Here is a 576,319-nt window from a genome sequence, read left to right as displayed (position 1 = left end):
TCGAGACGATAAATACACTTACTACGTCTCCGATTCGTGATACCTAAGTATAGGCTTCTATCTTTCCAAATGAGGCAATAGACTCAGACACAAACGAAGAGTTTTGCCCTCTGTTATCAGTGATTACTGAATGGCAAACTGCTAGGTCGGTGGAACGTTCGAGGAACATTTCGTAGATTTATATGATGTGTCTGACGTGACTATATCCGTATAGTTCAGTGAGATCCTCCGAAGGTTAGAGGATAGCGACCTTGAAATCTGATGCAAAAGTCTATCTTTAGTCCTGCCGAACTTCTTTTTTTTTTTTTTTATGTCATCCGAACGGCCGACGTCCACCTAGCTTCGTGAGACCAAATAAGCTGCTCGATAAAACAAGCGACAACAGTCACACAAGATTAGAGTGACCATACGTCCCGATTGATCGAGATTGGCCCCATTTTTTGAGGCTCAAAAATTTGCCCCGACTTTTTTAAAAAAAACAAGCAGTTTGTCACGATTTTCAAGGATTATTTTCAGACATTTACAAAGTGGTTAAAATATTTTCTGAGTGACGATTTTATAAACTATCAATTGAAACTGACATTCCGTACGTTGGTACCCCCTGATAATGTACAGCTTAAGCACTGTAATTGTCGCGTACAATTCTTTGCTTTTGCTTGCCATTGCTATCAGCACTCAGTATCAGTTTCGTGAAGTGCTAGCACGTCGTGGCGATGCCGAAACGAAAATCAAAGTTTTCGGAAGAGCTTCAGAGGAAATTTCCTTGCTTCACTGCTACAGACGATGACTGTTCAGCAAAATGTAACGTATGTAACAGTGCTGTATCCGTGTCTCATGGTGGTGCTGCAGATCTCAAGTATCATATGGAATCAGAGAAACACAGGAAGAATCGTCGATCGGCAGGTTCCTCGCAGAAAATGACGAGATTTTGTAACTTCAAATACACAGGAACAGAAAAACGTAGCTGCAGCAGAAGGAACCATGTCATTCCATGTTGTTAACCACCAAAGCTATCGTTCTAATGACTGCAGTGTTCAACTAAACAAAAAAATAAAATCCTGATTCTAAGATAGCAGAAAATGTTTCGTGTGGAAGAACAAAGTGTGAAGTAATTATCAACAATGTTATAGTTCCGCATTCCCAGAAACAGCTAATAGCTGCTGTAAACAGTGCAAAATACTTTTCAATATCTACTGATGCTAGCAATCATGGGCATCAGAAAATTTTTCCTGTGATAGTTCAGTATTTTTCTGTAAGTGAGGGTGGACTGCAGACGAAATTGCTTGATCTTGATGAATTGCAGAACGAAAAGTCCGAAACAATTTCCAATTATCTTTCTCATGTTATACAGTCATTCAGTATCATCTCAAAGTGTGTTGCATTTGGTGCAGACAATACTAACTGTAATTTTGGGGGGTTAATGAAGAAAAAGGGTAATAATGTTTTCACACCTGAAAGAAAAATTAAACTCTAACATTGTTGGCATAGGTTGTCCAGCTCTTTGTTGTTCATAACACACTTCAAAGTGAAACTTCCTGGCAGATTAAAACTGTGTGCCGGACCGAGACTCGAACTCGGGACCTTTGCCTTTCACGGGAAAGTGCTCTACCAACTGAGCTACCCAAGCACGACTCACGCCCCGTCCTCACAGCTCTACTTCTGCCAGCATCTCGTCTCCTACATTCCAATCTGCCTCGGTCCGGCACACAGTTTTAATCTGCCAGGAAGTTTCATATCAGCGCACACTCCGCTGCAGAGTGAAAATCTCATTCTGGACACTTCAAAGTGCTTGTGATGTTTTACCTGTTGACATTGACTGCATTGTCATGAAGTTGTACAACTATTTTCATATTTTTCCTATTCGTGTAGCAGAACTCACTGAATTTTGTGAATTTGTTGGTGTCACTTACAAAAATTTACTTTTCCCTTTCCAAAACAAGGTGGTGGCTTCCATTGTTGCCAGCCATAGAAAGCATCTTGAAAATGTATGAACCTTTGAAATCTTACTTTTTGTCACAGTCTAACTCAAAGTGCCCTGCAATCTTAGTTTTTTCAGTGATCCTATAAATGAATATTATTTATTTTTTGTACATTCACAAATGAGTGTTTTCCAACAATCCATTCTGAGCATTGAGAAACAGAGTAATTCCATATGTGAAGTATTAGCAGTCTTAAATAAAGCTTTGACAAGTCTAAATTCAAGGAAACATGAACATTTTGTACCACTAAGTGTAAAAAAACTGCTGAATGATTGTGATGACCAATTGTTAAGAAATTTGACATAGCAGTATCAACGTTTTATGATGCTTCAGTAGACTATTTATCCTCATGGTTACAGGGAATAGCTGAGTTTTCTGTATTCTCATGGATGATGCTCACAGAACCACCAGAATGGTCAGTAGTTGGAAATACTTTAATGTGGCTAAATGAATTCTAGTAAATGACAGCCTCTTATTTGATGAAACAGTTCATATACAGTCATTTGTAAAACAAGTGGAAACAGGCAGTGAACAATGGAATCAGTTGATGGCACATGAAAAATGGTGGTTTTTCAGATCTTGCCAGTGTAATGAACAGTTCAGAGAATAGCTTAATATAGCGCAATGCTTCTTTTCACTCCCTGCCCACAATGCAAATGTTGAAAGAGTTTTCAGCTTATTATCGTCACAGTGGACAGATGAGAGGAATAGATTTACGGTGAGGAGCGTTAAGTGTATTTTACTGACCTGTTTAAACTTCAGTAAATACAGTTGCACTGACTTCTATTCGTACCTATTAGGCAAACCTGAGTTGCTGAATGAAATTTCATCTTCGAAGAAATATGATTCCCGTGTGGAATCCACAAAACCATAAATTCCTTGTGTTCACTAAGAACTTTTTTTGTAGTGATTGTTACTGTATGTCTTTCTACATTCTGTGTTATAAATGTTACATTTCTTAAGTAAATTTCTGAAAACTTGAAATGTACTTATGTACTTCTTTCCAGTCTTTCCATTCTTTGTTTGGTTTTACACACACACACACACACACACACACACACACACACACACACACACACACACACACACACACATACATACATATTATATATATTTTATATATATCTCAGTGAAGGCTATATTTGCAGAGGAAGAAGAAATGTTAGCATTAAACGTGATATTTAACGAGAAATAAAAATTGTCCCACTTTTTGGCCAAGAAAATGTATGAAAGTCCCACTTTTGTCTGAAGAAAATATGGTCACCCTACACAAGATGATTAAGGACTTACAAATCGAATAAGTTGCGCTTGACAGTCAGATCCGCGACGTACACTGTCGGATAAAAATATAGTGCACCGTTTTAGGAGTTTCCAGTTCAAGACTTATTGTTGCAACAGAGCATACTGAATACACGAAATGATTACATTTCAAATCAATGCAACAAGCAGTTAGCAGGTGTGGACCCATGCTGAAACACCTAAGTTATTAGTACGTGGTGTAGCCTCCGTGGGTGGCAATGCAGGCGCTGACTCGGGAATTTAGTCTATGGTAAAGACGGCGAGTACTGTCCTGCGGTACGGTATACCACGCCTGCTCGAACTGTTCACGTAGTTCTGCAAGATTTCTCGGTTTACGAGTCGCACGAGTCACTTCTTGTCTCATCATATCCCACAAGTGCTCGGTTGGAGAGAAGTCTGGAGAAGGTGCTGGACAGGGATCTTACTACACGTCTTGCAGAGAGAGTTGGGTTTCACGGGCAGTGTGTGGAGGAGCATTATACTGCTGTAACAACACATCACCTTCCTGTTGCGACAACAGGCAAAACCGGGTCGGAAACATTCGGCATTTACCGAACGCTGGACTTCTCCTCCAGTGACATCAAAGGTAACCGAGAGCTGTAGATTATCGCACGTCAGACCATAATGCCTGGTGTGGAGCCAGTGTGTCTTGGACGAATGCGCTCTACGAGACAGCTCTCACCAGGTCTAAGTTCTACTCGTCAACGACTATCACTTGCGTGCAGCTAGAATCTGCTTTCGTCGCTGAAGCCACGGCATTCGTCTTCCAAGTGATCCTCTGACGGCTTCATCAGAGCTGTGCTCGTCGATGGTGCGGCTTGAGTGGAAGACGAGCTAGCGGTGTGCGTTCCCGTAATTCCACTGCTAATAACCGGTTCGCAACAGTTCATGTTGACACGTCTAGGCTCACAAGTCTTCTTATCTGTACGATCTGCCACTGGTGCCCTTAAAATATGACGGTCCTGGTAAAGCACTGTGCTGTATTGACGTCCAGAATCTTGTCTGTGGGTGTAAAGATGTTCACGTTGTAGCGACCCTTTTTTCTATCCCGACTTCCGTATCTTGCATGAAAGTAGGAGTGTTAATTTATCTATACATTGACTGGTATTGAGGGGTTTTGTTTTATCCCGGTTAGTTCTTAAATTAACCGCAGTGAGTCACTACACGTATTGTCTTCCCAGTTCTGAAGGAAAAAACCATAAGTAAATTAATACTAGTGTTTTCAATAGATTCTCGTTCACTTTTTTCAGTTACTAGTCTGCAGTTTGGTTCAAAATGGTTCAAATGGCTCTGAGCACTACGGGACTTAACATCTGTGGTCATCAGTCCCCCAGAACTTAGAACTACTTAAACCTAACTAACCTAAGGACATCACACACATCCATGCCCGAGGCAGGATTCGAACCTGCGACCGTAGCAGTCGCGCGGTTCCGGACTGAGCGCCTGAACCGCTAGACCACCGCGGCCGGCTAGTCTGCAGTTTATTCTTAGTGAAAATCACGTAACCTAATTATTTATGAACCTAAATCGAAGTAAAGTTCAAGACGAATAATTAGTTTCAAATTAACACGTTATTTTATTTAACAATAATTATTAATAAATCAGTTCATTCACACGATCGCATCCAAAGGGGTTCTTTGAATAAGTATCTAATCTGGAATCCCGTCAATATCAGAGATACTAAACAATGTTCTGTCACTTTCGATAAAAAGATTGTTCCCGTTTAATATCCATAAACTGTCACGAACTATGATTACTAGTCGCGTGAAGTAAAGCTTTTCCACTATCACAATACAAAGTCCGAATCTGTCCAAAAATCATTAATTCCGTAAAATATTTAAATATTCGCACGAAGTGACGTTAAAGTCAGAGAGATTATTGATCACCTCCCCGTTCCTCTAATATGACAAAAGTTCTAATTCTCATCTGAAATGAATGCTTCCCAAAAAGACAATCTCGTCGCGATTTATTCTCGCGCCCTGGTTTAATAAAGCTCCTATTGTTGCTTCCTAAAGCTGTACGTCCTAATTGACTTCGAACAGACTAGAGGATAGAGACTGGAGTATCACAATTGCATTGCATGTCTATTTATATTTTAGTAAACGCTATCTTTGGTGTTCAAGACCTACGTTCTGTGACTATAATATTGATTTTCTCATATATAAAAATAACTAATAATTTAACCATTTCTATCGTTTTCCCCCCTCCCATGCTTCCAAAATTTATGATTAAAATTCTTTTCTTTTTCTATTATTTTTCTACTATAGATTTCCCTCTTTGTCTCTTATTTCTATTTCGTAAAGTACTACTTGTGGAGGGGCTTGGGACATTTTCTGAATTTATATTTCGAGGGCATGGGGGCTAATTTGGGCGCTATTTTGGTTTATTAACACCGAGAGGCGTTGTAGGTGTTACAACGTGACCACTGATACACCAGCATCGTTGCACAACTGACGCAGTATGTCCAATTTGTGTGGCAATTCCCCGAAAGAACCATTGCGCCAATCAGAAGGCCACAATTTGACCCATTTCAAACTCACTCAGTTGGCTGCAAGAGGTAGCAGCGCGTCTATGTGGTATGGTTATCCGCTTCAAGCATTTGCACCACACCGAGCCTTCTGGCTGTGAGCAGGCCCCGATCAAACGCAGACACGGATACGCCCTGGGAGCCATGCCACTACGCTATCTATTGACGGAAGGTGTTGAAACCATTAGCAGGACAACTGCTATCCACCAGCTGGCATATGCAGTCATCGAATCAAAATCGGCTTCGTCTTTCCAGGTGTGTTAATTTTTTTCCGGCACTGTGTATTTGTAGCTAATGAAGTACTTTTTTTTTACGTATTAACAGCTGCCAATAGAAAATTATGGGCCACTGAGTAACACTAGAAAGTAAACTAAAACGCTGAAGTGAACTGAAAATAATTTTCAGTTATAGAACACAAATTTCACATAGTATTGAAGACACGTGGTTTTCATTAAGAAATACGTTTATAGATTAAACTGCGGACTTTTTGTCTTTTTACAGGCTAAGTAGTTAGTTTAGAAACACAAGGTTTGAATATATCCAAACTAGGACTGACGGTCATGCTCCTTTTTTTAGAAAAAAAAGTAGTTTCGCCCATATAAACGAAAACTGAAACCAAGTATTTGCGGGCGTTACAAAAAACTGTTTATTTACAAATATAGTAACTGTTGGGGTAAATGCCTCCTTCATCTAAAATCCACACATTTGTAATAACTGAGCAATAAATTAGAAATATGTCGCTAGAAGCACGTCCTGCATACACCCAAGTCGGGACCTCCACGCTAAATGTTTGTCTGCACTCAGTCAACGTAAAATTTGTGGCAAAGGGCACAAATACATTGCGTCCTTTCTGTCAAATCAGAAAATGAAACTCCTCTATATAAGTTCGAATGTCTCTAATTTATGCTCGTTGTCAGTTTGCTAGCGGAATGTTAGAGGAAATAATACTTTCGTTAATCCACCTTGGTGAAAGGGTCCCGCATCTACGGACGTTCAATTAATAACTGATCAAGAAAGGTTTCGTAAGTGGCCTCCTTCGTGGCTGAAACACGTTCCCTCAGAACTCTGCCGATAAATCTCGGATTGGCACTTAGCTTCCGCATGGTTAGAACATCAGGCCATTGCACCTCAAAGCGTTCTAAACGACACCCATGAGTACATCATGTTCGTGATTTGATTTCAGCATAGGGAAACTAGGGAAACGATATCATTAATTTGTCTGTTTACGTGACTTCCATTACATTTACAATGATCATTTGTCTGTTCTTGGACCGCCAGCAAGTCGTCGTAGATTTCGTGACCGTTATTTAACATGACCCCTGTATACAATACCGAAATAATTACATACATCACTTTATACTTAAATCATCACACAAAATCCTTGAAACTGATTTTTTGCATTTAATTAACTTGTCAAAATTATCAAAACATAAATATAAGTGCAAACAGAGCAATGGTGGTACGACACTTCAAATTATTTGTTTAGGGGTAACAGTAAAAGCAACACACACTTTCGATAAATTTACTTTCATAAAATTACTGATTCACAAATCATTGGCTGTTAAACTTTTATGGAAACTGAATTCAAAAAACATTGCTAAAACAATCTTTCCTTGGCACAGAGAAAAAATCTCAGCACGTGGGAGGGAACAGTTCAGTACTTTATTGAGGTAATAACGGTACAGATAAAAATTTATTATGTACGGATTGGAACAGTTCCATATACTGTTAGCACTTTAGAGGAAAAAAAACTAGAAATACGTTTTACAGTTATCGCATAGTGCAATAATTTGCCTGGAAATATACGGCGCTGTAGAGAGTGAGAGTCAATCTAACCTACAGATAAAAATGTCTACGTGGTGTCGATTGTCAACAATAGTACTTTATCCTAGGAGCCAGCTTACGATTGCTCTCTTCCATACTGTGTGAGACTTGTACAAGTTAAGGAGCTCTTTATTCTTTAAACTACTGAAAATATCTCACAAAGCAGCTTCTTGGCACGAACACATAGGCACCTATAGGTAGCCTGAACACCAGTATATTCGTGTTCTACATGCATCCTTGCAGAGCACTCTAAATACGGATGTCTTCCTGTTTTGAGCGGGTGTTTGGATACGTGTATCACTTCAAACTCGTTGCACATCCGTCTCACCAAACGAGAGCGCTATCTCATGTTTGTTGTTCGGGTCAGGATTTGTAGTGGGTGTAGAGGCTGAGCAAGTGAGGTGGTGGCACCACAGGTGCAGGTGCAGTACACACAGTTCTTTCCTGTGCAGTATTCCTTCCTGTACCACTCAATCCCTCCTGCATTAAATGTATTCGCAACTGCGAATATGGACAACCACGGGACCAGTGGCGGATTTACATATAGGCCCACTAGGCACGGCACCTTAAGGGGGCGGCCTTTTTTGCTCTGTACTCAATTTAACCTTTTACGTTTTAAAATAACTGCGCTTACAAATGACAAATTTTTAATGTTCTTAAACAACTTGCTAGTTTAAATAAGCCTTAGGAACGAAATTCAACAATACAAGCTTGGAAATATACATAGTTTACTTGTTGACTGAATGGAAATTTAACATTAGGTTTCTGTCTGGTATCATCTTCATGACTGTTCCGATAATTTTGAAGCAAGCTGTCAGGACAGCAATCTACAATACAATGTTTGAAACGTTATTATTCCGATAATGTTGTCGGCTTCTATTTAAACCTACGATATTTTCCCTGTGAAAATACCGGGACCCCTGAAAAGCTGCGATAAACTAATCAGCAGTTTCTTAAATACTGTAACATGTCTGGGCCTCAGTATGTAGAGTCCGACTCTACTTAAATTTCTTGTAGAAATTACGGGAAAGTATCAAGTCAGCCCTCAGTTACTGTAGTTAATGTGAAAGCTCTGTGGTCTTCAATATCTGAGCTTGGATTTAACGACAACTGTTTAATAAAACATGTTGATACTGGGAATGTTTTACATTTTTAAACACATGTTTATACGAAAAGAACATAAGCAGAATATCTAATAATGTGTGTAACACACTTCACAACAGTTTAAAAATTTTATCTATTTATTTACTTAGTTACTTTCTTTGCACAATGATGCAAAGTTCCCACTCTGTGCAATAGAATAGTACGTGGCACTTCAAATTTTATATTATACTTCTTAACTAAGCTTTCTTTCTTCGAGGATAGGTTATTTTTATTTTATGTTGGAGCAAAAGATGCATTTGCGTGTAGACATAACATCAGCGTTCACACAAATAACAGCACACGTCAACTGCCAACAAGACTACTTAAACTTTGTAGTCTGTCTTCTCTACCCACGGAAAGCGCTAAAATGTTATAAGAATAATTGGGATAAGAGTCGATTTAGCACACCTCACTACAACAAATTGCAAAAATTATTTGCTTTTTAAATTAGAAAGACAGTGTCAAGAATATTCAGAACATATTTGCGTCCCAGTTAAAATTCCGGCGACGCGCGAAACAGAAGCCAAAAAAGGGACTGTCCCGTTTTCTTTACGAGACGAATTCCAGTTGGCAGGTGTGCTTCTACTGTTCACTGACAACAGAGAAACAGGCGACAATGAAATTAAACTGTTCTGCACTGTCGTTCTTTCATAGCACAGTTACGTCGAGCAATCGGAGTTGGCCAGTGTTCATCGCTCCGTGTTTAAAGGAAAACTCTTTGTGCTCGTGTGCCGTGTTTAAAGTAAAAAGCTATATGCTCATGTGCGGTGTAGTACGGTAGTAACTGGATAGTATTTCTTTCCTTTTACAATTATTTTTCTTTTGTTTTGACTGTTGGATGACAATTTTGTAAGTGCTTTAACATGAATAACAGCGAAAAAAGCAAATGTGCAAAATTAAGTGGGGCGGCATTTCGGAAATTATCGAAGGAAAGGCGAGAACAAGAAGCCAATGTTCTAAAACTGCTTGGCAGAGTAGATAAATTTTTCGCAAAAAATGTTGCTGGTTCGACTTCGAGTTCAAACAGTACGAATGATATTACTGGCACTGCAGCTGTTGCAAAAGAAGTGAAACAGACGAAACAAAAGTTTAAAATCAAGAAAAACAAATTGTTCCTGATTTCGAGTTTCACGAAAGACTAAGTGTCGAGTCAGACATCGCAAAAAGAAATAACCTCGTTAGTGATGATCCTGCAGACTGGTGTGTCAATGAATCAACAATCGACATTCTCTTACAACGTGGCATTAATCAAAATTGTAACAGTGATCTTTCTAATTCAAGAAGATCAGTAGGCGATAAAACCAGATATTTGAACAAAAATGTATTTTATCGTAAACTTTTAAATGGTGAATCAACTTTGCGTGCTGTTTTTTTTTTAGCACCATGTAAATTGTTCGGAGGTAAGGCCGCGATTTGCTACTAATGGTATTGCAGATCGGAAAATTATTTCTAATATTTTATCTCTTCATGAGTATTCACTTGAACACAAAATCATGAGTTATCACTATTAACAAGAAAAAAGAACAATAGATAAGCATTTCGACTCATATGTTGAGACACAAAAAATGTACTGGCGCAGTTTGTTGAAAAGGGTGTTTGCAGTAGTGAGAAAGCTAACAAGTCGTGGACTTCCCCTACGTAGAGACGATGAAAGATTCCATTCATTACATAATGGTCAATTTATGATGCCTCTTGAACTTATAGCCGAGGTTGATCCTTTTCTCGCAGAGCACACTGAACGATATGGAAATCCAGGGCACGGACATACAAGTTATCTTTCTTCAACAATCTGTGTACCAAGGCTGATTGTTGGTTTCTTCGTCCTATATTACCGATTGCTGTACAATCCCTTCCGTGTGTTGGAAAACGTTTCGAAAATATGAGAATCCAAAGGGCGTACAGGCAGTCGATCAGTTCCGCACTTCTCGATCTACACTTCGAAGAAGGTGGCTTGACTCTAGTATTTTGTAGCAGCGCACCACATGGTGGGTTCAAGGCCAAACTAGCTCCAATTCAAAGAAAATAAAAAATAATAGGAAACTAATGGAAATCTTTTTCTTGAGAAGGTATTCGTCTGATTCTACACATTATAATTTTTCATTTGAACAGAAGTCTTAACTCTGGTTAGAAACCTCTAAACATGGGGTGAAGTTAACGGTCAATTGGTATCGTTATGAACACAGAGACAACTCCTCAAAAATATCTGTAGACTACTGTTCTCAAATTAATAAGCGGAGTATCGGAGAGGGAGACTGCATGATCAACTAATACACTAAGTATTCTACAACATTCTTTAGTAAAACAGACACATCCGACGAAGCTACTACTGAAACAGGTGGTCCCGCCTCAAGCTCTCATAACCACAAAAAAAAAAAAAAAAAAAAAAAAAAAAAAAATTCAAATAAATATATGCGTACAATGACAAATCAAGGAATATCTATCCTGACGTTATGGCTGTAAGTAACATTTATTGAGTCACTTGAAACATCTTAACGCCAATACCTTCGTTCCTCTCTACCAGCATGTTGTTAAAACAAGCCACCCGTATTTGCAATTTGGACATCAATAAAAGAGTGTTCTATTGCAGGCAAGGTCAGACCACCCAGGCAGTGACCAGTGGAGAGTGAATTTTCCATTGGCCGAGGGGCAGTCGCCATGACTTTACCGCCTGAGAGTGCGGCTTTGAACTACTTCTTCGGAGGAGAGGTGGTGTGATGGCACACCGTGGACTGCCGATTTGTTTCCGGTTCAAGGAGATCAACCCATGTTTCATCGCCTTCGTCGATGTTCGGCAAAAAAATTGTCACGGTGAGTCTCATAACGCGCAAACAATTCCGCACAGATGGTACTTCGTGTTCTTTATGGTCTTCTGTTAGACGGTGAGGAACCTAGTGAGCACGTAACCTTGAGCATTCCAACTGGCGGACGAGTGTATCAATACTACCAAGAGAGACTTTCAGCTGACCAGTGAATTGTTTGACTGTGATCCGTCGACCACCTCGAGTGAAAGTGTCCGCACGTTCTAACACTGCAGGAGTCACAGCTGTGTGCGTCCAGTCAGCACGCAGGTGGTCGGACAGGTTTAAGCGACCTTGTTCCGATGAAGACAGACGCCTCGCACAACGACTCACCGTGCTTTTGTTCACTGCCATGTGTCTGTAAACATTCTGCAAACGTCTACGAATATCTATGATGCTCTGGGTTCCCGCTTTAAGAAACTCGATGACGGCTCTTTGCTTAGGCCGCACCTCGCGTTACAGATGCTGTTTAGAAGGCTACGTAAAACACCGCCACCATTCGGAACTTCATGAAACCGTAGGAGCTGAAGCGGGAATATTCCACATGTCCAGCAACAAATTGCGCATTTTTTCAATCTAAGTTGGGCGAGAAAAAAGTCTTGCATTACTTGCTGAACGCCTCTCGTACATTGAATAGTCCGTGATAGTACACCAACAAATCGAGTAGCTTAATTCATTGTGCGGTTATGGGCACATCCAAAGACGACGGCTCCTTCCTGGCATTCTACCACGTCTGCAAATAGCCCTTCTTACCGCGCTGGTTCCGTTCAACCGACTGACACATACACACCACTTCACCGCCAAGACTTACATCAGCAAAGGAGATTCATATTACCATGTGGTACCAGTTATACGAGTATACCATCTTATATGTAAATTGAAGGTGGAGAGGGGAAGAAAGGAAAGGAAATAGAGAGGATCAGTGCCGTCAGATGCATCGGGACATGACGCAGAATCAGCGGCGTCGAGTGAAAATGTGTACCAGACCGGCATTCGAGCCCGGGATCTCCTGCTTACTAGGCAGGTGCATTAACCTCTGTGCCATCCGGCATGTAGTATTACCTGAACTGCGCGGACTATCTAGGCAGCCCTCAGGCCGATCCACATTCCCATCGAGCGCCCATATCTACAGCGCTCCATAGCGACCGGTGCGCGCTTTTTAATACAGAGTTTCTATAAAAAAAGTGTCCTAGTTATGAATTTTAATAGTATCAACCGTTTTTGGTTCAAGATCATAATAAAGAGTAACTGAAACAGTTTTAGGTAAGGCCGGCTGGTGTGGCCGAGCGGTTCTAGGCGCTTCAGGCTGGAATCGCGCGACCGCTACGGTCGCAGGTTCGAATCCTGCCTCGGGCATGGATGTGTGTGATGTCCTTAGGTTAGTTAGGCTTAAGTAATTTTAAGTTCTAGGGGACTGATGACCTCAGATGTTAAGTTCCATAGTGCTCAGAGCCATTTGCGTCTTAGGTAAGTGATGCGCGAGTACTGCTCTTTTTGTTTTCCTGCTTGCAGCGCCACATTAAAAAAAAATTGTTCAAATGGCTCTGAGCACTATGACACTTCTGAGGTCATCAGTCCCCTAGAATTTAGAACTACTTAAACCTAATTAACCTAAGGAAATCACACATCCGTGCCCGAGGCAGGATTCGAACCTGCGACCGTAGTGGTCGCGCGGTTCCAGACTGTAGCGCCTAGAACCGCCCGGCCACCCTGGCCGGAGGCGCCACATATGCAGAACGGTTATTCCTGAGCGTAAAGCATTTCGTGTTGTGCAGTATTCTAAGAGTGGATTTTCAGTTTCAGTTCAACATGCGTTTCGTTTAAAGTTTAATTGTGATCCCCCATGTGGGACCAACATCTACCAATGGTATAGTCAGTTCGAAACTGCCGGATGTTTGAGTGAAGTAAGAAGTGTCTGAAGATGATGTTGACCGTGTCACAGCATCTTACCTTCGTAGTCCTAAGAAATCTGCTCAGCAAACAAGTCTTAAGCTTCGGTTGCCAGAGGCGACAGAGTAGAAGGTTTTAAGAAAACGTTTACACGTTCGCCCATACAGGCTGCGGTTGGTACATGGTTTAAAGCTGTTCAACTATCTGGTGACATTATAATTTCCATACAAATCTTGTAGATAGCTGGGCGTTCGGTGTCCCCGGCACTAGAATCTGAGGCACATGGAAAACGGAGGTGAGCCCGACCATAGATCAAAAGCTGAGAGGGACGCGCAGCAGTTACTGTACTGCACTCGTATTCGGAAAGCACAGGGTTGAAATTCCCAGCCGGGCAAATATATTTCGTTTTCCTGTGGCGATTTATATCTTCAGATGAAGACCAGGATGATTCCAAACATCACCGTTGCCGATTTCCATTGACAACCTTGTACTGAGTCATCTGGATTATTGCATTCAGCTACGTGACATGGTTCTACTTATTGAACTACGAGTTTCGGGAGAACAAGCTCCTTTAGCTTCAGTGCAAACGCAATTACATTAATTGTTTTTCCCCCCACGGGAATATACCCAACGCCTTAATTTTATCAGCTGTCCACGAAACATCAAAAGTTTCCCCTGTCACTAATTAAAATATAGCATAGTGCAATAATATTAAATTAGTAGTCTTCCCCAACCGAAAGTTATCCAGCATCATGTGTTCGTCAACTATCTAACAAACCATTAAAAGTTCTCCAGTCTACTCATTATAACACAGTCATATCATGAGGTTTCATGTAGTAACCTATATCCTTAACGTCGGTTTACTGCAGAATTCTTTAGCATATTTTAAATTCGAATATAATAAATTTTCTTGAGACAGGAAAGGTTTTGTACGTAAATCAGCGCGGATTTATCGAACGATATCCTGCGAACCATGAATGAAAGGCAAAAGGCAGGTTTCATATTTCTAGTTCTCCGGAAAGCGTTAGATACATATCCCCATTGCAGATTTTTAATTAATGTCCGACCATACGGAATAGGTCCTCATATTTGTGAGTGGCCCGTAAGAAACCCAGTACAAACGCCGACTGTTCATCAGAGACAAGGGTATCGTCAGAAGAGCCCGGAGAAGTGTGACAGGAGCGCATTAGTTGCCTATATAAATAAACAGTCTCGTGGATAGGATGAGCAATTTTTTGCTGATGACACTGTAGTGTGCGGGAAAGGGTCACCGTTGTGCAATTTTATGAGCATGCGGCATGAGTAGGAAATACCATGTTCGAATACAGTATTAATTGTGCCACCTCGATTAAATATCTAAGCGAAACGTTGCAAAGCGATATGAAATAGAACGAGCACGTAAGGTTGGCCGTAGGGAAGACGAATGATTGACTTCGGTTTATTGGGGAGAATTCGAAGAAAATGTGCTTCCTCTATAAAGGAGACCGCTTATAGAACTCTTCTTGTACGATCTAGTCGTGAGTACTTCTCGAGTGTTTAGGAATCCCACCAGGTTGGGTTACAAGAAGAAATCAAAGTAATTCAGAGGCGTGCTATTAGATTTGTCTCTAGTAGGTCCATCAACAAGCAGCTATTGCGGAAAAGTTTAGAACACTGGCAGAACACTACTACGGCCACAAACGTGCATATCGCGTATTTACCGCTCAAACAAATTAATAGAAATTATTTGTCGTACAGAAGAATATAGAAGGTCGTTTTTCATTCGGTGCATTTGCGTGTGCAGTGGAAAGTGAATGACTAACAGAGGTACAAGGTACACTCCGCTGTGCAACGTTTAGTGGCTTGCGGAATATGTATGTCCAAATGGCTCCGAGCACTATTGGACTTAACTGTTGAGGTCATCAGTCCCCTATAACTTAGAACTACTTAAACCTAACTAACCTAAGGACATCACACACGTCCATGCCCGAGGCAGGATTCGAACCTGCGACCGTAGCAGCAGCGCGGTTCCGGACTGTAGCGCCTAGGACCGCTCGGCCACTCCGGCCGGCAATATGTATGCAGATGTAATTAAAGATAATGGGTTATTTAGAGATACAGCAAGAAGGTATGTGCTTCACTGCATGGATCTCTATGCTCTTGTAAGTAAAGTAGAATGTTACGGCGTCACAGGCACTGCTGCAAAATTTTCAAGTAATACCTCTCTAACAGGAAGCAAGAGAAAAGCAAAATTTGTCTACTAAGACAAAAAAAAAAAAAAAAAAAAAAAAAACACCACGAATCAAACAAACACAATCTCACAATCTGAAGAAAATATAAACATACAGTAAATGAAGCAGTCAAAAGGTAATATAGACATCTAACAATCGAAGATGACTGAAAGTGCAAAACGGAATTAGATTAGGAAATGAGACACTAAAAGTATAGGTGAGTTTTGCTATTTGTGCAGTAAAATAACTAATGTTGGCCGAGGTAGAGAGGGTACAAAATGTAGACTGGCAATGGCGAGAAAAGCCTTCCTGAAGGAGAGAAACTTGTTAACTTCAAATATACATTCAAGTGTTAGGAAGCCTTTTTCTGAAACTATTTGTCTTGAGTGTAGCGTTGTATGTAAGTGAAACGTGGACGATAAACACTTCCGACAAGAAGAGAAATTTTTGAAATGTGATGCTACAGAAGAATGCTGAAGATTGGAATGGTAGATCATGACGTAACTAATGAGGAAGTACTGAACAGAATTTCAGTGAAAGGAAATATGTGGCATAATTTGACTAAAAGAAGGGGTCGGTTGATAGGACACATGCTAAGACAATAAGGTGGTGGTGGTGGTGGTTAGTGTTTAACGTCCCGTCGACAACGAGGTCATTAGAGACGGAGCGCAAGCTCGGGTTAGGGGAGGATGGGGAAGGAAATCGGCCGTGCCCTTTCAAAGGAACCATCCCGGCATTTGCCTGAAGCGATTTAGGGAAATCACGGAAAACCTAAATCAGGATGGCTGGAGACGGGATTGAACCGTCGTCCTCCCGAATGCGAGTCCAGTGTGCTAACCACTGCGCCACCTCGCTCGGTGACAATAAGGAATCACTAATTTAGTATTGGATGGAAGTGTAGTGGGTAAAAATTGTAGAGGAAGATCCAGAGAAGAATACAGTAAACGGGTTCATGTGGATGTAGGTTATAGTAGTTATTCGGAAATGAAGAGGCTTGCACAGGATAGAGCAGTATGGAGAGCTACATCAAATCACTCTTTGGAATGAAGACCACAACGAGAAATTGGAAATTTGTGGTAAGTTCCTATGGGACCAAACTGCTGGGGTCATCGGTCCCTAGACTTACACACTACTTAATCTAACTTAAACTAACTTAAGCTAAGGACAACACGACCACCCATGCCCGAGGGAGGACTCGAACCTCCGACGGAGGGAGCCGCGCGGACCGTAGCAAGGCGACCAAGACCACGCAGCTACCCTGCGCGGCACACAACGAGAAGCAAGTGTGCAAAAATATTTTGCTAACTTGACAAGATCACCCTCCAGCTATGTAATTACCCCATGACTCAAAGGATATTGCCTAGCAGACTCAAATACATAGCACCGACACCCATCAATAAACGAAGGACGTGAGCAAACTACCTCTAACTACAGACCTATTTAACGTCTCCCGGTGTTATAAAACGTTTTTGAGGAAGTGATCTACAGCAGCATACTGATTCTTTTTTTACAACATAACTCGTTAAGTGGCTCTCATATCAAGGGAGCAAGAGAAAGAGAGTGTGCGTGTGTGTGTGTGTGTGTGTGTGTGTGTGTGTGTGTGTGTATCAGATACACTGCCTGACAAAAACTGAAGCACTCGGAAGTCAGAAGGAATGGAGAAAACGAAACGAAGCTTCACGGGCTGAGAAGGTATGTGATATTTCAGCGTTTGCAATATCGTGTCAAATTTTACAAGGAACTTCGCAGTATGAGTCCACTTATCAGTATAAGGTTGCACGCCCTCTGGCATGGATGTGTGCATCATTCGACAGGGAAGAGTGTCATCAAACAGTTATATCCTCTCCTAAGGCACTCATGCCCACGACTATTGTAAATGGTGCTTAAGATCCCGTATGTGACACTGGAACACAGGTGATGTCCGAGCTGGTCCCATACACGAGGGTGGTTTGAAAAGTTATCGGGATCACCACGAGAGGAACGAGTTGTTCACATGATATTCATTGGACTGTTGCCTGTAAACACGTGCCAGATCAGTGCTCTTGGAAGAGAGCTGTGGCGGTGACGTGGCTCTGTTGTTGTTCCCGCGTAGTGATTTGTGAGGATGGAAAAAATCGAGATTCGAGCAGTGATTAAGTACTTCGTAAAGAAAGGTATGAAAGCAAAGGACATTCATGCCGTTTTCCAGAATACACTTGGGGACTATGCTCCTTCATATTCAACTGTTGTCAAGTGGACAAATAAATTTAAATTTGGTCCGGAGAGCTTAGATGATGATCCGTGAAATGGTCAGCCAAGATGTGTCACTACTCCAGAAATCATTGCAAAAGTGCACAAAGTGATCATGGAGGATCGCCGATTGAAAGTGCGTAAAGTTGTTTACGCTTGCCAGATGTCATCTGAAAGGGTATATCACATTTTAACTGAATACTTAGAAATGAAACAATTATCTGCAAGATGAGTGCCGCGACTCTCGACGCTGGATCAACATACATGTGCTGTCGCCATGGCAAAATTACATGAACTATGGTATGAATTGTTGCCACACTCGCCTTATTCACCAGATATGGCTCCGTCAGACTTCCATCTCTTCCGAAAACTGAAAATTTTTCCAAATGGACGAAGATTCACTCCAAACGAAGAATTGATAGCCGGAGTTGACAACTATTTTGCAAGCTTGGAGGAAGCTCATTTTCGAGATGGGATCAAGGCACTGGGACATCGTTGGACCAAGTGCATTAATCTACAAGGAGACTACATTGAAAACTAAAAAAGTTTTAGTGATGTAAGTACTTTTTTCTATTCCGGTCTGAGAACTTTTCAAACCACACTCGTATGTTCTATCAGGAACAGAGCTGAGCATCTTGCTGAAGACAGGAGCGCCTCAACGTCATGCAGACAGTTCAAAGAGATACGTGCTGTTTGTGGACGAGCATTGTCGTGTCGAAAAATGGCACTACGAAACTGTCTCATGAGAAGCAGGATGCCCATTGACGTTCTATTGTGCCGTCAGAGTACCCTCAATCAGTACATGCCATGACTTGAAGTCACATGACCAATCGTGTGGGATGATACAGAATATTGCAGAGAGTCCAAAAGGAGAATGAGGTCCCTTTCAAATTTTATCAAGTACTGATAACGCAGTCTCATAGGAGTACGTGGCATCTCCGTGCCCTTTACCGTGATCACTCAACATCTGACTCAGTTCACGCCCGTTATGTACCCTATCAGGCCCAGTAACAAAATTAAACACGAACCACATTAATGCACTCTGGTAATCATTCACACACCCACCAACAGGTGTGTACTTGTATGTAGTTCCACTGATATCAGGCCATGTCTTCAGCGTGCTTCACTTTTCTTACAGGCAGCTTATGATCTCTCAAATAGATCTCTGGCAGAGCTCGTCAATAAAACCTATGACCTTAACATTCCCATGCTAAGGCCAATCACAAAATTCTACATGGGAAACTAAAATAATATAAAATTAGTGAAAATCCTCCCATGTAGATGGAGTCTAACTTTAATTGTAGACTGCAGAGGGTCGCATCCAGTAACTGCAAAACAGGAGTAACTCTAAATTGAGAATGGTGTCACATAAAATGCGGAGTCCTAGAAGGTTATGTTTTGATTCCACTCCTATTACTAGTTTATATAAACACCCTTCCAAAATCTTCTAAATGATTCTTCAGGACTATAATGTCTGGCGATAACAGAAGTGTACTGATCAGGCAACACACTGAGTTGTACGAGACATACTCCAAATTATAGCTACAAATGCCTACAATTGGTACACATGGTACACAGTAACAGTTTAATTCATACTCCTATGAAGACTATTGTTATGCCACTTCAAACAAATAAAAATTACCTACTAGTACTAGAAACAGACACAATATGAAACTGTATGTGTTAAATTCCTTAGAATCTAACTTGGTCACTAGCAAAAAATGAAGTCAGCACACAGGTAAACTAATCAAGGAAGTCAGTTTAATGTCTTTTGTTCTTGTATTTCTCACTAAACATACTTGAAAACCAGAATGCTTGAATAGTTTATATGTTTTCACTCCTAGCTACCTACGGAATTTTCTGCTGGGATACTGCAGCAAAAAGTAGCTTACTAACACTTTGAGGTAATCAAATAATCACAACTCTGCAAAGGACCAGGGATACCTGCACTCACTTTCAGTACATGACTAATCGATGGCGTTTGTTGTCCAGTCCACAGTAGGCCTAAGACTTACCTGATTATTTTTTTACAATGTTGATTTAGCTTGTGTAAGCACAAATAGTTCATGGAAGTTTAATGACCGTTTTTATTAAAGTTATTTCTAACTGCTACTATCATTTATTAGTAACTGTAATATTTATTTATCCTTTGATCATTTTATAGAACGAGATGGACGAGTCACTTAAAAACAGATATATAGAATGTAGCGCAACGGCTCAGGCACCAAAGCCAGAATCAGTTCTGTGTCCTGCCAAACCAGAAGACGGCTCCCACCATCCCGTAGCTGTCATTGCACCCCCGACCCACTACAGTAGATGATGTAACATGGCAATAAATTTTCTCCCTAACTGTGTAGAAATGCAACGAAAATCTTATGCAGTAATTCACGTCTCATTGATTCTACAGTCTCTGACTCTCTCTCCCTCCCTCTCTCTCTCTCTCTCTCTCTCTCTCTCTCTCTCTCTCTATCCCTCCCTCTCTCCTCTCTCAAACATCCAACATCCCCTCCCCCCGACACACACACACACTCACACACACACACACACACACACACACACACACACACGCATACACACACACCAACACACAACAGTAATACCACTCTACTCAAACCACATGACTCATTTAATTTCACTTACGTAATTACTGTTGTTCTTTGCCAAGCTCACTTCAACAGCTTTCTGTGTGTCTGGCCACTTGAAACATTCAAAACAAAGGAAGAGCAGCAGAAACATTCTTTATGCATAAGACATAGTAAAGCACATCACATGTATTCTTAAACAAAGTGAGATGCCTTTGTTAATGTGAATGATTCGTGTATTTCTCCATGCTGTAAAAACTATTGGATGATAGCACCTTTTTCAACTCTTTCTCAAGTATACCAAATATTTTATATGTTTTTAATTCCACAGGAAATGCAATGAAGATTACTTTAGGTTTATACTATGTTTTCTGACGTAGAGCCTTCCCATGTACTTCTCTATTGAAAATAATCCTAGTTTCTAAGTACATAATAGTGGCTGTGCTGAAATTTCCTATGTTATTTAAGGATCACACACTTCGATTTATACACAATCCTGGAAAAGGCATAATTTTAATATCCTTTAAAATTTTCCTGTTTAATTCCTTATTGGTAACACATTTCATAGTTATTATTGCTCGTTTTTAAATTTTAAATGTTTTTTTAGTAAAAATTGTATTTCCTCAGAATGTTACTCCATACCACAACAGACTAAGTTTATTTTCATAGAAAGCACATAGCAGTATTTTAGTGTTACAACAGCCCCTAACCACTCTTGAGACACAATATTTATTCAACCTCTTTTTAGTTGTTCAACATGTTTTTCCATCTGTAAAAATTCATAAAAACATCGAGCACAGTGTTTGCTCAATGCTACAGTCCCAAAATTCTAGGCTTATATTGCTTTTAATGTTCGTTCATACATATCTATAGCTCATCCATACCTATTCTTCTCATTCACAACGATACAGTAGTCTCTATATCATCTTCCTGCTTCTTATTTTGTCAAGAGAACTTCTGCTCTAAATCAGCGTCATCGTGTTCTTTAATAAAAATGTTATCAATACACAATAATGGCTCTGCTTCTCACAAATGGTATGTAAAAACTAGAATAACACAGAGCCCAACACAGAGCCTCGAGGTCCTTTTTTTGTTTATATATGTATAGCTATGGTGTTCTTTTAATCATTGACAAAGGTCTTCTTAGGCACTTGTGGGTATTATTGTTCTGAAGAAGGTTTAGTTATCTACGCCGAAACCTTGGTTAACACTAGGTGGTTTTTTCGCAATCGAGGCAGGTTTCTAGTTTTTTAATAAATTGAAGTGGAACAATTCACGAATAAAGACTTTCGAAGGAAAGTGTATGAAGGACTGCTTTCCAAGGAAATTGTCCATTGCAGTGGCCTAAGTCAGAAAGGGAAGAGCGTAACTCTCAGTAAACATAAACCACACGTGGACAAACAAATCAGATTGGAAGGTAGTGCACATCAGCCAAAACAGGCCACCTCAAGAAGATGTGCAGTATGCAGCACACGTGCTGTTCCTGTTAGAACAGTGTGGATGTGTTCTTCATGTAATGTACCTCTTTGTCTACGAAAAGACAAAACTTGCTTTCAAACATTTCATTCTCAATAATGATGAACTTTTGAGTTGTCTGTGTAAATAATTTCCCAAGAAAACTGTTCAAAATTTTACCTCTCAGAATTTCTCAACAAATAAGTAACTAATGAATATTATGGGCGGTGGTTAACAGAGGTAACCACAATTTAATTGACTGTAATTGGAAAAGTAAGCAAAATATTATAAAATTGTATTAAAATAAATTGTTTTGTTTGATACGAAGTTTTATAATTTTGACAAATCACGTGTTTTCATTTTTAAAAAATTCCTGCCCTCAAAGAGTCAAAAAATATGTGGTTGACACTGATAACCACTGCCCCTGAAAGAGTTATGGATCCTCAACCGAGAGACCTAGTACAGCTTGCTATGACACTGGAATTGGCATACTTCCAAATTCCTTCGGTGCCCTCCAGAACTTCGTTGACTCTCTTCCAGCACATCTCGCAGTGGTCTGTGATGCAAAAGGTGGTTATTCAGACTTTTCAAAGGTGATAATGTTAATAAGACTGGACAGTGTAATTTCCTAAGCAACTCATCCTGATTAATGAGGTGATAACGTTTCTTTCATGACTGTTTCAATTATTTTGGAAAAGCAAAAACTAGTATGACAGTTCTATAGTTCGTATATCTTATGTACCATTCTTTTTGAAATTGTTTTATTATTGATGTTTTAATGTGTTGGGAAGATTCCTGTACTAAATGATATATTGATTGCATTAGTTGACGAGAGTCTATTTTGCTTGAATATTATTTAATGATCTTATCTGGGATACCATTAGTACCACAGGATTTAAGTTTACTGACAGCAGTACTTAGTTGTGTTATAGCCACTCGATGGTATTTTCATTTTTTTTGGAACTTTCACAAAATCGTTTGGATTAGAGTGGCTTGTAATTAAATTTTGTACTATATTAGTGCAATCATCATTAAATGTATTAATAATCTGTGTGGGATCTTCAACGATTTTTCCTTTACAGTTTATGATAAATCTATTGTGCCTTAGTTATTTCTACTTGCATGATTATTAATGAATTGCCAGACTGCTTTCATTTCGTTATTTCCTTGCTTGACGTAGACTGGCAATGGCAAGGAAAGAGTTTCAGAAGAAGAGAAATTTGTTAAAATTGAGTATAGATTTAAGTGTCAGGAAGTCGTTTCTGAAAGTATTTGTATGAAGTGTAGACTTGTATGGAAGTGAAAAGTGGACGATAAATAGTTTAGACAAGAAGAGAATAGAAGCTTACGAAATGTGGTGCTACAGAAGAATGCTGAAGATTGGATGGGTAAATCACATAACTAATGAGGAGGTATTGAATAGAATTGGGAAGAAGAGGAGTTTGTGGCACAACTTGACTAGAAGAAGGGATCAGTTGGTAGGGCATATTCTGAGGCATCAAGGGATCACCAATTTAGTATCGGAGGGCAGCGTGGAGGGTAAAAATCGTAAAGGGAGACCAAGAGATGAATACACTAAACAGTTTCTGAAGGATGTGGGTTGCAGTAGGTACTGGGAGATGCAGAAGCTTGAACAGGATAGAGTAGCATGGAGAGCTGCATCAAACCAGTCTCAGGACTGAAGACCACAACAACAAAACTCTTACTTTCCTATATACCAACAATAGCTTCTTACACATGAATTCAGAGACGCATTTCGTTTTGCTGTTGTATTAAGCATTCTAAGAATATCTGGTTATTTACTTATGCCATGTGGTATCCATGCATTAGACTTACCTGATCTGTTATATTCTTCACTGGTAAAGCCACATCGAAGTAATATTCAAAATTATAGAAAAAGAAACAATTATTAACGTATGTTTGACATTTATGAATGTTCGCTTTCACGATGAAATCTACAGAACACACATTGAATTAATAAATTAATGCATATAATTTGCAACAACTACTCTGGAGGTTATTTTTAATTCGAGAAACGATATTTTATAAGTAAATGTGAATAAAACCAAATGTGTACTTGAAATCACATCTTAATTTCAAAGCAGTCTCTTGGATAAATAAAAGCCAAATCAGTCCAGAGGCTATTGCCTCACAGCTACCCAGTTACCTACTTTCAGGGCTGAATTAATTCGGGACATGAAGCCAAGAAAATGTCAGGTGCCTCCATATAGGATATATTTCAGTGATTGAAGGATGGCTTGCAAATCTTTCCAATTCTTCCTACATGTAGAAGTCGTCACTTCCTTAAGTACAAATAAACCAAATTTCTTCGCATCCTATTTCCAGGGGTGAAAAAAAATTCGAGATAATACTAATGTCGACTATTGGTTGTCCCCATTTCCTCTCCTCTTCATCGCCCCCTTGATCGTGGCTTTTCTGCTGCTCCACGCTTCCACTGTTCACAAGCTGTATTACTTCGGCGCCGTGACTATCTGATAACATGTGCGTGATCAATTACTTTGTTCGGTTTCTGTTCTCCGTGATGTGAGGACAGCAAACTGGCACAGGATATAAACGCAGCACAACGTAAACTCATTAGAAGGCTATAACCGGAGATACTAATGACCGCCGCGCTGTTGAATGCACTAAACAAAAACATTCGTCTACCCAAAGAGCCTTTAAGCGCTCTCTCCTACCTGTGTTTTGACTCGGAACGCCGCCTTAAGTGTTGTTTTTCACATCAAGTCCCGTAAGTAACTTCATCTTTCAATCAAGTCCCACTTCTTCGGGGAAAAAGAGTAATTCTAACTCTTAAATGCAGTACATTGGGTTTTACGTTGATCTGAGCACATAAAGAGTTACATATTTTTGCGTCTGAAACACAACACGGTAGGTACACAGATGCCTCTCTGGCACATTTGGACGGGCTATAGGATCACTGCTGCAAAGTTTGCGGAGGGAAGTGAGGGAATGCCGAATATACGAAGCGGGGAAGCCTTTGGCCATTTCCTATTCGCTGGGAGTTGTTTACTGGTAGCACTGCACTTATTGCAAACTCAGATAAAGTGGATGGAGAATTAACCTCAATTTGTATGAAAAAGGAGACCTCAATCGAAAAACATGCTTGTTGTTAATAAAAAGGAACGATAGGCCGAAGAGGGACACCTACATCTACATCTACGTGGATACTCCGCAAATCACATTTAAGTACCTGGCAAAGGGTTCATCGAACCACCGTCACAATTCTATATTATTCCAACATCGTATAATGCGCGGACAGAATGAACACATATCTTTCCGTACGAGCTCTGATTTCAAATGGTTCAAATGGCTCTGAGCACTATGGGGCTTAACATCTGAGGTCATCAGTCTCCTAAAACTTAGAACTACTTAACCTAACTAACCTAAGGAGATCACACACATCCATGCCCGAGGCAGGATTCGAACCTGCGACCGTAGCAATCGCGCGGTTCCGGACTCAAGCGCCTAAAACCGCTCGGCCACCGCGGCCGGCGAGCTCTGATTTCCCTTATTTTATCTTGGAGATCGTTCCTCCCTATGTAGGTCGGTGTCAACAAAATATTTTCGCAATCGGAGGAGAAAGTTGGTGATTGGAATTTCGTGAGAAGATTCCGTCGCAACGAAAAGCGTCTTTCTTTTAATGATGTCCATCCCAAATCCTGTATCATTTCTGTGACACTGTCTCCCATATTTCGCGATATCTGAGTCGAAATTACGACATTGTGGGATTAAAGTGAACTACTAAGCCACTGTTGCCTATGAAACCTAGAGAGAGTATATTCAACCGCCTACTTGTAACGGATATCTTTCTACGAGCATAATGGCCTACTTTACTTAATAGTTAAGAACATTAGTGTCTGGCGTGAATCTGTTGACTAACGCTTATACTATGAGGAATTGACCACTAGATGTCACGAGCGGCAGCCCGCCAATACGAAAGGAGTGGGCAGTATTGTGTCGTCAGTAAGGGAAGCAGTGACAGCAAAATGGGTCGTGGACTAATCAGTGAACGTTGCGTGAGTAACAAATCCATCAGGGACATTTCAGTCCTCTAAAAGCCGCCAAGGTCGATTATTGATGATGTAACTGTGAACTGAAAACGAAAAAGTAAAACCCAAGTTAACCGAAGAGCAGGCAGACCTCATGTAATGACGGGCAGGGAAGTACTCGAAGTACTGCGGACGGTTGTTGCAAAAAGCTGCATGAAATCGGGGGAAGGTATCACTCGAGAGTTCCAAAGTGCTACCAGCAGCGCAATGACTGTTCATAGACACTTAAAAATAGTCTCACAATGGTCGAGCAGCTCCTCATAAACCACACGTTTCTTTAGTCAGTGATAACCAACGATTGGGGTAGTGTAGAGAGGGCGCCACTGAACGATGGATAACTGGGAAAGCGTGTTTTTCAGTGATGCATCACACTATACCCTGTGGCAATCCTGTGGAAGAATTTGTGTTTGGTGGATACCTGGAGAACTTTATTTACCATCACATACAGTGTCAACAGTGAAGTACAGAAGAGGTTGTGTTTCGGTATAGGGAAGTTTTTCGTGGTTAGTGTGGGTCCCCCATATTGCTCTTCAAATAATCACTAAGTGTGGAAGGAAATAAATACATTTTACAGCATTGTTTACTACATACATTAGAGGAACACTTGATGATTATTTGTACCAGCATGTTAACCCACACCGTAACTAAGCAGCATCAGTGAGGCAATGGTTTGTGTACAATAACATTCATGAAAAGGACTGGTTTGCCCAGAGTCCGACCCCAAGTCAATGTAAGAGTGGGATGAGACAGAACGTTGATCTCGCTCCAGACTCCAAAGTCCAACATCTCAACTTTCTTGGTTTCGGCTCTTGAGGAAGAAAAAGAGTCCCTTATAGCAGAGTACAAATGTGATGCTAAGAGAAGCAGACGGAAGCAGAGACAGAAGGAAGAGGGTGAAGGTGGTGGTAAGTTCCTATGGGACGAAACTGCTAAGCCGGTCATCGGTCCCTAGACTTACAAACTGCTTAATCTAACTTAAACTAGGACAACACACACACATGCCTGAGGGAGGACTCGAACCTCCGACGGGGGGATCCGCGCGAACCGTGGCAAAGCGCCCTAGACTGCGAGACTACACCGCTCGTCGAAGAGGGAGAAATCAATCTTGGAGGAGCCGACCTTAACCTCTTCAATGCCACTAGTAGAAAGGTATGTTTCTCACTCTAATAGTGGTATTACGAGGCGTGTTTTTTAAGTACCGTTTTGAAATTAAAAAAAGACGTGCTAAGATATCTCAATAATTTTATTTTTACATGAAAGCCTGTACCTTAATCTACGCACTGACGCCATTACAGTCTGATTCTTCCTTGTTTATGTTGTGTACTGAGTGTTTAAGATGCCTCCGATAATCGTGAGTCCCGCCGACTGTGAAGTACGGGCTAAAGGCCTAAAAGCGATCGATATTCATCGTGAGATCTGTGCAGCTTACGGAGAAAACATTATGAGTGATGGAATGGTAAGAGTGGGTGAGAGCATTTAAAGATGGCAGCACAAATGTGCATTATGAACAACGGAGTGGGCGTCCTTCGGTCGTTAATGAAAGTTTGGTGCAGGAAGTGGGCAATAAGGTGAGAGAAAATAGACGCTTTACGATTTCCTCATTGCGGGATGACTTACCTAATGTTTCTCGTAGTGTTTGGTATGACATTGTGACCGAGCACTTGAATTACCGAAAATTGTGCGCACGTTGGGTACCGAAAATGTTGACGGATGTGCACAAAACCAAATTTTTAAACAGTGCATTGACTTTCCTTGAGCGGTACCACAACGACGGTGATGATTTCCTAAGCCAAATTGTTACGGGCAATGAAACAAGGGTGGCCTACGTCACACCAGAATCAAGGCAGCATTAAATGGATGTTGAGCAAGGGCATCGTTTTGCTGCAAGACAAAGCCCGTCCGCACGTGGCGAATCAGACCAAAGATCTCATCACACCTTTTGATAGGAAAATCTCATCCTCCGTACAGCCCCGATCTGGCGCCCAGTGACTACCATCTGTTCCTGGACTTGAAGAAACGCCTGGGCGGTCAGCGTCTTCAAGACGATGACGAAGTCAAAACAGTGGTGATGCAGTGGTTAACAAGTCAGGCGGCAGACTTCTATGAGGAGGTTATTCAAAAACTGGTACAACTTTATGACAAGTGCCTCAATATTGACGGAAATTATGTAGAAAAGTAGATTAAGGTACAGACTTTCATATAAAAATAATTTTTTTTAAATTTCAAAACGGTACTTACTTAAAAAATACGCCTCGTACATGTAATCACCTGACCAACAAGGTTAAGAAAATGTAACTGTTTTCAAAGGAAACGATAGATCCTCTAGAACACACATCCAAGATATGCAATTGTAAAAAAATGAAGTTGATTAATATACTAATTTTATATTATGTAAACTTGTTATGGAAAGGAACCAGTACGAAGAAATTACTTAATTACATCATGGTACATGTAACACTAGTTTATACTTGCATAAAGACGATGTTCTGTGAACACAATACTTGTGGCTTTGAAACAGTTTATTTCTTTCACAATACCCAAGTGAACATGGCACTCTTTGCTGTAGACTCTTGCTCCTACCCTTTTGCAACCATTCTATAGCGTTCTGTCTTACTGTCACCAACAATTTCTGGCATTTGTAATGCTCCTGTCTTCCTCTTTATTTGGTTTGGTTGTAGCATTGGAAGTTTCCTTTTTGTTGGAAGGCAGGATACTTCATATAAATCTTCTTCGCCATACTTCCTTACATTGTCATGTGCTCCTTTTTCGGCAGGGGTAATCACTCTGACATCTAAGTCTTGAACTTTACTTAATCCATTGTTTCTTTGCGCATCATTTTCAGAGCAATGTTGTTCTACCTGAATCCAATCCAAGCAGCAGCACAGCCAAAATAAAATGTACAAGGGTTGCCCAGAAAGTAATGCACCACATTTTTTTCTTCAACAATTCTTTATTTAATATAATGAAAATTACATGCACAAAAGAATGGTGTTTTATCTACACAACCTATTTTTCCATATAATCTCCATCCAGTTCTATGGTCTCCCTCCAGCACGAAACAAGCGCATGTATGCCCTGTCAGTACCAATCCTTGTCCTGATGCCAGAGACAGTGCTTCATTGTGTGAATCACATCCTCATCGTCCTCAAAATGTCTTCCACGAATGACATCCTTTAATGGCGAATGACATCATCAGCTTGTTGCAACATGTCACGTCTGACAGCTGTGGATGGTCTCACTGACCACTGCAAATCGTGTAGGTCCGCCGAACCAGCTTCTGATGACCTCTCCCTCTGTGCCCAACGACTAACTGTACTTCGGTCGACAACAGATGCTCCATAGACTTTGCACAATCGTTTGTGAATATTCCTCACAGTTTCTTTCTCTGCAGTGAGAAATTCAATGACAGGACGTTGCTTGTAACTACGTCACCTGCAGACGCCATTTTGAAACTGTCCTACAGCTGCGCTAACTGTCCGAAGTGATGGAGACTTGGCGCACTCACTCAGGAGACTTCAAATAATACATACGTAACGTTCAGCATTCGTAGCTGTGTTTTCGGCTGAGATAAAAAAAATTCAATGCATTACTTTCTGGCAACACTCATATGTAACATTGAGTTGACTGTCCACTTCCTAGTTTCTGCAGTTTGCATGTATGCTGCAATGATGCGGCGTGTCGACATCTGCTATATTTTAGTAGTAGCTGTGAACGATTGGTGGGCTTTTGTTTCTGATACACTTTCTGTCTTTCTTTGAACACCGCTTACATTGTCCTACAGGCATTTTTCCTACTGCATTCGAAGCAAGGACTGCTGCTTTATTGTCATAATATATGACGACAGAAACCTGTCCATCTCCTCGTATGAACTTGTCAGTTGCACTATAGACTTTTCCATAGCATTACTCTGTGTTGGAATTCCGCTTAGTTGTATGGTTCCAGTTACTTTACAACCTCGCTCAGAATGAAGACAGTCCAATAGCACAGTGGGTGTAAAATCACTGTCCTTCTAAATAATATCACCTCCAGGTGACTTATTTATCAGATTCATCACAATTTTGTCTTTAATATTTAAAAAGATATAACCTTCCACTACTGTGTCACCTTTCTCCTCGTACATGAAGAGAGCGAAAGGAAGTCTGTCTAGTGAGGCGCAAACCAAGTTCTTCGAACCACATGCAATTGGTTTGCCACGAATATATTTTCTTGTCATAGTCTGACTCTGTAATGGAACAATCTGTTCGTCTATGGATATTTTCAGAGTCCTTGGATTCTGAGGACACCCAGCTCTTACAGTACGATTGTTTCTTCATATGTTGTGTTTAGTGACTAACCAGCTCTTATGAATGCCATCTGTCTGGTACATGTGGAGAACAAGCCCAAAATCCCTGCTGTGATGTATTTTATGAAGTAGCCGTACTGGTGCGACTGATCGTCTTTTCTTCCCAAACTGCTTCTTCAAAACTGGAGCAGGTAAAAAGGGCTTACACATATCTCTGTAATGACAAGGAGGATTACTTTGTTTTTGTGGCAGACATAATTGTCAATCTGTCACGTTTGAGCCGTTTCGGACGACAAAACTACAGGCGTTGTGTCTGTAGGTGGGAAGAAGACCTCATCTCCCTCATCAACGCTTGACGTTTCTGATTGTTTCCCATCAAATTCTAATGTTTTCTCCAGCTCATGAAATCTCATCTTGCGACACTAAGGAAAATTTTTTACTCACTTTACCTTCAATCAAAACATTAATCTTTAATCATTAAGATTTATATCATTATTAATTTTTATTATAGCTACTCCACTTATTATCATCCGATAGTAGCGAAATGTGCCACAATTGACAGGAATTTATTGCTGAATATTTACAAATGAACAAACCTTTTTACGAGATGCAAATTCACTGTGTTGTATACGACACAAACGTGATACTTATGCTGCAAAGTAGTGGAAAGTATTATCTGAGTGCTACAAGGTATTAACAGTCCATTAACCTCTGCTGACAATTAAACAGGATCAGTTCAAGTTATATAGCTCGTGTGTAAGTGAATGAAAACATTTCGGTGTTCTTCGGCTGCGAATGTTTGGGAAACAATGGTTGACGTAAATAACTGCCCCGAAGAGCGCTGGAACGTGTTGTGGCAGGTAGCAAACACATCGCGGAAAGCGAGGAAACTATTGATGAGTGTATCTTCGCCTTTACATGGATTCTGTATGCAGACGAAAGTTACCAGTTCCGTGTGTCGTATACGACATGCGGGAAGCGAAGAGGTTAACGTGCCCACACAGTGCACGAGTCACCACCAACATTCATCCAGGGCACTGGCGCAAAATCTGCTGTTCACGAGGTGTACGGCGTCAACTCTCCTTCCCTTTCATACAAAAATGTGGCGAAGAAACGTTTTTCCATTACCAGTTCCTCTTCGAACTGGCTACCTCTCACTGAAGTGAATTTCCGAACTCGGTTAAAGAGGCGGGCGTTACAGGACTGAAAATAGGAGACAGAAATGGAAGTTTGGCGCTAGAATGAAGCGAAGAAATCCTCCATCCACAGCCTGCAATCCCGCTAAATACTCACTACGAACTGTAAAGCATTTTGCGAAGCTACATGTTTTTCCTGTTTTCACGTTAATGAGGACTCCTTAGCACACATGGTTCCATAACTGTCCGCACTCGACTTTTCATCGAGAGTGTAACGATTAAGCTTGTTTATTCAGAGTGATGAGTTTCAAGGAAAGCATCGGGACTTCAAGGATCAACGGTAGTTACCATAATGATGAATCACGTCGGCATCCGCCGAAGCCAGTTGGTGACAGAGAACATAAACACAAATGTCATTGGCTGATGACCACGTCGAATGTCATATTTTCGTAAGATAAGATTAAAGTTCGAATACAAGAACTACCGTTACTGTAGTAGCAGTTCCAACCGAGCGAGGTGGCGCAGTGGTTAGCACACTGGACTCGCATTCGGGAGGACGACGGTTCAATCCCGTCTCCGGCCATCCTGATTTAGGTTTTCCGTGATTTCCCTAAATCGCTTCAGGCAAATGCCGAGATGGTTCCTTTGAAAGGGCACGGCCGATGTCCTTCCCCATCCTTCCATCACCCGAGCTTGCGCTCCGTCTCTAATGACCTCGTTGTCGACGGGACGTTAAACACTAATATCCTCCTCCTCCCTGTAGTAGCAGTTCCAGTAGTAGTAGTAGTAGTTGTTGTTGTTGTTGTTGTGGATGTGGATAAATCTTACAAGGATTGTTGACATATCATGATATTACATATAAAGAACCAAAACTATATGTGGTGTGCGTACTGTAAGACCTTCGGTACACACACCATCAGATTATTTGACTTGTCGCTCTGACGAAGTAGGCGAGTGTCAGCGATATGTCTCGTGGTCTTATCGTGGCGTGTTTATCTTCCGCCGTTAGGTCAGACGATAGAAATGCCACTTGCACGCTTAGAGTAGCAGATTGACGGTGACCAACTTTAAACAGAACTTGATTAATTTTCACACACATTTATTAAAATAATAACAAGTGTAAACATAAGTTAACTTGGTTCTGGATGCTAATTACAATTGACAATCTGAAGTTCCTTTGGTCTTGGTACGTTAATCTTATCCTCACGTATCTCCGATACTTGACAAAGTGTCTATTCATTTCTCTTCATGGCTATGTACAGGAATATGATAATCTCATTAGGCGCAGACTGAAACTTGACTATAGACTAATGCAGACTGATGCAGACTGACTAATCGGAGGTCTGTACACTCGTTATAATACCTCGAGCGTTCAGGTATCACTGCGCAAGTGTGATCCGCGTGGAGAAAAGGTTCTACGTTAGCAGCAATCTCATTGGCTGCGTTACATATTGATACGCGGATCGGCGGAAGCAGAATTTCGTCCGTCTCTAAGACAGCGCCATCTCGTAGTGCGGAGACGGACGAGCGCTGCGCCTGCGCTGTTGTGCTTAGCGGGGCGCGCTCTAGTGGGAAAGTTGTGTACGCGCTGACTACGCGGAACTATGTACACAACACTATACTTCACATACACAGACATTTACATGTTACTGATCTAATTTGACAAGGGTGGAGCAGGCAGTCAGCCATGGTATTATATGAGAAACTAGCTAAGAAACCCGGTGTTGCCCTGGTGTTTATTTATAGCTCTGTTCGAAAGCGACACGGTAAACTTTTACGAATAAGCAGTATTCAGGGCATAAAAACTCTCTTGTCTGCACCATTGTCCGTCAAAATTTTGCCTTCTATGACGTTATGTTTGAGATAACCTCAGTGCATGAAGTCTTCTGAGGCGCGAGATAGAACATGACACACTCGAACAGAGTTACATTACACCTTGCTTTCAGAAGCAGTTTCGAAGGAGTAAATCGAAGCCTGAAGTTCTCGACCCGCAACAAGCTTTGTCTCACAGTCTTCATGGATTTCTTGAGACCGTGTAGTTCTCAGTCTGTTAGCTGCTCTAGTGTATTCGAAAGACACCACCGTTTTCTAGGCGTTGTTATTTGTAAACAAAATGAAATCAAAAAATAATGAGTGAGCACACAAATCACATAGTAAACTTAATACATGCGTTTTTCCTAGGACATAATGCAAATAAAACTTGTCAAAAGAAGCTAGGATTTTAACAAAGTGGAAGCAGTAAATCCATATATCCTAGCCACGTAAACTCGCTGTTTGTTTGTATTCATAATGATAAGTTTGTGGCACTTAATTCTATCAGTGACAGATACTTCCGAAAATACATGTCACTGACAAATAAACAGGTTATCTGTTGGTTCTTTGGTGTACTTTGAAACTAACAGAGCCTTCTATGGTTCTTTGGTGCACTACGCCGTGATGAGTAAACATCCGGGCCACTAAGCTGAACAAACGATTTTAAATATAACTTTAAATTACGATGTCTTTTTTTTGTGTTGCAGTTTTGGTGAAATATAGCCTGTATGTCGTCCCTAACTACGCTCGAGTTACCTGCGAAAATTCCACGAAAATTCGTCTGGTAGTTTTGGAGATTACCGCGTTCAGACAGACATACACGATGGTTTTTACACTAGCACAGTGTAATTCACAGATAACTGTGGCTGTCTCTCTTGTACTCTTGTCTGAATAGCACGCACGGTTGGCCATTGCCTGCGTTAGTGTAAACTATTGTAATAACTTCAAGCTAATTACATGTTATCTAGTGTAAAATTGTTTTTGCTTAAGTATTCAGTCTACCCCTCCTGCCAAAACAAAATACTTTTTATAAGATTTCAGGAAGCTGGTCCGAGTTAAGCGTTGACGGATCGGCAGCTTTATTACTTGTAAAGAAGATATGATACATAAATCATCTCGACATTTGCCCAAAGTAATTTAGGGAAACCATGAAAAAGTAAATAAGGATGGTCGGATGGGTATTAGAGCTCCATTCTGGCAAATGGATGGCAAACCCGTTAAAAACAGCGCAGCACCATTCAGTTTATCCCTAGTACAAATATTGTTTTGCTTACACATTGTTGTAGATAAGTTATTGTATAACGTAGACAGCTTTTCGTTTATTTCTCAACGCCAACCACTGCACGCACTATCATTTGACATCATGACCATGTTGATGACGTTCGGTTTCCATTTTATGTACTGTAACTTCCAGTTTATTACCTGAGAAACTGAGACAGTATGCTTCTATTCTGAGTGAAATCTCGAATTAATAAAGAAACAAGATTAGGTTTGAACATCCTGTCTACGATGTGGTCGTTTGAGATGGAACAAGCTCTGGAGGAAATTGTCCATGTACTTTCAAAGTAACCTTAAGCGATGTAGGGCAATAACAGGATACGTAAGTTACATACAGACAATGGACGGGGATTTTAACTGCCGTCATCCTGAACAGGAGTCCAGCGTCTTACCACTGAGCTCAGGAAGAGGATAGGATGTTCGTATTAGCACAGTCTAACATAACAGTCACGATACTTCGCCTCGATTTTGTTGCCTACCTCACCAGCAGCGCCCCAAGCGGTCAGTAACTTAAACTGTGAGTTCGGCGCGATCGTGAAAGCGAATAGTGGTTGTTTATTTTGATTTCTGCAATTGTTTTTACAAGCTGGAGCGTTTGTAGCGCAATAAATTGCAGCAACAACAGGAAGAAGACACCACAGCTGTCTTTTTTACGTTTCCTAAGGATCCTGAGAGGTATCTACCATCGTGTAACTAAACTGTATCGTCAAGACTCACTTGCAAACTACATGTGTATTAATGATTAATGTTTCGTTTTAGGAGCAGAAAATGGTTAGTTAGTAGCAGACCAGAAGACCCTATGAAAAAAGACCCAGTTTACCTGTATAATAATATTAGGCTTTATTCGCTACATTTCGAACAAAACCAGTTCATGAACGCAGAAACTCGTGTAGAATGCAGTACCCACACTGTTTGACATCCCAAATAAGCCACCTCAACTAACGATGAAGAGGAAACTGCCACAGAGATTCGACATCCATCCAAAGCTGTAAAACAGTCCTATGACACAGAAGCAGCCAGTTCAACTCTCCATATATCAGTGCCAAATTCGTGTGAATCGTCAACACAGACATGCTTTGACGATGAAGTGGGTAGATTAAGTGGAGTTATTCGTGTCTTACAAAAGCGTTTAGTATGTATTTCATTCACTTCTGTTGTTAGTCCCTTAATTTTCCTTGCTTCCTTCGTGTGATGACATTATTTTGTTAGCACCTTGTTCACTGACAGATTGTTTGAAAATTATTCAAATATTTGGTTTTGCGTGAAATATAATGTAATCAGCTCATTATAATATTTTCAACATATTTCTCCCACTATTTGGCAGTTGCTTGTCCCACTTAGAATAACATAAAGATGAAGGTCGTACTTGTGGCAACAGGCGACTGCAATGACAAACACAGTAGGCCTACAGAACGATAAATGAGCTGTCGATCGCTTTTGCATGTAGAGGTACATGTCTGTGCTTCTTACGTGTAAATCTGTGTGTTTATATTCTTTTGATATCAACGTGGTAAACTGCAGTTCTATCCAATGTCACAAGCGTTTCTTCACAAATGTGTTGTAGCTTGCCACTAGATTCACGATTTTTGTCCATACTTGCGCTTATTTTAGAATCATTTTTAGAAACTTGTTTGCCTTCTGATTCTACATAAACCCTTAGAGGAAAGAAAATAACTCAAATGTTTCGTAAATTACGTAGGAAATGAATGCAAATATTAGCTTTCGACACGTCTGACGTTCATCTTACTCGCCGCTTGGAGCGCTAGTGTCGCTCCATCTCTCAAACGGTAACAACTTTTACAGCAGTGTGTGTCCCGACTGTTATGTTATACTGTGGTATTAGTCATAGTAAAAGTTATATGGTAACGTTTTCCAGAACGAAAATAGTATGTTTTGTTGTGAAATGACAGAGAACTGTATCAATCTTTGTCATCTCTTGCTGCAACAGACTTTGGATGCATATCATAAGATTAGTTGACATCTATAAGAATCAAAGATGCTTAATACGAAGTAACACACTCCTGAAAGGTAGAGACTTTACATTGCAAATTTTTCATTGCACAATTTTAAATTATCAGCAAATACTTTTATATGAGACTCTTTCTCATTCCTTTCTCAACTTAGGCCTACTCATCATCACAGAACGCCTTACTACATCAGCACTTAGGTCGAGTTAAAATTACATAGGTTATCAACCGTTTCTAACAACACAAGCATGTAATTCAGGCTATTATCATGCAGTGGAAGTGGAAAATCACAACACCTGTGTTGTCATTCGTTGAGTGCATGTTAACAATGAGTTCTACTACCTACAAAATGGAAAATTTGTACTACACAATATATTTCAGTCAATTGGAAGATAGCTAGGTGGGTTACAGTTATTATAGTTAAAACTAAGTAGTGGGGCTGAGACAGTTCAAGCAAGTTGTTGTCAGATTTACCATCCCCCTCATGCAATGTTGCCAGATATCCCACTCTCCCTCCGCATGCTCCTCTGACCTAATAGGCCAATTTCCCTGTATACCGCATGGCGATAAATTCAAAAAATGGTGGGAAATCCAAAACAGCCCAGTTGTGCTACAGAGATTTCCCTCAATCCTATGCTGACACTGAAGTAGGGCAGTTGTCCTAAATGTAAAATGATGAGAAAATAAAAAAAATTCAAAATGAGGTATTGTCCTGTTGGTTTAAAGTCCAAAATAGCAGACCTGGGTTACAAGCACAGGCTATATGATATGACACTCCAAGATGACTCACCCTGATACATGAGCACATGCTCTGTAATGTCACAATCCAAGATAGCAGACATGGGAATATGAATACAGTCTCTCTAATGTCACAATGCAAGAAAGTGGCCCAAGATAACAAGCCTGTAAATACAAACATCATCTATAACATAAGAATCCAAGATGATGATTTAAGATCTGGGAATATGAGCACTGGCTCTACAATGTCATAAACCAAGATGACGTGTCAATATGATTGAACAGGGAATATAAGCACAGCTCTATGACATCACAATTCAAAACTGAAATATCAGCATGGTCTGCATTGTTGTCAGAGCACTTGTGCCAAGTACAGAATCCTGTCCTAACTTTAAAATGATGGGAAATTCAAAACTCATTGGTTTTTCCCACTCCTGTGATATTTCAGATCACTTTCTAAGCTTACAACATTTAAATGATTGTACCTCTGGCATCACAGCTTAAACAATTTTCCACACCCCTCTGATGTCACAGTTCAAGCACTTGTCATTCTACGTTTGGAACCCAAGAGGTGACTTGCCCTAAGTTTAAAACAATATTGTAAGAGAAATGGAATAGGAATGCTTATGTCTTTATTTAAACAAATACCACACTGGGAGGGTCTCACCACACCCACACCACTCTCTGCACGTCAGAGAGGTTCTGAGAGCAATACGTGTGCATTGCTAGCAGCCATATAGACCTCTGGACCACAGATGTTGTGCCATGCTTGGCCAGGCTGGGCCACTGTGCTGCAGCTTGTGCCATGTATTGCCACTGCAGAGTGTCTGGTATTACATGTGAACAATGTCTGGTGTGCATATTTCAGCTCAACTGCACTTTTAATGAAATGTAAATGAGTCACTTCTTATAGAACGGACATGTACACTGCAGATATAACTGCTCATTGTAAAATTGAACACTGTTAGTGGCGTAAATGGGCCTACTCTTATAGAAAAAAAACATGCATCTAACGCTGATGTAACTGCCTGTTGCAGTACACAGGGTAGGCTGAAGTAAATCAAACTAGACTTATTTCTTCTGTCTCTTTCTTTTCTTCAAAATAGGCGAACAGGTAATTTCGTTTTTACAGAACGTATTTTCCACATATTGGAATAACTCACACAAACTGAAGTAGTTTATTCACTTTATGGACAAAAAAAACAAGATACAGAAAACAGTATCCAAAATATTTACAATTACTTTAACAGTGTACAGAAGAAAGAAATATACATAAAATTTGTCACATCAGTTCGCATTTCTATACATTGTGTCTGGAAATTCCCATTACAAACTTCTAGCACTTGTATAGGGGAGTAAGTACATAATACAGAGTCCACCAGAAAAATGCATACACACTGTAAGGAAAGAAAACAGTTATTTACGTGTTTATCTTACATTTAATAATTGATCACTCATGTTCCACAACCTTCAGTTTAGCACATGGTTACTTTAAATGCTCAAAATGTTCACCATTGGCAGCTACACACATAATTGAACGACGAGCGGTCGCCGCAACTACTTCAGTCAATGTTACAGTGGACATTGCTGCACATGTCGCTGTAATCTAGTGTCGAAGTTCCTCCAGCATGCGTGACTTACGTCGATAGACATTATCTTTCACAGTTCCCCACAAGTAAAAGTCCATATGTGTTAGATCTGGCGACGGTGGGGGAAACTCAATGGGCCCTCTTCATCTAACCCAATGCCTCAGAAAATTGTTATCCAAGAGAGCTCGTACAGCTAGTGGTAGTGTGGTGGCGCCCCATGCTGTTGGTAGAAGACATCGTTGTCAGCTCCATAAAGCAAACATATACCTGGCAAAAATTGATGTGCGTAACATATCCAGATACACTTATCCAGTGACAGTAATATCAAAGAAAAAGGGTCCTACTAAGACCCTAGGTGATAGTCCCCACCACACATTAACCCCTTGTAGACTGAACGCTTTATTCGCATGAACATGCAGATATTCCAGTGCACAGTACACACTGTTATGCCGATTCACGGCTCCATTAAGTTTTAATTGTGCCTCATTACTCCACATTACCTTCATCACAAATTGTTCATCATGAGTTACCATTTGCTGATACCATTCGCAAAACTACATTTGGCGATCTGGATCGTCTTAATTGTCGCGTGCAGTAAGCCTGGAATGTAAGCTTTCCACTTTGCAGCTTTCAGAATTCTTCTTACACTTGCACTGCTAACCCCCACTTCATGTGCATATTGTGTAGCAGGCTTCTGCGAAGAATTAACAAACGTTTCCAACATGAGAGACGATTAAGCAGAGCTTGTAGCTGTACGCTGTCTTCCTGATCTTCCTTTGTGGATATCACAAATAGTTCCATGGAATTAAAACTTGTCAATAATGTGTTTAATTGTTAGGCAGATTTTGGCGGTTCTGTTTCAAACTCCCATCTCCACTGACATTGCACTTCAATGGCATTATTAAACTTGACAAACCACTTCACAATATATTTTCGTTGCTCGAATGTCAAGCATCCAGCCATCTTGTTTTCTCAATACCAAGATGAAAACACTAACATCTGTTACGGCGCCATGTCACGGATTGCATGGCACCTCTCGCTGGAGATTCGAGTCCTCTCTCGGGCATGGATGCATGTGTTGTTCTTAACATAAGTTAGTTTAAGCAGTGCTTAAGTCTAGGGACCGATAATATCAGCAGTTTGGTCCCTTAGGAATTCACACACACACATTCAGTTGAGCCAAAGACCATACTACAACATTCCCGTAACTCAAATCGAACGACAATATCGATATCTCGATAGAGTGTGACAAAGATTGTATACATTTTTCTGGCGAACTCTGTATTTTGAATATGTCCAGCAATATTCTGTTTCTGCGGTACAGCCATTTGAAAACCTGTTTGCTAGATAAGTGTGCAATAAGGTAGTCCACCTGCTTAGCTGGGTGGTAACATGCTCACCTCCCATGCAAGCAGGCCCGGGTTTGATGCCCAGCCGAGTTGGGGATTTTCTCCACTCGAGGAGTGGGTATTGCGTTGTCCTCATCACCATTTCATTCTCATCACCAGCGCAAAAGTCACCCAATGTGGTGTCGACTGAAATAAGACTTGGCAGCCGATCTTCCTCGGATGGGGCCTCCTGGGCACCGATGCCATATGCTCATTTCATTCCCACAATAGGGTAATCATGGCGTAGGGAGGTTACATCTGATCACCAGATGTTATTTGACATCTGTCCTTCCTCTCTGACCCTGATTTTTCGTCACATTGTCCAGCTCCACTGCATACCCTTTTCACCACCATTACGCGATGTCTTCGAAAAATGGTACCTTTATTGTCACCAGGTGCTCTAAGGAGATACCACACACCCGACCTGGAAGAGGCTGTACTGCACCATTTTGAGGCGAACCCATCAACAAGTACACAATCAATTTCTTTGGCTATTAATGAGTGGAACTGCAAAACAAGTGATGTACTGGGTCACATCTGATCAGTTACTTGTAAAAGTGGTCATATCACCAAGATGTTTCCAAATGGTTGTAGCACAGGAACAGTACATTTCTGGACATGGTTTCCAAATCAAATTATTATCTGCTCACTACCCTCTACAAGTCCTAGAAGTCTGTAATGGGAACTTTCGAACACCCTGCATATGTTTCCAGACTATGCAGTTAATGCACTTACACGTTTTTCCAACGGCTTGGAATAGTGGTATCACAGTTCACAGTTTTTTTTCACGGCATCAAACACATGAGGAATTTACACGTTTTTGAAATACAGTTTACAGCTGATCCACATTAACTACAGCTGATATGGAATATTTACAGTTCCCCTGTGAGATACAACATTAAACTAAATGCAATCTTTGTTGGCATGACCAGTAGCAGTGAAATTTAATCTGTGTGTAGACAATATACACAACACACATAGTGTTCACTCTATCCAATATACACAGTAAGCACTTACACACATGGTGTGAAAACAATATATTTCACACACATAGTGTGTACTCACATGTATTTTGTACACCATATCCCACATAAAAAGTACGCAACCTCTCTCACACGCAAATATACATCATTAAACACACTCACATACATACACACACCTACATACTAAGAGAATTTGGTCATACTATTCCACATACACACATATATTTTCACCATTTATATAATGCATACATACAGGCATACATTCAACTGCTCAAGTGTAAAGTGCATGTATGGTAGAGTTCCAATCCCATCACAAATGATACACTTATCATAATGTCATACAGACTGATTATCAGTTGCGATACTGTACATACCTTAGGTCTTTCCAGCTGAATAATGATCTTGTGCACCATATGTAGTGAGAGAGGTGGATAACAGCCAACACCATCGTGGAGGTAATTCAAGCAGTCCTCCACGATGAGAGCCACTGAGATTGCATGCCATACTCTCTTTTAATCTCCCTTAGGGTGACACCTGTGTCTTATGGTATGCATACATTATTGAGCAGAGTTCTACAAACTTAACAACTGGTGACTCATTCAGCTCATCCTCCATCAACCCAGTAACCTTATTGTTTGCCAGTTTTATGGTATAAGAATCAAGTAACTCAGAACCATCAAAGTGAGTTTTTGTATAAACTCTAAACAGAACTGGTACATGTGGAGTTTAGATAGGTCAAAATACACATTCCTACACAAACAGGTTTTGTGAACTCTACTGAAACCTTCACTGTCTCCACAGCAACGAATTCTATATTGATGATTGTGACCTGATTAAAATTTGACGTGGCAGTATAATCTGCCTTGCCTTAACAACAATCCCAATAAGTGACTATAAATTTCATGGTGAGCTCTAAGATTTTCATAGTTTCGCCAAAAACTGCGTTAATCATAAATCTGTAAAAACCTGTCTTTAATGATCGTGTATTAGAACCCTTTTTTCAGTGTTTACTTCAATGCACTCCTTCAACCAGAGATCTGCTTGAAGGAAATAGCACAGATGATTCTATTCAGTTTGATCCTCAACTTAACACACCACTAATATTTCAGTAATGCATACTGTACTTTGCTTTTTCCTAAAGCATTCTCAGCAGCTTGGGTGGGGACACATCACTGAATATACCAGTAATGCATACCGTACTTTGCTTTTTCCTGAAGCATTCTCAGTAACTTGGGTGGGGACCATTTCATGAAATTTGGCACTGAAATCACTGTGTGCATCATTCAAACTATCAGGATACATTAAATCTACCTCTATCTCTTTCTCTGTTTCACAATTTGCCTGCACAAATGACAAATTATTCTATTCAACGAGTTTTTTTTTATCAGACCGCCATGAAAACCCTCCAGTACAATAGGTACAGACTGTTGCGTGGCATGGCAGTAGAAGTTGTTTACTTTCAGTTACTTGATCTAACTTAAATTGCTGTATGTTTCACTAAATTGTTCATGCATCCAGGAGTTATTTCCTTGACATGCTTGTAGACACATTGCCAAAGCCTTCTATGAATCCCTCACTTGCAAAATAAAAACGTGTCTGCATTGGTTAAGAGTACAACGTTGACATGAGTGAGTTAGAGCATAGTGTACCACGAAAGCCCTGGAATAGTGTAGTAGAATGTAGGATACAGAGCGATAGTTTCCAGGAATGCACTCCAGAATCGTTCGAAAATATCTACAAGTAAGTGTGAAACACAGGATTTCTCCACTGAATCCAGAAATTTGTAAGGGAAACCCCTTTTTTCATTATGAGCTGAAACGAAGCATCATCAGAAATTGCAGCTCGAGTGATATGTAAACCCTCTTGATGCATCATCAGCAAGTTTATGTAGCGCTGCCTGCATGAATTTAAGCGTGTCCAGGAAGCACAGCGTAATTTGCTTTGAAAAAGAAATGTTTCTCTTTGTGCTGTCTTTGTCAGAGTTGGTGTGTGCAGCAAAGGGTACTCCTCCTTGTAGAGAAAAGTCCTAAACTTTAAAGCTTATTTGCCTCAGAGCCAACTTCTACACACACCAGGTCCTGGGTAGAGCAATCCCACAGGACACAGATGCCACTTTTCATGCCTTGTTTCAACAAATGGGAGAAATGATACAGTAGTAGTGTTGTTTCTTACCCTGAGAGGTTAACAACAAATTTACATGTGTTGTACAACAACCAACAAGTTATGTAACAACACCATCATTTGACTTGCATTCCTTCATGCCGGCTACATGAGTAGATAAACTGGGATTCTTCCTCTCAAATTTACAGATAGCCTGAAGGTTCATGGGGAATTCAATACCACCGTGTTTGCAGTACCCACGAAGGTCTACCACTTGGTGCTGACTCATACATTGTGTATAATTTCTTTCACAAACTGGAAGTGACCATACTAAGCATAATTTGTAGTTATTTTGGTCATTAATAACACCCTGTTTTCTAGCTATATTCTCTGTAACAGAGTTATAGGAGGACCCTCCACATATTGGATCGAACACATACACACAAATGTTCAAATACAGGACTCTAGTAAGAGATTTCCTGTAATCTCTTTCTTGACATTTAGAGAGCTGCGCCTCTAATGGCTGCAGTGCAAATTCTTCAAACCACCCAGCGACTGAGGTGCTGTATGATATCCCGCCATTATTATCCCACTTATACGCAACATTGTTGGAGACACTCCTTATGTGAGTGAGTCAACTTGCAACATGTCATAGCACTGCACTTAATGCTGGGATACCACAGATCGTGCAAGACCTTGGGAAATTCCCTTTCCAACATGGATAGGTATGGATTTAAGAAAATGACCGGATCTTGATACCATACAATATTACAAATGTAGGCAAGCAATTTCCTATTTCTCTTCATCTCAAAACACTTATTGTGGCAGTTCTTGATGTCATCCCCAATTACCATCTGTATGAACACCATTGCAATCAGAATGAGCAGAGAGGCCAACAGATGATTATTACTAAAACTGAAAAGACCACCTCTAGACAGTACAGATGTCGATGATGGAACTGCTGCTTACATCAGTCCAGATGTCAGCAAAGGTGGTGATGCAGATGTGAATGGCACCCATGCGTGTGATGGCTGAGACATTGGCTCAGGCACTGCCACCCACAGTTGCATGTGCATGTGCCATGTCGTGGCCAGTGCCACTTGTGGTGCTGGCACTGGTGTTGTAGATTGCTGAAATCTAGGTGTATGCTACTGTATATGATGATTAGTGGCAATATGTGTGTTAGCTCCAGTTAATTGAGCATTTCTCAATCAACACAACAGTACGTAAGTACCATGAGAGAAATTTTGTATGCACATGTATTGTAGAAAAAGGGAGACAGGTACTCATGTGAAAAGTCTGCATCATCCAAATCAGTCAAGGGTGTACACCCCATCCTAGAGCTTCTCCTCCAGCATTTGCATATAATCATCAGGGAGCAGATCATCAGCATCATCAACATGGTCCTAGGAGTTGTGTGAGCTGGCCGACTGACACATAGTGACCCATAAAAATTGCATGCCCTGTGTCTAACAGGACAATGCCACTTGTTAAGTATACACGCCAACAACAGCAATTGACATGTAAGTATACTCATATGTAGAGAGATAGAGATATGTATTACTTATCATCAACATTGTTAGGTACCCTGAGATGGTGTGGCCAGCTTCTCTACACACCTACTGTCATTAGGTGTCAGCCCTCCAATGTTGGTGAAGCCAATTATGTAGTGGATGGCATGGAATCGACAATCGACATTCATCGATCGAAAAGCAACAACAATGACTTTGGGTAAGTAAAATTCGAAAAATACAGATATTAACACTGATATGTATACATATCTTTCGCTCTGAGTTGATGTGGCCACGTCTACAATGGCTAGCCTCAAATCATTATTCAATCTTCCTAAAACTACGCTAACAGTCTATAAGTATCGAAAATTTACACACACACGTTTATAGAAAGTAATTGCTTGTGACATGCAAGATCCACATCAACAATCCTCACATAAAACCCACAAAAGTGTCCTTGTCAAAGAGGAGTGATAGCATGCTATCATCACCCTTCTTCTGATCGAAATAAGAACGTTTGCTGTCACTTCTACTGCTGATCTCTTCGTCATGATGTTGAGGATACAAGCGACACCCATGAATGCTATAAACACATTGCAGTGAAATATAGCTTGACAGTCCACATGATTTAGATGCAGCTGAGGAAGTAGTGGTGGGGATATATTTTGGCGACCAGCACTGCAGCTTCCGCTGGGAGCAGCAACGTGATGCTGTAGATCCTGGTGGTGGGATGATATGGAGGTGTTGTGAGCACTCAGGGTGCGTTTGTGAAATAAGAAGACGTGAGAGATGGTTTAAAAATAAAAAAACCATTTATTTTTAATCCTATTTAATAACTGTTTTACGGTATCTAATGCAAACAAAACACAATTCTTCCCATTCTCCAGCCTAAGAAGACGTAGTGATGGACACCAATATGTTTCTAGATTTCAGACTGTAACGTTCTTGAAATATCAGATATCCACAACGATTTGTCACTACCTTTCCCATAAACAATCGACTCAGCATGATCGAAATTTCGTAGTGTTGTCACCATATATTCAAAAATCATCCCGTCTTTCATCCAATGCAATACTTGGAAATTTCCACTAAATAATTGTTCATTTTTATATGTTTTGAGAGATTTATGGTCTCTGAATGGTTTTCTATAGGCGAGGATTGTGCAGAATTATGAGGTATCTCAGCCCTCATTCATGAAGGCGATAAATTTGTTGTCTTTAAATGCCAAGTGTCCATATTCATGAGGAAGCACTGGACATCGATTAGAATGTCTGCAGTTTGAGGCCCCATAGTGAAATGTTTTAGTTCTTATGCTGAACATATTAACTTATACAACTCACTGCACAATTCCAGTAAGTGGATTTTTGTTGGTGATGTTATCATGTAGTACTAATGTGAATGCTGCTGCGCTTGTTGGGATGCCTCCAAATTCAATACAGACATCAGTTAGCTCACATTTCACATTTTCGTTCTGTTTTGAGCGATCTATAATGACAATTAGAGCTAACATTTTAAATTCATTCAGGATGAGCAGGCATTCCTTGTTCTCTTCACTCTCCTGGTAAGATGGACGAAACCTTGCACACAAATCGACTACAGGGTGGGAGTAGGTAGAGCAGGTGCTGAGGCAGGTGGCGCAGGTCGGGTAGTGAGGCAGGGCAGAGCAAGGCGGGTGCCGAGGCAAGGCGGATGGAAAGGTGAGGCGAGACATATGGTGAGGCAAGGCAGGTCGGGTGGCAAGGCGAGGCATCTGCTGAGGCGAGACAGGTGGCAAGGTGAGGCAGGTGGTGAGGCAAGGCGAGTGCTGAGGTGATGCGGCTGATGAGATGAGGCGGGTGGCGAGGCAAAGTAGGTGGTGAGGTGAGATGGATGGCAAGGTGAGGTAGATAGCGAGGCGAAGCAGGTGGCAAGGTGAAATGGGTGGCAAGGCGAGGTGGGTGGTGAGGAGAGGCGGGTGGTGAGGAGAAGTGGGCAGTGACACGAAGCAGGTGGTGACGTGAGGTAGGTGGCGAGGCTAGGCGGGTGACAAGGCGAGGTGGGAAGTGAGGCTGGTTTCGAGGTGAGACGAGTGGCAAGGCAAGGCGAGGCAGATGATGAGGTGGGTGGCAAGGAGAGATGAGGCAGGTGGCTAGGTGGGTGCCAATGCGAGGAGAGGCATGTGGAGAGTCAAAAAAAAATGGTTCAAATGGCTCTGAGCACTATGGGACTTAACATCTGTGGTCATCAGTCCCCTAGAACTTAGAACTACTTAAACCTAACTAACCTAAGGACATCACACACATCCATGCCCGAGGCAGGATTCGAACCTGTGACCGTAGCAGTCACACGGTTCCGGACTGAGCGCCTTAACCGCGAGACCACCGCGGCCGGCTGTGGAGAGTCGAGACGTGGTTGGTGGCAAGATGGGAGGTGACACAAGGTGGGTGCTGAGGCAGGCGATGAGGTGAGATGGGGCAAAGGGCAAGGCGAGGCAGGTAGCGAGTCAGGTGGCAAGCCAAAGTGAAGTGTGTTCTGAGAGGCTGGCGAGGTGAGGTGACGTGATGGCAAGGCAGGTGGCGAGGTGGATGGCAAGGCGAGGCCAGGCAGGTATTGTGGCGAGGCATGGTTTGTGGTGTGCTGGGTGGTGAGGCTAGTTGCAAGGCATGGCGAGGAGGGTGGTGAGGCGTGGTTTGTGGTGTGCTGGGTGGTGAGACTAGTTGCAAGGCATGGCGAGGAGGGTGGCGAGGCAGGTGGTGAGGCAGGGCAGGATGGGGTGGGGCAGGACAGGATGGGACACTGCAGGGCAAGCAGTCTGGGCGTGTCACACTGGCAGGCCGGGCAGGGTCGGTTGGGGCAGGCAGTTAGATAGGTTTGCGAAGTAGGTGGCGAGGTGAGGTGGGGCAGGGCAGGTCAGAGGGTGATGGGGCAGGGTGGGTGGGGTGGGCCCAGCATGGGCGGGGTGGGTGGCAAGTCCAGGCAAGGCAGTTGGCTAGGCGAGTGGTGAGGCAAGACCAGATGTGACATGCATGACAAGGTGAGGCGAGGCAGGTGGCAAGTCGAGTGGCGAGACAAGGCGAGGAGGGTGGCGAGGCAAGGTGAGGTGGTTCACAAGGCAGGTGACATCGCCAGTAGCGTGGTGAGGGAGGTGGTATGAAAGACGGGTGGCAAGCCTAGGCGAGGCGGGGAGCGAGGCGAGTATCAAGGCAAGATAGGTTGCAAGGCAGGTGGCGAGGTGAGGTGCGGTAGTTGGTGAGATGGGTGGCAAGGCATATGCGAAACGAGGGCAGGCAGGTGGCGTGGTGGGTGGTGAGATGACACAAGACATGTAATTAGGCAAGTGTCGAGGTTAGGAGAGCGGTTGGCGAGGTGGGTGGCATGGCCAGTAGCAAGGCGAGGCAGATGGCAAAGTGAGGCAGATGGTGAGGCAGGTGGTGAAGCTAGACGAGGTGGAGAGTGAGGGAGGTATTGAGGCAAGGTGGGTTATGAGGCGTGTGGCGAGGCAGGTGGGGAGCCAGGTGGTGAGGCAGTTCAGGGCAGCACAGGGTGGGGGGGGGGGTGGCGTGTGGCATTGCAGGACAGTGATGCAGAGCAGTTTGGGGGGCAGATGGCAAGTCACGTGGCAAGGTGCGGTGAGGTGGGGGACAAGGTGGGTGGCAAGGCATGGCAGGTTGTGAAGTGGGTGGTGAGGTGAGTCAAGGTAAGTGGCTAGGTGAGTGGCAAGTTAAGGCGAGGTGGGTATCGAGTCAGGTGGCGAGGTGAGGCAAGTTTCTAGGCAATTGGCGAGGTGAGGCAAGGCAGGTTGCGGGGCGAATGACGAGACAAATGTAAGGTGGATGGTGAGGCAAGTGGTGAGGAGAGGCAAGTCGGGTGGCCACGTAGTTGGCAAGGCGAGGCGAGGCAGGTGGCGAGGTAAGGCGTGGTTGGTGGCAAGGTGGCTGGCGAGGCAGATGGTGAGGCAAGTGGCAAGGTGAGATGTGGTAGGTGTCGATGGCAAGGCAAGGCAAGGCAGGGAGCAAGGGAGCAAGGTAGGTGGTGAGGTGAGGTGAGTTGCGATGTGGGTGGTGTGGTGAGGAGAGGCAGGTGGGTGGCTACGTGTGTGGCAAGGCAACATTAAGCGGGTGATGAGCTGCACAGTGAGCTGAGGTGAGGTAGCTGGCAAGAGAAGTGGCGAAGCAAGGAGAGGCAAGGTGGGTGGTGAAGTGGGGTATGAGGCAAGGTGAGGTGGGTGGCGAGGCAGGTGGCAGGGAGAGGCGAGGTGGGTGGCGAGACAAGGCGTAACAGGGCAGAGTGGGGTGGTTGCGGCATGTGCGGCAGGGCAGGGTGGCTGGAAAGGTGGGTCACAAGGTAGGCATAGCTGGTGGCAAAGCAGGTGGCAAGGTCAGTGACAAGAAGAGGCGAGATGGATGGTGAGGTGGGTGGTGAGGCGAGGAGAGGCAGGGTGCGAGGAAGGTATCAAGGGGAGGTGGATTGCGAGATGGGTGTCGAGGCAGTAGGTGAGGCAAGTGGCAAGGCAGATGGCCAGGTAGGCAGGGCAGGGCAGTGCTGGTTAGGATGGGGTGAGGTGGAGTGGGTGGGGTGGGGCTGATCGTTTTGGGACAGGCAGGGTAGGGCAGGATGGAGCGGGTGTTGGGGCAGGTGGCGAGGTGAAGTGTCACCGTGGTAGGGAGGGTCAGGATGAGACTATGGTGCAGTGCGTGATCGGGCGGGGCAGCTGGAGAGGCAGGTGGTGAGGCAGATGGTGAGATGAGGCAGGGCAGTGCGGGTCAGAGTGTGACTAGGTGGTCTGGGTGTGGCGGGCATAGCGGGTGTGGTGTGGGTTGCAAGGCAGTGTGTGGTGGGTGACGAGGTGGGTGGCAAGGCAGGTAGGAAGGCAGGTGGCAATGCAGGTGGCGAGGAGTGGTGAGGTGGGTGGTGGGGTGAGGTGGGTGGTCAGGCAAGGCAAGGCAGGTGGTGGGGAGAGTTGTGGTAGGTGGCGAGGTGGATGGCAAGGCGGGTGGCCAGGCAGGTGGTGAGGTAGGAGGGGCAATGCAGTGTGGGGCAGGACTAGGCAGATCAGGAAGGGTGGGGTGAGGTAGGGTATGTCATTGTGGAACAGGTGGGCACGGCAGTTTGGGCTGGAAGGCGAGGCATGCGGCGAGGTGGGGCAAGATGAGTCATGAGGCAGTTGGCGAGGCATGGCAGGTTGTGAAGTGGGTATTGAGCCGAGGCAAGACAGGTAGCTAGGTGAGTCGTAAGCTGAGGTGAGGTGGGTATCAAGGCGGATAGCGAGGTGAGGCAGGTTTCTAGGTGACTGGCAGGTGGGTGAAGAGGTGAGGCAAGGCGGGTAGTGAGGCAAGTGGTGAGGAGAGGCGAGTCAGGTGGCGAGGTAGTTCATGAGGTGAGGCAAAGCGGATGGCAAGGAAAGGCATAGTTGGTGGTGGGCTGGGTGGCGGGGTGGGTAAAGAGGTGAGTGGTGACACAAGGCATAGAGTGTATCAAGGCAGATGGCAAGTAAAGGCAGGGCAAGGAGCGAGGCAGGTATCAAGACGATGCAGGTTGCAAGGCGGGTGGTGAGGTGGGTATCGTGGTGGGTGGCAAAGCATGGCAGGGCAGGGTGAGCGGAGAAGAAGAGGCGGGATGCAGCAGATGGGGCGGGCGGGGTCAGGGCAGTAATGGCAGGGCAAGTCAGGGTGGGGACAGTGGCATTGCGGGTTGTGAGTCAGGTGGCATGGCAAAGCAGGGCAGTTGGTTCACAGAGGGATGTGACAGGGCAGGTGGGCTGGACACGGTGGGGCAAGCAGGTAATGTGATGGGTGGCGAGGAGAGATGGGTGGCAAGGCAGGTGACATGGTGAGGTGTGGTGTGTGGCGAAGTGGTTGGCGACGCAAGGCAGATGGCAAGGTAGATGGCAAGGTGAGGAGTTGCTGGAGGCATGTCGGGAGTTGGATAAGGCACGGTGGGTGGCTTGGGGCAGGCAGCCAAGCAGGACGGGGCGAGGCAGGTGATGAGGCGAGACAAGGTTAGTGGTGTTGGGAGGCGAGGCAGTTGACAAGGTGGGTGGCAAGTTGAGGTGTGGTACTTCGCGAGGTGGGTGTGAAGGCGAGTGGAGGCATGGAGCAAGGTGGCTATCAATGTGAGATGGGTTACGAGGTGTGTGGGGAGGCAGTAGGAGAGGCCGGTGGTGGGTCAGGTGGCTAGGCAAGGAGGGGAAGGGTAGGATGGGGCAGGAGGATTCATGGTTGGGCACGCAGGTTGGGGCACATAAGACCAGTGGGACGGGGCAGGGCGAAATGTGGCGTGTGGCGAGTCAGCTGGCAAAGTAGATGGCGAGATGAGGCACGGGCAGGCAGGATGGAGTGGGATGGTGAGGAATGGATAGGGTGGATGTGGTGGGGCAGGGCAGATCACAAGGTGAGTGACGAGTTAAGGTGAAGCGAGTGGTGAGACGGGTGGCAAAGCGAGGTGGGTGGTGAAGCACATGACGAGGCACGTTGTAAGGTAAGTGGTGAGGCAGGTGGCAAGGTGAGGCGAGGCAGGGCAGAATGTGGCAAGAAGGGGTGGTGTGAGTGTGGCAAGCATGGTGGAGGTGGCACAGGTTCCAAGGTGGATTGCTAGGCAGGTGGTGTGACGAGGTGATGCAGGTGGCTAGGTGGGTGGCAAGTGAGACATAGCAAGGCTCAAGGCAGGTATCGAGGCTAAGTAGGTTGCGAGGCAGCAGGTGGCAATGTGGGTGTCGAGGAAGTTAGTGAGGCAGGTGGTGAGGTAAGTGGGGCAGGGTGATGTGGGGCAGGGCAGGACAGGGCAGGTGGGGTGGGGTGGTACATCATTGCAGCACAGGTGGGGCAAGGTGGTTTAGGGCAGATGTCGAGGGGTGTGGCAACAAGAGGCATGGCGGGTATGAGGCAGGTGGCAAGGTGGCATGGGTTGCGAAACAGGTGGTGAGGTGACGTAAGACAGGTGCTTAGGTGTGTGGCAGAGCAAGGCGAGAGGGGTATCAAGGCAGATGGCAAGGCAAGGCAGGTTTCAAGGCGAGTGGCGAGGCGAGGTGAGGCAGGTTGTGAGGCAGGTAGTGAGGTGAGGCAAGGCAGATGGTGAGGCTAGTGGTGAGGAGAGGCGACGGGTGGCGAGGCAGTTGGCGTGGCAAAGTGATGCGGGTGCCGAGGTGTGGTGTCGTTGATGGCAGGGTGGGTGGTGAGGTGGATGGTGAGGTGAGACCAGGTGGGTATCGTGGCTAGGCGAAGTGAGGCGGATGGTGAGGTGGGTGGTGAGGCGAGATGAGATGGGGGCAAGGCAGGCGATAAGGCGAGGTGGGTTCCAAGGCAGAGGCGAGGCAGGTGGCAGGGTCAGCTAGGGTGCCATGGGGCAGGATGGAAGATGCAGCATGGTGGGGTGGGGCAGGTGGCAAGGCATGTGGCGAGGTTGGTGGTGAGGCAAAGCGAGGTGAGAGGCGAGGCAGGTGATGAGACACAATGAGGCGGGTGGCGAAGTGGGTGGCAAGGCGATGTGAGGAAGATGGTGAGGCAGGTGGCAATGCCAGTCAAGGTGGGTGGTGTGGTGGGAGGTGAGGCAAGGCAAGGTAGGTGGTGAGGCAGGTGGCAAGGCAAGTGGCCAGGCATGGCGAGGAAGGTGGTGAGGCTGGTGGCAAGGCAAAGTGAAGTGCGAGATGAGGCAGGTGGTGATGTGAGGTGAGGAAGATGGCGACCCACGTATCGATGCGAGGAGAGTTGGGTGGTGAGGTGGGTGGCATGGTGAGGCAGGTGGTGAGTTGGGTGGCGAGGCAAGGGAGGTGATGGGGCAGGTGGCAAGGCAAGGCACAGCAGGGTGGGTTGGTGTGAGATGTGATGGGTCAGGGCGGGCAGGTTGGGGAGACCAGTGTGGGGCACTGTGGCAGGATGGGGCGGGGTAGGGTGGGGCAGGAGCGAGTGAAGTGCGGTGTGTGGTGAGGTGGATTGTGAGTGGTAGGTGGTTAAGGGGGATGGGGCAATAGTGATGGCAAGGCGGGTGGCGAGGTGAGGTATGTTGAGGTTGGTGGCGAGGAGAGGTGAGGAGGGTGGCGAAGTGGGTGGCGAGGACAGGCAAGGCAGGTGGCAAGGCGAGGCTAGCTGAGGTGGGTTGCAAGGGGAGGCGAGGTCATTGGCAAGGTGGTTGGTGAGGCAAGGAGAGGCAGTTGGCGAGGCAGGTGGCAAGGCAGGGGGCTAGGCGCACCGAATCAGGCGGCGACATATGTGGCAAGGCGAAGCGAAATGGGTGGCGAGGCAGTTGGCGAGGAGAGGTGAGGTGGACGGTGAGGCGTGTATCTATGTGAGAAGAGGTGGTTAGCGAGATGGGTGGTGAGGCAAGGCGAGGGAGGTGGTGAGGTGGGTGGTGAAATGGGGTGAGTGGCGAGGCAGGCGGCAAGGCCAGGATTTGCTGGTGGCGAGGCAGGTGGCGAGGGATGTGGCGAGGTGAAGTGAAGTGTGTGGTGAGGCAAGTGGTGAGTCGAGGCGAGGTGGATGGCAAGGCATGTGGTGAGGGGAGGTGGGGCAGTTTTGGGAAGGATGGGTTGGGGTGTGGCAGGTGCAGCAGGTCGAGGTGGGGTGGGTCAGGCAGGGCGAGGTGGGATTGTTCAGGTCAGGACATGTTGGGGCGATGCATGGAGGGTGGTGAGGCAGATGGCGAGGCAAGGATGTCTATGTATATGGATGTCTGTGTATATGTATGTGTCATGGACGGTCCCCAGGGCCCAGCCCCACTGCAGGTGGATCGTTCTCCAAACATCATTCTGGTTATATACAGTGCGTGGGAGATCCACCCTCGTGCCCTAACTTGGATGTGGTATATTGTGGATGTGCCACGCACTATATATATCTGGACCAATGTTTGGAGGCATATCCAAACTCAAACGCTAACTCGGGGCCTGGGAGCTGTCCACGACACATGCATATACACAGACATACAGAATACAGAGCAAACGCTCTCTGTATGTGGAGATGACGAAACAACCGAGTGCGGTGCTATACTATCCCTCCCAATCCATGCATTTGGGCTAGATGTTGACAGCTGTACTAGATTTACAAGCAATTTTAGAACAAAGAAAGAGAGGTTATGTCATGATTGCATGGATAGAACTGACATAAAATAGACAGAATTGCGAAAAATGATGGGGGAATAGGTATAAATTGACTGAATATACACCAAAATGCCTGGGAAGTTGAGCAAGCACTTGCATATCTTCTGGTTGACGCAGAACAATTTCTACATTGGAACAAGATGTGGCAGCAAGAGGAATCCGAGAAAACGTCGACATGGAAGCAAAGGGAATCAGGGAAGCAGTCAATTTTTTGTCTGTTGAGGCTGCATTATACTGTATGTCTATTGAGGTATCTGTGATACATGCGAGTTGATTACTGTATTTGATACTTTTCAGGCAGACAGAGAACCATCCACCTCTGAATTTACGTGCATCTACAGTCGCATGACATAGCCTGTGTTCGACTCGTATAGATCCACGTGTTCTGTATATGATTTGAAGCACTGTCTACTTGCGACTGTTAACCGTAAACTAGTCGTTTAGCAGAGGACTTCCACCACATATGTGATGAAACATAACACATTCTTCTAAACGAACTATTATTTACGCGATGTACTCTGACCCCTCTGTTGCATCTTGGGTGTAAAATCGGGACTTCAGCTTCATAACTTTGTTAGGAATAGGTACTTGTGAGGCACTGCAACCCCCTTGTATACATCTGCCTGACATTTGTGCTGTTTACAGAGTAAGTGGTGGAATGACTTGTAATTTTCACATGTGGGCTCCGCTGCGATGTGTCTATCTGGCCGTGTGGTTCTGGGTGCTTCAGTCTGGAACCGCGTGACTGCTACGGTCGCAGGTTTGAATCCTGCCTCGGGCATGGATGTGTGTGATGTCCTTAGGTTAGTTAGGTTTAAGTAGTTCTAAGTTATAGGGGACTGATGACCACCGATGTTAAGTCCCATAGTGCTCAGAGCCATTTGAACCATGTGTCTATCTGTTTCCTAGTAAGAGGTATTCCCCGGTACTAATGGTCATTTTATATAGGGCAGATGCAGGCATAGTATATTTCTGAGCCATGATCGGATGTGAACAGTCGGTGCTATACACCTCTGGAAAGCTATATTGTGCTCGTATCACACAGAACCAATATTTTAAGAAATAGTTTATCGTATAGAAACCAGGAACAAGGATGTATGTCATGTGCATGAAATATATTTCTTACACTCGAATATTAACAGCACTACATTCCATACAATTGATCTGTCGGAAACTTAAGCAATCCAACATTATAGCCCATTTTCCAGGTGTAGAACGATGTAACCTTAGAAGTGCGTGTGTTTATGTTCTCTCTTACCAGTACCTTCCAGCTACTGATCCTAGACTCTGGAATCGTAGTTTAAAATTGATTGCTTGGTTAATTTACGTAAAAATGCTTCGAACTCCATCCGTCTGGAGCTCCATCGCACATAAAAATCACCCTTTCTTGTTCTTCTTAACCGTCTGCTATTATATGACAACACTTTCAAATCTGTTACTATATACCAATTATGAGTGCTAACCTTCTCGACATGGGCACATCTCGAGAAATCTTGTGCACTTGGATGGTTGAGGACTCGGCAAGCTCAATCCATTCACGAGACATGAAATGTAGTGTTCTAGTTCTGGTTGGTTGCAGATTAAATCGGTAAAGGTGCTGTAGGGCGCGTTGGTCAATGACAGTGTGAGGCGGTCTTTCACTCTCTGATTTTACCCTAAGACTGCGAGAATGCTCTGTGATTCCAATCGGCATAGAGATAGATCGTAAATTAAGCACTACACTCGAGGTGCTAGAAATATGTATAGTGCTGTCTGATATACTTTGATGATGTATGTGCACGAGAATTAACAATGAATGGACATACTGCACATCCACATTCGCAAAGTGGAGAAGGGGTGTTTTTAGCTATGATATTGAAATTGGGGTCATGCTGTCACATCATTGGTCTTTGTTGAAATTAATGTAAAATTGGTAAAATTTATCGAACTATTAACTGCGATGGTAATTATTTCAGTATATCTCCTGGTTCTTTTTCCGTCCACTGACAACACTTGTTTCTGTTCGAGAAAGAGTTTTGTGGAGGGGTGATACATTCTGTGGGTGGCTAGCATGGAAACAGTGATGGCATACATGACTGCAGTATGAGGAATCAGCCAAAACAGAACACAGAACCATCAGCTATTCCATCACTGTGACAGTTGAGTTTAAATGTGGATCTTGTGAATCACATTCGTACTGTACTTTGTAAACCCACACCAACGCAGCAAAACTCCTCCTATTTCCTTATGTTGTAACTCACTTTTACTTAAAATCATCCAGTGTGTTATGGTAACAGTAGTAACAACATGATTTACACCGTGCGACGTCTAGAGGCAGCCCAGTTGACCTATCTTCCCTCTAAAATTCAAACATCCCACTAGGTGGTCTTGGCAGGGAGGCGTGGCACTCTCCCACGATCTTGGGTAGCGGCACTTGCATCATGAGCTGACGTGACGGCAGCCATCTTGAATGACGTCAATCGCGTCACCGTGTGACGTCTAGTTTTCTGCGAGACGCCGTGTATCAGAGCGTTTTAATGTCAGTTTATAACCTGGCACAGACCTCGAAGTCGTGGTGGAAAAACTAAATGTTTGGCAATGAACAAAGCGTGTTAGAGCAGAAAAAAACAATGTTTCAAACAATGAGACAGGGTCACAGGGAGCATCTCTTGCGATCTGCAGTACAGTTCCAGGATGTGATCATCCTCCTACAGTGCAGGTGATGAAAATTTTAAACTGGTCTGTGCAGCTGATCGATAGCTGTATATTTAAGAGGATCATCACATTTGCTCAATGCCTACATGCACTCTATATTTGTTTTGCATGTATGGGAGGAGAGAGATGCAGTAAAAATCTTATCGAGTTCTCTTTCAGATGAAGTTAGTGGACCTTTTACAGTTCGTAATTTTTCTCTGTTGGATGGTACAGAATAACGAAGATAGCATTTTGGGAAGATAGATGTGAATGCATGCAGGTTTGTAGTACCTGTATATACCAGAATGAGATTTTCACTCTGATAATGAAACTTTCTGACAGATTAAAACTGTATGCCGGACCGAAACTCGAACTCGGGACCTTTGCCTTTCGCGGACAAGCAGTCTACCAACTGAGCTACCCAAGCAAGGCAAAGGTCCCGAGTTCGAGTCTCAGTCCAGCACACAGTTTTAATCTGCCAGGAAGTTTCACATCAGCGCACACTCCGCTGCAGAGTGAAAATCTCATTCTGGAAACATCCCTTAGGCTGTGGCTAAGCCGTGTCTCCGCAGTATCCCTTCTTTCAGGAGTGCTAGTGCTGAAAGGTTCGCAGGAGAGCTTCTGTAAAGTTTGGAAGCTAGGAGACGAGGTTCTGGCGGAAGTAAAGCTGTGAGGACCAGGCGAAAGTCTTGCTTGGGTAGCTCAGTTGGTAGACTGCTTGCCCACGAAAGGCAAAGGTTCCGAGTTCGAGTCTCTGTCCAGCAGACAGTTTTAATCTGCCAGGAAGTTGAGGGAGCACCACAGTGCAGTAGCAAAAATCGTTGTCCTTCTCGTAGCTCGATCGAATGGTCAAAACACAGCTCTGTCACAGTAAAGCAGCTTAGCCTGTTTCTACATGGGTTGCACAAGGTAGTAGATCTATTTTCCCCTGACTCCTACTCAGTTCCGACTTAAATTGCAACGATCACACGTGTAAGGCTTGAGAAATGACAGCAGTTGAGAGATGCATGAGGGCTACCTAAAACGAGGTTCGAATTTTATTGTAGCAGATAGGTTCGAGAAAGGTGACTCGTTTCGAGATATGAGAGTGCTAGAAATGTGATTCACTAGTGGTTGTAATGAATAAAGGACTTCTCCATAGGATCCTACACAGGCATGTTCTTGAATGGGAGGACTTGATTCCAAATCCCAGACAGCGTTTCTAGCAGATAACATAGCACTAGAGATCTGAAAATCTAGTGTAAATTTCTTACGGCCTCAATCAACAGATCGTCCACTGTTTATGACACTTCTCAATCAAGCATCGCCTATAGCCCAGTCGATATATCACCGAACCTCTGACATGGCATCAAGACAGCATGCTTCGTTGATTTTCTGTCAGTAGTATTTCAATTCGCTGGCAACCAGTTATTGGCAGTTAGTTATTGACAATTAGTAGTAGGAGATATGTAATAGGTTCGCCTTGAGCGTCATGTGTTTGTGTTCAGACATGTGAAAAGGAAATGACTATGTCCAGTCGTAAGGAAGGTATGGATTTGACGTTCAGTACTGTGATGGCGTATGTCAAGTCATAAGAATGGTAAAGATACTCCTGTTTCCAGAGCAACAGCCGTCAGCAGGGTGTATTTCCGATAATTCGATCATTGTCGAATGTCATTCACCTGAAACCGCAATCGTAACATTTAACTGTAAGAAAAGTGATCAAATATATATGCGGCCGATTTCGTAGGATAATAGGATGATTCCGTCTACGCGCGGCCTGTGGTGGGAATGACTGACGTTTCCTGCTAACGGCGGAGGGGGCCGTCCAAATGTAGTTCACATAATCGTGTAGTCCTTTAGATGGCCGAAAAAAGCGAACTAATACTTAGTATGTGTGTTGGACAGCTTTTGTGATCAAGTGGAAATTTGAGAATATTCGAATATGGACGTGTGTTTGCCCTGGGTCATTATTCTCTCCAATGTACCTTGTTCTGCTGACTGCTTCTTAGAATTTGACATCTTTATTTAGTTGAGAGAAAAGATCGGTTGTGGTGTGCACATCTAGCAGGTGGAAGACACGTTTGCTGGTTCTCTAGATACGAGAAAGATGTTATTTGACTTCATAAATTATAGGGGTGATTTGGAATCTGCTACATCACCGACATCGGTATTCGCGAGTGGAAATATCAGTTTCCAGGTAAAATGTCTTAGCAGACGTGACAAGTTTCTCAGTCAAACATAAAAAAACTATACCGATTTTGCTCATGAAACTGGTCTTCGTCTATTTTTATGGAAAGAGGGCATTTATTATGGTTGGAAATGTTTTTTTAATAGTTGCTTTATTATAGGAGTAAAGTTGATGTTAAATAAATAATAATTGAGCACAGAACGGCGGTCGAGGCCCCCTGCTGGTACAACGATAGCATTGGGCGGCTCATAGCCATTAGGGCCGGATGCGCGAGTATACTTTTAGACAAGCAAATGCATTTGGGGGAAAGCCGTCCTGTTATTGTATTGGTGAAGTGCGTGATCGATTCAGGTGGCAGCCAGTTTGCACGGTCTGCTGGGGAGTCACTCGCCGGCCAGCACAGGACTGCATGGCACTGCGAGAACGTCGATGTAGTAGCTCGATGACCTAGTTTCAGATTGTACAGGGCTGAGAACTCAGTCTTTTAGGAAGAGCATTTCCTCCAGTACTGTGATGCATTTTTTCCCATCAACTGTGATAGCGTATATTTGTTTAGGTTCAGGTGATTTTTTAGTAGACGTGTGTAGTGAACTCTGACGTCAAACATGGATAGGTACTATATGGTTGCAGGTAATATAATTTTTTTAACTCGTCTCTGTCCAACATGAGAATTTAGTTAGTTGAACGTTTTCCCCCCCTAGCTTCTAGGTGTATGGTAGAGTCTGAGTGTTTCTGTCACTGGTTTAGAGTGGTATAATTTTATTCCAAGCAGGGTAATACGAGTGGTCTGTTTTTGTGGAGTATTGACATCCTTGTGAAGCGCTATGCATATAGCTGTGTAATTAGGTCGGATATTTGTGATTAAATAGGATCGATATTTGCGAAAGTTTGGAGTGGCATTGGGAATTTTTTGTTCCCAGTAGGATAACACGAATTGTATGGTACAGCTAGTTTTTGCGATTTTAAGCCATCCTTCTGCAGCACTATGCGTATAGCTGTGTAATTAGGGCCGATCTTCGTGGTTAGGGTGGATATTTGTGTCAGTTTCGAATGGTATTGCGAATTTTTTTTTTTTTTACGAGCATGATAAGACCAGTTGTATGGCATAGTTAGTTTTTTGCCATTTTAAGCCATTCTTGTGCAGCACTATGCATTTAGTTGTGAAATTAAGACCGATCTTTGTGATTAATTAAGTAATTAGGATCGATAATTGAGTCAGTTTACTGAGCAAAACTAAATAAGTATACTAACCTATCCTTCCCCTCCCTCATGTGTACGGTTTCCATGTGTTAGGGGGTGCACTTACGCTTTCCATCCAGTACAATCAGGGTTCGATTCGCTGATAAGTTGGGTTTTTTGACGTGCACTGAGTATTTATGGACTGAATTATTTTTAGATGTTTGAATGCATTATTTTGATGATCTGGGAATAGTATGCACGTCTGTATGGTGTGTACTGGATTATTTCGGTAATTTACGAGTTGTTCGCGTCTCTACACATCAGCATTATTTACGAGCAGTTTGCAGGTCTGTAAACTGTATATTGTGACTCTAAACACGTAAGGGTGAGAGTTTTGCATCAGCGTCGTAAATAAATTAGGCGAAATCCGTGGCTAAATAAATTGTTCAAAAAACATAAATAAAGTACACTCCTTCCTCTCTCCAGAAGACCTGAACAGGCTGATTCCTTTTTTTGCACCAATTTTCCCTCTCCAGACTCCTGGCAGGGTGAGTGTTTTGTATCAGTGTAATAAATAAAAAAACTAGGTGACATCTGTATGTAGAAAATGTGGTTGGATGACCTTGAAAAGTAGTTGAAACTAGGTATTTGAAAGTGTATTGAACACCTTTTCTTGCCTATATGAATGAGCAGCCTCTAGTGGGGGCGACACCATACTAACTCGCCTCAGCTGCAGGAGTATGCTCTTAGAGCAAAATTCATGCACCTTTTCCAAGAGGATGGCAAACACACTTGATGGTGGTAGTGGCTCTAATTGTCTAAATAAAGACTTATGCCCAGAGCTGAATGAGTGCATGTAATACAGCTATTAAAACACTGAGAATCCAATATCTCAGCTTCTTGTGGCGGTAACACAACATTAATGCTGTAGGTACATAATAAATTTAAACAAATTTATACACATTTAAACAAATTTAAAGAAATTTATACGAATTTAAATAAATTTATAGACATTATATTCGAATTGGATGAGCAGCCTCTAGTGGGAGCGAAACCATACTAACCCCCCTCAGCTCCAGGAGTAAGCTCTTAAAGCGAAATTCGAGCACAGTTTCCAAGAGGATGGCAAAGACAATTGATGGTGGCAGTGGCTCTAATTGTTTAAATAAAGACTTATGTCCAGTTGGTAGGAAGAGGTGAGTTAGGTTCCTGGAGCCCAAGTGCCATTTCTTTGGTTCCATTTTCTTAGGTTAGTGGAGGTAGCAAAATTGACCTATCTTCCCACCAAAATTCCTAGAAGAGGTGGCAGTCAGGTGACTTAGGTTAGTGGAGGTAGCCCAACTGCCCTTTCTTTTCTGTCATTTTCTTAGGTTAGTAGGGATGGGCCAAGAGCCCTTTCTTTATCGCCATTTTCTTAGGTTAGTAGAGATAGCCCAGTTGACCTATCTTCCCACCAAAGCCGCCATTTTGGATAACGGTACTCGCATCATCATCATCAGCTGACTTCACGGCCGCCATTTTGGATAACAGTACTCGCATCATCAGCTGAGGTGACGGCCACTATCTTGGCTGACGGTGCCCCTACTGGGGTGGTGTCCCCCTGGGGTGGTGTCCTTGTTGCTCCACTACTGATATCGGTGGTATAGGTTAAAATTGGATACCCTGTATAGTACTGGATACAAACATTTCTTATGTCGATATTTCACCTATATCGACTGAAAAATATTGTAGTAACAATAGTGCTAGCAAAGGCGAAAAAAACGACGACTGAAAAAATTGTATTCTGTGCTGCAGTTGACGAACTCTGCTTCAAGTCTTCCATATTCATAGGAATAGAAAAGCCCAGACCGACAAACCCAAAATCAAAAAATAAAAATTGTCCCAAATAAAAAACAATTCTTCCAAAACTCACTCAGAATGAAAATCAGTACCGAATGAATTGGAACGAACAAATGATTTAATACAAGTGACAAAAATCTTACACAAAGTCTAATCCTGCCTTTTAAAAACACATTCATTTGTTTCGATTTACAATGATGACGCTACACCACATAAAATAACGGACTTATTATCTACGACTCCATAGACCGTAGATAACATAGACTGTGAGTAACGTCATTACACTGAAACCAACATCTGAGTCAGGTGGTCAGGTGACTCAGGACAGGACGCCGAGTTTTTCTTGTTATGCACTGTGTAGAGAGGAATTGACACAATTCTTCTCATTTATAGTTGGAATCAGGCATTGATTTTCATAAGAAAACAATTTGCCTTATTGCAATTACACATGTAGTACTGTAGTTAATCTGATTTCTCCAAAATTCCTAATACTAATGTGGTGATTATTCTTTATACATGTAGCGAGGTGAAACGTACTGATAGTTATGTTTACAAGCAACGAAATTACAATTCTTCGGTGAATACTTGTTTTTGTTGCACTGTGAGTCTTTTAGTGCATCGTTCCCACAAGAGTGGAACACATAATATCAGTTTGGCAGGCAACATCACTTTTCTGACGATTCCGCAAGAAATGCGTGAAATGTTAAGCTTTTATAAGAAATGAAATCCATTTATAACCATCAGGTTCGGTTTTTACGCAACATAAGCGTTCATACTATATAAGTTGTCCCACTTAGTGATGCAGGCATGTAAAGCAAGTAAAAGATTGCCAGTATACATCAAAAGAATCTTGTGAGGGAATTTAACTGATTCACTCAACAAGAACAGATTTTCTAGGTACAATCATCAGTTTACATTCATCTTTAGTTGTGTATGAAGCTGTCAGAAGGATCTGCACCATGAAGAACTTTCGTATTGGTGGGAGTGTTTTCCAATGCTGTGGTTAGTCGTGGAGGCGCAGAATATCAATCCAACAGTTTGAAGCTGCTTCCAGGAGATTTTTAGTACACATTCATACTGGTACATCTACCAGTGCTAATTGCTCTGCCATTGTACATACCTCATCCGATTTCTTACACTTTCTATTTGGCTAGGAATCTGAACAAAGAACTGGCAAATTTCACTGTGTGCTAAAATTTCTAGTACCATTATTTTGAACTGAAAAAGCAGAGGTGGTTTTTCTATTATATCCAGTGATCATGCTTATCTGTGCAAATTGGGCCAGAAAGTATTAGACAAATTCCATTTTTAATGTGAAAAATAGGTTACCTCAGCTCTCCAGGACGTAAGGGATGATGTTTTCCTTCAGTTGAATAAATAGGGTCCAAATAGTTATCCCCTTAATAGTCACATTCATCAACTGAAAAAAAGCTGTACTCATCGAGTATTGTAAAATAAGGCTACATGAAGAAGCGAGACTCCACAACAAGAAGCAACACCAGGGGATACGAAGTGTCCGATTCCCCCCGTCTGCTTTGACCCATGACGTCATCAGTATGGCGGAAATGGCTATTCTAAGCGTATACAATATGGCGCCTATGATATCACTACATACACACAGCAACAAACACGAAAATGAGTATAAATAAGACAATAACACCTCCCTCCAAAAATACAGTCAAACTAAACCTGACGATACCAAAACACCAACGCCTACAGCAAAAACGACGGAAATTGGAATCAGACATTTCCTTTGACCACAGCTGACGGTACCAAAACACCTATACTTACATATAAAAATACGAAAATTGAAAACCTGACGATACCAAAACACCAACGCCTACAGCAAGAATTATGGAAATTGGAATCAGACATTTCCTTTGACCACAGCTGATGCTACCAAAATACCTATAATTACATATAAAAATACGAAATTTGGAAACTTGACGATACCATAACACCAACGCCTACAGCAAAATCTACGGAAATTGGAATCAGATATTCCTTTTGACCACAGCTGACGGTACCAAAACACCTATTCTTACATATAAAAAATCGAAAATTGACCTATATAGGTCATCTATATGACACAAAAAAACCAACACCTACAACTACGAAAAACAAAACCAAAACCACAACACCTCAGAAATTAAAAACTCAAACTTCCCTACGTAAATTAAACTCTTTCAATACACAATAAATACATAAAACATTACAACTCGAAAAAAATATACCCAAAAGAACTATTACTTACCACAAACAAATTTCTGTGCTAAGTAGCTCGGCCATCACACACATACACACACACACACACACACACACACACACACACACAGAGGGCGCCATCAAACACAAGACGACATCTACAAACACAGCCAACTCATATAGGCTACTCCGCGCCGTAATGACGTCACACACCACAACAGTCTTACGTCATGTGTCAAAGCAGACGGGTGGAATCGGACGCTTCCGTTGACCCGCAAACCATGCTCTGATTAGAAGCGTCCACACAAAAACAGTTTAGTTTAATAATCAAATAATGGAAAATCCAGATGGAATGCAGCAATACTATGAAAAGGAAAGTTGCTGCTCACCATATAGCAGAGACGCTGAGTCGCAGCCGGCCGGTGTGGCCGTGCGGTTAAAGGCGCTTCAGTCTGGAATCGCGTGACGCTGCGGTCGCAGGTTCGAATCCTGCCCCGGGCATGGATGTGTGTGATGTCCTTAGGTTAGTTAGGTTTAATTAGTTCTAAGTTCTAGGCGACTGATGACCTCAGAAGTTAAGTCGGATAGGGCTCAGAGCCATTTGAACCATTTTTGCTGAGTCGCAGATGGGCGCAACAAAAAGACTGTCACAGGTAAAGCTTTTGGCCATTAATGCCTTCATCAACAATAGATGACTCAGCATTTCCGCTATATGGTGAGTAGCAACTTTACTTTTCATAGTTTTGTTTAATAATCAGTAATTTTTTGATTGTTTTGAAAATGGAATTACATACATATGTTGTGGCACCTACAGCTGCAGAAGTCAAGTCACCTACAGCTGAGCTGTAGGTTTTTGTTTGTTTGTGTGAAATAAATTAATGAGTTTGAGTCCCATTCTGTAGACCTGCTCTACATTTTTCTTAAGTTTTGTTGCTGAGATGTGATGAACTAATGCCTTATATTTGTTTCAGTGTGTAATTCAGAATATCAGTTTCCCATTTTGTATGCCTTAAAACTGCGTTATTATCTTAATCTTTAAGATGACTGAACAATTTTCTCTTCTGCCCTTTTATACAGAGTTTCCACAACAGCAAAAATTGGGTTAAATAAAATTCATTCTGAAAGACCTGCATTAAGTGATACAGTAATAAATATCCACAGTACAAGAATATAAGTCTTGCAGAAATTCTGTTTTTCTGTGATAAATTAAGTGCTTCTCTTAATACCATCAGTAGTTCATTTTTTGTGTTAACTGCTGATTTTAGAATTCTGTTCAACTTTTGGGCCCTAGGTCAGAAGATGAAAATTTTGTCACCAGGAAAGTACTCCCTCCAGACACTTCACAAGAAAAACTGCAGCCTTAATTCAGATAATATAGCCTATTGCAGGTCCTAAAGAAGTTACGAAAGTGAATATGATTCTGTTAAGAGAAGGCTGTCTGCCTTATTCTTCTGAGAGAGCAATTCATATATAAGAAACATACAATATTATTAAGACAAATACAGTGGTTGGAAGGTTGATTAATGTCTGTGTAAAGTGTTCCAGGTGTACATTGCTGTCCATGTAAATGATGATTCTTTTGAGGGGGTGTTGGGCATTGGTGTTGGCATATTTTCACTCTGTTGTAAATGAATCCTTTGTTTGGACATGTTTTGTAATCAGTGTCTATTCTCCAGAAGTGAGCAGCAAGATTATTGTGTAAAGCAGATAACCACACATTGTGCAGAGTGCTTTTTAAGGCTCTTGGTATGCTTACCCCCCACAGTACCTGTACTCCTTAATGGTTTTTCTTTCTGACAACAAAAACAAGTTTCAGCTCAACTGTGATATACTTAAGAAAATACAAGGTAATCACAATCATGTTCATGTGCACTTTGCATTCTTGCCAGTGTTCTCAGAGAAATAATGGATTCTGCTGTGAAGGTATGGTATTTAACAAGCTCCAGTCTGACATGAAGCAATAATCTGGGAATTTCTACTGATTCAAAAGGAAACGATACTTGAATTAGCCACTCTTTTTTACCACTGAAGATCTAGATTCAATAATTTAAAAGCTCTGTTATTTACTTTGCAGGTACAAATTTATGTTGTAAAGCTATATGTTAAATAGTAATGTGATGTAAGCAAGACACAGTGTTTGCAGATATAAGTAACAATTTTGTTTGAAAAATTCGAGTGTAAGCAAGTAAGCATTAAGCAACCTGTGGGAGGCAAACAAAGTATTTAGTGTAACAGTGGATGCAGCAGCTTTTTACCTATAACATTTTACCTGTAGCTGCACGGGATTAGCTGAGCGGTCTGAGGCGCTGCAGTCATGGACTGTGCGGCTGGTCCCGGCAGAGGTTTGAGTCCTCCCTTGGGCATGGGTGTGTGTGTTTGCCCCTAGGATAATTTAGGATAAGTAGTGTGTAAGCTTAGGGACTGATGACCTTACCAGTTACGTCCCATACGATTTCACACACATTTGAACATTTTTACCTGTAAACAATTAGTTGCTGTAAGTATGAATGTAACTAGGCCTATATGGAAGAAATTATTAAAAATTTGGACAATAACAAATGTGTGGTAGGAATCAACCTAGATCTTTCCAAGGCCTTCTATACAGTAGATCGTCAAATTCTCCTTGACAAACTGAAGGCAATAGGCATCAGAGGAATTGGGAGGAAATGGTTTGAATCCTATCTCCAAGATAGAACTCAGGTTGTGGAACTCACCTCATCTCAGAATAAGCAAAAAATAAAGTGTGTTTCTGATGCTAAGAAAGTGGCAGCAGGTGTCCCTCAGGGTAGTGTTCTTGGCCCCCTATTATTCTTAATCTATATAAATGACATTGAAAGGCCCAACAGATCATCAAAAATTATGTTATTTGCAGATGATTCAAGCATAATTATAAGTGATGGCAGTAAATCCTATTCACAACAGCTGAAAAGGTTCTGAAGAGAGTGCAACAGTGGTTTTACACTAATAAGTTAACACTGAATTTAAATAAAACAAATTACATACAGTATGGTAAAGTAAATGATAAGGATGATCACCGTTTATAATTGAGTGACCATGAAATAGAGAAAGTCTACAAAATTTTTGGGCATGTACATTGACCAGCACTTCAGCTGGAAAGACCATGTCACATACATATCCAAAAAACTCAATTCAGCATGTTTTGCACTGAGAATAATTTCTAGAGTTTGCAGTGAAGAGTGTACAAGATTGGCGTATATGGCTCATTTTGATTCTATTATATCCTATGGAATAACATTCTGTGGTGCAACTAAATGTCACCTGAGAGAGGTTTTTAAATTACAGAAAAGGGCCATTAGAATTATTACACACAGCTCCCCACAAACACACTGCAAGCCCTTGTTCATGCAGCTAAACTCACTTACAGTACCATCCTTGCACATATTAAAAAGCATACTGCATGCAGGAACACACTTGAGTAGTTTACGTGTAAATTCAGATCTTCATTACTACAATACATGTATCTGTAAGAATCTGCATGTAGAAAGAACAAGAAAAACAAATACTCAAAAACATGTGAGCCACTATGGAATAAAGCTTTATAATGCTCTGCCACTCATCGGGGGAACAGAAGATGAAGGAAAATTTAAGTCAGAATTAAAAAGGTTTATGATAAATAAATGTTTTTATAGCATAGAGGAATATTTTGAATTCTTGAATTACTAAATGATAGTTGTATTGTCAATATCATGTTGTTCTCATTGTCAGTTCTATGTCTCATTTATACTTCTTTAACTCTAAAATTATGTGTAATATGTTTTCCAAAATGTACTAAATATATATAAATCCATCACATACAGTACATGTTAAAAGAACATGTAAAAGAACAACACATTAATTCAATGTTTTGGTTTTCTGTATATTATATAATGTTAATTTTATGTGTTTTAATTCAATGTTTTAATTTTCAACATAATGTTAATTTTGTGTGTTTGATAGAAATTTGTAATATTCTGCTGTGCATATTCTGGACAGTATTATGACAGTTCCTATAAATGATGAAAAGGATGATAATAAATTAAATCAAATGAAATTGTAGAGATAGGTACATTAATGTTAATACAGATTGTCTACAATTTGCTTCTTATTACTGTAGATCTTCACTCATTCCATGTCCCTGAGGTTTCTCCATCTACAGTGCAATTTTGTTACAGATCGGATTTTGTGCTTTGTATTAGCAGCATGATTAATGACCTTATATATGTGCAGAGAAGTCTTCTTTTGACCCTACACACTTCAAAAACAGCTGAAAATCTCAATTGTTAAAGAGAACTATTTCAAAATCATTGCACGAGTTGAAAGTTAGGATGAATATTGGTCCTTGCATGTTAAACTTGATGAGTGACTAAGATTGTAAGATGACACTTTGTTAATATCTAGCTCGCTACACAAATACAATAACGTTTTGCAATATATTACACTTTCTATCTTGATATCGTTTCGGTATCTACTGGACTAAGCGAAAGTCAGGAAATGAATGCGCTTATTTTGCGCAAATACCTGAATTTATGCACATAAACGAATTTCCTTTCTTACAACAGGATACAAAACCATTCCACACATGTTCTTGTGAAATCGTTAGAAAACTAATGCTGCTTTGCGATATTGTTATTTTGTCTTCCACTCCCGTGGAAGACATGAGCTGCAAGAATTCACAGCGAAAAAAAAAGTACTCACTAAAGAGCAGTGATTCCGTTGCTTGTTAAAAAGGTCTGTCAGTACATTTCGACTTGACCACACGTAAAAACGATAACCCATTTCTATATTATCAAGAAACTACGCTAACTGCAGTGTTACATGCGTAACAGTAACATTACAATTCGTTGAATTGACAGGACCAATGCTTGATTTCAGCTATAAATGAGAAAAACTATAACTGCCAGCTCCACTTCACACAGTGCACAATGACAGGAACTCGGGTTGCTGCTCTGTGTCAGATGACTTACACTATGTGATCACAAGTATCCAGACAGCCCCAAAAGCTTACGTTTTTCATATTAGGTTCATTATTCTGCCACCTACTGCCAGGTACTCCACATCAGCGACCTCAGCAGTCATTAGACATCGTGAGAGAGCAGAATGTGGCGCTCCGCTGAATTCACGGACTTCGAACATGGTCAGGTGATTGGATGTCACTTGTGTCATACGTCGGTAAACGAGATTTCCACACTCCTAAACATCGCTAGGTCCACTGTTTCCGATGTGGTAGTGAAATGGAAACGTGAAGGGACACGTACATCACAAAAGCGTACATGCCGACCTCGTCTTTTGACTGACAAGAGACCATCGACAGTTGAAGAGGGTCATAATGTGTAATAGGCAGACATCTATCCAAACCATCATACAGGAATTCCAAACTGCATCAGGACCCATTGCAAGTACTGTGACAGTTAGGTGGGAGGTGAGAAAACTTGGATTTCATGGTCAAGCAGCTGCTCATAAGCCACACATGATGTCGGTAAATGCCAAACGACACCTTGCTTGGTGTAAGGAGCGTAAACATTGGACGATTGAACAGCGGAAAATCGTTGTGTGGAGTGTCAAATTACATTACACAATGTGGCGATGCGATGGCAGGGTGTGGGTGTGGGTAATGCCCGCTGAACGTCATCTGCCAGCACGTGCAGTGCCAACAGTCAAATTCGGAGGTGGTGGTCTAATCACAGCACAGGTCTACATTGATGTTTTAAGCACGTTCTTGCTTCCCACTGTTGAAGAGCAATTCAGGGTTGGCAATTGCATCTTTCAACACGGTCGAGTACCTGTTCGTAATGCACGGCCTGAGGCGGAGTAGTTGAACGAGAATAACATCCCTGTAATGGACTGGCCTGCACAGGGTCATGACCTGAGTCCTATAGAACACCATTAGGATGTTTTGGAACGCTGACGTAGTGCCAGGCCTCACCAACTGACATCGATACCTCTCCTCTGTGCGGAACTCAGTGAAGAATGGGCTGCCATTCCCCAAGAAACCCTCCAGCACCTGATTGCACTGGCGCCAACTCCATTCGTTTGGGGGGCGGAGCCCCCAATAATTTGAGAAAATTATTAGTTATATTATGCTTTGTAAAATCATAAAATTGTGTTGAAATTTTCTATTTTCCTTGTTTGACAATAGTTACATTTTAAAACACATTCAGTAATGAGTTAAAACAAATAATTATTATGGTAGTAAGCAGGTCAACTGAAAACGAGTGGTGTGAATCATGATACTGATACGGTGCTGCGGGCACACTCATAATTTGTCCCGGCGCGCGAACCTTTGGGTGATGTCTGGCGCCGGCGGGCCAGTGCTGCGGCCGCGGTGACATCAAAAGAGCTGGAGCATAAGCGCCTGGAACCCTCCGCCTCGCGTCGCGTTGACGCTTCGAGACATTACGACGCCGTGGCTATGTAAGGCCCACCCTGCTGTCGCAGTTATTCAGTGTGGATAGTTTCTTTCAGTATATGCTGCAGACGAGTTTGAAACGTCCCCTTAGAAAAATTATACATGACTGTGCTTAAACTGACACACAATATCTTTTAGCGCAATGCAATCTGACTTTCAATCATCCCTACAAGAGAATGGCCCTGACTAAATTAACCTATACGTTTCACAAATCACTTACCTCACAAAAATCTTCGTTACTCGAACTACTGCAATACAGCGAGCGCCAATACTGCTAGCTAAATAAAAGATTCAAATTACTAATGGAACTAACTACTGATAGGCATATTTAGCAAATGAAAGATTGTGATAGAGAACAAACAATGTATTTACCTTAATAGTGTTCAAAAGTCATAATACAGGGTGATTCAAAAAGAATACCACAACTTTAGGAATTTAAAACTCTGCAACGACAAAAGGCAGAGCTAAGCACTATCTGTCGGCGAATTAAGGGAGCTATAAAGTTTCATTTAGTTGTACATTTGTTCGCCATTTCAGCCAATAAAGTTTTTGATCCCTTTTTCTTCGAAGGTGCTACTGTAACTGGACTACAGTATCTGGAGATGTTAGAGAATTGGCTGTTCCCTCAGCTCGAACAAGAAGCACAACAATTCATACTTCAGCAGGATGGAGCGCCACCACATTGGCACTTATCTGTCCGTAACTACCTGAACGTCAACTACACGAGGCGATGGATCGGCCGCCAGGCAGCCCGTGACAGAGAACGTCATCACTGGCCTCCAAGAAGCCCTGATCTAACCCCCTGCGATTTTTTCTTATGGGGGTATGTTACGGATATGGTGTTTCGGCCACCTCTCCCAGCCACCATTGATGATTTGAAACGAGAAATAACAGCAGCTATCCAAACTGTTACGCCTGATATGCTACAGAGAGTGTGGAACGAGTTGGAGTATCGGGTTGATATTGCTCGTGTATCTGGAGGGGGCCATATTGAACATCTCTGAACTTGTTTTTGAATGAAAAAAAACCTTTTTAAATACTCTTTGTAATGATGTATAACAGAAGGTTATATTATGTTTCTTTCATTAAATACACATTTTTAAAGTTGTGGTATTCTTTTTGAATCACCCTGTATATATAGCAGTTCATGACATCCCTTCTTACAAATGTACTGTTTCTGATGGACACACGTCCAGATCACCCGCGCTCAAAAATCCGCCATCTCACTTCCCCACATCCACCACTGCTGGCGGCTCACCTCCAACTGCACAACGCTACGCGCTGTTCACATCCAGCTGCCCAACACTACAATGGGAGACAACAATGCAAACTAGCCACAGACTGCACACAGCACAGCCAGTGCTTTTCATACAGAGCGCTACGTGGCGTTACCAATAACAAAACCTAAACAGCCTACTTACATAGCCCCCATGGTCCCCACAAAAAATTTTACAAATTGTTTTGACCACTGGCCAATACATATTTGTTAAAATTTGTTCTCAATTACAATAACAGAGAAATCAAATGCACACATTTGTTGATACAATGTTGGTCAAAAGCTAAAATTTTCTCACAGTCCATAAAGACAGTCCTGATCGTTCATCACAGTAAAACAGCAGTGTTTTTCTCAAAGTCCAAGCAGTAAAAGAAAATGCACATGGAAGTACTGGATTTCCATGCAGTCTTGAAGAAGTAGTGTTGTCCTTCTAACGGAAAGACAGTGCTGACTCTTGACATGCAGGCAGGTAATGGGCCACAACATAGCAAACCCACAGTAGAGTCAGTCGAAGTTTTGAAGAATATTGGTAGGTAGATCATCACTGAGCAGACCCACTGCAGTCCTGGTAGAGATTATGGTATTGGTGGGCCACCAGAGGTGCAGACCCACTGGGGTCCTTGTAGAAATAACGGTATTGGTGGGCCATCAAAGATGCAGGCCCACTGTAGTCCTTGTAGAGACAGCCAGCAACCATCTGTTGCGACTGTGCAGGTGCACAATCACCATCGAAGAGTCTTGCGGACAATATAGCAAGTCCATAAACCACCACTTGTGCACTCACAAAATTTTTTTTTGAAATGTCCTTAGAACCAGCAATGCTGTTATCCAGTCCCTTGCTGAATTATCAACACACGTGCAAGCACTAACAGTCCCAACTTTTCACATACTGTGCATATATTATGACCAACAGAAACGTGTGCAGTGAAATGATACTTAATTTGAAGAACTGGTGTCTATACAATTATATTTTTACAATATAAGAATACAATTACGAACGTACAAAATACATCATTAAAGAACATAACAGTACAGATAACATTTGTAGTAACACAGGCTTTACAGAAGAATAGGAATAAACATATACATCAGTGTTACAGGAATTATGACATAAGTAAATACATAAAAGATCAGAATAACTTTTGAAACATCACCTTCACACATGAGCATTAAAACAAAACAGAATAAATAATGTCTAAACATCTTTACAAAGTAAATAACATATTATCAGAAAAATTCTACACTGTAACTCTCATCAGATAAACACATAAAGACAGGAAGAACACAAATACCCAAGGGTACACAAACACATAGTGCGATAACACAAGGAAAGGACAGGGTTTGTTTTACTGCAGTATTTTGCAAACAAAACTTTCTTTACTTCTCGGAAATCTCCTTTTGTTCTTCATTACTTCCAAAAAGTCCTATCTATACCTGCTTTCTGTACTTTTTTCGCATAACTTCTCAATGCATTTCTTCCAGTTCATCGCAACTCATTGTCTTATATAGTCCACCCCCTCTTAAGCTAACTTAAATCTACTGAGCTCAGATTCTAAACTAAGGGATGAGGTAATGCAGCAGCACAAAACAATTAACGCAAACAGCAATGACAAAAAATGCAAATTGACAAAGCAAGCAGCAGTAAATCTAAATTAACAGAGCAAATGCAACATTACAACTAATATGAGCCAATGTGCAGCAACAAGAAAAATAAATCAGTAGTAAAACTGGTTTAACAGAGTAATACAAAGTGAAATTCAGTAGCACTATGCCTGGCAAACAGCACCAGCAAATGCATTAACTTATATCTAAACATGACAAACCCACATGCAGAAAAAATAGTACACTAAAGACAACAATGCAGATAAGGGAAATGTATATTCACATCTTAATGTCTATGTAATTAAAGTGGTGCACCACAAAAACTTATTCTATGAAATAAATTACCAAGTACTTGAAAAGAAAATTATGTATGCAGTTCCTGTGAAGGGAAATGTCTTTTTGTGCTCCCTCATTTTTTTGGATGTATATCACAAAATTATTATTTACTGGATCTGTAGACAGAAAATATTTATATCAGTACAGCTATAAAATTTTATTTTAACCAGTGCTGCAGTGCAGCTAGAAACTAGATATTAAACAAAATAGGCAAAGCAAGGCGTGAAAAGTCATTCGCTAGCCATATGGCATTTCATAATGCAGTAAACAATCTTTCAACTAGCAAGACAATAGATGTGAAATGTTTCTCATCATTTCATTTCAGTAAATATCATAAATTAAGAACTCTACAGTGTAATCATGTTTTCAAGTTTGAGGGTGTCATATTTGCGATGCTTTCTACAAAGGAATGTCAATAGCGAGGTTAATGGCCTCTGAAAGGCACACACTAATGGCTTTATTCCAGGCGACTGTAGCACAGCTGGGTGCCTACAGTGCATTACGTCAAGGTGATCTACCTTCCTTACCGAAATATTTTTGACATTAGTTTCTGCTACAGTGACAGTTTGATACAAATAAAATTTCACAGGTCGAAATATTTGCGTTACAAATCTGTAGAAACAAAATCCTATAAATATAACAGTGTCCAAAAAATTTTTGGCGGCATTGTCATACATTCACGCATGTACACACATTTCATAACACTTAAAGTACGATTCTTGGTTTCCAACATCCTTTTTCACATATCAAAGTCCCTAACCACTATTAATTACTCCTTATCTTATTACACATGTACATATTCATATTCATCAACACGTCTTCAATATTTCATCATAATAAATACATAGCATCATCAAATTCCTCATATAGCATCAGCTTATTGATCATAAACATACCTCAACAGCATAATACACATCGTCATCGTAATCATAACATCATAAAACCCCAGTCAAATCTCAAAATCGTCGTAGCTTCCTCCAGTAATTTCAAAACCTAAAAAAAAATTCTCTGCTCATTTCAGTAATGTCACCTACCTCAAACGTACTTTAAAAATCATGATCCCATACTAAATGCGACATTCAAAGCTCTCATAGTATCACAATGGTTCCAAAAAATATGAACAGTTCACAAAGTACAGACAAAATACAATTTCATAAGTGTGAAGTTATCCAACTGTGTAATTGCGTAAACATGTGTCACTGACATAGTAAAAAAATTTTTGTCTCTCAGATTACAGCAATGGAATGAAATGTATCACGGAAAACTTTCTCTGTAATTCAAAAATCTTGAAAAATAAATGGTTTAAGTACAAAATTAATCACTCAAATGCATATCCTGTAGCGCTAAATGTGTGTCTTGTTGTAAGATAATTCTGTGGAAGTGTCGTAGTTATCGTCCTCTGTAAGCAAGGTTCTGCTGAAGTCAATGTACTTACCTCATCATAAGCGAAAGTGAAATGCTTTGCGTAGAAATATCGTAGTTATTACGTACCTTACTGTGATCAAGAAAGTACTATAATGTAACATACTGTTGTGCTACGAAAAAGGCTGTCTCATTGTAGCTATACGACAAAAGTTACTACTAAAGCATGTTTCACTTTCCAGAATAATACAGAAAAACTGTGCTGATATAAAACAGATACACCGCAAAAGCAACAATGTAAATGGTGTCACATATTAGTAGCGTTGTGGTATAATCGTGTAGCTATCAAAGAAACCAAATGCTAAGCCATCTTTAATCTCACCGAATGTACTTCAAATAAAGAGTATCTTTTCAAGTACCAAAATGTTGCATTAAAATCTCATTAGCAGTATATGTTCTAAGTATGTAAGCCTGATAGTCGTTACGTAATCGTGCAACAAACAAGCAAGAATGTACAAATAACAACAGTGTGTCGTCTGTTCACTATAACAATGCATTCGTAATTTCTGTTTAAAAAGTTCTTTTGGTTCTTGACTGGATATTTAACTTCAAACATTGTGGCATGTTAACAGTTTTTAAGTGTGACAAAAGAGTACTAGTAACGTGAAGTGAAAAATTTTATAGCAAAGACTAAGTTAAAAAAACAGATTATCTCTCAATAAACCGTTTTACATGTGAAATGTGGTGTAAACCTTTACTTCCTAGTACGCAAAGTTTCAACTTCAACTGAATTATCATGTGGTATATGGTACATCGGTAAAGAATATTCAAATTTTTCTCAAGGGTAGCGTCTATGTTATTTTCTCTGAGCCAGCCGGCGCACGTGGCTGCCTGCGGTGCGAAAGTTATTCTGCCTCCCTTGATAATAATTATTTTGGTTCCCATATTGTCTATTTCTCTGATTGTCTCTGCGATAGTCACTACCACGGAGAGGTGATCTTTCCCTGTAATTATTACTACTCTGCCAACGGTTGTCATACGGGTGGTGTCTGTTTTGGTCACGATTTGTGCTGTGAGAATAGCCTTGTCGTGTCCAGTTATTATTTATTTCATCGCGGAATTGCGACGGATGTGACCTGTAATTGTTGTGTTCCTGTTTTCGCGTTCCGCGATTGTCAGTGTCAATTTCTAATTCTTGTAAGAGTCCCTGAAAAGCTTCAATGTCGTCTTTGCAACGTCCTGCCAAAATAATATGTCGTAAATGTTCAGGTAATTTGATTAAGCAAATGCGGATGGGTTCTGAGGGGCTGTATGGGTTTGACAGGTACTGATTCTTGTGCAACATGTCTTCAAAATATTTCACAAGACTGGAGAATTCAGATTGTTCGAAATTGTTTTACTCGGTCTTGTGTAGCTTGAGACCAATATGCTGAGAGGAAGGCATGATAAAATTCTCCTTTACCGTGGCAATCGTGAATGACCGATCGCATTCTTGCAGCTGGTTCATTCTCTAAATAGCCACTCATAAATTCTAATCTGTGCTCAAATGACCAGTTGGGAGGAAAACAATGATAGAATTGATGAAGCCACGCTCGTGGATGAATGTCGTTGCCGGAATTCTTAAATGTTTTGAATTTATGTGCAGTAATAAACAGCTTATAGTCAAAATCATCATGTCGGCGAATCGCATATCGGTCATTGTTACTTCGTTTCGGCGGCTCCATCTCAAAATTCGGTGTACCTTGCCAATTTCTTTCATAATTTCCGAAGTACCCCGTGTTAGTATTTTGTGGCTGTTCCGTATTTCTGTGTCCCTCTTCCCGTATTAGAGCACGAGTGTCCTCTGAAATACATAATTCTTGTTTTACCTGTGTCAGCTGATCTTGTTCTTCCCGGATTTCTCTTTGGTGTTGTGTATTAATTTGATTCTGATTTTGTTTGAGTTTCCTAATTTGTTTGCACTCTTCTGTGTCATTAAAGACTACCGGTTTTGTGTCATTCAGATTATCATTTACCTTCGTAGATAGATTATTTAGCTGATCCAAAAGTTCAACTACTTTCTCTGATAATGAACTAATTTCCTCCAGTGTCTTTCTGAACCAATCTTCAGAGTATCTACTGTGTCCTTTAAGTTTTCCTGAGTTTTTGCAAGTTGCGTAACCGAATCAGTAGATGCAACTGAGTCAATTTTAGCTTGCAAGGTCTCATGATTTTCATGAACAATAGTTTGCAGTTCTTTTATGGCTGCTTCATGATTCTGTAATGCATTTTCATGCCGCGAAAAAAATAGGTTGAAAATGCTCACAAATTTGTGTTTTTACGTCATTACAGACTTTTTGACATTTCGATTCAATTTTAAGTAACTCAGCAGTTAAACCTTCACGTGTTTGTTCAAGCGTTTGTTCCAATGAGTCTAACTTTTGAAGCTGTTGCTGTGTTTGTCTCTGATTTTGTTCCATCGTGTCTAACTTTTGAAGATTTTGTTCCATTATGTCCAACGTTTGAAGATTTTGTTCCATTGTGTCTAACGTTTGAAGCTTTTGTCCCATTTGTTGTATTAATTGTAACAACAATGCACTGGTGTCTGAAACATGTTCCTCAGTGCTTTTCGGCAGCGAATTTGAACCGGCAACGTTCACATTTTGACAAGCAGAAAATGTGTCTTGACTTATTTGAGAAAACGGTGAGGATCCAAAACCTGAATCTACAGTATTTGCGAGATTGCGTCCTGTCATTTCGGATTCCTGAACGCGAGCTGTTGCCGACCGATCGATCGATAATGCTTCCCTGTTCACTAATTGTTTCACTGTCTATGCCATTATTTGCCGCCCGCTCCATTTCCCTATGGACAATTACCAAATCACTACTTCGAATGTCTGTTAATTCATTACACAGTGGTGCTGATAAGCTAAGCTCGTCGTCACTATTATTTCTCAGTTTACTTTGGAGCCTAGTGTTACGTTTTTCACATGCCATTATTGTCACAATATTTCACACGATAACACAGAAAAGCACAATTTGAAGAGCATAAATTAGAGAACACATTAACATAGCACTGAAAAAAATATCTAGTTAATTTCAAGCGCAGCTGCGAAATACTTGGTGCAAATCTACATGCATGCCACAACTGTTTTACTACACAACAATGAAAGACTGCAACTACAAAGGAGATTCTCTCTACAATTTGCACTAGCAATAAGCAAAAGAGCTACACTAATTACACAAACTACAAGAAAAAATCAGAAGATTCCAGTGAGGTATCCTGGCAGGGTCGCCATATGAAATGTCCCCTTCGAAAAATTATACATGACTGTGCTTAAACTGACACACAATATTTTTTAGCACAACGCAATCTGACTTTCAATAATCCCTACAAGAGAATGGCCCTGACTAAATTAACCTATACGTTTCACAAATCACTTACCTCACAAAAATCTTCGTTACTCACACTACTGCAATACAGCGAGAGCCAATACTGCTAGCTAAATAAAAGATTCAAACTACTGAAGGCACTAACTACTGATAGGCATAGTTAGCAAATGAAAGATTTTGATAGAGAACAAACAATGTATTTACCTTAATAGTGTTCAAAAGTCATAATATATATAGCAGTTCATGACATCCCTTCTTACAAATGTACTGTTTCTGATGGACACACGTCCAGATCACCCACTCTCAAAAATCCGCCATCTCACTTCGCCACATCCACCACTGCTGGCGGCTCACCTCCAACTGCGCAACGCTACACGCTGTTCACATCCAGCTGCCCAACACTACAATGGCAGACAGCAATGTAAACTAGCCACAGACTGCACACAGCACAGCCAGTGATTTTCATGCAGAGTGCTACGTGGTGTTACCAATAAGAAAACCTAAACAGCCTACTTACAAGTTTAGTGTTCTGGCTTAAGTGTCTAGTGGACTATTTTATATGACTATATTTTTTTCGTTTACTTCAGTCTCTTAGTGTATTGTGAATTAAGTTTGCAATGGATAAATTTGTTACCAAAAAGGCGCGCTTGCATGTTGATGATACTGCAAAGTCAAACTCCAAGAATTATTTTGTCATCAATTGCTTCATCGTCTTCAGGCGAGAACCCGTTCAAAGCCGAAACCTGGACAATCCAGTAATGGAAGATCATTTTAGAAGTCTTGGTTGATCAAATATACATAGCTAGAATATGAATCGTGTACCAAAAATGTTTTTTGCAAAACCAGCAAAGAGGCAGATGCTGAACATCTATTACAATTTTCTTCAAAGAAAGAAGATGCATTTACCTCCGTAGGGTTTTCTTAATGGAAAAAAGTTTTGGAAAAATTGCGTCTTCATGAAAATACGATTACGCATAAAGAAGGTGTTCTGATACTAAATGCTATCACTAACCTAAGTGTAGCCTCCCAGTTGAATGAACAGTTAGATAGTGATATGAAGAAACGCCGTTTAGCTCTTGAGACAATTTTTACTACCATGTAAATTCTATGCCGCCAAAGACTAACGATTAGAGAGCACGGAGATGTAAACTCAAATTTTTTTCAACTGTCGAAACTCCGATAGAATGACATACCTGAGTTTAAAGATTGGTTAGGACGTTCGAGGTATAAGTGGACATCCCACGATATTCAAAACGAGATAATTGATCTACTAGGAAAGTCTGTGCTGAGAAAGGTATTGGCTTCAATCGAGAAGACTGAAAATTTTTCTATTATGGTTGACGAAATAACTGAGTCTTCGCTTCACGAACAAGTGTCATTTTGTATTCGTACTGTTGATGATTCCTTAATCATCAACGAATACTTTATTGCCCTATACGAGACCTCTGAAACTGAATCACAAACTCTGTTTATTATTTTAAAAGACGTTTTTGCTCGTCTTTATTTATCAGTGAATAACTTAAGAGGACAGTGCTATGATGGTGCCTCGAATATGAGAGGTAAGTTCAAAGGATTAAAGAAGTTAGTTTTGGATATGCAACCAAAAGCATGTTATGTGCACTGCACTGCTCACAGTTTAGACTTGGCTGTTGTAGACAGTCTCCGCCATCTTAGGCCTATGAGGTATATTATGGCTTTGGCCAAGGACTTAATAAACACCATAAGGGAATCTAACAAAAGGATGGGACTTCTCAGAAGCATACGCTGTGAGAGTGCCAACAACCAACCTGGTCTACGACCCCTTTGCCCGACTTGATGGACTATGCGAGCTTCTAATATCTCGAGAATATTGAAAAACTTTGAAGAACTTCTAGAGTTTTTTGAAACATTTTCTGCAGAGGACAAAACAGAGGCAGGTTACAAAACTGCAGGCTACCTTGAGTCAATGCTACAGTTCAAGACTTTTTTTTTACATCTTTATTGCCATGCAATGAACCCAGTAGAGGATCTCAATGAAAAAATTCAATGCCCTCATCTAAATGTCCCTGATCTGGAAAAAAATATATGAGGGCTTGATTTGTATATTGAATGGAAAGCGTGATAGTTTTGAACACTTTTGGGAATTATGTTTAAAGAAAAATCTTCACAACTTGATGATCCTTTGCTTCCTCAGAATCGAAGTATACCAAAGAGGTATGAAAACAACAAAGCCAGCTCACCGCACACTTTCAAGACCCCAAAGGAATACTACAAAGGTATTTACATTTCAATTCGTGAAACGGTGCAATCTTGCTTTACTAAGGGGTTGCTTCAACTGGACTCAACAGGTCATTGCAGTTGAACAAGAGTGCTTGCTTTTAGTAAACTGAGGTGAAATAAATTTGGAAAAATCAACTGAGTTTTTCAAAAATGACCTAGACTGAGAGACTGCGCTTACACTTGAATATGGTAGCCGATATCACTAATAAAAAACAACTGGTCTTAAAAACATGCGTGATGTAAGGAAGTACATTACATAAGAGCCTGTAGTTGGAGAAATGTTACGTGAAGTAGTGGTCATTTAGCGCCCTTAGACGTCTGAAGTCATATCTCCGATCAACAATGGGACAGAAGCGATTGAACAACTTGGCTGTTCTTCATGCCCACCGAGATGTTTTGGACGAACTGGATATCCGATCAGTCATCAGTGACGTCATATTCAGTAATCCAGCCAGATGGTCGACATTTGCAGCTTTCTAAAGACACTCTAGCCCTAATAATGACATTTAGAGCAATACCAGTATTAAAAATCTTTATAAAATAGACAATTAAATACATACATAATGCTAAATTTTCAGTTTCGAAATATTAGTACTAGTTTAGTACTGTATCACTATATTACTATAGCACTGTATTAGTTATTTTCAAATACTTAGATATTTTTAGGGTGTAAGACCCTATTAAAATCCGTTGTTTACATACTTTCTGACTGAAATTATTAGGCATACTTTATTAACTTATTAACTGTATTAGAACATTAACCCATTACTGGCCAAAACTCTATTGGATCATTTATTGCAAACTTTTATACATAAATACGCTACACTGAGTGATTAATTGAATAAAAAGTTGTTTTGAATATTTTCAGTTATTAGAACAAAAACTACAGACCGTCCCATTTTTGGGACATTGGCCAAATGAGCTATCCAAATTTACAACCTTATTCTCCAGGCATAATATTATAAGAAATTACACAAACAATAAATAAAGAATGTTTAATATTATTGAATGTCTATTCAGTATGAAATGAAGCAAAATGCTTGTCGTGTACACCAACGTCGCACCTATCACAAATTTTTGTTGTTTTTTTCTTGCAGTAAGCACTTCTCTTCTGTGTTTTACTCTCTTCTGTGTTTTACTTGGCACAATGAAATGATTTCCTGGATCCAGTCGTACATCTGTGCTCACCCATCCTCCCACCAATTTGCTTCCTTGTGGTCCTCTGCGTTTTGGTACTGATCCTGTTTTCTTTGACAGGTAAAACATCACTATTCTCTGTCGGACATCCAAAAGTGAGAGCTTCTCTCTAAAGTACTGGTTACATCTTGTACAACAGACTCATTGTTCAATACATTTTCGTCAATGTCTTCTTCATCTGTTATTACATCTGCATCGAGTGGAATAATTGCCAATTCTACGTCATCATATTCATCGTCACTCTCTTGATGGTTCGCTAGTTCTGCTAGAGTTTCTTCAAGTGTAAGTCCATGCAACATGTTTTTATCCTGTTGGAACCTTAAAATTCGAATAGAACATGAAAAAAAGCAGATATAAATAACGTAAAATGCAATTCTTCTCTGTATAATACATGTATACAAGAATAGGGCACATCAACAATAAATGATAATGTAACATGCCATTGTCCCATTATTGGGACACACAAAATATATCGATATTGCACTTACTTGAAAAAATCTGAAGTGTACTTAATCTTACATGGACATCCATATGTTCATAACAAACACGCCAAGACAACTAAATCACAGCTCATTGTCGTCCAGGAACTACCAGCAGACATACAGTGCTGCCAAGTGCGAGAACAAAAAATCGGCAAGTTTATAATATTCCTGACGCGAAGCACTTAGAAAAAAGTTATTTATTTTAGATTTACAGGCATTATAGCAGTTAGTTGAAACTACAGGTGCAACAATAAGTTTGAGATATTGTTTTTTTTAATGAACCCTGAGCCTTATTCAAAGTAAGCTTAAATTAGCTATTTCACTTATTAATCAAAGTGCTATTACTGTGCGACAGCAATGTTTTACGTTTTATTCTTTTAATGATAGTTTAGGATTTATTTGAATATAATTTAAGTCTTTTCAGAGCCATATACTCATTGCTCTGTAATAGTCTATAAGCATGATTATTACTTAAATTAAATTAGCTTTTTACGAAAATACTGTGCGTGTTTATGTTTTGTTTCTTTTTTCAAAGACAAAAAATGTGTGTGGCTTGTCGAGTTTCCCAGAGTATCGAGTTATCGCGAGTCCAGTTTTCGGGGTTCTAATGTTGATCATATGACTCTAAAATGCTTAAAAAGACTTGAAAGCTCACTAGATTTCATCTAAAATTTAGAAAATTTCCCGGGGCAAGACCCCCAGTATGCCCCCCCCCCCCCCCCCCAATATTTTTTATAAGTCGGCGCCGCTGCCTGATTGAACGTATTCCTGCGAGAGTGGAAGCTGTCATAAAGGCTAAGGGTGGGCCATCACCATATTGAATTCCAGCATTACCGATGGAGAGCGCCACAAACTTTTAAGTCATTTTCAGCCAGGTGTCCGGATACTTTTGATCACATAGTGTAGATGTTGGTTTCAAGTCTTAACACGGCAGAGATAGGGACATGCGCGGTCTGTGTTATACATGGTCTCTGGTTTCAAGCCTCAACACAGCAGAGGAACTCGGTGATCTAATTTCCTCTTAGGCATTGTTTCATCTGTGCTCAGAATATGTTTGTCATTTGAGAAGAAAACAGCATATATGTAGTATGATTCTTGAAAAACTGTTTATCATTTCCTGTTGTATAGTGCCAGGTAAATGGCTACGCATTATGTAGTGAATGGTACATTTGTAAATGCGAGCGTGTGATTATGCTTGTCGTATTCGGCTTTTAAAAGCATCATCATGTGGTGAAGAGTTGTAGCACTGTCTAGGAAACATAGTTTTGTAGGACCATTGCACTGGTGAATGGCCCTACAGTTGGATGACTCAGCTGTATCAGTAGCGTACAGTTGTGAAGAGAGGGCCAGACTTCGTACTTCGCCCTTCGCATACAGGTACCGGTACTACGCAATGCTGAGTCTTTTGCTACCCTGTATTAATCCATTTTCAGATCAAGTCTTTCTAGAATGTGTAAAGAGACAAAGAAAAAAGAGTAAAAAATCTATATGTGCGTTGTCGTAATAGCTTCAGACTACCTGTACTATCGTATGTTGATATGTGAGACAAGCACCACAGAACATAAATATTTACATACAATGTAGTTTTATGATTCGTTTGCACATTTTCTACAATGCTTAGCAGCTTTCTGAGTGTTCTATTTTTTCTGCTTTATCTCTGATAACCCTCATGGGTCGGCTAATAAATTATGTCGTTCTCTCCTGTACGGCTGTGTTATACACTCTTAATGTAATCTACAAATGATCGTTTACACTTTATAGTCACATATATAAGTTTTTATTGCCCGTTCATTTAACAGTTGCTGTATAGGAAAAATTACTGCTTACTGCACGATAAGCTTCTCTGCGAGGTGATTTAGTCTGTATCAATATTAGCAGCTCGTACTGGAGCAGCTGTAGTGGGCGGAAGAATATTTATGGTGATTACCGAGAAAATCGATTCTTGAATTTTTACCAACAGATTTTGCGAGGTATTAATACCTTAGTTTTTCATTAGGTGTCGTCGACTTTTTTCTTTCATTTTCAGCACTTGGTTGACATTCTTGTGCATGTCTAAAGAGCCTGTGACTATTTAGTCTGCTTTTCTTTGGTACATGCCAATGAACCTTGTAAATACAACCCTATAGCAAGACATTAATACGATAGCTCTTCTTTTGGCGCTGCCATTATTTTTTTTCTTTTTAAGCAGTACTTGACATTCTTGTGCACGTCAAAAATGCATGTGATTGTTTACTCTCCTTTTTCTTTGTAAGTACATGTCAATAGACTACATGAATACAACCCTGCATAGACGTCACACGCTAGAGCAGTGACCCTACATGGCCATACAAGCGCTCTATATCTAACATTTTTCTTAGACAAATACCTCATTAATCTTGCATCAGACTAAGCTCTTCAGTTGCTCTGAGCGCAGCTGAACACTCCGAGGGCTACGTTTAGATGTGTGGCGGAGGGTACTTCATGTGCTATCGCTCCCCTTGTTTTATGCTGCAGCCGCGAAAGGTTTGTGGCAACGACTGTTGGTCGGACTCGGTATAAGCTTGAGTCTCTCTACTTTCATAGTAGTTTCTACAGCAGGAGGAAGCAGTATATTGGTTAACTCTTCTAGAATAGTACGATCTCGGAATTACTACTCTTCAAATGCTGCATAACCACACACTTGGTATTTAAGGGATGCGAAAGTATCCAGGGGTATCATGTATTCAAACAAGAACAGGCCTACCCACCTATTTATGCGCAATATGTACGATCGACAAAACAAAACAGCTTACACGAAAAATGCCTGACAAGTTACATCGCGCAGGGGCATTCTCAGCGTGTACAGCCACGTCACTAATTTTGGCAACACTTTCGCCCCGCTGTTACTCTTGTTGGCTTATAGAGGCAATATGCTATCATACCAGGGAGACGTACTACATAAAAGGTTCCAAATTAATACCAGTTAGACATTATGCACATTATGTATGAGATGTCGACAGCGATCGCGAAATACAGTATGTAGTGATTTGACTAGCTGCATCAGATGCGGTCTAAAGGACGTTGGTTTGATCGTCGAATTGTGGGAAGGGGACCAAACAGCGAGGTCATCGGTCCCATCGGATTAGGGAAGAATGGGGAAGGAAGTCGGCCGTGCACTTAACAAAGAAACCATCCCGGCATTTGCCTGAGGCGATTTAGGGAAATCACGGAAAACCTAAATCAGGGTGGCCGGACGCGGGTTTCAACCGTCGTCTTCCCGAATGTGAGTCCAGTGTGCTAGCCACTGCGCCACCTCGCTCGGTACGAAGGACATGTTAGCGTCGTAGTTCACAGTCAAAGTGCCTAGTCGTCAGTCGTTGAATCAAGAGTTAGGTTCTGCCATCTGGCCAACGGTTTTAATGCCCTATCTTGGTATGTGTTAACGGCCATTCTGTAGTAGTTTTTCTTGTCTTGATGAGTACAAGACTGCTGAACCTTGTTAGGAGTCTTTAAGAGAACTATTATAGGACGAGCTAATAAAAACTCACACGATTTTAAACAAAATTTATCCAAGTTATTTTAAGGAGATTAGTTTTACAGAAGTGAGAGAATATTATTATTTTGGGTGGTAACTCATTTTAGAGACGTCTAGAAAAACTTTTCTTTTACGTAGAAGCGTAACTATCCGGTTAATTTTGAATTCTGTAGTGCGGATGAAACTGATAAAGATATACTTTCTCTTCTTTTTTTTTTCAAATTATGCACTCAAACGTAAGCGCCAAGCTCAACAATACTCGTTTTGCTCTTTTATTTGCGAACACTAAAATTCCCTGTCACACTCAGTTTCGAACGCATTCAGATACACATTAAGTTGCTGAAGAGAAAGTTTTGTCTGTATGCACGAAGCTATTCACAGAAGTTGCAGACAGAACGGGAAAGCAGACGCAGCAGGGAATATCATTAAGATGAAACTGAGTGAGAGAGAATAAATGTTTAATAATGAGCTCATTAAGTTTGATCTCTAAATAATTACAAATATGTTGGAAAAATAAGTTAACTATTCGCGGAACGGGTCTGAATAAGACGTTCAAATCCTGTCAAACAGTATGTATTAAAACTAAGCTGGACGTGTATAACGATTCGAAAGAGGTTAGCGGACACGAAAGTGCATGACATTCCAGTTGACAGGATAAGCGTAGAATATGGCTGTCTAACAGAAATAATGAATAACTCATTCTGATTTTCCAGTAAAATAGAAATCAATTTCAGCAGTCTGCGGGTATGAAACTAATGACGACAAATGACGGAATGCACTACGCCTAGCCTCATTGCAATTATAATTAAATTTGAGAAAATGACTATTTCTGTTCTGATTTAATGCTGCTTTTAATTTACCCACTGAAAATTATTTTGGACTATAGGCGTCCGCAAGGATAGGAAAGGGGGTGGGGCAGGGCGGGGAGCGCAAAAGGGGGCACTTCCCTCCTCCTGGAATCTGTGGTGTAAATTTTTTATCCATTACACAATTCTCAAGCACTCCTAGAATCTATGATTGTGCTACACCGTAGATTTAGTAATGTCAAGTGCGGCGAGAAATATCGTGGGTTTAGCAATGACAATATTACTTGGCTTTTTTTGGTTGTTAAGCTGTCAAGGTACGTCTCTCCCTTTGCGTGGCATTGGTTTCTGCGCAGTCCTGCAGTTGTGGAGAATGTGAAGATTTACAGAACTTACCAAAATAGTCTCCAGCATATTCTCTAGCTTGGTCTAGCACTTCCATGTGCAGCCTTTGTCGAGCTGCAGAATGTCGCCACTCCGGCATGCTTGTGTGCTAATTTCGGTAACTGCTCCCAGTACATGACATAACTTAGTACCAACGTAAGATTCAGTAAACACGATTTTATGTGAAGTTTTGCAAGCAAACAATGGGTTACAGGTGACACAAAAGCATCTTGCATTGAAGTCCGCGCTAAATTTTGAGTTTCTGTAAAACATCGGCAGTCTCGGAGGTTTTGCGTTCGTTTAAATTTTATATTCTTGTTACGTCATTTCTACAACATTCTTCTAACCCATTTTATGTACCAAGGCAGATCAACTCCGTCGTTTGATAATTTATTTGATGTAAATCTATCAGTCGCTGTCGATGCTATTTCTTCGATTCAAGCCACATCTGTTGTACACTTCCGTTGTTAATATGGAAGAAGTGGAGAGTGTCTCTCAGGAAGGCGTCAATTGAATTTTTATCTACTTTTTGAATAGGTATAATTTTCGCTTACTTTTGGAGGATTTGGGGGTTACAATATTCAAATCGCTACGATAACCCTGTGTTCACTAATCCCTGTTTCCGTTTTGATACTCGTTATTAGCTCAGGACTATTTGTCGCTAAGAGGTCAAGTGTGTTTTCACAAACGTTTACAATTCCCGTGCGGTCATGAACTAACAGCTCGAAATAATTTTAAGAGAATGCATTTAGCACAATTTTGGATGATGTTTTATGCGTACCTCCGGATTTGAACATGTATTATCGCCAACATATCGAGGATAAATTGAAGTCACCACCAACTATAATTGTTTGAATTTGGTACGTGTTTGAAATTAAACTCAAATTATCTTTGAACCTACCAGCAATTGTATCATCTGAATTGGGAGGTCGGTAAAAGGATCCAATTATTATTTTATTCCGGTTGCCATACCTACTCACAGGAAATATCTACTTTAATTTGATGATAAGGTAAACTAATTCTGAAAGCAACAAACACGCCACCGCCACCTGTGTTTAGCCTATCCTTTCGGAACACCCTTAGGTTCTTCACAAAAATTTCGCAAAAACTTCCTGTTTTCGGCCGGCGCCCTTTGAGATGGAAGCCCTTTTTGTGTTTTCCCCGAGACCCTCTAACTTAAAAAACCGCCCAGTCCACACCACACAGCCCTTGCTACCCGTGTAACTGCCTTCTGTGTCTAATGGACTCCTGACCTATTCAGCGGAACCTGATAGCCTACCCAGTATGGTGCATGTCGAGGAATCTGCAGCCTACACAGTAGCAGAGCCACATGAGTGTCTGATTCAGACCCTCCACTCAGCCCTGTGTCAGAGGTCCACAATTGGTCCTGTCGGCTATTTTGTAAATGGTGAGCTCTGCTTTCATTTCGCAAGCAAGACTGGCAGCCTTTACCACTTCTGTTAGCTGCAATCCAAAATGACTTACATCTTTGGTACCGAAGTGTGCCACCACCTGCAGTTGGCTGCACCCTGTGCTCTTCATGGGATCCAAAAGGACTCGTTCCATGTCCGGAATGACTCCATCCGGTGTGCACATGGAGCCTCCTTGGCAGCCATGTCCCTAAGCGGCTCCATAATGCCCCTAACATCAGAGCTCCCAATTACCAATAATCCCATCCTCTGTGACTGCTGGGATCTTGCAGGCAGAGAGGTCTCCTCTGAAACAGGCAAGGCGGCTGCTTCTGGCTGAGCAACATTGTCAGCCACACACAGCACCTGGAACCTGTTTGCCAGACCAATGGGGGAAGCCTTACGTGTGGCTCCCTGGTTGCCACCTGCCAAGCCCCAAGGCGACCTCCCACTCGACCACAGGTGAGGGTTCAGCCTCAGTGCGAGCAGTAACTGGTCTAGCAACTGGTACGGACTGATCGAGGGACTCAGATGTGCTGTACGTCCATTGAACCCCACAGCTGGCCCGCAACAGCCATGCTCATCCACTGCAGCTTCAAGCTGTATAGCCAAAGGTATCACAGCCTGGAGCTGAGAGCAAAGTGTCACCATCTTAGTTCACATCTGCACACAGCACTAAAGACTATGGAAAACTACACAACACAGACAAATGGACTATCGACACAAGCTGCAGAACTCTACTGTAGATTCTGACAAAAACACAAGAACTGTGTCTAATAAATTAGATTAATAAGCAGAGATATGCCACAACATCAGTTTACTCTCCGACACAAACAAAACGGCAAGAACAGTCTCTATTATATATTAATCTAACATGCAGAAACCCGAGAAACTAAACTACCAAAGCACACAATGGAACTATACAAGTAGCTCCTGGTTGTTGTTGTTGTTGTTGTCTTCAGTCCTGAGACTGGTTTGATGCAGCTCTCCATGCTACTCTATCCTGTGCAAGCTTCTTTATCTCCCAGTACTTACTGCAACCTACATCCTTCTGAATCTGCTTGGTGTATTCATCTCTTGGTCTCCCTCTACGATTTTTACCCTCCACGCTGCCCTCCAATGCTAAATTTATGATCCCTTGATGCCTCAGAACATGTCCTACCAACCGGTCCCTTCTTCTTGTCAAGTCGTGCCACAAACTCCTCTTCTCCCCAGTCCTATTCAATTCCTCCTGGTTAGGAGCTTGTAAAAGTTACAAAATCGGTTGCTTTGCTATTGCTGCTTGTGTCCCAGCAGGTTGCTGCTCCCTGACTGGCTGACTTATCACCAACAAGGTCGTGCAAACCTATCCGATTTCCTGCAAGCCTGCTGGCCGTACACAGCAGTGTTGGAATGTGAGGACATTCTCATTTGAGGTGACTGATGGATTACAGTAAAGCACCTCGCTGCATAACTGGGCATCTCTGCTTATAGTGCTGACACAAACATCCTCCAGTTGTGGTACTCCAAGGTGTGTGTCTGCTGGGTTCCTCTCCACCTAACAGAAGACCACAAAGAGCTACAAAAGACCATCTGTGCACAGTCGATTGCGTATTACAATGCTGATAGTGACAATTGCTTGTCGAACATCGTCACAGGTGATGAAACATTAGTTTGTCACTTCAAACCAGAAACAAAACTGCAATATATCGAATGGCACCACACTACCATTCCTCCGAAGAAAAATTTCAAAGCTGCAATCTTAGCAGGTAAAATCGTGGCAACGGTATTCAAGGGCTATGAAGCAGCTATTCTGTTTGATGTCCTCCCTCATGGTCCAACAATGGATGACTGGTAGGTCATTGATGCCTGACATACAATACGTTCAGTACACTTCTTGTCAAATTGTAGCACAATTTAAAACTCACTGACTCACTGTATAAAACCTGGCAAGTTTTGAACCTTCGCCCCCCTGCCCCCCCCTCCCCCCCCCCCCCCCCCCACACACACCCTCCCAAATTGCAAAAATTTCTTCCGAGGCCCACGTTTTTAATAAAGCTGGAAGATTATTATGGGAGAGCTGGCTAATGTGGGACAGCTATGTAGTGACTAGAGTAAGTGCTCAACTCCATTGGGAAGTATCAGGAAGTAGTTCTCATGGTGCCTGAGGTGTAGAGCAGTGGCAGTAAGACCTTTACCGAGCTGGACATTGTCGAGAACACTTGATTAAACAGTGTTGAATTTAAAGTTTTTTGAGTGTGTGTGTCTCTAGAGCTGTAATATGTGAAGTAGAATAGCTGTCGGAATAATATTCGTATGATTATATTCTTCACAAAGTACTCTTTCATTTGCTATGAAGAATCATCCATCAAACCAAGCAGCATAACTATGAGGCAAAGTTTCTAATGTACAATGGCTTATTCCTAATATGCGATAGTGCGGGTATCCTAATATGTGACATATTAGGACACGCTGTCTCGAGCTTGGATAAATTCAGCCTGCCATGCTAGCAGTAACTGCATTCAGAGTTACATTTTTACTAAGTAAGCAGCACAATTTTGTGAACTTTGTGAAGCTAAGTGGTGATGCTTCTATTGTGCTAATACTTGATGAGCATCATATCACATGATAGACAAAGGAAGAGAAAACCGTGTACACATCATTTGTTTATCACCCATTGCACGCATAAAATGCAGCCTCTTGTGTAGATTTCGTGAGACTGTTTGAAACGTATTATCCTCAAGAAATAGGAACAGCCTTCGCAAATAACCCAAGTCAAGTAGTAGCTTCATTCTTTATTAAGAGATTGTTTGAAGCAGCTTGTTTGAGAGCAATAGAAATGGAAAGTACTATAAACAGCCTCTGAAAAATGAGACTCTTCCCTTATAACAGGTGTATACTGTTTAGCATTCACAAGGCGATGAGGAGGGGGTAGAGGGGGGCCTGTGTTCCCCTTGGCCCCTGGAATCTGGAGTACAGAGCTTTAGAGCTTTATTCATTACATAATTCTCATACACTTCTAGAAGTTATTTCCCATGATTCCATAAAACTTCTCATTTAGTTAATTGTAGCATTACATGGCTGATTGCAGTGAGACATATCGTATTATATCAGTTACCATCTTCTCTTTAGAAAGTGTAGCATCAGACCCTTCACTATGAAGTGTGGGCTTTGTTTGTTTGTTAATCAGCCTCTGCTTGGGCTCTGAAGAATGTTAACTTGAAAAAGAGGTTTTGTGTGACCTGAGTGCATTCCTTTCGCACAATAAATGCAAAAAAAATGTTGGAGAGACAGTAAGGAAGGGAATATTATTATTTTAGGATTTACCAGTTTTTATATTGATCAATATAAGTGTTTTCTCTGACTCTATTTTGATTATAATTGACATGTTTGTGATTTTTACAAATTTACATGTATAAAGTATTAAGTAGTATGAATTCAATAAATAAAATTTAAAGTACAATGATTTCACATAGATTTCCAATTTTCAATTTTTTTTCTGACTGGTACAATGCAGCTCCCCTCAAATTCATCTTCTGGCCAACCTCTTCCTCTCAGAGTAGCAGTTGCACCTTATGTCCTCAATTATTTGTTGCATATATTCCAGTTCCCATCTGCCTCTACAATTTTTACCATCTACAGCTATCTCTGGTACCATGGAACTTATTCCCTGATGTCTTCACACATTTCCTATCATCCTGTCCTCTTTTTCTGTCAGTGTTTGGTTTTAGTACATCAAAAAGAGATGGCAATTTCCTTCCATAGACCACGTCATATGGCGAGAGGCCAGTACTAGTATGGACTTTAGAATTGTATGAACTGACAACATCAATAAGGTATGTATCCCAGACTATGTTTGGCTCTTGATGTAGTAATTCACCATCTTCAATAATGTTTGGTGAACATGTTCTACACAGCTGTTTGCTTGCAGATGAAATAGGCTTGTCTGTACCTTGCGAACATGAAGTAAAAGGCATAGGTATTTCATCAAATCAGATTAAAAATTAGTACCCTGATCAGTTAGTAAGGTTTATGAATACCAGATTTAAGAATCTAATTATTCACTAATATGCCATAGCAGCTTGCCAGTCGGGAATTGCTGTCATACATATAAACATCGAAAAATGGCCAGTGAATGTAAACCCTTTCATGCCGGCGCCATGACTGTTGCATTGTGCACTATGGACAAGCGCCAGTCCCACCCAGCCGTGCCCCTGTACAGTGCATTTTTTACGCGCCCCACGGCATTACTCTGTCCTCCTTTCACACTCGTACTGTTATCACAATTATCACACTTTATACTATATATTTATTTGGGAAAGTATTTATATAAATCACACATGCTTTTAATATAATAGAGGGAAACATTCCATTGGGAAAAATATATCTAAAAACAAAGATGATGTGACTTACCAAACGAAAGTGCTGGCAGGTCGATAGACACACAAACAAACACAAACATACACACAAAATTCAAGCTTTCGCAACAAACGGTTGCTTCATCAGGAAAGAGGGAAGGAGAGGGAAAGACGAAAGGATGTGGGTTTTACGGGAGAGGGTAGGGAGTCATTCCAATCCTGGGAGCGGAAAGACTTACCTTAGAGGGAAAAAAGGACAGGTATACACTCGCACAAACACACATATCCATCTGCACATACACAGACACAAGCAGACATTTGTAAATGCAAAGGTTTTCTTTGATCTTTCAGATAATTTGTGTAATTTTTTCATGCATTCTATAAGATCAGTGTTTCGGATTCAGCTCTGGTGGGGTGGGTGCTTTATTACTTAAATGTATAGGACTATTGAATATTATTTTTGTTTTCACTTGTTCAGTAACATTTATTTTCAGTTGATTTACAATACATTTCAGTAGGATTAGATTACAAGAATATCATTGCACTGTGTTACATTTCAAAAAGTCTCTTGTGTATGGTAAATCACAAAGCAGGGAAAGGTGCAAAGTGTTGTATTCCATTCCTTACAACACGTTTTAGTCTGCTTCCACTTCTTCTGTGCTCTACAGACAACGCAAGTTCTGTAGCTGCTCCACTCATCAGGCCCTCCTGTCAGTCTCGAAGGATGTTCTGATCTTTTTCCTCCACTGTATCTTCTTTTTTCTACTTCATATTTATCCAGGACTCCCTGTATGACTCGCATTTGAAAGCTAGTGTAGCTAATTTTCATACAAATGTCTTATATAAGCAATAAGCATTGAAAAGGGACATGTCCACGATCTGAATAAGCAGCTTGTGATACCATTTAGTGGATTTTCTGATGCTTTCCATGGTCTTTATTACCAGTCACTTTTACTGACAGATCCCATTGATTTATTGTAGTCTAATACTACTGAAGGTTTCAATTGCTTCAAGCCTGTTGGACAATCCATCTTCGATATTTCCACCATTTCTGCAAAGTGGACTGTCAAAAGCATACATACATGTTTTTTGTCATGCCATTTTAGTGCCAACAGAAATACTGATGCAGAATGGAAAGTACCGGTAAGCTCTCCTTTCTTTGGTCTCTTATGTATGTTAGGCACATATTTCCTTGTGTGCCTGACTGTACCACAAGCATTTATTGCCCAGTTATACAACCAGCAAAACAGGGCAGGACTTGTATACCAATTGTCACACTCCAGGGTTTGTCCATTCTGTAAATATGGCTCTACCAATGTAGCTGCAACATTTTCTGAGATCAGAGTTTTCAATATCTATATGTGGGCCACTGTAAACAATAAAATCTAAAATATAATAAATAAATAAATCCCGTAATGGCTACATTTAGCAGATATGTACTGCTTGATTTTTAGCCTGCATTTGAATAATAGAAGACTTTCATCCACACATAACTTTTCGTAAGGATAGAAATGTTCCTTACATTGTTTTCTAAAGTGGTCAGTTACTGGCCATAGCTTGTACAAACAGTCATTGACATGAGGCTTTTTGTTATCGGCAAAATGTAAAAACAGCAAGATATGTTGAAATCGGTCTCTAGGTAGCACTTTAGAAAATATTGGTGTATGAATAAATGGATTCTCAGACCAATATTCAGACAGGCTCAATTTCTCTACTCTTGTCATGACAAATGGTGGCAATGAAGATGTAAATATCATTTACATTCACGTCACTCCATATTCTCTGGATCCTTTCTGGAACATGACCAGCAGCCACCATTTGAGGAAAGTATCTGTTAGTTTCCACACACAAAATGTTTATGATATCCATGCTAAAGAACAACTGAAAGAAACTGAGCATAGTGTCATTGTTTACGATAGCTTTCAGTCCATAAGTAGCTGTGTCAAACGCATGTTTCTTCGAATTCATGTTGTCATTTTTCCACTTTACGAGGGCCGTTCAGAAAGTAACCTCCAGTTGATTTAAAAAAATACACCAAGTTAAATAAAAATATTTTAATATATACATCTTACAACTACATCTTTGCACTATTTTTCTACATAGTCTCCATAGCGATTGAGGCACTTATCGTATCTCTTCACAAGCTTTGAAATTCCTTCTGCATAAAAATCACCCGCTTGTGCCTGGAGCCAGCCTGTGACCGCATCTTTGAGCTCTTCGTCGTCATCAAACCACTGTGACCCGAGCCATTTCTTCAAATGCATGAAGAGGTGATAATCACTTGGCGCCAGGTCTGGGCTGTAAGGTGGATGGTTGATAACGTCCCACTTGAAGGACTCAAGAAGGGCCGTTGTTCTGCGAGCAGAGTGAGGACGGCCGTTATCATGCAAAAAAAAACGATACCGGAAGTCAGCATACCACGGCATTTGTTCTGTATAGCCCGTCGTAAATTTTTTATTGTTTCACAGTACACGTCTTGATTAATGGTCGTACCACGTTCCATGAATTCAACCAACAACACCCCTTTGGCATCCCAAAACACCGTTGCCATCAGTTTTCTGGCAGAAAAATCTTGCGAGGCTTTTCTTGGTTTGGTAGGCGAATTTGAATGTGCCCACATCTTTGATTGTTCTTTTGTCTCAGGGTTCACGTACTTAATCCAGGTTTCGTCACCGGTCACGATTCTGTTTAACAATGGTTCTCCTTCGTCCTCATAACGTGACAGAAAGTCTAATGCAGAGGCCATTCTTTGAGTTTTGTGGTGGTCGGTAAGAATTTTGGGCACCCATCATGCACAGAACTTATGGTAACCCAATCTTGCTGTCACTATCTCGTACAAGAGAGTCTTAGAAATCTGTGGAAAACCAGTAGACAACTCCGACATTGAGAAACGTCGATTTTCACGAACTTTTGCATCAACTGTCTGAACGAGTTCGTCAGTCACCGATGATGGTCTACCACTCCTCTCTTCATCATGAACGTTTTCTCGTCCACTTTTAAATAAACGTACCCATTCACGGACAACTCCTTCACTCATAACTCTTGGTCCGTACATGGCACAAAGCTCACGATGAATAGCTGCTGCAGAATATCCTTTGGCTGTAAAAAACCTTATGACAGCACGCACTTCACATTTGGCGGGGTTTTCTATTGCAGCACACATTTCAAACTGCCACAAAAACTAAACTAGCGCAGGTACGATGTTCACTCGACCACGGCTTGATGCCGACTGACCTGTTGAGTGCGTGAACACACAGATGGCGTCGCTACTCCCCCCACAACCCGCACTGTGACCAATCGGAGGTTACTTTCTGAACCGCCCTCGTATTTTTGTCTTGCTCGGCAGTTCTGATGCCTGTAGATTCATCTTCTGTGCACAAACCCAAATCTGGGGATGTCAGTGGAACAGCTGGAGTAGCACGTGTACCTGATGTAGAAGCAGCTACAATAGGTGTTTCATGTTCATTGTCAGAGTCGGATGATGATTTGCTTTTATCTTCAAAGTCACTACCCAGTATGAGAGAAAGAGCTTCCTCCACCATGTATGACTTATCTACCATATCACTTCTAGTAGAAACTAACTGAGGTTAACAACATGTCACTTCAAATTAGAAACAAGGTGGGAAATTAGCAGGCAACTCAAACAAAAGCAATGCTTTGAAACTGAATGCCATTGGCATCTAGTGACTCTGTTGTCAGCTACGGACTTTGAGCAAAGCCACTAGATGGCGCCCAAGTCAAACTTCCACACAATTCAAGCATAGTGAAGCGGAGAAATATGACGCGAGCTGGAACTGTTACAGCAGTCCACCAGCTGGGTGGCAGGGACTGCACTTGACTGCTGCAGCAGTCCACTGGCTGAGCAGCACATCCACTCCTGACTTCTGCAGAAGTTCACCATAGCGAAAGGGTTAATATGTATTTATTATGAGTTGGAGTTCTGTTGAATGGACCCAAAATATCAAGCTGTATCATTTCAAAGGGTTTAGACAGTTCAGGCAACCTTTGAAGAGATATCTTTTTATGACTGAAATCTGCCTGCTGGACACATGGAATGCAGTTCAACATCTCATTTTCTTGTACACCACCAAAACTTTTCAGCCACTGTGCTATCAGTTGCTCTTTGGCCCACATGACTTGACAAAACATGGTCATGTGCTTGTTGTAACACTTCATTCCTCAGCAACAATGGGATCACGATGCATGGTCTGCATTTTGTTGATCTGCAAAGTAAGCTTTCATTTGTTGTGAACTGCAGCTGTGACCTAAATTCCTTAAAGTCTGCTTCAGCTGCCTGTTCTGTCTGCCAGGCACTCACACTTTTCCCAAACATTTGCAGCGCTGCAACCTTCAAGTGGAAAGTACCTGCATTTGTATGTTTTCTCCCAGATTGCTGAACAACTATTAATCAAACTCACTCAACTAAAAGACCCACATGGTTAATCTGCCAGAAGGATGTTTAAATAACATGTATGCATTGTATCTGTACGACATTCTTTTGAAATGATATGCTGAAAGTGTATACACCATGGGTCAATACTAGACTTGCATTTCAGCTCCTCCATGATTTCCCATAAACTATTCACATAAGTTTTGCAATTTCACACTTCTCAAAATGCAGTAAAAATGAAATTTGTGTATACAAATACATCTCTCAACAAGCAAATGAATTCAAGTTTACATTTACGAATATGCCATTGAGGCTATGTGCTTATATTATATTAAAATGTAAAATACAAGTGTGGTAAATTACCGTAACACACAACAAACTCTCCATCATCCTGGTCCTTGACCAGTGATCTTACAATACTTGAACAGCGAACAACTCATAACTACACTGATCAATCAAAACATTATGACCACTGACCTGTTATCCATATAAACCCATCCAGGCAATAGCAGCATCACCTGGCAAGAATGACTACTAGTCAGACACATGCACAGTCCATGTAGTATCAGTGAGTGCACTGTCCATATGTAGAATGGGGAAGGTACACAATCTCAGTTTGTCCAAGGGAAAGACTGTGGTGGCTTGGAGTCTCAGCACGAGCATTTTTGGAAACTGCATGACCTGTCATGTGTTCAAATAGTGCTGTGGGGAGTGTCTTCAACACATGGTGAAACCATACCAGACATTATGGCATTCGGTTGCGACCCCTCATTACATATGTCAGACATCATACGCTCCTCCCCGGGGGACACCACCTTGAAATAGCACTGTCTGTGCAGGTGGGGAGGCTTGTGCGTTTGCAGGAAGCTGAGGGCTATGCCGGCTGTGGGAACCTACAGTCAGTGAGGTCTTGGCTGATGGACCAGACTAAGTGTGTCCCACAACGACCTGTCATCCCACTTCCATTCCTTGTCTTTTCCCAACTCCTCAATACCCAACCCAAGGTGTGATGCAATCCATGCCAAGGGGTGCATGGCACATGGAAAGATGTGTCATGAACGGAGCCTCAGGGATACCGGACAACCTCCCTGAGTAATTGGCCTTTCACCGCATGGGGTTTCCGTGGTGTGGATCTAGATCCCCAACCCTCATGGGACCAAACTAGACATGAAAGGAAATAGTAATACTAAAGGGCAAGTTGAGACCTCAGACACCCAAACATCAGGGCTGGAACCGGTGGAGAACAGTCCCTTGGCTGAATAGGGGGACAGACCTGTTCAAGTAGTGGGAATGCTTACTAAGAAGTTGGACCAGATTAAGATCACAGACTTTTGTGGGGCTCAGAGGAGGAAACTTCTTAGAGAACAAAAGCTAAAGGAAGGAAAAGAGTGAGTTCCTAAACAAAAATGGAGTGAACTAAAAGGGCTTGAGCCCAAGACCTCCAGTAAAGACTGTCCCAGGGTGAAGGGAGTGTACAAACCCCTTCTACATTGAGGGCAGGCAGTAGCAGAACAAGTGAGGAATCTAAGCCTCCCACTTCTCAGGATAAGCATATCCAGAAAAGGCTGAAGTAAGAAATAGGGAAACGGACCTATAGTACTACAGTCTCAGTTTTCTGTGAGGAGGTAGAGGGTATGGCTGCTCAGGCCAGACTTCACAAAATCCTCAATGATTTACCAATTAATCCAGGGGGAACTTTAAGGAAAGAGGATGGGGAGTATATAAGAACAGCACATGAAACACTGGAACTACTCCTCAAGACTTATTTTCCTCAAGGTACTCTGACAGACAACAGATGAGGACAAGATCCCTGTGAGATATCAGTTTCCAGGTATTCATAGGGAGAACTGGGCATCTGCCAGAGAATGTGTTGACCATAGTAAAATCCAATGGGCAGTGGGAACATTCCAACCGTTCAAGTCACCTGGTCCAGATGGAATGTTTCCAGCGCTCCTGCAACAAGCAGGAGTGAACTTAATAAGATTCCTATGCAGGTTTCTTAGGGTTAGCCTAGCGGCCCGAATCATTCCTAATGTCTGGAGGGCAGTGAAGGTTGTCTTCATTCCAAAGCCAGGGAGAATTGATCATACCAAGGCCAAGGGTATGAGACCAATCAGTCTGCTCTCCTTTCTTCTTAAAACATTAGAAAAACTGGTCACTGTGCATATTAGGGAGAGGACATTAGCTAGGGTCCCTCTACACATAAATCAACATGCATACCAACCAGGAAAATCGTGTGAAACTGCACTCCACGAGCTTGTTAGGAAGGTAGAGAAAGCACTACACTTTTAGGAAACAGCCCTCTGAATCTTCTTGAACATTGAAGGGGCTCTTAGCAACGTGAGCTTCGAATCCATGGTTAAGGCAGCGGAATTGTGTGACTTGGAGACCACCATTTACAGGTAGATTAAAGACATGCTTAGTGGTAGAAAGGTAGAAACCACCATGATGCAAGAAAAAATTGTAATCAACACTACCAGAGGCTGTCCACAAGGAGGGGTTCTGTCCCTTCTTCCATGGAACCTTGTGGTGAATGAACTCATTGTAGAATTAAACACTAGACAGTACTTTTGCCAGGGATAAGCAGATGATCTTGTCATAGTAATACTTGACAAATTTTCAAGTACAGTCAGAGCTATGGCACAAGGAGCACTGAACATTGTGCAAAATTGGTGCAGGAAACAGGATCTAAGGGTCAGTCCTACAAATACTGTTGTAGTGCCATTTACGAGGAAGCAGATCCAACACACATGTCGGAATCTCAAGCTTCTCGATGAAACTCTTCCAGTTAAGGGGATAGTGAAATATCTAGGGGTAACCATGGATGAAAAACTATTGTTGACCCCTCACATAAGGAGCACCTGTTCGAAGATGAAAGGTAGTCTAATGAGTACCAGGAGAGCTTGTGGTAATGACTGGGGCTTAAGCTCCAAGGGTATGTACTGGATATACACCACGTTAGTAAGACCTCTGATTATTTATGGGGCTACAGTGTGATGGAAAAAAGTAGAACAACAGGTAGCTGCTAAGGAGCTTGCTAAGGTGCAGGGACTGGCTAGCTCAGCCATTACAGGTGGAATTAGCAGCACACCCACTGCTGGGATGGAAACCATGCTGGACATGCCCCCATTACACCTGTTGCTAAAGATGGAGGCAGCAGCTGGAGCACACAGGTTAAAGAGTGGCAAAAACTGGAATGTACTGGGATATCGAGGATATCACGCTAAAATACTGAGTGAGGTAGATATAGGTATAACTCCCAGCTGCTTCAGCAAGCCTTTCTGTGAGAACAAACTTCGACACCATACTGATGTTTCAAAAACAGACCAAGGCATTGAGTCCAGGGTATACGGAGTGCAGCAAAGGCTGGAGAGTGCAATATCTCTAGGGAAGACGGCCACTGTGTTTCAAGCAGAAATAACTGCTATCAGGATGTGCATGGAGGAGAATTTGCGGAGGTGCTACAGAGATTGTAGCATTTTCATTTATTCAAACAGTCGAGCAGTCCTGAAAGCACTGGCAGCCTCTGGAACAAGATCAAAGATCGTGGCAGGATGCCACAAAGTCCTTGTGGAGCTAGGGGAGAGCATTAGGGTAAACCTATTGAGGATCCCTGGTCACTCAGGGATTAGTGGTAATGAGCAAGCCAATAGGTTGCCCAGGATAGGGGCGATGACACCATTTATTGGACCAGAACCTGTTCTGACAATCACCGAGGCAACGATCAAAATAAAACTATGAGACTGGACAAGGAGACAGCATGTAGAATATAGGGCTAAGGTCCAAAAGCAAAAACATGGAAAGTATTGATCCGAAACCATGTTCTAAGAGAAGTCTCTCAATCCTGAGTTTGAACAGGAGAGAAATGAAACTCATGGTTGGACTATTGACAGGCCATGGGAACTTCAAAAAACGCCTATATACAATGGGGCTAATAGAAGAAGACCCCAAATGCAGGATGTGTGGTGTGGGTGGGGAAACCACATCACATTCGATATTCGGATCAACCAGACCTGAAGAAATTGTGTCTAGCAAAGCACTGGTAAAGGATCTCCTTGCACTGTTAAAGAGGATTAGTTGGCTTTACTAGAGACACAGGGAATGATACCACACAATAAACTCTTGTTTTGGTGCCAGCAGCAGTGTGCTTGACCAATGTTGCTTTTGTTTCCCTGATAAAATCAAATCAATTCAATGCAGTTGTAGGATGGGTACAACATAAAACAACACTGGCAGAAAACTGTGGTGGAACTAGTGACAGACTTTAACACTGGGCAAAGTACAAGTGCATCTGAACACACAGTGCACTGAACACTCCTAACAATGGGCCTCCATAATCAATGACCCATGCATGTGTCAATGTTAATGCTATGACATCAGCAACTACAACTGACTGGGCACATGAGCATTGGCACAGGACGTCGATGCAGTTGTAGTGAGTTGCATGGTCTGATGAATCCCAATACCTTTCTTCCTCATGCTGACGGAAGGGCACAAATACAACGTCTTTCAGGGGAACATCACCTTCATTCCTGTACTGCAAGATGGAGATAAGCTTGTGGTGGTTCCATTATGCTCGGGGGAACATTTAAATGGATATCCGTGGGTCCAATGGAGCATGCAAGACACCATAATGGCCAACGAGTACTGTACATTGGTTTCAGACCACGTACACCCTTCCATGATGATCATGTTTCCCGATGGCAGTGGCATTTTTCAACAAGATAATGCTCTATGTCACTGGCAAGGAGAGTGATGGAGTGGTTCAAGGAACACAGTGGTAAGTTCCAGTTGATATGCTGCCCCCCCCCCCCCCCCCCCCGATCGCCAGATCTGAACCTAATCACATCTGGGATGTGATTGAATGTGGTGTCAGAGTTCATCGCACACTCCCTGGAATTTACAGGAATTAGGTGACTTGTGTGTGCAGATGTGGTGCTAATTCTCTCCAGTGACCTACCAAGGTCTCATTGGTTCCATACCAGCACATCACCACTGTTATCTGTGTCAAAGGTGGACATGCTGGCTCTTAGGCAGGTCATCATAATGTTCTGGCTGATTGTTGTGCAAGAAGGTAAGAGCGTGTGTGTCTGACAAGAATATTGACTAAATGGCTTTCCAAACTACTGTGACTCACATCCCTAGACAATCCTTTGTGTATGTTATTCAAAATGCCTTTGCATAGATACTGCATGTGTACCATGTAACATAGATAATTCATGTTTTGTCACTAAGATATTTTCAGTAATATAACAGCAGACATTTTCACTTCTGTTAATTGTGTTATTGGTGTGTGTACCTCAAACACTGTTCATGCATACATGTTTGAGACATTTTATTGATAAGCTCTAATGTCTTCCTAAAAGTCTACCAGACACTCAGTTGCTTTACGGCAGGAACAATAGCGTAAAGTGATACTGTACATAGCCATAGTGTACCACTAACCTTCCTTGTTCCTTTACCAGTAGTGTAGGTTGAGGCCAGGATTATTTGGGAAGTGGAGAATGTGTTGTAAGGATAATTCCAATCTGCACAGCTCAGAAAACTGGTGGTGGAGGGGATGATCCAGAGGGCCTGAGTTGTGATGCAGCCCATGAAACCAAGTATTTTATTTTTAGCTATGTGTTGTGCAACAGGATAGCGCACACTGCTCTTGGTCACAGTCTGGCAGTTGCCATTCATCCTGGTGGGTTGCTGGTTGGTAGTCATACAATATAAAAAGCCATGCAATGAGTGCAGCAGAGCTGGTGTATGACATGGTTGCTTTCATAGGTGGTGAGTCTCTGGTGGGGTAGGGTAAGCGTGTGACAGGACTGGAATACGAAGTGCTGGATGGGTGGATGGACAGGTCTTGCACCTGTGTCTTCCACAGGGACATGATCCCTGTGGCAAGGGGCTGGAATTAGCTGCGGCATAAGGATGGACTAGGACATTGTAGAGGTTGGGTGGGCAACAGAACACCGCTTTAGGAGGTGTGGTAAGTATCTTAATTCTGATGTCCTCATTTCAGAGCATTATGATAGATAATCAAAGCCCTGATAAATGACGTGACTCAATTGTTCCTGTCCAGAGTCGTATTCGATGATGAAGAGAGTGCTCCAATGTAGCTGGTTGTTGGGGGTTTTGGGAAGATTGGGGGGTTTGTGTGAATATTGCTTGGAAAATCTGTTTGCAGACTTGGTCTCTGAACACCTTTGTGAGACATTTAGCATACATGGTCTTCAAAAAATTCTGGAACTTTGCCCACAGATTTTTTCTATTCTTACCTTTTACTTATTGTGTATGATTTCCTTCAAAATACTCTCCTCCACAACTGATAAGCCACTCCCAAACCCATTTTCACTTCCGGAGGCAATCTTAGTAGGCCTCTTGCTGGATCATGCAAAGCGCTGTCTGCGTATTTGAAGTTTTCTAACATGAGCATTGTTGGTAGACATCGAAGCGCATCCTGAACAAGGATCATCTTTAACTTCTGTCTGCCCATTTGTCAATCATGTGAACCATTTGTAACACCAAGTACAGCTTAAGCACTCATCAACATAGGTTCCATGCATCATTTGGCATGTCTCTGTAAAGTTTTCTTGAGTTTCATTCAAAATTTAATGCTGACGCATTGCACCTCTAACTCTGCCATCTCAGAACTCATGAACTATGTGAAATGACATTCTACTCTGCACAACACTAAACAGTACCTAACAGACATACAACCATGAAACTTCTGGCAGTTACACATAAAACATGTGTATGCAGAGATGCCTACCGCTTTTCACTCCAGCACACCATTCGTGCAAATGTTCCGGAATGTTTGAACAGACCTCGTACTGGACAAAGGAGTTCTTGTCATAGCAGGTATGCTGTCGAAATGCAGGTGCTGTTGGTGGTTAGTGTATTTAATGTGGACAGAGTTGTGGATGGAGACATTAGAGAGGAAGAGGTCAATGTCCAGGAAGATGACATGCCGGGTTGAGGAGGGCGGGTGAAGCAGATGGGAGAGAAGGTGTAAGGTGTTGAGGTGGTGAAGGAATGAGGATAGGGTGTCTTGGCCCTGAGTCCACATATCATCAATGAACGTGAACCAGACCAGGGGTTAGGTTTTGGAAGGCTAAGAATGTTTCCTGTAGGTGGCACATTTATTTATTTTTACTTATTTATTTACATTTTCTTTGCGCGGAGCCATCATAATGATGGATTTTGCAAATGTCAGACTTAATACTATGGTTATATTTACACTTATAAAATACACTATATTCTGTAGCTGTTGCTTCTTATGTCTATTTTTTACATTTATCAAATTACAACTGATATGCTAATGCCTCATGTTACAATCACTATCTTAAAATTCATTGAAAGAATATAAACATTTTTCCATTAGAAAAGATTTTAATTTTGTTTTAAAAACATTTCCCGTGTACGTTCTTAGAGAGTTTGGTAGCTTGTTATACCAAATCAAACCACTGATATATGGACTTCTATCAGTCATTTTTAACGTTGTTCTGTTACAGAAATAGTTACACTTTGTTCTAGTGTTGTGATCATGTACATCACTGCCCTTGATAGCTTCTGTTGGTTGACTTATAAAAAATACAACTATTTTGAAGATGTACAGAGAATATATTGTCAGATATTCATGCTGCACAAACACTTCACAACATGAATCTCTGTGTCCCATCCCATGTATAAGTCTTATTGCTCTTTTCTGTAGTAGTAGTATTCTTTTTAAATGTACATCAGCTGCACAGCCCCATAGTTCAATTCCATAATTGAGAAAGGGGTAAAGTGTTCCATAATATACTAATTTCAGTGCTTGGCTAGGAACTATCTTTGCGAGCTGGCTGAGGAGATATATGGCACTACTGACTTTTCCGCATACGAAATTAATGTGGTATGTCCACCACAAATTTTCATCAACATATACACCCAGGTATTTACAGTTACCATTTTCTGTTGCAGAGATATTACACACACCATTCATATTGTTGTGATGAGAACTGCCTGTTTTAAATGTCAGTAGTTGAGATTTGGTGACATTCACCTTGAGTCCCTGATCATTGAAGTATTTTGTTACATCTGTTACACCACTAGTAGCAAGAGATTCTAGCTCTTTACATTCGCTCCCATGGGATAAGATTGACGTGTCATCTGCATTGCTTACAATATGGGAGTTAATGGGTTGTGCAATGTCGTTAATATATATATAAGGAAGAGAAAGGGTCCAAGGATTGAGCCCTGTGGTACATCTTGTAATACAGGTTCACTGGTGGACTGGGAGTTCATAATTTTATTATCTAGTTTGTATAACAATTTAGTGCTTTGCTTGCAATTCAACAGGTATGTGGTTAGAAGATTCATGGCTTGATCCCCAATACTATAAGATTTTAGCTTTTTAAGAAGTACCCTATGGTTTACCGTATCAAATGCTCTTGTCAGGTCCAAAAATATACCTGCAGTCTGCATCTTCTGGTCCAACAGACAGTAAACTTCATGGATGAACTGTGTAACTGCTGTGTTGTTAACAGTGATGAGTAGGGATCCAGGGAGTAAAAAGTTGGGGATGATGAAGAGCCAGTGAAGGAAGTGGTTGGCATCTTTGATGTGGGATACTAGATTTTCAGTAGTTGATTGGAGGTGTTGGTCAATGAGGGCAGAAATTCTGTCTCTGGGGCACAATAACCAAGCTACAATGGGGCATCCAGGAATGTTGGGTTTGTGGATTTTGGAGAGCATATAGAAAGTGGGTGTGAGGGGTGTCATGAGGTTGAGGAGGGAAATGAACTCAGGGGAAAGATTGTGGGAAGAGCCTGATAAAACTTTGAGCATGGATTAGAGGCTATGTTGGACTTCTGGGATGGGATCACTCAGCCAGAATTTATAGGTGAAGGAACCTTTATTTTTTAATTTTAGAAAAATCATTTCCCAAAACATTTTACCATCTATTTTTCAAAATATATTTTTATTTCTAAATTTTGCGCAGAAAGCATGAAATGTAATGTATCTAAATATCAGTCAGTATTCCACTATTATTAAGAGTATATAGACCAAGAGAAAGCAGAGAACTTTCAGTTTATGCTTATCATGAGATATTTCAATTTTCCCTCAAATCAGTAACTAAGTTTTTCTTAGTTAACCTGATTATATTTAAGCATCGTCCCCTCCCCCCAGCAAAACAAAGAAAAAACTAGAACTCACATTCGTTAATCTGGTGTGCCATTTGTTCATTTCTCACTCTTTATTTGGCTATGAAAATTCAGAGAAAGATCTGTTGTGTGATTTATAAGGCATCTCATTTTCGGTCCACTCAATCATTTCACCAAAAAGCAGGGAAAGGGCATGGGGACTGGAGTGGAAGTGGATGAGAGACATGGGCCAGAGGCGTTGAGGCCAGAATGATTGCGTGATCAAAGTATGTGTTGTGAAGACAATACTCATCTATGTATGTTGGTATTTAGAGGAGGATTTAGATGGCACAGGATGTGAAGCAGTCACTGACATTCAGAATGTTGAACTTAGCAGTGTATTCTGCCATAGGGTGGTCAACTTTGCTCTTACAGATCAGCAATGTCCACTCATTTGGGTGGACAGTTAATTGGCAGTCATGTCCACATTGAAAGCTGTGCAAAAGTTATACCAGATATGGCTTATAACATGACTGATTCCACAAGTGTCACTGCCTCTCCTAGGATGTGGTATGACTGTAATGGAACTGGAATAGTATGTATGAGGGCAAGTCAAAAAGTGAAGGGGCTTTTGCAATTTCTTGCTGTAGGGCTCGATAACACTGCTTGACTGCTTGTATCCGGGGCTGAAGTATTGTTGTACGCAACAATGCAATGCAACATGGCACTCTTATTTCTGTGTTGGTTGCAGTGTGATAGCAGACCATGAAACATGGGAGCTCCATTGTCAATCTTCACTGAGGAGAAAATGAGAACAGTGACTCACTTTTTTGTTTGCAGACAGTATTGAACATGTGGAAATTATTCATTGGATGCCAGCACAGTACGGTGACAGCTACTAACTGCAAAGCAAGAGCTATGAATGGATAGAGTGCTTTAAACAGGGAAGAACTTCTCTATGTGATGAGGAAAGATAGGGCAAGCTGTCAACTTTGACATCTGAGGACAATTTGGAAGCTGTTAAGGGTATGGTGATGGAAAACAGACGAATCATAGCGGACAAAATTCCCAGTACTTTACATATCAATCATGGAGCAGCATATTCCATCTTACACAACAGGCTAAATTTTCAGAAAGTGTGTGCGAAGTGGGTACTGAAAGAATTGTCAACACAGCATAAGGTGCAAAGAACTGACATATCTCATAAACATTTGGTGCATTACCACCACAGGGGGCATGGGTTTTTACAGCAAATCATTACTGTAGACAAACTGTGGCTGCATCATCATGAAATCGAAAGTAAGGCTGTGAGCATGGTTTGGAGACACCCGTCATCAGCAGAAGTTAATAACTTTAAACAGCAACCATCAGCTGGTAAGATTACGCTAACACCATTCTGGGACTTAAAGGTGTGGAAGCCATTCATTTCATCCCAAGAGGCAAAAATGTGAACTATGGGAGCTATTGTGATGAACTAAACTGAAACCTTCAATCATATCCAAATGTACCAGAGAACTGTGAAAAGGTGTCATCCTGCAGCAAGATAATGCTCGGCCACATTCTGTCAAATGGACAGCCGAAACAATAAAGGAGCTGGGATTCGATGGCTGGAACACCTTCCATACAGTCGAGACCTGACTCCAAGCAATTCCCATTTGTTTGGACCACTGAAGAAAACATCCAGGGGAGGAAGATTTGCAACAGATGTAGAAGTCATTCATACTGTGCAAAATTGGTTACAGGTACAATAAAAAAAACTTTTTTCTAACAGAATCAAAGCTCTTGTGAAACACTGGACACAGTGCTTTGAAGTGCAGGGAGGTTATTAGAGAAATAATGTATGTTTCAGTTTTTTATTATTAGAATAAATATTCCTTTTCTCAAAAGTCCCCTTACTTTGTAAATTCCCCTCATACTTGGTGGGATGTATAGAACAGGTCTTGTACCTGGGTCTTCCACAGTGATAGCATCCATGTGGCAAGGACTTGTGGTAGTTGTGACATAAGTGTGGACTGGGATATTTGGTGGATTGGGTGAGGAGCAAAATACCACTTTGGGAGAGGTAGAAAGGATTGGACACCAAAATGAACCATTTCTCCCAGCAATGCAACTATAAATATTTTGCAAGCACATCAAGTAGCAATAATACATCCATCAGTATAAGAGATTTCCTTCTTCCCTAAGGTCAAAGAAAGACATTTTATTTTGATGAACAGATATTTTCGAGTGACATTTTCCAAGAAATTGAGACTTATAGGCTTTGCAGATAATTCCAATAACATTTAACTGTCAATACTGTTCACTGATAAATTGAGAAAATATAATGTCCAAATGCTGTATAAAATAATTACAATTGATTAAACTAAAATGGTTCTCATGTTTAATTGAATAAATAAACAAACAAGACATTCAAATATAAACTACAAAATCATTATTGGATGTAATTTGATTATGCATCTTTTCAGCTACTACATCATTCCGGTGCTATGTGTGTAACTCACTGGAGGACCCTTCTTGTGAGAACGATCCCAGATTAGTGGCAGTGTGTCCATACTTGGCTACAGGTTGTGTAAAAATGACGGCACATCGTAAGTAAAATTCCAAGATGTTAAAAACTGGAGCTTTCCTCATGTAAATGTTATAATCATTAATGGAAAGTTCAAGTTGGAATATCAACAATTATGAAAAGGACAGTTTTCCATTCACTGTAAGGATGACACATAGGGCTACAACAGAAAAGACTGTTACACATTAAACTTTTGGCCAAAGCTTTCATCAGAAAAGAAAAACACACATGCATTACACAAGCAATCATACTTCACGCACACATAACCTCTATCTCTGGCTACTCAGCCCAGACTAAAACTGAAATGCATCAAACGGGAGCAACAATCCATAGTGGAGTGGGGAAGGAGGAGGGATAGGAGAATATGGGTGGAGGAAGAGGAAACAGTGCTGCCTGGCAGAGCATACAGGGATTGGAGGCAGCAGACAGGGCTGCCTGATGCAGCAACAGGAGGCTTTGGGGAAGGGATAAAAAGGAGATGGAAAGGAGAGGAGCAGAGAAGGGGAAAATATCAGGAAGTGCATTAGGAGAAACCAGTGCAAAATGAGGGTAAGGGGAGATGAGTTGGGAGGAGGTGATAGGACAAAGGGGGTGGAAACTGTTGGATGGAGGGTATTGGGACAGAGGATTGCTGTAGGTTGAGGCCAGGATTATTTTGGGAGTGGAGAATGTGTTGTAATGATAATTCCCATCTGCACTGCTCAGAAAAGCTAGTGGTGTAGGGGATGATCCAGAGGGCCTGGGTTTTGATGCAGCTACTGAAATCAAGCATGCTATTTCCAGCTGCGTGTTGAGCAACAGGATAGTCCACTTTGCTCTTGGCCACAGTTCACCAGTGGCCATTCTTCCTGGTAGATTGCTGGACGGTATTCATACCAATATAAAAAGCTGGGCAATGGTTGGAGCAGAGCTGCTGTATGATGTGGCTGCTTCCACAGGGCGTTCGGCTTCTGATAGGGTAGGACAGGCCTGCTACAGGACTGTAATAGGAAGTTCTGGTTGGTGGATTGGACAGGTCTTGCATCTGGGTTCTCCCAAAGCAATATGATCATAGTGGCAAGGGGCTGGAATTGGGAGTGGCATAGGGAGGGACTAGGATGTTGTGGAGGGTGGGTAGGTAATGGAACACCACTTTGGGAGGGGTGGTAAAGATGTTGGATAGGATGTCCCTCATATCAGGACATGATGCTAGATAATTGAAGCCCACATGAAGGATGTGGTTCAGTTGATCCTGTCCTTTGTAGTTGGATATTGTAGGTAGTGGAAAGACTTGGATTGTGTGGGGATATGACATGGGACACCCGTTGCAGACAGGTCTGAGGGTATATGCCACCCCAGGGTGGCCAGGCTGTATGAGAGAGATTTTTTGGTGCGGAAGGGATGATAACTGGTATGCAGGAATTATTGATGGCTGGTGGTTTAATGTGGACAGAGGTGTGGATGGAGCCATCAGAGAGGAAGAGATCAATGTCCAAGAATGTGGCATGCTGGGTTGAGGAGGACTGGATGAAGCAGATGGGAGAGAAGGTGAAAGGTGTTGAGGTAGTGAAGGAATGAGAATAGGGTGTCTCAGCCCTGAGTCCATGTCATGAAGAGTCATCAGTGAACCAGAACCATACCAGGGGTTTCAGGTTTTGGGAGACTATTAAGGTTTCCTCTAGATGGCCCACAGACAGACTGGCATAGGAGGATGTGATGCAGATGATGTGGCTGTTCAAAATGGTTCAAATGGCTCTGAGCACTATGCGACTTAATTTCTGAGGTCATCAGTCGCCTAGAACTTAGAACTAATTAAACCTAACTAACCTAAGGACATCACACACATCCATGCCCGAGGCAGGATTCGAACCTGCGACCGTAGCGGTCGCTCGGCTCCAGACTTTAGCGCCTAGAACCGCATCGCCACTGAGGCCGACGAAGTGGCTGTGCCACAATTTTGTTCGTATACCTTCCCTTCAAATGAGAAGCAGTCGCGTGTTACGATTTAGTTAGAATGGTGTATAAGAAATGAGCTAATGGGTCTGGGATCTGAAGGATATTGGGAGAGGTGGTGTTCAATAGCGGCAGGTGTGTGAGCACATGTTCTGCCCTGGCTGTCCTATCAGCTCCGCCCAACTCATGCACCTCACCCTCATTGTGCATTGCTCTCTGCCAATGCATCCACTGATATTATACCCCTCTCTACTCCTCTCCTTTCCACTCCCCTTTCCTCCTTTCCCTCCCTACCCCACAGCCTCCCAATGCTGTACCAGGTAACATTGTCTGTCACCTCTAGTTCCTGTACACTGTTGTATCCAGCATTTTTTCCTCTTCCCCCACTCATAGCCTACTGTCCCTCCCCCTCCTCCCCCTCCACTACAGATTGTTGCTCCCATTCAATGCATTTCAATTTTAGCCTGGCCTGAGCAGCCACAAATAGCGGTCATGTGTGTGTGAGGTGTGCTTGTTTGTGTAGTGTATGTGTGTGTTTTCCTTCTGATGAAGGCTTTGGCCAAAAGCTTAATGTGTAACAGTCTTTTCATCGTGCCTGTCTCCTTCTCAACGTGTCATCTTTACAGTGAGTGGCTATCTATCCTTTCCGTATGTGTTTATAACCACTTAATTTTGTTTTCAAGTATTTTTCTTCAACATTATCACACAGAAAGAGACAAAAGGAATAGGAATATTTTGTCACCCATCTATGGTCAGTTAGAACTTACTTTGTATTCAGTGTCAGTCCTTTTCATCCTGTTCTGTCTTGATCCATCTTCCTCAACTTATGGTTCTAGTTAATGATCTTAACTAATTAATGATCAGTCCCATTTTCTCTAGTGGTTCATTTCCTTTGTGCAGTAACTGATACATAGAATGATGAAACATGTTTCACGCTATCAGTCTTTACCTACAGTGATATTAAATTGTGTCAGTAGTTATTTCAACTTGTAACATTACCCAATTTACCTGTAAAAATGTGCCATCGGTAGCTGCACCTTTTCAAATCTGGCTAAAAATGGTTGTTTAAAGTAGGCTATTTCAAATGACATTGTCCATACAAGGTTTACAGTTCAAAACACTTTAATTGCATTTTGATATTAAATAACCTTCTGTTTGTTGCTGAATCGAATCTCATTTACTATTATTTACACACAGATAATGGGTAAGCCACATAATACACTTGACTGATGTCCTAGAACGATGATGACTGTTCAAGTGCAGTAATCTAACATAAATGCTCTGATTCACAGTATTAATATGTGGCAAGGAAAGTATTAACAGTTCACCAGTGACATTGAGTAGCTAGTCGTATTGACACAAAAATGATGTGTACCGTAAGTCTAATTTGGAAATAACACAGTTCACATTTTGTATTTCTGGCTAATTGAATAGCGGAATAAGATTTATTTGACAGAGGACATATAGATAAAACAATAATTGCTATTGAATTATTCAGTCTATTTTTCCAAAATGTGGGATTCTACTTCAGTAACAATGTTTTAGATTAGAATGCTAAGTACTTTGAAACTAAATGAGTGGAAAAATGGCTAACATTTTTGCAGGATTAGCCATACGGTTGCTATAATTATTTATCTATCTTTTTCCTCTATTCTATCAAAAAATTAGTAACTTGGTATAAGTTTACATGTGAACAATCATAGCAAAGTTTGCAATTTCTGGTATTTGTAATTAGCAGTTTTTAGGTAAACTAATTACACCAACAGATTTTGGTTAACAAAATGAATGTAGTGGGTAGTACAGTAAAGTTGTCTGTGCTTTGAGTTGATATTTGAGATGTTCAGTAGTGTGCACATGCCATATATGAGGTGATAATCTTTAAGATATTTGCAAAAATATAAATATAAATGTTTGGGGTAGAAAAACATAACAGGATCAAATAATCCACCTGCTTTGTTATAGAACTCCTGTTTTCTTATAGCTGATCTTTATCTGATAATGGCAATCCAGGTTAGCAAGTCTTCGATACAGAAAGATAGCACACATATGATAACTATCAGTCACCTCTTGAAGTAGGCACATTTCTTTATATGCCTAAGCTTACCTCCTCTGATTAGGCTGTGAGTTCTCATAAAGCTGACATGCTGCTTCGTAATTACGGTTTCTGTTTAGGATGAAACTGCCTTGCTTTAATCTGTTTCTCAAAGTAGTTGCATCTTCACAAATTTCCAGTTGTTGCCACTTTAAATTAAAATTAAATTAACAAATATAGAAATAATTACATTCTGTATAGATCAGCAAATAGAAGCTTTTGCTTGTGAGCAGCATTCAAAAATGCAATAATTCTTATTGTTTCAGTTTTTCTGTTCTCATGGAGAAATTGGGAAAAAATTGAGACATTGTTATGGATAAATTTCTCAGGTTGTTGTGTGGAGAAGATTCCTGTGCTAGCAAATATAATTTCTTCTTTGTTTGTCAGACTGCTCTCAGCAACTGCAACATGTAACTTCAGAAAATTTAAAGCATAACATGAGGGTGATTAATGACAGAGCAAAAGAAGCCTTTTTAGGAAACATTAAGTTTATAATGAAAAAACTTAATCTGAAACATGCTTATTTGAAAACACTTTTCCAAAGAAAAAGTGGTAAAAATATCACCAGCTGTATCTTCAGTAATTTATACAAGGCATTTGGCTGTTATAATTGGCCAACCTCCCCTAACATTACCTTTTGTTATATAGAAATAACTGATACCATGTATACTATCGATTCTTGTATAAGTGAACATTGTATCAGCTGTCTGATACAATGTGTTGTGGTTCAGGCTAAAATGTATAAAAAGAAATTAGTTTGTTACATTTGATATGTACTAATAGTTGAAATTATTCTTCTTTTAAAAATATTTGAAATTATGAAATGTCTGGCATACTTAAAATTCATATTATTAATTGCACAATCCAACGCTGATTATTAAATTTATTTTTGGACTCATTAATAAAATAATGTTAAATCTTGGTGATGATTCTTCTTTTTTCAAGAAAGTTTGTAAACTCTTTTGCTTTGTAAGCTCTTTGGAATAGTGTGAGTACTGCAGAATATAAGGAGTGGTGGGCATGCCTCGGATGAAAGTAGACATTTTTCTAACTTTGACAACAACAATGTGAATTAGTGTTCTGGAATGAAGATTGTAAAGTTGGTGCAGTTTAGAAGAATGGGATAAAATAAAAAGATATTCATAACAACAGACAAATCTTCATCAGTTATTCAGTTCAACAAGAACCTGCATCTTTATAAAAATTACAGCCTAAAATATGTACTGTAGACACAACACTTGGAGCCAGCAACAACAAGACAATGGAGATAAGTAAAAAGTTTTTCTTTTGTATATCTTATACCTCTAGAAGCTTTTGAAAATAATGAATGGACTAAGAAGAATTTAATAGTGATGTGTGAGAGGATAAGATTACAAGAGTGGCCGTCAGCCACGATCTGTTGACTGATAATGAAGTCTTATCTGTTGCAGAAGAAGAAAGGACAGTAAGTTTGTCTTATTTCCAGTCTTTATATACATACGGAAACTCCAAACAGTTGATGAAAGAAGACCAGAGAATTCCCAACAGAGTCATATCAACGGTGACGAGAATTTCGTAAGAATCAACAATGGTGGACCGGATGAATTTGAAAAGGACTTGACAACTATGACGAAAGACATCAGAAAAGTACAAACTATTTGTGAAATTAACTTTTCTGGTGGACTCGTGGTGATGAAGTGAAAGCTATAGGATGTAGTCTGGATATGTTTGAACCAAGTGTAAGTGTAGAAAGCAAAGAAAAAACAAAACTAATATTTTGCAGTGGATTTTATTAAAATTAGAGGAAATGAAGATGGACAACAATAGTAAATTTAGTGCAGTCAATGATCAGTTAACAGAAATAAAAACAGAACAGTATGAAATCTATGATAAAATGGACAGGGTACAATACTAAATAGACCAACTTAGTAATGACATTTTGGAACTAAAGATGGTTGTCAGAGGGATTAAACAGTGTGAATGAAAAAGTCAGTGTATTAGAAAATAAATTTATTCTTTTGGAAAATGAGTTCATGGCCCAATCTGCACAACAAGTGAAGAATATTGATGATGTCAGGGTTGAACAGACAGCCATAGCAGAAAGAATGGAACAGAACTTTAGTAGTTTAGATCAAAGAATTTTAAATGTTGAAAACAGTATGCTAACTAATGAAAATATTTTAGATCAAAAAATTTCAGTAGTTCAGGAAAACTGTACTCACAAAAACCTTTATTCAAACAGTGGTATTGCATGGTTCAACATTCCTATCAAAAGTTTTCCATCAGACAATTTACATCCAATGGATTTTCTACACCACTGTAGAGATAGTTCTGTGTCAGGCATGAGTGAGGATCAAAAGATTAAATTTGGTAGTGGGTAAACCTAAATTTAAGTCAGTGGGAATCATACCAAAGATTTGAAAAATGGTACACTGAAAAGAGTTTTGTAAGAATCAATTTAAGAAATTAGCACACCTTGACAGGCCATTTGACAAAATTACATTAATTGACACACTGAAAAGGAGATTACCAGAAAGGTTGCAATGGGATTTAGTATACGGACCTGACAATTGTCTAGATCAATTTTTACTATGTGTAGACAGGCAGGATAGGACAGTAGAAGAGATATATACTGTAATAACTGAAATTATAGAAATCACAATGGGAACAACTACAGAAACAGAGATAGTGGTAATTTCAAATCAGGGTCAAAATGGTAATAGAGACAGAAATTTTGAACATCAGCAGAATAGGAACAATGGATATAACTGCACAATTTAATAGAAAAAACAAACATAGAGGTAACTATTCAGGAAACAACAGGCTGCCTCAATGAAGTTCCACAGTTTTGCAGTGAGGAAACGTAGGACCCCCAATTTACACTCACATTAATAACAGTATTAATAATGTGGCACAGGTATCTGAAGTTAAATAGAAGGAACATCAGATTTCTCATTTGTGTTTTGATCAAATTTTGTAATACTATGTTTAATTATAACGATGCAGACAGTAATCACAAACTAGAATGTGAGAGTAATGAGAATTTTTACTTATTGTGTATTAGTGATTTCTTCTCTTAGTCATAAAACAGTGTTATTGATGTATGCAGAACGGGTGATAACTGTATTGGATCTGATTTAGGGGATATTTTTTATGTAGATGCGAATGAGAGCTGTGAATTGACAGAGGTTGGTAAGTCTGAGACAGGTAGCTTATTGCAAATGAATGTAGGTGAGTTGTATATCACTTTGGTAGTGATGAGAGTTGTTGTTAACAATGTTATTGATGAAGTAATTTTGGAAGAATATGATGATGATAATGATGATGATGATGAGTATCAGGTTTTTGTGGAGTTTAAGAATAATGAAGTTTCAGAGTTATTTGTGAATACAGGTAAGGTAAGTGATGTTTGTGATGATGTAAGAGAGAGTCATGGGATACCAGTTCTGTCAAAGCAGTTTTTCGTTAATGTCATGCTGAGTAGTGATCCCAACAGTAAAGGTGAGTTATCTGTAAGCATAGAGAATAAACGTGAAACCTTTTTCAAGTTTGTTTGGGATCAAATTGATGATAATGTAGATAAATGTGCATTCTGGAGTGAGTTAGCTGTGGTTAGTCAAAATTTATATCCAAATTAGTGGAGTGAAGCGAAAGGAGATCTAAGTAGGAAGTGTAATTTTGACAGTAACGTATCTTGTATTCCTTTTGTAATAAGTAATGTTAATTGTACTATGGAATCCATTCAGTGAGTTCAGTTTTTACCTGAAAACATGAATAACCAAAGTAATGCTATGGTACCAGTAAAGTTGATAAAACCCTGTGAAAACAGTGTAGATATAGCATTTGATGAAATTGAAAGTGATTTTTTACATGAAGTGTCTAATAACAGATTTTGGATGTCCTTACATTAAGGTTAAGATTGGTCAGTGGGAAGGGAACTGTTTGATTGATACAGGTAGTCTGATTTGTGGTATATCTGAACAATTTAGAGACAAAATCCAGTGTAGTAAGAATTTTGTGAAAATGCCCATTTTATATGTAAAGATAAGAGGAGCTACAGGTAAGCAAAGCAAACTGGTAAACTCTCAAGTATTTTTAATGTTTAGTATAGAAGGCAAGACCTTTGAAGATTGATGCTTAGTGATCCCCAGTCTGGAAGAAAATATAATTCTCGGTTTGGTTTGAATAGAGAAAGTTGAGGCTTGTTTTGGATGTAATGCTAAAGATTTGTTTATTTTGGAACCGTAAACTAATACTGATGTGTAAAATAATTTTTGTATCTTAAACTGTGGGAAAAGTTGTAACTATTTGCAAAACATTGTGAACCAAGGTGAGTACCAGGTGTTCGATGATATAGATTTTGATGTGACGGAGGATCAGGATTTTGAAAGTATAGTAGACTCTAAAGTAAGGGAAGCTACAACTCTTAATGGCATACAAATGGAACAGCTCAGAAATTTGTTATTGATGTTTAGAAATGTGTTTAAGGCTATCAGTGCATGCTTTATCTTAAAGATCATCAACCTTTCTTTCTCAAGACATATATTATAACATTTTCAAAAAGGAAAGATGTAGAGAAAGAAATTCAGAAAATGGAAAGATGGGGTGTAATAGAGAGAAGTAGGAGTGCCTACAATAATCCTTTAGTTGTGGTAAGTAAGAGAAATGATGGAGTGACTATTGTTTTGGACTCTGTACATCTTAATGACTTTCTTATCAGAGAGAATGATTGTCCTGAGAACATGGACGAGATGTTACACAAATTTGATTATGTAAAATACATGAGTAGTTTGCACTTGGCCTCTGGATTTCACCAGATCCCAGTTGTAATTAATTCTAGAAAGTATACAGCATTTTTGTATGGAGATAAGTGTTTTCAGTATTGTGTGGTGCCATTTGGGCTAAACGTATATGTAGCTGGATTCATAAGAGCTCTGGATTCTGTCTTGGGAAGTGAAATGAGTTCAAAATTAAATGTGTATGTTGATGACATTCTGGTAACTGATAAGACTTGGGAACAATATTTGAATTTGTTAAGATACATGTTTTCAAAATTAGAATCAAGAGGCATGACTTTGCAAATAGGTAAGTGTAAATTTGCTGTGGAAGAAGTTACATTTTTAGGACCTGTTGTATCTGAAAAAGGAATTGCACCTGACAAAGAGAAACTTGATGCTCTTGGTAATTTTCCTACTCCTTGTAACAAAAAACAGGTTAAATCATTTTTTGGGTTTGTGATGAAGCAAGCTGGGATAATTTTACTTCCTCTCTTGTTTTGCCATCTGCATCCTTAAAATTCTTTTTGTTCTTAACTAACTACCATTAACATACATGAGTATAATCTGCATTTTCATAAAGAAGAAAGGTTGGTCCTCAGTTTTAAAGAATATATCACCAGATCTAATTTTGTGCTTAGTTTTATGTATGTAATTGATTTTCTAATTTATTTTGACTATTCCTAGTTGGTATTTTTTATTATAAGGTGAAATCAGTAATTGATTTGTAACTTAAATTCTGATGTTGACGTATAAACAAATATAAATTCTATACTAATTATAAACATTTGGAGGAACAACTAATAGTATTCTGATGGGATCTATTTTGCTCTATTCAAAAACATGTTAGCAAAGCCAGCCCTTAATTAATTCCAAAGTAATTAACAGTTTTGTCAAAAGTATTGTTTTTGTAACTATATATGTTAATTTCATGATTTAAACACACTTGACTCTTGTAGTTGAAGAAACTGTTAAAAAGACAGAATTTTTTGATGTATTCAGTTGATTTAATGAGTTAAGTTTTAATTGTAATTTCTGTAAATTTAACTTCGAACAATGTGTAGTTTCAGTACCTATTATTGTGAGGATATATAAGGGCCTGTCAGGGACAGTCAGTCTACGACCAAGTTTTAGACAAGAAACCTGTGTTGGTTAGATCAACAACAATGCATCCATTTAACTGTGAAATAACTGTTACACAATTAGGCCGTGTGTTAAAACAATGTCAGTGTCTGTTCCATAGTACCTCATTATTCTAAAAGAATTGTGGACTATGTGGTTATGTTTTTTACTGCTCGTAGATGTTCAACAGTAAACTATTGTAGCAGTAGGTGGATGTTCACTTGCAACCTGTTAATGAGGCTTATCAAAAGTTAAACAGTAGTGCACTGGCCATATGACAGTGTAATATTGGGGGTTGTGATCAGTGAAACTAAAAGACTGTGAAGCGCAACTATGCATCTGTCAGCTACATCATTTACAGTAGACAGTAGTTGCACTTCCACCCCGTATTTTTTCAGCCAATAAGTCAACACAGAGAACAACAAACGAATAAATAAAGTAAGTGAACTGTCACAGGTTAACTGGATTTTATAGAAAATTTTGCAGCAGGCAAGCTTTGAATGCTCCATGCTTGTGTGGACTTTTGAAGTAGGACACTGTTTGAGATTGGAATCAGGAGTGTCAAGATGCTTTCAATTAGATCAAACGATACATGCTTCAAAGTCAGATATTGTTCACACCAGATTTGTATTATGACAGACCTAGTGATGTTGGATTGGGTGCTCATTTATTTCAGGAAGTTGAAGTTGATGGTGTGTACATGTAAACTGATACAACATTAATTTATATTTTATTAGTACCTTCTAAGATGGAGTGTGAGCAGACACATAGTATTCATCAGTAATGTAAATTTTCTTCAACATGTCTATAATTGTCAACAGCATTATCAAAAAGGTTCAATCAAATTTGATCATAATTCACTCTAGTCGCTAACACTTCTTTTATAGTTTCTACAACAAATTGTGTTTTGTCATTGCTCCATACATTACTCATTTGGGAACAGCATGACAATACAGGTGAAATAAACATATAATTCAGGATAAATCTTTTCATAATTGTTAAATCCAGTGCAAATAGGTATCCCTAATTGCTTTTGAATTCATTTGGGACAGGGCGAGAAAAATTGTGACTGACACACAAAAAAGGGAGGAACAGAAGTACAGTTGGTCACCTCAAATATGTGCGCCATCTGAAGTACGCATGTTATCTAAGCAATATTCCAGTTCCGTGTCTGGCCTAGGATGTCCTCATTAAAGTGTGCTGTTGCTGCTCTGATGCAGTCTCACAGTTCGTGAAAGTTCTGCCCGAAGAAAAAAATGAAATAGGGTTCTGCAGGGCCTGGGAATCAGATCTGGTGTGTACCAACCATTCTACACATCGTGCCAACTGCTGGAGAGTGAGCAGTCAATAACATGGGAAAATAAGGAAAAAACCCAGCTTTAGGTGTGTGTGAACATTATGCTGTAAACCACACCTTTCTACCTATTCCTATTTCTAAAATACGTGTTATCTAACTTGTTAAGATCATTTTGGAACATACTTCATGTGTATAGCAGAGCTTCTAAGTGTGCTTCCCACTGCATTTTTAACTGTCTAAAATGAAGAAACAATGTATTGTTTGGCCCTCCTTTGATGAATTTGCGACTAAGGTTTATTACAATCTATTTCCAATCAATCAAATTTCCATAGACACGAAAAAAGTCCAGGTTTACCCTGGACAGTTGTACAATAAGCCCTCCAGCATGCCTCTAGATACTCTCAAAATTAGGACCAATCTGGGGAAATCTGGACACATTGCAGCTGTAATTGTGGATGCCAAGATCAGCTCAATGATTCCCTTAATGACATATAAAGAAGAAAGTAATCTTGCCTCATTTTAGCAACAGTTTGCATTCTGTTTCATAGGCAATGTGCAATGATGTCCACAAATGCAAAATCATTTGAATATTCAGTCGTTTATTTGTGTTGAAGGTAAATATTTAGTACTGAGAATTACATCACCAGCTACATAAGTTCCCCTGACAATTTCAATTTTAAAGGTGATATCATAGCTATTAAAAATTCACAAGAACAAATTTTAAGGACAACATGTATGAGATTAGGAATCTTTATTTGGCTATGAGAGATTATTTAATATTTTTTAGTCCATTTTAAAACTGTTTTATATTTAAAAGTTTCTCTATTTAAATAATTATCTTCTGCTTTTTAGTCTTGCGTGTGTGAAATTTTCAACTGATTTAAAACATTTTGATAAGATTACAGCAGAGACTAGTGCTAAACTTCAGGTTTATATCCATAGTCATATCTCGCAAAAAGACCATGAATGTATAAATGATAGAGAATCAAGCTCACAGGGAAGCATAGCAGCAATCATTCTTAACTGCAAAACATTTGCAACAGGAACAATAAAACAGGGAAATAGCTTTGGTACACCAAGTACGTACCCTCTGCCACACACCAGAAGAGAAGGCGAGTTAATATTGCTCAACCACTTTTGAGCAAAGTTGAAAATTTCAAGTCTATAGCTTATAGGGAAGTTAGTTTAAAATCAGTTGCAATGTTTGTACCAATCAGACAGACCAAAAAACAAAGTATCGTCCACTACACACCAGACTCAAAAATTAGTTAATATTACATTGCCATCCAGTTCTGAACTATGTTGAAAGTTTCAAGTCTCTGGACTATCACGAAGCTAGTTTAAAATAAGTTGCAGAATTCGTGCACAAGAAAGACAAGAAACTGACCTAATAAAAATGTGTTGAAAATGATTGTTCATTTATATATACACAAATCTTCCATGCAGCTTCAAATACTAAACTTTTAAAACCAACAAAAAAATTGATATTTAATGCCACAAGTACGAAATTTCATATTTCATTAAGAATACATTTTGAATATACTTTATTTCTAGAAATATACTTTTCATTCACATCTCCTTAAAATAAGATACTTTATTTGTCTGTAAAAAGTTGTCAGCCCTAATCATGGTTAACGTATGACTGATATGGCTGAAAAAGATATAAGTAAAATCACTCAAACATTGTGAGCGAGTGAAAACATTCATATAATAGTCACAACCGACAAAGATTTGTTTCAGTTGGTTGTCTCACACTGAGTAAACCAACTCAAATGCAGTGAGTGAGGAAAACATTTATATAGCTGGCATGGCTGCAGAGGCTAGTTTCATTTGGTTGGTTCATTCAACTGAAAAAACTGACTGAACAAAAAACAATTGACTGATCAATCAATAGTTAAAAACAGTTGATTGTCTCATCACTAGGGTCTTCCCCACATGCAAACCCTCCCATCAGCCCTTACCAACTGAAATCAGGACTCATCTGAACAGGCCACAGTTTATAAGTCATCTAGTGTCAAACTGATATGGTCATGAACCCAGGAGAGGCACTGCAGTTGATCTCGTCCAGTTAACAAAGTTACTCTCATGAGTCATCTGCTGCCATAGCCCATTAACATCAAATTTCACCCAACAGTCCTAACTGTTGTACACCATGTGATCAAAAGTATCTGGACACCTGGCTGAAAATGACTTAAAAGTTTGTGGCACTCTCCATCGGTCATGATGGAATTCAGTATGGTGTTGGCCCACCCTTAGCCTTGATAACAGCTTCCACTCATGCAGGCATATGTTCAGTCAGGTGCTGGGAGGTTTCTTGGGGAATGGCAGTCCATTCTTCATGGAGTGCTGCACTGAGGAGAGGTATCAATGTCGGTTGGTGAGGTCTGGCATGAAGTCGGCATTCCAAAGCATCCCAAAGGTGTTCTATAGGATTCAGGTCAGGACTCTGTGCAGGTCAGTCCATTATAGGGATGTTATTGCCATGTAACCATTCTGCCACAGGCCATGCATTATGAACAGTTGTTCAATCTTGTTGAGAGATGCAGTCACCGTCCCCAAATTGCTCTTCAACAGTGGGAAGCAAGAAGGTGCCTAAAACATCAATGTAGGCCTGTGCTGTGATAGTGGCATGCAAAACAACAAGGGGTGCAAACACCCCCCATGAAAACCACGACCACACCATAACACTACCACCTTCAAATTTTACTGTTGGCACTACACATGCTGGCAGATGACATTCACCGGTCATTTGCCATACCTGCACCCTGCCATCGGATTGCAACATTGTGTACCATGATTTGTCACTCCGCACAATGTGTCTCCACTGTTCAATCGTCCAGTGTTGTTGCTCCTTACGCCAAGCGAGGCGTCATAGTACTTGCAGTGGATCCTGATGCAGTTTGGAATTCCTGTATGATGGTCTGGATAGATGTATGCCTATTACACATTACATGACCCTCTTCAACTGTCGTTGGTCTCTCTCAGTCAAAAGATGTGGTCGGTCTGTACGCTTTTGTGCTATACGTGTCCCTTCATGTTTCCACTTCACTATCACATCAGAAGCAGTGGACCTAGGAATGTTCAGGAGGTGGAAATCTAGCATGACACCTAATCACCTGACCATGTTTGAAGTCCGTGAGTTCCGCAGAGTTCCCCATTCTGTTCTCTCACAATGTCTAATGATTACTGAGGTCACTGATATGGAGTACCTGACAGTAGGTGGCAGCACAATGCACCCAGTATGGAAAAGGTAACTTTTTTGGGAGTGTCCAGATACTTTTGATCACATAGTGTATGTCCCATATTGATTTGTGGCGATTTTATGCGGTGTTGCTTGTCTGTTAGCACTGACAATTCTATGCAAATGCCACTGCATCCAGTCATTAAGAGAAGGCCGTCGGCCACTGCATTGTCCAAGGTGAGAGATAGTGTCTGAAATTTGGTATTCTCGAGGAGGAGGATGAGGAGATTACTGTTTAACGTTCCGTCAACGACGAGGTCATTAGAGACGGAGCAGAAGCTCAGATTTGGGAAGGATGGGGAAGGAAATCGGCCATGCCCTTTCAAAGGAACCATCCCGGCATTTGCTTGAAGTGATTTAGGGAAATCACGGAAAACCTAAATCAGGATGGCCGGACGCGGGATTAAACCGTCATCCTCCCGAATGCGAGTCCAGTGTGCTAACCACTGCGCCACCTCAATCGATTTGGTATTCTCAGCACACTCTTGATGTGATGGATCTCATAATATTGAATTCCCTAATGATTTCTGGAACAGAACATCCCAAGCATCTAGCTCCAACCACCATTCTGTGTTCAAAGTTTGGTAACTCCCATTGTGTAACCGTAATCACATCAGAAACCTTTTCACATGAATCACTTGAGTACAAATGACAGTTGCAGCAATGCACTGCCCTTTTATACCTTATGTACATGATACTACTACCACCGGCATATGCGCATATTGATATTCCATGACTTTTGTCACCTCAGTGTATTTTCACTATTATTTAAGAAACGGGATATAGATTTACACTTGGCTTTTTTAGTAATTCACTCATTTTGAAGTACAGATAATTTGATATTTCCAAAAGAGGAAAGTCCTAAACAGGCTGCTATCCGTGATACATATGCTGATGAGCCAAAACATTATTGCCGTGTGCTACACAATGTGTTGTTCCACCTGTGGAATGCAATATAGCAGTGAATCTCTGTGGCATGGATTCAAAAAGATTTCCAGAGGTATTTGGCACCTATGTCCAGGTCATACAATTCCTTTAAATTGCACACCAGTGGTTTGTGGATGCAGAGCTGACACCAAATAGTATTTAACATATGTTCCATTGGGCTGATGAGGCGAATTTTGTGGCCAAGACATTAGCTGGAGTTAACTGTCATGCTCCTCAAACCACTGTAACATGATTCTGGTCTTGTGACAAAGACAGTTATGCTGCTGGAAGTCACCACATTATGGAAGACAGAAAGCATGAAGGGATGTAAGTGATTTGCTATAACTCTCACTCAGTCCACTGCCATCACAATGCCTTCTGTCACCACCACAGGTCCTGTAGAAGCCCAGATGAGTGTACTCTATAGTATAACACTGTCCCCACTGCCCTTATCCCATGGCACAGTGTGTGTTTTGAGCACCCATTCACCTCGATGATGGCATATCTATCCACTGCACTCCCTGTAAAAGAATCTTAATACTAAATAAATTTAGTGGAAGGGGTTCAAGGCTTTCCTATTTTTAGTTAGCTGGTAAAATAACGTCGAAAAAGCAGTTAAGTTTACCACTGGAAATTTTATTCTACTCACAAAACATTGTTTATAAATTGCACTATTGATAAAAGGAAATGTTTTAATACAGGATGATAAAAAACCAACTGCGTTCAACAAAAATGTGAACAAATATTCCCTGAATGCGTTTCCAAGTTTTACAATGGATCGAAGTATGACCTGTGCCATATCATATCTATAATCTAGGTTTAAATTAAGTTTCACAAAAGAGAAAACTATCAAAATGGTCTACCGATTATCTTTCATTACTTATCTAACTTGCCGTAAATTACAGTGGCTGATATGGCTTCTCAATAATTATATAACAGAAAAATCATCGCGTTTCAGATTTTAACTTACATAGCAAATGTGAATATCATGAGCTTCAATTGACAATCGACACTAGTATTACGTAAAAAGGGGATGTAACAGATGAGACTTCTGCAGTTCTGAGTGAAGCCTTATGCGCTCAAAAATGCAGCATCGCGTGCGTTCATTACCTGTCGGTGTTTGTCAGGGGGCGGCGGGCAGCACAGCTCCGCTCACCTCGCGATCTCGGAAGCAACTCTTTTCTAACTTCTCCTTACTACAATTTACCGAAGTTGGTTTAAAAAAAAAAACTGTCTGGCTGTGTTTTCATCTGACCAATCAGGGTCTCAATGTTAACCTTAAGCTCCACCTACAAAAATTCTCTCTATCCACTGAGAAACGTTATACTTTTAGTGTTGGGGCAATGTTTCTAACGTTTGCAACGTAACAGAGACGCGAAACAGTCTTACGCTAAAACTTGCAGCTGGTGTGGCCCTTTTTGTGTTATTGTAAGATCTATACTGTTATTCTGGAGGGCTCTAGCTTTTAACATGGGCTGGGGGGTGGTCCTAGCGGTTACTTTTCGTGGTGGGGCAATGTTTTTTAGGTTTGCAACGTAACAGAGATGCGAAAAAGTGTCACGCTAAAACTTGCTGCTGGTGTGGCCCTTTTAGTGTTATCGTAAGATCTATACTGTTCTTCTGGAGGGCTCTAGCTTTTACATGGGCTGGGGGGTGGTCCTGGTGGTTAGCTGGCGACGTGGGTGTCCGTCCCTTATTGTAGGGCCTTCTAGCTTAACACGGTTCTGCTCTCGGCTTCTGTTATTGTTTCTCCCCTCAGAACTGCGTCTGTCTCACGGTGGTAAGGTATGACATGCATTTAGGCATTCTTGTGTTAGTCTGTGGTATTCCATTTGCTCACTCGTTACTCGTATTACTTTGGTTAATTTAATGTCACGATTTATTCGGAGCTATGTGACATACTACTGGATTTGTTTATCATGTCAGGGTTTTCATGGAAGGTGTTGGATTTGCCTGACACCTTACATTCACCACCCTTCGAACTTAATTTTTGCACTGAAGTTAGACAATGATTGAATCGTTGTCTAAGCCAGTCAAAAATTATTCCTTTATCTAAATTTTGTTGCCTACCGTTCAGCCACGTTATTCTGGTTCTATGGTAGTTTCTATTACTAATTTATATTTTTATATTCTTCCACATTATTCTCAAAAATATGTTTATATTGACAAGAGAAGAATATTTTCATATTATTATTATTAATTTTTAATTATTTTCTTTCTTTGTTTAAGTGTGAAGTTTGTTTGTTTAAGAAGTTTGTTATCGAAAGTGAGGAGTCTTTCACATTGATTTTCTTAGAAATATTTTTTTTTTTATAAATGTAGTAATTAAGTAAAATCTACTCCTAACACATTTTCTAAACATCATGTACAAGTAAAATGTTTTTGTTTCTAGACACTCATTTCAACATTGTTACACTAACAAATAAGAATTATTTCCAAGAATTGCTTTGACAAAGAAATATACATACACAAGTATTGAGATAGTATCCTAACAAATGGTACAAATGTTAGAAAAAAGGGAAAACATCCAACAAGATAATTTTTATTCTTTGTTTTTATAAGGAGAAAATAAGTAAAATATAGTTATTCTTTTATTTTTATGAGGAGAAAATAAGTGGCATATAGTTTTAGTGTTTATTATGCCTTACTTTTGTTCTTTATATACTGTCCATTTCAGAACTAATGACTTATTTTTATCGACAGTCTATTTTTTACTTAAGTCCATAGTCGATGACTGTTATTTTGTAGTTTATTAACTGTCTGGTGTGCTGAACTTATTTAGTTTTTCACACGTTTCTTTTGCACAATTCCAACATCACATAATTTGATTTCACACATTCACACAATCCCATGAATGTTTAAGCATGAGGTTGCCAAATGTTTTTGCACGAAGATGATGGACTTGAGCGAGATGGATGTGGGCAAGTATTTGATGTATAGCTTCGTTCGTCATTCCTTGTTGGCTTTATAACAGTGTGTTGCTGTTGTAGAGGTCCCATAATGGAATGGAGCTGTGAGTGCAGAATCTCGTGGTTTACTGGCTTTGTACGCGTGAAAGTCATCGTTATGTGTCGCTGAAAGCGGTCGTTTTTCGTTGTAATACTTCGCAGACGACTAGTTTAGAATAGGATAGGGATTTGGGAAGGTATGTCGTCTATTCTTCGCCCATCTTCTTTCTTGGTCTCAATCTTGCGAATCTTCAACTTCTGTTCTTCTGCTTTTTCTTTGCTTTTTACTTGCTTCTTGGTTCTTCTCTGGGCAGGATATGGAAATATTTATTGATAACTAGTCGCTTTGAAGTTCTCCACTTAGTAACAGTTTGATAAATTGTTTGGGCGTGTCATTTTTACTTTCTGGAAGTTTTCTTCAGTTTCGTGCATCAGCGTGCTATTTAATAGCAGTAGTGTGACTTTTACACATATTATTTTGCCAGTGGTGGCTTGCCCAAGCGGTCTTCTCGTCGGGCCGTTTTTCGCTCGCTCCACTGAGTCGGGGCGTTCCGAGACCTTTCTGGCGTTCGGTGTCCTATCGTGTCTCTGCAGGGTTCCACCATTCTGTGGTTCCATGTTCTGTCCCAGCAGGGTTCTGCTTAGCGGGCAGATTTACTGCCCACTTTCGATACAAGGGCCCTCTGTTGGTCTCGCTGTCCTTTCCCTTCTCTCGACGCTTCTGCCTTGTAGGAATCGTGTCTTGCTAATTACGTCCTTTTCTTTCTTGATACTTCTCTCGTTGCAACTTGTGGGTCGTTGCATCTCGTCCTTGCTGGAGTTTTTACAATGGTTCTTACAAAAAGTTTTACTTATAATCATCTAACACACGTCTAGTACCTACATTGTTTTACGCCTTCTTAAAAAGCTTTACAAATTTCGGCGCCCTTTCCATGTTACAGTTCTAAGATATTTTGAGTCTTAACTTCTACAAGAACCCTCATATTCATTTTTTTATTTTTTGTGTAGTGTCGTGGTGTATAGCATTTTAGTATTTCACGCTGTTAGACTATCTAGGTTTTATCCCTTCACCTTAATCTATGGTACTATTGGTGTTATTTTTGTTTTTGTTTTTATTGAAACTACTTTCTTTTTCCCACCTTCCTCTCTCTTCATTCTTCTTTCTCCTGACGATCTTATCTGCAACATAATCTTGAAATATTGTGCTTATTACTTACCAGTAATAAAAGTAATCTTCAAACTTTTTGATATGGCTCACATGGTGAAGTCCTAAGGTTTTGCCTGTTTTTGGGTTCATTAGTTCCACAGCATTATCATGAGCAATTCGGCTAATTATGACAGGTCCTTTGTATGCAGCGTAAAACTTATGTATTTTGTGTTTCTGTTTGCTGGAGAGATGGTGTGTTTTTACAAATTCTTTCTGACCTACTGAGAATGTTCTTTTAATTGCTGTTCTATCTCCTCTTTCTTTTCTTTTAATGGTTGCCTTTCTGATGTTGGAGAGTGCTGTTGCTATGACTTGTTTGTGCTGTCTACGTGGTACAATAGGAAATCTAACATTTTCTCTTGTTATGTTTGGGGGTTCAATATTTTTAAGTACAGTAACTGGAGGTAGTAGTGTAGTGCTCTGTGGCATTTCATTTATTACTTCTTGAAAATCTTTAAGGTATATATCACAAGTGTTGTGTCTTTTGCCTGCATATAATCGGCATAAAGTGCCTATGTCCTTCATAGATCGTTCTGCTGGATTTACACTAGGTTTGTACTTAGATATGTAGATGGATTTTATTTTGTGTTGTTTCAACGTGTTCTGCCATTGCACTGATTTTTATTGTGGGCCATTATCCAAAATTATTCGTTCCACTCGACCTACTTGTCTGAGAAAATGTTGTCTAAATGCTTTACTTATAGTAAGACCTGTTGCCCGTTTTAATGGTGTCAAGGTAACATATTTAGAAGTAAGTTCCAAAATGACAAATATGAAAATATATCCATTTTTTGTGCATGGGAGGGGCCCCATCAAATCTGTTGCAGCTATTTGTTTTAATCTTTTAGGGATTATTGGAAACATAGGTGGTTTGGTTTGGAAAGTGATGTGTTTAGCCCTCATACATTTTTTGCATTTGACTAATACTGTTCTAATTCGTCTTTCCATATTAGGAAAATGGCTTGTTTGTGTTATTTTTAAAAAGCATTTCTTTGGTCCAAAGTGGCCATTACTTAAATGTGTATACCATATGTACTTATTAATTAGTTCATCTGGGATATAAATTAACCATTCATTCGTTGCAACATTTCGTCTAAAAAATAAAACATTGTTTTTTACGAGATAGTGCTGTCGAATGTCTGGAAAATTCTTACTGGTACTTCTCCACTTGTGTTTGATTCCTAGTATTTCGGGATCCTTGTCCTGTTCTTTGCCTATGTTTTTCAATGCTGTCGTAATGTAGTTTTCGAAAGGTGCTTGTTTCATATAGAACATTGTAAACTGGTCTTCTGCTGCTTCCAAACCTATGTTATTGGATGCACCCTGTGGACATCGTGATTAAGCATCTGCAAATACTTTCGCTGGTCCTGGTATGTGTGTAATAGTGAAGTCAAATTCTTGTAGTATTAACATCCATCTGGCTAACCTCCCATGAGCTAGTTTGGCGGATAACAGAAATTCTAATGCTTTGTGGCCAGTGTATACTTTTGTTTTTCTTCCGAATAGGAAGTATCGAAATCGTTGGAAGCCCCATACAATGGCCAATGCTTCCAGCTCCGTGACTGAATAGTTTTTCTCGCTTTTTGTGAGTACCCGACTGGCAAATGCAATTGTTCTATATGATCTTAGCCCTGCCTGTTCGTATTCTTGGAATAAAACAACTAAACCTGTTTTCGCACTATCAGTGGCCATACAAAAATTATGTGTTAGATCAGGATGCGCTAAAATCGGTGCTGTTGTTAGTGCATTTTTCACTTTTAAAAATTCTTCATTGGCTTGTTGATCCCATACCGATGGCGTGTTTTTTGCTGTCAATGCACATAGGCATGGTGTTGCAAGAGAGTCGATCCAAATAATTTTTTTTTGGAATACGGTGAGACCTAGAAATCCCCTGAGAGTTTTCTTATTATATGGAGTACAGAATTCTTTGATTGCTGTTAGTTTTTCTGGGTCGGGCATTACCCCTTTCTCTGAAATTATGTGTCCTAGAAATTTGCCCTCTCGACTTCCAAATTTGGATTTTGTTTTATTTACTGTGACCCCATGCTCTTTCATGATCTGTAAGAACTGATTTAATGTGTCGTCGTAATGTTCCCAAGAGGGTTCTGCTATAATCACATCATCAACATAACAAGTAATTTTTTGTAAAATTTCAGGACTGAGTATAGTATTAAATCCCCTAATAAACGCTGCTGATGATATGTTTAAACCAAATGGCAATCGTTTAAACTGGTAACATCTACCGAATACGATAAATTCTGTAAATTTTCTACATTCTGGGGCCAATTCTATTTGCCAGAAACTACTTCATAAATCAATTGATGAAAATATCTTAGCACCGTGGAAGTTTTGTATCAATTTCTCTAATTTTTCTGGGCAATCTGTCTCAGTGATTATGATTGTTTTGATCTGTCTGGAATCAAGCACTAACGTGATGCTCCCATCTCGTTTTTGTACAATATGGAGCGGGCTGTTGTATGTGGAGGTTGCTGGTTCAATAATATCGTCATCTAACATTTTAGATATCTCCTGGAATACTTTATTCCTATAGCTTAATGGGATTGTATAGGGTGGCACTCTAAATGGTTTGTGCTGTTTTACTTCAAACTTGTACTGAAAGTGTTTAATACTGCCAGTCTTAGGTAAAAATACCTCTGCTTTATCTCATAAAATACCCTCTAATTCTCTTTTACTGTGTTCTGAAATACCTTGAACTTCTTGCAATTTTTCGTCGATTTCTTTATGGACTTCTAACATGAGTTGAGGCGATTCCCCCTTTTGTGCATACCATTCTAATTCTTCATCCTCTTTATCTCACGTCATTCTTAATTGTTTGTTTATAACTGGTATTTCTTCTAATTTTAGCTTTTGCTCAAAGATCAGTGTGACATTCCCGAATGTTACGCTACCTTTCCCCTTATATACACTCCTGGAAATTGAAATAAGAAAACCGTGAATTCATTGTCCCAGGAAGGGGAAACTTTATTGACACATTCCTGGGGTCAGATACATCACATGATCACACTGACAGAAACACAGGCACATAGACACAGGCAACAGAGCATGCACAATGTCGGCACTAGTACAGTGTATATCCACCTTTCGCAGCAATGCAGGCTGCTATTCTCCCATGGAGACGATCGTAGAGATGCTGGATGTAGTCCTGTGGAATGGCTTGCCATGCCATTTCCACCTGGCGCCTCAGTTGGACCAGCGTTCATGCTGGACGTGCAGACCGCGTGAGACGACGCTTCATCCAGTCCCAAACATGCTCAATGGGGGACAGAGCTGGAGATCTTGCTGGCCAGGGTAGTTGACTTACACCTTCTAGAGCACGTTGGGTGGCACGGGATACATGCGGACGTGCTTGGCTTTTGGAACAGCAAGTTCCCTTGCCGGTCTAGGAATGGTAGAACGATGGGTTCGATGACGGTTTGGATGTACCGTGCACTATTCAGTGTCCCCTCGACGATCACCAGTGGTGTACGGCCAGTGTAGGAGATCGCTCCCCACACCATGATGCCGGGTGTTGGCCCTGTGTGCCTCGGTCGTATGCAGTCCTGATTGTGGCGCTCACCTGCACGGCGCCAAACACGCATACGACCATCACTGGCACCAAGGCAGAAGCGACTCTCATTGCTGAAGACGACACGTCTCCATTCGTCCCTCCATTCACGCCTGTCGCGACACCACTGGAGGCGGGCTGCACGATGTTGGGGCATGAGCGGAAGACGGCCTAACGGTGTGCGGGACCGTAGCCCAGCTTCATGGAGATGGTTGCGAATGGTCCTCGCCGATACCCCAGGAGCAACAGTGTCCCTAATTTGCTGGGAAGTGGCGGTGCGGTCCCCTACGGCACTGCGTAGGATCCTACGGTCTTGGCGTGCATCCGTGCGTTGCTGCGGTCCGGTCCCAGGTCGACGGGCACGTGCACCTTCCGCCGACCACTGGCGACAACATCGATGTACTGTGGAGACCTCACGCCCCACGTGTTGAGCAATTCGGTGGTACGTCCACCCGGCCTCCCGCATGCCCACAATATGCCCTCGCTCAAAGTCCGTCAACTGCACATACGGTTCACGTCCACGCTGTCGCGGCATGCTACCAGTGTTAAAGACTGCGATGGAGCTCCGTATGCCACGGCAAACTGGCTGACACTGACGGCGGCAATGCACAAATGCTGCGCAGCTAGCGCCATTCGACGGCCAACACCGCGGTTCCTGGTGTGTCCGCTGTGCCGTGCGTGTGATCATTGCTTGTACAGCCCTCTCGCAGTGTCCGGAGCAAGTATGGTGGGTCTGACACACCGGTGTCACTGTGTTCTTTTTTCCATTTCCAGGAGTGTATTATCGCTCGTCTCTCATTTAAAAAGTCTACACCTATAATCAAATCTACAGTTAGTTTAGGTATAATCACGAAGTTGGCTTCGATCTTTTGACCTTGACACGAAAGAGTTAACCTTGTTTGTCTTGTAACTTCCGCAGCATTGTTTCTAATAGGACATCTTACTTTAATCTTACGTGTTTTCAGAACTGGCAATTGCTGATTGGCATTACACTGCATGAATAAATTTTCTGAGATCGCAGTCAATTCACTTCCGCTATCAATTACAATATTGACTGGGATATGCTTTACCATAGCCTTCACAATTGGTTGAATTTGAAAGGGTTGGTTCTGTTCTTCTTCTTCTTCTTGCATCAACGAATCCTCCACTGAACCATACATGAGTCTTTTCAGGAATTACCCTTGTGAATTCGAACTTTCTGTAGGATAAGCTTCGACTGCTACTTCTCTCTCTTTTATTTCCTCTTCTCTATTTCTTCCTTCATTTACGCTTTCTTTAACATCCTCTACTTTTTCCTCATCCTTGTCTATCTTCTCCTTCTTCATCGCTACTTCCACATAATTGCATCTAAATGCTCTAATTATCACTTCATAACTTCCTTCATTATATACGTTGGGTTGTGTGCCCACTAGTAACTTATTTTCAACTTCTGTCGACTGCGCATTATCCTCATTGAATTCGCTTTCCCTGGTTTCCATCTCAAATAGCTCTGCAATACTCATTACGTCGTCCTTTCCTCCTACATTCGTTGTGCATACCTCTGGTAATTCATCTTCCTCATCAGTATTCTCCCAATAAATTTCGTCCCAACACGATATTGTTATTTTCCTGTCTTTGTTTTCATCTGGTCCCTGCGGATTTGTTTCTTTCTTCTTCTCTTCTCGTGATAAGATTTTTACTTCTCTGTTCAAGGTGCTGCAATTGTCCTGGGTCGGTGCGTCATTCTCTTTGGCATGGGTGCTTAGCTGTCAATTCGAACGTTTATGGGGGTTTGGTGGTCTCTTTTCTTGTTCAGCTTGTTGATAGTGGTTTCTTTGTTGATAATTTGTCGGTCTATTGGTGCTCCAATACCCGTTCCGGTTGTCGTTATTCCCTCTGTAATAGTTGTTGCCGTTCCTGGGTGAATTATAGCTATTGCCACATTCTCTTCTAAATCCATACCCGGTTCTTTGTTGAAATCTATTGTCGTTTCCTGGTGCGAAGTTATCACATGGTTCGTAATTATTGTTTCTTCGTACTGTGTCTTGTGGATTCCACTGCTTTTTGCTTTCGTTTTCACGTGCGCTTCGTCTTTTTCTTGCGTCATCTTCCGAAAATATGAACTCTAGTTCCCTTAGAATACCTTTAAATGCTTCGACGTCATTGCCTCCACACTCTACTAATGATTGCTGGTATTTCAATGGTAACTTCATCGCGCATAATTTAATCAACTCTCCGTCACTGTATGGTACATCTAAGCATTGATTTTTCTTTGCCATTAATTCGAAAAATTTCACGGGACTCTTCTCTCCTGAATTTTCAAAATATGGGTTCTGTAATAATTCGTACATCACTCTGTTCTGTGCTTCGCTGGACCAATATCGTGAAAGAAACTTCTCTCTGAAATCTTCATACGATCGGCATGTCGCTGCAACATTTTGCATGGTTTCTGCGACTGTTCCTGACATGTGTGCACATATAAAGTCTAACTTGAGTGCTAGCGTCCAGTGTTCTGGTAATCCTACTCGGAATTGATCAATAAAAGTTCGTGGATGTAATGAGTTTCCTTCTCGAAAGTGTTGAAATTTGCTGACTGTGAGGAAATGATTGTTGTCGTACTTCGCCATAGTTCCATATGAAATTCGCGATTCTTCGCCACTTTTGTTTCTGATCATTTCTCCCGTCGTTCTTTCCGGTTGTGGTAGATCCATTGGATATTGTCCACTGTAACTTTCGCCTACCCTTGCATAGTATTGTTGGAGTGGTACGCAATAATTTTCTTCCATCGGTCATGAACGTGTAGCTGAATGCATTGCACTGTACTCTTCGCGACCTGGCTTTCCATTGTCACGTATTGGTTGGGTATCTTGTCTGGCTAACCTTGCTGCTTCATTGCACGATCCAAACTGCCTTGAAACATACATTTGTGGTTTCGCATGTGTTTGTGGTGCCGTTTGTTCATCAAGAATTTCGAAACGTGTTTGTTGCTGTGCAGGCTGTCTGATTTCACATATGTTACTTTCCGCCTGTGATTGGAATCGCAAATGTGTAATATCTTCGTTAATTGCTTGTTTTTCCGGTGCTGTTACAGATACGGATGTGGTTGCAGACTCAGTGCTTGTTCGATCTTGTTCACTACGCTCTTCAATGGTTTGCAACAACTCTGTTCGCAATTTCTGAAATTGTTGCTTCGTTTGCGCTTCTATTTTGGCTATGCGGTTAACATATCTTTTCAGCGCTACTTTTGTGATACGGCTACTTTTGTGATATGTTTGTGTAACACACTGTTTTCAACAATTTCACCCGCTGTACCCGCTGCTTGTCTAGTAATTACGTTTATCTGTTTCTCCAGTTTCTTGACTTCTCCCTGGGTGTTCTTACGTAATGTTTTGATCTCGTCCTGAGTGTCATTATGCAATGTTTGTACGTCCAGTTGTATCTTGTCAATGTCTGATCTCAATTGATTGTGTCCTGTTATTAAGTTTCCTATCACTTCTCGAGATTCTTTTGCCCCGTCTTCAATATGACTTAGGTGTAACTGAATTTTTTTGTTTTGTTCTTTAATCTCACGCATTTGTCTCGTGGTTTCTGCATTCTGAATTTTAATTTGGTTCGCTATGTCTTTATTTTGCCTTGTCATGGTTTCCGTGATTTGTTATAATAATTCTGCCAGATTGGTGGGTCCTATTGCGTTTTCTTCCGACGTCCTACGCTCTGTGTTTTCGCCCAAGTGTTGGTTCACAACCGATTGCATTGAATTGTGCTGTGACACGTTTCTGCTCGCATTCCTTGTACTCTGTGGTGAGGGAGCTCTGATAACTTGTACTATGGGTTCTACGTATTCAAGACGCAAGTTAGAACCCTCATCGACTGTCTCTCTACTTTCCTGCTCCTCTGTCGTATGCTGACTTACGTTTTTTATGCCTTGACGTACATTATCCTAGTATGGTGCATTATATGTCCTATTTCTCGCGATACTGCATGGTCTGTTGTACTGTCCTCTATTCTCTGTCCATTTTCATGCTGGGTCTCTACCTCAATTCGGTCAAGATCTCGATCTGCCATTGCTAATCTTTCCAAATCCCTTATTTTCTGTTTTAAAAGCAATTCACGCGCCCTGCTTTGAGTCAACATGCTCTCATACGATCTCACGCGTTTCATAAACTTTTTGTTCACACGACTTGACACTTATTATACCCAAGACTGACAATCCATTCACTTACTTGTTGGGTCAGAACCAACTTGTCAACGATGTATCCACCGCCTGTGCGCTTGCATTGGGGAGAAAACTTAATTCTAACAATATTAAAATTCATAACTTAGTTATGCTATTGTCTCTGCCAGAATGTCTCACTTTCTATTGAATACTTTTTTACTATCTATCGCTGCAGCTACTGTTTTCAACTATGTATAACTTTAAGAAAAAATTTTTTTACGAAAATTTTTCAACAGGATATTTTTCTGACCTAGTTAGGCATGTGGTCGACCTTCAATCATGGTATTTTACCATCCTGGCAGGGTCGCCATTCTCTAACATTCTGTGTGGTGTCTGTTTGTTCTAAGTCGTGTCTCCCTACCACTTTCGCGCAACGACGCTCTGAGCGTGGTTTTTTAGGGAATTGAGTAGTTTGAACCTGGGACCTGTTGCTGGTAAGGAGATGCCAGACCACACATGACATGTAGAGTTCAGAAGAGTTCAGTGAGACTAGCAATGATATAACCAAATACTTAATGATTTCAGCGTCAGCTACATCGCGCTCCCTGTAAAAGAATCTTAATACTAACTAAATTTAGTGGAAGGGGTTCAAGGCTTTCCTATTTTTAGTTAGCTGGTAAAATAATGTCGAAAAAGCAGTTAAGTTTACCATTGGAAATGTTATTCTACTCACAAAACATTGTTTATAAATTGCACTGTTGATAAAAGGAAATGTTTTAATACAGGATGATAAAAAACCAACTGCGTTCAACAAAAATGTGAACAAATATTCCCGGAATGGGTTTCCAAGTTTTACAATGGATCGAAGGATGACCTATGCCATATCACATTTATAATCTAGGTTTAAATTAAGTTTCACAAAAGAGAAAACTATCAAAATGGCCTACCAATTATCTTTCATTACTTATCTAACTTGTCGTAAATTACAGTGGCTGATATGGCTTCTCAATAATTATATAACAGAAAAATCATCGCGTTTCAGATTTTAACTTACGTAGCAAATGTGAATACCATGAGCTTCAATTGACGATCGACACTAGTATTACGTAAAAAGGGGATGTAACAGATGAGACTTCTGCAGTTCTGAGTGAAGCCTTATGCGCTCAAAAATGCAGCATCGCGTGCGTTCATTACCTTGTCGGTGTTTGTCAGGGGGCGGCGGGCAGCACAGCTCCGCTCACCTCGCCGTCTCGGAAGCAACTCTTTTCTAACATCTCCTTACTACAATTTACCGAAGTTGGTTTAAAAAAAAAAACTGTCTGGCAGTGTTTTCATCTGACCAATCAGGGTCTCAATGTTAACCTTAAGCTCCACCTACAAAAATTCTCTCTATCCACTGAGAAATGTTATACTTTTAGTGTTGGGGCAATGTTTTTAATGTTTGCAACGTAACAGAGACGCGAAAAAGTCTTACGCTAAAACTTGCAGCTGGTGTGGCCCTTTTTGTGTTATTGTAAGATCTATACTGTTATTCTGGAGGGCTCTAGCTTTTAACATGGGCTGGGGGGTGGTCCTAGCGGTTACTTTTCGTGGTGGGGCAATGTTTTTTAGGTTTGCAACGTAACAGAGATGCGAAAAAGTGTCACGCTAAAACTTGCTGCTGGTGTGGCCCTTTTAGTGTTATCGTAAGATCTATACTGTTCTTCTGGAGGGCTCTAGCTTTTAACATGGGCTGGGGGGTGGTCCTGGTGGTTAGCTGGCGACGTGGGTGTCCGTCCCTCATTGTTGGGCCCTCTAGCTTAACACGGTTCTGCTCTCGGCTTCTGTTATTGTTTCTCCCCTCGGAACTGTGTCTGTCTCACGGTGGCAAGGTATGGAATGCATTTAGGCATGCTTGTGTTAGTCTGTGGTATTCCATTTGCTCACTCGTTACTCGTATTACTTTGGTTAATTTAATGTCACAATTTATTCGGAGCTATGTGACATACTGCTGGATTTGCTTATCATGTCAGGGTTTTCATGGAAGGTGTTGGATTTGCCTGACACCTTACAACAGTATAAGGATATTTCTCAGAATATGTAATACATTGTATCCATCTCAAATTTCCAGCATGTCCTGCGTGAATTCAACCACTGAGTAATAACGTTTCAGTGACAGTACCTCATATAGCTTTCTTTTAAGTGGACCTAATTCATCTGCATCAACTTGTTCTCTTTTAATTTATTACAAATTTTCATTTCCATGTATTGAGGTCCATGGGCATACGGTCTATGGTTTCCCTCAAATAATTCATGTCTGGTGTACAAAAATATAATAATCTCATATATGTATAGGGATGACAGAGTTAATATTTTAAGTTTTCTAAATAATGGATGGCATGGTTCTTTCTGATTTGCAGTGCAGATATTTCAAATTATTTTTTTCTGTATTTTTAGTATCCGCACTATGTTTGTCGAGTTACCCCAAAAAACAATACCATACCTAATAACGGATTCAAAGTAGCTTGTATATGCTACTTTTCATGTATCCATGTCAGTTGCAGTTGATAATATTTCCATTGCAAATACAAAGCTGCTTAGTTTGTTTGCTAGGTACCCACTGTGTGCCTGGCAGCTCAAATTTTTATTTACATTTAAACCTAAGAATTTGACTGAGTCAAGTTCTTCTATATTTTGGCCGTTGTGAAGAATCTTAATCTGCTCACATTTTGACTGTTTAATTTTGAATTGCATCATGTGAGTCTTAGATATGTTTAGATTCAAGCCATTTAGCTGAAACCAAGTTTCTAAGGTACTGAGGGTACTGATCACAGATTCGGGAATTGTTTTCAAATCCTGATCTTCAACTGAGACAGAAGTATCAACTGTGAACTGAACTGAGATGGAGCTGATATTCAGTGTTAAGTCATTAACATAGAAGCAAAATAGGACTGGGCCTAATATGGAGCATAGTGGAACATCCTGAGATATTTTTTTTCCAGTCAGAAAAATAATATGCACCATTTAGAGAGATGCCAACTCTTTGCTTTCTGTTTGATAAGTAGGATTAAGCCATTCTAGGGCACAAACTTTTCAAGTTTGTAAATAAGCAATACAGAGTTTTCAAAATCAAACACCTTTGTTAGGTCGCAGAAAATTCATGCCACTATATTTCTCTTGTCTAATGACGTACTTATTTTCTCAGTGAAACTGTCCGCTGCATGTGTGGTGTTTTTCTCCTACTGAAAACCAAATTGATTTTTTAGAATAACAGAATATTTTACAATGAAGTTTTGGATTTGGGCAACAAGAAGTTTTTCATATATTTTAGATATGACTGGGGGAATTTAGAGAGGACAATAATTTCCCATGATCTGCCATGATCTCTTCTTGAAGGGTGGTTTGACTTCAGCGTATTTGAATACCTCTGGGAAACAGCCCTATCCAAAACACTGATTTATTATTTGAGCTAATGGGTTTGTAATTTTATTGTGTAACACTTTAATAACACAGATGATGTGACTTACCGAACTAAAGTGCTGGCAGGTCAATAGACACACAAACAAACACAAACATACACACGAAATTCAAGCTTTCGCAACAAACTGTTGCCTCATCAGGAAAGAGGGAAGGAGATGGAAAGACGAAAGGATGTGGGTTTTAAGGGAGAGGGTAAGGAGTCATTCCAATCCCAGGAGTGGAAAGACTTACCTTGGGGGAAAAGAGGACAGGTATACACTCGCACACACACACATATCCATCCGCACATACACAGACACAAGCAGACATTTTATCCCTCTTTCCTGATGAGGCAACAGTTTGTTGCGAAAGCTTGAATTTCGTGTGTATGTTTGTGATGTTTGTGTTTGTTTGTGTGTCTGTCGACCTGCCAGCACTTTTGTTCGGTAAGTCGCTTCATCTGTGTTTTTAGATATATTTTTCCCACGTGGAATGTTTCCCTCTATTATATTCATAACTTTAATAACTTTGGTGGGTATTCCATCCCAACCTGCGGATTATTTGTTTTTTAATGTTAGAATAGTATTTTCTACATCCTCTACAGTAACTTTTAAGAATTTTGTAAAGTTTTCAGTGTTTTCGCTTAGGCCAAGGGGATTTACTTTGTTATATAATCTGTTACATCTGCATTAGACTTTGCTACATTTATAAAGAATTCATTAAAGTTCTCTGGTATTTGAGTTGGACTTAGAGTAGTATTTCCTTCAATGTCAATTTCTGAAATTTCTTGGTTACAGGCTGTAATGCCTAACTCAGATTTAATGACTGATCATACAGCCTTTGTCGTATTTGTATGATTTAAAGATAGCCTGTTATTTGCCAGTCTCTTACCATCTTACCTTCATAAAAATTTTCACAATAAAAGATGGTAGCACTTATGTAGATAACACGCATGACTAAAATAAGTTGTATTGGAAAAACTAAATCTGGCACTATGTATATAAATGCAGCATTACAGACAAGTACTTTCAAGATGGCTTTAATAGGAAAAAAGTCAGCATATGATTTAATTAGTGCTCTCAGAATTACCAAATCTTTCTATTTTATGTGTCCACTTACCATCTTTGTGTAGATTATCTGCATATTTTAGATGCACTACATCAGCCATGCAATGTAGCACATGAGCCAGACATGTAACATGTTTTATGTTAGGAAAAATATTTTAACTGCTTTCCTGGTCTTCAGTACATGCGGAGACGCATTGCTTAGCAACAATATTACCATTTTTTATTTAAATTTGCTGGCCACAATATTCCTAAAAATTAATAAAACATGAGATTACTGCTACACAGAATGTAGCAAGCCCAGCTCCCTTGGTTTGCAGGTAGAGGAGAAGGTACACAGGCTTCCAAAAGGCAGGTGACAATGTGGAGAGAATCAGGTTCTGTCTCTTCGTGCAGTGCTGACAACGTGTGTTTTGTGTAGAGCATCCGCTATAATAGAAATGACACACAGAACTCAGCAGCAAAAGAAAGTAACATGAAAGCACATGGTAAAGCAGCTCACAGTCAAGTGTAATATGAAATTAAATTACACCTGTATGAACATTTACAAATACTGTTAGATCAAATAACAATATAGATAGTAGCTCTGAAGTCCACCAACTTCTGCTGATGAAAACAGTGGTACCTGGGCTTACAAATACTTTTACAGACAATACAAATGTCTTTCTATTTACAATTATTCATGCTTATCTTCATCAAAGAAATATGCAGTTTTAGAGTGGTTTGATTTTCCTAAGCTTTGTAGCACAGTGGAGGTAGTTGCCCTAGTCTGCCCTCAATTTTCCGACTATTAAATTTGCAGTATGTCAACCCATACAGTCAGTAGTTTCATCAGCAGAGGCACATATGTTACAGATTTCAAAGTTCCATTTCAAGTAGTACCTATCTGACAAAATAACAATTAATGTGCCAGTTGATGTGAGTTCAAGTTCATAAAATAAATTCGTAAATTCTTGGAAGATAATTCAAATCACAGGTATTCTTCCAAGAATTTTGTAACATAAAATCACTGCAGTTCCCTGATGCAGTGTCAAAAATAAATCATTTTTATGTAGTGTTAAATGAGTGAATGTGGAAACTGTCTTTTAATATTAAGTACTTTTTCACTTATATGTGCATGTATTTGAAGGTGATTTTTGCACAAGATGGATGGAGCCAGGATATCATGTTTTGTGAACCTTTCTAAAAATGATCTTAATGCAGGACAGGCTGGTTTTCAAACAGTAAAACATCACATAAATGCACAAAAAAATTGATTTTGCATTCTCTTTGGTGGTTAGATTAGATTAGCTTTTCGTTCCATAGATCCCTGCTTAGGAGATCCTTGTGGATGTGGAACACGTCAAATGGTAACATACTGATTGCACCCTTTTCAATTCTGTGAGTTTCTATAGTTCCACATTTTTTGTGTCACCTGCAGAAGTTACATGCTGATCTACTTGAAACTTCTTTGAGCATTTGATTTGAAAATGAAATGTAGCCTTTTTTCATGAAAACATTTGCTAGGCCTAGTATAGTTTTAAACCAAGTGGCCTGATACATTGTGCAACTTCACTCAGGAATCATAAACTATAGTAGCAAAAATACAAGACATAACATGTGTAAAAAGTACGGGAGAGTAGGTAGTAATGGCGTATGTGAAACAAAGTTCCGTTCTTGGTGTGCAAAAGTTGAACCGTCACCGAAAATACATGAAAAATCATCGTCAGAATGGAAATGTGATACCAATGTTTACAGGGTCACACTAAACCCACCTATTCAACTGCAAAACAGGTACGAAGTGCTAAGCAAAATAAGTGATGCTAATGCTTCAGAGAATACTTTTGAAAATATACAGGTACACGTTTCAGCCGTTGCTGCTCCTCTGAATAGGCCTACATGCAGTCCATGTCAACATATGCCTAGGTCACAGCAAAAGATACATAATCACATGAGAAAACTGCACATTTTAGCTGATAACCACAGACACAGAATAGCCTCTCTTGTTAATGAGGCATCAGTTATGAAATCCTCAAGTTATGTCAAGCCTGGGGCTTCCCTTTCAGAGGTAATTAAGAATGTTTACACTGATGAAATTATCAAGTTGACTTCAAAAGACTTTGTGGCTTTGTTTGGTGGTTCTAACGATGTATATAAAAATGAAACCTCTACAGCCTGTTCAGAATTGAAAAAGCATCTGGCTCATTTGTCACATACAAACATTCTCTTTGTCAACATTCCACATCGCTACAATCTGCCACCCTGGTCTTGTGTGAACAAAGAGATTAGTACTGCTAATGAGAGTTTTTCCAGTATATGCAGTCAATTCGAATATGTTTGTGTTGTTGATATGAGTGGCATTGATTGGAGATCCCATGGCCTTCATTTGAATGGCCTAGGGAAGAAAATTGTAGCTCAAAAAGTATTGAATGAAATAAAAAGGTACCAGCAAACATCTGCAGCACCATCAACAACAGTAACAGTAACATCACAAAAATCAATAAAAGCAGGTTCATCACAAGCAGCAACAACAGCAGAAGCAACAGCAACATCAAAATCATCACCAGTAGCAGCATTAAAATTATCACAAATGGTCAAACCACCATCAGTAACAGCAACAAAACCATCGACAGAAACAACAGCTAAACCAACAGATACGACGACAAATCCATAATCAACAGAAATAGTGCCAATAAAAGAAACAGAGGCAGCAACCGGACGAAGAATCCTGTCAGCACCACAACCACTACCACCACCACCACCAGCTGCAGAAACAGCAGCAGCAGTAGCAACAGCAACAACAGAGCCAACAACAACAGTAACAGTAGCAACAGAACCAACATTAACAGAAGCAGCAGCAACTAAACCAATAACAACAGTAGCAGCAGCAACAAAACCATCAACAACAGTTGCAGCAACACAACAGTGCTTAAGGAGGAATCAAAGACAAGGTACATCTACATCATTAAATAAAGATTTTTTATGGCTTCAAACAAAGAAAAGGAAAAGATTGTGACAAACCAGCAAGAAAATTTGCAGATAAGTCACAACTACTATGGAAAAAGCAGCACGGTACCAGGTAATGACAAAAGAAAAAATACTTGCAAACCAGTCAGGATAATGTGTCAGGATATTCAGTGCCTCAAAAACAGAGTGCTAGATCTAGAAGTAGCTTTAAACAATCCTGATGATGTCTCTTGTATTTGTTTATCTGAACACTGGTGCAAGGCTAGTGAATTAAGTCTCATAAATATAAGCAACTTTAATGTAGCATCACATTACTGCTGAAGTGTTTTAAAAAATGGTGGGGTATGCATTTTCTCTAGAGTAGGACTGCAGTTCAAAGTGAAAACAGACTTGGACCATCTAAATACAGAAACACATTTTGAATCATGTGCCATAGAGTTAAAAACTGAGAAGAAGAGTGAAAAACTAGTTGTCAAAACAATATATAGATCTCCACTGGGTGACAAAAACATATTCTTCAAAAAAAAAAACAGAAGCAGCATTAAACACTTCTTATAGTAATGAAGCGAAATAATTGTTATGTGGGGATTTTAATATTAACCTGTTAATTGAAAGTGATGAAAAAAGACAGCTTTTGAGTAAACTAAGCAGCTTTCACATGAAACCACTCTTTACAGATTCCACCAGAATAACAGAACTGTCATCATCTCTTTTAGACAATATTTTCACAAATATGGATAATGGTATCACTGAGGCACTAAACGTAGACTTAGGTCTTTCGGATCACAATAGACTATTAGCATACATAAATTCCCCTGTACCCAAGGAATTAAAATGTAAGTGGGAATACAAAAGGCACTTCTATACGGAAAAAGTGGATACTTTCATCCAGTTGTTAACTAATGAAGCCTGGGAAGATGTCTTTCCACAAACAACAATCGAGGAATCTTTCAATGCTTTTTCTAGTACATTCATGTCCCTATTTGAGACGTGTTTTCCAAAAAAGCTCACAAAGATCAATGTCATGCCTAAGAACACAATCCAGTGGATAACACCTGCTATTAGAGTATCTAGTCAAACACTAAAACATATCAGTCAACTCAAAAAGACAACAAAGATGAACACTTCACAGATTTTTTAAGACATATAAGAAAATTTACAGGAAGGTGATCAAAAAAGCCAAGACAATGCACAATGACAGTGTAATTCCTGGGTCAGCAAACAAATCGAAAGCTATATGCAATGTAGTAAAAAAAAGAAATAGGCCCACACAAAAATATTAGAAATCTAGATGACTTTGTTTGAAAAGATGATCAAGGTGCGCTAGTCAGAAATCTTACTTCAGCAGATTACATTAATGACTGCTTCATAAATAGTCCAATCAATCTGAGTAAAAATTGTTCTAGGATTAGTAGAACATCAATCCCAGGAGAAAAAAGTGTTAATTCAATGTTGCTACCTCCCACGAACAAAATGGAAGTTAATCGAATAATAAAAACAATGAAGAACAAAATGTCCTCAGGGATTGACAAAGTACCTTGTTCAGTCATGACGAGATGTGCTAGTGTCATATCAGAACCACTCTCACACATCATAAACATATCATTGCAGCAGGAGTCTTTCCTCAACAATTAAAAATTGCAAAAATTAAACCATTGTATAAAAAGGGCAATATACATAAAGTGGGAAACTATAGACCAATAGCTTTATTATCGGTATTTTCAAAAGTAATAGAGACAGTCATGAAAAACAGAATTACAAATTACCTTGAGAAATTCAATCTATCGTGTGTAAACCAACATGGCTTTTGCAAAGGAATGCGTACTGAATCAGCCATCACCCAATTGATTGAAAATATTGTAACAGGGCTAGATAGGAACAACAGTACAATAGGAATAAACTTGGACTTATCAGAGGCATTTGATACTGTCCAACATGATATCCTGCTAGACAAATTAGAATATGTCGGTATACGAGGAGTGGCAAAAAAGTAGTTTCAGTCATATCTCCATAATAGGAAACATGTAGTAGAAATTGCAACAACAAACAGTAAAAACCAAAGTATTGTTCACAGATTGGATATTCAGACTGTGCCAATTGGGGTACCGCAGGGGAGTGTACTAGGACCTCTCCTATTTCTTCTTTACATAACTGATATCAAGATTCCAGTAAATGGTACTCACATAACCCTGTTTGCGGATGACACAAACATTGAAGTAACTGACATAAACCGGGTATTGCCAACATCTGCAACCAGAGTTATAGAATATTTGCAAAATTGGTTTGAAATGAACAAATTAACCATAAATATCTCTAAAACTAATTATATCCATTACAGGAAAACAAAGTCACACTCTGATCTGGATCTCAGAATACAAAATAAAGAAATTGTGAGAGTTGCTACCACAAAATTCTTAGGTGTACACATAGACAAAAATTTAGACTAGAAATCCCACATCCTGTATCTCTCTCATAAGTTAAGCTCTGCTTGCTTTGCATTACGTGTTATTAGCTTTTTATGTAGTAGGGAATGTAACAGAACTGTTTACTTTGCTTATATACTTTCTGCTATTACCTATGGCCTCACTTTCTGGGGTCATAGCAAGAAAAATCTCAAAACCATCTTCACTTTACAAAAACGAGCTGTTAGAATAATTACCAACAGTTCAAGACTAACTCCTTCAAAGCAGTTATTTCAACAGCTAAATACTCTACCCGTACTGTGCCTCTATATACAAAAAAGCATAATTAATGTAAAAATAAATATTGACTATTTCCAATCCAACTCTGATCTACATACATACAACACAAGAAAGTGCAATGACATTCATATTAAAAGAGTTAACAAGGCTTTGACGCAGAAACAAACATACATACAAGGAAGTAGACTGTATAACAAACTACCGATAAAGATAAAAAAATTAAAAAAAAAGTCTACATTTAAAGAAGCAGTATTCAAATTTTTAATGACCAACTGCTATTACTGTGTAAACGAATACCTGGAATAGCTTCATACAAAACAATTAGATGTATGTACTCTGTGTCAATAGTAATTTTTATCTTACTGTTGCTATGATCTAAATAAATAATATGTACAAAAGTGTTAGAATTATTATGTGTTATATCTAAATATCAACTGTGTATTCCATGTAAAAAGTCTTTCTCATACATTAATGTAATTAATCAAAGTTGTACAAGCTATTTCAATGCGGTCTGGTGTTGTGTAGTCTACTATGCACATTTGTATTGTGTAGAGTATTGCTCACCCTTTATGTAATACATATATATACTATGTATTTTTTGATGAAATCCATGCAGTGTACATTGTCTCTGGATGAATAAACTACTACTAATACTACTATTGTTGGTAAAAATATTTTTTTAGAAAACAATATGCTCCCACCTGGTAATACTAAGGGAAATACACAATTACTTACACCATTATTGTAACAGTCACAATAAATGAGGGCACTGTCAGTTCTTCGAAATTCCTTTCCCCATACCCATTTTGACACAAAGTCTCGTCTTGTACTCAAAGTAGGAACTTTATAATTTGACATAAATGTATCAGGTATCTGTGTTCATTAGATCCTGGATGGTACAGAGTTCAGTTGTTTTCCTTTGTCAGGAAAAGGATTTCATTGTTGACCAACTTTGTAATACAAATGCAAGAAAGAAATGGTTTAATGACTTGTTGTTGCCATATCTTACACACATTTCTATGAAGTGATTGCTAAAATTTTTTGCATCTAAAATAGTAATTGGAGTACAGCCAGTAAACTCCACATTCCACTAAACGCAACGGAGGTTCAAGTTAGAAGCCAATGAGTGGGGGACAGTAGGGGTGTGGAGGGAAGTGCTGGCAGGATATTTTTTTGTGCCACATGGCTCAAATACAATAATTCATAGCATTTACCACAGATAGCAAGTATCAGCAATTGTGAGAAAAGGCATGAAGTGTATCAGCTTCTACTGGCATCCAACAAGCTTAACTAGGATGCTTGAGGTCACTGTGAAATTTACTGAATGTAACGAAATTTGCAGATTTACTCATGTTCTGCAATTTTGGTGTATTTCACATAAAAAACATTGATAAGTGTGATGTAAGTTATTGTTATATATCCACTGAAGCCAGAAAAATGATATGATCTATTTTTCTAGAGCATTTGCAAATCAAACATGGGATGAAGTGTATATGAAAATCAATGTAGATTCTAAGTTCTCTGAATTCTGCACACTGTTTATATTAATTTTTGAGGAGGCATTACCAGAAGTAGTGATTAATAGAGCAGCAGCTAAGGAAAACAGATGGATAATTGTAGTTATTATAAAGTCCTCCCAGTCACTTAAATTCTCATTTCTTACAAAAGCACTACACTAATCCACAGTTCCTAGATTACTGCTGGAAGTATTAAAAATAAGCAGTATGGTACTACTTGCAGTGAAGAAATTATTCAATAACAGTATAATACATAATTCAGAAAATAAAAACGAAATAGTATGGGATGTTATAAAACAAGAAACTGGAAAAGACAGACACAAGTATAATTACTTAGAGATAGAGTCCTCAAGTATTAGCAAATTTTGTAAATTATTATTTCTCTGGTACTGTGGAGTAGCTGCAGCAAATTATGCCTAAAACACATGTAGTATCAACAATGACCTACACAGCAAGCACATGTTGTTTCCCACAACAGAGCTTGAAGTCAGGAAGACAATACAACAATTGAAAAATAAGAAGTCAGTAAACATAGATGAAAATTCCTGTCCCTGTTCTGAACGCATGTGTAGGTAGCATACAAACCCCATTAACAAACATAATAAATGAGTTCTTTAGTTCAGGTATTTTTCCAGAGTACCTAAAGTATGCATGAGTTGTGCCTATACTAAAGGAAGGTGACACAGAAAGCATTGAAAACTACATGCCAGTTTCACCACCATCCTCATTCTTGAAAATAATTGAATCAGTCCTGAAATAGAGAATGATGAGTTATGTGAATAAATACAACCATTTTAACAAAGAATAGTTTAGTTTCCAAAGTGGGAGAAGTACAATATCAGCCATTACAGAGGTCTTGATACTTGGTACTTGAAGCTCTTGTCAAGGATGTCTTGTCCAAGGCTTCTGACAATGTTGACCACAAAAAACAACTAAAAAAAGTTAGAAGTGCTAAGTATAAGAGCAATAGTGAATGATTAGTTCCAGTCTTACTCAGAAAATGGGGTGCAAAAGATTGGGGTAGTTCAAACACCAGAAAAAACAGTTGTCAGACAAGAGACATATAAACATAAATGCTCCTCAGGGTAGCGTATTTGTTCCGGTTATCATCTTTTTATATATCAGTGACTTTCCAAACAATCTAAGCTTTGGAAAAAAATTCTCTTTGTTGATGAAAGCAACATCATAGTCACTGACAAAACACCAAAACTGCTATTAGAGAAAGCAAATGAAACACTCAAAGATGTCTACAGCTGGGCAGAATGTAATGAATTAACAATCTGTATAAAGAAGAAAATGGTTCAAATGGCTCCAAGGACTATGGGACTTAACATCTGAGGTCATCAGTCCCCTAGACTTTAAACTACTTAAACCTAACTAACCTAAGGACATCACACACATCCATGCCAGAGGCAGGATTCGAACCTGCAACCATGGCAGCAGTGCGGTTCTGGTCTGAAGCACCTATAACCACTTGGCCACAGTGGACAGCAAAGAAGAAAAGAAACAGTATGCACTTCAACATAAAGAGGGAAAACAGCCTTGTCATACACACATCAAAGAAGTTTTGCATAATCCCGGTTCCCAGAATGCCTGAAGATAGACGTTGACTGTGGATATTGTATCACACACACAGTCCCTTTGACTGTTCAGAGATGTCACTAAACCCGCCATAAGATGTAAACAACCATGCATAAGCAGCGCTTGTTAGACGGAGGGGGTCTGACAGTCAAGCAGTTCCAGTCATTCCACCAGGAAGGAGGTACATGGCTCATGTTGTCTGTAGTTCAACCATGCCTAGACAGTCAATGCCATGGTTTAATTGCGTCTGCATTGTTATTTTGTGCTACGAAGGGCTCTCAACAAGGGAAGTGTCCAGGCATCTCAGAGTGAATCAAAGCGATGTTCAGACATGGAGGAGATACAGAGAGACAGGAGCTGTCAATGACATGCTTCACTCAGCCCACCCAAGGGCTACTACTGCAGTTGACAACCGCTACCAACAGATTGTGGATTGGAGAAACCCTGACAGCAATGCCACCATGCTTGATAGTGCTTTTTATGCAGTCACAGTATGCCTTGTTACGACTCAAAATGTGCACAATAGGCTGCATGATGTGCCACGTCACTCCCGACATCCACGGCAAGGTCCATTTTTGCAACCATGACACCTTGCAGCATGGTACAGATGGGCCCAACAACATGTCAAATGGACTGCTCAAGATTGACATCATGTTCTCTTCACCGATGAGTAGCACATATGCCTTCAACCATACAATCGTCGGAGATGTGTTTGGAGGCAACCCGGTTATGCTGAACGCCTTAGACACACTCTCCAGCCAATGCTGGAGGTTGCCTGCTGGTTTGGGGTGGCATTATGTTGGGCTGATGTATGCCACTGGTGGTCATGGAAGGCGATGTAACAGCTGTACGATACATGAATGCCATCCTTCAACCGATAGTGCAACCATACCGGCAGAATATTGGTGAGGCATTCATCTTCATGGACGACAATTTGCGTCCCCATCGTGCACATCTTGTGAATGACTTCATTCAGCACAACAACATGGCTCGATTAGAGTGGCCAACATGTTCTCCAGGCGTGAACCCTATCGAACATGCCTGGGATATATTGAAAAGGGCTAATTTATGGACAAAGTGACCCGCCAACCTCTCTGAGGAATCTACACCGAATCGCCATTGAGGAGTGGGACAATTTGGACCAACAGTGCCTTGATGAACTTGTGGATAGTATGCCACAATGAATACAGGTATGTATCAATGCAACAGGTTGTGCTACTGGGTATTAGAGGTTTTGGTGTGTACAGCAATCTGGACCACCACCTCTGACGGTCTTGCTGTATGGTGGTACAACATGCAATGCGTGTTTTTCATGAGCAATAACAACAGCGGAAATGATGTTTATATTGATCTCCATTCCAATTTTCTGTACAGGTTCTGGAACTCTCAGAACTGAGGTGATGCAAAACTTTTTTTGATTGTGTATTAAGCATAAATGATAAATCTGTGGATTGCATAACAAACACAAAGCTTTTAGGGATGAGCCCATCAGCTAACATGGAATGAACACACAAAGAGACTAGAAAAATGAATTTCATCAGCATGTTATGCTCTTAGGGTTTTAGCATCATTTTGTAGCAGCCAATGTCTTGTGATGACATACTATGCCTATGTACACTCAATTCATAACTATGAGATTCTTTTCTGGAGATCAAAGGTACAAAGATTGGACACAGCTTTTAAGCTGGAAAAAATGGCTGTAAGAATAATAACTGGAAGTTGTAGTTATGATCAGAACTATATAAAAAATTACGCATTCTTTTTGCATCAAATGAGTACATGTACCACTCTATTTGCACACTAAGGAAAAAGTTACTAATTATTACACTAATAATTCTATACATAATCATGGAACAAGAACCAATTTGGACTTTACATTTACCAAGGAAAAAGAAACAAAAAAACTCAAAACAGCATTTTCTATCAGAGAATAATATTTTATAATAAACTGCCAAAGGAAATGAAAAAATATTGCTAAAATATATTTGCTTAACAGTTTTACAGGGCCATGGAGGATGAATTTACCAATAACTGTATTTCTATACAATGTTTATGGTAATATTTTGTATCACTTCTGTACACTCCTGGCAGTCTGTTGGACTAGGTGTAATTTCTCTTTGTTCTGAAATAATAGATTTTATTAGCATGGGAAGTATAAATCTTACCAATTAATGCTGTTTTAAAGTTTCCCAGTAAGTATGATTATCACCAAAGTAGTTTTTCAAAAAGGCTTGGGGAAGTATACTTGCCACAAAATAAATGTATTTAGTAGACCTAAGAAAGCTTGCTTCCCACCATCTTACTGTTTTACAAAGATTTTCAGAATATGTCTTGCTATGGCATAAAGTCATGGCCGGCACACCAGCTGTGAACGAAAGAGAAGAGACGGCCATGAGAGAAGGTCAGCCAATCATTCGCTGACCGACCTACCTCCAGGATGACAATGCAACAGCAGCAGCCTCCAGGTGAAGAGGACATAAGCGCCACACCCGACTGGTGGCAGCCCACTTTTATAGCAGCTTCAACGTTACCCACTTCATTAGCTATCTCTGTGTAGCATAGACTTGTATTTGCCTATTCTGTAGAAGACTGATTATTTTGCATGTTGCCCTTTGCCTGTGACATGTCAAAGTTAAGTAACTGTAATTGGCTTTTGTAATAAAACTCATTAATACGAGTCTTTGCCTGTTTGTGTAGCAAACCGAGTATGCAGGATTCCTAGACACGACAACATTGACATCGAGGATGGACGAATAACATGGTGACGAAGATGTCTGAATAACAGGGTGCTGATGATATCAAAGCAATAACCCAGTGGCCACAGATTGTCTCTGTTTTGTTTGTTCTGAGCTTTTGTGTTTTGTTGGCACTTTAATTCTACCTTGTCTTTTCTTTGCAGGGATGTGTTTACACGTTTTAATAGTATCTCTTATAGTGGTTTTTTATTCAGTGTTTTAAGGTGGGTGTTGCAAAAATTTTCTTCACTTGTGTGCTAATTGTTATTGCTTGCATTATCTGTTTATTGCATTTGCCTATTCAAAAATGGGGAACCCACCTCTTCCACCCCCTGCTCAGGCACCCCAGTTGCAAGTGATAGATGAAATGCAGCTAACACAGATGTTTCAGGTTCAGATGCAGCAGACTGCAACCCTTCTAAACACGGTACAGCAGTTACTGGCTAACCAAGTGATAAATGCAGCGCAACATGCGACAACTGTAACTGTAACCACCTTTTCACCAGTTTAACAAAAGAGAAGAGGAATGGCTCAAGTGGTTGCATCAGTATGAAGCCCACCTCCTTGCTCACAAAGTGCAAATGTGAAACTACGTTACTTTTTGTCAATGGTAGGCAGTGCAATCTTTCACCTCATTCAGAAATTGTTTCCTAATGACACTCCGAGTGAATTTTCCTATAATCAAGTTATAGGTTCTCTAACTATTATGACCAACAAGTGAATGTGGTGGCAGTTAGGTATCAGTTCTTTCATTGCAAGAAAAGGTCAGAACAGACTTATCACTAGTGGGTAACAGGTTTGCAGGGTATGATGAGGAAATGCAAATTCAAATGTGCTTGTGGTGCTTCATATTCAGATGTTATGTTGCCTGATGTGATCGTGTACAATGTAACTGATGGCAGCCTTAGAGAACAGATTTTGAAACAGTCAGAGCCATCATTTCATCATGTAGTGCAAATTCTAGATCATTACAATTCAGGTGCCATAGCAGCCGATAAATTTGAACAGTCACCAAGTCGTCCCTTGCTCATGAATGACCCTGTAGGCAGCAACAGCACACACACGCCAAGCCTCATAAACAGTTCTCTAAACAGGTGGATACATTGGTGAATAAAATTAAGTCATGCCCTCAGTGCTATTCATGGCACAAACGCCAAGATTGCCCCTACAGCCAAGCACAGTGTTATGCTTGTGGCAAGAAAGCTCACATACAATCCATATGTTTGCAGCAGACGAAACATAAGAATTCTGCCTACTCACAAAAATCTAGTTACAAGGCCCATGTAATTGATGCACTGTATTCAACGCCTGCTGCAGGCATTAGAAAAACTAGCAGGCAAACTGTTTCTTCGGTGCCACGCCAGTCCAAAAAACTTTTTGTTCATTTATATCTTAGTGGAAAATATGTAAAATTTCAGTTGGATAAGGGTGCCTCTGTTACACTGCTGAATCGAAACACATATGAACTGTTAGGCTCTCCATGCCTGTCTAAAACTAGCATGCACCTAACTGCTTATAATGGACAAGACATTCCTATTCCCGGAAAATATACTTTGCCTGCCATGTATCGCTTGCATAAGCAAACTGTGACTTTCACTGTGCTACAATCATGCGATTGTGAGAACATATTTGGCCTTGATTTGTTTGATTTGTTTGGCTTTCAAATTCAGGACAATTTGTTGTCAGTGACTGCATTCAATGCCAAAAACAGTGTGGCTAGCTTGCTGAAAGAATCCCCTGAACTCTTTTCTGAAGGTTTAGGCAAGGCTAACAATTTTGTTACACATATTACTATGAGAGATAGTGCTCAGCTGAAATTTTGTTGGGTCAGAACTGTTCCCATTGCATTATGGGACAAAGTGGCTGCTGAACATAAAGAATTTAAAGACAGTGGAGCTATTGTGCCCATACAAGCTAGTCAATGGGAAAGTCCACTGGTTTTGCTCCCCAAACCTTCAGGTCTCATTTGCCTCTGTGTTGACTTTAAGTCTACAGTCAACCCACAAACGGTGATTGATACTGATCCTTTGCCATGCCCAGAGGATCTCATGGATAGATTAGGAACTGGTCACTACTTATCAAAAACTGATTTGCTCGATGCATATCTTCTAATACCACTAGATGAAGAATCTCAAAATGTGTGTGTTGTGAATATTCATCTGGGCTTATTTAAATATTTGGGTTTGCCTTTTGGCAGTGCTTCTGCATCTGCCATTTTCCAACGGTATTTGGAACAGCCGACTGCTCAAGTACCAAACTATTCAAAATATGTGGGCGATATTGTCATAGAAGTCGCACACCTGAAGAACAAATTGCAAATTTGCTTATTTTGTTTCATGTTTTATCTGATGCAGGACTAAAGTGTAGGCTGGACAGTGTGATTTTTTTAAACCTGAGTTGCAAAATCTTGTTCATGCCATAAACAGTCAAGGTGTACATCCTCTTCAGCCACATTTGTTAGCCATACAAGACCTGCCATTTACTTGCAGTGTCACAGAATTGCAGTCAATCTTAGGGAAAATGAACTACTATATTTGGTTCATACCTAATGCTGCACAAATCACAGCTCCATTACATTGTTTGAGTCACAAGAGTGTCCCCTTTGTTTGGACAGATGAGTGCCCAGAAGCTTTTCAAAAATTTAAAGATGCATTGTTCAGTGACCAATGCTTGGTTCGCTTTGATCTTGACAAACCAGTTGAGTTGCAAGTTGACACTTCTTCTTACAGAATTGGTGCAGTGTTTTTGCACAGTATTGGTGATAGACAAGTCTATTGCTTTCCCATAAAAAGTGTTGTCCAAAGCTCAGTCTAACTATTCATAAATAGAGAAAGAGGCTCTGGCTATTGTGTATGGTGTCACTACTATTTGTATGCCAGAAAATTCTGCTTAGTAATGGCTCACAAGCCAGCACAATCCTTGTTTCATCAGATGAAGCCAGTTCCTGTACAAACTGCCCAAAAATTGCAAAGATGACCTTTGTTGTTGTCTTAATACCAGTATGAGAGTGTGTATCATTGGACAGCCCCACACGGTAATGCGGATGCACTTTCACGTCTTCCAATTGGAACTGATACAGTCTTTGATGCTTCTGCTGCATCTTGCTGTCAAATCATTGCTCATGATTCTGAACTGCTTCAATCCTTCCCTCTGAACTATAGGATAATTGCATGGGCCATGGAAGCTGATTCAGATTTGAACATTTTGCTAAAATACATTTGCACGTCTTGGCCTCGCTCATTGCATAGCATAAAGAACTCTGTAGTGTGCCGATACTTTGCACATCAGCATAGCCTCACTATACAGCAAGGTTTGATTCTTGTTCAAAATGACAGTGGACAGTCATGTGTGGTGATCCCCAAAGTTTTGCAAAAAAAGTGTTGCAGTTACTTCACCAAGGACACTGGGGGATTGATCTTATGAAACAGTAAGCACATCGACACTTTACTTAGCAGGGTGTGGACACCCAAATAGAACAGATGACGTCACAGTGTCACGAATGTAATCACCATGGCAACGTTAACACATAGAATTTGCAGATCCTTTTTGGAACATTCATTGGTTGATTGAGGTAGACTCTTATAGCAAGTTTCCTTTTGCTATGCCAGTGAACTCAATGTCACATAGCATAGTTCAGGCATTGTCCTCTATTTTTTGCCTCGAAGGTTTGCCTGAAGTCATAGTGTTGGACAATGGTCCTCAGTTCACATCAAATGAATTCAAAACATTCTGTGAATGCAATGGCATACAGCATTTGACTAGTGCACCATTCCATCCACAGTCCAACAGTGAAGCGGAACATTTTGTCAGAACGTTCAAGCAGCAGATCATCAAATTTCGCACTGCACACACCAGCCTTGCAACTGATTCTCACCTCCTATCATTCACAACCATGAGATGGACCATCAACAGCGGAAATGCTTCACGGCCACCTTCATTGGACAATGCTCCACCTACTCCACCATTCTCAATATCCGGGGCTGAAGGAAGGCCGAATGTATTGCTTCACGCTGCATAATATTGCGTTTTTCATGGTTTTTAGTAGCAGCAGACAGTGGGCATGAGGCAAGATCCTTCATCAACTTGGCACATGCATGTATCTCATTTGAGGCCCAGATGATGCATGTATCTCATTTGAGGCCCAGACAGATTGCAGCACCAACATCACAACCAAATTCACCACTGTCATATGCATGGTGATACTTCTGTATGTCTTCCCCCAGACTCATGGATCCTGAGTACAGTGGAGCCACAGCGGCCGCCAGAGTGTGTCATCACAACACCACCGGCTGACCTCATGGAGACGGAGCCTTCGCCTCCTCTTGTCCTGCTGATGGAGCTGGACCCATCCATGTCACAGCAGCCAACGTCTTCTGCATCTTGTTATGGGCCTCAGGAGGTGGATGCGTACCCTTCTGGGCATTTTCTGGAAGATGTTTCCGCCAGAGCAAAGGCCAGACGACGGGGTACGAATGGAAGTCTGACGTCCCCTGTAGCCCCAGTTTCCGGTCAATCAGAGTGTCCACACTCCTGCCTGCCTCCCTCCCCTCCACCTCCATATATGATGATGGTCTGTCGCTTTGAGGGGGGGGATTGTTACGGTGTAAAGTCAACGCCAGCATGCCAGTTGGGAATGAAAGAGAAGAGATGACTGTGAGAAGAGGTTAGCCAACCATACACTGACTGACCAACCTCCCACCAGGCTGAGAATGCAACAGCAGTGGCCCCTAAGTGAAACGGGCATGGCGGCAGCCCACTTTGATAGCAGCTATCTCTATCTATCACAGACTTGTGTGTGTCTATTCTGAAGAAGACTGATTATTTTGCATGTCACCCTTTGCTTGCAACACATATCAAAGTTAAGTAGTTGTAATTGTCTTTTGTTATAAAACTCATATTAATGAGTTGTTTGATTGTTTGTCTAGTGAACTGAGTATGCAGGTTTCCCACACACAACATGTCTTATGACCTATGGATGTGCCTGACGTCTTGTGGTAGGACACTATACCAGGTGTACGAAAAACGCTACAACATACAGTTCTGTTTAACATGGAATCACTACAGTCGTCACTTGTGAAACCAGAAAAAAATTGCTTCATTTCTCATTTCTATAAAATAAATGTTTCAATTAATCACAGATCTAATACAACACTAGAAAAATTAATATCACTGAATTGCTACAAAAAAGTGTTCATGAAAGGGTTAAAAAGGCAGCAAAAATGTTCTGCACAACTAATACATACTACTGGTTCACAGTTAGATTATGTAGAGGACTGTGTAGGCGGGTGCAACACCCTGTCTTATTTCAGTAGATGATCATGGTTTACTGATTTCACAAGTAAAATGTTTCAATCTGTACATGATAGTAATGTCTTATGATTTTCCTGAGTTTAACATTTACCCATCATGGGCAGTTGTTGGCTCAGTTTATCTGGTGGACAGAATATTTTTGGGCATGGAAACAGTTTTCTGAGCAGTCTGGAGTTAGTGTAAGGGATACAGTAGCATCTTCACAGTCCAGCCATCATCAACAGCTGTCCTTCATGTGTGCAACAATGAAGAATGAAACTGTTTCCTATTATGAGTTACCCAAAACAAACTGTGTGTACATCAAATTATGTTGTACAATAGGGACCAACCAAAGGAGACAGTGCAGCTACTAAGACACTCACCTGATATGTGAGGGGAGGGAATGGAATTGCTCTGTCTGTCCATCCTGATTTTGGTTTTCTGTGGTTCTCCTAAGTCACTTAGACAAATACCAGGAAGGTTCCTTAACAAGGCTATGGCTAACCACAAGTGTTATCCTTGTGTGTGTGTGTGTGTGTGTGTGTGTGTGTGTGTGTGTGTGTGTGTATTTTGGGCTATTGTTTTGTGTTGTATTACTATGGTAACTCCCATTCATTATGATATTATGCTTGGACAAATAAAGATACATAAATAAATATGCATTATAAATGCATAAAATATATTTAAATATGCTTTTACTCCCCAAATGGCCAAACCATGTGAACATGCATGTAACATGCCTTTGCATGTGGGAGAAGTGCTTGTGCAGACATGTGACAGCAACCAATTTGTACACCAACATCTCAGTCTCAAGCATTTTGTGTGATGGGTGGTTGTTCTGTTCATTAACAAGGGTCAGTTTCATGCCATAAAATGTACCAATATTTCAGCTATTACTGTAAATGGACTTCATCATGGTGTGCAATACTGCTGGGACAATGCAAAATTTAACTCTTTGTATATGACTTTAACATTGCCCCACATGATAACAGCATTCTTTAAGATGTGTTCTGATAGGATGTCCAGCTCTCTGATGTAAAATACTCCACATTCGCGGCTGACCTGATAAACTCCCAGTATGTGCAACATATCAATGGCATTTTTGGTTGATGCTAGCTGGCCTCTAGTTTTGTTTTTGCTCTGATAGATTGGTTTAATGCTCCTGTGAAAAAGAAATTCCCAGACAGTTGCTGACTTCTTGCATGTTTGGCTGAAGAGCAGTGAGTTATTGTTCCGAACACTCATTTCTGCCATTTTTTTTATTTGTGGCCATTATTCTGTTGACAGTGTCTTAATTGTATCCATTTGCTCTGTGGGTGAGACAGAGTTTCTGCAGTTCTGATTTTATGTTATGTGCATTGCAGAGATGGTGAGCCCTCTTAATGCATGTAAAACTGAATTTCTGAATTCTTCTATTGTAGGTGGTTGTGAGACATAACTTGCACATACTCATTAGTGCTAATGGCCTTCTTGTAGACTCTATGTGCAAATGTACCATGTGCCTACATCATTGAATCTGTGTAAGCTTTCTTGTGACATTTGCCCCCAGCTCAGGTGGAGAAATTTACGCAAGAAACCGAAAGGGTCCTAATACAAGCTAAGCTGCTTACAACAAGTGTATTAAAGGGAGAACTGTGAGCAGTTGCAGAACTAAGAAACAACAGTACCATAGTTATCATTCAAGCAGACAATGGCAATGCCTGTATGGTAATGGATGTGCAGGAATATGAAATCAAAATGCATTACGTGTGATCCTTCACTTAAGATTACCAGGAAGACACATAGTTTGCTTAAGAGGACTATCATATCTTTTGACCCGGCCAAAGAAGCAGTTCTGCAGTTCTGAATTGCAAATTGAAGATAATGAGGGACTGATGACCTTAGCAGTTAAGTCCCATAAGATTTCACATACATTTGAACATTTGAAGATAATGAGATGCCAAAGTTACATACAAGCTTCTTCTCAAAGACCAATAGTAAACAGGATTAAAGTACATAAAAATAAAGACTTTTTTACGTGACAAAATTGCCAGATGTGCACCATTTCCTTGTTACATGTTCATTGGACACTAATGATGTTCACTGATGGGGTTCAAACTGCTGTGTGCTGCATATTGTTTTAAGAGATGTTGCTGAAATGTCATATGTTTACGTTAGTGAAAATTGGCTTTTGATGTATCAGACAGACATAGACACTCCAGGAGAGTAGGTTGAACATTTGGTTACAGTTGCAGCCATTATTTTGGAAATACATGGTTGTATTGTATTGTGTTGTATGTTAACTGGGGACCTAGAAACGTTGGAGAGGCTCCGTCCCCGCCACAGCCGCAGTGGTCTACAACCCCACGACGACTACCACAGTCCACTTCACCCCTTCGCCGCCCCACACTGAACCCAGGGTTATTCTGCGGTTTGGCCCCCCCCCCCCCCCTCCCGCAGGGAATGTCTCACCTCACACCAGACGAGTGTACCCCCGTGTTTGCATGGTAGAGTAATGGTGGTGTACGTGTACGTGGAGAATTTGTTTGCACAGCAATCGCCGACATAGTGTAACTGAGGCAGAATAAGGGGAACCAGCCTGCATTCACTGAGGCAGATGGAAAACCACCTAAAAACCATCCACAGACTGGCTGGTTCACCGGACCTCAACACAAATCCGCCAAGGGGATTCGTGCCAGGGCCCAGGGCCCAGGCCCGGAAAGCCGTGGGAAATTATTCAAGGTGACTCATCAGTCCCCCTCCTCCTTTTTTTCATCACAATTCTTGTCACTAGGTGCTAAAATTTTTGAATGGTAATTTCAGACACCTGTTTGTTCTGGATTTAAGAATAATTAACTGATTTATCCTGGATTAGATATGTATTTCACATATATTTGTATACTTTAGTGTTAAGTTTTCAGCCTCAAGGAATACAGTTGGTCTCCTCACAATTCTTCATCTTAGAACATACTGATGAAGTATAAAATATTGTACTATTTGTAGCAAATTAAAGTATGTATTTATTTCATTTAATTAAGAGCTTTTTTAAAATATCAAAATTTGTTATTTGTACCAAGTTTTTTTGTATTTTAATGTTTTATTTTAAGTTACAGTCCAGTATGTCTTTTTTACAATAAAGTATTGTTCAAAACAATGGAAAAAAGGATGATTATAAACAAGTTAAGTCAGAGTTGTTCAAATAACACAAACTGATTCGCAGTTCGAGCAAATTTTGAGAAAGCTCGTGAAGAAATGGAGGTAATGCACCTTGATATTGGGGTTGTATAATTTACAGACCTCTCTTTATATCTTGAAAAGGGTGCACGACCTACTCTTTTTACCAGTCATGGCATCCATCCTTTCAGAAATGCTCCTGATTACTGCTGCAATGTCCTCAATGAATCTTGTCCCCCTCTCTTATATGGACCTCCATAGGTCTCTTAAGTTTTCTGAATAGTGCTGATGAGACTTTCTCCCAACTGGTTCCATACAGCTCAACAGAATCCTAATAAGGTTTTCGGCAGGTTAAGCCCTAGCATGACCCTCTGCTTCATCCAAGAGCTTTTGTACAATTCCTGCAACATATGGCCCTGCATTGTCATGCATTAGTTTAAAACCATCACCAATAAACTGAGCAAAAGGTACAACATGCTAAAAAAGGATTTTTTCCACATACCAATGTAATGTAAGGCTCTGATGCTCCACAAAGATCAAATCCATCTTTGCAACCACCCTGATTCCTGACCACAACAACAAAGGACTGCCCTGAAAAGACATCCTGGATGAGAATGTGCAAGAGGAATACCTTTCCTCAGGCCTCCTGCAGATCCTCTGTCTACTGTCAGGTGATCATGGGTCCAGTTGTGATTCATTAGTGAACAACACCTGCTCCCACTGTTGTATTCTGCAGCTACGATATTCCCTTGTGAAATATGTGAAATACAGCTGAGTTATTCAATGCTCTCGGGTGAGCTCTGGGCTTGTAGCAAGTCTTCCATATTGAAGACTGACTTCTTCCAATCTCCTCTGAGTGATTGATTCTCTCACTAACTTTGTCCCTTTGATCTTGGTGAGCTGATTCATGCTTCATCGGTGGTAGTGTAATGGTTGCAGCGAACTTGAAGTTGTAGGAAGTTGTTATCTCCCTCATGTGTTTCCCTTCTCATATATGCTCCTATCATAGCCTCCACTTTCCCTGTACCTTCTCACAGTACTCTTACAGTTCTAGAAATCAAGGAAAGTGAAGTTCTCAACAATTTTGTAATGTAATCCATGCAGCAATCATCTTCTACCAAAGCATCAGCAGCTATTGGCTGAGGATGTCTCACTGACCAATGTGGCAGTGATCCATGCCCGTATTGCTTTGGATCCCTGCCCACTCAACATCAAACATAAGAATAAGCATTTTGTAATTATTTCATGAAATGAAAATATTTAAAAACTCTTTAATTACATTTTGAAAGAAATATCTACCATATGTCACTCATGAAACAAAAATAGCAATACGATAAAAATTCTGTCATCCTGCGTGCCCCCAACCCCTTCCTTACCTGTCTGCCATCTGTCCCGCTGAGCTGAATGACTAAGGGTTTAAGATTTACTACAATGCCTCTCAATAAACTACCCAATTAACACAACATCAGTCGATTACAATATTCTATGCCAGTGGAAGTGAATGTATTCCTGTCAGTACTAGAAGATACTACTCAAATGAGCTCAGTATGCATTGTAATTAAATAGACAATCTGGCTACAATACATTTCTGCTAAAATATTTTAACAGATATTTGTTAAACCAATTTTTAATGAACAAAATGCACATAATGTGCTTTTGTCTACTCTGATATACTTGTTCTTTACGTGTTACGAAATTTGTACAGACCCATATTTCAATACATTGACACAGCAACATCAGTTATTAACATTCCACAACACAATTACCACAACACAGATTGATTGCAATATTCTATGCCAGTTTAAGTGAAGTAATTTCTATCAGTATTAGTAGATACTATTAAAATTGACTTTATGTGCTTTGTAATTAAATAGACAATCTGACTATAATGTAAAACAAGGGCAGAAAGCCGCAATGTTTAAGCTTGAAAGGTAACTTTAAGAATAAGGCTCCAAGTGGCTGAAGGCCCACAATTAATTTTCCAAAATTTAAAAAAAATACCACCATAAGCCTTAAGTTTTAAGCAGCTGAAGCCAAACTAAAAGAAAAGACAACACAATGGCAATAACCTTTCAGCAAATACTCATTTGCTGGAATTCAAACTTACTTATACGCGGGTGAAGACCTTTAATTTACATAAATCACAGTAAAACCAAGAATTTTTTTATCATTGGCTATAATAGATTGTTGTTGTTGTGGTCTTCAGTCCTGAGACTGGTTTGATGCAGCTCTCCATGCTACCCTATCCTGTGCAAGCTCCTTCATCTCCCAGTACCTACTGCAACCTACATCCTTCTGAATCTGCTTAGTGTATTCATCTCTTGGTCTCCCTCTACGATTTTTACCCTCCACGCTGCCCTCCAATGCTAAATTTGTGATCCCTTGATGCCTCAGAACATGTCCTACCAACCGGTCCCTTCTTCTCGTCAAGTTGTGCCACAAACTCCTCTTCTCCCCAATTCTATTCAATACCTCCTCGTTAGTTATGTGATCTACCCATCTAATCTTCAGCATTCTTCTGTAGCACCACATTTCGAAAGCTTCTATTCTCTTTTTGTCCAAACTATTTATCGTCCATGTTTCACTTCCATACATGGCTACACTCCATACAAATGCTTTCAGAAACGACTTCCTGACACTTAAATCTATACTCGATGTTAACCAATTTCTCTTCTTCAAAAACACTTTCCTTGCCATTGCCAGTCTACATTTTATATCTTCTATACTTCGGCAATCATCAGTTATTTTGCTCCCCAATTAACAAAACTCCTTTACTACTTTAAGTGTCTCATTTCCTAATCTAATTCCCTCAGCATCACCCAACTTAATTCGACTACATTCCATTATCCTCGTTTTGCTTTTGCTGATGTTCATTTTATATCCTCCTTTCAAGACACTGTCCATTCTGTTCAACTGCTCTTCCAAGTCCTTTGCAGTCTCTGACAGAATTACAATGTCATCGGCGAACCTCAAAGTTTTTATTTTTTGTTTCCTTTACTGCTCGCTCAATATACAGATTGAATAACATTGGGGAGAGGCTACAACCCTGTCTCACTCCCTTCCCAACCACTGCTTCCCTTTCATGCCCCTCAACTCTTATAACTGCCATCTGGTTTCTGTACAAATTGTAAATAGCCTTTCACTCCCTGTATTTTACCCCTGCCACCTTTAGAATTTGAAAGAGAATATTCCAATCAACATTGTCAAAAGCTTTCTCTAAGTCTACAAATGCTAGAAATGTAGGTTTGCCTTTCCTTAATCTTTCTTCTAAGATAAGTCGTAAGGTCAGTATTACCTGATTGTAAATAGACAATTAAACACCGGTGAGAGAGGCAGTAAAGACAACAGCACTCAGAAGCCTCCAGGGGGTCGGTCTGCCCTCATTCACTTAGGTGAGACAGATGGTGAGCCCAATTACACTTGATCCGTCAGAACCCAACCAAGGGACAGCCATGGACTGACCAACAAACGACTTGCTTGCCACCAATCGGTACATGAGAATTCAAACACAAAATGTTACAGGTGTAATTATCCACAATCAAATATGTGTTTGTGTTAAGCTGTCAAAACTACACACGCTGTTGGACAGTGACAACAGGTGAGGAAAAGGACACTGCCTGAAATTACGTTAGTGACCAGGGCAGGTAACCAAGACATTAACGGCCACAAAGCAGAAATTTCCACTGGTGCATTTGAATTGTAGTCAACCAGTATAGTTAATTCCACCACATGGTGGGTAAATTTCAGCAATACAGACATTCGGTGTTGCTTACAGGAAAATCTTCCCAACAGTGAACCTCCGAAAGAACCACACAACATGAATGGACATGGCTTGGGTACTTAAAAGACCACTCAACTTTGATGTCCTGGGTCGGTGAGCCACAAAGCTCGTAGTGATCAGACAGCTCCATACATGCTCTGACACTGCACTGGGACCTCGAGCGGACCCAGCCGACTGCACCATGTGGAGATATCCTCCCTGGTCCACACCAACCGACCGACTCTCTCAGAATGCGGACAACCTCTAAAACAGTCGTCAGTGGAAATAACGCCAACTACACCCACAACCTGACAAAAACTTGCACAAAGACCTGAACGATACCCAACAGTAACTAAGCACGCACAAAGACAAATCGGGAGTTGATGCACACACACCCACAGCTGACTCATGAACAATCGGCGAGCCAAAATGTGTCGTCTGGTAGGACGACTGACGGACGATCCCCCAAGACTGTGGCCCGCCTCAAGTGATGCGTGGCGGCAATGGTCGGGCAAGCCATGTCGACGCAGACCTCACTGCACCAACCCGAGCGCACTAGTGCCACATTGCAACTCCCTGACTGGCAGGTCTGGACTGCACTCCAGACACGTTCCAACTGATTGGCAGCCCAAACTTGCAACTAGAACTGTCTTACGACAGACAACGACCAGAAAATATTAGCAGTCGAGTAAAGATACTACGAGAGGGGATATATTGATATGCACTGCTAATGCCACTCATGGTCAGGCAAAGCAGCAACTCAGTGACACCAGTAATTTAAATTAACATAGTGAGGTGGAAGTACATTAAAAACAGGGTGTAAAATACATGATGGCGGGAACATGAGCCATACACGGCTCAACCTCCCCTCCTCAAACAAGAACCCAGGGGTGATATGCTGAAATAAATTAACTACCAGCTTCTAAAAAGGCACAAGACACAGGCTGAGAAAGGCTGCAAGAAAAACACTTGGTTGGACCCACCCCTGCAGAGGAAACATACCCACTGGCTACCAGACATCCCTGCCCTGGGAAGAGACCAACCTAAGTCCAAAAAGACGACCAATTCACAGCCATTGCTAAGATACCTGCAAGGACTTCAAAAATGCAGAGGAAACATGCCGCAGGCAACCTGACATCCCCACGCAGCAGAAGGCACCGAGCTAAGCCTCACAATATGACGAAAGTTGAAGGAACTATTCGAAGCTGACAACCAAGGAGCTACCAGAACTTTAAGACCAGATGGTAATGTCTGACTTAACGGATTATCAGTGCCCGCACTCAATCCAGCTGACTGTCACCACGTTGGGTTCCCTCTAGACGACAAATAGTTTCTTCAAGGCCTTCAGTAGCCTTAAAGGAAACTGAATTGCCGCTCCCGTCTCTCCGACCACCACCAATGTGACGTGAGCCGGGTGCAGCATGGCAGCGTGTGAACATACTACCAATTCTAGAGCACTGCCCAGTTGGTTGGCACCTTAATGCCAACCCATAAACAAGATGGGCTTCTTAACAGGCCGATCCCCGGACTCTGTCTGACTGCCATTATCATAACACCTGAAACAATAACAAGCCAAACAATACGATGCCACAGACACAATAGAAACTAGAGTGAAACTGACCTCAACTAGGTTGGTAAGCTCGAGCACTACCATGCTTTGCTACCAATGAAAAGCCCACTAAACCCGCTGGGCAGAACAGGTGATTAGGATTATGGAAAGCGCCAAATAAGGTTAGGGTCAGTTTTACCTTAAAATGCAACTTATTGTAATTTACTAACACATGTACAACCAAAGTGGCACATAGCCAAAATTTTACAACTAGGAGTTTCAAACTCCAAATCTTTCATGGCTGAAGGTCTCCAAACGAGAAATCTTAAAAATCAGCAAGGTAAATTTCAAGTGACTGAAGACACGCAATTACAATTACAAATAAAATAATTAAAATATTTATATACATCACAGCTAGGCCGAAAGCCTCAAGGCAAGGGTGGATAGACAAACATAAACAAGATGCAATATAACAGCTGAAGGCCCACAGTAAAATTTTCAAGATTTTAGAATAAATTACCATAACCTTTCAAAAGCAGAATGCTGCAATGCTTTTGCTTAAAGGGTAATTTTAAGAATAAGTTTTTAAGCAGCTGAAGGCCCACAATTGATTTTCCAAATTCAAAATACCATAAAGCTTTAAGGGCAGAAGGCTGCAATGTTTAAGCTTCAAAGGTAATTTTGAGAATAAGGCTCCAAGTGGCTGAAGGCTCACAATAAATTTTTCAATTGTTTCACATTGTGAGAAATATCACCATAAGCCTTAAGTTTTAAGTGGCTGAAACTGCCCTAAAAGAAAAGACAACACAATGGCAATAACCTTTCAGCAAATATTCATTTTCCAGAATTCAAACTTACTTATATGCAGGTGAAGACCTTTAATTTACATAAAACACCGTAAAACCAAGAATTTTTTTATCATTGGCTATAATAGATTATAAACAGACAATTAAACACCGGTGAGAACGACGGTAAAGACAACGGCACTCAGAAGCCTACAGGGGGTCGGTCTGCCCTCGTTCACTTAGATGAGACAGGCGGTGAGCCCAACTACACTTGGTTCATCTCAACGGACAGCCACTGAACTCAACCAAGGGACAGCCACGGACCAACCGACAAACAACTTGCTTGCCACCAATCGGTACATGAGAATTCAAACACAAAATGTTATCAGAATGAGATTTTCACTCTGCAGTGGAGTGTGCGCTGATATGAAACTTCCTGGCAGATTAAAACTGTGTGCCGGACCGAGACTCGAACTCGGGACCTTTGCCTTTTGCGGGCAAGTGCTCTACCAACTGAGCTACCCAACCACGACTCACACCCCGTCCTCACAGCTTCACTTCTGCCAGTATCTCATCTCCTACCTTCCAAATTTTACAGAAGCTCTCCTGCGAACCTTGCAGAACCAGCACTCCTGAAAGAAAGGATATTGCGGAGACATGGCTTAGCCACAGCCTGAGAGATGCTTCCAGAATGAGATTTTCACTCTGCAGCAGAGTGTGCGCTGCTATGAAACTTCCTGGCAGATTAACAATGTGTGCAGGACCGAGACTCGAACTTGGGACCTTTGCCATTGGCGGGCAAGTGCTGTACCAACTGAGCTACCCAAGCACAACTCACGCCCCGTCCTCACAGCTTCACTTCTGCCAGTATCTCGTCTCCTACCTTCCAAATTTTACAGAATTAGTTTCTGTACAAATTGTAAATAGCCTTTCGCTCTCTGTATTATACCCCTGCCACCTTCAGAGTTTGAAAGAGAGTATTCCAGTCAACATTGTCAAAAGCTTTCTCTAAGTCTACAAATACTAGAAATGTAGGTTTGCCTTTCCTTAATCTATTTTCTAAGGTAAGTCATAGGGTCAGTATTGCCTCACATGTTCCAACATTTCTACAGAATCCAAACTGATCTTCTCCGAAGTTGGCTTATACCAGTTTTTCCATTCGTCTGTAAAGAATTCACGTTAGCATGGAATGTCAGGTCCCTTAATCGGGCAGGTAGGTTAGAAAACTTAAAAAGGGAAATGGATAGTTAAAGTTAGATATAGTGGGAATTAGTGAAGTTCAGTGGCAGGAGGAACAAGACTTTTGGTCAGGTGAATACAGGGTTATAAATACAAAATCAAATATGGGTAATGCAGGAGTTGGTTTAATAATGAATAAAAAAAAATAGGAGTGCAGGTAAGCTACTACAAACAGCATAGTGAATGCATTATTGTGGCCAAGATAGACACGAAGCCCACACCTACTACAAAGTAAAAGTTTATATGCCAACTACCTCTGCAGATGATAAAGAAATTGATGACATGTATGATGAGATAAAAGAAATTATTCAGGTAGTGAAGGGAGACGAAAATTTAATAGTCATAGGTGACTGGAATTCGAGAGTAGGAAAAGGGAGAGAAGGAAACATAGTAGGTGAATATGGATTGGGGGAAAGAAATGAAAGAGGAAGCCGTCTGGTAGAATTTTGCACAGAGAATAAGTTAATCATAGCTAACACTTGGTTCAAGAATCGTAAAAGAAGGTTGTACACCTGGAAGAATCCTGGAAATACTAGAAGGTATCAGATAGATTATATAATGGTAAGACAGAGATTTAGGAACCAGGTATTAAACTGTAAGACATTTCCAGGGGCAGATGTGGACTCTGACCAAAATCTATTGGTTATGAGCTGTAGATTAAAACTGAAGAAACTGCAAAAAGGTGGAAATTTAAGGAGATGGGCTGTGGACAAACTGATTAAACGAGAGGTTGTACAGAGTTTCAGGGAGAGCATAAGGGAACAGTTGTCACAAATGGGGGAAAGAAATACAGTAGAAGAAGAATGGGTAGCTCTGAGTGATGAAGTAGTGAAGGCAGCAGAGGATCAAGTAGGTAAAAAGATGAGTGCTAGTAGAAATCCTTGGCTAACAGAAGAAATATTGAATATAATTGATGAAAGGAGAAAATATAAAAATGCAGTAAATGAAGCAGGCAAAAAGGAATACAAACGTCTCAAAAATGAGATCGACAGGAAGTGCAAAATGGCTAAGCAGGGATGGCTAGAGGACAAATGTAAGGATGTAGAGGCTTATCTCACTAGGGATAAGATAGATACTGCCTACAGGAAAATTAAAGAGACCTTTGGAGAAAAGAGAACCACTTGTATGTATATCAAGAGCTCAGATAGAAACCCAGTTCTAAGCAAAGAAGGGAAAGCAGAAAGGTGGAAGGAGTATATAGAGGGTCTATACAAGGGCGACATACTTGAGGACAATATTCTGGAAATGGAAGAGAATGTAGATGAAGACGAAATGGGAGATATAATACTGCGTGATGAGTTTGACAGAGCACTGAAAGACCTGAGCCGAAACGAGGCCCCGGGAGTAGACAACATTCCATTAGAACTACTGACGACCTCGGGAGAGCCAGTCCTGACAAAACTGTAGCATCTGGTGAGCAAGATGTATGAGACAGGCAAAATACCGTCAGACTTCAAGAAGAATATAATAATTCCAATCCCAAAGAAAGCAGGTGTTGACAGATGTGAAAATTACCAAACTATCAGTTTAATAAGTCACAGCTGCAAAATACTAACGTGAATTCTTTATAGACGAATGAAAAAACTAGTAGAAGCCAACCTTGAGGAAGATCAGTTTGGATTTCGTAGAAATATTGGAACACGTGAGGCAATACTGACCTTACGACTTATCTTAGAAGAAAGATTAAGGAAAGGCAAACCTACGTTTCTAGCATTTGTAGACGTAGAGAAAGCTTTTGACAATGTTGACTGGAATACTCTCTTTCAAATTCTAAATGTGGCAGGGGTAAAATACAGGGAGCGAAAGGCTATTTACAATTTGTACAGAAACCAGATGGCAGTTATAAGAGTTGAGGGACATGAAAGGGAAGCAGTGGTTGGGAAGGGAGTGAGACAGGGTTGTAGCCTCTCCCCAATGTTATTCGATCTGTATATTGAGTGAGCAGTCAAGGAAACAAAAGAAAAATTCGGAGTAGGTATTAAAATCCGTGGAGAAGAAATAAAAACTTTGAGGTTCGCCGATGACATTTTAATTCTGTCAGAGACAGCACAGGACCTGTAAGAGCAGTTGAACGGGATGGACAGTGTCTTGAAAGGAGGATATAAGATGGACATCAACAAAAGCAAAACGAGGATAATGGAATGTAGTTGAATTAAGTCACGTGATGCTGAGGGAATTAGATTAGGAAATGAGACACTTAAAGTAGTAAAGGAGTTTTGCTATTTGGGGAGCAAAATAACTGATTATGGTCGAAGTAGAGAGGATATAAAATGTAGACTGGCAATGGCAAGAAAAGCGTTTATGAAGGAGAGAAATTTGTTAACATCAAGTATTTAAGTGTCAGGAAGTCATTTCTGAAAGTATTTGTATGGAGTGTAGCCATGTATGGAAGTGAGACATGGACGATAAATAGTTTGGACAAGGAGAGAATAGAAGCTTTCGAAATGTGGTGCTACAGAAGAATGCTGAACGCCAGTGTTCTTTCTCCTGATAGCGACATCATCTTGAGTAGTCCCTGCCCAGAGATCTGAAGGGGGATTATTTTACCTCTGGAATATTTTACCCAAGAGGATGCCATCATCATTTAACCATACAGTAAAGTTGCATGCCCTCGGGAAAAATTACGGCTGTAGTTTCTCCTTGCTTTCAACCATTCGCAGTACCAGCACAGCAAGGTCATTTTGGTTAGTGTTACAAGGCGAGATCAGTCAATCACGCAGACTGTTGCCCCTGCATCTACTGAAAAGGCTGCTGCCCTACTTCAGAAGCCACACGTTTGTCTGGCCTCTCAACAGATACCCCTCTGTAGTGGTTGCACCTACAGTAAGGCTATCTGTATTGCTGAGACACGCACGCCTCCCCACCAATGGCAAGGTCCATGGTTCATGGGGGGAAAATTCCACTGTGCTAACCTAAATAGTGAAATCATCACTAAGCAAACTTACATTTTTGTATAAATGCTAATCACTGGGTTTTATTATATTTACTAGTTTCAATACTCTTTACAAGTGTCCTTTACCTTACTCAAAAGATCAAATTATGCTGATCCAGGGCTTGTTTTTGTAATAATGTTTTGAAGTACAGATGTATGTGTAATTACAGAATTGCTTTGATTCTTATGCTGAATGACATATCAGTATGCATGGTTTCCAATGGAAGCCAAAAATTAAATCTTATTCAATTCAAATGTTCATATATTTTAAGAATAGTAGACCACAAATTGTATTGTATTCTTTATTAGGTGTCGTCTTCTTCTTCTATGAAGTACGATATGATGCTGGAAAGGTCATACTTTTATGTGATAATGTACATATTCTAAACATCCGGAGGTAATTAACAGAAATTACTAATAGTTACACAGGTTACAACACATCCAACTATTTCACACTCAACAAAATCCATAAAAATTTTCTAATTTCATTATATTATTACAATCAGAATGTACACACTTGAAGGTTTTGAACTTGCTCGATACTCAACTCCACCATCATAACACTTCTGGAGTAGACAGCTATGAACAGCTATTTTAAATGCTGAATTTAGTTTGATCATTTTAATATCACAAGGCTGTTGTGCAGCTTGTTTACTGGTTATAGATGTCCAGTTTGTTTTAAAATTGTATTTGAATATTGGACATTTATACCCTGGTTTTTTATTGTATTATGTGACTGAATATCCTGGTTTTTAATTACAAGCTGGTTATTACCATTGAAGATTATTGTAATGTAATTATTACTTGCAGAACAGGTAAACAAGACTGAAGAAAGGCTTAAATTTTTAAAATAAAAGCTTGTATATGCTTCTTTGAGCTGCTCTTCCCATGCTTGTGCAGTTCTCATTTGGGCTGTGAAACAACATAGGGTAGCAATTGAGTTTCCCCAGAAGATTATGCCACATCACAGTAGATGTTCTGGTTTGCCTAAGTACACATTGTTTCTTTTGACATGTAGCTTGAAAGAATTTTTATGCAGTAACAGAAGGTGTACAGTTTATTGGTTACATGCTTTGTATGTTGGATCCATCTTATACCATCCGATATCAATACTACAAAAACCTTTGTAACATTTTCCAAGTTTTTGGTAAATAACTCTACAGGTGGGCTTAATGGATTGCTTATTCTGAACTGTGTGGAGGTGCATAGTATTTATTATTATTAGACTGTTCACACCAAATCTATTTGTAATGTCTGATGTGCATATTTTGGTTTCATTGCTTAACTGTTTTTTTATAGTCCTTATTAACACATTTACTTTGTCTCCAGATTTAGTGTACTTGGGTTGTGGGTCGGTTGCTTCCAGCGCATTTATGAAGAGCAAAAAGAAAATCAGTCCCAGCATGGAACCTTGTGGTACACGGTACTTAATACATTGTTTTTCTGAGTAACAGGATTTTGTGATATATCTTTCTTTGAACACAAGTTAAAATATTCACTCTTTGTTTTGCAAGCAACATTTTAAGCTCCCACAGGCTGGTCCCCTAGTACCACACACTTGAGTTTTATAAGCATATTCACTCTTTGTTTTGCAAGTAACATTTTAAGCTCCCACAGGCTGGTCCCCTATGAGTTTTATAAGCAAGATGTGACTTACATCAAATGCCTTTAAGAGGTCTACAAACATTATCAAAATATGGCCTTTACTGTCAGTTGCATTTCATGTTTCCTTTAAAAAAACAAAGATCACAGTCTCAGTAGATCTGAGTATACAAAAACCGTGCTGTGAGTCTGAGAAATGCTCTCATATAGCAGATTTCCTCTATTATTTTGGGGAAGGCAGATAGAACTTATATGGGCCTATAATTAGATACATCTTCTTTTATTCCTTTTTTTAAAGGGGCTTTACTTTGGCTGTTTTCAATTTTTTGGGAATGCACCCACTGACAGTGAACAGTTGCAGATGTCAACTAGATTCTGGACTAGGAGGGGATCACATTTCTTCATAATAAAATCAGAGATATTGTCTGTACCAGAGGAGTGTTTGATTTAAGTTTCTTAACACATTGACAGCCACGAGGTTGCCCCTGCCCTCAGAAGAGCCTTGTGCCTGATACGGTGTGCCCATCAGCAGTCACAAACCTGATGCAAGAGCCTGTCTGTGAAACATCCATCCCTGTACATGCAGTACTCAACATGATAATTGTGTGTAGCAATTGCTTCTCACTACTGAGGTATAGGAACAGACTTACTTTGTTTGACTTACATCTGGACTGATTCATTACGGCACACTGTTAGTCTCACTATACAAAGTCTTCTGCTACCTGTATGAAGAACAAATCAGATTTATTCATAATTTTTCTGGAGTCTGATAATACAGATGAGCTTTCAGAGAGCTTAATATTTTGAAATTCTGTTTGTTTTGCCTTTGTATTCCCCCTTCCATTATTCCATATAGCTTTCATTTTATTTTCAGAGTTTTTTTGGATGTCTGTTAATTGCTACTCTTTTTGACTGTTTTACGACTCTTCATTTGACCTTCTGGACTAATTCATTATGGCACACTGTTATTTTTGCTGTACAAGGTCATCTGCTAACCTGTGTGAAAAATAAATCAAATTTATTTGCAATTTTTCTGGGGTCTGGTAATACAGATGAGCTTTCAGAGAGCTTAATATTTTGGAATTTTGTTTGTTCTGCCTCCATATCCCGCACCCCCACCCTCCCGTTTCCAATTTTCCACATAGCTTTCATTTTATTTTTTGAGTTTCTTAATGTGCATGTCATCTGCTACTCTTTTTGCCTGTTTTACTGTGCTGCTGAAAATTTTCTTGCAGGATTTGAAATAGATATCGAATTCTGGAGATGTTCAATGAGGATGTGCTGAAAAGTAATGCCTCCAATTTTTTATGTGATAACTCTTAAAGCCTTTTAAATAAAATACATTTTGTTAAACATTCTACATCTTCATTCTTTATGTCTACACATTTACGTCCCTCTGCCGCCAGAGGTCTCCAAATTGTAGCTTGTAACATGATAGTGTGTAACATAATTATGTTGGCGCATGAAAAGCAGCATGCTGTAATAGAGTTATGAATTTGAGGAGTTTGTCCACACATTAACATTCTGCATCTTTATTCTTTATGTCAACACATCTATTTTTCAACATAGTCACCTTGGTGACAAACACATGTCTCCCAACAAGAGACCAGTTTGTTGGTACTGGCACTGTAGAATGTTTGACTTCATTAACAGAGCCACAAGCTCACCTCTGCTTCTATCACTTTATCACTATCAAAGTGAAGACCTTAAAGGTGTTCCTTAAGTTTTGGAAACAGATGAAAATCATGCATGGGGCCAAGTTGGGGTTGTATGGAAAATGATTAATGACAATGAACTCAAGGCATCAGATTGTTACAGATGTCACAGTTCTTGTGTGTGGTCTGGCATCGTTATGTTGATGGAGAGGGTACCCCATGTGTGGACAAACTCTTCAAATTGGAAACTCAATTACACCACACTGTTTCTCAAGTAATGACATAGTTATGTTACATACCATCATGTTACATGCTATAAGTTGGAGTCTTCTAATGGATAGGGTTGCAACTTGTGTCAACAAAGCAAGAAAGTCAACTGAGTAATGTGCATGGTGTGTAATACCTCAACCAATATTGAAAACAAAATGAAAAATTCAGAGGCGTTACTTTTCAGTACACCCATGTATTTGGACTTTTAGTGTAGTAACCTTTTTCAGTTTGCATATATTTGTATTCCAGTGGTAATACAATTATTTTCCCTGTGTAAACTCTTCTTTTTAAGAGGGAAACACAGTTCAGAGTAATGAGCAAAGTTGCTAATGAAGTGATCAAATTTGTCATCAGTATTTGAACATTTATATATTTTTCCTCAGTTTTCTTTGTTTAAGCAATGGAGAAAGTAATTTATGCTTTTATCACTGTAGCACTTGCTGTCCTTTATTAAGTATTTAATAATTTTAGTTGATTTTCTAAGTGAGGAGTAAGCTCCCATACTATGTGGCCCCCAAAGTCTGTGTTCAGTGTTTCAGTAAGAGTTTATTTGCACATTAATAAAGATGTGGAAAATTGTAAAGACTGATGTTCTTCTCATGTGTGTCAGAGTTTCTATGGTACCTTGTAAATTGAAGATTGGCAGGAGGCTCAGTAAATATGTATTTTGTTTTGACTCTTTTGCAAAGTGTGTATTGAAATTGCTGTATAGAATTACTCTTGTGTTTCTATGCATTAGTTTGTTAAGTAGTGATTCTATGCTTTTTAGCAAGTTGTTCATATCACCAATTGATGGGTGCTCTGTACAAATAAATACAGCTCTTCTTGCTTCTAATATTTCAACCTCTGATACCTCTGCATCTTTATATTTCACTATTTCTTCAGTGAAACATATTGTTTCACAATATGTATTAGGTGTTACACAGGTAGAACAGCCACCTTGTTTGTAATTATTTTGACACAAAAGACTACCTAGTGCATAATTTACAAAAATTATCATCTAAAGTTTTCTCTCATCAACCCAGTGTTCTGTTGTACACAACAATCATGTATTTTTTAATTCATTTTCTAACAGTACTCAAATGTCATGTCCTTTACTTGGTGATAAATGCACATTCTGATTTAATGAACCCAAATTTAATTTTATTTTTGTGCTTTGATAGTTGTATTTGTTTTGGACTGAGCACTGGCTTGACATTTTATCTGTCTGTTCTTGTGATGTGTTACCACTGAAAATCCTGGTTGCATATTGCAACTCTACATTTCCTGGATGACGATCTTGTAGTCTTTTGGTTGACTGGAATTATGATCTAAGATGTAATGTGGCCTTCTGTTGCTAAAATAGATGTGTTGGCATCAGGACCTTATCTTAGACATTTTGATTTTCACTTTCTTGTTCCCACTGAAACTGCTGCTGTTGATGTTCTCAGTACTCTTTCTGTAGTTGTAGAATGCACTGTGTGGCTGTTGCATTTCCTTCTGTTGTTGCTTCCCATTATTCTTCTTCTTCTCCTTTTTCATCTTCTTCTTCTTCACATGTGATGTTCTGCTTAACACCAAGACTATAAATTCAGTGTTGGAGACCACTTTAGTTGGATCTCTGTTTAGCCCACTGAAACTCTTTCTTGTACAGTTTCTTAGTAATTTTTTCAGATCCTTAATTTCATCAGAATTATTAACTTTGCTTAGGCCTTTTAACAACAGTAGTTTAGTCTTTAGGTTCTCTAATTCTTGGGTAAACCATGGTTTTCCCTTCCTAGTTGTATGTTTTTTCTTTGGAACGGGATGAGCATTGAAGGTACTAATTAAATAATTTTGGAAGGTTTCATAAACAAGTTGGGCACTGGAACCACATCTTAGAAATAGTTTATCCCAATCTATTATGCTCAACAGGTGCACTAGTTATTTTAAATTGTATTTTGTTAGTATTAAGGTACTTTGAGACTCCTAACTTGTATTGGGACGTCTCCTGTCCACACTTAGAAAATGTTCTAACCTTACTGTTAACATACAGTGATCTAAGAAAGTAAATTATTTCACATTGGTGGAATACATATCATGAGGATAGCTGACAAAAAATGTTATCTAAGCATGCTTTAGTCTAGTAGGTTTTGAATTAATGTAATGGAAATTGTGCTGCCTTAGACTATTCAGTGACTTTTTTACAGTAGGTTTGACACAAGTGACATCAAAGCTTGAATTTATGCTCCCCCATTATTGTTTCATATTCTGTCCACTTTGTTATGTAGTAGAGTATTGTGTCTAAGTTATCTAAAAAAGTATTTTTGTCCAAGCCAGGAGCATGGTAGATACATGCTAAAATAACTTTAATTACATAACATATGATACCAGCAATTTCAAAGTGTTTCTCAATACCTGCCCATCTGAGCTCAAGTCTCTAAAGTCTGTTTCATTGGAAACGTAGATTACAATGCCACCATTTTGGCACTAAGTTCTGCAGATACTGTTTTCGTATTTATATCCTTTGGGTTTATGGTATTCCGTTTTTTTTTTTTTTTTTTTTTTTTGTTTTTTTTTTTTTCCTGTTTAGGCCAATGTTAGGATAAACAGAGAAAAGAATACTTATTTTGTGTTAATGATTCCTCCAGTATTTCAACTTTACTTTCAAGAGCCTTAATGCTTAAAAATAAGAAGTTGCTGTGAGTAAATGTAAGTTTGTAGACTGATCTGTCCACATTCTCTTTCTTTTCTTGGTTTGAAGCCATAAAATATCATCATTGTTTGAAATAGATATAGGCCTTCTAGGCCTATAGCTTCTCCTTAAGCTCAATGAAGTATACACAGTCATGTCACTCTAATTCCATCCTTTGAACATTAAACATAAATTTTCTTTTACGTTATCACATAAAATATGTGAAAACTCTTTATTTATGTTTCAAAGGAAATATCTGACTTATGTTGTTTGGGCAGCAGAGAAAGCAGAGTGCTCAAAAAGCTTGTCACACTATTTCACAGCCAGTGAGGTAAAATATACCACCCACTTTATGAGAATGTATGGTGCTTCCATGATTTCAGGAGCTGTATTAAGGTATTCTCCCACCACAAACCAGGAACTCTTCATAATATCTCCCAAATTATGGTGGACAGGGTGAGAAGGATTTATGTGTGTCCCTGTAAGGTGCCATCAGCACTATCATGACAACATACTGTGTCATGAGAGGCAGACAGTTCAGAATCCAACTCACAGATAAGGTAACCTTGGTGAAACATTCTAGCATGTCAGTGCAACATATCTGTTGCTAATCAGGAGGCAGGGACATAAAATTACAACAGTAACAAGTCACCTTCTATCTTATTTAAAATCCTCATCATGGTTTCCCATACTGAGAGGAAGTCATGGAATGGATTATTGTGAAACTCACACCATGATCCCATCTTGCTCTGATTGATAACACCATTAGTATTTGGCCCTCTTCATCTAAAAGGATATAAGGTTACAACTTTGGACTTGTTCCACCTGTGACTTAGTAAACCACATTCATAATTTGGTCTAACCATTCCTGGATGATGTTCAAATATACCTCTATAATGCCAAGTTTGCCATGCTGACCATCTGTTTCAGTAATTTCCTTTCAGTCAACATTTGATTTCCTAAATATATGCAGACTGGGAAGTAGCTATTGGAATGAAACTCAACAACCAAACACCACTGAGCAGCATCTGTGAGGTCACAAAAGCAGAACATGAGGAGAAAATGGCAGAAAATGTCCCCATAGTAGTGTTGTTGTTGTTGTGGTCTTCAGTCCTGAGACTGGTTTGATGCAGCTCTCCATAGTAGTGGTGAGACATATTTCTGCCCTTTGTTCAGAACACTAAACACTTACAATGCTTCTGATAGGTAAACAGTGCAATGGCAGAACCCAAGGGCATAGTAGTACCCCAGGGCGTGATAGAACCCCAGGGCATGTGTACACAACCAGTGATTGCTTCTAAGATAATGTTCACAGATACAGTTGAGGAATGGTTTGTTGTTAAGAAATGTGACCAAGCCACCTTTAGCTCTCTCTTCCTTCAGGTCATCTTATGTACATTTAACACAGAGATATACGTGCTTTGAAAACATGTCTGCCAAAGACAGTGCTAAGAGTCTCATGTATTCTGCATGAACCCTTTACCAGTTGTACATGAAATGTATTCACCATTATGAATATGGACAAACATCAGTTGTATAATGGAATGATGGCAAAGAAAATTTGTGCTGGAATGGGGCCCAAACCATGATTTCCTGCTTATTGCAAATTTTTGCATTATTATTTGGCTGTCTCACACCCAGACCCAAACTTCCATATGTCATCATGTATACTTGCCTGGTATTAGTGGATAAATACGATATTGCAAGATATTCTGAATTATGATGCAATATCATATTTTACCATTTGAGTTTCACTAATGTATGGGAGCTATTTAACAGTGGAGTTCCTCATTCTTCTGGTCTTTCTATTGAAGTATGGAGTCTGTGATGGATGGAAATTTTTTTTAGTATCTGGATCATTGTCTTGGGAGAACTCAGCTTCCATATGCTCAAGAATTATCATCAACATCATTGAAGAAATAAAGTTTTTCATAATCTATTGGCTTGAGACTCAATGTTCCTTATTTCTGATGCTTTAAAAACTTATACCTCTGCTGAAAGAATAGTGCTGATGTTTTCTGTAGATTCTTGCCTTCACTTGTGGTTGTTGACTCCTACTATTTCTGTCTGTGTCTGAAATACTACATCAGTCTTAATTCGCTGTTTTTTCACTGTGGATGGAGAGAATGTCATAAGTACTACACTGTGCGTGGTCCCATGCGTCTTCCTTGTTTCATTATATGATGTGCATTTTGTTACTTCTTAAGTCAACCCCCATAGAGCCCTGCCTATATGGACATGCATAATACAGCTGGAGGATGTCAGGTATCCCAGGGGTTACTTTCTATCAACTGTTCCACCTCAGCAGTTCTCCATGGCTACAACTCACCTCGAACATGACTTTTTTTTTTAAAAAGAGGCATCTTGTGCACACAATGCCATTAAATAAAATCTCCACTTTTTAAGACATACAGAATTTCATTGTCATGCTCACTTTTAGATGCTGAAACATACTCAAAGTTCATGGAACTTGACTGATTGCATTGTATTAACATAATACAATAAAGTTCATTGAGATATTGCATAAAAAGATTAGGGGAAATATATGAAGCAGTATTATGTTGTGTGTACAAGGTAGGTACAACTCACCTCGAACATGACTTTTTTTTTAAAAAGAGGCATCTTGTGCACACAATGCCATTAAATAAAATCTCCACTTTCTAAGACATACAGAATTTCATTGTCATGCTCACTTTTAGATGCTGAAACATACTCAAAGTTCATGGAACTTGACTGATTGCATTGTATTAACATAATACAATAAAGTTCATTGAGATATTGCATAAAAAGATTAGGGGAAATATATGAAGCAGTATTATGTTGTGTGTACAAGGTAGGTTACTCATAAACTTTTAATTATCATCTTGGTAAGGACATAAATAAATAATGAAAGCAAAAGAGTAAACAGTGAATGAGAAACTTGGTGATGACGTTTATTCTGCTCTACACATTCACCATATAGTGTGACACATATCTTGTTTGTAGAAATCTACATTTTTGACTCTGCAGCAAATGTCCCACATTGAAAATTATCCTCATTCTGACAATAACTGCCACATAATGGTTTCTTCATCTGAGGAAAGAGAAAAGAAGTCACAGGGTTCGTTTCAGGCATATAGTGAGAAGAGAAGATTGCAACATGTGTGGCTGTGTCCCATGCAGAATGAGCTGGGACATTGTCCTTGAACAAAAACTAATCCTTGGTCAGTTTTCCACAATGCTTTGTCTTATGGCCTCCAGTAACCTCATCAAGAGATTTCAATAGTATGCTCGTGTGACTGTTTGCCCCACACAGGCACAATATGTTAGCATTACTCAACGAAAATCTAATTTTGTCTAATGATGGTTGGGTCATTGCCTTTTGGCAGTGGTGCATAAAAATGTTTCCCGTTGCTCCTATATCTTGGGGTCATAGCAAGTGATTAGATGACTAAGGAAGTCACCTGGATCAGACTGACACAGCTGAAATATTACCGATTCTGGCTCGGTTCTGCAGATTTTATGAATGGACATGAACAGTCTCGGAACTGAGTGGGGCTAATGGGTAACTTTTTAAACCTGATGCATGACTGGTTTCCCCTTTTCCCACTATATTGAAAATTGTGACATACTAGTCTTTGAGCACCAGGATCTCCCCTTCTCTTGCAGTAATTCTTCACAAGGAGCTAGTCTGCCACTTAGTTCTTCTTTGGTCAGACTTGTTTGACCACAATGGAAGCATCTGCACCACCCAACTATCGTGTCATATGATGGCGCACTGTTGCTGTACACTTCTGCCAACTTAGCGTGGATTGCTGTGTTATTGTTCCCCTATAAATGCTGAAAAGGAATTACTGCATGATGTTTCACTTTATCAATGTGCTGTGCCAGTTTGTTTTGGCTACTCAAGCCAAGGACAATATATGCCAGGACTGTAGACAGTTACTTGAAAATAGACAAACAAAAAGTTAATTACAACAGTATTAGGAAAAGGATAGATTGCTACTCACTTTAAAGGTGACAAATTGAGTTGCAGGTAGCCACAGTGAAAAGCTGTTATGCATTTAGATTTTGGCCAAAGCCTTCTTCAGAAAAGGGAACACACACATTCACACAAGCCCCTTATGCACATGACTACATTTTCCAGAGATGGAAGTCATGTGTACATGAGGTGTGTGAACTTGTGTGTGTCCTGTTTTCTGAAGAAGGCTTTGGCTGAAAGCTAAATGTCTAACAATCTTTACATTACGCTTGTTTGCAACGCAGTGTGTCATCTTCATTATTTGTAGCAATCTATCATTTTCCTAATAGTGTTGATATTCCAACTAGGAGCATCAATTGTTTGAAAATAAATGTATTATAGTGGTAGTAATTAAAACTTTATGACTACCCATCTTGAGCAACTCCACAGACTGCTAGAGAAGAAACAATTATTTTAATGACAAACATCCTAGACCGCTGAAAATACAAAAAAAAAGGCGAAGTACAGAATTGACTCACCACAGCAAATTATATATCCATAGTCCTATATGTTAATTGTTGTACATCTATATGTAACTAATACTTACTTTCTTGTTTCATTAAATATAGAAGCAGTCCTCCAGAAAGAATATGGGAAGAAAGAGAATGGTGTCATAAATTTTGACATTTCAATTGTAACTGTCAGGAGATGCTCAAATGTTTACTCACGATATAAGTACCGGGCTGGATGCCACGACATATACATGGGACTGAAGACTGAAAATACTGAAGTATGCTATTGTGAAAGCTCATTGTGCAATAATAGTTGTTGTGAAAAATTTTCTCTTATTTTATTATTTTTTATAATGCCAACAATGCTTTAAATAAATTTTACATGGAATGAGTCAGCTGCAGTCATAAAACTGTACAACATTTATTTATTTGTTTATCCATCCATCCCTAGACAATGTAAACTGTATGGATGTTTCTAAACACACAAATACATAAAATAGAGACACAGAGATACATAAACACAAACAATTACAAACATAAATTTCTTGTCTACCAAGTTAACAATTTGGACACAGTATTTCGCTATACTGTTGAACATATTGTAAAATGCCTCTTAAATACAGTAATTAATCATTAGCATAATTGTCAACAAAATTTACACATCATTTTAGGTAGTCCTTTATATCTGAAAACACTTTTCTAAAAAATAATATTTTGGGCTATTCCTGAAGGTATGTAGTTCACTTTTGTCTTTGGTCTTGTGTGGTATTTTATTGTATATTTTAATTTCATTATACAGCATATTACTTTTGGTTTTAATTTTGTTTTTTACATTGAGATGTAAGTGGTAGCTGGATCTGGTTCAATGTTCATGTAGAGACCTGTTCGTTCAATACTTATCAATGTCTTCTTTAATGTGGGTCACTGTCTGCAAAATGTACTCGCATGGAGCAGTCAAGATTCCAATAGATTTAATCAGCTCAGTGCAGTGAGTTCTCATGCTTCTTTTTTTCATAATTCATACAGCACTTTTTTGCAGCTTGAAGATTGTTTGTCTGTTCTGCTTATTTATTCGCCAGAACATTATTCCATAACTCATCACAGAACAAAAATATGCAAAGTTTGTTGTTCATTGCATGAACTATTACACACAGAATTCATTATTCTCAGTGCAAAGCATACTGCAGCCATTCATTTCCTGAGGGCAGGAACATGCTCAGTCCATTGTAGTTATGTGACAACATGGATCCCTAGAAATTTTGATTGTGATACACATTCTATGAGCTCATGTTCCATGTTTAAAGAGTTATTTAAAAGAATAAGTAATTTGTTGTTGTCAACCCATCTGAATACGGGCACAAGTGTTTCTTCAGGTTTGTCCTTTATTACACTTGGTGATGTTTCGGACTTCAGTATTAACGTATCCATCAGAAAGATATTTTATGGTATGATTGGAGTTTGTCTGAGAGATCTCAACCCATTGCATTCTGCTTTTTATGTATGAATGAAACCACTTATTTGCTACCCCTCTTGCACCTAGAGCTTCGTGTTTACGTAACAGACTTGTGTGGTCTACTGTATGAAAGGCTTTGCTGAAGTCAAGGAAGATGCCTGTTATACAGTATGATCTTGTTTATCTACTGCTTCCAGAACAACAATTGTAAAATGCATTATAGCTGATCGTGCACTTGTACGAGGCATGAACCCAAACTGTTCTTTACACAGAAGATTGTACTTTGATACATACTCCATGAGTATAATTTTCGTTATGGTTTTTGTTACTTTTTAAAATGATAACAGAAAGAGATGAGCCTATAATTTTCTAGATTTTCAGGGTCTCCTTTTGTATGTAGGGGCAGGACCTTTGCATGCTTTAGTGCCTCCGGGAAGCAACCTGTGGTGCATGATTCATTTATGATGTTTCTAAACACACAAATACATGGTGTCCAGACAGTCCTTCAGCAAGCACACATGTACTTCATCTATACGTGCTGAGGTTTTATTTTTTAGGTTCCAAACTACATTACTTATTTTTTTATGAAGTGTTGGATCATGGCAACATTGTGTTTGGAGCATATTTCAGTGTTTGTAAAGGCTGTATTTTGTCATATTTGTGTTGCTGAAATATTGATTTGCATTTCTTTTATCTTGTATTGTGTATCATTGGGCTGTAATTGTATGTTTACTTGTTTTGTCTTTTTTTCTATTTGCCCCTGTTTGGTCACATTCTAGGCTGCTTTTATTTTGTTTTCTGCCTTTTCTATATTTTTGTCATTTTGGGACCTTTAGATGTTACTAAAACTTTTCTACATATGTTGTAGTGCTTCAAGAATTTCGGGGTAAATTCTAGAAACATTTGGCTCTCCACCGTCTCAAACACCTGATATTTTAATGATGAGGGTGAGAGAGCCTTTTTACTGCACCACACATGTCTGTGTGTGCAGGAAGGACAGCTGTCACGAGGAGCCAGGAGTTGCGTCAGACGAGCAGCCCCGAGAAGTTGTTACCAGCAGTGCCTTGGAAGTCATATCAAAAAGTCAAAGAGTGTTTTGATAATGTTCTGTGGTTTGTGATGTCATGAGGATTGTTACAGAGACATGAGAAGGACTTCAGCGATAGAGGTATATGCATATGGAAAGAGAGATAGATAGACCAGTACTCCAATGAGAAGTAAGAAAGAAAAAGTAGAGACAGTTGCTAAGATCGAAGAAGTGAAAGAAGATAGCCCCAGGCTCTCTACTTTGCCATTACTTGAGTGAGAAGCTGGAGGAGGTAAGATGTTAAACGTCTCCTGCAGTACGGACATTCTCACCTTCACCTTTGAAGTCCCCGAAGAAAGCTCTTAGCAACTCCTATGGAACGGCAAATGGTGAAGAATCAGTTACACTTGTCTGCAAGGGTCATTTGAAAGGTGTGGTATGTGTGTAGTGCTAGTAATGTTTGTACCTACACTACCCACCGTTTCCAAAAGTGATACAAACCCTCCCATTTACTTTACATCTCACAAAAGGTGTAAAATTATTCTATAAAAATAGAAAATTATATAATACGATAACATAATTGTTTAGTCATTCAGTTTACACTATTTTCCATACAAACACAAAGTGCTTCATTCAGTTTATGATGTCTATATATCATTCTGCTTACCTAGTACAATCATACAAATTTTCCACTAAATTATTATTCTGTTTGTCCCATTTTATGTTTAGAAATCACCGTTTATCCACGATTCTCTTGAATGGTCTCAATCTTGTAATCATATCCAGTTTTCTAATTACTTATATTATAGTATAGTTTAAGAATTCAAAAATAGATTATAGAATAATTGAAGAATCAAAGGGAATTTGGTGTAGGAAAACTAATGTGGAAGTAACACTGAAAACGACAGTCATCACTCAGCCCGTTAACACGGAATGTTAATGTCCCTGGGGAATATACCACTTTATATCCTTAACATTATATTTCCCTTTTTCTTCTCCTGTTGCAGGATACACTAAAAATAAGGTTTTTGGGTGGGTCACCCCCCCCCCCCCCATGACCATTGGACACCTTGCTGTTGGTGGAGAGGCTTGCATGCCTCAGCGATACAGATAGCCGTACCGTAGGTGCAACTACAACGGAGGGATATCTGTTGAGAGGCCAGACAAACGTGTGGTTCCTGAAGAGGGGCAGCAGCCTTTTCAGTAGTTGCAGGGGCAACAGTCTGGATGATTGACTGATCTGGCCTTATAACGCTGACCAAAACGGCCTTGCTGTGCTGGTACTGCAAACGGCTGAAAGCAAGAGGAAACTACAGCCGTAATTTTTCCCGAGGGCATGCAGCTCTACTGTATGATTAAATGATGATGGTATCCTCTTGGGTAAAATATTCCGGAGGTACAATAGTCCCCCATTCCGATCTCTGGGTGGGGACTACTCAGGAGGACGTCGTTATCAGGAGAAAGAAAACTGGCGTTCTGCGGATTGGAGTGTGGAATTTCAGATCCCTTAATCGGGCTGGTAGGTTAGAAAATTTAAAAAGGGAAATGGATAGGTTAAAGTTACATATAGTGGGAATTAGTGAAGTTCGGTGGCAGGAGGAACAAGACTTTCGGTCAGGTGAATACAGGGTTATAAACACAAAATCAAATAGGAGTAATGCAGGAGTAGGTTTAATAATGAATAAAAAATGGGACAGCGGGTAAGCTACTACCAACAGCATAGCGAACGCGTTATTGTGGCCAAGATAGACACGAAGCCCATGCCTACTACAGTAGTATAAGTTTATATGCCAACTATCTCTGCAGATGATAACGAAATTGATGAAATGTATGATGACATAAAAGAAATTATTCAGGTAATGAAGGGAGCTGAAAATTTAATAGTCATGGGTGACTGGAATTCGAGAGTAGGAGAAAAGAGAAAAGGAAACATAGTAGGTGAATATGGATTGGGTGTAAGAAATGAAAGAGGAAGCCATCTGGTAGAATTTTGCACAGAGCATAACTTAATCATAGTTAACACTTGGTTCAAGAATCATAAAAGAAGGCTGTATACATGGAAGAATCCTGGAGATACTATAAGGTATCAGATAGATTATATAATGGTAAGACAGAGATTTAGGAACCAGGTATTAAACTGTAAGACATTTCCAGGGGCAGATGTGGACTCTGACCAAAATCTATTGGTTATGAGCTGTAGATTAAAACTGAAGAAACTGCAAAAAGGTGGAAATTTAAGGAGATGGGCTGTGGACAAACTGATTAAACCAGAGGTTGTACAGAGTTTCAGGGAGGGCATAAGGGAACAATTGTCACAAATGGGGGAAAGAAATACAGTAGAAGAAGAATGGGTAGCTTTGAGGGATGAAGTAGTGAAGGCAGCAGAGGATCAAGTAGGTAAAAAGATGAGGGCTAGTAGAAATCCTTGGGTAACAGAGTAAATGAAACAGGCAAAAAGGAATACAAACATCTCAAAAATGAGATCGTCAGAAAGTGCAAAATGGTTAAGCAGGGATGGCTAGAGGACAAATGTAAGGATGTAGAGGCTTACCTCACTAGGGATAAGATAGATACTGCCTACAGGAAAATTAAAGAGACCTTTGGAGAAAAGAGAATCACTTGTATGAACATTAAGAGCTCAGATGGCAACCCAGTTCTAAGCAAAGAAGGGAAAGCAGAAAGGTGGAAGGAATATATAGAGGGTCTATACAAGGGCGATGTACTTGAGGACAATATTATTGAAATGGAAGAGGATGTAGATGAAGATGAAATGGGAGATATGATACTGCGTGAAGAGTTTGACAGAGCACAGAAAGACCTGAGTCGAAACAAGGCCCCGGGAGTAGACAACATTCCATTAGAACTACTGACGGCCTTGGGAGAGCCATTCCTGACAAAACTCTACCATCTGGTCACCAAGATGTATGAGACAGGTGAAATACCCTCAGACTTAAAGAAAAATATAATAATTCCAACCCCAAAGAAAGCAGGTGTTGACAGATGTGAAAATTACCGGACTATCAGTTTAATAAGTCACAGCTGCAAAATACTAACGCGAATTCTTTACAGACGAATGGGAAAACTGGTAGAAGCCGGCCTCGGGGAAAATCAGTTTGGATTGCGTAGAAATATTGGAACACGTGAGGCAATACTCACCTTATGACTTATCTTAGAAGAAAGATTAAGGAAAGGCAAACCTACGTTTCTAGCATTTGTAGACGTAGAGAAAGCTTTTGACAATGTTGACTGGAGTGTTCTCTTTCAAATTCTAAAGGTAGCAGGGGTAAAATACAGGGAGCGTAAGGCTATTTACAATTTGTACAGAAACCAGATGGCAGTTATAAGAGTCGAGGGGCATGAAAGGGAAGCAGTGGTTGGGAAGGGAGTGAGACAGGGTTGTAGTCTCTCCCCGATGTTATTCAATCTGTATATTGAGCAAGCAGTAAAGGAAACAAAAGAATAATTCAGAGTAGGTATTCTGTCAGAGACAGCAAAGGACTCGGAAGAGCAGTTGAACGGACTGGACAGTGTCTTGAAAGGAGGATATAAGATGAACATCAACAGAAGCAAAACGAGGATAATGGAATGTAGTCTAATTAAGTTGGGTGATGCTGAGGGGAATTAGATTAGGAAATGAGACACTTAAAGTAGTAAAAGAGTTTTGTTATTTGGGGAGCAAAATAACTGATGTTGGTCAAAGTAGAGAGGATATAAAATGTAGACTGGCAATGGCAAGGAAAGGGTTTTTGAAGAAGAGAAATTTGTTAACATCGAGTATAGATTTAAGTGTCAGCAAGTTGTTTCTGAAAGTATTTGTATGGAGTGTAGCCATGTATGGAAGTGAAACATGGACGTTAAATAGTTTGGACAAAAAGAGAATAGAAGCTTTCAAAATGTGGTGCTACACAAGAATGCTGAAGATTAGATGGGTAGATCACATAACTAATGAGGAGGTATTGAATAGAACTGGGTAGAAGAGGAGTTTGTGGCACAACTTGACAAGAAGAAGGGTCCGGTTGGTAGGACATGTTCTGAGGCATCAAGTGATCACAAATTTAGCATTCAAGGCCAGTGTGGAGGGTAAAAAGCATAGAGGGAGACCAAGAGATAAATACACTAAGCACAGTCAGAAGAATGTAGGTTGCAGTAAGTACTGGGAGATGAAGAAGCTTGCACAGGATAGAGTAGCATGGAGAGCTCCATCAAACCAGTCTCAGGACTGAAGACCACAACAACAACAACAACCGATTGAACGTGGTAAGGTCCCACAAACTTTTCAAAAAATTCATGTATTTCTTTCTTCAGGGAAGAGCTCTGAAAATGCTGTTTTAGTAGATCATCGACCTTATACTGAGGCTCAATAGCCTTCACTGTTGTGCCCTCTTAACTAACTTCTTAGCAACTATCGTTTGATTCAGTTTGTAATCAGTAGCAGGTTGTTCTGGCCAAGTAAAGCATTTAATAAGAGGTTCACCTACAAAGGGTTTACCTATTACTTCCAAAGGTGTTAGTCCAGTTGATAAATGTGGTAATTCATTTAAAATAAGCTCAAAGTCCCTAATTTTCATTGCCCATGATGTATGTTCTTTATGGCGGTATGTGTGGCATAACTTCCCAATTTCTTTCGTAGCCCTTTCACATGGGTTAGAAGATGGATTATAGTTGGAGATTAGTGTTTGATGAATATTTTCCCAAGCTAGAAATTCTTTAAACTCGTTACTAATGAACTGTGGTCCATTATCAGAAAGGAACTGCTTCTGTTTTTCTATCTCGAGAAAGTATTGTTGCAGACAGTGCATTACCATTAGTGTACTTGCTTTCTTAATAGGATACAACTTAATGTACTTCGACCAACATTTTTGGAATTGGTGCAAAGAAATCTGCAACTGTTAGATCATGTAATGCTTTAGGAATAATTGGATACATTTTATATTTAATGTGAGTGTTATCCTCTTTTACCCTCTGACAAATTTCACAAGTTTTAATGACCAATGCTATAATATGTCCTAGCTTTTTAAAGTAGTAGAACATATTCATATGTGCAATACATTTGTTTATGCCAAAATGCCCATACGCCTCATGAATGTACCACACTAACTCATACTACTAAATTCGGTATACATAAATGCCAATGTTGCATTGTCTTACTGTCTCTCCAGAACAAATTATGTCCTATAATCTTCCACCTTCCAACTTGATTACGCAGTAATGACTTCCTAACACCCATAGCAAATATATCTGTAAAATAGGGATTATGTTGGATGTTATCTGTTATTTTCTGAGCCATTTCTTGCACCTTGTTAAGTGGATATTCTAATGTTAAAAAATTAATCATAAAAATTACACCAGGTCCTTCTGTACACTTTAGTTCTTTCATGCTATAGCATACCCAGTGCTATATTACGAAAAGACTTAAAAAACAGTATTTATAAAGAAGAGACATTAAAAAATTGAATAATATATTTTTATCATGTAGCCGTAAAATAATAATTTCTCTGTGTAGGTTTGGATTCCAAAGAAATAATTTATGACAAAATGATCTAAAGAGATGACAAGATACGCTCTTTTGTTAATTTTTTAGTCAACTTCACTTCTTCACTTGTCTTGATGATGTACAGACGGACATCTTGCGAGTGCTGGCATATGTAAGCATATTTGTATGAGTTAAGCAGATAATATATTGATTGGATATTATTGTGCACTTTTAATTTGTAAGAGGTGATCCCGATTTCATGTCCGCCTTCCTTGAATTAACCTGCATTCAAGTAATTTACAGTTCAACAATCGCAGCGGCCGATGCAGCCAACGATGCCATTATGTGGCGATATTAACTTATGAAAATTAGCGGAAGCGAACTACTCTCCCGCTATTAACATAATATTAATTTTTCTCCACAGCCACAAGAAGTTGCTGAAATAGGTAGCTTTAAGATTCTTATTTTCAGTACCATAGCCGAGAGCCAGAGCCAGGACTCTGACTACAATACAATGGTTGACGGAGGTAAGAAAAATACTCTCGCGCATGTGTGGGCCGCAATTGTAATTAATAACTAAAGATATTTTGCTTTAAAGTGAACTGACTAGCCGAGGAAATTAATATGAAAAGTTTATTACATTGTTCAACTTATATGCTCATGTTTTAAGATACAGCAAGTTTAACATGCATTAACGTAACAAATAATTTGAAATTAATATTGTTAAAAAGGAGAACTTCAGGAAAGCTTTTAATTGTAAAATCAAAATTAAATGAAATATCATTTTTATTAAGGCCCACCCCGTAAGTCGGCAACAATCAAAAAATAATAATAACAATAATAATATATATTAAATTATGACGGCCGACGGACGGGAGATTGGCGCCGCAACTTTGGGGCCCGATCAAAGAAAATACGAAATTTACTAAATCTGACTCTATTGTAATGAATGTAATTATGTATGTGTCTAATTGTTGTAAAATATTAATGCCTATATTAATTCCTTTACATGTACAACAACAAAACCACACCCTGAGGAGATCTGGAGAAGAAAAAGTGTAGAAAAGAAAAGGGATTACGAGAAAGAAAAATAAAGGTAAGGCCTATTGTGCAAGCATCCTGTGTAGCTCCGTGCGAAATATCGAACCCATGTGCACATGAGATACCTTCGGTGTTTTGTGTATTTATGTGTTTATTTTTGGAGGGGAGAATTATTCGTTTTGTGTATTTATGTGTTTATTTTTGGAGTGGATAATTAATCGTGCGTGTATCAGTGTTAAAGATTCGTCAGTGGCTTAAAGTGAATTTATTATGGGTAAGATAGGACAAGCTAAAGCATCCGTACCAGACAAACAAAATTTTGTTAATATGGAAAGTGAGGGTCAGTTGCAAAATGTAAACGAATCCCAAGCCACCGCCTCGGATAACATAATTTCCGGAGCGGGGGCGAGGGTCTGTGGACGGTGAATGATGCTCCACAGCAGAATGGGAATAGAGTAACAACTCCACTGCCTGGGCAAGGGGGCCAATCGAGTGCTAGATTAAGCGGGGCACCAGTAAGCTCACCGATTGCAGACCCTTTTGCTGAATTTCTGCGTAGGCTCGAAGAAAGAGATAGGGAAAGAGACAAAAAACTGGCTCAGATGCTGCATGATCAGGAGAAAAAATTAATGCAAAAGCTAAATGAGCAAGAGCAGCGCAGTGAAGCAAAACTAGACCGTATACAAAGCGAACTTGCCGAGATGCGGGATGCGTGCAAAGAAATACCCGATCTTGTGCAAAGCTTAGCCGGCGAGATGCAAAAATTACAGATATCGCAGGCTAGGCTTGAAGACAATGTCCAAACTCTAACCACCCGCGTGGATAATGTGGAGATAGATGCACGGAAAAGTATTGATGCTGTGGCGGCAGCACCATCCAACGCACGAAGGGCTGAACTATGGCACTGCCGACACAAGTAGGGGCAGCTGTACCGTTACGCGGAATTTCGGCAATGGTGCGTCGCACACCGGACCGCACGGGAACAAAGCAGGCGGCAGTGCGAGCTAGTCTCCCCAGTTCTTCCGCCACGGACCACGCGCGTCGAGTCAACGTGACTCCGCCGTAAATGCGTACACGCGGTCGTAAGCTCAGTCACCGTTAAAGTGTCTTTCGCTCCTTTGCGGACGTTATGGCGCCTCCGGTCGCACCAGGAGCAAAACATTCAGTGACGCAGCCTTTTGCCTCGCTCGGTCCACGCGGTCGCGCCACGGCTCGTCACTGGAGTGTACACCCTCCGGGATCGGTGACCGAACCGTGCCGCCAGTGCAACGCGCCTGTATAGACGGACATTAGCGAAGTATTATATTTGTCATTTATTGTAACGGTAGGAAAAATAAATGTGTCCTGTCCCGAAACTGCTTTAGTCGTTCATTGCCACAAAGCCTCTCCCTTGAGCATAGTGCGTGGGTGCGGTGATAAAGCCGGTTCACTGCACATGAGTGACTGTAAGCGGAGATACAACGCGTTCCCCGCTTCACTGGTGACCCCGACGTGATCTGAGGCTAAAAAAAAAAACACGTGGTGACGAACGTTCGTCGGTACGAGAGACGTGGAACCACGAGTAGGCTTGCGCGTATACCCCCGCGCCGAACAGTGCTCCGTAGTAAAATTTTTTTTTTAACTAACTTTGTTTGTATTGTTTTTGTGCGCGTATGTTTTGATCGTGGACTGCTTAGTGTTATTTTTTTTTCGTGTGTTTCCCTTGTCGTGTTATTTTCGCTGTGTACTTTCCTCTTGTACGAGGGTTCGACTCTGAACTAAGATGGCGACACTAGAGGAGTTGCAGAAGACCGTCGAAGAACTGCTCGCACGCAACACGAGGCTAGAGAGTGAGCTACAGGCACGGACTACACGCTCGGACGCAGCCACAGACAGCTCAGGACAATGTTGGCGCGCAAGTCCCCGCCACACCGACGCCTCCTACGACCGCCAGAATGCCGACAAGCGATGGATGGGCATTGATCAGGCTGCCTCCCTTTTGGCTGCGTGACCCTGTAATGTGGTTCAGCCAGGTTGAGGCGGTATTTATGAGCAACCACGTGACTTGCGACCTGGCGAAATTTGGGCACGTAGTGAGCCAGCTGGACCAGAACTATGCGGCCGAAGTGCGGGATATAAGAATGGCGTCCAAGAAAGACTACGCAAGGAGTTGTACAGTCCAGAAATGTACAATCCTAAGATGGGAACATTACGCAAATATTTCGAAAAGTATATAAACAAAACCAGATACTGGGATGAGCCAATGCCCCATCGTGACATAATCAGATTAATAAAAATGAAGTTGCCCAGTGCAATTAAAAGATATTTCATCAATGTGCTGGAATACGATATAGAACAATTCATGGAAATAGTGGATTCTGTTGACTTATTGATCGAAGATATGAAAACCGAAAACAAGTGGAACCATGCAGGCTGTAATCAACAAAAAGCCGATTACAATAGCAGCCACAGTAACGATAGTAACTTAGTACCAAATGGTAACGGGAATAGGCAAGAGCACCGGCAACAGAATCGAGGCACAAACAATGGCAATGGTTATAACGACAACGGTTGTAATTGTCAAAATCGAAAGAGACATCATGATGGACGCATGAGTAATGGATATAATGGTAACAGCAATCTGCAATGGCGAAACAACCGAAACCAGTGGCGTGGTTGTAATGAACCGACACCACAGTGGCAACAAAACAAAGCGACACAATGGAACGCCAACCCAGGTCCGTCACAGAGCATGTCGGGAAGTTACAACCGACCACCGCAAAACCAGAGCCATACACAATATCAAAATACACCATCGGGGAGGCAGGGCGGCCAACCCAACTGTAGCAACAACAACAACCAGAACCACAATGTGAGGTTAGTGGAAGTGACAGACAACTGTCAACCCACTAATGCTCATCCGTTAAACTAAAGACAGCCACAATACGCTCTCCGTTGTTGGCTGCAGGATGGTGTAGTGAGGGCACATTCACGGATGACAGCCATAAACTTTGTATGCTGAGATACAATGAAGGAACAAAAATAGAAAAGGAACTTGTAGACATACCGTAGAAGTGTAACCGAACCGACAAAAGTGTTGTGCAGGCTATATTGCAAGCAGATATGTACGGAGCACCAATACAGATAATAGTCGATACCGGTGCGTCAACCAATGTCATGAGTGCAAATTTTTACAAGTACTTGAGTCAAAATAATAGAATACCAGTATTGCCAGTGAAGAATTGTCGTGTAACAGGTGCAATAGGTGCACAATCTCATATCATAAAGCACCAGGTGCAAGTTGAGTTTATGGTAGGAAATGAAGCAATGAAAAGCTCGTTCCTAGTAGTTAAGGGATTAGGTGTTGCTTGCATCCTGGGGATAGAATTTTTACGCCAGAGGGACGCAAAAATAGACCTCTTGTGTGGGGAAGTAAGCCTTATGAATGAGGGTACACGTGTAGTTTTGCCGTTGTTGAGGACACGGGAAGATCACGGTAAATATTGCCGAAGCTTTCAGTCGAGATTCGAAGGAATACAGGTAATGAATTTATATTCTGACTTAAGTACAAGACAAGTATATTTTAAAGATTTTATTACTGAAGACAAAGAGGAAAAAAGGAAATTGATAACCATGAAAGTCAGGGAGTCAGAACATTTGACTGAAGCACAACAAAACGAACTGACTCAACTACTCACAGATTATGAGAATGTGTTTTCGGAAAAACCCGGTGTTATCAAGGGCTACACCTATAACATCAAAGTGGTACCTCACGATACTATCTGTCACGCAAACTACACCATCCCATGGTCAAATAAGGAGGCAATTACGAAGGAAACAAGAAAAATACTTACAAAGACTTAAAGAAGTTCGCTCAGTAGAGTAATTTTTACATATGTGAATAGTAGGTTAAGTTTACAGTGTATTTTTTTTCTGTGTGTAAATGTTAAGATTTTAGTGTAATATTTAAAGACAATGAGGCATGCAAGATTAGTGCGATTCAATTTTGTAGATGTTAAGGAATAATAGTATTTTTAAGCAATTGCATTTTGAAAAAAAAAATGAACGTAGGTTTAAGAATATTTTACAAATTTCATGTTGAAAAATGCTTTAAAAAATATTTTTAAAAAAATTCAACAGCATTTAATGATGAAAGAATTTTTCATTAGTGTGTCATGAATATTTTTGAACTGTAGTAGTAATGAAACTTATGGAATTCAATATTATAGTGTATATGTTGTTCCAAGTATTTATGTGTATACCAATCTTGAAATATGCTCAATCATAATTTACTAAACAATATCAGTGCAGGGTGTACATCACCCAAGGTACCTCATGTGTTGTGGACAAGGTACAAAGCAAATCAGTAAACGCAACTACTGCTAAGCACTGTTAAAATACATTGCCATCTGCTAAGGCAGAGATTTGCACAAATTTATCGTGTAAACAAAAGTCACAAATCTAACATTAATCTAGGAACTTGCACGCTAGGCCTAGATTACAAAATGTGTACAGTAATGCGAGAGGCAAAGTTTTGTTAAGTCGAGCCTGGCTCTGGAGGGCAAGTACGCAATGAGTGGCCAGACATGACATGGGGACTTACCTTAGATGAGACGGAAATACAATTGTATAGTCAAAAAATCTGAAGGCAAGTACGACTCTATGTGGAAAATGAAAAGAGATAATTAGTGCGAGAGACGTAAAATCCAGCACGAGCCAAAATCCAGTTAAGACTGAATGAAATACATTAGTGTTTGTGAATTGATCAAAACAGTTACTTTAAGCAGTGTGAAAAACTGTGAAGGTGAAACTGTGATACGGACAGTGAAGTGCTAGTATTGAACGTTCAACAGCGTTAAGGACGCCAAACGCCAATATTACGCACGAAAAACTGTGAATTTGCTTATAAATGTAGACTGTTAACGTGAACCCACAGTCAATATTTTTGGGACAGACTGTAGTTTCAGTAAGCACAATAATGCGAGATTGGAATGCGATGCGTGGACTGTTGCAAAACAGCGACCGCAGAAACGGCGAATGTTTGTGCTAAGCTCGTACTGGGACACTCACCAGTGCCTGCGAGTGCGGCGAAAACATAAATAATTTTATCAAGGCAAAAACTGACGTGTAAAGGAAACAGTGGCGCATCAAAACTTCATTCACGGGAGAAGATCCATGTCATGTATTCTGCAGGACAGTGCTAGCTTGACACTCGGAATCTGGCGAAAACTTAATAACAACTCCCGCACTAATGAATGCTTCTTTCCCACTAGTGTAACCATCTGCAGCGGGAAACAGGTATTACGTTGGTTGTGTGTATGTTTCATGTACTACGTCGGAGATGCGTAGCAGAGCTGACTCCTGCCAACAAGTGCGGGGGGCGAATATCATCTCACTCCAGCACGCCTGGGCGAGACAGAAGCGCATCGCCAACCGTGTAGCCGATCAGTTGATTCTGACGTTCCGCGACGGCGAGAGACACGCTGGCATCGAGCGGGCGTTGACCTCTCCGCAGCCGCCGCGACCGTCGAGCACCGAACACACCAACCGACGCCGTTGCGAGCTAAACGCCGCGGCATAGATCATCAACGACACCGGAATCAATTGTTATAATGACCTCATTTCTTTGCATAGTGCAACAAAACATTATTTGTAATGTATGCACATCCTGTACTCCAATGACATCCCAGAAACATTTAAGTGAAAGTGACCCAAGCAGTTAGTCTGTCGCTCCGCCGAGGTTTTCCCCAGGTTTCCCTGTGGCTGCACCAAATGGGGAGCGAACAGTTGACACCCCTGGGACTTCAAGTTTATGGACTAACTCGTGATTGTATACCTTGAACACTGCAAAAGTTGCAAACCTAAAAAGAAACAGCCAAAATGAAATTAATTGTATTCTATGTCCTTTTGTACATGACTGCATATGTAACCAATTGTATATTATATTGTTATGTAGATAACTTCATCTGTATTACACTTTGTGTGCAACACACCTCAGTAATTACAACATACGATGTGACATATGTAAACTGTGAAAGAAAAATCTGCGTGTGGACACTGCGGACATGAAAGAGGAAATATTTATGTCAAAAAACACGAACATTTTTTATGACAAACATTTCGGGGGGCAATAAAGCGTCCCCAGTGCTATATTACGAAAAGACTTAAAAAACAGTATTTATAAAGAAAAGACATTAAAAAATTGAATAATATATTTTTATCATGTAGCCGTAAAATAATAATTTCTCTGTGTAGGTTTAGATTCCAAAGAAATAATTTATGACAAAATGATCTAAAGAGATGACAAGATACGCTCTTTTGTTAATTTTTTAGTCGACTTCACTTCTTCACTTGTCTTGATGATGTACAGACGGACATCTTGCAAGTGCTGTCAAATGTAAGCATATTTGTATGAGTTAAGCAGATAATATATTGATTGAATATTATTGTGCACTTTTAATTTGTAAGAGGTGATCCCGATTTCATGTCCGCCTTCCTTGAATTAATCTGCATTCAAGTAATTTACAGTTCAGCAATCGCAGCGGCCGATGCAGCCAACGACACCATTACGTGGCGATATTAACTTATGAAAATTAGCGGTAGCGAAATACTCTCCCGCTATTAACATAATATTAATTTTTCTCCACAGCCACACAAAGTTGCAGAAATAGGTAGCTTTAAGATTCTTATTTTCAGTACCATAGCCGAGAGCCAGAGCCAGGACTCTGACTACAATACAATGGTTGACGGAGGTAAGAAAAATACTCTCGCGCATGTGTGGGCCGCAATTGTAATTAATAACTAAAGATATTTTGCTTTAAAGTGAACTGACTAGCCGAGGAAATTAATATGAAAAGTTTATTACATTGTTCAACTTATATGCTCATGTTTTAAGATTCAGCGAGTTTAACATGCATTAACGTAACAAATAATTTGAAATTAATATTGTTAAAAAGGAGAACTTCAGGAAAGCTTTTAATCGTAAAATCAAAATTAAATGAAATATCATTTTTATTAAGGCCCACCACGTAAGTCGGCAACAATCAAAAAATAATAATAACAATAATAATATATATTAAATTATGATGGCCGACGGACGCGAGAATGCCTACTGGTAGCCGAGACAAAGTGTCGGGCACAATATTCTCTGAACCTTTTATATACTGGATTTTAATGTCATATTCCTGAAGAAACAACACCCACCGCATCAATCTACTATGTAGTAGTTGACTATTCATTAAAAATGACAGAACTTGGTGATTTGTTTAAACATATATTTCGGACCTGGCTATCAGTGTTTGGAATTTTTGTGTATCCCATATTATGGCCAATAATTTCTTTTCTGTTGCTGTATAGTTCAATTCATGTTTGTTGAGACTCTGGCTAGCAAAACCTATTGACATATGTTCTATACTTTCTAAACCCCATTCACCTTGGAAAAGTTCTGCGGCTATACCATAATCTGATGCATCAGTCGAAAACTTAAATGGTTCAGCCATCACTGGATGGCGCAATATCGGTGATTCTGATAGTGCCCACTTTACACTTTCAAATGCATTATGTGCCTCTTGGTCCCAACTTCATGGTATTCCTTTTTGTAATAAATGCAAAAGTCGAGGGTCGTTCAACAGTTGACTTTGTATGTAGTGTCTGTAATACCATGCCATTCCAAGTAATCCCTCCAATTGTCTTATGTTTCTAGGTGAATTTTAGCTCTTGCCTTGCAAAGTGTGATTTAGACAATTTTATTGTGATACCTTTTTCTTTAAATCGTTTTAGGGTTTCCCTCAAGGTCAGGCAGTGCTCATCCCAGGTGGGTGATATTATCAATATATCATCTACATATATGATTAAGTCCTTTAATAACTCTCTCCCTATTGCTTTGTCCAGCACGCATATAAATACTGATACCTAGATATTTAGTCCAAATGGTAACACATTAAAATAATAGGATTTCCCATCAAATAGAAATGCTGTATATTTCCTTGAATCTGGATGTAACCGGATCTGCCAATACCCAGCAGTTCGGTCCATCAAGCTAAAATACTGTACTTTTTCAGATTTGGACAATAGCTTGTTGATGTTGATAGGTCTATCTCTTTCAGTTTTTATATGTTTATTTAGGGTGCGTGCATCCAGTACTAGCCACACATCTCCTGCAGCCTTTTTCACTACTACCAAATGATTATTTATAACACACATACTTTGTTCTATTGTTTTACTGTCTATCATTTTATCTATCTCCTCCTTAACCGTTTCCTTTAAGCTTACCAGTATCAGGTAAGGTTTACAAAAAAAATGGAGTATCATCTTTGATCTTAAATTTACATATATAGTCACTAATACTCCAGGGACTATCAGAAAATACCATTTCATATTCTAATAGAATTCTGGTTAAATTTGATTTTTGGTCGTTGGTTAATATAGGGGATTCATTTACTTTATTGTGTATGTCAGCTTGATGTGATGTATGACTTATGTTTTCCATCTCTGGTGACAATTGCGCTGTCGCTGTTAATCGTAAATGATAAACTTAACACGATATTCATTCTCACTTAATCCAAAATAAAGACAATGATCTTCAAAATTCAATATGACATTAAATTCCAACAGCCAATCTAGGCCAAATAACGCATCCCTGTTAATATTTTCTACTACCAGAAGTGTTTGATGGAACGTAATACTGCCAGTGTTACAATTTACTTGGGTTTCATATTTGACAACCTTACTTTTAGTTCCAGTTATACCGTCTATATATACTTCTGTTACTGGTAGTATAGGTAAGTCATACCTAGTTCTTAATGTGTTAAAGAAACCCGAGAAATAAGTGACACTTCACTACCTGAATCTATAAAGATGTTAACTTCAAGAGGTTCTATTCTTCCAATTATAATTGGTCGTGGATTAATGTGGTTACCGGTGTGTTCTTCCAGTAGCAATCATTCTTTTGTTGGTACTTTATGTGTAAAGCAATCATATTTATTACGAGGTAGGCCTTCTAATGTATTTCCATGACCTGGGTGCCAGCCCTGGATCCAGATCGCACGACGTTTTTCTCATTATTGGTAATTACTGGCTGGTTACCAAATTGAGGTATTACATTTCCATTTTGAGCTCTATTATTACTAGGTACAAATTCCTGTGTGGATACTGGGCCTATATTCGAAGTTGGATGTCTTTTTTGATAATTTTCATTACCACTATTCCAGTTATACCAGTGTACTCTAGCCAAAATAGTTTCACGTCTTTTAAAATTACTATAGCTATTATTATTATTCCTTTTGTAGTTCTGATTCTCATTTTGATGCACATTCTCATTTCGGTCCTTATTGATGGCATCAAGTGCATCTACAAAGGATAACAGTTCTTCTACTGTCTTCCACCCGCTACATAATATTTCTTACGTAGCGTAAGTAGGTAATCAGCTTATCAAAATTCTTACCAATCCCTCTTCCTCCATGCGTTTATGTAAATATTTTGCCCTTGTTAAATGCCAGTCAAAATATTTTCTCATTGTACCCCATGTATTGTTATAATACTTTGGGTCCCACAAATCAGGTATTAACTTTTCTTAGGCCCTTGTTGACCAATACTTCTCCTTAAACCTTTTCTGAAAGTCTGCCCAAGACGAGAAATTCTCTATATTCACTGTGCCCCACTCAGAGGCCTCTCCTAGAAGGTAATCTACAGCAAATTATATCTTTTTTGCGTCTTCCCAATTCTTCGGCAAGGCTTGATTACATCGTTTCAAAAAATGAGTTGGGTGTACGCCTCCATCTGGTTTAAATTTGGGAATTTGTCTGGAAAGTCCAGAATTTGCTCCCCATTGTAAATCTGTCACCACCTCACTAGTCAACACTACATTCGGTGCAGCCACCCTGTTCTCTATCATATCCTGGATAAGTTTAAGCTCTTTCCACAAATCGTCAATGCCTCTCTTAGTATCATTAAGTTCTGAAGCTAAACGTGCTGGAACGTTGTCTGGGTTTACCCTCTCGCCAACTTTTCGGATGATTAATTCCTCTACCTGTTCCTCCAGTCCTCCTGGAGTTTGTGCATATATTGCTGTTGAACTGACAAGATCCTACGAGTACATAATTTATTTCAAGAATATAGAGCTGGTTAATAATATTCCCTTTAACCTGATACAGTCTTCGGAGATGAATTAAATGGTAAGAGCAACGTAGTTGATAACCCAAAGAAGAGGATCGGCCACACGCACAATGTGTAAGTAAACTGGAAGAGATGTGTGAGTCACGCAACCCAACACCGCAATGTCTCTTGTCATCCAAGAAAGCGTTAGAATGTTTCTGTATGTTTGGTGGTATTTTTGAAATGCAGGGTCATTTTGGCTGCTTTTTGTTGCTGAGATGTTTGTGTTACAGAGGTTTTCCTTGTCCCATTCATCACCCAGTTACTTCTGTTTTGTGTTTTAGTAACTAGTAGTACTTTTGGGAGCACTTCTTTGAGCCTGAATTTAAATTTCATAGAAACTTTGAAAATTTCCTATCTGTACTAGGCTCCATGTACTTTCATCATTTGCATGGTAAATTTGACCCTCTTTTGCTTGGAGGTGACACTTCTATATGTGAGTATTTTAGTTTTGTTTTCTACAGCTGCGTTTAATTTTAAGAACTGGTTGGAATGATCTGAGAGGCCCAGCCTACTTACAGCAACACCACAATTTTCTTTTTTTTTTTTTTTTTTTTTTTTTTTCTCGAAGTCAGTTAATACATGTTCAATAATTGATGTTGAATGCTTAGTTACCCTTGTGGCTGTGTTAACCAATGGTGATATTCTATAGCTGTATGTAATGTTTGAAAATGTGTGCAGAACCCATCTGAGTTCAATGTGTTGATGATTAAATCTGCACAAATGAGAATTTTGCCCTTAGGATTAGTAACAATGCCCAGTGCTTGAATTAGTTTTGCTATGAATGTAGCAGTGTCACCACTGGGAGAACGGTAAATACATAGTACAGTTAGTCTTTGAAACATATATGGCTTTCTTATCTCTATAGTTGATGTTTCTACATGTTTTCCTTCAATTAATGAAATGCTGTCATTTCTAACTTTATACATAAGCCCTTTCTTTACATTTATGTATGATCCACCACCTCTCATAGTGGTTCTACTATAATGGCATGCTAGATTATATGAGCTTAGAGCTTCATGTGTAATTTCAGATCCCCTACACCAATGTTCTGTTGTGCAGACAAGTGACCTATCAGTAGTCTGCAGTTCCACTTCTATCTGCACTCCATTTCTTATGGACTGTATATTGTGGTGGAGAACTGAGAAACACTGAGCACTTCTTGCCTTGGAGCCTTCTAGTTTTTCTTGTCTTCCTTTAAAAAATCATTTGGATGATGAGGAGCTACAGTTTTCTTGTCATATCCACTGTTGTATCTGCTGACTACTCACATTTCTTTGCTGCTACCTTTTTTTATGATGAAACTATGCATTTGATTTCGAAAATGATAACCAATTATTTCACTTCTGGTAACAACATGAGATTTTACATGTGTCTGAAATAAAATTTTCTTATAGATGCAGTGGTGTATTTAATTTTAATTTTTACGAAACAACAGTGCATATAAAAAAAAAGAGGGGAAATTTTGGCTTATTATGTGCCATACATTGAAAAGTGAATAACAGAATATAAATATGTGTGTGTATTGTCTGTTTCCTCAAACAATAACAGTTGGTTAGTACCTCTGATTTTTTTAAGGTCTAACTATGTTTAGATAGGCTACTTATTACAACAAAAGAACTGTTCCACAATGGCAAAACAGTTAAAAGGAAATACTGTTATTCCAAGCTAACACACAATTGGAATTGGTATAGCATGGTCATATGAGACAGTGCAAGAAGTCTATTGGCATTTAAACCCATCCCTTAGAAAGAGGTATAGAGAGGTCTGTGGAAGTCCTTTTGTGGCGAAAGACAGATTAGAATTTTTTCTTCCCACTGCATCCATATCTCACCTTGCAGCTCAATGCCAATAGGCATATTTGTCCACTTCTATGGGTATTAATAGAATTTTTCCAATCACAAATTAAGAGGGAAGTTCTGTATGCTAATCTAAAATGTTCCTTCACAACAAAACACCCACTCCCCTTCATACTGGTCACTTTTAGGGTTTTCCTCTTATTGTATCCCCTCCCCCTTAATCTGTGAGAAGTACATTTCTATGTTAATTCAAAGTCATCTCAGTGTTGCAGCTTTGTGATACATTCCAGTTTGAGCAGACAGTGCTCTTTGTCTGACCCAATTCAGGGTACAGTAGCAAAGCAAAAGCAGAACTACTAAATTCTGTTTTCAAATGCTCTTTTAGTACAGAAGTACAGAAGAGACAGAAGTACTGCCCCAATTTACTTCTCACACTATTGTGGAGAGTATTGATACAGGTATTAGTATCAGCAGCATTGAGAAACTGATAAAAATTGAACAAGATTCCAGAGCCCATTGACATCCCTGTCAAAGCCTGTACAGAATTTTCATCTGTGTTAACTTCTATTTTAACCATAATATGCCATAGATTCCTTGAACAAAAAATTTTCCCTTTCATTGGAAAATAACTAAAAGAAAGATAGCAGAGGGGATTAATAAAACTATTGCCCTGTTCAGAGATGTCCATCTGTTGTAGAATCTTAGAGCATGTTCTGAGCTCACACATGATGAATAGTCTCAAACAAAATGACCTCCTCCATGCCAACCATCAAGCGTTCCAAAAACATAGTCATGTGAAAATCAACTTGCACTTTACTCACCTAATTTCCTGAAAGTCACGCATCAAGGCAGTCAAGTGGATGCAGTATTTCTTGACTTTGGAAATGCGTTTGACTTTGGACCACACCAATGATTATCATCAAAAGTACAATCGCATAGGATATCAAGCAAAATTTGTAACTGGATTTAGGATTTCTTGGCATGAAGGATGCAGCATATTATCTTGGATGGAAAGTCATCGACAGAAGTAAAAGTAGCTTCAAGTATGTAAAACAATATTAATAGGCACCTCAGACTTTCAGAGATGATGCAGTTATTTATAATGAATTATTTTTTGAAACAAGTTGAAGAAATATTCAGAGAGATCTTAATAAGATTTCAAAGTGTTGCAATGATTGGCAACTTGTTTAAAATGTAAAATTATGTACTTCACAAGGTAGAAAAAAGGTAATATCCTGAGACTATCACAATCAATCAATTCATACAAATACCTGGGAGTAGCAATTTGTAAAGATATGAAATGGAGTAATCACTTTGGCTCATTTGTAGGTAAGTCAGGTGAAGACTTCAGTTCTATGGCAGGATGCTGAGAAAATGCAGTCACTCTACAAAGGAGACTCCTTACAAACTACTTGTGCATACCATCTTAGGATGTTGCTCAAGCCTTTTTCCTTGCGGTCAGCCAGCCACTACCATCTGCTATATTGTTCTAGGTCCCTCTACCACTTTCTTCCTGGGTTGTCCATGTTATACTGCTGGCGGCATGCTTTTTCCCATGCTTCGGTGTGGGTAGGCACATATTTTTCCAAGCTAGTTTCCTGTGTCTTATGTTCTGTTTTATCTTACTGTTCTGAATCTTTTCTTGACACCCATCTAAATCTGTTACTGAGCGGACGCTGAAGACCTCGCTGCCGTGCGCCCTTAAAACCCTTTCCATCTCTGTCATCCATCTCCATCAAGTGTGTGGGATATTGAATGTTGATAAAGAATAGTGGCATGAATGTCACAGCTTTGTTTGACTTAAGTGAGAAAACTAGAGAAATGTTCAGAAACCTGAAAGGTAGATCTTTGAAGACAGATTCTTGTGAAAGCCTACTTGCAGAATTTCAAAAAGCAGCATTAAGTGAAGAATCTAAAGATATTCTTTTGCCCACCATGTATTGCTCCCTTAGGGATCATGAAGACAAAAGTATGCTAATTACAGCATGCACAGAGGCATTTATGCAGTCACTCTTCTCATGGTATGCATGCAATTACAATGGGAAGAAACCTCAATGTGTGGTACTTAACAGTGGTTTGCAGAGTATATATGTACAAGTCTGCAGATGTAGATCTAGGGGTGGGAAATGAGAGTGCATGTCTTGAGAAATTCTTGATGCAGTTCTCTGAAAACATGCCTTATGAGACTCTCTGGATGTACGTGCATTTCCAATGTCATGCATTTTGAAGAATGGGCTAATAGGCTGTGTTATACATGTAGGTGTGATTATCAACAAATAGTATGCATTCAACCTTTTAGGCCTACAACACTAAACAATATACTGAGCTGTACTTGGGGCTGCATTGAGGTTTTATCTGGAATTTTATTATTGCAGATGTCGAGCCTATAATCGGAAACAACTTCATGTTTACCCAATGTAGCAAATGCAAATCTTATCAACAGTATCATTAGATATTCTAGTGCTAGATTCTGACACATTCCAGTGATTCACAGTGCCAAGCTAGTGCAGGCAGCTGAAAGCAGGTATGCTGAGTTGCTTGAACAGTTTCCTGACTCAACCCACCTAGAGAGATAATGGAGGTATGTCGCAACACCGTAAATTTTACTGATGGCTCACCAGTTTGATGCAATCCTAGACATTTAGTTCCCAATTGTCTCGCAATCAAAAAGGTGAAGGTGTTGCTCAGGGATAGTGTTATTCACACTTCTTGTAGTCCTTGGTCTTCCCCTCTGCATCTTGAACCCAGAAAGGGTGGCTGTGATGATTACTGTGTGGTCAATCTGAGAACAATATGGGACAGATATCCACTGACTCTAATAAGGGGCTAAAATTATGCTCCAGTGATGCAACTTTGTAAGCATACTGGATTGTGCAAAGGCTCTCATGTAAAAGCTGAAGAAACACACTTACATGTATGCAGATGGGTAGACAACAACAAATTAATTTTAAATGTAAAAATAAAGAACAGTTTTAGTTTCCACATAAGTAGGAAACCTAAAAATAACTCTTTAAAAGTGAAACATGAGTTCATAGAATGTGTATCTCAAACAAAATTTCTAGGGATCCATATTGTCACACAACTACAATGGACTGAGCATGTTCCTGCCCTCAGAAAATGAATAGCTTCAGTATGCTTTGCACTGAGAATAATAAAGTCTGTGTGTAGTAGTTCATGCACTGAACAGCATATTTTGCATATTTCTGTTCCTGAATGAGTTATGGGATAATGATCTGGGGAATAAATGAGCAGAACAAACAAACAATGTTTAAGCTGCAAAAAAATGGTGTACGAATTATGCAAAAGGTAGTAAGATAACTCACTGCACTCAGCTGATTAAATCTATTGGAATCTTGACATTTTGCAGACAGTGGCCCACATTAAAAAAGACATTGATAAGTATCCCACAAACAGATCTCTACACAAACATGGAACCAGATCCAGCCACCACTTGCCTCTCAACAGAAAAAACAAAATTAAAACCCAAAGTAATGTGCTTTATAATGTTGTTAAATTATGCAATAAACTACCACAAGTGATCAAAGACAAAAGTGAACTACATACCTTCAGGAATAGCCTAAAATATTATTTGTTAGAAAAGTGTTTTCAAACATAAAGGATTACTTAGCATGATGCATAAATTTTGTTGACAATTTTGCTAATGATTAATTACTGCAATTAAGAGACATTTTACAAGACATTCAATAGCACAGTGAAATACAGTGTCAGTAGACAAGAAGACACTTTGAAGACTACTGTAATCACTCCATTTGGCTTATTTGAAAGTCTTTATATGGCATTTGGTTTGTGCAACACAATTCAGTCATAGCAGATGTTCACTTACTCTCTGTTGAAAGAACTGTCATTCTACTTTGCACACTTCAATGAAATTCTATTCTTTTCAGCCAGAGGAGAACTAACACCTAGAACAACATGATGTGGCTGAACACTGCTAAACGTCTTTTGGTAAACTTCACATCACCTTTTTGGGTCATCTAATTTCACCTGCAAGGTGAACTCTGTCCCACTCACTTGCATTGCAAGAACCATTAACTACAGTACTATTGGATCCAAAATTAAGGAGCATTCACCCATCCAATGGACAGATGAGGTGAACTCCACTTTTAATGCAGTGAAATGCAAAACTTAAAATGGATCCACTCCCGGCACATCCTGCATTGGATGCACCACTCACTTTAGTAGTAGTTGCCAGTCAGACAGCTACTAGTACAGCTTTGCAACACCAATTTGTTAGCTCTTGGTAATTACTCTCCTTCTTCTCGCATAAGCTATCCACTTCTGAGGAAAAATGGAGTGCTTGTAGTTATGAGCTTCTGTCTGTGCACGAAGCAGTCAAGTACTTTTGACCACAGTAGGATGACAGAGAATTTATGATATTTACTGATCACATACCTTTAGACAGAACAACAACAAAAGAATTTATGATGTTTACGGATCACGTGCCTTCAGACAGAACAACAACAAAAGCTCATCACAACAGTACAGCAACCTGGAATTTATTGCTCAACTCAGTACTGATGTACACCACATTTCTGGTCTTATACTGATTTTTCTCAGCTTGCATAGACACAGGAATCTGACAAGCAACTCCAGAAGCTGTAGCACAATGCATCATTCAACCTTCAGTCTCAACTTTCTGACATTCCTGGTTCCAACATCAAACTATGTTGTGACATTTCCAGTGGTTGGTCTCACCCATTTCTGCCACCCACTTTTTGCAGATGTGCTTTCAACACCCTCCACAATGTATGCCATCCTGCCATTAGAACATCTAAGCACCTAATGTCATAATGTTTTATCTGACCCAAAGGAATTGTCGTTAGTGGGCTCACACATGCCTTCAGTGTCAGCGCAGTAAAATAGTCCATCCTGTACACGTGCACAATGGGGAATTTCAAGATAGAAAAATGCATTTCGTGCATGTGCACATTGATGTTGTGGATCTACTACCACTTTCTAATGGTCAATGTTACCTATTGACTGCCACTGATTGTTTTACCCACTGACCATAAGCTACACCAGTTGACAACATATCAGGGCAGACTCTAGCCTTTGCCTGCATTCATATTGGGTCTCTTGCTTCAGTTTTCTGCTGCACGTTACTACAGTCCAGGGGTGACAATTTGAGTCAGAGGTTTTTTAACCAACTATGCAAATTCTGCAGTGCTCTCTATCACTGGACATTTAGTTACCACTCAGTGAACAATGGCATGGTCTAGTGATGGCACCATTCTTTAAAGGCTGCATTAATGTGACATGCCACAAGCTGGACAGTTGCATTGACTATGGTCTTACTTAGCTTTTGCACTACTTGCAAACCGGACTTAGATTCATCTTCGGTGGATTCATCTCAGCGGAAATGCTACCTACTATTGTGACTCAGAATCACCCTTAGCCTAAAACATAAGTGCTTTCATCTAAAACTGATACATAACCCAACAGATGAACACTACAATCTAAAAGAGATGCACAACCTGACAGAAGAGTGTATTCTGCATGTCAAGTTTACTTTCCTGCAAGATATTTGGATGATGTTCCACTTCTACCTAGGGGGCTGATGCAGAAAATAAAAGCCACCTGTATTTTATAGCTGTCATTGAGTTCACACACCAGCCAGGTGCTCATGTTTTAGAACTTGTGCTTCCTTTGTTTATTGATGCTTCATGAGCTAAGTCAGTGATAACTGCTTTGCTTATAGGTACACATCGTGCCTAGCATTAATTTATTGCAATCATAAGTTTGAAGGTCTTGTTTATCATAAACATGTATCTGTTAATAAATGTTTGTTGTTGAAAGTTATAAGAGCATCAACAATTTATATGGTATCATGGCTAAGTAGTTCAGATGATTTTTTCCATAGCAACTTCCTTGCTTATCTACATCTGGTCAATACTCCAAAGTGTAACATTTTTTTTAATACTTAGATATTTCAGCTTTGTAAGTTGTTTAGAAGACAAATCACTGTATTAATAAGATTGAGAGTAAACAATAGAAATCCAGGAACAAAAATACAAGTTAGGGTAAGTTGCAACTCACCACATAGAGGTGATTAAACTTTGGTCTGATGGTGAACTTAAGAACTTTATTGAATAAAGTATATTCTGTGTTGAAAAACGAATGTCAGGTTTGTTTATGACTCTTCCACAGAAATTCTATGTTTAGTGGTTACACTATTATGGAGAATGTAGTATTTCTTTTGGAGTTCCAGTATTTTGGTCTGTATGTTTACCACCTAAACCAGCGCTAACTTTTGTCAATAAGGTAATGAACACTAATAAAGCTGCAGATATGCCCATCCTGAGCCATAATGAACAGATTGTCTTTGCACATAAGATTAACAAAATTCACCACTTACAAGGAGTGAACCAAGTAAAATAAAGGTCCGATACAATCCTTGATGAAAGCAAAGTGTTTAAACAGTTGAAACTATCTCAATGAACATGATGCTGCTGTTGTTAAGGCTAATGAAGGAAACTCCACTGTTGTCCTTTACAAAAATGATTACATTGCTAAAACATTTAATTTTTTCTCAGAAAACAACATTACTGATCTGAGCCATGATACAACTACTCCTTAATGAATATAACTTTCTCCTCTCTGCTAAACAAATAAAAAGTTGCACATTAATGAACCCCATGCCCACAAATACACAGCACAACCAAAAACCCATAAACCTAAATACCACTTAGACCCATTGAAAGCACTGAGAATACATCAGCATACAAAGTTTCACAACTTTTAAGTAATGTCCCTAGGAAATTTTACACTTGTGGACCCACAACTTCAATAAAAAAACATTCATGAGCAGACAACTTTCATTAAAGATATAAAAATCTCCAGGCAATCTAGATTAGCCTCATTGGACATCATTAATCTGTTAACAAATATACCTGTCAATGAGACAATAGAAAAATACTCTTATTAAATACAAAATTATCTTAACTAAATACAAAAACCATGCCAGAGATTTCAAAATTGGTCAGTTTACTTGAACTGGTACTGCCCCCTAAGAGTTTCTCATTTAATGACAAGATCTATCAACAGAAAGAAGTGTTAGCTATGGGTAACAACAGGTTGAGCCTTCTGGCTGGCATATTCATCATCTATTTGGAAAATAAATTTTTTGTAGGGAGCATTAAACTTACTGGAAAAATTGCTTATTACAGGAGATATGTTGATGATACTCTAGTTCTGTCTGATGCCACAAAATTTTACTTGATGAACTTCTTACATTTTTCAGCTCACTTCATAATAAAATCAAATTTACAATAGAACATGAAACAAACAAGTCCATAAATTTCTTAGACCTCACAACTGTTAATGAACAATGGGAACACAACTTTTAGATCTGAAGGCAACCAGCTTAAACTGATATCACAATACACAAATCATTACACTGTCCAAACACATACACATTTAGATCCACGTTGAACATGACACACAAATTACCTTCATATCTGAAAGCAATAACATAAGAGATGGATACCATAAAAGCATTTACAGGCAATAATAGCTACTCAGTAAAATCAACTGACAAAATGTCCATCAAAACATAGGCCAACATTGCTAACTGAAACATTAAATAAAAATAAACCTAACTGTATTCTACACAGAAAATAAAGGTAGCAAACTTGACCGGTTAGAACAACTGAAATACTGTTACACAAAGAAAACTTTTCTAAAAACAAGGTAAATGAACAATCTGCATTCAACAGTGACAGTTTTTTCAACATCTTCAACAGTTTACTTTTTCCCCAAAGAAATAAGAATTTAATAGTTGCAACCATTTCACAATGTAAAGACACATCTGATATCTGCACTAATAATTGTTTTGCAAATGACATCTGTATATAAATAATAATGTAACATCTTTGTATCACCTTAGAAATTACAACACCTTTGTATAAATGGTATGTAACATCTTTTCATCTGGAGGTTCTTAGACTGGTTTGAATTTTGTTTACAAATACACTGCGAGACAAAGTGTTTGTAGGTATGTAAATAAGCCTATTTATGCTGTGGTTAAAAAGTATCTAACCACTGCTGGAAATAATCTTTGTCTTAGTTTTGTAAAAATCAAAGAGCCAAGGGCAACCAAACCCAAGGGCAAAGGGGAGCTGGAACACCTCCCCCTCCCCCCTCCAGCTCTCAGTACAAGGAAAAAATATAGTGTAGGCAAACATTTTTCTTTTAGAAAAATGATTTAAAACTTGGTATTACACAGGTTTTTAAGAGGTCCAGAAATGACACTTTTTTATGATTTTTTAAAAATACTCCATGCCCCCAGGCCTAGGTCTCCTCCCTATAAACTTTTGTATGTTTATCCTTGGTTTCAGTGTTCCACCTTGTAAAATACCTAAGTCCCCTGTATTGTTTTGTTGTTTGTGGAAGTTTATCTACATCTTCAATTTCCTACTAAATTATTAGAAAGTACTTCTTCTTATATTATGTTATATTGATCCATCAGTTGCAATATGCAAACACTTCATAAATGTACATATTTAAGCGTGAGCTGTGACATTACATGTGCTTGTACAATGTGCTTGGAAGTACTCTTTAGAACAATCAGCCAGCTTACTCTCTTGTTCCCATCACACAATACCATTTATCATGATACTCATTGCTCTATGGGAGGGGTGTTGCACATCTTGAGCCATGACAATAGTGCAGGGAATAAACCGCCCAACCGGCAGGTACTGCAAAGTGTGATACAGCTGCTGTCATCACCTCGTCTTACAAAAAATCTGTGTCCATCCCAGAACCCATGTATATGCAACATAACATCAGGTTTCTGCACAGTATGTGACTCTAAATCACTTAACTAAAAGCAAATATACTTCCATGGGTGGCAATCATAATTTTTCAATATTGTAGGTATCATGCAACACTACACTTTACCAAAGTGATATATTACACCTCGTATCCCTCTCTGTAGACAAATGATGATGTCACAGTTATTGGACTTAAACAAACAAATTATACTGATGGTACTGAACACTCTTTGGAATCCATAGCATTAAAGAATATGTACAACCAGGCTTTACAACACATTTATCTTTCCCAGTTTCAACAACTGAAAACCATTTTGCAGAACTCAATCTCAAAATCCTTAGGAGTGGTATAGTCATAACATTGGCACCAAGAATTAGTAACCCCTAACCCTTGCAATGTACCTGACCTTGAATTTTTTTGACCACAGTTGCAAAAATATCTTTACCAAGAAGTCACTCATTCAACATGAATTGAAATTCTTGGAGTAGTCATAAAATGTCCTGCTCATAAATTATTTTTTAACTTTGACTCTAATGCTTTTTACCTGTGGACTAGCCACAAACAGGGCTGGCAATTCAGTTACACCTCTAGTTTTAATTATTAATTCATTATTTAAGGAGGATAATCATTCATTGCTTAACTACATTTATTCAACACTGTAACATAGCAAAGTGGATTCTTCCCATCTCTTATGTTTTTCTACTCCCAGAACTAACCACCTTTCCCCATATATTTAACACTTACTTGAAAATCTCAAGGTTTTATTTAAACTAAATTTCATTTGAATTTATTATTCGTATTGTTATTTTGATTGTACTGATTAGTGTGGCTATAGAGCAGGTTAATTAAAAGTCACAGGTAATTAAAGTTGACTCTATAGTACAATACATGAGAAACTTTGTGAGCTAATAAGCGTAGTTCCATATAATGGCCCACACCAACAAACTACACATTCCAATTTTCCTGTGTAGTACTTTAAATTATCAGAGTCTAATTAATTGAAGACAAAATTAAATTTAAGTTCATAAACAGCCCCATTGTCCGCTGGAGATTTCAGCACAACCACTGTTAAATTTCAAATTTAAACAAAGGGATCCACATTGCATAGGAGTAGTGTCCATGTACTTTTCTAAATTTTTAACCTGCAACATTTTCTAGAAGTCAAAATCACTCTTGCTCTTGTAGTTGATCCAAAACAGTAAAATCTGGCCTAACCAATTTTCAGAGCATAATGTGGTTTATGAAATAACAGTTTATTCTTACACCTATCTATCAGCAGTCAGATGTCACCCAAAATTCGCAGTTCACAGTTAGAGAGCTCACGAGTAAGACCCCTGTCAGGCATCTTTTCAGTGTTAACTCACACTACTATTATGCATGCTCAGTATGCGAAAATATACATACCAAAAATCACGAAACTCAAAAACTTAAATGTTCAATAACTTTTGGGTGACTTCTGTACCCCAGGTTAAAGAACATTTTAATTGAACCATCTTGTGAATAATAAGTATTATGGAAGGTTATTGTCATTGAAACTAGTTATTGTTGGACAGGATGAAACTAATTATGGACTGAATTAAATGAATGACTCAAGTATAAATCTTTCTAATAAATCACTACAGAACATTGTGAAGCACAAACAGTGACATGCAAACTAAATTGAGATATTGCATACATCTTTGAGCAAACACTGTCCCACACACATTTGGACTTTCAGCTATGTGGTGACAGAGAGTGGTGCTATCAAGGGGAGGCTGCAACAATCAGGTCAGTGCCACTGTAACATGCAGTAATTATCAATTCCTGTTACCAATTTGATGTTGTTTTTACACAGTCACGGAGTCACTGGTAAGTGCAATACATCTCTTGGAGCCCAACACAAGGATAAGGACAAGGGTTTCTGTGATGGAAACTACTGAATCTGGAAAGAAGAAGGATAGACATGGTATTCTTGATGGAGAAGAAAGAAAGGAAAAGAAGGCCTAGGAATTGCAGAACTGAAAAAGAAAAGAAGACAGACCCCAAAGGCAGTTCCCATCCCACTCCAAAGATCATTCCTTGGGAGATGCTTCACTGGTGGGCCACAGTGTGGAGATGTGTTCACCGATCCTACAGAACAGTGACCATTGGCTTCATCTCCACAGGGCCAAAATTGATTCAAACACACTACTATTGACAGCCTACAGAAGGAGTAACAAAACAAATAGTAACCTCAGTTTAGTTAACCAACTAAACTTCTAAGGAAACTATGAGCAACACCTCTCACTTGCCGTAAAGTGCATTCAAATAAGACAGTTACCCTATCCCCATGAACCATGGACCTTGCCGTTGGTGGGGAGGCTTCCGTGCCTCAGCGATACAGATGGCTGTACCATAGTTGCAACCACAACGGAGGGGTACCTGTTGGGAGGCCAGACAAAAGTGTAGTTCCTGAAGAGGGGCAGCAGCCTTTTCAGTAGTTGCAGGGGCAACAGTCTGGATGATTGACTGATCTGGCCTTGCAACACTAACCAAAACGGCCTTGCTGTGCTGGTATTGCAAACGGCTGAAAGCAAGGGGAAACTACAGCCGTAATTTTTCCCGAGGGCATGCAGCTTTACTGTATGGTTAAATGATGATGGCGTCCTCTTGGGTAAAATATTCCGGAGGTAAAATAGTCCCCCATTTGGATCTCTGGGCGGAGACTACTCAAGAGGACGTCGTTACCAGGAGAAAGAAAACTGGCGTTCTATGGATCGGAGCGTGGAATGTCAGATCCCTTAATCAGGCAGGTAGGTTAGAAAATTTAAAAAGGCAAATGGATAGGTTGAAGTTAGATATAGTGGGAATTAGTGAAGTTCAGTGGCAGGAGGAACAAGACTTTTGGTCAGGTGAATACAGGGTTATAAATACAACATCAAATAGGGGTAATGCAGGAGTAGCTTTAATAATGAATAAAAAAAATAGGAGTGTGGGTAAGTTACTACCAGCAGCATAGTGAACACATTATTGTGGCCAAGATAGACACAAAGCCCATGCCTACTACAGTAGTACAAGTTTATATGTCAACTAGCTCTGCAGATGATGAAGAAATTGATGAAATGTATGATGATGAGATAAAAGAAATTATTCAGGTAGTGAAGGGAGACGAAAATTTAATAGTCATGGGTGACTGGAATTCGAGAGTAGGAAAAGGGAGAGAAGGAAACATAGAGGGTGAATATGGATTGGGGGAGAGAAATGAAAGAGGAAGCTGTCTGGTAGAATTTTACACAGATCATAACTTAATCATAGCTAACACTTGGTTCAAGAATCATAAAAGAAGGTTGTATACATGGTAGAATCCTGGAGATACTAGAAGGTTTCAGATAGATTATATAACGGTAAGACAGAGATTTAGGATCCAGGTTTTAAATTGTAAGTCATTTCCAGGGGCAGATGTGGACTCTGACCACAATCTGTTGGTTATGAACTGTAGATTAAAACTGAAGAAACTGCAAAAAGGTGGGAACTTAAGGAGATGGGACCTGGATAAACTGACTAAACCAGAGGTTGTACAGAGTTTCAGGGAGAGCATAAGGGAACAATTGACAGGAATGGGGGGAATAAATACAGTAGAAGAAGAATGGGTAGCTCTGAGGGATGAAGTAGTGAAGGTAGCAGAGGATCAAGTAGGTAAAAAGACGAGGGCTAGTAGAAATCCCTGGGTAACAGAAGAAATATTGAATTTAATTGATGAAAGGAGAAAATATAAAAACCAGGTTTTAAATTGTAAGACATTTCCAGGGGCAGACGTGGACTCTGACCACAATCTATTGGTTATGAACTGTAGATTAAAACTGAAGAAACTGCAAAAAGGTGGGCATTTAAGGAGATGGGACCTAACAGGAATGGGGGAAATAAATACAGTAGAGGAAGAATGGGTAGCTCTGAGGGATGAAGTAGTGAAGGTAGCAGAGGATCAAGTAGGTAAAAAGACGAGGGCTAGTAGAAATCCTTGGGTAACAGAAGAAATATTGAATTTAATTGATGAAAGGAGAAAATATAAAAACGCAGTAAATGAAGCAGGCAAAAGGGGATACAAACATCTCAAAAATGAGATCGTCAGGAAGTGCATAATGGCTAAGTAGGGATGGCTAGAGGACAAATGTAAGGATGTAGAGGCTTACCTCACTAGGGGTAAGATAGATACTGCTTACAGGAAAATTAAAGAGACCTTTGGAGAAAAGAGAGCCACTTGTATGAATATCAAGAGCTCAGATGGAAACCCAGTTCTAAGCAAAGAAGGGAAAGCAGAAAGGTGGAAGGAGTATATAGAGGGTCTATACAAGGGTGATGTACTTGAGGACAATATTATGGACATGGAAGAGGATGTAGATGAAGATGAAATGGGAGATACAATACTGCGTGAAGAGTGTGATAGAGCACTGAAAGACCTGAGTCGAAACAAGGCCCCTGGAGTAGACAACATTCCATTGGAACTACTGACGGCCTTGGGAGAGCCAGTCCTGACAAAACTGTACCATCTGGTGAGCAGGCGAAATACCCTCAGACTTCCAGAAGAATATAGTAATTCCAATCCCAAAGAAAGTAGGTGTTGACAGATGTGAAAATTACCGAACCATCAGTTTAATAATTCACAGCTGCAAAATACTAATGCGAATTCCTTACATACGAATGGAAAAACTGGTAGAAGCCGACCTCGCCGAAGATCAGTTTGGATTCCGCAGAAATGTTGGAACATGTGAGGCAATACTGACCCTATGACTTATCTTAGAAAATAGATTAAGGAGAGGCAATCCTACATTTCTAGCATTTGTAGACTTAGAGAAAGCTTTTGACAATGTTGACTGAAATACTCTCTTTCAAATTCTAAAGGTGGCAGGGGTAAAATACAGGGAGCGAAAGGCTATTTACAATTTGTACAGAAACCAGATGGCAGTTACAAGAGTCAAGGGGCATTAAAGGGAAGCAGTGGTTTGGAAGGGAGTGAGACAGGGTTGTAGCCTCTCCCCGATGTTATTTAATCTGTATATTGAGCAAGCAGTAAAGGAAACAAAAGAAAAATTTGGAGTAGGTATTAAAATCCATGGAGGAAAAATAAAAACTTTGAGGTTCGCCGACACTGTAATTCTGTCAGAGACAGCAAAGGACTTGGAAGAGCAGTTGAACGGAACGGGCAGTGTCTTGAAAGGAGGATATAAGATGAACATCAACAAAAGCAAAACGAGGATAATGGAATGTAGTTAAATTAAGTCGGGTGATGCTGAGGGAATTAGATTAGGAAATGAGACACTTAAAGTAGTAAAGGAGTTTTGCTGTTTGGGGAGCAAAATAACTGATGATGGTCGAAGTAGAGAGGGATATAAAATGTAGACTGGCAATGGCAAGGAAAGCGTTTCTGAAGAAGAGAAATTTGTTAACATTGAGTATAGATTTAAGTGTCAGTTAGTCGTTTCTGAAAGTATTTGTATGGAGTGTAGCCATGTATGGAACTGAAAGATGGACGATAAATAGTTTGGACAAGAAGAGAATAGGAGCTTTTGAAATGTGGTGCTACACAAGAATGCTGAAGATTAGATGGGTAGATCACATAACTAATGAGGAGGTATTGAATAGAATAGGGGAGAAGAGGAGTTTGTGGCACAACTTGACAAGAAGAAGGGACCGGTTGGTAGGACATGTTCTGAGGCATCAAGGGATCACAAATTTAGTATTGGAGGGCAGCGTGGAGGGTAAAAATCGTAGAGAGAGACCAAGAGATGAATACACTAAGCAGATTCAGAAGGATGTAGATTCCAGTAAGTACTGGGAGATGAAGAAGCTGGCACAGGATAGAGTAGCATGGAGAGCTGCATCAAACCAGTCTCAGAACTGCAGACAACAACAACAACACAAGACAGTTACATAGGTAGATTACTATTTAACCTGAATCTCTTACAAAGTTTCATATCAACCTACCATAATGCTTAATAGCAAAAGATATAGATATTCCATGTACAAAACTCTGCAAAATATATGCAGGTATACTTGCCTACATTACGGATCATAGGATATCCACTACAGCAAGTGTAGGTATAAGATTTTTATCCTTTGGTGGCACTGCCATCAAACCAGAGGCATCATATGCTTGAAACAACCAACAACTTTTGTTGCCTTGCATACTCTGGTTATTCATTTACTGTTCCCCACATCATGAATAGCACACAAAACCATTCATTTATTATATCTGCATTAAGAATGGAAAACAGAACTCAGGTAGGTTCACCTAATTTGCAACCTCAGAGTGAGCCTAAAAATCAGTGGTATCCTGCTCCTGTAGTAACACTCAAGTAGACCTCCTCCTGCAAAAGGACATTCCCTTAAACCTCCCCCACCCCCACCCCCCACCCTGTCCTCTCCACACGCACACACACACACAAACACTCTCTCTCTCTCTCTCTCTCTCTCTCTCTCTCTCTCTCTCTCCCCCACCCCTCTCTCTCTCTCTCTCTCTCTCTCTCTCTCTCTCTCTCCCATTTTGGGGTGGGACATCTTGCCATTGGCATCCTCAACATAAAAATTACACTAACTTACATGCATTGGTACAGTATCCTATTTAACATTGCATACCACTCTGCTTTTCCCTTGCCTTGTATCATTTGAAGGACTCACTCCTCATGTATTTAGAATCTGTACCTGGTTGCTGAGCTTCCTCATCTGATTTATCTCATATATATTCCCCTGGGTTCAACTTAACATTACTGAAAGTTATTGTCTAAAGTCTATTTTTATTCATTACTAAAATCTTTTGCTGATGTGGTTTTCAATGTAGGTACCTACGTATGTTAACATGTAAGATAATTAATATGCATATAAGGATATCTTCCCTTTTTTTCCCCAGATAACTGGTGATCCAACTGCCAGCATTAGCAAAACACATATGTGCCATGCACTTGTGCCGGTAAACTTTTCAGCCCTTGTTCTTTAAAAAATGAATAGATAAAAAACCTTGGAATATTTCCTTTGGTAGATAACCTCTACCACATATTTGAAAATGTTGTGCAACAGTGTTCATTATTTATGATTATTGTTATCAATCCATTATGAAAAGTAATACCCACATTATAAAACAATGTTCAGTGATTTCAAGCAAGTGGTTAATTCTCTTTCCTTTGTTGTTGTTGACATTGTATTTGTATTTTTTACCTGTTAAAAATGCCTGAGAAATAGAGGTGGTGGTTGGTATATGGTTACCATAATGTCATTTTGCATTTTAGCATTTTAGTTATGAATATGACATTTCTCACATGCTTTTTTAGCACATCTGTAGATAGTAACTTTGGTATTTATCACCTTATGTAACTAATGCAAGACAGGCTCAGTTACTTTGTCTTTTCCAATTTCCAAATATATGGTTACTTCGCACATTTCATTTTATCAGATTGACGGACAGGCTTACAGCATTTTTGTTTTGCATGTTGGTATTCTGGTTGTTATGGATTTATTTATAGACTGTCATTTTTGATTTGTAATTCACTATTGCTATTTGAGTTGACAGGTTGTCATTTTGTCATTTGGAGATGATGAGTGGAACTACAGATGCTAGAAAATTGAGTGCCAAGTGGAGAAATCAGTACATTTCCAACCTATTCTTCTGTTTGAGATCAACAGGGTGGTGGCAGCAGCAGAGGAAACGAGAAACATTTGTACCATGTATGGGGACGATGCAACTAGACAGAGCATGGTTATAAAATGGTTTTCTCATTGTAAGGAGTATCTTTTTGTCATTAGTGGCTCTCCATGTTCAGGAAGACCTTTGGGGTTTGATGAAGATCATATAAATGTATTAATCCACAATGATCCATGTCATTGTACTCAGAACTATCAAATGTGATGAACTGTGATCATTCAAACATAATGTGACATCTGCATGCATTGAGGAAGGTTCAAAAATTGGATGTTTGGGTACCACATGCTCTAAGTCAAAATCACAAATAGTCAGCAGGTGGCCATATATGCATCTCTGCTTGCTCATCATCAATTGGTTTGTGAGCAACACTGACCATTCCTATCCTGTATTGTTTCTGGTGATGATAAATGGTGTCTTTATATTAACGTAAGGAAAAGAAAGGAATCGTTCAACCCAAACAAAGCAGCTACTCCCCATACAAAGATGTGCATGCAGCCACAAACGATAATGTTACACATCTGGTTCAACAGTGATGGTGTGGTGTACTATGTACTGCTTTCCCAAGAAGTAACTGTCACTACTGACATTTAATGTCAACAGCTGAGATGTGTTGCAGATGCAGTCCAAGAAGAATGACCAGGAAGACTGTGTGAAGTCATGCTACTTCACAATAATGCCCACCCACATACTGATGGACTGACAAAAACTCTATACATGAGTTGGCTCACTCAGAATATCTCCCATGTGGCTGATGCAATAGGATAATAAGGATAAGAGAAAGGAAAGATTTTGTTTAATTTCTATGATAATGGGTGAGATCACCGACAAGTTTAATTTTCTTACATTTCTCAACACCTTTCACCCACACTGACACAGATTCAGATTCATTTATTTTACGATGATTCCTGGTCCTGAGAATGAAAGGCATGGTCGACAGGTAATATGATTTACTGTTATCACTATTGTAGACCTCTGCAATGTGAAATGTACGATCCATGATGACATCACAGCTGTTAAAACTTTCTAGCCTAGGAACTTTATCAACTTTAGGTCCATGATCAAGGGCTATGGTTACCCAGCTGTTACCATGCTTCTGGGTATCATTTTTGCTAAGGGTAAAGTTAAGAACTCCACCACAAAATATTGTTGGACCATCCAGAACGACTTGTGCACCAACATAGTTCTCCATATTAATAACAATATTGTCTATTGCTTTATAAACTGTAAGGCGAGTATGCCTTCTTCTCCTATAATATCGTGGCTTCTTCTGTGTGAGCGGTCCAATGCTGTTGCTCACACAGCTGCACGAAGACCGACACCTTACCAAATTCATTACTTATACAGACAAAACTGTTGCCTCTTTGAGCCCCTGGTTCTTGATGTACATATAGAGGTTCTCAGCTGACGCTGTGGATCATAAATATTCTAAGTCCAACTTGACCTTGACCTTGCACCCCCACAGTTTCACCTTTCCCGCTCTCCATTGAATAACCTTCAAAGAACTTCCTTTTGAGATGAATATATGCTCGAAGTTCTTCACCTCAACAATGGTGGAATCGATAAGTTAGTCCAGCATTGGCAGACTATTGTAAATAGTGAAGCAGTATGTGATTACTAAAGTCTCTATTTTTACTTTAAAATCAGTACTAGTAAATTCTAGCTTATTGATAAATTTGGCAATTGTCTCTTCCTTTTCCTCTACCAATACCTTTTTGAAATTAATACCTTGAGCTTTTACTTGTCCACTAATTCACTTTTAGTTGCTTCTAGTTTATCTAGTTTAGTGTCTCTTTGTCCACTAAACTACTTGCCCCACCTTGTCCAAAATTCCTCATAGAATAGAATCTTTGTTTACATTTTGGCATGTTTTCCATACAACTGGCTTCACCAGTGTTGAATACATAAAAACAATAAAATATAATTACATAAATATTCATGTGCAGGACAAGTAAGATACTGATGCTAAAATAATGGTGGTAATAAAATAATAGTAATAGTAGTAGCAGCATCACTCACTGTCTTTGAGAGTTTGTTATAGAATTTCAAACATAGATCCTTATGACTCTCATGGGTTAATGTCCGTCTTGAGTACAGGATATCTAGGTTTCTATTATTTCGGGTATTAAAGGCATGGAGTTGGGCCCTTAAGTTAAAATTGCTTATGTTTCCGTTAGCATATATTAAACAGTTGTAGACATACATACTAGGCAGTTTCATTATCTTGAGTTCTTTAAAGTATTTTGCAGCTTTGTTGTGGTGTTAGACCTAATACCATTTCCGGAAAGTAGCGTAAAGTTTAACTTGTTGTTTCAGAATCTTTGCACTTTTGTTTTTGTTTACACACAGTTGCGTATAGGCCAAATTTGTGTAACCATATTTTCGTGTTTATCTGTAATTTAACTGACTTATTCTTAATCAACTATTACGTTTATCATGAGTGAAAAGTGCTTGACTTGCCGTAGAATTGTTAGGTCGGGGCTTTGGTGTGATGGGTGCTGTAGTTTTTTCCATGTGGGTGACTGTAGTGGCGTGGGAATAGGGGAAGTAAATGAGACTCATCAGTGGTTTTGTAGGATTTGTAGTAGAGATAGGAAGATACTGGAACAGGAGGGGAAAATTGCTGCCCTTCAGGCTGAATTAGACAAGGCCAGGGGAGATCTTGACAGGTTAAGGAGGGAGAAGGGTAAAGAGAGGTGGGAAGTGGCAACAGGCAACAGGAGGAACAGGCCTAGAACTTTGTCTGACAGCTTTATGGTGAATGTGGAAAATAGATTTGACCTGTTGCTTCAGTTAGAAGCTGGTGAGCCTCAAGCAGTTGCAGGTGTAGACAGGGCACAACAAACTTTCAGCAGCAGATTGAAAAGTAAGAATGTAGGGAAATCAGAAAAGAGAAAGAAAGTGTTGTTGTTAGGTAGTTCCCATGGAAGAGGTGTTGGCCAACTCTTGCAGGATGAACTAGGATCAGAATACCAGGTCACCAATTTTTTTAAACCTAGTGCTGGTCTGGAGCAGGTGACAGAGGATTTAGGATCACTTTGCAAAGATTTCACTAAGGAAGACACCGTGGTTATAGTGGGTGGGGCAGGTAACAGTATTGACAGAAATCCTGGGTACAGTATAGAGTGTGACCTGGCGAAGATTGCATCAGCATCGAAGCATACTAGTGTTGAGTTTGTATCTGTTCTTGGGCGCCATGACCGACCTCATTTGAACTCTTCTGTCAAGAGAGTTAATTTGGAGCTGGAACGGCTGCTCATGTCGGGTGTGGGGTCACACATTGGTGTGGTTCATGTTGATTCTCTCAGTAGGTGGGATTATACTAGGCATGGCCTTCACCTCAACAGGAAGGGGAAGGGTAAATTGGCTGGGGAAATAGCAGGAAAGTTAAAGGGGGGAGGCACTGTCATGAGTGGTAAAATACCAGTGGTTATAGGATTCAGAAAAGACCCTTTTTTAGGGTAGGGAGGACAGAAAGAAAGCAAATTTTAAGAGAGGTTAGAACTGAGACAAACCTTCAGTTTGAAAAAGAAATCAAAAAACATAATTCCAGCTTATTACATCAGCATAAACAGCCATTGGTTAAGAATTTTCAACTGTCAGCAGATATTTTAACTCCACCCAATTTTAACTCAGACAATGTGAAATGTCAGCTATCTTTATTGCATCAAAATATTCGAGGACTGAGAAATAAAATTAATGAATTAACTATATGCATAGATGAATTAGAGTCTTCAAACCCAGCTGACATAATCTGCCTCTCTGAACATCATGTGACCACTGGTATAGAACTTTTAAGTGTTACAGGGTTTAGGTTAGCATCTCACTTTTGTAGATCAGAAATGGAGAAAGGAGGAGTTGCCACATTCATCAGGAACTGTCATAAATTTAAGAACATAGACATTCATAAATTTTGCCTAGAACAGCATATGGAAGCATGTGCAACAGAATTAGATTTTCACAAAAAATCTTTCATAATATTAAGTGTATATCGAGCACCTGCAGGTAACTTTAATCTGTTTGTAAACCACCTTGAAGCTGTACTGGCCCATTTAATAACCAAAAACAAAGAAATAGTGGTTGCTGGTGATTTCAATGTAGATTTCCTTAAAGACTCTCCGAATAAGAATTTATTTGAGTTAGTAACACTATCATTCAACTTAATTCCCACAGTAAAGTTCCCCACTAGGATAGTCACTTGCTCACAAACAGCCATTGATAATATCTTTATAGAAAAGTCCAATGAACAAAATTATATTACAAAACCAATAGCCAATGGCCTCTCAGACCATGACATGCAGTTCCTTCTGTTAAATGTTAATACTGAACAGGATATAAAATCTGTTAAATCTGAGCTCAAGAGGGTAATCAGTAAGCCAAAAATTGATTATTTTAGGACACTCCTCAGAGACATTCACTGGACTGATGTTTACAGTGCTCATGGCATGAATGAAAAATATAACATTTTTGCTAATAAAGTGCTTACCTTATTTGAACACTGCTTTCCCCCAAAACTTACCAAGGTTAGAGGAAAATCTACAAAGAAGCCATGGATTACTCGAGGAATAAGGGTATCTTGTAAAACAAAAAGAAAACTGTATCTGTCAATCCGAAACATTTCCAATGTTGATGCTATAGCACATTATAAGAAATACTGCAAAATATTAAAGACTGTAATATGGATGTCAAAGCAAATATATTACAAGGAAAAGATAGTCATATCAGATAACAAAATAAAGACAATATGGGATATAGTGAAGGAGGAGACCGGTAGGACCAGACATGAAGAGGAACAAATAGCATTAAGAGTAAATGATACATTGGTGACAGATGTGTATAGTGTTGCAGAACTTTTTAACAAACATTTTATAACTGTTACTGAAAAGATGGGGTTGTCAGGTTCGGTAGATGCTGCTATGGATTACCTTAGACCAGACATTTCAAGTAATTTCCATAATATGAATTTGACCCTTACTACCCCAACAGAAATAATGTCCATCATAAAATCTTTAAAATCAAAAACATCTAGTGGGTATGATGAAATATCAACAAAGTTAATTAAAGAATGTGATTCTGAGCTAAGTAACATATTAAGCTATCTGTGTAACCAGTCGTTTATCAGTGGAATATTTCCTGAATGGCTGAAATATGCTGAAGTTAAGCCACTGTTTAAGAAGGGAGATAAAGAAATAGCATCAAATTTCCGTCCAATTTCACTGTTACCAGCATTCTCAAAAATTTTCGAAAAAGTAATGTACTGTCGTCTTTATAACCATCTTATCTCAAATAACATACTGTCAAAGTCACAGTTTGGATTTCTAAAAGGTTCTGATATTGAGAAGGCTATCTTCACTTACAGTGAAAATGTGCTTAATTCATTAGACAAAAAATTGCAGGCAACTGGTATATTCTGTGATCTATCAAAGGCATTTGACTGTGTAAATCACAATATCCTTTTAAGTAAACTAGAATATTATAGTGTAACAGGAAATGCTGCAAAATGGTTCAAATCTTATATCTCTGGCAGGAAACAAAGGGTGTTATTAGGAAAGAGCTTGATACATGTCTATCAGGCATCATCCAACTGGGAACTAGTTACATGTGGGGTCCCACAAGGTTCCATTTTGGGGCCCTTACTTTTTCTTGTGTATATCAATGACCTTTCATCAGTAACATTACCAGATGCCAAGTTTGTTTTGTTTGCCGATGATACAAACATTGCAATAAATAGCAAATCAAGTGTAGTCTTAGAAAGATCAGCCAATAAAATATTTGTGGACATTAATCACTGGTTCCTAGCCAATTCTTTGTCACTAAACTTTGAAAAAACACACTACATGCAGTTCAGAACTTGTAAGGGGTGTCCCAAGAGTATATGTCTAACATATGATGACAAGAAGATAGAAGAAGTGGACAGTGTTAAATTCTTGGGATTACAGCTTGATAATAAATTCAATTGGGAGGAGCACACCACAGAACTGCTGAAGCGTCTTAACAAATCTCTGTTTGCAATGCGAATTTTGTCAGACGTAGGGGATATAAAAATGAAAAAGCTGGCATACTATGCTTACTTTCATTCCATAATGTCATATGGGATTATTTTTTGGGGTAATTCATCAAGCCAAGCTAAAGTTTTCCGGGCACAAAAACGTGCAGTAAGAATTATATGTGGTGTGAACTCAAGAACATCCTGCAGAAGCCTGTTTAGGGAACTAGGGATACTAACTACAGCTTCCCAGTATATTTATTCCTTAATGAAATTTGTCATTAAAAATATATCACTTTTTCAAACCAACAGCTCAATTCATGGAATCAATACTAGAAATAAGAATAATCTTCACAAGAATTTAAAGTCACTTAGTCTTGTACAAAAAGGTGTGCATTATTCAGGAACACACATTTTCAATAACTTGCCAGCAGCCATAAAAAGCTTAACAACCAATGAAATTCAGTTTAAGAGAAGCCTAAAGGATTTATTGGTGGCCAACTCCTTCTACTCCATTGATGAATTTCTTAGTAAAACCAACTGATTTGTATATAAGTACAACATAACTTCTGCACAATTTCAGTGCAGTAATGTGTTCACTGAAAATTCGTGTGTGTGTGTGTGTGTGTGTGTGTAAGTATAATCTAACTTCTGCACCATTTCAGTGCAGTAATGTGTTCATTGTAAATAAGTATTACAGTAGTTGTATTACATGTTTATTACCTTATAAACAAATAAAAAACGTTTTTTATTTTAAATTCAGTGCATTAGTATTTGTAAAATGACTCTTAGTGTTCATTAAAAATGACGATCATTCCACTTGGGACCTGTGGAATGGTACATTAGTTTATTTGTTTTAGTTGTAAATATTTGTCATGTATTGTTGTTTTTCTGACATGTTCCACATCCAGGAGGACCTCCTCACTACGGATCAATTGGAATGAAAGTAAATCTAATCTAATCTAAACACCGGGTGGTTATAAATAAATTTTCCCCATTTAACTTGTTATAACATGGAAACTAGTTGCCACACATGTGCCAAACATGGTAGCATTAATGTCAAGCACACGTGGAAGAGAAATAATGCAGAATTGTGTTTGCATAAGGCTGATTTCCAAAACTGTCCAGTTTTTAAATTGTGGAAAAGAGGGGCTTCAAAACTTAGTAAAATCAGAATTAATTCAATTGAAACACTTTTAATATGCTACTATGATACATCATACCATTGCATACTGCATACCGGTACCATTACTGCTACAAAAGGGGCTCAATATGGGGCCCATCAGTGTCCAGAACAGTCTGACAGTGCAGGATTGTATTTTGCACAACAGAACATAGCATGTGCGTAGGTTTGCTGTCCTTCAGATCCACACCCGTGCGAATGTTCCCCTGTAAACCACATCCTTCAGGTAGCCCCACAAGCAGAAATCACAGGGAGTGAGATCAGGTGATCATGCCAGCCAAACATTTGGAAATGATTGGCTGATAATCTGATCACTTCCAAATGTGTTTAGGAGAAGCAGGTAAACTTCACAAGAGATGTGTGGCGGGTGCCCACCTTGCATGAAAACTGTTGAGTTCAATGCGTCTCTCTCCTGTAGGTGAAGCATATCACAGTAGAGCACTTGCCAGCAAAAGGGAAAGGTCCCAAGTCTGAGTCTCAGTCCAACACACAGTTTTAATCTGCCAGGGACTTTCTTATCAGCAACCTCTCTGCTGCAGAGTGAAAATTTCATTCTGGATATTGCAGTAGTGCTGGCCAGTTACACTGCACACCTTTGATCATTGAGTACCAACCTGTTCAAAAAATAACTGGTCAATAATGAACATAGCCATGAAGCCACACAATACGGTGACATGTTCACCATACAGAGAAATTTCAAGCACAGTGACTGGAGGTGAACATCCCCACACTCAGCAGTTCTGTGTGTACACCTCACCCGTCAGAGAAAAATGAGTTTCATCTGTCCATATGATGGTCCAGGGCCAGGCCTTGTCAACTTCAATCCTTGTGAGAAAGTGGAGAGTGAAGTCAACACATCAGTGTGCATCCTGTGGTGCAAGCTGTTGTATGATATGGATCTTATACGAATACCATTTGAGAGTGGTTCGAAGCACCACCCATTCAGTGGACCACGGGATGTTCAACTGCCATGATACAGCATGCACACTGCCTGACGATCAGGAATTGCATGTAGCATTGTCTTCCATAGCAACAGTGATTTCATCAACCACCTGTGGAGCAATCGGTCGTCAGCCTCTGCCCGGAGCAACGCCATCTTCTCCAGTTGATTCGAACTACTTCATCGTGGTCGGCACAGCACATGGAGAAAGAGGACCCTTCTGTAATCCTTTCAGCCAGTAATATCACTGTTGTTTTGATAATAGAGCTTCACCAATAATGCCTTGCTCCTTTTGTCCGTGCTCATGTTGACACGTCAACAAGTGCACTGTGATTGGTCAGATATGAGAGACTATGAATCATGATGACTGATCATGGCACCTGATGGCCATAGTTGGAACTAGACAGTGGTGCTGTGATGCAAGGAAATCATGCACCCCATACTCTGGACATTAATGCTGCCAAGTTTGGTATTCGTACGGTACTTAGTTTCTGTGTTATAACGTGTTCAATAGGGAAAAATTAAGTATAACCACCTGGTACATCAAACTGCTTTCTTCTGCCACTTGAAGATGGTACTTGAAGTCATTGACTTACCCCAAAGTAGTACACCTTACTGCAGATGGGAATCAAAGAAAGCAGAGTATGCAAAAATTAATAAATTTTTACTAATAATGTGCCTCAGCTTGTACTATAGGAAGAGAGTACAAACAAGTTTGCCACACAGGTAATTTGTGTGCTTATCCCATGGAGATTTTTATATTAATGCCTTACCAGTACTTTAATGCTTTTTGTACCTTGTTTTAATGTCTTTAGGGTGAAGTAAGTTTCTTCAGTTTTTATTTTATTTATAGACTAGCTTAGCATCTTGTAGTGATTTGAGAATTTCCACGTAAATTCTGGAACCACTTGACCTTCTGCCACCTCGAACATGCAATGTTTTAAAGATAAGTGTGAGAGAGCCTATTTACTGTGCAACACATGCCTGTGTGTGCAGGATTGATGTTTGTCATGGAAGGACAGGTGCTGCATCAGACGAGCGGCACTGACAAGCGTTTGCCGGTCGCACATTGGAAGCTGTATTAAAAGTACAAGGAGTGTTTGTGTAATCTTCTGTGGTTTATGGTACCATGATAATTGTTAAAGAGATAGATGAAGCATGGATTGAATAGAGATTTTTACTTACTTCGTGTATGGGTCTTGCTATAGTAAAGACATGTTAATAATTTGAGGTCGTTAGTAAACCAACCATGATATAAATGTATATTAATAGAGTCTAATGTTTGATGACTCAGTTGGCTTAACAGAGTTTAAATGTTTATACAAGAAATGGTAAAGTGATTTCCTGTTGAAGTGAAAATATATCATGATTGAACTGAAAGTTTTCTACGAGTACCCAATTATTTCAAAAGTAGTCTTTTAAATTCCTGTAACTAGTGATAGTCTTCAGAGAAGAAGCTTCTGGGAGATCAGCATAGCTGATTGTCCAGAGAAGAGGATCAGCTAGACCCATCACGCAAGTCAACTGATAAGAGAGAGGTGTGAATTGTGACTGCAATTCAGTTTTGCACAATTCCTCGTGTCATCAAAACGTTAGAATGTGGCGGCCTATGTGACGGGACTCAAAGAAAATGGGAATTTTAAGATGGAAACAGGAAGAAGATGTTTTGATTTTCCATAGCAATGAGACATAACAAGATAAGAGAACTGTTTTGAGTAATTGGATTGAGTCCAAGAAACAAAATGGAAGATAGTTGCAAATGCAACACAGTAAAAGACTTAAGAAAGTAATAACGTCAAAGGAACTGAGAGTAGACCTCAACATTTTAGACTAAGAAGAGTTATGCCAAGAATACTTCAACTAAGAAGATTCAGTGTGGAGAGTACACAGCTCACACACATTGAAACACACTGACGCGGTAACCAGCCTTGCAACCTTGCGCTTGTATGTGATGGTGACACTTAACATTTATGTCATCTCTCTTGGACGCCTATGTGCTACTTATGACAATTTTGTAAGGCCTCCATGTTATAGGCAACTATTAATATCACCATTGTTTGCCTTGATGTCGTAACCTTTATGTGTACTGAGATCCAATGATGGCGGCTTTAGTTTCGCCAAAACCGGTAATCATGGAATAAAAAGAATTCCTGTGATCTTGGCTACCAGTTTATTGTTTTATAATAAATATCAGTACTCTGGAGGGACAGGTGGAGGAAATGATAGACCGAAAAGTGGCCGGAAGAGGAACCTCCGACAACGAGTCTCCAAATTTGTCTTCTGAACTTAACAATACCAAGAGAGGTATAGATAATTTATGGAAGAAATTCAAATTTATCCAGGATAGAGTAGAAAATAGAATAACTTTACCTAATGTTGTGTTACCAAGCAAAGTGGTGATTGTTTTGTCATGGGGAGACTTTCACACAAAATTTAATGAGAAGTACTGGTTTGCACTTGCTCAAGTGAAGTTAATATCAGATCAATTTGATCAGGGCGGAGTCACATCTGTCCCCCAGGGACGTTAATGTTCTGTGTTAATGGGCGGAGTGACAACCGTCAGATCCCAAGTTGTTTTTGGTGTTCCTTCCAAAATACTTTTCCTGCACCAAATTCACTTCAAATCTGAAACTATTCTGTAATCTATTCTCAAATTCTTAAACTATCCTGTAATTTTAGTAGTGGATATGACAGTCAAGTGGAAAACAACCCAAGAGAATCACAGAATAAGAAATAAAGTGATCTCTACAGGAAATAAACAGAATAAGAATATTATGGTAGTGAAAAGCATAATATGACGGTACTATTTAAACACAGTGATCTCTAGACATGAAATGAAATAAGTAGAATATCCGCACACCAGTGTACAAGAGATGGCTCAAAGGATAACCGAAAACATCCATTATGATCCCTACTTCATGGAAATATTTGCTATGAGTATTAGGAAGTCTTTACCTCCTAATCAAGCAGGGAAATGGAAGGTTACAGGGAATAATTTGTTTTGAGAGACAGTATAACATTGCAACATTGACTCTTATGCATCCCGAAGTTAATGGAGGATGAGATTGTGTGGTATGTTCATACTGGACATGGACACTTAGGGATAAAGAAATGTATAGCTTCTATGGATAAGTTCTATTACTTTAAGAAGCTAGGACATAAGGTAGCATCTTTAATTAGGACTTGTGAAATTTGTCAGAAGGTAAAAGTGAGTAACACTCATGTTAAATACAAAATGTATCCAGTCATTGCTACGGCATTACACAGTCTTACAGGAGCGGATTTCTTTGGACCAATTCTGAAAGGAAAGGGAGGAGTATCATACGTTTTTGTCCTCATAGAGTGTTAGTTGAAGTATATTAAGTTGTATCCTTTTAAGAAAGATAACACACCAACCGTGATTCACTGTCTGCAACAATATTTTCTTGAGGTTGGAAAACCAAGACGATTGCTTACAAACAATGGGCAACAATTTGTCAGTAACGAATTTAAAGAATTTTTAGCACGGGAAGATATTCATCAAGTATTAATATCCAACTATAATGTGCCTTCGAATCCATGTGAACAAGTAATGAAGGAGATTGGGAAATTATGCAGCACCTTCTGCCATGAACAACATATGTCATGGGCCATGAAGATCAAAGACTTTGAACTTATTTTAAATGAACTACCACATTTATCAATGGGATTAACACCTTTAGAAGTAATAGGCAAACCCTTTGTAGGAGAACCTCTTATTAAGTGTTTCATTTGGCCTAACAGCCTACTGATGATTACCAACTTAAACAGGCAATAGCCTCTAAAAATCTAGTTGACAAGGCACAACAGTGAGTGAGTAAACATAATGAGAAGGTATTGAACCTCAGTATAAGGTTGCAGAAAAAGGAAAATACAATGTTAAGGACATAAAGTTATATATCTCCCAAGGACATTAACATTCTGTGTTAATGGGCGGAGTGATGACTATTGGATCCCTAGTTGTTTCCGACGTTTCTTGTGTCATAAAATTTTCCTACACCAAATTCCCCCTACTTCTTACACTATCCTATTATCCACCAATTACCGTTTAATAGAGAAACATACCAATGAGGAACTGTGATTACGTCACCCGAAACTGATCCTGGTACGTGACTTGAGTTGTCCTCGGTTGTTAGAGGATTGTGCTCGTTAAGTATTTGGATTAAGTCGTCTTCAGTGTTAGAGAGTAGAGAGTTGTGCCCGCTAGGAAATTTTATAGCTTTGTCCTTGGTTATTCCAGGGGTACCCCTGCCTGTCTTCATGACTCGTCCTGTGTTATCCCAACTTATTTTGGATTTCTAGGCAGTGAAATGAGACGGGAATTGGTGCGCAGTTTTACCCCTGAGGTAAGATAGACTAAATCTGACTAGTCAGCTAGTCTCCCCTACCATCCACGTGTAGTTAGGTCTTATTTTTGCCTAAGTTATTCTTTGAAGGTAATCCATTCTCCAGTTTGCCTTGCAAACTGGTGTGTAGAGGTCTAAATGGAAACAAAGTCATTAATGGATAATAGATATGAGATGTCATTATAAGGACTCTAACAATGAATTTCTTGAAAGCTGTCTGGTAAACCCTGATTTTGCTACATGTTTCTCGGTATATAGGGAGAACCATATCTAGCACATAACTTTCAAAATAATTTCAGAATTCATACTGAAGGTAATGTGTTCAAGTAAAAGTTAAAATTTATAGTTTTTGGAGCATATTCATTTTGATAAACTGAAAAAGAAATTGAGCTTATGCAAGATATAATTAAACTATTAATATAACACGATACATAATTTGATACTTAATACAGAATATTTTCTACCTTTTATGAGATGTAATGTAGATGGGAGGGTTTGTATCGATTTTCAAAGGGGTGGATAGTGTAGGTACAAGCACGACTAACACTAAACTCCCATCACACCATTCAAATGACCCTCGCAAACAAGTGTGACTGATTCTTCACCATTTGCTGTTCCATAGGCGTTGCTAAAATTTTTCTTCGGGGACCTCAAGGGTGAAGGTGAGAATGTCTGTTCCGTAGGAGACAATTAACACCATACCTCCACCGGCTTCTCACTCAAGCACTGGTGAGGTAGGGATCCTGGGGAAGTGGGGGTGGGAAGGGTTTCCTGTCTTTGGGACTATCTTCTTTCCTTCTTTGATCTTAGCATCCATGTCTACTTTTTCCTTTCTTACTTCTCATTTGAGTACCTATCTATCTTTCCCTCTTTCCATATTCAACTACTTCTTTCGCAGAAGTCCTTCTCAATTTCCGCGGTTTCCAATAACCTACAACTTATTTCATATAAGTAGGCCATAGAATCACACTACACAAACACTATTACACATACACTCATAGAAATACGAGTACACAGACAATGAAGTTACACATCAAAAAGTGAAGAACCGTCAAGCGTTGTAGGGGGGAAAGGAATGGATACATCAGGAAAGGATGCATACGTTGTCGTGTACTGTGATGGTTCTACATCGCACACATGGTTATATAGGAATGTGTACATCTGGAAAGGACGCACACATTGTCATTTACTGTGACAGTCCTACATCGCACACATGGTTATATAGGAATACTTTAGGGAAATATGCACACATTGTCATTTACTGTAATGGTTCTACATCGCCTTTTTACAAAATAGAGATATATATATTGGTATAAGGCAATGATGATTCTATATCACATATGTGCATAAGTGTAGAAGAATTATGATAATTGTATAAGTATATAAGACTAGAAAGATTCCACATCAAGTATGCATAAGGAGCATGCATGAGTAAGGAAAGAGGACATAAGCCAGAGAGGAAAGCATCAAAGAAGGTTAGCCCAAGTATTCTGATGACTGGTAGGATAGTGGGACTCTTATAGCTTAAGTAAAATATATTGAATAATGTATGTACGCATGGTGTATGGTGGAAGTGTAGAAGTTGATGAGTAAAGCAGGACTCTAGGGTATGAAATGAAGTACATGCCTGGAAATGGAAAAAAGAACACATTGACACCGGTGTGTCAGACCCACCATACTTGCTCCGGACACTGCGAGAGGGCTGTACAAGCAATGATCACACGCACGGCACAGCGGACACACCTGGAACCGCGGTGTTGGCCGTCAAATGGTGCTAGCTGCGCAGCATTTGTGCATCGCCGCCGTCAGTGTCAGCCAGTTTGCCGTGGCATACAGAGCTCCATCGCAGTCTTTAACACTGGTAGCATGCCGCGACAGCGTGGACGTGAACCGTATGTGCAGTTGACGGACTTTGAGCGAGGGCGTATAGTGGGCATGCGGGAGGCCGGGTGGACGTACCGCCGAATTGCTCAACACGTGGGGCGTGAGGTCTCCACAGTACATCGATGTTGTCGCCAGTGGTCGGCGGAAGGTGCACGTGCCCGTCGACCTGGGACCGGACCGCAGCGACGCACGGATGCACGCCAAGACCGTAGGATCCTACGCAGTGCCGTAGGGGACCGCACCGCCACTTCCCAGCAAATTAGGGACACTGTTGCTCCTGGGGTATCGGCGAGGACCATTCGCAACCGTCTCCATGAAGCTGGGCTACGGTCCCGCACACCGTTAGGCCGTCTTCCGCTCACGCCCCAACATCGTGCAGCCCGCCTCCAGTGGTGTCGCGACAGGCGTGAATGGAGGGACGAATGGAGACGTGTCGTCTTCAGCGATGAGAGTCGCTTCTGCCTTGGTGCCAATGATGGTCGTATGCGTGTTTGGCGCCGTGCAGGTGAGCGCCACAATCAGGACTGCATACGACCGAGGCACACAGGGCCAACACCCGGCATCATGGTGTGGGGAGCGATCTCCTACACTGGCCGTACACCACTGGTGATCGTCGAGAGGACACTGAATAGTGCACGGTACATCCAAACCGTCATCGAACCCATCGTTCTACCATTCCTAGACCGGCAAGGGAACTTGCTGTTCCAACAGGACAATGCACGTCCGCATGTATCCTGTGCCACCCAACGTGCTCTAGAAGGTGTAAGTCAACTACCCTGGCCAGCAAGATCTCCGGATCTGTCCCCCATTGAGCATGTTTGGGACCGGATGAAGCGTCGTCTCACGTGGTCTGCACGTCCAGCACGAACGCTGGTCCAACTGAGGCGCCAGGTGGAAATGGCATGGCAAGCCGTTCCACAGGACTACAGCCAGCATCTCTACGATCGTCTCCATGGGAGAACAGCAGCCTGCATTGCTGCGAAAGGTGGATATACACTGTACTAGTGCCGACATTGTGCATGCTCTGTTGCCTGTGTCTATGTGCCTGTGGTTCTGTCAGTGTGATCATGTGATGTATCTGACCCCAGGAATGTGTCAATAAAGTTTCCCCTTCCTGGGACAATGAATTCACGGTGTTCTTATTTCAATTTCCAGGAGTGTATTAAAAAGTGATTGTTAAGTGTGAAGTAGATTTTTAATTTTTCCAGAGAATATTTAATTAAAGTGTACATAAAGATGTATACTAGGGCAATAAACAATGAGGCCTAGTCAGGAAGAATAAGGGGGTGTACCCAGCGTTTGTTGGATATGAAAGGCAGATAGGCAGACCTAAGAAAGGCTGACCTATACTGCGCGGACAGGGGCACCAAGAAGGTGATTGACCTGTACCACAGGTGAATAGGATTTAAAAGGGGCATACCTACTGAAACAGAAGGAGGAAGTACACTCATAGGGTCAACTCATATGTAAGGTATAGATACTGTTCCTAAAGGGAAAAGGGCAGTATTGTGGCAGAAGTCACACATTTGGTAGGAATTATTCCATATACCACTAGCGTTATTAGGTTTTATGAATGTCAGAAAGAACATGTTCATTTTTCCCAGAGTCCCTCCAGACTACAGACAGCAATAAATAACGATACTAGTCAGTACTGAGAAAAAAAATAGTATAAAAAATTAGAATAAAGGATGAAATATTAAAGTGTCCATGGCACCTGGAATTTACAATTGGAGCTCACCATACATAAGTAAGAGTAATGCGGAATGATATCATAAGTAGAGGCTTACATCCTAAAAAGCAAAGTAGAGTAAAGAATCAATGGGAAGACAAATATCGGAAGCCTGCTCTATGGAGTACAAGGATTTATGAAAAAAAAAGTGTATATAAAGTTATGTAGTAAATGATTACTTTTAAAATGTGGGTTGTTACTAGGTACGATATTAATGTACATAATGATTATGTATAAAATATTGCATGTTCAATCTAAGGAGGGGGATATGTAGCGATTCAAGAACTTCCATCTAAATTCTGGAACCACTTGACCTTCTGCCGCCTCAAACATGCAAAGTTTTAAAGATAAGTGTGAGAGAGCCTATTTGCTGCCCAACACATGTCTGTGTGTGCAGGACTGACATTCGTCACAGGAGGACAGGAGCTGCGCCAGACTAGCATCACTGACAAGTGTTTGCCGGTCGTGGCTCGGAAGCTGTATTAAAAGGACAAGGAGTTTTTGTGTAATATTCCGTAGTTTATGGTACTGTGATAATTGTTAAAGAGACAGATGAAGCAGGGATTGAATAGAGACTTTTAGTTATTTCATGTATGGGACTCACTAAAGACAAGACATGTTAATAATTTGAGGTGGTTATTAAACCAACCATGATATAAATGTATATTAATAGAGTCTAATTTTAGATGATTCAGTTGGGTTAACAGAGTTTAAATGTTTATACAAGAAAAGGTAAAGTGGTTTCCTGTTGAGGTGAATATATACCATGACTGAACTGAAAGTTTTCTATGAGTATCCAATTATTTCAAAAGTAGAGTCTCTAAATTCCTATAACTAGTGATAGTCTTCAGAGAAGAAGCTTTTGGGAGATTGGCGTAGCTGATTATCCAGAGAAGAGGGCCGGCTAGACCTGTCATGTAAGTCAACAGATGAGAGAGAAGTGTGAATTGTGAATGCAATCCAGTTTCTCACCACTCCTCGTGTCGTCAAAAGGTTAGAACATGCTGCTTCACCCGTATAGAGTGTATGGCCCTCAGAGATTTTATTTGTTTCTGTTTAATGGAATTTTTATGTGATTCACAAATTGCAACACCTTCTAAGCTTTTCACACTAATTAAGGCCATATAAGCATGGTCCCTTCCAAACGTTCTTCTGACCAAAAAACGATACTGGTAGCTGGAGTCCAAAGTTTTTGTTACGTCTTTTGCATTCTTGTGGAGATATTTCAATAGCAACCTTCAGCTCCTAACAAATATTTCATTACATCTAATCAAGCTGTGAAATACCAATTTTCTTAAAATAATCTTTAAATCTTTTTCATGTAGCAAAATATTTTCATAACAATTTTCATCCCCTATTGCAATCCTTAGGGGCCGAATTTCCAGAAACATGGAAATGCAGATTTTTTTCTTTCTAATTGAGAAGTCAAATACCATTTGACATAAATGTAGCCTTAGAAATCCTTCAGTAGTTCTTTAGTAATTACTTATTTTCAAGAATACTTTCACCTACTATTTTACCACCTTAGTGGTTGAATTTCCAAAAATGCTGAAACACATATTTTTTTTTATTTTCTGACTGAGAAACCAAAAACCTGTTTCATAGTTCTTCCTTCAAAATTCCCTTAATAGCATCATACTTTCGAAAAGCCTTTCATCCCCTATGTTACCCCCTTAGGAATGGAATTTTTGGAAAATCCCTTCTTAAACAATGTCTACAGTGTAACATCTACACCCTTTCCAAACTTAGCAGTTTGCGCTGGGTGATGATGAGTCAGTGAATCAGTCTGACCCTATTTCACCCCCTTAGGAGCTAATGTTCAAAAAACAGTGAAACAATTGTTTTTTAACCTCCAACCGAGAACTAAATGTCAATTTTGAAAGATTTACCTTTAAAAACTCTTTCACGATGAAATATTTTCATAAAAAGTTGTTTGTTGTTGTGGTCTTCAGTCCAGAGACTGGTTTGATGCAGCTCTCCATGCTACTCTATCCTGTGCAAGCCTGTTCATCTCCCAGTTCCTACTGCAACTTACATCCTTCTGAATCTGCTTAGTGTATTCATTTCTTGGTCTACCTCTACAATTTATACCCTCCGTGCTGCCCTCCAATACTAAATTGGCGATCCCTTGATGCCTCAGAATATGTCCTACCAATCAATCCCTTCTTCTAGTCACGTTGTGCCACAAATTTCTCTTCTCCCCAATTCTATTCAGTACCTCCTCATTAGTTATGTGATCTACCCATCTAATCTTCAGCATTCTTCTGTAGCACCACATTTTGAAAGCTTCTATTCTCGTTTTGTCTAAATTATTTATCATCCATGTTTCACTTCCATACAAATACTTTCAGAAATGACTTCCTGACACTTAAATCTATATTCGATGTTAACAAATTTCTCTTCCTCAGAAACGCTTTCCTTGCCATCACTATACTGCATTTCATATCCTCTCTACTTTGACCATCATTAGTTATTTTGCTCCCCAAATACCAAACTCATATACTACTTTAAGCATCTCATTTCCTAATCTAATTCCCCCAGCATCATCCGATTTAATTCAACTACATTCCATTACCTCGTATTGCTTTTGTTTATGTTCATCTTATAGCCTCCTTTCAAGACACTGTCCATCCCATTCAGCTGCTCTTCCGGGTCCTTTGCTGTCTCTGACAGAATTGCAATGTCATTGACGAACCTCAAAGTTTTTTTTTTTTCTTCTCCATGGATTTTAATACCTACTCCGAATTTTTCTTTTGTTTCCTTTACTGCTTGCTCAATATACAGATTTAATAACATCGGGGAGAGGCTACAATCCTGTCTCACTCCCTTCCCAACTACTGCTTTCCTTTCATGTCCCTCGACTCTTATAACTGCCATCTGGTTTCTGCACAAATTGTAAATATTCTTTCGCTCCATGTACTATGCCCCTGCCACCTTCAGAATTTGAAAGCGAGTATTCCAGTCAACACTGTCAAAACCTTTCTCTAAGTCTACAAATGCTGGAAACTTAGGTTTCCCTTTCCTTAATCCATTTTCTAAGATAAGTCATAGGGTCAGTATTGCCTCATGTGTTCCAACATTTCTACAGAATCCAAACTGATCTTCCTCGAGGTTGGCTTATACCAGTTTTTCCATTCGTCTGTAAAGAGTTTGCGTTAGTAATTTTGCAGCCGTGACTTATTAAACTGATAGTTCGATCAACACCTGTCAACACCTGCTTTCTTTGGGATTGGAATTATTATATTCTTCTTGAAGTCTGAGGGTATTTTGCCTGTCTCATACATATTGCTTACCAGATGGTAGAGTTTTCTCAGGGCTGGCTCTCCCAAGGCTATTAGCAGTTCTAATGGAATGTTGTCTACTCCAGGTGCCTTGTTTTGACTTAGGTCTTTCAGTGTTCTGTCAGACTCTTCATGCAGTATCGTATCTACCATTTCATCTTCATCTACATCCTCTTCCATTTCAATAATATTGTCCTCAATAACATTGCCCTTGTATAGACCCTCTACATACTCCTTCCACCTTTCTGCTTTCCCTTCTTTGCTTAGAACTGGGTTGCCATCTGAGCTCTTGATATTCATGCAAGTGGTTCTCTTTTCTCCAAAGGTCTCTTTAATTTTCCTGTAGGCAGTATCTATCTTATCCCTAGTGATATGTGCCTCTACATCCTTACATTTGTCCTCTAGCCATTTCTGCTTAGCCATTTTGCACTTCCTGTCCATCTCATTTTTGAGACGTTTGTATTCCTTTTTGCCTGCTTCATTTACTGCATTTTTGTATTTTCTCCTTTCATCAATTAAATTCAATATTTCCTATGTTACCCAAGGATTTCTATTAGCCCTTGTCTTTTTATCTACTTGATTCTCTGCTGCCTTCACTACTTCATCCCTCAAAGCTACCTATTCTTCTTCTACTGTATTTCTTTCCCCCATTCCTGTCAATTGTTCTCTTATGCTCTCCCTGAAACACTGTACAACCTCTGGTTTAGTCAGTTTATCCAGGTCCCATCTCCTTAAATTCCCACCTTCTTGCAGTTTCTTCAGTTTTAATCTACAGTTCATAACCAATAGATTGTGGTCAGAGTCCACATCTGCCCCTGGAAATGTCTTACAATTTAAAACCTGGTTCCTAAATCTCTGTCTTACCATTACATAATCTATCTGATACCTTTTAGTATCTCCAGGCTTCTTCCATGTAAACAACCTTATTTTATGACTCTTGAACCAAGTGTTAGCTATGATTAGGTTATGCTATGTGCAAAATTCTACCAGGCGGCTTCCTCTTTCATTCCTTACCCCCATTCCATATTCACCTGCTATGTTTCCTTCTCTTCCTTTTCCTACTACTGAATTCCAGTCACCCATGACTATTAAATTTTCTTCTCCCTTCACTGTCTGAATAATTTCTTTTATCTCATCATACATTTCATTAATTTCTTCGTCATCTGCAGAGCTAGTTGGCGTATAAACTTGTACTACTGTAGTAGGAATGGGCTTCATGTCTATCATGGCCACAATAATGCATTCACTATGCTGTTTGTAGTAGCTTACCCGCAATCCAATTTTTTTATTCACTATTAAACCTACTCCTGCATTACCCCTATTTGATTTTGTATTTATAACCCTGTATTCACCTGACCAGAAGTCTTGTTCCTCCTGCCACCGAACTTCACTAATTCCCACTGTATCTAACTTTAACCTATCCATTTGCCTTTTTAAATTTTCTAACCTACCTGCCTGATTAAGGGATCTGACATTCCATGCTCCGACCCATAGAACATCAGTTTTTTTTCTCCTGATAACAACATCCTCCTGAGTAGTCCCCGCCTGGAGATCCAAATGGGGGACTATTTTACCTCCGGAATATTTTACCCAAGAGAACGCCATCATCATTTAACCATGCAGTAAAGCTGCATGCCCTCGGGAAAAATTACAACTGTAGTTTCCCCTTTGCTTTCAGCCATTCTCAGTACCAGCACAGCAAGGTCGTTTTGGTTAGTGTTACAAGGCCAGATCAGTCAATCCTCCGGACTGTTGCCCTGCAACTACTGAAAAGGCTGCTGCTCCTCTTCAGGAACCACACATCTAGCCTCTCAACAGGTACCCCTCCGTTGTGGTTGCACCTATGGTATGACTATCTGTATCTTTGAGGCACACAAGCCTCCCCACCAATGGCAAGGTCCATGGTTTCACCCTTCTTTCAACCACGTAGGGTTTGAATTTCCAAAAACAGTAATATGTGTATGTTTTATTTCTAAAAGAGAAGCCAAATATAAATTTTCATATATTTAGTTTCAAAGATGCTTGCACAATGAAATATTACCATAATAACATTCATCCCTGGTTCACCCACATAGGGAATGAATTTCCAAAAGCAGTGAAACACATTTTTTTTTCTAATAGAGAAGCCAAATTTAGATTTTCATAGCTTTAATTTTAAAAAGTGTTTTCATAATACAATATTTGCATAAAAGATCTCATCCCCTTAAATTTTTATATTTGTAACTGGAAAGTCAAATACCAATGTTCATAGATGTAGCTTTAAAAATACTTTAGCAGTTCTTTAATAATGATGTACTTTCAAAAAAAGCTTTTATCCAATAAATTTTACTCATATAGGGTTAAATTTCCAAAAATGCTCATACATATAATCTTTCTCACCAAGAAAGCAAATACCAACTTTCTTAGGTATAGCTTCAAAATTGCCCTAATAATGACATTTTCAAAAAACTCTTCATCTTCTGTTTCACTCCCTTAGTGTTTTCGATTTATAGGCAAAAAATTGGCCCTGCGCCAGTCACTGCTCATTTCAGTTACAGCTTTGTTGTATTCTGAAACATCATACTGATTTTCTCTGTGTGTACTTAGTGTCATGTCATCAGCATACAATACACTGACACATGCCATGTGATTTGGGAAGTTGTTGATATACACAATGAACAGGAAAGGCCCAAGCACTTAGCCTTATGCGATTTCTGTCTTTATTTTCAGGGGTGTTGACATTTGGCTGTTTGCCTTTACTAACTGTATCCTGTCACTTAAGCAGGACTCAAATAGTCATAATGGCTTACCTACAATGCCATACTGTTCTAGATTTTGTTATCATTATGTCTTGTGTGACTGAGTCAAAGGCTTTGCTTAAATCTAACAGTGTTGCACAAGTGAGTTTCTTGTTCTCAGATCCTTCGCATATGTTACTGAGGAGTCCTCTACTGCTTTTTTTGTAGACAGCTGAGATCGAAAGCCACACTAGCTACTACTCACTATTTTATTGCTTCCAAAATAATTGTAAATTTGCATATGTATATTGGTCTCTATGAGTTTTGATTAATGGGTACTATTGATAGGACTCTGTAATTTTTTGACATTTTTCTTTCACCTTTCTCATAAATTGGGAGTTTAACTGTCATTATCGGACATTTGGAAAACACAACTTCATTAAGAATATGATTTATCAGATATGTTAGTGGTACCATGATTGCAAAGGCTGTGTATTAAATACTACTGTTACTAATCCCATAGTAATCATCTGTTTTTGAGTTCTTAAGTTTATTTGTAGGTTGCTGGTTTTTGTTGCTTAAGTAGAGACATAACAGCTGAACAGCTAATAGAATTACATGTAGTAAATGAAGGATGGGAACTGGTACAGTTTATGAAGTATTCGTTAAGGTATTTCAATCTATGGGAACTGTGGTTTTCCCTTTGCACATATTTATCTCACTATTTATTATATTCCAAGGTGTTTGACTTTTTTTACCCTGCGGTATATTGTTTACTGAACTGTTTGATTAATGCATTCACTTTATCTATAAGAACTTCCTCATGAGAAGGTGGGGTACGGTACACAGATGATAATTTTTTGTGTATGCAATATTACAGCTGCTTCTTCAAATGCACCTTCAGTTCAGTGCTTGTTTAGGTCTGTTACTGAGTGCTGCAGATTTAGATTTTCTTTCATGTAAATCGCCATGCTACCATGTGCAATATTAGTTCTACAATAATTTGTGGCTAATATGCAACCATATGGTTCACTTAAGTCCATTTCTGAGTTTTGCAGCCACTGCTCGTTAATGCATAGTATACTGCAGTCAGTTTTATCTGAGCAGTACTGTAATTCATTAAGCTTACTACTTAGGGATTGTGCATTAACATGTAACAATACTAAATCACTTTTGGTATGGGTGTTCACTGCAAATTGGTAGTGACGAAATCCAGCATATATGAGGAAGTTTCCCTGTTCTGACTCTTTAAACTGAAGCCTATGTATTGTTTTATTTGCACAGCTTAATTTGTTTTTTGCAGCCTCAAGTATTTTTTTGCATAGAAGTAATTTTCTTTTAGATGGTGACCATGTCTTGTATGGCAAGTTCTGTTACAGTGACAAGATTTACTCCCACAATAGCTGTGTTCTTGAGAACAATGCAAGAGATAAAACAAGGTGGACAATCACATATTTATTATCTTGATGAAATGTACATAAACCAGAACCATTTAAAACCACTGTGCTGGAAGAGAAGTGATGATGTTGGTGGGCTGAAGGTCGCTTTGGGAAAATGGAGACGCCTTACGTGCTTCATGCTGTTTCTGCAACGACTCGCTTAATACCAGAAAATAAATTAATATTTAAAGCGTCAAAGTCAAAGCATTCAGATGACTACTGCTCTGAAATGACTTACTCTGCCTTCAAGTGGTGTGGTTTGTACAGCAGCTACTGCTGTACCTGGTGGATAATTCTGTTCATGGACAATGCAAGCATGAATATGTCTCCTACTTCAAATATCAGAAAGGATGAAATTATTTAATGCTTGTCAACTAACAGAATTCCTCACACTGCATCAAAAATCAGAGTAGAGTTACCATACTAATGCTTGTAAATGCATAAGAACCTAAATTCTGCACTTACAAGGTGGACAAACTTGCAAGACAGCACGGGCACTGAGTAAACAGGTTGTCACCATATCACTGCCACTGCAATCTGATTGAGCAGGCAAGGGCAGAAGTTAAAGCACATATCGCAGAAAGAAAAAGTACCTTACGGATTGCTGACATCCTAAGACTCACACAAGAAGCAGTGAACAATGTATCCATCTCTGCATGTGCAAACTTTGCCAGACATTCAGAAATTGCAGGAAGAACATTTTAAAAAGGGAATCGATAGAGACTTAGTGCTGAAGCCTTTCATAATTAATCTTCACAATTCTGATTCATCTGACTCACACAGATGGGTGAAGAGGATGTTTTGGGCTGACTGTGTCAATACTGCTTATTGCTGCATTTAAAAATATATTGAACAATTTAAGCCTACATCATGTGACCTGAGAATAGGTTTGTTTGGCTGGTAACAGAATTACAAAAATATTTTAATTCCTTATGCAGTTTTTTGTGGATTTCATTTAAAGCTTGTCTTCTATCTTCAATAACTCATCAGTTTTGTTGCGAATAAAGTTTGATTCATAGCCATAAAAATATACAAAATTCTTTTCCTCTTTGTACTCATTGAAGTGCTGTCTTCACTTTCGAAAAAGTAATTATTTGTTCATTCTACGTGATATGTCAGTTATTTCAATGACTAAAGAATCTTGAGCCTTCTTCAAAAATTTGTGTTGGAAAGATTACCACAATCTGTCCTTATTTTCCATGAGATCAGCCCCAACAAGCAGCGAGTGGAAACTTATTTTGTGTTATGTATTGTAATAATTGCATAGGCTACAATAGAAACAATATTGATGTCAATTATAAATTATTTATTATAAATGAATCGTCTAGAAACTGAAACTGCTGTTGTTGTTTTTTAAATAATGATTTGTGTTGTATGACAGACATTTTTCATATTTTCTGAAGTGAGAATGTTTCAGCTTCATGCTGGAAAGATACTGTACATGTAGCTTGCTCAGATATTTGCTTGAAGCCAGATTCACACACACAACAAAAGAGTCACCACAACTGGTGGATACTGCAGTTGCAATGCAATTGCAGGTGTGAACTCTCAGTTTTTAGTGCAGCAACTTAAGAGACACTACTTTTGTTATGCCACAAAAAGATCAAATTGGTTGTACTTTGTTGGACCACATTCCTTCCACCACTGCTCCCTGGTGGGATTATTTTGGAACACAAGCAATATGTGGCATGTATCTTGGCGTAAGTGCTGCATTAGATTTCGGTGTGTTTTCATTTTATTACTGTAGAAATGACACAATGATGAACCTGACATCCTTTAATGATTTTTGTTTTGGATGAATAAATAAACAAATATATGTAACAAAAAAGTGAGTCTTATAAATTCAGTGATTTGTGAGACGAAGCATTATATAAATTGTGAATTGTATGCACAAAATAGCTCCTGAGCATGATGTGGCAGCTGTTAAACTAAAAATTAGTTACTCAAAGTGCCTATATCAACAAGTACAATAGGACTCTAAACTCTTGGAAGAGTGGCGTGATGATATTTACATGCCAGCTGTTAGTTAGTTTGCCATTGCTGATAGCATTGTCACCTCCTAGTATTACTTCTTTTATAAATGTGTTCGTGGCCACTGATTTAATCCTGTGCAAAATCTATTTTCGGATCCAAAATTTGCTTTTTGTTTTTCTTGTATCTAAATTTTGCCACAGCTCTAATTGCATAACCTGCACTATAGCATGCATACTGACCCATATCATTGTAATTAATGCCATATTGAAAGCAATGTAACAATGTAGTATTTTTGGTGTTCTGTGTACATAGCAGCTCATGATGCTGTTACAGAGAGCCACTAGTTATGGTGCCACATTAGTTGCATGTGTGAACCCAGCTTAATGCACCATCTGGCTACATTGCAACAGATGGCTCCCCCACCACTAACTGCACAATGTGCAGAAGTCTCCAACCACTCACCAAGTTACGTGGCACGACTCTAGTGGTGGCTTTGCCAGAATGGGCTAATATTTTTGAGCTGCACGTATTTTCATTTAGTGGTTTTTCTGATCCAGAAGCAAGCTGATTTGGTTTCAAAGTATATCCTGTTTAATGATATAGATACTAATGCAAACTATAGGCAGTTGTTTGAACCTGTGCTGGGTTGTGCAAAGAACTCTTTTTGCTCAAACATCTTTAAAATTCTCAGCCCAGTCACATTTCTGTTGCACTTGTCCAGTTCCATTCACTATTTATGAGCACATGGAAACAGAACTTAACCAATTACTGGCTATGACAATAAAATTAAAGGTGCAATTTTTTTTAGTAGGCTACAAAAGCTACAGCTAGAGATTATTTTCATCAGCTCCTACCAAGTGGCCTTTGCTGTCAACTTGATAAATGCAATTTCTTTCAACCTAGAAATACATATTTGGGACAAATGTTCAGTAAATTGGGTGTTTATTGTCAATTGTGGCAAATTTGTTCTTAAGTTACTGCCTTCCCACTGAATTGGCAGAAAAAAATACCAGTTTTGAATGGCGTGCAGCCTGCTAAGAAGCCTTGACAATTAAAACAGTGTCTGAAACCCGTTTTATGCTGGCAACATTTACACCTGGCAAAGCTCTCACACTCAGGGCATATGCTTCACAATACAACGTTTTTACAATTCAGTGACAGTTGTTCTGGAGCCATCTCAAGGCTTTACATAATTTCCTGATAGTGTATGTAAATTGTCATTAGAAATGTTGTGTGTTGTAGTCTTCATTCATTTCATTGTGTTCTGCTACAAAAAAACTTACGTTTAGCGAACATCTGTGTGTTGTTTACACTATCGTGTTTCAACGTTTGCCTGCTGTCAAAAAGTTAGCAGCACAATTCATCAAAAGATAAGTTTTTACTAATTACTAATTTATTAAAGTTTAAGTGAGCTGTTATGCTTTTCAGTTTACTGTAAATGCAGTGTCATTTGTGACAACTGTAGATGCTACCTGAATAGTGGCACATGTGGGTGTGCAAATAATGGGAACTGATTAATAATTGCTGCTTGAATAATAAAAAAAATCTAACTGGAAAGAATAGTTAAAAGAAATTGGAAGCTAATTTATAAATCTGTACACTTATCCTGGGAGAAACTTAAACTGGTAGCAACATCAACAGACCTTCAGTATCCATACATTTAAAGCCAATATTCATAATTTAAGTTATGTACTGCTTCACATTGTGTGACTGATGTGCATGTACAAATAAACTTTGCTTTCCAAACAACTTTTTATAACTTTTTTTAATGTATGGCTGAAACACACATTTTTAAACAATACGGATATGTCAGATCTACTCATATGTCCATCCACTACCACTTGTGGAAACAAACAGATGAAGATACAGGAATTAATGAATTGAAGATAATAGTTCTTCTCCCTTTTTTTAATACAGATGTATCAAAACATTATTCTTGCCATAAAACAACTCGTTAATTTATCTTTGACACAGTTTATAAGTCATTCAGTTTACATATACGTAGCTTACATGTATGAAAAGAAAGAATGAAAAAGTGAAAAAAAATGAGTCAGCATTATTTCTCCCTTCTTTTAATACATAAGTTTCCTCTCCTAACAATATGCTTGCTGGTAAGCACATAGTCCCATTGTTGTCAGTCAGCATCTGCACAGTGTTTAGCTTGCACAGCAAGTACACAGTGCAACGTCCTGTATTGTCTCAGTTTGCACTCATGTTTAGTACAAGGCCAGAGTGTCTGTGTCATGCATTTACAATAGCTTTTAGCAAATTTGTGAAGCTTGTGTTCAGTAGCATGATCCTTTGCGAAATCTTTGATGTGGTGAGAACTGGTTTCTATATCAGCGACCCAAGGAATTTATTTCACCTCATCACTTATTCAGTGGGGCACCAGCTGTACATCCAACATCTATTGACAAGGTAAGTTCCTTGTCACTTTTATGACATTGTCAAGCACAGAAAATTCACGTTACATGAAATATTGCCATCTGTAGTTTATCACGTGCACACTCAACACTTTTCAGCCAGGTTTTGTATGTTTTTGCGCTTTGTTTTTGAGCCTCTTTCATACAGTTGCATTAAAGTTCCTGTAGTGTTATTTTCACATACTATACACATAAAAAAATTACACTTATCCTATTAATTTGCTGACATGCCATTATCGTCACTTATATACATTCTAGTCTGCAACATATTATCTCCCCCTTTTATATAATTTTCATTGCTTGTCATTTTGTTTTAGTACATTTTGTTAAATTACAATTTTGTTACATTATTCGATCCCAATTATATGAGTACACACTTTACTCTCCTTTGTTAACCCGTCATATAAAATTTTCACAATTATAGATTCTGTTTTCATTTATGGCATAAATTGATATACATTTCATTTCAATTTACAGTGACTTCTTGTCAGAGCATATTTATCAATTCCAAAGAATTAAAGAAGTAAACAATAGTCGCTACAGTAGATACTATGCGCTGCTCAGATAACTTTTTTTTTATATAATTTTTGTTTTGTTTTTTTATTCTTAATTTATATTTAAAAATTCCTCTATGGAGTAGAAGGAGTTGTCATTCAGAAATTCTTTTAATATCTTCTTAAATACTTGTTGGTTATCTGTCAGACTTTTGATACTATTTGGTAAGTGACCAAAGGCTTTAGTGGAAGTATAATTCACCCCTTTCTGTGCCAAAGTTAGATTTATTCTTGAATAGTGAAGATCATCCTTTCTCCTAGTATTGTAGTTATGCACACTGCTATTACTTTTGAATTGGGTTTGGTTGTCAATAACAAATTTCATAAGAGAGTATATATACTGAGAAGCTACTGTGAATATCCCTAGATCCTTAGATAAACGTCTGCAGGATGATCTTGGGTGGACTCCAGCTATTATTCTGATTACACGCTTTTGTGCAATAATACTTTATTCCTCAGTGATGAATTACCCCAACATATGATGCCATATGAAAGCAATGAGTGAAAATAGGCATAGTAAGCTAATTTACTAAGATGTTTATCACCAAAATTTGCAATGACCCTTATTGCATAAGTAGCTGAACTCAAACGTTCCAGCAGATCATCAATGTGTTTCTTCCAATTTACTCTCTCATCAATGGACACACCTAAAAATTTGGAATATTCTACCTTAGCTATATGCTTCTGATTAAGGTCTATATTTATTAATGGCGTCATACCATTCACTGTACGGAACTGTATGTACTGTGTCTTATCAAAATTCAGTGAGAGTCCGTTTACAAGGCACCACTTAGTAATTTTCTGAAAGACAGTATTGACAATTTCATCAGTTAATTCTTGTTGGTCAGGTGTGATTACTATACTTGTATCATCAGCAAAGAGAACTAACTTTGTCTCTTCATGAATATAGAATGGCAAGTCATTAATATATATTAAGAACAACAAAGGACCCAAGACTGACCCTTGTGGAACCCCATTCTTGATAGTTCCCCAGTTTGAGGAATGTGCTGATCTTTGCATATTATGAGAACTGCTTATTTCAACCTTCTGCACTCTTCCAGTTACGTACGAATTAAACCATTTGTTCACTGTCCCACTCATGCCACAATACTTGAGCTTGTGTAGCAGAATTTCATGATTTACACAATCAAAAGCCTTTGAGAGATCACAAAAAATCCCAATGGGTGGTGTTCAGTTATTCAGATCATTCAAAATTTGATTGGTGAAAGCATATATGGCATTTTCTGTTGAAAAACCTTTCTGGAAACCAAACTGACATTTTGTTAGTACTTCATTTTTACGGATATGTGAAGCTACTCTTGAATACATTACTTTCTCAAAAATTTTGGATAAAGCTGTTAGAAGGGAGATTGGACGGTAATTGTTGACATCAGATCTATCCCCCTTTTTATGCAAAGGTATAACAATAGCATATTTCAGTCTATCAGGGAAAATGCCCTTTTCCAGAGAGCTATTACACAGGTGGCTGAGAATCTTACTTATCTGTTGAGAACAAGCTTTTAGTATTTTGCTGGAAATGCCATTAATTCCATGTGAGTTTTTGCTTTTAAGCAAGTTTATTATTTTCCTAATTTCAGAGGGAGAAGTGGGTGAGATTTCAATTGTATCAAATTGCATAGGTGTGGCCTCTTCCATTAACAGCCTAGCATCTTCTAATGAACACCTGGATCCTACTATATCCACAACATTTAGAAAATGATTATTAAAAATATTTTCAACTTCTGACTTTTTGTTCATAAAGTTTTCATTCACTTTGATGATAATACTGTCTTCCTGTGCTCTTGGTTGACCTGTTTCTCTTTTAATAACATTCCAAATTGTTTTAATTTTATTATCAGAGTTGCTGATTTCAGACATGATACACATACTTCTGGATTATTTAATAACTTTTCTTAATATAACACAGCAGTTTTTATAATGTTTGATAGTTTCTGGGTCACTACTCTTTCTTGCTGTCAGATGCATTTCCCTTTTCCGGTTACAAGATATTTTTATACCCTTAGTAAGCCATGGTTTGTTGCAAGGTTTCTTATGAGTATATTTAACTATTTTCTTGGGGAAGCAGTTTTCAAATGCATTTACAAAAATGTCATAAAATAAATTATATTTTAAATTGGCATCAGGTTCACGGTACACCTCATCCCAGTCTAACTGCTGTAGGCTTTCCCTGAAATTTGCAGTTGTTAAATCGTTGACTGAACGTACTACTTTGGAGGACTGTTTAGTATTGCTGAATGGAGCTTTGTCATATATTGTAACTAGCTGTGCACCATGATCAGAAAGACCATTCTTGACAGGCTGAGCATTTATCTGGTTAAACTTATCTTGGTCTATAAAGAAGTTATCTATCAGTGAGCTGCTATCCTTTACCACCCGAGTAGGAAAATCAATAACGGGTGTCAAATTGAAAGAACCGAGTAATACTTCAAGGTCATTTTTCCTATTACCCTCTTTCAGAGAATCTACATTGAAGTCCCCACAAATAATAATTTGTTTCCCCCTGTCTGACAGATGGCACAACAAGGAGTCCAAATTTTTCAGAAATAGGTGAAAATTTCCTGATGGGGACCTATATACAGTTAAAATTATTAATGTGCCTGTATTTAATTTAAGCTCACAGGCACATGCTTCTATATGTTTCTCTACACAAAACTTTTTTGTTTCTATCCTTTTTGCACAATGATAACTTTTGACATATATGGCAACTCCTTCTTTCTCCATATTTTCTCTCATTACATGTGCAGAGAGCTTATATCCACTTACATTTACCTTATCCATATCAGTAACAATGTGATGCTCAGACAGGCATAGTATATCTATTTCATCCTCAGCTTCTAAATCTTCTAAACAAACCAGAAGCTCATCTATTTTATTCTTTAAACTCCCAATATTTTGTGAAATATACTTACATTATTTTTCATTATACTTTTATGAGAACCTCTCCTTATTCTAACATTTGCAGTACTCTCCTGTCTGAGTTTCTCATTGTGCTTAGGCCTAGTTCCTATACCAGTGTTCACATGGTGTTCAGAGAGGCAGATTATGTCAACTGGGTTGGGTGACTTTAATTCATCAATGCAATTACCTAGGACTGAGATACAACTTGGTGGAGATAAAATTTCTGGTGATTGGTGAAAATTTATAATTGACAGCTGTGATTGGTGATCCAATGTGCTAGAATTGTGCTGTTTAATTTCTTTCCTAAACTGAAGATCTGTTTCAATCCTGACCTCTCGTAGAACTTGACATCTTTCTGTCTTACCTATCCTAAAAAAGGTGCTGCTCCAACACCTGTAACCACTGGTATTTTACCATTCATGGCAGTGCCTCCCCCCTTTAAATTTCCTGCTATTACCCCAGCCAGTTTCCCCTTCCCTTTCCTGTTGAGATGTAGGCCGTGCCTGTGCTCAGTTATGCCTCATTAGTAGATTTAACTGTGATCCCAAGAACAGAATAGTTTGTAATTTATAAACACAACTCAAATCTAAAGGTATCCATTGTATCAAATACTTATTCAGTGTTTAAAAGTGCAGTCCAATATTTACTTGTTATGTTCATTGTATAAAGGGTAACCGTTTCATGTGCTGAGGTATACAGAGTTGTTAATATGATATGTTACATACAATGAGCGTAAAACAGTGTTTACATAAGTAACAAACATGAATAAAAATTTCAATGTAAATCAGGTGTTTGACATTCATGGATAGTTGACACTAACAATATATAAAAACAAAGATGAGGTGACTTACCGAACAAAAGCGCTGGCAGGTCGATAGACACACAAACAAACACAAACATACACACAAAATTCAAGCTTTCGCAACAAACTGTTGCCTCATCAGGAAAGAGGGAAGGAGAGGGGAAGACGAAAGGAAGTGGGTTTTAAAGGAGAGGGTAAGGAGTCATTCCAATCCCGGGAGCGGAAAGACTTACCTTAGGGGGAAATAAGGACAGGTATACACTCGCACACACGCACATATCCATCCACACATACAGACTGTATGTGTCTGTATGTGTGGATGGATATGTGCGTGTGTGCGAGTGTATACCTGTCCTTTTTTCCCCCTAAGGTAAGTCTTTCCGCTCCCGGGATTGGAATGACTCCTTACCCTCTCCTTTAAAACCCACTTCCTTTCGTCTTCCCCTCTCCTTCCCTCTTTCCTGATGAGGCAACAGTTTGTTGCGAAAGCTTGAATTTTGTGTGTGTGTTTGTGTTTGTTTGTGTGTCTATCGACCTGCCAGCGCTTTTGTTCGGTAAGTCACCTCATCTTTGTTTTTATATATAATTTTTCCCACGTGGAATGTTTCCTTCCATTATATTGACACTAACAATAGTTAGATTTCGACCCCTTGATTATTTGGTAGTGCTCAACCTCAGTTCATCATCGTGATATGTGACTTATGCAACTGTTTTCTTCTTCACATACTTTGATACTATCACATTCATATGTACCATAAACTTAGAACCATATTTACTTGTGGTGCAGTCCTTTCTTATGCTTATATGGTAGCTAACACTCTACCTGCATTTATCTTTCTTCACTTTATGATGTGTCGATGCATTTTCCCTGGAAGAAAAAACCTTAATACTAGCTTAAAACTAAATCTTCATAGATAAATCTATAGTTGTTCGATGGCCACTAATACCTTCTTCATATATTCAACCATGTATTCATTCACTTCAGTGTGCAATCGGGCTATCACAAAACTTATTTAATGTTATGTGTGTGTCTCTACTTATAAATATGAAAGATAAAGAGTATTATAGGTATGGTGCGGCCTCTTATTCAGTTTGCCACTTACAATGTACTCATCGTTTACCTGCAGTAAGACTTTTCTTGTCCATCAAGTATAATTATTGCATGCACTTTCAATACTTAACTTTGCAAACATTGTACATATATAGATAAAATGTATATAATAGCACAGCTTATGTAGTGTATGTAGTAGCATAGCTTAAGTAAATATCTTTTAGTTTAGCACCCCTTTCCCATGTATATAATCCCCTTAGCTTACCTTTGTGTGTGTGTGTGTTTGTGTGTGTGTGTGTGTGTGTGTGTGTGTGTGTGTGTGTGTGACAAATGCTGTTGCATGCTGTAGCTTATCAGGTTTGTTTTGGGCGCAGCAACATTTGGGCGCACCAACACTCCCAGCTGTGCATGTCTGGCGTGCACCTCAGTATCATAACCACTACACCACGGTGCTATTCAGTTTCATCTGCGACATTGCTCCCTCCTTAAGTGAACAGCATCTCGGTGTTACATCGTCCTAGTCCGGGAATGAGTCATCGGTCCTGCATACTCCGACTCCAGATGACTGATGCTCGCTCTGGCGGTGATCTTCTTAGAACTTCTTTTGCCGCTATGTTCTCTGTCACCTTCTCGCTTGTTGCCTGTCACTGGCGCTTCAAATTTACCCTGGGTTGAAGTATCCTTGTAGGGCTTCATTCGAAGGACGTGGACCTTATCTCTGATCTTTTATCATCTTGTGTCGGGGTCAAAATCTTCAACTTCATAAGTAACATCAGACAACTGTCTTACAACCTTATACAATCAAAAGTAACGCCTGAGGAGCTTCTCAGAGAGACCCATCTTCCAAACAGGAGTGAAGATCCAGAGGAGGTCACCAGGCTGGTAGACAACAGGTCAGTGGCTTGTGTCATACCTTCAGGGATCGTTTTCTTGAGCCTGTAGCTTGCAGAGTTGAGCTAACTGCCGAGCTTCCTCAGCTCTGGTTAACACCTGGCCAATGTAGTCGTCGTCCACGTCATCAGGATGTAACGGAAACACACATGTCCATCATCATAGTCGACTCACACCCATGCACCAGAAAAAAATGGTGTAAATCTTGTGGTGTCTTGTTTGGCGATGTTGTAAGTAAACATCATGAAAGGTAGCACTTCATTCCAGTTGCTCTGTTCAACACTGATGAACATTGATAGCATGCCGGCCAATGTCTTATTAAGGCATTCAGTAAGCCCGTTAACTTGTAGATGGTAGGCTGTCATCATGTGATGAGTAATGTTGCACCAATGGCTTATCTCAGTCAAAAGATTAGATTAAAAACTTTCCCTCAATCTGTAATTAACGTCCTTGTGGCACCGTGTTTTAATACAATGTGTTCCACAATGATTTTGGCTACCTCGGATGCTTCAGCTGTTTTCACGGCTTTTGTAACGGCGTAGTGTGTCAGATAATTAGTGCAAACAATAATCCATCTGTGACTTCATAGGCTTTCCTGGCGTAATAAGTCTTGAAAGTCTCTTTGGTGTTGCTGCCGGATCCTGAAATCAACTTGACTCGATATTTCGACAATCCAACTGGTCACCATCTTCATGGAGAATGCTGCTTCTGCTGATGAGTCCTGCTGAGAACTGACGCCAGGCTGCACATCAACATCCTATATAGACCACCTTTCAGTACATGGTGCATGCATTGCCCATCGCGGTTGCTGTCCTCCAAGACAGGGAAGTGGCGCCGCCCTTAGTACAACACTGGGGGCAACGATATATTGCACTCAGAGCCACACCCAAGAGTGTTCAATTTTGATGCGAGAAAGTACAGGATTCCACGTCCTGCTAAGAGACTTTCAAGAATAATCCATCTATTGCCACTACCAGACGTTGGAAATCGTCCGAGGAGGTCAATCTCAAGATGCTGGAAAGGCGTTTCGACTGAGGGAATTGGTATGAGTCAGCCAGATGGTTTCTGAGTAACTGCCTTTCTCCCCTGGCACTCTTGATAGTGCGACACATAGTGACGGACACTCCTAAATAAATCTGGCCAGAAAAATCTCTTGCAGATTCTATCGTATATCTTTTGCTGTAGAGCATCTAAGCGCATGCGTTTAGGAATAACTGGTAGCCACCTCTTTCCAAACGGATCAAAGTTTTTCTTGCATATTAATCCATTAACTTCCTTAAATTGTCCTTTCACATCCTCTGATTGTTTTAAGGCATGCATAATTTGAGATATCTTGGCGTCCTTCTTCTGCTCAGCAGAGAGATCCTGGAGTGCTGTGAGACAGTCACTATCTTCATCAAGGTCTTGATGGTCTTGCACAGGGTTTCTTGAGAGACATTGGGCATCTTGGTGTTTTCTTCCACTTTTGTACACTATGGTAATATCGTACTCTTGAAGACGTAGTGCCCACCTGGCGAGTCATCCTGTTGGATTCTGAAGACCTGTCAGCCAACAAAGTTAATGATGGTCTGTAACAACTGCGAATGGCCTTCCATTGAGATACTGTCGAAATTTGCTCATGGCCCAGATCACAGCAAAACATTCTCTTTCTGTAGCTGAGTAGTTTCTCTCGGCTTTTGTAAGTGTCCTAGAAGCACAGCCTATAACCTTCTCTTTTCCATCTGAAATTTGCACCAGAACAGCACTGATCCCATACTCACTGGCATCTGTGTGTAGTTTTGCAGGTGCTCTCTCATCATACAAATCAAGTAGACGGTCCATCGTCAGAGCTTTTCGCAGCACATCAAAAGAATCTTGTTGGGCACCACCCCAGATAAATTTAGCATCAGCTTTTAACAACTCTTGGAGTGGCCTGGCTTTGATACAAAAGTCTTTGATAAAACAACAGTAATAAGATCATAATCCGAGGAAGTTTCTCATATCTCTAATACTTCTAGGAATAGAAAATTCCGTTATAGATCTCACCTTTTCTGCATCTGGCGCAACACCTTCATTTGACACAAGATGTCCAAGTATTTTTGATTTCTTTTGCTCCAAAGAGACACTTTGTTGGATTAAGTTTCAGACCACCTTAATGAAGACACTTAAGAACGGCCCTCAGTCTTCTCATGTATATATCAAATGTCTCTGAGAACATAATAATGTCATCTAAATAACAAAGACACATTGTCCACTTCAGGTGACTTAGAAGATTATCCATCACCCGATCAAAAGTTGCTGGTGTATTACACAAATCAAACGGCATTACCTTAAACTCATACAGGCCCTCAGGGGTGATGAATGCAGTTTTCTCGTGATCAACCTCATCTACTTCGATTTGCCAGTATCCTGAGTACATGTCCATGGTTGAGAAAAACTTAGCCCCCTTCAGATGATCTAGTGTATGTCAATTTGTTGAAGGGGGTAAACGTCCTTTTTAGTTATCTTATTAAGCTTCCTGGATTCAACACACAAGCGCCAACTGCAATCCTTCTTCCTGACGAGAACGACTGGTGATGACCATGGGCTCTGCGAAGGCTGAATGATGTCATTCTTCATCATTTTCTCTACCTCATCGCAAATTATTCGACGTTCCATTGCTGACACATTGTATGCTCTGCAGCTTATTGGTTGATGGTGCTTCATTGCCGATTTGTCTAATTTGCTCTTCACTTGTGTATTGAAGCATTCAGAGAACTCTTGAAGAATGGCAAGTAGCTGCTTCTGTTGTTCCTTGGTGAGATATGGTGATAGTCGAACTAGAAGATCTTGTCTCATAGTGGCAGTGCCAATTTCGCCCACAGACTCGGCATGGGAGGTTTCTATGATGCTCAGCTGTTCTTCAATTAACGACTCAGCGTTTGCTATGCGCATGCACCTTGGAAGGATCTGCGGTTCTCAGCGACAGTTAACTATCCACAATTCACCGAATCCATTCTCAAACAAGATGACAGAGTCTGGGATGACCAAGTTATTCTTCAGTGGTGTGCTTCTCTTACATTCCACTACAAGATCCATGGGTCGATATATGGCATGACATGTGACAGTTACCTTTCTAACAATGACTGTAGTAATGATCACTTCATCCAGCACACATAGTCTCCACACTCTAGGATGCACATCTTCCTGTCCACCGTATCTCATCTCGTCTAGCATAATCTTTGAGCGACCACAATCTATAATTGCCCGAGAAGCTTTCAAAAAGTCCCATCTGAGAATGACATCATGACTACACTCTTGTAAGACAATGAATTCTAAGGGCTGCGTATGGCCACTTATACCCACACGAATGGTACATCTTCCTGTAGGTTTTACAAATTTCCCATTAGACACCTTCAGCAGAGATATTTTGTTGGTGACAAACACGGTTTTCTGCAACTGGTGACGGTACTTCCCGAAATGACTGAATATGATGCTCCAGAGTTCACACGAGCTCGGGCTGGTCAGCCAGCCATGAGGATATCGACGTAGTTTCCTGTCATTTTTGTTGTGATCGACGGTGGAGGACTTTTCTCTTTGGCGGCCTCACCTCCAAGAAAAGTTGCACCGTTTAGTTTTCCAGGTTGCAGCGGTAAGGTGATCAGCTGGAGCTTCGAAACGGCGATGGAGACCTTGATCGGCGAGTTGTGGAGAATCCTCTCCATTGGCTGGCTTGCGGCGATGGTGACCTATGTCGTCTTGCACCCACATCTTGTTCATCTTCGTCGTCCAGGAGTTGGCGTTGGCTAAGATCAGTCTGCTGCCTTCTGGCGTGGGCGTCATCAAATATCCGCCACCTTTCTCGACAATAGCACACCACATGTCCCGGTTGTCCGCAGTGGAAACATACTGGTTGGTTATCCTTGGTCCTCCAGGCGTCAGTCTTTCTTGGTGCCCCAACAGGTTGTAACTCTGTCTAGGTCTCGACTTTTTCACCGTTCTAAAGGGAAATGAAGGACAAGAGATTGGTTTCAATTTCTGTTCCACTTCCTCCCTTATGACTTCTTGCAGCGTCTCGGTTTTTTGCTCGCTGTGCGATCCAAGTGTCTTCTGAACTTCCCTCTCCCTATCTGACGAAGAACACTTGTGAAAATAGTTTCTTCCTCCATCACAGACATCGATACGACATTTGGAAGTTGTTTAAACTTCTTGCATGTAATTCTTTTTTGGTGCATTGTCTCGATATACTGGCACCATTTTATGAAGTCATCTGCTGAAGCAACTTCAGGAGTAGGGCTTGATACATGTCCTCAGCAACACCCTTCATGAGATGTGGAACCTTATCTTCCTCCCTCATTCTAGGATCCTCTATTTTACACAGCTCCAAGACGTCTTGAATGTAGGATGCTGTAGCTTCTCCTGGACGCTGTGCCCTGCACTTTAAGTTATCTTCAGCCTTGCACTTCTGGTGTCGTGTGTCGCTGAAATACTTGCACACTTCCACCTGGAATACTTCCCAGCTTGTGAACTTCTCCTCGTTCTTCTCATACCATTGCTTGGCAGTGCCCTCCAAGTAGAAAAATACGTTAGCCAAAGACACGGTGTAATCCCATTTGTTAAATTTGGCTATACACCCATATACCTTTAGTCACTTGTTTTGATCTTTGCCATCGTCACCAGAGAACCCGGAAGGATGTCACATGTGGTGGCACACAGTTGCTGTCATCGTAACATCCTCTTCTTCTTCTGTCTCCAGTAGATTGCAATCTGTTGAATAGGGCTCGAACTCAGGTTACTCGGCACGTAAATAGCAGCTCTGTTGTGACGTGATGGGAGCCACTGTGTGTGCTATCACAAGTTTCAATACCCAGCGCCTCCACCACAATAATGTAACGTAGAAGAAGGTGTAATTAGATGAATGATGAACACTAACTTCACTTAGTGAAGGTTTATTCAGCACTTGCACATACAAGAGTGCGGACTGATCTGCCTCTGGCCAGAACATATATATATATATATATATATATATATATATATATATATATATATATATATATATATATATATATATACGGAAATTCAAAGTTCCTGCTCCCACACACACACACACACACACACACACACACACACACACACACACACACACACACACACACACATATATATAGACACACACACAGAACATTCCAGCACAATGATTCTTGTCATTTATGGATACTTCTAGAATGTTCTCGAACCGAATATAGAAAATAAAATTGTACAATCCAGATGAGTTTTGAACTCATGACCCTCCATGCAACAGTTCAGTATCATAACCACTACACCACAGTGCTACTCAGCTTGTTTTGCGACAATATAATAAAATAAAAAAAAATCCCTTATCAACTAGCAACATCGATTCTGGACTGTGACTCCCAGTATCTTAAATCTAATATTATTATACATATATACAACTTACAAGGGTATACAGCCCTTCTTCAGTATGTAAATGTTCTCATGTGTTTGTGTGGGTAAAGGCCCTCGTCTTTACCCATGTCCGTGTGTACGAATCTGTATGCTCCTGGATAGGTTCAAATGGCTCTGAGGACTATGGGACTAAACTTCTGAGGTCATCAGTCCCCTAGAACTTAGAACTACTTAAACCTAACTAACCTAAAGACATCACACACATCCATGCCCGAGGCAGAATTTGAATCCTGCGACCGTAGCGGTCGCATGGTTCCAGACTGTAGCACCTAGAACCGCTAGGCCACTCCGGCTGGCCCGGATAGGTGATTTTAGTAATTATGAATGACGCTATGTATAATAGTTGCCACTTACAATTTTTGTGGATTTCAGATATATTCTAAGTAACACCTTTTGTCCTACATAAAATTGTGTTGTAGGTTTCAGCATTCTGTCATAAATTCCTTTCCTGTATTTAGCCCAGGTTTCAAGGTTGATTACTGCTCGTTGTATTTTATCCTCCAGTGATAACTCTTGTATCGGTATCTAGGGCAAAGGTTTCTCCCACTCATCTATTTGTTTGCAACTGAACAGCAGCTCATTTGGTGTAAATCCTGTTGATGTATGGGTAAGGTTGTTAACAACTTGTAAGAAGGGAGTGACATATTCAATCCAAAAGGAAATTCAAAGTTCCTGCTCCCACATAAAATCCTTAATAATATCTCATATTTTTCAAATATGTGTATGTAAGCAAGTATCAGTTCCCTACATTCTGCTTGCTGTTCTTGAGACAAGCACTTTGATTCACTTTCCTTTGTGTTTATTTGGTCAAAATTTACCTCTTCTGCTGCCGGCAGTTCGTTATTGTATGTGCTGATAAACATAACTATGAAATTTACCAACTGAACCTCAAAGTCTTGAGTAACTTCAGTTTTACGTCTACCAGTACTTCCCCTGATTAGGTCTACTGCAAATAATTGGTTATTTACAGTTACGGAAACGGGATCGGTAATCGGGATATAGAAAACTTGATTCCCATAAATGTCGTAGCTCGTATATATTTACACTTGACACTGCGTCCATACAGAATGAAGTATAACAAAGAACTGACTAAAAAAGAGTTAAGATGGAAGTTCGACAGAGCACTTCGAGTTCACAGATATTAAGTTTCGTGGTTGATACGAACCATCGACAGCACACAGTGAAATGACATTGGTCCTTTCGTATATCAATTTGTACTTGCTATGTCGTAAATGTACCCATACCAATTAAACGATCAACTATTAATTTCTCTACTATCAAAAAATTGCAACTTACAGTAAACTGTCCTAATTGGGCGAGAATTAAGGCTTGTATTTTGACTCCTTTCGATTTCTGATCAGTGGCAGTTTGTACCTTGTAATTTTGAACTGGCAGCGTGGGTATACGCCCAAGTTTCTTTAGTTCTTGAAAGAATCCCTGTGACATGTTAGTCATAGCACCTGTGTCAAGCACAATGGGTGTATCAAGGTCAAATATTTTGGCTTTAACAGTAGCTTGTAGCTTGCCCTCTGGCATTACTTTGATATAGATCATCTTTCACATCACTATCTTGATAATATCTGATAAAGCAAGTGTCGATCAGGCTCATGCCCCCACTCTCCTCCAAGGTCACAGAAAGGGGGCCTACCATAACTGGTTCAAGTTTTTCGGCGTTGTGGTGGCATTGATCTCGGGGTTAGGTGTAACTTCTACTATATGGACTGTTGGTGTTAGTTAGTATACTGTGAGGCTCTCAACTGAAATTCTCTTTACCCTTGCACGTTATCCAGCATGTGTGTGTTACTTTGTTCATCAAATTCCACTGTCTGTGGATTATTCGGCTGTCTCGTATTGTTTTGTGTTTGCTAAATGATCGGCTGATTATTGCCGGTAGCTTGTGTTTGTACATATTGTACAGGCAGGCCATATGCTGCTTGCCTGTTGTAATTGTTTTTGTGAAATTTTTGCCCATTTCTTTTATATCTGCCCTTGAATTTAGGTCTTTCTCCATTGCGGTTGTGATAACCGTTACTGTAGGTCTGTGTGGAGTAAGGTTGCCATCCACGTTGCACAAAGAATCAGTTGATCACTTGTTGGTCCGTAAATCTCTGTGGCGTTATCTGCATAAGAATAGGCTGGGTTGTACTGGTCTCTCTTCGTATATCAAATCTATTGAGTTCAGTACACATAGAACGTATATGGTGTCGTGTTCCAGAATGGTAATGAGTTTTTCGCTAATGTGGGCAGGAAGATGGCACTTTAAAATTTTCAGCATGTCTACTTGAGATACCAGATTCATCCAGTATCTGGTTTTATTCAAATATTTTTCAGAATAGTCCCTTAAACTTCCATGTTTGTTATTGAATGGAACTGGGTTGAATACTTCACATCTGAGCCTCTCTCATATGTCCTCAGACCAACATTTATCCAGAAAGGCTCTCTCACACTGTTCATAGTAGCGGCAATGTTTTTGTCATGTCCATAGCCCATAGCAGAACGTCATCCTGTATGTATCCAACAACAAAACTAATTTTCTGGGCTTTAGTCCAGGTACAAGGTAAAACATTTCGAATAGCTCTGATAAAGACCATGGAGTTTGTTCTTTTCCCTACGCAGGTAAATACCGGAAATCGTCAATGCGTAAGTAATCCCTCATCTGCAAGTAATGTTGACAAACACTCTGCGCTATCAGTGACAGGCGTGTTTGAGTTCGCTTGTGGCGTAGCGCATGGCAATTGCACTTGCTTGACAGGTACAGCTGCCGGCAGGTGCTGCTGTATTCTGCAACCTTCGCTATTTTCCTTTGTCGGGCAACCCACATATTGCGGATTACCAGTGAAAGTATCCAGCTTCTCTAAACGCATGGGTTTGTTTCATGTCAAATCATGTTTTGGAATGTCAGTAGTTTTAGCAATACTGCATCGTAACCTTTCCTCTGCTTCCTCTAAACTTTAATCTATTTTAGCTAGAAACTGACCTTCTTTCTCTTTTAGAGCTTCTTCTACAGTATCTACATTAATTTTGTAGTTGGACACTACCTTTTCGGCGAGGGTGCTGCCCTTGTCTACATCTACATCTACATACATACTACGCAATCCACCATACGGTGCGTGGCGGAGGGTACCTCGTACCACAACTAGCATCTTCTCTCCCTGTTCCACTCTCAAACAGAACAAGGGAAAAGTGACTGCCTATATACCTCTGTATAAGTACTAATCTCTCTTATCTTATCTTTGTAGTCTTTCCGTAAAATGTAAGTTGGCGGCAGTAAAATTGTACTGCAGTCAGTATCAAATGCTGGTTCTCTCAATTTCCTCAGTAACAATTCACGAAAAGAATGCCTCCTTTCCTCTAGAGACTCCCACCCGAGTTCCTGAAGCATTTCCGTAACACTCATGTGATGATCAAACCTACCAGTAACAAATCTAGCAGCCCGCCTCTGAATTGCTTCTAGGTCCTCCCTCAATCCGACCTGATAGGGATCCCAAAGGCTCAAGCAGTACTCAAGAACACGTCGTATTAGTGTTTTATAAGCGGTCTCCTTTACAGTTGAACCACATCTTCCCGAAATTCTACCAATGAACTGAAGATGACTATCCGCCTTCCCCACAACTGCCATTACATGCTTGTCCCACTTCATATCACTCTGCAATGTTACACCCAAATACTTAATCGACGTGACTGTGTCTAGCACTACACTACTAATGGAGTATTCAAACATTACGGGATTCTTTATCCTATTCATCTGCATTAATTTACATTTATCCATATTTGGAGTTAGCTGCCATTCTTTACACCAATCACAAATCCTGTCCAAGTCATCTTGTATCCTCCTACAGTCACTCAGCGACACCTTCCCGTACACCATAGCATCATCAGCAAACAGCCGCACATTGATATCCACCCTATCCAAAAGATAATTTATGTAGATAGAAAACAACAGCATACCTACCACACTTCCCTATGGCACTCCAGATGATATCCTCACCTCTGATAAACATTCACCATCGAGGACAACATACTGGGTTCTATTACTTAAGAAGTCTTCGAGCCACTCACATATTTGGGAACCAATCCCATATGCTCGTACCTTAGTTAGGAATCTGCAGTGGGGCACCGAGTCAAACGCTTTCCAGAAGTCAAGGAATATGGCATCAGTCTGATACCCTTCATCCATGGTTCGCAAGATATCATGTGAAAAAAGGGCGAGTTGCATTTCACAGGAACGATGCTTTCTAAAGCCGTGCTGATGCATGGACAGCAACTTCTCTGTCTCAAGGAAATTCATTATATTCTTCTGTAACATAAAGATTTGTTTTAGACAGCAAGTGATGGAACCCCATAATATTATTCCATATGTTGCAAAAGACTGAAAATAGCCAAAATATGCCATCCTGACACTCTCTGCAGTACAAACATTGGCAATAATTCTAAGAGCAAAACAAGCTGTGTTAAGTTTCTGCACAAGTTTCATTACATGATTATTAAAATTAAGATTTTCATCTACATGAATCTCCACCAATTTTATTGACACCACTCTGTCTGTGGCCTTGTTACCCAACAACAGATCAAGATTTACATTTTGACATATTTTCCCAAACAGCATATAATTTGCTTTATTTGCATCTAATGTCAACTGGTTTGCATTGAACCAAGTGTGTGCATTCTTTATTACTTGATAAGTAGTTGTTTCCAGCATTTTCTTTGGTGTACCTATTATTACACTAGTGTCATCTGCGAATAGTATGGCCTTTGCTGCTCCATCTGAGGTGTGAAAGTCATTTAATTAGACATGACTGACAGTGTCAAATGCTTAGGAGAGATATAAATTTATTACTACTACTCTGTTGTCTTTTTCTAGGTATTTGATTATTTGTTCAGTGTAGCACATTTCTGGATTTTTTATCTGCCTGGAAGCCATGCTGATTTCTATTTAGTAACTTATGGTCATTTAGATATGTGTTGATTCTGTGATTCATTAATTTTTTCAATTTTTTTGAAAATTCTAGAAGAAGGGATATTGGCTGATAGTTTTCTACTTATGCTTGTCACCGTTTTTGAATAATGGCATCATTTTTGACATTTTCATCCTTTCTGGAAACACTACTTCACTAAATGATAAGTTGGCTGTGTATGCCAAGAGCCTTGCGATTTGTGCAGCTGTCATTATTATGATATAAACACACACCTCATCTACTCCTGCTGACATTTTAGGTTTCAAGCTTTTTATTACTTTGAGCACTTCATGTTCATCTGTTGGATCTATACTCATGCTACAAGCAGCTTTTGGAAATTCAGGTTTTTCTCGGTTTGTAAATTTCGAGCTTAATAACGTCGTTGCATTTAGGAAGTAAATGCTGATGTAATTTGGCAAATCTTGTTTTTTAATATTGACATTTTCCGTGTTTTTTGAAAATGATATCCTGGTCTTTGCATCTCTTTCCTGTTTCAGTCCTCACAGTACCCCCTATGGCTTTTGATTTGTTATCAGACTGTCTTATTAAGTTCTCAGTACTCATAAATTTTGCCTTGGAAATTACTTTTCGATATACCCTCTTGTAGTTGTTAACATATTCTATGAACTGTGGATCTGTAGATGTCTTCAATTTGGAATTTAGTCTATTTAGAGTTCCACAAGAACTTGTACTGCATCCCAGCTTCAGCTTTTTCAGTTATTTCCTTTACATTTGCACTTATCTTATCTTTCTGTTATTTTGGCAAATTTTGACTCTAAACTTAACTGGTCTACTCTTAGACTTAACTTTTGTACTTCTGTAGGTAAGTTTTTGCGCACGTCTTTGCAGCTCACTGACTGTGCCCATCACAATTTTTACTGACGCATCCACTTGGGATTGCATCTTGTAACCGCCCTTTAAATTGTTAGAAGCTTAGTCAGCCATTGTCATAATTTTAAAATGATAGTTAGTATGATTGTTGCGTAATAAATATTTCGAGTGAAGCGCCGTTGCGACACAGGCAATGGTCAATTGTGGAAATTAAACCACTGAATAATTAATTGAATTAACATTGTTAGGGAATACATCGAAGTGACTACACAAAATAAGAGGTCACATACATTCGCGAGTGAGTGGTTCAAAATAAGAATTAACACTGTAAAGGAAATGGTCATAAGTCATACATATAGTCACGTCGGTACACATTCAGTTGTGTATGAACGTACAGTCAGGATAGAGACACATACATTCTATCATTCCCCGTGGCCTGGGTGAAAATAATTGTGATCAAATGCATTTATTCATCTGAGAAAGAAAATAATCGGACTTAGCATATTAAATGAAAAGAAAGATTGCAGGTTCTGAATGTCGCAGCAAATATGACCTAAGTATTGAAATTGATATTGGCGGCCAAGGGAAGGAGATGAACACATTGTTGAGCAGGGAGCTAGGATCCATGGTATTGTAAGTGAGAAAGTCATTCCGTTTCGGAAGTTGCTTTCATTATTTAGCACAATTTCACTAGTCATTATACAGCACGTCTTATCACCAGGACATGAGAGCAACGAAACATAGCTATTACTAAAACTAATAAATAAAGAGCATAAATCTTCTTTTGTCCATCATTGTAAAATATTTTTCAAACTGATCATTGGTTTGTTAGTCGAATAATTATCTATACATTTATCAGTAAGAAAAAAAATTGTTCAATTCCTTTATATCACACCCTTGGACGAATTGCCCGAAGAAATGTCAAATTTCGGGCAATGAGCCCAACCACTTTACACACTAGAAGTCCTTTGACTTCTTTACATACGAATTTGAATTGCACCATTCGTGCCTTTTAAGGGATTCCTCATCACCACTTTGCTTACATAGTGCTGACGCTGGCCCTAGCACTTAGCAACGAAAACAAAACATACACACTAGGGTACACAAAATATACATTAATATTACATTAAATTTTGTATTAGTGAATAGTTCAGTTCCTTACGATTGTTTTGTAGTCATTTTTCCTGTGAACAAATAATATTTTCGGTGGCACGTTGGCAACAAAATTACATTTCGCAAGTCTTTTCTACGATTACATTTTTCCTGAAAATAAAAAAAAAATTCACAAGAACGTCGTATACTTTGGTGTGACGATATTAGTACTTACTCTAACTTAACACTGACATATACATAAACAGGCGCTGTTCTGCTTAAGCTCAATGAACTTGGGTGTCATTTTTATTTCGTAACATGAGACATAAATAATGAGCTGCAGTGGTAAGACTTCATTAGCGGGTCAGGAAATTGTGTCTCTACATCTCTTTGGACTATGTTGACTTAAGGTAGATTTTTCTTTCGATTCAAACTGCCCTTCTGCATCACGCCGTCAGTCAATAATGCGTCAGTTACAAGTAACCACACACACACACACACACACACACACACACAACAATTAGTCTGGCAGCACGCACCATTTGGAATCCAGTAGCCGTGCACCTTCCGCCAGGTAGCGATGTCCGCATGTTCCATTCAAACTGCCCTTCTGCATCACGCCGTCCATCAATAATGCGTCAGTTACAAGTAACCGTATACACACACACACACACACACACACACACACACACACACATTAGTCTGGCAGCACGCACCATTTGGAATCCAGTAGCCGTCCACCTTCTGCCAGGTAGCGATGTCCGCATGCCGGTCACTACATCTTTATGAAGAGTTTTGTGCAGCATTCGCAGCATTTACCAAATTACTGCATCAGCTTCAACTCATTGTACACGTTGGCTGTGAGAGGGGACCACAGGGCACCTCCTACGTTCACTACATGAAGGTAAGTACTGCACTTTACTGTTCAGCTTCCCAATGGCACACTGTCCTAAAGTGCACCTCATATATGTTGTCGGCCGAGTTTAGGTTCGTTCTGCACATCTGACGTCACAATCACAAAACACAGTCAGCCAATGAACCGAGAACGACGTTGCCAGATCCCGACTGCAGTGCAGAGCACGGACGAGTGTCTCCAGTTTTAGAAACATTCAGTCTTCAGTCATAAATAAAGTAATAGAACAAAAGCAATGTCTTGATAGCAGACTTTCTTTTATAGAAAGTTTGGAAAAAGTATTTTTATACCAATTGATTCATACTACTTAAACCAAATTACTTAAACCAATTACTTAAACCAAACAAGCAATAAGACTCCTAACTCAGGCGATAGCAAGGAAAGGTGTTTGTATCAATCTCACGAACCGCTTTTTCGCAATAAAGAACAGCGGTAACTGTTTATTTCCTATTGTACTTCGACGAAGCATGAGTAATTCATAGTCATACCAACAGTGTTTGTCAGTATTTTGCGTGACGTGTTAGACTCCTCATGGATCATTACCGCACGACGAGTAACGTTAGCGTAGCGGTAAAGGTGTTGGGCTACAAAGCGAAAGTTCAAACCTTGTGCAGTGCATAGTATTTTCTTTATTTAAAAACAATATCGAAGTGTCTTACTTCACGAATTTTATTCGTTTGATTGCAGTTTTTTGAAATTTCTAGTGCTTTGTCTCTTCATTAACCCTTTCGATGCTGCAGACGCGTGCTCCCTGCATTACGCGCTGTGCGCGATTTTGTCATCACTGCACTGCTCGCCTGTGCAGACACATAGTGTTCCCACTGCTTTGACACACTTATCATTCGATTTCACAAAAACTATTTGGCCCAAAAATTTGATTTTTACACATCTTCTTGACTGATACCTTCCCCCCATAAATGACTTAATTTTGAAGAGTTTGCAGAGGTAAAAGTCCATAGCGTATACTTTCCGTATGGTCGATTTTAGTTGCCATAATGTTGAGAATCAAATGTGGACAAGACACCTAAATTTCATATCAAATTTACTGTATAAAAATATCTCATTTAATTTAAGTACCACATAGGTGTCGTATGTAATATTCTGTCTTTCGCGACTGTAATAAAAGTTTTATTTACACTGGGCGCGTTTGGCTTTATTTTAAAGCACTTCAATCAATAAAAGGTATGGCACATACACAATGGTACTCATGTTCTCTTTCTTGTTTTTGTTCCACAGTCACAATTTTACCAATGGTATTGAAATATATTCCTCTTCTGCAACTGCAATAAGCGGCTTATTTAGACCAGACGTGTTTCTCTCATTTGAAGCATCTTCAGTGGACAGTATTTTGTCTCCTCCATTGCCAAGTCACCTTTCATAGTTTTGTGCTGCGGTAACACAATATTCAACGTTTGTGTCAGCTGATCAGTGTTTTAGAAAATAAATGCTGTTTGTGCCACACACAAAAATTACACTTGACATAGCTCAGAGCACTTCACTGATAGACGGTATATTCAAGTCCTAATGTTTTTGTAAGTCCACAGTTTTGTTTAATGTATTTTGTCTACTTCCTTTTGATTGGTTGAAGTGCTTTAAAATAAAGCCAAACGTGTCCGGTGTAAATAAAACTTTTGTTACAGTCCCGAAAGATGGAATATTTCTCAATATTACATATGACACCTATGTGATACTTAAAATAAATGAGATATTGTTATACAGTAAATTTTATATGAAATTTAGGTATCTTGTCCACATTTCATTCTCAACATTGTGGCAACTAAAATTGACCATATGGAAAGTATACTCTATGGACTTTTACCTCTGCAAACTCTTCAAAATTTCGTGCATGGTTTACGATATTTAATGCTGCATAATAACTGCGTTGAACATCGAAACAAAATTAAGTCATTTATGGGGGGAAGGTATCAGTCAAGATGATGTGTAAAAATCGAATTTTTGGGCCAAATAGTTTTTGTGGAATCGAGTGATAAAGAGCGTCAAAGCAGTCGGAACACCATGTGTCTGCACAGGCGAGCAGTGCAGTGAGAAAATCGCGCACAGCGCGAAATGCACGGAGCACGTCTTTGTAGCAGCGAAAGGGTTAATGCGGCCTTGGTGGTTTTACTGCATGAACTGCGCGCTTCCCACTAAACGTAAGCTTGCGAACTATACTATGGCGCTGCTTCTCTTGACGCGTGCGTTGTGTGCAACTGGCAATGCAGCAATCTCCCGCGTCTGGACGGGCATGCGCGAGCCACCAAGATAAAAGAATTGAACTATAGTGCACAGACGCTCGTACCATAACAGGCTTCCTCGAGTCACCAAGTCTCTTTTATTTCGAAGTAGAAGGCTCGTGGTATAAAACTTGTTCTCACTTGCCTCTATGCATGTAACTTACATATCACTGAATAAATCATTGTCACTGAATAACTCACTGTCACTGGGTAACTATACACTGTCCTGTTCATTTTTACCGTTCAAAAACACTATAGCTCATGAGACCACTGGCTAGTTTTTAGTAGTTTATGCGCACGTTCGGTATTTGCTCCTGTATTCTCTTTGAAAACTTTATCTGTGCACATATTGCTCAAAATATTTCATTACACAAGTTGGTAGGTGAATGTGTTCTCAGAAAACACGTGCCTCTATTACTATACTTCGCGATCGCGATACATCGCATGAGGCATAAGAGAACATGTTTTCGAGAAGAACAACATTTCCCTAACTTAGGATTATGCTGCACATGCACTTACACATGATTGCACCAAAAGTGCTTTTAAAAATTGTCTCTAATCATCATCATCATCATCATCATCATCATCATCATCATCATCAGGATTTCCTTCCAGGGAGCCGGGTAGGAACTTTGTGAACGATATGCCTCCATTGGTTTCTCTCCTGGTATAGCGTTGCCCACTCCACTACATCCCATGTTACTCCTCTCCTCTTGAGATCTTCGGGGGACACTTCCTTAACGTAGAACTATTTATGCAGGTGAGGAGGTTTGCATGCTGTGGATCCGGAGGGAAAGGGGAGGAGCCGGACGAAGTGTGTCACACAACGACCTATCATTAGCGCGTGTCCTATCCTATCCTAAACCTCTCCTTTTTCCTTACCATTATCAAACCCTTGCCAGGGATATGGTGAAGTCCGTAACGGCAGCTACGGCGGAGAAGAACATCTTTGGTATGGCGCAGCTGGCGGAGGAGGCACCCTTTCCCTCCTAAGGGCAAATGAGGAGTGGAACCACTGCCGTATGGTGAAGAGGGATCTTCAAAGGCTGAGGGAGTAAACCCTGAAAGAAAATCCTCAGATGTGTTAGGCTTAGCAGGCCAGCAGACGAGAAAAAGTTGTTATTGCTTTCAATCAAAGAACAAGCCTCGGATTAAAAATACCTAATGTCTCTAAATGAGGCACAATCTGTGCATTAACTACCTCCGAGTTACTGGGGGCAGGAGGGGAATTTCATCTTTATGTCACCCAACATTGTAACAATGCATGGTACACACACCAAAAACAAGTAGAATGAAATTAAAACACATAAATAAACAAATCACTATACTTAAATTGACACATAAATGGAAAATTAAAATGCTAGGTAATACGAGCAACAGACTGATAATGAAGCTTGGCTACTGTATGCTATGTTCCTTCCTACGTCTATGTCTGTACACGTTTTCATGTTCGTGTGTTCATCATTGTATCACTGGGATGTGCACTTCTTTAATATATGTACAGTAGAGCGTCGATTATCCGAAGTAATTGGGGGACATGGGTGTTCGGAAAACTGGTTTGTTCGCATAATCTAACTGTACATGTTTATTTGCCAAAAAGAAGTACTGTACAGTAAATTTATTCATAAAAACAGGCATCTCTTTTAGTATTACAAAGTAACATACAAAGGCAACTTCAGTAGGAACATATAGTATGTGGCACAGTTTATTAAACAAAAATATATACATATTACATATGCATTTTGCATGAACAATACACACAGTATACAAAATTAACGTTTAAAAAAATCCTTCATTTTTGTCTGTCTAAGCATTATTTGTTTCAGCATTATCTAATTTCTCGGCCGGTCAGTTAACAGTAACTTACCTCACACATTTCTATTTTTTTAATATAAGAGACGCTGTTAAGTATGCCTCAGATAATGTTTACGAATCGTACCTCAACCGTGTATTTGCACTCTAACGTGTGTATAAAGTTGAAAAATGATTTGCATTTCAGTAAGATCACACTAGGTTTTATCCATATGTCATATATTTAGATGCACTCTACTTAGATTAGGTTGTAATGCGTATAGTATATACCACGCTAAACATTCATTAGCAGCCAAAAATCATTTCATCATCGCAGCATACAAAAAAAATTAATGCCTTTTGCTCAATGTATTCATAAATAATGCCTAGTGGAAAAAATCTCTCTGCAAAATGACGTGTACTTGCGTGACCATATACTTATGCAGTACCTTAGGGAGTCCAATATTTTTTGTAACTTACCCTGTATTTCACAATCTTGATACACAAGCGGCATAAAAAAAAAAGAAAACTTGCAGCTACTTTGTTCCTAGGTCTGTGTTAATTGTTCGCTCCAGAATCCTTCCTACATAAACTTAAAACTAAAATACCAATGTGATCATAAACTATTCAGTCAAACCTTCCAAGTACACCCTGTGCTAACATTGCTAGTCATCAATTTATGTGTATGTCCTAGCATGCTTGTGTATTGTGTCCACAGTCACCAACAAACGTAAACAAAGGTAGTGAAATGCTCTGATTCACGTAGCTCCATAAAATATACTTACTTTACCCTATTCGTATTCCTTCTTTTTACCATAGGTTACTTATTTCGCTCGAGTGCAGAGACAGATGTGAAGTATGATACTTAAACATGGTAGAAATTTCTCAAGTCTCTTGTGTGCATAGAGTCCTTTCATTTTACCATTGTGAGGCTATGCAGTTTAACATCCGTCATGCAGAATGTGTACAATAATGTATGTTACAGTATACCTTACTTGCACTTAGCGTTTTTCTTGGCCAACAGAGATTTCACATGGGTCTGAAGTAATACATTTCCTCTAGCCACAAATCTCATAACACCATGTAGCCGTTTGTAAAAATGTTTCTTATGGGGCTGAGCTTGTTCTGTCCTATCTTTTCTTTAAATCTACTGGTTGTCTTGGAATAGCAAATTACTACCACAGTAGCATGAATCACCCTCACATCTATCCATGGCCAACATTGGGGCGCATAATGAGGACAAGTTTAGTTTAACGCCCCGTTATTACTGTTTGTAGGTGTTTCGTTTATTATTCTTTTTATTTAATATTCACTCCCGACATGTTGTTTCTCTGCTGTGGAATCCGATCATGATTCTGCCCTAAGATTATTGGTGTAATGTTACCTTGTGCCTGGGACTGATACAACTGATTACTAATCGGGTACTGCGCATTTCGTGGGTCAGCTGTGTTGTTGTTGCTAAATTGAGGCTGAAAATTACTGTAAGCGTTACCCCACTGATTCCCATTATCGTTTCAATTCCAGTTCTGTTTCCGGTTACCAGAGTAGTCTCTGTCATAATTTTTTCTTTTCCGTTTATACTAAAATTGCCTCTCAAACTAGGGCCTGGCATATGGTCTGCTGCGGCGGGATCAACAAAAGCTGGTAGTGACTCAGCCGTGCACGCTACATTGTTGACGCCATATTGCGCGGACTGGTTGCCACCATCGCTATGGAAATTATTTTGGCAGGTGTGGCTCTGTCTTGCATCTTCATTAATTAAGTCAGTAGAGTCCAAGACAGACAGAAAATACTCCAAATTGCTTTCAGGCACTTGTACTAGCTTTTCCAAATATTAAGCGGTAGTTTAACTTTCAGAATGCATAGGATGTCTGTGTGTGTCACTGGCTCGTTCCAGAACTTCGTCTTATTTGAATATCTCTCAAAATACTTCCGCAATGATCCAAATTTTGGTTTATATTGTTCCGGGTTGAATAGGGGTTTTCTAATCTCCCTTGAACGCCATGTGACCAGTACTTTGAAAGAAATGCATTTTCAAACTGTTCTAATATCTGACAAGCTTCTGACATTTCCATCGCCCATAATGCTCCATCGTCTTGGATGTAACTCATAACATATTGTACTTTTTGCTGTTCGACCACGTTTTAGTCAATACATTTTTGAATGACTTTATAAAAATTATCGGATTAACAATCATCTTTTCAGGGATAAACATTTGAAAATGCCATTGTTTTAAAAGACTCTTTTCTAACAAAACTGATGACAAAGTGGGTTCAGCTATCTGCTGTTTCTTTCTTTGATCACGGTGTCGTCGGTTACTATACACCTCATAATTCAGTGAACACACATATAATTTCGGGTAGGATAGTCACTTAATTATCGCTCTTACCTGTAGGTATGTTGTCAATCTCTTCTTCTGCGTCTTGGTGTCATTCTTTCATTGTACTAAGTTTCCTTTTAAGTTGCTTGACTATTTGATTCTGCCAGCCCGGTAAGTCCTGTGACAAAGTTTTCTGTATCTGGCCCACAGTCTAACATATACAGTCGCGACACTCACTGCTGTGAAAGTTGTTACCATTTGACAGTTCAGGTGACACTAGCGCCCCTAGCGGCCAGAAAGCTCGCCATCCTCTGATGGCAGATGCGACGTAAAAATAATGTTTGTTTTAAATTCGTTTTGTACGTAATTTACAAAATAGTTAGTATATTTTTGCGTCACAAGTGTTAAGAGAACATCGAGAGACATAAATGGTAGTGAAATATAAGTAAACAGAGCACGAGCTATTGAATGAAGTGACATAAGCTGCAACATATTCTTGAAGAAATGATTAATAAGTAGCATACAGTCGCACTTATTCCACTGAAAGGAAGAGAATACACACTGTATATCCCACATATGAAGTATGTAGAAGCGTTCCTTGTGTAAAAATGAAGCGACACATCACTTTTCATTACGTTCTGCTTTGCTGGAACCCTGCTTCCAAAAATACAATTTCCATCTTATTCTTTGTGGTATCAGGTTATCTCAATAAAAAGCATGGCTGTTTTAAAACTTTATTATATCCCACTGATACATTTAACGAAAATAAAATTAAATGAATGAGTCAGTCCTAATACTTTAGCAACCCAAATGAACCAGCTTCATCATCTTTTTATTTCGTCTCTTGCTCCTACAGACTAAGTCTTTATTCCTGAATTTAATAATGTAAAAGAGCCTCACTTTCACAAACAGTCTTATTAACAGCAGCTTGGTTTCAGCACACCACCCAGGTGGAAAATTGGGGATGTCTATCAACATGTTAAAAAATAAAGCACCACAATTACTTATGTGAGCATATTCATCAAAAGTAGAAGTCATCTTAGTCCCACAATGAGTTAAAAATTCTTTGACATCTTCTGTACAAATAAATAGACTTCCAAAGTTGTCTTCATAACTTTTAAAATGACAATAAACTTTGTCATTTGCATCGAAGTCTTGGCTGCCATCTACAAGTACTATCCTGCATTTATAACAGTCATGAATTGTAAGCAGTTTCTATAATACATAGCCAGACACGTATCTCATGCTGTTTGCCTCTCCGAGGTCTGTTTGGACTTCCACATTTCGTAGTCTGATCACTGAACTCGTGTCACTGACGTCCAACAGTGGTGAAACAAGTAATTTGGGCGCTGCTTTCATATCCTCTATTGTCTGACCCCAGTTGATCTCACAATTGAAGGTAGCTATACTGTGTGTCCTCATTAATTTGCTTGAAGCACAATTATTGAATGCAGCACAAAACTCGTGGTGATGGGTTGCTACAAAAATCACCTTTATGTCTTATCAGTGATAAAACGTTTTCCAGTGCACCTTGACTAATTTTGCGTGTTAATAAATATAACTTGGTTCCATCCAAAACATCATCATCAAACATGTTCAAAGCGCTCATGTTACCCAGAAGTCCTTTAACACACTTAATCTTAGATGTAAAATCTTTCCCATCAATTTCCATGACGGTATCCATGGCTTCCGTGTCTTTAATATTTTCAAACGTCATGAGGCACTTGTAATGCAGTTCCTTAAGGATACAGGCCTTTTAACACTATATGCATTAAATATGTCAAAAATATCGTTTACTTTTTGGCAAAAATCTGCAGTCGCGGTAGCAGATGATATGGCGCCACAAGTAACAAGTTCATCAATGTCTGCTTCTACTGTATGACTCAACACACGAACTGGAGTGGTTACCTTCATTTTGGAAAATGCTGGCAGTTGGACAGCTCTTTTAGTGAGCTTGGGGGCCAACTTGTACTTCCTTTCACAATCACTTGAGTACCACTGACAAATGTCCTTCCATAAAGTAGTTCCAATCCATCCTTCATCTGTTGTGTGGATAATGTTATACCTGAATAAATTACTTATGGTTTTTATCAAGTGTGGGGTTTCATAAAAAAAGTAGATCTTACTCCTTTCGTGTACTGAGCATGGATTAACTGGTGTGATACCCGGCCTGTGCCTCCACTCCACAAAATTCGAGCCTTGGTCAGTCACACGTGTTTTTACAACCAAACCAATCTCTGTGAGTTTTTTGACAACTTCAAAAAATATGCTCGTCAGATGGGCGGCTCCTACTGGTCCTTTGGAGAAATAATATAATAATGGCTGTTTAGAATTTGAGAAGATGCTCTTAATCATTATAACTAATACAGTATTAGCAACCACAGATGTACGTATGAAACCCATGTCTTCAAATCCAATAACACGATCCCTAGAGCTGTAATATATCAAATTTTCCATTAGTGACATCTCAGCCATAGACCAGTTTCTGGTAATTGCTGCACTTTCTGCTTTAAAAGGTGAAATACTTTATTACTTATCCCACAATTTAATTGTATATCTTCCACATACCTTTGTAAGGTGTGTACTAATGGAAGGCTAAAACAGTGTGATAAAAAACTGCATGCCTGAGTACTATAATACAACAAAATAAGTGCAAATAATTTAGTTTCATCTTTTCATCTCGCACCACGTTTTCCATTCAGTGGTATATGATTTGGCTTATCAATAAATCGAGAGCATATTTTATCAAGTACTTGCAACCAATACTTTTTAAAATGAGCTTGTCCTTTTGTACTTGTGTCCTGTGACGTTGTGGTTGCAGTTTATTCTTACAATGGGAACTTTCCTTGTCACGTAGTAATTTTGTACGAAGTCTAATGATCTGCACGTTTTTACATTTCACACGATTTTCCAACACGCGAATAATTTCACGTAATCTAAGCAGTTCACCTTCAAAATATGTCTGTGTTGCATATTCCGTTGTTAGTGATTTTGCATATGTCTCTCGTGTAGGAACACTTGTGGTAGCTGTTTCTTCTGTGTTAGGAGACAGTTTTTCTGTTTTTGCAGTAACACTTTCACGTTTCTATGGAAATTTTCTCTTCATCGTCACTAGTTGTGGCTTATTCGGCACGTCAAATAACGTAGGAACTGCATTCCATACCAATGTCTTCTTTTCTGCGCTCATGAACTGGTTTGACTCGAAATGTAACGAACAAAACCTCACGTTATTGAGCAAATAAAGGACATCTTTTTGCAGCAGGTCCTGTCTTCTACTATTTATTAACCATTTATTGCTCCTAAAAAAAAAACAAATTCAGTAATTCAATACAGTTTAGAAAAAAACCGCAAATAAAGAGCGCTCTAATGTGATGTTTCATACCTCTCAGGGTCCTTGGGAAACCCGAAGAATGACAAATGTGGTGTCTTCTTCCTATTGTTACTGCAATTGATTGCGCTACATACTCTGCCTTTCGTAAAAACCATGTTAAAAATGAATATAAACGATACTGTTTACATTTACTGAATACCGTATTCAGCAGCGTAGCTTCTCCACCGCTTGGGGCACTGTTCTCGCGGTGTATAACAAAAATCAGCGAGGGTGTCGCAACTGTATATATTAGACGGTGATCTGGCCTATGTCAGTTTGCAGTTTAACTACAGATGTGTTTTGTGTCGTGTATACTTGTTCCATTGTGTTACTTATTGCTTTTTATAACTCTGTTTCTAGAGTAAGGTTTATGTGTGTGTCTTTTTCTTCTGGAAAGTCTTCAAACTGCTGCTTTGTCATGTCCTCAACTTGATTGACAGATTTCTGCATTTTTGTATTGATATCGGTTTGCTGTACACTCATAGCACTGAAATTTTCAGTTAACTTGCGTATCTGATTTGGCACATCCTTAATTGTGGTTTTGAGATTACAAATATCCTGATTCATGGAATTTAAATCTTCATGTACCACTTCTATTACCTGATCCGCTACCTGTCTTTTTAGTTGTGTCAGGTTAAGATGCAAATCAGTAAGGTTTTTTTACATCACTGCCTACCTTGGTCATTTGAGTGGTTACACTCCCTATCTGTGTTGTGATATTGTCTACCTATGTAGTGACATTGCTTATCTGAGTTGTTACATTCCCTATCTCTGTTGTGACATTGTCTATCTGTGTAGTGACACTACTTATCTGTGTTGTGAAATTTCCTATGTGTGTATTCATTTGGGCTGCTGTCTGAGCTACAAATTGTGACACCAAATCTGTCTGCGTTACTCTAACATCTGCGTAATGTCTGGCTCTAGTGAACCTTCTACATACGGAATCTGGAACAGTTTCCAAAGTCGACAATATGTCGTCTGTCGCTTGCGACTGAGTACCACTAGTTGCTGCGACTGCGTTGTCAGTATCAGCAACATTTTCTACTTCTGTATTAGGCATAGGTTGAGCAACTGATTGCTCATTGGATGAATATCCATCATTTTGGTTTGTGATCTTAATTTCACCATAGCTGTATATAGCCGTAAATCAGTGTGCAGCCGAACTTCACTACTATTGCGGCTCATACTACACATAAACAAATCACAGATGACGTTGCGTTCGTTCGTGATATTCAATGTAGTAAAATATGTCCACGGTGAAACAGAAGATTGATAAGTGACTTATACGCGTGCAATCAATGAAAATGATCCGCCATCTTGTGATACGTTTATAATTTATTTACAAAAATCTGCAAAACTATCTGAAAAAGTAATTTTGAAAGAAATGTGTGCTATGCAGTGGGTGTCGCAAAAATGTAATTCTATCCCAAGTACACGGTCAACCAAAGACATAGTAGTGCTTTCTTACCTTGTGTATTTTCTTTTGCCAGTCGGTTTTCTCTTTTGGTTAGTAAAAGTTAAATAAAATTTCCTTCTCCAAAATTTTCTCTGTTTAAATTCCTTTTAAATTTGGTTTGCGTACACGGGATTGGTTATTGATTTCATGGTATTGTACGCGGTTGACGTAACATGCAACAAGAACAAATTTAAATAATTCAGTCGAATAATTATTTATTAATTCTGTAATAACAATAGTCATGGCACTCAGTCCCCATTGTAACTGCCCTGTTAGATTGTTAGAAGCTTAGTCAGGCGGTGTCGTAATTTTGAAATGAGATTTAGTATGATCGTTTCGTGTGAAGCGCCGTTGCGACACAGGCAAAGATTAATTGTGGAAACTAAACCACTGAATATTAAAACTACAGTTATTAGGTAATATACACGACTGATTACACAATATAAGAGGGCATGTGCATTTGCGAGGGAGTGGTTCAAAGTAAGTATTAATACTGTAAAGGAAACGGGTCATAAGTATAGTTACATCGGTACATACTCAGTTGTATGCGAACATATGATCGGGTTATTCTATCATTGCCCGTGGCCTGGGTGAAAAGATTGTCGTTAAAATGCATTTATTCATCTGAGAAAGAAAATAATCGGACTACGTAATTAAATGAAAAGAAAGACTCCAAGGTTCTGAATGTCACAGCAAATATGACCTAAATACTGAAATTGACTTTGGTGGCCACGAAGGGAAAGAGAGACACACATTCATGTACAGGTTCCACTATCGTGGAGCAGCGCCCTCATGAAGATCGCCGCCTCCATCTATTCTCCATATAAAATTAAAATAATAGCAACCTTCTAGAGTTAAAGGAGCTGGGATCCAAGGTATTGTAAGTGATAAAGTCGTTCTGTTTCGGAAGTTGCTTTCATTATTTAGCACAATTTCATCACCAGGACATGAGAACAATGAAAAGTAATTATTAATAAAACTAATAAATGAAGAGCGTAAGTCTTCTTTTGCCCGTCAGTGTTAAATACTTTTCAAATTGATCTTTGGTATGAGTGTCGAATAATTATCTATTCATATATCAATAAGAAAAAAATTATTAAGTTCCTTTATAATTTCCTCAATATGCTTCACTAAGATTTTGTAACTCACCTGCCAGTTTTTGCTGTTTATCGCCTACGGTTGATACTTTTTTCGTTAACGTATTTACATTGCAGGATATGTTGTTAATTATCTCCTGTTTAAGTTGTTTACCTAGCTCTGTCACCTTCCTAGATAGTTCGCGAGATAATTCAGTGCGTATTGTTTTGCTCACCTCACTGAACTATTGACTAATGCTTGCCTTGAAATTGTTAAATGCCTGATTTTGCAGTGTAGACTATTGTCCTATATTTTCCTTAAGCTGTTTTGTTACGCTTTCCTGAAATTCCTGTTGTTTTGTTAATTGTTGTGTTATTAGTTGCATGAGTTGTATAAAATTGTGTGTCACTAGTATTTTGATTTTTTTTAACTGTATCCCGTTCCTTCGTTTGCAATATCGTGAGCAAGTAATCAAAGGAATTTTCGCTGTTGCGCCCTTCAGTTTCACTATTTAAAAAAATGTTTCCTGGTGAAAACTGAGAAATTGTCTCATCGAGTGTCATACAAGTGACTTCACGAATACTTATATTACCAGTGTCATCATTTTTTGATTGTAGGACGCCAACCTCATTGTTTTCGTTGCCATCGGCCTGATCATGAATTCGCGAATTACCTTCAACTGTTATCAAACTCGGATTTTCGACATCTTTGCATATTGCATTGCATTTTGTAATGAATTTTCAATTATGGCCCTTTCCTTTTACTCTATCGTGAATAGCTTTTAACAAAATTATGAACAAAATTTTTCAAAAATGAAATTTTGTCTGTATCGGTACCTTTCAATTAAAGCAGATTTAGTTGAGTATTCATTAAGGGACCTGATTATTATCTGACACACTATTATAGAATTTGTATCACTTATCTTGCACTTTAATGATGACTTTGTGCAAATTTTCGTCTTTTCTGTTGAAATTCACTTTCCATAAAGGATAATTACCGGAAGAAAAAGAGATTATCTACTGACAGAGACACGGCGCCAAGCGCGTTCATAGAAGCACACATCATAGCAGCTTCTTACCTTTACCGCTGAAATAGCATTCCTGGCGTGTCTCGTTTGTAGGCAGAATTTAATTTCAATTCGCTCCTTCAAGTTTTTGAGTCCTAATCCCGTAGACATGTAACAAATACAATGACAGTTTCATTAGTTTCTTGTGACAATAATATGAATCATTTATCTCAAAAAATTTTATCTCAAGAATTGAAAGGTCTGTTCATATTTCGTTCAGCGCCATCCTTTAAACGGCCGCCACTGAATAGTGGCAAGGGTGAGCAAATAATGTAAGCGTATTAATAATTGCTCCTTGAATAATTAAAAAAATTGATTTGGAAAGAGTAGTTGAATAAGTAAGGTAATATTTATAAATCTGTACACATATCATGGGTGAAACTTAAATTGTTACCAACATCAACATACGTTCAATATCTATACATTTATGATCAATATTAATAATTTACGTTACGTACTGCTTCACATTAATTTCATTGTGCTTCGTCCCTATTATAACAATGCCGATGCAGGATCGCTCCTCCGCTGCTCGCGCAAATTCTTCTTGTCTGCTCTGAACCTCCTGATGTAGGCTCTCAGTGTGGGCGAAATGATGAACAGGCAGGTGTGGCCGATGTGAATATACGAATAATCTTTGCTTTCCTATTAACATTTTATAACACTTTTTAATGTACAGTAGAAATACACATTTTTAAACAATACAGGTACGACGGATCTAATCACATGTCCGCCAGCAGGTGAAGATACAGGAATTAATAAATTGAAGATTGTAGTTTTTCTTCCTTTTTTTCATGCAAATGTATCAAAACATTATTCTTGCCACAAAACAAGTAGTTAATTTATATTTGACACGGTATATAAGACATTCAGTTTACATATAGCTTACATGTATAAAAGGAAAAGAACGAAACGGAGAAAAAAGATAATTATATGAGTCAACGTATACCGTACGTTAGTTTGGGAGAAACATGTCAGGACTATGGACTGATGTTTCACTGGGGAGATAGTGTTTGGGAAGCCAGTGAAGTGTCAGATGTGGTTCTCCCATGGAGTTGTAGATTATGTAGTTGAGACAAGTAAATTGTACAACAAGGAAGAAATATTTCTGTCCTTCAGGAGAATTAGAAAGGGCATGTTTTGAATTAGATAGTTTGAAGGGGAGAAGAGACAACGGGAGCTGGGAAAAGGTGATAAGTAATAGGCAAAAGGATATATCATTTCAAATTCTGGTAAGCAATTGATGGACTTGTTCCATCCAATTTTGATGAAGAACCTCATGGTCGTATAGTAGGAGGAGCAGGAAACAGTCTGGCTAGCAACTTAGAGCATAATATTACTGGTAACCCGGAGGAAACACGCAACGGCACACATTTGACTTGTCCTATATCATTATGTACCCCTGTACAATATATGATTCACAGGACCAATACATATACAATACAATACATTTATGAAGGGTTTGTGGAGGTTTTACAGCACTATGACCAGCTCTGATTTAGCCGTGTAAACAAAGAGCTGAATGGATTCCTTTCAACTGAAACAAAGTCTCATATCTACAATTGAGAGAGGGGGATACGCAAATAATGGTGTGCACATTATTACAAGGGGTAAGAATAGATCAGCTGAGCAACATGCAGAAAGAGTAAGGGAGACCACAAGCACAAAAGACAAAATTCTGCCATTACTAGAGTTAGAGGAGCACATACAAGCGTCATTGCAAAAATCATGGAAAATATATTTTTGTGTCTTGCAAATGGTAATAAATTAAAAAATTGTGAAATATGCAAATGGAAGGTTAGTCTACATGAAAACATTACATATAGGAAGGCAGATGAACACACAAACCACCACAAAGATATAGCACAAGAAGAAAGACGAAAAAAGTTTGTCATTGCAAACATATTTTACCGTCAATCGCAACAGTGCACAATACTACATTACAAATTACGCCTATTCCTTGGCATAAAGACTCTCAACAAAAATCCACAATAACATGACATGACGTTAGAGGGCAGTCTGTTGCAGGAGAACAATGCGTGGAGAGAGACCACAGTGTGAGCTGAGCAGCCATTCAAGATGGATGTTACCCAACTTGAACAGTGCTCTTACATAAAGATTACAGTTCACTGAGGTAGGAGTGCATGACAACACCACGAGGAGCTTGTGGTAATAGTAGGAAATGTTGCTCTACTGTACCAAATGGTTGATCGGTGAGTAAAAGCATTCAGAAATGGCAGTGCTACAACGTTGGACATGCACCGATCAGGGCGACCTGTTACTGTGCGTAAGAACTGTGCTCGGACCCAGATTGCCCTACCCAGATTCAAGATGGTGTAGTGATTCGAGAATTTCTGTGTAAATTCTAGAACCACTCAGCCTTCTACCATCTCGAACACACGATATTCTGGATATGAGTGTGGGATTGTAGAATCCTACCTACTGCCCGTCACATTTGTGTGTGCAGGTTTAAAATTAGTCACGGGAAGAAAGTAGATGCGGCGGTCGGACGGCTCCGACAAGTACCTGTCGGGCAATCCATAGAGGTGTTAGTGAGTGCGTAGGGAAGAACCCTGGAGTTTATATGCAGCTCTGTGCTTATTGTGTCATTGACTATTGTTATTAAAACAGGAAGAGTTGAAAAAGTACTCTTGTAGACTCTTGACGCAACCTTGTTAGAGGCAAGACTCATGTTAAGAAAGGTCATGGAATCCAAGCCAACTTTCTTTTAACTGTAACTCATTTTGTTTCTAACGTCCAACTGTACGAGAGGCTTACAGGAAGTTACATGTTCATTTGGAAAGTGAGATTTTTATTGTGCATGGAGGTCAAATACATGGTTAGTTGACGGAAAGTAAAGTTTGTATGTCGTATAAGTAGAAAGAGTAAAAATTCCTGTAACCAGCGTAATTCGACGGAGAAGTCAAGAGGGTTTCCAGCAGCCGACTATTCAGTGAAGAAGAGTGGCTGCAAATTCCACGTGAGTCACCTCGTAAATAATTGGAAGGTGGTTTGGGAGAATAAACCGATATAACCCAGATCCACACTCACACTTTAAGTCGTTAGAACGTGGCGACCTGTGTGAAAGGACAGAGAAAACAGGAATTTTACGTCAAAAACGAGAGAAGAAGCAGTTATATGTTGCCATAGCAACCAATCAGAATAAGATATGGTCATTACTCCGAGACATTGGAATATGTTCAAGTATCCAATGGAGCGAAATTTAAATGGAAAAATATTGAAGGAATGAAAAATTCACAACGATAAAAATAGTAAAGAAGATTTCGGCATATTTGTCTAAGAAGAAGTAGGCCCCTACACATAGAACGCTTCAGCTAAGAAGATCCAGTGCGGGGAGTATACAGCTGTCACACACACCGTGGGGACGCAGACGCGGAAACCAACATACATCCGACACCGCCGGCACCAGCTGCTGTTCACCGGTGCTGACCTGCCTCCACATCCGCTCACCTACGCAACGAGAATTCTACGCCGGGTGTGCGTGAAACAAAGCTTGATTACTTTAGTACGAAGTGGTACAAGAAACTGTTGAGTGAACTGTTATTGTGTAACTATCATATTCAAAATTAGAAGGAAGGTCAGCGTTGGCTGTAATTTTCATAATTTATTAACTGCAATATCGATTTTCGGTCACATAATAATCATCTTCAGTGCTGGAAGTTAAAAATTTTCACATAGTGATCAGTGAATAAGAAACAAAGACCACAAATACACGTGAGTATAAACTAACTGTTGGCGAGATCATGCCTTTAGCTTACAAACTGAAGCTCATACGCACTTGTGTCTAGTTATTAGCAGTAACAAGCTATGAAACGACCACAATAACTGAAGCCGCTGTTTACATTCACCTATACAGCAGATCTCGATGTGACAGCGGCTTGGAACACCCTCTATGTGACATGTGTCACGTGAAGACTTAACATTACTTTATTTAGCAAGAGATTACCACAAAATACTAAATGTGCATTTGCAAATCATTAATTGAATTTCAAATTTAAAATTGTACATTATATACGCATAGCAAAAAGGAAGGGGGAATGCACATCTTGCCAACTTACACTGGCGTGTTATCTTCGGAACAACTTTTAAAAAAAACATGCAAGAATAAAAATCAACAGGTAAAATTATAAGGCGTCAGATTACAGGACTAGTAAAAAAGAAAAATATACAAATAACATGACATCAAATATAACAGAATTTGTCATGGCACAGTAACCGCCATCTGGCATGGGAAGTCAGAGGTACAAAGTTCTTAATTTACTTAAAATATTACGTTGCAACCAAGAAGTCAGATACATAAATAGTGGTAATTGTACAATATGTGTCACGATTTAACAGGTCAAAATGTCATGAAACACATTATGTGTTATAAAAATTTTTTAGGGTGCAGACTAACAATTTTTTATCGTATTTAACGACATCATGATACACAAATTTCATTCGTCCCGTTGGGACATGTTAACACATTATAACAAATTCTGAGGCCTAATTACAAAAAATCACCGTAATTATAAAGAACAGAATGATTTAAAGGCATATTGTGGATGCAGAGATCGTTTAGCACACTCATGAGTACGAACTACTGTTACAAATTGCAAAGAATTCGTGATATGTTGGCTAGAGACAAAAGTATATGAAATACACTAGCCTAGTAGAAACCTCCACTACCACACCTATTATTTATAGAAAAAAATTTCCATGTGATACAAACAGAACTATGGTATAAGGAAACAGTATTCTCTTTAATGTATAAAAGCTTTGTCCCACAAAAATACATCACACTATGGTTATACACTTTTGCACAAGCATTTGGTCATACCCCGTCATACATACATTTACAGTTGATACAATATAAATGAAAACTGTCAAGCAAATGGTTTTGGATGCTCATATGTAAGAGATAATTTTATTGCATGTCTTATAGCAACAGTGGGACCCCTTATAACATAAAAGCTGGTTTTGAAAATATCCAAAGTACGCAATAACAATTAATCTAAAATGCAAGGTGTAGATAAGTAGTAATGTATATCATACATCCAGAAAAAAAACATCATAACTTAGGAAAGGTAACAGTACAAATTATTCCCAAAATATACATCACACTGTAGACAAATTAGAACCAGATTGCACACATTTTCACACAATTACTTACTAAAGCAATTAAAATTTAGTGACAAACTAGCCACATGAAAGTGTTGAGGATTTAAATTTCTTGTCTATTGGGAAAACATGTAAAATATCATAACCGAACGCTTAATGTGTAGTGTACATGGATTTTGTTAAAGGTCTATTATACTGTCAGTTATGTAACCTGATCACCAGTTGACAGAGGTTATTACAAAGCCAGTGCTAAAAGTACAAGCTAATTAATACCAATAAAGAAGCTCAAAAATTGCTGTACATTAAAATATGTTGGCTAGTGAAAAGTGTGGGTAATGCAGTTCAGCCAACTGATTCATACATATTACCTAGTCGGCGAGAACAATGTTAACATAATAAAAATATTACAATGCAGTTATGAGATACATGCACATATGCTGTATCAGAACCATTATTACAACGCTTAATGAAAACTCATTCAAATGACAAAGGAACTGCAAAGGTACATGAAAAATAATTACATATAAGTGAAAGTAGTTTCTATTCACTTTGTGTCAGCGCCTAAGAGATGTCGGCTACAGTAAGAACTATGTTCCAATAGGCTTCCTAAACTTCCAAAATTGGAAGAACAAAAGGGAGAATACTTTTTAACGAACTAAAAATAGTAAACTTTATTGGTACGAACCAGAACATATGTGTCTAGACATTGAGATAGCTAAAATAGAAGCTAACGTAAGTGTTCTCGTAATGACTACGACAGAAGTATTGTATATATAAGGGGTTTACATGCGATTGATTTTGGATTGCCAACTGTGATTGCTGGCCATTAGTTGACAGCTTTTTTACACAGGAAAGCATTCCCAAAAGTGCGTACTTCTGGAAATCGTTTGTTCGTTAGGTAGCACGATATCTGGAGATTTCTGATGACAAAAAATCTCAATCTCTTCTGTAAGATCGATAAAGAGTCCCTTTTCGCCTTTATGCAACAATTATGCAAATTGAGATGTCAAATCTGGGTTTATATGTCCAGTAACAATCAGATGGGTTGTGGGATTCGATTTTCCCGCAATATCTTTCCTTTCAAGTCCTACGTGTTCACGGAACCTCGTTTCTGATTTCCTTCCGGTTTGCCCTATTTAACCTGCATTACACATGGCACAGGTAAGCCTGTAAACACCTGATTCTTGCAAGTAATTGCGTTTACGAATGTTATTTATTAAAAGCCAGCCTAATCTGTTTGCAGTTGAGAAACATACTTTAATATTATTCTTCTTGAATACTGTAGCTATTTTATTTCTAATAGGACCATAAAATGGTAAAGTGGTGACTTGTTGTTTTGTTTATTACATTCTGACCTAAATTGTCTTTACTATATTGTTTGGAGACCATCTCATCTCATAAATGTCCATGACATATTTTAACGGGTAATTATTGTTTTTTGCAATGCGTTTGACTACATTGAACGCTTTCTCATGGTTTTCGCTGGACAATGGTAACCGGAACATATGATTAAAAGCAAAATGGAAAAATGCCTTTTTGTGTTGGTCTGGGTGTTGTGAATCGTAATCCAAGATGATATCGGTAAATGTTGACTTTCTATAAATGTCAAATGTATGTTTTCCATTTTCCCTTCTAATGGTTGAATCTAAAAAGTTAATGGCTCCATTCTTTTCTTTTTCAACCGTGAAAGTAATCTTGTTGTGTAGACCATTAAATGTACTCACGACTTCATTAATATCAGACTGACTGCCATTAATTAGCAATGGCGTATCATCCACATATCTATAATAGTATACGATCTTTTCAGCTAAGGTGGGAAAACCTTTTAGTAATTTCAGTTCTAGATAGTTAATGAAGATGTCTGCCATAATCGCTGACACAGAGCTTCCCATGTTAAGTCCGTCCTTTTGGACATAAATGTGAAGTAATTATACTTTACGCAGAATAACAGTTCTATGAACACATTGATTTCTACCCCGGACATACTACTGTGGTTCCTGAGATTAGTCACAAAATGTGGTGACTGTTGACCAATTTTTCTTTTTGAGTGTTGGACGTTTTCCTTCTTTACATTGTCAGAGTAAGTGTTAGTGTGTTTGGGACAGTAAGATTTTTTCCTTTCGTGTCATTTAATTACTTTTGTATTGGGTTGAGTATGATGTTTTATTTACTTCCTCCTAAAACATAAGATGAGATCCTGAGCTGTAGAAAGTCAGTCTATTTTTGTAGTTAAATGTTTTGTTTCTGGGGATTTTAGAGGTTGAAATGGGACTAACTGGGAACGAAAGCAACACAATGGCAGAGTCAAGGACGCAAGGTGTGTCAGAACCGGAGGTGGTACGGATTTTGTTGGAAAAGGTAGCACAATTAACAGCAGACAACACGCAATTGAGAAGTGAATTAACATCTAGGAGCGAGTGGGAAACTGCATCTGATCAGTTGTTGTTGCCTAGGGTGCCCAAGCAGGAGGCTCATCCAGCTGCCACGAGTTTGATTATTCCGTTTTCTGGCAAGGCATCTGAGGATGTGCATTCATTTGTGTAGGACTTTGAAACTTCAGCAGTGATGAATGGTTGGTCTGATGAACAGTTGTTACATGTAGCCAAGATTAGTTTAATGGGTGAAGCGAAGACATATGTAAGGTCTTCTCAGGCCGTAAGGAAGGCAGAACAGTTTAAGCAGTTGAAGGGGGGGGGGGGGCTTTTACAGAGGTACAAGAAACAGAATAGTGCTCGGTACTTTATGGAGAGGTTGAGTACAATGACGAAGAGGCAGGAGATGGTGGAGAAATTGGCGGACAGGATGAGAAAAATTAACGAGTATATTTACAAGTTGGGTCAGAGCAATGAAGCGAATGGTGTTCTGTTACAGGAGGCCGAGCAAAGGGCACTTGATGTATTTTTGAAGGGGTTACTGGCTCACATGTCACGGGAAGTGCGTGAAGGGACTCTGGAAGATTCGTATTCGGCCATTCAGCTGGCAATACAATGTGAGCAAATAGATGTGGCAATGGGGGTGTGTGATAGACAAACATTGTTTACAGCGGGTATAAAATGTTATGAGTGTGATCATACAGGACATGTGCAAAGGCAATGTACCCAGTCACTGAGGAATAGAAGAAGGGGTGGAAATCAGCAGCGTGGAGGATGGAGAAGTGGAGTTAGTAGAGGTGGACAATCGTTAAATAGTAGAGGGGGCCCAAGACCTGCCTAAGGGAACTCCCGTTTAATTTCAATGCTACAAATACGTATGCAGAGGTAGAATGTTCAGTGGTAGGTTCCATAGGAACTAAAAAGTTTAGGATTTTGTTGGACACAGGGGCACAAGTGTCAGTTACTAAGAGTTTAATGGAACGAAGGAAGTAGACCCACTACGTTATAGGTTGCGTGAAGTGAGGATAAGGAGGTCACGCCTTTGGGGTCAGTGACAGTTGGCTTTCGCATAGGGAAAATCCAATTTGATGCATGCTTGGAGGTAGTACCATGGGTAAGCAAGGGGTACGATATGATCCTAGGAGTAAATTTCTTGCATCAACGTCATGCCAAAATTGACCTTGGACAACAAACTGTGGAATTTGGTGGGATGTTATTTCAGCCAGGGGAAACTGTTGTCAATGCAGAGAGCAGACCTGTCGCGAAGAGCGTTCAACATAATGAACAAACCAACTGAGCCGCGTACATTAGCATTAAGGCTTAATTCACATGCGTGTGTGTCTAGTGGCGCCGGGAAGTCACTTTGGGTAAGTGCAGAGTCAAGTCTACCTGTGGGTATGGTATGTGTTATTGAACCATTGGAGGATAATAAAGTTTTGAATCCATTAGGTTGTTTTGTGAAACGTAAAATTGTACACGTACAAGAGGGAAATGGCGGGCAAGTAGCCCCAGTGAACATGGATAATTTTAGCGCTGTGCATGCGAATTTGGGAAAAGGAATTTGGATATACCAGATGACAAAGACTGGTGTTCGAGAAGTAGGCATAGCGATCAACCACTAACTGCCGTAGAGCTGCATTACATAATAAAGTTAAGCACTTGGAAGGAGGAGGAAAAGATTATATGGAAGAATTGTTGTGGAAATTTAAAGATTTGTTTTTTCTGTGAGGGCTGTTACCAGCAACTCCATCAGTTTAACATAGGATACCAACAGGGAACGAAGCTCCTGTTTACCAAAAACCATACAGAATACTGAGGTATTTGCAGCTGATTGTGGAGGATTTCATTGATCAGCAGCTTGCAGACAGTATGACAGAGAATAGTAATAGTTGCTGGGGAGTGGGCATTGTCGTTGTGCCTAAAAAATCTATGGATGGAACTAAGAAATACAGGTTATGTTGTAACTACCGATACCTCAATAATAAGACAGTAATGGACACATGCCCCATTCCAAACATATCAGAGACTTTGGATCACTTAGGACAGTGCCAGTACTTTTCTACGATGAATCTGACAAGTGGTTATCATCAGTTAGATGTGGCTCCAGAGGATCGCCCAAAAACTGCTTTCTCTACTCCTGGAGGCCCTTACCAGTACATCAGAATGCCAGTCAGTTTGAAAAACGCTCCGGAAACGTTTCTGAGGTTGCTAGACAGTGTGTTGAAGGGTTGGAAATGACAGCAGTGTCTCATCTATTTGGATGACATTATAGTGTTTTCAAGTAGTATGGAACAGCATAGACAGTGGTTAAGGGAAGTCTTTATGAAGTTAAGAGCAGCTTGTTTGACGTTGAGCCTGGAGAAGTGTCATTTTGCATTGGAAGAAGTGAAATATTTAGGTCGTATCATCAGTAAGGATGGAGTGCGAACAGATCCAAGGTTGGTACAGGATGTAAGGGATTTTCGGGAGCTGAAAACAGTTAAAGAAATGCAGTCATTCATTGGAATTTGCAAATTCTATCAAATGTTTGTGAAGGGTTTTGCAGATTTAGCACAGTCATTGACGTGATTGTCATGGAAGGGTGTGAAATATGTGTGGACAGAAGAGTGTCAAGAAAGCGTTTGACAAACTGAAAGAAGTGTTAACATCAAGTCCAGTTCTTGTGTTTCCAGATTTTGAAAACAAATTTACTTGAGCATGTGATGCATCAAATCAAGCATTAGGGTGTGTTCTTAGTCAGGAAATTGATGGGCAAGAACATCCTGTAGCCTATGCATCTAGGCAGTTGAATGCAGCAGAGAGGAATTACTCAACAACAGAGAGAGAGATGTTTAGCGTGATCTATGGAATCACATATTTTAAATGTTATTTACATGGGAGAAGATTTCGGTTAGTGACAGATCATACTACATGGAAGTGGTTGTTGGGGTTGAAGGATCCATCCACTAGACTCGCTAGATGGGCTGTGAGGCTTGGTGAATTCGTCTGTGAAGTGGTGCACAAGCCTGGGAAGAAGCACGGAATGCGGATGCACTGAGTAGAAAGGTGACAAAAGTAGAAGTCACAGGTTATGACCCAGCAGAATTACAGGATGCTGACAATTATTGTAAACTGTATGGGACACAGCCACATTTTAATATGTATGACAGTCTTCTGTGCAGGGAAATGAAGTTAGGGCCAAGGGTAGTAATGCCAGCGAAGCTGAGAGATGAGGCTTTAAAAGAAGCACGTGATCACTGTTATTTGGTTATGGTGGGAGTAGAGCGATGAATAGGAGAGTGGAGGAGTAGGAAAGTAGATGTGGGTCAGTATGTCAAGAATTGTATACCACGTGCACAGAGAGCAGATTTGTGTCGGAAACGGATACAGCTACAAAGATTGTTGGAAGTGACTTGCCCATTTTCTATGTTGGGAATTGATGTCTTTGGACCTTTCAGTCGAATACCATCAGGGAACAGATTTGTTCTCACGATAATAAACCATTTTTCGAGGTACATGGAGATGATGGCTATGCCAAATCAACAGGCAGCAATGGTCGTGCAAGTGTTAATAAACAACTGGATTTTGAAGCTTGTTGTACCAGAGACAATAATTACTGACCAAGGGACCAGCTTCATGTCGAATTTAATGAAGGAACCATGTAAATTGTTGACTACAAAGAAGTTGAGGATGAGAGCGTTGCATCCACAGGCAAACGGAAGGACAGAACAGGTACACAGAACAATAGGAAGGACGCTCTGAGTTTTTATGTGGATTCTCACCACCGTCAGTGGGATGAGTATTTGAAGCATACTGTATGCGCATACAATGCAAAGATCCATATTAATACCCGTTTGTCTCTGTTTGAGGTAGCGTACAGGCGAAAAATGCTGTCACCGTTTGATTTAGTCAAGCTACAGAAAGGAAGGACCCGATGAATCTGTAAGTCAATTCGCGAGGATAATTCGGAATGTTTGGAAACGGGTACAAAAGGCAAATATGAAGGGTTTGGAAAGGCAAGAAGACACACTGAAGTGGAAAGGAAGTTTACCACAGTATAGAGTAGGGCAATGGGTAATGCTATTAAGCCCCTATATGCCAAAAGGGAAAACAAAGAAGTTCATCATGAGGTATCAAGGACCATACCAAGTAGTTGAAACCACATCCCCCATTAATGTTAAGCTTCAGCTGCCAACTAGAACAATGATAGTACACATTGGGCGGTTGCGGCCACTTAAGGGTTGTCCGGATGTGATTCCAGGCATGTTACAGGAAGGGAAGAGGTACAAAGAGAGAGTAGAGAGAGGTGTTAAGCGCAGTGGAAACCAGGAAGATAGAGTACAGCAGGGTGTACTGTATGCTCCGTGATCCAGAAAGAAGTAGAGTATTTGTAGTTTTTTGTTTTCTTGTTATGTGTCATTGGGTTTGTATAGATTAATTAGGCATTCTATCTTCATATGTCGTATGTGTTTTCGAGTATTGTCAGCCTGCTGGGGACAGCAGTCTTTTTGAAGAGTGAAAAAGGATGATGGTGATCCCTGTCCTTAGGTCACTGAAAAGGGGAGCGTCGAGCAAGTTTGTAGAAGTAAAAACTGAGGAGGTATTGCTGATCTCAGCAGTTAACAGCCGGTATGCCAAGATGACAAGGGAAGAATTATGGAGCTGCCATAGAAGGTAACGGTATGTCCAGCCAGAGTGATAAGCACCAATCTGGTCATGTGCACGGTGCAGTTATTTTTAGCCAGGAGAAAAGAAATAGACTGTCCAAGGAACATCGTGTAGCCAAAATTGAGCTTGCAATGGGTCGGAATGCATTGGATCTTCTCCATCTATGACAATTTGATAGTAGTAGCAAGTTATTTTGAGCAGCAAGTATTTGCAGAAGCGAAACGTATAGAGCTCGAGGGGAGCAGAATTTTAATCAATGGAACTGCTTGTAACATAATAGGACCAACCTTCCATCTGCCAGTGTTAATTTCAGGAGTCACGCAATTGGGCGTTACACAGCCACAGCTATACTGGCCAGAAGCAATTTGAGTTTTTGCCAAGGCAGAATCTGACCTTGTTAAATCAAACTCTGGAGTCAGGCCTGTTGAGATCCGTAAACCAGTTCATTTCAGAGCAAAAAGGGTGCATATCAGCCGAAGAGCTTGTACAGCATGTTGCTCAATATAGGGAAAGGCAACGACAAGTAACGATCGTTTCGAGCACCTCTGTGCCAAGTGCCATCTCAGCCGTAACTATGTTGTGTGTTGTTATCATTCTGATCAGACAGAGAGCCAATTCCAAGAGGCAACCGACGGTAGTCCAAATCGCAGTGGATTGGATACCGAGTGCGTAAAATGGGTAGGTAAAGTGTTGATCGAGCATTAAGTGGAGTGGTCATTCAGTAAGGAATTTTTACGTTTTGTCTCCTGTCATGTGTTTTAAGAGGACTAGACCACATCTAAGTTTACTAATAGCAGTAGTAAATATGTCATAAGTATGTGCCAACCCAAAGAAGTTTAAGAGTAATTAGAAGTTGACCTGGGGACTGGGTCTATCCGAAGAGGGGAATAATGTAGTGGCACCACTGTTTAAGATAGGAAAGTTAGATTCGGTGCAATATTTCTGAGCGCACAAGTTACAGCCAGGTGCAGGCCTGTTGACAGTAAGTCACGCTGACCAGTGGTTGTGAAGTAGAATGGAGGCCACAGGGCCGTCGAACCACTGAAAAGAGTAAAGATAGCTGTTTGTATGGCGCAAGTTACAGGTGGAAGGGCCCCACTGGCGCAACCTAGGTGTTATGAGTACGTGACTCGAAGTGGCGCATTAGCAAAACAGAGGCGCACAGCCGCGTATAAATAGGTGCCGGTTTTCTAACAAGGGATATTGAAGTGTGGCAGCTCTCCTGGACGATGAGGCATGTCACATCACCGGATACATGCAGCAGATGGGGCGCCAGTGTTCCAGTCCACGGCGGACTGCTGGTTCGACCCTCCGAGGCCAACGCAGGGTCCATAGCCTGCCAGCAGCAGGTCACTCGACAGCTCACTACCGCGGGCAGTCTTGTTGGCTCCCAACACATGTTAGAGGCATCCCAAGGCGAGGGCTGCAGATTTGGCTGTCAGATAACCACGATGGTTAAGAAGCACGCAGCAGGTCACCATGTGGCTCCCAGCGAGCGGCAACGGGCTCCAGCCGAGTCGGTTTCCGGTGTATCCTGACGTCATCAAAACTCTCTGGCTGTATACGGCCGAAACACCACAGTGCGTTGCGCAGGTCACTGAGGTAGTCCTTCCGTGCCAAGCTGTTTTGCAGACAGCAAAGTGGCGTCCTCGGCATTGCGGGACCCTGTGATGCAGACAGAGGGGAACGCAGCACTGTAACTGGGAATAATAAACTACTTGAAGATCACGGCCGAGTTTTAATATGACGCATCCTGACAGTTTCCATCCATGTCCTACATTCCTCGACCACATGCCAACATCTACATTTGGTAGTGATAGTTACACATCACACCTTTCAAACAACCCTCACAAACAGGTGTGCCTGATTTTTTATCATTTGATGTTTCCATAGGGTTGCTATGATTTCCTCCAGGGACCTCAAAGGGTGAAGGTGAGACAAGTCTGTTCTGTAGGAGACAATTTAACATCAAACCTCCTGGCATCTCACTCAATAACCTGAGGGGTAGGGATCCTAGGGAGGGGGGGTGGGAAGGGTTTCCTGTCTTTGGGGCTATCTCCTTTCTCTTCTTCAATCCTAGCATCCATATCTATTTTTTCCTTTCTTGCTTCTCATTTGAGGACATTTATTGCTGAAGTCCTTCCTTATTTCTGTAGTTACTAAACACCTAAATCTTATCTTTAGATAAGAAGGCCAATGAATGAGACTACACGAACACACATCCACAAGTCCACATATACACAAATATCCACATCTACACAAACATTAAATCACATAAGTAGTAGTAATGAGTAATGGATAAATAAGAGAGAAACGTGAGCGAAGAAAGAAAACGGAAGTAGGAGTAGAATTAGTCATGTTGATCATTAAGAAACGCCAGCGTAATGAATACTCTGATGAATTGAAGGATAGTGGGATGTAAATAGTATAAGTAGACATAGTATCTACTGAAAATATAGAAGTTGATAAGTAGAGGAGAACTCTAGGGAGTAAATGATATATTAAATAATGAATGCGAAGTTTCAGATATAAATCTATCTTTACCAGAAGATATTTAAGTATTGTATACATAGAAATGTTTACTAGGGTAATGAAATGCGAGGGCTACTCAGAAAGGATAAGGGGGGTGTACCCGGTATTCACTAAGCATAAAGGGCAGGCATACCTATGTGGAGATAGGAAGATCTGTGGCCTGAAAAGTAGGGATGTTTCATAAGGGGCGTACCTACCAGAATGGAAAGAGGAAGTGCTCATAAGGTCAACCCACAAGCACGGAATAGGTGCTGATCCTAGGAGATGGGAACAGTATCGTGACAAAAGTCACAAATTTTATAGGAATTATTCTGGAAGGTATGAATTCTATGAATGGCTAGCACTATTATGTTTCACGGAACTAAATGTGAGTCAAAATAACACTTTAACTTCATCCAGAGTTCCTCCAAGCTACAAATAATGAAAACAGTACATACTAGGAAACACCTCGAGTTTACGACCGGGGAGGGGGGGGGGGCAAAGAGATAGAGAGAGAGAGGAAATAAAGAAAAGAAGATTGTTCAAGAGAGGGCAGAGAATTATTATGGAAAGGAAAGATATGTACATAAACATATTTAACAAATGTGTACTATTAAGATATGAAATGTTATTGTGAGTGATATTACTTGCATAATGATTATGTATAAAATATTGTGTGTTAGGTTGGGAGGGGGGGGGGGGGATATGTAGCGATTCGAGAATTTCTGTGTAAATTCTAGAACCACTCTGCCTTCAACCGTCTTGAACACACAATATTCTATTATGGATATGAGTGTGGGATGGTAGAATCCTACCTTCTGTCTATCACATGGCTGTGTGTGCAGGTTTAAAATCAGTCACGGGAAGAAAGTAGAATGCGTCAGTCGGACGGCACCGACAAGTACGTGTTAGGCAATCCATAGAGGTTTTAGTGAGTGTGTAAGGAAGAACCATGGAGTTTATATGCAGCTCTGTGCTTATTGTGTCACTGACTAGTGTTATTAAAACAAGAACCGTTGAAAAAGTACTCTTGTAGACTCTTGACACAACCTTGTTAGAGGCAAGACTCATTGTATGATTCATGTTAAGAAAGGTCATGGAATCCAAGCCAACTTTCTTTTAACTGTAACTCATTTTATTTCTAACATCCGACTGTATGACAGACTTACAGGAAGTTACATGTTCATGTGGAAAGTGACATTTTTATTGTCTGTGGAGGTCAAATACATCGTTTGTTGACGAAAAGTAAAGTTTGTATGTCTACTTATTTCATAAGTAGAAAGAGTCTAAAAATTCCTGTACCTAGTGTAATTCGATGGAGAAGAACTCAAGAGGGTTTTCAGCAGCCAGCTTCAGTAAAGAAGAGTGGCTGCAAATTCCCAGTGTCACCTCGTAAAGAAGTGGAAGGTGGTTTGGGGAAATAAGCCAATATAACCCAATTCCACACTCACAATTTAAGTCGTCAGAACATCAGAATGGATGCTGCAGGAATTACGGCACCATACTGGTATTGAGGAGACAACAGTCTTTAAGATTTTACCCAATGAGTTACACATGCGTAACATTGCTACAAAGTGGTTGCCTCATGCACTGAATGAAGTGGAAAAGTGGACACAGAACAAAATTTGTCATGTGCATCCAGCGCATTTTGAGGAGGAGGGAGACAGTATGCTTCGGAAAACCGTCACCATAGATGAATTTTGGGGCAGTGCCTATGAGCCAGAACTGAAACGCCAGTCTGCAGAATGGCATCATCTTGCCACATAGACAAAAATTTGTTTGCAATCTCTCACCTGTCAAGTTAATGGTCATTATTGACTATAACATTAGAGGAGTGACTTTGTGCCATTTCGTCCCATATGGACAAACTGTACTACTGTCCCACTTTCCTTCAATGATGTCTACACTGGGCTATTTGGAAGAAACGTCCTGAATGCCTACACAATGCATTAATTCTTCAGGACAACATGAGTGCCCATAGTGAGCATATGTGTGTGTGTGTGTGTGTGTGTGTGTGTGTGTGTGTGTGTGTGTGTGCGCGCATGTGCGTGCACGCGCGTGCGTGCAGAATCTGCTCATGCGATGGGTGTGGGACCCAATGTAGCATCCACCATATTTGCCAGACTTATCACCTTGTGATTATGACCTCATACCAAAACTGAAAGAGCCATTGCGTCGAACACTTTTTAGACAAGTGAAGACATCATCACGGCAGTGACATGTGAGATCACGTCGAGAACAAGGGTATTCTTGCCAGTGTGTAATGGATTCATTGGGAGACTATTTTGAGAGACTCTAAATGTCTAAAGTCTGTTTTCCTGCCGTGTACTATTGTGTATTGTTGGAATTGTCAGTAAAACATGTTGGAAATGACAAAATTTGTTTCATCTTGTTTCTCATGCTACTATTGTGTATTGTTGGAATTGTCAGTAAAACATGTTGGAAATGACAAAATTTGTTTCATCTTGTTTCTCATGCTATATCTTTATTCAGTGCATGTGGTTCATACATCTCTCTCTACGTAATGTTTATACATACACTAACCTTCCATTTGAACATTTCAGAATTTTTTAATTTCTTACCATTTTCGAGACAAAAAATAGTTGCCTTGATGCGTGTATTTACATTAGAGTCAGGTTACAGACAAACAGTGTTCAAAGAAATTAGACCAGAGTAGGAAAATAATTTATCTACCAGTTTTCAGAAACATAAAATAAATGTGTTTCATTAGAACATTACAGGGATGAAAAACAAGACAGATGAGCTTCATGTATGCCTGTAGAAGATATGAAAACTTCAGAAGTGATAGATGCTCCGTGCCTCTCTGAATACCATGAAACCACAGTGATGGAGAAGTTAAATATGAGGGATTATAAGCGAGCATCATTTGGGAAAAGGAAGATTGCAACATACAAGGGCTATCCAGGAAGTAGATTACTTTTTTTTTCTCGATAAAGGATGACAGCCAAAACAGTTGCAGGATAACAATTTATTAAAAATAAGAATTTTAATGAATTTTGGCTGTCATCCTTTATTGTGAAGAATTTCAACAGTTGCTGTTGCAGCCATGTTTAAAATCTTGGGATTACTTTTTGGAAAAAGTGAGTATAGGGAAGAAAAAGATGTTACATTCATTTGAAAGCAACACCTCAGTTCTACTTTTGAGCATAGTCTCCACACAAATTTAGGCACTTAAACAAGATTTGTAATTCCACTGTCATAAAATTCTACCATCTGAGACTTCAACCAGTCAGTCATGTCGTCCTACAATTGCACATTATCATCAAAAGTGTTGCAGTGTGACCAGGTCTTCACCATTGGACACAGATGGTAGTCACTGGGCGCAAGATCTAGACTGTACAGTAGATGAGGAAACACCTCCTACTTGAAAGCAATGAGTACTTCTCAAGTGCAATTTGCCACGTGTCGTTGGGCATTGTCATGCAAGAACAAAATTTATGAGCTCAACTTTCCTCTATTCTTATTCCAAATTGCCCCTCTTAAGTTTTCCAGAGACCTAAAATACTTCACAGGGTTTATTGTTGTACCATGCTCAAGAAAATCCTGTTCCCAAAAACCGTACAATGCTTGGTTGTTCAACTCACTTTTCAATGTGAACATTAGTTTGACCACTTTTAAACCTAATGCACCATTGTCACACTCCACCTTTGGTGATTACATTGTTTCTGTACACTTCACACAGTTGATGATAATTTTCAATCAGTTAATGTTTTTTTGCCTACAGAAACCATATTATTGACCACACTTCACAACTTATAGACTGTCAATTGTGGCACACGTTTAAAACTTATTGTGAAATAATGGGAAACAACAAAGATCACAGTGGCATGGCTGCTTGCTGCCTGACTGGACAATCGCTCACACAACAATATGGCCATGCTAGCCCTGCCCGTTGTTGCTATAGGTGAAAACTTAATGTACGTTCTCGACAGCCCTTGGGTGTAAAGTTGGACACAGTGTCAAAAATACTGAAGCAAATAGCTTTCTTGTATATCAGAACCTAGAAACATGTGCTTGAGTTGTTATTACAATGTACCACTCTGGTAACTGTAATAGTCCACAGGTCACCTCTAGATACCTTTTGTCAATTTATGAGAAATCTGCATGCATTACTGAGCTATCTGTTAGACAAGAAGAAACAGTTCATAGTTCATGGAAATGTCAATGTAGGTTTATTAAAAGATGCGCACAGGAAAAACGAATAAAATAGTTTTGGTGTTTCAGTCTAATTTCAGTAGTCAATTTTTCAATTCATGCACAGCAAAATACAAGGACACTGATGGATAACATTTTTATAGGTAGTGCTAAGGCTGAAATGAACAATGTGTACCCAATTGCTAATGGGCTATCTGATTATGATGCACAATTAATGGAAGTAAACAATATGACACCTTACATCCGTGAGGCAGGTTCATACAGCGCACTGAAGCTTATTAATGAGAAAAGGATACAGTGTTTTCAGAGTAAGTTAAAAGATGTAGTGTGGGATGAGGAATATACAGAAAGAGAAGTTAATGTCAGGTTCAAAATTTATTTCATGTTAAATTTTTGTTAATATTTGAAAATTGTTTTCCAAAAATGTTACCCAGATGATCCATTAATAAAACAATTAAGCTGTAGATAACTAAGGGAATTAAAATCTCGTGTAAGAGGGAGAGGGATTTGTATAAAGGGCAGAGTAATTCAAGATATGACATTACCTGTGTACTACACAAAATACAGTAGTGTTTTAAGGGAAGTCATTAAACTTCCCACAAGTATGCACATCCTGCCAGAAATAAATAATGCACATAACAAGAATAAAACTATATGGGTTCTTGTCAAATGGGAGGACAGGACAGCCAGACAGTGAACAAGATACTATAATGATTACACTAAATGACGTTGCTGTGACTGATAATTACAATTTATGAGTACTTTTAACAATCACTCTTTAAATGCAGCAGCAAAAGTAGAATAAAATAGTTCAGTTGAAGAAGCAAGAGAATATATTAAAAACGGCATTCCACAAAACTTTAAGTGGCTAGAATTAGCACCACCATTCTTCTCTGAAATTAACAGAATTCTAAAAAACAAAAGCTCATAAGATATTCATTGAATTTCAGGTAGAATTTTGAAAAGTTATTCTGTAAAGTCCTTGATTATATATGCAATGCATCACTGGCACAGGGAATTTTTCCAGACAGATTAAAATGTGCAATTGTCGAACCCCTTCATAAGAAAGGTGATAAGAAAGACTTGAATAATTATTACCAATTTCCTTACTGACATCTTTTTCCAAAATATTCGAAAAAAGTAATGTACTCAAGTGTAATCTCACATTTAAGTAGCAACAAATTGATTAGTACATCACCGTTTGGACTCCAGAAGGGTTGCTTGACTGCAAAGACCATTTATACTTTCACTCAGATATTACAAGCCTTAGATAATAAAATATTGCGAGTAGTTATTTTTTGTGTTCTTGCCAAGGCATTGATTATTTAGATCATGTAACATTCTTAGAAAAACTTGTCTTACAAACTGATAATTTTTCACACAGCTGGTTTGAATCATACTTGACTGACTGATGTGAAAAATTGTGTTGAAATATTCAAACAATGTTGGAAGGGTAGAAAATTTTAGTGTCAGGGGAGAAATCACAAAAGAAGTTCCACAGGATTCAATTTTAGGTCCACGCCTCCTCATGACCTTCCACTTTACATTCACCAACCTGAATTGGTACTTTTTGGAGATGATACTAGTGTTATAATAAATCCCATTAGAGAGAAAGTCACAAAAAAGATTATTGTGATTTTTTCAAACAATTATTAAGTGGTTTTTTGTACAACAAATAGAATCATTTCACTAACTGATGTAGTACTTGAACAGGAGTCAGTAAACATGGTTAAATGCTTCAAATTTTGGAGTGTACCTCTTGATGAAATCTTTAACTGGAAGGAGTGTATTACTGAGCTTTTCAAACAATTAAGTACAGCTACTTTTGCTCTTTGTAAAATTGCTCATCTTGGAAGCAAACAAATTAACGCCCTGACATATTCTGCATATTTCTACTCAATAATGCTTTATGGAATAATTTTCTGGGGTAACCCACTACTTAGAAAAAAACATATTGAGTGCACAAAAGTGAGCAGTAAGAACAGTATGTGGTGTTCACCCATATTCATCATGTAGTTATCTCTTCAGAGAATTAGGCATTGCAGCTGCATCATTGCAATACACACATTCGTTTGTGAAATTCATCATCAATAATCCATCAGAATTTGAGAAGAACAGTGATGCCCATAACAACAACACTAGAGGAAAAGGTTACTTTATACTTTATTACTCATTATTAAAACTGTTAAGCCTCTGATTTCATGGTTCAGCTCCAGTCCCAGCTTCCTTAAAAGGCAGTGCAAGGTTTGCAGTGGTGCGCCCTATTACTCAGCAACAACGATTATAAAATTGACTATTGTCCCTTCAATCAATACGATAATGCCTTCTCCTGGCTACTCATAGGACCAGGCACACACTTTGATTGGCTAGATAATGTGTGTTTCAGATCGACCATCCTGTGAGCCACATGTTGGACGGGTTCTCCACGACACCCTGCAAAGTAGCCCAATTGATTCTCAAGAATTTTGCATATTAATTAGGCTGTGTTTAGAATGAAATCTTCCACCAGAGTGTAAGCCACATTAACATTCCTGCTTTTGAATGAAGTATAAATTTTTTGATTTACTTTTTTCACACTCTTTAGATGTAATCAACTGGCTGTGTGCATTGCAGCATTTATTTCTTTTCTTTTTTTTATTTTTTCCTTCAGAGAATAATTTTTTTTTGTTTACTGCAAATGTATTAACTATGATTCTGATGCTACTTGTAAATAATTCTTATTTTCTTGTCTTTTCAATACATCAGTTATATTTCACTGATTAAATAGGTGATATGGGCAAATCTTTCAGTACAAAATCATTGCAGGCAAAAAACTCTCCGTGTAATGTATTTTATTGTCATGAAAGATTTGCAGGTATATATACAATACAGCAGGCATTTCTAGTGTTTGTGTACTTAATGAAGCTTAAGACATAAGTGAACCTTAAAACATGTTGTTACATTACAGACCCATAAACTCTTTCATTTATTTTTATTTTTACAATGAGTCAGAGGTCAGCAACAGTGAATGGCAGGATCGTCTTGCACTCACAGGCTGTCACTTAAGCTGTGAGAGTGCCCGGCTTAACATATGTGGCCGCTGCCAATAGGGTGTTGCATTGATAATGCAACAGCACAAGAAAAATATAAACATTTATGTAATATAAAATATTGTATTATACAAATAAAAACAATTAAATTAATGTAAAATCTCTTTTAACATATGACTAATTACTATAACATTGACTCACCTGTATAAGCTTAGGTACAAGTACAGCACAGTGTGACACTTTCAGTTTTGTATCACATTACACAAGCCATACGGTGAGATTCCTGCTTTGCCAGGTACGCTAAAACGTAAGACCCTGGTTTCCTCACTGATTTTTCCTTCCAATATCACCTGAATGCCAGGGATGGCGTACTACCCCTGACTATTGAAGAAGCAGAATCCAGGATTATTATTACACTCAAGTGTTGGCCTTGTACTGAACAAGCAGTCTGGACCTGCGATATCTGTGCTCGGAATCAGGCAGCACTTGTGTAATGTTTGTCACCATATTCTAAGCCCAAGCACATTGAATGGGATGGATCTTTTCAGGGAGTGATGGGGCTGGTTAAAATATTTTAGCCTATGTCAAATCCCAATGTGGGATGGTTGGTCAGGTAGTTCAGACACACATATGCAAGACAGTGTGGGTGATGATACTTCCTTGCCACTGCCAAACTTCCTTGCCTCTGGTCTACCTCTGGTCCGTGGCCATGGCCTGGCAGGGTTGCTACATGGGCACAGGCAGCATATGGTGCTCAATCTCCTACATACCATCCAGTGAGCCCAGATTCTGTACACCACCCTGTATTATTGTAAGGGCTCTGATGCCTGAGCCCACGAATTTCCCCATTTTTATCGGTAGCCCCAGGGTACTGCCACCTGACAATGAGGGTGTCAAATGTTCAAATCATATCCTGTTGGGACGACTCGATCACCCACTGGAATCAGGTGTGCTGCACAGAACATAAACTACCTCCCTACTCAGTACAGTGCCATCCAACGAACAGTAACATGTGTCACTACCCATTTATCACTGCACCATATGGTATAGGCCGTGCCCTCCACATCATTGCCTGCTGACCTCTACCATTATAACCTCCATCCAGGTCACCATTCTCCTGCACAGTGCCAACTGGGGTCTTCTACAACTGAGTATAGACCTCCATAGAGGTGGAATTGTGTCCTACAGCCACATCGTATCCTCCTCTCTATCATACTGCTCACTCTCCCTGATTCCTTGGTGGTGGACACTGGCACCTCTCCTTCCCATGTGCTGCTAGTCCAGACCGCACCCCAGACGACCGGGATTAATATTGTGGACTCACGCACATAGTACCTGTTTCACCTGCTAGGACACTAACCATCACATAAAAAGGGCAGATCTAGTTCCATTAAAAAACCCTTGCGGCTAGTTGACCAGGCCAGACTGCTGCCGATTCTTAAGTTTAATAGTTTACATCATAACTGAATGCTAGCTCATGTGTTTGCATCTTTCATCAGATATTACTCAACTATTTACAACCATCTTGGATGTTGCAGTTTCTTTGAAAGTTCACAATCTTGACTTGGTTGTAGCTCTGCTGTGCTCATAATTTGTGTTATCTCTAGAGATACAAAAATGAAAAATGTGTTGCACTGATTAATATTTTATGACTGCGAGTGGATAGATGATCCCAATAACAAAAATTTAATTTGTTCCATCAGAGTACTCACTCTTAATTCTTGTTCATGAAAGAGAATATTAAGCTTTTGTTGTGTACATTACTGTTGAAATGTATATGGATTCCTTGACACACAAACTCTTGTTTTTCTACAGGTTTCTGAACTACTGAAATACGCAGCTGATTCACCTAAGAAATTAACTTGTGACCAAAAGTGCTCATAACTCCAACAGTCCTTTTTCCTAAACTTGTGAGGAGAGGGAGCTTAGATAATGGGAAATAACAGGAAACAATCTGGTCAACATTTCTCAACAGACAGCTGATCCAGAAATCCTAACAGATAGCAGGTGACTTTTTAAAAGTGGGCAGCGACAATGTTTCATTGTGTGGTCTCACAAATATGAACAATTAATTCATGGAAAGAATATATTATTTGCTAAGTAAGTACAAATACTACGTACAAATACTACAAGAATTATTTCACATAAAGACTTATAAATGCTGAGTAATATACAAAACCAAATACCTAAGTACAGTTGCAGTAAATGAGAAGAAGTTATATAAACAAACTGAGCAAAGCGAAGTAATTACACAGCAGAGCTATGCATGTTGGTAATACTGTTTTCAGATTTCTGAGGTACACTTCTAATATGATACAGTTTCTGTTCCTCTTCTGATATTGGAACAGGTGCTCCTGACATGTAATCCTTACCATCAATGCCTTTTGGAAAAGCAATTACATCCCGAATGCTTGATGTATGACACAGCAATGACATTAGCCGATCGATACCTTTAAAAGAGTAAAATACAGTAAGGAAAGATTTACACAATAATCTGCTTACAAGTGCAAGTATTCACACAAAAGTCTGCTTATAAACATGTACAATGACAGCAGAGATAAATATTACCTACTAACATTACTATCGCCAATTCCTAGATGCAGTGTCTATGTATTAATAAAATGGAAGATTCAAGTTAACATATTCAGAGTGAACAAGTGGCACTACTGTGAATACTATGAATCATTTATGAATCTCTAGATATTGCTGATTTACAAGGTTTATCTTGATTATAATAGTGTATGATGACAACCAATGTACTACTGTGGAAAAAATGCAAATTCAAAATGAACCACATGGAAACCATACTCACACACACCTCTAAATTTTAGCAAACTTTATTGATAGGAGAAGCCAACAACTACACCTAATGACACTGTATCAATCTAAAATCCAATTTACATTAAGGTAAGGCAACTGAATTACTAATGATTGACAACTGTTCACATTTTCTTATCCAAAGTTGGATGGACTCTGGTACATCGAGTAAAAATATTGAAGAGCCAACACTGTTGGAAGGACTCAAGCTTATGGGTACAAAATTCTGGACTGGTGAATAAATTTCATGGAATTCACTAATAAGGTGATTTTATCAATTGCCCTTCTTCAGTTTCTTTCATACTTAGAAGAGCATTTGAAGATTAATGGCTGGACATCAGTTTCTTAAAGCAGTATGATGCACTTCTGAAAAAAGCTAAAAAATCAACTCTGAAGATTTCTGTGTGCTGTCACTTTATTGCATACTCACCAGTTCCTTGAAGGTTTCAATTGCTCTCTCTGCAAGTAGTTATTTTGTGTCCTCAGTAACATTTCATTTCATAATAAGGCAAAGAGAATTATTTCTCCATGGCTCACACCATTGCAAAAGTGACATGTATTAGGAACAATATTGGTCCTAATTTGCCACCCCTAGGAATTCCAATACCGTATTGCTGTATTTTGATTCTGATAAATGTTTAACTACAAGTTCAGCCTTGTTTGAGATTTGTATTTTTATTCATTATACCTTATCTGTTAGGTATAATTAGAACCAGCCATTAGCTACACCTCTTATTCATAATTATTCTATTTTATTTAGTCTAACCTTATGCTCAGTAGTATAAAAAGCTTTAAAATATCTACAAATATGCCTGTAACACAATCAGCCTTGTCAACATTATCAAGTACTGTTTTTATGAAGTAATAAAGTACTTGCAAACAATGTGAATAAACTTTTTTTTCCAAACATTGTAGAGAAATTATTAAAAAAATCTTCCAGACAAATAATTATTCACCAAGTACAATGATATTATTACCAACCACAGAGCATAAAGTGAATAAAACTGCACAAAACATAAAAATGAAATGTCAGCAAGCCTAAATGAAGTGTCAATCTCTGTACTGAAACTACACATACAAAGCATATAAGCTCTCATAACAAATATAATAAAAGAGCCATTCACATCAGAGAACTTTCCAGTGTATTTAAAACAGACAAGAGTTGTGCCTCTGTTAAAGAAAGTCAATGCAGAAGACATAGAAAACTACAGACATATTTTGTGCTGTCATTATTCTAAAAAACCTACATCTATATCTATAGCCACAAATACTCCGCAAGCCATCGTACAAGGCATGGCAGAGGGAACCTAGTATTGCTACTAATCATTTCCTTTCCTGTTCCACTCTTCCGTACTGAAGAACTACACTCTTCCTTACTACTGTTCTTATGTGCTAGTTCCATGTATGTTTTTTTGCAGCTTTATACCTAGATATTTAAATGATGTGACTGCCCTGCCAAGCAATGTTGTATTTGAAAATTACAGGATTGTTTTTCCTATTCATCTGCATTAACTTACATTTTTCTACATTTAGAGCAAGCTCCTATGGACAGTTTAAAGAGAGAGAGAACAGGAGCAGTCTCAGAAACTGAACTGATAACTTTAAAACTCTTACCTAATGCAATGCCGCCATGTGGTGGACATCCGCTCTGTAGAGCATCGATAAGGTGGTGAAGAGAGTTCGGTTCAATTTGCAGAATGTTCTTAAGAATAAAAGTCTGCAGCGCTGAATCATGGATACGAATGGAACCTCCACCAACTTCACAGCCATTGATGACTAAGTCATAATGTAGTCCACGGACCTTAAAATGAGAGAAAAACTTGACACCTCTATTTTTGTGTTATGCAAAAGATTCAAACTATTAAGCAAATTGTAAAATACAGTAAGTCATGTTATTGAAGTTTGCAGCAACAAACATAACACACTTGACAACAAACCTTTAAAGGCTCCATTTCCAACAAAGGAAGGTCATCTGGATGTGGTTGTGTAAATGGGTGATGTGCTGACACTACACTTCCCTGCATATCTCCTTCCAAAAATAGTGGAAAGTCTACAACCCACAAAGCACTAAATTTTTTTGTTGTGTATCCTTCAGCGCCTTCAGCTATCAAGTGAGCTATGAACTCTTCTCGAATTTTCCCTAATGCTGGCAGCTGAAAATTTAAATTTCTGATAGGTGAAATTAAAAACAATTATAATCATGACAAACTCTTATTTCTACAAAAATATACTACCTGACAAAAAAAGTGAAGTATCCAGAAAGGGAAGAGGGAACAAAATTAAACTTCATGGGTTTAAAGAGTGTATGATGTTATTTCAGTGATTACACTGTTGAGTCAGATTTACAAAGAACCTCACAGTATGATCCCACGTATCACTATTACATCACATCCCCTCTGGTATGAATGCATGCACTGACGCAGGTAGAAAGGGTGTCAATATAGCCAATGTATTCTCTCCAATTTATATATTTACTTTTTTTCATAGAACCATCACAGTGATGGTTTTTGCAATAGTCAGAAATAATAGCACAATTGTAATTACACTTACAAAATATGTTATACACTGCAGCTGTTGAATCTTATTTCTATTTTATATATTCATTACCTTACAGCTGATATGCTAATGGTTCATGTTACAATTCACTGAATGAATATAAACATTTTTCTATCAGAAAAGATTTTAATTCTGTGTTAAAATCATTCCCTGTGTATGTTCATGGAGAGTTTGGTAGTCTGTTACACCAAATCAAACAACTGATGTGTGGACTTCTGTCAGGTCATTTTTAATGTTGTTCTTTTCCGGAAATAGTTAAATTTGTTCTGATGTTGTGATCATGTACATCACTGCACTTGCTAACTTCAGTTGATTGACCCATAAAAATGTAACTATTTTAAAGATGTACAGAGGGTATATTGGTAGATATTTGTGCTGTATAAACACTGCACAACATGAATCTCCATGGCCCATCCCATGAATAAGTCTTACTACCCTTTTCTGTGAGAGCAGTATTTTTTTAAGGATACGCCGGCTGCACAACCCCCACAGTTCAATCCCATAATATACTATTTTCTATGTCTGGCTAAGAACTACCTTTGTGAGCTGGCTATGGACATACAAGATTCCGCATACGAAATTAACGTGGTTTGTCCACCATAAACTTTCATCAGCATATACATCCATGAAATTACAGCTCCCAGTTTCTGTTGGTGAGATGTTACATACATTATTTACATTGTTGTGGTGAGGGCTTCCTGTTTTAAATGCCAGTAATGAGTTTTGTAACATTCACCTTCAGGTGCTGATCATATATATACAGGGAGTATCATAATTAATGGTGTAAATACGTTCAGTTGAAAGTACATGATACTGGAAGCAAAAAGGTCTCAGTAAACACAGGGTAGAAAATGCATACCTTAAGAGCTATGAGCAATTTTTCATCTTCAGTACTGTGAAACAAATCTCTTCTACTGCAAGCTCTTCGCTTTCCATATTTTGAGAATTGGCAGTATGGACCAAAACAAGAAAAAAATGTCCAGTAAATAAGTGCTTTAATTAATATACCTGCAGTCTGCATCCTCTGGACCAACAGACAGTAAACTTCATGGAAGATTTGTGTCATTGCTGTGGCTTTACTTCGGTATTTTATGAAGCCATGCTGCGAATCTACAAGCACTTTCTATTTTGTGAAAAAGTCATTTTGCCTAGGACAGGATAAAACTTATGCACATCTTAATAAAGGTGGGGATGAGATATTGGTTTATAGTTGGAGACATCTTCCTTACTTCCCTTTTTATACGTGGTTTCACTACTCATTTGTACAACAGTTGGAAATTTGTCTTCTCTAATGCTGCAAGTAATCAGGTATTTAAGAGGTTTAGAGATTCCTTTTAAGCATACCTGAGTAATAGCACTGAATATGTCATCCCATCCAATTGAAATTTTTTTCTTTGCAATGCGTTGACATAGGGTCTCTACCTGTGCATCTATAGTATGGGTTGATTGGCCCCCAGAAATGGTTATTGAAAATATTATATATCGAATTTGAGTTTTTTACAATGTTACTATCATGTCTTATGCTGAATGGTTCTGTGTTCATCTTCTTGGGAACTTTGCAGTACTTGTCAATCAGCTCCCATGATGCTTTACTCATGCTGTCCGACTGTTCTATTGCTTTGCTGTTAACCTGATCCCTTAGGTCAGGAATTTCATTTGTAATACTTTCCTTTGCCCAATTGTACACTCCTGGAAATTGAAATAAGAACACCATGAATTCATTGTCCCAGGAAGGGGAAACTTTATTGACACATTCCTGGGGTCAGATATATCACATGATCACACTGACAGAACCACAGGCACATAGACACAGGCAACAGAGCATGCACAATGTCGGCACTAGTACAGTGTATATCCACCTTTCGCAGCAATGCAGGCTGCTATTCTCCCATGGAGACGATCGTAGAGATGCTGGATGTAGTCCTGTGGAACGGCTTGCCATGCCATTTCCACCTGGCGCCTCAGTTGGACCAGCGTTCGTGCTGGACGTGCAGACCGCGTGAGACGACGCTTCGTCCAGTCCCAAACATGCTCAATGGGGGACAGATCCGGAGATCTTGCTGGCCAGGGTAGTGGACTTACACCTTCTAGAGCACGTTGGGTGGCACGGGATACATGCGGACGTGCATTGTCCTGTTGGAACAGCAAGTTCCCTTGCCGGTCTAGGAATGGTAGAACGATGGGTTCGATGACGGTTTGGATGTACCGTGCACTGTTCAGTGTCCCCTCGACGATCACCAGTGGTGTACGGCCAGTGTAGGAGATCGCTCCCCACACCATGATGCCGGGTGTTGGCCCTGTGTGCCTCGGTCGTATGCAGTCCTGATTGTGGCGCTCACCTGCACGGCGCCAAACACACATACGACCATCATTGGCACCAAAGCAGAAACGACTCTCATCGCTGAAGACGACACGTCTCCATTCGTCCCTCCATTCACGCATGTCGCGACACCACTGGAGGCGGGCTGCACGATGTTGGGGCGTGAGCGGAAGATGGCCTAACGGTGTGCGGGACCGTAGCCCAGCTTCATGGAGACGGTTGCGAATGGTCCTCACCGATACCCCAGGAGCAACAGTGTCCCTAATTTGCTGGGAAGTGGCGGTGCGGTCCCCTACGGCACTGCGTAGGATCCTACGGTCTTGGCGTGCATCCGTGCGTCGCTGCGGTCCGGTCCCAGGTCGACCGGCACGTGCACCTTCCGCCGGCCACTGGCGACAACATCGATGTACTGTGGAGACCTCACGCCCCACGTGTTGAGCAATTCGGCGGTACGTCCACCCGGCCTCCCGCATGCCCACTATACGCCCTCGCTCAAAGTCCGTCAACTGCACATACGGTTCACGTCCATGCTGTCGCGGCATGCTACCAGTGTTAAAGACTGCGATGGAGCTCCGTATGACACGGCAAACTGGCTGACACTGACGGCGGCGGTGCACAAATGCTGCGCAGCTAGCGCCATTCGACGGCCAACACCGCGGTTCCTGGTGTGTCCGCTGTGCCGTGCGTGTGATCATTGCTTGTACAGCCCTCTCGCAGTGTCCGGAGCAAGTATGGTGGGTCTGACACACCGGTGTCAATGTGTTCTTTTTTCCATTTCCAGGAGTGTATTTTTCTTTAAAGATCTGCAGAGTAGTAGCTTTATAAAGCAGGTTTAGATTGTGTGTTCTCTGCCTGAGCCTAATCAGATTTGGTGAGAGTTTTACTCTAGGATTACTTCCATTTTTGCAGTGTTTAACTGTCTTCTGGATAGTAATATTCGTAATGACTCAAAAGGGTTGAACAGGTCATCAGACCCTTTCACCTGGTACACATTACTCCATTTCTCATTTGCTAATTTCTATTTAAGAGCATCAATGTTTGAGGTATTCAGAGTTCGTTTCTGGAGAGCATTTTTTTTTTAACCACTGAATTTACATACTGTATCATCTGATAGAAGTGTTCAGAATAATGAAAATCTAAGCCACTGTGATTTACCTTACCTACAACATCTTTGTTAATTATAGCATAATCTATTCCAGTGGAGCATGTGTGTCACTCTAGTGTCAGAGCTTACCATTATTTAACAGATAGTTTGGGCTTAATACATCACTGAGTTTCAAGTTTACTATACTACTTGAATTTGCATCTATATTAAGGTCACCTAACATAGTAAGGTCATTAGGACAATTCTGATCAATTAAGTTACTAACTCTATCAATAAACAACATTACATCAGCATTTAGTGGTGGATATACCCCACTCACTTTATCCTTAAGTAATTTGAGATCATTATTGTGGAGCATAACACCTGTCATTTCAATCGAGCCTTGTTTTGTGTGGTGTTCAAGAAATGAAATTTTTAAACTGCTATGTCCTTAATATCAAACATTGCTACACCACCACCATTATGGTTTTGCCTACAATAACTATTTGCGAGTAAGTAACCTTCTAATTTATAATACATAATTTCAAGTAATTTTTAGTCCATGTTCAGTTATTACTAACACATGTGGTGTGTGCTCCTCTATGAATATTTGCTATATGTCTAGTTTTTTTTTATATATTGCACATTTAAGTGCATCAACTTTAGGGGTATTAACCTTTCTTGATGATTTGCCACCTTGCATGGATCACATTTGTTTAAGCTACATTGTTTATGACAACCTGCTGAAAAACTGGGTTTTTAGGAATTTCCTGCAGTGATTGATCACTTATTTCACAGCCTGGTTTTTCTTCAAGTGAACGGGACTCAGGTATATCCAAGCTACATCCCTGAACACTAGTAGTAAGGTCCTTTATTCTAAAAAAGAGTATCACGGTTGTGGTCCAGAGCTATTGGATCCTCCTCCTCATTGTCTTTATCACACAGTTCACTTATATGGGAAATTAGCTTGGCCTTTCCCTTTCCGTTTATGTAGAATCCTTGCCTTGTATGTTCATCATGATTAATGGATACTTAAGTCTAGGAAATGTAGAGAGTTAAACATATGATGCAGTTTCTTTAGCAGAGCAGTGCAACATTGAATCTCTTTACTTATACACAACCACTGTGGCAAATCACATTGCTCTGGCACATTTGTGATGACAACATTCTTATGAAATAGTTTCTGCAAAATATTTTGAAAACATCACAGGACTGTCTTCCTTTTGTTCTTATGTACACCATTGCCACCATTTATAATCACAATGTGGTCATCTGTTTCCAGTTTTGTATCCATTGTAATATTCTCCATCACTGCATTTAACATGCCATGTGGCTTAACTTTTGCAAAAACTAATTGCTTTGAAGGTATACTTTCATGAATGCATTTGGATAGGTTTTTTCCATGTCTCTGGCATACAGAAGACGACCTTTTGTGCTTCTTGCTAACAGAAAGTTCTTTTGATTCTTTACTGGGAGTTTTATTATTATTTACTTATTTTTGTTGTATTACCAAAATCAGCGACCAGTGCCACAAGTTATTTGATAATGGTAGCATTGGGTATCTGCTTACGTGTAGTCTCTCTCTCTCTCTCTCTCTCTCTCTCTCTCTCTCTCTCTCTCTCTCTCTGTGTGTGTGTGTGTGTGTGTGTGTGTGTGTGTGTGTGTGTGTGTGTGTGTTTTTCCCAGCACACGATACATTTTCTGCGTGAAACGACCATTAACAACCCGAAGCAAGCTGTCTCACAACTATTGTAACTGGTCCTTAATCCTTAATATCTTGGCTACTGGCACTTTAATGGAGTTGATGTCCAAACTGGTCCTACTCTTGTTCTATTGAGTACAGATCTAGAAATCTTGCTGGCCACAGGAGTATCTCATACGGATATGAGAATGTGCCACATGTGGACAAGCACTGTCCTGTTGAAAAATGGCACAACAATACCATGACACAAGAGGTAACACATGAGGCCATACCATTGTGCTGTCAGAGTTCCCTCGAACAAAGCCAGCTGTGACCTGAAGCCGTACTTCATAGCTCCCAAACCACGTAACCAGTAGTGTGACTCTCCAAAACAATTGAAGAATGGGATCTCTCTCCAGGTTGCCATCACACACGTTCACAGTCACCTGGGTTTGTGCAGGACCACAACTCATCACTGAACACAATGCAGCAGCATTCATCAGCTGCCCTTGCTTCCCATTCATGTCATCAATCCATATGCAGCCATATGTGATGAAATTTAAACGGTAACTCCTGCACAAGATTATAATCCCCTAGCGTGCTGGTTGCAAGTCACCAACTAATGATGCAAGGTGACACAGAATGTTGCAGGAAGTGCATCTGTTCTTGGATGGCAGGCACAGATGCAAAGGAGTTATGATGTGTTTGTGCACAGTATCGTGCTGTCTCCCTGTGACGTGGTCAACCAGAACATTGACGATGAGTAAGCTTGCCCTCATGTTCCCATGCAGTCAAACATCGGGCAACTGTTGCATTTAAATGCCCCACAAAAATAGATATTATGACAGCAAGCTGAAAAGTAATGCCTCTGAATTTTTTATGTGATAACTCTCAAAGCCTTTTAAATAAAACAAACTTTATTAACATTCTCCATCTTTATTCTTCATGTCTACATATTTATTTCTCAACATAGACACCCTGATGATACATTTCTCCCAGTAAGAGACCAGTTTGTCGATAATGTCACTAGAATGTGACTTCGTTGACAGGGCCACAACCTCATCTCTTATTGCACTGCTCCACCACTATCCACATGAAGTCTTCTGAAGTTTCCTTTAAATTTTGGAAACAGAGGCAAATCAGATAGGATCAGGTCAGGGCCATATGGAGGATGTTTGATCACAGAGAACTCAAGGCATCGGATTGTTGCAGCACTCGTGTGCGGTTTGGCACCATCATGCTGAAGGAGAAGGTGCTCCATGTGTGGACAAAATCTCCGAATTGAAAACTCAGCCACAGCATGCTGTTTCCCTTGCACCAAAGCAGTTATGTTACACACCACCATGTTACATGCTACAACTCAGAGCCCTCTAGCGGCAGATGGCTGCAAATATGTAGGCATGAAGAATAATGGCATAGAGCGTTAATAAATTATGTTTTATTTAATCTTTAAGAGTTTCCAGGTACAAAATTTGGAGGCACTACTTTTCAGCATCATCCAATATACCATTCAACCTGCCAGCCAGATGGAGACCCACAATGAGACCCCTTTCAGATTCTTGTCAGGTGCTGATAAATCTATCTAAGATGAGTATCCGGCATCTTAATTCCTTCACAGCAATAATTCTATATCTGATGCCCTTTATACCCTACCAGATCTGGTAACAACACTAATACTGGTGGCCATTCTACATGTTACAGAGATTTTCAACTCTAATCATTTACATACCCACCAATGGCATATATGTGCACAAAGTTACACTGACATCTGACCATGTCCTCTGAGTGCTTCACCTTTTTGTGAGGCAGTATAGGCCTATATGAAAAGAGATTTCGCTCAACTTTAGAGTAGATACTTCTAATACTACTTATTTTTGCTCTTAATTAAAGACTTAGCACATCAAATCAGCTAGAAATTTAAGTGTAGGAAATTCTCATAGCATTGCATGTGTTGTTGTAGAAGAATGTTAAGTATGAGATGTGTATACAAACAGCTTGACTCAGCAAATTAAAAGTAAGTTTTATGACTGGCCATCATTTCAGGAATTACAATCTACATCTACATCATACTCCACAAGCCACCTAATGGTGTGGCGGAGGGTACTTTCAGCACCATTATCTGTCCCTCCAACCGTGTTCCACTCGCAAATAGTGTGTGGGAAGAGTGATTGTCGGTAAGCCTCTGTATTGGCTCAAGCAATATGTTGTCTGACTCCTCCTGAAAAGTGCTGTCCAGACATTTCAATAGTAAATCTCTCCATGATGTACAACACCTCTCTTGTAACGTCTGCCAATGGAGTTTGTTTAGCATCTCCGTAACGCTCTCTCACCAGCTAAACGATCCTGTGACGAAACGTGCTGCTCTTCATTGGATCTTCTCTATTAGTCCTACATGATAGGGATCCCAGATACATGAACAATACTGAAGAACCAGGCACATCAGTGCCTTATAAACCACTTCTTTCATGGATGAGTTACATTTCCTTAAGATTTTTTCACTGAATCTGAGTCTGATGTCTGCTTTTCCCACTTTCTCTTTCATGTGGTCATTCCACTTAAGATCACTCTGGATAGTTATGCCTAGATATTTTATGGCAGACACTGTCTCCAGCTGTTTGGCAACAATAGTGTAGCTGTACAGTAGTGGATTTCTTTTCCTATGTATGTGCAATATGTTACATTTATTTATGTTCAGGGTCAACTGCCAGAGCCTACACCATGTCAATTCTCTGCAGGTCATTCTGCAGATTCTTACTATCTTCTGGCATTGCTACTTTGTTACAGACAACTGCATCATCTGTAAATAGCCTTAAAGAGCATCCAATGCTTTCCACTAGATCATTTATATATATTGTAAACAGTGACGGTCCTATCACACTTCCCTGTGGTACTCCGGATATTACTGTTACATCTGTAGATTTAGTTTCATTAAGAGTGAAGTGTTAAGTTCTATCTGAAGAAAGTCTTGAATACAATCTCAAGTCTGCTCCAATACTCCGTAAGTTCATGTTTTTTTTTTTTTTTTTTTTCATTAAACGGCAATGTGAGACGGTATCAAATGCCTTACTGAAATCAAGGAACACTGCATCAACCTGAGCGCCGTTCTCCACCGCCCTGTGGAGCTCATGGAGGAATAGAGCAAGTTGAGTTTTGCAGGATCTCTGTTTGTGGAATACATGTTGATTTTTATAGAGGAAATCATTTTCCAAAAATTAATTCTTGAGCATAAAACATGTTTCATAATCCTATAACAGATTGACGTCAACGATATAGGTCTATAATTGTGTGGATGTGTCTTATGGCCTTTCTTAAAAATAGGAATGACTGTGATTTTTCCAGTTGTTAGGTACCTTTCGTTGCTCCAGCGATCTACAATAAATTTCATAATTTTTAACATTTTTCTACAATAAATTACTGCTGGAAGGGGAGCAAATTCTTTCGCACAATCTTTATAGATTCTTATAGGTATCTCATCTGGTCCTGAAGCCTTTCCATTTTTCTACAATAAATTACTGCTGGAAGGGGAGCAAATTCTTTCGCACAATCTTTATAGAATCTTATAGGTATCTCATCTGGTCCTGAAGCCTTTCCACTACTAAGCGATTGTAGCTGCTTTTCAGTTCCGCGATCGGTTATCTCAATACCTGCCATTTCGATGTTCGTATGATGACTGAAGGGAGGGACAGTGTTACGTCTTCCATGGTGAAACAAACTTCGAAAGACCGAATTCAGTATTTTGGCCTTCTCCCTGCTATCTTCCGTTTCGATGCTGGTGTGGTCACTGGGAGAATGAATAGATGATTTTGACCCACTTACTGATTTTACAAATTACCAAAATCTCTTAGGGTTTTTAATCAGGACAGTTGACATTGTCTTACTTAAAAAATCATTGAATGCTTCTCTCATTGCTCTCCTTATGCTCATTTTCGCTTGATTCAGCTTTAGTTTGTCAGCTAGGTTTTTACTCCTCTTGAATCTGAGATGAAGTGCTCTTTGCTTACATAGTGCTTTTCTAACAGGGCCATTAAACCAAGGTGGATATTTCCTATCCCTTAAAACCTTGTTCGGAACATACTTGTCTACGACATATTGAATGATGCCCTTGAATTTTTTCCATTCGTTCTCCACATTTTTGTCATCATCACCAAATATTTGATGTTGCCACTGAGATATTCTGAAATTTGTATCCTGTCACCCTTGCTGACCAAATATATCTCCCTACCTTTCGTAACATTCCTTGTAGGACCCATTATCATAAATGCTGTCACAGTCTTATGATCACTGATACCTTCCTCTACGTTAACTGATTCAATAAGTTCAGGTCTCTTTGTTGCCAGGAGGTCTAAGACGTTACCCTCACGAGTTGGTTCTCTAACTATCTGCTCAAGGTAATTTTTGGGCAAGATATCCAGAACAATGCCACACAAATCCCTGTCTCTGGCACCAGTTTGATGGCAGAACACTGCCAATCTATACCTGGCAATTTGAAGTCACCCCCTATTACAATGGCATGATCAGGAAAATTACTAATGATATTCTGCAAGTTCTGTCTTAAGTGCTCTACAATAATCAGTTTACGTACTGTGTAAATTCTGTACATTTGATGGTACGTGAAAAATCAGGAGTTACCATAAGACAGTTGCCTTAATTCAGAACTGCATAATATTCATCATGCATTGACTGTTCATTAACTCACCATAATTTTACATGTTTTCTATGTCGATTACTGTGTGTGGCTTTCCATCTTCCTCACAATATGTCTAACTTTGATTTCCTGGCATTATTGATACTTAAGCATATTTGATGTTTCTTCCAACAGTGGACTTGATAATACAAAAGAGTTAAACAACAAAAAAGGTCTAGCTATATGAGGGGAAATGAAGATTTAATGATTCTCTCATGAAGCACGTAAATGAAACAGTCCTAAACACAACACAACATAATCAGTTACAATATTCAGTTATATCACTCCACTCCTTGTCAATGGGCATTCACACCTATCCAACTTCCTGTGTGCACTAGATGAATGTGACCACTGTACATAGAGACAAGGGGGGTGCATGCAACTTTGTAACGTCACACGTCTCTGGTTTTCTTGCATTGGCCCCTGATTTGTGCATATGGTGGCCCATGCAAAGGTGAGGGAGTCTCACCATCCAAGATGGGGACATATTTGTAGCAGTCATGCAGAACATGTCTGCAGTTCTCTCCACAATGTGCTTTGTTTTACTTTATCTTAGTATTAAGAATATTGAATTTTTCATGTACATTAGCACTTTGTTCAGGTGGTCTAATGAGAAACACTTGGAATTTGAAAAGCATTATTGAGCATTTCCTTCTTTATACCACATTAATTCAGAGAATTATAAAGACATACTGGAACTAAATGGCTGTATAAAATTTCTCACAACTATTTACAAGCTGGAAACAACAAGGCAAACCTGAAGAAAATTAGAAGCCTTCGTTCATACCTCTGACAAAAATATGTTGGAAAAAAAATTGAACCACTGAAGTGCTTAATGAAATAATTTAACTAAAAGCAAGAAATAAAATAGATTAGAAAAACAGTTCATGTGTCTTTGAATGATGCTCTAAATCTATACTCTTTTTTTATCAGGAAAAGTGAGCGAGCAACAACAATTATGACAATAAAACTTGTAAGGAGACATTACTACTTCTTTCACCACACACATTCTCTTTCCTAGTATTTGAAGGATTCTCTATTGAAACATTGTTGTGACTGAAAAACTTTTGGAATCTTTTTTTATACCTTTCGGCATGGATGATAGAAACTGTCAAGGCCACATAACAGCGGACTGCATGATGATGTATGTAATCCACCAAACGAATATCTTCTAGTAACCTTTTAGATTCTAAGATTGTAAGTTAAAAACTGAATATTAAATTTTCATTTGGTGTATATGATCTTGAGCATCATTCAAAGGCATGTCAAATGTCCTTCTAATCTAGTTTATTTGTTGCTTTTACACTAATGCTTTCACAAAACATTTGACCTTTTTTCAGTTTTTATTTTTTTATTTTTTACTTTTCTTCAGAAAGCTTAAAATACAATTATTTAAATACTGATCAGTATTCTGTTAATACTGAGAGTATATGGATCAAGAGAATGCAGAGAAGTTTCAGTGTATTCTGTGATTTGATATTTATTTGATTTTTTTATGTGAAAGAAATTCGCAATTTCTAATGTGATGGGAAGTGGTCTTGTGATAACTGTTTCAGCTTGAGATGGTACACCTTGATGCCCGCAATGCTGTCACAGTCAAAGAGCAGTTCAATCTTAGATGTAGAAAGTGCTTCTGTTCTAAAGTGCTGCTCTGCATCATATGGTGGATTGCTTCTCAAACATACACACACTCTTTGACAACTTCCTTCAAGGCATAGTTGATCTTCAACAGTCTCATTCAAAATGGAATAAAGGATCTAAGGTTCGAAATCAGCTCAAAATCACACGTACTTGGCCAGCAACAAATATTTGTCTGCCTAAGGGAGCTCACACCTGAAGTAAGACTTTGCGACTTGTGAGCAATTATCACACAGCTCAAAGTCAAAAGCAACTGAATTCACTGAATTTTGATGTTGAATTTGTCATCGTAATCAACAGCTATTGACTGAATAGCGTAAAAATGTTTATAATTAGTACAAATTTTGAAAGGATTGTAGACGTGAACAAGAACTGACCTTTGTGCAACTGATCTCGATGCATCCAACAAATTTCAACAATTTCACCCAGTGACCCATTAATGAGACCAGCACTAACTGAAATGTTTACACTCAACATATCTCAAGTGCAGACTGCAATAATGGTTTCATCAGCAAGTCCACCATAGTCACTGGCCAAATCCTTACAAACTTGTCAGTTTGGCAAGCCTCTGTTGGTTCCAAGCAATGTACTGTGCATTTTTTGGATAGATATGAAGCTGAGTCACACTCTCCAATCTCAAATGAAGACAGTGGCAGATACAGAAAAACCTCAAGGAGGGGATGCTAAAAATATCCTGTACTATCTTTACTTTTATCATAATAAAAAATAATCAAGTCACACGCAAAGTTTAAGAAAGTTTTATTTAAACTGATTATACACATGTACAAGACAATGCCATCTTATGATACAAAAAAGTTACACTTGTGGTTCTCTTCCTTAAATGAGGAATTCTACGCACCTATTCTTCCTGGCAAATTGATTAATTACATCGTCAATAGGACAATCATTGTCGACCTCAGCCACGTCTTTGTATGGTGCAGTGTTGAAAAACTTCTTTCTACTGTAGTAATAGATGTGGGTAGATAAGCAAGTATTTTGTACAGCACGTGCAAAATAGGATAGTCAGATATAGGACAAACAGTCAATGCTTGTATAACAGAATCGCGATCATTAAGGGCGATTATGCTTGTTTGTTTGTACTGAAGCATCTCTCCCATTAAACTCTTTTTAATCACAATGAGTGACTCTTCTTCAAAGAATGGTAGGTTGGTTAAGCACTGATTCAATTTATGTGTCAGATCATTACCGTTGTGTTTCAGTAGTTGTGAGGGCAAAAATATGTTGAATTTTAAATGATAAATATTTTCTTCGGCAAAACGTTCTCTCATGTCAATCGTAACATGGTCCAGTGTTGGAATAAAAACAGTAGTTTTCCAATATGTCATACTCGATAACTTTATTCTGTCGAGATGTCTGATGAAAGAATAGTGTGCAGGCTGACTGACAGGGGCAGTGTAGGTGGCAATGCGGGCAGCCCCGCAAGCGGAGGGGCGTGGGGGGGGGGGGGGGGGGGGCCCATATGCATCCGCCACTGAATGAAGGTCATATATAGCTCAGCCATATAGGACATCCCTTCATCAGCAGTGAAGTTGCCATCACAAAGTCAATAACGCAATTCAATGAAGACAATATTTTGATGTCGTACTTTGATGGAGTTCCATGAAATTGAAGAGATGCCACAGATGAAAAGTATGCTCGTAAGACTTTGGCTGCTTGAAAATCAATGAGCCAAGGACAGGCTACAATTGAAATAGGTCTCCAATGACAACAACATCTAAATTACCAAATTCACCATTTTGCCATCATTTGACTTAGGTCAATTACAGCTAACATTTCAAACAAAGTTATTGAGCATTCATCAGTTATGATCCAATGAACATAACTGAATTTAGTGACTTCTTTCTGTAGTCTTTCAACAGCCAATGGTACACAAGTTATTTGAAGCTAATTAAGTTTTTCTTAACCACTCTAATTTCTTTCACGCATTTAAATCTGTTTTCTTAGAAAACTGCATCTCATACTGGTCAATCTGCTACCCCACTTGCCTATTTCTCACTCTTCATTTGTCAATGAAAATTTCGACAATTTTTTTTCGTCAAATCACTAATTGAGGTGGTGTTTCTGGGACATATAAGTTATTACTATAGCTGTTATTTTCACCAATTCTGCATCTTTTGGTTTGCAGTAAACCGGTATGAGATTTGAAAATGACTTCGGTCATGGAACCATCAGATATGTCTGGAGATGATTTATATGAATTCAGAAAGCAGAAACAAAGCCCTGAACTGTGGAAGGGAAGTGTGATAAAACAAAAGAAGGTCATGCATGGGTTCAGAGCATACCAACTGGAAAGGAAATAAAAAGGGAAACATGTGGAGATGGCAGGTATCATATAATGTCCATTGTTTTATTCCCTGTACATAACACTATGACCGGAAAAAAAAAATCACAACACCAAAAAATAATTAATGTAGAGTAATAAAATTTTGGGAATAAATTTGTCTAGGTAACATATCTAAGTGATTAACACTGCAAAATCACAGGTTAATGTAAGTGTGAGATAAGCCATTGCAAATGTGAAATGCTGGTACATTAACAACCAGTGTAGCCATTAGAATGTTAACTTCTGAGCTTGCAAGTAATGATTGAAGGGATCACCGTGTTAAAAAAAAGTCTACAGATACGTGTCTGTATGTTGGCTCCAATTTCAATTGCACAGCAAGTGGGATTCTTCCTACACATAGGTCAAGGGGGACCTGAAATTGCATAGTGTAACACTGAAACTGGTAACAAAAATAAAATAAAAATGGAAATTTAGACAGCTGAAGGTTTTGTGATCTGATGTTTTAACTCTCCCGTGTTACAAGCCAAGGCACTAAAAAGGATATTGAATTCCATTATATTGCCTGTTTTGACATGCATTGATTAATTATGAATGTTTATTTATACACAGATAAGCCAAAACATTATGACCACTGGCCCCCCCCCCCCCCCCAACCCCTGGCGTTGTGGGCACGTGACATGGTAACAAAAGTATGTAAGCACAGCAGACACAGACAGATCAACCAAGCGATGATATGGCCCGCAAAAGGTGAAATCCATTGAGATAAACCACTTTGATAAAGGACTATTATTATTATTACGCAGAGCCTGTAAACAAGTATCTCAAAGCCGGTAAAGCTGGTCAAAAGTTCACGTGCTACTGTCGTGACCATCTATGGAAAGAGCTAGAAGTACAGTGAAACTATCACTAGGTGCTAAATGGTTGGCATCCATGACTCTTCATATAATGTAGGGTTCGTTTCTTGTACATTTCGAACATGGACCTCAGCAGCAGACCTCCCCCCCCCCCCCCCCCCTTCCCCCCTCCTACGTATTCACATGTTGACCTAACATCATCATCAATTACGATTGCAGGGGACGGGCACGGGACCATCGGGATTCAACTGACAATCAATGGAAACATGTCGGCTCTTCAATTGAATCACATTTTTACTACACCACAATGTCGTTGAGGTGGATGGTGACACAAAATGTGCAGTGTGCCATGGACGCAGGCTGGTGGGAGCAGTATTACGCTACTGGCAACATTCTCCTGCACTTGTATGGGACCTGTGCTAGTAATCAAAGACACGCTGACAACTGCGAACCACTTGCATCCCTTAATGCTTGATGTCTTCCCTGATGGCAATTTCATTTTTCAGCAGTATAATCATCAGTGTCTCAGAGCCAGAACCAGAACCGGTGCTGCATTGGTCTGAGGGAAATTACAGTGAACTCACATTGATGTCTAGTCAACCAAATTCACATAATGTAAATCCTATGGAACTCATATGGGTCACTGTCAGATGCCATCACCACATATGCAAATCAGCAGCCTGTTATTTATGCAAATTACATGACTTGTGCATAGATATCTAATGCCGTATACCACCACAAAACTACCAACAAACTGATAGATCCACGATGTACAGCATCAGTGCTGTATCTTATTCCAAAGATGGACAAACCAGCTATTAAGCAGATGGTCATGATGGTGTGGCTCACCAGTGCACAAGTAACAGGAAGTGTATGAACATGTTGAAATGATTAAAAAGAATATATTTTCCTTGAAAATATATCATTTTTTAGTTACACAATATTTATGATGATAAAATTAGTGTTGTTGGGCACAACATCCAACCATTCTTCTCTAGAAGCCTGAGGGTGATGATATATGAAAAAGAAACTCAAAAATTAAATGCTTTAGACAACACAAGACAACACCACTACTCCCCTTGTCCCCTGCAAACATGTGTTATCCTTTAAATGGTTCCAAACCTTTTAGCTCCACAGTGCTGCATATAGCATCTACCTGGGAGCCTGTATCTAATATTTTCTGGGTCTCATGAAAAGCGAGTTGGGTCTCACACGATCGCTGTTTCCGGAATCCATATTGATTCCTACAGAGTAGATTCTGGGTTTCCAGAAATGACATGATACGCGAGCAAACAACATGTTCTAAAATTCTACAACAGATCGACATCAGAGATATAGGTCTACAATTTTGTGCATCTCCTCGACGACCCTTCTTGAAGACGGGGACTACCTGTGCTCTTTTCCAATCATTTGGAACCTTCCGTTCCTCTAGAGACTTGCGGCCACGGCTGTTAGAAGGGCGGCAAGTTCTTTCGTGTACTCAGTGTAGAATCGAATTGGTATCCCGTCAGGTCCAGTGGACTTTCCTCTGTTGAGTGATTTCAGTTGCTTTTCTATTCCTCTGTGAAGCAGCTTTGGAAAAAGCTGTTTAGTATTTCAGCTTTACGCACGTCATCCTCTGTTTCAATGCCATTATCATCCAAGAGTGTCTGGATATGCTGTTTCGATCCATTTACTGATTTAATGTAAGACCAGAACTTCCTAGGATTTTCTGTCAAGTCGGTGCATAGAATCTAACTTTCGAATTCACTGAACGCTTCACACATAGCCCTCTTTATGCTAACTTTGACATTGTTTAGCTTCTAACTTGGCACGTACCTGCCTAAAACGCATTTTACGATTGCCTTGAACTTTTTCCATGAACACTCAACATTGTCTGTGTCGGAACAGAAATTTTCGTTTTGATCTGTTAGGTAATCTGAAATCTGCCTCCTATTACTCTTGCTAAACAGATAAACCTTCCTCGCTTTATTTATATTCCTATTTACTTCCATATTCAGGGATGCGGCAATGGCCTTATGATCACCAATTCCCTGTTCTGGGCTTACAGCGTCGAAAAGTTCGGGTCTGTTTGTTATCAGTAGGTCCAAGATGTTATCTCCACGAGTCGGTTCTCTGTTTAATTGCTCGAGGTAATTTTCGGATAGTGCACTCAGTATAATGTCACTCGATGCTCTGTCCCTTCCACCCATCCTAAACATCTGAGTGTCCCAGTCTATATCTGGTAAATTGAAATCTCCACCTAAGACTATAACATGCTGAGGAAATTTATGTGAAATGTATTCCAGATTTTCTCTCAGTTGTTCTGCCACTAATGCTGCTGAGTCGGGAGCCAATTATTAACCTAGCTAGGTTGTTGAGTATAACCTCGAACCATAGTAATTCACAGGAACTATCCACTTCTATTTCACTACAGAATAAACAACAACTAACAGCGACAAACACGCCACCACAGGTTGCCTTCAATCTATCCTTTCTAAACACCATCTGCGCCTTTGTAAAAATTTCGGCAGAATTTATCTCTGGCTTCAGCCAGCTTTCCATACCTATACCAATTTCAGCTTCGGTGCTTTCTATCAGCACTTTAAGTTCTGGTACTTTACCAATGCAGCTTCAACAGTTTACAATTACAATACCGATTGCTGCTTGGTCCTCGCATGTCCTGACTTTGCCTCACACCCTTTGAGGCTGTTGCCCTTTCTGTACTTGCCCGAGGCCATCTAACCTAAAAAACCACCCAGTCCACGCCACACAAGGTGATTGGTATGAATTCCATACAGAAGGGCATTAACTGTTCTATATGAAATATGTCTTAATTGTTTATTAACTCTTGTTTTCAAATTTTCAGTTAAAAGAGAGAGATGATAGAAAGAGTAATGACATACATATGGTCTGCTTCCAATCAAAATTACACATTTTTTTTAATAGCTGCTTCATTCACATTCTTATATTCACCTACAGATTTTAATCGCACAAGGCTTTCTTTGTAATGAGCTGTTTACGTGTCTTAATGTGTATAGAACTATCTTGCAAGACATAAAAGTAAGCCACACTCACATACAAGTAAAATATACATCTCAAAATAACTGCAGCTGATCTGATACACCTGTCAGACTGGCTGTGGCATTTTTGTATTAAGGTGAATGGTGAGGTGGTTCGTATCTCCTGGCAGGAAACCCACACCATACACTGTTAAAATGGAATTCGCATCATTCAAAAGGAAGATAATGCTGAGGTGGTTCATGTCTCCTGGCAAAAAGCCCACACCATACACTGTTAAAATGGAATTCACATCATTCAAAAGGAAGATAGTATACCATTAAATTGTGATGTTAAGAAGAAATGTTAGCCTCACAGTGAGCATAGACTAATTATGTGTAGTCTTGGAAAAAAAGTAGAATAATGGAAGATGGGAGAGGAGAGGGGTGAAAGAAAGTTGAAGCTAAACTTCTTTTCAATGAGAAAGTGTACCACATGTGATGCTATACCTGGCAGAATGTCGCATTTTCTTGCTCATTTCAGAAAAACATAAGAAACATAACAATTATACATGACACAGACCAGTGCATTATTGTGAATTTACACTTGACTAATCTTGGGTTAATCTACTGGAGAGTAGGATACAAGGTAGTGCTAATGCTGTTGGTTGTGGAGCTACAGCATGTGTGCAGGCACACTTCCAATGCTCCTAACACACAAGAATTCTTTACTTTCTGGACTCCCCACCCACTTACGAAAGCAACTTTTCCTGCACACAGGATGTCTAGTCCCAAAAGAGCCTGAAGTACATCAGCTAAGATGAAATACTGTCCAATGAAGAAAATCAAATTTATCATTTTTAAACCAGTAAATAAAAGCAATGAGAGAAAATAGTTATGGTCAGATAAGTTTGGATTGGATTAAAGTAGAGGTGTATAGCGAATCATTCTTCTATTATTGCTCAAATGATCATGGTACATTATTTTGTCTTCACTAAACAATGTAAGGTCGTTAATGGCATACATATTTAGTGCAGATGATACTAATTTTTCTACTGATTTTTCACAATAGTATAATTTTCAGAAGCACACACGCTTATTTACTGAGTAAAAGGAGAATAATTCCTACAAAATAAAATTATTTATTCCAATTTGGCAAAAAAGTTACACTGTGTCAAAACAGAAGGAAAACTTCTAAGATTAAGAATACTCACAACACGGTTTTCCAAACCAGCAGCCAAGTATAATAGATCTCCATCTTTCAATTGGAGATTTTTCCTTGTGTCTTCCATCATAGAATTTATGTCCTCTATAAGAGACACGTTTTCTGAATTATTCCCAACAGGAATTATGATCAGCTTTTCTAAAGCATAATTTTCGGCGAAAGACTTTTTAAAATATCTCCTCATGCTCTCTGATAAATAGTCCTTTCAAATAAAGAAAAATTATTAATTTAACTGCATAAAAACAATTAAAATAAAAACAATACACCATTGCAATAGAGGACACCACCACTGAAGTAACAAAGTAACTGTTTTTTTCACTAATGTATATGTTTCTGTTCATTCGCAAAATTTCAGCACAACAGACCATCACAGTTACACCATACAGCTCATAAATAAATAAATTCACTGTGGATTACTGTTCTAAAATTTGTTGTAGGTACAGTATACGGTGGTTCAAAGCCTTTGCATCGAACATCTAGGAGTGACAGGCAGATAGTCATGGGGAGAAACGGTGACACCAGGCATCCTTCTGTATCGGCTATGTTCCTGAGAGGCAGTTTGTTGTAAGCACTATACGATGTAGGTAAGCAGTGTGTGTTGTCTGCATTCCAGTCATCTACTCTGCATGAAAGATGGTATGCCGAGACAAGTTAAGTTCCTGATTCACTTTTAAAATATCCTTTTCTGCATAGACACACATTATGGTACAAGGGTAATATATTTCCTATCTCAGACTCATTAGCCAACAACATACAATGAGCTTTTTGCCGATTCTTATAGAGAAGAAGTGTGTTTAAAATACAATTCGACGTTGTGACTCTACTATTAGCAATAGGAGGCTTTTCTTTTAAGCACAAGACATAAATGCCGAACACTTTTAATTTACCACATAAAGAAAGGAGTGAGAAAGCAAATCGCCTACTCCAAAATCTAGTACTCAAACATAAAACAGAAAGTACCAAGCCATGAACAACCCTAGTTGAAATTAGTCTGTATATCATCACATCAGGCAATATTACTCTGAGTTTAGTTATACAAACAGCAAAATGGGCAAACCAAAATTACTTACCAACATAAGACATTTACAATAACAACAGTACACTGTGACTGAGTCAAAGAAAAATATCCTTGATCAAAATGGATCATCATCTACAGAAATGTACACAACATTCACATCAAGTCAGTCATGAAATATGAATGGGACATTGTCTTCAATGACAAATTTCCAAGCAATGAAAAACTCGACAAAATACACTTTAATTTGACTAACAACTGCATTATATGTAGAAATGTTGAAACATTGGTCTGCAGATTTGCTTGTGGACAAAGATAAGTGGAATTGCCCCCATCAGAAACTGGCAATTATCGACATAATGCCCCCTGCAGATGGAGATATAATTGAATTGATATGGCCGGGAAGACAGAACTAAGAACAACACTGCAACTGGATGCTTTTGAATACTACAGCACATACAACACATCACTAAGCAGTAACAAATTATGACTGTTTAACATGTAATGAGAATGAACACTCGAAAACCATGACATATGCCAAATATACAGGAAGCTTTGACAATATGCTAAATGTAATGACAAAGTCATAAATACAAGGAGAAGAGGAGGATGAAATCAAGTGCTGCTAGTGATAGTGGTGTAGCTCTAGCCTCTGGAAAGAAATGCTAATTCCTATGGAAAAAACCTGAAACTTTTTAATGTATGAAATAACAGACATTTTTCCATGCTACTTAACGTGTATATGTCTGTATTGTGTTAATAAATTGGACAGTTATTATTATTAACAAATTATTTAAAAAATGGGGATAGTATGCAGCATGGCCAGTTAGTAGGTACTGTTAGATCATCTTGTTGTCACTGGTCCGGTGAGTATTTAAGGATGGGAGGAATTAAAACAAACACAAAAATTGATGAAATCAGAATTGATCAGGTGAAACAACTTTGGTATCTTGATATTATAACCAGAGGGGACAAAGGATGCTTATTGAAAGTGAAGATAAGGGCTGCATTGGCTATAAAGCCATTTATGTCCAAAAAAACATTTTAAGCAGCAAATATATGAATACATGTGCCAGAAAATAATTTGCATGAAGTATACTGCTCTGCAGAAATTAAAATTGGACTTTAGTAAAATTGGAGAGTAACCAACTTGAAGCTGCAGAATTGTGGATACGGCAGAAAATGAAAAGAATGAGTTGGATGGAAAGAAAAAAACCTGCACGTCTTGAGGGAAATCAATAAAGGGGGAAGATTCCAAAATAAATAAATAAAATAAAAAAAAAATAAAAAAATGATATGTCATCAGACACAACACTTTCATCAATAACATTCTTGAAGGGGAAAGAGCTGGGAAAGAAAGGAAGAGGACAGTCTAGGATAAAGTATTTGGATGACATCAGGAAGAGGATAGGATGTGACAATCGTATTGGAACTGAAACAAACAGCCATTGAAAGAAGAGAGTGGTTGTATCAACGAGGTATTAGCCTTTGGAATATGAATGAAAGTGTTTCCAGGATGTGTAAGTGAACGTTTTGTCTGTAACAAAAGTGTACCCACGATGTCATCCATCTCTCCTAGAGGTTTGATGCAAAGATTTTTAAACAACCTGTGTATGTTAATTTTCATCACAGATGGGTTTTACCCAAAGTGTGATACTAAATTTGATCCAAAACAGTTAAAGTATAACTATGTGATAAAATCTGTTACTTTTGATGTCTTAAATGACTGGGGAAAATTAACAATAATTTTTAACTGGTCTATGTTTAAAAACACTCACATATATCACTATCAATATACCGGAGTAGGCAGTATGCAGCACATCAGGTTAGTAGACTGACCGTGACAGTTCATTTAAATGTAAAACAAAGAAACAATGACTGCAAAATTGTAAATCTATTAAATTTGCTGTGCCAAAAATATACCTACCTTATATTATGCTCTGTGCTATTCATTAAGCTCTCCAGTGTGACTTGTAGGAGCTAGTTAGTTAGTTTCATTTTCCAAGGATCATAAGCATAATATATCATAATGATGTGGAATGAATCATATTCATTTGTAAATATGCCTACATGCTGATCACTTACATGGAGGAAAAAATCACCAATTAGAGTAATAAAAATTCTTCTACAGAATAGGAATTGTAAGGGGAAACTCTTTCAGTTTATTTTACTATACTGTCTGTCAGGCATTTTGTCACCATATAAATGATCAAAAATATTGGTTGTAACACTGTGCATCCTTTAGTTAGGTCACAGAAAATACCAACTGGCACAATTTGGTTATTTAATGCTTGTAAAATCTGGTGAGTGAACATGTAACTAGCATTACCAATACAGCATCCACTCTGGAATCCAAACTGGAGGATATTATTGTCACTGAGAAGAGATACTAATCTAGAATGCATCAATTTCTCAAAAATTTTGGAAAATGACATCAGTAGTGAAACAGGTAAGTAGTTCCTGATGATGTCTTTCCTATCATCTTCCTGAAAGTGGCTCTTAACAATGGCATAGTTAAGTCTCTCTGGAAAAATGCCTTGAGTTAGTGATGCATTACATATTTCAGATAAGAGTGGTCTTACTACATGGGAATAAATCTTTAATACTCTCTTGGAAGCACCAACAAGTCCTTATAACAAATAGTTTTTGAGGGAATATATAAGGGGTGATTAAAAAGTTTCCGTTCGACAGCATTGCTGCAGTGTACATGCAATGTAGCACGACTCCGATGGATGTATAAAAGTACGACATGTAGGCAAGGGATTAATGTGGTGTATAATGAAAAATGTATATGGGGCAGCATGTCTGTCAAAAACCACTATTGTAGAAAAGTGTAACACAGGAAGCTACTGTTTCATGATAATGCAAGTTCTCATACCATAAATGCAGTAATGCAGAAGTTAAGCCAAATCAAGTGGGACACACTCGAACACCCACACTATAACAGTCCCGATCTCTCCCCACGTGATCATCACACCTTCGTTTCTTTAAGGGTGAATAATTCCTTTCAGACAAGGATGTACAGCAGACAGTTACAGACTTCTTCACGCAGAAGTACATGGTGTTTTACCAAATAAGTATTTTCAACCTAATGCATTGGTGGGATGGTTGTCACAATGCTCACAGCAAGTTTGCCTGATTGGTATTCTGATTCTGGACTGTTAAGTCCTTTGAACAGTTACTTTTGTCATCCCCTACATAATTTTCTTAATTTCAAAAGGAGAAGCTGGTTAGACATTCATGCGACTGAAGTTTTGCTAATTGTTTTTCAATATACTGCTGTGATTTTTCTTTTGAACTGTTTGTCTCTATACTTTGTACTATATTTAAGAAATTAGATATAGTTGCTACCTATGACTCCTCATTTACGGCCCTTCCATTCAATTAAATTGTGTTGATGTCATTTTCTGTGGCTGGTTGGCCTATCTCTCTGTCTGAATTACTGATTTCTGACATTATGTGTATGTTCTTTGAATTTTCAATAACTTTTCTTAGTAGTTTTTAAAGTGTGCAACTACTGCAGAATCTCTACTCGTTCTTGCCAACAGATACACTTCCCTTTTTCTTTCACAAGATACTTTAATTCCTCTTGTGAACCATGCTTTTTTACATGGGTGATTTAATGTTCTTCTTGATTATCTCATGGGGAAAGCTGTTTTCAGAAAAATGATATGAATTTGTCGTGGACTAGATTTAATTTTACATCAGCATTTGGTTCATTTATAAATTTAATCCCAGATCATTGTTCTGTTGTCACTAGTAATTCTGATTTCCACTGAGGAATATCAATACTGTAAGGCACTGTCTTATTTATCCTAACTAACTGTACATTATGATTAGAGAGAACAGTTGTTACTGGATGAACGGTTATTTTCTTACTTTGAGCTTAATCAAAGAAAACATTATCAATCACAGTCCTACTGTCTTTATCCACCCATTCTGACATCAAATTGTAAAGATCTAAATGTTTCCAGATCATTTTTCCTATCAGAATTCTTTAGAAAATCTACACTGAAGTCACCACAAATTACTAACTGCTTGCTGCTGTCTGAGTGATACTACAGTAAGGAATCCAAAATTCTCATAAACAAGTCAAAATTTCCCAGTGGGAATGTGCAATCCATCATCTAACCTCCAGTTCTCAACCACATGACACCACCAAACTATCAGTTAACAATGAATGCCTACTGACAACATATTTTGGTTGTTACCTATCATTTTACAATAAAGATAATGGAAAATCTTTGTATTAGGTCTTCAGTAGCCCTATGTATGTCAGCCCAGGTCCAGTGGCTAGCAAACAGACATAATTGTTCCATCACAAATATTGGGGAAGTATAAGAATCTTACGTACCATGTGTTCCATTACAACAATGTAAAATGAAACAATTGTGCACAATGGAGCTTCAAATACGCGACATGTGTCAAGCGCTGGCAGTTCTACCTGCCAAAATGAGCCTTATACAACATCAACATATAATTCTTGAGTACATTGCAGATTATAACAATGCTGACCTCGGTACTTGGCACTTGTCTTTCAACACCACTGATGGCAAACTCCAGAGGTAACAACAAGCTTTCAAACAAACTGTCGTCTCACCATATACTTAGTCATAATTTATGTTAATTTTCTCACATTGATTTCTTAATTGTCTTCTTTCACAGCTTGTTTTCTTCATTTATATTCTGCATGGACATCCCCCCCCCCCCCCGCCCCCCCCCCTCTCTCTCTCTCTCTCTCTCTCTCTCTCTCTCCCCCCCCCCTCCTCCTCCAACACACGTCTGCATATCAATATTTGCTTTTCATTATTTAACTAAGTTTCTTCACCCTTCCAATATTTTACTCTGTGTTAACCTATCTTTTGTTTACATTTGTACTTTTGTATCTTTAAGTTTAGGTCTCGTCTTTGATTTCCATCTCAAATCTCTGAAATGCCCAATGGGAACTGACTGTAAAACAGAACCTATGGCTCCATTATGAATTCATCTTTCATAAATACCTCATTTGTCTTTGCCTTCTCTCCAGTTGGCTGTCATTGCCTCTACCCTTTTCATCATCCAAACCATTGGCTCCATTCAGAATCCCTGTACTTTACTGGCAATAGGAATCTACTGACTAGTAGGCTTTTTAACAAATTTTTACATGGACACTGACTGAATGGCACTTCAAGTAACCGATGGTGGCCTTCACACAGTTATACTAATCTCACTGCTTTGTGCCATAAGGTTTTTAGAGTAACTGATAAAGGGTGATGGCTTCTACATACCGTAGTGAGGCGATGGTTTGAACGGCTTGAGTAGTCACATGTTATCATAAAATGAATTGTACAACCTCCATTATCTACTGAAAAAATGCAATGTTTTTTTTGTGATTTAATCATACACTATGTAGCATCTCACTCCCCCCAGTTTTGACATATCACAATGCATCTAGGGACCTATTATCAATGTCCTCTTTTTTCATGCTGGCATACCGTAGTCCATATCAATTCAGGCAGGCTAGGAAAAAATCTTACCTTCATAGTCTCGGATGTTACTGAATTTAGCATATGCTGAAATGAAGGAAGGAACACGTATTTTTTTTTTTTTCCTCCAAAAAAATTTCTGATCCGCGATACAGCCCTAAAAAGATGACACTGCAAGTACAATTTTGAAGATGCAAATTTTGGAATTTTTTTTTAACAATGCTGTATCTCTGGAACAGTTTTAGATATTTTGTTGTTTTTTTTTTATTTGAAAGATAATTGCTTTATGATTACAAAGAAATCCTCCATTTGGACTTATCTGTCCAAGTTCTTTTACCATAGCGCTCTCAACTACTTTTTTTATAATATATGGAAAAAAATTTTTTTTTTCAAACATAAAACCTGTTCAATTACCACAGTATCACATAACAGGCTCTTGAAAATCAAAACCTAGCATTATTTAACATAATTTTAGTTCTGAAAGATGAGTAAGAGACTCATTTTCAAGCATTGTAAATGGTTCCAAAATGTATGCAAAAGGTCCAAAGACTTAAAGGTTTCAATATACAATTCTGTGCACTCTGTTTTGTACTGAAATTAGCCAGTCAGTGAATTAAAAATGTGTTCCACTGCTGCAGTATCTTCTTTTGATATAGAGTAATGCCTTCCTGTTGAAACAATAGGAACGGGAGCACTTACAATCTTCAAAACATTGTGAACAGGAAGTGAGCACTGATGGCGTTGTTGCTATCCTTCAACTGGAAACCTATATCCAGCTGCTGGTCCATGTGGTAGCATAAAATTCACTACAATGTCATTTAACTCATAACTGGTGTCTGTAATCTCTGCAATCCACCAGTCACAGTCATACACACACACACACACACACACACACACCACAAACATCCACCTTCTCAAGTTGTGAATCTGAATGTTATCCTGCTGTTTCTCAGGTGTTGGCCGAATGAACGAAATTTCTTCTTTCTTGCTCTTTAAAGTGCGTGCAATATGAGTTCGCCCATCACTTTGAGTCCAAATATGTTTCTTCTGAATTCCTTTCACACTGAGTAGTTTGTTTGGACCATTCTTCTTTTTTCTGCTCACGGAATTCTTCAATTTCCTCTTTGGACAAAAGAATGAGGGCTGTAGATGTGTAAGATTTCACGACTCTTGTAAAATCCTCAGCATTCTGAATCAAAGCTGTATTTGGTCTGAAAAGATTGTGTTTTATGGTATGGTGCTTCAGTGGGACTCCTACACCATCACAAGGCCCCTTCCTATGACCAGTAGCACTGTATACCAAGTGAGTTAGCACAAGCAACTTACTCAGTTTCAACAGTTGGTAATGATTTTTAAAGTGACTAGGTGCACCATCAGAAATAATGATGATCTTCTCTGCCTGTTTGCAGTTGAAGAACTTTGCACATTGCTAGCAAAGTATGTGCTGAGTCATATCCTGTGTCATCTTATAACTGCAACACTTGTGGTCTTGTTTTGAAAATATGCCACTCCTGTAAAAATTGAAACCTAGTCATTACTCCAATGAAAGCCTTGTACTTCTTGTGGGAGAATTACAGACACCAGTTCTCAGCAAAATCACAGTGAAGCACTAAACATAGTTCTTCAGCCTGTACATGTCCTTTCACTTCTGCAATGTGTTGTTGTTGCAATATCTTCAGATGCTGATGTGTTACTGCTTTCACTGACCATTTACCAAGTTCATCAATGAAACTGTCAAAGGCAACAGTTTTCTTAATTAGTTTATTTTACTCCCATGTCACATATGTAATTTCTGCAGAGTTATCTGATACGTCTTCTAGGCCAAGAGTCTGTAATACAGACCTCCCTTTCCAGGGCAGTCACCACATTCTTGAAACAAACAAGTCTCTCACTGTACGTCCAGACTACTAATGACTACACGCCCAACCAAGGTGTCATGTCACATGCTCCAGTAAGTTCTTCAAACTTACCACACATGTTCAAAATTTGCGCAGTACACACACAAACGGACATCTCTAGGTGGGTGTGTAACTACCCACTTAGGTTGTAGTCCATCATATTTTGATCTTCCAATATGCGAATTTGTACAGTTGCTTTTATAAATTGCAAAAGTTCCTTTAATAATGCGAGTCCTGTACCTCTTCACTTTCACAACTTTCTGACATTCAACTGTTACAGTTATGGTGTCATTTTTGTTGGCACTCTGGCAAAAACAGTACCATTTATCTTCCAGATAAAATGGCTGAACTATTTAAACTTGAGCTGCTTCCACAGAATGATCATAATAGGGTTTTGGTCTTCCAAAGACTCCTTTTACTGACCTCACATTTCTTGATTTGTCTACCATGTACTTTGATACTGATGGAATGAGGTTCAAAATTGTTTTCTTTGAAAATGTCTCTGGAATAATAGTTAAAACTTGCACCTTTTCACTGTAGGATGCACAATATTCAACAGCTGAACTGATATGTGAAAAATTCCTAGCAAGAGGTGCAAGAGTGCTTTGGTTCTTTTTCTTCTGAAGATGGAATTTGTACTTTGAAGAGTGTGGTCAGTTTTGCTGTAGTGTATTCATCCATATCTTTAGTAATTTCTCTTTGCTTTCTTGATGCATAGAGCTTATGACTCAACTTCACTGACCACAGTTTCTTAACAGGATTAACACGTATCTCTGTAGTTGACAGATTCAGGGTATTTAATTCTTCCTCTATTGATGCAAAATCTGCGCCATGGGAGGCTTCACCTTATTCAGATACTATCATTGTCGTTATTCTGTCAAAACATTTAGGACACAAAAAGTCGCCACTGGAAACATCTTCACTTTGAAACAGAGTCTTCAAATGAGAACACTTATTGCCAACCTGAACAAAGTCTGTTTTTTTGTTTGTCTTATACATCACTCTTTTATGGACATGCAAATCATCAGCACACTTCACTCTCCTGTGGCCCCAGTCAGAAGACATTTCAAACAGTCCTTTTCACAAAACACACTGCAACTGTGTCAACTGGCAAATTCCTCACAAAAACACAGACTCACTGGATGTCCCCAGATTTCTTAGAAGCCTCTTCAGTAAACAAACTATCACTGAACAACTACAAAACAGAAACCTCCAATGAACAACCATGACAAAGAAACTGACAAGAAACAACAATAAAGTGTAAGAAATATCTCAGCAATGAAAGGGAAAAGAAATAACTGCAACAAAGAAGGTGATAAGAAATAACTGCAACAAAGACAATAGAAATAAACATTGTAACAAAGAAAATAGTAAGAAACAACTTCAGCGAAGACACACGTTATCCTTGAAAGTTAAAAAGAATGATTTTTTCAAATGAAACCTGTCCAACTTAAAAGTGGAAGCTCTCCTTTACAGACAATATAGTACTACATGGTACTAAACAGGAAAGAACCTAACTTCTCTGGATTCACATTTTTGAAAAAAGGTTTTTTCTGTAAATTATGAAAAAAATTCGAAAGGCGCCAGTAAAAGAAATTTGACAGGTATGTCCAAACATAGGATACCATTGTAATCATAAAGCAATTATCTCTCAAATAAAAAAAACTCTAACAAACTATCTAGAACTGTTACATTTTAAAATTTTTTCCAAAATTTGCAGGGTGTTCGCAATGTCATCTTTGGTGGCCTGTATCTCGGGGCAGGAATTTTCTTGGAGAAAACATAAAAATGTGTGTTTCTTACTTACTCCTGAATTTTAACCTATGCTACATTCAATAACATCAGAGACTATGAAGGTAACCCCCATGCCTGAAGTGATATGGATTATGCCTGCTTGAGCTTGATTAACTAGGTGGATTAATTTATTATCTGTGCCTATGTCTTACTTCAGAGGCAGTATATTTGTGAGAATGTAAAACATTTGAGACAAGGTTAACAGTGCTGTGGTAGGTGCCAATGCAAGTAGCCATAGCTATTTCTAAGAACAAGATATTATATACCTTACAAAACTATATAGTAAAAGAGATGTCTCAGGTTTTTCTTTTTAATTTATAAACTCAAATCTATATTGTTTTAGCACACTTTAGCTGACTGACATTCCATTTTTTAAAAAAAGATAGTGGTTTCTGTACAATGATCTATATGTGTAAAAAGTTATGTGGGGATATAAAGACATTACAAAAATCACAGATACAAACACTGTTGAATCAGTTTCATATTAGAATGCTTAATGTGTACCATCAACATGGTGAATCATGATGAAGTCAATGCTTGTTTAACTACAGAGATGGAATGTTCCTGGATTTAATCCTGATGTGGTGGCCACAATCAAATGTTCTTAAATTTTATGTCTAACCTCCTCTCAGCCAGTAAGTCTGATAACATCTGTACCAGAGAGAGCTGATCCATTCAAACTCAAGGCAGCTCAAACCGTTCCCTGCATGTCTACCCCTCCAACATGACAATTATCAATAATGCAATTGCTCCTCAGTGTATATTTACATTATACTGCAGAATACAAGTTCATTGACACTAGCCTTTTCTTCTAATTCAAATATATAAATATAAAAAATATATACTATGAATATTACACAAGTTACTTACAGATACATTTGGGAAAACAAGAGCCTTCACTGTCATAGAAGAAGAGTAGCTGTTATTTTCGAACCATGTAGGTCCATATTTCACTAGGAGTTTGGTGACATCACGGATCTGGCAACAAATAAGTAAATAAATGTCATTTCTCTCGCTTTCCCCGTGGTAAAAACCTAAAGCCACATGCTGGATGCAGAAAAATATATATATATATGCCTCTGTATATGTCTGCTTGTGTCTGTATATGTGTGGATGGATATGTGTGTGTGTGCGAGTGTATACCCGTCCTTTTTTTTTTGTGTGTATGTTTGTGTGTCTGTCGACCTGCCAGCACTTTCATTTGGTAAGTCACATCATCTTTATATATATATAAGAGCATTTTCTAAAGTTAGCTCAGCATCTACACAACAGCAGCAGCATAGATAACAGCACTGTGCGTAGTTCAGCTACAGACAGAGGTTATGATAATTTTAAATAACAGCATTCTTACCATATGTACCTCAATCTACATCTACTTCTACATCTATACACCTATTTTGGAGTTCACACTTCAGTGCTTAGCACAAGGTTCAAAGAACAACTTTCAGAAAATTTCTCAACCATTCCACTCTTGAATAGCACATTGTAAAAATAAACATCTAAATCTTTCCTTTCATTTTATTACAGGGGGCATCTCCACCTATAAAGGTGAGAGCTGACAAAATATTTAGCCACTCAGTGGAAAAATCTGGTCATTAAAATTTCATAAAAAGATCTCACTGCAAACAAAAAATGTCTTTGCTTTAATGATTTTTGGCTCTTTCTTGTATAAATTAAGATAAACATCCTTGGGGAATACCCGATATTGCACGAGACGACTTCTCGTCATCCCATAACTATGAACAGTGACCTTTCCAACAGGATATCATGGATCCATGAATCCAGTTGCATAACTGTGATCATAATCCATAGGCACACAATTTGCTTAGAAACCACTTGTGAGGAATGCTGTCAAATGCCTTCTGAAAATCTAGAAATATGGAATCAACCTGAGAGCCCCCATTGATACCACTTTTTACTTCGTATGAATAAAGTGCCAGTTATGTTTCACAACAACAATATTTTCTTTATCTATGCTGTTTCTTTTTCAACCAATTGTTTTCCTTAAGGTGTTTTATAATGTTGCAACACAGAATCCTGCTACAGATCACTGTCAATGATATGGGCCTATAATTCAGCACATTACTTCTATTTCCTTTCTTGTTTATTTGTGTGACATTGGTACCTTCCCAGTCTTTAGATATGGATCTTTTGCCTAGTGAGCAGTTGTAAGTTATTGCTAAAATTGGAGCTATTTCATTAGCATATTCCAAATGGAACTTAACTGGTATCCAATCTGGACTGGAAGACTTGTCTTTATGAAGTGATTTAAGCTGCTTGGCTACACTAAGGGTACTGACATCTAAGTTACTCATCTTGGCAGCTGTTCTTGATTTGAATTACAGAATATATATTGCGTCCATCTTCCTTGGTGAATGAATTAGGGAAACCTTGTTTAGTAAGTCAACTTTAGTAGCTCTGTCATTGTTAATGTTACCATTGCCATCACACAGGAAGGTATTAATTGTGCCTTATCACTGTTATACTTTGTTACGTACAACCAGACTTTGTGACATGAGTCTCATTAAAGAAACTGTTAAATGCATCTCGCATTTATGTCCACACTAAGTTCTGAGCATCTGAAATTGTTGCCAATCTTGGAGATTTCGTGTTGTTTTAAATCTGGCAGGCGACTTTCCATTGCTTCTGCTGCAGTGCCCTGACCTGTTTTGTGTACCATGGGGGGATCTGTTTTGTCTCTTATCAATTTATTTTCTATAAAACTCTGAACTGCAATCAGCACTATTTATCTGAATTATGGCCACATGTGGTCAATGCTTACATATTTAATATGTGTGGGATGGAGACTGTCTCTTAGGAAGGAGTCAAGGGAATTTTCATCTGCTGTTATACACAGATATATCATGCCCTTATCTCTGCTGCATTTGGATGTTATAGTGACCTTGTAGTCACTAATTCCTGTATCCATCATGACACACACTGTGTGTTTAGGATTGTGTGTTGTTCTGAGGTCAGTATACTATTGCAACATTTGAACTTTGTGTGACTTCCTGAACTAACTGCTAAAAATAATTTTCAGGGAAAGATTTTACTGCAGTTTTGAATGACGTTTTATGCATACAAAAATTTTTAAACATGCATTTTTGGCAATGCTTGTAGGATAGACAGAAGTTATCACCAACAATTACTGAATGGACTCATAACCAGTATTGATATTTACTGTGAAAGATATTTTCTCACTGTATAGGATTAATAATTTTTATGATTCATGCCCAAAACTACATACAAGCACTAAACCCTCAGAAGGAATACGTAGAGAACCCCAACGGGAACTATCAGCTCTGTCATTAAGAAAAAGGAGACACAAATAGATAAATAATGGCTGTCTCGTGTTTTGAATTATGCAGCTTGTCCGTTCATGTTGTATACGTGGACAAGTAAAAAAATTCCTGGATTTTTCCCAGATTTCTCTGTTGAAAATAACATTTTCGTGGGTGAAAATACACCATATCCCACGTGAAATTAAATTTTTTCCATATGACAGTATACTTTCCCATGGAGCTATAAAACATATCACTCTTCTGAATGGTAAAGGTTTTATACAGCAGCATAGAACTTCCTGGCACTTCAGGAAACAAAACCCAGCAAAAACCACAAAGAAGTGTTTTGGAAAGATCTCCAATGTGCGTCAACATGTGCACAGCATATTTTCATATTACGAAAGTATAAATATGAACTCCACCAAATACAGCACAGTAGCTAATGAAGCACTTAAATCAAGATTGCAGTATGCTTCTGTCAGCCAGTCATAGCACGTCACATGATCTTGCAAGCCAGTGACAGTAGATATTCAGAGCATAGGACACATAGTGTGGTATATATCTTGTGTAAAAGGAAATATACTTTGAAAGTAAGCATTTCAAACCACCATTCACAAATTTTCCCACAACTTATTAGAATGGAAACAGTTGTGATGTCACACTCATCGAAAACAGTTTGTTGTTGTGAAGTATTGCATAATCTTCATCCTAAAGTTGTTGGACACATTTTGCTATCAGCAGACATTTGTGTGTCCACTGCATTTTGTTGTTATAAATGGCACATTTTCTTTGCAATTGAACTTTTATTTTGGTGTTATTCTCTTGTTTATGTTTCATTGCTGCAGTGTGATTTTGCAATAGTGAGCTAAAGTAAAATTTTTTGTTAAGAGTATCATTTCCCACTAGCTAAAATTACAAAAACTGAACTGAGAATTAAAACAATGAAAAAATCTGAGAATTCTAAAAAATTCTCAGGATTTTTTCGGATTTTTCCAAGATGAGAACATTCCCAGGTTTTCCCCATATTATCAGGTTGTCTCAGTGTACACACCTTGCCCTTACTCTGTTGGTTTCCTACAGTCTTTCCTACTAACACACTAGCTCTTACCAAAGGGAATCCAGATTCTGACATGTAAGGAATAGCCTTAAATCACATTATGAAGGTGTAGATCCTGTTAACTACTTCTGATTCAGTTGTTGTTAGTGTAAGACCCAGTTTCACCTGGGCACAACTCTAAAAATGTATATTGTTTTGCTAGTTGTGGTGACTGCCACTGCACATCACATCAGAGCTGGATATGAGAAGCAAGACAGTTAAACAGTGGCAGCATTGTGTTCTGCTAAGGGTACCTCAGCTGATCCACCAAAGAGATTAACAACAACAACAACAACAACAACAACAACAACATTATCAAGAATAAGGCAGGAAAACATACTGGCTGGCTAGACAAGTCAACTTTGATATGCCTCATAGCAGGCAAAACATTGTGACCTGGGAGTGAGTCTCGCCTTCGGCTGCCATCGCACACGCGCAGGTGCAAAGGAGTACACAGGTTGCTATAGCCAGTTTATCTCACTTTGCTGTGCTACGCTGTTTTGTCAACTAACAAGTGTTATGACTGCCCTCTAAACTCTGGACTAGAAATCTGGTACATTCTATCATTCACTGCCTACACTTGGCAGGACTAAATGGACACTGTTTATCAAAATGGACTTTGGCTTGTGAATTGGACTTGTATTTTCATGGTACGTGCAATAAATATGTATCAGCAATTGAGTCTATGTTCTGTCAGCCATAACACATGTCACAAGTTGTTAATAGTTTTTATTCCTTTGTACTTTGTTTGTTTGCATGTACTTGCACGCATGCCTGTGTGTGGGGAGGGGGGGGGGGCGCACCATTTTCTCATTTTTGTTAACATATACACACAATACATATCTTAAATTTTGGTATGGAACAGCAGCAAGAACTACATTAGGCATGTGTCATGGTCGACAAGTAAAAAATAGAAAACAACATAACTGAAATTCCTTTTTTTTTTCTCTAAAAAATAAATTGACACACATCTGATTCTGACTGGCTACAGTTGCTGAGAGACTTATTTTAATTATACCTCCCATTTTAGGAAAAAGTTTAAGATAAAGTGTACTAGTTCAATAAATAATAAGTGAAGACTTTTGTCTTGAGCACAACACACTGTCTTCTTTTTTTTTCTCTCGTAGGTTTTTTGGTGATATTTCACCATAATTGGTCGAGTCCCTTTATTTTTTTTCTGTTGAACAACACACACAATATTATATGATGTAAAATAGTACATGAGAACATACAAAGTTTTGGAATTGTGGTCAGTATGGTTAATGTGTTTTAGCGAACATTATCCCTTAGCAGCATATTCTGTTGTTCATGCTGCTGTCTGTTATCTGCAATAAAGCTAATATTTCAGAATAGTTTGTCACTTGCAACTAATAAGGATTTCTCTAAAGTACTGTGCTTAACTTTAAAAAAGTGTGTGTGTGTGTGTGTGTGTAAGGGGGGCTTTGAGGAGGGAGGGGGGGGGGGAGAATGGATCTATTGCTTTTTTGGGTTTTTAATGTTATTTTTATCATACTGCCTGACCATCTAGTCTGCCGAGCGCTGTTGGCAAGCAGGGTGCACTCAGTCCTTGTGAGGCAAACTGAGGAGCTACTTGATGAGAAGTAGCGGCTCTGGTCTCGTAAATTGACTCTCAGCTGGGAGAGCAGTGTGCTGACCACATGCCCCTCCATATCCACATCCAGTGACACCTGTGGGCTGAGGATGAAACAGCAGCCGGTCAGTACCATTGGGTCTTTCAAGGCCTGTTCAGACAGAGTTAAGTTTTATCATACTGCCATTATTTATTTCTTAGTCCCTGCTATGTTAATCATGTTTATCATTTATTTAGCAGGTTATTGTAATTGTTTGTGAAAAAATGTGCCTGTCTCTTGGTTATGAAGATACATGATGCATGATGGAATTCGCAAATTCGTGACTGTGGGAGGTGTATGCATTTTCTTTCATTTTAACTTACTTTTTGCGGTTTCCACATGCTCCATAAGCTGTGATGTGTATTTATGAAAATACGCATCACTGTTTACTAAATATGCAGCGGTTACACTGTTCCACCATCTTGTATCTTCTAACAGTTCTTGGAGAACAGTGTAAAGGAGTTTCATTACTGGGAGCTGTGTATTCATGTATTACTTCCTTTACTTCTACAAATTTTTTTGTATGTGACAGTTTTCCTCAATTACTAATTTCTGTGGGGGCCGTTACTGCATCAGGGAACTTCTAGGCCAGTGTTAATGTGTGTGGTCCACACCCATAAAAAGCTCTGAAAACTTGGAGTGACAAGGTCACTCTTGAGTTCACTTACGTGGTCTATGTAACTAATGTTGACATTTCTACATGTCTGTCTGAAATTCCAGATTAATTGTTTGTGTTGGAATCAGTTGTCCTCAGTTTCTTTTGCACCGAGTTCTCTGCTCTTCTGACGATTTTCAGCTCTTGTTTCCCAATATGTTGCCCGCTATATGACCTGTTTTATTGCTGAAGATGGAAGTATATCATATGTTTGCCATGTGGATGCCTTTCCAAAGTATATGAGTATTTATTGTTGGAGCAAACACAGATGCAAAAAATGATCCTTCATGAAGAAGAATCACCTGTGCAGATGTACAAATCAAATGATATTCATGCCTGTTGCTGCAATGTGTCAAATAACAGATCAATGTTGTCTTCAGTACTCATACTACTTGTATCTGCCTTGTAACTATGTTTACCTCTTACATCTAATACGGAAATTAGTGAAACACAGGAGCAATGTTGGTGAATACAAATTGGGGGAAAGCTTATCATCCATCATTTCACAGTTATGCAAATAGGAAGTATCTATTTACATATTAAACATTACAAGTTTCATAAGAGTTAAATGAATCTGTGAAAACATTTATTAGTTCATTGAATCCTGTCACAAAGGAGAAACTCTGATAATGTGAAATGAGTCAAGATGAACAATAAGAAAGTGAAGCAGCTTCAAGAACCAGCATTAATATTCAAATATGCTTTCAAAAGGTACATCTCATGAAGTATCACAGACTCAAAGATGAAATGAACTAAATATGGATAACTACATGCTTTTCTCCATGTTGCACAATTTTGAGAACACATTAAAATATAACAGAAAATAATAACTAATGAAATGAAAAAAAAAAAAAAACACTGATTAGTGAAATTTCAGACCCACAAAAAACACAGTGTTCCATTTAGAAATATCTCTGAACTACCTTTATCATAAATCTTGTATCAGGTTTGTCTGTACCATAGAGTTTCATGGCCTGATGATATGTCAGCTGAGGGAATGGTGCAGATATTGGCTCTGCTTCTTCAGGCCAACAGTAGACAAGCATTTCTTCTATCAGTTGCAGAATACCATCTCTATCAGGGAAAGATAATTCCATGTCAAGCTGAAACATTGTTAAAAAAAATCACTATTTATCAGACATTCCTGCAAAAATCATAGAAAATACGATAAATAAAGTAACTATTAGAGAATGAACATTATTTGACTTACAAAGGTCTCATTTTCTGTTTTGGAAGCACTTAGCAAAATCAAATTAAAAATATTCAAAATAGTGATAAGTATGAAAAATGAGCCTTTCAAGGTCCTTTAATAATTTATACAATAATCTAGATAGGCAGTACAGAAATTGCAATACAACAATTATGAAACAGACTTTATGACAAAGATCCCGAGTCGCGAAAAGACAGAGAGAGAGAGAGAGAGAGAGAGAAAAAACACTGCTGGAAAGGCAGATTTTGGCCAGCAAGGCCTTTGTCAAATGTGTGTTAGGGGATCCAGGAATTCGTCTTCTCTCCATTTGTAAAATTCTCCTGCTATGCAATCTCAAATTCCAAGATTCCACAACACACTTTATGACAAAGGCCTTGTTGGTCGAAAGCTAGTTTTCAACTGTCTTTTTGTGTGTCTTTCTGTCGCTCAGCATCTTCTCTATATAGTGAGTAGCAACTATTCTTTTCACTGTATTGTTACATTCCATCCTGGATTTTCCATTATTTGATTAAGAAACAGCCAACCATAAAAAAAAAAAATGAACAGTTTCAGCATTCTTGAAACTTCCCCCATGCTGTGGCTAAGCTATGTCTCTGCAATATAATTTCTTCCAGGAGTTCTGCAAGGTCTGCAGGAGAGCTTCTATGAAGTTTGGAAGGTAGGAGATGAAGTACTGGCGGAATTAAAGCTGTGACGATGGGTCGTGAGTCATGCTTGGGTAGGTCACTGATGATCAGATCCCATAGACTTACAAACTGCTGGAGATGATGATTACTACATTTCACCCTCTGTTCCAAATAGTCTTGGACATCTTATGAAAGATAAGATGAGGTGTTTTGTGGGCTAGTCAAGGTGCGATACGGTGCCTGAGTATTCATCAGACCATGATGATATGCATGCAGCATTGTGAACACAAGTGTTAGTCATCATGGAAGGTGGGAATCTACACAGCATATTAATTGTGAGGTTTTAGAAGGAATGGCAACGCCTGGTCGGCAGAATGATGAAGTAGACTATAATGTAGCAAGTTATTACCAGTTAACATTTATTGCAGTATAGCACACAGCCATGTATCACGGTGGCTGCAAGGATTTACTCGCCGTTACGACTCACAGCGCAGCTGACACTACCAACCGTGAGAATGATCTTCAGTAACATTTAGCAGGAACGTAAATTCATACCCCCTACAAATCTAAATAAACTACAGTAATCATCAACCAATTTTTTTCAGACGTGGTATATCACCTTTTATTATTAAGTAAAGGAACCTGTAAAAATTTCAGACTTTTATCTCTTATAGCTCTGGAGATTGAGAACATTACTTAAATGTCCAAAGTCGACACTTATGTTTCAAGACTCAGTTAGGAACAATAGCAGTTTGTGTTTTATCATCATCTAAAGTCATACCAGAATTCTCAATATATAAAATCACTTAACTGGAATTTTTCTTTTCAAAACTTTAATTACGCTACAATTTTGTAGTGTAAAAATCATTCAAAATTATTATCTGCTTATTATTTTGTTGTGTGTATACATGGGAATGAATGAGTGTGAGTGTGTGTGTGTGTGTGTGTGTGTGTGTGTGTGTGTGTGTGTGTGTGTGTGTGTGTGTGTGGGACATATGAAAAAAACTTAATACTATTTTATCTAAAAACTTATGAAACTGAATCGTGGGAACATTGTGGTGCAACCACAAAGCTGATGACGTATGTCAATGTGTGCTTGCTTTTGTAAGAAAGCAGCCAGAATAGAAGTCGGAATTGGAAAAAGTTTCAAAATTAATTTAAAGATTATTTTGCATTTCGGTCTATTTTATTAAACATTATATTAGAAATTGACATGGAATGACATAAATGATTTTTTGATTAGTGATTGACTCAGGCAAGTTTTGCCACGAGAATGATCTAGAAGGATCATTCTGATTGGTCATTCAGACCATTAGCCAATCAGAATTAAGCTGTTATCGCACACAGAAAGTTAGATAGGCAGAGAGTGGGGTGGCATCAAGAGAGTGGCTCACCAACCTTCATACGTGTAACATCATGCTAAATGTCACCGAGAAAATAGCTTGTAAAATGAAGAACTGTTGAGTTCATTGCTGATAGGAAGTGTGATGACTTAGGCAGTTGAAATTACGAACATTTGAGGACAATTTGATTAATTAATTGGTGTGTTATGAGTGTGTGTCATTTCAGTCTTAGTGGTGAGCACTTCAGACATTGAAGACCACTGATACGATCGAAGTTTCAACTCGCTATAGTAGTAGGTCAGTGACTGTCAGATCGAACATTTGTCGGGTCGGACTGGTACATATTCTGGCTGATTTTTTGTGAAAAATTTTGGTGCACTGACAGTGAACTTGGAATGGTAGAGCAGTAAAAATAGTAATTTTGGACTTGATAGCAAAATTATGTGCTTTCTTAAGAATATAACACCAGTTTACTAAAATTTCCGAAGGCTTACTGCAGGTAAACTGCATTTACCCACCACCTGGAATTTGTTAAAATGAACCTACAGGAACTGATTCACAACTTGAGTTATGCAACTTCTGTGTGGTAGGTATTAGGTTGTGGTTTCATCAACGCTTCTTTACACGGTCTACTGAGTATCTACTACTGCAGAGTGAAGGGACGTTGTAAGGAAGTCATACTGAGGTAGGTGGACAATTAATGAGAGACTGTATGATACGAGCGAAGACGACACAAACCCGCACACTGTCGCAAATGGTGCATTAGTATCCGGGAAAAATTGGAAAGGTCGAGTGTATTATCAAACTTTAAAAGCAGCGGTGTAATAAATCCGATAAGTGAAAAACCTACATGCACATAAAGGAACTTTAATAGGAAAGCAGTAGTGAAGTGGAAAAATATAGTGGCAAGAGCAACTGGTGTAAGAGGCGGCTAATGGTGTCAGCGACAGCTGAGCATCAGGAAGCGGCGAGCAGCAGCAGCCGGAAGTCCGCAGTAGTTGGCAGCAGTGGCCGGAGTGGGGACTCAGAAACTACACCTGTGGGGGTAGAGCTTGTTTGAATGGACCCGCTGTACCATCTCAGCATGCTGACATTGCAAGAGAAAAGCTAAGTAGTATTCTACTTCATTTGTGTGTGTGTGTGTGTGTGTAAAGAAACTTTGCGACATGGCAGAAAATAAGAACCAGGAGATAGTAAAGTAGAAAGTGGGGGTAGATTTGGGTAAAGAAAAATATGTAGATGATTCAATGATTGGTGAATTTAGTTTTGAAGCAAATGATAGTGGTTTACCTGATTCAATGTCTTCTAATTATGGGATAGTAAATGAACAGAGCACAGTGGATGCCGATAGTAAATATATACCTGTTGCTAGTACAAAAATAAAACAGGAACCAGTGTCAGTTGCTTGTGAGCATAAAGATAGTGTTTCAGAAACGTTAATGAATATTTTAACACATATGAAGGAAATGGGTTCTGACATTAAAAATTCATTAAGGTCTGATATGGACTCTAAAATGAGTGGGTTGTGTGCAGAAGTTAATCAAGGGTTTAATAAACTTGTTGGTAGAAATGGAAACCAAAATGGAAAATAAAATTTGGAAATTAAGAGATTCATGGAAAAATGATTTGACTTTGTTTAGTACCAGTATTAAAAGTGAGATTAGTCGAGTAAAACAAGAGTGTAATACTACTGTAGGAACAGTGAAAAGTGAATTAACTTCTCAAATCAAGCAAGTTGCTGACGACAACAGACAGCTAAAGGAACAAGTAAATTCAGAATTAAATAAAATCCATGAACAAGTCAATGGTGTAGAAAAGCAATTTGAGGATAGTCATCTTGAAATGGAAAAGCAAATTAAGGAAGGAAAATGTGTGTGTGCGAAGTTTGGAGTGCAAGTGGCTAATAAAATCACTAACCTTGAAACTAAAATCAATCGGTTTAATGCAGATGTAGACGAGCGATTGTGTAACCATGAAGGTAGACTAATCAGAGCAGAGTTAAGTGTTAACAACAACAGCGGTGTTATTGTGTCTAATGATGTAATAGATTCATCAGAAACTGCTTATGTGACTCATCGACAATTTTTGCGATTCGATCTGAGTAAAAATGTACATCCAAAGGAATTCTGGAGTGATTTTGAAGTCGTGTTGCCCAAATCTTGGAATGACAAACAGTAAATTCGGTTCATTGCATCAAATCTAATGGCAGAGGCTAGAATTTGGGGAAATTTGGCCTCAGATAAATATGACAAGTTAGTGGAGTATAAGCAAGCCTTTTTCAAGGAATATTGGGGAAAAAGGATTCTGGTCTGGGGAAAAATACGATCCCAGGAAAGAGAGTGTTAAAAGATTTGTACAAAAATGGGTAACGACTTTATCGTATTTAAACTCAACGGTGGAAACACAGTAAATTATTATGGGAATAGAGAATAAATTGCATTTGTATTGGAGGAATAAGATAATATCAGCTCCTAGGGATGATACTGATAAATTTATCCAGTATTTGGAAAGAGTAGAAAATATTTTGAGAGAGGAGGAAAGTGCAAGAAGGGACTATAGGCCTCAAGATAGACAAACTGAAAACAGAGCCGAGGTACAAGTGAACAGAATAGGAATACAGAGATCTAATAATTACAGAGGCGGGTACCGAGGACAAGGGGGTTCTGTGGGTAACAGGTACAATGGCAGAGACCAAAGCATCAAATACTGACAGCAGCAGTCTGCTGATGGGCGAGAGTAGTGCAGACTACCAGGTGAAAGGAACGTAAGGGGCAATGACTGCGTAGAGGAGGAGGAAAACTAATGGCAGTCTGTAATGGCGCTAGCGTTTGGAGACTGAAGCAGCACAAATTAAACCCGCTAGCAAAACCATTTGTGAGAAAGGCACCGACTGAATAGTTTGGGAGGGAAGATATTATAGAAACCAACAAACAAAAGGGGACGAGGTTATACGAGCCGTGCCGAATAAAGCCTAACGGGTGAATGACAATCGCTGTTTATATGGTTAACTGGGTTTGCAAATGAGCAGCGTTGTTATAATTAGCAGCAAAATTCATAGATTTAGACTACCAGAGTGGAAATAAATGACTAACAGGTAACAAAGATTATGTATTGCCCTCTCTGTGTATCCACGAAAATGAAATTTTGACAGAAAATTTTTGGCCACACCGCTACACTACTAAAGGCCACTTATACAGTCCCTGGCTAGCAGCCGCTAAAATTCTATTCTGGGAGTAGTGCGGAAAACACGTTGTATGAACACATAATAACACCTAACTGGAGAATAAACTCGGGATAATTAAACCGGTAATTGTGGCAGGGTTAGTGAAGTTAACCACAGAACAAGTATTGACACTGGCAGGAATAGCTACATAATTAGTGATGACAATATTGTTTGTTAGAACGAGGAAGGAGAAGAAACAGGGACTCTCACAAACTATAGAAGAATATGCCGATTCCAAATTTAAATAAAAATTTCGTACCACTACTACATCATCTCATGCTTCAGAAGCTAGAGAGTATGAATGAAATGTGAAGCTATTTCCTAACATAAAGCTTTTTGCTTGTAGTAGGCCTAATAGGCATTTGACATTGGTACTTCGTGAATTATATTCTGTGGTGTTATGAAAATGACCATTTGTGCCAAAACAGTCTCGTTTATTTGGTGTGTGTAACAATTGCTGCAATATTAGGCAGGCCTATTTCGTTTTATCTATCAGACAGTGACAAAGTACATGTAATCAGATCGAGAAGGCAAACCAGTCTTGGGCACAATTTGTATTAACAGCTTTTCTAGTATTAGACAACAACATTTCGTTTTTTCATTGTTTGTATCCCACCCAGGATTTTCCAATATCATACTGATTTATATATATGATATGGGCTCAATGCTACTTTATTAACTTTACTTTGCAGTGCACATAGCTCTTTCACATTTCACGGAATAGCTGTTCTGAAAGACAATGACACAATCAGGCCAACAAATGTAAGTAAATAAATGTTAACCATGGGCTGCTACATCTGGAACATTCTGGTACAGCTTCTAGATTTGCTACAGAAATACTTCCCTTCACCACTAATATGAAAATACACACCAGGTGGGGAGGCCTTGGCTGGACTTTCCCTTTTTCCCTTGTCCCTATTGAATATTTTTTTATAGCAAGGCACTAAATAATGAAAGGATCACAAGTCACCTTTCAATGTCAATTATAGATTCCTGTTATGTACACAATCTGGAAGCTAAGAGGCCCTAAATGTGTACTGATCATATTAGGAAAATGCAGTAAAGTGCAATAATATTCAGCTAAAGCTTCAAACAGAACACAACAGTGTATATTTCTCTACTCAAACTGTTGATTTCATATTGATTTTCATCTCTCTGCACACCATCTGAAGCAGGAGTTATACTCTGATGCTATATTTGGAACTTAAGGCCCCTATGAAAAATTAAGATTTTTCTGTCACATTCGCTACTTGCTATCCAAAGATCTGTCAAACAAGTGCGCCATTTTACTAACCAAATTTGTTAAACTTAACCTCACTTTTGAAGCAGCTGTCTTGCAGTGGATATCATGCTGCAAAGTATTTTGACACGAGTGAGAATGACCGTCAATGCACACAAAGCATTTCTTTCATTCACCTTAGTACTGTGTATAAAGAAGAGAAAGGAAAAGCCTAATCCAGGAAATGGCTGAAACTGCTAAAGGAAAGATCTATTTGTTACTCTCAGACACTGATGATTACATCAGCTTTGTTTGAATGGACAGGCAAACTTATAATAACTTGTTAGAATTATTTCTAATTTACATTGAAAAAGAACACATAGTTATACAAAAATTTATTCAAGATTCTCAATTATTATCTATCAGACTGTAATTTCGGCAACTGGTGCAGACTTCAAGCCACTGAGTTACATTATTACGGAAACATGAAGGAACAAATGAAGTACTAAAAGATTATTTTGTTGCACTTCCAGTTGTGGGTTATGTGTAGAACACAGATTTTTTTAAATGTAATATGTGGATGGGAAAGATGCTAAACCTCTATCATTTCGGTGATGGCCAGCGATAATCTGTTTTTATCCACATACGGTAATCACTTTATTTTAGTTTCTACAATTGTGGAAACTAGAAAATAAACAGCAACAAAAAGTTGTTTTCAATGTGTGGTGAAACATCAATGTTCATTTGGTCTGTCATCTTCAAAGTCTGAAAAGTAACTGGGTTTTGCTTGACAAACAAAAGCATACTGGTTAAACTTGTTTGTCAAATTAGCCATCAATCAAAATTTCTGTCAAACATAGTTTATGCCCGAATAAAATTTTTCTCTCAAACATAGTTTATGCCTGACAAACTCATCAAACAAAGCAGCAAACCGCCAAATAATTTGAAAAACATGTGAAGTTGGACAAAATGTTTGATCACCTATGGGTGCCTTTAGTGTGTTTTAAAAATAACCTCTTTTCTACATTTTGAACTTTTGGCATTAAATAAAGAAGTATTGCATTAGGCTTTAATGGATACGCTAATATTTACAATGTGTATTAATATTTCCTATACCTGTGTGAATTCAGGCTGTCTGTCGGATCGTCCACCTTCATCTCTGTAACATCGAGCAATCTGGAAGTAACGATCTATTCCTCCAACCATTAACATTTGTTTGAACTGTTGAGGGCTCTGCACCAGAGAGTAAAAGCGGGAAGGAAGTTGTGTTGGCACAATGAATTCTTGTGCACCCTGTAAACAGAAATTTACCAGCAAAACATTTTTATACATACTAAAAGTAAACTACTTAGAACAGATAATTCCAAGGTCTACTCAGAACAGAAATATATTAGAAATTAAGGCAACCAATAGACCTGATCTCTCTGAGGATTTTCACACTGAAACTGGTATCAGGGACCATGAGGTAGGTATAACTGTGGTGTCACCGCCAGACACCACGCTTGCTAGGTGGTAGCTTAAATCGGCTGCGGTCCATTTAGTACATGTCGGACCCGCGTGTCGCCACTGTGTGATCGCAGACCGAGCGCCACCACAAGGCAGGTCTCGAGATACGGACTAGCACTCGGCCCAGTTGTACGACGACTTTGCTAGCGACTACACTGACGAAGCTTTTCTCTCATTTGCCGAGAGACAGTTAGAATAGCCTTCAGCTAAGTCCATGGCTATGACCTAGCAAGGCGCCATTAGCCTTACATAGTTTGAAAGTTATCGTATGTCTCAACAAGAAGAACGATGTATACAACAAGGATAAATAAGAGTTAAGTATTCGAGGAGCTGCATACTTTTCTTATTAGCTTTCACTACTTATCCTGTTTCAGAATTCACACCCGTCTGCGTTAGATAGCGTGCATTTAGGCCGCCTCTATCTACAAGGTGTTGGCACATTTACCAACACATCATTGGCGACGAGGGAAAGGGTCTTGTTCTTTCCAATTGCTTACAATTACTTGTGTCATGGCTTCGCCACAATCTCCAGATGTACTGTCCGAATTTTATCGCTTGCAGAATCAGCAGACGCAGGCGTTATTGGAGGCCCTTGGACAGCTCGTCCAGGGTCAACATGCCATTCAAACCGATGCGGCAGCTGCCGCTTCACCGCTACCGCAGACACAACTCGCAGTTGCAATTTCGCAATTTCGACGCGGCGCACGAGTCCTGGACGGAGTGGTCACGCCAGTTTGGATTTCATCTCGCCGCCTACAGAATTCAAGGTAATGAGCGGCAGCCTCATTTATTGTCGTGTGTAGGGGTGCAAACGTACCGTGTGATAGTGAAATTGTTTCCCCGACGCGACGTAGCAACTCTGTCCTACGAAGAAATTTTGTTGGCATTGGACGCCTATTTCAAAGAAACAGTTAATGTAGTTGCAAAGAGGTATACGTTCTTTCGTACAAAACGTACGGCCGGTCAAACTAATAGGGAGTGGGTTGCAACATTGCAAGGCCTTACTAGGGATTGTGCATTTGAATGTGACTGTGGCCTTCCTTATTCAGATACTATGGTGCGTGATGCAATAGCACAGAACGTTTCTGATGTTCGCATACGTGAGCAAATTTTGAAACTAGTTTATCCCTCCCTTCAACAAGTGATAGACATATTGGATAGGCAAGACACACTTGACTGTGCTCAGGACTCATTTGCAACTTCGCCAGCCGTGTGTAACATTAACCGGCCTGCCGGGCGCGCTGGGCGGCCCGGTCAGCTGCCCTCGCGCACACCAGCGCAGCTGCCGCCACGCTCTAAACCAGGTGTGCCGCGTCAGCACACAAATGCAGTGAAATCATGCCCGCGGTGTGCTACTAGACATTCGCGTGAAAATTGCCCGTCACGCCAAGCTATTTGCTTTTTCTGTAATAAGAAAGGACATGTTCAAAGTGTTTGCCAGAAAAAGCTCAGATCAGACAATCATAATCATTCCAGGCCCTTTGCTTCGTGCCGGAATCGAACCAAGGACACTCAGGCTCGTGAACCTTCGCCCATGGACATTTATGTAGTTAATTACACTTCGTCCAGTGACACATTCTCTAACAGTGACTGTGTTCGTCCCACAAAACGTGTGCGTCGACGTCGCTGGAAATCACGTCAATTAGCAAGTGATGCTGTACCTGTATCAGTTCAAATTGCACAAGACAATCGCTCTTGTCGTCAGCAGGACAATAAACTTTTTGTAGATTTGGACTTTAATGGCAAGGTCTTACCATTCCAGCTCGATACCGGAGCTGCAGTTTCGTTGCTCAATCACGACACGTACAAACAACTGGGCAAACCTCCGTTGCGTTCCGCAAATGTTAAGCTCACTACATATTCAGGACAGAAAATTCCTGTGTTCGGACAGTGCAGCCTTCTCTTGCAACATACAAGGGACAAACAAAACTTGTGTCATTTTACGTTCTTCGTTCTTCTACTGCAGTGAACTTGTTTGGCTTAGATTTATTTCAGTTGTTTAACATGTCTATAGTAAATCAGGTCCTATCAGTGAATCAGACTGTGCCTTCAGACAGTGTTTCTAGTCTATGTGAAGAATTTGCAGACATATTTGCACCGGGCCTTGGTTGCGCTAAGAACTATGAAGCACATTTGGAACTGAAAGTAAACGCGCAACCGAAATTTTTCCGAGTGCGCAATGTTCCCAACGCATTGCGTGATTAGGTCGCAAGAACATTAAACGATTTAGACTCACAAGGTGTGAGTGAATGTGCGCATTGTCTCTTCCATTTCAGCTCCGCTTCATCGCTTATGCCGTACAGGTGTTCCGTTTCTCTGGACGACGCAATGCGAACGCGCTGTTCGCCAGTTGAAATCGGCGTTGCTTTCTAATACTTGCCTTACACCATTCGATCCCCAGAAACCCCTTTTGTTGATGGTAGATGCATCGGATTTCGGGATCGGTGCTGTGCTTGCGCACAAAGTTGGCTCGCATGATCGCCCTATTGCCTTTGAGTACAAATTGCTCTCGTCTACGCAAAGAAATTACTCGCAGATAGAGAAAGAAGCTTTGGCTCTCGTATTTGGTGTTACTAAGTTCCATGATTTCTTGTATGGTCGTCACTTTACCATCATCACAGACCACAAACCTTTGACGTCGCTTTTTCATCCGAACAAGCCTGTACCTCCTCGTACAGCGCAGAAATTCATTCGCTGGTCTATTTTCCTCTCGCAGTACCGCTACGATATCTTGTATCGGTCCACTGCTAAGCACGGAAACGCCGATGCGTTGTCCCGTTTGCCTGTTGCTGAGGATAAAGCATTCGATTCTTCCGAACTTGCTTGCATGTTCATGGATGCGGAAACCGATGAAGTGGTCGAATCATTTCCGATTGATTTTCGTCGTGTAGCTACAGCCACAGCTGCTGACCCTGTCCTTGCTACCGTTTTGCATTTTGTTGCTACGCAATGGCCTTTGTCAAAGTCTCGGATCGAGGATCCGTTGGTTCGCAGATTTTTTTGCTCATAGGGAGAGACTTTTTGTACGACGTGGTGTTTTGTTGTTGCGTTCTGATAATGATCAGTCCAGAGTCGTGGTCCCACGTTCGTTACAGTCCTCTGTTTTACGGCTTCTTCACCAAGGACATTGGGGTATAGTGCGAACGAAACAACTTGCTCGTCAGCACTGTACTTGGTTCGGAATCGATGCTGCGATTACGAATATGTGTTCTTCTTGCATGGCGTGTGCCGAACAACAATCCGCACCGCCGCGGAAAGTCTTTGCATGGCCAAAAGCCACTTCCCCTTGGCAACGCTTGCACATCGATTTGGCTGGTCCATTCTGGAATGCTCGATGGTTGGTTCTGATAGATGCCTTCAGTAATTTTCCTTTTGTTGTCCGGATGTCTTCCACGACGTCAACTGCCACCATCCAAGCGCTGTCTGCTATCTTTTGCATTGAAGATCTTCCGCAGACTATTGTTTCCGACAATGGCCCACAATTCATGTCCGCAGAATTTCAGTCATTCTGCCAGGCCAATGGTATTCAACATCTGACATCCGCGCCGTTTTCGCCTCAGTCAAATGGTGCCGCTGAACGATTGGTCCGGACTTTCAAGTCACAGATGTTGAAGTTGAAAGAGTCGCATTCTCGGGAGGACGCATTGTTGCTCTTTTTGTCGTCGTATCGCTCTCAGCCCCGAGATGGTCGCTCGCCGGCTGAGTTGCCCCACGGTCGTCCTCATCGAACCTTGATGTCTTTGCTGCATCCGCCGCATCAGGTTCCTGTGCAGCAGCAGCCTCCTGCTTTTGCTCCAGGCGACGTTGTATTCTATCGCAACTTTCGCGGTTCACGGCGTTGGCTCGCAGGGCGCATTCTTCGCTGCCTCGGCCGCGTGATGTATTTGGTTTTGGGGGCCTCTGGTGAGGTGCGTTGGCATCTCAATCAGCTGCGCCTCTGTCGTCGCACGGGTTCTGCCGCTCCCCGTCTGCTTTCAGCGACGGTGCCGTCCGGTCAGCGCCCTGGGGACCCATCTACTGGCTCGCCTCATCCCCAGGTGTTACCGACGATGCCTTCCATTTTGCCCCAAGGCGACGTGCCGCCGCAGCCGCCGCCGCCGCCGCCGCCGCCGCCTGTTCTCCCGCCGGCGCCACCCGCATTCGACGCTTCGCTGCAGCCGCCAAGCGCCTCCCTGGGTCACGCGCCGCCGCTCGCTTCCCGTGACCAGCTGTCCTCCGCCTTGGACCTCTTGCCCGCTCCGGACCACATGACGTCATCGCGCGTCGGGTACCCCGACGCAATGGAGGTCGACCCTTCGGCCCCTCCTGTCTCTTTACGGGCGCATACACCGCATGTTGACGTGCACCCTGGACTAGGTTTTCAGGCGTTTCCTAGCTCCCCTCGGACCGAATGGCCGGGTGCGGGTGGCACAGCTTCGCCTGTTGTTAGGCTCCCCACCTCATCGCCTACGTCAACATGGGGTCCTCCCCACGGCGGGCGGAAGCCTTATAACACGACCGTTCGCCTATTTGCGGGGGAGGAATGTGGTGTCACCGCCAGACACCACGCTTGCTAGGTGGTAGCTTAAATCGGCTGCGGTCCATTTAGTACATGTCGGACCCGCGTGTCGCCACTGTGTGATCGCAGACCGAGCGCCACCACAAGGCAGGTCTCGAGATACGGGATAGCACTCGCCCCAGTTGTACGACGACTTTGCTAGCGACTACACTGACGAAGCTTTTCTCTCATTTGCCGAGAGACAGTTAGAATAGCCTTCAGCTAAGTCCATGGCTACGACCTAGCAAGGCGCCATTAGCCTTACATAGTTTGAAAGTTATCGTATGAAATGTCTCAACAAGAACGATGTATACAACAAGGATAAATAAAAGTTAAGTATTCGAGGAGCTGCATACTTTTCTTATTAGCTTTCACTACTTATCCTGTTCCAGAATTCACGCCCGTCTGCATTAGATAGCGTGCATTTAGGCCGCCTCTATCTACAACGTGTTGGCACATTTACCAACACATCAATAACAACAAAGATTACCAAAGTAAAAGGGGGCAAAAATAAACAATAAACATATATGTGTTAGGTAAACTAGATAAAAAGCAACATATCTCAATGATTTATTTAGATATGGGCAGGACCATGCAGAGGAACTGTGGCCCACATTTAAAAGAATTGCTGACCGAGCACTGGATAGATACTCTCCTGGCAGAACAGTTTTGCATGAGAGAAACTCTCATCATATATAATCTGTGTAAAGAATCTTCTAAAGAAACAGTGATGAATGTATAATAAGTGTAAAACAAATCAAATGAGTATAGATAGATGCTACTGAAAGTGGATTTGGCAGTAAAAATGGGCAATTTCTGAAACCTTAAAAAGATACTGAAGCAGAATCTGATCGAAAGATCTCTCTCTAAAATCCCAAATAAATTCTGGTTCTATGTAAAGTGTGTCAGTGGCACCAAAGTTAGTTCCAGACTCATGGATGACACATAAACTGAAATCTCAGGAAGCAAAGCAATAGCAGAAATTTTGAATTTTATTTTAAATATTCATTTACAAAGGAGTACTGCTCCTGTTTAATTATCCCACCACAGCAAAGATGAATGAAACCGCCATTAGTGTCACAGAGAAACAACTGAAATTGCTAAAATTGAATGAAGCTCCAGGACCTGATGGCATGCTTTCAGATTCTCTGCAGCTGAATTAGCTCTTCTGATCATACAAAGGCAACTGCTTACAAAACATTCATGTGATCCATCCTAGAATATTGCTAAAGTGTGTGGGACCCATGCCAAATAGGTTTAACATGGTATATCGATGTATACAAAAAAGAGTAGCACAAAAGATCTGAATTTTGTCTGTCGTGCGAGAGAGAACCATGAACATGCTAAACAACCTAAACTGGCTGATGCTTGAAGATAAGTGTCATCTATCTCACAAATGCTTATTTAAAAAGTTTCAGGAACCAGTATTAAATGAGGGATCTAAGAATATACTACACTACTAGGACTGCTTCAGTATGGACCACCAAGACAAGATTACACTAATTACAGCACACACACAGGCATTTAGCAATTATTCATTCCATGATCCATATGCAAATGGAATGGGAAGAAACCATAAAACATGATAAATGGGAAGTACTCCCTGTCATTCATTTCACAGTTGTTTGCTGAGTATACAGTAGATGTAAAATGAGATGAAATGGATATACAGGAATATCATTCTGTTACGAAAAACTTACTGCTCGACAATTTTGCTATCAACGAAAATTCGTACAAAGTTGGTGAAGTAGTAGTTTATCTTGTTCCAAAATTGAAGTAGATAGTTCCTGTGAGTCAGCATGCAGAGAGGATTTACTTGACAACAGAGATTAATTAATAATTTGTTACTTTTCTTGATTCCATGACTTAGATAATATAGTTGCTAAAAGGTTCAAAGAAAACTGAGTATCACTCATATAGGTACCCCACATAAACAGTTACAGATGGTGGCAACTTCAATCTACCCTCCATGTGTTAGCAAAAGTATGTGTTTAAAGCCCTTGGTAGCTGTAAAACATTGTCTGAAATTGTACTAAATTATTTCTCCAAAAATTATTTTGATCAATTAGTTCAGGTGTCCACAAAGGTGTAAATGGTTGCGAAAACATACTTGACCTCTTAGCAAAAAATAACCCAAGCAAATAGGGAGCATCATGACAGAATACAGATATTAGTTATTGCAAGATTGCTGTAGAGAAACTGAATATCATAACGTCCCAACCCACCAAAAATAAACACAAAATGTATCTGTCTAAAAAAGCAGATAATTCACATGGTGCTTTCCTAAGAGACAGTCTCCATTCCTTCTGAACTCATTATGTATGCATAGACTGGAAATGGCTTAGAGTCAAGGAAATAGTATTGATAACAACTGTGAGATTTATATCAAGTAAATTAATAAGAGAGCACTGATCTGCCATGGTACACAAATCAGGTCAGAACACAGTTGGACAAGTGATGAAAAAAGCAAGCAGGTGACACAATCAATACCTTGGCTGCGCAATAGCAACAGTAAAAGTAATGTTAAAGTCAAATTGCATGAATGGCTGGGAGACTCCAAAGGGCATATTCAGTCACCCAACTGGAAAACAAATTACAAAGTGTTAGAGCTTTGTGTGAAAGTGCAAAACCTTAGAACTTCATGTTAAAGAAGTGTATCTGTTAAGTGTAGATCTCTGTCTGTCTGTCTGTCTGTCTGTCTGTGTGTGTGTGTGTGTGTGTGTGTGTGTGAGAGAGAGAGAGAGAGTTAATCCAAGACATTGGCAACAAGACTGGACTTTACACCACTAGCCCTCCTGTAAAGCCAAAGCAAAAATTGTCAACAGTGCGCAGCATACCTGGTTGGTCACCCACCCACATACTGCCCACACCCAGCAGTGCTTATTCAGTAATGTGGAGGGAACTGGTGTATCCACCTCTGCACAGCTGTTAACATAGTGATGGTAATGATACCAATTAAAGCAACACTAAAGCAGAGTTACTAAAATATGGTTTTCCAAAATCCCTTCACCAAACATGACGAAGAAAATATTCCAGAATTCAAATCCAGAACTGCTGCCCACACGAGTAACTTAAAAGCAGATGTCCTCAGTGTACCAAAGTAAATAACAAATCACTTAACAAAGGCAATTATTTTGGTCCACATTGTAGACCAATTACATTCCTTTCAGAGTATGCTCCATACCTATCAATCATTTACACATGAAGTCTGGAAAGTTGCACAGGTCACACCATTCTCAAGAATGGAAACAGGAGTAATCCACTGAATTACAGGCCCACATCATTGGCGTACATTTGCAGCACATAGAACATATGCTATGTTCAAATGCTATGAATTACCTTGAAGAAAATGATCTGTTGATGCACAGGCACCACATATAATTTTTTTGCAGAACAACTAGTGCTTTATTCCCCTGAAGTAATGTCTACTACTGACAGGAGATCTCAAACGGATTCCATATTTCTAGATTTACAGAAGGCTTTTGATACCATTCCTCACAAGTGGCTTCTAATCAAAATGTGTGCCTCACGAGACCTTCACAGTTGTGCAACTGGACTCATGGTTTCCTGTTAGAAACCTCACTGTTCGTAATAACTTTTGGGAAGTCGTCAAGTAAAATGGAAGTGATATCTGGCATTCCCCAAGGAAGTGTTAATAGGTCCTGTTGTCATTTATAGTCTAGTAAAATCACCGAAAGATCAGAACCATTGCAAAATAATACAAGCAAGATACCTGTATGAAGCAGAAAGGCAATTAACTCTAAATAATGAAAAGAGTGAGGTCATCCACATAAGTTCTAAAGAAATTCATTAAATTTTGGTTACACAATAAATCATACAAATCTAAAGCTGTCATTTCAACTAAATACTTAGGGATAACAATTACAAACAACTTAAATTGGAGTGATCATGTACATTATGATGTTGAAAGGCACACACAAGACAGAGTTTCACTGGCAGAACACTTAGAGGATACAAAAAATCCACTAAACAGACTGTGTACAATACATTTGTCCATCCTCTGCTAAAGTATTGCTGTGCAGTATGGGATCCTTACCAGATAAGATTGAAGGAGGACATGCAAAAAGTTCCAAGAAGAACAGCTTACTTGTATTATTGTAAAATAGAGGAGAGAGTGTCATGGAAATGATATGCAGGTCAAGGTGGCAACCATTGAAACAAAGCCATTTTTTGATGTGGCGAGATCTTTTCATGAAATTTCAATGCCTAACTATCTCTGCTGAAAGAGAAAATATTTTGTTGATGCCCACTTATATATGAAGAAATGATCATCATAATACATAAAATAAGAAAAATCAGACCTCACATGGTGTGATTTAAGTGTTCATTTTTACGCCATGATATTCAAGAGTGGAATGGTAGAAACATAGTGCCACGCACTTCAGAGTAAATTGGAGAGTAGCCATGCAGATGTAGGTAAGGAGATTTTTCCTTACTTTTGAACAGTCAATAATGGATAACTTATTCATTTATGGCATACTTTCCTTTATAATGACTGGTGCAAAAAGTGTCTCTCAACTTCAACAACAAATAAAAACACTGAGAAGATAAAAAAAAAGGCTGGTGCCATAGGCTTATCAGAAGAAATACTAACATATACACAGTGTGAAGCATTAAAAATTAAAAAGAAATTGTGCAATGCAAGTACATTTGTAGAATGTTGACTCACACTGAATGCATAAAACAAATCTCTGAAGAATTGAATATTTACGCAACATATTAAAAAAAAAAGTATTCCATATTTTGATAGATGGTAGTAATGGAGCAAAACAAGACAAAATGTCAATTAAATATGGGTTCTAATATGCTAATTGAGAACTATGAGCCCTTTTTCATCTTCACTATGAAGCCCATCTCTTCTACAACAACCTGTTTGTTATTACGAATGACTTACAGAATGCACTGAATGAATGAGGAAACATTCCTCTTATTTTTCAAGGATACAGCATGCATTAGTGTTGTTACGATAAACCATATTCACAGTTCTGGGTAAGTGCAGTGTATACACTAGCTCTAAAAAACAATTTGTGTTTTCCATAATGCAGTAATGTGTTTTCATTTGTTTACTCCATTCTGTAAGTTTTTTGCAATAGCAAAGAGCTTACAGTAGAAGACACGTATTTCGCAGTAGCAATGATGAACAAGTGCTCATGGTTGCATGGTATGCATTTTAGAGAGATGGTTGTTGCATTTTTTCCCCTTGGTTTGGCCCATTCTACCACTTCACAAAGTATATTTATTTATTTAAAGAAAACACCATGCACATGAATTATCACAGAAGAAAAAACTGAAACCACAACTATTCCTTTCTTCTACAGTATTTCCAAAAACAGCAACATTGTTCTCAGGTGATTGTGGATAAAACAAACGTTGTTGTTGTTGTGGTCTTCAGTCCTGAGACTGGTTTGATGCAGCTCTCCATGCTACTCTATCCTGTGCAAGCTTTTTCATCTCCCAGTACCTACTGCAACCTACATCCTTCTGAATCTGCTTAGTGTATTCATCTCTTGGTCTCCCTCTATGATTTTTACCCTCCATGCTGCCCTCCAATACTAAATTGGTGATCCCTTGATGCCTCAGAACATGTCCTACCAACCGATCCCTTCTTCTGGTCAAGTTGTGCCACAAACTTCTCTTCTCCCCAATCCTATTCAATACTTCCTCATTAGTTATGTGATCTACCCATCTAATCTTCAGCATTCTTCTGTAGCACCACATTTCGAAAGCTTCTATTCTCTTCTTGTCCAAACTATTTATCGTCCATGTTTCACTTCCATACATGGCTACACTCCATACGAATACTTTCAGAAATGACTTCCTGACACTTAAATCTATACTGGATGTTAACAAATTTCTCTTCTTCAGAAACGCTTTCCTTGCCATTGCCAGCCTACATTTTATATCCTCTCTACTTCGACCATCATCAGTTATTTTGCTCCCCAAATAGCAAAACTCCTTTACTACTTTAAGTGCCTCATTTGCTAATCTAATTCCCTCAGCATCACCCGACTTAATTAGACTACATTCCATTATCCTTGTTTTGCTTTTGTTGATGTTCATCTTATATCCTCGTTTCAAGACACTGTCCATTCCATTCAACTGCTCTTCCAAGTCCTTTGCTGTCTCTGACAGAATTACAATGTCATCGGCGAACCTCAAAGTTTTTATTTCTTCTCCATGAATTTTAATACCTACTCCGAATTTTTCTTTTGTTTCCTTTACTGCTTGCTCAATATACAGATTGAACAACATCGGGGAGAGGCTACAACCCTGTCTTACTCCCTTCCCAACCACTGCTTCCCTTTCATGTCCCTCGACTCTTATAACTGCCATCTGGTTTCTGTACAAATTGTAAATAGCCTTTCGCTCCCTGTATTTTACCCCTGACACCTTTAGAATTTGAAAGAGAGTATTCCAGTCAACATTGTCAAAAGCTTTCTCTAAGTCTACAAATGCTAGAAACGTAGGTTTGCCTTTCCTTAATCTTTCTTCTAAGATAAGTCGTAAGGTCAGTATTGCCTCACGTGTTCCAGTGTTTCTACGGAATCCAAACTGATCTTCCCCGAGGTTGGCTTCTACTAGTTTTTCCATTTGTCTGTAAAGAATTCGTGTTAGTATTTTGCAGCTGTGACTTATTAAGCTGATAGTTCGGTAATTTTCACATCTGTCAACACCTGCTTCCTTTGGGATTGGAATTATTATATTCTTCTTGAAGTCTGAGGGTATTTCGCCTGTTTCATACATCTTGCTCACCAGATGGTAGAGTTTTGTCAGGACTGGCTCTCCCACGGCCGTCAGTAGTTCCAATGGAATATTGTCTACTCCGGGGGCCTTGTTTCGACTCAGGTCTTTCAGTGCTCTGTCAAACTCTTCACGCAGTATCATATCTCCCATTTCATCTTCATCTACATCCTCTTCCATTTCCATAATATTGTCCTCAAGTACATCGCCCTTGTATAGACCCTCTATATACTCCTTCCACCTTTCTGCTTTCCCTTCTTTGCTTAGAACTGGGTTTCCATCTGAGGTCTTGATATTCATACAAGTGGTTCTCTTATCTCCAAAGGTCTCTTTAATTTTCCTGTAGGCGGTATCTATCTTACCCCTAGTGAGATAGGCGTCTACATCCTTACATTTGTCCTCTAGCCATCCCTGCTTAGCCATTTTGCACTTCCTGTCGATCTCATTTTTGAGACGTTTGTATTCCTTTTTGCCTGTTTCACTTACTGCATTTTTATATTTTCTCCTTTCATCAATTAAATTCAATATTTCTTCTGTTACCCAAGGATTTCTACTAGCCCTCGTCTTTTTACCTACTTGATCCTCTGCTGCCTTCACTACTTCATCCCTCAAAGCTACCCATTCTTCTTCTACTGTATTTATTTCCCCCATTCCTGTCAATTGCTCCCTTATGCTCTCCTTGAATCTCTGTACAACCTCTGGTTCTTTTAGTTTATCCAGGTCCCATCTCCTTAAATTCCCACCTTTTTGCAGTTTCTTCAGTTTTAATCTACAGGTCATAACCAATAGATTGTGGTCAGAGTCCACATCTGCCCCTGGAAATGTCTTACAATTTAAAACCTGGTTCCTAAATCTCTGTCTTACCATTATATAATCTATCTGATACCTTTTAGTATCGCCAGGGTTCTTCCATGTATACAACCTTCTTTCATGATTCTTAAACCAAGTGTTAGTTATGATTATGTTGTGCTCTGTGCAAAATTCGACCAGGCGGCTTCCTCTTTCATTTCTGTCCCCCAATCCATATTCACCTACTATGTTTCCTTCTCTCCCTTTTCCTACACTCGAATTCCAGTCACCCATGACTATTAAATTTTCGTCTCCCTTCACAATCTGAATAATTTCTTTTATTTCATCATACATTTCTTCAATTTCTTCGTCATCTGCAGAGCTAGTTGGCATATAAACTTGTACTACTGTAGTAGGCGTGGGCTTCGTATCTATCTTGGCCACAATAATGCGTTCACTATGCTGTTTGTAGTAGCTTACCCGCATTCCTATTTTCCTATTCATTATTAAACCTACTCCTGCATTACCCCTATTTGATTTTGTGTTTATAACCCTGTAGTCACCTGACCAGAAGTCTTGTTCCTCCTGCCACCGAACTTCACTAATTCCCACTATATCTAACTTCAACCTATCCATTTCCCTTTTTAAATTTTCTAACCTACCTGCACGATTAAGGGATCTGACATTCCACGCTCCGATCCGTAGAACGCCAGTTTTCTTTCTCCTGATAACGACATCCTCTTGAGTAGTCCCCGCCCGGAGATCCGAATGGGGGACTATTTTACCTCCGGAATATTTTACCCAAGAGGACGCCATCATCATGTAATCATACAGTAAAGCTGCATGCCCTCGGGAAAAATTACGGCTGTAGTTTCCCCTTGCTTTCAGCCGTTCGCAGTACCAGCACAGCAAGGCCGTTTTGGTTATTGTTACAAGGCCAGATCAGTCAATCATCCAGACTGTTGCCCTTGCAACTACTGAAAAGGCTGCTGCCCCTCTTCAGGAGCCACACGTTTGTCTGGCCTCTCAACAGATACCCCTCCGTTGTGGTTGCACCTACGGTACGGCTATCTGTATCGCTGAGGCACGCAAGCCTCCCCACCAACGGCAAGGTCCATGGTTCATGGGGGGGAAAAACAAACGTACATGAATTATTTACAAATCTCACAAATGTTTAAAAACATTTAATTTTGGGTACTGGTTTGTTACTGTGAATGAGACTGGGTCCATCACTCATGGTCAGAAACTAAACAGCAATTGAATCAGGGAGTGGTACCTGGTAGCTGTGCGAAGCTCTCCTATTCAGAATACAAACAAGAATTAAGTCAAAATTTCAGTTCAAAAATATTAATTATCTGCAGTATCCACATCTTAATGTCATGATTCTAGTGAAATGATGAACCTAGTTTTGGGGCATGAAAAGTTACTAAAATACTTTGTTATTTAGGTGGTTGAATTGGAGGTGTTGAAAATTGTTAGAAACATTTAAATAATATTTATGTTTGTTGCAGAAACCCAGAAGTGATACTGTGGAATTTTTCCACATTCTTATCTGGTCGCACGGAATTTGCTTCATGAAAAGTCTAGAAATAACTCATTTCGTTTTTCTTCTGACTTCTATATTGAATTGTACTACTATTAAAGCCATGTGTTGCACCCACTATCACATACATAAAATTTTGACAGGGTAAACATCTCACCTATTATTACAAACATGAAACAAGTACAAAGTCAGTTTAGTATGACAGGATGCATGGCATAAAATATAAACATATTTTTCATCAATAGTTCTGTAAAAAAAAACAGTTTTTCAATATTAAACATAATGTAATCAACATTTTTAACAATTAATATTACAATATATTCATTCTGAATAGAAATGGACTAATATTTCATTCACCTATGAAAGCTGTAGTTCCATTCATCAACCCTAATTAACCTACACAAAATACCCCTTCCCATCTTGCATTTAAAACAAATATTTAACAGATTTACTTCATGGACAATTGAGTCTTGACCATAAAAATTACAGTTTATCATGTGTATCATTTACTACAATGAGTGAATCTCAGTCTTCTACATTACATTTGCAATGAAAAAGGTCAAGTTGGTGTCTTCTGCTGGAAAGGTTATGGTCAGGATTTTCTGGGATGTGGAAGGGATTCTTACAGAACACTTGCAAAAAAAAAAGCTAAATTATTTACAACTCTTGGCATTGTTATATATTTCAATGCAAAATAATTTTGGTGAACATAAGTGTAAAATGTGGGTCGAATATGGTAATTACATACTTTTATAGAATATCTGCAACAGAAGCAGGGGGGGGGGGGGGGGGGTGTTTCCATCTCACTTCAGGGAAAATTTGGAGGGCAAATTTTCTGACTGTGGTAGACTCTCACAATTAAAATTATCTCACTGTAGTCTTCAGTCTGAAGATTGTTTTGATACCACTCTCCACAATAATCTGAAACTCTCTTCATCTCTACAAACTACTGCAATCTACAGCCATCTGGAAGTCTTTACTGTACGAAGAGGGGGAAGAGGCAGGACAGCGGGACAGGGTGGAGAGTGGGAGATGGAGAGAATGCCCACATGAAGGGGGGAGAGGGTGATAGGAGAGGACAGTACACCATCTGGATGGGAAAATACTGGCGTGGGCAACACAGAGACAGGAAAAGGTTAGGTATGGCGGTGGAAAACAGGTTAGCTCAGATTTAAGCCAGGGGGATTGCAAAAGAGCACAGGATATGCTGCAGAGGCAATTCCTACCAGTGTAGTTCTGAGAAACCACTGCTGGAAGAGAGTACAGCAGAGTTCCGCTAATCTGAACATTCAGTTAATCCGAACATGAATTATGTTGGTCTAAGTATGGAAAACTTTTCGGTGAACTGTAGTGCGCACACACAATATTTTAATTTACACAGTACAGTAAACATGTACTAGAAAAATTGGCAAGAAAACATTAGGTTTAAACAATGCATAACAGTGAAAGAAAAGCTGTCAAACTTACTAAAATACAGCGGACATTTTATCCCTACTTTTTTAGATGACAAAAACTCAGTCATTGACTAAAATACAGCGGACATTTTATCCATACCTTTTAGATGACAAAAACTCAGTCATTGTTTTTTGGAGTACTGAAGACAGTCTGTTATACGATGTATAGTTGTGCCATCGTCTCATAAACATCAAATCAGCAGGTGTAGCAGTGGGCTGTTGTTCCAAATAATGTAGCACACGGTCAAGGACTTCTGCTGTGTCACTGTGTGGCACCAGCTCTCCTTTATCGCTTTCAGGCTCACTGTCACTTCTGTCACAGCAGTTCACTTCTTCCTGGTCTTGAGTCACAGCAGCAACTAAATCAGCGTCAGTAAGGTTCTCCACATATGCCGCATCTGCTACAATCCACTCATCTACGTCTCCTTCACTAACTTCTTCACATCAAGGGATTGTCTGTATCATTTGTAGTAGACTTTCCTCTTCATTTTCAACTAGATTGTCCTGAAATTAAAGAGATGTCCACAGTTTTCTCCATGATTTTCGCAGAGTATTTTCTGAAATATTTTGCCATGCCTCATCAGACCAATAAACAACATCCTTCACATTGGTCTTTTTTATTTTGTCCACTAAAGGTATGCTATCGTCTTGGATCAGCATTCTTAAAAACTGTTTTCTGTACATCATTTTCAATGTTTGCAGTATGCCCTGGTCCATTGGCTGTAGAAGTGATGTACCATTCGGTGGCAAAAACTTCACCACAACTTCTCCATCAGATAATCCCTCAGTGCTGGGGTGAGATGGCGTGTTATCAATCAAAAGGATTGCATGGGGAGACAAATGAATTTCCTTAGAAAACCGTCTAACAGAGGGAACAAACTGGCTGTGAAACCATTCTCTGAACAGCTTACCATCCATCCATGCTTTTCTCTGGTTGCAATAATATACGGGCAGGGACTTCGTGTTGCAGTTTTTAAAAGCTCTGGGCCTAGGAGATTTGCCGATCAGCATTAAAGGCAGCCTGTGATTACCAGCAGTGTTGCTGCACGCTAATAAAGTCACACAATGTTTGCACATTTCACAACCAAGAGCATGGTCTTTGCTTTTGATGCCAGGCTTTTTGTTGGCAATGCCCTAAAATTAAGGCCAGTCTCGTCAGCGTTATAAATTTGTTGGGGAGAATACTTTCCCTCTCTTATCATTTTTTCAAACTCATCCAAGTAACCCTTCACTGCATCATGGTCAGAAGAAAGCTGCTCTCCAGTAATTGTTAGCTGACGGATTCCATGACATTTTTGAATCTGTCCAACCGATCTGTACTCGCACTGAAAGACTCATAACCATACATTAACTTGTTCATGTAAACAGCCTTCTCCTGAACCAGTGCTCCACTCAAAGGAGTTCCCCTTTCTCTTACCTGCCTGAACCAAACAAAAAGAGCTTCATCCACTTTATCGCACTGGAACTGTTTCAAAGTCTGCCACATTTCGAGTGTTTTTCCCGAAGACGTTGCACAGAACTGTTCAAGCTTCACTCGGTTCTTCTTCCAATCACAAATGGTTGCTTTACAACACTCAGTTCCATTGCCAGTTTAGATACATTCTCGCCATTGTCTATCTGCTTCAAACTATTCAGTTTTTCTTTGAGAGTTAACATTGTATGTTTCCGTTTACTCGTGACGAAAATGCGTACACCACCATGCCTGAATGAATACAATACAACTGTTAAGTGTGCTAGCGATCGATAATTAACATAACCAATTGCTTTGTGAGCCAACTGGCAGTGCACTGACCTAAGACACCACAAAGGTCTCAACAATGCACAACAAGGGCAGGGAGTGAGAGGGAGTCATTGTTTCCACACTTGTTCCCATTTGTTACCATGGTGTATCTACTTATCTGCTTGGTATACTTGATTCTAGAAACTCGTCACCGTAATTCTGGCTAATTCAAACAAATCGGTAATCCAAACAAGGTCTGGTCCTAATTAGTTCAGATTAATGGGACTCTACTATTTTCAAATGGTCCCAGTAATGAAACAGCTGTTGAAATCATCAGTTTTGCGGCATGCAGCATGTTCAGCAACTGGATGATCAAGCTGCGGTTTGCCACAGTTTAGCAGTGACCACTCGTTCGAACAGACAAGTTGGTTACTTGTCATACCCACACAGAATACTGTACAGTAATTGCAGCATAGGTGACATGTTACATAGCTGCTTTTAAACGTGACCCTGCCTGTGTTTGGCTACGAACCACCTGTGATAGGGCTGAAGTACAAGGTGGTGGGTGGGCGTATGATCCATAGGGTGTAGGAATGGGAGCAGCATTAGAATAGGGATGATAGGGATAGACAAGGTTGTGTGAGTGTCACTACATTGTATGATGTGGGTAGCAATTTGGGGAGGATAACCCCTCATCTCTGGGCATGATGGAAGGTTGTTGAAGCTCTGTTGAAGGATGTGGTTGAGCTTTTCAAGGCCAGCGTGATGTAGGGTGCTGGTCAGTGGCTAGTTAACAGGTACTATTGACAGAGGAGGAGATGGTATGGGGGATCTGTTTATGGGTATGCTGGAGAGGATATTTCTGTCAATACAGATCCTATTAGTTTATCAGTATACTTCGAGAGATCCTGCTTTCCACTGTAGATGGAGCATTCACAATTGGTGAGGCTGTAAGTCAGATACTTTTGATATGAAACGAGTGACAGCTGACATAATAGAGGTACTGTTGGTGGTTGGTGTGCTTGATATGAACAGACATATTTATGGAGCCATCTGAGAGGTGCAGTATGACATCTGTGAAGGTGGTTCAGTGAGTCAATAAGAACCAGGTGAAGCAGATTTGGGAGTAAGCATTAAGGTTATGGAGGAGAGAGCAAAGGTTGTCACTGCCATGAATCTACATCATGAAATTGTCATTGAATTTGAAACATAGAGCAGGTTTTGGGTGTTGACCGGTTAGGAAGGATTCCTCTAGATGGCCCATAAATAAGTTGGCACAGTATGGTGCCATGTAGGTATTCATGGCAGTACACATGGCAGTATCATGGATTTGTTTATATATTTGGCCTTCAAAACAGAAATAATTTTGTCATGTTGTGGTTTGCCAGGAAGACTGGAAAAGGCGTAGTAGATTTGGTATCATGAAAGCAATGCGAAAGGTAGTGTCCCATGGCTGCCAAGTTGAATCATATTAATCTTTCTTTTTTTTCTTTCATTCTTTTCATTTTATACATGTAAGCTATATGTAAACTGAATGACTTATAGACAGCGACATAGGGAAATTAACGATGTGCTTTGTGGCAAGGATAATGTTTTGATACATCTGCATAAAAAAAAGAAAAAGAAATGTGCTCTTCAATTTATTACTTCCTGTATCTTCACCTGTTTATTTCTATAAGTGGTAGCAGGCGGACGTATGATTAGATCCGTCATACCAGTATTATTTAAAAATGTGTATTTCAACTGTACATTAAAAGTGTTATAAAGTTATTAGGAAAGCATTCACAATGATCACATGTCTGTTCATCATTTTGTCTGCCGCCGAGATCCTGCATGAGGAGGTTTGGAGCAGACAAGAGGAATTTGCGTGAGCAGGGGAGGAGCGATCCTGCATCGGCATTGTTTTAATCAAGACTCTACATCTACATTTATACTCCGCAAGCCACCCAACGGTGTGTGGCGGAGGGCACTTTACGTGCCACTGTCATTACCTCCCTTTCCTGTTCCAGTTGCGTATGGTTCGCGGGAAGAACGACTGTCTGAAAGCCTCCATGCGCGCTCTAATCTCTCTAATTTTACATTCGTGATCTCCTCGGGAGGTATAAGTAGGGGGAAGCAATATATTCGATACCTCATCCAGAAACGCACCCTCTCGAAACCTGGCGAGCAAGCTACACCGCGATGCAGAGCGCCTCTCTTGCAGAGTCTGCCACTTGAGTTTGTTAAACATCTCCGTAACGCTATCACGGTTACCAAATAACCCTGTGACGAAACGCGCCGCTCTTCTTTGGATCTTCTCTATCTCCTCCGTCAACCCGACTATGCGCAAAGGAATTAATGTGAAGCAGTTCGTAATGTAAATTATGAATACTGATGTTGAATGTAATGATATTGAAGGTCTGTTGATATTGGCATCAGTTAAACTCACCCAGGATTGTGCACAGATTCAGAAATTACATTCCAATTTCTTTTAACTATTCTTTCCAGTCTTTTTTAAAAATTATTCAAGCAGCAATTATTAATCAGTTTCCATTACTTGCCCACCTGCATATGTCATTATTCTCTGCATGGAGGCTGTTGGTGTACAAGGACACTACGTCCACAGTGACCAGTGGTCTGGTGGTAATAGGACTGGAAATGTGGAAAGGTGGTGAAGGAAGTGAGCAATGTTTTGGATGTAGGACAGGAGGTTACTAACAATAGTTTGGAGGTGTTAGTTAACAAAAAGACCGTGGGATGGAGTTTGAGAAGTAGGTAATGGATAGGGGTCCAGGGGGTGGTTGGTGTGAGAAGAGAAGTGGTTTCAGGTGTCAAATCTTGGGATGAACCTAACACCTTAAGGAACTGCCAGAGGTCCTAGGTTTGTAAGCAGATGTGTTGGAAAATTGGCAGAGACTCTCAGCCACATAATCACCATGATTCATGACCACTGCAGTGGATTCTTTGTCTGCTGGTGCGATGATAATTATCTGGATTGGATTTTTAATTTATGAATAACTGTGTGTTCCATATGAGTGCTGGTGAACTCACTAGGGAGGGATTTAGGAAAGGAAGTTGAGACTAGATTGGAAGTAAGGAATTACTGAATGATTACCATGTGACGACTTTGTGAAAGGGGAGGTGTATCCCAGTTGGAAAGGAGGTTGGGACTGTTTTAAACAAGGTTCTACGTGGGATTTTGGTAAGCTTTTGTCAATGGGGTGTGTAGCAAAGAAATGTTTCCACTGCAGAGAAAAGGTAAAATAAAGAAGGTCCCTTTACAAGTGAAGCATGACTGAACTTAAGATTTTGGGCTAAAGATGAGGTGTTTAGGAAGTACTGCAAGTTCTGCAGAGGTCAAAGTTTTGGCAGGAACATTGACAACAGTGTTACAGAATGGGTGTTCAGGAGCAATGTGTATCATGGAGGGTGGAGGAAGTTTTTGGGGACACAGAAGGTGGCGTAAGTCAGCTAGGGCTGGTTACGAATCTATGAGGGGTTGATGAGAGTGTTAGATCAGGGTGGTAGGCTCTTTATTTTCCAGAGGTAATCCTATTTGCACATACAACATGAGTAGCTGGGACAGATTCCTCAGGTGGTGCTGACAGTGCTATTCCAACTTTTGAAGGGCAAGAGTTTCTATTGCAGTGACTGCATTCAGGAAGTTGTAGTCAGGATTGAAAGGACTTTGCGAAAGGAGGAGAGGCCGTCAAGTATGGTTTCAGCGTGCTCTCTCTCTCCTCTACTCTCTCTCGCCTCCTTAACAATCTCCACCTTTGTCTTGCCCCCCCCCCCCCCCCCCTCCTCATCTCCTCTGCTTCTTTTATATGCTCTATCCTTCAGAACTCCTTTCATGCTGTTGTGCAGTAGCTGAGTCATCTGCTTATCCCACTGTTGTCTCTCACTGTCCTGTTACACCCGCTCTTGCCTCGTGCGGTCTTTCTTACATGCTCCCCACATCTATCCGGCCAGGTAACTGCTCTCAATAATTGATAATCAATAACCAGCATCACCATGGTCATGGTAGTTTGTATCTGGGTGTCTGTGTATCAGTATGTGTGAATGCATGTACTTTCTGAGAGAAGAAAATAAAGAGCCCAAAAGCTAGTGAATGTGGTCTTCTGTCGCTTTTGTGTTTGTGCATAACCAAGCAGTCTGTCACAGGTGTGTGGTCGCCTTTCTCTTGTTTTACACATTCTTCTTCTATTGTAGTCCTTTCTACTGTTAAGTTCACTATATGATGCAACATGGTAATTGGTGCGAAGAGTACACAACTTCACTAATTTGATAATCCTTTGGTTAATAGGACCTGCCTAAAACTCCAATAACTCATCCAGTCACTGTATGAGTAAATCAAGATTGTGTGTGTGTGTGTGTGTGTGTGTGTGTGTGTGTGCGCGTGCGTGTGCGTGTGCGCTTGTGCGTGTGTGCGCGTGTGTGGAGGTGAACGTGTGTGTGGATGTGCACATGCATGTAGGAGGGGGGGGATTACAGAGAACTATTAGGGCACAATTAGCTACAATTTTACTGCAAAATGTCTGTGCAATAGATTCACTACATTAGTTGCCACAGAAAATGTTTTACATCCAATGACGTATATTTTCCTTGTTGGATAGTAATTTTCCTCTCAAGCAAGTCTGGGAAGCCACAAAGTAGTACATTATCATTCTTATTGGCAATTTCAATGCAAGATGGTTGGCAGGACCCCTTAGGAATCACTGTACATATGGGAACTCCTGTCAGATGAATTCAGAACATGATGTCCGGGAAACTGAATATTACTGATCATATTAGCACTACTACGAAGCCATCAACTACAATTTGAAAACATATTTTCTGGGATTGGAAGAAACCGTAAAAGCTGCGAGAAAGAGAAAGAGGCGGGGGGGAGGGGGGGGGGGGGGGGGGGGGGATCAAACACATAATACAATTAATTAAAATTCTTACCCCAGGAGTTCTGCGAAATAATGTAGGCGTTTCCACGTCCACAAATCCAGATGCGCAGAGATATTCCCTCATTTTCATAGTGACTTGAGATCTGAGTCTAATATTGTGTTGCATATCTGCAAATCGCAGATCAAGATATCGGTATTTCAGGCGTAGCGGTTCTTTTGCCTGAAACAAAAATTTGACATTTTATAGGGGCAGGCATATTGCCCTTGCAAGATAGTTGCTTATGCTGAGAACTTAGGCAACACTGGAAGCAACCGCATCAGCTACGAGCTAATCAGCTCACTTGTCATAAATAGTGAGGACTGAAAGACTATGTGAAAGCTGTAGGACTATACCAGAAGCACCAACGCATAGAGCTCCAGTGTTGTGCCGGAAAGACCTTCCGGAAAATGATAACAACAGTTATGCACCAGATGCATACCAATAATGCTCTTAAGAAGAGCAAGGGTTTTAGTTTCTTGAAGTTATAAAATGCCACAAAGCAACACAGACTGCTGGCATGCAGTATAGGTGCACATACACCACACTGACATACAAAGGAACCCAACCCAATTGCCTGAATGTTTTTGGAATGCAAAAGTAAAAATCAGCATCCTCATAAGATAAAATCTAAGGCATAAAGTTAATATGATCAAAATTAAATTCATGTGCAAGAGGCAATGCTTCACAGTAGCTCTCTGTCAACTAAATTTCTTGCCAATGCTTTAAAGCAACAGAGCAATGTCCCCAACATCACATCATCTCCCTTGTCATTTCATTGACGTTAAAGAAGGTTCATAGGCAAAATAAAAGTTGAAGTACACTGTATCGATCCTGAAACATAAACAAAACTGATAATTGTCATTTTAGTGTTGCTACATGTATTTATTAGGAATGTTTCAATATCTAGTTTTATTAACTTTAAAACCACCTCAAAATTAATTTTAAAAGTTTAGCTTTTCATGCATATTATATTACCCTGAACAAGAATTTTTTAGGTAAATTTTGTCGTTTGGATGTAAAAATATCCTTAATATCAGAATGAAATTTTCACTCTGCAGTGGAGTGTGCACTGATGTGAAACTTACTGGCAGATTAAAACTGTGTGCTGGACTGAGACTTGAACTCGGGACCTTTCCTTTCACGGGCAAGAGCTCTACCGATTAAGCTACCCAAGCATGACTCGCAACCCATGCCACAGCTTCAATTCTGCCAGTACCTCTTCTCCTACCTTCACAGGAGAGCTTCTGTGAAGTTTGTAAGGTCCCAAGTTCGAGTCTCAGTCTGACACACAGGTTTAATCTGCCGGAAGTTTCATATCCTCAACATGTAACACGTTAGTCAACTGACACAGCTATTGCCTGTTTCTGTTAGCTTAGTTTGTTGCCTACATCTGTACTTCCACAGGAGAAGAGTGCACGCACACTGCCAGTCTGACTAGCTCATGCAGCAAATGTAGAAAACATTCAACTCGGTACCAACAGGCCTTTCTCCACCGTACCAGGCCTGCCGGGCTCTTCAATAAATCATAAATCATGATCCCCAGTGCGTGTGCTGGCATCAGTGTGACAGACATCGACGGAAATAAAAAGAAAGTGTAAACATTACTAATCATCAAAAAATGTGCAGTTTTCTTTAGTTTTCTTATTGTGAGTAAGCTGTCTTACTCCTTAGTTTCCTGTTGCCTTCCCTGGTAACTGACAACTCTAGGGTAAATACTACACTGGGCCAATGTTTCTGCTTCTGACTCTACCTAGCAGAATTTACATGCATGGGAAACTACCTCTGTTGCTTCTTACTGTAATACTTGTTGTGTCTGCTTTATGCCACCCATGATAAATATGACAGTGCTCAAGTAATCTCATCATACCCAAATTAACACGCAAATCAATGCTATATGTTCCACACAAATCTCAAAATGCATGCTACAGGCTAACGTGGCAGAATGACACTACTGGCTGGAGTGTCACATGGTACATTGGTCCTTGCCACTGAGCACTGTCCCACCACCAGGCTATAGTATGCGGGAAAACTTCTGCTCTTAGTGGATTCTCACATAACTATTAGTGATATTCTCGTAACAAGTAACATAGCAATGGGACTGATACCATCACTACAAAATTTTACTGCCTCAAGATGACACGACAATGTTATCACAAGTAAGAGATGGTTATCTTAATTTACAAGATTACTTCAGGATGACATGACAATGTTATCACAAGTAAGAGATGGTCATTTTAATTTACATCGGGCATCTCTCTAAGAGTCATCCGTCACATTTCCTCCGATGTTTTGGAAAAAATTTGCAGTGCAGTACCTGTAGTGTGAAGAAAGGCACAGGTCAAGGTTCAATTCTGGGAGAGGACATCACAGTTTGTTACCATCTACCCCCCCCCTCCCCCCCCCCCATATATACACTCCTGGAAATGGAAAAAAGAACACATTGACACCGGTGTGTCAGACCCACCATACTTGCTCCGGACACTGCGAGAGGGCTGTACAAGCAACGATCACACGCACGGCACAGCGGACACACCAGGAACCGTGGTGTTGGCCGTCGAATGGCACTAGCTGCGCAGCATTTGTGCACCGCCGCCGTCAGTGTCAGCCAGTTTGCCGTGGCATACGGAGCTCCATCGCAGTCTTTAACACTGGTTGCATGCCGCGACAGCGTGGACGTGAACCGTATGTGCAGTTGACGGACTTTGAGCGAGGGCGTATAGTGGGCACGCGGGAGGCCGGGTGGACGTACCGCCGAATTGCTCAACACGTGGGGCGTGAGGTTTCCACAGTACATCGATGTTGTCGCCAGTGGTCGGCGGAAGGTGCACGTGCCCGTCGACCTGGGACCGGACCGCAGCAACGCACGGATGCACGCCAAGACCGTAGGATCATACGCAGTGCCGTAGGGGACCGCACCGCCACTTCCCAGCAAATTAGGGACACTGTTGCTCCTGGGGTATCGGCGAGGACCATTCGCAACCGTCTCCATGAAGCTGGGCTACGGTCCCGCACACCGTTAGGCCGTCTTCCGCTCACGCCCCAACATCGTGCAGCCCGCCTCCAGTGGTGTCGCGACATGCATGAATGGAGGGACGAATGGACACGTGTCGTCTTCAGCGATGAGAGTCGTTTCTGCCTTGGTGCCAATGATGGTCGTATGCGTGTTTGGCGCCGTGCAGGTGAGCGCCACAATCAGGACTGCATACGACCGAGGCACACAGGGCCAACACCCGGCATCATGGTGTGGGGAGCGATCTCCTACACTGGCCGTACACCACTGGTGATCATCGAGGGAACACTGAATAGTGCACGGTACATCCAAACCGTCATCGAACCCATCGTTCTACCATTCCTAGACCGGCAAGGGAACTTGCTGTTCCAACAGGACAATGCACATCCGCATGTATCCCGTGCCACCCAACGTGCTCTAGAAGGTGTAAGTCAACTACCCTGGCCAGCAAGATCTCCGGATCTGTCCCCCACTGAGCATGTTTGGGACTGGATGAAGTGTCGTCTCACGCGGTCTGCACGTTCAGCACGAACGCTGGTCCAACTGAGGCGCCAGGTGGAAATGGCGTGGCAAGCCGTTCCACAGGACTACATCCAGCATCTCTACGATCGTCTCCATGGGAGAATAGCAGCCTGCATTGCTGCGAAATGTGGATATACACTGTACTAGTGCCGACATTGTGCATGCTCTGTTGCCTGTGTCTATGTGCCTGTGGTTCTGTCAGTGTGATCATGTGATGTATCTGACCCCAGGAATGTGTCAATAAAGTTTCCCCTTCCTGGGACAATGAATTCACGGTGTTCTTATTTCAATTTCCAGGAGAGTGTGTGTGTGTGTGTGTGTGTGTGTGTTTATATGATTGACTAATAATAAAAATATAATATATATGTTTTAATATAATAACAATAACAATTTGTTTACATCAGTGCTCAGGGAATATCTTTAGGGTAACTTCCAAGAAATTACAGTTCAGGGAAATACAGCATCTGAAAAGCATCTGTCCAAAAATTTAAAAAGTAGTTGTGCTAAGCAATTGATTGAAGAACTATAATTGCAACCAATTCTCACAATTTTGATATAAAAATTTACAAGACACAAAATCAAAAAGTTCTTTCACCATTATTAATATTTCACTCAGCACGACTGTGAACACAGGTCTGCAAACTACAGTTCACAGATCTGTAAATGAGAGGAATGCTGTTTCTTTCAGTCTTAAGACTACAGATACTTGCAGATCACACGTACCCCTATCTTTGCCATGTTATCGTCTGAACAAAGATCTAAGCCATGTGACAGAGAGCAAACATTTGAGCTCTACATGAAGTGCAGCCAACAGTTATGGTTTTTCTCATTTATAACTGAAATCAAGCTGATTTCAACATTTGAAAAGGCTTCTTGTATTAGTATTACACATGTAGTAGTATGTTTACCCCAGTTTCTCTCGAACTCCCAATAATAGCTCAATGAATACAATTTTTATATTTAACCACATCAAATGCCAAGAAAAATTTTCAAACATTGTATTAACAGCTCTCTCCTTTTTACAAGCAATGGGATTACAGTTCTTCAGCGAATTCCTGGGTCTGTTACAAAATGAATCATTTAGTTTTCTGGCAATTTCTCAAAATAATGTCTAAATGTTTTTATGCTTTTAGAAGAAATGACACCCATTTCTATCCATGATATTCAGTTTTTATACAAAGTAAGCACTTACATTTAACAACTTTTTGCTTAATGTAGCACACAATATCAATATACTGTGCATAAAATAGAAGAAAAGTTGATTATAGACAAAACTCTTGCAGGGAGTTTGATATAAAATTCTGTCATCTCAAATTCTTTGTCATTCATTGAGGTTTAGATCTGAGGATCAATATATTTTCAAGAAATTTCACCACTGTAATAAATTATCTTTACTGTAAATAATACAATACACTCAACAGTATTCTAGAAGTCAACCACAAATGAATGCTGCCACTAGTCAGCTGATTGAGAAGCTGGTTTCAGCACAATGTCGTCATGAGCGGTCTGCATTTCTGTGGTCTTCGCCAGGGCAACAAGTAATTTTAGGTAACGTCCAGTTACTTTTAAAAATTTTTATCACAGCTTAAGAAAGCCACTCCTGTTTCTTAATAATTTTATATGAATTTTCACTCACAAAATAATATGAAATACAATATGTATGGGTTATTGTGTTCAAAAACCAATGGGAGAAACTACACCTGCAGTCTTGAGACAATTTTTAAAAATTAAGTTCATGCGAGGAGCAGCTTAGTTGATGAGAGTCTTCAAGAGGCGCTGATAAAGAAGTATCCCAGCTTTCTTTCTTATTCTTGGTTCTCTTTACTAGCCCCTTTTCTTAGCTGATCAATGTGAGGCCTTGTGTTTTGCCTTTAACCGTGGGATGCATATACAGGGCCTCCGAGGCCCTTGTATGTCTTCATTTTTAAAAAAATTCTGTAATCTTTTGTTTGATTTCGAACTGCTTTCCAGTACTCTTTCACTAACACCGTGACATTCCTCCTATCAAGTCTGAATGAGATAACTTTTTAAGTTTTTTGTATAATTCAATATGTTTACCCATACACCGTGAATGCATAAGTAGGGCTTCAGAAGCCTTCACACATTTATAAATGTTCTTTAGTCTATATTGTCTTCAATATTTGTTTGGGAGCAGTTATTAATTCAATAATAACTGCAGTGGTATTTCCAGAAGCAAGAGTGCCTGGGACTATTTCATCTCCAAGGAAATACTAGAGGAAATCATCAACTGCACATATATTGAAGGCAGAAGAGTGGCTGCTTTACATGGTAAAACGTGGAAAAACGTTTCACTTGCTGACATGGAGGGTTTTCTTGGTCTTTTACTGCATTCTGGTGTTGAGAAGAGTTGGGATGTCCCTATTAGAGAATTATTCTTGGATGAGACGGCAAATCGTACATATAAGGCTACCATGTCAGTAAATAGGTTCGAGGATATAAGGAGAATGATTAGATTTGATGGCAGGCGTACCCGTGAAACTCGATCTGCAGATAACAAATGTGCAGCTGTTCGCTATGTATGGGAACTATTTCTTGACAAGTGTAGAAATAGAATGATTCCCAATGATTCGCTCACAGTTGTTGAACAGCTAGTCCCATTCCATGGAAGATGCAGCTTCACCCAGTATATGCCCTCTAAACCAGCCAAGTATGGCATAAAAATATTTTGGTTATGTGATGCTACACTTGCATAAGCTTTAGACAGAATTGTTTACACGGGAACGAAGACCCATGAACCTATTCAGAAAAATCTTGGATTGAATGTGGAGAAAGATCTTGCTAAAAGCATTGAAGGATCATCCAAAAATATTACTGTTGACAACTTCTTTACTAGTGTGCAGCTGGCAGAAGAGATGCTTCAGAAGTAAATTACAGTGGTGCGAACAATCAAACAAAATAAACCAGAAATTCCAAATGAGACGAAACCATCTGCCTCAAGAGCGATTCATTCCTCTTTGTTTGCATTTAGAGGTGACATTACATGGTGAGTTATGCTCCCAAAAAGAAAAAGTCTGTAGTTCCCATTAGCACAATGCATCACGACAGAAACATTGACGAAACTCATGCAAAAAAGAAACCACATATAATAAAGTTCTATAACTCTACGAAGGATGGAGTAGATCAAATGGACCAGAAAATTCATTATTACACTTGCAAGAGACAAACAAGAAGATGGTCATTTGCATTATGGATGAATATGATGGACGTCGCAGTGAAATTTTATTTTCTGCCCAACATCTGACATACCGTAGTGGAAGAAGTGATAAAAGGCGTTTGTTCCTAAGAGATTTAGCAGAGGAAATGGTAAGACCACTAATGGAACTTCGTATTCAGATTCCTAATCTCCCAAAGAAAATCGTTGATGCCATGCAAAGATGTGGTGTTCAAAAAGATGTCATATTGCCGAACCAACTACCTGTTTCAGGAAAAAGAAGAAGGTGCAATTATTGTCCATATAATAAACACAGTAAAAGTGCTATGAAATGCATTACGTGTAAAACCAACATTTGTAAGGGACATAGTGGCGTTCTTTGTGCTTCTTGTTTGTCACATGATGAAAACAAAGAAAAATGCAATTTTATGTGAACAATGAATAATAACTTTTTGTCAAAATATTACCTATATACGTAATATTGTGAATAAAGAGTATGTTTTAATTGAAGAAATTGAATAAATGTTATAAAATGTTAACTGCAACTTATAAGTGAATTAATAAAATTATTTGTATATGTTGTATGTAAATGGATGTAACTAACAAAAATTCACTCTTAGAGTTTTCAAAAAAAAATTAATAAAATGTTAATCAGGCCCACCAGATCCTGTTACTGTATCTTAGGAATTTTTCAATATGACAATAAATTTGACAGAAATAAATTTAACTCCAAAGAATGATTATATGAAAAGAAGAAAATTTAAAATTAGGGCAGGGCCTTGGAGGCCCTGCATATGCATTCATGTGTGTTTCCTGCACCATGCATCGTAGGGTTAAAAGGCAATACTGCTAGCAATTCTTCCCTAAATGCTTTATTTCCAATATACAAAAAACTGCACGAAAATAGATATTTGATCTCTATCGACGATGAAACAAGACCCATGAAGTGCAATAAAGTGGCAAGGTATATTCTGCTGAAGTTCAAGCCCACTACTTTTATTGTCAACAGCCCAAATCACAGTTTTTATAGTATAGCTTGTGGCTGACAATGGAATACCTTGTATTGTGGCAACAATATTCTTTTTCTCTTCAAGAGGTGCTGTGGCCGCTTCCAACATACATTTTTTAATGATCTCTTTCTGAAAATGGCTTCTGGTGTTTATTTATTGTCCAACATACGCATAATGCTGCTTTGTCAGATTTTTCTTGCCTGCTCAGAGCGATTTAGTAAGGCCGTGCTTTTTCTGTAAAAAGCTAGATACGCCTGAAATTTTCTTTGATAAGCTTCTATATCTCCATCTACACACACATTTTGCAAGCCACTGTGTGGTGCTTAGCAGAGTGTATCCTGCGCCACAACTAGTCGTTTCCTTTCCCATTTGACTTGCAAATAGAGTGACCGAAAAACAACTGTATATATGCCTTTGTACGTAATCTCTCTAATCTTATCTTCATGGTCCTTACACGAAGTGTATATTGGTGGCAGTAGGACCTTCCTGCAGTCTGCCTCAGATGCCAGTTCTCTAAATTTTCTCTTACTCAAACTTACCGGTAACAAATCTAACAGCCTGCCCCTGAATTGCCTTTAATCTGATCTGGTGCAGTTTCCAAACACTAACAGTACTCAACAATGGGTCTCATAAGTGTCCTATGTGCAGTATTCTTTACAGATGAACCATACTTTCCTAAAATTCTCCCAATGAACGATCGTGCATTTCCCTTCTTGAAGAATAGAAAGGTACGTATGGAGCAGACACTGTCATTGGTTTAACACATGGCCTATTGATGTAACATTTATTTCACTGTTAAGCTGATGCATGTTGTCGTTCTAACCAACACAGATTTGTCTGCTATGGACTGACTGTTTTGTGACCAAAAATCTGGCCCTTATATATCCTCAAAATAATAAGGGCCGAAACTACACATTGTTTGAAGTTAAATTCACAGAAATTACAATTAAAACGTAACTCAGTAAATTAACTGAATACATCGAAAAAGTCATTCCTTTTAACAGTTTCTTCTACTACAAGGTTTAGGCGAATTATTTATTTAAATCATGAAATTAACAAATATTGTTATGCAAACAATACTTTTGACAAAACTGTTAATTAATTAAAGAAAGGCTTTGCTAACATGTTTTTGATTAGAGCCAAATAGATCCTTTAAGAATACTATTAGTTGTTCCTCCAAATGTTTATAATTAGTACAGAAGTTGTATCTGTTTATACTTCAACAACAGAATTTAAGTTACAAAACAATTACTGATTTCATCCTAGAATGAAAGTTTTAATTAGGATTAGTCAAAACAAATTAGGAAATCAATTACTTACATAAAACTAAGCACAAAATTAGACCTGGTGTTAGATTCTTTAAAGCTGAGGGCCAATCTTTCTCTTTTACGAAAATGCAGATTATATTCGCGTATGTTAATGGTAATTAGTTAAAATTGAAAAAATGAATTTAAGTGGGCAGATGGCAAAACCCAAGAGTGGAAGTAAAATCATCCCAGCTTGTGTTGTCAAAACTGGTCTACGAGTGAGTGGATAGTAGCGTTGGACCCACTTAGCAACTTTATGAAGGACCAGAACTTTCTTGGGCTCTGACAGAGGTGGTTGTTGTAAGCATTGATCTTTTTACAGACACACAAATTTCTCTTAGCATTTGCCTGTTGGCATTAGCGCATTCTCTTTTGAACTGAGAGTGCAACAGTCTTTGCTTCCTCAGCATTTTTTTAACTTCATTGTTAAATCGCAGTGGGCCTTTCTGTCCTTAACCCACTTACTCGGCACATACTTCTGCAGAGTATGATTTACAATCCCTTTAAACTTTGTCCACAACTCCTCTATGTCCATCATACTGAACTGAATGATGCCAATTCATTATCTAAGTCTGATTTTAACAGCTGTCTATTTGCTTTTTCTAGCAGAAATACTCACCTAGCCCTCTTCATTGATTTATTACCCAGGGAAAAATTTTTATGGAACTGCTGAGGAGTTGTTTTGTAGTGTTGCTTTCAATTGGCAGTTTTAACAAGAGTGACAGTTTTGTTGCATACGAGGCAAATCAGAAGAGCTCCAGGCATATCCTGCAGCATAAAACAATATTGTTCAGTCCATTCTTTCAAAAAATTCATATTTTGACTATCAACTTTACACATTTTGTGATCCATATCAATGCAAGAAAACATTATTAGCCTTGAAAGTAACAAAACATGTTAAGAACAATGCAACAACTGCTGAAGTGATGATAAAATTCGTCTAATTTACTTATATTTGTTCTTTATAAAGATACTGCTGTATGGCACAAATCACGTGCCAACACATTGCAAAGGAGATGCTTCTGTGTCAAAGTGTACGTCGATGCGCCACAGAGGAGCCACTTTCACGTCACAGGTTGCCATCACCATATATACCACCCCTAACAACAAAATTATCATTTCACATCAAAGTTTTGTACAGTGGGATAAGCTTTTGTTCAAGCTAAGATCACAAAAATTATGTTAAAATGAATATGTCCGCTTTGATTAAAAGAGGATTCATAGGTTGTTGGAGAGAGAGAGAGAGAGAGAGAGAGAGAGAGAGAGAGAGAGAGATAATTTATAAAATTTCCAATTTCATTAAATAAAATTCTTGCATTGCCTTCGGGTGTACAGAGATTTTATGTGGATCAACATAACATGTCTTCTGCACTACACAGCATAGCAACTATGTATTTAATTTATGTACTAACCATTAAGAACTAAAATCAGTCACACAATTAGTTGTAAAATATAATAAAAAATTATATGAATGGCGTAGAAACATTGTTATTCACAGAAAATATTTTTTAAATAATTTACCTGAGTAATATATGCTTTAAAGAAATTTTTGGTGATCCAGTTCTTGTCCTTCCATGGCCCAGACATGGACTGTGGTCCACCAGTTGCCTACCACAGGTCTAAGCCTTCAAGAGTTTCTACACACATTTGAGAAGTCAGTATTTATGTAGTGAAGGGCCTTACTTTTTCTGTTTTGTTTTACTCAGTTTCCAGTATGTGCCAGTTCTACTTGTGGACTCACAAATGTGTCAGATTTGTCGTTGATGGCAACTGTGGCCAGTCTGAGAATGTGTGCCTTTTGCTGGCCACTCAGGCTGCAAGCTCACCACATGGGCTATCTCTCACGTAGGCAAGTGGGAAGTATCCCATCTTAAACAAAGTCTGTAATTTTCTAGGAGTCCATGGCATTTTTGTGAGTCTTAGTTTTCATGTTATTTTATACTCCTAAAGTTAGCTAAGAAATTTGTAAATTGATGTGTTTCAAAATACAAACACTTTTACTTCTTGTCAACAAACATCAGTCTGTTTCTTGCCTTTTTTTTTTGAAGAAAAAGGTATTTTTAAAGTTTAACAATGTAGGAAAAGACAGATTGCTACTTATCTATCTTTTCCTACATTGTTAAACTTTAAAAATACCTTTTTGTAACAAGAAAGAGACTGATGTTTGTTGACAATGGAAACACAGCATTCTGGTCCAAGAAGCTGGGGTTGGTGATCATGCATGCTTGATTTGTGTGTGTGTGTGTGTGTGTGTGTGTGTGTGTGTGTGTCGGCACGCGCGCGCACGTTTACTGATGAAAGCTGTGGCCGAAAGTTATATGTGGGTGACTTTTAATTGTGTCTGTCTGCAACTTGACATGTCTTCTTTACAGTACTTAGCAATCATCTTTTCCTACATTGTTGATATTCTTACCTGGAGTTTCCATTTTTTAATTTTTAAAGTTTTTTTCCTGCCTGTTTGATTGTCATATCCCAAATTAGTCTAATTTGGTATATGATTTAATCATGTGTGTTAACAGAGACAACATAACATGGCATTAGCAGGCATAGAATGCGGCATATGACATGAAATCCTTTTAGCATCAAATGCAGTTTACACCAAAAAATGAGAGACATCAAAAGCCAAACAATGGCAAATCCAGAATGGAATTTAGCAATATTATGAGAGGGAAAGTTCTTATTCACCATATAGTGGAAATGCTGAGCTGCAGATAGGTACAAAAGTTTTCAGCCACTAAGCCCTTCTTCAACAAAACACCACACACACACACACACACACACACACACACACACACACACACACACACCAGTCTCAGGCAACTGAAACCACACTGTAAATTGCGGTCGACATAGCACTTTTCGTATGTAATCCTCCTCGGTATCCTGCACCTTTCAAATCACTTATGACATTTATCATGAATTTGGCACTTAGCACCTTTCTACAGTTATGTATCCAATTATTGCTACTACCACTACTTCTAACACAGTAAAATGAGGTGGCCCAGTATTTGAAATAAGAAAATAAAATGAATAATAATGTTTAGATTCAGAAGTGACTTTAACGTGAAGAGTTAGGTTGGGCGGTGAACCAATCCATTCTATTTACAATGGTGTCCAAAATTAAAGCAACAAACAGAAATTTTGAAAGGTTGCGTTTATTTTACCATAAAACACTATCAACAGGTGATGATAAAGAAGAAACAATATAAAGTATACAGAACATAAACAACTGCAACATGTAAATGGTAGACAAAAATGTTCTTAGTTTTTCCCACCTTAACTGATTTGCACAAACATTCTGATAACTGGTTTATGTGCTCAGTATGGTGTGTGACCACCTATGGCAACAACACAGGCCTTACAACAATGGGGCATGCTGTGAATGATGTCATCAATCTCATGTTGAGGCAATAGCACCCTTTCTTCCCGCACAGCTGCTCACAAGTCTTGGGGAATGGTTGGTGGATGCTGACATAATGCAGTTCATCTCCCTAGTTCATCCCAGACATGTTCTATGAGATTCACATCGGGAGAGCAAGCAGGCCCCACCATGTGTACAATATCTACCGTTTCTAAGAAAATATCAACTGCCGTGCTCTATGACATCGAGCATTATCGGCCATCAGTACAAAGTCTGGGTCCACAGCAACTTGCAATAACTGCACATGAAGTCCCAAGGTCTTGTCAGATACCTAACAGCAGTTAAACCTTGCTGATCACCATACAATTTCATGGTCTTTGGGATACAGTTTTGTTCTATATAAACTGCCATCACATCCAAGACACAACAGAATGATTCACATTAAGCGATCAGGCCCCACCAGTGTGAAACTGTCCTGCTCCCATTCTTCCTCCAATGCAGAGTGTCTGGTAAGTGTCTTCTCTTTGCCATACTGCATCATCTGTGACTGTATACACAACTGTTGTGCCTGTGGGAGTGATCAACATAATTCCTGCCCACAATATTAGGGATCTTCCTCAACTGGTCTCTTTCCACAATATTTGGGTCCCAAAATTGCGTCCCATGTTCTCTCCAGATGCGAATGCATTGAGAGTTGCTGTCCAGACCAAACTGCAACTCATCGAAAAGAACATTCGCCACTATTTGATCGTCCAGGTGGCATGTTGATGACTCCACTCTAGATGTTCTCTTCCATGAAAATGTGTCAGAGGTACACATACATCAGCTCTCCGCCAATAAAGGCCACTCTGCCAAAGCCTTCTGTACACCGTTATCCTCAAACAACACGTCCAGAGGATGCTGTAAGGTCATATGCCAGTTGGCGTGCAGTACTGAGGAGGTACTGTCATGCCCTTACAGCCAATTAATGGTTCTCTCTTTCTGGAGTCACAAGTGGTCGTCCCTGCCCTGGTCTTTGGGATACAATTTTGGTCTATATAAACATTTATCACATCCAAGAAACAATGGAACCACTCACATTAAGCGATCAGGACATGCCAGTATGCAACTGTCCTGCGCCCATTCTTCCTTTGGCCTTCCACTGCAGAGTCTGGTAGGTGTCTTCTCTGTGCCATAATGCATTGTCTGTAACTGTATACACAGCTATTGTGAATGTGGGATTACTCGGCAAACACTACCCTGTTTGCTACGTGCCCTGACTCATTGTTGGCATGGTTGTCCATTGACTGGAATGCCATCTTTCATACAGAACACGATTGTACAGACATCTGTTGACAGTCTGTATGATTATACACGGGACTGGGAAATAGTGGTTTGTTGCCTTAATTCTGGACATCAGTGTATTCCCCCCCTCCCCATAAAGGTTTTACCCTTGTCACTGATACTGGTTTCAGTAATTTATGTATGCAGGAACAGAAGGAAATTGTTCTTATTATTGAAGCACTTGTACCTATAACAAGGGCATAATGAATTTGAAAGGAATTCCTTACTGCAGACAACACATGTTTAACAGGTATGGGCTTTGATAGTACAGGCTATCACAGCTATTATTAATATTTTAAGCAATATGGCCAAATTGAGCTTAAACCATTCCTCAATTTTCCCATTTCAAGTGCCATGGTACACTGCTACTACGTCCGGCCCAAACAATGCTTAAGCATTAAGTAATGTTTATAATCTAGTGAATGCTTAACATGAAAAGTTTTTAAGAGTACGCACCAAGGAGACAAAATTTGCACATAACCTTGTCACTTTCTGTACATTATTATGTAAATTTTTATAATGGAAATTTAATTGAGTCACACCCAGGGTCGGAATGCTTTCTCTGTCGCTTCACATACCTCATTGGCAACTCATATAACAGTTTTAATGAACAACCTGTGGGTCTGCTGCAATTCGTTGAATAAACAAACAATCCCACAGATGATTATTTCCATTGGAGATCATCATATTAATGGATTTCAGCATTTTTGCATGTGATTAATGTAACTGAATTAATCTGAGCAACCAGATGTAAAATGTGTATACATATGCTTTACATAATACATTCAACTGCATGGTACCCCTGTACTACTACAGATGAGACGAACAGGATTTCTTGTGTAATTACTATACTACAATTTTAATGCTAACTGTTTGTTTAAAAAGAATTTTACTTATTTTCTTACTTAGTAATTAACTAGCAAGGTGAACATAAATTTACATGAATCACAGCAATACATTTACAAACTTAAGGTGAACCAAACCATTGCTTGAATAATATCAAGTCTTGATGTGCATATTGATGCATTTGATATCTGGATAATTTAATACAAGCAAACTGTGAGAACTGAGGAATATGGTTGTTGATATAAGGAAAACATGTAAGCTTAATGAAAAGCTAGTATTGCTATGTGATGGATCAAAGTTAGTTCTATGCTAGTTTATAGTTCATCTTACTAGGGTAATGCTTTCAACACTCGTTCATTTGCAAAGGGCGGCAGGTGTGAGGTTACTAGATTTTCCTTGATTTTATAAGTAATAATTCTGATGGATGCAGTGGACTGGTGGGAAAATCACATTCTGTAGTAACATTAAATGAATAAGCTTGACATGTTTCACATTAGTGGGAAGAGGAGATCAAAGATTTTAAGTTATCCCTAGTTGGGATCATACATCCTTTAAATAACTTTGTTTTTTGTTGTTGTTGTTGATGATGATGATGATGATGATGATGATGTTGTATGTCCATCTGAGGTTTTCCTTTTGGGCTTTGTTCATTGGTGTGTTTGATCGAACTATGCCCGATGCCACTCTCAATTGCAGGAAAGAGATGACTGTGGCATACGGTGGTCCAAGAAATACCAATGACCCGAATATCCAATGGACAAGCATGTCAGCGGCATTAAAGCTTCTTTGTATGTTTATGTTATGAGCTTGTCCACCAAACATAATGCGAGTGAGTCGTCATACAAAGAGTGAAGATCAAATAGTGTTTTAGCTATGAGATGTTGATTTGCCTCTGTAGCACAGTTAATAATAACTACTGTAATGAGTTACTACGGAGACTGTCAGGAGTCCATTGACTTTAACTGCATCAGAAGAGTTTGACAGACATGGACTCTCACAAACTTCTTGAAGTTGTGGCTGAACAAGAACAGCTGGAATCAGCTACAGTAGCAACTTCACCATGAAAAGTGACCAATCAGCAACACACACACAGGATGCCAGAGACTCGGACACTCCAGCTGGCGACTGTTGACCCATCCTGCTCCAATGAACACCCATATCAACATTCTGGCTGCAGTGTCATTACAGCCTCAAACCCCACTGCAACTCGCAGCAGCCAACAAAGGAATGATACAGCAATGATGGGTGCCTATAGACACAGATCCTTACCTACTGTTCCAACCCTCCCAACACCCGCCCCTCTGGATGTGGGCTCAAGCAGTGCTTCGCAACCATTGGACCAGCCAGCATCATCCTACACACTTATGCCACTGTAGGCTGGTCCAATTGCTGACATCATCAGACAGAAGGAGAAGAATGACAATATCGGCAGCACACCTCCCCCTTCCACTCCATTGGTCCTGGCACTATTCCTGGCCATTTCCAGCACTAAGTGCCAAACAAAAGGGGGGGGGGGGGGGGGGGGCAAGGGATTTAATGTCCTACAGTGTCAATATTGATTCAAAGGCTGAGAACTTAAGAGTCATATACGGCCTCTGGTGAGTGATTTTTAAGTCCCATGCAGCTCATTAAGCAGTCACATGCACACTATATTTACAGCATTTGATTACACATCATTACAGTTTTGGTACAAAGATGCAACACTTTTATTTTTGATTAATTTTATGCACATCTTTAATTTTATGCACATCTCTCTCGGCACAATGGAATTGGTTCACAATGACTGATTTGTTTTTGGATTTCTGTTATCCTACAGTACTCATCCATTCTGACTGGCACTCTAATTGCTTGTGATTTCCGATGCTCCACTGCTCTATGAAAGTCACGAAATGCAAGTGTTTCTATTGTGATCAACACAAAATTTTTCTTCAATAACTGCTGTGTCGGGAAATGGAATGCAATTGTTTCATATCAGTGCAGCAACAACTCCCTCTCCAGAGTAGCTTGTGTAACACCAAGAGAGAGAGAGAGAGAGAGAGAGAGAGAGAGAGAGAGAGAGAGAGAGTCATTGTTACTCAACATTCCTAACACTCCAACATAAGTACCATTGAATTATCAAGTCATGAAAATGGTGACACAAGATTTCCAGGATCTGGATCTCCCAGATTCCTTCCAATTCCCTCTCCATCTAAGCATAATTTTATGTTGCAGCCTTATGTGAAAAATAAAATTACATGGAAGTTGTTTCTTATATTGTTTGATTGGCATGGAAAAATGTACACAGTTCCACGCAAAACTAGGAAATGAAGTATCGCAAAACATAATAACAGAATGTATCTCTATTGAATTGAAAAATTAAAGCCAAATTATGAAATTTTCCTAGCAACATTTAAACACAGTTTCAAGCTGATACAAATATAATTTTATAAGAACTTACCTTATTGAAGTCACGAATGCTGAAGGGCAACTGTTTTTTTGCCAAACTCACTACATTCAAATCAGAAATATGAACTTCTACACTCCCGGTCTTCATATCCTGGAAAAATTAGAAATCTGCAATGAAGATATTGTCTTAACATTTTTCCTATTAGTTCACAGTAATCTATACAGCTAAAAGTCACATTCTCACAAGTAAAACACAGTTAGGTCCCAAATCCACCTGTGGATTTCTCAGAAACTGATGTCTGGGGGGAAGAACCAAGATGACATGTGTGGTGCAACAAGCACTGAAGTTATGACTGTCATGTTTTAGAACATGCTCTGCAACAGGATATTGTGTCTTGTCGGTATACACCCTCTGTCTATGCCCACTCATCCTAACTGACAACTTAGTGGTATACACCCTCTGTCTATGCCCACTCATCCTAACTGACAACTTAGTGGTAGTCATGCCAATGTAACAGGTGTGAACATTGTTTACATAACAGCTGGTATATGACATGTTTCACAGGTGGCTCTCCCTTTGGTAGTATATGTTTTGTCAGTTATAGGGCTGATGCAGGTGGCATTAGGAGGGAGCATAGGGCTAGTTCTGCAGTGGTGACATTTACAGGGGCAGGAGCCACAGGGCAGGGAGATGGGTGCAGAAGGAGCATGGAGCCTGACAGGGATACTGTGGAGATTGAGAGGGCAACGAAAAGCTATTTAGGTGTGGTGGGCAAAATCTCAGACAGGCTAGATCTCATTTCAGGGCATAGCCTTGTCAAAGTAGCTGATTAATACTTTCAAGAACAGTTTAATACTGAGTGACGAATGATGGTGTGCTCCGAAGTTGTTTTTTGGAGGGATCAACAGTACCAGGATTGGATGTGATGGTCCAGGAAATCTGCTTTTGAACTAGGCTGGTGGCGTAATTTTGTCCTGTGAAGGCTGGGGTGGGAATGGTAGTGTATTGGTGTAAAGTTGGCCTTGGATGCCAACTGCCAAAATGTAAGTATTACTGTTTGTTAGTAGGTTTAGGGTCCTGAGATTTTAAGGTGGGACTGCAGGTCAGTTTGAATCACACAGACAGGATCTTGATGGCAGATGCTGCATGTACAGTGTCAGACATCTGGTGTAGAACTTCACTAACATACTCCTGTCACTCAAAAATCACAGTAGCAGATCCTTTGTCTGCCGGGAGGATCATGATTGAGTCTTAAGCTTTTAGGTAACACACAGCCCAGAATTCTGCAGAGGGCGTGTTAGGACCATGGTTTAGGAACCTGAGAAAGGATTGTGAAGCATGCTGGATGTGACGAATTCTTGAAAGGCTTGTAAGCGATGATTTTGATGTAGTGGCGTGGATCAAGTTGGGATCATAGTCAGAACTATTCAAGGGAGGGTTCAATGTCAGATTTGATGTTGGAAAGGTTTTGGGATTGGATTGCAAAGTGGTATTTCCAGGTGACTTTACATGTGAAGGATAGTACATCCGTCACCAAAGCAGCATGATTAAATGCAGCCTTCAGCTGTTGGTTTGGTTTAGAGACAATGATGACATCTTTACCTTATGGACTCATGGTGAGGCTTACCTTTTAAAATTCCTGAAATCTCTAAATACAGTCTTCCAATTAAATTTCACATGGTCCTATTCCGAACCCCACACCAGTTTCCCTGAAGGTGATATACTAACCAACGGCCAGCAACACATTTCTGTTCACATTAAACCTTCTAACAAACAATAATACTTACATTTTGACAATTGCCATTCTTTCCATATCAAATGTTCCCACCCATACAGCCTTGGCATCCAAGACAAACGTGTTTGTTCGGATGCAGACTCTTTATACCAATATACCACCATTCTAACCTCAGCCTTCACTGGACATAATTTACCCCATCAGCCTAGTTCAAATGCAGATTTCCCGGGCAATCACATCCAATAGTCGTACTGTTGATTCCCCCAAAAAACAACTTCGGAGCACACCACCATTCGTGATTCAGTAATATACTGTTCTTGAAAGTATTAATCAGATACTTTGACAAGGGTATGGCTTCCTAAAATCATGTCCTGAAATGAGATCTAGCCTGTCTGAGATTTTGCCCACCACACCTAGAATAGCTTTTCATTGCCCTCCCAATCTTCACAATATCCTTATCAGACCCCATGCTCCTTCTGCACCTATTTCCCTACCGTATGGCTCCTACTCCTCTGATCAGCTCCGCTGTAAGACTCGCCCTATACACCCTTGTACCACCGCCTATAACAGCCCTATATCTGGCAAAACATATATTATCAGAGGGACAGTCACCTGCGAGACTGCACGTTATAAGCCAGCTATTATGCAAACACTTTTCGGTCTTTTACATCAGCATAACTACCACCAAGTTATCAGTTAGAATGAATGGGCATGGGCAGAGGGTGTATACTGGCAACACACAATATACTGTTGCACAGTATGCTCTACAACATGACTTTTTCACCACATGCATCACCTGCATTCTCCCCGCAGACACCGCCACAGTTTTGCAGATTGACTGAGGCGGGGAGTTGTGTTGGATGAAGTGGGTGAGACATGAATGGCGGTGGAGAGCGGGAGGAAGGGTTGGAGTAGGGTGACTGACAGATCTGGCAGCTGGGAGGGAAGCATCAGGTGCCTGGGACAAGAATACAACATGGACACTGACATTGGTGAGTTTGTGCAGTGCACGATGATGATGTATGATGTTAACATGGATGAGTGAATCTGAAAGGGAGTGATAGAATATAGGAAAGGAAGACTGAGAGGAAGAGTGTGAGTGCAACATGAATAAATTTTACAGTCTTGGTGCAGAGCAGCATCTGAAATTGAGGTCAAATCCCATACACAGAGCTCAGAAGGACTGATGTGTGTGGGGGGTGGAGGAGAGGTGTGTGGAAGATAGCATGGGTTGCAAAGAAACCACTGAAATGGAGCATGCTGTGCTCAGTAGCATGTTCTGTCATTGGATAATCAGTTCTGTTCTTGGCAAGTTCTTCAGTGGCCATTCAGTTGTGTAGACAGCTGGTTGGTGATCATGCCCATATAAAATGCAGTGTAGAAATGGCAGCAGAGCTGGTATGTGACATGAAAGCTTTAACAGTGGCACTGCCTCTGATGGGTTAGGATAGGTCGGTGTTGGGTTAGAGTTGGATGTGCTGGGTGCATCTATAAAATAGGTCTTGCACCTGGATATTCCACAGGGATGTGACCTATGTGGCAAGGGGTTAGAAGTGGATGTGTCTTAAGGATGGGCAAGAATATTGCATAGACTGTGCAGGCGGTGGAATACCATTTCAGGAGGGTTGGGGAGGATTGTGGATAAGATGTTCCTGACTTCTGAGCACAACGATAAACAGTCAAAGCCCTGGCAAAGGATATGATGCAGTTGTTTCAGTCTGGGGTGATAGTGGGTAGTGAGGAGGGTGTTCATTTCCAGCTGGTTATTGGGGTGGTGAGAGGATAAGGTGTGTGTGGAAATGTATTGGCAATGCTAAAAATCACTATATGATCTTGTTCATCAATATCTTTCCCCCGAGAGCCTAAATCACAAGGGATGTTGGTGAACTCTGCACTTAGCTTAAAAATACTAGTTTCTTGGTATACACTACACAGGGAGTTCTAAACTAGTTCAGACATTTCCTTTTCATGACCACTCCCCAACAGAAGGTCTTTTTAATGCTCTGAACTCTACTAACCTTATGTTGCACTATTTTCCCTGTCTTGTCAAAGTATTCCTGAACTCCTTGAGTTGTCTGCACACGTTTGTCTCCTGTCTCGAGAGCAATGAACATGTTGGATATGTCTACACCAAGCCTAGCAGACTTGCCTGACCTTACTGCTGACAACTGGACCTCTCAACTGTTCTAGCTCTGCTTGTGCTACTGTCAGATCAACTACTCTTTGCCCATAATCATGGAGCAACAGCCACAATTATTACAGTGCCAAAGGGTAGCCACATGTCTTCCCAAGCTGGTTACTTCAAAGCACCAAACACAAAATGTCTACACAGTCTTCACAATATCACTACACAAATATAATGAGAACAAAATTTTCTAAAAATATAGTAGTGCAATGTGTTTACCTTATAATTTGATGAAAAGGTTCAGAGAAGGGGGTATGTAGATATATAAAGAAAGCTTTCCAAAAAAGGCTGTAGCATAAAATTCTGCATGTTTGATAAATGCACTACAGAGTAAGTTTATATAAGCAAATCTGTCAAATGCTATAACAATATTATTGAAAAAAAATTAAAAAATAGAACTAAAGAAAGGTGGCAGCCTGTCTCCAATTCTTTTCAATATACACACACACTATATCATCAAAAAACAGGAAACATAGACCACCAGGAATATATCTAGGAAATGAAGGTATTTGAATACACTGTTATCAAGTTGTAATACAAGAAACAATGGATAATATGCAAAGATCTACTCACTGACTACAGAGGCTAAAATTGGAGCTAGACCTGAATATATCACGACACAAGAAAAATATCACAGCTATCAAGAGAAACAAACATAAGAGGATGACGATCTTACTCAAAAATCAAACTTCAGTCCAAGTCAAATATGGTAAAGAAATGTTCTTCATGGAATATAAATAATGAAAGGAATAAAGGCAATTCATTCACAAAAAAAGAATGGACATGTTGCTAAGCTTTCAGACAATGTCCTCCCCCAGAGCTAAATAGTACGGAATAAACACACACACACACACACACACACACACACACACACACACACACACACATTTTCATACATGCACATAGACCTTCACCGCTACACTGTACATTCACTGCAGCCTGACTACAGTGAAGGATTATTGTATCAGAGAAGTGGGTAACAGGAAAAAAAGCCCAGGAGACAAATGGAGGGTTAGGGGGAAGGATGGCTGATTGAGAGTGAGAGACAGGAGTAAATGGACAAACTCTTTATCTTCTTTGGCAACTAGTTCAAAGGTGACCATTTATATTTAATCATCCATTTTCTATATAATTGTGAAATGCTATCATGGGCTTTAAATAGTCGAAATGGAAAAGTAGGAATGTTGTACCATACGGCAACCATGTATTCAAATTGTGGATAAAAACTACATCAGGAATTATTGAAAATGAAAATTCATAATGTTTCTTAGGAAAACACACACATTCTCTCTCTCTCTCTCTCTCTCTCTCTCTCTCTCTCTCTCTCTTTCTCTGGCACATGAACTGAGAAATTGCATACTAAAATTGTTGCAAGCTTTGTACCAGAAACGGAGAGAACTACAAATATATATACTGGAAGATCTTCAGAGCTTCATAAATGAAAAGAAACAACATTTTTTTCTTTCCCCCAAAACCTTGGTGACATAGCTCTCATCAGTGCTTTGAAGATCTGTAGCACTGTAAAAGACAGCCAGTTTTGGATCAGTCAGCAGCTGAAACAAAAACCAAGGTTCACGCATGGACTCAGTTGTCAATTATTTGAGAAAGTGAGCTTCTGAGCAAGCAGAGACAGCTGCGAACAGATGAGAAATGAAGATTAGTATTTAAATCAAGTTGACAATGAAGTCATCAGAGATGGAGTACATCATCAGAATTGGTGTAGGATGAGAACAGAAAGCAGCTATCCCTTTATCAATAGAACCATTCCAATACTAAACTTTAATTAGCTGAAAGTTATAAATGATTGGTCTGAGAGCACTATCAAGCTCATGGAGCCCTACAATAAATAATATACAAAAACTACAAGCAGTACAAGCTTTAAGTTGTGTCTTGAGTATATCCATAAGGCTACAGAGTATAGAGACTTTTCAAATTATAAGAATTTCTTTTTTAAATGTGATTTTTCCTCATATTTGCCTCACAAGTTTGGTACATAAAAGGTTTAACAGTTACATTATTGAGGCTGATGTAGTAACGTTAATAATTAAGTTGAACGGAATAAAGTCATTGGCTAATCAGCTACCTCTAACAAATATTTTTTGACATAAAATGTAAGTACAATTTTACGTGATTTTACTTTTTTTCAAAGTGTAGGGTCTAATTCACACCCCTTCCCCTTTTTCTACATGGCCCAAATTCGTCACAACTCCCCCCCCCCCCCCCCCCTCCAACTTGAGAAGTACAAGCCTATATGTATTGTGTTTCATTTTTGGGAGAAAAACGTTTTAATATAACATTTTACAAAATGATTTAAAGTTATTCTGAGAGTCAGTAGTTAAATAAATAATTTTTACGTATGCTATACAATTAAGGGAAAGTTACAAATTGCCAGTCATGGAGACAAAGAAACAGAAGTCAATATTTTGAGAACAGTCTGCAATTTGTCAAGAATGGGTGAAAGCAGTGAAGAAAGGGACAGGCAACTCGGTACTGAACTTAGAGCAGTGGAACTGAAACAATGAGAGACTGACTGTAACAGTTCGAACAGAAACCAGACTGAACAAAGTGAATGGTGAATAACTGTTCCTTAGGACCTGGTCCTTTGTGAGCAACCCACTTTTACACCAAATAAAACTGCAACTGGTGGGCTTCTTGATACAAATGGCGACAGCACACACAAAGACAATAAAGTACAAGTTGCCACTTGAAACACTGCAGTGGCAGCCTAATGGAAGACCAACTGGAACGTCTAGAAAGAGATGGATTGAAGTTAAAACTTGCAATGTGCCTAATCCACAAAGGAAGCACTAAAAGAAATAGTCACTGCAAATGCTTTTAAACATACAATACACGATAAGTAACATGTTCATCGTATCATAAAACTAATCTAAAATGTATCATTGCTATGATAGTTCTCACATAATCAGTTAATAATTACATGTCTTCAAAACAAAATTTGAGCAACAAAATTTTCTTACAGTATTTTCCTGACCTTGAGGTCTTTCTTGAACAACTCCAGTAGCAGACAAGATGGACTCATATGGGGTATTTTTTATAACATCAGTGAGATCTCTTCTCTGCAACAGAAATAAATTGTCATTTAGATTCTTCAGTAGAACCTTTCCACAAAAAGAAAATAATTGAAACTTACCTCTTTTGGTATAACTAGCTGAGTTGAGCCATAGGAGTCTCTTAATGTAATAAACTTCCCCATTCGTTGAAACTCAAGCCAGCCAAATAATTTCACCACACTTCCCACATGCTTCTCAGTGAGGTCTCCACAAGAATGTGTTCGTTTCGTAAACTTGTTCACATTTCCTAGATTTAACACAAATTTGTATAAAATAACTATTATAATGAAAGATTCAAGTAAGAAATTAACTCAACGAAGGAGTTCTAAGCACACTACCATCATGAAACACAGCTGCATCAACTTTCCTCTCGCAATAATCCCCCTGTGATCACTGCGGAGTATTTCTTGAAATCATTAAATTTTTCAATACTTTTATTCAATCTGGACTCAAATACTGAAGAATCAGTTTGTTCTGTGTGTAAGATGATTCTCAATCATGATTTCATCTCTAAGCTGACTAATGCTGTACTTCATATGAATGTTCATTCTTGAATGTTCATAAAAGTAACCACTAATCTTGTCTCTGTGAACTACAGTTATCACAGTGGGGGATCAAAAAGTTTCCATTTGAGGGCTGCACAGTCCATAATTGGTATGACAACCAGGCTAAATTGCCATGGACTTTGAGGCAATCACACACCAGACTGAAAATGGCAGTTTGGTAAAACACCATGCTGTACTGCGTGAAGAAGTCCATAGCAGCCTTCTGCGCATCCTTGTCCGACAGGAATCGATGGCCCTTCACGGCATTAAGGGACTGAAGGCATGATAATCACATAGAGAGAGATCAGGACTAAGGGTGGATGCTCAAGTATCTCCCACTTGTCTGTAACAGGTGATGCTGGCCTCCCAGAAAAACTGGCACATTGTGTCTAACTGCAACCCTCATGGAACCATTCCATAATAGTTATTTTCAACAGACATTTTGCTCCATATACAATCTACCATTGTTTGTCCTTCAGCAGCCAAGAAAAGAATAACAGCAGAATGTTAGTCCTCTTTGGACACATTTGGTAACATCATCACCATAGTTCAAATCTTTGCATTTACTGCACACACAGCGAAAAGAGACAAATACCCTATTAATCCCTTGTCTATATGTCAGTGCTTATATACCTGCACTGGATTCATGCTACACTCCATTTACGCTGCAGCAATGCCCTAAAATTGAAACTTTTTAATCGACCCTTATACAAAACAGTGTGAGAGCAAAAGCAACTCCAGCATGTGACAATGGCAGACAGCTTTTGTCACTTACTATTTTATGTCTTACTCCAAGCAAACTCTGGCATGAACATAATAAAAAGAATGAGATACAATATGAAACTCTTATCATGAGGGTGAAAATGAAAATAGCTGTACACAACATAAATATTAGGACTATGGTATCATGTAAATATCTCTTCATGACTGATTAGAACATAGCGTCCCAACAAATTATTTTATTATGAGGTAAATCATATGGAGAACTAAAGCTTGACAAATATATGTAAGATAGTTCTGTGAGGCATGGTGAGTGACAGTTTGAAATTCTAAGTAATGTTGTGATAAGTCTCCATTAAAAACATTTGAAAATTATGGAATAGTACAGTGGTGGAGCGCTGATGTCTTAGATAATGGAGTTTTCTTCACTGGTCAAAATACTAGAATGATTACATGTGATATCAACAATTCTGCAAAAATAAACATTTCACTCACAGTGATATATTACATAAGGAAATACACTTTCTTATGTGTCAAACCAGACAGTAAACTAGATTGATCAGTGCCATGAAACATGTAGTTTGTGTAAATCAAGACTTCCACTGATTAAAAGGCAAAAATCCGCGGATGGGTGAACATTATAACTACAAGTAACACGAGTCCAAATCAGCATTAAAGAGCCAAAGCCAGTAGAGCACTAACTGACACCCCTATTGTGAGGTTTTCTCCATGACTCTAGGTTTGCACTTATCAAAGATGAAACTATGAAGCCTATAAACAATATATCCTACTAGTTTCCTAAAGTGACTATTGCCTACATTTGACGTCAAAGTCCAACAACCACTCGTAGAAGTCAGATGGCAGGACTAGCAGTGGAGGGTAGGTAAAGTGCGTTAGGGAGATGCGGAAAACAGTGTAGTCATGGTCATATTGTGGAAACAGAGAAATATACCTGACGTCCAAAAGGAGCATAATCACTGGCTTTTGGGACAAGGGTGGAAGTATTTCCTAAAATGGCACTGACCAAAGCTGGTGCCGAACCAACTGTCATGGGCCACAGATGACAGGAGTGAACAACCGCTCCGACCAACCAGGCTCTACCACTGACTGTTTTTCATCCCTGGAATTTGCACACCAATAGTGCAACTGGAAGTACACTAAGTGGCGACAAGTGGCCTTTTCAGATGAATCAAATTTTATGCTCCATCAGACTGAAAGTAAACACCCTGCTACAATCACTGGAAATGTCCAAGCTAGAGGAGGGAGTATTATGGTCTGGGGAATGTTTTCAAGGCATGCTCTGGTTGATACCATCATTCTGGAAGGCACAATATATCAATGCAAGTATGCATCTATCCTTGGGGACCATGTTTGTTTTTCCTTGGTAGAATGTCATCTACCAACAGGACAATGTAATGTCACACAGCTAACAGAGTACATGCACCATTCAAAGAGCACTAGAGTGAGTTTATCATACACCCAAGATTTAAATCCAATTGAGAATCTGTGGGACCACCTTGATTGGGCTCTTTGCACCATGCATCGTCAACGAGACACCTAACACAGCTGGCCTTGGCATTGGAGTTGGCATAGCTCCAAATCCCTGTCAATATCTTCCAGCATCTCGCTGTCTCTCTTCCTGCACCCTCTGCACTGCAAAATGTGGTTATTCAGCCTTTTGACAGATGGTCACATTAATGTGACTGGACCATGTACAACAGGTATCAGAACTATACAATTTCTTATCCAAAGAGGATTAAAAAAAATTAAATACTTTATTATTTGTTGTGTAATTTATTGATTACTGATGACAATAGCACAGTTAGTTCATCTGGAACTATTTTAGCTAAAGAAAAGAATTTGCTATCATGGCAACCATGTGAAGGTGAAATTTTCAATGAGGATATTATAGTTTGTTTCTAGACTGGTACAGCTCATTTGAAAGCCCTAATTCTGTTCTTTTTAACAAACATTTAAATTTGTTTAAAAAAATTTTATTTCAAAAATTATTTCAAAAATTCAGTCTTCTACAATGTTTCAGTCTTAAAATGTAATTATTTCCAACATTCAATGCCACCATTTCATAGCGTTGACTATTCAGTTCTCAGAAAAACAAATTTCTGCTAAAACAACTTATTATTTTGTTAATTATTCAAATTAAAATCTTGAGATTTTTTTAGAAAATTTTGGGAATCTCCTTACAAAATGAACTATTTTCCTACTCAACAGTACTAATAATTTTGGCATTTTCTAATTACATTACTAATTACTTACATAAACTTATGTCACTGGATACTGTTTCTTTGTTCCTTTTAATTTTCCTGACTTATCTTCATACTAGCTGATCAGCTGACATTATCTGAGTATAAATTTTTCCCAATCTTCTATTGGTCCATCTCTTCCTCCTGCCCCCTCTATGCCCCCCACCATCTGTTCATCTACACCTGCCTCTTCCCCCGTCTCTGTGACCATCTTGTCCTGTCTTCCTCTCCATCCATCTTTTCCTTCAGTTCTCACTGTCCGTCTCTTCCACTCCCTCTATTTGTCCATCTCCTCTTCCCCTTCTTCCTTTTCCACCTGCCCACTTTCTCTGCCCATCTCATCCTTTCCCTCTCCCTGTCCATCACCTCCTCAGAATTGTTGTCCATCTCCCTAACCCCCTTTCTCCATTCACCTCATCCCCCCTCCACCTGTCTCTAGCTCCCCCCTGCCGCGTCTCACCTACCCAGCTTCTTCTCTATCCATCTCAATCTTCCCCCAGCCTTGTTAATCTGCAGGTGGAGCCTCAGCAAAACAGGCTGATGAAGCAAGCTCATACTACTTCTAGATAACACACCTGTCATGCAGGGCAGCTTACATGCCGGGGATTGGAAAAACTTTCATTCCCCTGATATGTAGGCTGCCCTGCAAAACAGCTTGATAAGGCAGGCTGATACTACTACAACACCTGTTGGTGGCTGGAGTGCAGGTTGACCTGCAATGTGGCTGGTTAAGGCTGGCCAATACTACTCCCATACAATATGCCTGTCGTGCAGGACAGCTTCACAACAAGGAATGCGCAGCACATATTTGATCATATCTCCACTCCTATGAGTGCTAGAAGGTTCTACCCATGCAGTACTGATTCTCATGAAATTTGTTCTTCATGTACCAAATTTGGCTGAAATTGACCAAGGGGTTTGTGTTTGCATAATTGCAGTTCCAGTAGAAAGAGAACCACTGCTTAGAATGATGTCAAGTTCGAACAGCATATTATTGATGCAAGGGGAAGCGTCATGGGATGAAAAAAAACTTTTACCAAGAGATGGTGGTGTAAGCATATTAATATAAATGGGACTGGCTACAAATGCGAGATCAATCATAGTACAACAGCTATGGTTTGAGTTGCACATTACATCATCTGTATTGTTCAAAGTGCATGACTGCACAAGTTCAGCAGAAAACAGTAGTGGCAAAGTTTGTTACGTAAGTCCGTCCACCACAGCATGATCGTACACTATAGTACGGAAAAATTAGTTTTTAATTGTCCTGAGGTCAAAAATTACATAAAAAGCAAAATTACTTTGATTTTTAATTGTTTTGTGACCAAAAATGCTTAAAAATCAAAATTACAACTGTTTCTAATTGAGTTGAGACAGGTGCAAGACATGTTCAATATGCTGTCCACCATTTCCTGTCACAAGCTGAAGCAGAGAAACAGCACGTTCCACAACAGATCAGAATGTCTCGGGGTCACGTTCAGAATGTGTTGCACAATGCTCGATTTCAATTCAATTACGTTTGTTAATTGGAGTACTGAAATCATCTTTCAGATAACCCCACAGCCAGAAGTCTCACAGATTAAGATCTGGATGGTTAAGCTGTAAGGAAATGGCAGCTGATAATTCTAGCATTTTCAAAATGCCTCTGCAGCAGCTGCTTCATTGGCTCTTCAATGTGCAGACAAGCACTATCTTGCATAAAAATGATCCTTCCCACACATTCACACTGTTGAAGGGATGGAATGACATTGATGGGCAAAAGACACTCATAGCATTTACCAGTGACGGTACAGGTAACAGAACACACAGGACTCATCTCCTCGAAAAATACAGCGCTCCCATAAACAATGCCATCAAACTGCACCACATAGTCACGTTTGCACAATGAAATGGTACTGGTCGATGTGCATGTAGATTTTACCATTGCCCATCTTCTGCAATTCTGTGTACTGATATGTCCTTGAAGATGGGAATGGGCTTCGTTTGTCCACAGAATGTTCCATGGCCATTCACTATCCACTTCCGTGCAAGCAAGAAATTCCAGAGTGAACATTTATATCGCTGGCAGGTCAGGAGAAAGCAACTCCTGAACATGGGTGATTTTGTACGGACAGCAATGTTTCGCAGTATTTTAAACACTGTGTTCAAAGATCTGGCCAACATTCGGGCAATTCCCTGAGCTGGGCATGTTTGCATACCACCACTCCTGCAATGCTGTAGCCACTGCTTGTACTTACAAAGAACCAGTCTTTTCGGATTTTGTAATCATTTTCTCCAGAGCCTCATGAGACATCATAATAATGCCTTTTCCATATCCTCGAGTGTCCAGAGCTTCTGCTGTGTTACTGGTGCAGAGTAACCATTCTAGTAAAAGAGCCTTGCCAGTAGTACATGACCCTTCATGGAGACAGTCACTTTGGGCGAATCGGACAAAAACTAAGGAACAGCTGTGCGCCATATGTCTGTTGGTGTTACAGTACAATCTATTGGCAAACATTTTTGTGTTTTTCTCCCATGACGTTTCCCGTGCAGCAATACTATGCTGTTCAAACCTGACATCATTCTCAGCGGTGGTTCTTTTTCTACAGCGTTTTGAAACTACCACCTCTATCTGTCCATCTCTTCCTCCCCACACTCTCTGCCCCTTCAACTCCCTCCCCCCCCTTTTCTTGTCCATCTCTTCTGCTCCTTCTCTCTGATCATATTTTCACCCCTCCCTCAGTCCATATCCTCCTCCCCCATCTTTCTTTTCCACCTGTCCACTAAACATGTACACCTTCCACTTGTCTCCTGTATCTCCCTCTCTTTCTTCTCTCTCTGTTCATCTCCACTAAACTCTCTCTCTGTCCACTACTTCTCCACTCTCTGGCCATATCCTCCTCCCCTCTCTCTGTATACCTCTTCTGCAGTTCCTTGCCCTTCTCTCTGCTCATCTCCTTTCTTTCCCCTCTCTGTCTATCTACTACTCCTCCCTCAACTCTCTCTGTCAATCCTGTTGCCCCCACCCCCTTGTCCAACTACTCCATCCCCTCTCCTTACCTATCTTGCGCTGCCCCTCCAATCCCTACCCATATGCTCTTGCACCCTTTTCCCTCAACCTACTACTTCCCACCTCCTACCGCCTTTTCCTTCATCCATCTCCTGCCCCACCCTCCCTATCCATCTCTCCCTTCCCTCTTCGTACCTATCTGCTTCTCCCTGTCCCTTACTTCTGCCCCATTCCCCTATTGATCTCCACGTCCCCCATCTCACAACCCATCTCCTCCTCTTCCCTCTCCGCCCCCCCCCCCCCTCCTCGCCCCTCTCTGTTCATCCTCTCCTGCTCCCCCTCTGTTCAACCCCTCCTGTTCTGTGTCCATCCCTTCCTGTGCCCTCTCTCCCTATCCATCCCATCCTGCCCCCCCCCCCCTCCTCCTCCTCTATCCATCCCCTCCTACATCCATCTTGACCCTCTTTCATCCATGCCTGTCTGCACCTGCAGCCTGTATACAACAGATCAATGAAGCAGCCTAATATTACTTCACCACAATACGACTTACGTAAGGCCGCCTACAGGTAAGGCACTGGAATTTTGTTTCTTTCCCCTTGCCGGCCGAAGTGGCCATGCGGTTAAAGGCGCTGCAGTCTGGAACCGCAAGACCGCTACGGTCACAGGTTCGAATCCTGCCTCGGGCGTGGATGTTTGTGATGTCCTTAGGTTAGTTAGGTTTAACTAGTTCTAAGTTCTAGGGGACTAATGACCTCAGCAGTTGAGTCCCATAGTGCTCAGAGCCATTTCTTTCCCCTAACATGTAGGCTGGCCAGCAAACCAGGACAATACGACATGCTGATACTATTCCCACACAACATGCCTGTCATGCAAGGTGACCTAACCATCAGGAGTTGAACACACAATGTATTTGCTGTATCTCCACTCCTATTGGAGCTAGTACATGGTAATTTCCACAGTGCTGATGATTGTGAAATATGCACTTCATGTGCCAAATTTATTTGAAATCAATCCAAGGCTTTGGAGGGAGATCAAGCACATACATACGTGCAGTCTGTAAGTATGTCACTTATATTTAACACAACTCTCTCTTCCATTCCTCTGCATCCACCGCTACTTCCCCATCTCTCCACCTTATCCTCCCCCCTCTGTCTCTCCTCCTCCTCTTTTTGTCCATTTCCTACTCCCATTGTCCCTGACAATGTTCACCTCCTCCTCCTCTCTCTTTCCATCTCCCCCTTCCTCTCTTCCTTTTCCACAAGCCCACTGTCATAATGGAGGTACTGTTGCTTGTTGGTGGGTTTGATGTGGACGGATGTGTGAAGCTGGCCATTGGACCCACCAACAAGCAACAGTACCACCATTATGACAGCTGCCACCCATTCCACATCAAACGGTCCCTTCCCTACAGCCTAGGTCTTCGTGGCAAACGAATCTGCTCCAGTTCGGAATCCCTGAACCATTACACCAACAACCTGAAAACAGCTTTCGCATCCCGCAACTACCCCTCCTGACCTGGTACAGAAGCAAATAACCAGAGCCACTTCCTCATCTCCTCAAACCCAGAACCTCCCACAGAAGAACCCCAAAAGTGCCCCACTTGTGACAGGATACTTTCCGGGACTGGATCAGACTCTGAATGTGGCTCTCCAGCAGGGATACGGCTTCCTCAAATCCTGCCCTGAAATGAGATCCATCCTTCATGAAATCCTCCCCACTCCACCAAGAGTGTCTTTCCGCCGTCCACCTAACCTTAGTAACCTCTTAGTTCATCCCTATGAAATCCCCAAACCACCTTCCCTACCCTCTGGCTCCTACCCTTGTAACTGCCCCCGGTGTAAAACCTGTCCCATGTGCCCTCCCACCACCACCTACTCCAGTCCTGTAACCTGGAAGGTGTACACGATCAAAGGCACCCACGTGTGAAAGCACCCACGTGATTTACCAACTGACCTGCCCACACCGTGAAGCTTTCTACGTAGGAATGACCAGCAACAAACTGTCCATTCGCATGAATGGACACAGGCAGACAGTGTTTGTTGGTAATGAGGATCATCCTGTGGCTAAACATGCCTTGGTGCACGGCCAGCACATCTTGGCACAGTGTTACACCTGTCAGAACTCCGGAGATGGGAACTTGCCCTTCAGTATATCCTCTCTTCTCGTATATCCTCTCTTCTCGTTATCCGCCAGGCCTCATTCTCCGCTAATTTCAATTTGCCGCCGCTCATACCTCACCTGTCTTTCAACAACATCTTTGCCTCTTTACTTCCGCCTCGACTGACATCTCTGCCCAAACTCTTTGCCTTTACAAATGTCTGCTTGTGTCTGTGTATGTGCGGATGGATGTGTGTGTGTGTGTGTGTGTGTGTGTGTGTGTGTGTGTGTGTGTGTGTGTGCGCGCGAGTGTATACCTGTCCTTTTTTCCCCCTAAGGTAAGTCTTTCCACTCCCAGGATTGGAATGGCTCCTTACCCTCTCCCTTAAAACCCACATCCTTTCGTCTTTCCCCCTTCTTCCCTCTTTCCTGATGAGGCAACAGTTTGTTGCGAAAGCTTGAATTTCGTGTGTATGTTTGTGTTTGTTTGTGTGTCTATCGACCTGCCAGCACTTTCGTTCGGTAAGTCACATCATCTTTGTGTGTGTGTGTGTGTGTATATATATATATAAAAAATCCGTATGCTATCAAGGCTGATTTACTAGCCATTTGCTTTGGCTCCTCTTGTATACACGTTTGACACAAATATTGCACACAGACCTCCTCCTCCTCCTCCTCCTCCCCCCCCCCCTCTCTCTCTCTCTCTCTCTCTATATATATATATATATATATATATATATATATATATATATATATATATTCCTTCCCTGTCTTCCAGTGCAGGAGATGTGGAGTGTTTACTCCAATCAGCAACTGTAAATGAAATAATGTAAACTGTCTTTGCACTACCATATCAAAATATTGTCATTCCCATGCAATCAAGATTGCAGTGTTGAAATTAAGAACTATTCACAGACAGAATATATCATATGGAAGAGAACACATGTAGGTACACTTTGGCTGATATGAACCTAAAGAGTTGGAGTGGACTGCTTCTACATGTGTCACTCACAATTACTGTGTTGCTAGAGCTGTGTTGATAGGCAGTGGTTTGTGTGTGTTGTCACCTGTGATGTGTATGATGTGCACAGCTATGAGGAATGAAAATTTGTGTTGGTACAGGAATGATATGGAATATATAAGCAAAAGTTATCCATCCGTCATTACTTTAGGCATGGTGGCGTAAGATGCATACCAACAAATGCAATGTGCAGCACACTGCTGATTCATGCCTGCCTCACAATATCAGATGAGCCAAATTTGTGAATGCCTCTATGGAAATGCCACAGAGTTGCTGGTACTATTTTGATTTAGTAGCTAACAGTGCTCTGCAGGTGAAAGCTGCCTGAAACATTCCCAACTATGAGGCCTTTCCTTATAGTATATTGACTATTGGGGTGTCTTATCACTATGGTATTGTATCCATGTTCCATTTAGGTTGTGTACCACGTCTCTCCTCCTCCTCTTCCACTGCCCCCTCCCTGTCTCCCTCCATTGCCCCTTCCACTGTCTCACTAAGTTGACCTCCCCACCTCTCTGTGTCCATCTTCCCTATCTATGTTCACCTCCCATCTCCTTTACTATGATGCTCTCATCCTCAATCCTCTCTTGGTTCTTCTGATCTTCACCCCTCTCTTGATCCATCTCATCATCAAACCTGTCTCTCTCCACCTCTCCCTCAACTCTGTCTCTGTCCACCTCATCCTCAACCCTCTCTATGTCCTCCTCCTCCCCCCCCCCCTCTCTCTCTCTCTCTCTCTCTCTCTCTCTCTCTCTCTCTCTAATCATCCTCTCACCCTCCTCCCCTCTATTTGCCCATCACCTCCCCCCCCCACTCTATCTGCCAATCTCTTCTCTTCCCACTCTCTTTCTCTGTCTATCTTTCCATCCACTGTCTCTCCGTCTATATCTATCCTATCTCAGTCCATCTCATCATCCCCTTCCTATGCAACCTCATCCTCACCACTCCATATGACCATCTTATGCTTAACTATCTCAGTACATCTCCTCCAACCCCCCCCCCCTCCACCTAACTACTAGCCTAACTACCTGCCTCCTCCTCCTCCAGCCTCTCTCTGTCGACCAATTCCTCGTCTTACCTCTGTCTATCGTCTCCTCCTCCCTGTCTTTGCCCGTCTTCTCCTCCTCCCTGTCTTTGCCCATTTCCTTCCCCCTCTTTCTGACCATCCCTTCTCCTCCCCCCCTCTCCAATGTCCATCTTCTCCTCTCGCCTGTCTCTGGCCAGCTCTTTCTCTTCCTGCTCCCCCCTCTATTTGACTACATCCTCCCCCCCCCCCCTTCTCTCTAACCACTACCTCCTTTCCCTTTCTGTCTCTATTCACCTTTCGTCCCCCCCCCTCTCTCTCTCTCTCCACCCCACCCCACCCTCTGTGTCCACCTCCTCCTACACCCTCTCTCAGACCATCTCATCCCCCTCTCTCAGTGCACTTCCTCCTCCCCTTGCAGCATCACCGTTACATGAACAAATAAGCCTTGGGTAGCTGCGCCGTTGTTCAATATGGCTGAAAATTTGGTGGATGAAAGTAAGCTATTGTCAATCATGTATGCTACACCACATTGGCAGATCAAACACTTTATTTGCACTTCAATGTTGAATAACCCATGGTTTATGGTCAGATAGTGTCTCAATATTTCTATTATGCACAAATAATTGGCTAGTTTCCTATAATGTGATTGAGCACAGTAACATAACACTGACATTCACTTGTGGCAAACAAATAATTAACACAGCAACAGAATTTCTCTCTCTCTCTCTCTCTCTCTCTCTCTCTCTCTCTCTCTCTCTCTCTCTCTCTCTCCCTCTCTCTCTCTGCCCACCGACGCCATTTTTCAGATCTAACTGCGAAATCAGCAATCAGCACAAAAATAATGTTGTGGGAGAACATGGAATATTCCCACTTCAGCTCCTATAGTTTCATGACGTTCCGATAAGTGGCAATGCAATACACAGCTTTCAAAATGGCATCTGAATGAATGTGTATTCAAAGCAAAGAGCTGTCATTGTGTTTCTTTAGGGGGAGAAGCAGAGTGCAGCAGATACTTGTAGGTGCTTTCAGCATGTCTACAGAGACATGGCAAGGAATAAAAACACGGCGAGTGACAGAGAGATATGTGTGTCATCATTCCAACAAGGTCGCACAAATCTGTACGATCTCCCACATTGCAACCAGCTGCACACCCCTCGCAAGATTGAAGAAATGACTTCAGGGTGTTCATCGCCACAAAAATGCAAGCTAAATTCTCTTTCTCCATGACAAATCAAGTACTCTCAAAAGTCTGTGCACTCAATACGAGCTCAAAACTTTAAGTTGTGGGAAAGATAGTGGACAGGACATTTACTGTGTTTGTCCTGCCCACTATCCTTCCCACCCCTCCCACAATGGTATTCCACCATCCACCGAACCTACACAATATACTTGTCCATGCCTACACAACCCCTGCTCCCAACCTCTTACCTCATGGCTCATACCCCTATAGTAGACCTAGATGCAAGACCTGTCCCTTACATCCTCCCACCACTCTGTACTCCAGTCCGATCACAAACATCACCTATCCCATCACTGGCATGGCTACCTGTGAAAGCAGTCATGCGATCTACAAGCCAAGCTGCAACTGCTGTGCTACATTCTACATGAGCATGACAACCAACAAGCTGTCTGTCTGCATGAATGGCCACCGACAAACTGTGGCCAAGAAACAAGTGGACCATCTGGTTGCTGAGCACGCTGCCAAACATGACATCCTTCATTTCAATGACTGCTTCATAGCCTGTACCATATGGATCCCTCCCACTGACACCAGCTTTTCTGAATTGCACAGGTGGGAACTCTCCCTGCAATATATCCTACATTCCCGTAACCCTCCTGGCTTCAACCTTCATTAGTCATTGTCCTCACCCATCCAGCCTCCCTGTTCCCATTCCAGCACCATACAGCCCTCATTCCACCATTGCACCCAGTCTTCTCTTCTTTTCCACTGCCCTCCGTCTAATCCCCCGACTGCACATAGCTGCCCTACCCTCTCCACCTCATCCCTGCACACTCCCTAGCAGCACTGCACTGTCCGCCACCTCTACCCTACCCTCCCTCCACCTCCTCACCCTAGCCTCCTCCTTACTACCACTCAGTCACCATTCCCATCATGCACTGGTGCTGCTGCTCACAGTGTGACTACAGTTGCCTTAGATTGCAGTCATGAGAGTTGTGTTTGCATCAGTTTGTCTCTGTGTGTGTGTCATCTATTTTTGATGAAGGCCTTATGGGCTAAAAGCTTTATTTGGAACAGTCTTTTTGTTATGCCTATCTGCAACTCAGCATCTCCACTATATGGTGAGTGGCAACTTTCCTTTTCATAATATTGTTACATTCCATCCTGGATTTTTCATATTTATATTGCCATTTTTTCACAACACTTGCTGATACACTATATTGTAATTTTATTGTTTGGACTACAAATGAACAAATCTTGAGGTGATCCAACTCTTGAGCATGCGACGTAGAACTTTCCGTCTGAAAAGTATGATTCCTTTAAGTTAACACCATGATCTTGGAATGTTTGGCCTTGTGCTTTGTTGATGGTCAAGCAGAAAGTCAACTTTCAAGGGAAATACAATTAGCTTACACCAAAGGGCAATCCAAACGATGATAAAGGCATTTGTGGTATAAATACCATCTGCCCTTATTCTTTGCCAGTCATTATACTGGCTTCGATGATGTAATTCTGTAGTTGTTTTATGCATTCTTGAAGGTTTGTCAATTCAAATCCCACAGTAAAACAGCTGGTGTACCGACTTTTAGTTTGAGGCAGTGTAAAGGCATTAACGAAACATTCAACGAATTTTAAAATTTAGAAGGAAATGTGACAGTTTTATTTTCATCAGTCATGGTATTGACTGACATAAATTTTTGCAGCCCCAGAATCATCTCTTGGACGATCTTGTTTATGTTGCTGACAATTTTGGTTTTTGTTGCTACAATAACTCGCTTCTGTATCCAATCTAAATTGGTATAGCTTTTGACAATATCCATGTATATTTTGCTTATGAGTTGTTCAGGTGTTTCAAAGATGTTACACAAGTCATATGTCAATATGAACAGCCAAAATTTTCATCTATTGGATACATGCCTTCTCCTATTTGCAAAAGGTTTTCCGCAAATTCTTGCACTCTTTCCTCTTGCGAGATATGTGTTCTAATGTTTGTTGTTAGCATTTGATAAAAACTGCCTGACAATATAAATAACACACCTCCAATTAATTACTGTAATTATTGATAAAAAATGTTGCTATAATTTTCAGCCCCATGTATCTTCAAAGGTTTTGCAACTTTCTGGAAAAATCTTATTCGAGAGATACTTTATATAAAATTCCAAATACATCTCTCAGTCCCTCACTGACACACGATATGCCATGCAAAGCATTTTAGACACTATTCATAAATACAACGAGTGAGACAAGGACACACACACACACACACACACACACACACACACACACACACACACACTCTCTGCATAAATGATGCTACAAAAAGACATTCAATTTACACAAACACACACAATAACAAATGTACCATCAGGATTCACCAAGCCTCAATATTGGATAGCAAGATATAACAATATTTGTGCACCTTTTGGTGAAGAAAACGCAAGCCTGGCCTATCATTGTTTTCATTTCAACCTCTGTAAGAATTTGTTTCTTGTCCACTGTTTCTTGGGGTATATAAATGGAGATAAAGGGCCATGAAGATGTATGAAGTTAACTGTAACCCCCACTGATGTCTTTAACATTCAAATACATCCAAACCACCAATGAACTTTCCACATGCCTGCAACAAATCCTGCGATATCACTGAGGCACAAATACTGCTGGGTTCGTATTAGAGATTTATTTCTGCTGCCTGGTCAATAGGAAAAACTTTCATTTTGGTGTCGTTATAGTCAGTGGAAATAACACACTGTAGCCTGTGGATACCTGCAATTGAGTAAAATGCTCTTGAAGGAAAGATCCTCCTTCATCATACTTACTGTTGTGTAATTAAAATGACACAATGCAATGTTCTTGGGACAAAATTCAAACAACTGTCTATTTACGACTATGCGAGAAGTTGAGATGCACTGCAAACTTGCACAGCCAGTGAGTCTCTCGATGGTACCAACAATACCATCACATTGCTCTTTACCATGTGATGTGTCAGAGAAAATGCCACTCTGCAGAGACATTGAAATCAATTAAAGGAACAGTTATGCTTGGAAAACTCTTGCTGCAGTTTTTATACTAGGCTCCAGCGCCATCTGAGAAGTCTCCCAATGAAGACAGACATGGCTAGAGAGTTGTTCTTTCTGAAGATGCCTGAAGTTAGTATGTTATTACATCAATTCCATTTTCATCAAACAACTCTCAAAGATCTGTAATGAAAAGGCATGTACCTGCGCAATTTGCATATGCTGACATACAACATTTCTTTTATCAAAAGTAGACATATTTATCTTGATGGAGTTACTGCAATCGTAACTTATTTAAAAAAGTGTCCAAATTCAGTCCCCAGATGACTTTCCTTTATTTCCATATGATCGATTATGGACTAGCTGTCCACCTTCAAATCTATTACAAAAAAATTTATAATTTCAATGGGTACAAATTACAAATGGTTTCAAATTTTAAGTTCAGAAAGCTTCTAGGTCCTTAAGAAATTAGTTATAATACAAATTTATACAGCATACAATTTGTTACATTTACTTGTTGAAGGTGGATCTGAGAGTTCACTGTCACAATTAGCCACGCACTAGCTTGCTGCAGATTTACAATTTTTTAAATTCTTTTTATTATTATTATTTTTAAGAAACCTGGTTGGTACAAGCACTGAAAAGTTTGTTTGTGGAGAGAGTGGACCATTGTAATTCATAAGAAATGTTCCTAAATATAGCATAAAGCATTGATGTGAGTGCATTAAAAAATTTTGAAAGAACTTTGTAAAACAATTATCAGTTTTTTTAGGGATCCTAAATGGTGCAAAGTTTTCAGCAACTGAAAGTGCCCTCTGAGGACTGACAAGCATACGAACTATTAAGAAATTTTCAAAGACTTATTATAGCCTTTGCTTGGGGACAAGGTGGGCGCTCTAGCAGACATCAGCTCGGCAGTCCTCAGCATACTGGCAGTAGCGAATTGAACACAGCAGAGGAAGATTCAGTGTGGGAGAGTGTTTGGTCTGGTGTGTTCAGTCTGGTGCAGTAGTAACTCTACAACCACTTAACAAGGGGAAGAGAACTTCAGAATTTTCTAATTTTATTTTAAAGTTTAATGGTATTAGAACCCTGATTTTTTATATATTATGGTTAGGAACATTTTCATGTGTGAAATATTTCAGTCCACAATGCTCTTGAGTGCTACTGGCTCTATGATAACCAAATGGAAGGAGTAGGAAATATTTTTGGATGTTTTAATGCTCTTTTAAAGTTTTTATAATAATGTCCTCATTGATGCTTCATTTGTTACATTTATGAACATCTTTCATGTCATATATGTCTGCCCCCGGTAGCTGAGTGGTCAGCGCGACAGAATGTCAATCCCAAGGGCCCGGGTTCGATTCCTGGCAGGGTTGGAGATTTTCTCCGCTCAGGGACTGGGTGTTGTGTTGTCTTAATCATTATCATTTCATCCCCATCAACACGCAAGTCGCTGAAGTGGCGTCAAATCGAAAGACTTGCACCAGGCGAATGGTCTACCCAACGGGAGGCCCTAGTCACACGACATTTATTATTATGTCTTATATTAGTCCGTAGAGGGCATTTTCAACCGCTACAAATTTTGCACCGGTTGGGATCCCTATAAAATAATTTAAATAATTTTTTAATTGTTTTATAAAGTTCTTCTAAAATATTTTAATGCTATTAAATTTCATTTTCGTGCTTTATGCTGTATGTTACAACAGTCCTCTCTCTACAAATAGAGTGCACTTTCCAGTGCTGTAGGTTTTGCACCAATCAGCTAAAAAAATTATATAAAGCTGCAGCAGGTTTGTTCATAGCTAGTTATGACAGTGCACTCTCAGTTACACTTTTGACAGGTTTCTCTGTAACTGTAACAAATGGTATGTTACACACATTTGTATTATAACTAATTTCTTAAGAATCTTAAAGCTTTCTAAAACATGTAATTTGCGGGAATTGTAATCACATAATAATTTTTGTAATAGATCTGAAGATGGGCAGCTGGCCTGAAACCAGTCTTATGTAAATACAGGGAAGCAATCTGGAACTGAATTTGAACACTTTTTTATACAACACTTTGGCCATGCAGGGTTACAAATGAGTTGAGCAAGACAGTGTTTGTAGGTTGACAATCAGCACCACGTGTCAAATCTTTCAATCTGGAATCTTCTCACATGAGCTTCACATTTTGGTAAATACAGTGAACACACACACTATGGGTACTGGTTGCACCAACCAGGACACAGTTCTAGAGCCGTAACTGGAAGACTTTGGATACTGTTATTTTCAGTTCCATATTTTCATCTTTTTGAATGCTTGATACAGCTCATCCATGTTTCCCAACACCAGTCACTTTTGTTTATGAATCCTGCAACTATTTCCTATGCACAGAATCTGTCTTCCCAGACAAAGAGAGGTTTCTATGTTCTCTGATTTAAAATAGTTTGACATGGTTTACAAGGTGTTCACTTACCATATGTCTAGTTCTCATATTAGGAGTTGCTAAGATATAGTTTAAAGTACCAAACCCATTTTCAATCCTTCAAATGCTTCAATTTTTCGGAAGCAGTGTCAATATTTGGATCTTGTCTATGCTTTCAGTGCTAGTAGTAGTAAATTTCTCTTTCAAATGCATTATAATTTTAAATTCCACATTTGGTTCACCCTCTGCATTTTATAGGAAGGTTTTTACTTCAGAATGGCTCAGACATTTTCTCAAACATTTTTCTGTGCATGCGTTTTCCCTTGCAGTCTCTTCTTTTTCAAGGGAGGCTCACCAAGTTATGTCAGATTGTCATTTAATGCAACTAAATCAATATCTGGTCTTACATGACATATGACTCATTCATGCAGCTTTGCAATTCCTATGAGTTTCAATGTAGTTGGTCAGCCGCAGGCCCTTGTTTCTGTACCAGTTCTTTTCCTACAAGGACTATATATTTTGTGGTCTGTCTTTATGCCACAAATAATGTCAACCACTCACATCTATACTTTACATAGACTTTTCTTGTATCTGCTGTGTCTATCATTCACAAAGGAATTACAGTAATACATTCTATATCCGAATCCCGCTCCAGCTACTGCCGGGTCTGGATGCTGATGAGTCCTCTCCATTTGGCTCGGTCCTCCCACCACTTTTCTTCCTCCACTTGCTGCCAGGTCACACCTCTCCTTTCTACAGATATTCTCACTTGAATTTTCCACCGTGTTCTTGGGTGCCCTCTAGGTCTTTTCCCATCCATCTTTAGTTCTTCCATAATTTTGGAGAGTCTCCGCCCATGCATCCTCTTAACATGCCCATACCATCTTAATCTCTTTCTTTCAATTTCTTCTCTCATACTTTCTTGTTTGAGGTCCAATCTCTACATTCCTTACTCTATCCATTCTTGTTTTTCCCTTAACTGCTCTGAGAAATTTCATTTCCCCTGCTTGCAGTCTGCTCCAGTCCCTTTCTGTCATTGTCCATGTTTCTCCACCATAGGTGACAATAGGGATGTAATAATTCTTATACATAAGGAGTTTTGGCTCTTTCTGAAACTTCATTATTCCAAATCAGGTGTTTTATTATTTGGTAGAAATTGCCTCCCTTCTATAACCTCCTATTAATTTCGTTCTCTTCCAAATACCATTACTTCACTCTTATCTTTATTTATTTTTAATCCATACCTTTTCGTTATTTCCTTACATGCATCAAGCTGTAACTGTACATCTACCTCTTTATCACCCCATATTACCATATCATCTGCAAAAATCATTTTTTTGTCTTTTTCTTTTACTATATCTTTAACTGTCCTATTCATTCCCTCCATCACAACATTAAAAAGTGCAGGAGATAGAATACTTCCTTGCTTAAGTCCTTGTCTTATTTCGAAGTATTCAGAGTTTCCCAATGGTGTTCTAATTCTACAATTGGGTCCTCTGTACATTGTCTTTATAACATTAAAGTATCCATCTTCTATATCTATCTTCTTCATTTCTTCCCAGAGTCTTTCCCTGTCAACTGAGTCATATGCCTTTTCTATGTCTATAAAAACCATTATCACCCTTTTGTTATACTCCCAACTTTTTTCCATCAGTTAACGGATAGAAAATATCACGCCGATCGTGCTTCTTCCTTTACTAAACCCATGCTGTTCTTCACTCAGCTCCTTTTCTATCTTTTCACTTATTCAATTTAGTAAAATTATTTCAAAAATCTTGGCTGTATGACTCATAAGGGTTATTCCTCTGTAGTTTTTACAAAGTCTTTTATTGCCTTTCTTGAAGATGGGAGCAATGTCTCCTGTTCTCCAGTCATCAGGTATTGTACTATTTCTCCACACGCTTGATAGTACTCTATACAGCCACTGCATTCCCACTGGACCTGCTGCTCTTATCATGTCTACTGATACTTCATCAGGTCCTGGGGCTTTCCCCCAGTTTTTACAAAAAAACTTGAAGATGTGAAGAGCAATAAGAAAATGTTCTATAGAATGATGAAAAATAAAAGGAAGGCTTCTGAAGTACCAGTAATGATGGAAACAGAGGACGGTACCATTATTGAAGATCCAGGGAATATAAAAGATCTCTGGAAAGCACATTTTAAGAAGCTGTTAAATGCTGAGGAGCAGGTACATGAGGAAACAACAAATAATGGAGAAATTGAGAGAAGTTGGGAAGCAGAATTAGGACAAATTACATGGGAAAAAATGGAAAAAGCTGTGAAGAAGTAATACATTATACTCTTAAAACTCCAGCCTCCTGGTAGATCCGTACAGTGAGAGCACACAACAGTTGTTATTACAACTTCATCTGTTCATGCCATCCAAGCTTTGACATCAAACATAATTTCTTAATTTGTCACTAAATATCAGTAACAGAACTTAATTAACATTTTCGCGGCCTTTCTATGTTCTTCATGTATGTAAGAATGTTGCTATGGCCCATTCATATTACAAAATCAACTGTGATTAGTCTAAATAAGAGTGGTGAGCATCAATAAAGAATAAGTGAAAAATAAAGTACTAAGTCATATGGGAGAAGGAAATCAGTGACTTCCAAGAGAGTTTACTGAACAACAAAGTAAATTTTTCATTTGCTCCCAAAGTAAATTTATTTACTCCATGACTGGCGGAGAGCACCATCAAGGAGGATGCTACTACATTAGTAACTTGGGAAAGCCAAAATTTACTCCTAAGCAGTAGTAGGAGTAAAATTAGAGAGTAAAGTGTGTTCTTTGATTCCTGCATGTTAAATATTTAATTCTATGGATTACCTGGACTATGTAAAATTTATGGAGGTAGAGGAAGAGGTAGAGATCCCAAGAATGAGGGCTTTAATAGAGAGAAAAGGCCTATTTGCAATGTATAGTGACAAAGACATCTATGACTATAGTGTTAGTCGAATTTTCTGCACTTTTCAGAACTTTGGGCAGCCATTGTTTTTGTCGTACATATCCAAAAAATTCTGAAATTTGAGACTTTTCACTCTCTTGTCAAGCGCAAGGAACACACAAAGATTGTCAGGCTGGAAGTTTTACTACTCTGTGATCATTTAACTTGGAATGATAAAATCACAGTGACTACTGGAACAATCAGTGTAAAATAAAGCACGGGAGCACAAGTAGTGGAATGTTAAATGCAAAATGTTGGGCTGTCAAAAGAGCAATGCAGAATGCTTTTACTGACTACCAAAGCAGAATTTTACTGGAAAACCTCTCAAAAAACAAAAGAAATTCTGGTCATATGTAAAAGCTGTTGGTGGAGCAAAATGTGGTGACCAGGCATTCATGAAATTGAAATGCTGAACTACAGGGGTCATACATTATTATATCCCTATTTTTACTTCACTGCTGTTCTATCACAAACAATTTAAGGCCAATCACTCCACCATTACACTATGCTCCATTCTATACCATTATGTAATTGTTATGTATTTATTGTTTATTGTAGCTGTAACCACAAATTAAGTGAAGATGGTGCACAGGCTACACATTTCTGACTGTGCTCAGATCCCAACTAGGATGGAAGTATGGCAGTTGCCTGTAATAGTGAAACAATGGTGGAGACAGGAGAGGGGAAGAGATGTGACTTTGGACGTGAAAACATTAAAAAGACATGGCATGCGAATTTGTTGCACACATGTTTGATTACTCACCAAAGGGGGTGCTGGGCCCCCAAAGAGAGTTGTTAGTGAAGTGGTTAAAGCCAGTACCGCTGTGGCATTTGTGTAAAGTTCCACAAAGTTCCTGAGAGAATATCAGATGGTTCGGTCCAACGGATATGATAGTGTTTACTGAATCAACATTACAATGGGCAGAAGAAGAACCAGATAACCGGATATTTTGTGGTCAGATGAAGCCATGTTCCACATAAATAGGTTCATAAATCTCCAACTACAATTACTGGGGTCCTAGTAATGATGATCCTGGAGTTATGATTGAAAAATTGCACTCACATACTTCATTGACTGTGTGGTGTAGTATTCAAGATCATACTCTCATTGCTCCTTACATTCTTCATGAAACAATGAATGTACAGAGGTATGCTCATATGCTACAAACTTTTGTTCATTCCATTGTTTTAACCTGGGATGGTACTGACATGTGCACTTTATGCACAATGAGTACCACTGCATTTTGCACTGATTTCATGAGAACGGCATAACAATGCTTTTCCAGGCCATTCTATTGGATGTCATGGAAATGTTGAGTGGCCACTGAGAAGTCCACACTTGACCGCAATGGAATTTTTTCCTCCAGTGATATTTGAAAGAGAAAGTGTATGCCAGAAAACCGTGCAACTTGGGCACTTTAAAAGCAGTCATAACGGAAGACTCTGTGTGAGTATCAAATGATATGTTGCAACAGTCTGTTGGGAACATTGCACTCTGATTGCAACAGTGTGTTACTAACGCTGGTGCGTATGTGGAAACATGGAATAGCAAGGACCACAGTACATAACAGAATCAAAACCAACCATATAACATTGTTAATGGTGAATAATAGATAAATAAAAATAGAATACAATAATAGACCACACTGTACATTTACAAATATTCTTCACAAAAGAAAATCCAGGAGTACTTCCCCAGTTTAATTCTTGCGCCATTGCCAAGATGAGTGAAATAGCTATTAGTATATGTGGCATTCAGAAACAGCTGAAATTGCTCAAATTTAATAAAACTTTTAGAGTCTGATGAAATCCCTATCAGATTAAATACAGAATTTGCAGCTGAATTGGCCCCATTGTTAGCTATAATATACTGCAAGCCCCCCCCCCCCCCTCCCCCTCCCCACACACATACAAACCCACTGCTTCGTAGTTGGAGGAAAGCACAGGTCACACCCACCAACAAAAGGGCAGTAAATGTTATCCGCAAAACTAACATCCAGTATCTTTGACACCAATATGTTGTAGAATCTCAGAACATATTCTGAGTTCAAACGTAATGAAGTACCTCACACAGAATGACCACCTCCAAGCTGATCAGTTCAGATTCCATGAACGTCAGTCACCTGAAGCAAAACTCACACTTTCATCACAAGAATCATAATAGCCATGTATCAAAGCAATCAGGTAGACATAGTATTTCTTGACTTCCAAAGTCTTGTTGGCCCACAAGAGAGAGGCATGGAGATGCTGTTAAACCTGAATCTGCAAAAACTTTAAGATAGTAGCCTAGTTTCCTACAAAGCCCACTTAAAAAGTCTCAAGAACCAGAATCAAGCAATTTCTGTGAAGGACTTCACAGTTTTTTTTGCACTACTGGTCACTTTAATTTTCTCAGTCCACTTCTCCAAGAGAGTTACCATCATTAACACATGAGGGCAGAAGTGTATGAGCAGTGGCAATTTTACTAGCAGCCTTGTTACCATTTCCACATATTGCCTGGCCCTCACATATCAACATATTATATCCAAAAAGCTGGCATATTAACACCTTGATGAATTTGGTATGTAGGTCTGGACTTGTAAGTTGATATACACTGCCTTGATATATTGGAGGGGGGGAGGGGGGACGGGGGGGGGGGAGTAGAAAATCAAAACACATGCAACCATCTTTTGCAGTTACTCACAGAACTTGTTCACAATATTTTGTACATTAGTCACTCTATCAGTCTTCCACTTCCCCTTTAATTCACCAGTGTGTAGATCTATTACATCCCACCAAATGACCTCCTGACCTGTCAGGAGTGGTGTACTCAAAAAATAGTTTTGCATTCTGCAGGAGTGTTTCTTTATGTTAAATAGTAGTTTCCATTTCAAAGTCCCATTTCAGAGGTATATCATCTACAACATCCTGTACAAATATTTTAAACACAGAAAGATGATGGCAATTTAAAAACACACATTCTGGCAGTTGATCTATGTTTAGTTAGTACAATCCACTTTCCTCTTACTTATGTATGTTCACGAGAGCTGACTTCTTGACTTCTCTTAAAGGGTTTTGGGTTTTCGCACTATTCAATAGTCCAACCAAACTACCAGGAGTATTTTTACTGGATGATGTATGTTCCATGATCACCCCAAGACCAGGTTGGTCCTGTCAACTCAGGCAGAGCCCTCACTTACCAGAGCAAGCCTACAGAACAGAGAATCAGCAGCTATCCAGAAAACTTCCCTTCATGAATACTTCATGTCAGAGTCATCTACTCCATCAGCTCATAGCACACCTTGAGGTTGTTGCTTCATATGCATACCCCAGGCAGTTAAGCTGAGAATTCTGTTCCCTGTAATGTCCAACATCCCACCACCACACTGTGGGGTAGTCACTGAAGTGTACATAGAGTTGGCCAGCCTCCACTTTGAGAACACCATGTTCGCCAACCTCACACTCTGTCATGCAATACTAAGCTCCCTGAGATGTTTGTCACCACACAGGAGGCATATGCAGCTTACAAACTGATATGGATACAGCGAGTTTTACCCGTCTGTGTCAATTTCTGTGGTGCTACAGTCTGTGGTCTTTCATGTACTTGCTAGACTTCAGCCAGACACTTAGAATGTGTCACACATTTATTTAAAGCTGATTTCCACTCCAAAGGCTGGTAATATTTTTGATGTACATTTGTTTCCCTCTGTGATCTTATTTCACGGGAGAGACACCTCCTCAGTGTTTACCAACTATGAAAGGTGAGATAGCCTGCAAAATCTTCAAAAACTGAAATAATGTTATATCAAGCCTCCCTTTAATCTTAATCACTTTATAAGGTGATGTTTTGCTCAGAGTGTCCGTCTCAGCTGTCAATGTATGTGGCTGCTATGTGGAGGACTCAGTAATCTATTGAGCAACAGAAGATGATTTTATGAAACTATGAGTCAGAATACATGATGTGACACTCAGATCAACATTTGTGAACCTAACAGATTACAATGAAATGAATACCCCTAGCTGCATACAGGCATTGATATAAGTCAACGGGGACAGTTGAAAATGTGTGCCCCGACTAGGACTCGAATCTGGGATCTCCTGCTTACATGACAGACGCTCTATCCATCTGAGCCACCAAGGACACAGAGGATACTGCGACTGCAGGGACTTATCTATGAAACGTCTCCCTTGAGACTCACATTCGCAACATATTGTCTGTGACAACAATGGAAATCAGATTCATTTGTGTATCAGTTTGAGCTCCTCAGGTGATCAATTTTGGTGAATGCCGAAGTGGACAAGATGATCATGAATACCTCATAGATATATAGGACAAATCCAAAAGGAACCTGGCATTGATTAGATTATTTGCCATGAAAGATAACAGATTTACTTTAAAACAAAAGGAAGCTCTACATATTTTCAGGTACATCTCTCTAGTTGTAACATTCTCTAAATTCCAGATATGTTGTCTTCTTTGGATCTGATTTTTGGATTACTATGATGTAAGGAATGATAATGACAACACGGCCATAAATGTACACCGAAGTGCCAAAGAAACTTGTATAGGTGTGCATATTCAAATATAGAGACACGTAAACAGGCAAAATATGGCACTATATAGGACAACAAAGTGTCTGGTGCAGATGTTAAATCAGTTACTGATTTTACACTGGCAGGTTATCAAGCATTAAGTGAGTTTGAATGTGGTGTTATTGTCAGCGTATGAGTGATGGGAATCAGCTTCTCTTAAGTAGCAATGAAGTGGGGATTTTCCCGTACGACCATTTCACAAGTGTACGGTGAATATTAGGAATCTGGTGAATTGTCAAATCTCCGACATTGTTGTGGTGGGACAAAGATCCTGCTAGAATGGGACCAATGACAACTAAAGAGAATCATTCAATATGACAGAAGTGCAACTCTTCTGAAAATTGCAGCAGATTTCAATGCTAGGCCATCAACAAGTCAGCGTGGGAACCATTCAACGGATCATCATCAATGTGGGCTCTCAGAGGCGAAGGCCCACTCGTGTACCCTTGATGACTACATGTCAACACCAACATTGGCTGTTGATGAATGGAGACATGCTACCTTGTCGGATGAGTCTCGTTTCAAATTGTATCAAGTGGATGGACATGTACGGGTATGGAGACAACCTTATGAATCCATGGTCCCTGCATGTCAGCAGGGGACTATTCAAGTTGCTGGAGGCTCTGTAGTGGTGTGGGGCATGTGCAGTTGAAGTGATATGGAAGCCTTGATATGTCTAGCTACTATTCTGACAGGTGGCATGTACGTAAGCGTCCTGTCTGATCACCTGCAGCCATTCATGTCCATTGTGCATTCTGACAAACTTCGGCAATTCCAGCAGAACAATGTGACAATCCACACGTCCAGAATTGCTACAGAGTGGCTCCAAGAACACTCTTCCAAGTTTAAATATTTCCACTGGTCACCAAACTCTGCAGAAATGAACATTATTGAGCATAGTCAGGTGCCTTGCAACGTGCTGTTCAGAAGAGATCTTCAAACCCTCGTACTCTTACAGATTTGTGGACAGTCCTGCAGGATTCGCGGTGTCAATTCCCTAAAGCACTACTTCAGACAGTAGTCGAGTCTATGCCCTGTCTTGTTGCGGCACTTCTGCATGCTTGCTGGGGCCCTACACGATATTAGGCAGGTGTACTAGTTTCTTTGGCTCTTCAGTGTATATTTATTGTTACATTTGATGAACAAATGTGCTAATACCCCAACTACGAATCCACCCTCCCCAGCACACACCTATATATTATATATAAATACTGAAACTTAATTCAGTAGTTTACAGCAGGTTAAAATTATTTGTTCATTCACTACACTAAAAGTAATAAAACTGAAACCCAATCCACTCACCATTACTACTCATGACTTTTGCAGTACCACGAATGGGCACTGACCGTGAGCTGGTCAGCTGCTTCACAGCATTTGATGCCATCATATTCATAGGAATCACTAGCTCTTGCAATTTTCTGAGCGGAATCATAGTACCTAAAAATAATTCACATCTCATAAACAATGAGAACACACAATATGAACAAAAAGCTACAAGAGTGGTCTACAAAATATGACATTAACAAAAACTTTAACCACAAGAATGAAAATAAAGTCATAACATTTGTACTGCGAACAAACTTTTGAAATGAAAAGGGTGCTTCCTATGAAATGAATAAGAGGAAGAAAACTGTACTAAGTTTCAGAAGATACAGAAAAAGCTTAATTGCTCACAATCATAAAAAAGTTGTATTTGGTATAGTGAAGATTAAACTTTCAGCAGTTAGAGGCGAAAGTTTTGGAAGAAATATGGATCGTTTTAGGGGAAAAGAAACTGCCACAAAACATGTGTATAGTTTTGCTGTCATGGGAGAGGTATGACTGAAATTGTAAAAAGCAGTTTCAGCATGGCTGAGGTTAATGGAATTGTGAAATCTGGTGCTAAAGTTCAGGAAGTCACTGTAGGCTGCACCAATGAAAGAGTAAAATATGATTATGTGATCCTAACATATGGTTCTAACAATCTAGCCTATAATGACCATTATGATGTTATACAAACACTTAAGGAGAGATTTTTGATGCATCATCTCTCCAAGGCAATTGTTGTAAATATTCAAAAGAGACACGAGTTGGTCCACAGTCCTGTGTAAATGTAACTGTCACACAAACTAACAATAAATCAACACAGACTTGCAAGAATTTTAGCAATACCTGCGCTGCAGATGTAAGTAATTTTATTAGAAAGTGGTTTGTTAGCCACAGCTTGCACCTAAATGGGCCAGGGAAAAAAGCTTTACGTATCCTTTTAAATGCAGCAATTACAGAATAACACAACAAAATAACTCCATGTTTGGAACCTACTCCTTTTAAATGGCACAAACAATTTTATCAAGACTAATTTTCAAGCTCAGAACATTCTAAGACAAACAGTTAACAATGAGCCTATTGTTTTAAAGCCCTCATATACCTTTTAGGTGAAAGTTGTATTCTCAGCAAACACTAAAGCAATGACAGTTTTTCACCAAAATATAAGAGGACTTGCAGATAAGTAAATGAAATTTCGGGTCTTTTAGAGGATCCACAGATGCAGATGTGTTTTGTTTTAGTGACTGCCATATGAGAGATGAAGTTGAAATGTTGATGCTGAGTGGATACTGTCTAGATGGTGCAGTAATTTACAAAAAAAAATATAACATCACACAGAGCCTTAGCTTTAAAGAGTCAAAGTGTAGAGCAACATTTTGAAATATACGTACTGTATAAACAGGGTGTACATAAAGGCCGGGGACGCATTAAATTATTTATTGCACAAGAACCAAACATTGTACACATATCATACATTTGTCATTTTGAAGAGAAACCCTGAAAGTTTTTTTTTTTCCATGTATACTGCCACAGAGTAGTTTGGTAATTTGCCGATAGTCAGCGCTAGTTGCAAACATGGCGAGTTCAGGTGTGGAGCGAGCTTTCTGTGTGTTGGAGTTTGACATATCACCAGATCTCACTCCGTGTGACTTTTTTCTGTGGGGACACATTAAAGATCTGGTGTATGTACTGCCTCTATCATGTGATGTAGCAGAGCTCCAGGAGAGAATATGGGAAGTGACTGTCACAGTTGACGATGCCATGCTGGGATGGGTATGGCAAGAATTCGATTACCGTATTGACGTCTGCCAGGTCACTCATGGTTGACATATCGAATGTTTGTAAAAAAAAAAAAAACTTTCAGAGTTTCTCTTCAAAATGCAATATGTATGACAACTGCACAATGTTTATTTCTTATGCAATAAATAATTGAAAGTGTTCCTGGACTTTATGTACATTCTGTATTGTATTATACTTGACTTGTCAATTTTAGTGATAGCACTTTGAAAAGCTCTTAGGGAACATTAATGTGTTCCTGAGACAGGCAGATTCTCTTTTATCCCAACTGTACTCTAAGTCCAAGAATTTAATAATCGCAGGCAATTTTAATGTCCATTTTCTAAATGAGAGCAGAAGTGCATCAGTTTTAGAACATTTAGTTGAGTCTTAACGCAATCATGGTAGTAGATTCATAGATAAGTCAAGAGTCAACAGTATCAGTATAAATTCAACTGTTCATGCCCTTTCTGACCATGATGGTCAATTGTTTACACTCACTGATTTAAATCTATGCAACAGTTCTGTACATTCCCGGAAATCTTTTATGGCAATAAATGATGAGATCCTTAAAAAGTTCAAATACAGCCCACAAGAGATAGACTGGAGTCCAGTTTTCAGTAAACAGATGCAAATACAAAGTATAGCACTAGCATGTTTCTAAATTAACTTGTGTGTCTACCTGAAGCTACCTTTCCTAAAAACAGTCATGTAGACACTGACCTGGCTCACAGTAAGAATAAAAACACCCTGTAGAACAAAGAGGATGCTGTTTACTTCTCTCAGAACTTATAATGACCCAGAGAAATGGCAGTGCTACAGACTTTACTGTAGTACCCTAAAGAATGTAAGAAATAAATCTAAGATTATGTGCATAAAATCTGAAATCGAGAAGCCAGAAAACAATGTAATAACCGTTTGGATTGTGATAAAGAAGGAAACTGGTGGGAAAACAGGGAACATGAAAACACACAGACGTTAAACAAAGTGAAACTATTGCAAAGAATCTTGAAATGGCTGCAGAAATCTTGAACAAACATTTTTTGACAGCAGCAGAGAAGGCTGGCTGCAAAGTAACTGTGAACAAAGCAATGGCCCTCGTACCAGGAACCTATAGTAAATGAGATTGAGAAGTCATTTAAAATAAAATCTCTGCTGATGGTTACAACACTTCAAGTGAAATATTGTTATACTTGTATAATTCCAGTCTTTGCAACATATTTAATGTACCTCTGTGAGTAAGAATTGTCTCTGAGACACTAAAACTGGCTTTATTTATATCCCTCTTTATAAAAAAGGTGATAAAAAATACCCCTATTTATGAAAAAAAAGGTGATTAAAAAAGTCAAATTATTGCCCACTTTCCCTTTTAACAATCATTTCAAAAAATCTTGAAAACCTCATGCATCGACTGAATGCCGATAATCTTAATTTCCACAGTATCCTCAACAAAAGTCAATTAGGGTCTCATGGTAGTCTCTGAGCTGAACAAGCAATATCCTCTTAACAATAAAGCTTACGAAGCCATTTAAAAAAAAAGTCTCCAGAAGGGATCTTTCATGATCTCTCAAAAGGCCTTCACTTGTGTAGACCATCAAATTCTTTTGAAAGAGAAGAAATGTATTTGTAGTTGCAAAAATGATTAGACTTAAGCTGCACAATTTATTAGTGACATGTAGATTTGCACTAGACTGGGACTCAAACTCAGGCCGGATTTCCCACTTTACATGAGCGGAAGCCTTAACCACTTCAGCTCACCCACACATCTCCTGCACTGGCCAAAACCTCCCTATGCTACCATGGATCCACATCCTGGGCACACACACAGTTGCCATGACTTCTCGTGCAGGGAGAGAGATATTTATTACCTTTGTGGCCTGGCTAGCCATGTAATGCTATTTTTCAGTGTCTGTGTTTTACGGTGTACTATCAAATTATCTCTTTGCAGCAAGAGGGCCAAGTGGAGGTGGTCCAAGCTGCTAGGAGAGGCTCAATTCCCCGGAGGTTGTTCCCATGAAGGTAGGACCAATGGTGAGGCCAAAATGACACCACCTGCTGGCAAACAGCAACACAGGGATCATCGGAGGGAGTGGAAGGAATAGCAGGCCAAGGTAAGAGGACTCCAGCTTTAGCAGCAGCATCAGCGGCCTCATTTCCTGCCAGACCAACATGACCAGAAACCCACATAAACATCACAATGGCTCCATCAAGAGGGAGCAAGTTACAGCTCTCCTGGACTAAGGAATGCACAGTGTACAGCATGTAAAACGTGCCAGTGGCCAAACAGATGCCAAGACGGTGAATAGTACTGAGTCAGTGTAAGAGGGACAGACATGCAGATTCATAAACGAAACACCCACAGTCTAGTATCAAACAGACAAGGAAGTGCCACTGAGGACAGATAGAACATTGAGGGACCGCGTGCAGTGTGGGGCCAGGCAAGACACGTGGGAGGACCAAGGAAGTTTCTTATCGACACGAGCCCCAGGAATTTTGTAGTTTCAACGAACAAAAGAGTGACAGGACCAAGACAAAAAAAATGTTGGAACAAATCAATTGCACAGCCAGAAATTCATACAAATGGTTTTGTCAGAGGAAAAGTGAAAGCTATTGTAAAGATGATTGAGACTTCGCTGAAGATGCCACTCAAGGAGACAAGTCTGTCAAGAACTGTAATAAATCACAAAATGGTCAAATTTGGTCTTTTAAGAATTCCTAAAGGAAAAGGGGCATGCGGTCATGGAAGCTCCATGTGTACAGAGTATGAAAGAGACTAGTCCTACAGCAGGTGTTCTAAGCTTTCTCCAAATCAAACAACACAGCCACAGTCTGGTATTTGCCACAGAAAACCATTCATGACATGGGTTGACAAAGTGATGAGATGGTCAACTGCAAACTGCATGCTCAAAATCCACACTATGCAGTGTTTAGAAAAATTGCAACACTCGAGCCACCATACCAGCCGGGCGTGAATCATACGTTCCATTACCTTGCAAACACAGCTGGTGAGAGACATGTGGCGGTAACTGGAAGGAAGGTGTTTGTCCCTGCCGGGCTTAGGTACACCAGCGTCTGGGAAACGTGCCCTCTGTCCAAATGTGATTGTACATATGATGAAGAAAGTGCTTGCTCGCAAGAGAAAGGTTCTGCACCATCTGAATGTGAACATCACCTGGCGCTGGGAGGAGGATCGGGATGAGGTGAGACCATGATGTAGCTCCCTCATTGTAAGAGTGGCACTGTAGCGCTCACGATCTGAGAAGAGAAAGGTATCGCCCGAGCATCCTCCACTTGCTTCCAATGGTGGAAGGCAGCGTGATAATGGATGGAGCTTGAAATCTCCGCAAAAAAGCTGTTGGACATAGCAGTAGGGTCCACTATGACATCATCTGCTAGGGTCAGGCTGGAGATTAGGGAGTGGTCCCAGATAATCATTGGAAGTTGGCCCACATGATGGAAAGAGGGAGTGGAACTGTTAAAAAACTAGTAAAGGAAATCCAGCAAGCTCTTCTGCTATCCTGAAGAACACAACGACACTGTGCACACATCTGTTTATAACGAATTGTAGGATGACAGTCTCCGTGCATGAATTGCGTCACAACATGCCCCAGTCCACCAAGGGATCGGGACATGGCATGGTAAAGAGGAAGAGCGAGGTATGGAATGTTCTGTGGTGGTAAGGATAACATTTGTAAGATATTCTACCTGTTCATCACAACTACGGTAATGTTGTTTGTCGACAGGTCGCCAGCAAGATCTAAAGCCTCCACTTGGCCTTAGAATGCTGCCGTTTGGGTGTGCACAATGGTGGGGTAGGAGTTAACAATTGGATAGCACACAGGTAATGGTCACTCAAGTACATGTCAGAGAATGGTCCACTTGAGATGATGAGCAAGCTATACAGTGCAGAAGGAGAGGTCCAAATGGGAATAGGTGTGAGTGGAGTTTGAAAGGAAAACGGGTGCTCCCGTGTTAAGGCAGATGAGGTTAAGTTGATCGAGGTCAGCCACGAGGGCACCTCTCCAACTGGTTATGGGAGAATCCCAAAGGGGTTGGTGCACATTAAAGTCACTTAGCAGCAGAAAGGGGTGAAGGAGTTGCCCAATAAGCTGGAGGAAGTCTATCCTGGTGACACCAAAAGATGAAGGGATGTAAACGATACAAAGGGAAAAGGTCAAGTGAGGAAGGAAAATGAAGAATGCAACAGCTTGAAGCAAGGTCGTCAGGGAGAGGGGTTAACAATGAACATCATCCTGGATGAGCAGCACGACTCCCCCATGAGATGGAATGCCATCCTCGGAAGGAAGGTCAAAGCAGACTGGGAAGAAATACAAGAGCTCAAAGTGGTCGCGAGGACACAATTTTGTTTCCTGGAGGCAGAGAACAAATAGACGCAGCAATTCTAAGAGCAGACATAACTCCTCTTTGTTGGATCTAAGGACTGATGACCACAGCAGTTAAGTCCCATAGTGCTCAGAGCCATTTGAACCATTTGTTGGATCTAAGGCCATGTATGTTCCACTGACGGACAGTCATAACAAGCAAAGGGGAGGAGGGAAAAAATGAAGAGGTGTCATTTCACTGTCTGCTGAGTGCCAGCATTTGAAGACTCATTGCTACAGGGCACAGAGGCAGAACGATCCTGCTCCATGTGGCCTACAGGGGCGTTGGCATTCTCCTTCTGTCGGTCTGCAAAGTCCTGAACAGAAAAATGGTTGGTGGTACACACCGGCGACATGGAGATTGGCCGAGTGAGGGTATCATGTGGCAACATTGTTGAAGAGGACCTCCATGTCTGTGAACGAGAAGACTGTTTGCCTTTGTTTGACTTCTTGGAGCCTTTCCAGCTGGCAGAGGAAGACTCAGATATTTGTCAGATGGAGGGACGTAGGAAGTCTTTGCAGAAGTATTCCTTCTGTCCTTTCCAGCCTGCTGGTTGTGTAGCAGGTGACTTCATCCATAAGGCAAAAGTTTGGTGGCCTGCTGCACAGCTGGAGGAGGAGATGGGGATGCTACCATGACAGTGGGCGATTTCACAATCATGGTGCTGAATTTGATGTGACATGTCGGTGTGGTCATGTCCTAAATGGAGTGAGATATAGCAAAAACAGTACTGCTTTAAGTGTCAGATGGTAGAACAAGGGTTTCCAACTAGCTGACAACTTGTGAGAAACCGGGTACGGCACTTTTTCCTTCAATCGGATCTCCTGGACAGACCGCACATCAAGATACACAGGGTAATCTTGGGAGGAGGTGACATGGTTGTCATTGTAGTTTATACAGTGGGGAGGAGGAGGCGGACAGTCGCATCCCTACCACAGGTTACACATTTGGCCGGGTGTAGACAGGACATTCGAGTGTAGTTGTAATGATGACGCTGATAGCAGCGCATGGGTTTGGAATGGACGGTCGGACTGTGGTAACTTCATAGACCACTTTGATCTTTGATTTCAGCACCATTCTATCAAAAGTGAGAAAAGGAGTGCGTTGTGTAGGTACATGATGAAAGGCTCCCAGGATGCTGTAAAATTAAGATTTATTAACAAACAAAAAATGAAACACCAAGCAACCAGAGAGTTGGCGAAGACATTAATTATGAATGTGTGGTAAGGTGCAGACAAATGAAAGAAAAAACATTCAATTTTTGTACAGTTTTTTTTTGTTTTTTACTCCCACATCTCTTGTATGTAGAAGGAAGATGAAGATGAGCGATTTTAGATATGAAGTATTTCAAGCTCTTTTTATCATATGTGTGCGTAAATAATATTATATTGAATAACAGTATCAAGTATTTTTTTATTTACTGAAGTGAAGAGAAGAGCACATGAAGAGGATTTTCTTGATTACGACAAGCGCTGGTGTTCTCGGAGTCTGCCGCCAGCAGCTACAATTAAAATGTAAGCGAAGTCCGATGGTCAAAAGATATAAATAAGCACAGAACATTTCAATAATGCAATCGTATTATAGCCAACAAAAATGTGTCTTCATATGCACAGTCAATAATATTAAGCAATATTTATTATTATTATTATTTCTTTCTTTCCTCAGACGATATGTCTGGTCAAATATGGAAAGTGACGCGGACCTTGATCAAGCGTGACTTCCTTTTATCTGTACAGTATATGTTATATTGCATTTAGGAACTTTCAGGTAATTGAACATCTATCAATAATTACGGATTTCTGTAGTTGTATATATAAGTTTGGATGTAGCTGTATTGCATTCATGTACGGGTGGATATTGTGTGGTATGACTCCTGTAGTTGATAGTATAATTGGTATAATGTACACTTTATCCTGATGCCACATGTCCTTGACTTCCTCAGCCAGTTGGATGTATTTTTCAGTTTTTTCTTCTGTTTTCTTTTGTATATTTGTTGTATTGGGTATGGATATTTCAATTAGTTGTGTTAATTTCTTCTTTTTATTGGTGAGTATGATGTCAGGTTTGTTATGTGGTGTTGTTTTATCCGTTATAATGGTTCTGTTCCAGTATAACTTGTATTCATCATTCTCCAGTACATTTTGTGGTGCATACTTGTATGTGGGAACATGTTGTTTTATAAGTTTATGTTGTAAGGCAAGCTGTTGATGTATTATTTTTGCTACATTGTCATGTCTTCTGGGGTATTCTGTATTTGCTAGTATTGTACATCCGCTTGTGATGTGATCTACTGTTTCTATTTGTTGTTTGCAAAGTCTGCATTTATCTGTTGTGGAATTGGGATCTTTAATAATATGCTTGCTGTAATATCTGGTGTTTATTGTTTGATCCTGTATTGCAATCATGAATCCTTCCGTCTCACTGTATATATTGCCTTTTCTTAGCCATGTGTTGGATGCGTCTTGATCGATGTGTGGCTGTGTTAGATGATACGGGTGCTTACCATGTAGTGTTTTCTTTTTCCAATTTACTTCCTTCGTATCTGTTGATTTTATGTGATCTAAAGGGTTGTAGAAGTGGTTATGAAATTGCAGTGGTGTAGCCGACGTATTTATATGAGTGATTGCTTTGTGTATTTTGCTAGTTTCTGCTCGTTCTAGAAAGAATTTTCTTAAATTGTCTACCTGTCCATAATGCAGGTTTTTTATGTCGATAAATCCCCTTCCTCCTTCCTTTCTGCTTAATGTGAATCTTTCAGTTGCTGAATGTATGTGATGTATTCTATATTTGTGGCATTGTGATCGTGTAAGTGTATTGAGTGCTTCTAGGTCTGTGTTACTCCATTTCACTACTCCAAATGAGTAGGTCAATATTGGTATAGCATAAGTATTTATAGCTTTTGTCTTGTATCTTGCTGTCAATTCTGTTTTCAGTATTTTTGTTAGTCTTTGTCTATATTTTTCTTTTAGTTCTTCTTTAATATTTGTATTATCTATTCCTATTTTTTGTCTGTATCCTAGATATTTATAGGCATCTGTTTTTTTCATCACTTCTATGCAGTCGCTGTGGTTATCCAATATGTAATCTTCTTGTTTAGTGTGTTTTCCCTTGACTATGCTATTTTTCTTACATTTGTCTGTTCCAAAAGCCATATTTATATCATTGCTGAATACTTCTGTTATCTTTAGTAATTGGTTGAGTCGCTGATTTGTTGCTGCCAGTAGTTTTAGATCATCCATGTATAGCAGATGTGTGATTTTGTGTGGGTATGTTCCAGTAATATTGTATCCATAATTTGTATTATTTAGCATGTTGGATAGTGGGTTCAGAGCAAGACAGAACCAGAAAGGACTTAATGAGTCTCCTTGGTATATTCCACACTTAATCTGTATTAGCTGTGATGTGATATTATTTGAATTTGTTTGGATATTAAGTGTGGTTTTCCATTTTTTCATTACTATGTTTACGAACTGTATCAATTTAGGATCTACTTTGTATATTTCCAATATTTGTAGTAACCATGAGTGGGGTACACTATCAAAAGCTTTTTGGTAATCAATGTATGCATAGTGTAGCGACCTTTGTTTAGTTTTAGCTTGATATGTCACCTCTGCATCTATTATCAGTTGCTCTTTACATCCTCGTGCTCATTTGCAACAGCCTTTTTGTTCTTCATTTACAATTTTGTTCTGTGTTGTATGTGTCATTAATTTCTGTGTAATGACTGAAGTTAATATTTTGTATATTGTTGGTAGGCATGTTATGGGGCGATATTTAGCTGGGTTTGCTGTGTCTGCTTGATCTTTAGGTTTCAGATAAGTTATTCCATGTGTAAGTGTATCAGGGAATGTGTATGGGTCTGCAATGTAACTGTTAAATAAGGTAAGTCTTTCCGCTCCCGGGATTGGAATAAGGTAAGTCTTTCCGCTCCCGGGATTGGAATGACTCCTTACCCTCTCCCTTAAAACCCACTTCCTTTCATCTTCCCCTCTCCTTCCCTCTTTCCTGATGAGGCAACAGTTTGTTGCGAAAGCTTGAATTTTGTGTGTATGTTTGTGTTTGTTTGTGTGTCTATCGACCTGCCAGCGCTTTTGTTCGGTAAGTCACCTAATCTTTGTTTTTATATATAATTTTTCCCACGTGGAATGTTTCCTTCCATTATATTGTTAAATAATTTAGTTAGATGTGAATGTGTTGAGGTGAATTTCTTTAGCCAGAAATTTGCTATTTTATCTTTTCCAGGGGCTTTCCAATTGTGAGTAGAATTAATTGCTTGGGTGACTTCATGTTGCAAAATTATCACTTCAGGCATTTGTGGTATCATCTTGTATATTTGTTTCTGCTTGTATCCACCGTGCATGCCTGTTATGTTGTACCGGGTTTGACCATATGTTGCTCCAGAAGTGTTCCATGTCTGTTATGTTTGGTGGATTGTCTATTTTAATGTGTGTGTTATCTATTGTCTGGTAAAATTTCTATTGGTTTGTGTTGAATGTTTGGTTTTGTTTCCTTCTAGTTTCACTTTTTTTGTATCTTCTAAGTCGTTTGGCCAATGCTTGTAATTTCTGCTTCTTTTTATCTAATTGCTCTATCACTTCTTGTTTTGAGATTTTACCTAACCTTTCTGGTTTTTTTTCTGACATTTCATTTCTTATAAATTGTGTTAGCTGTCCGATGTCTTTTCTCAGTTTTTCTATTCTGATCTGTAGCCTGTGTTGCCATGCTGGTTTTGTGGGTTTCTTCTGTGTGTTGGTTGGTTCTGATCTCTGCCTAGTGTGTATATTTAGTGTAGTGAGTGCTCCTATATAAACCAGTAGTTATAACTCTTCCATAGTTGTGTTTTCATTTATTTTGTTGTGTATGATTGTGTTGATAGTTTTTATTGTTGTTTCGACTTGTGGGTTATTTGGCGGTCTATGCAAGAATGGTCTAATATCTGTATTTGTGTCTTTGTATTCTATATATGTCAGCTGAAATTTTTCTTCTACATCTAACATGTGTGTCACTTCGTGTTCTATTTGTGCTTGTTCTGGTGGCTGTCTTAAGATTTCGTTTTCCTCTGACTGTTTAATTGATGCGTGTTGTTCTTTGTTTGCTCTGGGATGTTTGAGTCCATTACTGTATTTTCTTCTTCTTCTGATTGCACATTATTTTGTTCCAGTATTTGTTGTACTTGTTGTTTGATGTTTTCTAATTCTGACTGGGATATCCTGTTATTTTTGATTATTACACGGATCTGATCAGCTAGTCGTTGTTCTGTTAAAAATTTTAATTCTGGGTATCTGGTAATAAATGTGTATACTTGTGATCTGTATCCAATTGTGTTGGTTCCTAGGTTTGTTGCTTGGTAATAACAGACATTGAGGTGTCGATTAACTTCATCTGACCTGACCATCTCATCCTCTGTCTGTTTTCCTTCTAGGGTGGCTGCAGGAAGCATATCCTGCAAAACACCTCTATTTGGATTTGAATCATTTTCCAGTTGGCTAGCAGTGTTGTTACCATTGTGGGCGGGCATAGGGTTCAAGCGTCGTCCCCGACGATGACGGCGCTTGTCCGAGGCTTCTTTAGTTCTGTCCTGAACCAACTAATCACACTAAAAGGGGGGGGTTAGCCCTATTAGTGGTTTGTTCTTTTCGTCGCCTTTTACGACTGGCAGAACATACCGGAGGCCTATTCTTTTCCTGGGTCTCCGCGGGAATTATTATTATTATTATTATTATTATTATTATTACAGAGTGTGAGGATGGATCTACCTTTTACATCACCCAATGGACTGCAATGACACCCTTATCAGAGAGGTACATTTGGATTTCTGTCTCAGTCAGACCATTGAACAGCCTACTGTAAACAACACCGAGGGAAGAATTCAGCATTCGATGAACTTCCACTCGAACAGGATAACAATGCAGGAGCAAAGCTGCAAGCAGGTATACTTGAGAATCAGAAGTAGTCTCCAAATGCGAAGTGCCATTTTGTAAACATGAGCAGGATTTCACAGAGCCAGCAATTGCAACAACAACTTTCTGAATAATAAACGGATTTACCATAGCAAAGGACTGAGCGTCTTCAGTACGTGAAACCATGAGGAACTATGGTGCATGGGTAACAAATCGTTTACCTCATTCTATTTATGTTTGGTAGACATTGACTGTGAGGATTATGACTGCTTCATTGAGAGAAAATCCCGCATTTTTGCCAATGTCTTTGATGACGTGCTCCTTCCAACCGGTGCCACCCCCTGCCAATCAGAAGGGGGGACACCTGCGTTAGGTGATTGTTCGCACCTCAGGTCACACCTACTGAACACCTCACAGGGGGACCAACTGGCACTTTGGGAAGGTAGCAGCTCAGGCAATCACCCCTCCCTGGACCTGGCTTGTACCAAGGGGTACATGTGAGCCCTACCTGTTAACCCAGGGCTGAAAATTACACATTACCCAGTCACCTGTTACATGTCAGACATGACATGTCGACTGGCCTTCAGGAGTGCACAGGGAGGAAGAAGAAAAAGGGGAATCTCAAAGAGAAAAAAGGAACAAAAAAAAGTGGAGTAACTGTTCTGATATTGGCTACTGAATATGCAGAAAACATTTCCAAATACATCCAAGACATGTTCCCCAAGGCAGGGGAAAAAGAATAGCAAGAGGCTAGACATGCAGTACAAAAGGGAAACGATGCTGCAGAGGCTGGGGCCCTATGGTAGCCAAGCACAAATCCGTCAAAGAGTGGCAAGCCCCTGGGGTGCACAGGAACCTGTAGAAGGTGAAAAAGTTAAGAAATGTGAAGATCAGGAAATCATTCTACAAAACATTAACACTGTGGAAAACAGGCCTGCCAAATGACAAATAATTATTTTATAAATGTTCTACACGATTCTAGTTAGCCTCATGGCCACTGGCTGGTAATTTCTTTTCACTAGACAAGAAATCCACCACGATGCAGCCTACTCTGAACGAAGGCTCTCTACACGGGCACCACTCAGAGAAGTGGCTTCATGGTCGTTACCCAGACACACAGTGTACCCAGAGAGACAGGCCAACTCCTCTGCGTGCACAGGGAGGTAACAACTTGTGCATCACACACACACACACACACACACACACACACACACACACACACACACGGTACACTGCTGAGTCTAGAATGGTTGATGTGAAAAGGTTTCCGATATAATTGTGGCTGCACAATGGGAATTAACAGATTCTGAACAGGGAATGGTGGTTGGAGCTAAAAGCATGGGACAATCCATTTTGGAAATCATTGGGGAATTCATTATTCCGAGATCCACAGTATCAAGGATGTGCAGGGAATACCAAATTTCAGGCATTACCTTTCACTACAGACAATACAGTGGCCAACAGCCTTCACTTACTGACTAAGAGCAATGGTGTTTGCGTAGAGCTGTCAGTGCTGACAGAGAACCAACACTGCATGAAATAACTGTAGAAATCAATGTGGGACATATGACGAATGTATCCATTAGGATACTGTCCATTCGATTAGTAAGCCAGTCAAGTCAGGCTCCAGTTCTCCTGATTTTGCCATCCTACCACCAGTATCCTTCCAAAAACATGATACTGAACCTCTTAAACAGAAAAAAACCACAAAATTTAAAAACTATGTTATGAAGAAAATGCAGAAAAAGATAAACCCTGAGTTTGTCCCTCTGTAGATGTATGTCAGCTGAGAGCCAGTGGCCATGAGGCTCCAACGATCTCTTCAGACAGATCTGAATGCTACAGTGTGCACCATTAAGCTATCCACAACTTTCCCTTCTTGACCACACTGATGGCAAGACCTGTTAAATACATCCTCCCACCACCAACACCTACCCCAAACCAGTTGTAAACGTCACCTAATCCATCAATGGCAGGGCTACCTGTGAACCCAGTCATGTGATCTACAAGCTAAGCTGCAAGCACTGTGCTGAATTCTACGTGGGTAAGACAGCCAACAAGCTGTCTTTCCGCATGAATAGCCACTGACAAACTATGACCAAGAAACAACTAGATGACCCTGTTCTTGAGTATGCTGCCCAACACAACATTCTTCATTTCAACGACTGCTCCACAGCCTGGACTATCTGGATCCTTCCCACCCAGTTCAGCTTTTCTGAATTGCACAGGTGGGAACTCCTGCAACATACCTTGTGTTCCCGTGACCCTCCTGGCATCAACCTTCATTAGTCATTGTCCTTAACCATCTAACCCCTTCCTTGATCCCATTCCAGCAAGACACAGCCCTCTATTCCATCAACACAGCCAGTCTTTTCTTATTACTCCCCTCCTATTGGGCTAACCCCCCTCTCTTCTGCCCTCTGTCTAATCTCCCAACTGCACCTAGCTGACCTATCCTCTCTCCACGTCGTCCCTGCATGCCCCCTCAGTAGCCCTTCACGGACCCCTACCTCTAACCTGCTATCCCTCCCCCATCCCTCCTCCTTACACCCAACCAGTTGCCTCTCCCATCAAGCCCTGCTGCTGCTGCTCATAGTCTGGTTTCCACTATTACTCCTGTTTGGTATCGGTCTCACACACTTGAGCGGTATTCTAAGATGAGATGCACATATGTTTTGTATACAGTGTCCTTGTAAATCAACTGCATTTTGCCAGTATTCTACTGATGAACTAATGAACCAAGGCTTGCCACCTACTTTACCTACAACTGAGCTTGCACATTTCATTCCCCACACACAGTTACACCCTGGTATCCGTATGAACTGAATGATTTCAACAGTATCTCACTGATACTTTACTCACAGCACACTGTGTTTTGTGAAGTGTAAAATTTCAAATTTTTGAACATTTAAAGCATGTTGCCAATCTATCCACCTCTTGGTAATTGTATCGAGACCTGACTGAATATTTGTACAGCTTTTTTTTTTTTTTTTTTTTCTTCCAGATAGTACTTCATTAAAGGCAACTGCAACATTTGCAAAAAGTCTGTGGTTATTACTGATAATGTAAGCCAAGTCACGAATATATGACATCAGCAAGGGTCCCAATGCACTTCTCAGTGACATATTTGAAGTTCCTTTTGTGTTCATCAGTAAATTACTCAGCATTTTACTGGTGCATCATACAGTGAAGAACAAGTGAATAAACAACAACCTAGAAAACAATGGCTAAGGAGTCAAATGAGAAAGAAGCTTATCACATGTGGAAATGTATCAGAAGGAAACAAAATATTCAGAAGAAAGGGATGGTATCATGAGATGGTTTTCACCACTTTCCGACTAACATCTCTCCACTTGTGCATAACTTCAGTGCAGTATAGAAAGAGAAAGCAAGGAGACTTCACAATGTGCTACCATTTATTCCAGCAAGTGACAGACGCCCCTCTTTTTGACCCATCAGTGTACATTAATGTTGAATAATGGTGCTTAATTATAACATAAATCTTGTGTTAAAGCCGTGTTCTTTAATCAAAACATCAACAAATAAAGAACCCTGCACAGCACTCCTTGAGTTGAACATTAAATCACTGATGATGCAACAAAGAATGTTAAAACTTATTGCAGAACCACACGATCATCATTCTCCTGTTCATCTGATCAGATCAAGCACATCATTCTCAATTCTATTCAAAAATGAAAAATAAATAAAAAAGCACCATAACAGAACCACAAAGTGTTCATGAAAACTTAATTTGTGGAACTGTCCACAGGCATTATGCCAAAAAGGAGGGGCTTGGCCCCTCTAAAGACTGAAGGCAACACTGATAGGGTCATCTGTTGTACCTGTGATATTTGTTGTAAAGATGGTTCTTGTACTGCAAGGTTACCTAGTGCGGAGTGGTACTTCCTTATCACACAGTGGATGCAACTGAGGAGCATTTTTGATTTTGATATCCAGTCTAAGTAATTTAGTTATTTATTTCTTTTATTGGAAGTTCCTTTGACTTTAACAGCATTAAAATTTCTAGGATATGGGCTAAGTCAGTGTTTTTACAATATCTACAATTATGAATTTATAAAATTTACAATAAAGGATTCAGTAAGGCACAATATGGTAGACTCAGGATTGGACTCGAGTCAACTAATATGTGAAAATAAATAAGGTACACAATAAAACATGACATCAGAATTAATATTTAGAGCTAAAGCAGTTGGAAATATCAGCAAATACACTGTTAGCACAAGTTTCCCGATGTTTTCTTGCCGTTTTATCCACTGGGAGACATTCACATTAGTGCTGTACTTGAGACTCACTACATATTTTACAACAAAAATAATTTATATATATGATTGCAACAATCAGATATCCGAATTATGCAATTAAACCACACATATGCATGTTCATTTATACTAAAAAATTAATGGATTAAGTAGAATGAATTTTGGAATAGGTATTCCTTTTTATTTTGGATCAGGTATTCTTTTTTAGGTGTTCCAAGAGCAAGTGTCTTTATGTCTGCAAGTAGGGCACTGAAAACTTTCATGGTTGGGTAATTTGCTCCTTTCAGCACATGTGTGAAGTTTATCTGGGTGTGCATTGATAACTTTCATACTTGAGAAATTTACTCCTTTCTGCACATGCGTGAAGTTTATCTGGTCACTACCTAAGTCCTGTTTTAACCTTGTGCTGTGGCCATAATATGCATTATCAGTTTTTAAAAGAGAGTGGCTTTTAATTTATGTAACATACAAGAGAGGGGGTATATTGAAGTCACTGCAAAAACCTGTAGCTTCTGGAACAAACTCCCGCAGGAGTTCTTTGGATGAAGACCACTCATGTGAAACAACACAATGCACAGAAGAATCAAGCAGTTCTAATGGTATCCTTATGAGTAGACGATGCAATAATGCATTTGGCAAAAGTTTGGCAGATCTATGATAAGGCAGGACCAATTAAATTTGCTATCAATGTACACATCCAAGAGCTTTGTAGAGTTCACTTGCTAAATTTGCTGACAGTAACAAAGAGCTTTCTGACATTTAGAAGGTTCTCAGAGCTAAACCAGTTGGAAATATCAGCAAATACACAGTTAGCACAAGTTTCCCGATTTTTCCCTGCTATTTTATCCACTAGGAGAGATGTATCATCTGCAAAGAGTGTGAACTTATTCACTGTAGTGAAACTTAGTGAGAAGTGTTGTTTATAAATATAATAAATAGCAAGTCCCCCACGACTAAGCCTTGTGGCACTGCAGTATTGACTGTGCCCCACTTACATAAAGCTGGAATTCCACTTAGATGAAGCTGGAATTCTGTTACTTTCAGTAAATGTTGTCCTCTGCTTCCTATCTCTTAGGCAAGACTTAATCCAGGTCCTCATCATTATACTTGACCTATAAAATTCTATTTTATTTAGCAAAATTTCATAGCTAACAGGTAAGGTACTCAATTTTGTTGCCATCCATTCTGAATTCCTAATCAACAGTGGGAAATAAGTACTAAGTCTGCTAGCAGCATTCTTTACTGATATTCTCCAAACTGGTAACGTATCCACCAAACTGGTAACATAACCCATGATTTGACATGAGCAAAACTCACAGCCATCTTAAAACCAGGTAAACAAAATGAAAAACCTCAAAGCTACCCACTCACAACTTTAACTAGCACAGTGTATAAACTTTTGGAAAGAATAGTGTACAATAGGATAAGCCACAAAATTTCCAAAATCTGTCTGCTGAACAGGCAGTATTCCACCTAAGCCACAGCTGCACCGATCAGCTTCTCTCACTGACAACTTTTATTGAATCAGGCTTTTAAAAACAACAAAGGACCTCAAGTGCATTTGCACAGCTAACAGCAGCTTATTGCGGGATTTCAAATAATGAAATGAAATGGTGTGATGGACCTCAACTACGTACCCTCAGACTCAGAGCTGCAATATTAAAAGCTTTGGCTGGTTTCGTTGTCCAGGGGTTGGGATACGTAGTTGCCGCATTACAGGCCAAATACTGCTAAGTCTACAGTATATGATAAGAATACACACATGAATCGAATGGTCGAAGGTTTCTATCACTCGGAAATTGCGAATTATGAATGTGACATATAAATTTTTAATGAAAGATTGCAATTAAATAAAATCTGCAGGTACTATCTCAACAACTTTAAATGATGAGTACGATAGTACAAGTACTTTTGAGAATGCAGTATATTTCTGCAAATCAATTATTGGTGTTGATGATCCAGCATTTAAATAAAATATAAGTTGAATAACAGGGAAACAATAGATTCCTACTTCAAGAAATTAGTTATGACGAAAAACATAGCTCGCGAGATATTCACTTTTGAATGTATACTACGTCTTCACTGCAGAAGCCAGGGAAATCACTCAAGAGCACAGGTCGGCACTCTGAAATATCTCTGTCCTCCGTGACCACACACAAACTGCTCCACTGTCCAAGTCTTTCCGCCGACTGTGCGTCCGTCGTGCCGTACCGTCCCGGACTCGTGGTGTCCTCTCCCGTACTGTCCCGAACTGTCTCTCGTGTCCTCCCCCGTACTCCATGCTCCTCCCCCATTTCCATACAGTCTTTCCATTAACGAATGCTTGGCTAGAGAGCTCCCGCCATGTCTTCGAGCCAATGCACACTCACAGACATATTAAAACGCATTCGAAATACTGGATTTACATTTAAATAACTTGAAATTAAATAAATATTCCTACATCTGGACAATAAACACGCTCTAACATACATTATTAAATACATAAACAAATTACATAAACATACATCAAAGGAATAGAAATGTCTGCCATTAAGGTTTCACAAAGTCCGCCATCTTTAGCTCTCCCGGCATGTCTCCTTCATCGACACAGCGTCATCATGGAATTCCTAGCCACACGGCTGCTGGACCCTTCTTGCTTCAGCCGACGTCCGGCACCACGTGATCGGCCTACCGAGCAGCCCGCGCCCACCGAGCGGCCCGTGCGGCCATGCCAACTCCGAACTTAGAATATTTTCAGGGCGCCACAAGTTGCCCGTTACCTCATATTACCATACTAAGTGGAGGCAACTGCTAATATTCAAAATGTATGAGTAATATCACGTGTTAAAACTGGAAACCTCATAAGTTCTATGTTAAGCGATAGAATCTTCCAAGTTCTAATGAGCAATAAGATGAGCAATCTAATAAAGCATAATAATAATAATAATAATAATAATAATAATAATAATAATAATGACCTCGTACACGGATCAATGCTAGCCCCCTTACCTTTTTTCCTTGTATACAGCAGACAAGCCTAAGGAAATTTGGATATGCTGATGACTGGGCTCTTGCTGTGAGTCACAAAGATTTGGGTGTTACTGAGTTTGTCTTGATAGACAACCTACAAATTGTTGGCAAATACTTCCATAATTTAGGGTTACATCCAAGTGTTACCAAAACAGAACTCATCAGTTTCCACCTTAACAACAAGCTCGCCAACAACGAAATATAACCGAGCGAGGTGGCGCAGTGGTTAGACACTGGACTCGCATTCGGGAGGACAACGGTTCAATCCCGCGTCCGGCCATCCTGATTTAGGTTTTCCGTGATTTCCCTAAATCACTCCAGGCAAATGCCGGGATGGTTCCTCTGAAAGGGCACGGCCGACTTCCTTCCCCATCCTACCCTAATTCGATGAGACCGATGACCACGCTGCCTGGTCTCCTTCCCCAAACCAACCAACCAACCAACAACGAAATAAATGTATATTTTCAAGAGGAACCTCTGAGGCATAACAGAAGCCCGCATAATCCAAGGATCATTCTTGACAGGACGCTCAGCTTTAAAGTGCTCTAGTTGAAAAGTGCCACTAAAATGAAGAGAGGGAATAACATCTTGCGGAAACTTGGTGTTACAATATGGGGTTCATCTGCTAATCTTGAACTGGTGTAGCCCTTGGCAGAATATTGTGCTGCATTCTGGATCAACCGCCCATACACCAGATTCATCAACATACAGTTCAACCAGACTATGCACCTTATTCAGAAACATTCCAACTTCCAGAACGCCTATTCTCAGCCATATAATTCCCCCAATTTAGCGGCGAGAATCTGCTCTTTCCCCCTGTACCCGAGGACATTGCTACATTCAATAAAAACAGACTTTCCCATCGTCTGCTTCTACAAGATGCCTTTTTTTTATGGACAGTGGAGTAACTATAACATACCAAAGGGCAAGAATATGGCATAACAACTTAAGATGCCCTGTATCTTGTCCAGTCACCAGATTTTGAAGAGCACGGTAAGAGTTGTCTGCACTCAACCGAATAAGGACAAATAGTGGAAGACGTACAAGTGGGGATTAGCAACTTCAGAGAGCTGAGACTGGTGCAGAGTGACAAACTGTGCAGCATATCATATATGCATGCTCAAAACAATCGTTCTCAGGAATGCACAGGAGTCCCTAATGGCAACAGACATAGACTGAATATAATCAGCTGCAGGGTACATGTCTGTATGCTTCTGTGGTTTGTACTTATTGTAAAATTGATCAACTTATAATTAGGAAGTTATGTGTGTCTTAAAACTGTGTGTATGTGTGTGTGAAAAAAATGTTTTTCTTGTATGATGTGATACTAGCCATACACTAAATACATAAAATCTAGGTTGACAAACTCGAAAGCCTTGGACAGGTCACACAAGAATCTGCAGACGCATTTTAATCACAGTAGGGATTTATCAAATACAACACACAGGATGGCCCTTATATAACCATGATGGTGCCTATGTATCCTTACAGAAACCCCATAAGAACTTTTTTTATTATTTTCACTTCTCTGATGCTATTCTTGATTTCCCTACGTTTGATGGGAGTTCTGTGCACATGATTGACGTCGATACTGCTGACTTTATGCAGATGGTGTACTATTTCACTCACTGAGCCTTTAAAACCAGTTTCTCTGCAGCTGTTAAAAATGTCTATTGAGGATATTATAGACTTCCTCAATGTTTTTATCATATTTGCACCATGGCGTTTTTATATCAGACAGGACTATTTTTTTCTCACTCTTCCAAAAACCAAAAAATATGAATAACATCTCCATTGTCCAGTGTCACAGAATATATTTTTCCACTGCCAGCAAATGAATCGGAGGTAGCAAAAACAACACACATTCTTAATCCCATAAACACAGAACATCTTGATGAAGTACCTACTTGTGTAGTCAAGCAGTGTAAATATCAGTTAGTGAGACCTCTGATTGTTTTTACAAACTCAGCTACGCAAAATAAGAATTTTCCTCAATGCCTTAAAAAGTGTAAGACTGTGCCCATTTATAACAGTGGTGATAAGAAAAATCCTGCAAATTATAGGACAATTAACGTCACACCTGTCTTCTCTAAAGTTGTGGAAATGGCCTTAAAATAATATTAGACATCAGATGGCAAGTATCAATGTATCATAGTCCTTAGATTGTTGTTATTCCAACCTGTTGTTTCCATTGTTTGAGAATATCAGATTTTATAGATACAACTGACATACTTAATGTAACACAACATGGTTTTATAAAATGTAGATTTACTGCCACAGCCAAAGAAAACATTGTAGCTCATGATACTGGGGTCTCTGATGACAAAAGTCTGTGGCGTTTTCTTGACTTTTCAAAGGCATTGGATTGTGTTATGTCACAACAGACTAATACACAAACTGAACTGTTAAGATATTGGGTGCACGGCAGCTGACGTCATAAAATCATTTGTAGAAAACAGAGAGCAGTGTGTAGAAAGCAATAAAGTACAAAAAAAAGTCACGCTACTGTAAATGTATGCTCTAACATTCAGGTAGTACAGTTTGGTGTGCCTCAGGGATCAGTTCTGAGACTCCTATTTTCACTCCAAGTGTACACAAAGTGCCATCACTAGTAGGTGACAATATTGTAATGTTTGTTATACACTCAAATAAGAGAACATACATACAATTGCAAACAAATAAAACTACAAACAGTAACTACCTCGAAATAGACAATTCAGTTCTCAAAAAAAGTAGAATATCACAAATTTTTGGATGTCACCATTGATAAATACTCAACATAGGAGGACCATATCAGCTAAGTATGAGCGCTCACAAATAAGCCCTAGCATATCCTTAATGAGAAAGATATCTAGGACAGTTAATACAGACATACTGCTGACAGTGTACTATGGCCTAATCTACCCCCACTTAATGTACTGCATTATAGTTAGATTAGAATCAGTTTTTGATCCATGGACCCAAAAATGAGGTGATTCTCATGGGTGTGGAACAACTCAGAAAGTATAACATAAAAAACCAAACATTTGTATGTAATACTCACTTCCCGGATCATTTTTCAGGAGGTTGTCAAAACAGGTGAGCACATTACAGTAAACTGAAGCTGCTAAAATTTGCTAAACTAATACACTGTCAGAATGAAACAGTTATGCACTTTTGCTAAATTTGTCCCACAATATATATTATCTCGACTGTTGTTACCATGTGCTGTCAAAACTGAAATGTGACAGACTTTTTAATTAAGCTGGTCTAACAGTCGCTATTAAGATATTCATCTATAGAGTAGAAGGAGTTGCCTATCAAAAAATCTTTCAAACTCTATTTCAACTGTGCTTTACCTGAAACCAAGCTTTTAATGGTTGCCGGCAGTATATTGAAAATGTTCGTTGTTGAATATTAGATCCATTTTGGACAAAGGGAAGTGATTTTATGTCTTTATGAAGATTGTTCTTATCCTAGTACTGGTTAGACTACATATTGCACTATTGGTTGGAAACTGAGATACGCTACTTGCAACAAATTTCATTAATGAATAAATATACTGAGAAGGAGTGGAATACAAAGTTCCTTGAACAAAGATGATCTTGAATTTACACCACAAATGAGTCTTATTAAACGCTTTTGTATGCTAAAATCTTTTGCTTGGTTTGAGGGATTGCTCCAGAATATGATCCCATATGACATAATACAATGAAAGTTAGCAAAGAATGCAAGTTTTTTTTATATTTATATCTCCTACATCTGACATCATTCTCATTGCAAATACAGACTTGTTCAGGGTCTTCAGCAATTCTGTGGTATGCCCTTCTCAAGCATATTTATTATCAAGTTGTAATTCCAGAAATTTAACACTTTAACCTCTTTAAACTGCATGTCTCCATGTGTTATACACATGCAGGAAGGAAATCTCTTACAGGTTCTTAACTGCATATAGTGGGTCTTTTCAAAGTTTAATGGCAGTGAGTCAACTTTAAACCATTTATTAGTGTCACTGAAAATTTGATTAGCAGTCATTTCTAAATCTGTCCTTGACCTGCTACTTATTGCAATATTTGTATCATGAGCAAACAAAACAAACTGAACATCTGACAATGTAACAGATGAGAGGTCATTCATGAACACAAGAAAAAGCAATGGAACCCTGAGGAATACCACCTGTAATTAATTCCCAATCAGATGAAGACTGACTGCTTACTGCACGGGTATTTCATAATGACATCCTTTCTTTCCTGTTAGTTAGGTAAGACTCAGACCATTTCATGCATTGCCAGTGACACTGTAATATTCTAACTTACTTAAGAGAATGCGGTGAATCACACAGTCAAGGGCTTTTGACAGGTGACAGTAAATGCCAGTAGCCTCTAAATTGTTATCTAACTAATTAAGTACATTCCTAGTGTACGTGAAAATAACTTACTCTATGTCGGAACCCTTAAGGAACCCAAACTATGACTTGGACATTATATTATTTGCGGGTAGATGCTTGAAGGCAACATTTTCAAATATCTTTGAAAAAGCCAGCAAAAGTGAAATTGGTAATTAGTTTGATGGTATCTCTCTATCTTCCTTCTTGTAAAGAGGCTTAATTTCAGCATATTTTAGTCAGCCTGGAGATGTTCCGCTGGTAAGAGTGTGAGCGATTACACAAATAACTTAAAATAGAAGTCAACTCACATGAGCACTTTTTGATTAACTTCACTCTGAGCTCAAACATAACGAGATATCTTGAACAGAATGACCTCCTTAATGCCAACCAGCACGGTTTTCGAAAATATCGATCATGTGATCTAAAAGAAATCTGGGTAACGTTAATCAATCTCATTTCAAAAATATTAACTACCGCTGGTAAATGTGTTTCTCTAGCGGTATAATTGATTACTCACCTCTTCTTGATTAGTTTGAAAACTAATTACAGCTCTTAGGCAGATAATGGACGGACGCTATTATTGCTCATCGAGATTTTGTATTTCACACGGATTAGTGGCGTTTTGTTTACGACCTTACCTCACAGGCTCACATAACAAACACCGGTGCCCACTACTTGTCAAACCTATGAACAACTGCATGCCGCTCACGCTTTGAAATGCCTTCAAAGACCTTGGGTTGAGTCATTTCTTGCAGTTGAGTTTACGATCAGTTGTTTCGCTAAGGGACATCAGGAGTGGGTATGTTGTACGTTGTTAGGTTTTATGTGGTTTCAAGTGAATTGCATTAGTTCTTGTATCGCAGTGGTTGCCACTGGAAATGTTTAATTTTTTAATATCACATTTAGAAGGCGTACTGTAAGACTTCAGTCATCAACAACGTACAGACTATAACAAAAATAAGATATTCACTCGCTTAATATTCAGGATGTTATTACTTATACTTAATTATTTTCATTATTTCCAGTTAATCATTCATCTCAATATCCCAGCCTGATAGTAATACAGTGCTGCTATTATAATCTCTTTAAAGATAAACAATACGATGAATGTATTCTTGTCTTCAGAAAGGTATTATCATTGTTGTGTAAAGCTATGTTTTTGAAGTGTTTAATTTTTGCTGCTGTTCTGTGAAAATCAAACGGGTTTGCTGATAATTTACGACGCGATTGGCATTGCCCTGCCGTACGACAACAGAGAAGCCGTATGTTATAGAAAACAATTCAGTGTTAAGCAAAAGTTGTTCACTTAACGATGGTATTGTGTAAAATGGGCTATTGAGGATGGGCGCTGATGACCTCGCTGTTTAGCGCCCGTACACCTCAAACACACACACACACACACGCTATTGAGGAAGCACATGGCCACGATGTGTGCAAAAGTTCATCGAATACTAGGAGAGAGTGACAGGAACAAACAAACAAAATTCCCTTTTTTAACAGTCGGTAAACTGTGTTTGTACCGCCAGTGGAGATTTCTGCTTGTTTTTTAATTGTACGGTCTACTTTCTGCAAAACTCCGTATCTTAAAAGTATTTAATCCTCCTACCATTTGTTCTGGTATCTGTTTTATAAATCACATATATTTTATGGAGCCTGTTGCCACACTATTGGCTTGATTTGAATTAAAGTATTTCGTAGCCTTCAGAGATTAGTATTTTTAATTGTTCTCGAAAGGCTTACTATGTAACAGTCAATTTTACAAAATACAGCTTGAAAAATCATTCATGTAACTTTTCCCATGTTGACTGTTGAGTCATCCGCTGCCATTGCCACTACATGTGGTCTGTAGTACCTGGCTACTGCAGCAATGTAAAGAATGGTAATATAACTTGAAAAAAAAATCAGTACTTTGTTTGAATCATACTGCTCTTGTAAATCTTACAGAAAAGTAGGTGACATCAATATAAAGGACAGATTCAAATTGCTTCAGGCAAATTCCAAGAGGTTTCCTTAAAATAGGCAATGGCCATTTCTGGCTTCAGACACACACACACTCTGTGTAGAAAGGAAGTCAGCATTGGCAGTGAGAGTTGGGGAAGGGTGGCTGATTGAGAAGAAGTAGTAGTGGGCCTAAATGATAGGAATGTGCTCTGGTGAGGTCATTCTGGATGCAGATGGGGGAGTATTGAACAGCACACAGTGATGTGAAAGAGTGGATTTGGTGTGGTAGATAGAACAGAGGAAGAGGGAGACCTTGGAAAGAAGCCTCTGCCCCACAGCCATTTCCACCGTTACTTCTTTGACTGTGAGCTCACTTATCCTGCACTCCTCTTTCTATATTCTATTTCCACTTCGCATAACACTCCTCTGCCTCTGACCAGGTCAATGCCACCAGTGCCATACTCCTACCCTTTTGGCCTGCTGCCTCTCTGTCTCAGCTGTGAGCCACCCTTGCCCAACCCTCCCACCAGCTCACCACCTCTTTATCCCACTTATCTAAACCATCCTACATAACTTCTTACTGCAGTCGAGCTGCAATGTACTCAGTTCGTGACCGAGCGAGGTGGCGCAGTGGCTAGACACTGGACTCGCATTCAGGAGGACAACGGTTCAATCCCGCGTCCGGCCATCCTGATTTAGGTTTTCCATGATTTCCCTAAATCACTCCAGGCAAATGCCGGGATGGTTCCTCTGAAATGGCATGGCCGACTTCCTTCCCTAATCCGATGAGACCGATGACCATGCTGTCTGGTCTCCTTCCCCAAACAACCAAACCAAGCTACTCAGTTCGTAAACAAAGTGAATCAAAACTCCTCCTCCCCCCCCCCCCCCCCCCCCCCCCGAAAGCTCCACCTTGACAAACCCCTAGCCCCTAGTTAATATGCATGTCTGAAGTAGGAAAACATAGGCCTAATGGTTGCATTTTAACTTTGATATCTAAGTGCTTCAGTTTATTTTAATTTGTTTATTCTGATTCTACTGAACATTAGGCACCTGAAGTTGAGCACTTGCCAGTCTTTCTATCCCTTTGTGGTGTTAATCCATACATTGCTGCTGGGTGACTTAAGCCTTATTTGGGATATATAGAGTAGTATTCAATACAAGTCATCGGCTTTGACAAAAGACAGGAAACCTGTAACAAACATCGTAAACAATGTAATGATTATAATGTGATGTTCTTAGTGATTTTTTTTTTTTTTTTTTTTTTTTTTTTTTTTTTTTTTTTTTTTTTTTTTTAATGGGCTAACCAAAAAATCAGTCGTCCACCACAACCAGGTTTTCTCAGTATCATGTTCATTGGCCTCGCCAACTCACAAACAAGCTGTTACTTTCCAACCTGACATAGACCTTTGGCAAATCTGCAGATCGATCTGCGTCACATATGGTGCCTTTCCCAACTGTCAACAACACTGTGTATATATTTGTGCACCAAAAGGTGATGTCACAGTAGCCATCAGCATAACATCACTGGCCAAAGTCGATGACTCGTATCGAAAATTATTTACATTGTTGTCATATTGTTTTTTCTGTTGTTGCTCAATATTACAAACTTCGCAAAATTTCTGAAACAAGCGGTAAGAGTTAATTACTATAAACTCGCATTACATATCACAGAATTTGTTAGTAAAATATTTTAAATTATGCGAGAAAGTTATAGACTTAGATTGTTCTCTGTCAAGTGGACCGATGGTCCCCTACTAACAATTGCCATTTTGCGAAGGTGGTCCCATTGTAATGATAATAAGCTGTACAAAATTTGAAGTCAAGATTTAAAAAGAAAGGTGTGTGAAGTGTGAGGAACTGCAAAATATCATGCAAAGCGCTACGATAGTCTTGACCAGGTTTAACACTGCTGAAAATCAAAACTAGAGAAATTTAAGGAATGTGTTGGGAATAGATACCGAGCTTTCTGTATTCAACACACTGTGAAAATTTCAAGGCTTTGTTGTTTACCATTTTTGTGCTACCCAAGGTCAAAGTGGGTAAAAATTAATCATGACATTATTGAACTATTGTGAAGTGGAAATTTTTTTTGACAAACAAAGTGTATGAAGTTTCCATTATACGGTCTGCGGGAAGTTATGCCTAGCTGCAGCAGTTATTTGAGACCAGGGCTATTCTAGAAGTAGTGCAAGCTGTGGTGTCTTAATGTTGAATCTTCCTATCTTCAGTTTCATTTAGTTTTGATTCATGAGAAAGAACGGTTTCATAAGGTTTAATTTGTTTTGGAGACTGGATGAAGTTTAAAAAATGAGCTTAAAAATGCTACTACCAAACATCCAGAAACCACCACCTTAATGATTGCATTTTTCTGGCCTACAAGAAAACTAAAAATGTAATTATTATGTTCATTAATTGATTTATGAAGTACAGTTTTGCAATAAATGTAACACATTATTTTTCTGGCTAAATTTTTGTCTTTGGAGAAAGTTGTAAACCCTGTGATTGTACTTGGGTTAAGCCAATCAGAAACAGCGCTCTGACTACAAATTTCACATCGTTCTTGACAAATCTTGTCCTTTATGCAGTCTTGTGAATCTTGTTTCAAGTTTTTGAATGTTAGAGGAGAAATACCAAGACAATGTACTTGGGTTGACCCAGTTTGTAGTTTCCATGTTTTCATCCTCTTCATCTGAAGCCTCAGAGGAGGACAACGAGCAGTATTTGTATCTTGAATCTATTACTTCATGTTGACTGCAATAGCGAATTTGTTCAAAAGAAACTTAAATCTTCTAAACATATAGCAATAGAATTGCGTAGGCTTCTGCGACCAGTCAGAAGGCCACCACAACCATGGCCAAAACATTGGTTTCTCCAGTATAGCATTCTACATTATTATGTGGTATAGTATTCAAAAAAATGTTTGTCATGTAAGAGTAGGTTGTAAATATTTGGCAGTGTGTCTTAAGAATTTCAAGCTCATTTTTTAACCTTATCCAGTAAGTCTAAAAAAAATTTGTTGTTCAAAATGCTCTTTCCCATTACACAAAAAGTAAATAAAGGTGACAACATTTTGCCTTATGACATCTGTGTTTGCAGAAATTTGGTGCAAAATTTTTAGATGGCATGTTTGTAAATAGTAAAAGTTCTACAATACAAATGTTTACTGCAGCTTGATAAAACTGATAACATGCAACTTTTCTGCCGAACTTCCAGTGTTCAATCAGTATGACTTGTCAAAAAAAAATTTTTTGTCACTAAATGGTTGTAAAAATTGTCTCAGTTGTTTTTCTCTCCCTATTTTTCCTCATACGGCAGGAAACGGCGAATGAGAGAGTATTAAAATTTTAACCATTTGCTGTACCTCTAATCCAGATATTACCTTTACAGTGCTAATAGTTTCAGTTTTAGGTCACCTTAAATTTTGCCAAAATTGGCACTGAATTCGGACAACATTTCGTAGGCCTACACTGAAAGCCTGAAAACCTATTATTCCTTAGTAAACATCTTTTTAATCAAATTAGATATGGTCAGGAGAGGACTACACATAAATTGGTCCACTTAATGTGGAATAAATTGCCTTTCATATATTGCATCATTTTGATTTTTTGCTTTGCTCAGTAATTTTGTTTTTTGAAACAGAAATACTCATTAAAATAGTTTCAAAGATGTGGAAAAATAGTTGAAATGTTGTGTTACATTATTCATGTAAATGGGACATCAAAGTATAAATTCAAAGTTTGACTAAATAAATGCATATCATGAATTCTTATGCTGCATATCATGAATTCTTATGCTGTCCCAATGTTCAGTTTCATGTTCCTGAATACTGGTCCTAGATTTTAAAGATATACCATCATCAGCAGAGAACATTAGCTCCATATTACCAAAGTGACTTAAAAAACCAGCATTTTTCATGATAGCTTCACTGTCAAAGGAAAATGAGTTACGTGAACTTAATCAGCTGTTTGTATCTCCTGCATTTCATAACCAATGATAAACTTCCAGTGAACGAGGAGGGCATTAATAGTGACCACTGATAAGGTTATCAAAAATTTGAATCCTTGCCAACTCTCACAGAATCCAGATCTGTGAGGGAAGTGTGTTAGTGAGGAACGTACATTACATTTCATTGTATGGTAAGATGATGTCAGAGCTGTGTAGTAACACATCTAGTGTTTGCCAGCAGTGCTAGCAATTGTGTACCAGACATAACCATAAATTAATATTGACTTGCTGTTTTTGCAGTCACAGTACTAAGGACCTTAGAAAGCAAAGAACTACAGGATTGAAAAGCAGTTCAGTCAAAGAGCTTTAAGGCCTATGTGTTTCTTTCACCTGATGCCTGCATCACTAATTTGATCACTGATGAGTAACAGTGTTAATCAAAAAAAAAAAAAAAAAAAAAATAGGCGTAATTTCAAATCAATCTCCTTCTGAACTAACCAAATGTGTATATTAATCAAACTTTTTCATGTTACCATTGCTATCACCTCTGCCATCTCAGTGCAAGATTTGGTTTTGGCAACTTTATAGGTTTTTCTGTTGTATGGTAATTTTCATCTCATATAGACCACCAAAAGATGACTAATGCATTTTTACAGTTGTCCTTCATTTCTTTTCCAAAAGACATTTTAATTTCACATTCTCTGAGACCTGAACTAGATTTTCCCACATTAAATGAGAATTTCTTCTTTCTGGGATGTTTCACTGGTACTTTCCACACCTGTCTCTTACCCACTGCAAACGTGGACCCATAGCATTATAAATTTAGTTATGGACTTGAATGTTGCTGTACGGCTCGTGTAAAGAGAACATTTTCTAACAATATACCAAGATAACCAAAACACAGCAAATTAACACTTCATTCTAACAAATAGTTAATACATATCCAATTTATTTTATAAAATAGTGTCCATAACACCATCGTTTTTATTTTATTTGAGCTTAAACTTCTAACCTCCTATACTCACTCGGATTGTGAAAAAACGTTGTGGAATGTTTATGAAACATCCATTATGTTGCATTTGTTTCCACCGCAGCGAACTTACCAGTATGCCCCAATATAGTCAGAGATCACTGTGAACAGCCAGAACTTTTTCACCCCTAAAGTGTATGGATTTATTGAAATGGCTTTTATGTTTCGTTTTACATTGCGTACTCTTGATTTGGCATCTTTATCAGGAATGGTGGCCTGGCTGTAATATTTCTTACAAATGAATCCAGTATATGCCATCAAGTGTGTATGCCACAGAATTAGATTTTTAACTTCACCTTGCAGTGTATTTTCAGCTAGCTTGTTTTAAACCAGAATAGTCCCCTACAGAACATTGCCATTGTGACTAGCATGTATCAGAATGAGACATTGGAGAATCTTATTCCACACATTCAAACCACCAGACATTCATTTTGGATTATGTTAAGGTTTGTGTATCTGCTGATTTGTTCTCATGTCACCAATCCACAATCATTGTTAGGGATATTACACAAGTGATACACAGTCATTTCATACTGTGCACTCTGTCTGTATTTAAAAGAGTTTCTTGTAAGTCTTGACAATTAATTGTGACTCATCAGAGAACCGAAGAAGTCTCCATTTAGTGTGTTCCCAGTCATGATGTTCATCTGCCCAATGTCTTCACACATTATTGCGTCATTTTTCTAGTTAGGGGATTCCATGTCAAGTGGTCTACGAATCCATATTCGGCCGTCTTGGATTTTTTTTTGTATTTTCTATACAGGTTTGCTAGATGATCAAAGGAAGATTTCCAGCTCACAAATTACAATATTTTGTGAGAGAGTGCATCAAGTGAAGGTTAACAAAAAGTCACAGCGACATTAAAAATTTTTTTCTTAGTTTAAAGTGCGGTATTTCAGTGTGTAGTAGTGGTAAAGTTATAAAACATGGCAAACTGGTTGAACAGTTTGCATTGTGCTTATCTTTAACTTTGATGTCATTTGACTCATTATCTTTCCTCCAAGTGGCACTCAAAGTCTTGAAGAAGTACTGTCGTGATGTTGAGTGTGGCTTGGAGCAGACAAGAAAAATTAAATTACAAAAAACTTGCAGAATTTGCTTAGTGTAAACAATTCAACCATCTTACCAATTTTGAAATTTCTCCACAACTTTTTGTTGCCTTTCACTTAATAGGCTCCTACACAAAAAAGTCTCCATGCTTGTAGGTTGGATATGTGTGTACCATCCTTTGATCAATTAGCAAACTTGCACACAAAATCTGAACATAATCTGAAATGGCCAAGAAAGTATCCCTAAACCACTTCACAATGAAGTGCCTATTGAGTAGACACAAAATTAACTGGACAATTTGTGTTGGTATTACACATCATGTTGTAGTTGCGAGACTCAGTCTCAGTTGAATATAATTTTGCTGCTTGTCACGAGCACTAGGTAATGCACCATGTTGCTGTAAGATAACAAATTCGTTATTGAAGATTACTTTGGGACATCAGTGGTCGCTTGTTTAGCTTCATTGAGAGAAACAAAGTTCTAGGTTCACAATCAAGCTGTTGTTATACTTTCTGATCAAACTTCCTACTTAGTTCTAACATAACATAAAAATTATGCTTGTTAATTGAGATGAGGAAAATGGTTTTATTGGCTTGGAAGAAAAGAGAATAGTGATTAAAAAATAAACTACCTCAGTATTGCAACAATCGTAATAGAGGGAGAATGATTTCTTTTGTGCGATTAAGACTGAGTTTCGAAGATGGTCTTCATTCTGACTCAGTTGCTGATACAGCATTCTCATTAGTAGTCAGAACACAAAAATATAATTTTGTTATTAAAAGGGCAGATTGTTATTTGCCATATAAAGGAGACAGCGAGTCTCATACAGTCACAATGAAAAGATTGCTACACATTTTATCGTTCGGCCAGAAGACCTTCTTCTGAAGTGGGAAACACACACACACACAAAACCTCTGTCTCTGGCCACTGCAGCTCGTGTGAAAGTGTGTTTTTTCTACTTCAGAAGAAGGCCTTTTGGCCGCAAGCGAAAATGTACAGCAGTCTTTTTCGTTGTGCGTGACTGTGACTCATTGTGCCCTCTGTTTGATGAGTAGCAGTCTATCCTTTCATAACATTGTTGTTATTCCACCCTGGATTTTCCAGGAAGCTTCCTGTGTATGCCGTGGAGCATATGCCCGCCATGACTGGGGCACGAGGACTCCGGGCAATGGATATCCAGGCAGGTAACCATGGCTGTGGTTGGCTAGCACCCATGGGGAGAGCCGCCATTCAGAGTGGGTGGCACGAAGGCAAATGAAGCAGCCAGAACTTTCTCCCACTGGTGGCCGCATGGTCGCAACGGCGTCTCCTGAAGGAAAGGATTATACAAAGAGGTGAAATACTAACCCATAATGTTTCCTACCCTGGATACGCAGTGGGAGGAATTTTGGGCTAAGGGACAAGGAGAGACACACTCCCCCCAATACTTAATTTGTTCTGGGACCAGTGGGGATTCTTTTTTGCCACAAAGCCACTATTCTTCATTGAACACCTAAAGGACAGGTTTGGAGAAGTAGCAGCAGTTTCAAAAATGAAAAGTGGTTCAGTTCTGATCTAAACGGCATCACCCACTCATTTGTGGGCGCTGCTCACGTGTGACAAGCTGAGTGATGTTCTAGAAACTAACACCCTCCCACCTTCCCATAAAAGTTTCAAAACAGTACAGGGTATCATCCTCCACAACAACCTCCGTTTACAGACTGATAAGCTACATGCCAGTTGGGAGTGACGGGTTGGGAGTGACGGGTTGCACATTTTGTCTGTGGTGTCCAGTGAGGACCAGATGCCAATAGGCTTGATACTGGGGTCTTCATCTTGGCCTTTGAAGGCGACTCGCTGCTGAAAAGGTCAAGGTCATGGTGTACAATGTGATGTAAACCGTATGGTCCCCCTTCCACGTGGTGCTTCAAATGCATTAATTTCAGGCACGTGTCCTCACTGTAAAGCCAGCCCTGTCTGTAGAAATTGGTGTCATTTGCACACAAACACTCCTCATGCCCCTCTGGGACATTGATCCCCAACCCCTAGCCAGAGAAGCAACACCCTCCTCCGATGTCTCTCATGAGGAGGGAACCCTTAGGATGCTCCCCTCTCAGGATTCTGCTGATATCTGTAACTGGATATTTGCCCAACGGCTGATAGAGCCACAGGTTGCTAGTTGTAGGGCTTCACATTCCTGCTCAGTCCCTGAAACTAGGGCAGACAAGCCCTCGTGGACATTGATGTCACCCAAAGAGAAGAGACACAAAAAGAAGACCTTCGAGGTGGAGGAGGATCTGGTGGTTCCAACACCACCACACCCTGCATATTCTGTCTCTGTACCCAAGGCAGAGTTCATTGTGGCCCATGTGGCACCCGATCCCCCCACACAACCTGATTCAGAACCAGTGTGAATTGATACTACACCCTCGCAAGCTGTGGCAGCAGGCGACACTGGGGCATGACCTGCCACATTGGTCCCTTCACACCCCTACAGGATACCAATAATGTGGTAGGCCTACGCCAGTGGAACTACAGTGGTTCTTTCCACCACCTGGCTGAGCTATACATCTCATGTGCATTTCCTCTGCTTTCTGCTTTGCACTCCAGGAAACTTGGTTCCCAGCAATGCAAAACCCTACCCTCTGTGCTGTCAAGGCTACTTTAAGAATCAAACTGGCGATGACAGAGTGATGGGTGGAGTTCGCATTCTGGACGCGTGTCTGTAGTGAACACATGCCACGTGATATGACTTCGGAGACTGTGGCTATCTGTGTGAGGATGTGTTTGGATTTTACTGTCTGTAATGTGTATCACTCTCCCGATGGTGATGTGTCTTTAACCATGTTGACAGCACTGATTTCTCAGCTCTCCCCCGCCCCCTCCCCCTCCTCATTTTTGGTGACTTCAGTGACCACAAGACCACAACTCTTTTTGGGGCGCAACTATGATCACAGAACTGGTAAAGCTATCGAAGCTTTGCTCGCAGAGTTCGCTCTCAGTCTCATGAATACTGGTGCCCCCATGCACTTAAGTGTGGCATCTGTACCTTATTCGTCCGCTGATCTTTCCATTTATAGCCCTGTTCTTCTCCCCTCAGAAATGGTTCAAATGGCTCTGAGCACTATGTGACTTAACTTCTGAGGTCATCAGTCGCCTAGAACTTAGAACTAATTAAACCTAACTAACCTAAGGACATCACACACATCCGTGCCCGAGGCAGGATTCAAACCTGCGACCGGAGCGGTCACTCGGCTCCAGACTGTAGCGGCTAGAACCGCGCGGCCACTCCGGCCGTCTCTTCTCCTCTCCACTTTGGAGAGTCCGTGATGACCTGTGTGACAGTGAACGTTTTCCATCATCCTGTCCCTCCCCCTCTCTCAGTATCACTTTCCCAGACAGCCACCCAGTTGACCTCTCAACAATGCTGGCCAGAGAATGCCTTTGTCTCTGCCATCTCTCTTAGCACACTGCTAGGTGCAGTTGTTGATGCAGCTGTCCAGACCATGTAGCATTCTGTTGGCAGTGAAGGCAACACCTTGGTGGGCTTCAAAAACTGTCTGGCCATTAGAGATCACAGGCAGGCTCTCCAGCACTGTGACTGACATTTATCAATAGAGCACATCGTTGCTTATAAATGGCTGCATGACTGGAGTCTCTCACCTAATAAAATAACAGAAACAAGGATACTGAGAATGGTATGTTACTACCATTGGACCATGTATCCCTTCTTTGTAATTTTGGGCAGTGGTTTGAGAGGGCACAGGTGTAATGTGTATCTCCCTGAATGGTGTCTACATTGACCTAGGTGCTGTCACCCAACACTTAGCCCCGTGTTGTGCTTGAGCGTCTGTGCCTGAGAATCATCAGCTTGAATTTCGTGTTCTCAAACAGTGGGTGAAGCAGATTCATTTACCTTTAACCACATGTCACCTGGATCATATAATGCTCCGTTCAGTGAGTGTGAATTCCTCGGTGCCCTAGCCCTCTGCCCTGATAAGAGATTAGCACCAGACAGCATCCACAACCATATGTTCAGACACTTATCAATGGATTGCCAATGTCACATTCTTTTCAGTTTCAACAGTATCTGAAGTGAGGGTGAGCACCCAATTTGGTGAGGGAGAAAGTTTGACCAGTCCTGGTACTGAGACTGGATATACACCCCTTTGAGATGGACAGCCATTGTCTAATTAGTCTCACTTATGTTCTCTGCAAGTTACTTGAACATATGATGAGCCGGCAGCTGTGTTGTTCCCTTAAGTCTCGGGGTCTTTTGGCTCCATCCCGGGGCAGTTTTCACCAAGGCTATTGTACTGCAGACAATTTGGTCTGCCTGGAGTTTGCTATCCAGTCAGCGTTTGCTTGATGTCAACACCTTTTTGCTGTGTCCCTCAACTTGCAAAAGACTTATGGCACCACACGGTGTTATCACAACCTTGTTACCCTACAAGAGAGAGGTCTCCAGGGCCTGCTCCCTATTTTTGTCCAGAACATCTTAACCCCTTCTAACTTTCTGGGTTCAAGTTGGTGCTTTCCACAGTACCCCCCCCCCCCCCCCCCCCCCACATAGAAGAAAATGATGTCCCACAGGGCTCTCTATTTAGTGTAGTGTTGTAAAATTCCTGGGAATTTAAAATCGAAGAAATATTCCCAAGGAATATTGCCAGCAATATTCCCAAAATTCCTGGGAATTTATGATTAATTAGCAAGATAGCTCAAAAAACTGTTAATTAATAGGTAAAAGCAGTAATTATATGGTTAAACCAAACTCAAAAACTGAAAAATATTTTAAGATAAAATTATAATTAAATAAAATTCCTGGGAATTCACGATTTTAAAAACGAAATCGCTCAACCTAGTCACATGAAAGGTGCAGTGTACTACGTTTCTGCTGAACGCATGCAGCGTATTCTTCGTTCTTGCACCAGTAGGAATTCTTTAATCATCAGTGACTCGCTGAGTAGTCGACAGGCTATCAACCAGTGCTACCCTCGGCACCTACTGGTCGTGACTGTCTTGGATCTTCTTTCTGACTACCATCGAGCTGGATGGTTGGTCGTCTTTGTCTGTCCCCCAGGTTGCAGTGGGATCACTGGGAACAAACATGCCGACTGGCTAAGTTAACTACCAGGATTCTGACTTTGACAGTGGAGTATGAGTGTGACATCCAGTCAACCCTCTGCCATCAAATGTTGTAGTCTTGGAACACAGGTTGGTGTGTGCTGCTTTCTCCAAACAAAATGCGAGCAGTAAAGAGGATCACGACTGTGCGGCAGTCTTCCCTTTGTGCTTCGCACGAAGTCTGCTGTTGTCTGCCAGCTCCGCTTGGCTCCACATGGCTGACCCATGGTCACATCCTAAGATGTGAGGATATTGTTGGTTTAGTGCCCAAATGTGAGCACCTTACGGTGAAACCGTAAACTTGCTGACGCGGTGCCTCTGGTGCCAGCGGAAGGTGACAAAGTGGCTGACCTGGTTTTACATTTTACCTGTGAAGGTTGTTTCTGCTCCTCTCTGTAAAGTAGCCAAACTGGCCTCATCAGCCACTTGAGGGATTGTAGGGGTACCCCGTTGCCTGCTTCGATCAGGGCGCCCATGGCTGCCCTTGTTCAGTGGTCTGGCCTGGCTCCTTTCCTTCCCACCATATTAATTCTTCTTATTCGTTTACCTCTGTCATTGGTTCACTGTCTCATCATCATTGTTCACTTTGCTGAAATTTTATCACCTTGTCTGCATTGTTAGTATTCTTGTGGTAATATGGAGTGAGGAAACACCAGTCAAATGCCGAGGTTGCATTTCCCATTGCATAATGTCTTCCAGAGGCCTCCAGCTGCTTTTTTTGCGGAGCAACTCACCCACCTTCACTCTTTACTTCTCTCTCACTTCTGATTGCTTCTATCTTTTGGTTTTATTGGTTCTCGGTTACAGTCTAGTTCATCAGGATTCTATGTCCTTCCTCCCTGTGGTCTCTTCCCAGTTTGACGTATATGGGATGAAGGGACTGATGAGCTTGTAGTTTGGTCCCTTTAACCCCCATCAATCTAGTTCAGTCCATCAGACTAACGCCCCTATTACACGATGCACCTAAACTGTACACCTATGCACCAGCGCCCCAAGTTTGCATACCTGTAACTACAGGCTGGTTCATGTATACCTACTATACCATCCACGCAGGATATACCTGGCGCACATGTGCAGTAGATGGTAATAACGCACGAAACACAGATAGAACTGTTTGATCTCTTGTAAAGTTCTTCATTCTACCGCGCGAAGCACAAGGGGGACTGTGTGACATGTTGGAATGTCATTCATTCAAATTATTTATGTGAGCTCAAGGTTCCTATTTAATAAAAAATTGTTTTTTATTATTATTTATTAAGAAATTGTTATTGTCTTATGTAGGTTACTAACATTCTAAATTACAGATTCAGCAGTTAGTTTTATATTAAGACATTTGGTTACAAAGGTATATGTATTTGTACAGCATTTTGCACATGGAGGACCCACTTGTTTTTGGCGCTATTTCCCCGGCAGTGACAGTATATCCTCAAATTAGGGCAGAATGATGACGAAAACAAAGAGCCTGAGTTTGTTGAGTTCAACCCTGGCAGAAAAGAAGGGGCGGAGGGAGGGGATTATATTCAATGCTTGTGAAAGAACTAAGGCTCAAAGATCCGCAAGAATTTTGAAACTTCATGAGCATGGACATGGCCTGTTTCAAGAAGCTGGAAGTAGATAGAAGATGGAAGTAACAAGTGTGACAGTGTCATGAGGAAGGCTACCTCACATTTTCGAAAGTAAGAATTAAATCATATGGTTGTACGTTTTGAGATCATACCAGCCCAAACCACAAATAAAATACCAGTAAAAACCCTGTTATGTTGCAGGCTGGTTGTAACATTACGTTTCCTGGCGATTTTCTCCCCTATCACTGCCAGTTTCTAATTTCTGGAGTGCTGAAATAACACAAGAGGTGCAATCAACTCAAACATGAACTTTTGTAATTAAGGCATTACGATACAAATCGAAAATCACCATGTAACATTATATGCATATTACTCAGAAACAAACGATTGCCGATGTACATTATTATGATAAAGCGGGTCACACCTTTCCTCGCTATATGCCTGAATTAACACGCTTAACGCCTCATTGTGCACTTACTGAAAAACATGCGGAAAAATTTCCAAAACGAAAATCTGATATTAGCCACTATCCACCTAACAATAAGCAAATAACTAGCAGAAAGCGCTACAGTAGCCCCTTCTGCGCATGAGCAGGTTGATGGTAGTTCAGAACTGCTCTCTGTTCTGGCGCCCGGATAATGTGCTGCTAATTTTGGTAGGTTCACCCATTCTACTGCTAAACCAGTACCCTATGCGGCAGATCGGCGTGTAAAGCTGGTATTAAGCCAGGATCATACGATGTGCCTAAACCGAACACCTATGCACCAGCGCCCCTAACATGCATACCTGTAACTACAGACTGGTTCACTTCCAACCTATTACACCAACCACATGGAATGTATCTAGTGCACCTGCGCAGCAGCAGACGATATGCGCGAGTAGCAGGCGATACACGTGAAAAGAAAATAGAACTGTCTGATGCCTTGTAAAGTCATTCGTTCTTCTACGTGCAACACAAGTGCAACTGTATAATATACTGGAGCGTCATACGTTTAAATTATTTCTGTGAGCTCAAGGTTCCTATTTAATAAGAATTTTTTTACCATTATTTATTAAGTAATTGTTTTTCTCTCATGTAGGTTAGTACTGTTCTGAATTACAGACTCAACAGTTTTATATCATGACAGATTTATGTATATCGAAATTTACATTTATACAGCATATTGCACGTGGACGATCCACTTGTTTTTGGAGCTGTTGCCCTGGCAGTGACAGTAAATCTTCGGATTAGGGCAGAACGTTGACGAAAAGAAGGGATGAAGGCGGGAGGAATATATTCACTGTTAATGAAAGAACTGAGGCCCGAAGATATGCGAGAACTTCGGAACGTCATTAGGATGGACATGGCCTGTTTTGAGAAGCTGCTGTTAATGATAGAAGACGGATTTAGCAAATGTGACACAGTCATGAGGGAGGCTATCTCACATTCTCAAAAGTAAGAATTAAATCATATGTTTATACGTTTTATGACCATACCAGCCTAGATCACTGATGAAATATTGATAAATGCCTTGTTATGTTTTAGGCTGGTTGCAACATGACATTTTGTGGCAACTGGGGAATCTTTTAAGAGTCTGGCTTTTAGCCACAGAATAGCACAGCTCACCATTTCAAAAGTTGTTGTGGATGTATGCAGTGCAACTTGCAGCATTTGAAAGGACCAATACTTGTGTTATTTGTCCAAGTTCTGAATATACGGCATATAAGGTCTACTCAGAGTTTTTCAGTCCTTGTCTGTTGCTCTGGGCAAAACTGCATGGACTGCATCGCCTATCACTGCCAGTTTCTCTTTTCTGGCATGCTGAAATAAACAAGAGATGCATGAACTTTCATAAGTTAAAGCATTACGGTACAAATCGAAAATCACCATGTGGCATTACATGCATATTACTCAAAAAGAAATGACTGCCGCCATATCGTATTATGATTTCAGCAAGTCGCACGTACACCTTTCCTCGCTGTATGCCTGAATTGAGATGCTTAATGTCTCTTTGCTCCATTTCATTTCTAGAAATGAAGTAACCAATAGAAATAATGCTTTCACAAACAGCTAGTGTAAAAGAAAGTGTACTGACAAAAGAAAAGTTTTTTCACTGCATTTATGGGGGGGTGGGGGGGAACGCGGAAAACCCCCAACACGAAAATCTGAAATGAGCTACTAGCCATTAAGCAGTAGGCAAGTAACAAGCAGAAAACACTGCGGTAGCCCCTTCTGTGCATGCCACGCATTATCTCTGCCCAGTGTGCATGTGCGGATTGACGACAGTTTAGAACTGCTCTCTATTCTGGTGCACAGATAATGTGTCTGCTAATTTTCGGAGTTTCACCCATTCTACCTGTAGATGGCTGTCACGGTAGCCTAGTACCGTTCGCGGCGGAATGTCATGTAACACCTGTTTACATGACGATCCGCCGCGAATAGTACTGGTCTTGTGCGACAGCTGTCAAGCGGTAGAATGGGTGAAACTACGAAAATTAGCAGACACATTATCCGTGCACCAGAATAGAGAGCAGTTCTAAACTGCCATCAGTCTTTACATGCGCAGTAGGCAGAAATAACTCGCGCATGCACAGAAGGGTGTACCACAGTGCTTTCTGCTTGTTGTTCGGTTTTTGTTAGGCATCTAGTGTCTATCAGATTTTCATGTTGGGGTTCTTCTGCTCCCCCCCCCCCCCCCCCTCCCCCCAGCAAGCATGTTTCATAGATGTAGAAAAGAAACCTTATTTTTTTGCGGTAGACTCTTTTATATGAGCTGTTCGTGAAAGGATTTTTTCTTTTTTTCTGTTGATAGCTTCATATTCTAGAAATGAAATGGAGCCAAGAGGTGTTAAAAGTCCATGCAGTGAGGAATGTTGTATGTATGACCCACTATATCGTAATGAGGTAGTCGGAAATCTTTCTTTTTTTTTCTGAGGAATGTGCATATAACAGTATACGGTGATTTTTGATTTGTATCATAATGCCTTAGTTTATGAAAATTTTTGTTTGATTTGATTGCATCTCTTGCTTGATTTCAGCAAGCCTTAAAAGAGAAACTGGCTGTAAAAGGGAGAAAGTCCTTGCAGTTTGGCCCAGTGTGACACAAGAGGACTGCAAAACTCTGAGTAGCACGTATATATAGACTTAAAAGATTGCCCAGTCGCCAGGAAACGTAATGTTACATCCAGCCTGCAATGTAACCGGACATTTATCGGTATTTTATTCGTGATCTAGGCTGGTATAATAACAAAATGTGTGATCTTATGATTTAATTCTTACTTTCAGGAATATGAGACAGCCTCCCTTGTGACTGTCACAATGCTATTTCCATCTTCCGTCATAGACAGCAGCTTCTCGAAACAGACCATGTCCACCCTCACGAAGTTCCGAAATTCGTGCGGATCTTCGAGCCCCAGTTCTTTCATAAGCAGTGAATATAATCCCCTGTCTTTGTCCCTTGTTTTCAGCCAGGATCGAAATCAATGTCTGGCTTTTTGTTTTTGTCGTCGTTCTGTCGTAATCGAAAGATTTACTGTCCTTACCAGGGAAATAGCTCCAAAAAAAAGTAGGCCCTTCATGTGCAAAAGGTTGTATAAATACATATACCTGTGTAACCAAGCGTTGTAATATAAAACTAACTGTTGAGTCTGTAATTCAGGACAGTAATAACGTACATCAGAGAAAAACAATTACTTAGTAAATAATGATAAACATTTTCTTATGAAATTGGAACTTTGAGTCACACAAATAATCAGAACGGTTCCCCTTGTGTTTCATGCAGTAGAACGAACGACTTTAGAAGAGATTAGACAGTTCCGTTTGCATTTCATGCGTTATCACTGTCTACTGCGCATGCACGCCAGGTATATCCCGCGTGGGTGGTGTAATAGGTCTACATGAACCAGCCTGCAGATACAGACACACATGCTTGGAGTGCTGGTGCATAGGTCTACAGTTTAGGCGCATTGTGTAATACGGGCTTAATACCCGCTTAAGCTGTTCCAGCTGAAGTTTGAGCATCTGTGGGATCAGTGGGTAACAGTAGGCAGGGGTGGTCGAACAGCTGATGCCTTTGTGGACAGATAGTCTTATATGTGGCAGTAAAGCCCTGGTCTCACCCCCACAGGCACGGGTGGCGAAGTTGTTAGTGCATGCGCAGAGCTCTTGCAATATGGCTACATGGCAATCAGCCAATACTAGCTGCGCCTTCCCATGAGTGAGCTGACAGGTGTTCTGCAGCACCTTGGACTGTGCAAAACTTAAATATTTCAAATGCCAGGAAACAGCTATAATTGGTAATTGGTATATTTGTTCAGTGAAAGAAACCAAATAGCAGTTATAAGAGTTGAGGGGCATGAAAGCTAAACAGTGGTTGGGAAGGGAGTGAGACAGGGTTGTAGCCTCTCCCCGATGTTATTCAATCTGTATATTGAGCAATCAGTGAAGGAAACAAAAGAAAAATTCAGAGTAGGTATTAAAATCCATGGAGAAGAAATAAAAACCTTGAGGTTCGCCAATGGCATTGTAATTCAGTCAGAGACAGCAAAGGACTTGGAAGAGCAGTTGAACGGAATGGATAGCGTCTTGAAAGGAGGATATAAGATGAACATCAACAAAAGCAAAACGAGGATAATGGAATGTAGTCGAATTAAGTCGGAAGATGCTGAGGGTATTAGATTAGGAAATGAGACACTTAAAGTAGTAAAGGAGTTTTGCTATTTAGGGAGCAAAATAAACTGATGATGGTCGAAATAGAAAGGATATAAAATGTAGACTGGCAATGGCAAGGAACGCGTTTCTGAAGAAACGAAATTTATTAGCATCGAGTATAGATTTAAGTGTATGGAGTGTAGCCATGTATGGAAGTGAAACATGGATGATAAATAGTTTGGACAAGAAGACAATAGAAGCTTTTGAAATGTGGTGCTACAGAAGAATGCTGAAGATTAGATGGGTAGATCACATAACTAACGAGGAGGTATTGAATAGGATTGGGGAGAAGAGAAGTTTGTGGCACAACTTGACCAGAAGAAGGGATCGGTTGGTAGGACATGTTGTGAGGCATCAAGGGATCACCAAATTAGTATTGGAGGGCAGCGTGGAGGGTAAAAATCGTAGAGGGAGACCAAGAGATGAATACACCAAGCAGATTCAGAAGGATGTAGGTTGCATTAGGTACTAGGAGATGAAGAAGCTTGCACAGGATAGAGTAGCATGGAGAGCTGCATCAAACCAGTCTCAGGACTGAAGACCACAACAACAACAATATGCTGATTTAGAATCTGTGTCTATTGTCATCGAGAAATTCATTTGATAAACGTACAGCATTATGCTTGAACTAAGTCACTATTATAGGGTAATGCAACAGGTAAACTTTAACCTGTGGCCCAATACTACTGGCCTTTTTACAGAATTGCATGACATGACAATTAAATGTGGCAGTCTGCATGGATTTTCATTTATCAAATAATATTTGAGCACAGATTTCAGCATAGGACATTCCATATTTTTGTCTTCAGGTACAATTTCTGTTCAATCGACACACAAATTATGTATCTCTTTCCAGTGATAACCTTAACATGTGACCGCATTTTGTTATCATTGTGGAGGTGGTCGTGGTTGCACAACTGTGTTACAGTATTCGTTGAAGCATTCATCCTCCGTAGTGGTGTTTTTAAATAAATGCGTACTTACTTACACAACTACTTAGCTTTGAACTTATTGTGATTAGTCAGTTTCTTCACAGATGGCTGATATTGTTACTATCACATAGTGTCAAAAAGTGTAGGAAGTACTGCAGTAACAAGCATTGCTGAAGCTTAATATTCCCATCAACCTGTAGCAACTTTTTTTTCTGGATGAGATCTGTGTATTGACACTCAAGCTGCCACCTTCTCAGAACTAAATGTTTCCAACATGTCTTTGAAATATGAATTGACCACCACAAAAATTGTCTTATTTTCCTCATTGATGTTTAGAGATGCCTAAGGTGTCTGAATGTCATATGCAGACAATAGGTATCTTCTGTCAGATGTGAATTAGTTAAAAAGTGTTCTTATGTGGTACCAATCATCTTTTGCGCAGGTAAGAGTGATGCCAAATAGATCAAATGCTGTCATTTTTCTAAATGAAAGAGCCACAAGTAATACATATTAAAAAATTCAATGAAAACTGTTTTACCCCCAGGTGATGCAACCATTTCACAGCCTGCTTTTATTTCATATTTGGTTATTACAGTTTGTACTAAATTTCTGTAAATACCGTTTGATTATAATAGCCTCCCTTTGGTAACACATTTGCAGCCACTTCTATCTCACTAACCATAAACATGAACCATCATTCTGTTCGTTCCGCATAATAAACTTGTGTGTAATTTGAGATTGTCATAATCGTGATTGGTATTTTTTATTTTTGGATCATTCACTTCTCGAAAGTGTCGTAAACATTGTATGTAAAATGGAGGAAAGTCACAAGTGCCAGTCACTATTTACTGTTAGGTTAACTTAGTGAGATGGTGGTACTGTTATCAGTTTTATCCTCTTTTTTTCACAACTAGTTTAGGACAGTGTCATGTAAAATACACAGTTCAAACAATAAAAACGGGTCACACTTGTTATGTTACTCACAGCTGCAGGCATTGTCTACAACTGATGTAGCAGAGTGATGTGATAATGATGATCACAACAGAAGGCATGGCCTAGCTCATTTTTTGATTTGTTTTTGCTATGGTAGTTATCTTCTAAACAACTAGCTTCTATAATTAAGTGAAACAACAAGTTTACTGTTACCAGTCAACGTTTTATTTATTTCCACGATGCGTTTCGAAGGTTTAAACCTCCATCATCGGGTGGATTTACATTAGTTAGTATTACATTTGTGTGTGTGTTGAGTTACGATTTTTGGAGGAACTTGTGGCACTGCCTAGTGGAGAAACAAGACACTGTTTCAGAATATGGTTTAGGATTACTTTTGACAAAAAATTAAACTGATATCTAATGGTAAACTTCAATAAGTAAACTAGAGTACCTCCAGTGGTCACAGGTTCCTTTTGCTGCCGTAACACATCACATGTATACTGCCACATTTGTAAACAAACATGACGTCTGGAATCAGCTGGGTGCAAGGTTCGTATAGCAGAAGAGAAGACATAGTCGCAAAGTGCAAAGAATATACATCAGTAACAATATTATTACAGAATAATTGTTTAAAGCATTTGGAGGTGTTTGTTTTGAGGTGTCGAATATATGTGTGTGTGCTTCAGGTGGTATATAAATCCAATTTTGAAAGGTTAAAACAGCTAAAGTTAAAGTTATAGCTTCTATAACTTTGTTATTCTGATCCAAGTATAGAAGCTGGGTATTTGACATGCTGTACCAATTTTTTTCTTCTATTAGCTCTTTACCTACAATTGGCCTCAGAGGATCTTATCTATTAACAACTATTCATTTTATTTCAATGAAATTTTACGACTTCCTAATTTGTCAAGTTAGTCATAATTTTGGAATAAATTATAAAAGTAAAATTTACGTATGGCTTTGTGTTAAAGTGTTGCTGCATGTTTCCTCCCATACAGACCTCACAGGCCTGTGCAGTTAGAAGCAACTTTTGAACAGTCAGATGTCTGACTACACAGCATCTGTTATGTCATTTGACATTGTTAACTAGCTCTGTTATTTGTTCAGTGTCCAACAGTCCTTGTGGTAAGCACATGTGTATTTTGGTACATTGTTTCATAACATTTGTGTGTTCTAGATACTAAAATGTTACAGAAAAGACGACTATCAGACGAGGAGGTAAGGGAATTGTTGGTACAGCCTTCTGATTTGAAAACCCACCTGGTGAATGTGAATCTTCCAGTGGTGATGACAATGAGGTTGGTGTCGCTGAAAACTCATAACTATATGAAGATGATGATCATGAATAATCCTTTTACAAAGGTGGAGAAGAACAATTTAGTGCAAATTCTGTTGAATGTGACTTATTGTTTTCTCCTATTGGGAATGAAATATGGACTACAGATGATCAAGCTGGAATTTTTGGTAGACAAAGAAAAATGCATATATTGAAAGAAGATCAGGGACTCACAAGTTATTTGATTAGGAACTGTTATAATGAAGACTCTTGTTTTGTGTTTCCTTTCTTGTACCCCTCATTGAAAAAGTGTGTATGTGGACGAACAAGGAAGGTGGAATCGCTAAAGAGGACTGGGTGGATGTAGATATGCATGATGTGAAAAAGTTTCTTGGTGTTCTGATCCTGACTAGAGCTTATTAGTCAAGAAATAAAGATATTAGTAAGCTTTGGAGTGTTGAGAATGGCCGACCAGTGCTCAGTTAATTTGTCTCGGAGCTGCTGCCTTGCTATTCTGAAGGTGTTGCACTTCGACAGTGTAGCAGCCCAGTGTGAACACAAGTCAAGTGGCAAATTGGAACCAATCAGAGAAGTTTTTGAGATGTGGGAAATTAATCTTAGGGATGCCTAGATTCCAGGATGGTGCTTGACCATGGATGGACAACTGGTCACACTTTGAGGTTTCTGCCCATTTCAGCCATACATCCCATCAAACCTGTTAGATACAGAATAAAGTTCTGGTCAATTTGTGTCAGTGCAATGAGCTACTGCTGGAAGATAAAAGTGTATTTGGGGAAGGAGGAAGAAACCAGAGCCGTACTACTTGGAGAGATTGGTGTGAAAAACCCTGGTGATTGAACGTGATAAGTCTGGATGTAGTATCACCTGAGATAATTTTTTTTTTAAATTTCTCGACTTAGCTCATTATTTGTTGTCAAAAGATTAGACACTAGTTGGTACCATCTGGGAAAAAAAAAAAAAAAAAAAGAAAAAAAAGAAAAAGAAACAAAGGTGAACTGCCTGCTGATTTTTAGTATACCTAAAAGACATGGAGTATACTCTACATTATTTGGTTTTCAACCAGATGTGAGGAGGATAGTCTCTTATGTTCCTAAGAAAAACAAAATTGTTACCACCCTTAGCTCTTTTCAATACCAAGCAACGGTGTCATCATTACAGGTAAAGAAGCCTGAAGTTATAATGACATGCGATGCCACAAAGGGCGGTGTTGACACCATGGACCAAAAGATGCAATGCTAGTGTGAAGAGAAAAAAACAAAGCATTGGCCATTGGTGATTTTCTTCAACACGATCAATGTAAGCATAATGAATGCTTACATAATTTGGGTTATGCTGGCGAAAAAAGAGAGAGAGAGATTTTGGACTTTCACTGTCAATTTGGGAAAGCAACTGGCAGGGCTAAAGGAGTCAGTGAATTCATTAATAGCACCAGATCCAGGAAGGGCAGCGAAACCACCAGCTAAGAAAGGGAGATGTGCATATTATGTAGAGAAGAAAGAAAAAGTCTGTAGAGAAGAAAAAGTCAAATTACATGTTATAAGTGCACAAAACCTGTATGCTCGGAACATTCTACTATTGGCTGTAGACCCTGTACAAATTTTCAGTAAGAATAAAACCCACCAGTAAGAGTATAGAAATGGTGTTTTTAAGATTTAAACTTTAAATAAATAAAATTATTTTAAAAGTAAACCTCATAAGTCATTCACATCATAAGTAATCAAAATAGTGTCAATTGAAATAACTCGGGCCTGAGAGGCCCTACTGGTAGGCAATGTTGTACAGATTTTCTGGGAAGCACAAGGTTAAAATATCACAAGTAATTATTATTATTATGCATGAGTTTTACTAGCATTTCTAAGCAGTAGCAACTTTTGTAACTTTCATAAGTAACAGCAGCATTTGTGATGTCTCGGTTATAATTTATGAAAAACCCTAGTGTGATCGCATCTAGCGGCAAGTGGAAAATAGTAAATGCATTGCAGGTAAGGAACTGCAATGTGTAAAAGGTGTCTAATTTCTTTCCTTCCCTTTTCACTTTAAAATTGTTTCCCATTTTGTAGTAATTTTCAGTACTTCTACTTATCTTTCCTGCAGTCACTGGCCCTCAGGGGCCCCGCATTCATTTACTTGGTATGGGCTTGGCAACCCCAGGGTTCCTTAGTTGGGGACTTGTAAGTGCTGCCAGTCCTCTGTCACCGTAAGCTCTGGGCATGCTTCAGCGACCACTTTCCGGTGCGGTAGCAGAGTGTTGTGTGTCACAGGAAACAGGGATCTTGGCTTGACTGCCAGGATCACGAGGGTGGTAAACACCTGTCTCGGTGGACTTTTATTTCCGTAGCTGCTCATGGGACCAATATGAAACCCTCAAAATATATCCTCTTCTCCCTTCCAGCGAAATGGATGGGCCGCTGGTAGGTACAAACTCCCTGTATAAGAAGAGGGCTCATGTAATAGGTCCTCCAGATTCGGATTATGCAGAACTCTTCATTGAATAACAACAGAACACATGCTGCTGGTCAGAATGTGTTTTTGATTGTGAAACGGAAAGAGGACAGCTTTGAGAAGGTCCCATTTTTTGGGTTCAAGAAGGTTTAGAGGACATTCCAGATACACTGAAATCAGTCACATGATTGCATAATGGAACACTGTTATTTGAAACTGCTAGTTCCCAACAAGCAATAAACCTCTGGAAAGCTAAATACCTTGGAGAATGTGCCATAGAAACAGAGCTGCACATCACCTTGAACTACAGTGAAGGTGTTCTGAATCTGGCCGCCATTCCCAACAAGGAATTGGAAGATGACTGGGCTCAAGAAGGGATTGTCAGTGTGCAAAATATATTGAAAATGGTGGATGGGGATCTAGTAAAATCTGACTCCTTCATCCTTACCTTCAGTAGCACAAATCTACTGGAGTATATCAAGGCAGGTTTCCTTCGCCTAAGCACGTGACACTGTATCCTCAACCCAATGTGCTGTTTTAAATGCTAGCGCTTTGGGCACACCACCTTAGGATTACGGGTGTAGCTACTTGGGGCAAATGTGGCAAGGCCACCCCTGACAAAATGATTGCTCCTCCCCTCCAAACTGTGTAAATTACTGTGGGGATCACCCTGTCTGGAATAGGGACTGCAGTGTCTCCCTTGAAGAAAGAAAAATGCAGGACGTCTACAGCGATACTCTGAAAATCCCACTTAAGTGCCCAGCAGAGGGTTCATCGAATCCCCGTCAAAATAATTCTCTATTATTCTACTCCTGAACAGTGCATGGAAAAAATGAACATCTTCATCTTTACATGTGAGCTCTGATTTTTCTTCTTTTATTATGTTTATATTAAAACATCAAAAAGCATCCTGTATGGTGAGTCAAGAAGGTCTATAAGGCCATGCAGCCTCTCACATTAACTACATGTCTTGCCTCGCCCCTTAAAAAACCTATTTCAATAGCCAATGCTTCTACACAAATGGAGGTTGCTAGTGTCAGCACTAGTACCTGTATTTGTGAGTGCACTTTTCAAGCTGCAGTTGATTCAGAGCCCATAGTCCCCACCCCCCCTCTGAGAATGTCATATAAAGCTACAGTTGTCACCATTGTGAAGTTCCTGATACCTCCAAAAGCAGAGTCTGGTAAGTCGTGCACTGCCTCTATCACTGTTGTGGTGGTTGCTACAAAGCCCTCCCAGGCCATAAAAGCATATGGGAAGCTTTGACTGCAGTCAAAAACAAGCGGTAGACCATCAGACCATGTTGATATCATTCAACATGATGGTACTGTTGCTTCTACTTTGAAGCCAGTGGAATGTGAAGTCATCCCAGGGCAACCATCTTGCATCAAGGCTGGACCTCCACCCATTGAGGACTACCCATTCTGGCAGAAAGCCGGGGTGAAAGTGCAACCCCCATGATAAGTGGCTCCCATACTACCATACAACATAAATGGGTTCAGGACTCATGTGGAGGAATTGAAACTACTGGCACTGGCATGTGTTTACAGGAAACAAATTTTAAAGCCATTGACACTTCTATCCTATGGGGCTGTAACCTTTATCCAAACTTGACATGACTGAGGAAAGAGCCAAGGGAGGGGCTGCTGTGTTTTGTCAATAACGTACATCACTCCTCTGCTCTCTCCTTGGTTACTGACCTACCAAGCAGTAGCTGTTGCCGTTCATGCAGATAAGATGATCACCATCTGCTCCCTGTACTTATCTTTGCAGGATGCAAGAGACTCTGAGGCTCTTGCAGGCCTTATTGAACATCTCCCCTGCCCATTTCTCCTTCTGGTCGATTTTAGCGCCCATAATGTTATGGACCTCAAACTACACTTGCCCCAGGGGTCGAGTCTTGGAGAATCTCATGATGTCTCAGGAGCTGTCCATCCTCAACACAGGAGGTCTCATTCATTTCTGTGAAGCCTTGGATCATCTTCAGCCATCAACCTCTCTTGCTGCTCTCCAGCCCTTGCAGACTTGGCAACAGTGGAAAGCAATTGATGACCTTCATTCCTGTGACCTGTTCCCACTACGGATACACCTAATTGATGGAGGATTACTTGAATAGAAGCTATAGAAATAGAAGGTCAGCATGGCTAACTGGACGCTGTTCAGCATGGCTAACTGGACGCTGTTCAGCATGGCTAACTGGACGCTGTTCAGCATGGCTAACTGGACACTGTTCAGCCAGCTGAGTACCACGACTGCATCCAGGAATGGATGGACCACATCACACAAGTGGTCCATCATGCTACTGACTTATCCATCCCAAAGTCTTCAGGTCACATTAGGAGGCAGCCTGTACATTGGTGGACTGGTGAGTGCTGTTCAGCAATCCAGTACAGGTGTGCAGCTCTCCAATGCTTTAAATACCACCCAACAGCAGACTACCTCACAGCCTGTTGAGTCGTGAGAGCCAAGGTTTGAGGCTTCCTTAAGGAGAGAGAGGAAAGGTCATGGCAAGTGTTCCTGGACTCTATCAACCGTTCCACTTGTTCTTCAAAAGTACAGGAAGCCAACAGGAGGATTTTCGGTAAACACAGTTGTTTACCAATAGCATCAGTGCTGAAAATAGGGGTGTCTCTAAACAATGGTCATAGACATTGCTCAGACAGAGGGACAGAATTTTGCAGTGGGCCAATGTCAGCCAGGATGTGGGGTTTTGCCACTACCAAGTGACTGCAGGGTGGGGCAAATTGTACTTCAGATCCCACAGTTCTGATTCTTTCAACTGGCCTTCCTCCACACAGAAACTAGAATCAGCACTGTCTGACATTGCATCTGGTCACGATCAAATCAAGCATGGCATGCTGTGACACTTGCCAGCAGCGTCAAATGATATCCTCCTCAAATGCTTTAATATGATGTGGCAGACAGGTCAGTTTCCCAGCTCATGGAAGGAGGCAGTTTTGATATCTCTCCTCAAAGCTGTGAAGGACCATACATGTCCTATTAGCTACAGGAATATTGCCTTAACAAGCTGTTTAGGAAAGACCCTGGAATGAATGGTTAACCATTGTCTGGTCTAGTTTGTTGAGACCAGGCAACTCCTTAGCTGCTCTCGGTGTGTATTTGAGAGATTTCGGCCCACTGTCTACAGCATGACTCTACTAGAAACAGCTATTCAGCAGGTTTTTCCTACATAAGCATCACTGTCTTGGTACATTCTTTGATAATCAGTAAGGCATTTCATTCTAATTGAAGTCACAATATTCTCATGCAAATCCATCAATGGGGCTTTCGTAGCCACCTCCCCATTTTCTTATGACCTTTTGTATCTAGGCGATTTTTTGAGGTCCTGTGTTGATGACACACTCTTGGAGAGCAGGAGAATGCTGTCTCTCGGGGCAGTGTTTCAAGTGTTACACTCTTTGCCGTAGCCATAAACAGCATCACATCTGCGGTAAGGAGCCCTGTACAGTGCTCCTTATTTGTGGACAACTTTGCAGTTTTCTGTTCCTCCTCTAGTGTTGCAATGTCTCATCAGTAGCAGCTTACGGTGCGGTGGTTAAAGAGGTGGGCTGCTAACAAGAGTTTTTAGCTTTCTGCAGATAAATGTATGTATGTGTTCCTTTTAATTGATCTCATCATATTTTTAATGTATGTGACTTGTATATGATGAATCCCATTCTACATTTTAAAGACTCAGTGAGGTTTCTGGCCCTTATTTTTGATTCGAAACTGTCATGATGACCACACCCGAGAGACCTGAAAACGAGAACCCAGAAGACACTGAATATTATAAAGTGCCTCGGCCACAGGTCTTGGGGAGCAGACAGGGTGTGTCTGCTCCAGTTTTTAGGGCTTTTGTGCATTCACAGCTAGACTATGGATGCACTGTGTATTAATAAATGAAAAGCACCAGTTTGCTTTTGTTCTACAGTATTATTTTTATTGCTAACCGGTTTTACTGAGTATTATCACCAAAGAAGTTAGATGTTAGCAGACAACATTGGAAGAGAAGTAACACATCTAGAGTGAAGTAGAAACATACAGTGAGTAACATCTTTGCAATGAAATAGTAAAAACTGAACAGTACATAAATAACAATGGAGTTGACAGGAAAACCTTTAGCACAAAATAGGAATAGCATGCCTACATAACAGTTTCTATTAACAAACAAAACTAATAAAATAAGATAAAATTAGTACTAGACAAGGCTGCATCAAGAGGTATGAAACATGGAGAGTGATACACAACCAATTAAAAAAAAAGAGAGACAGTTGTCAATGTAAATACAGAATACACGAGGAACTTAAGCAATATCAATAAGATAAACAGAAATTAGTAAATGCAGGAAAATTTAGGTGTTTGAGGGAACCTACAGTTTGAGAGTGTGGTGGTACTGCATTTTAACATTAACCTTATAATCAAAGCAGTGGCTGTGTGCCAGTTTACATTAAATAAATGAGCAAAGTAAAATATGAACAGTATTTGATGAGACAACTACAAGGGGAGTTAAACATGGACAGTAATACAAGTACAAGTTAAAAGCAAAACCCTTAACTATTGAAACCACAGCATATGTGGAATACAAAGACAACTGCAACAAATAAAACAACTTAATGACTACAGGAAAATGGGAATATGTAGGAAGAGAGAGTGTGGGAAGTAATGAACAACAAAGATGATTATATGAAGTTTAGAAGAGGGGAAGTGTTGAGTTGTGTCTGGTCATTTAGGATGAGATCTGGACTGTGAGCAAGATGTTTGTTAATTTCCAGGGCTTCCAGCAGGTTGAGTTTATGGCCTTTGTTTGCTAAGTGAAGTACATGGGACACTGGCTGGTAGTTGTGACCCTCACTCAGTACATGCTCAGCAAATGCAGAGTCTGAATTCTGCAACCTCCAGCTGCGTTCATGTTCAGTCAGCCTAGTTGATATGTCTCTGCCTGACTGACCAATGTAAAATTTGTCACAATCAGAACAGGTGATTTTGTATGCCCCACTGTTGGCTAATAACTGGATCTTGTCTTTGCTATTAAAAACACACTGGGCTGTAGTGTTCCTGACATAGTAGGAAACCCTATACTAGCAGGATTTCAGTGCTTTGGCTACAGTCTGTGATACCTGACCTAGAAATGGTAGAGTACACCATTTCTTGCAGACAGTGAATGGGGAAGCAGGTGGGGCATAGAGGAGGGGTATAATTTTCTGTTTTTGTTTCCTGTGCAAGATGTGGCCAATAAGAACTGGATTGTAGCCATTGGCTGAGGCAATAAATTTTATTGTATCTAACTCCACTTTAAAATCATCTCTGGACATGGGGATAGATATGAGACGGTGTACCATTGAGTGGAAAGCTGCATGTTTGTGAGCTATGGGGTGTTGTGAACAAGAAGGTATTACTGTGTCTGTAGTTGTTGTTTTTCTGTAAATATTGAAACAATGTGTGTGTGTACTAATGTCAATGGTGAGATCTAAGAAGTTTATGGATTTGTTGCCAATTTCCATAGTGAACTGGATATTTTTATGTTGACTGTTTAGGTTTTTCAAGAATGTGTTGAGTTGTCTTGTAGTACCAGTCCACATACATAGGACATCATCTACATATGCCACAACAGCACTGCGTATTGGTCAGCAAAGCCTTCTTACCTGAATATTAGTGACACTATCCACGATGAGGGGATTATGCTGGCCACAGGTGCTAATAGGACACACACACACACACACACACACACACACACACACACACACACACACACACACACACCAATATCCAGACTCTTTGCTGAGGCTGGGGAATCACTATTCACCAACCAACAGTAGCTCCTCATGGCGCATCAAACTTGTAAGTGCCTTACAACTCCGACATCACTGCACACCATACTGTTGCCCATCCACCTCTGGAACACCTTTTCTCCAATCATCCACTAGCAACAGTGCCGTTCAGGATCCGCATGCAATGTGTGCTGGAGTCACTTGTTGTGATGCAAGTAAAACCCTAATCCAGGATTTTAATTAGCTACCACTATGGTTACTGCATGGCCCACAGTAATTGTAGATTTAGTGCATTACAGATGAGGTTGCACACCTACATATGTTTTTAATACATTAGTTCATGACATTTTAATGAGCACCATAACTATGGAGCTGCCTTTACCAATGAATTGAAACAGGGGGACTTCGTTGGCTGCTCTGCTGTTATCCCTGATCATGTCCTCATGGTCCTATTGCCTCGTGACTTTACTGTCCTCAATGTGGAATTATATGTGATCTTGTATACACTCTAGCATTGCGGGCACTTTAGCAGATATGAGATGTGCTTTAAGTGCTAAATTCGTAGTCTCTTCCAATTCCCTGAGTTCCCTTCACTCTCTACAACTATTTCAGATAAAGTAGTCCAGAATATCCAAGACGTCCTCCTTCAATTATAACAACTGGGGAAGGTGGTGTCTTTCTGGTTGGTGCAGGGCATAAGGGTATTGTGAGGAAGGAAAAGGTGGATGTAGCAACCAAGAAGGTGTGTCATGATCCTCAGGTATTTCAGTGCGGCACTACCTTGTATAGTGTTGAAGTACAGAGTCATGTGTCAGTAGGAGAACGAGTGGCTGGAAGTGACAGATAATAAGTTGCGAGTAGTAAAGCCCACTGCGTGGCTGTGATATACCTCCTTTCAGCCATGAAGATGGGATGAGATCCTCCATAATTGTCTACGCGTAGACTACAGTGCTCAAGATGCATGGCTTCTTGCTCCGGTGTGAGGACTCTCCAATTTGTGGTGTTTATGGGATGCAGATCGCTGTGCATCACATTTTACTAGACAGTGTTTCATTTGTCGACCAGAGGGCAGCCGCAGATTTGTCGGCAGATCTGCCCTTTATTTTAAGTGATATTGAAATGAATGTGGTTGGAGTTTTAAAGTTTCGTTATCTGACCAACTTGTTCCCAAAAATTTTAGGGAGATTTTCTTAATGTGATAAAAGGGTGGCTGACTCACCCATGTTAAAAGAAACAGGGCCCCATCACATATTCTTGTGCCGTTGTTTTAGTTCCTCTGTTGTTTTACTTCTGTTTTCATCCCAGGTGTAACACCTTTCACAATTTCTGCTTTGTTTTACTGCGTGTTATCGGGAGTAATTGTTTTTAGCCCTTGTACCCACATTAATTTCTTTTAATATTTGTAAGGGCACTGATAACCTTGCCATTGAGTGCCTGTACTCCCCAAAAACAACTACTGCAACACTGATGTCACATACTACTTTTCATTTGTGAAGAATGCCTTCAAGTTCATATGTCATGTGTTATGGAAGATCTTATTATCACAGAGTTTAACTTAGTTGTATTGATTCCCGATATTAATAATTTTTATTGATAAAAATTTATTTGTTACATTGCTTCTTTGCGATATTGGTTTTGCACTTCTTTGGTAATGAGCAACAGATACTGGTCACGTGGTCTCTAACAAAGAGTTACAGTTGCATCAGAATTGATTTTAAAGTGACTGCTTTTGTATTTTAAGCTGTTCTTGCAGTGCTACGTGTCACTGTAGGTCATTAATGTTTAGATGTTGATGGAGCATTGCACCGTTGGTAACACAAGAAAAATCCACAACGTACAGGAACCCAGAAAAAGCTTACATATCTTACAAACTTTGTGGGGGAATTCATTGCAGTGATGACACATCTAAACAAAGTGTGATATAGCCGGCCGAAGTGGCTGTGCGGTTCTAGGCGCTACAGTCTGGAACCGAGCAACCGCTACGGTTGCAGATTCGAATCCTGCCTCGGGCATGGATGTGTGTGATGTCCTTAGGTTAGTTAGGTTTACTTAGTTCTAAGTTATAGGCGACTGATGAACTCAGAAGTTAAGTCGCATAGTGCTAAAAAAAAAGTGTGATATAAGCTGGCCACCAAAAATAGTTACGTAAATCAAGCAGTGAGTCCTGTCAGTGATAAAAGGAAAGAGGAGCGTGTTGGATTTGAAATCTGAAACTGTTGCTTGAAACGTCATTGCTGCAATGAGTGCATCTGTCATCCAAAGTAGTGTCACATGTATGTGTCCTAGCACTTCTTGCTTAATCTTGCCAGCCTGTCTTTCAGTCTATGACAAAAAAAACTTTATCAGTGTTTTTATTGGTATTACTCATATTCATTCACAGCGGCTGTTGTACAGGTCTTAAAAGCTGCAGTGTTGTTTCTCTCAAATAATATAACTGCTTATGAAGTGGGCTGTGGTGGATCAGTGTGTTGTCAATTCAGTGCCGAAGGGTATACAGCTCAAACCTTATGCCAGTTAGGTAATAGTGTGGCTGTAGAGCCAAGGTCCATTGCAGTTGATTAGCGTGCAATGTGAAGCATCTAGTTTGTTTGTATATTTGGTTTATACAAGGGACATTCAATAATTAAAGACACAAATTGATTTAGGAAAAAAACTGTATTTTCACATAATGAGAGTTTTACTGCTTCTCAACATAATCCCCACCAATAATATTACATTTTTTCTAATGATGAAGTCTGTCCATGGGTTTCAGGCACTTTCCCACAGATTCTGTGACCACCTCATTGTTGCTGAACATTTTTCCACATAATGCACACTCGACTGGACCAAACAAATAAAAATCAGAGGGTGCCAAATCGGGACTCCAAGAAGAATAAAATAGTATCTCCAACCCCTTTTTTTTAAGTGTTTTTTTTTTTTTGGGTCAGCATTGTTATGTAACAATATCACACTTTTTCTTTGAGATCCACATTGTTTTTCTCTCTTTGCTGGCTTTACTTTGTCAATCAGCTTGCCTGAGTAGTAGGCACTGTTTATTGTACACTGGTTACTCAGGCAACCACAAAAGACGAGACCTTGGGACATCCCAAAAGATGGTCAACGTGACTTCTTCTGCACATGCTTGTGTTCTGAATTTCTTTCAGACATGTGAGCTGATGTTTTTCCTTTTTATGCTTTGTCTTTAGGACTCGGGTTCAAAATGACGAACCCAAGTTTCATCACACATTAAAATCTTATTTAGAAAAGGATCACCTCCCCTTTCATAGCGTTCTTTCAAGTCTGTACACACTTTGAGTCTTTTTCCTTGTCACTCGTTTTGCTGTACTTTAGCTTGTTACTGATAACATTATGAACTTTGTCAACACTTACTGCAGCTGTTTTTACCGTATGTTCAACTGTAAAATGTTGGTCTTCACGAATGATGTCATCAAAGTGGGTTTCATGTGAAAGAGTTGACACTTCAACTGGCCAGCCAGGACATTGCTCATCAGTCACAGAGGGCCGACTGTTTTTGAACTCTCATTGTTTTTTAACTGTTCTACCCACTTATAAAAACTTCATATAACAGTCACCACAAATAAGTCATTTGAGGAAAGGTTTTAACAGGTTTATTACTTTTCACCTGCAGAAAATAAAAAATGGGTCACTGAAGGTTATTCAATGAACATGGAAAATTCCAGTGGGCATGCCATCTTTAAATGCAATACTGATGTTATAAATAAAACAGTTTTTATCCATCACCTATTCTCAATTCATCCTTAGTTATGCCAACCTAAAGCCTTGGAAGTATAGAACACCTTGTATAGACTGTTTCATTTCTGCATCATTTGTCTTTTTAATAATTGAATGTCTCATATTTGTAATATCATACCTACTGATGGTACATACTGTACCTTTAAGTAAATCCACTGCCATCTTTATGCCATCAGTTGGATCTAAAACTTTTCTGTGATGCACTTGTGAGCTGTCAGTCAGTTGATGATACTCTGACATTCCTCGAGCAATTTCACATCACTATCTCCTTGGGAAAAATACTTCTGTCATGACATGAGACTGGCAAAATTGTCAGGACTTCTATTGATAGTCATTCAGGATAACATAAATACCTCTTGCCAGTACTTGCAGTATTGGGAATCAGGTAACGAATTTCTATTTCCAGTCTTGCTTGCTTTAACGTTGTTTGCAAACGGCTTTTATATACCCCAAAAGCCTTTGTGTTAATAACTGTATAGGCCCCTGCCTATGACTAAATCTTCACCATTATCCTTTTGAACCATAAGAGCTGACATATTCTCAGCAGTTTTTCAAATTTAAAACCAGATATCTATACCACTCAAAAATAGAATATTACACAATTTTCTTCCCCTCTGCCCCATTTCCCTCCCTCTCCAATTCTTCAATTGTACCACCCCTCCTTACCTTCCTCTTTGAACTACTGCATAATAGCTGTAAAACAAATCGTAGGGCTGTAGATAGAAAGATGCTGAATGAAATGTGTTTGGCTGTCAAGAGAGAAATGCATGATGCCTTCAGTGACTATGGTAGCAGAATATTGTCAAATGATATTTTACAAAACTTAAAGAAATTTTGGTCATATGTAAAGGCTGTTAGTGGCACCAAAGATCATGTCCAGTCCTAGCAGATGAGGCACGAATTGAAATTGAGGGTAGCAAAGCAAAACCTTACATGCTTAGCACTGTTTTCAAATGTTCCTTTAAAAAGGAAAAACCTTTTAATCCTGGAATAACTAAAATAAGTATTAGTGTCAGTGGTGTTGAGAAACAACTGAGATCATTAAAATCGAATGAAGCTCCAGGGCCCATTGGAATCCCTATCGGATGCTAACAGGTTTATTCAAAAAATTCCCGAACATTCATAATTTTGCACAAATAGTGTGTTAGAGCGAAGTGAGGTTAGCAGCCCTGCATACACTTGTGTTTAATGTTTAACTGTTCAAAGTTTCAATGTTGTAAGCCTGTTACTTATTGTTCAGTGCGGTATATTGAGTAGACCGTTGTGTCGCACAGTGTTCGAATTTCGAGATGGCAGAGTTAGAGGGGTAGCGCATCTGCATTAAATTTTGCTTGAAACTCGAGAAAACCTTTAGAGACATGGACAGACGGAAGTTAAAGATCACCCTCATTCAGGATGCCCTTCAACGTCTACTGACGACGCTCATGTCAGGAACGTCTATGAATTTGTGCATGCTAATTGAACACTGACTGTCCAAGAGATTGCAGAAGAATGTAACATTTCAGTTGAATCATGTCATGCAGCTTTACTGTATGATTACATGATGATGGCGTCCTCTTGGGTAAAATATTCCGGAGGTAAAATAGTCCCCCATTCGGATCTCCGGGCGGGGACTACTCAAGAGGATGTCGTTATCAGGAGAAAGAAAACTGGCGTTCTACGGATCGGAGCGTGGAATGTCAGATCCCTTAATCGGGCAGGTAGGTTAGAAAATTTAAAAAGGGAAATGGATAGGTTGAAGTTAGATATAGTGGGAATTAGTGAAGTTCGGCGGCAGGAGGAACAAGACTTCTGGTCAGGTGACTACAGGGTTATAAACACAAAATCAAATAGGGGTAATGCAGGAGTAGGTTTAATAATGAATAGGAAAATAGGAATGCGGGTAAGCTACTACAAACAGCATAGTGAACGCATTATTGTGGCCAAGATAGATACGAAGCCCACACCTACTACATTAGTACAAGTTTATATGCCAACTAGCTCTGCAGATGACGAAGAAATTGTAGAAATGTATGATGAAATAAAAGAAATTATTCAGATTGTGAAGGGAGACGAAAATTTAATAGTCATGGGTGACTGGAATTCGGTAGTAGGAAAAGGGAGAGAAGGAAACGTAGTAGGTGAATATGGATTGGGGGGAAGAAGTGAAAGAGGAAGCCGCCTGGTAGAATTTTGCACAGAGCACAACATAATCATAACTAACACTTGGTTTAAGAATCATGAAAGAAGGTTGTATACATGGAAGAACCCTGGAGATACTAAAAGGTATCAGATAGATTATATAATGGTAAGACAGAGCTTTAGGAACCAGGTTTTAAATTGTAAGACATTTCCAGGGGCAGATGTGGACTCTGACCACAATCTATTGGTTATGACCTGTAGATTAAAACTGAAGAAACTGCAAAAAGGTGGGAATTTAAGGAGATGGGACCTGGATAAACTAAAATAACCAGAGGTTGTACAGAGATTCAGGGAGAGCATAAGGAAGCAATTGACAGGAATGGGGGAAAGAAATACAGTAGAAGAAGAATGGGTAGCTTTGAGGGATGAAGTAGTGAAGGCAGCAGAGGATCAAGTAGGTAAAAAGACGAGGGCTAGTAGAAATCCTTGGGTAACAGAAGAAATATTGAATTTAATTGATGAAAGGAGAAAATATAAAAATGCAGTAAGTGAAACAGGCAAAATGGAATACAAACGTCTCAAAAATGAGATCGACAGGAAGTGCAAAATGGCTAAGCAGGGATGGCTAGAGGACAAATGTAAGGATGTAGAGGCCTATCTCACTAGGGGTAAGATAGATACCGCCTACAGGAAAATTAAAGAGACCTTTGGAGATAAGAGAACGACTTGTATGAATATCAAGAGCTCAGATGGAAACCCAGTTCTAAGCAAAGAAGGGAAAGCAGAAAGGTGGAAGGAGTATATAGAGGGTCTATACAAGGGCAATGTACTTGAGGACAATATTATGGAAATGGAAGAGGATGTAGATGAAGATGAAATGGGAGATATGATACTGCGTGAAGAGTTTGACAGAGCACTGAAAGACCTGAGTCGAAACAAAGCCCCCGGAGTAGACAATATTCCATTGGAACTACTGACGGCCGTGGGGGAGCCAGTCCTGACAAAACTCTACCATCTGGTGAGGAAGATGTATGAGACAGGCGAAATACCCTCAGACTTCAAGAAGAATATAATAATTCCAATCCCAAAGAAAGCAGGTGTTGACAGATGTGAAAATTACCGAACTATCAGCTTAATAAGTCACAGTTGCAAAATACTAACACGAATTCTTTACAGACGAATGGAAAAACTAGTAGAAGCCAACCTCGGGGAAGATCAGTTTGGATTCCGTGGAAACACTGGAACACGTGAGGCAATACTGACCTTACGACTTATCTTAGAAGAAAGATTAAGGAAAGGCAAACCTACGTTTCTAGCATTTGTAGACTTAGAGAAAGCTTTTGACAATGTTGACTGGAATACTCTCTTTCAAATTCTAAAGGTGGCAGGGGTAAAATACAGGGAGCGAAAGGCTATTTACAATTTGTACAGAAACCAGATGGCAGTTATAAGAGTCGAGGGACATGAAAGGGAAGCAGTGGTTGGGAAGGGAGTAAGACAGGGTTGTAGCCTCTCCCCGATGTTGTTCAATCTGTATATTGAGCAAGCAGTAAAGGAAACAAAAGAAAAATTCGGAGTAGGTATTAAAATTCATGGAGAAGAAATAAAAACTTTGAGGTTCGCCGATGACATTGTAATTCTGTCAGAGACAGCAAAGGACTTGGAAGAGCAGTTGAACGGAATGGACAGTGTCTTGAAAGGAGGATATAAGATGAACATCAACAAAAGCAAAACAAGGATAATGGAATGTAGTCTAATTAAGTCGGGTGATGCTGAGGGAATTAGATTAGGAAATGAGGCACTTAAAGTAGTAAAGGAGTTTTGCTATTTGGGGAGCAAAATAACTGATGATGGTCGAAGTAGAGAGGATATAAAATGTAGACTGGCAATGGCAAGGAAAGCGTTTCTGAAGAAGAGAAATTTGTTAACATCCAGTATTGATTTAAGTGTCAGGAAGTCATTTCTGAAAGTGTTCGTATGGAGTGTAGCCATGTATGGAAGTGAAACATGGACGATAAATAGTTTAGACAAGAAGAGAATAGAAGCTTTCGAAATGTGGTGCTACAGAAGAATGCTGAAGATTAGATGGGTAGATCACATAACTAATGAGGAAGTATTGAATAGGATTGGGGAGAAGAGAAGTTTGTGGCACAACTTGACCAGAAGAAGGGATCGGTTGGTAGGACATGTTGTGAGGCATCAAGGGATCACCAAATTAGTATTGGAGGGCAGCGTGGAGGGTAAAAATCGTAGAGGGAGACCAAGAGATGAATACACTAAGCAGATTCAGAAGGATGTAGGGTGCAGTAGGTACTGGGAGATGAAAAAGCTTGCACAGGATAGAGTAGCATGGAGAGCTGCATCAAACCAGTCTCAGGACTGAAGACCACAACAACAACAACAACAACAACAACATGTCATGAAATTCTGACACAGCATCTTGGAATGCATTGTGTTGCTGCCAAGTTTGTCCCACGGCTCATGTGTCAAGACAAGAAAAATCTTTGCCTTGCAATCTGTGAAAGACTTTTGGATCTCACAAATGAGAATGAGATGTTCCTTAAGAGAATCATAACTGGTGATGAGACGTGATTCTGTGGTTGATGATGTTGAGACCAAGTTCAGTCTTCACAGTGGGTTGGGAAAGGTTGTCCAAGTCCAAAGAAAACTTGCCAGGTCAGATTAAACGTCAAAGCTTTGCTGAGAATTTTCTTTGCCTTTGCAGGATTAGTTAACATGAATTCAGCTGCTGTGATAAACTGTTAATTAACGGTACTGTCAGGAGGTGTTGTGATGCCTGCAAGAAAATGTGCGAAGGAAATGGCCTGAAACGTGGCGAGACATTTCATGCCTCTTGCATCACAATAATGCACCCACACATTCATCCCTATTGGTGTGTGACTGTTGCACAAAAAATGAAATCACTGTGCTACCTCATCTGCCGTCTCTCCAGACCTGGCTCCTGCAGTCCCCCCCCCCCCCCCCCCCAAACCCCACCACATCCCCCCCCCCCCTACCCCAAAGTTGAAAACCCCATTGAAAGAACGAAGATTTGCTACAGTAGACGAGATAAAAGAAAATTCGCAGATGGCACTTCACACAGTCCGGCAAGAGGTGTACTGAAACTGCTTCCAGAAGTGGAAGTGGCGTTGGGTGGGGAGTGGTGTGTAGTGAATTTGCAGCTCAATCAGCCTCTCTTCTAATTGTAATGTACTGTACATCCCTTGAACAAGAAGCCTTGCCTGGAAGAAAGCACAGGTCACACCTGTCTACAAGAAGGATAGTAGAAATGATACACAAAACTACTATCCAATATACTTAACGCTGATTTGTTAGAACATATTCTGAGGGCTCTAACATATTGAGGTATCTCAAACCAAATGACCTCCTTCATGCCAACCAGCATCAGTTCTGAGAACATCGATTAAATGAAACCCACCCACCTCACATGTTTCTCAGATGAGATACAGGAAGCTTTGGATCAAGGCAATCAGGTAGATGCAGTATTTCTTGATTTTAAAAAAGCCATTGACTCAGTTCCACAGCTGTGTTTATTGTCAAAAGTACAATCATATGGGGTATCAAGTGAAATTTGAGAGTGGATTGAGGACTTTTTGGTAGGGAGGATGCAGCAAATTATCTTGGATGGAGAGTCATCGTCATATGTAGAAATAACTTTGGGTGTGCCCCACGGAAGTGTGTTTGAACACTTTCTGTTCATGTTGTATATTAATGACCTTGCAGTCAATATTAATAGTAACCTCAGACTTTTAGCAGGTGATGCAGTTACCTGTAATGAAGTACTACCTGAAAGAAGCCACATAAATATTCAGTCAGATCTTGATACCATTTCAAAGTGGTGCAAAGATTGACAACTTGATTTAAATATTCAGATATCTAAGATTGTGCACTTTACAAAACGAAAAAATGTACCTAGTATCCTATGACTATAATGTCAATGAGGTACAGTTGTAATCAGCCAGCTCATACAAATACGTGGATGTTACGCTATAGGGATATGAAATGGAATGATCGCATGGGCTCAGTCATGGGTAAAGCAGGTGGTGGACTTTGGTTTATTGGTAGAATACTGGGGAAGTGCAATCAGTCTATCAAGGAGATATTTGTTTACAAATCATTTGTGTGACTGGTTCTAGAATAGCACTGAAGTGTGTGGGACCCGTACCAAATAGGACTAACAGGGAATATTGAACATATACAGGAAAATCAGCATGAATGCTCACAGGTTTTTTTTAAAATCCATGGGAGAGTGTCACAGGGATACTGAATGAGCTGAATTGGAAGACTCTTGAAGGTGACATAAACTGTCCCGAGAAAGTCTAGTAACAAAGTTTCAAGAACTGTCTTTAAATGATGATGCTAGGAATGTACTACCATCCTCTCTGTATTGCTCACATAGGGATGGTGAGGATAAGATTAGTATAATTACTACACATGCAGAGGCAGTCAAACAGTCATTCTTCCCGTGCTCCAGACACTAATGGAACGGGGAGAAACTCTAATCAACCGGTGCAGTGGGATGCACCCTCTTCCATGCACTTTAAAGTGGTTTGCAGATTGTAGATGTAGATACTCCGTGTCTCCCCATTCAGTTTGATGCGACAAACTTAATTTGATCTTGAGGGAGTATGGAATATAAAGTGGCGTGAATTTGTGCACGGGCATTTGTATCACGTAATGCTGAACCAGTGATACAGACACAAAGCATTAACAAGTGTATAACAAAATACAGTACTTCGTTCTACTGTGAGCTGATGCCACTGATGATTATTTCTTTCTTGTAGATAATAAATGTTAACGTGTGTGTGTGTGTGTGTGTGTGTGTGTGTGTGTGTGTGTGTGTGTGTGTGTGTGTACACCTAGAATATTTATACAACAAATTTACCACAAAAAAGTTGTGGAGTATTTAACAAATAATTTTGCTGGGTGTCATTGGCTAGCTGACACACTTCAGAAATCACTTTTGGATTTAATGTGCTCAAATTATCTTATCTCTCTTTTCTTTATAATTAATAATTATTATATTATCCTGTAATGAATTATAACACCTGCTTTATGTCATTTATTTTGAGTCACTTTCTCCTAAAGCGCAGTTTTGATTTGAGCTCTTCAGAATCTGGATTATCAGTTTTGGAAAAAAATACTCAATTAGTTTTATATAGTTGCATTGCTCATAACGAAATTTGTGTCTATAAATAATAATTTTATGGTGAAAGTATCATGTCAACACTCCTCATTGTGCATTTCTTTTCCATAGAACCACTGATCAAAATGGGTGACACTACAGGGTTGTCAAATGGAGAAGCTAAGCAATATTGCAAAGAACCAGATCCATCAACAAAGGTAGTATACATATAAGACATTTACTTTCTCACTAAGAAGATGTGTAGTAGTCTAGATACTAAGAAACTCGTGAATTAAAGTCCAGTAACAGTCCCTATTTTTCTTAGAGGAGGTAGCTGTAGTACATTCTTGCTATTTGTGTTGCATAATAACTGTCCTTGTGTAATTTATTTCAATTCTGAGTATTTACAGAGTACATATGTTCCTGTTACTGGATTTTCACATGAGTGGAGCATCACTTGCTATTATTAAGAAGCCTGTGGCAGAGAGTGAAAAGATCATTATATCTTGTTGGCATTGTGTATGTTAATTTTCATGGGGGGTGGGTGTACAAGTTCAAATAGCCAGTGACATTCATGCTGGATGAGAGTTACACTTGGAGTCCTTGATAAGCTAATGAAAATTGTATTAAGAAATGTTTGTTTGATAAATGCTACCATTGGGGATGAATTTTCATCACATAGTTTATGAAATTATCAGCTAATAAAATGTGTTAAGAATGCCATGCTGGTAAATTGAATGTGTATGCCTTCGAGCTTCGAAATAGAAACTGCTTTTGAATTATAACTGCTGTCTTTGACAGAGTGAAGTAGCGAGATGTAAAATTAATGTCATATGTATATGTTAATATTAGTGAAAATCGAAGCATTAGGAAGCATGCATGTGACTGAAAATTACATTGTGCCACTGATTAGGTAAGTAACAGTACACACTCCTGGCAAAACACTGAAGCACCCAGAAGGGATAGAGGAAACAAAAATGTTATTTCAATGATTACAAAGCCAAGTAAAATTTACACAAAAAAAACCCTTGGCAGTATGAACCCACTTATCGCTGGGTGTATACGCCCCGGGACAACCTGACGATCCGGGAATTTTTTAGAACTCCGGGAATTTTTCAGTGTTTTCGTTTTCAGTTAAATTTTTGTAATTTTGATTGCTAACAACTGACAGTCTGACAAAGAATATTACTCTACCTTGCTACTGCAGAATTCTATTGCAGCAATAAAACATAAACGGGAGAAGAAATTAAGTGAAACTTAAGTTGCAAAGGAAATGCGTTATTTACAAGAAAACAAACTGCACACACAAATGTCTGCCAACAACAAAATGTGTTAAATGCATTAGGACGAAAGACTATGCAATACTTCATAACAGCAAACTGCTTGCGATGAGCGTGACATCACAATTGTTTACGTTAGCTTCGTTAGAGAAGATGCCAGCCGCGTATGAACAGTACATTCTCCCGCCTCTGGCTACTTGGAAGTGTGGTTGTAGCAAGCAGCCAGATGCTACCCAGAAAATTTTTCTGGGATGCAGTGTTTACATTTAATTATTTTGCTGTTTCCTCTTCATTTACAGATCTCACGTCAAATGAAAACAAAACAGATTTCTGTGGCTGGGACCCATCAATTCATAGATTTTGTAGGTTCATATATAAAATAAATCGCATAATTATGGAAGGCAAAAATACATTATTCGTTTCAGTTTGTTGGTTTTATTTTAATTCCAGGTTTTTAACAGTCAAGCATTAATCGCCTTGCAGAACAGTGATGTTATTTTCGTCGGTTTGCTAAAGAAATTTCGTTGTTATTAATCTTTTCAGCTGCGGCAGTCAATTTATTTGAAACGAAGTGTTTCGTTCCATACTATTGACTAGTTTCAACTGTTTGCTGGATTACAAGTGCACGTTTTCTTCTTCTGGCACGTATGGCACTATCAATGAAATGAAATGAACGTATGGCATTGTTGGCCAGTATTGAAAATTTACATCCTGAAAACCACACTGAAAAGCTTAATTTCAGGTTGGGATCTACTTCGTTGTGAATCTGGACACACGAATGTACACTTTAAGCGGAATTGGATATTTTAGTATGGTTTACAAAATTCCAATGCTCTTGGATTATAACACTTGGTGGCTAATTGATCCTCGAGACCAGTATTATATATGAAAGCGTAGCTTCCCTTGCAGCCACACTTGCATATTAATTTAAGTCATTAACTTTTCCTACTCATGTGTTCACACTATTTAACAGTGATGTTGCTGTTGACTTACTACATCACATGTTCTTTGCTCTGAATATGTGCTTTCATTGGCTGGCGAGATCATGTGGCGCGTACTTGTGGCTGCATATAATTTTTTTTCCCCGCTCACAATCGTTTACTAATGTGCCGGTAATTTCAAGCCAGTGGATGAAACCTTAATCCTTCAAAGGCTTGATAAGTTTTACAGCTCTGAGGGAAAATATCTTGTCATTTAGCACAGAAAAATTGTATTTTCGTCCGGGAGAGAGTGTATTTTTAACCGGGAAATCCGGGAATTTTTTTCCTTGTCCACGTGTACGCCCTGTATCAGTACGACAATGAGCCCACTTGTCAGTATGATATTGCATCCCCTTTAGTTAGGATACCTGCACTGATTTGATAGGGAAGGGTGTAATAAAACTGTTACGTCCTCTCCTGAGGCAAGCTGACCCATAACTGTTGCAACTGGTCCTTGATATTATGGATACGGGCAGTGATATGGAGTTGACATCTGAACTGGTCCCACACGAGTTATATCTGCAACAAATCTGCTGATCTTGCTGGCCACAGGTGTAACTCAACATCATGCAGGCAATTCACAGAGGCACATGCCATTTTGGAAAAGTGTTGTCCTCTTGAAAAATAGTGTCGTGGTACTATTGTGTGATGGATAACACATGAGGGTGCAGCAGTATCCATGGTGAACCATTGTGCTGTCATAGTTTTGCTCTATCACTATCAAACCATGACTCATCGCTGAACACATTGCAGTGCCATTCATCAGCGGTCCATGTTTCTTGATCGTGGCACTACTCCAGGCACAGCCATTTGTGTTGTGGTGTTAATGGATCCTATGCATGGAACAGTAATTCCCTAGCCCTTCTGTTGCTAGTCTCTGGCCAGTGGTGTAGGATGACACAGAATGTTGCCTGGAGTCCATTACTTGTTCTCAGATGGCAGGAACAGATGTGAAGGGGCTATGATATGCTTGCTTCACAATGTGGAGATTCTATCTTGTGGTGACTATATGTGGTTAACAACTTCGATGATGTGTCTGCCTGCACTCATTGTACCACTGCCCAGTCCAGCTTCAGTGCACTGTCACATCTGTATGCTCCATAAATCTGGATATTGCACAGTTCGACCAGTCAAGGAAGTAGAGACTCGCAATGTTGCCGTTTCAGAATCTGTCAGATGCTGATAATGCTGTCTCACATGAGCATATGTCATCTCAATGTCCCTTATAGCGATCACTCGACATTTGAATCTGTTCACACCCCTTACATACTCTGCTAGACCTGGTATCAACAGTAATGCACTGTGGTGGCCATTCTACCTGTTGCAGAGAATTGCAACTCTAATTATTTTCATACCTGCTGATGGTGTCTACATGCACAAAGTTTCATTGACATCTGACCATGTCTTCTGGGTGCTTCACTGTTTGTCTGACAGAATACGAATTATTACAATTGCAGAACTGGGAGCTGCATCAAACCAGTATTTGGACTGAAGACACCACCACCACCACCACCACCACCACCACCAATAACAGCAATAGCAACATATAATATGACTTAAAGAATTCAGTACATTACAGAAGTCCCACATGGTGCAATCAGAATGTATAAATGTTATTGCACTGAATGAAAAAGGTTCTGGATATGTTACTGGGAAATTTCCCTACAAGCTGTCTGCATGTTAATACACAGAGCATCCTCGTTGGTTGCTAAAAAATTGTGATGAACATATTACCAACTAATCGTATCCCAGACATGTTCTGTGGGCAGCATGTAGGTAAATTTGTAGGTTAGGTAACCAGTGGTACCCATTGTTCTTTGAAGAAGGCTTGCGTATTTCTAGCCATCTGGGGTTGACCATTACCTTGCTGAAATATTATATGTGGAATTACTTGATGTAAAGTATTGCATTGGCCTCTAAAACCTCTCAGGATGTTGTATGTGACATTCGGTCAAGCCAGAAAGTTAATGCTGGCATATGAACAGTTACAAAAAGGATAGACTGCTTCTCATGGTAAGGATGAAAACGTTGAGTTACAGACAGGTGCTATGAAAAGACTCTCACACACTGAGCTCTTGGCCAAAGCCTTCTTCAGAAAAGAAACACACACACACACACACACACACACACACACACATTCACATTCACACCTCATGTACACATGACCACTATCTCTGGCTGCTCTGGCTAGAGCCAGTCTCAACATATAAATGGTCATAACTTAGGATAGACTGGAGTGGGCATCACTTCAAAACTCCACATTATAACACAGTAAACTACAGTAGTTGCTCACATGTAATTGCAGTATGAAACATTTGCAGTTTCTGTGCAGTAGAAGCTGATTCAGTGACATATGTGACACCACTAAAACTTTCAAAAATTCGAAAAAAAATGAAAATTTAAAATGAAGACAATAATTTCAGATCAAATAATAGCACTGTGGAAGAAGAGATAATCATTGTGATTTGATTTCAAGTATGAAAATGAAATATTTTATGTTGGTAAGTTGAATCACAGGAAGACCCAAGAGCTTAGGCAGTGAGGGCCAGCATAGGATAGCTAACACCCCCTACCCCAACCCCACCCCCACCCAAAGCACTCCAGAAAAAAATCATTGCAAACCAGACTTACAAGCTGCCCAGTTGGAGAAGACAGACATTCCAAAACAATTATCAGTTTGAAGAAAGCCAGAGCTTGTTATGGATTTTTACTACTGTCAGGTGCACTCAGGACCATTTGTCGTAAAATAAAAATTAATTTGTCATTCACTGCAAAACTAATATGAATTTTGCTCCCATCCCCCCCCCCCCCCCCCATCCCCCCCCCCCCCTCCCTCTACTCAAATCCTGGGTACGCTCTTGAAAAGATCTTCGCAGTAATGAATTGCTGGGACACTCTTACCCATTCCACTGTGTGTTATGTTGGAAACTCTACCTTATTGCTGGGAACCCACACTGGTGAAATAAGGCTGTGGCTCAGCATACTTTTTTGAGCATTGCATATTCAGTGAAGAAATGCAAGTAAAGATCCCAAAGTTATTAATACATATAATATTTGTGTGTGTGTGTGTGTGTGTGTGTGTGTGTGTGTGTGTGTGTGTGAGAGAGAGAGAGAGAGAGAGAGAGGGGCGGGGGGTATTCTATATCTTGAAGTAAGTTTTTAAACATATATAATGTTAATGATTTAAAATAAATAAAATTGAGGTTTCATTTAGTTATGTAATTAGATTTTGTTTTCTTATATTTACTATGTTTTGAATAAACTCAGAATTAAGCATTTTGATTAATACAGTGACAGAAAAAAAATTGCAACACCAAAAAATAATTAATGTAGGATAATGAAGTTTCAGGAAAGCATTTGTGTAGGTAACATATTTAAGTAATTAACATTAGAAGATCACAGGTTAATGTAAGCATGAGATAAGCCGTTGCAAATGTGAAATGCTGATTAATAACTGGTGTAACTGCCAGGATTTTGAATGCAACCATGCAAACTTGCGTGCATTGTGTTGCATAGGTGCTGGATGTCATTTTGTGCGATGGAATTCCATTGCTGTTGCACTTGGTCAGTCAGTACTGGGACAATTATTGCTCATTGTGGATGACACTGGAGCTGTCATCCAATGATGTCGCATATGTGCTCAGTTGGAGACAAATGTAGTGATAAAGACAAGTCGACACTCTGTAGAGCATTTTTGGGTTGTAACAGCAATATGTGGGCGAATGTTATTTTTGTGGAAAACATCCTCTGAAATGCTGTTCATGAATGGCACCACAGCAGGTCAAATCACCAGATTGATGTACAAATTTGCAGTTGGGTGTGTTGGATAACCATGAGAGTGCTCCTGCTGTCATAAGAAGTCGTGCATCAGACCACCTTGCCCTCCAGTAAGCTCTGTCTTGACAACACTGAAGTCACAAATGGCAGTGGTTTGGGGTCAGTAAAATGCACAGTACAGGACGAATGGCATGAAGTAACCAATTTGTAACTGTTTGTTGTGTCTCTGTGGTGCCAACCACTGCTTAAATTGTTGCTGCAGATGCAGTACGATGTGGGAGAGCCCCACGTCGAACATGACGGTTCTCTCTCTTGGTAGTGTCACATGGCCATCTGGAGCCCAGTCTTCTTGCGACCATGCATTGTCGTGACCACCACTGCCAGCAGTCGTGTACAGTGGCTACATTCCTGCAAAGTCAATCTGCAGTATTGCAGAAGGAACGTCCAGCTTCTCGTAGCCCTATTACATGACCTCATTCAAACTCAGTAAGGTGTTAATAATGGTGTCTGTGTTTCCTTAAAGGCATTCTTGACTAACATCAATTCACCACATGCTAGCTCAAAGGTAACTAATGCTCTTGACTGTCACAGCGTGTATTAAAGGAAACCTGATTTGCATCCTCATAGTGGCACTAGTAGAGTCACTGTTATGTGACTAGCGTGAAATTTGAATAAGAGTTTTCAGACATAGAAACACGCTAACTAGTTTTCCGTTACAGCACCAAATTCCTTCTTGGTCTTGTGATTTTTTTTTTTTTTTTCAGTGTATATGCAGATTTCTGTCAGATAGTCAAGCATTACTAAAACCTTTGATCGAAAAATTTTCTGCAGCTAACCTTACAATCGTACCTAATATTCAGAAAGAAGCAAGATTCTGAAATAAATTGACACTGTACTTAATTTCCCCAAATCTTGGGATACTGCACAGTTTGTCACCATATTGTTACAGATAATAGTTTGATTAGTTTAAATCTTTCCCTTAAGTACTGTGGTCCATATGCAAAAGAATTTGATTAGTCATGAAATTTAGAACCAGATTTTATTATATTACAGAATGTTAATTTATTCACCAAAGTAATCAATTTGTATCAACAACTTTAATTCACTGGGTACACGGGGATAGAACTATAGCAAAAAAAAAGGAAAAAGAAAAAAAAAGTCATAAAGAACAGAGGACAAATATTTATTTTCACAAAATCACTAGTTGCTCACAAATATGTAAATACCATTGGTGATAAAGCATATGGCCCATAGCAGTACAAATTAAATTGGACTCTGGGCTCACTATTTCAAGAAAAACTTCACGCAATACCAAGTAATGCTATTGTTAATTTGGATAGAATGATGTAAAAATTTTGTCATTTTGCAGGATTTTATTTTCCAACAAACAATGTATCGTATTAAAGACCCAAGGCGCTCATTAGAATTCTACACGAATGTTATGGGCATGCGATTGCTTCAGAAGCTAGATTTCCCGGAAATGAAGTTTTCATTGTATTTTATGGGTTATGAAAAACAGGAAGACATACCAGCAGATTTACAGCAACAGACGAAGTGGACATTTTCCAGAAAAGCAACATTGGAATTAACACAGTAAGCATCTTTTTAAATAACTGTATTAAATCTTGTTATTAAAGCAAGAAAACTAAATTGTTTGAATATTTTGATGCAAGATGCAAATTTGATGAAGTTTGTACATAGATGATGTCAATGTCTGTGTGTTAATTTATCTATAAGTTGAGTGTTTTCTCGTATAAGAATTACTAATATAATATAATTGGCTGGATAAGGAAATCTACCCACCAAGCAGCAGGTAAGAACATATAAAAGTTATGGAAATTTGCAAGTCTTTGTAGCCAGTGGTTCCTTCTTCTGGCAGAATAGTTGAAGCGGAAGCAAGAGGGGTGAAAGAAAAGGACTGGCATTGTCTAGAAAATGGGAAGAGTGACTGAAAAGTCTCCCAGAGCCCCGGGTCAGGGGAGACTGATCGAACAGAATGAGAAGGAAAGACTTATCGTTGGGAACTGCACTGGACAAGATTGAAAACCTGAAACCTTTTAAGTGAAAAAAGAGTGATAAGCAAGACAGAGATTACTGACAAAACATCATGGGAGAGTTAATAAGTGCAGAAAGCTAAGTGCATTATACATGGTAGAGGTGGGGGAAGGAGAAAAGCAGACAGGTCAGAAAAGAAACAATAGTGAAAAGTAAAAGGGAATAATTATCGAAAAGAAATTCACATAAATTAAGGCCAGGTGGGTGGTGGGAACCAAGCTCATATTGTAATGTCAGTTCCCACATGTGGAGTTCTGAAAAGCTGGTGTCAGGATGGAACATCCAGATGACACACATGGTGAAATGGGCACCGAGGTCATGACTTTGGTGATAATGTATGTTTTGCCAGTTACAGAAGTGGTATAGGTGGTGGTAGTTGGGTGCATAGGGTAAATCTTACAAGAGGGATGCTGTAAAACTTGGCCTATGCACCCTCGCACCACTACTTATACTGGCCCTGTAATGATATGACTACCACCAAGTTATAAGTTAGGATAAAAGGGCATAAGCAGAGGGTGTATATCGGCAGTACACAGTATCCTGTTTCAGACCATGCTCTACAATGTGACAGTCGTGGCCTTGATTCCTGTTCCACCACAAGTTCCCTCTGGTTTCTCCCTCCTGGCATCAGTTTCTCAGAACTTCGCAGCTGGGAACTGCACTGCATGTGCTTGGTTCTCGCCACCCACTTGGTCTTGATTTATCTTAATTTCTTTGGTATTGGCATTTCATTTCAGTAGCTATTTTCTCTTCCCTCCCTTTCAGTTTTCTGGATTGTTTACCTTCTAACTTGTCCATTTTTTGCCTCCCCCCACCTCTACCATGTACTTAGCTTTCCAGTGTTGTTAACTCTCACACAATGTTTTGTCAGTAATATCTGTCTTGCTTATTACCCTCTCTTCCACCTTTAAACTCTTAGGTTTTCAAATCTCATCCAGCACAGTTCCCAACTATCAGCCTTTACTTCTCATCCCATTTTGTAAGTGTTTCTCAATCCAGGATTCTGGACAACTTTTCAGTAGTTCTCTCCACTTCTTAAACATCGCCAAAAGCTTGCACATTTCCATGACTTTTTCTCCTGGCTCCACCTGGTGAGTAGATTTTTCATCAATCCAGTACTATTTTCAAAATTTTATTATTTTTGTTGATATAAGAAATACCAGGATTGATTGAAAGAAAGGGGGCTGTAATAGATATCTTACCCTTTTCAAATCGCTTGTAACATTTCCATTTTGCTTTTTCTTGTACTGAAAGTATGGTAATATAAAATTGTGCTATGAAAGTTAATAATAGCATCTATAACCTAGTCTCAGAAGGTAAAATTGCACTACAGATAACTGTTTGGAAAGAGCAATATATGCAAAAGACATGTATTTAAAAACTTCTAAACATAGATTATTTCCACTTTTGATTCGAATACGATTCCAGAGAAACAAAAATGATCAGAAATGTACCAACAGTTTGCTAGTGCAAAGGTAGGCCATTCATAGTTTTGAGCCAAGCTCACAAGAGGGACAAGGTAATTAAATTTTTAAGGTTTTCTGTATAATTTTTACATCCCACAGTTTCTTTCATTGCCAGATTAACTTTTCCTTGATGCTCCAGGGTGAGTGCCTATGGGTCTACCCCATCTTTTAGCCAGGTTCCTTCCCAATTCAGTTCAGTACATTTTAATAAGGAACTTGGTTTCCCCATCTAATCTTCAGCAGTCCTCTAAAACATCACATTTCAATAGCATCTACCATATTTACTCGAACCTAAGCCGCACTCGAACCTAAGCCGCACTCGAACCTAAGCCACACCTGAAAAATGAGACTAGAAATCAAGGAAAAAAATTTTTCCCGAATCTAAGCTGCACCTGAAATTTGAGACTCGAAATTCAAGGGGAGAGAAAAGTTTTAGGCCGCACCACCAAATCGAAACAAAGTTGATCCATTATAATATGAGACATAATTTAGGTCAAATGAATGACGATACAGCTACAGTAGTTTGGTTCAAGTCGTAATCTTAGCAGTTAAGCTTTACCAGGTAGCCATTGCTATGTGTCAGGCACTCCGTCCGTATTTATACAGGTACCCTTCCTTTTTCACGTGCTTCATCTGGTTTGAATTGATTGCTTATTTTTCTTTGATCTGATAGGTGTTGTTCTCTTTGTTATAGGTGTTCACTCCAAGCTGAAAATGCATTACTGTATTGTGCCATGCATTGTTTGTCGCTTTCTGATGATGAGTGTTTACGGCCTGTCGCCGCTCGCCGCATGGCTTGCTTTTGTGCATGGTCCCGCTGCTTACAACACAGAACACCAATGCTAAAAAAAAAAAAAAAAAAAAAAAAATTAAAAAAAAAGAGGAGGAATTGTCTCATTAGCAAAACAATGGCAAGAGACTGCTATTTGTTGTTACTTACACGGCTGCTTTCTTTGATAATGATCAACAAGAACCAAATAATAGACTGCGTATGATAGAAGATGTTTTGAACGAGAGTTTAGCGAAAATTTTTCTCCGTTTGAAAATCTTTGCAGACGCCTCTTTAGTACATTACATTCTGCACAGATATTAGAGTCATCTTAGATTTAAAAATCTAGTGAATTGCCGTGCTTCATTTCTGACTGTTTCACTATTAGGCATAAGAATAATATGAATATAAACATGACATGATATGTGTATTCTTCTGCGTTTGCTGTTGTCTCACTCTAGTTTCGTAGTTTATTGGGCAGACAGGATTTAAATGAGATAACAGCAAACACGAAAGAATACATGGCAAAATGTTTATATTCGTATTATTCTTATGGTGAAGAGAATACTGCATGTGATTCACAATTCATAAAAGTTCCTATTAGCAACCATCTCTTCTCACAGGTAGGAAAAAATTCAGAACATAGTTTCCCATATTGACAAACATCCCAAACAGTCTTGCCAGTTGGATTTTCGTAGTACATTGAAATGCTGCTACATTCGAAGATGAACAATATGAAATTTGTATTTACTTCGTTGGATAATGTATGAAAATGCAGAGTGGTCGAAACTCAGGGAGGAGAACAAAGCTCGCCTTCCAGCTCTCTCTCTCTCTCTCTCTCTCTCTCTCTCTCCTCTCTCTCTCTCTCTCTCTCTCTCTCTTTTTTTTTTTTTTTTTTTTTTTTAACGGATGCAGAGGTTTTGGCGCCAGTATTTATCTTTGTGCCTGGAAAGCATGCCTGTGTAGCGCTACATATATTCGACAGCAGAAGTTAGTTGTGGCGGCACCTACCAACATTTTTCAGAACTTCCGCTTACTTTGCACTCGATTCTAAGCCGAAGGCGGGTTTTTGGATTACAAAAACCGGAAAATGGTGCGGCTTAGATTCGAGTAAATACGGTACTCTCTTCTTGCTCATACTGTTGATCATCCTTGTTTCACTTCCCTACATCACAACACTCCAAACAAATGCTTCCAGATACGACTTTCAGCATTTAATGAAGTTTATATTTGATGTTAACATACTTTGATAAACTCGTATAATACTTTTAATTCTGATTCCTGTAGTGTTGCCTTATTTAAATCAATTACACTCCAAAAATATTCACGCTCCATTACCCTTATTGTACTGAAGTTGATATTTATCTTTTCTGGACACAATAGTTTCCATTTAACTGACCTTCCAAGTTCTTTTCCGTGTCTGATAGAATTACATTATAATTACAGTTTGATTTGCTAAGGTGTATTCCCCCCAAACATTGATTCCTTTTCCAAATTTCTTTCTAGTTTCCTTTACTGCTTATTCTATGTACACATTGGTTAACATAGCGTTGCTACCTCTGGATCACGGGGTCCCGGGTTCAATTCCCGGCCAGGTTGGGATTTTCTCTGTCCGGGAACTGGGTGTTTGTGTTGTCCTCATCATTTCATCTTCATTCTCATCATTCGTGACAGTGGCTAGATTGGACTGTGAAAAAATTGGAGTGTGAAAAAACTGAGACTTTGTATGGGCGCTGATGACTGCATAATTGAGCACCCCACAAAACCAAACGTCGTCACCAAAATTGGTTAACATAGAGGATAGGATACAACTGTCTTCCACTCCATTCTGAATTATTGCCTGCCCTTCATATCCTTTGACTCTTATAACTGCAAATTGTTTCCCATAGAAATTGCATGTAGTGTTTTGCCCTGTAGTATCCCTGATGAATTCATATTGTGAAAATGTGTTTGAGTCAAAACTGTCAAAAAGACTTTGTAAATCTGCAAATACTAGAAGTGTGATAAACATACAAGTCAATATTATGTCAGATCTATTGGTTGGAGTAGCCCTCCTTAATCATCAAACTGAATTCAGCTCTGTAGCAACAAGTGAAAGCAGTTGTTTATGTAGATACCGTCATCAGAGATTCAAATGTATTTTTCGTGTCCTTTACAGTGTCACAAACTTCTTAGAAAAGACAACTGAATCCCATTACCTGATACAATTACTTAAATGTTCTTCATTGTATGTTAAAGTTTTTCAAATTGCTTGTTATGATCAGAGTCTAACATTCTGATACACCAAACAGCTGTGATTAGCTGTCAGCTTTCTCTGCCTTCCTGCCATATGACGCTTCTTACAAAGTTGCGTGAAGAAATTAGGTGTAACGCACAACAATAGTTACTAGATAAAACAAATTGTATAAATGGGTAATTTCTATTCGAATTATTGGTCTGCATTGGTTTTTACTTGATAAGTAAATTCCTATAAGAGTGCATCCAAGACGTTTACAAAAACACATAATTACCATAGACTTTAATTTACAAGTAAGATTTACCTGCATCGTAGTTTACTTCAGTGTTTTTTTTTAATTGACCTATTGTCAACTGTATTACTTAAAAATAATAACTTCTATTTTTTTATTCTCGCTTTTAAGATATTCCCTTTAAAAATTGCATATAGTAAACTAAGTGGATATAGATTGCATAATTACCTACCCTGCTTCATCTATTGCCATAGTTCCATCCCCATTCCCATGCCCCTCTATTCTTTAATCCCTATATAAAGATCATACAACAATGTTTGTTTCTGTCTCTCTTACCACCTGATGACATCATGTATATTTTATTGGCATATAATGATATTTTCTGCTATTTCATCATGTTCAGAATGGATACAACTTGATTTTATATATCATGACAAAACTGTGGATTAATTACCACACCAGAAGATGGCAATGAAGTGCCGAACCAGCAATGTGAATATTATAGCAAATAGGTGATCTTCATGCAATAAATTGTTATATAAATAGTTTACACCGTTCCCCTTTCCTCTTCTTTCCAACTCATTTCTCAGAGTTCTGTATGTATGGAGCTTTTTTTATCATACATTCTATGAAGATACTAATACTATTACTCCCATGAAATGAATATATCCTTTATTCTGTGTACATTAACTGAACTGGTACTCTTCTTGGCTCATCAAATCCTTAATTGCTGCAGAAAATCATGGAGGAAGACTGTACCAAGTTTATAGGTGTTTATCAACATGTTATAATTTCAACAATATTAGGAAATGATAGATTGCTAAGCATCATAAAGATGACCCATTGAGTAGCAGACAGGTACAATGAAAAACTGTTACACATTATAGCTTTCAGCCAAATCCTTCATGTGCGCGCTCGCGCGTGCGCGCGCACACACACACACACACACACACACACACACACACACACACACACACACAAGCAACCACTCATCACGCAAACATGATCGCTGCTGCCTATGGCTCCAGTCAGAATGCGACGGTTGCGTGAATAGCTATGCGGAGTGGGTCACACAGCGGGTAACAATCACATTCTGATTGGAGCTGCTGGTGGTAGCAGTCGTGTGAGTGAGATGTACTTTCTAGTGTGAATGTATATGAGTTTTCGTTGCTGAAGAGGGATTTGACTGATAGCTGCATGTGTAACAGTCTTTTCATTGTGCCTGTCTCCAACTCAATGGGTCATCTTTACAGTGAGCAGCAATCTGTCCTTTTTCTAATATTGTTGATATTACAGCCTGGAGTTTCTATTGTTTATTATGTTTTAATTTGATTCGGAAATGTCCCAAGTGGAACATGGGTAAAGATAATAATGACTCACCGTATAGTTTAAAGGTACTGAGGATTTCGTACACACCTTTCATCGGTGTCTTATAAATTGGCATTTGGTACCTGGAATGAACTTCACTTAAAGATTTTGAAGAGCAGAAAGTAAGGGCACATGTCACTTACTTGTAACAAGACTCACTACTAAATGTTGCTCTTTTTACCATGGAAAGAGCAGCCATATATTTTAGGTTTAGGACTGCATTCCATTATATTGCTGAATTACATTTCAGTAAAGTTCAGTGTAGCTTGAAAGGCTTCATAGCTTGCAGACATAAAAATGTTCACACCATTTAAGCTTAGACACAAATTGGTTTCAAAGCAAACAGATTGGTTCTCGTTCAGCTGCATACTATCCTCTTCGAGCAGTTCTCTTCACCACCATATTCCAGTACTATGGTGTTCATAAACTGTGAGTAATAATTGATGTCTTGTCCTGATAACTTCGTATAATCTTTGTGGTGTGCACAATATTTGAAATTCTATAGTGTATTATTTTCCATTCCTTGCTATTGGTGCAAATGTTGAACATTTTCTGAAAATTTGTCATATCTGTTTTATGGAATGTGCATTTAATAAAAGGCTGATCTCTGCCCATAAGTATAAATTTGCTGCCTATCATTGTCGTATATGTTTAGTGAGTCACAACTAAAATTTTGCTTTCCTCATTTTAAATCGAAGGGTTTTCAAGTGTGGTCTTAATCAAAATTATATTTACAGTCTCAACATCACTCTTACATTGCTCATCACACTGTACGCCTTGGCATTCTTAAAATGCACTTATTTTTAAAAATTTGACATGGTATTTTGGCTTGTTGGATTTACTCCTCTTCTTACGTGTAGTTAGTGTTTTTCTCATTATGTATTAATGTGGTAATTTCAGTGGCACATTGGGTATTGTGTTCTATGCAGGGAGTAAGAATGGTTGTCTTAGAATAATTTACTGCAATATTTTTGTAAAAACAAAGAATAGAGTAAGTTTGTTTAAAAGCATGCCATGCAATTGGATTACAGAACTTAAAAGTACCTCAGAATGTTAATGTCAATGAAAGTTTGATATCTAGTCGAATTTTCTTTATTCATAACTGTACTACAATAAGTTTTTTTTTTTTTAATTTTCAGTAATTGGGGAACTGAAAGTGATCCTGATTGCAAGTATCACAATGGAAATGCAGAACCAAGAGGCTATGGTAAAGTTACCAAATCTTTTAAGGAATGAATATTGATCATTTTTTAACCTTTTCTTTAGAGAATAATTCGGAACTAAAATTGCATTTACTGACACAAAGCCATATATTTGTCTATATATTTGTTACATTTCACATAATTTCTACACCCTATACAAAAGGACTTCAGCGTTAATGGATGACAGGAGCTTTATAAGCATGGAACAATGCCTTCTTATGGGTATAGAGATGTAAAGGGAATCAATTTGCTGAGGAAGAGTTTCACTGTATTGCCCATTGGGATTTATTTACTGGAACAAATGTTTAAGGCAATGTACAGACAATGAGTGTAAAGTTTTAATTATTGAATTTACAAGGAAGCCTTCTGGACCACTTTGGCCTCTTTGGTTTTCCTCATGTTTATGGTATTTGAAGGTCAGTACAGTGTGTTAACTGTAAGACGGCAGAGTTGTGAGGGGAGTGCGGGGAGAGGAGGAAGCAAGCATTGGCTGGCGAGGGGAGGGGAGTGGACCCTTTTGGGGGAGGGGGGGGGGGGGGGGGGGAGACAAGGCACACCTACCAGTTGCAGTGCTGGCACTACAATTTGCGCACCATGCTTACACAAAAGCAGACGAAAGGCTTCTTCTAACCATAGGCCTACCGGTAGGGGTTGTTGGCGACTCCCGAGATGGGCCAGCAACTGCCTCTTCACTCATTTTGGTAATGTTAAGCAGAACTGCATAATAAAACACGCAGAACAGTACAGCGCAAAACAATAACGAAGCAGACGACAATGGCTACCTTCTACAACACAGTCAGCTACGTAATGTTGGCAGCAGTCTAAACTGCGTGCCTACCGAAGCCTACCAACGTTTACCATCTTCTACCGATTCAGGACTAGGGAGAGGTCTGCCACCTAAAAGTTTACACACTGTACACGGAGATCAGTTTCGTAAAGCAGTACGTTGCAGTTCTCAAAAAAGTTGAAAAAATCACTTTTGGAAAGTAGAAGATTTCTGAGCGTACTCTAACCAAGTCATCGATAATCAAGTGTACAGTGTGTGAGTATTGCCTGTGATGTTGCTCGTTCAGATCTCACTAAGGATTACTTGGTTTTACTTTTATTTAAATTCTATATTTATAATAAAATGAAAATATTTGATCATTGGTAACACTTGGTTTAAGAATCGTAAAAAAAAAAAAATTGTACATGTGGAAGAGACCTGCAGACACTGGGAGATTCCAGATTGATTATATAATAGTAAGACAGAGATTTCAGAACGAGATTTTAAATTATAAGACATTTTCAAGGGCAGATGTCGTCTCTGATGACAATTTATTGGTTGTGAACTGTATATTAAAACTGAAGAAATTAGAAGAAGGTAGGAAATTAAGGAGATGTCACATTGGTAAGTTGAAAGAACTAGAGGTTTTTGAGAATTTCAGAGAGAGCATTAGGCAACAATTGACAACAGGGGAAAGAAATACAGAAGACGACGAATGGATAGAAGGCAGCAGAGAATAAAATAGATAAAAAGACAACCGCTATCAGAAATCCCTGCATAACACAGAAAGTAACAAATTTAATTGATGAAAGGAGAAAATACAAAAATGCAGTAAATGAAGCAGGTGAAAGGAAATATAAATGTCAAAAAAAAAAAAAAAAAGAAGAGACCAGCTAGAGGACAAATGTAAGTATTTAGAACCGTATATCACTAAGCAGAAAGATACATACCGCTTACAGGAAAATTAAAGAGACCTTTGGAAAAAAGAGACGTAGCCATTTGAATATCAGGAGCTCAGGTGGGAATTGAGTCCTAAGCAACAAAGGAAAAGGTGGAAGGAGAATTTAGATGGCCTATACAAGGAGATTACTTGAGAGCAGTATTGTAGAAATAGAAGAGGACATAGGTGAAGTTGAAATGGGAGATATGATACTGTGAAAAGAATGTGATAAATCTCTGAAAGAACTGTCGAAACAAGACCTTGGGAGTAGATGATATTCTGTCAGAGCTATTGTGACAAAGCTCTTCCATCTGTTGTGCAAGATGTATGAGACAGACGAAATACCCCCAGATTTCAATAAGAATGTAATAATACAGATTCCAAAGGAAGCCTTTGCCAATAGATGTACAAATTCTGATTTATAAGTTCAATAATTCATTATTGGAAGATACTGGCACATTTGTCTTTACAGAAGAATGAAAAAACTGGTAGAGGCCGAAGTTGGGGAAGATCAGTTTGTATTCCAGAGAAGTGTAGGAACGTATGAAGCCATACTGACCTTATGACTTCTCTTTTGAAGATAGGTTAAGGAAAGGCAAACCTACGTTTATATCATTTGGGACTTGGAGAACGCTTTTGACAGTGTTGACTGGAACACTCTCTTTGAAGTTCTGAAGGTAGCAGGTGTAAAATACAGGGAGCAAAAGGCTATTTACAACTTTTACAGAAACCAGATGGCAGTTACAGGGGTTGATGAACATGAAAGGGAAGCAGTGGTTGAGAAGGGAGTGAGACGGGGCTGTATCCTGTCGCCAATGTTATCCAGTCTGTACATTGAGCAAACAGTAAAGGAAACCAAAGGAGAATTTGCAGTTGACATTAAAGTTCTGGGAGAAGAAATAAAAACTTTCAATTTTACCAATGACATTGTAATTCTCTCAGAAACTGCAATGGACTTGGAAGAGCAGGTGAATGGAATGGACAGAGTCTTGAAAGGAGGATATAAAATTAACATCAACAGTAGCAAAACAAGGATGATGGAATTCAGTCAAATTAAATCAAGTGGTGCTGAGGGAATTCGATTAGAAATGAGCCACTTAATATAGTAGATAAGTTTTGCTGAATAACTGATGATGGCCAGAGTAGAGAGGATATGAAATGCAGACTGGCAATGGCCAGAAAAATGTTTCTGAAGGAGAGAATTTTGGTAATGTTGAATGTAGATTTAAGTGTGAGAAAGTCCTTTCTAAAAGTATTTATCTGCAGTGTCACTATGTATGGGTGTAAAACACGAATGATAGACAGTTTAGACAAGAAAAGAATAGAAGCTTTTGAAACGTTGTGCTACAGAAGAATACTGAAGATTAGATGGGTAGATCTCTTGTAACTAATCAGAAGCTACTGAATAGAATTGGGGGGAGAGGAATTTGTGGCACAGCTTGACTAGAAGAAGGGGGGATTGGTTGGTAGGACATGGTCTGAGGCATCAAGGGATCACCAATTTAGTGTTGGAGAGGTGCGGAGGGTAAAAATCATAGAGGGAGACCAAGGCATGAATATACTAGACAGATTCAGAAGGATGTAGGTTGCAATAGTTACTTGGAGATGAAAAAACTTGCACAGGATAGAGTAGCATGTAGAGCTGCATGAAAAAAAATCAAAAAAGAGACGTCAGATAGAAAACTAAATGCTTTACTTCTAGAGATTGAACAGTAATACGTGTAAAATTCTTTTATTTAACAATGAGGCATATCATATCTCTATAAAATCATACTATATTTTATTAAAATTATGATTCAGTATTGGTTAATAAACATTTCTGTTTAGTACTAAATACAGTATTTAAAATAAAAATATAAATTTGACAGCTCCAAATATTGTTGCGTCTCTGTTCCTCTTTAAAAATAGTATCCCTAGAGCCTCAACTTATGTAGCAATAGCAATCTTCAGAATATCATAAGTCATCTAAGGAACTCATTCACCTATTAAAAGAGTCACAGGTTATGTTACAAAGTATTTCCTGAGAGAATGGCAGCACAACTAAAATCATAACTGTAGGTCAGGGAACATTTACTGTTTACAATTGCGTGATGTTTGTCATCTTCACTATTTAGTTAGTAACATTATCGTCTAAGGTTGCTTGTAGCCAACAGTAACAAAGCTCATGGTAGATGTGGTCGGCAGTATGAGTATAACCAGTGATTTAATCTAGAATAATAATTGATAAGCAGCCTTATGAACTGCTTCAGAGTTTGCTACTTTTATAGAATGTACCAGTAATTGACTAATTATGCATGTTAGTTAAACACTAAAAATAATGAGCATGGTTCTCAACCCAATGAATGCCCACATCCACAGTGGAATGAAATGCAACATGCTCCTCACCAGACACCGTTAAAACGTGCTGATGCTCAAGTAATGGAAAGAAGACCTCTAAAAGGAGTAGGAGCCCATCTTGATGGATAGTAAATAAGAGTGAAGTAGTTACTCAACAGAGGTTTGCCACACAAAGGACAAAAGAGTGATGAGAGCCAAGCTAGATAAACAAAACTCGATGCCATCCCAACTTATGCTAACTGAAATATCTTTATAATTTAAGTCAAGAAAACAAGCAGGATATTTTTGAACATTTTTGGCAAATGGGAGATCATAGCAGACAGCAAGAATTTATCTGTTGACATGTGAAAAATGTTACCATAAAACATATACAAAACGTGATTCACTCGAGAAGAAAACTTTCAAGACTATACTCTCTTAGCAGGTAATGGGACTAACATTAAGGTGTGCCAGAAAAAGCTTGTACATACCCTCTCTATTACAGATACATAAATGAGAGCTGCCCCGAAAAAACTGGGAGCAGATGGAATTTTGTTTCCTGATATGAGAGGAAACTATTGCAAAAGGGAAATACAATACAACCAGAAATAGAGGAGCCAGGGTACAAGCATATAAACAGCTTTCATTGTATAGAGTCACCTTACACAAGGAAAGAAACAAGCAGGAAATACCTTGATGCCGGATTAAGCATTGCAAAGATGCACAAAATGTCCAGGGATGGATCAAGGAAAGTAAATATGTCTCCCTGAATCCTGCTTCATTAAGGCAGTATCCTTATATATTCAATGAAGAATATAATTTGAAAAAGAAAGTTGCTACTCACTGTATAACACGGATGCTGAGTTGCAGATATGCACAACAAATGTCTTGGATCAAACTCATCTAGGGGCTGAACCGCACGTGCCACATTACACGCCCTAAATTGGACACTTGTGACCTTTTGGTTAAATTGTCTGGCTGATGGCAAGTTTGCGAAATTGTATAAACGTGCAATGTTAATATAACATATAACAGCAATAATAATATTGGGATCCCATAAATAATGTAGGCCACACAGTAGTGATTTGGTTAAAATAATGTTTATTCAGAAAGCAAACTAATAGCAAAAGTGGTCATATTTAGAATTACTATTACACTCAAGCACATATCCATTTGACACAGTTCGAACATTCACAATCTCGTTGCAAATTAAAAGTCCAATACTCCACCTCGTTAACTACGCGGAAAGTTAGAGTTCACACCAGGCGCGTGACTGCTCACCGCTCAGAGAATAAGTCCCGCGATACCACACAACACGAACTTTTCTAAGTTGTTTCACTTCCTAGCTACCTAAAGACCGACCATCCAATTTTGCATCTCCACCAGCACTGTTCCTCTGGGGTCTAGCCCAGAACTGTCCCTCTTCCTGTCTCCGGCCGCGTCTTCCGCATGCCGAACATTGTCGCACTACTGACTAGGGCAGTTCTCTTTCCTGAAGTCATCCATCCGATTGGCTACAGTTTATTCTACATTATTTTACATTTTAACATATTTAAATGATCAAAGCTTGACCACTTTCATGTTCTAAGTAAAGTAACAACAATAATATCCATTACATAATAAATGTTAAATTATTTTACATAAAACCAATACAATTTCCTTCTTAATTTTGAATGTCATGGCCAGTAGTGTTGCACTAATGTGCTTTCTGATAAATAAATAAAGAGCAAAAATAACTATTATGCACTAAACTTTACAACGAATATTCTATTACCTAATGATTCAATAAGGTGTCATGCTGTCATCGTTCAATGTGTTTTGTGTGGAGGAAATGATGATCTGATGCTTAACTGAAAATACTGACAATTTAAATTTACTATATCTTTTAAACAAATAAAGTTACAGGGTTGATATTTACAACATTTGTCACTTTAACAATGTGCTTCTATATGAAATGTCGATGTTAAGATCAACCAAAGCATTCAGATTTTAGCCTTCAGGTCTTTGTTACAAAACTAGCTAGTTTCACTTTAACTGTAAATCCTAAATTATTATAGATGTGATCAATATTCAAGTTTTATTGGGATAACCATGGAAATTTATGACGGATGGTAGATTCAAATTGCTGTGGCTTCATTCCCTGAATTACTGCAGAATTAAATAGTTTTCATAAACATTTCTCTTTATGGCCAATCTTAGGTCCGCCATATTTAACATTGCTACATCTCCCTGGCCACAAAAGGCTTCTATGGGGTTTCACTATGATGTAGGTTCTCATCTGTCTTACTCGCACACTACAGCGCTTAGGCCTCATTCAGCATGAAGACACCTGTGAATTTCTCCACCTCGTGGCGAATCCTCACTCTTTGTAGCACGTGGCCCTGGACGATAGGGTTTGTTTCACAGTTGCTGAAGTCTGACTCTTTCAGCTATATATTTAAATGAGAGCGAAATGCTCGTTTACTCACACACCTCCACTTCATAACATGTTGGTGTGCTGTATATGTTATGAAGTAGCACCCAAATTTACAACACACAAATTCATTATACAATAACATAAATATCCTAAGTGCCCATCAATAGTGTAATTATTTGTAGTGGTGTTGATGCTGCATCCTTTAAATTTAAAGAAACTTATATCCTACAGAAAATTATGAATTGAGGCATATTAATTAAATGCCAAATAAAACTATACAAATGCCGCAGAAATAATCAGCACTACTGCACTCACTTTCAGATAATCTTTTCACACAACGAAGTCTCCAGCAACACTCCACAGAATCGGAACCAAGTATCCTGCCAAAATTCTGTATGGCTCTGCATTCCATCGCCATCATTTTATGGGAACAAATCTGCTGAAATTCAAATTGGGTGTAGATAACAGAAAACAAACACTTTCCGAAACTGCCCAGGATCTGCACTGAACACTTCCCTAGTAGAATTAATACTAACAGATCTAAACTTCACAGTAAACAATTTATTTACAGCATTTGAAAGATGCTCATAAATTCTTCAATGATTCTGACAAGTTATTCAAGTCTCACTAAAGACATGCATCTCGTGACAGATTCCCAATTGACTTCATCGGCAAATAAATATTTTCTTTTAATTTAAATAATTCCCTTTGATTCAAAACTAACAACAAATAAGAACAAATCTCACCACTCGTTTAATTCCATGCAGTGAAGCTGCGTATACAAATCGATACTCCATATAACAATAAATTGTTCCCCCAAAATATTCTCAGATAAGTAGATAAACATACATCTCCCTCTTTCTAGGTAAGCATTATTAATTTTCATTTTCCAAATTTCTCCGACCTCCATGCACGCGGATTGCCGTGACCATAACTTATAGTTTGGAAATTACAACAAACATAAAACCATCCAAAAACCTAAGCCTAATATATGCATACATGTAAATAAATCCCTTATATACCCCCAAAAAGCTAATCTATATGCATATTGTGCACTAATTTTTACTTGATACCATTCACCAAATAATTGAGTTCTCCGACTTCCTCACACCCATCTGTGCATCTAATTTATAATTGCATAGACCTTGTGCCAAAAAAAAAAGCCTTATGCGACAAAACAACAAACAAGCTACAATAAATCCTGAGAGAAAACATTGCAAATTACCCCTCCAAATAATCTTATAATCTAAACACAGATACACTTATTTCTTAACCTATTTTCCCTTCTCTTGCATCTCAAGAGTACACATATGCTGTTCGATCCACCCCTCAATTTCGTACTCGTCCCAAAATAATTCATTACATGCTTCTTTCGCCCCAATTTCACTCCCCCTCCTCCATTCTAGACCTTTCGCTAACTTAAACTTCACTCGAGTCCACAAATGAGGCAATAACAATCGTAATGTTCTACCATACCATTGTCAAACAGTTACAGTAAAATCACATTCCTCCTTAAGATACCATTCTGTCCAAATATCTCTTTCTATATTATAATCAGACTCACTGTATTCTCCCTTAAAATTATCGCCATTAGTAGCTACATCATCATGAAATAAAGCATTACTTTTTATTTCCTCATCATTACAAACACCTTCACAAACAGCATACAACTTGCTCCATATAACCTCATTTACCTCCATCTACAAATCACCAATATAAGAACCATTCATAGTTTCACCATCCTCTGTCATTACATCGCACAAATTAGAGGTACAGCGTCATGCAATTTCAGAATCAACAGTGCCGCTAAATTGCGCTTTGTTTTGTTTTAAACCTGATCATAATACCTTTTCCTCTCCTACACGCTCCTGCACCATGTTAATTGCATCTCAAACATCAAATTGAGACCCACATTCATTCTCAAACAAACATTCAAAATCCATAGAACCATCCAGAATTTCGGGTTCATCTCCATTAGTAGAAAGATACACACAGATTTCTTTCTCTGAAGTATCAATACCAGCACCTTCAACTTTCATAGCTTCAGCACATAAAACAACATTACTACCTTCCTTTAAAAATAATTCACCAATATCCACTGATACACACACAAATTCATCAATAGATGACGAGACTAATGGTACGCCAACCTTATTAACCTCCGTAACAACTTACGCCATCACAATATCACCTGAAACATCATCACCTTCATCAATATAATTGTTACTGCTGGTTAGTACCTCTTTATAATTTTCTATACCATCTAACTCCAGCAAATTCAGCTCCACCTCAGCCTCCTTTTGGCACACAGAATCTTTCATTTATTAACATTCACACACTCTTTCATCTCACATTCATAAAGCAAATCATTTAGCCCTAAATTATCGTCATCATCTTTACCGTTATCTTTCATTATCTTAGAATTACACCTTTTATGTACAATCTGATTTGAAAATTTACCTATTTGATTCTCATCTCTTACTAATTTCATTTCAAAGTTCTGACACCTTTTTGCCGATTTACACTCCTGGAAATTGAAATAAGAACACCGTGAATTCATTGTCCCAGGAAGGGGAAACTTTATTGACACATTCCTGGGGTCAGATACATCACATGATCACACTGACAGAACCACAGGCACATAGACACAGGCAACAGAGCATGCACAATGTCGGCACTAGTACAGTGTATATCCACCTTTCGCAACAATGCAGGCTGCTATTCTCCCATGGAGACGATCGTAGAGATGCTGGATGTAGTCCTGTGGAACGGCTTGCCATGCCATTTCCACCTGGCGCCTCAGTTGGACCAGCGTTCGTGCTGGACGTGCAGACCGCGTGAGACGACGCTTCATCCAGTCCCAAACATGCTCAATGGGGGACAGATCCGGAGATCTTGCTGGCCAGGGTAGTTGACTTACACCTTCTAGAGCACGTTGGGTGGCACGGGATACATGCGGACGTGCATTGTCCTGTTGGAACAGCAAGTTCCCTTGCTGGTCTAGGAATGGTAGAACGATGGGTTCGATGACGGTTTGGATGTACCGTGCACTATTCAGTGTCCGCTCGACGATCACCAGTGGTGTACGGCCAGTGTAGGAGATTGCTCCCCACACCATGATGCCGGGTGTTGGCCCTGTGTGCCTCGGTCGTATGCAGTCCTGATTGTGGCGCTCACCTGCACGGCGCCAAACACGCATACGACCATCGTTGGCACCAAGGCAGAAGCGACTCTCATCGCTGAAGACGACACGTCTCCATTCGTCCCTCCATTCTCGCCTGTCGCGACACCACTGGAGGCGGGCTGCACGATGTTGGGGCGTGAGCGGAAGACGGCCTAACGGTGTGCGGGACCGTAGCCCAGCTTCATGGAGACGGTTGCGAATGGTCCTCGCCGATACCCCAGGAGCAACAGTGTCCCTAATTTGCTGGGAAGTGGCGGTGCGGTCCCCTACGGCACTGCGTAGGATCCTACGGTCTTGGCGTGCATCCGTGCGTCGCTGCGGTCCGGTCCCAGGTCGACGGGCACGTGCACCTTCCGCCGACCACTGGCGACAACATCCATGTACTGTGGAGACCTCACGCCCCACGTGTTGAGCAATTAGGCGGTACGTCCACCCGGCCTCCCGCATGCCCACTATACGCCCTCACTCAAAGTCCGTCAACTGCACATACGGTTCACGTCCACGCTGTCGCGGCATGCTACCAGTGTTAAAGACTGCGATGGAGCTCCGTATGCCACGGCAAACTGGCTGACACTGACGGCGGCGGTGCACAAATGCTGCGCAGCTAGCGCCATTCGACGGCCAACACCGCGGTTCCTGGTGTGTCCGCTGTGCCGTGCGTGTGATCATTGCTTGTACAGCCCTCTCGCAGTGTCCGGAGCAAGTATGGTGGGTCTGACACACCGGTGTCAATGTGTTCTTTTTTTCCATTTCCAGGAGTGCATTAACACCCATCACGTTTCCGTTTACTCGCGTCCTATTCATCGCTGGTTTATTTTGCCATCTCCGGACCTGAGGTGCGGCGAAACTTAGTTTCCCGATCTCCCATAACGCTGGATCACTTCGCCAGGTGCCGGGCCCTCAAATCTACATAATTGGTGTCAGTCCCTGTCACGAAAGTATCTGTTCCCTTTACCCCTTTGAAATTTATCATTGGATGTGTTCCTGTTACCGTTTCCCTTATCAAAACTGCTGTTTGCATTCTGTTGATAATTTCCTGGATGACTTTCATAGCAATTACTTGGACTGTAGTTATGATTTCCACTCTGAATACTATTTGTGTGCTTACTTTGTGGTTTAAATTTCAGCACCCGTTCTGATTTTTCTACAAAGTCCAAAAATTTGTCTATTGAGTTGCTAGGACTATACACTAGATCCCACTGCAAATTTTCTGGTAACCGTCTTTTCAACATCATAATTTCAGTAAGCACTCCCAATGGATGTTTCACATGCATTAATCTCACTAGTTCACGTTTACAGAATTCTCGCATCGACCCATTCCCATATTTAAATGTTGGCCCATTCAGAAACTCATTTTGGAGTCATGCTTGCTTCGCTTCACTCCAGAACTTGTTCAGGAAACTGCCTTCAAATATTTCATAGGTAGTGAATGTATCCCTGTGTATATTTGCCCAAGATTGCGGCTTACCTTCCAAATGTCTTTTCACGAATTTTATCTTCACATCGTTGGACATTCCCCTTATAAAACCATCCCTGCATGCTACTAGAAAATTTACTGGATGATACTTCCCATTGTCTCCAAAACATTTGGCCATTCCCGAGTGCATCCTTGGAACAATGATAACTGTAGAGGTTTAATGTGCAGCTGAAGAATTCAACTCGCTTTTTATTTCATTGATTTGCTTTTTAACTTCACCATCTTCAATTTTAATGCCAGATTCTACTTGCTTCTTTATTTTGTCTACTTATTTCTCCCCATTCCCTATTTGAACAGATAAGTTGTTAATGTTCTCTATTGTCTCAGCCATTAGAGCATCTTTCCTACGCATACAGTTTCTTACATTGCCTCCCAGATCTGCCCACAACTTCTCTATCTTATCACTGAAATTTTTCTCGGGTTGATCTACCTTAGAGTCAAGTATCCCAACTTCATCAGAAATTTTTCCCATTTCGTCTCGAATGGTTTTTAATTTTCCGTCTATCAATTCCTCGATTCCGCTAGCAATTTAACCTACTTCGTCTTTCACAACCAAAGCTATTTCAGATTGAACTGAATCAATTTTTAAATTTACGCCACCCATATCGGTTTTAACAGAATCAATTTTGGATCCCAATCCTCTTTATCATTTGCATTAATCGCGACGACATGTACCCCCCAAATTCATCTCCCTTGCCCGATTTCGGACTATTTGCCCTGCTAAATTCACTGCCGATCACGCTCTCCCACTCCAACTCCGGGCTAAGCGGCTCGCTACTATTTTTGGACCCACACAAACCGGCTGACTGCTTAATGTTAGCAGCATCTATTATTGATGATTGAACTACAGAATGATACATAATCTCACTATCAGCGCTGGTACTTAGCATTATCGTGCTGTATCCTTCTGCCATGGTATTGCTGCCGATGTTGCAGTTGCTGCCGACACTGAAGATCTCATAGCCTCTGCTGTGGTACTGCAACAGCCGCTGCACGATGAATCGCCATTGAAGATGCTGCAGCTGGTTGGAACCATGTGTTTTTGATGTCTCCTCTTCTTCCACATTACTTTTTTATTGCTCCTAACAACTGCTAAAATCAGTGCATACAACTGCTGCAAAATTCATAGCTCAGAGCAGCCCCCACACAGACTGCCTAAACTGTCTAAACTGCCACAGACATGGGACGTAGATCATGGAATGTCATTAACTGTGAGAATTAAAATTGTAATTTAACAACTATTAAAGAAACCTAACATACAGTCCTGAACTGATCTCACATTTAACTTTTGCGAGAGTTCCTGCCTATCCAAGTTCAGATAATACTTTTGGAAACACTTTACAGAATTCAAATCCAATTCTAAACTTTCCAGAGTTCATATTCCGCAACTAACACTTTCCAATATCCAATCCTGTTCAAACACCTTGCAAGATTCTTATCCCTCAACTAACACTTTCCAAATTCCTGTCCCAGACGAGTCCCCAATTGCGAGCTAACGTCCCAAAATTGGGCTCACATGCGGTTCCTCTTTGTCGGAACATCTTGGCTCAAACTCGTCTAAGAGTAGAGTTTCTCTTTATGGCCTGGCCGATCTTAGGTCCGCCATATTTAACATTGCACCTCCCTGGCCACAAGCGGCTTCTACAGGGTTTCCCTACGACGTAGCTTCTCGTCTTTCTCACTCGCACACTACAGCGCTTAGGCCTCATTCAGCATAATAGACACCTGTGAATTTCTCCACCTCGTGGCGAATCTGCGCTCTTTGTGGTACATGGTCCTGGACGACAGGGTTCGTTTCACAATTGCTGAAGGCTGACTCTTTTGGCCATACATTCAAATGAGAGCAAAATGCTCATTGACTCACAACACACAAATACAACTCGCAAAAAAAAAAAAAATGACGGGCGCTCACACACACTCACACAAATGCAACTTGTACACAGAAAGTCTGTCTGTCATCTATTGTTGACGAAGGCCTTAATGGTCAAAAGCGTAAGTTGTGAGTGTCTTTTTGTTGGGCCTATCTGTGATTCAGCATGTCCATTGTATGGTGAAAGGCAACTTTCCTTTTCATAATATTGTTACATTCCATCCTGGATTTTCCATTGTTTGAAGAATATAGTTTGTCATTCTATCACCCTATAAAGGGTAAGTGTGAGCTATGCAAACTTTTCGCTATTTTTTCTGGAGAGGAGAAAGTAATGTTGGACAAATATTCCTCTCACATTGCAAATAAAGCTGTGGCGAGGAGCCTAAAGGAAAAAGACAAAACCACTTCAGTCTCAGACAAGCCCATTACGAGTGCTTGTTGTGATCTGCAAAAAGTGTTGGGTACTCCTCAGTGTGATGTTATTGCAAACTGAAATATTCGACATTCAGTTTCACAGATTATGACATGGGTAACTAGGTAGGACAGTGTGATGTTAGGCATAAGGCCATTTCCCATTGTTGTCCAAATGGAATAGCTTACTGTCTTTACTAATTCTTACAAATGCAGGCTAGCTGGTAAAGGTGGCAGAACTTTCAAATTCTACTTGGATAGCTGCAGAGGAAAAAATAGGGGCAGATTCTTATTTTCTGTGCTTGTCATTGTATCTATTAAGTTCAAAATATTAATCTCGTATCACTTTCTAGAAAGGAGGTGCTACCAGATTGAAGGTGAGTCAGTGCATACTCTGATGGACCAATCTGTATACATGCCAGATTAGTGGATCACCCCATTTAGAATGACAGAGGTCACCGGCAAGTCATACGTAGTTAATGAAATGAGTCAGGACTTAATGTACAACTTCAAGATAGAGGTGCAGAACCAACAGTGGATGTGTAACACAAAAAAATAGGGTGATGTGAAGGAAAGTAAAGTAAACGTCTGTCTTAGAAGGATGATCAGGCGAAGTGTATTACTACTATACTTATCAAGAAGAAGGAAAGTGTATGTTTGTCCAAAAGTGATACAGGAGGAGGCAGCTATCATCCTGTGACATCAGCGAATGGGCATACCGCAGGTTCCTGCTGATCAACTAACAAAAGTTGAAGGAGCTCTTGTCCTTATACAACAGCAACTGCATAGTTACTACTTATCATCAGTTTTATCAAAGCCCTGTTTCAACACAATCTGGTACACAAGGGAACATAGTGGTGCTGATGTATTGAGCACTGATGAATGAGGATCTCGTGTGAAAAGTGCACGAGAACATTGTAATACATTATTTTGCCATTTCTTATTTTAATGAAGCTGTTGTAGTGCAACTTGCAGTAGGAATATGCTATAGATTTTCCCAGAGAAAAACATCATAAGTTCACTATATCTATTTTTGAAAATAGATAGAGCACATTAGTATAGGTTGTTTAAATACCTTCGTTGGTAACTGTTTGCATGTGAAGTTTCAATAAAATTGGATTTATACTATTCATTGAAACTTCTCTTGCATTTCCTGTAAAAATGACAATTTGGAGATATTAATTTTATATAAAGATATAAATACCGGAACATGATGTTACTGCTGGCAAGAATCAAACAAGCGACTGCCTGGTTAAAACAATGAGCTATGGGTGACTGTTAAAAAATTTGAAATGTATTGTATTTAACAGTGTTTTGCATTTTTATTGTTAAAAAGTGAGTTTTCCTTTTTCTTCGCATTGCTTTAAGGAAATTGATGGCCTGGTACTAACCTTCAAATCCTGTAAATATGAATGGGGCCAGACTGTAAGGCCCCCTTGTAAGTGAATACATTATGTGAATAAAAACTTACAAATGAAACATTTTCGTCTGCTTCACCCATGTTTCTGCCTGAAATATGTAGGGATCAGAAAAATTCATATTGTGATAAATGTGAAATAGATACGAATTCTGCCTCAAATTGCAAAATTACTTAATAGACGCTATTCCATAGCAAATTGTATCCAGATGAACTACACTCCTGGAAATTGAAATAAGAACACCGTGAATTCATTGTCCCAGGAAGGGGAAACTTTATTGACACATTCCTGGGGTCAGATACATCACATGATCACACTGACAGAACCACAGGCACATAGACACAGGCAACAGAGCATGCACAATGTCGGCACTAGTACAGTGTATAACCACCTTTCGCAGCAATGCAGGCTGCTATTCTCCCATGGAGACGATCGTAGAGATGCTGGATGTAGTCCTGTGGAACGGCTTGCCATGCCATTTCCACCTGGCGCCTCAGTTGGACCACCGTTCGTGCTGGACGTGCAGACCGCGTGAGACGACGCTTCATCCAGTCCCAAACATGCTCAATGGGGGACAGATTCGGAGATCTTGCTGGCCAGGGTAGTTGACTTACACCTTCTAGAGCACGTTGGGTGGCATAGGATACATGCGGGCACGTGCACCTTCCGCCGACCACTGGCGACAACATCGATGTACTGTGGAGACCTCACGCCCCACGTGTTGAACAATTCGGCGGTACGTCCACCCGGCCTCCCGCATGCCCACTATACGCCCTCGCTCAAAGTCCGTCAACTGCACATACGGTTCACGTCCACGCTGTCGCGGCATGCTACCAGTGTTAAAGACTGCGATGGAGCTCCGTATGCCACGGCAAACTGGCTGACACTGACGGCGGCAGTGCACAAATGCTGCGCAGCTAGCGCCATTCGACGGCCAACACCGCGGTTCCTGGTGTGTCCGCTGTGCCGTGCGTGTGATCATTGCTTGTACAGCCCTCTCGCAGTGTCCGGAGCAAGTATGGTGGGTCTGACACACCGGTGTCAATGTGTTCTTTTTTCCATTTCCAGGAGTGTATTTTATCAGATATAGTTTGGAATGGCTTTATTTTCTGCATATACATATTGAAAATGTAACCAATTTTCAGTTACTGGTATTGTACATCATCTGGTGAAGCCCAGTTTGGAAAGATAATGTGTGTAAAAAACGCAGTGACGTATCAATGCATTCAGTGATCTGGTGCTATGCCAGTCATGGGTAGTTGAATCGTCTATTTGAGATACACGCCCCTTAATGCAATGTAGTATTCAGCATGGGACTTACGTGTTTTTATAAGAAATGCATACATGTGTTTGTTAGCTAAAGCTCAAAAGATGGTATAATGTGGACAATTTTTATGTGATAAATTAAGTGGCGGGGGTTTTGAACTGCAGTTGCATCAAATACCACTAGAGGTCAGTTCTAAACTATGTTGTTAACAATAGTCTGCTATCCTCAGCAATCAGTTGAGCTGTAGCAGTCACCAAATGTTTTGTGTTCACCATTGCTTGTTGTTTTCCTATTTTGAAATAAGCGTGACGACTAATCTTGGTCTGTCACCAATTTCGATTATGACCCTTACAACACCAGAAGAGATTGGTGATTCATGTGACAATGTGTCAGTTCTGATGAGGGGCTGCTGCCATGTAAAATGGAGACAGGGCTTGTTTTCCTGCACCCCACGGCTCCACTCCCATCTGGCGGCCAAAATTCTGGTTTGTTTGCGCTTACGGCCATCTGCCGCCATAGCCTATAATGCCCACACTTTGCACTATAGCGATTGGAAAACAAAATCTGTAACATTTTTCAACTGAGCTGAAATACTTACCCTAATGTCAAAATGGAGTTACCATACATTCGGTTCTACTTCTGTGCTAATCACCCTCTCAGTTCTATCTGTAGTATTATGAAGCATGGGCCACAGAGCTATGAATGCCCACAAAAGTTCAAAATTAGTAATCTGCAGATTTTGTAATCATTGAATTGGGCGAGAAAAGAAAGTAATGTCCAGAAAGACCTACAATCGGAGGTGCATTCAGTTCATGTGTGGGAAAATGATGCTGCTTTTCAACAGAACAGTCATTTTTGAAAGCTTAAATACAGCCAAATGAAGAAAACAAAGGCCATTTCGGAAGGAAAAAATTTTGAAGGTTCTGCAAAGGCAAACATTCTAGTCACAAAGTTTCGAATGTGCAACATTTTAAAAGAACTGGCAACCTTTTAAATTTGTGTGTCTAATTATTAACAAACATAAAATGCAAATTATGGCGAAAAAATGATGTGAAGTTTGCCAAAAATAGATGTTACGTTTTCTGGTCTCTAGAAATATGTGACACAAAATAATTTGAGTTAAATCGGGTGCATAATGTAGTATTATTACAAGCGAGAGCTTGGTAGATGCCCATTTGGTACCCTGCTTTATTTTTTTCACATCTAGCTGGTTTGAGATGTACTACTAATGAGTTATTAAGCAATCTTACTCTTCCCCCACAAACTGGCTGGTTTGAGGTGGCCCACCACAAATTCCTGTACTGTGCCAGGATTTTTATCTTGGAGTAGCACTTACAGCCCATGGAATTCCAATCTCTGACTTCCTGAACAATCTGTACCCTCAGCAACCAGCTCAGTATCATGGAAGTTATTTCCTGATGTCTTAACACATGTCCTATCATCTTGTCCGTGTTTTCCATATGTTCCTTCCTTTCCCAGTTATCTAGAGAACCTCCTCATTCCTTAAGTTATCAGTCCACCTAGTTTTCAACATTTTCTCTAGCACCACAACTTAGTGCTTAAATTCTCTTCTGATCCAGTTTACCCACAATCCATGGTTCAGTACCATATAATGCTGTGCTCCAAATATACATTCTCAGAAATTTCTTCTTTATATTAAAGCCAATGTTTGATCCCAGTAGGTTTCTCTTAGCCAGGAAAGCCCTTTTTGCTGCTGTTAGTTTGCTTTTTTATATCGTCCTTGCTTCATCCGTTATGTGTTATTTTATACAATATTTAAACTTTGCCTACTTAGTGATCACCGGTTTTTTCACATTTCTCCTGTTGTCTTTCTTTGGTTTACTGGGGTTTACTCTCAATCCATTTTTTGTACTTGATAGACTGTGCATTCCATTCAACAGATACTGTAATACTCCTTCACCTTCATTGAGGATATCAATGTCATCAGCGAATATTATCATTGATATCCTTCCGTCCTGAATTTTACTCCCACTCTTGAAACTTTTTTTTTATTTCCGTCATTGGTTCTTCGATGTATAGATTTAACAGTAAGGGCAAAAGACTGCATCCCATGTCTGACACCTTTATATATATACACTCCTGGAAATGGAAACAAGAACACATTGACACCGGTGTGTCAGACCCACCATACTTGCTCCGGACACTGCGAGAGGGCTGTACAAGCAATGATCACACGCACGGCACAGCGGACACACCAGGAACCGCGGTGTTGGCCGTCGAATGGCGCTAGCTGCGCAGCATTTGTGCACCGCCGCCGTCAGTGTCAGCCAGTTTGCCGTGGCATACGGAGCTCCATCGCAGTCTTTAACACTGGTAGCATGCCGCGACAGCGTGGACGTGAACCGTATGTGCAGTTGACGGACTTTGAGCGAGGGCGTATAGTGGGCATGCGGGAGGCCGGGTGGACGTACCGCCGAATTGCTCAACACGTGGGGCGGGAGGTCTCCACAGTACATGGATGTTGTCGCCAGTGGTCGGCGGAAGGTGCACGTGCCCGTCGACCTGGGACCGGACCGCAGCGACGCACGGATGCACGCCAAGACCGTAGGATCCTACGCAGTGCCGTAGGGGACCGCACCGCCACTTCCCAGCAAATTAGGGACGCTGTTGCTCCTGGGGTATCGGCGAGGACCATTCGCAACCGTCTCCATGAAGCTGGGCTACGGTCCCGCACACCGTTAGGCCGTCTTCCGCTCACGCCCCAACATCATGCAGCCCGCCTCCAGTGGTGTCGCGACAGGCGTGAATGGAGGGACGAATGGAAACGTGTCGTCTTCAGCAATGAGAGTCGCTTCTGCCTTGGTGCCAATGATGGTCGTATGCGTGTTTGGCGCCGTGCAGGTGAGCGCCACAATCAGGACTGCATACGACCGAGGCACACAGGGCCAACACCCGGCATCATGGTGTGGGGAGCAATCTCCTACACTGGCCGTACACCACTGGTGATCGTCGAGGGGACACTGAATAGTGCACGGTACATCCAAACCGTCATCGAACCCATCGTTCTACCATTCCTAGACCGGCAAGGGAACTTGCTGTTCCAACAGGACAATGCACGTCCGCATGTATCCCGTGCCACCCAACGTGCTCTAGAAGGTGTAAGTCAACTACCCTGGCCAGCAAGATCTCCGGATCTGTCCCCCATTGAGCATGTTTGGGACTGGATGAAGCGTCGTCTCATGCGGTCTGCACGTCCAGCACGAACGCTGGTCCAACTGAGGCGCCAGGTGGAAATGGCATGGCAAGCCGTTCCACAGGACTACATCCAGCATCTCTACGATCGTCTCCATGGGAGAATAGCAGCCTGCATTGCTGCGAAAGGTGGATATACACTGTACTAGTGCCGACATTGTGCATGCTCTGTTGCCTGTGTCTATGTGCCTGTGGTTCTGTCAGTGTGATCATGTGATGTATCTGACCCCAGGAATGTGTCAATAAAGTTTCCCCTTCCTGGGACAATGAATTCACGGTGTTCTTATTTCAATTTCCAGGAGTGTGTGTGTATATATATATATATATATATATATATATATATATATATATATATATATATAATAGAGGGAAACATTCCATGTAGGAAAAATATATCTAAGAACAAAGATGATGTGACTTACCAAATGAAAGTGCTGGCAGGTCGACAGACACACAAACATACACACAAAATTCAAGCTTTCGCAACAAACTGTTGCCTCATCAGGAAAGAAGGAAGGAGAGGGAAAGACGAAAGGATGTGGGTTTTAAGGGAGAGGGTAAGGAGTCATTCCAATCCCGGGAGCGGAAAGACTTACCTTAGGGGGAAAAAAGGACGGGTATACACTCGTACACACACACATATCCATCCACCCATATACAGACACAAGCAGACATATCTTTGGTTTACTGGGGTCGACCTGCAAGCACTTTCACTTGGTAAGTCACATCATCTTTGTTTTTAGATATATATATATATATATATATATATATATATATATATATATATATATATATATATATAATAGAGGGAAACATTCCACGTGGGAAAAGTCACATCATCTTTGTTTTTTTGATATAAACAAAGATGATGTGACTTGCCAAACGAAAGCGCTGGCACGTCGATAGACACACAAACAAACACAAATATACACACAAAATTCTAGCTTTCACAACCAACGGTTGCTTTGTCAGAAAAGAGGGAAGAAGAGGGAAAGACGAAAGGATGTGGGTTTTAAAGGAGAGGGTAAGGAGTCATTCCAATCGCGGGAGCGGAAAGACTTACCTTAGGGGGAAAAAAGGACGGGTATACACTCGCGCACGCACACACACACACACACACACACACACACACACATATCCATCCGCACATACACAGACACAAGCAGACATTTTTCATATATATATATATGAAAAATTTCTGCTTGTGTGTGTGTGTGTGTGTGTGTGTGTGTGTGTGTGTGTGTGTGCGTGCGAGTGCGAGTGTATACCCGTCCTTTTTCCCCCTTAAGGTAAGTCTTTCCGCTCCCGGGATTGAAATGACTCCTTACCCTCTCCCTTAAAACCCACATCCTTTCGCCTTTCCCTCTCCTTCCCCCTTTCCTGATGAGGCAACAGTTTGTTGCGAAAGCTTGAATTTTGTGTGTATGTTTGTGTTTGTTTGTGTGTCTATCAACCTGCCAGCACTTTCGTTTAGTAGGTCACATCATCTTTGTTTTTAGATATATTTTTCCCATGCGGAATGTTTCCCTCTATTAATATAAAAAGATGTACCAAACGAAAACATTGGCACGTCGATAGACACACAAACATACACACAAAATCGACGTGCCAGCGTTTTCGTTTGGTAAGTCACATCATCTTTGTTTTTAGATATATTTTTCCCACGTGGAATGTTTCCCTCTATATATATATATATATATATGAGCACTCTGTTATTGATCTTCCACTCTTATTTTCCCTCTATGTTCTTGTACATATTGGATATTACCCTTCTTTCTCTGTAGCTTACGCCTATTCTTCTCAGAATTTCTATCAGCTTGCACCATTTTACATAGTTGAACACTTTTTCTGGGTCAACAAATCCTGTGAATGTCTCCTGCTTTTTCTTTTTAATGCCATGACTGTCTTTTTGGTGCATTTAACTTTGCTAAAGCCAAATTGATTGTCATCTATCAGCGCCTCAGTTTTCTTTTCCATTCTTTTCTGTATCATTCTTGTCTGCAGCTTTGAAGTGTGAACTGTTAAGCTGTTTGTACGGTAGTTCTTACACTTACCTGCTCATACTGTCTTCGGAATTCTGTGGATGTGTTTTTCCAAATGTCTGGTGATATGTCACCATTGTCATATATTCTACACACCAGCTTTGAATAGTCATTTTGTTGTCACTTCACCCAGTGATTTTAAAAGTTCTGTCCCATCTGCCTTTCCAAAGCTCTTTTCAAATTCTGACTCTAATACTGGGTCCCCTACCTCTTCCACGTCAACGCCAATTTCTTTTTCAGTCATGTCAACAAAAAATTTCTCCCCCTCTTTTTGAGGCCTTTGATGTTCTATTTCCACTTATCTGCTCTCTCCTCTGCATTTAACGGTGGAATTCCCATTGCACTCTTAATGTTGCCACCCTTGCTTTAATTTCACCAAAGATTGTTTCAACTGTTTTTAATGCTGAGTCAGTCCTTCCCTGAATTTTTTTCCCCCTGCAGCCATTTCTCCTTGGCTTGTATGCACTTCCTATTTGTTTCATTCCTAAATGATTTATGTTGCTATAGGCCTATTCTGTCTTTCTCTGAACACTTTTGTTCTTTCATTGACCATTTGAAGTATTTCTTCTGTTACCCAAGGTTTCCTCACAGTTACCTTCCTAGTACTTATTTCTGTCTTGTCACTTCACCCAGTGATTTTAGAATTTCCAACATCTGAGGTTGTTCTGTTTAGAGATGGCGTTTCCTCTCCAACTGAATTTCCTGCTGTGGTATTCCTTGTTGTATTATCCACATCATTAGTGAACTTCAAACACATACTATCCTTCTTCATTACTTCAGTATCCCACTTCCTTCCACACTGATTCTTTCATAGAATTCTCTTAAACTACAGTCATTCTTCACCATTAATAAATTGTGATCTGAGTCTGTATCTGCTCGTGGGTATGCTTTACAACCCATTAGCTGATTTCAGAATCTCTGTCTGATGACAGATTCAGCCTCAAGTTCCAATAATTGCTTCCATATTAAAATCACAGATATGATTTTGCTGTGGAGCCACCAGCCATTGTAAATTTTCTTGTGGCCAGTTCAATCTACTCCTGCACCTATTTACTTGTTGCTAGCGCTTCATGCCTAATCCCCTCCTGTCCCATCCCTCTCTATCAACATTCCATGCCACTGCCATTTCCCTACCATCCACCTCAACCAAGGTTGATGTTCGTGACAATCTGGTGCCAATGTTGGGAGACAGCAGTGACTATATGTTACTAAGCTCGGAAGGACTTTTTCTGAAACCTAAGCTAATTCTCATCTTTTCTGTGTACTTATCTGTTACTCAGCACCCTTTCTATTTGATGAGTATTGATATATCATCTTTTGTGTATTATGCTATATCCTAAATTTTCCATTATTTGTATGTGTGTGTTGAGGGGGTAGGGGCAGGACGGCACAGACACTCATATGTAGTATACATATTCGTTTTCCACACAATCCCTTATTTAATTTCTATAGAGCACATCAAATGAATGCTGAAACTCTGTACTAACAAGGTTATCTCCTTCAAACCCAACTTGTCAGACCCACCCGTAAGTTGTACTGAAACAGATTTAAAGTGCTGACATTAGCACTGGAAGCCATGATGTAGGCACTGTACCAGGAGCAACTTGGATCTCAACGAAATTTTCCCCCCACACAATATGGGACAAAATTGTGGTGCATTAAAAATAAACCTTTCCTTTCCCATTTTTTCAGACTTAGATGAGTCTACCACAAGAGTTCCTGCACAGTGCATTGACTTTTGAACACATGGCACAAAGTTCTCAGTTGATTCATGAAGAGAAACATATACACCAGGTAACAGTGAACCATCCAAACAGATAATAAGGATTGTTGTTGTTGTTGTGGTCTTCAGTCCTGAGACTGGTTTGATGCAGCTCTCCATGCTACTCTATCCTGTGCAAGCTTCTTCATCTCCCAGTACTTACTGCAACCTACATCCTTCTGAATCTGCTTAGTGTATTCATCTCTTGGTTTCCCTCTACGATTTTTACCCTCCACGCTGCCCTCCAATGCTAAATTTGTGATCCCTTGATGCCTCAGAACATGTCCTACCAACCGATCCCTTCTTCTAGTCAAGTTGTGCCACAAACTTCTCTTCTCCCCCATCCTATTCAATACCTCCTCATTAGTTACGTGATCTACCCACCTTATCTTCAGCATTCTTCTGTAGCACCACATTTCGAAAGCTTCTATTCTCTTCTTGTCCAAACTAGTTATCATCCATGTTTCACTTCCATACATGGCTACACTCCATAGAAATCATTTCAGAAACGACTTCCTGACACTTAAATACTTAAATCTATACTCGATGTTAACAAATTTCTCTTCTTCAGAAACGATTTCCTTGCCATTGCCAGTCTACATTTTATATCCTCTCTACTTCGACCATCGTCAGTTATTTTACTCCCTAAATAGCAAAACTCCTTTACTACTTTAAGTGTCTCATTTCCCTCAGGATCACCCGATTTAATTTGACTACATTCCATTATCCTCGTTTTGCTTTTGTTGATGTTCATCTTATATCCTCCTATCAAGACACTGTCCATTCCGTTCAACTGCTCTTCCAAGTCCTTTGCTGTCTCTGACAGAATTACAATGTCATCGGCGAACTTCAAAGTTTTTACTTCTTCTCCATGAATTTTAATACCTACTCCGAATTTTTCTTTTGTTTTCTTTACTGCTTGCTCAATATACAGATTGAATAACATTGGGGACAGGCTACAACCCTGTCTCACTCCTTTCCAAACCACTGCTTCCCTTTCATGCCCCTCGACTCTTATAACTGCCATCTGGTTTCTGTACAAATTGTAAATAGCCTTTCGCTCCCTGTATTTTACCCCTGCCACCTTCAGAATTTGAAAGAGAGTATTCCAGTCAACATTGTCAAAAGCTTTCTCTAAGTCTACAAATGCTAGAAACGTAGGTTTGCCTTTTCTTAATCTTTCTTCTAAGATAAGTCGTAAGGTTAGTATTGCCTCACGTGTTCCAACATTTCTACGGAATCCAAACTGATCTTCCCCGAGGTCCGCTTCTACCAGTTTTTCCATTCGTCTGTAAAGAATTCGCGTTAGTATTTTGCAGCTGTGACTTATTAAACTGATAGTTCGGTAATTTTCACATTTGTCAACACCTGCTTTCTTTGGGATTGGAATTATTATACTCTTCTTGAAGTCTGAGGGTATTTCGCCTGTCTCATACATCTTGCTCGCCAGATGGTAGAGTTTTGTCATGACTGGCTCTCCCAAGGACATCAGTAGTTCTAATGGAATGTTGTCTACTCCCGGGACCTTGTTTCGACTCAGTTCTTTCAGTGCTCTGTCAAACTCTTCACGCAGTATCTTATCTCACATTTCGTCTTCATCTACATCCTCTTCCATTTCCATAATATTGTCCTCAAGTACATCGCCCTTGTATAAACCCTCTATATACTCCTACCACCTTTCTGCCTTCCCTTCTTTGCTTAGAACAGGGTTGCCATCTGAGCTTTTGATATTCATACAAGTGGTTCTCTTCTCTCCAAAGGTCTCTTTAATTTTCCTGTAGGCAGTATCTATCTTACCCCTAGTGAGACAAGCCTCTATATCCTTACATTTGTCCTCTAGCCATCCCTGCTTAGCCATTTTGCACTTCCTGTCCATCTCACTTTTGAGACGTTTGTATTCCTTTTTGCCTGCTTCATTTACTCCATTTTTATATTTTCTCATTTCATCAATTAAATTCAATATTTCTTCTGTTACCCAAGGATTTCTATTAGCCCTCGTCTTTTTACCTACTTGATCGTCTGCAGCCTTCACAACTTCATCCCTCAGAGCTACCCATTCTTCTTCTACTGTACTTCCTCCCCCCATTCCTGTCAATTGTTCCTTTATGCTCTCCCTGAAACTCTCTACAACCTCTGGTTCTTTCAGTTTATCCAGGTCCCATCTCCTTAAATTCCCACCTTTTTGCAGTTTCTTCAGTTTTAATCTGCAGTTCATAACCAATAGATTGTGGTCAGAATCCACATCTGCCCCTGGAAATGTCTTACAATTCAAAACCTGGTTCCTAAATCTCTGTCTTACCATTATATAATCTATCTGATACCTTTTAGTATCTCCAGGATTCTTCCAGGTATACAACCTTCTTTTATGATTCTTGAACCAGGTGTTAGCTATGATTAAGTTATGCTCTGTGCAAAATTCTACAAGGCGGCTTCCTCTTTCATTTCTTCCCCCCAATCCATATTCACCTACTATGTTTCCTTCTCTCCCTTTTCCTACTGACGAATCCCAGTCACCCATGACTATTAAATTTTCGTCTCCCTTCACTACCTGAATAATTTCTTTTATCTCGTCATACATTTCATCTATTTCTTTATCATCTGCAGAGCTAGTTGGCATATAAACTTATACTACTGTAGAAGGCATGGGCTTTGTGTCTATCACCGCCACAATAATGCGTTCACTATGCTGTTTGTAGTAGCTAACCCGCATTCCTATTTTCCTATTCATTATTAAACCTACTCCTGCATTACCCCTATTTGATTTTGTATTTATAACCCTGTACATCTACATCTACATCTACATTGATACTTCGCAAGCCACCCAACGGTGTGTGGCGGAGGGCACTTTACGTGCCACTGTCATTACCTCCCTTTCCTGTTCCAGTCGCGTATGGTTCGCGGGAAGAACGACTGTCTGAAAGCCTCCGTGCGCGCTCTAATCTCTCTAATTTTACATTCGTGATCTCCTCGGGAAGTATAAGTAGGGGGAAGCAATATATTCGATACCTCATCCAGAAACGCACCCTCTCGAAACCTGGCGAGCAAGCTACACCGCGATGCAGAGCGCCTCTCTTGCAGAGTCTGCCACTTGAGTTTATTAAACATCTCCGTAACGCTATCACGGTTACCAAATAACCCAGTGACGAAACGCGCCGCTCTTCTTTGGATCTTCTCTATCTCCTCCGTCAACCCGACCTGGTACGGATCCCACTTTGATGAGCAATACTCAAGTATAGGTCGAACGAGTGTTTTGTAAGCCACCTCCTTTGTTGATGGCCTACATTTTCTAAGCACTCTCCCAATGAATCTCAACCTGGTACCCGCCTTACCAACAATTAGTTTTATATGATCATTCCACTTCAAATCGTTCCGTACGCATACTCCCAGATATTTTACAGAAGTAACTGCTACCAGTGTTTGTTCCGCTATCATATAATCATACAATAAAGGATCCTTCTTTCTATGTATTCGCAATACATTACATTTGTCTATGTTAAGGGTCAGTTGCCACTCCCTGCACCAAGTGCCTATCCGCTGCAGATCTTCCTGTATTTCGCTACAATTTTCTAATGCAGCAACTTCTCTGTATACTACAGCATCATCCGCGAAAAGCCGCATGGAACTTCCGACACTATCTACTAAGTCATTTATATATATTGTGAAAAGCAATGGTCCCATAACACTCCCCTGTGGGACGCCAGAGGTTACTTTAACGTCTGTAGACGTCTCTCCATTGATAACAACATGCTGTGTTCTGTTTGCTAAAAACTCTTCAATCCAGCCACACAGCTGGTCTGATATTCCGTAGGCTCTTACTTTGTTTATCAGGCGACAGTGCGGAACTGTATCGAACGCCTTCCGGAAGTCAAGAAAAATAGCATCTACCTGGGAGCCTGTATCTAATATTTTCTGGGTCTCATGAACAAATAAGGCGAGTTGGGTCTCACACGATCGCTGTTTCCAGAATCCATGTTGATTCCTACATAGTAGATTCTGGGTTTCCAGAAATGACATGATACGCGAGCAAAAAACATGTTCTAAAATTCTACAAGAGATCGACGTAAGAGATATAGGTCTATAGTTTTGCGCATCTGCTCGACGACCCTTCTTGAAGACTGGGACTATCTGTGCTCTTTTCCAATCATTTGGAACCCTCCGTTCCTCTAGAGACTTGCGGTACACGGCTGTTAGAAGGGGGGCAAGTTCACCTGACCAAAAGTCTTGTTCCTCCTGCCACCGAATTTCACTAATTCCCACTATATCTAACTTCAACCTATCCATTTCCCTTTTTAAATTTTCTAACCTACCTGCCCGATTAAGGGATCTGACTTTCCACGATCCAATCCGTAGAATGCCAGTTTTCTTTCTCCTGATAACGGCGTCCTCTTGTGTAGTCCCCGGCTGGAGATCCGAATGGGGGACTATTTTACCTCCGGAATATTTTACCCAAGAGGACGCCATCATCATTTAATCATACAGTCAAGCTGCATGTCCTCGGGAAAAATTACGGCTGTAGTTTCCTCTTGCTTTCAGCCGTTCGCAGTACCAGCACAGCAAGGCCGTTTTGGTTAATGTTACAAGGCCAGATCAGTCAATCATCCAGACTGTTGCCCCTGCAACTACTGAAAAGGCTGCTGCCCCTCTTCAGGAACCACATGTTTGTCTGGCCTCTCAACAGATACCCCTCCATTGTGGTTGCACCTACGGTACGGCCATCTGTATCGCTGAGGCACGCAAGCCTCCCCACCAACGGCAAGGTCCACGGTTCATGGACTGTATTACTGTGTTTAAATGTCTTACTGCAGACATGGACTAAACAACAGGCTGTGTATTCAATGGTGTATTTTTAGTATGCATTACTTTTTTGAAAGGTGGTTGTCTTAGTTGTACATTAAAACAAGAGATGTTATTCTTTACATTTTTAACAAAAGCTTTGGCATAGTTTGGATTACTTTTTTTTCCAAACTTTTTTAATTTTTTGGGCCGTATTTTATGTGATTTCGTGAAGCATGTAATCCACCGAGAGACTCTGCAAACTGTTTAGAAACAGTATCATAAGCAATATCTACACAGACAGCTTTGCTGTGTAATATTGCTAATAAAAATTACTTTTGTCTGGCTTCAGCAAAAAACTCAAAAAGACATACATGTGACGTAGCCATTACATGCAACTTACTCTTATGTCATTCTTTTTCCCATCTGTACAATTTCAGGATAAACAAAGAAAAATTTCTTTTGGGCAATGGTTGTTTTAAACTGCTGTCATTCAGTCAATTTACCACAGCTTTCTATTTGTGTTACAGGGTAACTTTAATTTTTCTTTTCTTTTGAAGACCATTGATAGATTGGACACTACCTCTGACCTCTGATAGACACTTCTGAGGCCTAACTTGCTCAGTTTCTTTGAATCTGTTGGATTTGCCGTTGGCAATATCGAGAATTTCCGTTCTTTCCAATTTTGCAAATGTTCACCTAAACCTTTGAACACCATTTCAGTTGCCACATAATCTTCAACTCTTGTTTTCTACGGATGACTTCGGCTGGCATTTGTGCAAATCTCCATGGCAAGCAACAAAACATTCACGACATTTCTATCACCTCGGCTTAATCGTTTTTGAAAGTTTAAGCTTTGCTCAGAATGATGTGTTTCAAACAGGGCCAGAAATTAGAAGAATGATCATTGAATTTATATTCTTCTTTAATGAGAGCTAACTGATAGTAAAACTGCTGAACTTTCCCAATCACATTCACCAAGAGAGGAGTAGAGGGGACTATTCACTATGTACTTGAGCTGTTGAATGGCTGACATGCACATGAACAACAAGGTATCTTCCTTCCAAACATCAGAAACCCTTCCTTCCAACACTTCAGTCCACTATTTCTCCAGTCCGCTCGATAAAACCACCCACCTCAGTTGAACTAAGTGCTGAAACAATGCAGTCAGTCAGGATAATGTACCCATATAGTTAGGGGTGTGTGTGTGTGTGTGTGTGTGTGTGTGTGTGTGTGTGTGTGTGAGAAGAATTATATTGTGTCACAGAGTGACATTGAGAATATGACTACAGAGAGAGAAATCGCATGACTATCGTACATTTAACAACTGAGACCTCAATGGCACAAGTATGCACGAATAAAGACGCAGGTCACACAGGCGCCGCTTGTGTCACGCTGCGCATGCATGTTGGTGGCTGCTCTTGACAATCAAGCCAGCCCTTGCGGCTGCCTTGATCATTGCACAGCATGCCGTTTGAATGCAAGCACGTGCTACACTTGCTTCAGTGTTTTAACTTGCAGCTGTGATTGGTGTTAGGTGTAGTAATTGGCAGGTTACTGCACTCCTCCTCCTCCTCCTCCTCCGATGCAGTGGGAAGGGCCAGTCATCACCATCAGAGACTGCTGAGATGTGCGTGGTGTCCTCGGCAGCAGCCAGAGATGTGAGGAATTCCCAACCCACTGAGCACAGTGCGTCCTTATGAAAGTTGTTGGAATGAGTGAACATCCACTGCCCTGGATGCCCAGTAGACAGAACAGGCAACAGAAGGGAGGTCATCTCAGTGTCAGAGTCCACGAAGAAGAGCACCAGCACATGGAGCAAGAATGGTGATCTGGCAAGGACAGGCACTGCAGAGGTGCCCCAGCTGAAAACGCTGCTGCTGGCAGTGCAGGCAGAGCACAGAGTGAGGGACTGGCACCAGCCCCAGGATGCAGCACAGAATGGGAAACTGGTAGTGTTGGGTAAACAGGTGGTACCAGGCTTCCAGCTTGCATAGGAGGCATCCTGAGATGCAGGTGATTCTGGTCGTGCACCGACTTCAGATGGCAGTTGGGATCCGTTGGGAGTGATCCAAAATCGCTGGCCCAGACAGCTGTGCAGGACAGGAACTTTGTTGAAACCAGTACTGCTGAGGGACACCTGCTCGGCAGCCAGAGGTTCAGCAATATCTACAGTTGACACCCATGCAGGAGCTCATTCTGTTTGACCTACGGAAGAATGTAAGAGCCTCCTAAGTGGGAGAATCTGCCACACACTTGTGCACCCTACGGAAGAATGTAAGAGCCTCCTAAGTGGGAGAATCTGCCACACACTTGTGCACCTATGTTTTGAACATCCGAACTAGGCATTCTGCCTCTCTGATTGACTGTGGATGGAAAGGAGGCAAGGAGACGTGGTAAATGCCATTGTGGGTACAAAAGTCTTCGAATGATTGAGCTGTGAACTGTAGGCCATTGTCTGAAACCAAAGTGTGAGACAAGTCTTCGAGGGAGAATTTCTCTGAAATGGCCTTGACAGTTGTGTCTGCCATTGCAGATGGACAATGAATGAGAAAAGGAAAATGAGAAAAAGCATTAGTTGCTGGCAACCAGAAAGTGTTTATAAAAGGACGATCAAAATCCAGGGCTGTGTAGGAGCCGGCCATGATGGAAAAACGGTGCGCAGCACTGCCTGCTGACACAGACACTTGTGGCAGGCCGGGACAAAGTGTTCCATTTCCTGATCGATGCCCAGCCAAAACATATGGTAGCAGGCCAACAGTTTCATGCGAGAGATCCCCCAGTGCCCCTGAAGCAATGAACGGAGGACCTCCCACCTCAGAGCTGCTGAATCCACGACACAGAGATTAAACTCTTGCGCCAACAGGATAATGACACCACCTAAGGGGGAGAGGTCGGGTCTCCTTATTAGCCACACAATGCACTGGATCACCAGATTCAATGCCACAGGAAAGGCAAGGCAATACAGGAACCATTGATGGGAAAATGATCCACTGCATGCCTCACCTCCATATCCAGTTGAAAACGAAGAGGGTATGAGATTTTCTGCAATTTTATTGGTAAGAATTTCAAAAAAGGAAACCATTTGATTAATAGGGAAATCCCCCGCTAGCTTGATGTATAAATGAACAAGAGTATGTAGTTGTGCATTTTAGGAAAGTTAAGCAGAAAGGCCATTTTGAGAATTTGCTCTATCTTTGTAACTGTGAAGGTTTATTACAGAGCGCATTCTGTCGTGGTTGTTCTATAAATTTGCATGTGGTATTCTTTATTGACTTTGTGCTGTGACAAGAATGGTTGTGCCCCAGTTGACATCATCATAAGTCTAGCAAACAGACTGTTGGACCTTACATGTCTCCAACGAATAACAATGACTCTAACATAGTATATAGCATTAAAGTCTATATAAAAAATTGCAATTTGATTAATTGGATGAATGTCATAGGCTGAACTGGATGTCAGTCTAATATAGAGACAAGTGCTAATATCATGTCTGATGTATGGTCAACATGACGTGAAGTCCTATTGAAACTCCAAGTTGTTGGAATACTGATTTAGTAGACACTGGTGCCGAATCAAGGTTTAAGAATATTTCATCTACTCGGGAGTTCCGATAACTACTACAAGGCAGATTTGTAATTTATTAGTAATACAATATTGACTGAACCCTCGCAAAACGAAGCAGCTCCTCTTGGTCAAACAAGGGGTCAGGGCCAGTGGAGAGCCAGGACAGAGCATGTTCACATGTTGCGACATGGGACAGAAATGAATTTTTTATGGTATAGACATTGGCAAGAGCTGTCTTTTTCACCTGAGAATTATGTTGTTGAATCGAGTAGAGTGTTTTCAGTGCAGAGGCAATAAGATGTTTGGAACCTCGAGAATGGCGATGGACCAGGACTGCCCCCCCCCCCCCCCCCCAAACTCTCACATGTTCCTCACCAGGACCAGATGCTTGCCAGTTTGAAAGACTGAAAGACATTGTGCAGAGCGTAGACTATCTTTGAGCTAGAGCAAACAAAATGAGTATTTTTCTGAAGCAACAGCTGCAAGGGATGGATGATGGTAGCCACTCGGGAATGAACTTGTGGTAGTATGAACTTTTGATGAGGAATACCTGAAGTTCTCAGAGAACAGACAGACAGGGCAAAGCCATAAAGGCAACAAAATGCTGTTCCATTGGATGCATGCCTGTTGGAAGATTTCATGACCCAAATAAACAATGGAATTCTGGAAAAAATTAGACTTCATGAGGTTACATTTGAGACCTGCAGTCTGTGGAACAGTTAACAATGAACAGAGGTTACATAGTGGAAGAATCCAAGTCTGTCAGGCTCTTCTGATGCAGTAAAAGTTGACAGACTGTTGACAGATTCTCCTCAGTTACTCATTACAGTAATTATGAGTAACTTTATTGAAGGAGCAACTCAACAACTTGTGGATAAAACACTATTTAGTATTAATTCTTTATAGGAGACTTACTCTCCTAGCATTTTACATACTCTTCTTAAGTGAAAAATACAAGTATGTCTTAATTCTGTTGAAATTCTTGTCTATCAGATGTTAGGGTCATCGGTATTCTGTAGAGCCGCATCTGGTGCGGCCTTTTTGCTGCAGTTGTGGGTGATGTCAGCCACAGCTCGACCAAACTCGGTGCCACATGAAGCCCAAAAGGAATATCCCAGGCAGACAAATGACGACAGCAACAATACGTAACCTAAAGAAATTATGATCTCGACTAGGGATAGCATTAATCCTCTTCCCAATAACATGAAATTCATCACATGCTACTGCGTTATGTGATTTTCCCACAAGATCACTGCCTCTGTCAGAATTATTATTGATAAAATCATGGGAAATCTCATAGCCTCACAGCAGGGTGGTAGCTCCTGTCACGAAAATATCATCAAGATAGTTAATGCACTGGGGAACAAGCACTGTTATCTGTTCTGGAAAACAGTGAAAGATGACTGGCACCCTAGCCCTAGCAACTCCAAACTTTAGTTGCTACTGATAGAGGCCAAAAGACATATTGACGACAAGCAATGTTTTGATGCCTCACCCAACAGGATCTGTAGGTAGAGTTTGGCCAAGTCGATTTTCAAAAAGAAATGATCCCCAGCCTGTTTTGTTTTGTGAGCATTTCCTCCAGGCGGGGAAGGGGGGGGGGGGGATATGTGTCTATGACTGCCTGCTCATTAATAGTGACCTTGATGTCACCACAGAGCCAAATCTGAATGGACGGGTTCCTTTACGATCGCTAAGAATATAGTTCATTCACATGAGGAAATCGGACGAATCACTCCCAGTGACATTGGGCAGTGCTACTCAGCCTTAATCCAATCTTGTAAAGCTACTGGTACCAACTGTGCTTGAGAAAAACATGGGTGGGCAGAAGGTTTGAGGGCGATGTGTGCCATGGAATTGTTTGTGCAACCTAACTCTGGCCCAAACAGATCCGAAAACTTGGAACACAAGGAATCCAATGCATGATAGGCACACAAAAATCAGGAGTAACAAGGAATCCAATGCAAATAAACAGAACAGACAACTGACCTGTAAACTGTGTCAGCCGTGAATTAGCCAAGAATAGAAATCTGTTGTTTGCTATACCTTACCAACCGACACTCAGTGCATGCCAGCAGTGGGGATCGGAACCCAGTGTACATCTGTGAGTTAAGTAGGGACATACCGGCTCCAGTGTCGACTATAGGTGCAGTGGGTGGTTCATCACCCACACTTCAGTGAAAAGTTTGTTGTGGCCTTCTGAAAATGGCAAACACAATGTTGAAATGGCATGAAAAGCCATGTCCATTGATTCCTGCAAGGACTCCTGAGAAGTTTGATATACCACTGGTATATGATGTTTCTTCTTACATTTACAGCAAGTAGCCCACCATTTGAAGCAGGCTGCCCTTTCCTGCTGTATGAAACAAGAGGGACATGAAGGAAGAGAGTTCACTGTTCCTGTGTATGCTTTTGGTGATAGGAGGACAGCAAACAACTCATATTGTCAAAGGAAAACAATGCTAGTTCATGTAGAGGAGTTAACTGAAATGAGTGAAGTAAGTATCAGCGTCAGTGGTGCTTAGAAAGAGCTGAAGTCATTAAAAGTGAACAAAGCTCCAGGATCCCATCAGATTCTACAGTGGATTTGCTGCTGAGCTATCTCTTCTTCTAACTATAAGCTACGGTAAATCCCTTGAACAAACAACATACCTAGAAGATAGCACAGGTCACACCTGTCTACAAGAAAGGTAGTAGAAGTGATATGTCCTTGACACTGATTTGTTATAGAATCTTAGAACACATTTTGAGCTCAGACATAATGAGGTATCTTGCACAAAATGACCTCCCTAGTGCCAACCAGCATGGATTCCCAAAACAATGATCATGTGAAACACACCCAATTCACATGTTTCTCACGTGATGCACAGAAAGCTTTGGATCCAAGGCAGCAAAGTAGATGCAGTATTTTTTGGTTCCAGAAAAGCATTCTACTCAGTATCACGCCTGTGCTTATTGTCGAAGATACGATTGTGTGGGTTATCAAGTAAAATTTGTGACTGGATTGAGAACATTTTGGTAGGGAAGACACAACATGTTATCTTGGCTGGAGAGTCACTGTCAGATTTAGAAGTAACTTTAAGTATGCCCAAGGAAAGTATGTTGGGGCCCTTGCTGTTCATGTTATATATTAATGACCTTGCAGACAATATTAATAGTAACCACAGACTTTTTGCAGGTGATGCAGTTATCTGTAATGAAGCTGCATAAATGTTCAGTCAGATCTTGTTAAGATTTCAAAATGGTGCAAAGAATGGCAATTTGCTTTAATGTAAAATTGTGCACTTCATAAGAAAAAACAAAAACGTAGTATCCTATATGACTAGTATCGATGAGTCAGAATTGGAATCGGCCGACTCGTGCAAATACTGGGGTGTAATACTTTGTAGGGATATGAAATGGAATGATCACTTAGTCTCAGTCGTGGGTAAAGCTTGTGGCACACTTTGATTATTGGTATAATACTTGAGACATCTAAACTATTCAGTATGAACTGTGGCATAAGACAAGGCTGTGTGTTGGCACCTACACTTTTTGGAATTTTCCTCTCGGGGTCTGCTCCAAGTGGCTTTCGAGAATTGCAATGTTGGAGTACATCTGCATACTAGGAAAGATGGAAGGCTTTTCAATGTCAGTCTTCTGAAGAGTAAGACAAAGCTCTACAAGATAGTCGCTCGTGAACTCCTGTATGCTGATGATGCTGCAATTGTTGCGAACTCCGCAGAAGAGCTGCAAGAGTTAGTATCAAGATTTAGTCATGCATGCCACCTATTCTCAATGAGTGTAAACAGCAGTAAGACTGTAATTATGGTTCAGGGTGCTAACACAAAGGTGAATATCACACTAGATGGCACTACTCTGCAAGTCGTAGATAACTTCTGCTATCTTGGATCTACTGTAGAATCAAACATGTCTGTTGACAAGGAAATTGATGCTCGCGTTGGAAGAGCTGCAATAACTTTTGGCAAACTCTCTACACGTGTTTGGAAAAACAACGAACTCTCTCTGACCTCCAAAATTCTTGTATATCAAACTTGCGTCCTCAGCATCCTTTTGTATGCATCGGAAGCATGGACTACCTATGCCAAACAAGAACGTCGCCTTAATGCTTTCCACAAGCGGTGCCTGAGATCCATCCTCGGAGTAACATGGAAGGACCGAGTGACCAACGAAGCAGTGCTATCTAAAACTAACCGCAACAGTATTTCAGCTATCTTGAAGCAGAGCCGACTCCGCTGGCTGGGACACGTTCGCCGTATGGATCCTGACAGATTACCACGTGAGGTGATGCTTGGAGAGATCTCTATAGCCAAAAGACCTGTAGGACGTCCTGTATTGAGCTTTGGAATCAACACAAACAGATGGGAGGCACGGGCTAGCATGAGACCAGAGTGGTGTGATGATATATCATCTGGAGTGTTGAAGCATGATGGAGGCTTTTTAGACAGATTAAGGCAGAAAAAGCTTCGCAGTGCTACCACTGCTCCTGCCTCAGCAGACAGATACACTTGTGACAATTGCGGCAAGAGATGCCGTGCTGCCATTGGCTTGATAAGTCATATGAAAAAATGCAACCCATAAACACACAGACACTGCATCAATCATCTACCAAGATGTTGTGGCCAATATATATACTGGAGAAGTCCAATCAAGTCTATGAAGGAGATTATGTACAAATCACTTGTGTGACACATTCTGGAACATTGCTCAGATTTGTGAGACTTATACCAAATATTGAATGTATACAGAGAAGCACAGCATGAACTGGGGAAGAAACCCTAGCAACTGGTGCAATGAGACACACCCTCTGCATGCTCTTCATGGTGGTTTGCATAGGGCTTGGGTGCAAATCCAATTGGATGTGGGAAACTGCTTAAAAACCACATCCAGGCTGGCTGGCTCAGCATCCCTCATTATAAATTTCCAAGGCTGATTTGATCTGGGACAGGCTTCATTCCCTGAATCCTGGATGGAGTGTGTTAATACACTGGGCTATCCAGGTAGGTTTGCTTCTTAACAGTCTCCCTAGGATTTATTAGAATATCTTAACCTGTTTTGATGATGTGTATATTTTATATCCTGTTTTACTTATATTTAGTCACACTATTGCTTGCTTATCTATAGCATGGCTGTCATTAACACACAATTTTCTTCTGTGAAAGTGGTACTCATCTTGCATGCAGTTGGGCACTGTGACTCTTTCTTTCTGTCCCCTTTCTATTTGAGAGACCCACTTTTATCAAAATGTGGCTCGACTATGCTTTGAACTTGCCATAGAAGCTCAAATACAAGCCATATATTTTCTGTAATACTGGGCTATAAAATTAGGATGTGGCTACACCCATATCATCTTGCATCGTTGAAACACCAACTATAGTGCTCATTCTTACTTCATAATTGAGAAATAGAGAATAGTATTTGGAAAATCCGTTATTGAGAAATAGCCCTAGTATTTGGAAAATAATCACTGTATATGAGGTAACAATGTAATGCTCTTCAATTGTTGACATTTCATTTAGATAGAAACTACTATCGTGCTTGCAGTTCCATAATTTTACGATGCAGGACAGGCACAGTTTTTCTGAAACTAAAGAGTAAAACTTATGTCTTCACCAGTTAGTGATAACATTAAGAAAAACATCAGCAATTTATCAACAAGCTTGGGAGTTCAGCATAATTATGATGCAAATGTCAAATTTGATAGAATTCATTACACAGAACATTCATTTGATAGATAATATGGGAAAAAATCTAATGTGCAGTGTTGTATCACATTGGAGAACAAGCTGAACTGCTGTATCATGAATGAAAACATATAGATGGGCAATAGCTGGGGAGTATCTTGTACTTTTAGGAGTTTGCAGTCCACATCTTATCCTCTACATCAGATCGGTAACATTACGGAAATGTACATCTTTTGATTGAGAAGTGTTGAGCAATACAGCTGTGGACCATAAAGCTGCAAAAATTAGCTAATTAACAACATCTGGAAACAAAGTATATCTGAAACAAAGACGATGTAACTTACCAAACGGAAGTGTTGGGATGTTGATAGAGACACTAACAAACACAAACACACACACAAAATTCAAGCTTTCGCAACCAACGGTTGCTTCATCAGGAAAGAGGGAAAGACGAAAGGATGTGACTTTTAAGGGAGAGGGTAAGGAGTCATTCCAATTCCGGGAGCGGAAAGACTTACCTTAGGGGGAAAAAGGGACAGGTATACACTCGCGTGCCCACACACACACACACACACACACACACACACACACACACACACACACTTACACACTTACACATCCATCCGCACATATACAGACACAAGCAGACATGGCTAATGTCAAGTAAATTTTACTCTGAGTTTCTCTTCCACTCAAAATTAAGAGTGTGACTTACATTCAGACATTATAGACATTGTATTGTTATATAGTTCATGATGCACTTGTGCATTTAGTCATCTACATTATCTCCAGTTATCATTTTTTTCCACTGTCCTCCCTCATTTGTTACTTTATGACTTCTCTGAATTGTGACTTGTATGTTTACATTTTCTTGAGTGGCCTAACAGAGTTGCTGGAATGTACATGAACATTTCATTTCATGTTGTCAAAATATACTAACGCAATCAGTTAATAGATAAAGAAGACAGTGGTTATGAGCAGTAACAGACAGTGATGAAATAGCCAGACAGATCAAAAATTAACAAAATTTTTAGAGATGAACACCATGATATTTCTTAAATTAAATTATCTTCTCATCGTCTGAATTATCAAATTATCATCTCACTCAGTTGTGATTGATTTCTCTATGGATGCAAACTTGTCTCAAATTTTTAGTCATTGGTAGAATTTTGGCTATCTCAGCACTGCGAAGCTATGGGCTTTGACTATTGTGCATTAGCAAATGGCTCGTCACCTGAATGCATTGACATGCGTTTCCATACCTTAGAGCACTAGTACAGTTGGCAGCTACCATGCAGAAAACCCACTATTAGCAACAAACAATAAAAGACTCATTTCAGAATTTTCTTCGGCCAAAGGTTTCTTCTTTGGGCACACACCCTGCATTCAAATGCTCCGTGTTAGTAAGTACTAATAATAAGTAGTGCCATACTTAGGAAATGAGCATAGGTGGAGCAGATGCAGGAGTCCTCCACTGCCATTCGTGGCAAGGTCCAAGTGGAGGCAGTTAGCCCCTATGTTTGTCCAACCTGTTATGAAGTGTCAGATGTGTATCTGTGCTGTGTGGATGACTGTGATGAGTGCTTATACAGTGTAGTGTTGAGTTTGTGTTGTTACGGATGGAAGGAAAGAAGAGGGTGAAATCAGTGCTGCCTCATAGCCACCTCCTCTCAAAAAGCACCAGGAATGCCATCGAGCTTCCTGTCCTCATCCGATGGGCGGATGACCATTGACAGTGTCACGTGCCCTCACTTCATGAGACTGTGGAGAGGTCTCAAATTTAATCAACAACATCAGTGAAAAGGCACTGTACTGCACAACCTCTCCTCCCCTTGCTAGGCAAATACTGGCAGTGAAAATTTCATCCATAACCAGGATTCAAATCGGCTTACCAGCACGTCAAATACCACCTGTACAATTATGTGTTACCGACCTTGATTATGGAGACGGATTCCATGTTACTGTTACACAGAATTTATAATGATATCCTACAATACACACATTTAACATGAATAAGTACCACTTTCTGTAACTGATCACCCACAATTTTGACTAAATTTATGAGTCTCAGCAAGAGACATCATTTACTGATAGAATTAAGGTAGTCTATGAACATATGTATCCTCAGCATAACGTCCAAGACCATAGTTGCACTACGAGAGCAGTAGGTGCTCATTTTTATACGTGTGATGTGCATGCAAAATTGTACTTGCACAGAGCCAGCACATGTTCATCAGATAAATATCACATAACTAAGGAAATGTAAATGAGCATAGGAATGTTACCATAGCATCATTCCAGTGGAAGGTACAGATGGGATTGATTGCCAATCCATAATACATGAAAAAGGATCTGGAAGAATTATATATTTCTCAACACTCAGCAGTTAATTAACAAACATCACAGTGCTACACATCAGCAGATTATCTGTATAGACATTTTTGTTTGGTGTCTTAGTGTCTGCATGTGCGAAGATGTGTGATCAAGTAGCTACCACTGTTACACAGAGTAAGCATGGTTACAGTAAGTGTGTGTTCCTTTTCGTAAATTTGAATGGACTATAAATATTTTCAAACAATTACTTGAAATTCTAGCAGACCATTAATAGTTGACACACTGACCCCAAACTACTTTTCTTTTGAATGAAAGGTTTACAAACAAATCTGTGGCACAACCATGGGCACCCACATGGCACCCATCTATGCCAGCCTATTTTCTGGACCATCTAGATGAATCCTTCCTAGCCTCCCAAAACTCCCAACCCCTAGTCTGATTCAGGCTCGCTGATGATATCTTCATAGTATGAACTCAGAGGCAAGGCATCCTATCCATGTTCCTTCACAATCTTAACATCTTTTCTCTCACCTGCTTCATCGTCTCTACCCAGTGTGCCACCTTTCTGCATGTTGACCACCTCCACCTCTCTGATGACTCCATCCACTCCTCTGTCCACATTTAACCTAATAACCAGCAACAGTGCCTGTATTTCAACAGCTGCCATCCCTTCCACACCAAAAAATTCCTCCCATACGCCTAACCACCAGTGGACAACTTAACCTGCTGTGACGAGAACTGCTTTGCCCAATACACTGAATGCCTCACTAAGGCTTTCACAGACAGGCAGCATCCCCACCCCCACCCCCACCCCCCCAAACCAAGTTCACAGACAAATTTTTCCATGCAATTCTCACACACCTCCCACCACCCCTCAGAATCAGCTATAAAGGAGCACCCCCCTCATCATCCAGTATCACCCTGGACTGAAACAACTGAACTATATCCTTCAGTATATCTTTGATTATCTCTCACCCTGCCCTGAAATGTGGGATATCCTACCCAAGATCCTTTCCATCCCTCCTAAAGTTGTGTTCTGTCAACCACCCAACCTGCAAAACATCCTAGTCCATTTCTAGGCCACTCCCACTCCCAACTCCTTGCCGCAGGGATATGATCCGTGGCAGACCGAGGTGCAAAGCCTGCCCAATCCACCCGCCCACCCAGCAGTTCCTCTTCAGTCCTGTCACAGGCTTATCAGATCCCATCAGAGGTCGGGCCACTTGTGAAAGCAACCATGTCATACACCAGCTCTGCTGCAAACACTGGACAGCTTTTTTTGTTGGTATGATTACATACCAGCTGTCAACAAGGAGGAATGGCCACTACCAAACTGTTGTCAAGAACAAAGCTGACCACCCAGTGTGCACCTGAGCACAACATGCTCAATTTCAGTGGCAGCTTGTACTTCACAGCCCAAGTCATCTGGATACTTCCCTCTGCCACCAAATTCTCTGAATTACACAGATAGGAATTACCCTTACAACACATGTTCTGCTCCCATAATTGTACATGCCTCAGTCTCATCTGACCCACTGTCCTAGCACCTTCCACCCAGCAGTTTCCTCTTCCTCCATCCTGTTAGCCCCTCCCAATTGACATCCCCCATTGCCTCAGTGTATTCTACTTCCGCCCAGCCGCTGCATTCATGTCGGCCATTATACCTGCCCCCTGACCCCGGCCTCCCTGCATTCCTAGCCAGCAAATCAGCCGATCAGCTGGCTCCCTCTAAGCTGCTAGCATTGGTACTTTTAGTCTAGCCTCCTACACAATATAGGTTGTGTGTGTGTGTGTGTGTGTGTGTGTGTGTGTGTGTGTGTGTGTGTAAATCGATGCATTCCTCTGAACATCACAATCTAATATTTTCCATATAATTTGCAATTTAGAGTTATGTTATATAGGGAGGCAAAGAGTGACTAGAACAGGGGAAAGGAATACATTAGAAGATGAATGGATAGCACTGAGAGATGAGATAATGAAAACAGAATAGGATGAAATAGGTAAAAAGATGAGGCCTAGTAGAAATCCTTGGATAACATAGGAGATACTGAATTTAATTGATGAAAGGAGAAAATATAAGAATGCAGCAGATGAAACAGGTGAAAGCTAATACAAAAATTTAAAAAATGAGATCAACAGGAAATGCAAAATGGCTATGCAACAATGGTTAGAAGACAAATTTAAGGATATAGAAGTGTATATAATTAGGGAAAAGATGGGAAAAGTAAAGAGACCTTTGGGGAAAAGGGAAGCAGCTGTATGAATATTAGGAGCTCGAGTGGTAAGCCTATCCTGGCAAAGAAGGGAAGGCGGAATGAGGTATATAGAAGGTCTATACAAGGGAGATGAACTTGAAAGGCAATATTATAGAACTGGAAGAGGATGTAGCTAAGATTGAATGAGAGTTACAGTACCATGAAAAGAATGTGATGCAGCAGACCTAATTCGAAACAAGACCCCAGGAATAGACAACATTCTGTCAGAACTACTGATAGCCTTGAGAGAGCCAGCAATCACAAAACTGTTCCACCTGGTGTGCAATATGCATGAGCTCCCAGACTTCAAGAAGAATGTAATAATTACAATATTTACAGGTGTAAATATTACTGAACTATCGGTTTAATAGCACAAATTCTTCACATAAGACTGGAAAAACTGGTAGAAACCGAGTTAGGGGAAGATCAAGTTGAATTCCGGAGAAATGTAGGAACACATGAGATTACAGTGACCCGTGACTTAGCTCAGAAGATAGGTTAAGGAAAGGTAAACGTACATTTATAGCATTTGTAGACTTTAGAGAAAGCTTTTGACAATGTTGACTGCAATGCTCTCTTTGAAATTCTGAAGGTATTCTTGAATTTATCCACACTGGATGGGTGAACACTACGGACGTGGTAATAATACTTATGCCAAGCTTTACTGGTTTCGGATGTGTTCTTTGGAAGTTACATGTCCCTTATGAAGGAAACATTCTGTCCTCTCCGCCAATGTTCTGTCACTGCTTAATCTGTACTAGAATTGCAGCCATATAAAGATCTCTTGTGCTGCATCTTAACCTTTTTGTGAGCAGCTTGTCGTAGGTCAGCACATCAGAACAATTTGGTGTGTTGGTTTTATGATTATATTTGCAGACTAAGTCTTATGTAATTTTTTGTGGCCAGTATGTTGTACTTAACTGGATGGGTGCAGAGACTTCAGGAAATAGTTTTTGCCAGCAACACTTGATGCTGAAGTTCGCAGTGATGCAGAGAGCATGTGCACATCATTTAAAATACAGCTGAGCCAAGCAGTACCGTAAGAACTTGATGAAGGTTGAGAGTGTTTCTCATTTGACTGCCCTGCGGCACTCATTTTTCACACGCTATTCATCTCAAGTAGGTATTTTTGTCGGTTAGGATGTGTGCCATTCAGAGATCAGAACTGGTTGCTACATTACAAACAATAGTTGTAACTACTAATCATGGAAACAGTGCAGTTAAGTTTTCAACAAGATTTGGTGGACGTATTTATTGCAGCTGCTTGCCACAACTTACAGAGTTTTACTTTTTGGGTATACTGCTGATGACCATACAACTTACGTTGTTCAACAGACTATATATTCTTTTGTCTCCACTGTGTAGCTTTCATGCTATCCTGTACGCATTGTTGAGTGAACACTTCTGAAACGTGATATGTGACATTTTTTATGCTATCATGCATTGCATTGACACTGGAAATTGTTTCCTATGATTGTTGGAATAATTTTGAAATCTCCATCAGGATACTACATGCCTCCTTTGTGTTGATGGATGTGTTACATGTGAGGCTGAAGTTGGATAGAATAAGCATCACAAGGATTTTTCTATAGCAGTGGGAAGTTCAGCACCAAGTCTAGCTAGGCAAATTGCAATTGTGTTTCAGTATAAAACACACCATAGACATTCACAATGGGTAGCTACAGGAGGCATCTGCTCCCTCCTGCAGTCTGAGTGCAGGAGTGGCATTCATTACAGAATTCTAGCACAGGTAGCTGCACTTCTGCTGACTTGGAGATTAAACATTTCGAAGTGGATGAGAAGTACTGCGACTTCAGCAGTCAATATATATCCTCTTTTTTTTTATCAGACGTTTCATGGGAAATGTATCATAGAGCTGTGAATTATGCGTACCAGTGGGTATGACTGCCCAATAATGAAACAAACTGAAGAGATGAAGGCTGCCATGGTTCAGCGCTAGGCTGTTAGATGTGGAGTCTTACTAGTCAATTTGAGGGCAGTTGTGAAAGGTTACCCATGTAGTCATCCACTGCCCCTGTGTTACGCTTCATGCAGCCAAACCTCAAAAAACTGTAGTTTTCAAACTACATTTTGTTGAACTTAGTTGCACAAGTCATCATTAAAAAATTAAAAGCATTGAAATGAAAGGTGAATAACAGAAAAATGTCTGAATTCACTACTGAAATATGCTTAACTATTTACCATTTTTCCCCCCCATGAACCATGGACCTTGCCATTGGTGGGTAGGCTTGCGTGCCTCAACGATACAGATAGCCGTACCGTAGCTGCAACCACAACGGAGGGGTATCTGTTGAGAGGCCAGACAAACATGTGGTTCCTGAAGAGGGGCAGCAGTCTTTTCAGCAGTTGCAGGGGCAACAGTCTGGATGATTGACTGATCTGGCCTTGTAACACTAACCAAAATGGCCTTGCTGTTCTGGTACTGCGAACAGCTGAAAGCAAGGGGAAACTGCAGCCGTAATTTTTCCTGAGGACATGCAGCTTTACTATATGATTAAATGATGATGGCGTCCTCTTGGGTAAAATATTCTGGAGGTAAAATAGTCCCCCATTCGGATCTCGGGGTGGGGACTACTCAAGAGAACGTCGTTATCAGGAGAAAGAATACTGGTGTTCTACGGATTGGATCGTGGAATGTCAGATCCCTTAATCGGGGAGGTAGGTTAGAAAATTTAAAAAGGGAAATGGATAGGTTGAAGTTAGATATAGTGGGAATTAGTGAAGTTCGGTGGCAGGAGGAACAAGACTTCTGGTCAGGTGACTACAGGGTTATAAACACAAAATCAAATAGGGGTAATGCAGGAGTAGGTTTAATAATGAATAGGAAAATAGGAATGCGGGTAAGCTACTACAAACAGCATAGTGACGCGTTATTGTGGCCAAGATAGATACGAAGCCCACACCTACTACAGTAGTACAAGTTTATATGCCAACTGGCTCTGCAGATGATGAAGAAATTGAAGAAATGTATGAGGAAATAAAAGAAATTATTCAGATTGTGAAGGGAGACGAAAATTTAATAGTCATGGGTGACTGGAATTCGAGTGTAGGAAAAGGGAGAGAAGGAAACATAGTAGGTGAATATGGATTGGGGGTAAGAAATGAAAGAGGAAGCCGCCTGGTAGAATTTTGCACAGAGCACAACATAATCATAACTAACACTTGGTTTAAGACTCATGAAAGAAGGTTGTATACATGGAAGAACCCTGGAGATACTAAAAGGTATCAGATAGATTATATAATGGTAAGACAGAGCTTTAGGAACCAGGTTTTAAATTGTAAGACATTTCCAGGGGCAGATGTGGACTCTGACCACAATCTATTGGTTATGAACTGTAGATTAAAACTGAAGAAACTGCAAAAAGGTGGGAATTTAAGGAGATGGGACCTGGATAAACTGACTAAACCAGAGGTTGTACAGAGTTTCAGGGAGAGCATAGGGGAACAATTGACAGGAATGGGAGAAAGAAATACAGTAGAAGAAGAATGGGTAGCTTTGAGGAATGAAATAGTGAAGGCAGCAGAGGATCAAATAGGTAAGGAGACGAGGGGTAGTAGAAACCCTTGGGTAACAGAAGAAATATTGAATTTAATTGATGAAAGGAGAAAATATAAAAATGCAGTAAATAAAGCAGGCAAAATGGAATACAAACGTCTCAAAAATGAGATGGACAGGAAGTGCAAAATGGCAAAGCAGGGATGGCTAGAGGACAAATGTAAGGGAGTAGAGGCTCATCTCACTGGGGGTAAGAGAGATCCTGCCTACAGGAAAATTAGAGAGACCTTTGGAGAAAGGAGAACCACTTGCATGAATATCAAGAGCTTTGAGGGAAACCCAGTTCTAAGCAATGAAGGGAAAGCAGAGAGGTGGAAGGAGTATATAGAGGGTCTATACAAGGGCAATGTACTTGAGGACAATATTATGGAAATGGAAGAGGATGTAGATGAAGATGAAATGGGAGATACGATACTGCGTGAAGAGTTTGACAGAGCACTGAAAGGCCTGAGTCGAAACAAGGCCCCCGGAGTAGACTACATTCCATTAGAACTACCGATGTCCTTCGGAGAGCCAGTCCTGACAAAACTCTACCATCTGGTGAGCAAGATGTATGAGACAGGCGAAATACCCTTGGACTTCAAGAAGAATATAATAATTCCAATCCCAAAGAAAGCAGGTGTTGACAGATGTGAAAATTACCGAACTATCAGTTTAATAAGTCACAGTTGCAAAATACTAACACGAATTCTTTACAGACGAATGGAAAAACTGATAGAAGCCTACCTCGGGGAAGATCAGTTTGGATTCCGTAGAAATGTTGGAACACGTGAGGCAATACTGACCTTACGACTTATCTTAGAAGAAAGATTAAGGAAAGGCAAACCTACGTTTCTAGCATTTGTAGACTTAGAGAAAGCTTTTGACAATGTTGACTGGAATACTCTCTTTCAAATTCTAAAGGTGGCAGGGGTAAAATACAGGGAGCGAAAGGCTATTTACAATTTGTACAGAAACCAGATGGCAGTTATAAGAGTCGAGGGACATGAAAGGGAAGCAGTGGTTGGGAAGGGAGTGAGACAGGGTTGTAGCCTCTCCCCGATGCTATTCAATCTGTATATTGAGCAAGCAATAAAGGAAACAAAAGAAAAGTTCAGAGTAGGTATTAAAATCCATGGAGAAGAAGTAAAAACTTTGAAGTTCGCCGATGACATTGTAATTCTGTCAGAGACAGCAAAGGACTTGGAAGAGCAGCTGAACGGAATGGACAGTGTCTTGAAAGGAGAGTATAAGATGAACATCAACAAAAGCAAAACGAGGATAATGGAATGTAGTTGAATTAAATCGGGTGATGCTGGGGGAATTAGATTAGAAAATGAGATGCTTAAAGTAGTATATGAGTTTTGCTATTTGGGGAGCAAAATAACTAATGATGGTCAAAGTAGAGAGGATATGAAATGTAGTATAGTGATGGCAAGGAAAGCGTTTCTGAGGAAGAGAAATTTGTTAACATCGAATATAGATTTAAGTGTCAGGAAGTCATTTCTGAAAGTATTCGTATGGAGTGTAGCCATGTATGGAAGTGAAACATGGACGATAAATAGCTAACACAAGAAGAGAATAGAAGCTTTCAAAATGTGGTGCTACAGAAGAATGCTGAAGATTAGATGGGTAGATCACATAACTAATGATGAGGTATTGAATAGAACTGGGGAGAAGAGGAGCTTGTGGCACAACTTGATTAGAAGAATGGATCGGTTGGTAGGACATGTTCTGAGATGTTGAGGGATCACCAATTTAGTGTTGGGGGGCAGCGTGGAGGGTAAAAATCGTAGAGGGAGACCAAGAGATGAATACACTAAGCAGACTCAGAAGGATGTAGGCTGCAGTAGGTACTGGGAGATGAAGAAGCTTGCACAGGATAGAGTAGCATGGAGAGCTGCATCAAACCAGTCTCAGGACTTAAGACCACAACAACATTAACCATTTGAGATACAATAATTTTTGTATACTTTATATTAAAAATTTACTTCGGAACATAAAATCAGTTCTTCTTCTTCCTGGCTGCAAAAATACTTAAAGCTCTTTTGCCTATATCACGTTTCATTCAAATTCTTTACGTGCTACTTTGTGCCAATCATTTATGCCTGTCCTGTTGCATGTTGTTTGAATTTCATTTACCGTCGTACATGCGTTTGTGTTTTCTTCTTACTATTTGATTTTAGTCATACAGTTATTGGATGGAGATGCTGTTCTAACAAGGTGGTAATATTTTACTGATTCATAATAATTAACAAGTCAATATTAGTGATATTTGATGTAGGAAAGTTCTTGTAGAATTTAAATTCTTTCAGATTAAAGGAGAGTACTCACTGAAAAGCAATAGCATTGAGCTGTCGATAGGTGCACACAAAAGAAAGAATACTTTCGGAGTTATCCTTTGATGAGCTACAGTGCAATACACACGGAAACACACACACATGCACCTGTGGCCCTACATGATGCTGACTGGACTAACAGTGCCAACACTTTGTTTCTTAGTGGGGGTTGACTGATTGTGGTGGGGGTAGAGGGAGAGGGAAGTTCTCTTTTGTTTTAAACATTATTAAGTCCATGTTTGCCCTAAAAAACTGTTATTAAGCTCTTTTATTTGAAAAACATACGTTGAGTTGATGCATGATGAGCTTGGTGTCAATTATTTGAAAACTTTCTTAAGACTGTAGTGGCTCCAGTTATCATTATGCGGAGTATTTTTACATTTAGGTTACTGTGCACTATGGTTTTGTATTTAAAAGGTAGTTCTCTTAATTTCTGTCTCATTTTCCCTGAATTATTGATTCATTGTGAGATATATGATAACAGTACACTCTTCTCAGATTACTGCTTCCTTATAAATGTAAATAAAAGCAGCTTTTATGTTGATTAAATGAGCAATAGAAGGTAGAGTTTTAATGCAAAACTAGGTTATAGCTATAGGCTGAAGGATTTCTGAAGTGAGAACGATGACACAGTAGTAAAACTTCTGACCTTCCCGTGGCAGTATCTGAAGTACAGGGTGATATGACATGCAGTGCATGGCCATTCCTCAGTTTGCGCCTAAGACACTCGGCAAGACTGTCTCAATGCGGGATCATGCACCACTGGTAAAGCTCTTTTACAAGGACAGTGACTGTGTGCCATTAAGCCTGCAGAAGTTCCATATACTCGAGGGTATGAAAAAACTCATTGGTCCGATTTCTGCCAAGGGTCTGGAGAAAATGGTTATGAAATTAAAACACACATTTTCTTTTAAAGTGCAGTGTGACAGAGGGAACAAAGCAGCTGAACGGACATTACTGGATTTGATCACAGCATTGAAGCAGTGGTGTGCAAACATGTTGTGCACGGGGAATTTGCCGAACATGGGACATATCTATGAGTGCAGTGCACATAAAACTCTACGAAACATCCTGTATAGCTATTCATACAAAATTATCCATATTCAGGAGTTGCATCATTTTGATTGCCAGTAAGGCAAACATTAGCTCCAGAATTTCTTGCTCGCATGGAAGTGGACAATGAGTGCCATGGAACATTCTATGAAGAGATGAAGCCCATTTCCATCTCCGAGGACATGTCAATACTCAAAATTGCAAAATATGCAAATGGAAAATCCACTAGCACATCAATCACAACTGCTTCATTCTACAAAAGTAACTGTGTGGTATGGGTTGACATCGTCGTTTATCATAGGGACATATTTTTTCATGGATATGGGTCCTGTTACGTAAATGCTATGAGACTCTTTCATTTCAACCCCTCAAAAGTGTGGATGTGTGCGTAGGAGCATTTTTATCCAAGATGGTGCTCCTCCACACATTGCAAAACCGGTGAAGCAGCTGCTACAGAGACATTTTGGGAGTGCTAGGGTTATCAGCCATCATTTCCCTACAGCCTGACCACCTAGACGTTCTGATTCTAATCTTTGAATCGAAACTGCAGGTTGGAATAGCAACAATATAAGGAATAGGACACATTGCTACTAACCCTAAAGATGACCATTTGGGTTGCAAGCAGAAAGAATGTTACACATGCAGCTATTGGCCTAAGCCTTCCTCAGCAAAGAAAATATACACATGTAACAATCTATTTGTTGTGCCTGTTGCAACTCAACAGGTAATCTTTTAAGGCGAATAGCAATTTGTCCTGTTCCTTACTTTGATCTTAATCTGTGTGACCTCTGGCTGTGGGATTATCTGAAAGTTGCTGTGTTCAGTGCCCCGCTTACAAACGTAGCTGAATTGAAAGTGCACATTATGCAATGAATTTAAACATGACCATTGAAACACTCCGATCTGTTGTAGCACAGCCTGTTTCTCAGTATCAACTTGTGGCAGAAAATGGTGGATAAAATATCAAACATGTCTTGTGACAGACCACAGTGAAAACCAATTTCATTGTTGCTTTTTTGCAGTTGTTTTGCCTCAGAACTATTAGAAACTGGTGTCATTGATGCTTTTTATGCGGTTTTTTGTTTCAGGACAATTAAAAACTGATTTTTCCTATCAAATGTGGTACTACCTTGTTGTGGTGGATGGGCCATGTCCAAATAGGTAAAAGAGTGGGTTGCTACCCAAGTCCTGACCAAGTTAAGCAATTCACAAACACTACTGCAGCTGTTGAATGCCAAACTTTTGTGGTTATGCACTTTACAGGGCACAGTTGGTTTAATGTACAACCCACACCTTAGCCATCATATTGCGACTCATCTATCGTTTGTAGCCAAACCCATTTACATTATTACTTTTACAGGTCTACCTAGTCGGAAAATTTTCAATTTTTTAAACATTATTTTGTCCTTCTTCAATAATATTTCTTTCAAATTTGATGCAATTGTGAGCAGTGGTTCCTTTTTTACTGCATTTTGGAGCTGGAGCTTTAATGATAATCGCTCTGTACTTCAGTTTTTGTTCTGCCAAAGCACCTCTGCAGGCATGTGCATTGTGCTGAGGAAATCTCTGACCTTTCTTTTATCTTTTTCAATACATACCCCTTAATTGCCTTAATCCAGTTAGTACAGAACGTTGTGTAGTATTTGCCAGATATTGTTTCATACTTTTCAGGGTAATTAGTAAGCAGAACGTTGTGTAGTATTTGCCAGATATTGTTTCATACTTTTCAGGGTAATTAGTAAGCAGAATCTTTTCTGGTCATAACTGCGACTTTCCCCTCTCTCTGTCCAGGACCATTGGCTACCCCTGGTGCTTTAATTAACTTTTCTTTTCTTATAGCCACAAAAACAAAGCAGTGCCAAATATCAGTTGGATTTTTCTGCATATGGGATCGCTACACACCAAGCTTTCTCGTCATTAATTTTTTGTGTAAAATGTACTGTATACTTTCTCTGGCGTAGCATCAGCTATTTTATACACTGTTAATTGTTGATCATTAAATACCTTGTTAATCATTTTCTCAGTGTTTGCTTGTGTAGTTGTAGTTTTGGAACTTCATTTAGATTATCTTGAAGAGAAGTATGGCACATTAGGATTATGTCACCCATCACTTAATTGTTGAAAATGAAAGGGCAAATGTCTCATAAACTGTCTCCAACTTCTATGAATACCCATTGGCATGTTTGAATTATTGCGCAACTGGTACCATCATAATGAAATCATAATTCATTGATGTCAATGCCACTTCTGTGCCAGGATGACAACTTTTCACTTTCTTGTCGCATGGGAAGAAAGCAAAAAATTGTAACACGAATTGAAGAAGCCAGGATTTAGAAGACTGTTAAATCAAAAGCAAAAAAGGAGGCTGGATGACAAACAAAGAGATGGGTCAAGACATACCAGATGATTAATTTTTTTTCTAATTGTGGGTCTGCTCACCATCAGTAATATCCGTGATGAGTCCATATTCCTACCACCTATATTCTGTAAGCGTGTTGACCTTCATAGGAGAAGAGAACAGAAATAACAGAAAAGTTACACTATATTTGTGAATAGTTTTGTTGGACATGGACATGTACTGAAAACAATGCTGTAAGCTAGTTGTAAAACAGTGCAGTCCAAATAGTGTGCATTAAATGAATATACAGGGTGGAGAAAAATTGTGTCATGAAACTTCAACCTTGGATAGCTGTTGCCAGTAGGAACCAAAATTACTAATGTTCTGTAGGTCGACAACGCACAATTTTTAAATTACAGGAACTTGGCACCACATGCTCCAATTGGCAGCAGGATTGCCCTGTTGCTGGATGCTCTGGACGACACATGACCGTGAATGCTCTGCCTGCCAGGGATCGTGATGTATCCAAGGAGGCCTGCACTCTGGGTCTTGGGGGCATATCCGCCAAGGGTCCTCTCCCATCCATTGTAGTTTCATGATAAGACGTACGCGGAACAAGCCTGTCAGTAGCGGTTAGCTTGCATAAAGAAAGTCTTTTACAAATTGTGTAGGCCCTGGAAAAGGCCTTTTTTGTGGAAAGGACATTGTTCACTTGAAGCAGTAACCTCTGACACGACACAACCTTGCTAACGTCGAACAGTGTTTTGACAAACTCTTTCAAAGATTCCTGGCATTGCCGTGATGTGATTGGTGGCATGTTGAATGTGATCCATTAATTCCTCTTTGTTTCTAGCTAGTTCATGTCTGGGTGGGTGAAATAGAACCTTGAAAGAATCCCCACAGGAAAAATTCCGGTGGCATGAGATCTGATAATCACAGGGCCACGTCCTACGAGCACCTCTGCCAATTACCCGGATGTCAAAGAGTTCATTTAAATATCCCAGCACAGCACAACTGTTATGTGCGGACACCCCATCATGTTGCAACGACATGCATAGCCGTATGTCCAGGGGAACATCTTCCAGTAGACCGGGTAGAGTTTCTTGCAAAAAGTGAAGGTAATTTTCCCCCGTAAGTCGAAGAGGTAGACGGACAGGCCCAATCAGATGGTCACCCACAGTGCCTGCATAAATGTTGAGTGAAAATCGATCCTGGTGTCCGTGGACATACGTGATGTGAGGATTTCCCCTTGCCCAATAGTGAACGTTTTGAGTGTTGCAAAGGCCATCCCGATGGAAAGTGCACTTGTCGGTAAACAACACAATGGCTGGGAAGTCGGGATCTCGTGCAACACGTCGCAGAAACCACCGGCAAAACTCTAGCCTGTGCATCACAGGATTTAGATCCTGGGCAGGGTGGAAACTAAATGCATGCTGGTCATCATTCCTCAAAACCTTCCGGACTAACCGATGAGTGACCCCCATGTCATGTCCAAGTACTCGAGTACTTGTCGTAGGTGCTTCCTCGAAGCACTCAAGAACAGTCATTTCAAATGCAGCACCCCATCTTGTTCGAGGTCTTCAGCACCCCTTGATATCCCGCTAACGAGCCTGTTCTGTCAAGTCACCAGTGAATTGCTGTAAAAGTTTGCAGGTGTAGGTGGTGCCTTGCTGGGTACCATTCCTCATACAACCGTGGAGCTTTATGCGCATTACCATTGGCTAGTCCATAAACAGGGTGTATACGACCCGGGAAATCCGGGAAAAACCTGGGAATTTTTTCATTCGGGAGAAAACCGGGAAAAACCCGGGAATTTTTCGGAATTCCGGGAAATTTTCATTGTTTTATCTTTCAGTTAAATTTTTGTAGTTTTGGCTGCAGAATTGATTCTCTAGCTAAGAATGTTATTGTATCCTGCTACTGGAGAATGATACTGCAGCAATAAAATATAAACGAGAGGGAAAAAATGAAACTTTAGTGGCAAAGGAAATGTGCAGTTTACAACAACAAAACAACGTGCACGCACAAGCGTCTGCAAATAGCAAAAATATGTCAAAGGCCGTAGGGCTCGGACTGTAATTCTTCGTAACAATAAACCGCTTGCTATGAGCATGACGTCATAACTGTTCACATTAGGTTCGTTTGACCAGTTGCCACCGGTCTGTTGCGCATGCGCATTTGACTCGCGTATAAGCAGTACTTCTCCCGCTTCCCGCTACTTGAAGTTGGGCTGTTGGCTGTATCGGCAGTAGCAGCCAGATGCAAACGAGAAAAAGTTTTCTCCCGCGCCCTAGCTGCCAGATTCGCGCTTGCACAGAGTTGTAGTGGGCAGGGGGCTAGTCTCCACGTGACCCGTGTTTACGTTACGTGACACAGTCTCCTTCTCTTCGTGTACAGCTCCCACGTCAAATGAAAACAAAACGGATTTCTGTGGCCGGGAGCTATCAAGTGAATTAAAATACATTCACATAATTACGATGGACAAAAATATATTATTAATTTCAGTTTTCCGATTTGATTTGATTTCCAAGTTAGTAGCAGTCAAGCTTTAATCGCCTTGCAGAACAATGAAGTTATTTTTGCAAGTTTACTAAAGAAATTTGGCTTTATTAATCTTTCCGCTGAGGCAATCATTTTATATGAAACGAAGTGTTTCGTTCTACAGTATTGGCTAATTCCAATTGTTCGCTGAATTTCAAGTGCACGTTGTCATCTTTGCCATGAATGGCATTATGCCATAATAAAGAACCAAAAATGAGATCGTAGAGTACTGGTACACCAAGAAAATTTACATCCCAAAAACCACACAGAAAAGCTTAATATCAGATGGGACCTACTTCATTGTGAATCTGGAGAAGGCCAATTTGCATTTCAAGCCGAATTATGCATTTTAGTATGGTTTACGAAATTCCGATGCGCTTTGGAGTATTCTCTGATGCCCTGTTCTTTTATTGTGTAATGTAAGCTCTCTTAGTGCTTTATATACACGAACATGCGAGCTTCCTACCCCACTGTAGTTGCACAAGCACAGTAAAGCCTGTTTTCTGGCACTCTCTGGCAACTGGTAAATCGAACCTATTTCTAACAGTCTCCGGATAGTATTGCGAACGGTGGTTAGAAAAGCGTTACTTTCAAAGTAAATTTCTTTTTACGCAAGATGAATTATGTTACGTGTGAGAAAGTGGGATGGATATCTAAATCACAGAGTGTTCGAAACTGAACATTTTGAGGACCAGCCACTTACAAGAATTTCGAGCCGAAACATTTATGTCATGATTTTAAATTTACTGGCACATTTGTGTGATGTATCAAAGTATAACACACGCAAAAAAGATCAATATTTCATGTGAAAGCTTAGCTTCTGTTGTAGAGTGTTAATCTTCGAGACCAATACTATATGTGAAAGCTTAGCTTTTCTTGTAGATATACGGTACTGGGTACATTAATGTAAACCGTTAACTTTTCCTCTTGTGTGTTCGCGCTATGTAACCAGTGATCTTGCTATTGGCAACTGTAACACGTGTCCTATCCTCTGAATAGCTGCTGTCATCGGCTGGCGAGATCTCGTGGCTTGAGATATGACTCGCTTAGGCCGGTATTACACTAGCAAATTTCTGTGTCAAAGATATTTGATAGTGTAATAGGGACTTTGTCAAATGTCGTCCAATATTAGATCAAATCTAGGGCGTCGCTGTATATTTGATCAAAGAAACCGCTTGTCTTCTGTTTACTGCAATGTGACATGTTACCACATGGAGCGCTAGCATCGCTGCAGCGTTCTGTCGTCTGTAGTGTTTTTATAACCATTGCCGGTAAATACAATTGATGTGTGCCGACAACTACAAAATTAATAGAGATGTCTGAAGCTGATGAGGCGCTTTACAACGTGAGGCACCCTGAATACAAAAATAGATTAAGAAGATTGGAGACGTAACCTAACCCAACCTAACATAACCCTCTCCTGTAGCAAGGAATCTGAGTGTTATAGTAGTGAGCCTGTCTTCTGAAGATGTAGCAGTTCTTAAGTGAATATTGTGCTTTGTGATATGAGGATACACTTCATTGAGCACATACAGAAATATATGCTCATCCATTCTTAAGTAATTGATGTACGACTTGACGTCTTCCACTGTAAACTCACGTAACAAGTTTTGTTGAATGCTTTTATCGTGTCGTCGTAAAACCCACGGCTTCACCCAGATTAGATTAGTTTTTTCGTTCCATAGATCCGTGCTGAGGAGATCCTCGTGGATGTGGAACATGTAGATTTTTTTTAAGCTGAAATAGCAATACTAATAGTATGAATAAATACATCATTTGTTTCTATAAAAATTTCGCCAATGGAGTAGGAGGAGTTGGCCAGTAGTAAGTCTTTCAGGCTCCTTTTAAACTGATCTTTATTTCTAACTAAATTTTTTATGTTTGCTGGCAAATTATTGAAGATGAGTGTTCCTGAGTAGTGGACCCCTTTTTGAACTAAAGTAAGTGCTTTTAAGCCCTTGTGCAGATCATTTTTGTTCCTGATATTGTATGTATGAACTGAGTTGTTTGTTGGAAAAAGAGATATATTATTTACGACAAATTTCATTAAGAAGTAAATATACTGAGAGGCAGTAGTTAGTATACCCAGTTCGTTGAAGAGGTTTCTGCAGGAGGTCCGTGAATTTACTCCACAAATAATACGTATTACACGCTTTTGGACCTTGAAAACTTTTGTTTGACTTCAAGATTTATCCCATATGACATTATGGAATGAAAGTATGCAAGCTTTTTCATATTTATGTTGCCTATGTCTGCTAACACTCGAATTGCAAATACAGATTTGTTAAGGCCTTTCTGCGGTTCTGTGGTGTGCTCCTCCAAACTGAATTTATTATCAAGTTGTAATCCTATGACTTTTAAGACTGTCAACCTCGTATGTATGATTCCATTCCCCCCCCCCCCCCCCCCACTTCTTTTTCGCATTTGCACACAATGCAATTGGAGTACGTAGAACTGTTGCGGTTAAATAACAAGTTGTTGTCAGCCATCTTAAACTTTGACGAAAAATTTGATGACAGTGTAATACCCCTTCTAGCGCTACGTCAAAGATCTTTGTCTAATATATTGGAGGGAATATTGGATCACATCTTTGATCAAATCTTTGACAAAGAAATTTGATAGTGTAATACCGGCCTTACAAAAAGACATCGCAACCTCGGTTTCAACACTCCGGAAACTAACGCACTGTGTTTGGTGCAATTCGAATTTATACTTTCGTAATACGAAAATATGCAGCGTATATGTTGCTGCAAATCAAAAGTCTTTCCAAAACTTCTCTCCTTTTTTTTATTAAAAGTCTCTCCAAAACATCTCTGCCCCGTCTTTTCTTTTTTTTCCCGGGAAATTCTACGCGATTGTATAAAACGTTAACCATTCAAAGGATTGATAAGTTTTACAGTTCCGAGGGAAAATCTACGGAAAACCTACTGTCACTTAGCACAGAAAAATTGTATTTTCGCCCGGGAAAAAGCATATTTTTTAAACGGGATGTTGTTGTGTTGTTGTGTTGTTGTGGTCTTCAGTCCTGAGACTGGTTTGATGCAGCTCTCCATGCTACTCTATCCTGTGCAAGCTTTTTCATCTCCCAGTACCTACTGCAACCCACATCCTTCTGAATCTGCTTAGTGTATTCATCTCTTGGTCTCCCTCTATGATTTTTACCCTCCACGCTGCCCTCCAATACTAAATTGGTGATCCCTTGATGCCTCAGAACTTGTCCTACCAACCGATCCCTTCTTCTCGTCAAGTTGTGCCACAAACTTCTCTTCTCCCCCATCCTATTCAATACCTCCTCATTAGTTATATGATCTACCCATCTAATCTTCAGCATTCTTCTGTAGCACCACATTTCAAAAGCTTCTATTCTCTTCTTGTCCAAACTATTTATCGTCCATGTTTCACTTCCATACATGGCTACACTCCATACGAATACTTTCAGAAACGACTTCCTGACACTTAAATCAATACTGGATGTTAACAAATTTCTCTTCTTCAGAAATGCTTTCCTTGCCATTGCCAGCCTACATTTTATATCCTCTCTACTTCGACCATCATCAGTTATTTTTCTCCCCAAATAGCAAAACTCCTTTACTACTTTAAGTGCCTCATTTCCTAATCTAATTCCCTCAGCATCACCCGACTTAATTAGACTACATTCCATTATCCTTGTTTTGCTTTTGTTGATGTTCATGTTCATCTTATATACTCCTTTCAAGACACTGTCCATTCCATTCAACTGCTCTTCCAAGTCCTTTGCTGTCTCTGACAGAATTACAATGTCATTGGCGAACTTCAAAGTTTTTACTTCTTCTCCATGGATTTTAATACCTACTCTGAATTTTTCTTTCGTTTCCTTTACTGCTTGCTAAATATACAGATTGAACAACATCGGGGAGAGGCTACAACCCTGTCTTACTCCCTTCCCAACCACTGCTTCCCTTTCATGTCCCTCGACTCTTATAACTGCCATCTGGTTTCTGTACAAATTGTAAATAGCCTTTCGCTCCCTGTATTTTACCCCTGCCACCTTTAGAATTTGAAAGAGAGTATTCCAGTCAACATTGTCAAAAGCTTTCTCTAAGTCTACAAATGCTAGAAACGTAGGTTTGCCTTTCCTTAATCTTTCTTCTAAGATAAGTCGTAAGGTCAGTATTGCCTCACGTGTTCCAGTGTTTCTACGGAATCCAAACTGATCTTCCCTGAGGTTGGCTTCTACTAGCTTCTCCATTTGTCTGTAAAGAATTCGTGTTAGTATTTTGCAGCTGTAACTTATTAAACTGATAGTTCGGTAATTTTCACATCTGTCAACACCAGCTTTCTTTGGGATTGGAATTATTATATTCTTCTTGAAGTCTGAGAGTATTTCACCTGTTTCATACATCTTGCTCACCAGATGGTAGAGTTTTGTCAGGACCAGCTCTCCCAAGGCCGTCAGTAGTTCCAATGGAATGTTGTCTACTCCGGGGGCTTGTTTCGACTCAGGTCTTTCAGTGCTCTGTCAAACTCTTCACACAGTATCATATCTCCCATTTCATCTTCATCTACATCCTCTTCCATTTCCAGAATATTGTCCTCAAGTACATCGCCCTTGTATAGACCCTCTATATACTCCTTCCACCTTTCTGCTTTCCCTTCGTTGCTTAGAACTGGGTTTCCATCTGAGCTCTTGATATTCATACAAGTCGTTCTCTTATCTCCAAAGGTCTCTTTAATTTTCCTGTAGGCAGTATCTATCATACCCCTAGTGAGATAGCCCTCTACATCCTTACATTTGTCCTCTAGCCATCCCTGCTTAGCCATTTTGCACTTCCTGTCCATCTCATTTTTGAGACGTTTGTATTCCTTTTTGCCTGCTACATTTACTGCATTTTTATATTTTCTCCTTTCATCAATTAAATTCAATATTTCTTCTGTTACCCAAGGATTTCCGCTACTTCATCCCTCAAAGCTACCCATTCTTCTTCTACTGTATTTCTTTCCCCCATTCCTGTCAATTGTTCCCTTATGCTCTCCCTGAAACGCTGTACAACCTCTGGTTTAGTCAGTTTATCCAGGTCCCATCTCCTTAAATTCCCACCTTTTTGCAGTTTCTTCAGTTTTAATCTACAGTTCATAACCAATAGATTGTGGTCAGAGTCCACATCTGCCCCTGGAAATGTCTTACAATTTAAAACCTGGTTCCTAAATCCCTGTCTTACCATTATATAATCTATCTGATACCTTTTAGTATCTCCAGGGTTCTTCCATGTATACAACCTTCTTTCATGAGTCTTAAACCAAGTGTTAGTTATGATTATGTTGTGCTCTGTGCAAAATTCTACCAGGCGGCTTCCTCTTTCATTTCTTACCCCCAATCCATATTCACCTACTATGTTTCCTTCTCTCCCTTTTCCTACACTCGAATTCCAGTCACCCATGACTATTAAATTTTCGTCTCCCTTCACAATCTGAATAATTTCTTTTATTTCCTCATACATTTCTTCAATTTCTTCATCATCTGCAGAGCCAGTTGGCATATAAACTTGTACTACTGTAGTAGGTGTGGGCTTCGTATCTATCTTGGCCACAATAACGCGTCACTATGCTGTTTGTAGTAGCTTACCCGCATTCCTATTTTCCTATTCATTATTAAACCTACTCCTGCATTACCCCTATTTGATTTTGTGTTTATAACCCTGTAGTCACCTGACCAGAAGTCTTGTTCCTCCTGCCACCGAACTTCACTAATTCCCACTATATCTAACTTCAACCTATCCATTTCCCTTTTTAAATTTTCTAACCTACCTGCCCGATTAAGGGATCTGACATTCCACACTCCGATCCGTAGAACGCCAGTTTTCTTTCTCCTGATAACGACATCCTCTTGAGTAGTCCCCGCCTGGAGATCCGAATGGGGGACTATTTTACCTCCGGAATATTTTACCCAAGAGAACGCCATCATCATTTAATCATACAGTAAAGCTGCATGCCCTCGGGAAAAATTACGGCTGTAGTTTCCCCTTGCTTTCAGCCGTTTGCAGTACCAGCACAGCAAGGCCGTTTTGGTTATTGTTACAAGGCCAGATCAGTCAATCATCCAGACTGTTGCCCTTGCAACTACTGAAAAGGCTGCTGCCCCTCTTCAGGAACCACACGTTTGTCTGGCCTCTCAACAGATACCCCTCCGTTGTGGTTGCACCTACGGTACGGCTATCTGTATCGCTGAGGCACACAAGCCTCCCCACCAACGGCAAGGTCCATGGTTCATGGGGGGGGTTAAACAGGATATCCGGGAATTTTTTTTTCCTTGTCCCCATATACACCCTGATAAACAAAAACCATATCTTGTTGCTCTTCGAACAAATACTGCGCCACCATGCTTACTGTACGCCTAAATTGCAGGTGCCGTGTGTGCTCCGAAGCGAAGATTACATCGGAATACCTCTGACATGAGGTGGAGACAAACACCACAATCTATTCGACGTGTGTGCGTATCACATTGCGGCAGTGACAGGGCGAGGAACGTTTGTATGTGTGAACCGAAAACCTTAACGCTACCCGTCAACCAACCAATGGCAACAGGGCAATCCTAAGGCCAATCGGAGCGCTTCGCATCAAGTTTCAATAGTTTAAAAATGGTGTGTTGGAGACCTACAAAACATTAGTAATTTTGGTTCCCACTGGCCTCATATATCCGGTGTTAAAATTTCGTGACATAATTTTTCTCCACCCTGTACATAAAGCTCATGGTGTGAACAGCAAATGCACTTAAAAAAAAAAAGGCATTGCTTTTCAGGAAATACCAAAAATGTAGAATATTATGTTTAGGCAAGCAAATAATAATAAAAAATTGTAAGTTTGAGGAATTTTAAAATTAAAAAAAAAAGTATCATGGAGTTCCAAATAATGTGTCTTTTGTATGTTACTGCAGGTCATATTGGTGTGATGGTACCAGATGTGGACAAAGCTTGTGAGAGATTTGAGAAGCTTGGAGTTGAGTTTGTTAAGAAACCAAATGATGGTACGTATAATAAAGCTATGCCCAAGTTTCTTTATAAGTTTTTAACCAACTACCAGCCACTAAATTTTTGCCATATTTTCAAAAAAACTTGTTGTTCATTACCACTGCTGGTTTTGAAGGATTTCATTATCAGATGGTTGTGCTGGATTTACAGATCAAACTGTTAATCAGTTGTTTAATGTTTTGAGTACCATGATGCCCTGCAGTGAAAAACAGTTTTGAAATTTAAAGTAAAATAAAGGAAATACTGGAGACTAACAGGGAGAATATTTGCCACATCTGCTGACAGTAAAAGTATCCCACTTTTTTTAAAAACTAGAATGTTTTTCTCTTGTGCAAAATATTGCATTGACACACTTGTCACTGTTTTGCATTCTTTCATCAGCGCAATGATGAATGTTTCACACTAAAATATCTTTATACTTGAACACTGAAAAGTGTGATCTCGCATTAACAGAATATTGATTAATAGAACACAGATATGCTACAGTATTTACAGTAGGCACCAGATACTGGTTGAGAGGTGGCAATAATCTCGTTACTTTGGTGACAACAGCGAATATATGATGTAAATAGCAGCAGAAACTAGCTGAACATGTTAGAGAGATGATAATATTACATGTGTATTTTGACATAAATTATACGAGGAGCAAAACAAAAGTAACTGGAATCGTCCTGCTGCCCATCACGTACCTATAAGACCAGTTTGTACCGCAAGAGAATGATGTAGGACCTCTGCCAAGCAGCATCATCCAATGACAGGTGTTCTTTCTGTGGAAGTTCTTTTTGTGGGTCTGTAGTGTACTTGTGAAACAAAGAAATCACTGTAAGTGAAACTGCAAAATGTGTGTGTGGTTCTTTATTCTTATTTTTAATTAAATATTAGGCTTCTAAATATTTTTAAAAATTGTGGATCTGTAAAATAATTTATTTAGTTAGTGAGTGTTTTAAACCTAATTTTTCTATACAACAATGGCAGCTTCGAAATATTTACGGAAAAATTAGCTTTTCAACTTTCTTAATTATCTGATTGTCATGATTCCTTTGTGAATGTTGTTGCAAGTGCACTATCAGTAATTCAATTCTCATTGTTCAAGGTTCTAGAAAGACTGGTATGAGTCTCTTGTGTGGAAAAAAAAAAAAAAAAAAACACACACAGAGTATGTGACAACAAACATATGGAGGTTGATATCGCTTTTATTTGGTGAGAGCTTTAATGCAAGGAAACATTGGTATTCCTTGGTCCAATACAGAGTAATTCATTAATTTGATTAACCAAATTACCTGTGTAATTGAATTCAGAGAAGCAAATGTGTGTGTTGTAGAGATGGGCAAACTCGTTCATCCTTGAGAACTAGTTCACTGGTGATCGCTCGTTTTTGGGAACCGTTCATTTTTACTCGTTCACCGTTCATTTGTGCTTGGTATATGGTTCTTATGAAAAATTGTAAATTAGTGGTATAGCTGGCTCAAGATGGAAGGCGCCAAGAAGAGGCACTTGCCTCCACCCTGGAATATAGAGCTTTATTTCGCAACAGAATTCTCACTCACTTATAGTTTTTGTTGTGATTCTGCAAAACCTCTTGTTTAGCCAACTGTAACGTTATGTGGCTGTTCACAGTGAAATAATGTAAGGTGGCGCATGAAAAACGGGCCCGAAGTGTAGACTGCTCGCCAATTACGCAGGATTTGTTGACCGTTACGAGCAGAATAGATAAACATGTAATAATTAGGCTGTGAAGAAATAACAAATAAGCTAATGCAGACAACTTCGAAACAATAGATGACGAGTGGTAGGCAACAATGAGCAGTCTAGTACTCGGGGCTGATTTTTCGTGCGGCACCCTGTACCACTGAAATATTGTAGAAGTTATGATGTTCACTTTACAAAATGTGACACCAGAAACTCGATTATGGAATGCGGACATCATTCAGTTGTAAGTCGGTCTGCCTGCCACAACAATAAACATGCTCTTTTACCTTGGATCAAAAAAGACAGAAAATGGCCACTCGTGTGTGCCACGCCGACTTCCTATGCATGTGTAATAACAAAAAAACTCTTGCTTTTTTACAAGTATTTCTTCTGCTGTTTTTCGAAATAGTGAAACAAGCTGATATGCCGCTGTGTTACCTGCAAAGATGTATGTATTACATACCACGTAATTTTATGTAATTATAAAACACATTTTAATTACTGGTCATGGACACTGAATGGAATACGAAAAGAACCAGATGTTCAGAGTTCAAAAAAGATTTGAAACGGATCTAGAATGGGCATGCGCAGTGAATGAAATGAACAATTCTATACTGAACTATGAGCATTCGGCAGTGGAACTGCGATGAATGGCCACGCAAAGGAGGATGAGTCCGGCGAAACGAGACAGAGACAGATGGGAATGGAATGAGGCCGGCTGACTTGCTGTGTGGGAACGAGACTGACCATTTCCTGTTCCGGGGAACTGTAAGTAGAAAGTCGTGACTGAGACTGACAGGAACGGGACCGAGGGTGGAACGAGACTGGCCGACATGCAGTTGCAGGAACAAGACCGACCGTTTCCCATTTCTGGAAACTATAAGTAGAAAGCCACGACCGAAGTGAAATGTGAAAGACCGTTCCTTAGAATTCGTTCATCGCTCGTTCCGTTCATCTTGATGAACCGTTCCTTCGGGCCCGTTAGTTCGCGAACGACCCATCTCTAGTATGTTGTACAATGTGTGTTTCATATCTGTGGAGAAAACATTCCGGATGGGTAGTAGTGCTTGCTATTGACAACACAGTTAAAGCCCCTTGTAATTCTTTGTAATCGGGTCTTGAATTATGACAGTCATAGTGCATTACCATGGTATAGACGATGAAAAAGTGACAAAGGTTGGCCAGCACTTACTTTCGGGAGTTGCCACATCCACTGTTGTTGGTAGAAATACTAAATATGGAAAATGATCATTCTCAATACCAGAGCTATATGTTTTTTTTCTTCAGGAGGAAAGAGGAGTTGGTTGGGAAAGGTTGGTTGGTAAGGGGGGGGGTTACTCATCCTTGAAAGGTAGGGATTTTAAATTGAGGCAGGAACTACTGGGAATGGTGGTTGATAAGAGTCAATATATAGGTCAAGGACAAAAAGGGTATGGTCTAAGGATTGATCATTTTAGAATGATAGAATGTGAAGATGAACTGCAGCTGTAACTGGGAACTTTCGTTGTGAGGCTTTTGAAATAGTCCTAAGGGGAACCAGAACTGCATAAAAAGTTGATACGTCTGTAGTTTTTCTACAGTGAAAACATGCTTTTGGAAGGACTGTAGAAACATGTTGAGATTAGTAATAATAAGAGGCAATGGCCTCCTACACTGGTTTAGGTAATAATACAGAAGGAGAAAAAGGGTCAAAATAAGAGTCTGTACTAATAGACAAAACAGTTGTCCCACGGAGGATGTGGATCAATAGCAGGTGATAATAGAAAAAAAATTACAGCAACATAAATGCGTACAAATCACTGAACAAAGCATACAGGACTACAAAAGCTGGGATAAGATTGTTGAATGAACAATGATAGTAGCCAAAGGAGGAAAAAAATCTTCAAACTAAGAAAACATATGTTTCCAAAATGAAGAGAAAATTATTTTTGTGAAACAATGAACAATCAGTAGAAAAATAATGCTGTACAGAAGAGAGATTGATTGTTAAGACAGTTATAATGCAACAGGTGCAAGTATTACAGTAAATTTAATTTTATTGATATAGCTGATTTCAACCAAACTAAACTGGGCCATCTCAAAATGCAGAGCAATTTGGCTAATGATGTCAAACCTGTTGTATCAATAAAATGTGAGATCTGCCCTGTGCATTATGGAGAAAATCATAATTCAAGATCACAGTGTCTCCTAATGACACAGTGCCACCTTTCTATTGCAGTGAATGCATAGAGACAAAACAAGAAAGTCTTAGAAAATTCAGTTGAGAAGAATTGTAAAAACTACAAGAGGGCAGAAAAGTTGGCCAGTAATAACCTTAACAATGTGCAACTTGTCCCCTCCCCCCTCCCTACCTCTCCCTCGAGATCGGGTATTATTTATTATTTTTGTCTTTAGTGCATCTTAGAAAAGTGATTATTGACCTGCCTTTCTGTTTGTTTGTAATTACTGAATTTTCAACTTTTAGACAACAAATCAAAAAATAGAAAGTTTTCTTCGGAGGCGTGACATACATTCTATGAGCAGATATTCCCAGTGCAGTACAGTCAAAAAAATAATTGGGGTACGAAATTTTACAGTTTACTTCATTTTGATCCACTAGAGACCCAGAATTTTTTATAGGAAACAGCCAGTGTGTATTGTTCATGCCTTTGCTTTTTATCTGTATTAAATTTTCTGCAACATTAATCCAAATATCTCATTCTTCAAAATTAATAAAAGAACAGTTATACTCACTAAATACAAGAAAAATTGTAATAAGATTATGATGGCTGAATAGAACGTCACTTGACCCCAGGCTTTTAAAATAGAAATACTTCAATTTGTGGTAATAACGGGAAAAGTGTCATCTTAATCCAAAACCTCCATACCTGTTCATAAGATTTTCTGGCATCCTTATGTCAATAGTGTTACTAATTGCTGCGGTACTCATCATATCTTTTTCTGATTGTATTCCGGGTAGTACTCAGCCACAGCTTATTTGCTCGGCTGTTTCTGTTAGGTGTGTTAGTCATATTCCCTGCCTGTTCTGATGGTTTATGTCACATTCACACACAAAACGGAATACACCTGTTGTTGGAGGCCTAAATTTTTTGAAACCAGTAAATGAGACCTTATATCTGCATTAATGGGTGTGGAGTTGATTTAAGCAAGGCTTACAGTGTAACACTCATGTTGCTCGTCATAGTCGTAGAATATGAATATCTATGGAGTGAGCATTCAGATGCGCAGAACAGAATTGTCACTAACACATGTTCATTGCTTCAAAAGTCACATGACTGTAATTTATCTATAAAAAGTAACTGTTCCTCCTTTCTTGTATTTTGATTTGATTTTTCTCACCCCAGGGATAATCCTGTGGATTTACTGTTGGCTTTCTTGTCCTTTTTTTACAACGAGATGTAGTTCTTCCATGTGATCCTGGAATTCCACAAAATTATGGAAGCAGTTTTCATTTGTTTGACGGCTTCAGCTTCACAATGGTTTTTATTTGTAGTATGGTCTACTGGTGGTGTTTTTTTAAAAATTGCTGTTCACTGTTGACAGTTACGTCAAAAAAGTTGGTACAGGTAAAGGTAGAGATCAAATGATTCCTTGTAGGGCATCTACCAGTTCATCTGAGTAGGGATTCATTTCTAATAATGAGGAGCTCTCATTGAATCAATGCCTGTTTTTCACACAATTTCTCCAGGAAGGCAAAACTAGGCCTATCTTGGATACTGTGTAACATTTGCTTTCTGTGTATGAGCACCTCTAAGATTTTCAGCTTCCAAATTTTCTCCCAAGTATTCCTGTCTCTAATTTGATGTCTACTTAAACCGTGCAAATTTGTGGGGACGTGTATGTTTATTGAAACCAGAGAGCTTTGTGGCACGCAGAGGGCCCGTTCTACGACCTGCTGTATTTGACCAGCCTCCAGTAGTCCTAGTATTCTACCCTTCATAATGTCCTAAATATGTATTCTTTGAGCCATTTTCAATGCACAGTCACTATTAGCACATCTGAATGTGTCTGCACAGTACTCTAACGTGCACCACACCTGCCAGCGCAACTGTGTGACGACCACAGGTCAAATGCACCAAATCGTCACACCCCGAGGTGATTTAAACCCGCGAACCACCCGCCAGAGCATTGTTTCACCATGTATCAGCATTATCCTTAATTTATGAGCATGAGTGTACTACTTTATTATTTCCATGAAATTTGAGTTAAATTTTTTGGAGGTTTGTGCAACATGGTGGCTTGTGGTATAAGGAACCACAGACATACATTACATCATATACAGTATCATTGGTGTCACTGAAGCTATTCTCAGTTTGTTGTATCCCAGATACCAGTAGTATTTAAATAGGTTAAGTAAATTTTTGGGAGTTTAATGATTAACTGACATAGGTTAATCGTGTGCATTTAACCAGTTTTGATCAACACCCCCCCCCCCCCCCCCCCCACACACACACACACACACACACACACACACACACACACACACACACACACACACACACACACTCTAGTATGCTTGTTATGAAAGTGATCCTATAAACAGTACTCTGCTACTAATCATGGGTAACAAGTATGTCTATTTGTTTGAGTGCCCTTACGAAAACTGCAGTCTGCTGTAAACGTCTGTATATGTAACTTGATGCTCTCTCATAATGCTTCTACACTGAATGTGTTAAACTCAACTAGTATGTAAATATTTGCTCAACTGAAGAAATTCTTTAAACCACTTCGTATAGCTTCCAATGCCATGTCATTTCAGAAAATCATGTTAGTACCACACACAAACTTCCTGAAACCCCCATCTTACCTCACCAAATGCCAGGCTTCAGTAAAAGCTACGTGTTTGCCAATCTAGTAATATATGTCTGTAAGGGACAGACTGATATTAAGCTTTCATCAGTTGACTACAATATTTTGTGCCATTTCTAATCTGGGAATGTTTTTCATATGTGATATGATTCAAATTCACAGTTGAATATTGGTTTTCCCCTTGCATTTCATAGAAATGAGCTTAAGTCACACAGGTTGCATGAAACCATTATGCGACCGAATGTTTTTCCCCTGCACAAACCTCAGACCATCACACAGTTTTAATCTGTCACGAAGTTTCAAGGGAGTTGTTATTAGTGACTAAACAAAGTAATTTGTGTGTGTGGGGGGGGGCGCTAAATTTTCTTTTGCTCACACTTAGTGCAAAGTAGATTATTTTTTTAAAACAAATTCGCATTTAGTCTGTCATGTTATCCCTGATACTCAGGAAGTGTGGTTCCAAGAAGCTCTACCCAGTTGGGCCTCACTTTAGTGTTTATAATTTTCATTTTTTTTAAGGAATCTGTAAATTTCCTACATTTCAGATATTATGCCTTGTACAGTTATTGTGATCCATGATGTCCTTTGTTTTTCAGGAAAAATGAAAGGAATTGCTTTTATTAAGGATCCTGATGGCTACTGGATTGAGATACTGAACTGTAACAACATGGCAAGTTTAGTGGCAGCCTCAGGAGTGTAATTTCTGTGCCATGCCAGTGTCATATGATTTATATTTTTGTGCACATAAAGTCTGTATATTGTAACATTTTTTTTTGAGAAAATAAAGCATCTTACATTATTAGACACTTTAGTTACTGGATCTCTCAGTCTCTGCTTGTCTTGTCCTACCTGCTTGCTACTGCTGCCAGCGCACGGCTAATAGAGGCAAAGTGACCTGGGGTTGGCCTTTGTCCGAAAACTGATCACAATGTCTCTCACTTTTAGAATTCCTGTAAGTAAATCTTATCTTTAACCAGTTTCAATTCAGTCTCCCTCTCCTCCCCACCCCCCCCCACCCCCCACCCCAATATTTCAGAACAAGTGAACTAGATTTTACTGCAACCTCATGTGTCTAAATGTAAATAAATTTCTTTAGCCTGTTTGCATGTACTGTTATGAACAAGCTATTCATTAATTGGAGTGCTACATTTGGGTCACAAGTCCTTACGACATGAAAATTTCCTCACAATGGGCTTGTTAATTTCTTTGACCGCCGTCTCCTTACACTTTAATCATGTAATAATACCTTGTCTCCAGCAATGAATTCCTTTCGATATTGAGCCTGATAATATTCCTTATTCTTTTCCTTATTAACACAGCTTGCCATCTGATGCATCCCTTCTTTAATTTCCATTACGTAATCATCATAGTGGTATTGCATTTTGGCCAGATCACACTGTAGAATACCATGTATGTTGCATATTCTTCCGAACTCAAATTGGAGCGAAGATGGTGTGTGTTATATTAAGAAAAGTGACAAAATGCATCATTCTTCCCAGTTTTCCTGGCTCGTTCCCACAAAATAGCCCGCCATACTTTATGGACTACAAGAAGCACACTAATTTTTATTATTAGACTCCAATGCCAGACTAAAAAAATCTTAGTTTGTAAAACCGAACCAAAAATCATCATCCTCATTCTTTTTCTCTCAATATACACCACAATATTTTTTTTATCCATTGAGACACTTGTTTGATTGTCAGTCATTTTAAAGCTCCCTTCAGTGGGTTTCACTCCTCATACATTTGTTCCATTCCTCACTCATACTGTTATACACTACATGGCTTATTTATTGAGACATTAAGTGGTTACAATTGTGAATTCCCCGTCTGTTTCTCTTTCACAGAATTTTTCAAATGATGATTGCTAAACTGATCTAGAACCAGAAGGGAACTCTTCTTCAATGAAGCACCTTTCCTTCTCTCCCACATTGTTATTCCACAATTTCATATCAGCCGTGTCCATCCAACCTTTGTCATGTAAGTGAACAACAACACCTGTCAGTATATCAGAAGGTTTTGGCATTGTTTTGCACTTGGAAATTATCGTTGGATTAGGTTTAGTACTGCCAGCACAATATGAAAGGGCAACAGTTTAGTGCATTTTTTCATGTCCACCTGTTTTTGCAGTTTCAGTACCTACCATGGCAACAGTTCTGTTATTCGGTGCATCAAATGTCACAGGAGTTTCATACATATTTGCTATTTGGCTTAGTTCCACACTGGTTTTCTTTTGATGTTGAATAATAAAGTGACGGAAAGATAATATTTTCACTTCCTACTCTTGCGGCATTTTCTGAGACTTTCAATCTGCATGCTATGTCCACGACACTTCATAAACCTGTAGCACCAACCAACTCCATCCTTAATGTCTGTGAAGTTCCACTGTAGTGCTGGCTTATGAGTGTGTATTTGAATTATTTTCAATGTCATTGAATCCATTTCAATATGTCATCATTTAGTTTTGGCCATTTTGCATTCAGTCCTTTGTTTGCACATTTAGTCTCCCTCAATTTTTTCGTTTCTTCTTCACTAGCCCACCAATCGCGAATGGTTTTTTTTTTTTTTTCTGTTAGTGGGGGCCAAATTCCATTTAGCTGCTCTGTTTCCATGTTGTTCTGCATATGCTATTACTTTCAATTTATAGATTGCATCATATGAGTACCTTTTATTTTTTCCATGACAAAACTAGTTACTAATAAAAATATTGTACTGTTGCCAATAACACAAATCACTTTCAATTCAAGTTCACTGGCACCGTAGACTGCAATGACGTATCATAGGCTAGACAGTGTTCTGGATTTGTTATGTCGGGACAGGAGGGGATAGTGTTAGCAAACTTGTGAATCCTTGCAATTCATGTTTGTTTTATCAGTGCACTGCTGCTGCCAGTTGAATCCAATGTAACCAGATACAGAGAGGTTTTCCAAAGCATTGAATATATGGCCGTTTTTAATAAGGCTGGCAGGAATTTTAAATAAAGTGCTGTATATTTGTATATTAATTTAGAGTATAAGATTCACCTGAATTTAAGGGGGAAATTTTAAAAGAAAAAAGTGTGATTTATTGCCCGTAAAATATGGTAGATATTCCGTTATCGTTCATTGTGTTCTTTCGATTGTTCCATTCATTTGTGGACAGTACACAAAAGACTGAATCTTCTTGATTTCATAAATGATAAACCCTCTTTACAATGTCACTTAGAGTGTTTGTTTCTTGGGCACTCAATAATACTGATGTTATTCTATAATTGCAAATTATTCTCTGTACAAAGACTCTCACTATTGTGTCCACATCCTGTTGTGCTATAAGCTCTGCTACAATAAATTTCGTGTGGGCATTCTGAAACATTGGGATGTATCTATTCCCTTTCTCTGTTACCTGATGCGGTCTGACTTTGTCGATATCACAACGAGCAACTACCTGATTACTTATTTTGGTCAGCACTAAGGGCATCTTCAGCTTATTCTGCATAGTCTTGTTCTTCTGACAGCTCTCAGAACTTTGAATGTACTCTCCTACATCCCTCTTCGGACCCTCCATGATTAATACAGCCATATGTGTGACTGATTCCTTGGTGTTCCTGATATCAATGAATTATTTCCCCACCTCACTATTTGATGGCTGCTGGTTGTTTTATTCCTCATCATTGACCACGTTCCTGATAACTGCAGCTGTGTCTCCTGGTATACGCAACAGTTCATCTGCTGCTATGTTTTGCGATATGTATTTGTATATTATCTCATAAAGTCATATTCTGCCAGTTTAATACTGACTTTCATTAATCTTGACAACGGGTCACTTATATTTGCTAACATTTCAAGGGTTTGTGATCAGTACATACAATGAAGTTTCTTCTACACACAAGGTCAGTAGCGCTTCACTGTTTACACTATGGCTAAGAGCTCTCACTTCATGGTTCAATATCCTCTCTCAGTTCAGTGTTCTGCTACAGAGGCAATGGCTAAGTCCTGGCCTAATTCCCCTTGACTCAGTAAGGCACCACTCTACTGCTTGCTACTGTGTGTTGTAATTATGAACTGCATCGTAAAATCAGGATACTGTAAAATCAAAGACCAGTCAACAACCTAGCATGTCCTAACTAGTCCTGACACAGGCTTACCCTAACCCATCAGGCAGAGCCACCTGTGAGAGCAGTCTTGTCATACCGGCTCTCTCATAATACCATACAGGCATGACCACCAACCAGTTCTCCACGCAAATGAATGATCACTGCCAAATTGCCAACAGCAGAGGTGACCACCAAGTGGGAGAACACGCTGCTGAGCACATGTTCGATTTCAATCGTCACTTCATATCCAGTGCCATCTGAATCTGTCTCCACAACAGTACCTTCTCTACTAGTCACTGTCCCATTACCCAAAGTTCACCATACGTTTTCTCCAGCAGGGTCTCTCTCTCCTCCCCCCCCCCCCCCCCCCCCCCCCACACACACACACACACACACACACACACACAAATCCACTCCATCATAACATTATGTACTGTGGACAGCTCCCCCCTGCCTGTGGCCAAAACAAGCTCACAGTTGCCTCATTACGCATGCTGCCTCTCCCTTGCAGCCATCAGCCAATTTTTCCCTACACTTTCTCCCACTCCCCACCTTATCTCTCCCCTTTTTCTCTCTAACTGATACAACCTCTCACCTCAGTCAAACTACAGTGTGCACAATGTAGTCAGCCAGAACAATGACTTTTAATTTATTATTTATCTTTACTTTTTATATTTATTTTACGCTAAGGACTACCCATTACTGTATGAGCATGTATTTACTCATGGAAATCTATATGACGTTTCTTATTTCAAGTATTATTTCAAATGTCATGCTATTTATGCATGTTGTGTTCAATGCCAATAATTGTTTTATACATATTTATGTTAAATCCTCTTCCTGCTATTATAAAAATTTGCACGGTGGAGTATTTAACTACACAAAGTGTATGGTTTTACCAGTAGCAGTGCCTATCACTGTGGAAAGTAGTAGTAGTGGAGGCAGCAGCATTCCTGTGTGCCTGGATGTACATGCATACCTCCTCGCGCAAGAGGACGCGGAGGTAGCATGAGGGGAATATTTTCCTCCGTACATGTGGTAAAATACATTTAATTCACAGAGTTAGCATTATAATTACATTCTTCTGTTTACATAGTTTACAAAAGTTGATTTACACAGTAAAGGCTTTTCATCTTTTTTTGATATAAAAAGGAATATTTACATCCTTATATAGAACAACTCTTTTGCTCCACATTTACACCATCCATTAAAAACAATCTTCTTCAAATGAAACAAATCAATCTGTAAGAAACATCTAAGGTTTCCTAACACTGTTAAGGACAAGTTCTACAAGACACAGTAGTTGTTTTACTTCCATATTAGTCTGGGTATGATCATTTTTTGCATAGCAAATAAAATGGAAGCATGTGGCTGAATGTAGACAGTATATTAAAAAGAGAATTATTAACAAGATATAAAGAAACAAACCTTAAGTTTGTTACAATAAT

At 39.8% G+C, this 576,319-nt stretch overlaps 3 protein-coding genes and 1 non-coding gene across 10 annotated transcripts in view; 1 reads left to right on the top strand and 3 right to left on the bottom strand.

Moving 5' to 3' along the window:
- Positions 1-166,902: 166,902 nt before the first annotated feature.
- On the bottom strand, positions 166,903-166,977 carry Trnal-caa. The gene has a single exon. It is a non-coding gene; the product is annotated as a tRNA-Leu (tRNA).
- Positions 166,978-300,923: 133,946 nt separating this feature from the next.
- On the bottom strand, positions 300,924-447,407 carry LOC124593519 (aspartate--tRNA ligase, mitochondrial). Of its 3 annotated transcripts, none has more exons than XM_047131938.1 (13): positions 447,210-447,407; positions 422,976-423,110; positions 396,968-397,134; positions 396,795-396,893; positions 389,948-390,046; positions 372,972-373,139; positions 350,851-351,027; positions 343,037-343,216; positions 336,321-336,428; positions 325,268-325,480; positions 305,891-306,106; positions 305,568-305,754; positions 300,924-303,586 (listed from the first exon to the last, which is right to left on the bottom strand). In XM_047131938.1, the coding sequence occupies exons 2-13, from the start codon at positions 423,103-423,105 to the stop codon at positions 303,384-303,386; spliced, it is 1,947 nt and encodes a 648-aa protein (XP_046987894.1). In that variant the 5' UTR covers positions 423,106-423,110; positions 447,210-447,407; the 3' UTR covers positions 300,924-303,383. The 3 variants fall into 3 exon arrangements, with proteins under 3 accessions (XP_046987894.1, XP_046987897.1, XP_046987895.1); XM_047131941.1 differs by having other exon boundaries at positions 396,809-396,893; XM_047131939.1 differs by lacking the exon at positions 422,976-423,110.
- On the top strand, positions 447,378-571,602 carry LOC124593554 (lactoylglutathione lyase). Of its 5 annotated transcripts, none has more exons than XM_047131944.1 (6): positions 447,378-447,491; positions 488,544-488,629; positions 495,818-496,041; positions 503,714-503,781; positions 564,209-564,298; positions 571,397-571,602. In XM_047131944.1, the coding sequence occupies exons 2-6, from the start codon at positions 488,558-488,560 to the stop codon at positions 571,498-571,500; spliced, it is 558 nt and encodes a 185-aa protein (XP_046987900.1). In that variant the 5' UTR covers positions 447,378-447,491; positions 488,544-488,557; the 3' UTR covers positions 571,501-571,602. The 5 variants fall into 5 exon arrangements, with proteins under 5 accessions (XP_046987900.1, XP_046987898.1, XP_046987902.1 ...); XM_047131942.1 differs by lacking the exon at positions 447,378-447,491 and adding an exon at positions 447,785-447,821; XM_047131946.1 differs by lacking the exon at positions 447,378-447,491 and adding an exon at positions 447,841-447,954.
- A 4,311-nt stretch (positions 571,603-575,913) lies between these two features.
- LOC124593504 (cyclin-D1-binding protein 1 homolog) overlaps positions 575,914-576,319 on the bottom strand; it is a gene marked incomplete in the record, with an annotated part of 95,402 nt that continues 94,996 nt past the window's right edge. The window contains 1 exon segment of the mRNA XM_047131933.1: positions 575,914-576,319. This exon segment is cut by the window's right edge and continues 336 nt beyond it.

Source organism: Schistocerca americana, chromosome 2 (assembly GCF_021461395.2).
Source record: "Schistocerca americana isolate TAMUIC-IGC-003095 chromosome 2, iqSchAmer2.1, whole genome shotgun sequence".
NCBI lineage: Eukaryota > Metazoa > Arthropoda > Insecta > Orthoptera > Acrididae > Schistocerca > Schistocerca americana.
This window is presented reverse-complemented; position numbering and strand designations above follow the sequence as displayed.

Bases quoted from the DNA above. Each gene is read 5' to 3' on its own strand.
- LOC124593519 (XM_047131938.1), bottom strand. From the start codon at position 423,105: ATGATTCCGCTCAGAAAATTGCAAGAGCTAGTGATTCCTATGAATATG. The intron at 373,140-389,947 runs GTAAGTTCTTAT...TTTTTGTTTCAG, and splicing joins GCATTCGTGACTTCAATAAG to GCAAAAGAACCGCTACGCCT. The intron at 336,429-343,036 runs GTAGTTCAGAGA...ATTTGTTGCCAG, and splicing joins ATACAAGATTTATGATAAAG to ATCCGTGATGTCACCAAACT.
- LOC124593554 (XM_047131942.1), top strand. From the start codon at position 447,800: ATGTATTCTTGTCTTCAGAAAG. The intron at 496,042-503,713 runs GTAAGCATCTTT...TTTAATTTTCAG, and splicing joins GCAACATTGGAATTAACACA to TAATTGGGGAACTGAAAGTG. The intron at 503,782-564,208 runs GTAAAGTTACCA...ATGTTACTGCAG, and splicing joins TGCAGAACCAAGAGGCTATG to GTCATATTGGTGTGATGGTA.